The following is a 439,649-nucleotide window of genomic DNA, read 5'->3' as shown; positions in this document are numbered from 1 at the left end:
TCTTGAGAGGATTGCCACCCGGTTTCTGGTGTTCCGGAGGGAGGGAGAGGTGGGAAATCCGCATCCGTCCATGAGCTAGCAGGCTCGGGGAGAGCAGCGCTGCCCGCGGTGGAGACGAAGAGTTGTTGGTGGCGGAGCGTGGTGAGATGTAGCCGGGAGCACAAAAGGCAGAAAAAGGGTTTGGCTTGTGATAACTCCGTGTGCTCCAGTCCCAGACACCAGAACCAAGTGTCGTGGCTGTCCTTCTTAGCTGTGCGCCTCCCACACTGGGAGCGATATACTTCTTGGTGTCCGACATACCTCGCAAGGTAGTAGGCTAGCTAGGTTAGCTGGTGGAGTGGCTAGCGAGCTAGCTAACTGAGACCAACCACAATGCTTTCATCCCTGCTGAAGAAAGCCGGTGTCTTCAAGGATTGAAGATGAAGTCTTTTCATCGCTCAAACAAAGGCTAGGACGTCCGTGCTAGAGCAGTGCAAGAGGTAAGCTATTTTAGCAATGTAACCGTAATGTATTAGAAGGCGGTGAAACAAGATGTCAGCAGCGGGCTGAATAAAGCTCGAAAGACGTTGGCAGGTGCATGGGGTGACTTAAAGCCTCAGCAGTCGTGCAAACTTCTGCAAATTTACATTTGTATTCTATACTGATGTTCATTGATATGACATGTCCCTTTTAAATGAATACATAAATAAGAAAACATCTATCTGTGGTGACTGATGCTGTCATTGTGATCTCTATGAAGTCCAGCAGCATTTCATATGTGTGAGACAGCACAATATAAAGTACTATTAAAAGGAAATTATCATGACAACCAGTAAACAGCTGCGATGGTCTGCCAGGATGGATTATCTCAGAACTGAGGACAGGCCGACATGGTGCGCAAGAACCTTTTTATTTTCTGCACTGAATTGAAAAAAAAGTAAAAAAAAACAAACAAAGCACTCACTTTGTACACTCATTTTCTGCAGATAGGGGACATATTGTTGACACAGCCTAATGTGTCTGAACATTAGAAATCCATCAAAACATTCCAGATGAAAGAAATGTACAAAAAGATTCCCTCATTACCATTAAAACGTTGTAAAAAACAAAAATACAAAAATTAAATAAAAAAAACATTGTCTGGGATGTAATGTCTGGATTTAATACTGTGCAAAATTCATCTATAATATTGAGATGGCATTCAGTCAGTCAGTGGCAGAGCAGGAATGATGTGAAAACAGTTGATCTTCCACAGTCTTAATGTCCACATTCACATCAAACAGTCCAAAAACAAAAAAGGAAGGAAGGAAGGAAGTTCAGGATTGCAATTCCATATCTACAAAATCTTCATCACTATGTACACTGTACAGAGATTTAAACACATACATCTGGTACAAAGAAAAAAGGAGCTGCATGCCCGAGTGCATCAGGCAGATTATACAGTGATGTCAGAGTTTGACTTGTGACTGCAGACTGCAGATACTACAAAGGAACAGAAAACGCAGAGATAGATCTGCTCTGCATGGCTTTTTGGGAATACTGGTGAGAAAATAAACAAATCAAACAAATGGAGGGGGATCAGATCAAAGGTGGACAATTGGTGCTATTCAATTATTTTTTGTTGGCAGACAAAGTAACAAAAGCTAAGAGAGGCTGTGGTTGCTAATATTTTAGTTAACATCATTATTTAACCGTCTTGTTATCTAAAGAACTAAACAAAGAACTATTTCCTCCTGGTCACATCTGTATTATTGCATTTTATCTAGTTCTTGATGAGGTATTCGGATTAGTTACTTAAAGGTCCAGGGTGTGGGATTTATTGGCATCTAGTGGTGAAGTTGCAGACTGCAAACAACTGAAATGTCTCCTGTGTTTGGTTTGTCCTTTCTGGGCTACTGTTAAAAAAGCATGGATAACTCTATGGAGGACGACCTGCTGTGTATGTAGATATAGACCGCTTATTCTAAAATATTAGAATAATAGTATTTCAAGTGAATATACACTGATGAAACACTGATGTGTATAAATTAATCAAACTATGTTCATTTTCACCTTATATATATTGCTAAATCCTATACACTGAACCTTTATGTAAAAATATGACAAGATACTAATTCTGCATTACAATTTAATGCAAAATAAAGCATAGTGTTAATTAGTGGCCAAGCACTGAGGTCACACCTGCATTAATTGGTTGACATCAGCTTCTCAGTCATGCTTCACAATAACTGGCTCATTGATCAGCTGTGTAGTTACCAGATTACTACTAACATCCATTGATATGTTAATACAGGTGAAAGCATTATTACCTCACACCCCCACACACTACCTCACACACTGAAACTCCAATCCCCACCCCCTAAAGATGTGATGTTCCTGTTTATTTGGCTGATGTTGATATTGTGTAACACGATAAGACAACAATAAATGAATCTTAATATCAAACTTCCAGTTAAATCCAATTTCTCTTCAGTTAAGTCTATAGTGTTAGCTAAGCAAAAGTTCTGATCTCTTTAAAAAGAAAATTTCATGTCACGATCACCCTTGCCAAAATAATTGTGATAAACCATATTATTCTGACAGTCATTGAAATATGCCTAAAGGCCCTGACACACCAAGCCGACCATCAGCTGTTAGTCAGTGTTGGGCCGTAGGTGAGTGGCTGTGATTCAGCATAATTGAATTAGCGGAAAAAAAGCAGATGAAGGTGGAGCCCATCATTGAATCAAATCGGTGAAACAAATTCCTCCGATTGGCCTTTCACTTCAGCGCACGAGAAGAGAAATGGAAGTGTGAAAAGTAAACAAAGGGCTAAAGTCAAAAGGAAGGAGAGGTGGAAACAAGCAGAAATGTTTCCTGATAGTTTGTGTCATTGTTCACTTGCGCAGGGTAAATATGTTTTGTTTTTTCAGCATTGGATTGTGTTGCTAATGTGCTAATGGGCTAACTATCAAATCCCTGTTTCCTTTTCTGAATGACAATTAAAGACCACTGCCACCTGCTGCCATGGAGAATTATTTCCCCTCATGCAGGCGCAGATCGTACGTGCTGGTTGACGTTGGCTGTAGTCTTTGCGGTGTGTTCACGTGCAACTTTTCTGCCACAGGTGACAACAACAGTCGGCTTTATCACTGGTAGTTCTTTGATGTTGGTTTGGTGTGTCTGGGTCTTAAAACTCTAAAAATGGCACTAAAATATCCTATACCTAACATTTTGTTGAGAAACAGATATTTTTATTGAATCACAAACAGGACAAACATATTTTTTTTTAACAGACATCCTTTTTTTTTTTTTTTTTACTGAAAAACAATCGAATAATCTTTAAAAACTGGGCTTTACTACTGTATGAAATGGCACCATATCTTTTAATATAAAATTTGCCAATACTTGATTTAGATGTTTGTGACTGTCAACATTGATACGGCCTATTTTTGCTGTCTCTTCTATTGTTGCGTACCCAGCAGTCTCTTTGGATGCGGCTGGACATGATATGGTAACCCTGATCATGGAAATTCACCGTGATCAACTAACTGTGAGAGGTTTTTTTTAAAAAAAAAAACCCCAAAAGGATCCATGATAAAATCGTATATCATCCCATTCTTAATCCTAGGACAGTAATAATACTCAGCCTATTCTGTATTTATGTATATTTAGTCTTCAGAGACAAAAGAAGTACTGTGTCTTATCTATAGAAAGGTAATCAGTGATCTTGAGACATCAGTCCTTCAAATACATTGGCAACTACAGCAGCTCTTGGCTTCCCACCAAAAACAAAGCTGAGGGGTTGATGACGCACTGAACATTTTGGGCTTCTATGGCTTCAGTGTTGTGGCTTGATGATTTTTTATGAAGGGGAGAGCACATTCCAAGTTCAAACAAATAAATGGCTTCTTGAAATGTGGCCAGAACATTGTTTCATACTTATTCACCAGTAAGGTCATCCTATTTTACAAAGTCTGTACAAGTTTGGAGCACTACAAAATTTACAAATCCAAGGAGGAAAAAGGAAAATGGGAATTTGTGTCTTTTTTTGTTTGTTATAGAAAGAAGTGGTCCGATGAGCTCTGTGAGGGAGCAGGGAGGCAAACAACCCTTTCACTTACATGACTGTCCCTTTTCTTTTTTCTAATTTATTCGTCCACATAAATTCCAATCTCTTTTGGCGAAGTCTTTCTGATTCACATTCTCTATGCCTTTCTTTTCACATTACATACGACTCCCTATTGGAGCAGGGAGGAACTTCTTGTCGTGCACAGCGGGGACAGGACTGACAACACAATAAGGTTGTTGTCCATGATAAAACTCAGAATTCCAATTTTTGGAGTTGGATGGGAGGATGTTACTTCAAACAAGAAAAATGTGGTTGTAAATTTGCAGTTTGAAGGTCATTCTTACAGTCGGTGGTTGTGGCATTGCTGAAAAAGGATTCCTTATGCTGTGATAACATCCGCTCGTGCATCTCCTTCCATCTGCTCCAATATTATGCTCCCTCTGGTCCATTCTACATCCCATAATGTCCCTGTACTAGTCAATCAATCACACCTCAGTCTGTTGCTGTGAGTCAGTGATGATGGTCACCCCTCGACGAAGCTCATCCATACTGTCAAAGTCACTGCCGTGTTCAGAGTCATCCAGCCCGCAGGGGGCCGACATGTCAGAGGCTGATGATGCACCAACAGACAGTCGCATGTTTAGTGACACAGAGTCATCAGTGTCCCCATTTCCTGGGGTTACCCCGCTCAATGAAGTGCTGAAGTCCCCATGAGGTGCCTCCCCGAGAGGCAGTTGGTGGGGAGGCAGGTATTGGCTGGGGTGGAAGTGTGGCCTGGAGTGCTGATGCCCGGTGCTACCAGAGCTCAGGGTGCTCTCCTTGGAGGCTGGCGGATTAGCGGGCAACGGCGTGTAGGGCTCAGGGTAGTCCTCGCCTGTGGGCAGCGGAGGAGGCAGCTGGTCTTGGCTCAAGAACTCTTCTTCGTGGGGAGGGGGGTAGTCGCTGTCAATGTCGTAGCCTCCCAGGTAGTAGTCGGACTCTAGTTCACGGGTGCTTCCTCCAAGGCGTGGGGCTGAACCGGCTGCGTCACTGCCAGGACCTGCCTCATACCCCGGCATCTCCTCAATGTCTGACAGCCTGGTGCTCGGCATCCAGTCTGATGTGTCCCAGTGATATGCTGGACAGTAGGAGGACATGGTCAGTGACAATCTGGACTGTGAAACAAAACAACAACAAACTAGTGTCCACGATGTAGAGCTGTGCAGCAGACATGCCTTAGTATGCACCAGGTATGTTACACTCAACTATACACAGAGGTGTTGGAGGTCAAGTGCATGACAAGGCACAACCTGTTCAGAAAACATGTTAGCTTTATCAGGGTTTGAGACATGCACAGCAGGAGCCTTTGAGGGTTGGGGTCACAGGTGTCACAGCATGCTGAGCTTCATGAAGACTTGGAGCACTCATGTTGACGGGCTCAGAAAACACAGCAGTACAGCAGAGGGATATATCACATCAAGTAGATTATCCTATTGGTCAATGTAGCACATTGTGGGTGGGTTGTTGGCTCCGATACACACTGTTACCACTTAAGTACACCATGCAAATACTTACTGAATATACAGAATACAAACACTAAGCCTGCAATTAATCAGCTTAGCAGCTGTGTCACAATTAAACAACCGCAACAGAAGTATCCTCACCAGAATACTGACAATGTTGATTGTTGGAACCAATGTCTATATTTTCCTGAGCAGTGTCTAATTGTGCTCTTATAGACAGACTGTTCACTCTCAGAAGCAGAAGAAGAAGTTGTGTAATGCTATAAAACCTCAGTCCTGGAAGGTTGTGGTGGAGGTGGTAGGTAAAAAAATGGTCATATGAATCCTTTTTGACTCTTAAGTTGATTTTTTTTAAAGGTAATGACAAACAATGAGGACTTGTTGGGAATGTCATTCTTTTGAATCAAACTAGGGGCTTATATTTACTATGTGGCATCCAGTGTTGGTAACTTTACTTTTTAGTTATTAATTACATTATAAAACTATTGCGATTATAAAGTAACTTTTGACATCACAACATGAGTTACTGAGAGGAGTAAGTCAAGCCAAAATAAACTATCACGAAAGGAAATATATTTGCATCTATTTTCCTTTCGTGATAGAAAAAGTAACCCCACACCTTATAGATTCAAGTTTCTCTCTTTCACTGAACCAAGACTAGTTTAACTGCCTTGCTGACATCATAAAAACACTATATTCAACTACAAAGAGAGAAAATAAAACTCATCAAAAGTGTTTTTTGTCTGCCCATTGCTCTGTAACCAAGTAACTATTTACTTGAATTGCAAACTAATGTGTTTCGTTACTCATTACAACAAAACAAGTAATCTGAGTACTCTAATGTGTCACCCCCAACACTGGTTGCACTGACATCACCCATTTTAGTACTATTTCTATATCATAACATGTATAAGAGATTCTAACAGCCTACCTTCAGTTGGTGGGGAACATGTTCGCACTACTACCAACAGCCAATGGTCTATGTTTGGCTTACATTCATAACATCTCATGGATCCTGTACTGAACAAAGCTGTTACTGGTGATAGATGACCAACAAAATGCAAAACAGGGGTTAATATGAAGTGTTGCATAATGACTGACTTTGACTTTGCAAATTGATGAGAATTGACTAAATCCAGCATAAAGAAGCAACGGGTATGGAATTAATTTTGGGATTCTATAGTCTTAAAAATAAATGGCTGCTTTTCTTGAGAGTTTGGAAAGGGCTGGGGCATCTGAAATGGGACTTGGCTAGGCTATGCTAACTTATCATTTAGTACTGGAGCCAACAACTACTTACATCACATAAATGATGATTGTCTTCACAAAAGTTTGTTGACCAAAAGGACAATGTACCAGAAACTCTGTAGATTAACTGAACTGAAGGCGAAGTTCATTTAAAAGGTGAGTGAAGTTAAAAACCAGAAGCCATGAGAAATCAAACAATAAGACGTCCATGCATCAAAGCAGAACACAAACCATGGGAAGACTGAGGCTGTGAAAACTTCATCACGCAACAACTGGTACAGTACCATCACTGGGCTGGAGATAAAAATCCAAACAAAGTGACATGGTGGGATGTAGGAAGGTGACAGTGGCAGGCAGAAAGTTGTGGGAAGGGGGAGAGTGACTGCCCTGGGCTGCTAACTCAGCACAGCACAATGAGAGGCGAACAAGCTGTGGGAGGGGTCGGAAATCACGTCTCACATACGCACACAAACCTTTGACTTGGGAAGGGGATGGGCAGAGGAACTTATCAATGACAAAGTGTGGAAGTATGAAAGTAGAGCTGAGTATACAGAAAGGTAGAGAGACACAGGAAGTGGACAAAATAACTGCAGTGAGGAGAGACCTGCTCAGAGATGAAAAGTGTTCTAGATATAATTTTCTATATGGGGTCAGTACCTGACTATGGGCCTGACAGATGTCTGGTTGTTGATAGTGTTTTCATGCTGTTGTTGGTGGGGGCAAGGAGGTGTAGGACACTGTAGGAGCAGCTTATTTCATACAGTGGAAAAAATGTATAGTGATCATGTCTGTCTGGTTAAAATTGATTACTATAGGCAGATGATTATTAGAACCAATTTCTGCCATTTTCTTTTTTTCTCATACATATCATATATACATTTAAGAAAAATGACAATAAATCTACCTTGTACCTTATACCTTATATCTATTCCTATATCTCTAAGGCGATATATATATATATATATATATATATATATATATATATATATATATATATATATAAGCATTTATATATTTGATCGCCTACCCCTATCCATGATTGATTATAAAATAATGAAACAGACAGTTTCACTTTCAGCCTCAGCAGCCTCCCTATGTAGTTTCTTTAACATAATTTTCTTGAAAATGTCCTCTTCCTCATCAGCTCTTCTGCTGTTTTCCTCACTAAGAGTCACTCAAGGCATTAAGTGATGGGCTTTATCAATCCCCTCAATGTGGGTGGTTCAAGCGCAAGTTCTGTTTCATGATTTCAGTGTGCATGCAGCTGCAGACTCAGAGAGCCAGCTGGAAGCAGGCAAAGTATCATGATGGTAAAAAAATTAAAAAATAAATAGAATTATTGTAGTTTTAAATTGTTTTTCCATATGTTATTATGTGTGAAAAGACCCCAAAATGCGACTGCTCAAGTGAAGTAAAGGAACAGCAGGGCAAACAAAAAAAGTCTGCTGTATTATTGAATTTACCCCAGATATCAAAATTATCTGTTGAACACTAATGCCGACAAAAACTAGGAAATGACAAAGATATACAGTGTGATTGGATTGCTGCCAATCATCCATCTATCTCACCAGTGTTTACAATTTTTGTTAATCAACTTATTTTTATTAGGTGATTGTTATTTTGTCTACTCACTGCTGACAAAGAGAGATATATGTACGGATGGATGGATGGATGGATGGATGGGTGGATGGATGGGTAGGGAGCTGGTAAAGGAAGGGGGTCTGGTAATCACCTCTGTTGTAGGTTTGACCTTGGTCCATAACTGACACTGTCAGATGGAAGAACAACACAGAGGCCTTTAGTACTGGATCATGAGTGTGTCCACAGTTCAGAATGTAATCTTATGGCACAGAAGATGATTGAAGCTGGAGGTGTTGTGGGAACTAATGTGAGTCTCTACAGAGTTTTTTGTAACTATACTGCTGATGATTTGGAACTCAGAAGTTAAGTGTTAACAAGCACCTCATACACCAGCCAGCCAAAACATTAAAACCACTGGCTGTTGAAGTGAATAACACTGATCATCTTGTCAAAGTGCAGTGTTCTGCAGGAAAATCCCTGGGTCCTGTCAGTGGAGTGAATACCCCCTGACATGCTAGACCCACTGAAACACTGCAGAAAACCAAGTACCTGCCATGACTGGTGGTACTTGGTCCGCAATGGTGTTTGGCAGATTGAGCGCATTAGGTGGCATCCACATGAAAGACAAGATGCAAGGTTTTCCAGCATAAAATTCCATTTTAACAAGATAATCAACATTCTTCACTTCTTTAGCCAGCTGTTTTAATGTTTTGAATGATTGTTTTGATACCATTCAATGACTACAACTCTCAAGAGCTTATGGAAGCTGTAGTAGTTGTAGACTAGAGACTCTGTGTGTGTGTGTGTGTGTGTGTGTGTGTGTGTGTTTGTGTGTCACAGCCACCACCAGGAGCTTGAGTTTTTAAAATTCTTTTCTTCTAAATTATCTCCTTTTCTTCTTGTATATTTATTCACATGCACGAAATTTTTTTTCAAGCTCAACATTTTTAACTAAAGTGAATTCGTACTTGCCTCAACTTGCAAAGAACAAATGCACCTGGAACAAATTTGCATATGTTTTCATCTAAAAACCCACTACCCTGTGGGTAGTTGGCTGTTAGTGGAACGTGGTCAGCCATCACTGTTCTATAGTATGACATATAATTCCTAAATATGTTTATTTTATATTATAATGTACTATCTAAATATAGTGATAACTAATGGAAGAAAAAATAACCTTGTGGAGAGTTGGACCGACTGATTCCTGACTGGGAGAACATGTGAGAAAGAGGGAAATAAATAATGTGTAAATATTTTTTTTTGAGCTAATCTGATTCCAGTGCCTTGTGTATCTAGCCTGGTTGTTTAATTGAAGACACCTCTTAGAGCATCCTGCAATGACCAGACTGAGATCAGAGAAGAGGAAGAGGAGAGAGAAACAAAGGGGATGAGACATGGTACCTTCACTTTCGATTGTGTCGACTGCATCATTGACCAGTCGAATGACGGTCACTATGGAGGCTTGTGGAGGGAAAAAGGAGGAGATAAGGTTTGAAATACAGTCATCCAAAGTGAAAAATGCTGTTGGTGGTGTTAGCCAGGGGAGATCCCCTCACACTACTGCCAGTCCTGTCTGCAGAGGGGGCTACCTGGTCTGCCTCTGGCACAGTCAAGACTGTCTTGCTGATTTTGATGTTCCAGGGCAATTTTCATACAATATTGTTCATATATACGGAGATACTTTAGGTAAAAAAAATTAACAAACAAAATTGCAAACAAAGAAATATCAATGCAAAAAAAACAAAACAAAACAAAAAAAACAAAAAAAAAACAAAAACAAAAAACAAACCCAACAACATTACACTGCTGCTTTTTGTCACTTAAGCACAAACACTTTCTCATCTGATTACACCAGTCAGACATGAAGCACACAAATCACAATGGCAACAATTTTAACATGGCCGAGGCAAAAGATTTTAATCAAGTGATGATTAAGGGCAAAAAGAAAGCTGTCGTCTTTGAGTTATGTTATGTTCGTAAAAGTAAAGCATGAATCTCATGGATTTCAAATCAAATTTAGTGAGAAAAAGACGATGCAATGCAAATAAGACAAAAAACCAAAACCAAAGCTCCAGCACTAACGCCACAACCACCAATACCACGCTGTGAAGCAATCAGAACCCCTGAGCCTTACAATGATGGAGCTGTGAAATCATTATCATGTACAGTTGTGAGAAAACATTTGTGAAACCATGAGAATGCATTTCTGTACTATTTTGCAAATAGATAATATATGAAAGCATGTGTGACTAAATGTTTGAAACCTCTAGAGTATCTGAAGGCTGCATAGAATTGATGAGATATTGTCAGTTTTGCTGATTTCTCTAATGTCCTCCAAGAAGTGGCCTTAACAATAACAAATATTTTTATGACTTTTAAAAAAAATATTCACTGAATATTTGACAGTTTTGGAGAGAGACAAGTGTACAAGATATCAAATGGAAAATCACATTCTCAAGAGTGACATGGATGCAAGGAAACAATAACCTTGATCTTTGACCTCCAAATTCTAATCAGGTTGTCCCTGACATAAAGTGGATGTTTGTGCCAAATTTGAGGAAATTCCCTCAGGGTATATCATATTCATGAGACTGACACGGTTGCAATATAAAATATAAAATATCAAATATAATCAGTTAAATGTTGAGTCGAACTGGATGTTTGTGTCAAATTTTAAGGACTTCCGTCAAGGTGTTCTTGAGATAACAAATTCCCTCAATGGGACAGATGGTCGGAAGTTATTTGAGAGTATTTTTAAAACGAAGGCAGCATTTTGTGCATTGCAGCAACAGTCCAAATAATTCACAGTTTTCTCACAAATGTATCACAGCAAAGTGTGAGGGGCAGCACAGGTTTTGCATGAATATTGATGAGTAAAATTTCCAAACAGAAGAGACACCCAGTGTAGCCAAAAAATAAGCGAGCAAACAAAGCCTTAAAATAAGAACCATATTTTAAAGAAGTCAAACGGTAAGGAATTGGGATATTGTGAGAATCCTGAACCATTACTGCTGTGAGTGCAGCGGATGTGTCTTACCATTATCATCGCAGGAGTCAGACTGGAAGGAGCTCAGTGATTGGACCTCTGAGTTACTGCCTTTGTTGCTTCCTGAGAAACATGTCACTTCTTCTGCCATGTCAACCATCTTACCTGCAGGGAGAGGTCAAGGGGTCAGGTGGTTGGGGAGGCAAAAGTACAAAAAAATGCATTTTAGGGGGCTGAAAGTGACTGTGTATGATATGAAAAACTATATTCATGCATGCTCCTCATTTATCACATGAACAGTTTTTTTTTCTAGAACAGAAACTATTTCATTGCCCTCTTCCTGGTATTACTGGGTATACTGACAAGCTGTGTCTCTGCAGTGTTTTTATGTCAACAGTCTTGAAGCAATAATATGCACTTTGTTTGGTTGTAGTGATATTTATTTACTAATTTTTTTTACACTTTATTCTTCCAATTTGAATGCATTTCCCTGTTTTGTGAGCCTATGTGTTTATAGTTTTTGAAGTACAATTAAATGTGTGGTCATTTATTTTAGGACTGGACCTTGAGTCTGGATGCCATGGCTGGACCAGTTTAGAGCCACTGCTTTAGGTGACACTGTGCCTTGACAAAAAAGTCCCACCCTTATTGCTTTTATGTGTCATCATATTTGGGAGGGAGGGAGGTCACTGATTTAAATTGCAAGCAAGGAAAGAAAATGCTGTTTTATATCAATAGCTTACAGTTGTTCTCCTTTTTCATCCCAGATTTTTGGTTAAGGCCCAGAGTAGCGTTATTCTCAAGACTTGCCCCACTCTCACTCTGTTTGTCATAACAGCCCCGTGGTCCCTCCAACCTCGGCTAGGAGACAATTGCTGCGGGAGTGCGAGCTCTGCACTGGAGACAGGTTTTTCCTGCTCACACGATTTTCTGAACTTTTATTCAGGTCAGTTTTCTCGTAACTCTCCACTGATTTCTTGCTATTTTTTGGACAATGTGTTGCTGAGTTGCTCACTGTCTTCCTCCCACATTTTTCAAAGAACTCAAACCAATTTGCTCAGTGTTCAAACAGTTAAAATGTTATCAATAAGACCTTTAAAGTAAAGATTCCATTGTTTTGTAGCCATCCAAACACCAAAACAAAGCTGCTAGACTGCTGCTAACACAACTCAACAAAAAATGTTATCTTGAGTTTTGATTGCTACAGTGATATAATGCTGCTATGACATCAGGAATTATGGATTTAAGGGCATGATGTGCATACGTGTATTGATGTATCTGGTTATGCTTTATATGGACATATGTAGGCATGTCTATACATAGACAGTAATTGTGAACATGCAGTGCATTCATTAGTGATATTTCTTTTATTATCTGAGTCTCTCTTTTTCACATTCATTCATTGTTTCATCATACTCATTTTTGTTTTTTGTTTTTTTTTTCTCAAATTAACAAATTAATCTATTAATTTATTTAAAATTCTGTGACATCACAGGTCATTCTAAGCCAGGCGGGTTGGGAAGGGGAGGGTTAGAAAAAAGGTTTTGGAGTACCATATGGTAACATATGGATGTGATGCGGCTATATACGCAGAATTTGTTATTACACTCTTATTATACAAAACTAAATAAAACTTGATCACACACAAAAAAAAGAATTTATGGATTTAAAAACCATCCTTTGAATTGTAGAGTACGTGTGTTTGTATTTTCATATGGGAACAAAATGACCTCATGTACAGAACCTGTAGGATACTAACATAAACACACTTTCTCTACATAACAATACTTATTAACCCTAACTTATTCTAACTGGGCATTCTGACTGTAGCGAGTAGAAAAACAGCACACACACACACACACACACACACACACACACACACATACACACACACACACACACACACACACACACACACACACATACACACTCACCCTCATCACTGTCCCAGGGGCTCTTGCGTATGGAGTCACAGTCTGAGCGACAGGGGGACACTGGCGGCAGATTGGGGGCCACGCTGCACACCACCACCCCCCTCCTGGTGGTTCCTGACAGGATCCTTGGTGACTCTGGGTGAAAGGTGCTCATCTCTGTGTGCTCCACACCGCGCCCATCCACCATCTTCTCTAGCGTGGAGCGTGGGTCTCCTTGGAAACAGGGCGTGTATGCCATGGGCCTCACAGGGACCTGTGGAGGGCCCATCATCCCACCCCCTCCCACCACAGCCCCCAGCCCTGGCTCTGAGTACAGGTTGAGGGGGTCCCCTGGTGTGCAGTGGAGGGTCTTGAACTGAACTCCGTTGGCCTTGTTGAGCAGCGCGGCGGTGGCGGGGTCCTGCACCAGAGACAGGTTGTTCCGCGAGTAGTTCTTCTGGAAAACCTTCTTGCGGAAAGCAATGAAGAGGATGATAAGGGTGATGATGACAAAAAGCACCACGGCAATCCCGATCAGCTCCTCTTTACCGACCACAGTGTGACCCGCCCGCATGTCGGGGACGACAACGGGCCGCAAGCCGCAGCGCTCACCCACGAAGCCTGCTGTGCAGTTACAGTAGAAGGAGCCGTAAGTGTTGACGCAGACACCGCCATTCTCACACTCGCCCTCTGGATTACTGCGGTCACATTCGTTCACATCCTCCTCGCAGCTGCAGGATGGAGGGATGAAGGACAGAGGAAAAAAGAGGTGTGAGATGATAATGTATGAATAACTCCTGACTGCTCAATTACCTGCTAACTGATGGATTTCTTCCAAAGCCACAGAGGGAGCACCAGATGAAATGCTCTGTGGACAGACTGCAGAAGAAGCTAAACAACACAATCCCTTTGTCTTTAATATGATTACTCTGCTGTGTGTGGTATACCAACTCAGAACAAATAAACAAAGCATAAATAACTAACTAAATAAATAAACAAAACAAACAAAAAAAAGAATTACCACCCAGCGGTTGTATGCCTCCATGAACCAGTCAAGTTGCAACTACAGATAACATTGTAATGTCACAGTGAAGTTGACCTTTGACCTTTTGGATATTAAATGTCATCACTTCATCATTATATCCTTTTTGATATTTGTGAGAAATTTTGTCAGAAATTCCATATGAATTCATGAGTAATGGCCAAAAACATGCGTTGTGAAGTCACAATGACCTTTTACCTTGAGCCAAACTCTATTTGTCCACTCTGTCTAAACACAAACATAATCAATTTACCACACCATAACTGACACACACAAAACTTGAAACCTAGAAACACTGTTCTATCACAGGATGACTGGTCTCTGTGTGCATGAGCATTTGAGGAATATTTTTGTTGCTTTCTTTCTGATATGAGATGCCATGATGGATATCTCTAAGCGTGTACAAAGCTGCAGTCAGCTGCTGGTTATCCGTCCTCAGCATTAAGACTGTCAGCAGAGGGAAACTGGCCTGGCCTGGCCATGTCCACAGTTCCAAAAATACACCTACCAACACCTCTAAGTCTCACGAGTGATCATGCTGTTTCCCAACTGTTTAATCAAAACACAAACAGAAATGTAAAAACATTAGTTTGTTGTTTCAGGGGGATTATAAGCTGAAACAGTTGTCTGCAGTGACTATGTGCAGCCTCTGCGAGGCTTGTTGTCATGTTTGACACCATTGTTCCTGCAGAGATGACAACAAAAATGTCCATTGTGGATCTCTGATCGTGGGGTTGACCAACAACACAAAGCTGCAATAACTGAATCAGCAGTCTCAGTTATGCTGGACAGAGTGAGTGTTTTGCTGAAGGGTCAACACATCATCAGCCTGAGCGTCATGCTGTTGGTGTGGTTGTCTCAGTGCAGACAGCTGTAGTGAAAAGCTACATCACGTGAGAACATCTGAAGGAAGCACAGTCGGTGGAAGACCAGAGACATGACGCATTTTGTGGTATGGGATGTTTTCAGATCTGAGACCCCTGCCCTGAACTTAGGATTATGGTTCACATATAAGATTTGATTTCTACAGAATCCGGCTTTGATTATATACATTTATCATACAAAAGTATGTAAATGCTCAAGTTTACATATGTATATGTGTAAGTAAGTGAGCATATGTGAACATGGAAGTATTGCATATTTGCTTTTTCTTTAAATAAAAAAAAACGAGGAAAAAAATGAAAGTAAAATGAAGAAAATCCAATTAAACTTAATCTGCACTACACAAGCATTATCATAGTAAGTACTGGAAAAATGTATTTTTTAAGCTGTGGTTGTAAAAGTTACAAATAAAAAAAAAGAGATTTATCAGCTTGTGTGTAAGGGTAGTGCGTATGCAATGTGTGTGTGTGAGCATGACTAAACGCATCACAGTGTGTCAGGAGTCACATTGCCTTTACTGTGGCAGCCAGGGAACACTAACAGCATCCAGGAAATATGTTGGACAATATCAAATGTTGTGTTTGAGGACGCTGGGAGCAGAGGGTCAAATGTTGAACTATGATTCAATACTGCCTCTTTGTGGTCATGAACAACAAGTGCAGTCAATAATTGTTTGAATTGTTCTTCTCTTACCCCTTTTCCACCAACAGAACTGGTTCCGTTCCCGTTCTTATGCTAAATTTTGGAATGTTTAAAGCGTTCAGAACCCAAAAAATTGGATTTCAGCTAGAACCAAAAATTAGCCAGTTTTCTCGAAGCCTAAAGTGTAGACTGTGATGACATCAGTGAGCGTGTCATATCCAACAGATTGGAAAGAGAGGATGGAGAAGAGAATTAAAAAGTGCATGCAGGGGGCGCCTGGTGTCTCAGTGGATAGAGTGTGTCTTTGCCGCAGCGGCCGTGGGTTTGAATCCAGCCTTGGCCCTTCGCTGCATATCTTCGCCTCTCTCTCTCCCCTTTTACGCTCACACTGTCCTGTCAATTAAAGGAAATAAATGCCCCAAATAATCTCTTAAAAAGTGCATGCAGTGGTTTAGTTGGTCCATATTTGTTTTCTGGATCAAAACAAATAACTGTAATAAAAGAAAAAGTTGCGGTTAATCAATGCAAAATGCCATTTTGATACAACTTTTATCACATTGTGCACTGTGCATTGTGCAAAGCCCTCTATTGATGACACATTCTTGTAACAAGGGTAAATTGTAAATTTACCTCCTTGATATTTCTATTGTCTGTTACCTGCAAAGGGATTACAGATGTGAATCAGCAGTCTTGCTAAGTGTGGCATATTTACTTATGTATTTTATACTGATGTTCATTAACATGCTGTGTTCCTTTTGAATCAACATGAAATAAAAATAAGAATTAAAACTGGCGGAAGTGTGAGCTGGTTTGCTAGATATCACCAAGGTTGTAAGAGCTCTGAACAGAACCGCTTCAAAAACCAGAGCTGATTTGATGGAAAGAGGGGTTCTGTGGCCATGTTCAATGAGGTTTTACATACTGACTGGAAAAATCTAAGCCAAAAATATCTAAAGGTAATAAGTTCTTGTGTTTTTTAACTTTCATATAAGGCAGTAGTTATAAATACTTCAGGGCCAAAGCTAATGTGTTAGATTGGAACCATACTTTTTGCTGATATTGGATCAACCTGGATTTTACGAAAGATTTTTCATAAAATGTGTAAAAGATCCTTTATGGACTCTCAGATCAGGTCTTTTTGTTTGGACTGGAACTCACGTCAGACCCTTGAATCCTCTCCTGCAGCTGCAGAGGAAGGCGTTGCCGATGGGCTTACACGCGCCGCCGTTCTGACACGGGTTGGGAACACATGCTGTTATCTCCATCTCACAGCGCCCTCCGGTGTACTGGGGGTTACAGCTGCACGAGTACCCTATCAGACAGACAGGGAGCAGGAGGAGGGGGTGCACAAAAAGACACACTGCATTAAGAATTCTGAGCAGTCAGTGCACTGTTTACTGTGCTGCCCGGACAAACACACACAGACCTCTGGGAAATCACATGAGTACACCCACGCAGAATAATGAGGATATACACACACATGCACCCAAACACACACACACACACACACACACACACACACACACACACACACACACACAAAAGGGACTGACTCTGACACACACCAATTAAAATCACAAATTCACAAATACACAAAACACAACGCTGGCAAATTAGCAATTTGATTGTGTGAACACAACACATGTGAGACACACACTAACCTTTCCACGGTGATGTGTAAATGACAACAGTGGGCTGCAACAATTCCCAGGATGCTTTGCTCCTTTCAGTGTAAAGGAGGAACATGTGGCATGTGGGAGGTCTTACAGCAGCATTCAGTGAGGCTTGCTAGTGCTGCGGCCTCGAAGCAAACACACACCTCTGCTCTCGGTGTGCTGACACTGGAGCTGCTATGTTCACTTCACTCACATAATGTGGGAACACTGACTATTAGCTGGGCCCGGCTGTTTTTAAACAGCCGGGCCTTATGGGTCAGAATGGGTCAGAATGATATAGATTTGGAAATCCCATGTTTTGCTATCTAGGAATCAGTTTTGTGCCGCTTTTTGTTTTTCAAAGCAACATTAGATTGATTCACCGTGATTAAGATACAAACTTTTCAAGATAACCAAATCTGGACAACCAGAGCTCTAAATGGGACTACAAATTACAATGCAAGCAGTCTGCCTACAAACACAATGCAGAAACAACTTATCACCCTAAGGCGCATCAAAGATAACGAAAGGGGGATCTTTGAGGAAGCAACTTTAAACCATTTTTGTTTGATACATGGATGTATTAAAGACAGTCCGGATACAGCATGGAGGTGAGGCCCTGTTCATTCCTATGCAAGCTTCTCATTAGCGCATGAAGCAAAAACAGCTCTTTTTCCGTGAATAAAATACCCAGATCTACGGGCCCATGAGGCATGCATACTGGAGACTTACAGCGGCCAAGCACAGCCAAGTGTGCCCAAGGGGGTATATTCCGCCAGCTGAGCGCCTTACTTCCGATTTAGGTCTTTGCTAGCTTGACTGGCGGTATAAAAAAAATGTAATCTTTTTGCTCTTTTAGACTTTCCAAATGTTATCAAACTGGATGGCTTAAATCTAGATCCTGCTGAGTTGTTTTTACAGATGTCTTTTCTTCAATCCAAGTCAATGAGGAAAGTCTTTCTGGGCCCATAAGCATCATGTGACTCACCTGCATGGTGCAATACCACTTTTGACAATTTGGTGTATCATTTTAAGGGGATATTGTGTTTTTAAACTTTACTATACTTAAGTTAGGGCGACTGTGAGTGGTTGTCCTCTGATCGGAAGGTCAGCGGTTCCATCCCCGGCATCTCATGTCCTCACGTCGAAGTCCTTGGGCAAGATACTGAACCCCAAGCTCCTCCGGGATGCCCGAGCTCCTCACCCTATCTCTAGGGCTGAGCCCAGCCACCCTTCGGAGGAAGCTCATCTCGGCCGCTTGTATCCGCGATGTCATTCTTTCGGTCACTACCCAGAGCTTATGACCATTGGTGAGGACTGGAACATAGATGGATTGGTAAGTGGAGAGCTTCGCCTTCCGGCTCAGCTCCTTCTTTACTATGACAGTCTGCATCATTGTGGATGCTGCACCAAACCATCCATCTAATGCTCCGTTCTACCCTCACTCGTGAACAAAACCCCAAGATACTTAAACTCCTTCGCTTGGGGCAGCAACTCACTAGGCCTTCTCAAAGTCCACAAAGCACATGTAGACCGGATGAGCAAACTCCCACGACCCCTCCAGCAGCCTCACTAGGGTGAGGAGCCGATCCACTGTTTCACAACCCAGACAGAACCCACATTGTTCCTCCTGAATCTGAGGTTTGACAATTGGACGAAGCCTCCTTTCCAGCACCCTGGAATGGACTTTCCCTGGGAGGCTGAGAAGTGTGATACCCCGATAATTGGAGCACACCCTCTGGTCCTCCTTTTTGAAAATGGGAACCACCACCCTGGTCTGCCACTCCACAGGACCCGTACCCGACCTCCACGCGACACTGAATAGGCGTGTCAGCCAAGACAGCCCTACAATGTCCAGAGCCTTCAGCATCTCAGGGCGAATCTCAACCACACCAGGTGCCTTGCAACCGAGGAGCTTTTTGACTACCTCAGCGACCTCTGCCAGGGATATGGATGAAGGTTCCCCTAAGTCTTCAGATTCTGCCTCCTCCACGGAGACATGAAGGCAGGGTTCAGGAGTTCCTCAAAGTGTTCCTTCCGCTGTTCGACTATATCCCCAGTCCAGGTCAGCCATTCTCCTCCCTTGCTGAGGACAGCCTGAGACAAGCCCTGCTTCGCCTTTCGGTCTTCTGAGCAGCCGCCTCCACAATGGAGGTTTTGAACAAGGACGATTCAGATTCCATGTTCCCAACCTCCCCCGGGATGCACAAAAAGTTCCTCTGGAGGCGTGAGTTAAAGATTTCGCGGACAGGGGCCTCCGCCAGACGTTCCCAGTTCACCCTCACTACATGCTTGGGTTTATCAGGTCTGTCCAGCAGCCTTCCCCACCACCTGATCCAACTCACCACCAGGTGGTGATCAGTTGACAGCTCTGCTCCTCTCTTCACTCGAGTGCCCAAGACATATGGAGGCAAATCAGATGATATGTCTGCAAAATCGATCATCCATCTTTGGCCTAGGGAACTCTGGTACCAGGTACACTTATGAACATCCTCATGCTCGAACATGATGTTTGTTATGGACAATCCCTGACTGGCACAGAAATAGAATAACAAAACACCACTTGGGTTCAGATCAGGCAGGCCGTTCCTCCCAATCACGCCTCTCCAGGCGACCCTCTCGTTCCCTGGGGTAAACTCCAACACATTAGTGCTCAGCCGGGTGCTTGTGAGTATCCCCTCACCTGTCTGGTGCCTCTCACCCTGGGCAACTCTGGAAAAGGCAATGGTATGGTTCCAGAACCAGTGCTGTGCCTGGAAGTGAGCGCAACTATATCTAGTTTGTGCCGCTCAACCTCCTTCACTAGCTCCAGCTCCTTCCCCGCCAGAGAGGTAACGTTCCACGTCCCTAGAACCAGTTTGTGACGCTGAGGATTGGCTCGCCCGGGGCCCCGCCCCCGCCTGTCAGCCGACCACGATCCCTTTCCCTGAGGGTGGTGGGCCCACAGGCTGGCAGCTCCATGTGATTTCTTCGGGCTCCCTCCCCAGAGGCTCCTTCTTCTAAGCAACGCATTTTCAAGAATTGATCCATTCTGAAATCTGATCAGCCCAGCTGATCACAGCTCTTCCTCAATAACCTCTTGACTCCCTGGGAGCTGAACCTCTATGGTAGAGAACTAAGGTAGCAAGGTTTAATTGCTGCTGATAGATGAATCTGGATTTGCCAGGTCTCCAAACTGGCTAGAAATTCATTTGGAGCTATTGTTAGAGCAGCTGGGCCTTAAAGTCCCCATGCCATAGATTTCCTATTGTCAATAAATTCATCATGTATCTATTAACAATAATTGTGTGTAACAGCCTAATAAATATTTTTCTTCTAGAGCTCTGTTGTCAAAAAATATTAAAAAACACCAATAAGCCACACTGTTGTACTGTGTAACATGTTTCCTTATTACCATGAACACACATACTTATTACCATGTAGTTTATTTTGACTCAGTCCCACATACGCTGTCATGCTGCCAAAAAAAGCCAACAGAGTTTGAGTAATATTTATTAAAACCTACAGTAAGCAGCTGTTTTAGGAAATTACTAAGACTGACATATATCCAATTTGGGGTAATTAATAATAAATACTTTCTCTACTTTTTAGTAAGGCCCGACCAATTTATCGGCCGGCTGATTTAATCAGCCGATTATAGCCATTAGAGAATAATCGTCAATCGACCAACTTTTGGCCAATCAACGCCGATGTTAACACTTACTGTTCACTAATAAAATGCAGGGAATATGGTGTTTTTCTTAGAAATGATATCCTTGTGTTACGTATCCAGTAGAGGACGCTGCGAGTCCTTTCATGTCACGCCTCACAGTCACCCCACAGCAGAGTGACGTAGCAAAGACTGAAGAGCCGACAGTGCATTTACTAAACCGAGCGGTTTATCTCAATTGTAAGTTTATAACTAGTTTGTGACATAAATAATATCTCAATAAGCTTCCCATTCCCATGACGTGCCTCGCTGTGTCTGTCACACTTGACTGATATGTTAGCAAGCTAAAGTTAGGATATCCTAGCTTAAATATTACCTTGCTAAACACTTTAAATGAGGCAGTAACAGCACAATGAACATAACGGTAACATTACAGTACCTCAAAGTGCATGCTACCAGACAATATAAGACCGGAGCAAATTAGTATAGCACGTCGTCACTGTGCAAAAACTGTTGTGGGCTGCATTATTTTCAGCAACTTTATTGACGAGAACTGGGAGAGAGTCCAGGTTGTGTTAAATGTAAAGGCCATGTTTGGGTTCCACACAGTGGAACAACACAATTTGAAATTAAACTGAACTAAACTGAAAGTAAAGAAAACATTTACGAACCGTTTTCAACACATTTAATTTAATAATCAATCCCTTTCTCCGCAGCCTCAGTGTGCAGTGGCTGTGCTGTATGCTGTATTTCCTATTACTCACCACCAGAGGGCAGGCTAGTGCAGGTGGCTCCATTGCGGCAGGGTTGCTGCAGGCAGGCGTCAGGATACAGGATGCAGCCCAACTTCAGCTCTGTCAGTCCCACCACCTCAGCGTAGCGCGAGCGTTTGTTCTGCAGTGGCAGCTCGTTGTTGTTCAGCATGACAGAGTCCAGGCAGCCCTGAAAACCCTCGAGCACCTGTGGGTCCTTCTGGGAGTCCACAAGGCTGCGAGAGTTGGGGTGCTGCACCTGACAAGCGAAGAGTCAAAAATTCATACATGAACACAGAAATATACCCTCAAGATTTAAATCCTGGACAAAATGTATTCAAACTGTCTTTCACAAGAACAGAAGACATGAACCAAGAACACACACGCACGCACACATACACAGACACACACACACTTTCTCTCTCTCTCTCTCTCTCTCTCTCTCTCTCTCTATATATATATATATATATATATATAGTATATATACATACATACATATACAATTTATTTGTTTATTTATTGTTTTTTTTTATTTTATTTGAAATGGGACTTTGAGGGGGTTAACACTGGACATGTCTATTCCAGGTGGAAATTATACCCTTGTGTTTATATGTCTTTGCCAAGGCTCCATTGTCTGCCATTTGGAACAAACAAAGCATGACTAGATGACCAAAAGCTGAGGAACCCTGACATGTCTGCCATTGTGTTTGCACCTGAAACCCTCCAATGACACTACAGCTGCTCATGGACTGACCAGTGCTCCAAAGTAGATGGTTCTGTCTGGAGCCAGCGGTTGTATGAATGGTGGTCCGCGGCGTCGTTCAACGTAGCTATCATCCAGTGCCAGGCTGCTGAAGTTGCGGTTCAGTTCCAGTGCCACTGTGTGCCAACTGCCGTCATTGATACGGCGGCCGGAGATGCCCAACATGTCGGGACTGTCACCACCTCCACCACCACCAGGGATGCAGGCCAGCTGGAACCACAGCTTCCCCTCCTCCAACTGCACACGCGCACACACACACACACACACACACACACACACACACACACACACACACACAACTTCAGATTGTCATACAGTCCCTTTTTAGGATCATTTTTATGGACAGTGTGTATTCACTGTTTTCTCCGGCTTTTATTAGCAACTATTGTTGTGCATATCAAGCACATACTCTGGATGTTTCTGCAGCTTTGCAAAATGTTAACTGCAGAATATAGTTCTATGTGTTTGTGCTCTAATAAATGACAGGAATATCTGATGAATAAAATACCACAAAAATTTTAACAAAATGACACGTACCATATACAAATGATCATAACCTCAAATGTTTTAAAGGGTTCGTAATACTTTTCAAGCAAAAAAACTTTTATAAACTGCAAATTTTGAGGCGATCGTTTTTAAAGTGGGGTTGTATGGGGTACTTATCAATTAACAGTATATTCTGTACAGTAGATTTCAGTAAACTCTCCCAGTGTTGAGACGCAAGGCTGAAGTCCCACATGGAAGCTGAGAAATGTACTGCTGTGCAATAAAATGTATTCTAACCATCTAAAAAAGTCCAACCTAAAAAAAATCTAAATATCAGTTTAAGTCTACGCTATACTGAGAGTATTATCACCTCTTAACGTTTCCGTCAAACAGCCCATTCTGACAGGAAAGCCATTAACAGCTTTAGTTCCTCATCTACGCTCTCAATGCTCTCATTAAAGCCACCAGACTCCATTGAGGAAAACAGTAAATTTAGCTCAGTGGACATGCTGACATATTGCAGGTAAGCGTGATACCTCACTTCCGGGGCATCTTTGTCTGTGCCTCTGGTAGTGTCTGTGCTGCCTTCTACGAGCGATTCCCAGCTAATCTTCTAACTTGCTCCTTACTTCGACTGCTTTTTACTTGTCTGTGACTGAAAACTCATATAAGTTTTACTCAATCACTCACAGCTGTCTTCTCCTCTCAGCAGTTTTTCCTGTTTAATCAAACAGCCGCTCACTCACTGTTAGCTCCTTAGCTACTTTAGCTTTAGCTCTGGTTAGCGATGGCTTCTCCCTGCTGTTCTCCCTCTTCTGCTGCTCTCTCCTGCTCAGTGTGTCTCAGATGTTTAGTTACTCCTCTGCCTCCTTTAGTGATAGTGGTACCTGTAACAAGTGTAGTTTATTTGCTGCGCTGGATCTGGAAGTGCGGCTCTGCACCATGGAAAATCCCTCTTTAGCTGCGGTAGTTAGCATGCCGGTGTGGACCGACATAGCATAGCCTCTGCTAACCGTCCCCCAGGAACCCCCGTGCAGCTGGGAGGCTGGGTGACTGTCCCAGCAAAGCATAGTAAGCCGAAGCCCACGGCCCAACATGACATGTTTAGCAGCATGTCATCACTCAACTGCTGGTTGTAGAGGTGGTGTCCAGCAAATGACGTGGGTTTCGTTAATAGTTGGCACTCTTTTTGGGGTAAACCTGGTCTTATCCGGAGGGATGGCATCCATCCCACTTTGGATGGAGCTGCTCTCCTCTCCAGGAATCTGGCCGAGTTTATTAGAGGCCCAAAGCCATGACATCCCAGAGTTGGGACCAGGATGCAGAGTCGCAGTCTTGCACGCTCTAAGCTTCTAGCACAGTCACACACCCAAAATGTAAATGTTATAAAAACGGTGTCTGTCCCCTGACCACTTCATTTGTTTAAATCCAAAATAAACAAAAGGGGACTTGTACAAGAAAATCTCATAAAAATTAATACATCTCCTGTCAAAGAGCATCAAACAGGAGAATTAAATGCAGACTCTTGAATGTTAGATCCCTATCAACCAAGGCTCTTTTAGTCACTGATTTAATAATGGATAACCATATTGATTTATTATGCCTCACTGAGACCTGGCTATGTCCTGATGAGTACGTTAGACTGAATGAATCCAGTCCTCCTGGTCACATAAATAGTCACGTTGTGCGGGACACTGGCCGAGGAGGGGGAGTCGCTGCTTTTTTTGATTCAAGCTTAGCAATTCACACTAAAGCTAAGCTAAACTATAGTTTATTTGAAAGCCTTTTTTTTTGTCTTTCTCACCCATCCTGGAAAACTCTACAGCCAATTCTATTTGTTATAGTGTACCGTGATCCTGGCCCATACTTTGAATTTCTATCTGAATTCTCTGAGCTTATATCAAGTTTAGTGCTTAAATCAGACAAACTTATTATCCTAGGCGATTTTAATATTCACATCGATATTAATAATGATAGCCTTAGTTCTGCTTTCGCCACGCTTTTGGATTCAATTGGCTTCAGTCAGTGTGTACATAAACCCACCCATCGCTACAACCACACCCTTGATCTTGTCCTTGCATACGGCATCGATATTGAAGATTTATTAGTCTTTCCTGAGATTCCTGCTCTGTCAGACCATTATTTAATAACTTTCAATTTTTTATTACTCGACTACAAGCCTCTCAGTAAGAGTTACTATTCTAGATGTCTATCTGATTCAGCAGTGGCTAAATTTAAGACACTGATTCCTTCTGCATTGACATCATTACCATGTCTCACAGTGACTGAGAATCTTACTGTGACTCTTACTAACTTAAGTCATTCTCAACTTGATTGTCTTGTTGATAGTGCTACTGGCTCACTGCGATCAGCTCTCAACTCTGTTGCACCTTTCAAGAAGAAAATAATGAAACAAAGAAAATTAGCTCCGTGGTTTAACCTCCAGATCCACAAATTGAAACAAACATGCAAAAATTTGAAAGAAATTGGTGTTCAACCAAACTGGAAGAGTCCTGTTTAGTCTGGCTGGCTCTTAAAATGTATAAGAAGGCCCTTCATCATGCCAGGGCAAACTATTACTCATCATTAATTGAGGAAAACAAAAACAATCCCAGGTTTCTTTTCAACACTGTAGCCAGTCTGACTCAGAGTCACAGCTCCATAGAGCCTTGTATTCCTTTGGCCCTAAGCAGTGACGGCTTTATGACTTTCTTTAATGATAAAATTATAACTATTCGAGATAAAATCCATCACCTCTTGCCCTTAACTGACCTGACCCTGGACACAGGTATCCTGGATATGGCAGCAAGGCCTGAAATTTATTTGGACCGTTTCTCCCCCATTGACCTTTGCTGATTCTACACTTTGATTTCTGCATCTAAGCCATCAACATGCCTGCTAGACCCCATCCCAACTAAGCTCCTTAAGGAAGTTTTGCCCTTATTAGACAACTCTTTATTAGATATAATAAATGCGTCTTTATTAACAGGCTATGTACCACAGTCCTTCAAAGTAGCTGTCATTAAACCTCTTCTAAAGAAGCCCACTCTCGATCCTGAGATTTTAGCTAACTATAGACCGATATCTAATCTCCCCTTTATTTCTAAAATCCTTGAGAAAGTGGATGCTCATCAACTCTGTGACTTTCTGCAAGATAATAGTTTATTCGAGCACTTTCAGTCAGGCTTTAAACTTCATCATAGCAGAGACGGCACGAGCAAAAATTAATAAGGACTTATTGATTGCTTCTGATACAGGTCTAGTCTCTGTTTTAATCCTATTAGATCTCAGTGCCGCATTTGACACCATTGACCATCAAATCTTGCTGCACAGACTGGAACAGTTAATTGGCCTCAAAGGAACAGCGCTAACCTGGTTTAATTCATACTTATCAGATCGTTCCCAATTTGTTCACATTAATGGTAAATCCTCTGCGCATACTAAGGTCTGCTTTGGAGTGCCACAAGGTTCTGTGTTTGGACCAATCCCTTTTACTTTATATATGCTTCCTCTAGCCAACATAATAAGAAAACACTCTATAAATTTCCATTGTTACGCTGACGATACGCAATTATATCTATCTATGAAACTAGATGAAACTGATAAGCTATCTAGATTTCAAACATGTCTTAAGCACGTTATAGCCTGGATGAGTCATAATTTCTTGATGTTGAATTCAGACAAAACTGAAGTTATTGTTCTTGGCCCCAAACACCTCAGAAACTCCTTTACTAATGATGTAATTTCTCTAGATGGCATTACCTTGGCCTCTAGCACAACTGTAAGGAACCTCAGAGTTTTATTTGATCAAGATTTATCTTTTGCCGCCCATACAAAACAAACTTCAAGAACTGCTTTCTTTCACTTGCGTAACATCGCAAAAATTAGACATATCCTGTCCCAAACAGATGCTGAAAAATTAGTACATGCATTTGTCACCTCTAGGCTGGATTACTGTAACTCCCTATTATTCAGTTGCCCCAACAAATCTCTTAGGTTTCTGGTGCAGAACGCTGCTGCTCATGTTCGGGAACCAAGAAAAGGGACCATATTTCTCCTGTTTTAGCTTCTTTGCACTGGCTCCCTGTGAAATCCAGGATTAAATTTAAAATCCTCCTCCTGACCCTGCCTTTGGTTGTGCTATGTATCCCCCGCTCGCCCTGATTGTGGTCTGGTCCTGGTTGTGCTGATGCCGTGATCTTGTCTCTGGACACCTCCCTATCAATAAACGCATGAGACTCTTGTCATCACCCTCAACATCATCATAGAGTGCATTTAATAATTTCACACCTTTATTGTACCTTTATCATTATTGTAACATGACATGACGTCTGTTTCCATTATTGCTGTGCCTCTCTCCCCCTCTCTCTTTCTCTTTCCTTTTTGCCATGATTGTATTTCATTTGTCATTTACGACATCTATTGCATGTCTGTCCGTCCTGGAAGAGGATCCCTCATCATCCTCTACCACTCTTCCTGAGGTTTCTTCCTTTTTTTTTCCAGCGTTACACACATGAGAGAGTGATATACCAGCATGATTCTCCTGTTGAAAATCACTGTCCAACATTAAGGTAAAGCAGTAAAAACACTCTAAATTTAACGAAGCTTAAACTGATTTTGATTTTTTTAGGTGGGTCCTTTTTTAGCTGGCTAAATTACAATTTGTCGCTGACCCCTTCATAGCAGTTCATTTCTTAGCTTCTGTGTCAGACTCCAGCCTGCTTCTGATATCTACTGTATGTAATATATTGTTTATGGCCAAGTAGCCCCTACATCACACTTCCAAAAATCTAAACTTTCCCTTTAATGTTTTACTGTTATACTATTTCAGGGTTTCTTTACTTAGCCTGGCTCATGTCTACATTTTAAGAGTTAAATCTGTCACACCCTTAGCAATGGAAGCATTGTCTAGTTTTCTGAAATATCTGTAAAATAAAATAATTTTACAGACATATATTTGTCATATAGAAATGATTGATGTTATATATCATGCATACCAATTTCTTATAAAACAATTTTTCCTTTATGTCCGTCAAAGTCTTTCTTCTCTAAAAGTTTCAGTCCACAAAGCAGAGCATAAGTTTGATCCCTTTTGTAATCTAGCAATGATTGCCCCTTAAAATGCCCCTTGCAAAAGCCAGAGCCCAGACTTGCGTTCATGTGTTTGTGTGTCAGTACCTTGAGCACGGTGCAGGGCTCAGTGTGTGTGTACATGATGATTCCTTTGCTTTGCAGTGTTCTTATCCTGAGGCTGAGTTTCAGTTCCGTCTGCAGCCGGTCAGACAGTCTGTACTTGATGTAGCTGTTGCCTGAGAAACTCAGAGAAGAATGGCCTGCCCGTGCACGCACACACACACACACACACACACACACACACACACAGGCTAATGAATCAAATTCAGGGGCAACACACAAGTACATGATATTGTAAGCACATTTTCCTTATTTTTTTTTAACATTGTTGTTGCATGTATTATTTTGATACACAGAGTTGAGCATTTTGTGGTTCTTATCTATACACACACCTGCACACTCTCCCAGTTTGCCCGGCGGACACTGGCATGCGTAGCGCCCTCTGTTGGCCTCAACTGAAACACACTGCATGTCCGCTGGACATGGCTGGTCCTCACACTGCTCTGACAGGACAGCACAGCTTGCATCTGTACACACACACACACACACAAGGAGAGAAAGAAAATACACTTATCATACTGCTATGAAGAACATAAGCTGAAAGTAGTAGTAGGAAAATAGAAAATTTACAGTTTCTCACTTTAATAAAGTCTCTGCCACCATTTATGTTTATTAGTTTTTTATATTGTCTATTAAAAATTAATGAATTCATTTAATTAATTAACTGTGTGAACAATTACATCCAGTGACACTTCTGACATACAAGTATGCATCTGACATCCCCTGTAAAGACTTTGGTAATCCATTTGGAGATTTCGACATTACTTTTTTAATATCATAAAACCCTCATGGGCCCATGAACTACTGCATGTATTATATACCAGAGGCCCTGTGGTACAATATGTGATTTGATGAGTATTGCGCAGACATATATTGAGATTTATTTCAATTTATTACCTTTTTAAAAAATGTAAATTATGTCCTGACAGCGAAACCTTTTTTCAATGTATTACATCTGGACAAAGACAAAGTTAGATAGAGAGATAGATAGTTTCTCACTTCAGTAATTTTTATTGCAGCAAAATGTATCCAGTGGGCGGAAAAAGTGATTGTTTTTATTATTCAACTATAGGCCACCAAAACTTTTATTTGTATTAGTAATATTAAAGATTTATATAATAAATAAATCGATACTCGCCATCCATGTATCAATACAATATTGCCACAAAAAATATTACGATTCTTTGCTGTATAAAGTTTTCCCCCACCCCTATGACACATACTCAGTTTTATGCCCAAAATGTATTTTGAACTACATGTCTGTTTCTTGGCATGAACTCTATTATGTGCACCAGGCACTTTGATAAAATTGAAACGTTTCTTATCATAAAATGACTTTGTGTTACATAATAAACATGATCATATTACAACAAGTGAGATATGCTAATGTTACATGTGGCGTTTATGCACAAAATGTACTTCCATGACTCTTGATAAGCAACCTGTCCCATGAAAGTACTTCCGTGACATATGGGGTATATTTGTGGCATGGAATATCCGCCAAGTTTCCATTTCATGCACAGAATATCTGCCAAAAGACACTTGTGCATTTTATCTTTGACGTTACAAGTCAGTACAGTAAAGTTATGTGGTGTAAGAATACTGTCAGAATAATCAAATCTGTCAAACTCATTTTCTTCACTCTGTGCTGCCAAACACCTTCCATGACACACAGAGTGAGACTTGGCAGCTCGTAGTGCATTTTGTACATGAAATGAAAAATGACAGAAGGCATGCATGAAGCAACACACACACACATACACACAAACACACACACACACACTCTAATTATTCTGTCAGCGTTGTAGCTCATTGTTGTGGAGTGGAGCCAAGGCAGAAATAAAGCTACACTTCAACAATACATTAAATTAGCTTGTCTTAGTAGAAGACAGCCCATCCCGCCTTGCAGTATTCTCCTGCTGCAGGAGCACAGACAACTCAGATCTCATCTTTTGCCGTCTAAAGGCACAACTGTGAAACTCAGTCCTTCCCTACTTACTCTATCCTTGCTAGCTGTGTCAATGTTACTTATAATGCCTAGAATACACTGCATGCGTGAGCAGCATGTGACGCAACCTCGCCAATTCACAGCATGTTTTAGGCAGCTCAGTAATGGGGCGGAATAATGCTTAAAATTTAAGCTAAATTGTGGCAATGGAAAAAAGGCATGGCCATTTCACAGGGGGCCCTTGACCCCTGACCTCCAGATATCTAAATGAAAATGGGTTCTATGGGTACCCATGAGTGTCCCCTTTATAGACACACCCACTTTATGCTAGTCCCATGATGTGTCTTGCTGTCATTTGATTCCTAATCAGGACAATCTGCTTCACCTTGTCAATATGGACTTAAAACTGTTTGGCAATGCAAAGTAATGGAATTAAAAATGTGATCCAAAATTGCAATTACTCGCGATTAAAAACATTCATCATTTGACAGCCCTAGTTCAACATAAACTTGGGTGGGGTGGCCTCTAGCTCACCGTGTAGTGTGCGAGGCTTTTGCAGCGGCCGGAGTTTGATTACAACCTGCGGCCGTTTGCCGCCCCTCTCTTCCACCTTTTCAATCTAACTGTTCTAATAATAAAGGCAAAAATCCATTTAAAAAAAAACATCAATAAGGGGGCCAAGTTTGCGTGGGGGGCTTTCTGGCAGAAATCTTTTCACTTTAACCCTGACCATTTTTTTCTCCTAACCTTAACCAAGAAATTCCTTTCTGACAGAAAGCCCACATGGCAAACTTCTCGAAACAGCACAAAGCACAGGAAAGAAAGGCCACAGCTGCTCAACTGCTTAACTGAGGCAACAGAGTCCCAGGAATGACGTCTTTAAGTCAGCCAACCCAGAAACTAACATCACCCTGATTCCCTCATCAAAATGCCTATGGAATTTTTCCCTTGGATTTTGGATTATTTTAGAAAATAAACTTGGTGGTCAACAAGATAATCTTCACTAATGAACCCCACTTTGAGGATTTTTCAAGCCTAAATACAAACGCCTAAAGTAAAAACACAATCCATGGGCTAAAACAAACAACACTATGGTCACGTTGCCATCGCTTACAAGGCTGTAAATTCGTGTTCAGGGCAGTTTGGCATGATGACATTCTGTAGTCTCATTCAGCCTTGTTAGCAACCATCTTTTTTAAGATACATAAAAGACACATAAAAGCTTCAAAGCTCACAGTGGGGTATTTACTGATAATTTATGTTATAGAACAAAATGTGAAAGTGTCTTCAGTTTATGTTAACAACAGACTTTATTTCAGGCTTCTAAACAAAAATCCATTCAACAAACCCACTGACTTTGAGACGATGGAACTTCAGGTGCTGAAATGCTAACTGATTTCTGGATTTTATGACTCAGTACTGGGGCTTTCTACACCCTGATTTCATTATTTTGAAGCCAATTCATGCTCTGGCAATGGAATTATGAAATTCTGTCACTCACCATTGCATGTGCAGCGTGATGTTCGGTGGAAGCGTGGCGACACAAAGCTGACCCGTGGCGTGCTATATGTCGCCAGACTGTGTGAGTCCAAGATGATGCTCTGCTCGCATTGCGCCCCGCGACACTCCAGCCCTGAGCAGTTCTTATCCAGGATGGCCGACACTCTGAGGACCTCCTCCAGCTGCCGCCGGGACGCGCTCAGTTTCTGAGTGAGGTAAGCTGCCTTGTAGTACCCGCCTCCTGCCGACTCCACGGCAACCAGCATGTCCAGCTGCTGCGTTCCTCCGACTGGCTGTAGGCTGAGTAGGTGCAACATGTCCTGTTGCTGGGATGCTGCGGCCTGCTGCAGAACCTTCAGCACCCTCTTCAGGTGCATCGCCACAAAGTCCTTTGGTGCCACGCTCTCAAAGCGCACCGTCACCGCTTCACGCAGCATCTCCGGAGTCGCCTGCTCCACATGCACGCTCACGGGCACAGGTACGGCGAAACGGCCATCACTGACACTAGCATTGAGGGAGTACCTGCCTGCGTCCAACCCACCCAGGGCGATGATCTTTCCGTCGCGAGGACTGATCTTAAAAAGACTGCGCTGGGCTGGGGGGGCGTGGCCGAAGGTCAGAGCGTCGTAAGGGTCAGCATCGGTGGCGTGCAGCTGCCCAATCACACCACCAGGAAACTCGTCCTCCATAGTGACAATATGAACCTCCAGAGGCAACGCCACAGGCCGGTGAAGGCTCTCCTCAATCACCCTGACTGTCAGCGTGGAGGAGGAGGACAGACGAGGCTTCCCCGAGTCTGTCACCTGGCAGGATGAAGAGAAGAGGAGGACAGATTATAAAAAAAGACAGGAAAACATGTGATGGGCATAAGGTAATGAAAAGAGAAAGGTGACAGGACTCAGTTATGTCTCTCTTTGGTGAGATTCTTCATATCTCATTCACATCTTTATTTGGTAAGAAAATTAATTAACCCTTAGGGCACGCTTTAATATTACACACACTGGTATCACTCTCATCACTCATTTTCTGCTTTAATTGAGTTAATGTTTTAACCCACATCAGTCCTTATCATAAATATCAAATATTCATTAATTGTTTTTGAAATTTAACCCATTAAATGCCAGGTTTTTGTCACGATGCCACTATGTTTTTAGATTTTTAGATGGAAAAAAAAAAGAATTATTTTCAATATACTACATGCCAAGTGGATTATTGTTTTTGATTATCACAGCCTGGCATATGTCAATGATTATCAGCAACACTGATTTTTATAAATTATTAGCAACATCAGTCCTAATCATAAATATAAAACATTTGTTAATTTTTAGAATTTAAACCCTTTTACTGCCAGATTTTTTTTCATGATGTCATGATGTTTTTAGATGAAAGAAAAAACACAAAAAATGAATTATTTTCCATATACTACATGCAAAATAGTTTTGTTTTTTTTTTTTTTGTTGATGACAGCCTGAGATATGTCAGTGATTTGTAGCAACATTGATTGTGAAAGTGCATCTAGAGGAAATAGCATGTATTTTCTCCATATGCAAAATACGGTAAAAATAATGACATCATCAGGTGGAAAATAGTAAAAATTCCAAATTCCAAAGCAAAAGCCCAGAATGACACCCTACAATAATACAATACATAGTTTTATGCTTGATGCTTTTATGCTCGTCTGGGGTCTAAGATCGCTATTTGAATAGGTTTCAATGGAGCATTTTTTGTACTTAACAGTCTGAATGTGACAATTTAGTTTCCACAGTGTATTACAGACTTATTGTAGAAGCTGAGCTGGAAATTCACAGATTACACAAAATACACAATCTTGCCAAAATGTATGCCATATGCATGAACACAGCCAAAATGATCAAAAAATAAAGAATGAAAAGCACGTAAAATGCACCAAACACTCCCTCAGGGTTAACGCAAATTTCCTGCATTGCACCTTACTGCAGTATGCAGGGATGGGTTAACAAGTTAAATTTACTCTATTAGATGTACTTAAAGAGACATTACACTGCTGTGCAGATGGCCTTTTGTTAAAACTAGACTGTCTCTGAGGTAGACAGACACAATACTTTTGAAATTGGTGTTACGTTACCAGTGAAATCAGAGAAAAATTACACTTTGGAAAGAGGTGGAAAACCTGCAACTACCAGAATGCACCGCCCCGCACCAGACCAATAAACATTCCCGCCGGTGGGTGACATAATGTGAAACAATGGCAGCCAGCTGGCAAGAAACAATCTTGTATTCCAGTTAAAAGGGAGGTTAAAACATGTTTCTGAAAACATTTGAGGTGAGAAACAGGAAAAATAGAAACAGAATCTTCGTTTCTATTTGATCAGCGCTGCTTAGTTTTATAGTTTGATCTCTGTTTTCACTGTGCAGGAAACAGCGTGGCGCCACTTTTTGTTCACTAAGTCTCGCCATTACAGCTAAACAGGGCACTAAAATATGTTTCTGAAAACATTTGAGGAGAAAAATAGGCAACTCAGTAACATCATTTAGGTTTACATTTGATCACGCTCTGCCTAGTATTACTGTTTGATCAGATTTCAGTCTGACTTTAAGAGAGAGAGAGAGAGAGAGAGAGAGAGGCGGGTCTATCCAGCATGGATAGTGGACAATAAGAAAATGCAGGATTACAGCCTGAGAGCCAGTGAAACTCCACCGCATAATGTTTTTTTCATCAATTTGCGTCACCAGGCCAGGGTGGGAGGAGGGGTATCTAGGCACTGGTTAGATGGAGGGAAGTTTACCACAGTTCTTTGACACATGCTACCCACAAAGCTTGTAGAAATATCCCTTTAAAGATTCAGTGTGTAGGAATTAGTGGCATCTAGCTCTGGTCTTAACCTGAGGTTTATGTTCTTCATCTCTTACTGTGCAGATGCTTCAAGAAGATAGTACTTCACTGCCAACTATGCTAAAATCCTAAACATAAAAAAATAAAAAAGTTTCCATTTTTGCCAAGCTGAACTTTCTGATTAGTCAGAGCCTCCATTTTTCCAGAATAGAGAGGCCATGACTGTTTTGCAAATGGCTGTCATTATGAATGGCCTCTTTGTTTTCGAGCCATTCACAGATTGATGCTGGCTGCAGCAGCTGTGCATGTGTGGGACCCTACCTGTATCAGGATGACATATTCAGTGGCCAGGTCCCTCCTGAACACCTGATTGGCTACTACTGTTCCATCTTTCTCCAGCACAAACTCTCCCCCTTCGTTTCCTGAGAGGATGCGGAAGTCAAAGGGTGGGCCGTTGTGGGAGGAGTCCTGATCGATGACAGACAGCTGCAGGATGCTGGTGCCGATTGGCTTGTTTTCCTGGAGGAGAGGAGACACATCGTTAGAGAGTAGTACAGAGACATCCATCCATGGTTCAACAAACTAAACAACCGCTCTCTGTCTGTGTACTCAGACAGAGGACCGGTGGTGGGCGTGGTTTCCACAGGAAGTCACCTTCAATCAGGCTAATGTTTATTTGAATAAATAAACTAATTTTAAAGACTGTCTGAAACCCATTATTAAGAATGCCACTCAAGTCAATACCAAATAAATAAGGAAGTAAAAGAAAGAAAGAAAGAAAGAAAGACAGAAAGAAAGAAAGAAAGAAAGAAAGAAAGACAGAAGGAAATCTGGTTATAAAATAAACTGACGTAAATAAATGACAAAATATGTAAATAAAATTACAGAAATATATAAATTAAAATATATAAACAGATTTCAATATAATTCAGTTAATATAGTTTAATTAAATAAATGGATTTTTATTTGATGAAAAAGAACATTTTTCAAAAGACTATTTTTATTTATTTCCTAATGCCACATTTATTTCCCAGCTCTTTGTACTTTTATCTCTTTAAATAACCATGCAATATGTGGTAGCTTGTTTGTATATGCCAAGTTGATGTTCTATGAAATCTCAGGCTGATACATTCACCCTGTTGGGGTTTGGGGGCAATGAGGGTCAGCTGTCAGCATGCTACCAGTTGTACCCTGACTCAGTGGGGGTGATCAGAATATAGTGATCACTTTTCAACATTGTGTAGTAAATTAAACAACTAGTTAGTGAAATAAAAGTCCTATATTGCAAACAGAATGAGCATTTATATCTTGTGGCCATCCACAAGGATATGAGTGGATATGAAGACAGCAGCTCAGCAGTTCAGTGGAGTAAAATGAATGTTTTTTTCAGTGGAGTCTGGTGTTTCTGAGAGAACGGTTTTAAATCAGCACTGTTTGATTATTTGAACGTGATGTGACGGTTTTCTACCCGGAAGCTGTGACTGTGATTCAGTCTATATCATAGACTGTATAAATAATATAGATGTAAAGCAACTAGCTGAAAGGGGGCATATCTCCACCTGCCGTGGAGGAGTCAGATATATTTCCAAAAAATTTATTCTCCTCCAATGCTTGTATACTGGGACAAGGACAGTAGTCCAATTAAATGGACTAATCGAGCTATAACTGTAGCTCTAACTGTGCATGTAAAATGCACTGAGTTATTCAGAAAGGCATGAATGGATGTATTCAAAAGGGAATGGGGCCTAGTGAGCAGATGTGCGGGGCTCACATGTTTGTGCGCTGTCACTGTATTTGGGATTGTTTTTGCAACACGACAGCCACCAATGGATGAATTTTAGGCAACATCCTTTAAATAATAAATGTCTTATCTTGTTATTGTGCTATGTATTTGTTCAGACCTGCTGAGGGACTGCAGATACGAATCAACTCCAAGTTATAATCTGGTATGTTTGAACTGTACATAGTCCCTTTTAAAATAAAATAAAGCAAAATAATCTTTTTAAGTGAATATCATGTCAGTCATGAGGTTTACCTGTATGACAGTAGTGAGGTTGGCAGGGGAGAAGATGGGTGGGTTGTCATTGATGTCAGAGATGTCTATGTTGGCCATCACAGTGGAGGACATGGGTGGGATTCCACTATCCAGAGCTCTGATGGTCAACGAGTAGTTTGGGACCTAGAGGGACAGACACAATGGAAGAGATATAAACCAGGAGTTAACACAAAACAAAGGAAAATATCATGGACCAGCATCTGAGATATCAACCACATTTTTCAGTTTGGCCGCTTGAATTTCTACCATCATGGCAGTTAGTCAAACCACAGAATACAGATTTGTGGCCTGAGGTTGTATGGGCTGATAGCAACGATCACAGCAGATCCTCTCTCTTTTAGTGGAAAAATAGACAAAGACTGCAGAGTGTGTTAGGTTCATCACAAAGCATATTTTAGGAGATGGTGGACAACAGCAGAATGAGGATTTTACTATTCTTCAAGCCTTTCCTTGTAGTGAAACTATAAACTTTGTCCTGAGGGTGGCAGTAGAGGATACACAAAGTTGTATAAAAATCAAGAGCTATTAAAGATGTATCTTTTAAAGAAATGGGCTGACTGCTTTCCACTGTGAATGTTCAACCATGGGCTAACCTGAGCCACAAGTTCAGGCTTAATGAAAGCAAGGCCAATTTATTTATAGCACATTTCAGAACTAAAAGGCAACACAGAGTGCTTTACAGAGAGCACAGGTCAAAGCACAAGTAACAAATGATGAAAGCAATAAAAGTCAGAAGCAAATTTAACCAGTCCTTTTGAAATTCTGCTCAAAATGGAATCTACAGACTGTCTCTGTGTTTCCTTTGCAGGACAACTCGACTGTACCACAACATGTGATTATTTCATCGTTTTTGGATCATTTGTATCCTTGTGTTTGAGTGTTGACACCAATAATTGTGTTCTGGTTACCCTGTGGAGGTATTCCTTCTTTGCAAAGGAACCAGAAACATGAGAAGCATGGGAAGTCCACATGTCTACAGCATGTTCTCAGCTTGTTCCCACTGCGCTAAGGTGGCAAAAAAAGTGTTTTTTGGGGGGGATCAAGTCCACAATGGGCCAGCTCCCTCCTTGGGTCTGGGGGTGACACAACATGGGACAGATAAGTCAAAAATAAAGACACAAAAATTACCAAAAGGAGAAAGGAAGAATTATAATAATAAAAGTAATTTTAATTCTTTATCAATAACTAAAACATGTATCACAATCCTGAGTGTGCAAGTGATGTGTGATGTGTGCAAAAACTGCTCAGCAAATATAACACCAGTTGGCCAGATGCGGTCGCCGAATTAAGGCTGAAAAAAATGCAATTTTTGTAAGGCCATGCCCCTCACACTGTAATGCCAGGTTTACACTGGACACCGCACGGATGCCAGGCCCCCAGGAAGTGCGCCACCCTCTGAAGCAAAATTTACATAGTGGCCAAAAGTGGAACTACAGCGTCACGTGATGCACACTGGCCCAGAAAGACTTTTCCCCATTTGCTTAACATTGAGAAAGAGACCTCCTTAAATCACTGGATAATTTCGACATTTTTAAAAACATTAAGTCCTAAATTTTCCGAATCAAGATTTGGAATTCAGTATTTTTCCAGACATAAAATGAACGCGCATAGGACCCACAGGACTCTACTGTGTAAATACGCATATAACTCTCGGAGTCCCTGACACAGCACAGGCTTCGTGCCGCCGTAGTAATGGATATTTTTGAATCATAATTCATCATTTTGACCATTTTACAACACATCCATATGCTGTTGGCTGTAAAGCCTGTAATATGGACGTCTTACCATGTCTGTATCAGAGACTGTATATACAGTCGACGGTCTGTATTCAAACTACCGGTTATCAGTGAGCAGCGCGGAGCTCTAGTGACAGTTATTAAAAGGTACTGAACGTAGTATTTTTTAAAGTTGTAATACAACACGGGGCAATATTACAAGGCACCACCTTTTATTACCTTTTTATGGGCACAACACATTCCGATTCTGTTAATTTGATTTCTCCGGTCAAGATTACAATATGATTCCCTGATGAGTTGTATGTATATGTTTGTGTATGTGTGTGTGTGTGTAAAGAGAGATAGATATACTATTATCTGATAATCACGTAAATATTAAAACCGACAGCACCGCTGTCATTATACCATCGATTAGCTGCTGTTGCTAATAAGCTAAGCTACTACGAGAGAAATGCTCGTGCACCGGCACTGTTCACTTCGAGCACTCGGGTCATCTGTGTGAGCGAGCCAGTGAGTCAGAGTCAATGCTCAGGTACACTCAGCTGCATTCGGCTGTCATTAATCACTTCTACGCATGCTCTATGGGCCAGTAGATCCAAGTATTTTACACTTTTCTAAACCCGGAATAAGAGTTTTCTCTGCTTCATGCACCACTGAGCAGCTCTCATAGGAATGAATGAGGCCCGCCCACACGGCTGTATCCAGATTTATAATAGATCGCATGCATGTGCCACTGAGCAGCTGTCTATCGGGAGAGAGGTAAGGGGATACCTCGACAGATGCGCACTTGCATGCGCACACACACACTCACACACACACACACACACACACACACACACACACACACACACACTCAGACACAGACACAGAAGCAAGCAGGAACAAAGGGAAAGGGACAGCTCTCCATGTGATCAGAAAGGAGCAGAGAAGAAGAATCGTTGCTGACCGGTGCAGAGAAATGCGCTCTTAGTGTGAACTGCCAGGCGACTGCTGTGGGCGGCTGCACCACAGTTTACATATATGGGCACTTCCACGTGCCGTGTGAACCCAACATAATTCAGACTGACTTGAAACTGGGTACACAAACCCATCAAGGCTTAAAGAAAGGTTCTTTATACAAATTTCAGAGCATCAAACAACTTTTTGCTTTGTAAAGACATAGTGGAGTGATGGTATCCTGAGCAAAGAATGAAGTCACACTCTGTTTTTGTTGTAATCTGAGCTTCTCTGTGGTTTGTTGTGGTAAGCCAGTCCAACCATGAATGCATGTTGGTGAATGCATGTATCCCACTGGCTAGCTCATCACAGCTGATTTGCACTGCATTCATACCCATGGTCACTGCTGATATCTGGACGCCAACTGATACACTCTGAATTTGACATAGAGTCCCCTCAAAGGAATACTTCATCTACCAAATGACTATTTGTACATTAGATCTTGAATTTGTGAAAAAAACTGTTTTTTTTCTCTTTGGTGAAAGAAGAATCCAAAAACAGGAAAAGTCGTTGATTAATTGATGTCACTGGTGACCACGTTTAACAACAGCAGTCCTCTTAACAAAGTGCTGATGGCAAAGTAATACAACATGTTTGGGAAGAACTGAGCATGAATGATGAATTGTACTGGATGATACTGCACAAGTTGTGTGAGAGTTTGTAAATTAATGTTTTGATATAGTTGTGCTGCTGTTAAACAAGGTATGCAATGACTTAAGTTAATTTAAAAATGTTTGCTGTTTTTTAAATGTGTTTCAAATTGAAGATAACACAGCATGACTAATATATATAAATATATATATATGTATGTATATGAAATGCAAGCACAACTTCCAGTTTAAGTGCAACACCAAAAAAAACTGTTAAATACATATAAATGTACACTTTTCTAGAACGTTCTCCTTTACAATTTGAGTAGCAATCTCATTGACCAAGAGAGCTATTTTCTTCATCCTTTAAAACTCACTTGAATTCCCCTGTAGTTATCTGTTCGGACAATTTCAGGTCCTCCTGTAACTTATTCAGTTATTCACTACCAGATTCTGAAGGCAAACAGCTGATTTAATTTTTTTTTTTCGCTCTGCTATGTCTTTAGCGCCATGTCCCATTTAGATATATATTTTCTAACTCTTCCTGTTCTGCAATTATGATTAACATTTTAAACGTTTAACCTTTAAGCTGCACAGAGGTCAAATCCTCTAATCCTAAAGGGGAATCTTCTAAATCAGAAGATGAGAAGCCATAATGCCAAAATTAGTTGCTCATGTGTTAGTGTAGCTCTCACTCTCATGATACTTTCCCAACCTTGTCCGGGGCTCTTGTCTGGTTTCTGCTGAAGCTGTATAAACGTGGGGTGGGGGCTTGGGGAAGGGGGCACACACAGGGCACAACAGGGGATTTGGAGGGTCTCAAAACAGAAAAGTCTGAGCATCAAACACTCAATTTTCTGAATTCTGGTGAATTGTTTTGGACCAACTTTTGCCTTTGCCTCCGCATTGATTTATGGTGTAAATGTCTTTCACTTCGTCAAAGTGTAAGTCCTCTGCTACTTTCATGTATTCATTGAAGCGGACAAATACACGTGGTTCTTTGACCTCCCTGCCTGGTTGTGACGACTGAACCTCCTTGTTTGTTTGCTGTGTGTTTGTTTGTTTTGGATTTGTTTTTCAATTTATTTCCATTTGTTTGCTTTATTTAAAAAAATCATCCAAATATTATATATATTATTTTTTCAATACCTTACACACAAATATTGAAATATGTATGAAAGGTATTTGGTGTCACTGCAAGCCATGGGTATGGCTCAGCACATAAATACATCTACTGCCATAAACGTTGGGCCAATCATCATGAAACTTGCAGAATATGGGCACATAATTACCTTAAACCTACTCTGAAAATTTAATTCACATCAACCCCACAGAACCCTCCACCAGTGCCAAACATGCTTTTGCCTGCTACAAAATTTGGCTATATATATCAATGACAGTTTGTCCAAAACATCACCAAACTTGACTAAAGCTATTAAATCATGCCCCCAAAATGTTTTTGCAATTGACCAACAATGGTGTCGAAAAAGAGCACAGCTTTAAACAGACTTTTGTAAATGATATTCCTCATGCAGGTTAATGCAGAAACTGTCAAAAGATCTTGATCCCTTGCAGCTTTCTGCTTCTAACAGTCCATGTTAGCTAAAACCTCCAAATAGCTGCTATGGTAACCCTTTGAAACCTAAACAAATTGGCTTTATTTCTTTAAAAACAAGGAAAAAATTAAAGCATATATGACACAAAAATGTAAAAAAATTAAAACAACAACAACAAGGAAATGCTTTGAAAATTATAACTTTGTAAAATAATTTTGGATTACGTATATATGATAATTATAAATCATGTCTTCACCTAGCTTTTTCTGTTTTCCCCTTAAAAGATTTCCTTAGTTTTTAAAAAATATTTTCTCTAAATCTCAATCTGTGGAACATTTCTTACCAAGTTGCTTATTGCCTTTTTCCCATGTTACTGAAAGAAACTGCACCAATTTGCTAAAAGTTCAAAGGTTTAAATACTTGTGAAAGGCGTCTGAAAGCAGTACAAGAAAAGGGATGTCTCCTCAGGTTTCAAAGGGTTAAGGGTTGAGTTTGTGATCATAGTTTATCAGGCAAAACAGGATACAGAAATTCACACTGACTTAATCACATATCAAGCAATAGTAATAGATGAATCAAGTCTGACTCTTCATTGGCTGTCTATGATTAGTTGGAAAAGTGTCAAACAAAACTGCGCTGAATGGCAGATAAAAGGCTTCTTGATTGGTTGGAGGCCTTTGATCCTTCCAAACTGTGCTAAGAGATGACACACTCACTACATCAAAGTTTTTATACAGAAAAAAGTGCTTGTGTATGTGGTTGGCTGTGAGAGAGCTTAGAATGTTTTAGTTCTCTCTCTCTCTCTCACACACACACTCAGATAAAACCACACACACACACACACACACACACACACACACACACACACACACACACACACACACACACACACACACACACACTTCCTCTTCCCCTGGCATGATGCTCAGTCTTTTCTAAAACCGCAGCAGGATATTTTTTCTGTTTCTCCATATTGCTTTATAATAAAGACCTAATGAAGCATGCTGAAGAGAAATGCAAAAGCAGCAACAAAGCAATATTCTGCTGGCTGAGACATCCCAAAAAAATAAACCTCCGTAGTAAACAACTATGACCTGTTTAGCAGAGACAGGAGGAGAAAATAGAAAAACCTGTATGGAAATGAGAGGAGGAAACATATGTAAACACATGCACATACCCACGTACTAATGCACAGACGTATGGACGGACACATCAGCATCATACACGCACACGCTCACGCTCGCTCACACGCTCGCTCACGCACGCGCGCGCACACATTCACGCGCGCACGCGCACACACACACACACACACACACACACACACACAGACACCCACGTATACACTGACACCCAGAGAAAGCTGCTGCTCTCTGTGTGATAACCCCAAACACACTTTCATCAGCCAAATGCTTTGATCCCCCACACACCCCTGCACTCTCTTTCTGAGCACGCTCAGACAGCTCATCGACCGCACTCTTGAATACTTTATGACAGGAATATGAACATTTTTGAAGTTTTCAAGCACTGTGGAGGAGAAGGAGATGAGGAAGAAGCCGAAGATGAGGAGGAAAATGGAAGGGTGAGAAAACAGCTCAGAGGAGTGGCAGGGGTGGGGGGTTGGGTGCATGCCTTCCACCTTTTATTCCTGCTGCAAATTAAAGAGCTCATATTCAGAGCTGCTTTGTGCACGTGTTTCCTGCTAAAGTGTGATTAGTTGCCATCTGGTTAGGGATCCATCTCACAGAAAATCATTTCCCAGCGAGCTCATCAGCTGCCAACAGGCTTCTTCTTTACATCAAACACAGGCAACCAGAGGAGCTCACATTCTGCAGGTATTCAGAGCACACACACCACAGCAGCTCAGCTCACACACTGCTGCCTCATACATGTATGGAGAAAGACAACTAATATATACTGCTTCATATAATAAGGACTGTACCAAGAGATTGCATTGGAATGATGAGGCATGCTGTAATAATCTGTTGAATAAAACACAGTAAGAGGCTACATCTTTAACTGTGAGATGAAATATTTCATGCAGAAAGTGATCATTAATCCTGCTGCAGTTATTCCCATGTAACTTTAGAGTTGGTTTCGGATGCTTCCCCTTCCAGGTTCATAAAAAAATACACATTTTTACAATGAATGGCAATAATAAAAGTTATGATCACACAACCAAGTGTTCTGCAAGTGTTTTTGCAGTTTACCCTTTGAATCCTGGAGCTGCATCACTTTTCTTGTGCTGCATTCAGGCACCTTTCACAAGCATTTTAAACAAATCAAATCCGTGTATCATTCGTTCAATTAATATTCAACTGAGAATCAAAAAACAAGAAATTAAGAAACGGGTCATTTTCTGTCTTTTCCTTTTTGAAATGAAAGCAAATAAATTAAAATTAGCTTGTTTTTTCCCTATCCAGTTTGTTAATCAGGATTGAATAAAGGAAAGCTGAAATACAGGTCACGGGCCGAATTTGATTTTATTATTTAATTCGTCTGATCTGCATGACCCATAAGTTCGTATTTTTGATGCTCCGAAATGAGTGTCAGTGGATTCTGTGTTCAGCACGGACCCAAGTGAAAAGGGCAGGTATCGGACAGAGAGCTGGAGAGGGCGGTGCATGGCTCAATATATGCGGTAAGTTTTCTTGTTTGTTTAGGTCTACAGTTAATAAAGCTGGCCCAATGTACCATGCATAGCCTACTGCCTACGAATTAAAACGTTGATTAAATGGCGATTTCTCTCCTAACGGACGGGCCCATCTTATGGACGCAAGTTTATGAGTGGCTATCTGTCTTCATTGGAAATGCGTGCAGGAGAGGGTCGAGTAGGAAAAATTGTCAAAGACATTCAGAATAACAGACAAACAGAATAACAGACATTAAACGGAGCAAAGTGCTGTTATACTCGGCTCCTGTGATGTTCCTTGTTGTAAATGTTTGTAAATATTGTAGTCTAATGTGACAAAGATGGGACCTTCATTAATCATAAAAATGTAACCTACATTGCTCCATTTATTGTCTGTTATTCTGTTTACCTGCCGTCGGAAATCAATCACGTTTCATTCATAGGCAGTAGGCTATGCACGGAACATCAGGTCAGCTGATTAACTTTAGACCTATACAAACAAGAAAACTTACCACATATATTGAGCCATGCACTGCCCTCTCCAGCTCTCTGTCCGATACGATATATCCCTTTTCGCTTGGGTCCATGCTGAGCACACTATCTGTAAACTAAACTGTCCCCAGTCACATCTCTCCCATGGATCTATTATAAATCTGGATACAGCCGTGTGGGCGGGGCCTCATTCATTCCTATGAGAGCTGCGCAGTGAAGCAGAAGTGACTTACGACAACCGAATGCGGCCGAGTGTACCCGAGCATTGACTCAGACTCACTGGCTCGCTCACACAGATGACCCGAGTGCTCGAAGCGAACAGTGCCGGTGCACGAGCATTTCTCTCGTAGTAGCTTAGCTTATTAGCAACAGCAGCTAATCGGCGGAATAACGACAGCGGTGCTATCGGTTTTAATATTTACGTGATTATCAGATAATAGTATATCTATCTCTCTTTACACACACACTCACACACACATACACACACATATACATACAGCTCATCAGGGAATCATATCGTAATCTTGACCGGAGAAATCAAATTAACAGAATCGGAATGTGTTGTGCCCATAAAAGGGTAATAAAAGGTGATGCCTTGTAATATTGCCCCGTGTTTTATTACACAGCTCAACTTTTAAAAATACTACGTTCTGTACCTTTTAATAACTGTCACTAGAGCTCCGCGCTGCTCACTGATAACCGGTAGTTTGAATACAGACCGCAGACTGTATATACGGTCTCTGATACAGACATGGTAAGACATCCATATTACATGCTTTACAGCCAACAGCATATGGATGTGTTGTAAGATGGTAAAAATGATGAATTATGATTAAAAAATATCCATTAATACTGCCGGCACATAGCCTGTGCTGTGTCAGGGACTCCGAGAGTTACGTGCGCGGTAGAGTGGAGGTATGCACGTTCATTTTATGTCTGGAGAAATACAGAATTCCAAATCTTGATTCGGAAAATAGAGCATTTTACGTCTGTAGGACTTAATGTTTTTAATTATGGCTATTTAAAAATGCGTTCTGAAAAGTCAACATGTCTCAAAAATAATTAGCCAGTGATTTAAGGAGGTCTCTTTCTCAATGTTAACGAATGGGGAAAAGTCTTTCTGGGCCAGTGTGTATCACGTGACCCTGTAGTTCCACTTTCGGCCACTATGTAAATTTTGCTTCAGATGGTGGCGCACTTCCTGGGGGCCTGATCTCTCCTCTTAGTTTCTAACTTCACAGAAAAAAATATGAACTTCCGGGTCACGCAGATCAGACAAATGAAATATTAAAATCTAATTCGGCCGTGGCCCGTATTTGGACTTTAATTTATTTGATCCTGATTAACAAACTGGATATTGAAAAACAAACTAATTTTCATTTATTTGTGTTCATTTCAAAAAGGAAAAAACGGAAACGACCCGTTTTTTTTTTTTTAATTTATCATTTTTTTGATTCTCAATTGAATATTAATTGAACAAATGATACTTGGATTCATATCTTTGAAGCAGATTGATTTCATTTCTTTCAAAAAGGGTAAAAAAGGCAACAAGCAACCTGGCAAGAAAAACCCCAATTACAAATGACCATATATACAGCCTATATATATATATATATATATATATATATATATATATATATATATATATATATATATATATATATATATGTATATACAATTACAAAATATATGAGCTACAAATATTGTCCATTATATATTGTCCATTAAACTATTTATAAATATTTTATATCTAAAATTAGGTTACAGAATTATTACTATTATTATTATTATTCGGTAAATTTCTTTGTATTCTTTTTACATAAACTTTATTTTATTTTTCAACTGTTTAATTGATATTTTTTAATGAAAAAACATACAAATCCCACATCTTAGATGTTCATATACATATAAAGGCCTCCAGAAGGTCAAGTATGTGTACACAAGTTACATCATGGCTGAAAAGACAATATTGGTAGCAACCACATCAGAATTCCTGTATTCCTGAACTTAAAATAATGGGTGACGCTAGAGATTCACATGACAAACAAACAAACAAAACAGAACAAACAACCAAACAAACAACAAAAGGAGAGGTCTCAGTCTGTCACTTTGGTACTAGGAAGGCTATCAAAGTAGTCCAAGAAAGGCTGCCATGTCTTATAGTACTTTGCCATGGAGCTCTGGCTGCAGTATCTTATCTCCTCTAATTTTAGATGCACTGCAATTTCTCTGACCCACCGGGCGTGTGAAGGTGTTTTTACATAAACTTTAACTGTTGCTATCATTTAATATACTTCACAATAGGCACGTTTACATTGAGCTTACTAATCTGATTAGAATCCATTTAAAAGCCCAAACAGATTAAACATGATCCATATAAACACCTCAATCAGCTTAAACAGGCACAAGCCGATTCAATTCATCGGTTGCGGAGGGGAGTTCAAACCTTTTCAGAAAGCGATCAAAAGAAAATTTGTATCATGTAAACGATGTAGCTAATTTATCTCTAGCTGTGTTCTTTCTGAGCATGCTCCGTCCTGACGTAAAGGAATGTGATGACGTACGTTTCTCCACTTCCAGAAAATTGCAACTTCCAAGCAGAAGTGGACTACAGCCATAAATACTCTTTTTAGCTTTAACTTCAGGGTGGAAGGGGCAGACAAGACGCTTAAGCGGCTCGAGTGGCCCTGTAACCATAGTAACCCACTCACTCCTGCCCAGATGTGCGAGAGGAGAGAGAGAGAGAGAGCGCTGTGCTGCTGTCAGAAGTTATTTCCTTATTTATTTTTCACTGTGAGGATAATGCACTTGTGGCCTTAGAGTGTGTAAAAGTGTCAGTTGCGTGTGTTGCATGGTCAATGCCAGAGTTGGCAATCCTGTCAAGTTACCATATTCACAATTTTTGTGCATGTCACAAAGCTGCTCTGTTTACATGTGCCGACACATCATATACGACACACATCATATAAGAGGATATCCCATGTAAACAGTTGACCCGAAATCTTCAGTCGGATTGATTTTAATCAGACTGAGAAAAAGTGCGCATGTTAACACAGCTAATGTTTAACAGTACAGCTCCACTGCAGTTCTGATTGTATCTATTACCTGAGCTCATAGGGTTCAAATGCACATGAAGCCTTTCATACAGAGCTGATCTTCACTGCTGCAATCAGCTATTACTGTGCAGCAGTGATACTGTGAAGCTTCTCTACAGTTATTTCTAGACCAAACTATCCAAGTGTGTGTGTGTGTGTGTGTGTGTGTGTGTCCTTACTGTCTCACGGTCTAGTGGCTTGTTGACCTTGATGACCCCACGGAGCGGGTCAATGAAGAACTGGTTGTCTCGGTCTCCGCTGATAATGGAGTAGAGGATAGCTCCATTCAGCTGACTGTCCACATCCTCTGCTAGCAGCTGGAAACAAACAAACAAACACACACACACACACACACACACACACACACACACACACACACACACACACACACACACACACACACACACACACACACACACACACACATACACAGAGGCAGGGTGATTGAATATTTCATCTTGCAGGGTTCAGTTACACATTTTGACCCTTTGTCCCTGTCCCATACTTTCTTAAACACAAGCTTTATAAATGCAAACTAGATGAAATATTCCTTCAACCATAAATTCCAAACAAGCTGTACAAATACAAGCCTTTTCTGTTCAAAATGTTCTATCAGAATTCACGACTAAATACATTTCACAGATATTACATTACATTTCAGGGCCTATTTATACTGCTGTGTAGCATTAATTATGCATGTTTTAACCCATTTTCTGAAAATACCATTTTCTTTCCATCACTGCTGGCCATTTTCCAGTGCAGGCTGTTACTGACTTCTCCTACAGTACCCGTCAGGCAGCTGCTGGGCGCACTCAGTGTGAGAACATAATGAAAACCAATTTACAGGACACAGAAACATGTTTTAAGATAAGTGATCTATCATACTCAGTCACCTTTGTTTGTTTGACAATGCGAAAATTATTTTTGTGTAGTAGAGTGAATTGATTTCTAAAGTGTACATTAGCACACACATAAGGTGTGACACAAATAGAAGCAGATAAGTCTACTAGAACGCTGGGAAAATAAATAAAATATGTAAAGCACTGTGCTACGCTTTGGGAAAAGGTCAGCAGTGATGTTTTGAAGTCATAAATTGTAAACAGTGGGTAATAACACACAGTCCTTTTATTTTAGGCCTACTGCAAGTGGGCTGCCATATTCATCTATATTTTCTCACTGTTTTGACCTCTCTTTATGTAGTGCTTACTATAACAATTTTATGGTTTATAATTATTCTATTTTTTATGATTAGCCTTTTTTTCAGATCCATTTTTGCTCCTATATTGTTCTTGTTTCTTCAGTAAAACTGCAAAGCACTTTGAAATGCATTTGATTTGTTTGAAGGTACAATATAAATAAAATCTGACTGATTGATTGATATTTCCTGCATTTTAATAAGTACATATGCCCTGCATACAGACAGTTTGGTGGCATGGTGCACCAAATGCTAGGAAAATGAGTTCTTGGTTCACTGGACTGTATCAATTATACCCGTAGTAGGTTTAAAACAATAAAACTTCAGACATGATAATTTGAATCACAAAAACATAATAAAGTTGTAATATCATAAAAGAGCACTATTAAAGAAACAGTCAGTGACCTCTTTTTAATTCAAACATTCACACATTTTATTATATTCTGAGCTCATCCAAAAGCTGTTCCTAAATTATATTCTGATAAAGTGTTTGTTAGTTATTAGCATGTTGGCTTTCCATATTGACCAATACATTTTGGTATACACTGTATCTGGCGAACTTTCATTTAGATATCAGAGACCTTTTCAGACCTGTATTTCTCTCTCTCTCTTTGATGAAAAAAAAGTGTGTCCAGTGCTTTCTCACATTGGCCACAGCTAGCCCCTCTTATTCCTGACAATATTCTGAATTTGATAAAGGTTATGTTAACAGCATATTCAGTTTAAATATTCCGAACCTTTTTCCCAATAAAGTAGATTAAGACGTGTGGGGTATATTATTTGGGTTTTAATAGCAGCATCTGGAAATGTATACAGCACATTTGGAATATGCGTCTCACTGGGGGTTTTCACTGCAGTATGCGGCACACAACCTGTTTTCTATTTACAGTCGGCTCTGTGTTGTCATGGAAACACTGTACACAAACCAACTGACCAACAGTTTGCAGGGCTGGGGGGTAGAGATGCATGCAGAAAAACCTACAAATCTGGCCAGAGGCAGAAACACCCTGTTTTTAGACATTGTAAAAGTTTTGTATATCATCAGGTTTTTGGATATGTGCAGGTATTACAGAACCATTCTTTTCAAAAAGGTGGCTGAAGGAATGAAAGAGGGAGGCTGAGCTCACGTGATCCAACAAGTCCTCCACAAGTACGAAAAAAAATGCTTTTTTGGTGTGGAGAAGCAAAATGGCAAGCAGCTCGAGCTGTTCTATAGATGAGGAAAAGATATGCAGAAGAAAAGCATGTGACTGCATTTTATAGATAGGAGGCAAATACATAAACCCATAATGTCTGTAAAAATGTGATTCTATTAACATTTTAGGAAGAAGTGGCTTAGAGCTGCCTGTGTGTTCACCACCTGGTCTGTCTGTGAAGCTCAACCAAATAAAAGCGTACACTACTAGATCCCATCAAACCCCAGGAGACCAGTTAACGTAAGAAACTCAATAACTGCCAACATCTAGGTTAAGCTGATAATAACCATTATTTAACTCTCAGAGGGGGGCATCTTAAAAGGCATGACATCCACCCTAATACACTGTATAACACTACACACTAAAAAAGCATCAGTGTATTCAGGCAGGCTGTTTCTCTGTCTCTATCTCTTTTACACACACACACACACACACACACACACACACACACACACACACATTCCTTCTAAAGGCTTGCCACACTTTTCAAGGCTACTACTGAACAGAGCCACTTCACTGAACGCAAGCCAGTAGAATAGAATCATTACAATCACAAAGTAACAGTTAAAGAGAGAATCTGCAGCCTACCGACATAAAGGTCTAAAGCTTTTCCAATGAAAGGAACAACATAACCAAGAGGCCTTGTGCGTCGCTAAAAATGCACATGTTCTCATCCCATTTCATCACATATGGCTACTTTGTCAGTGGACTTTCAAGTCTACATATAACACTCTAGGTGTCCTCTTGTGTCTGCTGTTGACATTTTGAATGCTGCAACCAACGCCAGCATGTCAACAAAAGTGTGAGGTTAGGTTTGGAAAAATACATCATGGTTTGGTTCAACATTCAAGAGGGGAAGAAAACAGCCTCCCAGCTGAAAGTCCAGGGTTTGTTGCACCCATCCACTGCTTCTTATATTTGGTTGTTACCTGCAGCATATCGACCTGATACTGTCTAGCAGCGTATCATATAACTGCAACAGGTTCCGTCCGGTCATGTTATATACTGAGGCCTCTTGTCCATGTCTCATACTGCTGCAGCAAAGGCCATCCAGTAGTTTATCTTAACACTGTGAACAAGGCCGCAGACAGGGTTTTATAAATGCAGAGGTCAAAAACAAGCTTACTAAGTGGATTTGGGGGCATGCTCCCATGAAAAATTATTTTATTTCCCTGTTCTAAATAAGTGAATTTTAAGACGTTTGGAGAGCAAAAATTAGATAACAATAACTTTAAACCATGTCAGTGGCAGTTGCAGAAATAGTACATAACTAAATAAATAAGATACATAGGCGGGGTCTGGGGGTGCTCACACACACACACACACACACACACACACACACACACACACACACACACAAAGGGTAATTTAAAATAATTTTTCTGCATTTCTACACCACCTGCAATCTAGATTGATAGATTGAGGGTGCAGAGAACAGCACAATTATTGGGTGGATCCTGAATGAGAAAATGAGAGAATGGGGTACCTAGTAGGTCATTTGGTAGAGTGGGCGCCCCATGTGCAGAGTCCACAGCCTGGCCGCAGCGGCCACGGGTTTGATTCCAGCTCGGCCCTTTGCTGCATGTCATCCCCTATCTTTCCCCCTTTCACGCTTAAGCTGTCCTATCATTTTTATGATTATTATTACATTTACCTAACAGGTTAATGTTAGTGGTTCTGTTGCAGGTTTAAATTTTAACCATAAATATATTATTTATATATATATATATTTTACAAAACAGGCCAAACCAATTAAAATATGATACCTTATTATTCATTAAACGATCCAGAATTATATAAGACTTAAAAGTTCCATCTTGAAAAAACTTCACGTAAATTTAACCTCCCCTGTCCCCAGAAAATGGGAAATCTGGTCACCCAATCTAATACTCAAGAACCACCTTGTCTACCAAAGATTGCATATTGATGAGAGAAACATTCATCTCACCACTCACCCACCCACCCAACCAACTGCACGCACGCACGCATGCACACACGCACGCACGCACGCATACACTCTCTCTCTCACACACACACACACACACACACACACACAATCAATGACTGTTGGTATCATAATATCTTTGCTACACGATAGTAGTTATTTTTAGGTATACACCTTGGAAAAAATACTGAGGTCCTCAATGGTAGGTACGGCCTTGACTGACATTGAAATCACTAACAAAGCAACAATTTTCATCTGCAAAACCATTATTTTCCTTGTGCTTTGGTGCACCTGGCATTTTTAATTTTTTTTATTTAGCCTTTATTTAACCAGGTTGGTCCCAATGAGATACATTGACCTCTTTTTCAAGGGAGGCCTAGCCAAGACAGCAGCCTAAGAAATATAAAGGTTGCAACAATTAATTGCAACACCAACTCACAGAACAAATTAAATAAGATACATACTAGTTAAAAGCAAAAGGATTAAGAGTCAGGATTTACATTAAAACAAGAACAAGTGCGATATGTAGCTACTTCAAAGTCAAAGCATGCCCTTCTCTCTTGCACCATGCAATTTGTTTTTTCCAAGGGTTTGTAGAGGTTCAAAAAAGTTAATATATTCTAAACTTCTAAGCAAAATGCGCATAGCACAATGCTTGTCAATGTCATAATTGACCCATGAGCAAGAGGTGAGACTTACTACTGTTTTTATGCTGGTAGAAGTGATAGGAACATTGGGACAATGATTAATGCAGACCAAAGGTTAATATTAGCTGTATCATTTATGATCAAAGTAGCTCCATTATGCAATTATTATTTTAAGTCTAATAAACAAATGTATGCATGGAGTTGAGCAGCCAGATGAGTCTCTGGTAAATATAATGCTGCTCAATATGCCAATAAATAGGCTAGCTAGTTAGCTTTTAATTGGTGAGAGAGTCACACAGTATGTTTATAAATCATGTTGTGATAATTTCAGCTTTAAGAGAGACAGAGAGAGAGTATACACACAAGAAGGGGGTGCATAGAGCTATTCTGCCCAACATGCTTTGCCAGGGCATTTCTGAATCCTGTAGCAACATGTCTCAGTGTGATTGGATGTACAAATAACATAATAAATAACATAACATAATAATAATAAATAACATAATGTGTAAAGGAAAGCTCAGGACTGCTCAAAATGTAAATGTTCATCCTCTTGGGATCACCAGTTTCCTCAGTAAATGTCATGGAAAACTGCATGTTAAATTTTAATATTTCTCGTGCAGAGGGTAAAAATTTTGGTGGTGCTAAAAAAGGTCAGAGGGTCCTCAAAAAATATTACGATCTATCCTCTGGGGATCATGATACTCAGAGCAAACTTGTCAGAAATAGCTTGTTCTGGATTACCTCCATCATCAGGCCTCACGTGCCTGCAGGAAGAAGCGGACACTGAATGGAACCTACCTGGACCACAGACTCTCCGGTGGTGGCGTCCTCTGACACCACCGCAGTGTAGAGGTCACGGCTAAACATGGGCGCGTTGTCATTGACATCGGTCAGGTTTACGTTCACCGTGGTAATGGCACTCAGTGGTGGTGTGCCTCCATCACGAGCCTCCACTGTCAGAAAGTAGTCCCTGCAGGTCTCATAGTCCAGAGGCTGGGCAACTAAAATTGCACCTGAGCAACGAGAGAGGGGGAGCAGAAATATGTGTTTCAGGAAATGACAAGGGCTGAATTTCAATCCAAAGAAACCTTTTAAGGTCTACTGTCAAATGAAAAATACATCCACTGGCTGTTTGTTCAAGTTAAGGAGTTAAAGTTCTGGTAATCATCCACTGTATATTTTTATTTTTATATTTATATTTTTATCATTGTTAACAAAAAGAGCCAAACCAACCAACAAGTGTATGTGTGTGTATCAAAAGCAAGTATCTTCTTCCTCTGTGCCTTCAAGCTCCATCATTGTCATTATTTGACTCCCAGACACACCACCCTGCTGCCACACATACTGACTAAAGCGTCCAATGCCGATTAATACACCACTAAAAATAGTCCACAACAAATGCATTATTTTCTCCTGTTTGAGTTATGTTTGCTAGACACTACACTGCCCAGCTGTTTTAGGAGGATTACTGAGCCTTTCTGAACCATTCATATACCCTATAACCCTAACACTGATTCTAAAAGAGTGGGCACGCTGTGTAAAATGTAAAAAAAAAAAAAAGATAGAATACAATGATTTGCTAATTATTTTTTATTTATATTCAATTAAATACAGAAACAGAAAATATATAAGAATTGTTAACAAAACTACGTACAGGGGAACAACAAAAAGACTCTTTATCAAAATAAAATCACTTAAATTCAAAGATCTGATTGATTCTAAAACAGTTCAAATAATGTACAGAGCAAAAAAATCATCTACTACCTAATAATATCCTAATTTTGTTTCAAATGAAAAAAAGTTAATATAATTTGTGAGGAATTTGTGTGTACGAGAAGTTAGTGAGAACTAATGCAAAATATCATTGTATTACAGTTAAAGGGGTTCATTTAGGGAACAGCTTAAAACATGTAGAACATTTAACAAATTTAAGCATTTTTTCAAAAACAATATATTGAAGGGATATGAGCTGGTAGAACAGAGAGGGAAATGGGCACAGAAAGATATGATGCAAGACAGGTAGGCTGTTTTTGTGATTTTGTGATTTTCGGACATGAAATAATTTTATTTGTTTACTGAATATGTCCAATCAGCATTCTGATGTTGTTTTTCTTGCTTATATTGTATTTTATTCTCCTTGTTTATTTGGCATGTTCGAAATAAAGATCTAACTCTAAGGGCCTTATTTAGACGATCTATAGTGCATGGTCTAAAGCGCATGGCGCAAATGTGTTTAGGGCGTGCCAAAATCCATTTTGCTAGTTAAACGGCAGATAATCTGGGTGCCAGGGGTGGGGCAGGGCTCAGAGAGGTTGTTGTAGACTCTGAATTAGTCATGGGTGTGTTCTGGCGGAGCATGAATGAACCAATCTGTGTGTAAGCTCCCATTTCCTTTAAAAGCCAGGTGTGCCAGGAATTGGCGGATTGCGATCTAAAAGGCGAATAACAGATATGAGAGGTGTTCTGCTGAAGAAACCGATCTGCTTGTGTGCGAGGTGAAGACGCATGAGCAGATAATTTGCGGAAGCAGCAGATATCCACCCAAACCAGCAGCAGAGGTCAAGCAGACATGAGAGAATGTGGAGGTGTAGGTTCCATCATTTTTAGAACCTACAGAGTGGCCTTACAATTCAGAAAAGTGTACAGTGATGTGAGGAGGAGGGGTAAACAAAGCTCGCCACTCAGTGTAAAAATCAAGCAGAAATGGGAGGAGCTGATCTCTCAGTGTGTGTGTTGCTGCTGGCATATTTGGGTTAACTGGCATTGGCACAGGCAGTTCGGCCTCACGCCTTCCCGCGTCTTGTAAGGCTTCCTCATCTATGTCCAAGAGACATCCATGAGGCGTATCAATGTTGTGCAACACACAACATGCCACAAAGAATGCTGGGACTTTGAGGACTGTATCGTTATGTTCCACCTGACTTATCCAAACATCTGAACTGTATGCAGGTACATCTTGCTATCTGAATAATGCACCCTTTAAAAAGCAGGAAACAGACTGCAACTTTGACTTTAGACCAGCTTTTATTTGGTCAATGGGGCATTTGCTTTCTGTTGCCTCAAAGAAGCAATCTGCCAGCAGTGCGCCTGACCACACCTTAATTTAAGACCAACATGCCCAGGGCGCACAGATGGAAGCTGGGGCATTTGTTAAAGACACTAGAGCATTATTCTTTTCAAATTTAATTTTATCAAATCATTCCAACCCCACAATTATATTTAAAGTAATTGAATCAGTCACTATCCCTTTTCCCCATAATTTTATCGATGCCTATCCAGAAATGTGTGAGACGTTTTTGCAGTTTTTTAATAGCAGGGTTATGTATATAAGGCAACAAATAACACCCCAGACCGTACTTTACATGCCAGTAGGGGCGTTTTTATTAATTTTAGCAATTTTAGACCAGTTTCTTTATATGTTTTATCCAAAATCATCTCTCAAATGAAACCAACCATGTGCAGCCATGATTTTATTCCCACTAAATTTCTGAAAGAGGTTTAAACACTGATGGGCCAAACATTTTATCAATTGTTAACAGATTCTTAGCAGAAGGTATTTTCCCATCTTCTTTTAAACATTCTATGTTCCAACCTCTTTTAAAGAAACCCAACCTTGACCCCTCTGTTTTTAGCAATTTTAGGCCAATTTCTAAACTCCCGTTTTTATCTAAAGTTTTAGAAAAAGTGGTTGCTACCTAACTTTTAGCTTTTATGTGTAATAACAAAATTTTTGAGAAGTTTCAGTCTGGGTTTAGAGCTTTACAAAGCACTGAAACTGCCCTCCTAAAAGTTACTAACGATATTCTTTTAGCTGCTGGCAGAGGGGAAAGTGCAATTTTAATTCTTTTAGATCTAAGTGCAGCCTTCAACATGGTAGACCATGCTATTTTAATCGATGGCCTTGAGACCTGGGTTGGTATTAAAGATACCACACTTGGGTGGTTTTATTCTTACCTTTTAGCAAGAACCTACTCAGTCACCATAGGTAATCACTCCTCCTCTTCTACTCCCATTACCTGTTGTGTGCCTCAAGGTTCAATTTTAGGTCCAATGTTATTTTCAATTTACATGCTCCCACTCGGCAAATTAATCCAGAATCACATTTCCTTTCATTGCTACGCAGACAACACACAGATATACCCCCCGCTGAGACCAGATGACCTGAGAAGCCTAGCTGTTGTCTTAGACTGCCTTAACGATGTCAGCTGTTGGATGACTCTAAATAACCCGCAACTCAATAACTCAAAATCAGAAGTCATTTTGTTCTCACCCCCAAACCCTTCCAACCACATTGTGAATGCCTTGGTCCCCTTTCCACAAATCTCAAGCCCACTGCCAGAAACCTTGGTGTAATATTTGATTCAGATCTGACCTTTCAACCTCATATAAAAAAAGTTGTTCAGTCCTGCTTCCTCCAATAAAGATTCATCTCCAGAATTAAGTCAATGCTATCACAGTCAGACCTAGAAAAAGTTATCCATACATTCATCGTTTCCAGACTGTAACTCCCTCCTCTTCGGTATTAATCATAAAATCATTCTCCTGCCTCCATCTAGTTCAGAATGCAGCAGCTAGGCTTCTCACAGGTTTTAACAGATGACATCACATCACCCCAATCCTTGCTTCCTCCCACTGGCTCCCTGTTAATTTTAGAATTGATTTTAAGATTTTACCTATTGTTTTTAAAGCTCGTCTGGCCCCAAGTTACATATCTGAAATGATGACCCTTTATGAGTAGGTTCACAGCCTTAGATCCTCAGGTGGGGCCCCTCTGGTTGTTCCAAAGTTGAGGCTTAAAACTAAAGGTGACCGTGCTTTTGCCATCAGGGCCCCTCGGCTTTGGAACGACCTGCCTGAGGAGATAAGGCTGGCAGAATCAGTGACTTCTTTTAAATCACTTCTTAAAACCCATTTTTTAACTACAATATTAATTTATTTCTGTTCCTATTTTAATTTGTCTTTCTTACTTCAACTACATTAGTTTGTATTTTATTCAATCTTTTCATGTTTTATTCTTTATTCTGCCCCGATCATGTTTAATTCTTTTACCAGTATTATTATTTCTGTGTTCACCGCTCATATTCTTCGAACAGTGCTTACTCTTGTTGGTATGGCTTGTTGGCATTATTTTTTCCAGTGTTTTTGGATAAAATAAAGCCAATTCACCCAGGTTTTAAAGGGTTATATAAATATTTTGATTGTATTTTCATCTTTGCTGAGCAACAGTTTTGTGTGAAAGGAATTAAAAGCTAGTCACATATAAAGGCCTGTCCCAAATGTTAGATAGATAGTTATATATTTTAAGCGAATTATAGCCTGTGCTCTTAATTGAAGTTTTACTCTATATTAAGCATGTATAAATGAAGTATTACCAGTAGATGGTTAGCACACTCACCAGTCAGTGGGTGGATGTGGAACTTCCCGTGCTCGTTGCCTGATCTGATGCTGTAAGTAATCTCAGCATTGGTCCCGATGTCCTTGCTGGCGGCGTAAACTCTCAGAACCTCTGTGCCCACTCCAACATCCTCCGGCACTGTCGCGAGCTGATCACGGCGCTCAAACACCGGCGGGTTGTCGTTGATGTCCAGCACAGTGATAGTAACATTGACCAACGAGAAGAGGGGTAGCGGGGAACCCTGGTCAGACGCATGGACAGTTATCTGATAAGCTGGCTGGACCTCGCGGTCGAGAACACGTTCCAGGACCACGATGCCTGAGGACTTATCAATAGAGAAAGACCCTCCTGCAGAGTCAGCCAGGGAGTAGACCACCATACGTCCCAGACCTGCTACAAAACCAGGACAGGAGTTTCAGATCAACGTAACATGCAACACTTCATAAGAGATTTTACAAAAAGGATCAGACAGAACAATGGTTAGTACGACAATTTGCGCGAAACAAATTAACACTATTATTAGTAAGTTTATGTTGAGGAAAAGAATCCTGGTGTTAAGTCTTCCCGTTATGTACCTAACAAAAAGTAATGTACTTAACGTAAAGGTTTTTTTTTTTTGGCTTTTTGCCGTAATTGGTGATAGGATAGATATAGTGAGAAAGGGGGAGAGAGAGGGGATGACATGCAGCAACGGGCCGAGGTCAGAATCATACCTGCGACTGCTATGGTCGCAGGTTTATGTGGGTTACATTGAAATTCTGGTGCTTTGCTATTTAGGATATAAATATTAACAGTGTGTGAGAACAACAACAGGTACTCATTAGAGGTTTAAGGAGCTGTTTACACGACCATGGTTATGCATGAAACGTTAAACTTTTTGTTGTGGTTCGGCCTTTTGTTCACACGCCACCCTCCTCTGTTGTCATGTAAACTGGCAATGCACAGATGCCGTGAGAATGGTGACGTCACGGCCACGTTCCTGCATGTGCGTGTTCTTCTTCTATGGTGTGTCATTTCAAAGTTACACTGCCAACATGCATACCTGGCATGCATACTACAGTGTTCTCAGTTGTTATTGTGGATCCCTGTACAAGAGGATAGTTTTCACAACATTATGTGAATGCTTTCTTTTTTTTAAATGCAAAGGAAAGACTTTTCCGTTTTTAATACGGCCATTCTCGTCTAAACATGGCCTAAAGGTCTTAGTGTGCCTCAAGTGCTTGTCAATTATCTACTGATGTTGTCCATTGATTGCTCCATTCAACTCCTCATACGTTTTTGAAAAACCATTAATAAGTCCAGTTATCCAGTGACTGGCCGGGTGTGTTGAGGTAAGAAAGTAGTATGTAAAGTATGCTTTCTCTAACTTCTCGCTTAAGTTGTTTTTTTCATTCTTCACATTGTGTCTGTCCCTTGTCCTTATTGTCCCATTTGTAAATTTTACTGAGTTATAATTGATTGCAGTTCTAATTTTTCATTTGTAATTGCAATTTTCACTCATTTTTCCCCCTTATTTTTGTTCTGTTTACTCTTTACTCTATACCACTTTTGAATTGCAACATTTCTCTGTTGTTGTACTAAATGAATGCACCTGGGATTTTATGTAGCTATTAAAATGAAAGATAGTAAAGAAGCATTCTAAGCACTACATGCAGTAGTAGTAGTAGCTGTAATAGAAGTAGTACTATCACCTTCATCAGGGTCTATGGCCTGGATCCGAGTTAGCAGGGCTTTGGTGGCGGTGTCTTCGTAGACGCTGGCGGTGTACTGTGACAGGGTGAAGATGGGCGGGTTGTCATTCACGTCAGTAACTGTTAGCTGCACCTCAGCACGACACCATCGCCCACCTCCATCAGTTGCCTGGGCAATGAGACGATAGTAGGGTGTCGTCTCATGGTCGAGAACCACAGATGACTTGATCTCACCTGGACAGGTTAGAAAAACAACATTATGAGCTGGAGCCATACCCGGGCCATGAGAGTGTGTCATCAACAGGAACAACTGTGTGTCCAATGTGTTTCATTGCTGCATTCCACTCCAGGTTGGATTGAGTTTAGCTGCAATTTATGCAAGTTTCAAGAGAAAATGTATGTTTTAAAAGCCACACTGTGTTCATACCGGTGTTGGGGTCCATGCTGAAGTCCTGCGATCCAGGACCATGTAAGGAGTACTGGATCCAGGCGCTGATGCCCACATCTGCATCTGTTGCTCCAACCCTCAGCAGCACACTGTTTGCTGGGAGGTCCTCTGGAATGTAGGCAGTGTACACAGCCTGCAGACACATAGTTTACACACGCGTATAGCACAGAAATAAAGAAAGAAATGACTCTATGAAAAGATGATGACATTTTCACAATGTCATTTACAGTTTATTCAAATCATTGTTTATTCAGGGAAAACTGAGTGAGCATTAACCTCTTTTACAGCAATGGTCTGTATTCATTTTAGTACGGTGGCCAACTAGGAGCCGCTGAGCTCAGGTAAAGTTGCAAAGATACTGACAGATTCAATCTTTGGGGATCAATAACTCATGAACTAAATGTTGTCATAACACAAACAATGCCTCATTCTTATTGCAGTTTTTCTGAAAACGAGCTACACCCTCATTTTCATCCAAAGTAGCTGTCCTCCAAGCAGGACAATTTACACTGGTCTTAATGCGTTGCAGGCTGTCAGACTACTGCTTCGGGACCATCTACAAAGTGCAACACCATAGGGCAAAAACATTAAATAACTAAAACTTTTATAAGGTGTATTAGCTCCAAATTTACCTAATACATCAGTGGTCTACCAGTTATTACGCTACAGCTACAGGAAAATCTGCCTTCGAATGTATACAGGGAATTTTTATAGGTAACGTCAGTGCTGTGCAGTGTAGTGTCATGACTTTTACTTAACAACATAACTGTGCTCTGTGGTCATGAGTCAGCACTTAGTTTGGAAAAATATACTTTTGTGTAATTTCGGGAAATCATTATTGGAAATAATACTGACTATCTTCAATGTTATTCAGAGTATGCTCATGGAATTCACGAAAACCACTACAGGTCTCACCTCAGTCATACTACAACTCTTACATTGTAAAAAAATGCTTTTGTGTAATTTAGGGGAATTTTTGGGGGGAACTGTAGTACAATTGTAGATATTAGACAGTTTCAAGGGATAAAAATTCCTGTGAGGCTCTGTGATGAGAGTTTGCTAAGTTAAATGAATATAAAAGGCAGATGGAACATCTAAAACTAACTGCTATGTGCCACTGACAGTGTTACTGTGGTTGCATCTGTCCTTTAAAAAGAGCAACATGCACTTTTGTTCCTCACCTGGTCACAGACAGGGCTGTTGTCATTGGTGTCTATGACTGTCACCTCAACTGTTGCCTGGGTAACAAAGAGTCCATCGCTAGCTGTGACATTGATGATGTAGAGGTTGCGCTCCTCCCTGTCCAGCGGCCACTTCACGTACATCTTCCATTCCCCCTGAACCAGACCCAGTGCAAACACACCACGATAATTCCCACCTGGACAACACACAAACAGACAGACACACAGGATCAGTTACAAACAACATATAAGACATGTAGGCCTGCATATAGTTTGTGCATGTAAGACCAAAACCCACGTCTGTAAAACATCATGAATCAGAATCTGGTTTTATTGCCAAGTACTTTTACATATATGAGGATTTGACTTGGTGTTTTGGTGCAAAATTATTAACATAAAGGAAGAATAAAAATAGTACATTTAAATAGAATAAGACATAAGATAAAAAAGTATAGAAGTAATTTAAAAATATAAAATGAAAAAACAGAATATAAAGAACACAAAATGTATGTATAAAACGTGCAATGGAGAGACTGTACAACTGTGCAGATGTTGGAGTTGCAGTGTAATTATCCTCAGTCTAAATAAATTAACCTACAGTGTGCAGTGTAAACAGAGAAAGTGCAGTCCTGTGTGTTAATGTAACGCATAAAAATTGATTGAGCATGGTGCCACCTGGGAAGAGTGGAAATATGACATATTTCATTTGTTTGCAGAAGAAGGAAAATTGCTTTGTCTCAAGTCTCAAAAATCTTGGCTGAAGTATTGGCGAATAAGTCCCGAGTCCAAACAGAAGACCAACAAGTCCAAAGTCAGGTCCAAGTCTCAAACTTTGTGTGTTTCTAGTCTTTAAGAGGTATACAGTGCAGGAAAGATGGTCTTTTCCTAAAATCTGGCAGGAGGGAGTTGCAAATACTTTTGAAATTTGTGATTCAAGACCAGAATAAAAATAGAGAAAAAGGGCTGTGACTTTTGTGACTTTTCAATAGGTGGAAAATCTACAACTACCACAATGCACTGCACTGTGCCTGACCAATAAAGCTCCCACTGGTGGGTGACGTGAAGTGAGTTTCTCATTCAAGAACAATATGGCGACAAGCTGGTAATAAACAACTGCTGGTAATACAGTTAAACAGGAAGTTAATACACATTTCTGAAAATAATTTCAGCCAAGATAGACAACACAGAAACATAATTCATATTTCATATTTGATCAGCACTACCTTGATCGGAGTTTGAGATAGAGAGGCACCGAGGTATCAACCTTCAAACAAGTCATTGTGTGTCTCTCACCAAATTTATTGGCATTTTAAATGTTAAAAATGAGAGTAACAGCATACTAAATTAAATGTAGTAATGTAGTAATTTTACATAAACTTGAAAACTTTAAAAATCTATCTTATCTGGTGAGTCTTGGTGTGGTATTCCTGAAACAGTTTAGTAGCAGGTTGGATAATATTTGGAAAGTTGTTTATATCGGGGTAGAATAAATAAGTGCGTATTTCCTCCTACTCCTTTTTGAACATGTGGTAATGAAGTGGTTGAGTATCTGTTAATTGGGATTGATATATTGGTTTTGTATAGGCCTTCTTTTTTATCCTTTGTTTCTGTTCATTGCACTTGGCCGTAAAGCATGTTTGCCTTTATTTGTGTGTGTTTTTTTACATGATTGAAATAAAGATTCATTCATTTAACAGTTAGAATCAGTCCTGGGCTTAATGTTCCGCATGTTGCCATCTCAAAGTCTTTATATCTGAATGCGATCATCTGAAGTTTGAACTATTTTTACATTACTGGCTGCTGTCAGATTAATGTTGAGAGGTGATTTACTGCGCACTTTTTAGATTTAATCGTAGGCGTTGGTGAGGATATCAGGTGCTTCCATGTTGGCAGGCTTTGATCCATGTGAAGTTACGTGTCATTGGTCATTGGTAAGTCATTGCTGATTAGTCAAGTCAAGATGGATTCTTTTCAATGTTACATTACATTCAATGTCACATTTGTCTAAAGTCATCAGATTCATTTACATCTGACTCATGTACTGGTCATGTGACTCCAGCCCACCCCTCTGTGTTACTGTATGATGTGTCTTTGACTCTCTCCAGCTACAGGTGAATTAGGGCAAACGGCTGCACACAAAACATATATTGAGCTGCATAAATTTACCATCAAGACAATTTCTTGACCCACTGCACCCGTGGAGGATACTGTTTTGTAATTACTGTAAATGGCTCCTTTATGTGGACACTACAGGGAAATTAATGTTGCAGCAGTGGATAAAGGTTGGGCCATAATACTGAGAATTTATGAGAGCACTGGGTGGCTGCTGACCCATTTAACTGGACTGTCATGTTGCAGAAGCACAATCCTCCACCCACAGATCTTCAGTTCTGTCCTTGTTTACAGACTGATGGGTGGAAGAAAGTCTTGCCTACAGTGTGTACGGGGAGACAATAAATCACTGAAGTGCGGATAAAACACTGTTTTAAAAATAACACTGACAGTGACAGTTACCAAATAAAATTGACTAACAGTCAAGAATGGTTTGAAAATAGAAACTTTACATGTGAATTTTTCAATATTATCAATCCACAAGAAAAAAAAGAATTAGTCACAAAGGCAATCAGCCTAGCCAGTGAGCTGCCATGTTGACAATTTTCTCTTTTGAAACCTTCAGTAAGACATTAGGCTACACACACACACACACACACACACACACACGTAGGTAAGAATTTAATTATTTATGTATTTATGTACATGTGATAAAACTGTGAAAACGATCCTTGTGTACACAGATCTGCAAAAACAACGGAAAACACTGTAGTGTGCACACCAGGCTTGTGGTTGGCAATGTAATTTTGTAATGACAAACCATAGAAGAACACCACACGCATGCCTGAAGTGCGGCTGTGATGTCACCATTCTCCCAGGATCCGCGCTTTGACAGTTCACATGGAGACAGAAGGGGTTGCGTTTTCAAAAGAATTCACTCTGGAACTCAATTTCAAAAAGTTGCATTTTTAGGCCCCAAAAAGCTGTTGTCATGTGAACAAAAGGCCAAACAGCAACAAAAGTTTAACCTTTCACGCAAGAACCACCTCCATGTAAACGGCTTTTTGGTTGTCACAATGATCAAATTTCAGCCAAGCGTAGACTGCATTAACACTTAATCAGGCATTGTGGTGATCAGTTAGAGGTTTGTGTGGTGGTGTGGGAGTTTCACTCAACCAGTCCACTTGTGGGGGAGTGGAGAATAGAGACTTACTATAGAAAGCCAGTCCTCCCATCTAAGGGACCGAGGATTTGTTTGGGTGTTTTTATGTTGTAAGGAACAGTAGTACTGCCACGCCAAGAAAAAACAAAGCAAAAAACAAAACAAAACAAAAAAAGAACTCATAAGCATCAGGTATTAACGTCACAGTTTCTTGATATCAAATGAGAATTTTTATGTTTTAAAAAGATATTTTTGCGTTTTAATGAGATATTTTAATGTTATAACGAGATATTTTCAAGTTACTGCATCGTACAACCTTCAGAACAAGAAACCTTCCTTGCGATGATGTGATAAGTTTGTTTGACAGAATGACAAAAGTTAAAACAGAAACATCTTGGGGTAACAAGAAGCTTTTCACGTTATTACCTGATAATGATTCCTTTTCTCACGTGGCAGGATTGCACTATTGACCTAAAAGATCTGTTTTCTTTTCATTATCATCAGTGTAGTATCTTCACTGCCACAGAAAACAAACATGCTAACACATGAAAAAAGCAAGTGCTCTCCTTACACATGAGCTGTTACTACATACCACATACTTACTCATACTCTTACTCATCATAATATTCAATGATAGCAATAAACTGTATTACATGTTCCTGTGGACTGTGGGCATCTGATCTGACTGGCCACCACAGAGTGATGTCTTGATGTGTTTCTCTGAAAGTTGATTCTGTTTCAATTTTTTGCGGCCAGCCTGTGTGATTTTATGTACTGGCATCCCCTGACCCCCCCCACTGCCACAACATAGATCCACGACCCACATTCAGAAGGATGGGAGGACAAGCATTTTCACCTTAGCGCCCAATTAGGTGTGAATGCAGCTTGATGACTTCTGTATAGTGTGACCATATTCTTCGGGAAAATAAATTCCTAAACAAGTTGAAATTAGTAATGGGCAAATCAATACCAAATCCAAATCTTAGCAATCAATAGGATCAACACTAAAAATGGGATTACTTTCTCTCTTTTACATTGTTTTAGTTATATTTACATAATTTTGTTAAGTTGTTGCAACTCATAAATGCAACACATCATGATACGGTTCACAAGTTAGTACAACGCGGAAATGAGGTCTAAATTTCGGCCTGTCCTCCTCCTTTTATAAATAAAATCTATCTTGGCTCAAAGATATGGAAATAATTTACAAGAAAAACAACAACAAATAAAATCTCGACAAAATAATCAAAATCAGAATAACATTAGCTTCTAAAGAGAAATCTTGATTTCCACAAAGGCGTAGAATCACAAAAAAAATTGCTGAACCTATGAAATATCCAGACAAAACATCACACTGTGAAAACTGAGCAGGTGATTGTAAAAATAAAATCAAATATCTCCCATTCCGCTAGAGACAGTCTTTTCACATCAAAATTGTATGTTTCTCTGTGTTTTCTCTGGATTTGCTTTCGCACTTTTATATTGAGTAACATCAAGTGTTTCTCTCTTTGAAGTGAGAAAGGTCACATCTGTCAGTATTTCAGCAGCTCATTTGCTTACCTTTGCAGACATTTCAGTTAGCTATATCTTTTCTCCTTTTTCTCCCTACACTGTAGCAACAACTCATTCCGCCCTGCCTCCTTCGGCTGAGCTGTCAATTATAAGGTCACGTCACTCACATATCTGTCATTCACTTTAGCTGTCTGGCTGATACTCATTAGACAACCATTAAGGGAATTTCTATCCTATTTAAAGTCCTTCATTAGCTCTCTATCTCTCGTTGGCATACTTGTCCTCAGCCTCAGTCTCCTGGGAAGTCCTAACTTCATTATAACCTTCTGGCGTGTCAATGAGCATGCAGCAAACCACCAGAGCCAGTCCTTTGATCACTGTCCAAATTATTAATGCAATTTCAGCATTCACCTTGCTTTCCCTTCCTCTTTTTTATTCTTTAATGCCCCCCACCCTCGATAAATGTATCTGTGCCTTGAGCGTTTCTTTGTCATGTCATATAAAAAGAGGTTATAACACTAAAGTCCCACTGATTTCCCTGGGTAAACCACACAGTGGCTTTTTAGACTAGTATCAAGACTACTGTATGATCATCTATTCAAGAGGCAAAAGATTAAAATTCATCACGTTCACAGCAGCTTTCATCAAAACAGTTCTTAAATTAATTATAACTATAAGTAACTTCTTTGACCTCTGGAAAACTACTGGGTAAATGTAAAAATAAAACTGGGTAAATGTCCAAGCTGCTGAATTCTGTTATACTGTGAAAATATTATCTTGTCAATGCCTGTTTCTCAGTCAAACAGAATCCTAGCATGCATAGAGGCAACCATAGAAAATGTGGGAATTCTGTATTGAATCATGCCTACTATTGTTGTTTATTGTTCTGATTCTGTATATCTTTGGGTCAATTCAGCATGCTTTGAGCTACAGAAACATTCAAATGCCATAATGTTCAGCTCCCTTAAGTTCATATGTACTTGTTTTCACCTGTTGTCCAGCAGTTATACTTTTTAAAATGTTAAGTTTTTTTCCAACATGTTTAACAGAGCAAATTAGTGACTACCTTGGGAGGCCAATGGTCACATGTTTGATACACGTTGACATACGTTTACCAGTACTGCTGCTACTAATGCCTCTACTATTACACTATAACTACTGTATCTACTACTACTACTACTGCTACTACTGCTACTGCTGCTACTTGTAGTACTACTACTGCTGCTACTGCTGCCTCTACTACTACACTATGACTACTATCTCTACCACTACTACTACTACTACTACTACTGCTGCTACTTCTAGTACTATTACTACTGCTTCTCTACTACTACTGCCGCTACTTCTAGTAATACTCCTGCTACTACTGCTGCCTCAACTATTACACTATTGTCTCTACTACAACTACTGATGCTACTTCTAGTACCACTGCCGCTGCTACTGCTGCCTCTACTAATACACTATGACTTCTGCCTCTCTACTATTACTGCTGCTACTTCTGCAGCTATTACTGCCTCTATTACTACACTATGAGCACTGCCTCTACTACTACTCCTGCTACTACTTCTAGTGCTACTACTGCTCCTGCTGCCTCTACTACTACACTATAGCTACTTCATCTATTACTAATACTGCTGCTACTTCTAGTGCTGCCACTGCTGCTACTACTACTACTACTACACTATGACTACTGCCTCTACTACTACTACTGATGCTACTACTGCCTCTACTAATACATTATGAGTACTGCCTCTACTACTACCGCTGTTGCTACTTCTGCTACTACTACTGCTGCTGCTTCTACTACTACTGCTGCTATTACTACTACACTATGACTACTGCCTCTACTACTGCTACTGCTGCTACTTCTAATACTATTGTTTCTACTGCTGCCTGGCTTTGGCTGTTGCTACTTGTACAATTACTACTACTGCTGCTGCTACCACTGTAACTACTTCTAGTGCTACTGATACTGCTGCTGCTAGAAATACTACTTCCACTACTATGATTACAGTGGTTTTCAGCCATTTATGATTGCAGACAGATAGGCCAGATTATACAGCACAGTATCCATAAGAATTCAGTCCATATTGGCCATTTCTGAACCTTGTGTGCCCTGAATGTTGTGTGCCCTCTCTCCATATATACACATATGAAGATACGACTTTAGACTGTGGAAGTCAGGGTGGAGGATGAGCAAATAGTATCTTATTTTCATGCAGGTCACCAGGGTTTGCATCCCATTATACACCTACAATTAACATTCACCTTTTTATTAACTACAGCTTCAACCTTTTCCTAAGAACAACCAACAGTTTTAGTTGCCCACCCTTAACCATAACTTAAGTTTATATGAAAAAATGTCAATATTTCCCCAATGTAACTCTACCATTAAGTATATTAAACTGTCACACAAAAATATTGTGGTAAGCAAGAAGTAAAGAAACACTGGCATTACATATAAAAGAAAAACCTAATTGGACATTATCCAGGGTTCTGAAGAATCACCCAACATTAACCTTCTTGTCTGCGCTACAGTTGCAATGTAATGACAGAGGTACTCACCAGTGATATGGTAGCTGACTTGACGGTTAACGACAGAGCTGTCATCATCTCTTGTGTTCAGCACAGCCACCACCTCACCCGGTGGGTCACTCTCCTGAACTGAACCGAAGTAGAGTTGCTCCAGGAACCTGGGGGGGTTGTCATTAATGTCCGACACTGCCACGGTCACAGTGGTGGTACTGGAAAGAGACACAGTCTCCCCAAGGTCTGAGGCCACCACTGTGAATGTGTAGGATGGATTGGTCTCATGGTCTAGGTCCTTGCATGTGGATATCCAACCTGTGTTGCTGTCAATGCTAAAGGTCTCAACCAAGGTGTCTGAATCCCCTTCTGACTGGATTAATGTGCCCAGACTGTATGTTACCTGGCCATTGGCCCCTGAGTCTGGGTCAAGTGCTTGGACTTGAATAATTCTGGTTCCAACTGACATTCCCTCCATAACTGTGGCCTCATAAGAGTTGGCCTCAAATGCTGGTTTGTTGTCATTCAGATCTAACACTTTGACTTCTACTTCCACAGAAGTCACAGAATCTAGTTTAGCCTGTTGTACAGTGGTAGTGACTTTGAAGTGGTATCCTTTTATCACATCATGGTCCAAAGGCTTTTCAAGCTTAATCACACCTGTATCCTTTTCTACTATGAAAAACCCATCTTGGTTGTTTTCTCCAGTCTCTCCATTAACCAGAGCAAAGGTAGCAAAGATCGAGGCATAACCAGGAGAAGGGTTGAGGCGCACTGTCCCAATGGCTGAACCTATGGGGGTGTCCTCTGGCACGCTGAATAAGTATTGATGTTGGCTAAAGGAAGGAATGAAGGCATCTGGGGAAAGAACATGGATGTAGACTGATACTAGAGAGTGCCGGACTGGATTTCCCCCATCCACAGCCTTTACAAAAAAAGATAATACAGAGTTCCTCAAGTGGCTGAAGCTGCCTTTCGTCACCATCCAACCATTATCTGGGTCTATCTCCAAAATGTCCACCACAGGGACATGTGCTTCACTGTAAAGTGAATATGTCACTTTTGCATTAGTACCATCATCAGGATCATGAGCTTGAATCTGTGTCACCAAAAAACCTTTAGCAACATCAGATTTGACTGAAGCTCGGTACTCTGTGGCACGGAAGCAAGGTACATTATCATTATCATCCAACAGAGTAACTTGCACTATACAGTAAGAGACACGTCCACCCGAGTCCTGGGCTGCCACTGTCAGAGTAATGTCCTTATTGGCTGGGTCCTCACGATCAAGCTTTTCCACAGTGGTGATCTGACCATTTGCATCAATGCTAAATTGGTCCTTGCCCACATCATTAACAAAAGAATAAGTAATGTGCCCGAACACTCCAGGGTCTGCATCTGTTGCTTTTATCTGAAATGAAACAATGTGTTAGTCAATACAAACATGATTATTGTATGATTGCAGTTCTATTGTATCAAGTTTACTTCTCAGAAATTATAGAAATGAAAAAAACTATTTCAACAGCACTTACTTGTATAACTTTGGTTCCCACAGCAGAATTCTCTCTTAACTCTGCCTCATACAGATTTTGTCCAAACACTGGACTGTAAAGGTTGGCTCCCAACACCTTGACATGAACCTGCGCAGTGCTGGTGAACACCCCATCAGACACTGAAACATTAAGGCTGTAGACAGGCTCCATTCTTTGCTTACGGTGGCCAGACAATGTGATAATTCCTGTCTTTTTGTCCATGACAAAGTTCATTCTTTCATTTCCCGACAAAATGCTGTATTCCAACTTGTCAAAATCCGAGCTGTCAGCATCTGATGCCTGGACACAGGTTACAAAGTGACCCCTAGGTGCCAACTCATTCACGTAGGCCTCGTATAGTAGCTGGTTGAAAACTGGAGGATTGTCGTTCATGTCATTCACCACAACTGTGACTGATACTTCATTACTCGATGGAGGGAAGCCATTGTCAGTGGCCCTGACAATGAAGTCATACTTCTGGACAAGTTCATGATCTAGCATACGTGCTGTCAGGATTAATCCGCTGCTGCTATCAATGTGGAAGTAATCTGTGCTGTTATGCACATCTGAGAAGATCTGGTAGCGGACAAGATTGTTCTTCTCTGAGTCTTTGTCAGTGGCAATAACTTGAAGTGCTGGAGTTCCAATCATGGCTGTTTCAGACAACACAATTCTGTAGGACATTTTCTGGAAGACAGGCGGGTTATCATTAACATCCTGGACAGCTACATCTACATCAACCTCAGCCCGGGCACCAGTCAGATAGTCTGTGGCTCTGATGGTCAGATGGTAGGATGGTGCTGCTTCATAGTCCAAAGAGTGGATGACACTTATGACTCCAGTATCAAAACCAATGTCAAACTGAAGAGATGGGTCTCCATCGACAATAGTGTAGATGATGTTCTGACCTTCAGGACTAGTGGCATTGATGCCAAGAATAGGTGTGTGCACAGCCACATCCTCACTCACAGAAACAGAATAAAATGATTTGTCAAAGACAGGCATGGCTTTGTTGACTACCGTGATAGGGAACTCTATGGTAGATGAGAGAGGAGGATAACCACCATCTCTGGCATATATCACCACCTGGTATTCCATATTGGACAAGTCAGACTCAAAAGCCCTCTTGAGGCTGAGACCACCTGTCTGCTGGTTGATCTCAAAGTGACCATGGTCATCCTTGAGATAGTAAGACACCTCTCCATTAATCCCTTTGTCACCGTCTATTGCCATGACCCTGAAAATGGGTGATCCTGGCTCAGCTTCTACTTGAACAGCTGCATAATAAGGAAGTCCAACAAACACAGGGGCATTATCATTTATGTCTTCAACTTGAACTCTAACCATAACTCTTGCCACATGCAGACGATCGTGCTCCCTTCTTGCCTCAACAACCAGTTCATAGAACTCCTGCTCCTCTCTGTCAAAGGGTATACCTGTGGTCTGGATTACACCAGAAGTTGGACGTATTCTGAAGCGTGTGCCAGCATTCAACAAGATGTACTTCAAGGGTTCATTGAGACGGTTTCCAACAGCATTGACCACAGCTACTTTGGTGATATTTGATACATTCTCCTGAATAGATGAAGAGTAAAGGCTATGAGTGAAGCTGAGACCAGAGTCCAGAGCTTCTCGGACAAGAATGGTCACCAAAGCTGTGCTGGAGAATTTCCCATCTGAAACTTTGACACTGAAGCGGAAACGTTCTTTAGAGAAGTTGTTGTGTTTGACTGTGATGACTCCACTAGTAGGTTTGATGGCAAAGTGCTCCAGCACTCCATCAGTCAGAGAGTAGGTAAGCTCTGTAGTGGCATCTTTGTCAGGGTCTGTAGCTGAAACCTGCAAAACTTCTACTCCCACATAGGTAGGGAGTAGCAAAACTGTTTCATAGGCATTCTGGGTGAAGTGAGGTGGTGAATCATTTGTGTCAATGACTTGTATTGTGACCTCAGTTGGACTGTCTGCTGTCAGCTGTGGTTTGCCATTGTCCCTCACATGAACATGAAAGTGGAAGGTGGAAAATGTCTCATGGTCTAGATTAGCAATGGTTCTGATGGAGCCAGTTCCTGAGTCTACTGTGAAGAACATTTTTGCAGTGTCCTCAACAATCTGGTAGACCAACAGAGCATTTTGGTTGCGGTCAGCATCAGTAGCCTTGATTACAAGAGGTGAATTATCTGAGTTCAAGACCACACTGTTAACTGGTGCTGCTTCACTGATGCTGCCATGATAGTGAAGCTGCTGAAAAATTGGTGGGTTATCATTCTCATCCACAACCTGGATTAACAGAGTAGCATTGGAGGCCATGCCGGCCATGTTGACAGCCTGGACTATCAAGGTGTAAGATGCTGCAGTCTCATAGTCTAAAGACTTTTGAGTAGTAATTACTCCACTGTACTGATTTATCTGAAAAACACGCTCTGAGTTGCCCAGCTTGATATCATAAGTGAGGGTGGACTGGCTGACTGCACTGACTGTGGTGACGGAGGTCCCAACAACAGCGTTCTCTGTGATTTCAGCCAGGTACTCAGGCTGAGGGAACTTTGGGCCAGCATTGTCAGAGAGAGTGACCGCAATACGCACAATAGTAGTGGTGGACAGGGGAGGGGAGCCGCTGTCAGTGACTCTGACGGTTAGAACATAATGGCCTATGCTGGACAAGTCCAGGTCACGTGCAACAGTGATGATACCCAGAACTGGCTCAACATGGAATGCATTTCCATTGTTCCCTGTTGGAGAATCAAAAAACAAATTTATCAACATGGTAGTTATTTGAGCACAATAACTAATTGTACGAAACACTTTTACCATAAAAGAGTAAATAATCAGCTGTCAGAGGTTCCTACCTGCTTCAATGGAGTAGTGCAGCTCTGCATTTTCGCCTTTGTCCTTGTCCAGGGCAGTCACCTGGACCACAGCTGATCCCACTGCTGCTGACTCATAAACTGAGCCTTCATACAGAGCACTGGTAAAGATAGGTACATGGTCATTTATATCCTCCACTTCTATTAGCACACGAGCCAAGTTCTTTCTGTATGGGAACTCTTGGTCCTTCACCTGTTGAGAAAGAAAACGGACAACAAACAAACAAAAAAAGTCATCCTCCAAGGTCAATGTGAACAGAGTGAAATCTGACGATCATGAAACTGGAAAATCTTCAAATGTGCCCATGATGAATCCATCCATTCATCCATTCATTTTCTTCCACTTATCCACAGTTGGGTCGCGGGAGCAGCAGTCTAAGCAGGGAAGCCCAGACTTCCCTCTCCCCGGCCACTGTTCCTGAGGGAAGAGCTGGACTATGTCTCTCCCGCATGTCCTGGGTCTTTCCCGGGGCCTCCTACCGGTGGGATGTGCCCTGAACACCTCACCAGGGAGGCGTCTGGGAGGCCCGAGCCACCTAATCTGGCTATTCTCAATGCGGAGGAGCAGCAGCTCTACTCCAAGCTCCTCCCGGATGACCAAGCTTCTCACCCTATCTCTAAGGGAGAACCCAGCCACCCTACAGAGGAAGCTCATTTCGGCCACTTGTACCCGCGATCTTGTTCTTTCGGTCACTACCCAAAGCTTGTGACCATAGGTGAGGGTAGGAACGAAGATTGGCCGGTAAATCGAGAACTTTGCCTTTCGGCTCAGCTCCCTCTTCACCACGACAGATTGGTGCAGAGTCCACATTACTGCAGATGCTGCACCGATCTGCCTGTCGATCTTCCACTCCATCTTTCCCTCACTTGTGAACAAGACCCCGAGGTACTTAAACTCCTCCACTTAGGGCAGGATCTCATCCCCGACCTGGAGAGCGCACTCCACCCTTTTCGGGCTGAGAACCATGGCCTTGGATTTGGAGGTGCTGATTCTCATCCTGGCGAGAGCTGGAGGCCACTGCCTGATGAAGCCAACAGGACCACATCATCTGCAAAAAGCAGGAACCCAATCCTGAGGTCACCAAACCAGACCCCCTCATCACCCTGGCTATGCCTAGATATTCTGTCCATAAAAATTATGAACAGAATCGGTGACAAAGGGCAGCCCTGGCGGAGTCCAACCCTCACCACAAACGAGTCCGACTTACTGCCGGCAATGCGGACCAAGCTCTGGCACCGGTCGAACAGGGAATAGACGGACCATATCAGGGGGTCCAATACCCCATATTCCCGGAGCAGCCCCCGCAGGACTCCCTGAGGGTCACGGTTGAATGCCTTCTCCAAGTCCACAAAGCACATGTGGACTGGTTGGGCAAACTCCCATGCACCCTCAAGGATCCTGCCAAGGGTCCAGAGCTGGTCCACAGTTCCACGACCAGGACAAAAACCACATTACTCCTCCTTAATCCCGGGTTTGATTGTCCGGCGGACCCTCCTCTCCAGTACCCCTGAATAGACATTACCAGGAAGACTGAGGAGTGTGATCCCCCTATAGTTGGAACACATCCTCCGGTCCCCCTTCTTAAAAAGAGGGACCACCAGCCTGGTCTGCCAGTCCAGAGGCACTGCCCCCAATGTCCACGCAATGTTGCAGAGTCATGTCAACCATGACAGCCCCACAACATCCAAGGCCCTAAGGAACTCCGGGCGGACCTCATCCACCCCCGGGGCCCTGCCACCGTGGAGGTTTTTGACCACCTCGGCAACCTCAGCCCAAGAGATGGAAGAGCCCACCCCTGAGTCCCCAGGCCCTGCTTCCTCACTGGAAGGTGTGTCAATGGGATTGAGGAGGTCTTCGAAGTATTCCTACCACCGATCCACAATGTCCCGAGTCGAGATCAGCAGTGCCCCGTCCCCACCATACACAGTGTTGACAGAGCAATGCTTCCCCCTCCTGAGACGCCGGATGGTGGTCCAGAACCTTTTTGAAGCTGTCTGGAAGTCGTTCTCCATGGCCTCACCGAACTCCTCCCACACCCAGGTTTTCTCCTCGGTTTAGCTGCACTCCGCTTGGATCCCTCACCGCAGGTGTCCACCAAAGGGTTTGGGTGTTGCCGCCCCAACAGGCACCATCCACCTTACAGCCACAGCACCAGTCGGCTGCCTCAGCAACGGAGACACAGAACATGGCCCACTCGAACCTAATGTCCCCCGCCTCCCCCGGGACATGGTTGAAGCTCTCCCGGACGTGGGAGTTGAACCTCCTTCTGACAGGAGACTCTGCCAGACGTTCCCAGCTGACCCTCACAATGCATTTGGGTCTGCCAGGTCTGACCGGCGTCCTCCCCCACTATCGGAGCCAACTCACCCCCACTGGTGATCAGTTGACAGCTCCGCCTCTCTCTTCACCCGAGTGTCCAAGGCATGCGGCCGCAAGTCTGACGACACAACTACAAAGTCAATCATCGAGCTGTGGCCTAGGGTGTCCTGATGCTAAGTGCGCAGATTGCCAACATGAGCGTTGAAGTCCCCCAGCAGAACGAGGGTGTCCCCAGAAGGAGCACTCTCCAGCACCCCCTCTAAGGACTCCATAAAGGGTGGATACTCTGAACTGCTGTTTGGACCATAGGCACAAACAACAGTCAGGCTCCGTCCCCCCACCCGAAGGCGGAGGGAGGCTAACCTCTCGTTCACCGGGGTAAACTCCAACATACAGGCACCGAGCTGGGGCACAATAAGTATTGCAACCCCTGCCTGGCGCCTCTCACCAGTGGCAACTCCAGAGTGGAAGAGAGTCCAACCCCTCTCAAGAAGACTGGTTCTGGAGCCCATGCTATGTGTCTAATCTAGTCGGAACTTCTCAACTTCGTGCACCAGCACCAGAGGTGACATTGCACGTCCCTAGAGCTAGCTTCTGCAGCCGAGGATCAGACCGCCAAGGTCACCACCTTTGGCTGCCGCCCAACTCACACAGCATCCGACCTCTTTGGTCCCTCCTATGGGTGGTGAGCCGACGGGAAGGAGGTCCCACATCGCCTCTTCGGGATGTGCCCAGCCGGGCCCCATGGGTAAAGGCCCGGCCACCAGGCGCTCACCACCAAGCCCCACCCCCAGGCCAAGTGACATGTTCGGATATGACAAACACACAAAAAAGGGCAAAATAAAATCAGATTAGAACTCCACTTTTCCATTTTTCTTTGACATGCGTGTGTTTCCCCAACTTTAACATTTTTGTAGTAGTTTACTACTGGATACGCAAATCAGTATAATATTATCCTCTTTCCTCTCCTTTGATGATGTGTAGGTAACTGTTTGTGCCTGGTAATTAGCTTAATTGCTAAATGAGGAGTTCAGGTTAATTCGAATCAGAACAGAATCGGAGATTGCTTCTGTCTCTCCCGCTGCTCTACATAAGACACAGAAAGACTTGGGAATTATTTCCCCCCTGAGAAATTTCTACTTTAAAAGGGCTTCTCTTGTTCTGACCACTCAAGGTCAATAACCAACAAGAAAATGCATTTCCTGCAGAAAATGCATGTGAATGCTGACAGCTAAAATGATTCACAAAGCATTGCTGAAAATGCAGAAATACATATAATACAAATTCCCTGAAAAATTTGAAGAGCTGAAATGCATTGCTGCAAAAGCTGGAAGTTAAACAGTAATACTATCAAAGGTGCATGTTTGAAGTTATTAACCTATCTACACTTTGATGTTAAAATTTGGGGAATGGGAGCAATTTTTCTTCCTTAACTCTTCCCCACTATCGCTGTGTTGTCTCCATTCTAACTATGAACATTCTAAACCACATTCATTAAATAATCAGAAAATGATTAAAAACAGCACGATATTAAAAAAAAATAATTCAAAAGCTGTAAAGCATATCAAAAAGCTATAAGTATACCTGAAATTTCGAAGTCTCATAGCCCATTTAAAGTTTAAGCCGTTTCTGTAGCTGAAAGTGTGCCAAAATAGTTAAGGTTCAAATTAGAGTATGTTCGAAATGGATTTGAACATTCTGTCCATTCACTCCTACTATAAGTATTTACTGGAAAAAAGCTGAATATTTTAAAAAGTGTAAAAAGAAGAAAGTTGAATGTAAGCATACATGTCCTTAAATAGTAAACATTTTGATATTTGAATGGTTTCTGTAGCTGAAAGTATGCAGAATTAGTTATAGACCATAAACTGAATAATAAAAGTAGAAGTCAGTGAAATAAGAAGTTTAAAGATTTGGATCACATAGTGACAGCTGAATCAGCATTCACACAATAAAGAGGTAGTAGATTGCAAGTTGCGAATGCCCAATAAAGAATTTCAAAGGTTGTGAATGCTTCCAGCACTGACTCCCAATGCATTTCATGATTTGGTCTCTATGTGTCTCATCTTTTGTCATGTCTTTTATGTTTTGTGTGGACTTCAGGAAGAGCAGCTGATGTTATGCATCAGCTAATGGGGATCCTAATAAAATAATAATCACAGTCATTTACATTAAACAAAAAAAAAATCCTTGTTTACTGGGTAATTTAGTTAGTGACTTAATTAACCTCGATGCACTGTTGTTTGTTTGTTGGAAAATCAACATCCTTTTCTCTTCGAAAAAGGCAACACTTGACAGTGAATAAATAGGCGGCAATGTGGCAGCTTGTTAATACCACTGACAACTACATAATAAAATGCCTGCACTTTCCATATGTTTGTCAGATGAAACAAATCACCTTTCTTATATAGGATCAGAGTGTATCAGGTCCACCCGGGGGTGCTTTAGTGCCTGCGACCACTTTTTTCTTGATTAAAAAAAAGAAGCTAGAACTAGGGTGAAATTGTTGCAAAAAAAACTAAAACTAAAGGATAACTATTAACCTATACTAGCCTATACTGTATAACATATGACGTGACTATAATATTTATCAAGTTATAAGGTCACAGGATATTTGGTTTGGTACACTAATTTCTCCTGCTCAGTACTCTGTGTAGCAAATAACTGTTGAATTAACCTGACACATTACAAACAGTTCAGCCTCATATGCAAAACATAAATCTTAAACATTTGGCAATTGAACAGTTGCCAAACAGTTATTGTCCATTCTAAATATGCAGGTTAGAGACTTTTTTAAATACTGATACAACTGACATACAAAATGACATTAAAAATTAAATAACGTAAATGAAATTGAATTTTCTCAGTTTCTTTTGTTTCACTATGCTAGCATTTCTTAAGTAAAAACAAACAATCAAGCCTATGCATTATTAAAGTATTTGCCAGAGCATCACAGAATACAGGAATTACAGGAATCTATTCTATAATGTTCCTTCACATGTGCATGACACAAGCTGCTATGGCCCAGGAATTATTTACTGCCCCAGCAGTCACTCTCATCACCAGTTAGTGGGCCTCTAGGTGAGCAGAGAGCTACAAAACTGAGTGTTACTCTGTAGCCGAGCTCATCGCATGCAATAAATAAATATATAAATAATTTCATTAAGTTTGAACCGTAAATCGTAGCTCCTTACTTTTTTTTCTGCTGGAAGCTAGTGACTGTGCCATTCCAATGCTGCTCTCTGTGTGATCGTAGCCCTTACAGAAGCTTCCCTTGGATGCTTTTTGGGGACTTTGTACAATAAATTCATATTCAAGACCCAATAATGATTGTCTTTTTGTCCATATTTTGTCCATAACTGATCATTTATAATCACTAGCTTTGATGCTAACAGCCATATTTGTTTTGTCCTAATGCTTGGCAAGAGTCTTTTGACCAATCATAGGCTCCTGTGTTTACTGCAGACAGACCAGGCAAGTCATCCAGTCAAGTGCAGATCTTGTGATGTGGCCCTCTGTCTCACTGCTGACAGAAACTGCTATGAAGAATGGCATAACTAATGCCACTCACAAAAAGTGTGAAATAAACATTTGGAGTTTTTTGGAAGAAATGTAAACAGTTTGAAAACTGCATAGTTTATAATGTCTATTTTTAAAAAAAACTTTTTTAGTCCCAACACTCAGGAGAACTTCTTGAGGGAATAAAAAAGCGTAGTTCTTTGTTGCTGTGTGTTATTTCAGTAAAAATCTGTGAGATTCAATTTTTGTTTTTCTTTTGTCTTTATGGTCCCATCACTATTTTAACATACAAGTGACATCACTAAAGCACAAATATTTTTATAATCCAGGCTGGCCTGAAAAAAACAGTTATGTTTATGGCTTTATTGGGCATAACAGGGTTGATGTTATACAAGATTTATTACACAGCTTGGGGCGGCTGTGGCTCGGACGTAGAGTGAGTCATCCTCTAATCGGAAGGCCAGCCGCTGGATCCCCGGCTCCTCCAGGCAACATGTAGAAGTGTCTTTGGGCAAGATACTGAACCCCAAATTGCTCCTGATGCTGCATCATCAGAGTGTGAGTGTGTGTGAATGGTTACTGAGTAGCAGGTGGCACCAGGTGTAGCCCTGGCCACCAGTGTGTGAATGTGTCTGTGAATGGGTGAATGTGACAATGTAGTGTAAAAGCATTTTGAGTGGTCAATAAGACTTAAAAAAGCACTATACAAGTAGAGTCCATTTACCATTACGCAATAATTCTCTTCACTGGAGTCACCTCCCTGGCTTTCACCATTCTCTCTGTGTCTGGCATTTGTCACCGCGGCTGAAGGGGCCGAGCTGTCCTCCCTCTCTGTTTGTGTGCGGTCTTCATCCTCTATTACATTCTCCTCTTTGTCATTATCATAGACCTGAATATTACTATCTGAGCTGTTAAAAGTTGGCCATCTGAGCTATGAAATGATACTATGCTCCCTGGTCCTCTCACTTGATGCAGATGTATGTGTCCTGAAGGTTATGCCACATTTTCTTCACATCAAAATTGGGATGACCATCACACTGTGTGACTGCTGTTGGGACCTACATCTACTAACCAACCAACAGAAATGCAGCATGAAATGATGCACTGATCACTGCAACTCTGCTAAAAAGCTAAATGTTAGGAGATGCTTATAAATACTCGAAGCTCTTTTTACAAAATTGACATGCCAAGTTGGTCTTTTTTCCCCAGCCACAAACGTGTCCACATTCTCCTCCTCCTCTCCTTTAGACATTTTTCCGACACACATAAATGTCACTGTAGTGAGGGCTTGATTTGTTTGTTTGCATTTTCTCTGACCACTACAGCGGCGTAGATGGATGACACACGGCGACAACATTTTGTTCTTGTGTTTCGGCATCGATGGATGTAGACCGTAGCCTGTGATTAAGATGTGATGTCATCATACATTAAACTTGATGTTACACCCAAGTTTATTAAGGTCTGTGTTTCAGAGTCTAGCTGCACTAAACTTATAAGATTGCAAAGATCTCAAAGTCTGCAAAGGCTTCAGGCAGGGAAGAGCAGAGCTTATAGTTTGTTTAGCTGAAGGAACCCCTCTTTGCAGGGCCTTGTGGTCCTCTTCTGTGCTGTTTGCGTACCAGGCTGTGAGGTTCTCCGTCAGGACACTCTTGATTGTGCAGGAGTAGAAATTGTTGTGGGGCTATTTTAGGGGATACCCCTATTCTACTCTATACAACTAATCATAGCTTGCAGCTATAATTGCCTGCTGCCTCTTTCCAGTCTGGAAGCCATCAGGATAAATGACCATGGGGACCAAGTGACCTCAAGATAACAATATAATTTTGGTAACACAACAATGCAGACACGGCTGGACCCCCTCAGTGGAAACTGAGGTGTTTCACATAATCACAGCTGTTAGCACAAGATGCCAAATATAATTCATTGGCAAAGACGTAGACTTACAATGACAGTGAGGATGTGCTGGGCGCAGGCCTCATGGTCCAGCCTCTGGGCAGTGTAGATGGTGCCCAGGGTGGGGTGGATACGAAACAGACGCATGCTGCTGGGATCTATGGAACTCTGCACAGAGTAGGTCAGCTTGTGATGCTCATCACGGTCTGATGCCAGAACCTGGACCACCTCAGTGTCAGGGGGTGTGTCTTCAGAAATGGTGACATCATAGGTTGGTTGGGAGAAGATGGGAGCATTGTCGTTGTTGTCCATAACAGTGATGTGAACCTGAAACATGACAAATAGAGAGAAAAAGAGAGGGAGAATGAAGAGATCAGTGACTAATTATTTCATTCTGCTCGTGGTACATGGAGCTGACATCCTGCAGATGTTTTCAATATCAACATTTATGTTGGGGTGAATATTTTGCAGATATGTTGAAAACAAATGTTTCCTCCTTGTGCTGATAAAAATACCTTCGGGTAGCACTGCATTTCCTTAAAAAACAATTTACTACTGCAGATTAGTTGTATATGAACTTAATTAATATGAGACATGATTGTTTTTTGTACTTTTATTCATTTTTTGTTGTTGCTTTTTTGTGTAAATTTCTTTTAACTTTTTACTAATATCTTGCAAATTTTCTAATCTGTTTTTCTTACGTTTCTTTTATGTTGCTTATTTTCAAGTATTTAAAAAAACAAAAACTTTTGAGTAATATCTTGCTAATTTTCTAATTTGTATTTAATGCTTTTCTTGCTTTTCTTTTTTCTTGCAATTATTTTTTTTTACTTTTTAGTGATAAATAGCTTATTTTTGGGCCATTTCATAAATGGCTCATTGCCTTATTCCCATGTTTTTGAAAGAAATCAAGCTAATTTGCTCAGGTTTACAAGGGTTTATCAGGCCAGTTTGATCAGTTTGCTGTATCAGCCATAAAGAGCAGCTGTGCACAACTAATTTATCCTCTTGAAAAAGTTCACCACAGAAAAATTACAGAGCAAAAATTGTTTTTTCAGAGGGTTTGCTGCAATCAGTGAACTCACTTGCAGAAATGTTGAACTTTGACACAAAAAATTAGAGGCGTTAAGAAATACAAGAAGACTTCACAACACTCATCGTATCACTGCACTTGACTATCTCTAATATCACTGGAATGATGTAACAGAGCGTACGCTGAACAATAATGAACGCAGTTGAGTGTGTGCCACGGTGCAGACCGCTGAGAAGCCATGCAGCGTTTGTTTGTTGTTGGTGTGTGTCATGACTCATGGAAAGTTCCTGAGTCACAGATGACTGGTGATGAAGCCCAGCTTGAGTCAGGAAAACACAGGAGGAGAGGCAGGGACAGACAGGTAGGGAGCAGACAGAAGAGACAGAAAGGCTGGAAATGAAAGTAAGAGTCCATTTAATTTTCTCAAAGCCTGAGTGGAGCCTTGTCGGTGGCTGTGTGATGAAGCAAAGACAACATGGATGAGAAGGAAGTAAACGATGAGTTTATGAAGGCACAAATTCAGCCATTGGTTCAGAACCAAAGTCAGAACCAATTCAGCCATTGGTTCTGACTTTCAACTCTTTGAAACCTGAACTGACATCACTTTTCTTGTGCTACGTTCAGATGCCTTCACAGGTATTTATACCTTTGAAATCTGAGCAAATTGGTTTACTTTCTTTTGAAAACAACAAAACACTCAAACTGTCAAAGAACTGTTACACAAATTGCTTGAAAAATTAAAGCTAAAAAATAGGGAAAAATGTCCAAAAACCTATATCTCTAATTATCATTTTTATATATTTAAAAACATTTTTACAGAATTATTATTTTCTACGCACTCTTTCAGGTCATTTCCTATCTTTTTATCAACTTTTTTTCTTAGTTTCTTTACACTTTAATTGTTTTTATTTTTGTTATTTTTTTAATACTATTTTTTTTTTGCTCATTTTTGGGTCATTTCTTCTTAAGTTACTCATTGCTCTTTTCCCATGTTTTTGAAAGAAATCAACCCAACTGGCTGAGGTTTCAAAGGGTTAAAATCCTACCTCATGGTCCCCGCGCTGCTTAAAAAGAATCAAGATCCAAGAATCAAGTTTTAGGAAGAGATACAAAAAGTCTTCATCAGAAATGTCTAATGCATCACTACATATACCTACTTATTGTGACACTGTGTCTGACCACTCTTGAAGTTTGGGCAAGAATGGCAGGATGCTAACCCTGGTTCAGGTCAGGGGTTGAGGCTGTAAGCTAGGGGCAGTATGATACAAGCTGCTGCTACACTGAGGCGCTTAGCATGTGGAGAGGAGGTCAGGATCTCATGTAGTCTGGCTGGTGGCAGAAACTAGCATGGCAGCAGGGAGAGGAAGTGGGTTTGGGCACAGTGATGGGCAGGCCGATGCAAAGAATAGATGTAGACAAGTGTGATAAATGAAAAGAATACCCAACATTAAATGTCTTAACATTTAACCTCACTTTAATGTTACACACACTCATATCACATAAAAATATTAGAAAACAATATCACTTTCTACTTTCATTGAGTTATTTGTTTAAACCAACATCAGTCCTAATTATACATATCAAATGCTCATTATTTTCAGAATTTTAACCCTTTAAATGCCAGGTTTTTGTCATGATGCCACTATCTTCATAGATGAAAAATAACATATATATATATTCTTTTGCTTATGACAGTCTGAGATATGTCATTGATTAGCAGCAATATTGATTGTGACAGTGCAGCTACTGGAAAATAGCATATTTTTCTCCACATGCCAACTTTGGTAAAAATGACATAATCAGGTAGAAAATAGCAAAAATGACAAATTCCAAGGCAAAAGCCCAGAATGACACCCAGAAATAACACAATTCAAAAATTTAAGTTTGAATGGGTTTCAATGGAGCATTTTTTCAACTTAAATGTATGAATGAAACACTTTTGTTTTCACAGTGTATTTTAGACCTATTGTAGGAGCTGAGCTGGATATTCCAAGATTTACAAAACACCATCTAGCCAAAATGTATGCCATTTGCATGAACACAGCCAAAATTATCAAAAAGATGAAGAATAAAAGGCAAATAAAATGCACCAAACAGTCCCTAAGGGTTGAACTTGCTTTACAGTTGATCAAAGTGGTTAAAGGCGGCCCTGCCACAGAAATCTGTGCTGTAGGTTTAGATTTTTAGGTTTACATCAGATGTCACCCACTGATATTGCCAACATTACATTGATGTAATTGTGCTTACATGCTTTCATTCACTTTGTGATTTAAAGAAGAGAAACTTGTAAGAGAAAACACAAGCAGCCCGAGGTGACCAGTCACAGTGCTTGTGATTTCCTCTTGGTTGCCACATTGCTACGGTGTAACTACAGCTGCTACGTCCAGAGGCTCCATAGTTTTACTGTGACCCCTTTACTATAAACCCAATATTGTGGCTTAAAAAGTTTCCACAGCAGCTTATCAGCATAGAGGATAAAATTTCAATCCAATTTTTAAAGATAAAGTCCTTGCATTACATTCTGGTCTAAGCATGTGTGTCTATGGTATAGGCTGTACATAAAGATGGACAATGTGTCTCCACTTCCTCCCACTGAGCAAAACTGAAGCTAAAATATTCCAGATATTGCCACTGCCATCTTGCGCTGGTGATGTGGTTTGGCGCCAGAATCTGCACAGTAGGGATCTCTGCAGTATTAAGTTCCTGCTCAAACACCTGGCTGACCAGTCAGGAGCAGCACCACTGATTGCAAGAACACTGATTGGCACACACAGCTGTCATGTCACACCCCCTTATTATAGCATCAAGTAACGATTTAAAACCAAATTTAATCTGTGATAGAAACTACTTAAAATGACAGAAACCATCTTTGAGGACAATGTATTTGACCTGTACTATGACCTTTTCGTTTGGCCCATGACCTTTCCACAAACATGGAGAGGAGCTGTCATGTTATCCTAAAATCCTCTGGAAACACACCTTGCTATATCAAAACTGGTTTTGTTGTTTGTTCATCAAGTGTAACCTATTTGTGGTTGGCAAAAACATCTAATGCCAAAATTTTCTTATGGCGACTAGGCTGGGCTCTCAACTCTCTCTCACCTTTCTGATCTTAAAAAATTGTAACGCCCACTTTCCAAGGTGATTGGCCAGATGCCCAGAGGTGTGAAAGTAGGCAGGGTTTTAACTTCTTTGTTCTTTTCATTCCACACAGCTACTTCTCCTGTTACCTTTCTTGTGAACAGTCACACCATCAATGCCCCCAAAGTAAGATCATCTGAAACTGTGCACATTATCTGCATTTGTTTAGTTCTGCATAGAAAGCATAGGAGGATGTGTTCACAAATGTCCATGCAGCAAACATATCTCACAATGTAGTCCTTTTAGTCCTTTTTACAGGCAGATGCCTGTATGCTGCAAGATGTCTGGGCGAAGCACACAGTGATGGGCAAGCTGACCTGATTTAACATGGACTTTTACAGCTATGTGGACAGAAACTGCTATTTGACTTTTATATACTATATAACTTGCAAGTCTTTTGGTGTGGAAGAAAACCAACAGAAATATAGGCGGAAAGTTCCAAACCCTTCGAGAAAATAAAAGATCAAGGGCTAGATTGAAAACTGGGAACTTCTTGCTGTGAGGTGACGGCGTTAACCACTGAGCCACTGCACCGACTATACCACTGCCAAAATATACCAACTGAAGTCTGTACGGATTGCAAAGTACAAAATAGCAGCAGGAGCAGGACTTAGCGGGGGAGGAAAGTGACAACATGAACTATACACACAAGCAGAAAAAGGTGGCTGAGATTTGTACTGATTTGTATCCAGAGAAAACATTAAGAGAAGCAGAGGGAAATGGAGACAGGAGTTGAGCGGAGTGCTGCCAGGCAAGGAGTCTAAATTTAAACCCTGCTGCAGCAGTCGGCCTTCTGTTGCTCAACTGTGGAGACATTCCCTGGCGGCATGATGCCATGCTGCCTCTCCATCTGGGAGCCTTCCTCCCATCTTACAGGTGTGTGTGTCACTGTATCTCTATGTGGATATGTATATGTGTGCAGGCTGTTCTCTTTCACTGATCATTCTCATGCAAAAACTACAATTTGTACATATATTACCCACGTAACTGTGGCTGTGATCATCACATGCCATCACATGTTGCTGCTTTGTACTGGACTTGTCTGCTTTTTACATTCTGGGATGCCGCTACTGTGATGTCAACAAATGGTGGGATTATGCTTTACATGGTTATTCTGAGACAGCACAAGCACATGGCAGCCAAAGCCGGGACGTCAACAAACACACATGCTGGCATGAATGCTTAGGCTTAGGGGAAGAAGGGACATGGTAAACCTCAGAAAAAAAAATACATTCAGACGTGAAGTGCACTGGACTACTGTATGAAACTGCTGGGTTTGTTGGACCCATCCATCACCCCTCCTGCCCGCCCTATGGCGCTCTTTATATTATGTTGTTACCGGCAGCATTTCAACCTGATGCCGTTCTGTGGCGTATCATGCGGATGTGACAGGTCCCATCTGGCCTCTGACCGTCCGCACATCATGCTGGCGTGGCATGTGTCTGGCCATGCAGTGGCACATAAAAACACCGCGGTTGGTTCTGTCCCACCGCCTTCTCACCTGATGCTGTCCAGAGACCTATCATTTCAAAGCGAAAGATGGATTTGGCGTCAAGATCGTACACCAAAAACACAGTCAAAGCAGCAGTATTTGACAACTTTAGAATGAGAATGGGCTGGAGGTACATAACATCATAGAATATCTTCACATGATGTAATGTTTTGGTATGTTTGTAATGTTACATTGTGTTGATTACATTGTTGTTACCAGTCCGGTGGCCATGTCTGTTTAAACAATATCATGAGATTTCGCTGAGTTTTTTTTGCCACATTCCAAAGAAATGCAGGTTTATTGGTGACTCTAAATTGGCCGTAGGTGTGAATGTGAGTCTGAATGGTTGTCTGTCTCTGTGTGTCACTCCTGTGATAGTATGACGACCTGTCCAGGGTGTACCCCGCCTCTCGCCCAATGACAGCTAGGACAGGCTCCAGTCCCTCACCACCCCTAACAGGATAAGGGGTTATAGATAATGAATGAATGAATAAATAATTACGGTAAAAGTAAAAATTGCATTCAAATGAAGACAGTTACATTTGGAGTTTGAGCTTCATTTTTGTTGTAGTAGGCTGGCGTGCTCTGAGGAGATACTTAGAGGGACTGTGAACATTTCTAAATAATCCCTTTGCTCATAAAAAGACATATCAAGAAGTCTATGAAAATCTTTAAATCAAATTGTCAGTTTGAACGATTAGGTCAAAGCTGACTCAATCCAAAAAGGTTACAAAAAAGTTTAGTGCAGTTTCAGTTGGCAGAGTTCACTGGAGGAGCTCTGACTGAAAAGCATGAGGAGGAGGGGGAGAGAGGGAGGGAGAGCTATGGTGAAGGTCAGAGAAAGGATAGGGAGGCATTCTCGCCAACAAGGCGGATGAACTAACCATCTTGGTGAACAGCCAGAGCGCTTACAGAGAGTGCAGTTTTCTCTGCTTCACAGAGACTTGGCAGCACGGGAATATACACCAGACAGCCTGCCTGAACTAGCCAGCTTCATGCGAGCCGGGGCAGACAGGAAAAACGAGAAGCAAGAAGAGAGGAGGAGCTCTTGCCATGTTTGTCTCAGTAAGACAGTAGGGGGCTGTTTTTACAATAAAAATTGGCAGATGAGGTTGCCAGAATTTTATCATAATAGAAATGGTTGAACATTTTCTACTAATATGATAAAAGGATATTAGTACAGCTGATTTTATGGTTAGAAGTGGAGTTTGAAATCCACTTTCCACTAAATCAAAGTTTCTACTACTGAACGAAATACTATTTTGCAATATAATTAACATGACAATACCATTAGTGGTGTCATTCTGAACATGTAACTCAAGGAACAGTTCAGTGATTGAGAGGGGCAGAAACAATTTAAGGGGAACATTTTATTTAAAAACTTACAGTGTTTGTATCACTCGAAAACATTTTTGTATATCAATCTGTGGAGTAGAGCTTTCAGTGAAGCTATTTAAATGTGGAGCTAAAACAATGACAAACAATAAATCTGTTTAAAATAATGTACAAAAACATGATTTTCATGAGGTACAGGCATGAAGAGGGGGTTTGACAATTACCAGCTGTTTACAGGGGTTACTGTTTATTTATTTTGTTACTTAATATTCATTTTTCCTAGTTACTACCTCTTAAAATAAATAATAATGTAAAATTGTAGATATTTGATTTTAGGTATGTGAGTGTATGTAAGCCGGCATGCTTTCTTATTATCATAATCATTATTATTATCACTATCATTATATTCTTATTATTATAATTAACTATAATCGACCAATTGTTATTATTATTATTATTATTATTATTATTATTATTATTAGTGTTATTATTACTATCATTAGGCTACTATTATTATTACGGGCCTCATGATCTTTTTCAATCTTGCAGGTCTGTCTGTGTGAGACATGAGCCTGCTTTGCCTTGCCAAGGTCCTCAATTCTTGGAGCAATGTTTGTAAGCATAGCCTCAGGTCATCCTCGATCTGCGCGCAGTTGCGATAATTAGTTTTGAGCGCAGTCAGTCTCGAGAAGCCTGCCTCACACAAATATGTTGATGCGAAAGGGAGGAGAATCTTTAAGGCTATGTCGCAGAGTTGAGGGTGGTCCCACATCACTGCTACCCAGAATGACGAAAGAGGGGAGGTGGTAAAGAGATGCTTCAGTTTATGTCACTCTTCAGCTCAATTAGCTGCTCTTGCATGTCTATTGACAGCTCGTCTGCTGAACAGAGAAATGGGTCTCGAACCCACGCGAATGAACGGTAGTCCTCTTAGAAGTAGGACCCAAACTGGTTCCTCAGTGCTGAAAGGTGATCAGCGGCTGATTGGAGGAGAGAGGAGAAATCAGTGCCAGGTGCATTCACTCTCTCAGCAAGAAGCAAAATGTTAGATTCGCGGCCTTGCAAAGACAGGCTTAGGCCATTCAGCCGGTCAAATATATCCACTAAATTGGAGGGAGAGGCAAGCAACATGGTATCATACAGGTGCTTAGCCAGATCTGTTTGATTTTCAGTCAAAAACAACTTTACCTCGTCTCGCAGCTCATATAGCTACTGTAACACCCGCCCCCTGGAAAGCCAGCAAACCTCAGTGTGCAGCAACAGCTGTTTGTGCCCGAACCCCATTTCCTGGCAGAGGACCCGAAACAAACGTGAGTTAAGTGGACAAGCTTTGATGTGGTTAATAATTTTTCCGGCCTGGTGAAGCACAGAGTTGACGAGGGGTGGCATTTTCTTGGCAGCAAGTGCCTCGCTATGGACCATGCAGTGTGTCCATTGCACAAGTGGAACACCTTGCTGAACGCGAGCTACGAGGCCACTCTCACGCCCTGTCATTGACCGCACTCCATCCGTGCAAAGGCCAACACACTTTCCCCAACCCAAACCACTGTCTTGTATGAACGAGTCAAGGACATTAAAGATTGCCTCCCCTGTTGTACGTGTCTGAAGAGGCCGACAAAACAGGATGTCTTTCTCAGTCTCCTTGTCCTGCACATACCTGACGTAGGTGAGAAGCTGGGCCTGTCCAGCGATGTCAGTGGATTCATACAGCTGCAGCGCATAGTAAGGATTGATTTTAATGTTTATTAGTTGCTGTTTGATATCACTAGACATGTCTGATGTTCGGCGTGACACAGTGTCATTTGACATAGGTATTGCTCCGAGTTCATGATCCTACACGTCTTGCGCGCCCGGCAAGATCAGTGTTTCGGCAATTGTATGGGGTTTTCCAAGCTTAGCAATTTTTTGAGCAACTGCATATGATGCCTCCAGACAGTGCTTGGAGACAGTGCTATGCTTAGAGATGGTAGTTTGTTGTTGCATGAGTCCATCACGTTTCCGTTTAAAGAAGTCTACAGGCTTCTTTTTTAAGTCAGGGTGTTTGGTGTCAAGGTGCCATTTTAATTTGAATGGCTTCATGCTGTTATTTGCCAGCACCTCGGCACACACAACACACTGAGGACGCAGCTCAGCCTTGTCAGTTACGGTGAAACCATACAAAAAATAGCTCTCATCATATCTGCAAAGCTTTGGCTTCTTCATCGGTTGCCTGACTTTTATGTACCATAAAACTTGCACATAGTTTTGTTTGTCTGTTTGTTTGCTGATACAGTGTGTGTGAAATTACAGAAGTTGCAGTGGGAAGAAGTGGGCTAGCTCTAGGGGCTACGAGCTTTTTTAAAAAGGAAAAAGTACTCCTTAGATTACAAATAGGCCTACTGCAATTGCAGGAAGGTAATCTGTAAAGAAGGAGTGAGTCTTTAAAATGACTGTTGTGTTTATAAAGCAATTATGAATGATCGAAACGAGAGAGATTGCACAAACTCCACAGGGTGTTGTCTCAGTGAGGGTAAGGACTTAAATGCAGTGACTTATTTTAGCACGACTGTGAAAAAACATTTCTATTTACATTTACATTCCGCTCTCTAAGCTTTGCGCATGTGCGATTCATTTTCAGTCTGTACGCAGAGTGGCGTGGGTCTCCTCTCAGCTCTGACTGCAGCTGGGACTGTGGCGCAGGCCTACTGTGGGACTGACCACCTGTGAGTGCTTTGGGACGGAGGAGGGGCTCACGGCAGCAGCGGGCACCCGCTGCTAGTGGAGAAAAGTAACTGCATAATGATATGTGCCTTCATGTCAGAGTCGTAGGTGCAACTCCCATTTAAATGATAATGCTCCGTTTTAATCGATGGATCAGTAAATGAACCTGTGTAAGCTTTGTAAGCGTATTTGGTTTGTTTGTGTCAGTCCAGCCCCTTGCATTTTCACCACGGAAGGAGCTTTCACTAACCAGTGACAGGTCCACGACCCTTTTTCTCCCTCCATCCGTGACATTGCGCCCCACCAGGAGAGTGTCCGCACCCCCCCAGGGGGGCGTGCCCCCCACTTTGAGAACCACGGAATTAGAGTATAGGTTTAATTTTTTTTGTGTGTCTGCTTATTTGTGTAATCATTTCTCTATTTTTTCTCTCTATTTTTTCATGGAAATAAATCAAATTCATGCATTTGCACTCCTGATATTGAAGTGATGGCGGGATGATCGAGACTTAACTATCTGCAGCGGACTTCTCACATGCCATTGTTTTGATAGTTTACATGCCACCATCTGCTGCAGCAGCAAGTGCAAACCACATTAGTGTCACCCACACCATCATCACAAGACTTCAAACAACATCCCAGCACCCTCATAATATTCAATCATGTCTCCTTCTCTCTTATCCAGGCAAACTTTAAATTCTATATAAATTGTGCAATAAGAGAGAATATTATTCAGCCCGCTGCTGACCTCTTTTATGTCAATAGCCCCTTTTACACTGTTGGAGGAGGGAATGTTGATTGAACAGTTAGCAACCAGCTCAAAGCTTGCAACAAGCAACATCTGCAAATTGTGGAGACAGTAATATCTAGGAGCACCTTCCCTTGAATCAGAGGAAGAGACCAACCGCCATATGCCAGGGCGGTACATGAAAGTTTAACCTTATTCCCACTGCACAAATAACCTGATAACACCAACTAACATCTGGCTTTTTAATGCAATGGGAATGTGCGCAATCAGCATTCACACACAGGTCAAATGACTCCGTAGTACTTTAGCTTGAGAAAATAAGATATACTTTAAATGAATCCTCTGACAAATTCCCTAAAATATGATATATTGATCAGTACTTGCTCTTTGATACATCATACCATCCAACAAGTGATTCCTCTCTGTAGACATTGCCACTGTAATTAATATGTATGTATTGGACCCCCCTCCGTTTTCTATTTTTCTTTTTTATATTCTATTTATTCATTTATTTTTTAATGTGCTCTTGATGCCAAGGGAGGTACGGAGGGATAAGGAGTGGTTAAACATCTGTTTGTTTTTGTATAATATGAATATATCTGTATATTACAAACATCTGTCCACTTTGTATGTGTTTACATAAGCAAAAATGTTTGTTAAATAAAGTTATTTAAAATAAAAAAGACTCTGCAGTAGCCACAGGTTTTTACCACCCCCAGCTGCGATCCTCATTGCTGGGGACACAAAACTCAGAAGAACGTGCTAATTTCAGCTCCTTAGCTGGCAAGATGCAATGACATGCCGCCACTAATTAACACGTCTCCACCTAAGCAGTGCCCAAACATCAATCCAAACAAGTCTGCAACGAGTTTGAAAGAGATGAATCAGCAAGAGATATATAAAGAGAAGTGTGTTCTTTTTCTTTTTCAATGGATTTACCCGTGTTTAAAAAAACCTGAGTGCACGTTTTTATTTTGGCAGGAAAGGGCTAATATTGCCATCTTATACCATTGTTCTTCTTTAGAAAGTACCATGCACACTAGAGGCTGATGCTGTTGTGTTTAACATCATCAGTCCTCTTATGGAATGCGGGTAAGATCACACATTGGAGCAGCACGATGTGGCCGTCATTTGGTTCTGTGCAAAAAAAAAGCAAAACTGGTGAAATGAAAGGTCTTTGTTGCAGCAGTACTGTGACGATCGCTGTGTAAAAAAAGCATGCAGCTCTTCTTGCCTCTCCTCTCTCAGAGAATTAGACCACAATCTGATACACCTCGTAGTCAAGATGGCCAGCACAAGGACCATGAAGGTCTGCTGTAAAGACACGAAGGAGACCCTCAAGGAGGGTTTCCTAGTCACAGACTAGGAACTGTTCCAGGAGGACCGCATGGCTGATATGAAGGGTCTCTCTCACTCATAACCGATAACATCCGTTTCTGTGAGGATACTGTACCCTTCAAAAAGGTTTGCTGCTTCCCAAACAAACCATGGATTCATAAAGAGATTAAAGGTCTCCTCAGCAGGAAGAAGAGGGACCAAAGGGATCTCCTGTCTGTCCAGAAGGAGCAAAAGAGGACAATGAGAGAGGCCAAGAGCAGCCACAGGGAGAGGACTGAGGCCAAAATGGGACAGAACAGGATAAAGGAGGTGTGGAATGGGATGGCAGGCTGTAGCAAGACTGCCTCCATAGTACAGGGAGAATTTGTTCTTGAGCTGGATCCATTTTTCAATAAACTGACAAAACCACCCCAGTGTGCTCAGACAGACCTCTTCAATCTTTCCTTCAGGTTAAGAAAGGTGCTTTATAAACCTGAAAAAAATGAAGCCAATGAAAAAAACTGCAGTTCATCAACCTGCCACTTGAGGCTGGCTCCAAATTAGAGTAAAAGTTAGGCATAGTTAAGGTCAGGGCCACTTGAGTGACAGGCTGTCTGTGAGTCAGATCCACCCCTCACTCCTCCACAGCTCATAGGAAGAGGGCAATGACCAAGGAGAGGCAAAATGACTCAAAAATTATAAAGAAATTTAAAAAAAAAAATATTTTAATTTGTAATAAATAAGTGAAAAGGACATTAAAAAAAACAGACTTGGAAAAAGTGCTTAAAATATAACAATTATATAACATAACTTTAAATGTGTAATTTTGAAAATTCTAAATATAGTTTTTCCCTAGCTTTTTTCCCTTAGATATTTTCCCCTATCCATCTATCTATTGTCATCCGCTTATCCGGGGCCGGATTGCGGGGGCTGCAGGCTAGGCAAAGCACTCAAGACGTCCCTCTCCCCACAATGCTTTCCAGCTCCCCTTGGGGGATCCCGAGGTGTTCCCAGGACAGACGAGATGTATAATCCCTCCAGCGTGTTCTGCGTCTGTGCTGGGGCCTCCTACCAGTAGGACGTGCCTGGAATACCTCTAACAGGAAGTGCTCGGGAGGCATCCTGATCAGATGCTCGAACAACCTCAACTGGCCCCTTTCGACGCAAAAGAGCAGCAGCTCTTCCCTGGGCTCCTCCCAGATGTCTGAGCTCCTCACCCTCTCTCCAAGGCTGAGCCCAGCCACCCTGCAGAGTAAACTCATTTCAACTGCTTGTATCCATGATCTCATTCTTTTGCTCACTGCCCAGAGCTCATGACCATAAGGTGAGGGTTGGAAGAGAGACAGACCGGTAAATTGAGAGCTTCGCCTTCCGATTCAGCTCCTTCTTCACCACAATGGTCCGACGCAACTCCCACATCACTGCAGATGCCACACCAAACTGCCTGTCCATCTCACGACCCAGACAATTTTTCAAGACCAGTCTGGAAGTGACTTTAGAGAGCCCTCTGGTCTGACAGCATGAGCCGAGTGGGAGCTGGCATGATGGAGAGACAACTGTGGATGTTACGACACTGACTGAATACATATGGAATGCATGAATATGTCCCTCTTTACGATCTTTGACTGTCTTTGAAATAAATAGATGAATAGTCTGTATGTGTGTGTATGTGTATGGGGGGTTCTACGCATCTCATTCCTCATGTCAGAACTATTGCTCCCGCTTGCTGTATATGATGTTGGAAGGTTCACTTTTGAGTTAACATTTAAACAAAGTTTCTGTTCCAGATACTGGTTATCGGTCTCATTAAATACTAATAATCTATATCAGTATCAGCCCTGAAAAACCAATATAGGTCAACCAATAGTGTTGATATGATGCATTTTCTAAAGCCTTGATGTTAGATATTCCTTAATATTGAATATACACAATCCCTATAGAATATACAGGAAATGGTTCTGCACAGCACATGAAGCCGTATTTGTCACTGTAGCAGTTGTCTGCGTTCCTTATACTCTGCCACCTCTATGCTTACAGTTTACAACTGCGTCTGTGAAAACATGATGCTTCACACACATCTTTCCCCCTGACCTCACAGAGGATCTCTACAATCAGCAGTTTACAGATTAGTGCCTCCAGGTCAGTGTCTGACCAAATGTTTCCCCTTCTCTTTGTAAGTTATGACATTGAGTAATGGCCAGCATATTTGTCTGTTTTTCCAGAGCATTATGATGTCACAGTGAAGCTGACCTTTGACTTTTGGAAATAAAATAAAACCACAAAACTCTCAGTTCATTCTTGAGTCTAAGTGGACATTTGTGCCAAATTTGGAATTTGGAGAAGTTCCCTTAAGGCCTTCCTGAGATATTGCATTTATGAGAATGAGGCAGACAGATGGACAGACAATCAGAAAACATGATACCTCTTTCTGTGGCTATCTCCAGCTCGGACACAGCTGGCACAGCATGTCAATATGACATCAGAAAGACACTGGACTTTTACATTGAGCAGAAATTTCATTTTGGTTGGAATGAAAATCGGTTTATAATGTTTTAAACGTCTAACAACATTATTTTAAAATTTTGAATTTCATGCTGTGTGGACGTTAACATCATGACAGTTTTGGTTTCCTGAAGTCACAACAACCTAAATCCAACCAATTATCAGGGTTAATGACATTGGTGCCCAGATTGGGGGGGGCGGCATTAAAATAAAATCTGAAAATTACACCTTTTTTCATGTTTCACCAAACACTGGTGTTATTTGATAATGTTTTTTCAGCTTCCAATGTTTCTACTCTTTGCAGATAAGTCTTGCGATTTGGTCAGTAAAGCTGAGGGAAACACAGGCTTTACAAGCTGTGTTCCATTACAGATTTGCACAAAACTTGCACAAAACGAGATTTTGATAAAACACAATTGCGAGATGACTGCATTTCCATTGAGTGATGTTATACTTCTCTCTGGATGTTAAGCAACTTCTCCTCTGTTGATAACATTCCAAGAAGCATGGCAATGGATGTCCAAAACAGCAAGTTTATTTCTATTGCAGCCACTCAATTAAGCCGATCTAATATCGCTGTGATTTATTTGTCTCGTATCAGAGTTAATAAAATCATGGTCTCTTCCTCTGTCCACACATACCGAGTCATGTTTCGTAGAACGTCATGGGACTTCATTGTACTTTTTCTTCTTTTTTAGGTTTAATAGCAGTTGGCATCCATAAAGTTACATTACCGCTGCCCAGTGTTAGAAATCATATGAGCTATGAAAGTGAAAAAAGGGTTTCCATTGCAGTTTTCTGAAATATAGCTTTTTCGAATCACCTGAAATACCACCTCATGCCAGCATACAAACTCTTTGTGATAAACTGGAGTTTTACTTCATTTCAAACTTGAGTTCTTACTCATGCTACCAAGCTGTCACCAGCAGCGCTGCTGAATACATTTTATTGATAAAACTCTAACACCACCCAAGTCACGTCTTGGCCTGAATGGCAGGTAATAGGCCCTTGCGTCTTTACGTGCCTTGGCCCGACACCAAGGCTATAAGTCACCCCGTGCAACTGCCAGTGTCATTCAAGCTTTATTCAGCCCGCTGCTGACATCTTGTTTCACCGCCTTCTAATACATTACGGTTACATTGCTAAAATAGCTTACCTCTTTTTGTCTGAACTACTCCAGCACAGACAGCCTAGCCTTTGTTTGAATGACGAAAAGACTTCATCTTCGATCCTTGAAGACACCAGCCTTCTTCAGCAGGGATGAAAGCATTGCAGTTGGTCTGAGTTAGCTAGCTCGCTAGCCACTCCACCAGCTAACCTAGCTAGCCTACTAGCTTATGAGGTATGTCGGACACCAAGAAGCGTTGCTCCCAGTGCTGGAGGTGCACAGCTGAGAAGGACAGCCACGACACTTGCATCTTGTGTCTGGGACAGGAGCACGCAGAGTTATCACTAAACGACCCCTTTTTCTACCTTTTGTGCTCCCGGCTCCCTCTCACCACGCTCCGCCACCGAGTGCAACTCTTTGCCCCCAGCACGGGCAGCGCAGCTCTTCCCAAGCCTGCTAGCCCATAGACAGACGTGGATTTCCCACCTCTCCCTCCCTCCGGAACACCAGAAACCAGGCGGCAATCCTTTCCAGATGACGGTGAGTTTTTCCCACAACAGGAGGAACTTGTGAATTTTCACACTGGCCAGTGGGCAGCCATTACAGGCGAGGAAGAGGATGGGGAGGACTTGGCGGCGGTCATTGCCGGAGTGAAGAGGAAACAGAAAGCTGTGAGGGAGCTGCCGCAGGGCTGGCACCGAAAGACCCCTTCCACAAGGAGTATATGGAGGTGATGGCGAGGGCAGTAGTCAAACTGAACATTTCATGGCCTGATCCCCTGGCTCGCCCCCCCTCCATGCTCAGTGGAGCACATTTGTTTTATTGAGGAAATTAAAACAAATCATTGAGGAAAATGCCATTCTGCTTGTTGACACAACGCCTTCTATTCAAAGCAATAAGACAGGGAGATTATTTCACATCGGTGGATGTGAAAGAACGCGGCTATAGCATTAGCCTACTCCTCTTTGGGGAAGGTTCCCCAGGAGGGTATTTAGGCCCATTTGACCCAGGGCATTTCCAGCTCATGGGTGCTTTTACGCAGGGTGTCGGTGGAAGACGTGTGCAGCTGCCTCACGGTTGACTTCACACACTTTCGTGAAATATTATAGTCTGGATATGTCAAACACGTCCTTTGCGCACGTGGTTGTCCACAGCCAAACAGTGAGACTTTCTGGCCTCATTAGCATACCAGCACATGTGTTTTATTAGGGATAACTGTCTGTAAATTGCCATGGTTTCCCAGGTTAATTCCTCCTCGGGTCAGAAGGGTTGTACATGTCAGTGTCCTCTTATGGCCTGCAAGGATGGTGGTATGCGTGGTGGCACGAGTAAGAACTCGAGTTCAAAATGAAGTAAAACGTTAGGGTTGTGCTACAACCCAGGTTTTACGAGTGAGAGTGAGTGTTCTTACTAATCCAGCCTTCTGTGTTCATAATTTCAATTTGCGCAGTTTGAGGGTTAAAGGAAACCTTCCTCCTTTTGTTGTGTTCAACTTTTCCCAGTTTAGATGAGGTTGGCTGCTTGTGCTGTTTTATGAGAGACATAAAATGACCAAAAGTATGACAAGTATGTGAACTTGTTGTGGACATCTCCTCTGTGTTATATGTAGTATGTGTTGTCTTTATGATGACTAAATAAAAAGTTCAAAAAAAGGAAAAAAAAAAAAAAAAAGGCAATGAACTACTAGACAAAAAAAATCCATCAAACTGCAAGAAATGACTAAAATGTGACAAGAAAAATTACATGAAAAAGTAAAGAGAGAGAGAATGAAAATAATTAGAAAATTAACAAAAAAAAACTTGAGGAAAAAAAAAATCCAGGAAATGGTACATGAAATGGTTATAAGGATGTATGTTACATAAAATCTATTTTAAATTATTTAGGCTCTTTTTTTTATCATTTCCTTGGTTTTTTTTGTTAATTCTCTATTTTTTTGGAAACTGTCTTGAAACTTTGACTAATTTCTTGCCAATATTTTGGGTAATTTCTTATTAAGTTACTCCTTGCCTTCTTCTTATGTTCTGGAAGGGAATCAGACCAATTTGCTTCCGTTTCAAAAGGGTTTAGTTACTCCAAAAAAATTACAAGGTATACCTATAAACCATCAAACAATGAAAGCTCACTGAACCAGAGGTTAGGCTGTTACCTGTGTGTATGCCGTGTTGGTGCCGTCCGTGGCCTGAACTGTCAGGTTGTAGAAGGAGCGCTGCTCAGCATCCAGAGGTTTGGCAATGATGATGGTGCCCACAGCCTTCTCTACGTCAAACACACTGTTGCTGTTCCCACCTGCTCCACAGGAGGAGGGGCAGACAGGAGGAGGAAGATGCACACAGTGTCAATCATACAGACATAGTCTAAACAGGCAGCAGTTATGATGAATATATGAGTCACACACACACACACACACACACAAACCAGACAGTTTTATTCATGGACAAATGGTTTTCATTCATGTGCAGCCATGTGCTGAAATGTCCTTTAACATTTATTTCAATATGACATGTTCAGTCATACATTTGCATCAGACTTGTATCCTCTCAGTTAGACAGCACACTGAACAGCACATGACCGGAGACCATGCTGCACACACACTCCGCATTGACTTTCCTGAGAGTATGTGATGGTATACATGAGGGAGGGACGGCTGCTGACAAGGTTAAGCCCCCCCAGCACAAACACACAGAAAAACACATACCACCTCCACACACTCCTGCAAACAGACAGTCAAAAGCACAAGATCACAGCAACACAATGAAGCATGAGCACTGATCATGCAAGCTGCACAAACAACAAAAACCCTGTGTGTGTGTGTGTGTGTGTGTGTGTGTGTGTGTTCTTATTATTGTCTGCAATTTGTGTGTAGTAAATGGATTTGAGACCTATGGCAAACACAGGTTCAACATATGTTTTTGATCAGGTGGCATTCATTACAGCATTAGCACCCTGAGGGCCAAAAGATCCTCTCAGCCCACTGATGAAATGTTGAAGGGGAAGCCAGTGCAAGACACCACGTTTTTAATTAGAAAAGTTACGTGCAGTAACACATCAGTTGAGAAATGAACCACTCTGTATGGTGACAACGTGAGAAAACTAGAAGTACCACCTCCTCGAACCAGTCAAGTCACAGTTACAGTTTACAATCATGTCTGTAAAAACATGGATGCTTTACACATCTTCTGCCCAGCAGCACAGTATCAAGATTAGTGTCACCAGTTCAGTACCTGAGCAAATGTCTCCCTTTCTGTTCCTGAGTTATGACACTGCATGATGGCCAGAAAAGTTTTTTTGCAGAACACTATGACGTTGTAGTGAAGCTGACTTTTAACCTTTTGGATATATAGTGTCCTTGTCTGAATTATTAAATTATGTTAAAAAACATTGTTTGTGAGGTCACAGTGACCACCAAATTCTAATCTTTTTATCTTCAAATCCATGTTGGCGTTTATGCTAAATGAGACAGACACAAGGTCACAATGACCTTCACCTATGACCACCAAATTCAAATTTGTTCATTGTTGAGTCCAAGTAAATGTTTGTGTCAAATTTGAAAACGTGTCCTCATTCATGAAATGTTTGTGAAGCTAATTTATAATGTGATAAAACATATGTTTTTTTGATGCATGGTTGCTTGCATGCTTATAAGCCTTAGAGAGACACAAAGCCATTGGAGCCATTAGTGATCAACAGCTCAAATCTCAGTAGCATCCATGTGTGGGAGCTGTCTGAAGCATATTGAGTCATCTGATATTTTAAGTAGGGATCCATCTTGTTATAGGAGAGATTCTCCTACCACAAAAATGGAGAAAGAGATAAAGCTGTTCTGTAGGTGGAGCTGTGTTTACCATGCAAACATCTTAATTCTCATCTCACCACCCACCCAAAATTAAAAGCTTCATTTCATCTGAGCAAGAATCCTGTGTCTGTTACATAAAGGAATCTGCCATGATCTGCTGTCGATATTCCTGGATGGATGTCTGTGTTGGTGTTGTCTGCGATGATGACTCTGTGTGTGTATGTGTGTATGTGTATGTGTGTGTGTGTGTGTGTGTGTGTGTGTGTGTGTGTGTGTGCGTGTGCGTGTGCATGTGTGCGTGTGTGTGGGGCAGACTCGAAAGGATTCCTCTGTGGCGTCTCTGTCTAATAAATCCCCGACCTCAGCACAGCATCAGCTAAGACCTCAGCCCGCCACCACTCAGCCAAGGCTTACTGTGTGTGTGTGTGTGTGTGTGTGTCTGTGTGTGTATGTGTGTGTGAGCCCTGCATCCCGTTCCTCTATGTCCTCTGTTTGTCTGTTTGTTGAGCCCATCTGAAGAAGCCCACAGCCCAGCCTCCTCCAAGTTCACTGATATTCTGGCTCATCTGTTCGATCAGAGAAACGCAACAGAACAGCTCTGCTGAAATAGCTGTAAAAACACACTCCTGGGCCGGCCCCTCACACTGCCACTGCTCACAGATGAAGCATCTGATGGGTGAACACTTTGACTGCTGGATCGATGGTGTAATCTGCACTCATCACTTCAATGTCTAGACAAAATGAATAATCCACTGGACTGAAGTTGTAGACTCCTTGAAGACACTCCTTCAGTTACTGTGACCAAAGGGGAGTCCCACACATTTGCACATGCCTGTGTCTACATGTCAGCAAGTCTGTGGTCTCAGTATGAGTGGCATGTTGTAAGTTCAACTGTATCTCAATGAATGACATGAAAATTCACAATAAGAACAAGTCAATTTAATTGGATGTGAATACTATGTTAAATCTTCCTATTGGATCAGCTCTCCTTTGAATCATTTATACTAATATCTTTACTTGAGATTGATAGTAAGTAAGCAGATTCTCCACACATGGGTCTGCAGCTTGGCAAGTATCACTCCATCCATCATCCCCTTCATTTGCCAATGACAGCGTACAAATGTAATGTATGTTGTTTGCATAAACGTATAATGCCAACATTTTCTCCCGGTGCCTGGGCTGGTTCCCAACCAGAGATAGTTTAGCTTCCTGACTGTTAGAACTGGGACTGCTTTGTCTCATTGTGTACAGCGATATGAAGAAGTGCAAGTGAGCACAATAGTGCAGACAGAGAGACTAAATGTAAATGCGTGGACCTCAAAATATTAATGATGGGCAGCCTCAAACAGCCATGTCTACGGTCCAACCAAATCATCCTCTAGGACATAAAGATAATGACCATATTGTTTCTGTGTCCACATATTTGTGAGGGTCCACTTTGATTCATGTGACGTAAACATCATCATCTACCCATGTCCACACGGGTCTGCATGGACCCTATGCGGACATCCATATGCACCCCATGTTTTGTGACCGCGTGGACTGTGGGCATAGCAAGTGCACTGATTGCGTATTCTCTATCTCTAGTTTCAAACTCCAGTTCAGTTCAAAACACTGCTGTAAAGCCAGCTGAATGTGCCTCGTCATGGTGATGTTGGTTTTAAGTTGGATATTTGACAGACATTCACTGCAGACCCAGCAGCATTGTTTAGTTTCACTTTCACCCAGTTGGCAGCAGGAGGACTTCTCAGCCTACCGGAGGCTGACGTGGACAATTAATTAAACTATTAAAAGAACCATGCGCGGGTGTGTGTAACTGCTGGTGAAAGTATGTCTGAGCCTTATGAGGGTTTGGCAAGAATCCTACTGAAGCCAGAAAATAACCTACTGTCTGCTGACATCAAATTACAGAGAGAGAAAATCTAACACTCCGCAAAAAGGGTGAGGCAAGAAACCCTTTGCTCTGTCCTAAAACTAGTTTCCACTGTCTGCCGCTCAAATCCACATTTACACCCACAGGCTCAACTGGACAGTGGTGTCCCCATAATGATGTCTCTGCTCACCCTGCTGCTCAACTTAAGTGAAAGGAAACACAGAGACAGATAAAAAAAAATGTGGTGAGATCAGAGAGTTAAGCTCCACTATGCCGACTCTGGACTGTGGTTGTTAAAGTGAATATTTTCCAATCAGACTTAAGTATCTCACTGATCGGAGAAAATAATGGATGAGACAGATGCTACAAATACCAAGACAGGAAGTGATGCTGTTCTCAGGGTCAAGGCCATCACCTGGGAGTGATTTATCACACAACAAAAAGAGAACGCAACAGAAACATACATATTTAACCCTTTTAACTCAAGCTTTTCTTTTGCTCATTTTGAACTTACTGTTGTTGCAGTACAAGCTCACTGAAGAGTTACTGCGCACTTAGAGATACTGTATATACATTCAGTATTATGCACACATAGTGTGCTGTACCTGTAGTACTCGTAGTATATAGTTACTGCACACTAGCTGTCTTATATTGTTCTTTTCAACATTTCTGAGTTAGGCTACTAAATCCATTTGCATTATAGTCATTGGTGGGATAGCTTATGAAAAATAGTGTTTTACACATTCTGACATGTAAGGTTTTGCTTATAAGGCAAAACATAGCAAATAGTGCAAAATATTAATATTAGTGCTAATATATTTTTATTCGTAAGAAAGTTTAGGACATTTGTGGTTTCTATTTGAGATAAACATGTTCTGAGTTTTGGAAGCTAAATTACTATCATCTAACTAATGACCCTACTACAAGTGGAAAAGTCTTTCCTTTGCCAGAAATCTGTGTTCATACGATAGCACTGTAATAACGTTTTTTCAGGTACATGGATCTGCAAAAATAACCGAAAATGCTGTAGTATGCATGCCAGGCCAGTAGTTGGCAGCATTGCTTTGTAATGACACACCATAGACGAAGATGATGTGCATGCATGAAGTGCGGCTGTGATGTCACCATTCTCACAGGATCTGCACATTGCCAGTTTATACCAAGCCCCCAGGAAATGCGCCATGCGTTGATGCAAAATTTACATAGTGGCTGAAAGTGGAATTACACCGTTTGAGTCGGTCATGTGATGCACACTGGCCCAGAAAGACTTTCCCCTATTTGTTAACATGGGGAAAGAGACGTCTGTAAATCAGTAAATAATTTTTTGTGAGCATCAAAACCCCCATGAAATGTCTTCTATCCCTATCAAGATATAAAACATAAGGTTCAATAACATTTGGAAAGTCTAAAAGAGCCGCAAGATTACATTTTTTGGACCGCCATTCAAGCTACGCACACTCTATGGGCCAGCAGATCTGGGTATTTTGCACATTTCTAAATTCGGAAAAAGAGCTTTCTCTGCTTCATGCACCATAGAGTGGTGAAGGGATGACATATTTTTGTAGACCAGCTAGTAAGTTGGCATCGCACTGGTTCCCTCGTCAAAAACGTATGGGATTTTTGAATGAGATTTGCGATTATTGCCAAAAATAAGCTCTCTGATGAATACAAGTTTATGAGACTTACATGTTTTGTTTAGCATGTTAATCTTCACAGATAAACACATTTTTTGTGAGTTTTGAAGCTTAAATGAAATCACCAGAAGCAAAAAGCTATAGTTAGGCTATACATGAAATACACTGCAGTCGCACGACTTAAACGTCTACTACAAACACTGTAAAAACATGTTCAAACACGATCGAAAAATATTACAGCTAAATCTACAAGTTAGAATGAGACTCTGTAAAGCTGTAAAAGCAGACAAGTGGGTTTAATGAGTTTATGTGTCCAGTGTGATGATGTCTAATATTCCCAACAAACACTGTAGTCCCATTTACCCACTTGTTAGCCACCGACGAATAAAACCTTGAAAGTTCAAAAATCGTGTTTAAGCGGACGTAATTAATGTTGCAGAACAAAACGTCTAAATACATTTAGCTTGTGTTAACCACAGACCTTATTTAAGGCTTTTTACTGAAAACCCATTCAAAAAACCCCATAAACTTTAAGACGAGGGTGTGGTGGTTTTGGGTTTTTGGGTTGGATCAAGACTTTGGGTGGAATTCCTGGGACTGTGTTTGACTGTGTTGCTGTGCTGTGTTTTCCCTTTTTTGGTTATGTTGCAGGGGCTGGGCGTGGCTTCCAGGTGCTGGAGCTTGTGGGGCACTTCCTCACCTGCAAGCCCTCAGCAATCTACTCTGGCATAAAGCACTCAACCTCACTAGACTCCGTTGCCATATTGCTGCCAACTGCCCGTGGTTAGATCGGCCGCCTCACTCATTGTGATTTCTTTGCAATCAGTGTTATTCTGACTCAGAAGATTTTTTCGTGTGCTTATTGACTTTTCCATGTGTTTTCTCCAGTGCCTTCTCCTGCGAGCTTTAGCGTCTGCAACCCAGCCTCTCGCCTCCGTTTGCAACCACCCATGTCACCCCCCTCTGGATTCCACCATTACCAGCCTCACCAGCCTCACCAGCCCTGTCGACTCACCCTTCTCACTCGACATCGAGGATTCCCCTTCCCTTCCTCTCCTCATTCCTCACCCATCCTTTTTCATTCAAATATAATTTTTTCATTCATCGCAAATTTGTCTGTGAGTTTGCTCCTGGGTCCTTCCCCAAGCACCAGTTCCCAGACCACCACAGAGGGAACCAGAAGTGCTAAAAGGCTAATGGACTTCCACGTTTTAGGACTCATTACTTCACCACTCTATTGAGCAGCTTTCATTGGAATGAACGAGGCGTCGCCCCTACGGCTGTATCCAGATTTTACCATAATACATCCATGGTTTATACAAGGACAGAAGGGGTGGTGTTTTCAAAAATTACACTCTGTAACCCGGTTTCAAAATTTTGCATTTTCAGGCCCTCGAAACTAGCCCTCGTGAACGAAAGGCCAAACAGCACCACAAGTTTCATGCTGTTGCATAAATGGCCCCTAAAATGGAAGGAGTCTCTGTTTTTCTGTATGTCTGTCGTCCATTTTTTTTTGCAACCTTTTATCTGCTGACTCCACACTTGATGCTTGTATTGCTGCTTGGGCGATCTCACCGTATTTCAGTATACCAGGTTACTTAATAATCCCAAAGGTATTTTTTTCAATACCGTTATAAATACAGGCGCTTCTCTTTCTATTTAACTTATTGGGTCTCATTCATGAAATGTGAGTAGAACAAATTTGTGTGTAAAGTGTTTGCAGAAGGACATTTACGTGTATGTCAGCATTCATCATGTTGTTAGTAGCTCGTATCTTTTCCTAGGTACAAACTAAATCTACAGCTGCCTCCGACTGCACATAGAACTTGTGTAAATAAGGAGTGCAGATAAATGCTACCTGTTATTATAAGGAATTACAATTCTAATTTGTAGTGTGCTTTGCTATGTTCACAATACACGCAGATGCCTTTGAAACAGGTAAGTTAATCATGACTGAAGAGTAAAAAATATAACACATTTAGGTAAATTAGTTGGCAATTAGCTGATTCAGCGGAAAAAAGATCAATGACTGTGGAGTATTTTGTGTAACACTATATGTACGCTGCCTAACTGTTTAAATCTGAGTTATGAGCAAGGGAGATGCTGTGACTTTCTATGCAAATGAACTATAAACTGGTTCATAGGGTTAAGAGCTAACAGTGACGTACAGTGAAAATGGTCATTAAACTGTAAACAAAAACTTAAATTAAAGTGTCCCAATACAGAGTTTTAATGAAGCCCATTTCCCACGGCTATATGAAGATTAAAGATGTGTTTGCATGTTTGTGTTTCTAAGTGCTGTTGGACGTGTGTGTAGGTGGATGCGCTGTGTGAGCGAATGTATATAGATACTGGGGCCTGTGGGTGATCCAGTCTGATCACTGCAGTATGTCTGTGTGTCTGTCTGCCTCAGGCTGCTGACGGGAGCACTACAGACTGCTACAAATGAATCACTAGTGTATGTTTAAAGAGTACATGCTGCTCAAACTTCTCTACTCAGTGTTTGCCTCTCTGGTAAGGTGCCTAGCCTATTTTGCTTTCTCTTTGTCTTCCTCTGACCTTCAGGACACCATGAAATATGCTTCTATTTTTATGAATGGGACACTCCACACAGAACCAGAGGGACACCACGGAACTTTAAGATGTGACCTTCTGCATTTTTGTACACTCCGCATCCAAGTATTTTCTTATTCTAGCGGCTCAGCAAAGTGCAAGTTTGTGTGAATCAAATGGATGGATGCCTCAGCAACATGCCCTGCTGACAGTGGTGTACAGGCACTGGTTTGTGGGTTCTGGGTGTTTGGTGCTCCCACAGGGTGCTGCAGGCTATGTTGTGCCTCCTCAGTCCCAAACCAGCTGCCCAACAGTTGAGTGCAGCCATTAGTTTAGCTAATGGGTCAGCAGATAGTGGGAGATCTGTGTGCATATGTGAACCTTCCTTTGAAAGTCGCTGCATGAGGGCATGCATTAATTCCATAAGGAGTGTGTGTACAGGTGCTGCTAACAGCAGGTCATTAGACAGAGCTGGTACTGAGGTAACCCTACAGTTGTTGCCATGGGAGCAGATGAAAAGGTTGTGATACCTTTTTACCAAACCTTCATCCCTTCAATGAACCTTGGCAGCAGTGTTGTCCATTAATGTGAAACACACACACACATTCACTGACACAGGACAAACACATACAAAGACACACACATCCACTCAGGCTGAGCTTCTGTGTGGGTAATTCCTCTTGGCTAACTGCCTCCACCCAACCATTCACAGTAATATGTCAGCAGCACCGATGAGAAGCACAGGGGTGGATGATGAGCGTCAACCAAAAGGACAAGTAAAGGAACAGGAAAAGAAAAGGGAAAAAAGGAACGGAAGTAGAGAGAAGAGAGCTAACAGCGGTAGTGGAAGTTGGAAACGAGATACCTTCTGAGGAACAGTTCCTGCCACAAGCGCTCTGCAGAATATAGAACATCTCACGGAAAGACCTGGGACCTTCCAGGCATGAAGCATTGAGGAGAGAGAGGAGAAAGAAGGTGAGACAGGAAGGACAGACAGGGCCGAAAGGAGGAAGACGGGAGGATGACAGAATGAGCAAAGAAGATGAGGAGATGGACTGATGAGAAAGGACAGGGACGGTAATGGCTACTGATGAGCTGAACCTCTATCACAGTACTGGTATAGACTGTTTCATTGCTGTTCTGTTGCTAGGGCAACAGCTTCGGTCCCTGCTTACTTCCTGTCAGCTACAAAGTAAACTATAAAAGATGGAAGAGTCATTACGTTAGTGGCAGCATTTCAATTTGGTGTGCTTCTTCCATTGACTACACATTATGTGATGTTGATTGACAGTTTTAATCTACAACTGTGCACGTCCATTTTCTTTGTTATTGGTCTCTAAACAGCTCATGACTCTGTCCAGCATCTTCATATAACACCAGCTCACCCACACCTGTTTGGCCCAATACATCATGATACATGACCATCCTGTTATCACTGTAGACTTCAAATAACCAGATCACAGATAATCAATGTGTAGCAGTTACATACAGCAGGTATGTATTTGATTATCAATAAACTGTCAACCTTCAAATGTAAATGATAACTGACAAAAGTAATATTTAGGGGGGATTAACTTTTACCAGCTCTCTCTATAGTTCAGGTGCCTGCTGTGCAACAGAAGGCACAACATATATTCATTTTCATACTTATTTGTTATTCTCAATCTTCTGCCCTATTTTTGGGCCTCTGCTCCTCTTGCAGCGTTGCTACTACCAATGCTGCTGCTACTACTACTACTACTACTACTACTACTAGTATAGTATATAGTTACTGTAGTATGTAGTACCTGCAGCATGTACTTAGAACCTGCAGTATGTCATAACTGTAGTATGTAATACCTATAGTAAGTAGTTCCTGCAGTAGGGCCAGTGTAGTACCTGTAATATACATCTCCAATTCAGACATGAGTAATAGCTATATTTTAGTACCTGCAGTATTCAGTACATGTAGTATGTACTACTGGTAGTATGCAGTACCTGTAGTGTGTCGTATCTTTAGTATGTAGTATGTGTAGTATTTAGTAAATGCAGTATTCACAAACACAGTGTGTGGCCAGTGTACAGTACCTCAATATTTCAGCTACTGCTGTTAACACTAACTTCTAGTGTTTCCTCTTACTGTCAGGGGGCATGGCTGACTGACATCATCATAATGGACCTTTATCATTTACAGATACTTGTTACTTTGTTGATCAGTGAATTAAGTAAGCATTTTCATTTTGTTTAACTATCATTAGCCAGTAGTACCTCTTTTGAGTCACTCCACATTCATTTGGAGATGAAACCATGAAACCATGAAAAAGAAACAGATGGAGAGCTGCATTGTTGGTTAGTGACAGCAAATATTACAGCCGCTCTATCTTAATCACTGTCATGATGTGGGTGCCAGTTAATATCTGCTACATGACTAGCAAAAATGTAAATCACTTGGACAAACCGTAAGGTGCTGTAGCAGCGTGGTCAGTATGTAGTAGCATGCATCATGATGTACTCAACTATACAAGCTTGAGTTGAGGTATATGCAGCTGCTGGACGGAGCCAACATCTGTTTACTGACCAATAACAAGGAAAACAAACACGCATATTTAGATCATACTCTACATATTTAGCAATGTATGTTTTTTATTTTGTGGAAGCGTTTTGCAGTCATAGGTGAAACAGCACAGATATGATGGGTTATAGCGGGACTTTAACTTTGTCCAATTAACAGAAGTGGCACCAATGAAAAAGTCGAATACTGACACTGACATCATGAGCCTTTGTCCTTTTATAGTTTCCCTGTCAGCGACTGCCTAACCCCACATTCCAATGGGAAATACACTGAAGTTTTTTCATGATAATTGGGCAATTTATTATCAGAACCTTTTGTACAGGTGGGCTTTAACAACACACAATTAAACAGTATGAAATGTACATCTAGTGTTCATTATTTAACATTAAGTTTTATTAGTATTATATATCATTTATAAAAATGTGCTTTCCTTGATATGACATGCAACCTTTTTTTGTGATTTTGACATTAACAAAAAATTTAAACTTAGCGCTTTGAAACCTAGAGTGACATCACTTTTCTTGTGCTGCTTTCAGATGCCTTTCATAAGCATTTAAACCTTTAAACCCTGAGCACATTGGTGCAATTAATTTCAAAAACATGGGGAAAAGGACAATTAGCGACTTGGTAATAAATGTTCCACACATTGCAGGAAATTAGTAAATTTAGGAAATCTTTTTAAAAAGCTACTGAGAAATGTCTAGGGGAAAAAAGCTAGGAAAAAGACTATGTATAATTATAATTACAAATTTAAAATTATGTTGCAAAATTATTATTTTTTAAAGTATCTTTTTTAATCTTCTTAATTAATTTCATTTAAAATAAAATTCAGGTAATTTTCTTGTACTTTTTACTAATTTCTGCTCATTTTTAAGTCATTTCTTCTTTCGTTGCTCACTGCAGCCTTCCCATGTGTTTAAAAGGAATCAGGCTTGTTTGTTTAGGTTTCAAAGGGTTAACATTTTTTTTTCCTACCCAGACTGTTATCTCATGATAATGAGACAAAGATCTGTCCTTTTCTAAAATCTCAACATAACAAGGATTCAGTGATGTCAATAAAATGACCTGTAACAGCTGTTACACATGATCACAGCTACCATGATGCCTGGCTGCTATGAGATCATCCTGCAGCACCTTCAAAGGTGTGCTGATGATGAAGATCTGACAGTGGCCTGTTCCCAGGACACGACAAAGACCTGTTGGGCAGCAGCTTTTTATCTACAGTCTTCAGGGAGTGAAAGCAATCCAAACAAATTGGATGGAATGACTGTCCTCACCAGAAACACAAAACTAGTCATTTTTTCAAGCAAAAGCACCCCCCCCCCCCCACCAGAGGTTAAAATCCAAAAAGCCCTTGGTTATTTCTGCATCCAGCTACATCAATGTCACATCAAATGACAACACTGAATGCAGGCAGAACAACACATTTTGCAGCTGCAAACTCCGCTGTCTCTGTCAACATCGCACGCACCCACTAAATAATGTATTGCTTCAGTTGAGTGCATTTACCATCAGCACTGACTGGACATCCACAGATGTGTAACAGGTGTAACATTTTCCCTCAAATTTTCCCTCTTGTGGAACAAAGGAATGGTGCATAACACTGTTTTAATTCCACACAACCACTGTGGGAGGAGGAGAGGGTGGCTGCTTGGACATACAAAGTGCCTGATATGACTGTTCACATCTTATGATTTCTTTTTAACAATGGCTGACATGTGTCCCTTACGTTAGCTCTTAAAAATTAGCAAGAAATTAGTAAAAGAAAAGTTACAAGATAAAAAGAAAATAAGACAAGATTACCTGAAAATAAATAAATAAAACAAGAAAAAAATACATGTATATTTTAAAGATAACATAGACTATACGTACATTTAAATACATATTTTAAGACAATTTTGAATATAACTTTATAGACATTTATAGACATTTCCTTTTTTTTCTTTCAGTTTACACCTTTTTTAATTTTTTTTTCAATCAGGTCTTTTTCTTGACCCATTTAACTAATTTCTTGCACTTTGTGAAACATTTTTGGCCAAGTTGGTCAATACCTTTTCCCCCATGATTTCGGAAGAAATGAAACCAATTCGCTGAGGTTTCAAACCATTTAACATCTTGTAAAAGGCATCTGAATGCTGCACAATAAAACTGATATTGATACTCTGTACTAGACTACACTCTGTGTCGTACTCTGACACACAACACATTCAAGCCCAGATCAAATCCTTCCTACATCAAGTTCCAAAATTACACTTTACTCTACTCTATTTTACTTTACTTCCTTGAATACATATATATATTAGGCTTTACATTATTTATAAATGTGCAATATAAACACATTCAATTAAATTACTTATTTATATGATTGTTTTAATTAACTGTATTTTTTATTCATATAGACAAATTCATACTAACAATGTCACTTTGATCTGAAAATTATATGATTAGTTTTGCACTCACATTACATTACTCTTAGTCTGTTTCTGTGCTGCTGTGATGCTAAATCTCCCTGCTGGGGTTTTTAATAAATATTAACAAAGTTGCTGATTCATACTGCCTCATTAATGCAAGTTAATGAACAGATAAATTGCAGATGTGATCCCAGAGAGAGGCTGTACACACAGAAAAATCATGAATGAAGATATGAGAGAGTGTGTCAGGAGAAGGAGAGCTGGATGGCAAGATACATTATGAGAAAGAGAAAGAGAGGGAAGAGATGGACAGAGCTATGGAGAGCCAGAAGCACGAGCCAGAAGGTATCTCCAGCTGGATACACACTGACTGTCACTGCTCAGTGACAACAAAAGGAAAGATGGATGGTGCATTGTGGGAACTACGGTCCTTCCTGGTTGCTGTTGTTCATGTAGTGTTGGCTGATTAGAGCCAGCAGTGCATGCATCACGGCTGGGGAGCCGTTGAGTACATATAGTATCGAATTGCATTAAAAACTAATAGAATTACAATCAAAAGTACCGACTATTAGAATTATTAAATCACTTTCACCACACCAGAGTTGTCACCATACATAATGCGTAAAAATTGAGCTTAGTGCGCTGGGCATGACATAATCTTGTTAAGCCTTTCAAGTGGGTGAAAGTGAACTTTGACGGATCAAAAGGATTTAAGTGCGCCACGTTGGGCATTTCCCATTTATAGGGGAATGTCACAGTGGCTTTAAAATCTGTCAGAATGCTCTTTATTAAGAGCGAACCAGTGCCTCCTCTAAGCACACACATTATGAAAGACATGATTCATGTATAATAGTTATAAATAACACTAAATATCCTGACTCTTGCCCTTTACCTTGTCCAGGGTATACAGACCTGACAGCAGGAGAAGCTGTCACCATGGTGACTGGGATGGGCAGAGCAGAACAGATCATGCAGCAAGGCCACAGTACCTGAGCTGCACCTCAAACATACACCAACACACCGTCAGCCCAACATACACCATGCACTGAGCCTGTGCACACCCTACCTCACTCTACACAAAGCTCTGCACGGGCTGACAGATCGGCCTCACCGAGAGGGAGATTTTACCTGTGATGTCAAACCACAAGGGGGTGGAGCTCTGCTGCAGGGACACCACGCCCACAATCTCGGCCACCTTGTCGTTCTCCATGACGGTGAAGTTGAAGAACGGCTCGTCGAAAAGCAGCGGGAGAGTAAAGGGAGGAGGGTGGCGGATCCACTCGATGTGCAGGCGAGCTGTGGAGGATTTCTGAGGACGTCCGTTGTCTGTTGCTTTGATCTGAGGGGATAAGCGCAAACAGTAAATTGTAAACTGGGGAAAAGATTAACTTGCTTGATGGCAACAGTGAACTGATTTCCTAACCCTAAAGTGTTAAATAATGATTTTTCTTAATCTTCTTAATCTTTTCTTTTCTTTTTTTAAAAATAGGATCATTAATCGGTGGACCAATTCTTATTTTTTCAAATTTAGGGCTGAAACATACATTTAATGTTTGTACATTCTCGGTACAAACATTAAGTACTATTATCCAGACTAAGACCTGTGCCAGTGCAACTTCAAGAGTCATGATGAAGTTGTGTTCCCATTTTGTGCTTCAGTGTATATATTTGGGGAGCACAGGATCAACCCTGGGAGAGCATGCATGCAAAGCTGACATTTGTGGTCTAGACACAGGGCAACACTTTGCATCACGAAAATTCAGCTGACATTCAGTGTATCCTAAAGCTTGTAGCCTTGCTTTACCCTTTGAAAGCTGAGCAAATTGGTGGGATTTCTTTCAGAAACATGAAAAGAAGACAATGAACAACTTATGAAGAAATAACCAAACAATTAGCTGAAAATTAGTTGAAAAAAATATTAAGAAAATGACCTGAAAAAGAACAAAAACAACATTAAAGCTGCAGGTAGTGATGAACGGGCCCTTGCACCCCCACGCATGTCGGGGTACTGGTGGGACTCCAGCTAAAGAGGTCATTCATTTCTGTGAAAGTCTGATAATATACGCAAAGACCCTGGAGTAAGCTATTTCACATGGTGTAGTACTTTCAGCAGCCACTAGGAGGAAAGAAATTCAATTTCATCTTTGTGTACATAATTTGTTGTACAAATCATGTAAATATCATGTAAATCCAATGACAATTGTCCCTCAAGGCTTACTTCACTGTAGGAGAAGATCTAAAAATTGTGACCCCTGAAAATGGCCAAAAATATGTCAAAATTGCACATTCTATTCAAAATTGCCAACTTCCTGTTGGGTTTAGGGTATGGGTCCAAGAGGCTTTATTGTAGGTCTTGGGCTGTTACACATGATTTCCAAGTTTTGTAGCTCTAGGTGAAATGTACCACAGGGGCTGCTTCATTGAAATCTGTAGGGGGCGCTACAGACCCATTTTGGCACATCAGTGCAAAAAAAAAATCATACCAGATATCACGTTTTAGGACTTCTGATGTGTGTGCCACATTTGGTGAGCTCTCGTGCATTGCTTTGCCCCACAAAAAAGTGCTTCCAGTTTTATGGCAACTGCTTTTGATGAAAACTCAAAAGATCTTTACAGTATTTTCATTGAATATGAGGTTAATTAGTTTACCTGCTACAGGGGAAAAATCAAAGAGTAAAAAAAGTAACTTCCAGGTGGCGCTATGACTATGATTTAAAATTGCACTGCAGATGTCTTTGTAACTCTGTGTAACTCTGTATGTGTCCACATACAAATCAAATCTGTAAAATTTTGTAAAGGTCTGACCATCTGGGGCGAAGTTACAACAGCTTTTGATGTCATGTCGAAACATCAAAATTTTTTAAAACCATTTTGAGATCAATCAAGTGGACCTGCTAGGAGCTGGACGTCTTAGTGTAAAACTTTGCCAATAGGTGGCACTCTCATTATCGCTGTGGGGGCTGCTTCGTTGGAAATCACTAGGGGGCGCCACTGATACATTTCCTCCCACCCATGCACGAGACCATTAAAATATCAAATTTTCACCAGAACTGATAAGTCTGCAAAGTTTCATAACTTTTTGAATATGTTAAAGCCCTCAAAAAGGGAATTCATTTGAGAGAAAAATAATAATAAGAAGAAGAATTCCTTCAGTTTCAAGAAGGTCCTCGCACCGTTTGGTGCTCGGGCCCTAATAACAATAATAATAATAATAATAACAATTCCAAGGATTTCAAGAGGGTACTCGCACCATTCGGTGCTCTGGCCCTAAAAATTCCTTGGATTTCAATAGGGTCCTCGCACCCATGCAGTGTTCGGACTCTAATAATTCCTTGGATTATATAGGGTCCTCGCACTCGTGCAGTGCTTGAGCCCTAATAATAATAATAATAATAATAATAATAATAATAATAATTATAATTCCTTCAGTTTCAAGAGGGTCCTCGCACAGTTCAATGCTCAGGCCCTAATAATTCCTTGCATTCCAAGAGGGTCCTTGCACCGTTCGGTGCTCAGGCTCTATAAAAACAAGGAAATTACCTAAAAAAGTGCTTAATAATAATAATAATGAGTAATATAATTTTCAATATACATTTTTAATAATCTTGAATAATTACTGGACATTTTTCTCAAGCTTTTTAAATAAATAAATAATTCTTATTTGTTGGAATTTGTGGGACATTTCTTGTCAGGTTGCTCATTGCTTTTTGGTTTGAAGGTTTAAATAACCTGTAAAAGGCATCTGAATGCAGTACAAAAAAATGATCCAACTTTTAAAGGGTTTTTAACTGATGTATGTTGACTTACAGTCAGGATGTCGTAGCTCCCAGCACTGAAGGCCTTGCGTGAAGATACAACTGCAGTCTTGGGGTCGATGAAGAACTTCCCGTCCTCGTTTCCGTCCACGATGCTATAGGAGAGGTCACTATTGGGCCCTTCATCACGGTCGTAGGCGAACACCCGATAGATGGGCTCGCCCTTCTTTCTCCGCTCTCGTTCTGGAAGTTTGACCTGGTAGACCTTCTCGGGAAATGTGGGCTTGTTGTCGTTTTCATCCAGGACCTGAACCATCACCCACACTGTACTCTGCCTGGGACTGGGACCACCATCTGACACCAACACCTGCAGAGGAGGGTCAGAGATTCAATACAAATACATACACAGAAAACGTGCTCTAATTGCATTTTGCACAGCAGGCACCCTAAATGAAAATGCCTCACAGAGGGACACATTTGTTGGACCAAAAAGCTGTCTGTGTTAATTCTATTTTCAGCTTTTCTCTGACTAATATGATGGAACGGAAATTATAAAGCAAAGAAAATATGAAAGAATAATCAGGCTTCCTATGTTTGGACAGCTAACTCTGTAGCTGCTTCTGTACTTCTGAAATGATAAAGAAGGGGATCAGAGAAAGATGAAGCTTGCCAATGAGAGCCAATGAAAAGCATGCTTTTCTTCTTTGTCCTAAATTCATATTAATTTTGCTCCAAGTGCAATCACTTTTCAGCTTGTCATTGAGTCAAGACACAGCAGAAGTTCATTTCCCCTGTTCTCATGGCTGGCTTCATTTAAGAATACCATCTGTCATTTTACAAAATGCCAGACATGAGGAACTGCAGCGATTGTGAAGAAAGAGATATCCCTAAACAGGTGCGCTAGCTTGCTGGCCAGGGGAGGAAAAGGAGGAGGAAAGAACAGGAGCAGGAGGAAAGAGTAGGATATTCATGGTGCTTTAGGAGGTCTCAGCACTAGAGATGTGTATTTATTTGTGTGTGTGTGTATGTGTGTGCACTTTGGTGGTCCTTATGCTTGTCTACCTTTGACACATTAAATAAATTAAAAAAATAAAAGTTATGTCCTTTACTCTGTAAAATATCTTTTGGTCTGTCAGCTCCTTAAAAAAAACAACTTTAGAGACTGAGAAAAAAAAAAAAACGTTAAAAAAAATGTCATTTGATTAATAAATTAAACTCAACACAGATAATCGATGGCAACACTTTCAACATCCAGACACAGAGTGAAGTCTATTAAGTGTGCTCTAAGTGGAAAAAAAGGCATGAAATCCATTCTTAAATGTAGTCATGTGTCAGCTGACAGAGAAAATCAATGTTCCATTACATAGCTGCTCACCCTGTCCTTGAAGACTCAAACAGTTTTTTAGTGCTTAAAAGACCACAAAGTTAAGTGATGTTTTGATTGACACAAAATTATTCTTTTACAACTTTTGTTCCTTTTTTCAGGTTTAATATAACACATGTAGCTGTTCGACTATAAACGTGTAAGTGTTAAAGAAGGCATAGCAACCAGTGATGATATGACAGACCCAGGCTCTTCTCGTGTGGTGATGAAGAATATTGTGGGCAATCTTACCAGATTTAGAGAACACACTTGGTCTTTTTGTTTTTTACAAGCTTTTAAATGATGGCCACTTGTTCAGTGGTGAGTTTGCGTACCAGTTAGCTCATTATGTGTGGCAAAAAGAGAGTAAGGTGCAGGTTGCATAAAGACTATGTATGCACAAAAACTGCCTTTTCCCACAATAAATTGATATTCATAAATTAATATGTGCGTGAGAATGTGTTACCTTACACATTCTTGATAAGTGAAAAGATAAGGAGGACATCAAATATAAGCTGAGAGACAGATCACATTGTTTTAAGGTTGTTTAACTGATAGAATTATATTTTTGCAGGCTGCACAGTGTTACATTGTTCACAATGTAAAATTTCAATCTAAGGCACATTTATAAAGTTAACTCCAAATGATGTATTAGCCATGAATTCATTAGTATTCTTATATACAATTATCTCCCTATAGATGGTTATATGTCATTTTGTGAAGTGCTTTGTAAAGTTGGTTTCAACATGTGTGCTGATGTTTGATAATAATAATAATGAGATTTTTACCCTGATGATGGTTTTCAGAAATTTGATGAATTAGTGATAAGGACGCTAAAAATATCCACAGCCGTACATAAAGACTGCTTCTCTGGAGCTGTTGGAAAACCTCACCTCAGCAACACAAATGCTGAAACAGCACCTTCTATGTTGTATTTCTTACTGACAGGTCTAATTAGTGGTGGAAGGGCACAGGTATTGATATGCAAACAAATGTTTAAGGGCCTTTCTAAAACCATTGATCGCCAACAGAGGAGGAGGAAATGAGGCTGTACATGAATGTCAAGCACCACGGTAATCAAAATTTATAACACAGAATCTGTGGTGGTTTTGGTTTTTGGATGGTTTTTGTTTTTGGGTGGAATTCTTGGGACTCAGCGCACCTCCTCACCTGCATCTCATCTGCAATCAACCCCAGCATACATTCTCCAGCTCCACTCTACTTCGGTGCCGGATTGTTCAGCCTAACTCGTGGCTACATCGGCCGCTTCACTTTTTGTGACTCTAATTTACAAACTTTGTTGTTTCTTCTGGAAGTAAGGACTTTCGTGTCCAGTGCCTTCTCCAGTGAGCTCCAGCGTCCCTCGGCCCAGCCTCTCACCTCAGCATTCAGCCATTCGCTTTCCCCACCACTCTGGACTCCACCATCCTCCGGCCTTACCAGCCTCACCAGCCTCACCAACCTCCCTCACCGGCTCAGCTTCTGGAATCCCCCTTCCCCTTATTCCCATTCCTCTCCACCTACAACCATAAAACCCATTTTTCATCCATTCATTATGTCTGTGTGTTCGCTCCTGGGTCCTCCCATTGCCTCCGGTTCTTAGACTGTAACAGAATCAAGAATATGCACAGCGTGTGTACACATAGTTTTATTTGTGAATCCACAGTGTTTTATGCATCTGGCCCCAGGTGAGGTTCTTTAGGAGGTCATTAATCGCTGCTTAATATGTCACTACACAGACTGACACAACAATAAACCCACAGAAATGGAGGTTAGCGTTTACCATTACCCTGGCGCAAATTGTCAATCATGTTTTAACCCTTTGAAACATTAGCAAATTGATTTGACTTCTTTCAAAAACATTGTAAGGTAATGAGCAACTTTACAAGAAATTACCCTAAAATTTGCAAGAAATTAGTAAAATGTTATAAAGGAATGACCTGAAATTAGAAAAAAAAAGAAAATTCAAAGACAGGAATAAAATCAAATAAAAATGAATAAATAAATAAATATTTTTTCTGTTACCTCATTTTAAATAAGTAATAAAAGTAATTATAAACACAGTGTACTTGATATTTTATCCTAGTTATCTGATATTTCCAAATTATTATTTAAAGCCAATTTTCATCATCATCTTGTCACCTTCCACTATTTTTATTTTTATTTTTTTAATTTGCGGGACATTTCATGTGAGGTTGCTCATTGCCTTTTTCCCTATGTTTCAACCAATTAGTTTAAAAACCAAGCTGCTCACATTTCAAAGGTTTAAATGATTGTGATAGGCATCTGAATGCAGCACAAGGAAACTGATGTCAACCCAAAGGGTGAATGTGAAATGTCATTAAGAGAAACTTAGGTAGCTTTATTAGTCATTTTTTACATTACATTTTACATTTTACATTACATTATTCCTTGAATCTGCTAGATCTTTGAAATTGAAGGTTGAGTTCATTAAAATCAGCAGCTACTATGGAAATTCCATCCCGTTGCTTGGGCATGTTGCTGCTGATGGCATCATTTAATTCCTGCAGTGCATTATTTTGAAATTGCATCAGAGTCTTGTGTCTTTATGGCTCCCACAAGGTCAGTCCATCCAGTGCAACAGCTTCATTTGGGATGCCAGGGGTCAATCACGTGTCTGTGCGCACAGCAGTTTCTGATTTCCAATTGCTGAGTGAGCCTAATCACATCTCATCCACCTTATTCCTTTGCGACCGGACATTAGCCAGAAGACGGCATTGTAGAGGAGCAGCTCTCGATCCAAGTCGGGTCAGCCTCGTCCTGATGCTGGCTGTCCTTCTTCTCTTCGTCCAGTTTCTCCCTTCTGGTCTGACTGGCTGCTCGGCGTATGCCATTGGTGGGGATCCTCTCGCAGTCTGCTGCATTCAGTTCAAACCCCAGACAACTTTTCCCAAAGTTTAGAAGTGTTTCTCTATTGTAGAAAAGTCATGCTTCAGACAAATAAAGCAAAATATCGCAAAAAAGTGGCAAGGATTTGAGGAGCTACAGGCTGCTGCATCTGCATGTGCTGCCATCACATGTGCCACTATTTTGGCTGTTCCAGTACCCTGTCCTAGTGATTAACTCAGTGACTCTAGAGCTGGGAGCTAGTGATGACTCTATGATTACCTGGACTAGCAGTCGTCCTCTGAGGACCACACTTTAATGGAAGGTGTCCCTCGAAGGAGATAGACACTGGCATAGGACCCAAACTTAAGCCTTAACTTAAGCTTAAACTTCACTAGCCTACTTTTATAGTAGGGTCATAAAACATATCTATAAACTATAAAAATCCTTGACTTCTTGGAGAAAACTCTCTGAGAATTTAATATATTTATTGATGATAAACACAGATTCAAAATACAACATGGTGTTTTCTTAGAGCCAACAAACACACACACACTCTCAGAGCACACAAAGAACAGGCACCTACTCTTTACACACTAAATTCTGTGCATCATGTGAAGCCCAGTTTATCTGCAATCAGGGTGGAGCAGAGTGTAGACATGTTTCCATTATTGTCTAATCGAGACCAATGCACACAGCAGCTTCACACTAGCTCTATTACCAAGCTAATGCAAACATCACTGAGGACAGCAAAGAGTAGAGAGGACTGTGCTGTGTCCACAGTGTGTGTGTGTGTATGTGTGTGTGTGTGTGTGTGTGTGTAGAGGAGTAGAGAAGATGGGAGAGCCGATTTGTTCTCATCTAAATCCTGTCAGCCTCTGGATTGGTGCACAAATTCATGGGCTTAGCACACACTGGGCATTGTCAGCCGTGCTCCATTAATTTCCAAAGAAAGGAGTGTGTGCACTTTGCGCTCTGAATTGCCTTGTTGCTGAAATGTGCCTGATGAATAGCCTTGCCTTCAGTGCGTCATCATTGCACCTCAAGCAATTCAAGTGGGGCTGGTTATCATTTGAATTATGTTTTTGGCAATAATATCAAAACAACACTTTTTCAATGAGTTGCTTTGGGGAGGGGTGGTAAGAGCTTACTCACTGCTCATGATTCCATTTTTTTCAATAATTATCTTTATAATACTACAGAAGCGGAACCCTTCAGAGCTGTGCCCATAAACTCCCTTCTGCTACCCATAACACATGTTTTCATTCTTCATCCTCTGTCACCAACTGTGTGTCAAGCCCAAGCAGCAACCCCAGAAGCTCAAGTGCCCAAAATGGCAGTTCCTGTAAAGGCCACTTGAGGCTGGCTCCAAAAGCAAGTTAATCCCCACAGACCTCCATGTTAAAAATGACCAACTTTACAGCAGAAATAAACATGTTTACAACCTGGTACAAAGAACAGTTTTGGTCCCTAGAGCTAATTTCAACATTCATGACAACTGTGCAGGGGAGAATTTTTATGTAACCCAACCATCTGAAGGTAATTAAGGCTTAAAGTTATGCATAATTTAAAGGTGTGGCTGGACTGAGTGACAGGAGGGTGCCTTCTGTTGACAAGTTGCGAACAATGTTGGTAAGGTAACCATAGCGTACAGAGGTTAGGTGTAGCTGTCGCTATTTCAATGTATTTTCAGTTCATGGAAGTTAATTGTAACATTTTGGTCACCTAAAAAAGTCTTGCTCAGCCTTTAGCTGTACAAAAAATCCCTCTAAGGACTCGAATATTCAGTTTTTCCTGAAAGTACATTTTGCAGCTGGACAAAATGAGAATCTTTCAGGCAAAGGCTTTAAATCAGAAGTCCACATACCTATGGGTGACATCACAGTTCCTGCATCCATTATCTTATAAAGTCTATGGTCATGCCCGTTACTGCACACACAAATGGTTGCACACACACACATACACACACACACACACACACACACACACACACACACACACACACACAGACTGCGGTTCTCACCTCTAACACGTGTTCTGTTTGTTGTTCACGGTCCAGTTTCCTGGAAGTTGTGGTGATCAGACCTGAGAAAGAAAACAGCAGAAAACAATTAGAAAAGAGTCTAAATACACACACACACACACACACACACACACACACACACACACACACACACACACACACACACACACACACACACACACACACACACACACACACACACACTGACTGTGGTGCCAGTAAGCCAAATGAGCAAAATGAGATGGTAATTAGTTGTGGATGTCAGACACGATGGCTTGTTCTAATTACATGGAATGAGAGAAGGAGAGAGGAGGAAGGAGAAGGAGACACAGATACAGCTATTAGTGAGTTATCATACATACTGATTATTAAATATTGAATGTTATAACGTAATGTTGTTACTGCCCTGACTGCTGTCAGGACGGCTTTTACAAAAGAGAAAAAAAGGAAGAGTTACTGAAACATGTGTGAGTGTCATATCTGATAACTACATTTATGTTTGGGATACTTTCTGAGTCTATGTCTGTTACAATAAACAATCCAAGATTTGATATATTTGCATGTTTATCATAAAACCGTCTTTAAGATGAGAGACAGTTGACATGAAAGTTTCATCCCTCACTTGGACAGATTTGTGAGATTATGGTTATACTATGGTTTGACAGCTTCCAGGTACTATACTATAAGGCATGTGCATCTCTGATAAAACTAGTGTTACTCAATTTATGTTGTTCCATCCAGTGTTGTCGTCGAACAGAGAGGTAATTTATTTCAGATGCCATTACTTTTTGTAAGAACTGTGTTTGAGATGCCCACCTCCACCTGCTGGGCAGGTTTGGGGAGTATTGGGTGGTTGAGCATCAGGATCATACTTGTACATGTAAATTTAAAATGGCTATGTTCTTTGTTCACATAACTTGTTCTTATTGTCATTGTCATTGTTATTGCCAAAAGAGCTTTGATATGTGCAGCTCTATATAAGTGGAATCTTCTGCAGAAAGACTTAAAGCTGCATTCTTTGGTTCCTGGAAGCTGTTTAAATGCTCTGTTGCAGGCCTTTTGTATGTCATCTTCTACGTGCCAATGTCAGGGAGTATCTTAGCTGGTCTTTTAAATGTCTTATTTTATGGTTTATTGTATTTTTGATCCATGCTGTCTGTCTATAACTTTGGTTGCTGCCTGTCCTGGCCACGACACACTTGAGAAAAGAGATTTTTTAGTCTCAAGAGGTTTTTCTGGTTAAATAACTAAATAGATAATATAGGCACTGCGGGCGGCACGGTGGTGTCGTGATTAGCACTGTTGCCTCACAGCAAACCCGGGTTGGAGTGGGGTTCAGTCCGTGGGTGGGGGCCCTTCTGTGTGGAGTTTGCATGTTCTCCCCGTGTCTGCGTTTGCATGTTCTCCCCGTGTCTGCGTTTGCATGTTCTCCCCGTGTCTGCGTTTCCATGTTCTCCCTGTGTCTGCGTGGGTTCTCTCCGGGGTCTTTGGCTCCCTCCCACATTCCAAAGACATGCAGGTCAGGTTGATTGGTGACTCTCAATTGCCCTTAGGTGTGACTGTGAGCGTGTATGGTTGTCTGTCTATATGTGTCGGCCCTGTGATAGTCTGGCGACCTGTCCAGGGTGTATCCCGCCTTCCACCCAATGACAGCTGGGATTGGCTCCAGCCCCCCCACAACCCTTGCGAGGACAAGCGGTAACGGAAAATGACTGAATGAATATAGGCACTGCAATAAGGGCTTTGCAAGAAGGAAAACACTGTAAAACTCAGATTCTCTATCAGTACAGCATGCACTGAGGAACTTATTGAAGCAACTGACTACATTTAACATCAACACTGGTTGAATATTCACATAAAATCTGGTGGATTTCTCTTTTAACCACCTCCTTAAAAATCAGGGAAACCACACCTCATTTGCATTATCAGCAGTACTTTCAGCTGATTTACAGATATATTCTTCCTGAAAAAGAAATCTACCAATTTATTTTGCTTTCTTATTTTTGCCTCTCATTTCCAGTGTTGAGTTCAACCGGAACTGTTTTTTGAGGGACACTCACATAGTGAGTCAAATCTGGAAATAACCCTCTGAGCAGGCTGAAAAGAGGACAGGCGCTCTGTTTGCCAGTGACCCAAGTACGGAACACTTAATATCACCTTCTCCCAGTTTATTCATGGCAATGGAGGGATTGCGGAAGCTGTTCTTAATCCAAAAGCTAGGGACAGCCCTTGAGCGGAGTTGGGGACCGCAGTCTGAAAATGACAATCTGACCTTCACACCCACTTCATGCCATGATTGGCCGGCTGTGTGGAGTTGGGACAACCAAGTGAAACACTGCAGATGGCTTCAAAGAGAGACTGTCAGAAATAAGCATCATTATCCTCATATTTAAACAATATTACGCCTCCCCCTCTCTATGACTGCAAGCCGTTAAACATGCCTGTTTTAGTCCAGTTGTGCTTCTTTATGTTTATAATATCAATGTTTCTAAAGTGATGTAGTGTATGAGCTGACTGCTACCTGGAGGTAGAGGGGATGATGGATGGCATGACACCAAAGTGAGACGTCTGCCAAGCTGCAGACTATTCCCCTTGAGAATACTGGAACAAAAAGCCCTTGTTTTTTGACAGAGACCACTGTATTTTCAGCCAGGACAGTTCTCTGTCAAAAATACTGGTTGTGTTTTACAAACAGCTTTTTAGGCACCAAACAAAATTGTCAGGGCCAATTTGGGCCAATCAGGGATCTGCACCATAGTTGACAACATAAGCAGCCAATCAGGGGGTGAGTTGTAGTTGATGACATGATGTGCAGGCCGCTGCTTGTGGCCCCCGAAGCAACAAGTGCTAACTCTAATGAAAAAAAAAACAGCGATAAGTGAATCTGTTGCAGAAATAGAGTCAATAACAATTAAACAAGAACAAGAGGATGAACTTTAAATACTTTTTTGCTGTTTTTTGGACTGGATTCGGCCAAAGCTTGATTTAACTGGCTCTGCTGGTGATGAAGAAGATGTTCCCTGGTACAAATACAATGTATATTGTTGTTTGGCCACTGTTTGGCTAATGGAGGACTGAGAAATGCAGAAATATGCTGGCAACGTCAATGAATAGCAAAAACCTCAAGGAGACTGTCATCAACAAGGAACACATCTCATACAAATGGCTGTAACTTAGATTTACTGTTACTGTCTGACTGGCTGCGTAATTGTTTAGTAGAGTATTGTTAACATCAGGTTCTCTGCTCACTGAAAGTGTTTGAGACAGCAGAGAGTCCAGACTGATCCAGAGAGAGAAACACAATGTTGAGCTTGTGTCAGGTTGTCTTTAAGCCAAAAACATGACCTTTTCTCTACCATAGGCCTGTGGTTTTTGTGTCTAAACATAACCACAGCGTTGTTGCAATGTATCTGCAACATAATAATGTACAAGTATAATGTCTCCGTGGTGCAGAAACATATAATGCCAATACTTTTTCTGGGTCATGGGTTGGGTCATTCAGATCAGGGAAACACTTTCTCTCTACAAGGTTGGATAATATTTCACACCATCTTGTTCTCTTGCAGCATAAGCTAATCCTTGAGGTGGTTAACAGTGCTGTGACACAAAGATCACACTCTGCATGGAGCCAATCACTCTGACTTCTGAGAGGCTGATAATGAGCTGTACGCTGTATGGTTAAAAGAGTTCGGAGATACAAACAGACAGTTGTTGACTTTGCCACTTCATCAAGCAGCGGAAATAAAGACAAACAAACAAAGAAAGATTTTCATATCATATCATGCTGTGCCTTACATTAAAAAAAAAAACATTTTCTATCAGACATGAATGTTCTTCAGCACATAGAGAAATCTTTTCAAAAAATTGAAGCTATCCAGCAGAATTTCAGGAGCAGGATCTCACCTTAACTGTGTCACTTCCTGCATAAAAACCTGCTTAACCCACTCCTCCTGTTCTGCTCTCATTGACTTTGCTCGTCCCTCCCATCCCATTCTTCATTCTCTTTCTTCCTCCTCTCTATACAAGCTTCTGAGGAGGGTTCATCGTGCCCAGGTGCTATGGCGGATCCCCTTTTGAGGCTTCCCCACAACGTATTCAGCAAAGCGGACAAGCTAGAAGCAGTCCAAGCCTTTCATATAAGTCATGTTTTTTCTTCAAATCAATTGTGAAACACATTTTGTTGATGGTGTGGTCCTTGCTAGTGAAATAAAGGCCTAGAATGCTTTAAAAAAACACTGAATATAGAATTAAATTCCACCTATTTAGCCTGTTTCACTAATGGAAAATATCCAACAAGATCAGTCTTAATAATCAGTTGTAAAAATACCCAGCACTTCTCAGAGTGATGCAGTTTGCATTTTTAATCCTATAAAGAGCATCATGAGTGCTCACAGCCAACATGTGCACTTTCCAAAAAGTTCTATATGAAAGGATACATACAGTATTTTTGTCCCAAATGGACTGCAGTTAAAAGCTTGTTTTTTACACATTTTTTTATTGCTATGAGAACTCTTCATCTTTCCAGTGCCTTAGCTTTCCCCCTCTGGGGACAGCAAAGGGTTTCTCTAACCTCTCAGCTGTCAGAACATCTTCAGAAAAGATAAAAACTAAACTTTCAATTTGAAAACCTTGACAGAAGGGATGGAGAAGACACAGAAAGATGGAGAGGATGAGAGGAATGGAGGGATGAGTGCAGAGATGTGTAGCTGACTCGAAAGGACCTGGAGGATAGTTATGGTAGCCTGGCCTAGTTTCATGTACCACATTAAAAACACAAAAATATATTGGCTATTGATCACTGACTCCACTTTCCACACTGAAGATTCTGCAGGTGCAGCTGGAGAAGTTCCAAGTGCTGGAATAAAGAAACTCTTTGACAATGTTACCTAATGTTAGCAGACACAATAAAATCTCTTATCCAACAGGCCATAACTGTATACTCTATACTCTACTCTATGTATACTTTTTGCAATATTGGAATGCTCTCCCAAGAAATGTTTAAAGAAATCTTATATCGTAATCTGCTGAAATCACTGGGCAGGCAAAATAAATCATACAATCAAAAGCATTACTAAGACTGATCAATTCTGCTGTCAGGGGACCAATGACATTAGGCATATGTGAATCTGAAAATGAGGTATGGTACTCTGTCTGGTGCCCTTCCAACACATATACAGATTGTAACACTTGGAGTGTACCAGCGAAAAGAAAAGGATGCACTGATGAAGGATGCACATTGAATAAAGTAAGCAGTGTCTTGGGGCGTGGCCCCAGCACTGGGGCCCAGAACAAATTTCGCTATGGGCCCCAAAAAGGGTTCTACTAGGTTCACACTGGTTGCAAAAGCACTGAAAAGCATGCCCATTTGCCATGGAACACTACCCACCTCCTTTTGGTATCCATGTTAAACAATGGCTGTCCACAATGGACACGCTACCGCAGCAGGCTTGCGGCGATAATTTCAGTGTCTGGTGTATTTTTTTACAAGCAAATCTGGCAGGAAAACATATTAACATACTATTATCAATTATATATTATAAATGATATAAATGATTTGATTATAATAAATCATACAATATGCATCCCATGTTTCAATAGATTCAGAATAATTATTTGTTGTCCTCTATGGAGGAAATAATTTTTCACCGTCTGTACAAATTAACAAACAGAATTAACACACAGGATTAACACAGAACACAGAACACAGAAAAACATTAACACAGAAAAAACGTTTGTCCGTTAAGTCTGGACAGAGACAGAGAGCAAGAGAGGAGAGTGGGCACACACAGACAGAGACAGAGCTCCACGTGATTAGAAAAGAGCAGGGGAGCTAATTCACTTGCTGACCGGCGAGGAGAAATACGCTTCTGATGGGAACGGCCAGCTGATGGCCAGTTACACAATAACCAAAATATTGGAGCACTGCTGTGTCCAGTGTGAACCTGGCGGTAGGCCTTAATGGATTTTTCAACCTTTGCCCTTTCAATTTCCAGATGTTCAGATTATATGCAGATCTATAATGCAGAAAAGCCAATAATATTCACACACAGACACTGAGTGACAAACATCTTTCCTGTAGCACCGCCCTCGGACCAGAATGTCAACTCTGCATATAACATATCTCCCAATGTAAAGGTCATATTGGTTTTGTAAAAGGTTTCTGGAAGATTCTAGACACCACCATCTGTCTGTGTAGATTGTGGATCGGATAGATGGAAGCTTCCACAGTAATTATGCACCACTGTTGTGATGCCTCTGCTGCAAATTCTGGATGACATTTATGTTGCTATGAATATTAAGAAATTATTCCAAAGAGGAAAACACTTTTATAAAGTGATACTTAAGAGTAACTAAGCCCCAGACCATTTTTTTTTCAGTTGAAAAGTTATACATATGGGTATTTAGTATTGTTGTTAGTTGATATAGGTGTAACTCTCTACATTTGAATGCAAAGTGTGAAAATTCTACATGTTATTTATAAATATGCACAGTGACTGTCCTTTAAAGGTTGATCCCGCTATTGCAATTGAATTTTACTATTGGCTGATCCTGGTAACGGGAGCTGTTTTCATGTCCAACAGAACCCCCTGTCGCCACCCCCTCACTAACCAACTTGGGGGGGGGGGTTCTTACTCTTTCAAGAAAATATTTTTTTTCTTCTGTTACATTAAACATTTTAAAGTGGTATAAGGTTTGACCTGAGCATCAGAGCCATGGTCCATTCTGTTGATAATGTTGATCACAACTGACACCCTCCATACTTGTGACATTACCTGTGGATTCTTCCTGTCATAAATGTATCTTAACAATGAGAGAAAAATGCTTTTGATTAATGAGAACACAACTGTTGGGGTTTACGCTACATTAGGCAGGCAGACTGACATGATAACAAGCCAGAAGCAGCTGACTCCCATTCCTGCATCTGTTAGTGCTAATTCATTAGCTTTAACAAGGAAGCTGATGTGACAGCACTCAACAGCTACACTACACACACACTCAGTCTCTTTGTTTCTTTGTATTCAGCTCTGTCACAGCCTCAAAGTCACACATGACAATATACACATACTAAAACCCACAACATGACGTACTCAGAATATTAACACCCACTAACAGACACAGTGATACACATATGAAGACCTGAAGACACAAATGTTAATTCTTACAATAAACCACTGATACATATGGACAAACAGAAATGGTAAATGAGCCTGCACCTTTAAAACACTACTCTAGTCGTTTGACCTTGTTCAAAGAGCTTTTTTTTTTCACAAACTACCGGGTTAGCATGAGAAGGAAAAAATGCGCACCATGCTGGTCAGTGATCTCAAAAATATGAATGACGCGCTGGCTCCATTAACTGACTGTGTTAACAAACTATGCTTAACCACTGAGAACATCGACAGCCAGATTAACGACCTTGAGGAAGCATTGTCAGGCAACAGTGACAGAATTGTGAACCTCGAAGATATGTGCACCTTGCTAAAAGACGACAACAAACGTCTTCTTGACGCTGTGGATGATCTTGAGAACAGATCGAGGTGCTGCAACTCGAGAGTCATCAACCTGCTGGAGATAGTGGAAGGGACTGACCTGGTGAAATGTATGTCAGGCTTTTTTGCCGAGCTCTTAGGAAGCAATGTGTTCCCCTCCCTGCTGACTTTGGACTTCATCCACAAAAATAATTGCAAAAGTGCTAGCTCGCGGAATTGAGGGTATGATGCCCTTAATTGTCTCACAAGACCAAACTGTTTTTTTATAAAAGAACGTCATTCATCTTCTAACATTCGCAGGCTCCTCAATATAATTCATACTTCACATCCTGTGTTGGTCCCTGAGGCAGTCATCTCGCTAGATGCCAAGAAGGCCTTTGACCGCATAGAGTGGGAATACTTATTTGCGGTCCTCCAGAAGTTCGGCCTTGGCGATAAATTTAGCTCCTGGGTTAGACTCCTTTATGCATCGCCGCAATCATGTGTTAGTACCAACTCACTCCACTCTCCATATTTTTCTAGAGGCACATGACAAGGATGCCCACCTTCTTCTTTACTCTTTGCAATAGCAATAGAACCCTTTGCCATTGCACTTAACCCGTTTTGCCCCACTGGCAACAATTGTTGCCGAAGTGTATCACTGTCATTTTCTACTCACAATAAAAAATCTCAAAGGCACTAATGCAACTTTTTCCACTTATATGCTAGTAGAAAACTTAGACAAAGGTTTTGGTTTATAAAAAATAGTTTCCAAGTGCTTCCTGTCACATGACATCATCTGCTTCCTGCTCCTTCCGGCTGAAGACATGGCGAATGCAAATTCTCCTGGAAAGAGGTAATTTTCATAAATTTCTTATGAGCAACACTGCTGTAAAAGATGCCATGCGGAGGAACAGCTTTGATGAGATTATGTCTTCTGTTGGGCATAATTGGGTTAAAACATCTACACTACTACAGAGAATACAACCGAATGGGAAAGAACATCGAGTATCATTATACGCACACAATATCTTGCTATATCTAAGCAACCCAGTGGCATCCCTTCCTGTGATTAAATCAATTCTGATGTAATTTGGTTCATTCTCAGGATATAAATTAAACTTTCAAAAAAACAATTTCCAATAAATGATTAAGCATGTCAAATCCAACAGACTTCAGTACCCTTTAGTTGAGCTAAGTGAGGTTTCAGGTACCTTGGCATCAATATAACCCGTACTCTTGCCTCTCTCCATATAGCCAACCTTACCCGTTTGGTTGAGAATATGAAAAATGACCTTCTAAGATGGAATAGTTTGCCCCTGTCACTATCAGGTAGGATACAGTCGATAAAAATGAATGTGCTCCCTAAATCCCTGTATATGTTCAGATGCTTTCCTGTCTTTTTACCAAAAGCTTTTTTCACTCCATTGACAAGGTTATCTTAAACTTTATCTAGGGCAGCAAAATCTTTCCCCAACATCCACAAACCATTCATTCATTCATTCATTTTCCATAACCGCAAGGGTCGCAGGGGGGCTGGAGCCAATCCCAGCTGTCATCGGGCAGAAGGCGGGGTACACCCTGGACAGGTTGCCAGACTATCACAGGGCCGACAAATATAGACAGACAACCTTTCACGCTCACAGTCACACCTCAGGGCAATTTAGAGTCACCAATCAACCTGACCTGCATGTCTTTGCAATGTGGGAGGAAGCCGGAGCCCCCGGAGAGAACCGATGCAGACACAGGGAGAACATGCAAACTCCACACAAAGGGCCCCCGCCCACCGACTGAACCCCGTTCCATCCTGGTTTGAACCAGGGACCCGCTTGCTGTGAGGCAACATTGCTAACCACGACGCCACCATGCCACCTCCTGGGAAACCACCATTCAAAAAAATATAATTTTGAATCAGTGCTCCTGAAACAGACTGGTGCATTTTGGAGGCGCAGTCATGCCACTCATCTTCTCTTCCAGCCTTGGTATATTCAACTTCCAGTGAACGTCTTTTTATTCCTTGAACCCAATTGTTCTTGCTACACTTCGAATTTGGTCCCAGTTTCACCTTCATTTTAGATTTTCTGCAGCCTCCTCTCTGGGTCTTATCAGTAACAATCACCTTTTCCCACCTTCTATAGTGGATGCAACTTTTTCTCAGTGGGAATATAAAGGACTGAAATGTTTCAAAGACCTATATGATGTTGGTGACCATTTATCCAGCTTTAATACTTTATATAAGAAATATGACATGGCCTGTTCAAATCTTTTCAGATATTTTCAGATTCGTCACTTCGTACAGAAACAGTTTCCTTCATACCCCAACCTTCCTGGTAAGGTATTATGGGAAAAACTACTAGAAATGAACCCTACCCATAGGGGACTGATTTCTAAAATTTACTGTCCGATCATGACTGTTATTGATAGCTTTTCTGTGATTAAAACTAAATGGGAAAGATAAATTGAGATGAATCTAACAGAGGATTGGTGAACAACTGCATTCAGCAAGATGAATACTTCTACATCTTGTGCCAGGTTGAGTCTAATTCAGTTTAAGGTTGTCCATAGGATGCACTTTAGTAAAAGCAAGTTAGCTCAATTACTTCCAGATCAAGACTCAAGATGCAATCACTGTGGACACCTAGAAGCAGAAGTATTACACATGTTTCGGGCCTGCCCCAAACTTGGAGACTTCTGGCGCGATGTCTTTGATACTCTAACTAAAGTTTTGGAGATGAAAGTACAACCATGAGTTCCAGCCAAATCTACCTCATACAGCATGAGAGAAAGGGACATTATTGCTTTCACCACTCTTTTGGCACGTCGTAGAATACTGCTTGTATGGAAGTGTACCATCTCACCATCTCAGTCTGCTTGGTTAAAGATGTGATGTTTTTTTTGAGCCTTGAAAAATTAAATATAAAATCAGAGGATCTAAGGATCCTTTTTTAAAGAAATGGCAACCTTTCATTTCATATTTTAATAATCTATCTATGTTGCCTCCTGAGTGAAACTGACCTGTCTGCTATGTATATTAACTTACCTGATCCTCTGTACACACTGTGGTAATATGTCCAGTATGACCTATGTGCTACAGACACTCAATTTAATGGCGCTTTTCCGTTACATGGTACCAGCTCTACTCTACTCGCCTTTTTGGTTTTCCATTAGGAAAAAGTACCTGGTACCTGGTACCTGGTACTACCTTTTTTAGCAGCTGCTCTCCTGGGGTTCCAAAAAAGGCGGACCGGGTACTATGATGTACTAAATGGTGACGTGAAACACTGCAGACCACTGATTGGTCAGACAAAATCAACATTGCGCCATAAATCCACAGCACGCACACAATATTCTGAACAGCACAAACATCAAAGCTATTGTAGCAGCCGCAGTTCTGTATCATCTTTTTCTTCTTTCCCAAAATGCCAACCAGAAAGATCACGCTGTGGTCACTCCAGGAGGTACAAACATTCCTCACCTTACTGGCCGATGAGCGTATCCAGTGAGTGCGAGTCTGTGTGTATGCATAGTTCGAATTACAGGGAAGCTAATGGGAGCTCAGCTCCCCTGAAGCCTCTCTTGAGACGTTTAGAGGTACCTTTAAAAAACTGACTTCTGTGACACTTTTGTGTTATAGATTATATATTTTCTGCACATAAAGGTTCCAGAAATAAAAAAAAAAATTATACTAGTAATAGGTCAATCTTGTGTGTTTATTCACTCATTACATTACATTTCCGAACATCTGTCTCCACTATTTAACTTCCATGTGTCTCCCTGCAGCGGCCATCTGTGCGTGAAGCGGTGCTGCGTTCAAATTCCTACATTTACGTAGTCACCTGAACTCCTCATCATCCGACAGAAGGGACAGAGGGAGAGAGGAAATGTTACTGGCGGGTATTAGTAGAATCTTTTTTGCAGTAACCCTGTTGTTGATGGTGTGCTACAGCACACTTTATGCATGTGACATGTTTTAATAGTGGTGCAGACCGGAAAATGTTGCACCCACGAAAGCCACTGTGTAATTGGAACCCTGTGTGTACATGTGTGTCCGGTTGAAACTGAGTGGGGTGTTACTGTGTTTGTTTATGTGATTTTCATTTATGATTTGTTTGCAAAAAACGAGGGGGAAAAACAACGGAAGTACTTGGCTAGAGTTTTAATTTTTGTATGCTGTTATACTTTGCACTTCCTGGAATAAAGTGTGTTTAAAAAAAACAAAAAACAAAAAAACAAAAACAAAGAGCTTTCACATACTGAGTCACATTCACCCATCCACACACACATTTACACACTGGTGGCCAAGGCTACCATACATGGTGTTGTTTTAAACACTCTACATATTTACACACTAATTGAACAGCCATCAGAAGCAGTTTGGGATTCAGTATCTTGCCCAAGCGTACCTCGACATGTTGAGGGGGATCTAACCGCTAACCTTCGGACTTGCTCTAACACCTGAGCCACAGCTGTCCTATAATTAGATGCCGAATAAAGACAACAGAGTAGAAGGGCTGTCAGCGTTAATGTGTTGATTGTGAAAATATTAATAGAGCATGCGTAGAAGTGATTAACGGCAGCGGAACGTGGCCGAGTGCGGCCGAGTGTACCCGAGCATTGTCTCCGACTCACTGGCTTGCTAACACAAGTTACCCGAATTGAGTGCTCAAGGTGAACAGTGCTCTGTCACGAGCATTCCTCTCATAGTAGCTTAGCTTATTAGCAACAGCAGCTAATCAGCGGTATAACGACAGCGGTGCTGTTGGTTTTAATATTTACATGATAATCAGATAATGGTATATTTATCTCTCCCTCTTTACACACACACACACACACACACACACACACACAAATATACATACAACTTATCAGGGAATCATATCCTAATCACGAGCGAAGAAATTAATTTAACAGAATCAAAATGTGTTGTGCCCACAAAAATATACTAAAAGGTGGTACCTTGTAATATTGCCCGTGTATTAATACACAGCTCAACTTTAAGTAAATACTACGTTCAGTACCTTTTAGTAACTGTCATTAGTGCTCCGCGCTGCTCACTGATAACCGGTAGTTTGAATACAGACCGTAGACTGTATATACGGTCTCTGATACAGACACAGTAAGACGCCATATTACAGGCTTTACAGCCAACAGCATATGGATGTGCTGTAAAATGGTAAAAATGATGAATTATGATTCAAAAATATCCATTACTACAGCGGCACAAAGCCTGTGCTGTGTCAGGGTCTCCGAGAGTTACACGCGGTAGAGTCCTGCAGGGTTCTGTCGCGTTCATTTTATGTCTGGAGAAATACCGAATTCCAAATCTTGATTCGGGAAATAATGCATTTTACTTCTTTAGGACTTAATATTTTTAATAATGGCTATAAAAAAAATGCGTTCTGAAAAGTCAACATGTCTCAAAAAAAAATATCCAGTGATTTAAGGAGGTCTCTCTTTCTGGGCCAGTGTGCATCATGTGACGCTGTAGTTCCACTTTCGGCCACTATGTAAATTTTGCTTCAGAGTGTTGCGCACTTTCTGGGGGCTTGCTGGAAACTGACCAGGCTCCCTGAAGGTGGACTGTTAAGGTGGACCAGCTTTTATCATTGTGGTGACACTCCCAGCTGCTTCTACACAGATAATGGAGAAATGTCTGTCTGCTGAGTCTCTCCTGAGTTAGTGAAACAATTATTGATCCCAATTCAAAATTGATTTGCTGTTACTGATACAGTAACTGTTATGTATTGTTAAATTATATTAGTTGGGTTAGGTTTTATTATTATGTGAATGTGAACAAACTACAGTAATGTGCAAGTCAGTGCAAGTGTTACAGTCATGGCTGCACCACAAAGCTTTCATTGTTTTTCAGTTCACTTGTGTATTTAAAGTTAAAGGACATCCAGTGTTAAAAATAACAACCAGAGTTTATGTTCAATAACTGCACGATGTCCTGAAGGCCAGTGAATAATCATGTTAAATAATTGTGATTTCAATCAATCAAAATCGAGCAGCCCTATGACCTGTAACCTGCTTTAACCTAACAGTTTGTGTGTGCATGTCCAAACACAGTATTTGTCTCAGATTGGCCTATTTCCCCATTTCCCACGAAATACCACCCACTGTCTCTGTCAGGCCGGTGGTGTTGTATCAGAAACACTCTAGAGACATGTATTACGAAGCCAGTTCAACAAACCCAGGGTATCTTCTGGTTATCTGGCTTACCTAACCCTGACATTGGCAGTCTGGATAACTGATACTATGCAGGTGGTTATCAACTGGTTGCTCAGTCAACTTCAGTTTTTCCTCTCCATCCACAAGCACATTCACATGAATGAGGCAGGGGTGTTAATGACGAGAGACATCATCAGAACTATGAATGAAGACTGTCTTATGATATAATAGCCCATGACATGGTATTTACACCTGGCAATGTCCTATTTATGGGACAGCAAAAGAGTCATCGATGTGAAAAGAAGATATTAAAACACCAAAAATAATTTCCAAATATTAATAGTTGGCTAAGACTTAAAATACATGTAGAAAGTTGTTTTTTTTTTGCTGTATTTGGATGATGAAGAAACTACTCTTAATATTTCACATAAAAACACTTGCCAGAATATTGCCTGAGTGTTTCTGCCACCAAATAACATAAAAATGTTGCATTTATAACAGAAGCAAATTGACAGTGTGGGTTATTTTTCTTATAAAAAAGATAATCTTTGTTTTTTATTTCTAGTTCTCATCACACAGGTGTCTCATGTTATTCTGAGCTACAGTGATGAGTATAAAATCAGCCACACTGTCAGATATCACTGTGGGGATAAAATAAACTTTGCACAATTAAAATGCAGCTAAAAGCATCATCATGTGTTTAGTGTCATGAACAATCTCTCTGTTTGTTAGAATCTCTGTTTTATAACCAGTGGAAATAAAGAGCCTGGAACAATACAAATGATTTTACCGATGATTTTAACTAATAAAAAAGTAAAAAACTCATTACTGCAGACTTTTGTCCATGTCAGGACATTTTTTCCCACTGACATGATTGGTCACAGGTCGTTGACAGGATGTTATCTGAAACCCTAAAGTTAACCTACCGCGGAGCAGGTTAGCTGTTCAGCATGAGTTACCATGGTGATTTATCCTGGTAAAAAAGTGAGCAGTACTGAAAACCAAGAGTTAACCCTTAAGTTAAATTGCTAACTCCATGTCATCCTTCATAGCACAGGCCTCAGGTCAAGAGCCTAATAAAGTTTTTTTATACAGCAACAAACAAAACCAGTGCTTACAAGGTGCTTCATATAGTGCCAACTGTAACTCTACACCAGCTGTCTTAGATTTATTTAAACATTAACTCCAGATACCAACCAGGGTTAAGGACTCAACTGCCCCCAAGCCCCAGGCTCCCTCATTTATTTTTGTTAGTTTGATTATTAGTTCATTTGTCTCAGCCACAGAGATTTCTTCTTTGTATACTTTTTCAACAATGGCTATGTTTACATGCACAGTAATATTCCACTATTAATCAAATTATGACAATATTTTGAATGTCATGTAAACAGCAAATTTTTGTTTGGATACACATAATTAGAACATTTTATAAATTTAGTATTTTGGTTATGTATACAGCTTATTCAGAATATAGAAGAAGGTAGAAGGCAGATTTATTGGTCACTTTCTAAACAAAGTTTAAAAAGACGAAATTAAATTTATCCTTTATCCTGCTACATCTTTGGAAGGATGAGCTGACCAAAATAAGCAGTTACTATGAAGACTCCATCCACTTGCTTGGGCATGTTGCTGCTGGTGGCCTCTCTTGCTATTTTATTAGGTTATACTTCATTTCAAGGTGACTGCTGCATCATCATGTATTAGAAATATTCAAAAGTGCAACCTTTTCCATGGACTGAGTGAGCCAAATCTCTGCCTCACAGCTTTAACAGGAATGTTCCGTTTAACCCGCAGGAAAAGGGAAAATAATAAAAAAACATCAACTGGGACTGAGTCTAAATGAAATGAACACAGACCACAGATATTTTTCTAGAATGCTATACTACCAATTTCATGTTCATTGTGCCAACAACGAATGGGTTTTGCTTCCGTTTATCCTTCGTGTGTTTGCGGCAAAGGCTGCAGCTCATGGTGTGGTTTGTCAGGTCATAAGTCAGCCAGGACCGAGGTTGGTCCGCCTTGTCAATTTTCCAGTTTTCTTTGAAACGTCGTATAGTGACATTACTCCGTTTAGCTGTCTGTTCCTCTTCTTGATTGTCTCCTGCCTCTTTGTTTATCGTTTTTGTTTGTGGTGGCTTCACACCAGGAATATGTCCTCACATCTTCCTTGATACGCTCTTCCCGCCGTGCTTCTTCAAGCAAAGGGAATGAATAGAGCTCCAGTAGCTGACAGAGGCAAAATGTTGCATATGTTAGATATGGGCCCAACAGCAGGAGTCTACATCTGGGCTCCCAGGTAATCCAATCATGTGTGTTGGAGTGTACTCTTGACTGAACTAAACTATTGGATCAGGAAGCATTAAATTTAATTAATTAAATTAAAAAGTATTTCCTTTTTGGTGCCTTCTTTGACTGGCCATTGCCCATTCTGTCTATGGATATTGGAAGTACACGACTATGAAGAAAAAAAACATCTTTATGAAGAAATCAAGGCCCAATGCTGGTCAGTTATTCCAGATAAGTAAACCGTCTCAATATTGAGCGTACAACATGCTTTCTTCACACTAATACACACACACACACACACACACACACACACACACACACACACACACACACACACACACGCATGCTGTCTCTTCTTCTCCATACCCTGACAGCCAAAAGCTTAATTGCTGTTATAAGATTGGAAATGACCCCCAGAATAAGAGACCTGAATACAAATGGGGTACGAGGTAACAGATTTGACAAATATGCCAAAAATGCATCACAAGACACAGAAAGAAGCCTGACAGATGCATGCTGTGTTTGTTTAAATCACTGTGAAAGGAATTTAAGTCACTCATCAGTCAGAGCAACACAGCAAGCCTGTTCCTCTACACCCACTGCTATCACTATGTACAGTACCTTTTAACACTTCTATATGATTAACTGTCTGCAGAGGTACTCTGATCTGCCACAACAGGATAATACCTTTGGACTGGATCCAGTCTGTCATTGTAGTAAACAGCCAGAGTTTGACTGTGTGTTACCTGGCAGCCAGAAGCTTTCAGTAATTGTGAATGATATTCAGTGATTACAATAGGACAACAGCTTCAGAATAACAGGAGGTTCTGCGATCTATGGCAGAACACAAGCTTGAATATCTTGCATGAAAGTTAGACGTTCTACACACCCTCCACTCCCACCTCTACATCCCACCAGCTGAAATACACGGGGCATGATTGCGACGTGACATAGACGGAGTGTAGCAAGGTCTTTTACCTCTACTGACTCTTTTTAGCATATGCTATCAGCTTCATGGTGTACATATTGAGGGTTTTGTCATGTGATAATTCAGCTACCTATGCAGGGATTGGAAGCGTATAGGCCAGTAATGCTTAACTTAAAACCTGTGGGCCAAATCTGGCCCTGGATAGGGTGCCAGGTGCCCCCCCAACCATTTTCCAATTCACAATTAAATAAAGTGATTTACACTGGAAAATGTTTTTGTAATTTCCTCGCAATGTCCAAAAATCCTAGAAACATCCGGAAAGCCTTGAAATGTTCTAAAATCCTTGAAACAACGTAAAATCATAGACACGTCCTAAAATCCTAAAATTAGCTGCTGTGACTGGACCCTGGCCTCCTGTTATTTTGCAAGAGTGACCCCCAGGCAAAGCACAGTGAGTATCCCTGGTATGGGCTATATTAACTCGTGTTTAATTAATTAAATGGATGGTTTTAGCAACAGAATGCATTCATTTAATTGATTTATGTTAATGTGAAATGCAAAGTTGCTCTGGTGCTTTGCCATGCCTCTGCAACTACAAGATATTCATTTTAATTCTTTTTGTAACAGACTGTACTTGTAGTTTTTACATGTCAGATGGCGGCAGAGAGAAAAAAAATGCGTAAAATAGAAAATAGATAAGAGCTGTGCAGGCAAGCGCGGCTTCTGTGATCAGACAAGCTGCGGCAGTTGTTTACAATCAACACGCTCTGCTGTGGGCAAGGTGCGGCCGCGTCTGTAATATGTTAATATGTTACATTCCACCTTGATAAATAAACACTACTTCTTCTTTGGCACTCAACAGTGGTATTAGATGAGGTGTGAAATCATACATTACGGACATAAATTGTGACAACTCTAAGCTTTATGAATTCTTCGGTAAATGGACGGTACTTGTATAGCGCTTTTCTAGTCTTTTCGACCACTCAAAGCGCTTTCACAGGACATGTCACATTCACCCATTCACACACAAATTCACACAGTGGTGGCAGAGGCTACTGTACAAGGTGCCAACGAATAGGTAGCAAACATTCATATGCATGCACACTCCGATGACGGGGCATTTGTAGCAATTTGGGGTTCAGTATCTTGCCCAAGGATATTTCAACATGTTGCCTGGAGGAGCTGGGGATCAAACTGCTGACCTTCTGATTAGAAGATGACCCACTCTACCTCTGAGCCTCTATTTGGATCTTTTAATAATTTAATTGGTGGAGATGCACCTACATAAAGCTCTTTAAAAACCTATGACTTGCTTGTTTGTTTCGCTTTCATTTTATATTCCTCAACCAGCAGGAATATCTGAATGTACAGAACAAATTAACGAAGGTGGACTTAAATAATATCTAATTGTTCCCAACAGCTGTCACCACAGCAGTTTGCAAACTGCATAAAGGCTTTCAGATACAGTTGATAAACTCCTTTTGCAGCCATCAGAAGGCTGCAGGTATGTGTTCCATCTGCCCTCTCTAATCTGACTGACACATATTGACAAAGTGCTATTAACAACGCCAGATGCGCCACGGTAATTTTGATTTAATCTCTCACAATAAGTACCAGGTGGTTGCAAAATAGCCACAGAAACACCTGTTCTCCTGTGCATTATCAAAGTGGTTGGTTGTAAGAGTCCCCAATGTCAGACAATGAAATCACATTCAGGATGCATGGGATAGACACAGTTCACTCAGCGACATGAAAAATTGTTAATTCTTCTCATTACATCAGGATCTGACCTGTACTGTGTCTGTTCAGGTATTTTTTTGGGGGTAAAAACTTTGCTTTAACAAGAGGGATAATACAGTACCATCAGCAAAATTGAGTCACTCTTTAAAAAAATCATATTGCAATGGAGGAACAAGTCAGCAGAGTTGGACAGAGCACAGGCTGGGCTCTGCAGCTAATAGTGCACAGGAATATTCTGAAGCACTCTTGTAATACTCTTGTTATTATTGATATTTAATTTGAAATCAAAAATTGGGAAATTAAAAAACAGATCAAAAATAGGAAATACATTTTTTTTTTTTTTTTAAAAAAAAGGGCCACAGGCTGAACTTAATTCGATATTTAATTTGTCTGATTTATTGTGATCCAAAAGTTGATCCTATGAGCAAGCTGCTACCCCACGGTTCCTCTCTGCCTCACTCCTGGCTTATATGAGAGAACTATTGCTGTGAGGATAAACAACTTGCACCTCGGAGAAGCGGAGACGGACTAGCTGTAGCAAGTCAAATTCAGCCAGAGCTAAAACCACTAACCCAGCTTGGGGTGTTAATACAATAAATGAATACAGAAGAAGACATGTGAGCAAACAAGCAGATACAGCTAGCAAATATTTTATAATCGTTCATCAAATGTTGGCAATAATGTGCTGCCTGGTTGCAATTTACTGAGTGGTTGTGACCGTGATTTCTGCTAAGTGCATAACAGCTGTGTTTCAATGTAGACAAAATCACACTACAACACTACACTGTCAACATTTGTACAATACACAAGTAAGTACATAGTGTACTGTATGTGAGTGCACTAATGGAAGAGTCCAACAGAAGGCTCTGTTTGCTCTGATAGAACCAGGTTTATCAGAACCTTACTTACAGGATTTAAAAAAAAAGAAACTGCAATATTTTCATAATTACAAGCAAGAGTGGCAACTACACATGCACAGTATATTCATACTGTAAATTTGTAGAAGGGGTAAGAAGCGAGGGAAGAAGAGAGGAAGAGATGAGGCACATGAAGAAGACAAGAGGATACAAAGCCAGTAAATGAGGGACAGGGAAATGACGAGCAGTGATAAGGTGGGAATAGTAAAAAAACAATGGAAACACAAATCTCACACAATGGAGCACGTCGTCCACTGTGTGTGTGTGTGTGTGTGTGTGTGTGTATGTGTGTTGATTACCATATAGATAGGATTATTGAATCCTGTGTGATGAATAAAGGGCTTAAGGCTCCACAATACCTACAATTTACTAACAGAGTAAACGTACGGGGAAAGAGGAGGTCTGCTGACATCAAATGATTAGAAAGGTCAATGACACAAAGTGACGGCACATCTGACTCCATTTACATTCTCAACTGGTCAGTGCACAAGCTAATGATGTCTGGAATGTGTGGGATTCACATTTTAGAAATAAATGAATGTTCCAGGAATTCCAGGGATCTTACTTGTTAATGAAGGGACCTTCCCTATCTCCTCTAGTTTTGGAAGCATACCACCATCCTTTGGGAAATCAATAAATTCTGCAGTGATCATCCACAGTGTTGCTGTGCACCCAGAGATGATTTAAAGGCAGTCATAGGCACTGCACAATCATTCATCATACTACTGATCTGTCACATGTAAGTGGAAAAAATAGAATTTTGTTTTTATATATTTAACATTGACCTGCTATGGGACTAAACATAGAAATTAGCCTCTGCTTATAGTCCTGCACATTTACATGTAAATGTTCATAAATATGTCCTGTGCAATATTTTAAATAACTAAATTGAATTTGAAATGATACTTAATTTAGAGATTACAATAAGATTGTGTTCAAACTGTGTTCAAATTAAGCACCAAAGAATGCAGCCCTTCTATCCTGTCAGTGAGACCACTGTGTTGGCACAGAGCCTGGCTCAACTTTTGCTGCAATATATATATATATATATATATATATATATATATATATATATATATATATATATATATATATATAGAGAGAGAGAGAGAGAGAGAGAGAGAGAGAATTATGTGAAATTATAAACACTGCTTATAAATTGGGAATTTTTTTTGCAATTTGTCGGACTTTGCTTGCCAAGTTGCTCATTATCTTTTCTCCCATGTTTTGGAAAGAAATCAAACCACATTTCTCATGTTTCTGAGGTCCAAATGTTGTAAAAGGCATCTGAATGCAGCTCAGGAAAACTGATGTTGATTGAGGTGTTAAATGGTTAATCTAAAGCCTATTGGAAATGCAAACATTTTTAAAGATACCAAATCTATCAGACTGAGTTTGCGAAAAATCTGTATATTATGATGCACAAGACTTGTTCAGTAATTCAATTCGACAGAAGAGTGTGTATCCTGTTTCACTATAAAACCATGTTACCTGGAGAAACGTCTGTAAAATCTGTGATAAACATGTCAGTAAATATATTTCAAGCCCCTGAATCATACTTTGGGGGAAGAAAAACCTAGTGTGTGTGCATTGCTAAAAATTTGCTTTTCTAGGAGAAATCTAGAAAACAGGGTTCTCATATGTTGATGAATTCAGGTTATTGCAGGGAGCAGACTGTAACCCAGTGACCCAAGTGCTTATACACGTCATGAAAAACTGAACAAATTGATCAACAATACATATCCTACTGTGAGACAGTGTTGAATAATAGAATTTTACTACTAAGTGTAATAATATAGGGATACTTCACCTGCAAAATGACTATTATAACAATTATTGACCTCCTGTTTAATTTAAGTAGACAGAAACCCCGCTACTGGGTGGAATCGGAAGTGATGAAAGGTCGGCTCAGTTCAGTTCAGTTCAGTACCCATTTTTTGTGTTTCCATTGTGAAAAGCTGTGGATGGTCCATTGGAACCATTCTTTGCCATCCCAATTTTGATCCCCCCTCTGCTTTGGGTCACAAGCACACAGATCTGACACTAAAAGGTGGAGCTAGAAACACTGCAGTCTGTTGACTGGTCAGTAGGGAATGAACACTGTGTTCAGGGCTGAGCGTGGCTGCTTTAACCACTGTTCATACTTTTTATGAAACAATAAGTAAACAGTAAACAGTATGAACAGTGAACTCTAACTATTAAATGAGAGGATGTTTGCAGCCTCTAGCAGCAGCTAGAGACTAAGAAATAAAAATTTAATTCACTGGACCGACTGCCGAAAACTTTTAAGGTGGAACATTTGCTTTTAATGTTACTCAATGCATGAACTGACGACGTAAATCCATAACACACCTTAAATTTCAATATGACAACTCTGACCATTCCATCTGTTTTTATTGTCTCTCTTGCATGAAACACACTTTAAGTAATGTTTGGATCTTCAAGAGTTTAAAAAAAAACACATGAATTGCAACCAGACTATATGAAGTGCATATATTGTTTCCTAACTTGAAGAAAAATAAATTGGCAGAGCGTCATCCCTGTGTGCTCCAGCAGCAAAAAACCCCTGCTGTTGCCTAAAATGGAGTCAAGGCACAAACTCGCTATTTATAAATAGTGAGAGACTCTTACTACAGCCTGCTCTTTTTTGTTCTAAAAATGTCCCGTTCAGCTCTGTTCTGTGGACGATAAATGAGGTGAAGACATTCCCTTGCTTGACCGGTGAACAAGCACATAGAGCAAGTGCTGCCGGACTTAGAAGGAAATGACAACAACCCCGCCCACCTGTAAGAGTACTGTCTGCTGTGGACACAGATCCAGGGTCTAGGTACATGTTTGTGAGGATTACTTTTAATTCCAAAGGTACTATGAGGTTCAACATGTTATTTCTTTCAGCAATAAGTCAAAACCAAAAAATTCCAAGGCTTCTAACCTCTCCCTCATTTACTTTTACATTTTTATCCTTGAATCCAAAGAGCACCAGTTTTTTTTAAAGCAACCCATTTGAAGTAGCACTCCCCAGCAAAACTTTTTTTTATATGTTTTATATGTTTTACCAAAAGTACTATACTGAGAGCTTTTGAGGGAAACGTATCTTTAGTGTGCATAGGGAGTGGGTGGTTGAGAGAGAGAAAAAGAGATGTTGTGGCTGTGCTTAAGTTAGCAGTAAAACTGTGATTGTAGCAGTCAATGTACACTTTAAGCTTTGTTTGTAAATTTGTCAGTAAATAAATGTTACAGCTTTTCAAGACCAAGCTGCTGTGTCATCCCTGCCAATAGCTGAGTAAAGTAATTGAGGTTAATAGCAACAGCCCTGAAGCCGAAATCAAAACAGGATAGGTTAACAGCATGTCGGGTGTGACTGAGGACCTGATGCCCTGTGATGACACACTGCACCTGACTCACTCACATTTGCGTTTCTAGAACTCATCTTAAACAAACAGCAAAAGTACAACAAGCTGTATGAGCACCTCACAGCCACAGCCTGATCACTACTGCTGCAGTTATATCATGACATTCAAATGAACTGAGCTGTGCTTCATGCAATGAGGGTCACCATGACACCATTGAGAAAAAGACAATCAGGCAGATGGACAGAGGAAGTAAACAACACACGTGGCAGTTTGAGAGGAAGAGGGCTCCAGGCTCAGATATGAAATGCAGTCCCTCATCAAAGTTTCATAACAACAAAATCAAATATTCAACATCCGCCATCGAGGCAGAGAGAGAGACAGACACATGGCTAAAAAAAATTGGAGAAACAGCTATCAAGAGAAGAAAGGAGCTGGTCGGAGTTAAAAGAGAGTGTATGAGAGGATGACAGACAGAGAGAACATGAGGAGATAAAAGATAACTACGCAAAAAAGCAAAGTGCAAGAATTTCTTTAATAAAGGCAGAAAGAGAGAGGGGGTAGTGGTTGCTTGAAACGAATGGGTGGAATAGTATAAAATTCAAAGTAGCGGGATCTTGACTAAAGGAAAGATAAATATAGCAACAGCCAATTATATTTTCCCCTCTCTCCACCACACGCCTTGTCTGCAGAACAAACTGCAAATGGTGTGTGAGGCAGTGTGCAGAGAATGTGTGTGATCATGTTCCCCGATGATGTTGCAGCTGCTGCTGTTGTTTCTCCCTGCATCCACCTTCTCCTCCTTTTCTTCACTGCCTCTGCTTCATCCCACATATACTCTAGACACAGTATCATTGAAGCATTTTCATCAACACTAGTGCTGCACCAAGTCTCTCCATTTAGATGCATGTTATCGTCACCCAACTGAAAACTAGTATGAGGAAATGTCCAAAAACTGCAACTGTCGATGATGTCAGGACTGTTCACATCACATGTGAAAATAAGAACGATGAAAACTACACTAGACATGACAGTGAGTAAATGGCAAACTGTAATATATATTTCATAATCCTACATGCCAGGTTTAAGTGAAGAACAATAACTCTAATGGAGTGCTCCAGCTACAGCAGAACAGAGATTAGCTTTATGGTAAACAAACAGTTATGAAACTTACACATTTTGTTCGGCAAGATAATCTTCACACTTTAAAGTTTTAGGATTTTTGAAGCCTAAATGCAATTGCCAGAAGTTATTAGGCTATAAAGGAAACCTGCATGTCTTAACGTTGACACAAATAAAGCTGTAAAACTGTGTTCAGCATGATGATGTTCTGTAGTCTCACTTAGACACCTGATAGCAACTGCCTTTGACAAATAAAAGTTTAAAGTTCACAAAACAAGTATATACTGACGTATGTTAATAAAACGTGAGTCTCTTCAGCTCCTGTGAACTACAGACCTTAAGGGCGATTTATAGCTGCAGGAGCTGCACAACTTAAAATAAGTGGTATATGTGCTTATAAATGTGGAAATACAGAACTCATAGCAGCAGGCAGCCCTGCACACAGCCTGGTCGCAGCCACAATGCTGCCAGTGTGAACATGATGAGTGTGCAAGATGCTGCAGTTTGGCGAGGCTGTCGTCACATGCTGCTCATGCACACAGTGTTTTCCAGATGTAAGACCTGCAAAACACTAGTGGCTGGTGGGGTTTCTGCAAATTGCTATAGAGTTTGATTCAAAACACACTAAAACAACCACTACTCAGGGCGTAATAGCCACAATAGCAAATGCAAGTACACAAATGGACATCATTATAGCTCACAAGGTTCACTGACAAATAACTGTCTAATGGTAGACATGTTCTCTCAACAAATACAACATGCTAATGTCATTAGCACAGGCCTAAGGCATTGTTCGATTCTGTCTACCTGTTCTAGCATTAATGAAGTCCTTTTGAGGAGATTTAAAAATATCAAGAAAGATATTGTGTAACGAGATATAGTTAATAAATATAGCAATAATTTTCAGCCCATATTGCCCAGACCTACTTGTGGTTTATTGCTGCCTCTTACAGGTTGGGATTATAAAATAAAATAAATCTTTCTTAATCCAGAGAGAAATTGCTGTGCAGCAGTTGCAATAAAAGTGGAAAGAATCCAAACATAAAAGTAAATATTATACTTTATATAGTATATTGTGATTTGAGTATGTGGTTTTGTAACAAGTCCTACCCTACTGTGCTTCAAGCATGTGAGGATGACACCAATATTATCAAATCCAAAAGAAGAAGAGGAAGAACTGACAGTGCATCCAATAACTAATGAAGAATCATTGTCCAATTCAAACCTACCTGCTTGGGTTTGAGTCTCACCAAATGTGTGTTTTCTGTTTTGCTGTGGTGGTTTGCACTTCAGGGCCACTGTAGTTTTTCTCACATTTGTCCATCCATCTTCTCATCCATAGTCAGTTTCCCTTTCTTTTTATTGTGCATTGCATCTAAGCTAGCAAGATAAACCTACTTATAAATGTCCATTTGTGTTTTGGTGAGGAACACACTACAATTTGCCTTCTCACAAGATTTCAGCAATGGACGAGTTCACTCCATCCAACATGAAGTGAATAAAGGGTCAGATTTGTTGTCATACTTGCCTTTTCCACCCACACAGACTCACACACAACATTACTCACCAGTACGGGTGTTAATGGTGAAGAAGTTCTGTGGGTTCCCACTGATGATGCGGTAGTTGAGTCTGTCACCAGCAGCAGGGGGTGCGGCATCAGGGTCCTGGGCCTGGATCTGGATCACAGAAACATCCCGCGGGGAGTTCTCGGGCACTGAGGGCCGGTACAGCGGCTCTGAGGTCAGCGGGGCATTATCGTTAACATCCTCCACCTGGACGAATACCTCGATTGTGGCGAACTGAGGAACCACGCCGTGGTCACTGGCATACACCGTTAGCCAATAAGAGTCCTTGGTCTCGCGGTCCAACACATCAGTGGTATAGATCACTCCTGGTGGTGACAAAGACAGAGACAGTTTATTTAACTCTCTATTTATCTCTTATGGCACTAAAGTCAGATATAGATCCTACGCGTGATAGATGTAGCCAGGCACCAGCAACACTGCTACATATGGTTTACCTCTCTGTCAGTAGTGTTGGACTTTGCAGTCAGCCCCTGGCCGCTCATTGCACTTCTTGGCCTGTCCCCAAAAATCACAAAATGTTCAAATCTTCATGAGGGTGCCCTCGCCTTCTCTACTCTAATAGCTAGACGGCTGATTCTCCTAAATTGGAAATCAAACCTTCCACCTACTCATATCAGCTGGGTACTTGACTTGATGAGCTTTATTCATCTTGACAAAATAAGTTATTTCCACAATGGCAAGCAAGAAATATTTCAGCTGATCTAGGAGCCATTTATCTCTCACTTTCCCTCAGTGGGTACTGCTGGGATCACTCCCACTCTGCTGCCAACCAGCCATGTCACTTTTTAACGTGATAACTGACATTCTACAACCCCCTCTAATTTTAGTATTATTATTAGTATGATCTATAGTATATTTATTTATTTATTCATCATCATCATCATCATCATCATCATCATCATCTTTTATTATAATCTTAATTTACACTTGTAAAGTTGCCAGAAACAATATTATTGGTGTTTGTTTGTTTGCTGTTTGCCTAATAGATTTGTGTTTTATTTATTAATTGTAAAGTCACTTGTATGTTAAATCAGAAAATGACAAAAGAAATGATAATAAATAATTTCTCATTACTCAGACACAGCATGGACTGAATACAACTGGTTGTAATGTACAACCAATGCAAAAAAATCATGCAACACAAAGTAAGGTTACGAATCTTTTTCACTGCAGCAGCACACCATTTCCTTCTATTTTCAACCAGAATAACGAGAGATTTCACTGTCGTTTCCCTCTGTTGTCACAAGTACTCAATAGAAGGAGTGAAATAGTGAAGAAAGAGAGAGAAGTAGCCTGAGGATGTTATTGTACAAAAACCACTGCCACTGCAATGCACCAACACATCATGTGACCTGTAGTGATGTGCGAGTCATGAATCAATTGTTTGAGATTGAACAACTTTTTTTAATAACTCTGGAGTAACAAGTCTTCATCTTTACAAACTCGTTGACTGACTCGTCCCTCCTGTCTGCTGCTAGCTTGTGCAAACTGTAAAGACGAGGTGAGACCAAATGTCACTCACATTATTGTGCAAATTAACTGTATTGGTGGAGATATAGTATCAAGTTAACTACAGAATCAACCAAGCTTAATGAGAAAAGCAACCATTTGGGCATTTGTTTTTTTAACTCAGTATTTGCTCTAGGGAATGAGGCCCACTGTGTTCTTCTGCCACATACTGCTGGGACTGTGAGCTGTAGAGTTTTTCATATTTCTGAACAAGTCACTCTGTGTACACAAAAAAGAAACTAAGGTGTAGCAGCCAGGATAAGCTGTGGCAGACTGTCTCATGCATGTTATTTCCAAAACACCCTGGCACCTGCTGATGCCATCTTACAACACACTACAGTTGGACATGTCAGTCAGTGCTGAGGACGGCCTTTTGTGAAAGAAATGTGATGATATACCAACTAAGTGCTTCAGTTTCTTCTATCTACCTGATCAGTGGGCTGTGAAAGCTTGCACTGTAGCTGTAGCTAAAAGCTTCACTTGGATGTGAGTGTGGTCCTGACATCATCATTTATCAACATTTTCAAAATGTCGCTAAGTTTTCTGCAAATCTGTAATGGAAACGCGCCTACACACTACCAACTGCTTTGCCTCTTGCTGCTGCAGTCCGAGGAGCCTCTTGTTTTTGTCAATTTTACTAAAAATCTGTTCAAAATACAGTATCTCTAATATCTTTGAACACCTAAAAACTTACTGGTAAGCAGTTTGCTGGGATACAATAGCTTCAGAGGAAAAGCTAATGAATGAGCTGACTTGAGAAAAGCTGATCACACATACCCAGCAGTTTAGTTCAATGTGGCATAAAAACCAGGAGTCGCACGAAAAGTGTTGCTGAACTCCTCAGTGAAACTAATGACCTCATCTTTAATTTCAGTTCCACATGCCAACAATTATTCTGCAAAGCAGGAGGTCTCATTTTGGATTCTTCTTATTTTTTCAGACACTCTAAAGTTACAGTTCATTTTTATAGAATGCACAAACCCACCATGTCTGCTATCACTCAGCACCACATCCCCCGCAATAAGCTCCCTCATCAGAGCTCCATACCGCAGAGCACACACTCTAATAAAGCACTTTATTCCCCTAATCTAAACACAGATTGGACCAGTACACAGCTAGCACAACCACAGGCTCTCACACAAGCCTGAAGACTCTGTGGCCAAAGGCTATCTGTTAAACATATGATCTAATCCCATGATGCCTCACTGGAGGAATGTCTAGTCAAAACTATTGCGACCTCTGACCTCAGAATGTGTGTGTGTGTTTGTCTGCTCTCTTTTGGGTTGTCTGAGTCGATGTGTGTGGCAGGAGGTGTTTGCTTTCATCCATGTCAGTCTGAGCTTTTGTGTGTGTGTGTGTGTGTGTGTGTGTGTGTGTGTGTGTGTGTGTGTGTGTGTGTGATCGCCTGTTGGTAGAAGTTTGCCTTTTGGGAAAGAATGCCCTTAAGGTTAAGGAGAGGGAAAATGGTTCAGCCCAGTCACCAAAAGTAACCACAAAAATCTTGGCACTGTACTTTTCTACAAACTGCAGATATGTTATATTTGTACATTGCATATACTGATACTGTATATCACTTCCTAAACTTAAGTAATATATGAGCTGACTTTGTCATCTGGGGGTGGAGGGGATGGTGGATGGCGTGACACCTGATTGAGACTGCTAACGAGCTGCAACCACTGTTCAAAACCAACAAACACCAAAAATTAAAACCTGAGTGTTGTTTAGCGACCACACATTGTTTTTCAAGCAGAGATAATGCAGCAAAAATGTGATTGTCTTGTTTTAACATCACTGCAATTCCAGTAGCTGTTTTAGACACAATAAATGGGCATTTTAAAGAAGCATTTCACCAATAACAAGAAGGCTCTCATAAAACAAGGCGGTCAATGCAGGAACAAGATGCACATACTTTTGAAATTGGTGCTACATGACCAGAGAAAACAGATAAAAAGGACACTTTTGCTCAAAGGTAGAAAACCTACAACTGCCAGAATGCATCATGCCCTAGTGATCAATAAATGCTGCCGGTGGTAGGTGATGTAATGTGGACTGGTCTGTGTGAAATGAAAGAGGCCAGCGATCTGGTATTCAAGTTAAATGGTAAGCTAAAACATGTTTGTGAAAACATCTGAGGTGAAAAATAAACAACTCAGGAACAGAATCTTATATTTGATCAGCGAAGCTTAGTTTTACCGTTTGATTGGATTTTGAGAGTTTGACAGAGAGATTCTTTTGTCATCCGACAGAGTTTCGCTGTATGGGGATGGGGGATATGTAGGCACTGGTTAGATGGAGGGAAGTTTACCACAGTTCATCTACACATACTACTCACATTGCTTTAATACATTGTTCAACAAGGAAGATGGTTAATAAAAATAAATAAGGAAGCTGGTAAATTTGAATATGTAAACCAACTTATCATTGCTTTATGTTTTTTAGTGTCTGTAAATATTTTTTGTTGTTGTTGTCTGTCTGCTTATTGTAAAATCATTTCTCTATTTTCCTTTACGTGTTCAAAATCAAATCGAATAAAAAAATAAAATAAAAAATATAAAAAGCTAGTAGAAAATTGTCAAGGTATTCCTTAAAGCCAAAATATCACAGCGCTGTTGAAACATAAAGTTTCAACATATTCACTACCAAATAGAGTGTAAATTAAACGTATCTGTGGTTTGTAGAAATGTAAAATGTGAACATGTATTCTGGTGATAAGGCTGCATGGTTAAAATGAAAAGAAAGTGTTCTCTGACAGAAAGCTCTGAAGGCGACTTCCCCTCTGTGCGTACGAGGTGTTGAGTGCTCTTGATTAGCCAACTGAGGCAGTAATATTTACTTGGTGTATTGTCTAAGTGGCTGATTATTCTCTTCAAAAAGCACTTCTTTCCATGTGGAACCCTCGTGGGTTTTCACATGAGTGCTGCTGGCTAATGCTAACACACACACACACACACACACACACACACACACACACACACACACACAGGTATCTTTAGCATGTTAGTGTAAAAGCTCTTAGCCACTCCATTTGCTCTCATGCTTTAGTGAAGAAGCTCATAAGATATTTAGACTCCAGGATGACTCTGGAGGAGGAAGACACACCCAAGCATTAACAGTACTATCACTGTCTGCTGCCCTGAATAAACCCACCTGCATGGTTGTGTGTGTGTTAGGAGAAGTAAATTGGTGGTAACCTGTTCTATTAGCTTTTCTGAGTGGAGATGCTCTGAGGGATTTGTGCTGTCTTGATGATGAGGAGTAACATCAACTATTAAAAGAGCACCTGAAGCTTCTACCAGTAGATGCCAATGTAGAGCGAACAGGTTTTGAAACGCTTCAAAACGTTTCAAAGCAATGGTTTAAAAGTATTGAAACATTTAAAAGTTTCGAATTTGCCATCTCTACTCTGTACTGTTTTATTTTTGCAGATGGCTAAAGACAGATCCAGGTTTTACATAGTGTCTCTAAATTGTGTGTATGCAACTGTCATTTAAAAGCGTAATTTGAGAAGGGACTGTTGGCATAACCAGCTGGACTGTTTCTTCCAGACAAAAATGAATGATTGAAAAATGTGGCGGAAACATGTCTGATGCAGACAAAGGGAAAGGTTTAGCAGCAGTGTCAAACATTTTTCAAAACATTTTTGTTTTGTACAATTTACGTGTCTATGGGCCTTTTTCATAAAATGTAAAAAAAATAATGCAGAAGATGTACAGCGAAAAACAGTTTTCTGTCCTTATCCAGGCAAAGATAGACTTTATATTTCCCACAAACATTCTCAGGAAAGCCATCCATCCTCTGAATGCTTGAAGTCTCTAGTTTGTGGCTGCAAAGTTTCATGGGGCTGCAATTATCCCAAAGGTCAATATATAGGTCAATTTATACAGTGAGGTCAAGTTTAAAAAAATATGCTTTCCCTTTCCCTCCCTATAAAATGGCATCTATGGGGGCTAATATCATGATTAAATTTGGCTCAGTGAATCTCAATTCCAGTCAGACCCAATTAATGCAACTCAAAGACGATTCAAGGACCCCAATGTGCAGAAATATTCAAACACGTGTTTTTTTTTAAATATGGGAAAATCTAACTCTACAATGCATGCAAAAAAACAGCATATTTATCACATAAACTGGATAACACTATCATGATGCAGGCAGGTCTGTACAGTGAAGACTTGTGGATACCTAAAGAACAAATTGTCACGCAGATATCTTAAGGTCAGAGCTCATCGAACCCCTGTGAATGAGTCATGGCAGTTTTTCCCCCAAAATTTAGACTAACTTTGAAACCTTTTTTTCACCCCCTTCATGATTGCACTACATTCATGCCAGCTTATTAAATGAGCCTCTCACTCACAGTGATGTCGGCCAAGATCACCAGCGGTCCTGCGTGTCTCTTATTAATACTTGCAGCATCATATTCAATAAGAGAATGTACGTTTTCAACGCGATTTTACTTTATGGTAAGATACAAAATATTGTGTAAAAATGAGCTGCCTTAGTCCAGTAAATATTCATAGTAAAGTATAAGTAACAATACAAAAGTTCTTACCAAAACGTTTTCAAAAAGAGCAAAGATTTCCTTGCTTCACCTCACTTCAGGTCAGTGAAGGGGGGGCAGCCATCTATGTTTTGGTATTAAAAGGACCTTCAATGCCTGCAGTGCACTGATGCTGCCTTCACGTACTCCTCGGAAATATCATATTTACTAGTTACGAGCACATGAACAGCCCACCAAAGTCATAACTACGTGTGGAAAATTCAGAAATTTCAATGATAGGCTACCCCAGTACTCCAGAGTTGTGACATTTGCATGACGTTTCAGGGAAGCATAAATGGCAGAAAGCATGGTAACTGTCAACAATTCACTTCACTCACAAAAATCTACATTTGTTATTTTATTTTAAGTATAACATTAATAACATTTTTATGTAATGTTGCCAACTTTAAATGCATAAACATGGCAAAACTAAATGTTTGGTCTATGGTAAGAAACTTTTTTTCTATTAATTTGTGTATTAAATAAAAACTTTTGGTCACATGTAAAGTGTAATATGGTTTCAAAATTAACTGTTGTCCATGTAAAGTGACCTAAACGGGAGCTTAACCATCTGCAGGGGTCCACTCTTCCAAAAAATAAAAAAGGATCAGGTGACTTAAACTGGCAAGAAAAATTTAAAATAATAACAAATAATTCTCCAACACTGTTTGGCATGACAGAGATGGCCATCTTGGTCACCACATGCTATTGTGTGTGCTCACCTTTTTTCTGATCCAGACATTCAGGGGAAGGGGTTTACTGGGATATGAATTATTTTTAGGGGTCTCTTATCAACAACCAACAGGTTCTATGATTTACACCAGTAAAAACACTGAAAAAAAGCAGTTCACTTTGAAATCTGTGTTTTTCTGATGCTCTCGTCATGGAGGGGCTGCTAACTAGAACCTGAATGTCTCTATCTGGAGACAGGATTTGTCTGTTCTGGGCAACATGGTACTGTCCATAAACAAGGATGGGCTCCTTATGAAGATGTAAACGTCTCATTCTAAAGTAAAAAAAACCACAGCAGTTCTTATTATCAGGTGAATGTAAACTAAAGCCAATATAATAATTATACTATATCAAATTCTACCTCTGCAAATATATCTCCCTAGGTCCTACACACTGGACCATTAAAGGGCTTACACTGCAGAAGTTCGACCCCTGAAGTGAAAGCGAACTTCAGAAGGCCTTTTACATAACACAGACCTCAGATTTTGTTATCAATCATTTCCATTCAGCTTGTTTTAAGAAAGGATCTCTTCACCTCCGGTCTTATGACACAGAGATATCACACCTACTGAGTGACAGGATTCACCACCACCACTACTAAATCCCTCATTGGAAAAAATTCCGTTTTCACACTCTTTTGTTGTTATTCCATCACACACATAGGCCAGAAATAGACACACACGCACACACACACACACACACACACACACACACACACACACACACACACACACACACACACACACACACACACACAGTACCTAGAGACATGCATTAGTTATGGTGCGATGTCACAGTGACTGAGTAGCACCAGCAGTTCAGGGGTTCCTATGTGTTAAGCATCATTATTGTTTGGTGCATGTGTCCACATACTTTACTGATAATGTTGTTTGATGCTGATCACAGAAATCAGAAACTCATGATGTACATGTGGACATAAGAAGGGAACTAAGAGAGACTCCTCTGTTCATCCATGTAGTGAACACCACTCCAAAGCACTTCTGCAGCATAATTCACCTCTCTGCTGTCCATTCACAGCAACATCCACTCACATTTTCAAACTGCACTGCTTTCATTCATCGTTCATAGGACAGCTGCTTCTGTTGGTCAAGTTCTAAAAGCAGCCCTTAAGATACATGAGCTGAGGGTGGTGATCCTGAAAGGAGCCCTGATGGGGAAAAGATCCCTGTCGGAAATATTACTAACAAAATCACTCGATCCTCTTTTGCAGTGTTATCGTAAGTCTGCAGATGTCAGGACAGCACCAACATGATACACGGACGAGCGGCGTCAGTTGAAAATGCGGCCAGATAGAACCTGTCATGTCCACTAAATGGCATCAGGTTGAAACACTGCTGGTAATGCCATAATATAAGGGGCAGGACGGTTCCTACAGGGCAGGCAGGAGGAGCGATAGATGGATTTAACAGACCTCAGACTTTCATGCTGGAGTGTGGTGATTGCTTCCTGTCTGAATGTGACGTTTTGTTGTTTTTTTTACAGCGTGCCTTCTTCTCATAATCCTAACGACCCCTGCCTGTACTGCATGTGTTGAAGGCAGCACCCTGCAACGTCAACAGCAGATGCAGAAGAATACCTTGAGTGTAGTATGTAGAAGTGGAAGTCCACTGACAAAGTGGCAACATGTGAAGAGTTGGGATGAGAGATCAGGCTGTACTTTGACTTTTTAACAAACTGTTGTGTTGTATACTTCAGACATGTTGTAAATGTTGTGTCTGACTGGCTTTGGTGCTTCTCCTGAGTGAGTCCAAACACAGATCCTGGAGATACAGGATACAGGGAGGGAACGGCCAACCGCATCAAGAACGTCTCTCTCTCCTTCTCTTTCTGTCTCTGTTTGCACACTGAGGTACACTGCAGAACATGTTATCACACACACAGAGACACATGAACAATGAGTCATTGTTTTTGTCCTGTGGGACATTTGAATGTTCAAGGTTAGCTGTAATTAATTCAGAGTTGCCCTGTGCTGTGTTCTTTCTGCCTCGCTGTTCATTCATCTCTGCCTCCTTCTGGCCCCTTGGCTGCACTACAATTAATAGCCATGCACCATGTTACAACATTGCCTCTAATAGCCTTAGCTGCTGCTTACAACCCTCCTTTCCAGTTAAGAGTGTGGAATTAACTACAAATGTCACAGGAGTGCTAGACATAAAACACATAAGAGAGCAGGGAGCCACAGTCAGCGTCGCCATCCAATCGGCTTCCTTGCAGCACAGAGCAGAAACAAAGCAGTGCTGCCGCACTGCTGCAGCAAACCACTGAAAGCTGAGTGACAAAGAATGGAAATATAGGGAGTATGTCACAGTCTGTGAGAGACGAGCCACGTGATTCACATCCACACGCAAGGGCGTAGGTTTCCATTTAATGTGGGCAGGGGGATGCATATTAAACAGGGACCTGAGGGTCCTCCTGCATTCTGTAATGTACTAGTTTTTGGTGGATATGTCTTTGTTATGTAAAGGAAATCACAAATTGCAGGTGACAGGTGATAGTTCATAATATATTCCAAATATATTGGAAGATGATGCAGTAAAACTCTCAGGCATTCTGTATTGCTTTCAAATATTTATTCTCCCATATTTATTCTCCCTGCTGAGTCAACACACCTGTGGGCATGAATTACTCCTCCACCCTCCATTGAGTCTGTGTTTGGAAAAGTAATAAGGCACTAATTATAATATATAGTGGGAGGGAAAACATCCAGTATATTCATATATACTCAAAATGCTCCCCTCCCCTTCCTAAATATTGATAAAAAAATACAAAAAATAAATAACATAATAATAATAATAATAAGTTTGAATTAAATGTTTTTAAACATTGAAAAAATAAAAAAAATGACTAATAAATCCACCTTGTTCCTTGTTAATCATGAATAAACAAATTGCCATTATTATTACAAGCGCTCTAGTATCGGGGTCTGAAATAATGTGAATACTCCTAATCGGGTATTTTTTGTTACTATATAATAGTTTTTGAAAATATATAACATTAAAAAAATATATAAAATAATGAAGAACTGGATTACAACTGAATATTTAAATATAACTTAGTTCATTATTTACTAGTGGGGAGGGGATGCTGCAAACAGGGGGAGGCATGTCAAATAATTTGTTAGCACCTGGGAGGGACTCATGTTTGTTACTTTAGCTTTAGGGGACAGGCATACAATTTTAAATGGCTGTATTTCATATTTATTTTACTGCCAATCTACAACTGCCAGGCCTGTGGGTTTGGAAAGCATGGTTTCTTTAAAGGTCACCGAAAATTGAACCATTTATCACAGCAAAATCCAACAATAATTCCTGTAAAAATCATTGTGTGTGGCATCTATTCACCTCAATGATACACTGATAAATTCATAAACCCCCTCGGACTTAAATAGCTTTCACTTGTTTTCAGTAAGATTTCTGCACATTTTCAAAACTTTCTTCACAATCAAAACATATCCCACTTATCTGTGTTCTCTTTGAAAAGTTGAGAATAATGTTATTATTTATTGAGAATGAAGTCTTAAAATTTCGAGAATAAATCGACCTGCCTTAGGACAGCTGTAGATGATGTTACTGTGGTCTCTCCTTCAGTCTGCCCTTCAGTTGGACATAAACCTAGTTTGTGTGGCCCTGGACAGCTGTGATTTTCACATCACTAAACAATGTTAAACAATGTTTAATTTGATACCTGTACCATAACGTCATGGTTACAGAAGGACAGCGGGGGTTGTCTTGTGCTGTAGAGTGCAGCTCTTTCCTCTGCACACTGTGTCTGATTCATCCTAAATGCACTCCAGCAATCACACTGATTCAGAAAGGAGGTGAGAACAAAGCCAGAAACACCACCACGAAAAACTATTTCACATCCAGTGGTAAAATGAGGGAGTTAACCATTAATTAAATTTAATTAAATTAATTTAATTATATTTAATTTCAACACATATGCAGTAAATGTCAAATTTGTGTTGGGAACAATGTAGATATTCATGAACTACACACATGGACTGTCTGACTTGGCTGCACTTTTTTAAAGCAGTTAATAAGATACAATAAAATAAAGTTAATATTCAACATGTTCTCATTCCAAACCATAACATCTTTCCACTTTCCACGACTTCTGTTTCTAGTTATCTAGTTATATCTAGTTGTCCAACTACCTCTGCTTTAGACATTCCAGGTTGCTGTTATTGTGACGTCAACACAAGCACATGGAGGGATAACACCGTAACGTGGTTATGGTTAGACAACAACAGCACATGGCAACCAATGCCAGGACATCAACAAACACACAGATGGTTAGGATTAGGAGAAGTCACATGGTAAGGTGTAGAAAAAAACATCACATTCACAGACTGGAAGTGAACACCGGACTCTTGCATGCAAGTCTAAGGGTTTGTGGGATCCATCCACCCCTCACGCTCCTCACTACTTACGTTGTTACCTGCCGCGTTCTCACCTGATGCCATCCAGCGACGTTTAATGCAAATGCACAAGGTGGCTTCTGGCATCTCGATCAGTATATTTCGAGTTTGTGATGAGAAGCTGCTGTAATATTTTGACTCAGTGTTCTATTTCTGTTGAGGACCCACCACAACACACTAGCACAGTGACCTCCAGTCACTGGATTCAGGGGCGTAAATGTAGACAGTGCAGGCAGCTGCACTGAGACCCGTGGGTTGGGTTATGGTAAAATAGTGAGTCGCAGTTGATAAGAAAATGATATGCTTATAAACTATAAAATCTAAAAAATAAACAATAAAAAATATTCAATTAAAGGATTAATTTCTTATACTCTGATATTTTTTATTAAATATGCAATGATGATTTCTTAGTAATATGTATGTTGATGGTTTCCAATGTCAAGTCTATATAATTATGTGACAAGATAGCATGCACAAGGGACCGCTAGCACGAACTGGGCTTCAATGGGGCGGCTGTGGAGGTAGACTGGAGGGGTCCGATCCTCAGCTTCTAAAGTCAATATGTATCCTTGGGCAAGATACTTAAACCCATTTGCTCCTGAAGCCTGCTTCATCAGTGTGTGTGAATGTATAAAAGCTGAGTAGCGGGTGGAACCTTGTACAGCAGCCTCTGCCACTGGTGCATGAATTTATGTGTGTGAATGGGTGAATGTGAGTGGTCAAGGTGAAAACCGCTATACAAGTGAAGGTCCATTTACTATTTACCAATGTAACTTCCTTACACCACTGACTGGATTTCTGTCACAATTCTAAATATTACTATTTCATAGTTTAAAGCAGAAGTAAAAAAAATCCTAACAGCTTGACAGTTTATCCAAAAAGTAAAATTATCTGGAAATGACATTTGTACTGATGTGATGAATGAATAAGAATATATGAATACAACAAAAACACACTAAGGTTGTATGGTGTGGGTAAGTCTGTATTATGATCACGAAAATAGTTAAATTTTTGAGAATTCCATCTTTATGTAATTAGTATTTACCAATATTTTTGGGGGGGATTTCTTTCTATCTGTGATCTGTAAAGATGATGGTATCAGTCAGGCTCTAATAGTCATCATAACTGATATTATTATATTCTCTTCAGAACACCTGGCCTATTATCAAATCCAATCGCTTCGTGACATTCCTCATCTATTCATCAGAAGAACTATGAGAGGCATCAAAGAGGCAGTGCAGGACTTTGTTAACCTATTTCTGCTCTCCATCCCGAGAGCAGAAACTGCTGCCAGCACACACCAGCAGTCTCAGGCTCATCCATCAGGCTATATAAATAAAACTCAACTGAATTACAATACTAAGGTATTGGAAATCAGCTCAACTCCCAAAAATGAAAGAAGGGTCAATTATATGATAAAAACTCCCTTATATGAATCCATGTTGACCAGGATTACTGACAGACAAGATGCCAAGGGACCAACCTCAAGGGATTTTTGGAATTATATTACACTGTATGAAAACCCTGAAATATGACTATTGTTCCATGTTCCTCTGCCTATGTTTTTATTTCAATTTTATTTTATTAATCTATTTTTATTTGAAATTATGAATTTATTCTTTGGGGAATATACATTTTCTATTGTACACTCTCTTGTAGGGATATCATTTATTCTGTAGCCATTTTAGTTTTACGACTGAATGTCTCGCATGTCGATGCAGCAGCCAGTAGCTCCCCATACCCTTGCTACTTTTTTTGCTATCTATTCTATTTTTTTCGACACCATGACCCCTTCTGCTAAAGCACGACTTTTCTACAATACAGAAGCACTTATCAATATCGGGAGAAGTTGTGTGGGTTTGGACTGAATGCAGCAAACCGTAAAAGGACCCCCACCGGTGGCATGTGCCGAGCGGCCAGTCAGCCTAGAGAGGAGAAACAAAATCAAAGTGGCGGACATAGAGAGGGAGGAGAGCCTGCATCAGGGCAAGGCTGACCCAACTTGGACCAAGAGCTTCTCCTCTACCAAGCCTTCTTCTGGCTAATGTCCGGTCACAGAAGAGTGGAGTGGATGAGATGTGATTAAGGCTCACTCAGCAGCAGGAGATCAGAGACTGCTTTGTGCACACCTTCACAGAGACATGGTTTACCCCTAACATCCTGGATCAATCTGTTGCACTGGATGGACTGACCTTGTGGGAGCCATTTGGACACAAAAAATGCACTGCAGGAATTGAATGACGCCATCAGCAGCAACATGCCCAAGAAACAGGATGAAATTTCCATAGTAGCTGCTGATTTTAATCAACTTATCCTTCAACTCCAAAGATGTAGCAGGATCAAGGACAAAAGTAATTTTGTTTTTTAAACTTGGTTTAAAATATGACCAATAAATCTACCTTCTACCTTCTTCTACCTTCCTTCTACACACACACACACACACACACACACACACACACACACACATATATATACATATGGAACTGAATCTCACTTTCTAACTTTTTTAATTACTCAGTTATACTTAAACATAGAAGTACAGTAGTGCACTCACCCTACTGACTGGGGTACCCACAGACCACCGTGTTCTCTTTGTCAGATCTCACAGGTGCTCAGATCTCACAGGTGCTCAGTTCTATAATTCCAATTAATCAGGACTGTGTCAATCAATATGTTCTTCATGACTATATCATTGATTTCCGTTTCTGTTTTAATCAGTGCTTTAATCAAATACCAGTGTACAATGCTTCTGCGGTTAAAATAGATGGAACTATTTATTGAGTTCGTATTTGGTGTAATTTTGATATCCTAAAGTAAAAGCTGTTCCTCTTTAAAGTAAGATGATGTTTAAAGTCAGAAAAACATAACATCATTTCATAATAAAATGTTTTTTGACTCTCAAATTCAATTGATCATACCAAGGAAACACAGACAGGAAGGAAGCAAATATTTGCTTCTTTTGTTACATGCCAATATATCCTGAGCAGAGCATGAACCATATTATGTGCTATAGCTGCCTATACAGGTTGCTATGATGGTTGTTGCTGTATGTTCAATGCGTTGGTAGGATAAGGGTTAAAGCTGGCACCTGGCTCTGTCTATAAACAAACACAACAGGGTTGATTTAAGAAATTAAGACTTTTTGGAACCCCAAATGAAAATGGGAATATTATAATTTGGTATATGATTTTAAATAATAACATTTAATAATATTCCCAATTTTGGTTGCAATATTGTTCATAACAGTCCTACACATCTGGGCTAAATTCATGAGCTCCTGATACTGACTTATCTGATTCTGCCACTATCTGGTGTCCAGGACCAAACACATTCTATTTCAGATGGGATTGTGTTATCTGATCTAGGCGTGGGTACCACAGTATTATGGTATATCATAGAAATTCCAAAGGTATGTTTTTTAATCCCATCATGAACACAGGCACTACTCTTTCTATTAAACTTATTGTATGTAGTGCACAGCACACACCACCACAGCTCAGTCTGCTGTCTCTACTTTTGGAACAGGAAGCTGAGATGAAAGAAACTGCGACACCTAGTGGTGGAGGGAGAAGCTTCTGGACTGTAAACAGCTGGCACCCAGCAGGCAGCGAGACTGTGGGGAATTATGGCATGTTTTTTACATCTAACTTGTTGAATTGGAGATTTATTTCAACCAAACTGGAGCTGGTGATTGTTGGAACAGTGAACTTACATACTAGATTACTAGCAAGAGTGAGCAGAACCTGTTTGGGTGAGTTTTCTTTTGTTTCTGTCAAGTTTAAATGAAGTGTGCTTAATGATGTGTTAAAGAGGCAATTTACCCTTGTCAGTATTCTGTGACTGAAAGAAAAATGAATTTAATTTAATATAATTTAATATACCATCATATACTGTTACTCCAGTGAAATTTCAGGAAGTCATGGAAGTATGAATTATTACATACTGTCACCACCTGATTTGATCCTATTAACCCAGAGTTAATGCTTAATCTATGCAAATTGGTAATACAGATGTAAATAGTCAATTAGTTACATATATATATTGAATGTTGAGACATATTCATTTAGATAATTTTCAATCTAACTCTACTTAAAGCTACTCTGAGGGAAAGATGTAAAAAAAATCATGTTCCAAATCAGTAATGTTGCAACTGAATTCCTGAGACTTGGGATTTGAGACCAAACTTTGCATTAGAGATGACCAGCTCAAGAAACATCATTTCATCCAGTACTCTGACTTCTGAAAAAAAAAACCAAAATGTCTTAAAGCAACACCACTATCCTCCAGAACAGCAGTTGTGTGCATTGATACCAGTAAATGAGACGGTGAAATGAGATGGTGAAATAGTAAAATAGCTCAGCCCTGATTCCAGCTGCAGTAAGGTGTGAGCCTGACTGGCCTGAGGGCTGCTGGGTATCTTGGGAAGTGCTTTTCAACGAGCCAGACGAAGTGAGTGTCAGGCTTAATTGGGAATTAGGAGAGGATTAATTAAGGCAGTGATTAGCATTTGCACTAATCCAAGAGAGTGGAGGCCCTTTGTATTTCAAGAGGCAGGCACTCACTGTCTTTTACTGCTGCCTGCACCAAAGTGTGCATGACTACTAAAGCTGGAGGCAAAAGCATCCAATTTACAGTATTGCTTCATGTAAACACTGACTATCGTGTGTGTATGTGTGCACGTGCACGCTTTCTAGCATTAGGGATGCATAATCCATTAGAATCATTTAAGTAATCGGCCTTTATGAAGTCCAAATGAGTGTGTGTTTGATGTGTGCTAGCTAACCACATCTACAGTGTCAGTAAAAATAGTGAAGCAAAACTTCACTATTCTTACATCTTGGGGCATCAAAATGTAGCAAACGCATAGTCTACACACTATGCCATACTTTTAAAATGTTGGGTGCTTATGTACAGAATGTGTGGTTTGTAGTTCTACAACATGCAGAATACCAGCTTGGACTCTAAGGCTTTCCAATGGCACGACAACCCACCAGCCTTGAAGGCACTTTTGTTTAAAGGGTCACGTGACCTACTGTTATTTCAGGAAATCTATCTAGTGTTTGAAGTATGCAGGCTAGTTGAAAACTATCACAATATGAGAGTTAAGGAATCACATACTGATAGACTTTGATTTCTTATTTTGCAGTTAATGTTACAAATCATCTGATGTGCACAGTGTAACCACCCTCCCCAACAAGCTATGCCGACAGGATACCAATAGATCTCTTTGGTCGCCCAGCTTAGAAGATACCTATACCTTCATGCTAGCTTAAACAATAAGCATGCCACAGCTTCTTAAAGACATTTATGTCAACCCCCAATTATTTTGGCCAGAGATACATCTGTATCAGGTATCAGATGGATATGCCCCAACAGTACCTCATTATTTTACTTAAGTACAGTACTTTCATTCCACGTAGGTATGGCGATTGTTCATTTTTAGGGCCCGAGCACCAAACGGTGCAAGGACCCTCGTGAAACTGATGGAATTATTAAGGCCCGAGCACCGAACGGCGCGAAGACCTTCTTGAAACTGATGGAATTATTTGGGCCCGAGCATTGAACGGATGCGAGGACCCTATTGAAATCCAAGAAAATCCAAGGAATTATTAGGGCCCGAGCACCGAATGCTGTGATGATCCTCTTGATATCCTTGGAATTATTATTATTATTAGGGCCCGAGCACTGAACGGTACGAGGATCCTCTTGAAATCCTTGGAATTATTATTATTATTATCATCATTATTTTTCTCTCAAATGAATTGCCTTTTTGAGGGCTTTAACATATTTAAAAAGTCATGAAACTTTGCATACTTATCAGGTCTGGTGAAAAATTATATTTAATGGTCTCGTGGGTGGGTGGGACTGATTTTCAACGAAGCAGCCCCCACAGCACATTTTACCTAGAGCTGTGAAACTCTGGAGGCCTGTGCAACACCCCATACCTACAAGAAAGTCTCTTGGGGCCATACCGCAACATGAAATGTCATGGAAATTACATGCTTTCTTCTTTGATGGACTGCTTCTACAGATTCAATCAGATTGACTTCAAAACTAGTGATAACACCTTTTAGACCTTAATGATGCCTCCCTCTAAAGTATAGGTTTCCAGGTTGAACACTGTTGCCATGGAGACCCAGTGGTTGCTGCCAAAAAGGAAGTTGTTGTAACTTCACTTTGCATTGACCGATTGACCTCACATATCATAGTTGTGGTCAGGCTACAGCCCTTAACACATTAACATGTCTTTTCACTACTATCACTGAGCCACCTACTGGCAACAGGAAGTACGCCTCGTACCACAACTACCCTTTAATTTTCATTAAATTTACATGTTTTGGTCTACAAATGATGTAGACCAAGGTGATGTAGATTTTTTGTGTCCAAAGGAAGTAAGGAAGGGTCCAAACTCTCTACGTACTTTTTCCAATTTTCACAGAAATGGATGACTGCGTCACTCAGAGTCCCACCAGGGCCTGTTCATCACTGCTTGCAGCTTTCATTATTAATATTGATACCAATATCAAGATTCCTTACAAACCTAGTCTTTATCAATGCCACTATTGCTACTTTTCTTTAATTTGGTGGAAATTTGATTTTAACATAACTGGTTATTGCTTATTATTATTGCTTAATAAGTTACTGTTTCTGAATTTCTAGCCTTCAGTAAACATGGCTAGTATGTTTTTAGTGATTATGAAATAAATTATTGTATTTTAATTTAAAGATTTACTTTGAAAAATCTTGTCATCAGTAGATTTAAGAATAAGATGATTAAAGCTTATTATGGAGCATCTAACACATTGTAATTCCACCTCTGCTATCCATTCTATATTGCTGGGAAAATACATTTTTCACCCAAACAACTGTATTATTCAAGTTTCTTGTCAAAAACTAATTTTTCTTTTTCTTGATGTTACATTTGATTACATCATGATGACATTTTATTTACCTATGCCTAATAGTCATTTTACTGAGCCGACCATGAACACATCACAATGAAACCTACTGCAACCTCATTTATTTAGCTAACTTGCTCTTATCCTGCTGATTTTCACCCAGCTTTCAACATTGGATTACTGTTTCTAACTGACCAGACTTGCTACAAAGTTTGGGTGCGCTTACCACTGCTGCTGTGAGTGGATGGTGATGAAGATTGTGCCTGCTTTGCAGCAGCAGCAGCTGACAGAGTTGAAGGAGTTTTTTTCAACCCAAAGACAGTCGAATGTTCTGCATTTAGGTTTAATTTGATGTACAATCAATGTATGCAGACCAGTGATTGGATTTAAATGGCATTACTCCAGTTTGTAATGTAATGTTGCGTTATAGGACCCACTGGACTCGACAGCAGCATCGATAAGCTCAAACATGATTTTCCGGTTTTGAAAAAAAGCGGAACCAGGTCCTCAGTAGAATCAGGTTTTAATCCCCATCCCTGATTCCAGGTGTCGTTGATTATCGATTATTAATTGTGCATTTATGTCTTTTTTTTCCCCTTCTGATGGCACCCTAAAGTTTTGCGGCGGACCAGGACAAGATGGAATCTTTTCCATGTACTGACCCTTAACTTCACTAACCTGCTGTGCTCCCCTCCCTCATGCTGATAGAGACTGCTCCTCTTCCCACATTGTGGCCCAGCACTTTATCGCTCTAACGCTGGTCGACTAATGAGGGTTTTACCTGTAGAGTCTCAGGTGCTAATCCCTGCTCATAGCTGAAGGACTAGCTGAGGGTTCATTATAACCCTGAGACAGGCCAGTTGAACAGAAGTCTGATAAAGGCTTCCTACTGCTCATTTCTCACTAATAGCCTCCTCACAATCTGACATGGCTGACCTCCTGACCTCTAACACCTCCAGCCCTCCCTTTCCACGCAGTCACTCCTGATTCCTCCATTACCTTGCCAAACTCCACGAAAGGATGTGGCTATTTTACTGATGCAAGGCCTCCTTTCTTTTTCTCTCCATCTCCTCAGCCTCCCCTCTCCTCTGGCCTTTCCTGAATGATGAATGAGGTAGCAGGTATAAAGAGCTGACTGTGGTGGAGAGAGAGAAACAGGCTGAGCCAATCCCTCCACAAGCTGAATGTTTGTCCTGAATGACTTTTCTGTACTTCAGCACTACTCATCGTCTGAGTATCCACAACACACAATAGCAAAGGAGTATAGCATTACTGTTGAGACCAGCTGAACGATGAGCACAGTGCTGCTGATCAAATGCAGAGAGCCCAATACACAAGATATCAAAAGTCAGCTATGTCTACAATCAAAGGAATCTGTTACAGATATCCAAGGTCTCCAGACAATGAGTTTGATTCTTTATTTAAGTTGTAACAGGTTTTGAATCCACTTCAGGTGATATTTTTAAGGCATAAAGAAGTCTTCAAGAAGTTTTCAGCAATATAAAGACAGTCCTCACATGAAACTAGGCCATCTCTGTGGTAGAAAGATGTCAATACTTTTGAAATTGATGTCACATGACCAGTGAAAACAGGGAAAGGACGGTGACATCGGCTTTTGCTCAAAAGGTAGAAAACCTGCAACTACCAGAATGCATCAGACCAACAAACACTTCCGCTGGTGGCTGACATAATGCAATCTTCTCCGTTCGACACAATGGCAGCCAGCTGATCTCCAGTAACAGTAAAGTAAAACATGTTTCGAAAATATCTGAGCCAAGAAATATGCACCTCAGTAACAGAATCTTGGTTTATATTTGATCAGCGCTGCTCAGTTTTACTGTTTGATCTCTGTGTTTTTTGGCTTCTGTTTGCACTGTGCAGGAAGCAGTATGGTGTCCACTTCCTTTTCACAAACTTTGGCCATTAGGGCAAAAAAAAAGGGGCAGTAAAATATGTTTCTGTTAGGCAAGAAATAGTCAGTGCAGTAACATAATCTTGATTTATATTTGATCAGCACTGCCTAGTTTTGAATGTTTGATTGGAGTTCAGTCTGAGTTTGAGAGGCAGGGAGAGGGGCCGGTGTGTTTTATGATTAGCTCTATACTCTTCATATCTGTGGAGGTTGTTGTGTGGTTGGTGGGCAATACAGAATGTGGAGGTATAGTCTGTAGTCCAAGCACCACCCCTAAGAGCCAGCAAAACTCCACCGGATGACGTAAAATACGTCATCCTAAAAAAAATTGAGTTTGGCCTATGGGGGGAGGAGGGATATCTAGGCACTTACTAGATAGAAGGAAGTTTACCACAGTTCATCTACACATACTACCCACATTGTTTTGATATAAATCTGTTTTAAAATTGTACAGTGTTCCTTTAAATTTCTTTTTTGATGCCTGTACAAGATGAGATTAAGAGTGAGAAAGTGAGACATTAACAGTTTGGCTGACACTGTTGCAGCACTGACTGTAGAAATTAAGATCCAACTATTTTATTGTTTCCAGATTCTCCCAAGTTTCCTTCAGAAAAAGCCCTTACTACCGTCCTCCTGTGACCTTTGTTTTACCTCTTCATGTTTCCACTCTGATGGGTGGGGTGGCATTGACAGCAGGGTTGGAGGGGGGTGCAGATATCAGGGTGAGGATTTGTTCACCTGCAGTTTAATGTCATCCAGCCTGATTGTTCCCTCTAATACTTACTGTGTGTCCTGTTTTTTAGTTCTTGGTGTTGTCCTATGGATTCCACATTTTCAATTTATTCAGTAGAAAAATCTAATGTAATATTTTTCTATACTGGTCATCATATAAACTGATAAACAGCACTTCTTGCTGGTGGGTACACTTAGCTCTGCAGTGGTTTCTTACTGATGATTAGGGGTGCAACAGTTCAAAAACTCACGGTTCGGATTGTATCACGGTTTTGAGTCACGGATCGGATCATTTTTCGGGTCAGCAAAAAAAAAAGAAAAAAGACAAGACAAATAAATCTAAACTACATGAAAACAACTTAAAGTGCAATGTAAGGCATGATACCTTCTTCCTTTAAACGTGGATCGTGAATAAAAAACAACTTAAAGTGCAATTTAAGGAATATCTTCATTTAAACATGTAAAGTGAATTAAAACTAGCCTATGTCCACATCATTGAAAAAAAGAAAAGAAAGAAAGCAAAGCACACCTGAGCTTATATTTTTTTAACTACTACTAATTTCAGTGGTGAGGTCACTATATGTCCTCTGGCAGGGTCTAGGTGAGACAGGGACTTGAACCTGGGATCCAATGCAGTAGATCTGTGAAGGTAGCCCTGTAGAGTAGGGGGTGAAGTGTATCTGGGCTTCAGGTCCTCTCTAATTGCAGTCTTGACATCTCTAGTGATGGTGCTGTCTTCCTCACTTGGGGTCATGCATTGTAGAATCTTTGTTTTCAGAGGCAGGACCTCCTCTGCCACTTTCACATCATCATCAGACAAGGTGATGATGTCTGACATTTTTCTTCAGGGTCTTGTCTGTCAGTGCAGAGTATATAGCAGCCTGCTGCTCAAGATAACGCTCCAACATATCATAGGTGGAGTTCCACCTTGTTGTGACATCATGTATGAGCTTATGAGTAGGCAGCTGTAGCATTTCTTGCTTTGTCTCAAGCACATAAACAGTTGTTGTGCTTCGGTGGAAGTAGGAAACCACCTTCCTGATCCTCCCAAGGAGGCGGTCCATCTTATTCACAGTGATTCTCTTTTGCGATGCTAAATTTACTGCATGTGCAAAGCACCCTATCTGTGGGCCCAGTTCTGCCTCATTCACTGCATTTATTTGGTTTTTAGCATTATGTGTTGTGACTGGTATATTAGTATTAGGTCTCTCTATCTTTCATTTTATCACTGCTTCTGTCAGTACCTGCACCAGATTTGTGCCTGTGTGACTCTCATAGAGGAGGCGTGTCTGCAGCACAGATCTCCTCATCTCCCACTCCGCTGTGATGTAGTGAGCAGTCATAGTTACATAGCGTTCCCTTGCCCTAGAAGTCCATCCGTCTGTAGTGAGCGCAACAGATGATACCCGGAATAATTCATCCACAATTTTTGTCTTTTCCTGCTCATAAAGACTGCACGTCAGGATTTCATAATGTGGCTCAAGCACATTCAGCCTATGTTTAAACCCCTTCTTTTGCACAAAGGAGTATGGCCTCATGTCTACAGCAATAAACACCCCAATAGCTTTTGTAATAGCTTTAGCCCGGTCGGATTCTGCAGAAAAGGGCTGCTTAAATCCTGCAGTGATAAGCGCTTGTTTAGCAGCCTTTGTCTTGGCTCCTGTCACTGACACACCAGGGTGATGTTGCTTCAAATGGGGGGCCATGCTCAATATTTTTCCACCCTCATACGGCTCTCTCATGCCACAATGCCTACATACTGTAATGGTTTTGTCCACCAAACTAATTCCGTCATCACTGTATTTTACAGGGAAACCAAAATGCTCCCATACATGTGACTTAAATGATGCTGCGCTTGTCTACTGAGTGTTTATTGAACATGCAGCCTTCACGTGAACATGCACAACTTTTTTTTTCATCAACCAATCCACGGACCATATGCATGCCAAACCATGGAGAGGCATCTGTACAGACACGGATCAACGTTAATCCATTGCACCACTACTGATGATATTCCTGCCTGAGGTGTTCTACATTCTACTTTATTCCAGCTCGTATTTGCTAGATGTGCTAAAGTGGGAACTGGATGTCCTAAGACAATGATTGAATCTGACTGGAATATGCACCGGGCATTTCTAAGAGGCAGGAAGCAAGCCACTGAATCTGTCGATGTATAAGTGCCTACCAGTCTGCAGGTACCAGGACTAAAGGTCTGTCTACATAAGACAAGCATGCATATCCTGTTTTCGTTGGAGAGCTTGAGATACAAAATAATAATGATGATGACACATCCCAGAGGATCCATTCATCTAAACAGGGCTCTGTGGGGTCTGCAGAGCTTAATGGTGAAAGCATAAAAAGTGTAGTGCACTAGAAAGCTGATTGTGTTGAAGTCATAAAGTCACTGGCTCAGCCACCCACTCGCTCGCTCGCTCACTCACGCACTCACTAGCTGTATTCGAAATCGTCTCCTCATTTGCTCTCTCACTATTCACTATGTAGTGTGTATAAAATAGTGCACTACATAGGGAATAACGAACGAGATTTCGGACACTATGTTGGAATGTGTTTCCCCCAAAAACACACGGCTGCATTGCATTGTGGTATACAAGAGTTAAATGTAGGGTGCATCATATGTACACTCAGATTTGCTGTGCATTGTGGGTATTTTATACTGCACTATATAGTGGATGAAATTAACTGCTGAGAATTCGAACACCACTACAAAATGGCAAACACACTATATAGTGCACTATGTCCATGATACTCACTCATTCACTTCCTTCACTCATGCATTTGGAAGACTACATATTGGACCCTACTTGCCATCTTTATCCACATTGCAATGCATGACCGCTTTGGGATGCACTATCTCAGCTAGAAATGCAGAGATGTTTATAGGTCTCAAACAATGATCTGTAACTCAGCAGCTGTCCAGCAGCGTATCACCATTCATTATCCCCTCCAAATTCATCACAAAGTCAGCTCACACACTACGTCATTTTAGAAACATTGAAATGATAGATATGAAACACACAAAGGTAACGTATTTGTACTGAGCCCAGTATTTTCTTCTAGTGACAGGGCTGACTGTTAAGGCAAAACTTAGATCTTCAAAGTTTACAGCTAGAGCACATATTAGAATAAATCTTTTTAGCTGATGGAAGTTCTAGCCTTTGGGCCTAAAACTGAAGCTTTTCTGAAGGGCACCCAGTGGCCAAAGACCCTGATAATGTCCTTTACATGGATGGATTAATGAACCGGCCTATCAGGCACAGGCCCAGGGGCAAAATAACCCTCAAATAAACATGTGCTGACCAGATATAGACTATATAGAAAAAAAAATCATAAAATGACTACAAAAGGGAAAAAATGAAAAAAGAGGCAAAACAACCACAAAGAGAAGAAAAATGACTACCAAAAAGGGCAAAACCACCACAGACAAAAAATACCCACAAAGAGACAAATAACATAGAGACATACATAAAACAAGAGCAAAAGAAGACTAGGCTAAAACCTAGTCTTTGGCTGGACCGTGTGCAGTGGTTCCCAACCTTTTTCCTTCAGGGACTTCTTCACTATCATTGTGTAAACTGAGGACATATTTTAGGGATATTTCATATTATGTTAAATTCATAAAAATAACAGCAGAGAACAGCTGATAAATTGTAGAAATAACCCAAATGCTTAACTGCAGGAAGTTTGTGTTAGATTAGCAGTTATGATGAATATTGATTATTTCTGTGAACATTGTTAAGTTTTCTTGATATCTATTGAAACTTTGTATAGGATTCAATATACCTACAATAATACGTTCTTTAAAGGCTTCTTTTTTTTTTTCTTTTTTTTTGTTGCTCTTTTCTTAGACAGGTCGAGGCTGTTCAGTAGAGTGAAGACTCTGAATACACCTTATGTTTAGGTCCTCACAATCCCCATTTTATTTTGTAGAGTGCTTTGGTTTTTGACCAAACACCTGTAAAGCTAAAGATGTTCCCATCAGCAATGACAACCCGAAAACATTATGTCTGGCTATTGCCAGCATGGAGGCATAAAAATGAAACAAAATAAGGAGTATGCCTCGACTTTGCCGAAGGTCACAGGCTTTTCTACTGATACGTCTACAAGCAGCGCTGTCGTTCAGCTGCTCCAAGCAGAAGACCAAGTCCCCGTAGCATGGCTGCCTGATGAGGAAAATCGGACTGCTACTGCTGCTGCAGAGGACAGAGGGCTGTGTACTGAGGAGGATGGAAGAAAGCATGCAGCCAGAGGAGACCAAGCCGGAGCTACCAAGAGACCTCTCTGCTGCTGTGGAGGAGGATGGAGGAGGACTGTGTGCTGGGATCAGGGAGAAGAAGGAGCTGCACGTCTGCAAAAGTCCAGAGGAGAACGTAGGAGACATGCCGACCCCTCCAGTACTGATCCAGCTTGTTGGGGCAACAGGACAGGCCAACAGGTGTGTGCTTACTGGCAGATCAAAAACAAGTGTTCTTGGACCCATGTGCTCTTGAGAGTAATTGGTGTCATTAAGTGTTTGACAGACTGTGGACTGAGGGGTTGAGGGACCCTTGCATACATTTGTAAAAGCCCACATCAAAAAGTATTATTAGGCCGGCAGGTGGACCCCATCATATCTGGGGTAAGACACTGCAACCCGGAGCCAATGTTGCACCGGTTTCCATACAAGAAGTAGCTATTGGACCATACTATAAGGCAGATTTAGGTGCCTTATTTTGGTGCCAGATTGTGTGCATAACAAGTGTGCAGCGGAGAGAGAGTGAGTGTGTATGTGCCAGTGTGTGCTGGTGACAGTGACAGTAAGGCTGCAGCAACTGAATCGGATAGTATTAAAAATTAAACGTAGCAGCGCAGTGTTTGTACAGTTTAGGCTATTTGTGAAGGAGGTTAGCTGCAAAGTTATCAAACCAGGTTAGCCTCACATTGGAAACTGAGCAAGCTCTCTTGCAGTGGACTGTTAAACCAGCTATTTTCCCCCCCTGAAAAGGAAATGGAGAACTGTCTGTTAGCCAAACACATTCTCATCCCAACTTGTCACATGGTGCCACTCTGTCAGTGACCTTCCGCATCTAAGATGAGATAAGATAAGAAGTTTTAGGTATCCCGGATGCCATTACCGTGATGTCAACAAAGGCCCATGGCGGGATGAAGCAGCATGGTCCTCATGTTTACACAACAGTGCAGACCGTGATATTGGTTGGGATTAGGCAAAAATCTCACAGACGAGTAGGTTTAGGCTAAAGAGGCACATGGTAAAACTCATATCCACACAGGCAGCGAACTTGGGACTCATGCACCAAAGTCTGTTATTTGGGGGACCCATCCACCTCCCCATCTGCACACTCGTGTTCCTTATATTGCATGGCTTCCAGCAGCGTTATTACAACCAGTTCCGTCCGGCTGCGTTCTCTCGCCATCTGTGCATGTTGCATGTGTAGATGCAGTGTAGATGTAGTTTTGTCCGAGTGTATTGTCTTCTGATGCCGTTCAGCCATGTTTCAGTTGAACCAAGAAGTTGACTTTTGGTGTCACTATTGTACGCAGAATGCACTGACAAATCAGTGCTATTTGGCAAGTTCAGAGTGAGAATGGGCTGGTCTGCAGAGTGTCTCCTGAGTTTGGGAGACAATTATTGATCCTAGCTCTTTTTTTCTTGTTATTATTATTATTTTCTTCACAGTTATTATTACTAGAACTGTTATTTAATGTTACATTTTTTGTTGTTTGGTTAGGGTTTATTGATTATGTAAATATGTGTGAATTTGTTAGTGCTTTGTATTAATTCATATTTAAATATCAAAGTATATGTTAAACTCATAGGTACTCAGAGGTACTTTTTTTCAAGTTCAAGTTTGCCTTTGCAATGAAAAAAAAAATTCTTTAACATCACTGATTGTCGTTTTGTGCTTTATTTTGTTTAGCCACTGGTTTTGGAAAAAAACCCAAATGATACCCAACCCTAATCATATCGGTCCCTGAATGTGTGCAAAGATTTTATTGAGCTAAAGGGGGAGAAGGTGCTTATTGAAATCATCAGTCATGTTTAAGCAAAATACTTCTCAATCAGCTTGGACTGCCTGATGTGACACACCTGGCCTATGAGTCCTTGAAGACTATATTGAGGAGTGTTTCCTTAGACATCAGCCCATCACTAGCAACTAAAGAAGCCCTCTGCAATTCCGTCTGGCACATACAAAGGTCTGTAGTTTCAGATCAAAGACATTAATCCACTGGCAGAATGAATGCCCCACGCCGCCCACATATTGCACTTAGTGGGGGTTAATAGTGTAAGATATAGTGTAACTGTGGGGCTACAGGCTAATGAAAAGAGCCACATTGAGACTCTAAAACCAAGTTCAGATGCAAGATGGTCAGCGCACCCAGACACCAGCAAAGCTTTGAGTTTGAATGATGCATGTATCCAGCATTAAATGTGAAACATTGTTCAGGATGAGCACCAGCCTCTAACTATACAAAGTACTTCACAAGGAAATGGATAAGCAGGAAACAGCATCTCTCTTTTATATGTGGAATGACATTCTTTTGTGGTTTTATAGATTGAGCATAGCACCACAGGCAGCCAAAGCAAGCATGCCTCCAACCCTATCAAAGGTCTATAAAGCAGACACAAGACAGGCCAACGAATCCTCCGAACCAGAGTGTCAGCTGTCAGGCAGAAGCTGTGTGATTTACAGGCTAGTGGCAGAGCTGGACAGATGATACATTCAATGACATTCTGGAAAGCTTTGACTTTTTAAACAAATTTCATTCAATTTCTCCATAGGAGCTCCACTCATCAATGTTAAACAACCAACAAAAATATCACTTGGACTTGGAGGAGGACTTTGTGGTAGACGTGATTCAGGAAGCACAATGAGTTGAATGCATCGGCATTTCAACTGCTGCAGACTGTGCTCCCTTCATAGGCTGGATATAAAGATGGACAGCCCGATGTTTAAGTGAAGCTAAAATATCCCAGATACAGCCGCTGCCATCTGCAACATTGTCTTAAGTTCCCACCAAAACACCCGTCTGACCAATTGCTAGCAGCTCCATTGAACGCGAGTGCACTGATTGGCTTTCAGAGCTGTCAATCATCGTTGAAATTGAACTGAATTCCTTATTTAAACCAAACTTTTCATAGAAACGATCACTGAACAAACATCAGGGTGATGAGAACTACCTTCAGTAACAGAAACTTTGGGAAAAAATTTTTTGGTGTATACTTTGAGTTTTTAGTTTGGCCTATGTCCCATTCACTAACATACAGGGGCGAGCTTTATGACCTAAACTGCAGGCAGACACCAAGGGGCGTTCCAGATTGAAAAGCTACACTTTGGGGGAGCTGTTGTCCATCTTTACACCAATCTATTGTTCCCATAAACTGACATAACTCCATACTTTTCCATACCATCCCAGTAGAACTGGCTATCAGTATTCGGTACCTTAAAGGTACTGACTGAAACAACACAGTACCAAGTGGTATCTAAATAGTGTCAACAATTGACAGAAAAAAATTATATATTTCATTATTTTGTTCCTTGTCGCTATCATTTACTTCTAGTGGTTGCACATTTTAGTATATGTATCTATCAGCTGTGGCAACCAAGCAAACTTTGAACTATAAAGCATGCCAGGCGAGTATACTCACATTAATAACATTTAGAGTTGCCCACTTGACATCATAATTACGACTTTAGAAGGCCGTTCATGTGCTTGCAACTCATAAATACGGTATATACCATATGTCTGAGGAGTATGTGAAGGCAGCAATAAACTAGAAGTGGAAGAGTCCAAAGCCTACTTTAGTGGAGGGGGACCCAGAATGAACCACATGGAAGCATTACAAAGGGGTAGCTAATGGTTGAGCAGAAATGCTCTTGCTAGGGACCCTAAATAAGTATGCACACATGGTATTTTCCCCCAATTAGACATATCTTTGTTATTATTACATAGTTTTGAATGCACAAATTGAAGGAATTGACAGATAACATTTCACTGGGCTTGTATTTATATGATTACATTCGACATTTAGACCACTGATATCTGCCACTGATACTCTCCTGTCATTCCAGAACACACCATTCCCTTCATGTCCAGCTGTTGTCCCCCTCTTTCCTCACCACCTGACCTCCACACCCACCTGCACACCTGCTCCTAGTGTCCTCATCAACTCCAGTGCCCTCTAGCCATTGTTCTCTGCCATATCGGATACTGTGCCATCCCCCCTCGCAGCCTGTCTTGTTATCATCCCTTGCCTTCCTGTTTGGATTGGTGCCTGGCTGCCTGCTTACACCCCTTTGGACATGGTTGCCTAGATTGGCTGTGTGCCTGTTGCCAAGCCCTATTCTGATCAACAACCCGCACAGTTCTGTTCTGTCTGCAAGAGTTAAGTTTGAGTCATCATCTAATTTCATTCAACCATTCCAAAGGAGAACAAATATAGAAAACGAAATTAAAAAGCAAGACTAACATAAATAACAACCCTAATGCAAGACAAGAATGTAAATGATGGAGGATTCTGCAAAACCCTGATTACATTCAGTGAGCTTTATATATATTCTCACTTCCAATAATATCTGTGCATTGCAACAATAGTATAGATAGGGCTGTCGTAAGATTGTTGTTGTTATAATCCTTAAATACAAGTCTGTGACCAAGGTCACAGACTACCTATGATCCAGTGACACTTGACAATAAAGTCTGTATTTTTTTAATTATTTGCTGTTCTACGTTAACCCTTTGAAATCTGGAGTGACATCGATTTTCTTGTGCTGCTTTCAGATGCCTTTCACTATATTTAAACCCTGAAGGGAAAAAAGTAATAAGCAAAAACAGAAAAAAAAACAGATGTGGAAAACTATTTTGAAAAAGGCAAGGGAATAATGGCTGTGGACAAAAAGATAAAAGCTGGTAAAAAATATCTCAAGAAAAAAGAAAAAGCTTGTGAAAATTACTTAAAAAAAAAGTAATAATAAGTAAAAAATTTAGAGTCATAATACAGAATTTAGAATTTTTTTAGTACCTTCTCCAAGTCTTGCTGCATGGTCACTTGTCCTTTTTCTTTCTCATGCGTCTGTTTATGTTACTTATTCTTAGTTTTTTTGGTACTTTTTTTTATTTAAAAAAAAAAATGTATGTTTTACTAATTTTTGGGTCTGTTCTTTTTTTGTTACTCATTGCTTTCTTCCCGTTTTTTTTTTTTTTAGTTTTAAAAGAAATCAATTTTCTCAGATTTCAAAGATTTTTTGTTGTATATATTAGTGACATGGATTCTCATGGCTGCAAATTCAGAATTTAAATGCCTCTACTCAATAGTGTTCGGCGATTGAATGTATAAATGTTTATTCTTTCCTGCAGAGAGAGAAGGAAAACATATGAAGGAGGAAGACCAAGAAGAAGAAGAGGAGGTGTGGTAAGACACATAAATCTTTAATACTCATACACGCACTTTTTAATTCCCCTTCACCTGACCTCCATTTCTACATTCTGAAGGTAACTGGTCTGATTAGTGGCTGTCATGTTAATTACCAGTTTCCATGGTGATTTGTAGCAGGGGTCATTAAAAGACTGAGCAATAAAATTAAAATGTCAGCCTTTTTTTTATTCACGACATGAATGATATATCAGATGATTTACAGAAAGACAGAGTATAAATTACTCATGTGGAGGAGATGATGCAGGAATGCAGGGAGGAGCATGAAAATATGTTTGTGTGATATGAGACAAAGGGCTGAGAGAAAAATGAAAGCAATGTCACTGGGTGAGTTTTTCAGCCAAGGCAGTTTTACATTGATGGTCGCAAAAAAGATGTGTTGTGTTGGGAAAGAATAAAAAATATGCAGCATCGCGCCTGCCAGCAGCTGTGTGTTTGTGAAGAGGCAGAGCCTTACTATGGGTTGTCCCTCTGTTGTAGAATGTGCCTCTTGCTAAATTTAAAGAGGAGATGCAGCCTGAGGGAGGATTACCAGAAGAAGAGAAGGTAAACACTCCATGACTGAATGGCTTCCATCATAATCAGGTTACTGCTGCCTTTAAAAGATGTCAGATTGAGTCATGTGAGTCAAGAACCCAACCTGTTGTTTAATGATCTGCTTCCATTTTAATTTATAATTTGTGGTTGGGACTGTTATTGCATACTCAACACTCCCTTCATGTTTACTTGTTGTCTTGGTGCATTCAACTTTCCCACAGCACTAATTCCACCAGTATGGCAACACAGTCATGCCATAAAACTGAGCTGCTTTCTTTAGAGTGTTGTTGCATTCCAAACTGCCCCTACAGCATTTTTCTAGCTATCGTAAGTAAAAGTTAACATTTCCCAACCCAACTCCTTCACCCGACCCCCTAACCCACACTAATCAAATTTTTCAAAAAAGTTACGGCAAAAGTGGTACCAATCGACTTAAAATGGTCTGAAACATGCACCTAAACACATTATGCAGTAACAATTTTCGATTAAAAACTACAGCTCTCAAACCGAAGCTTCCAGAGACTAGGGAGTGAGTGGCGTCTGCATTAATTCAAGGGAGCTCAACACGCCAGTCCTGGTCCCCTCTCTCTGTGACCTCCTCCAGAAATACAGCTACTTTATGGTAAAGGAAGTGACTATTGCCACAGAACGAAAGTAACCATCTCATCTGCATTATGGGGTCTGTAAGTCATGCACACTAGAGACTTTCAGCCGCCAAGCATGGTTGAGTGTCCTTGAGTATGTAACTCTGGTTGGCCACAACTTCAATAAAATAAAATAAACAAATCAGGATAAAATGATTTAATTTTGCAGCTCTTCTAGACATTCTTATTGTTATCGGACTGAATGGATAAAATCCTGATAGTTAAACAAGTCATCCTGCATGGGTTTTGACGCAAAAAAAAAAAGTATACGCTGACGTCTCCTTTCCCAGTGTAAGTCAATGTGAAAAAGTCTGTTTTGGCCCCACAGGTAACGAGATAGACACAGGTGGTGTAAATTCACTTTTGGCCACTATGTAAAATTTGCTTCAAAGCCTGGCGCTGTTCCTGGGGTCTTGATCTCAAAAGGCATAACCCCCTGGCTTTTAATTTGAAACATTATTATCGATATGGAAGGAAGGAAGGTAGATGTATTGGTCATTTTTTAAACAAAGTTTAAAAAGCATATTTACAATTATCCTTGATCATGCTACATCTGTGGAGTTGAAAGAGGAGTTGATTAGAATCACCAGCTACTATGAAGATTCCATCCAGTTGCTTGGACATGTTGCTGCTGATGTCATCATTCAGTTTCTGGAGTGCATTTTTTGAATTTAATCAGAGCCTTGTTACCTTATGGCTCCCAACAAGGTCCGCCCATCCAATGCAATAGCTTGACGTTTTTACCATGTCTCTGTGAAGATGTGCACAGAGCAGTCCCATATCTCCTGTTCCTAAGCATGCCAAAATCACATCTCATCCACTTCACTCTGCTGCAATCAGAAACTATACAGAAGAATGCTTGGTAGAGGAACAGCTCCGGCTCCAAGTCAGGCCAGCCTCACTGTGATACTGGCTCTCCTCCCTCTTTTTGCCCGGCACTTTCAGTTAAGTTCTCTTGATTCAGCAGAAGGGGCTGTGGTGTTGAAAAACTGTTGCTGAATGAACCTTAATTGCATCTAATCCACTTTTTCTCCTGCAAGCGGACATTAGACAGAAGAAGGCTTGGAAGAGGAACAGCTCTTGGTCCAAGTCGGGTCAGCCTCACCCTGATACCGGCTCCCCTCCCTCTCTTTGTCTGGTGCCTTTGGTTTCTCCCCTCTGGTCTGACTCGCTGTTTGACACAGGCCACCGGTGGAGTACCGGTGCATTCAGTCCAAACCCCACACAACTTCTCCGGATGTTGACGAGTGCCACTTTATCATAGAAAAGTCGTGCTTCAGCAGAAAGGGCCATGGTATCGCAAAAAATTAGCAAGGATTTGCAGAGCTACCGGCTGCCGCATCTACATGCGCATACTAAGTGGTATAGTAAGTGGTAACCTAAAAAAAACAGTGAGAATCCTTGAACATTGGTAGTCTTCTTTTAATTCCAGAAAATCAGATTCATTTCACTTTTTGCTTTCTCTTCTCATCTGCATATAAGGGATCAGATAGCCTTTACCATGATACACTCCATCTGCCCTGTACCTGATTCCGCCTTCTAACTCCACCTCACTACAGGATTGATACCCTCCAGTACCTCTGTGTCAATCTAATTAGCTCCCCTTTGAGGACTGTTTGTAGCGTCTGCTCCCTGATGGGAGGTTGTGATTCCTAACTGGTGTTCTCGCAAAACACTAAATAAACCTTAAGACATACGGGATATGGAAGTGAGGAGGCAGATGGTGATAAAGCAAAAGTTAAGAGAAAACAGGATGTTTGTATGCTCTGTTCGAATGCTTACCTTCGAAACGTAATGTACTAGAATTCGTATCTAACCCATGTAATCATGAGCCAGTAATTCAGATATGAACCACAACTTTTATGAATGCTGTAATCACATAATAAATTCACTATTAAGCACTATTAAGAGCAAAAGTCTACATTAGGGGGACAGTCAGGGTTGTGGACAGTACAAATGAAGACATGATCTTCCCCCAGGAAACAGGTGATCATGTCTCGTACAAAACCAAGTTAACTTTGAGGTATTTTAAGGTATGCCAATTACTGTACGTAACTTTGTTTCAATTACATAACGCGACAACACTTGACCATGATTCTTTTCCTAATCCTAATCTACCTTACTTTACATTAAGTACGTGAAATGATGAAATCTAACAATGTTTCCTTTCCTAAACCTAAACTTTGACCTTTATGTTCAGTACGTAACATGACAATGCCCAACCATGTTTCTTTTCCTAAACCTAACCTCACCGGTAGGGGTGCAAGCTGCATGATGATACATTGGAGACAAGAGTAGCAGTCAGAATGGATGAAATGAAAGAGGAATGTGGCTGCACTATGTGTGTTAACACTGACAGAGATGAAGAGCTACAGAGAGAGCATTTAAGAGGGATGTAGGAGTGAAATGAGCCTTTATCCTTCATTTGATCCCTCTGCTTTGGAGCACAGATACAAGCAGCTGGGTGCACTGATCATTTGGAGTGCAGTAACTACAGGCATTAAGGAATTTATATTTGTGAAATGACATTATTTGAAATATAAGGTTGAACTGGTTTAGTTTTTTGTTGGGTGATTCTGAAGCTTCATCACAGCCAGCTGATAACTTCCCACCTCCCAGGTGACCAGCCCCAATCCCTATGATTCAAACTGATAGTCAGTTTTTAATGATGACGTACACCTGTCCATCTGAAGGGTAACTGGGAAAGACTGGGAGCTGGGGCATATCCCAGAATCTATAACACAAAGTTCAAAATTAAGTTGGCAGTGAGTCTAAGAGAGACACTGAATAAGTAACAGATACGGAAAAGACATAACCACTGGAATGTTTTCACTGGCCTCCATGCTTCTTTCTATTGTTTTCTCTTTCAAAGTCATAATTGTCTGCTCCAGAGCTGTGTACAAAGCTCTGCTCTACGCAACAGGAAAGGAGTCTACTGCCCATTTTTAACAGGTTTGCACTTGCAAAAAACTGTATATACATGCTTATTTTGGTGGGTCTTATAGATCACTTTGTAAGGAAAACAGTATTTCTGCCATTGTTTTTGCAATAAAGTTTTTCTGCTTTGATTACTGAAGTGTAAAATCTTGTCTTTGAGTACTATAAAATCTTGTGCAGTGTTTTGGCATCTGACCAGCCTTGAAACTCATTGAAATGTCAAACTGTCAAACTGGACTTCCTGGACCGGACTCTATGTCTGATTCATACTGGAAACAACATGGACTGCCAGCATTACACAGAGCTTTTGGTATATCCAAAAGCAATGTATTGTCTCAGCTAACCACTTACCAAAGTTAAGAAGTGTAAATGAAAATCAGCTGTTGTGCTGGCATGTTTAAGTTTGGCAGCACTATCAGAGGATGAAATACTGTGTCCTAAACAAGATGGCCTCACCATGCAAGAAGTGGATCACATGAGAGTCACTGTCCTCTCTTTTCGTCTAACTAAGCAATTGTCCATTGTAGATGTAAAATGCGTTCTATGAGTAAGCTAAACACATGTATTCTGTCCTACAGAACTGATGTGTTTCTGTAAAAACATGTATTTAAAAAAGAGAACTGGAAGAATTTTCTCCTGATCTCTATCAGTTGTGCCAAGAATGTGCCCAGTTGTTTTGTGTAGCTCCCAGCTCCTCCAAAAGTACTTGCTTCATTAGATCTTACACTTAATGAGTTTACATGTCCAGAGAGCACAACAGGGGCTCATTGAGTTTATTTTATTATGTAACTGTAAACTAGGACAAACAGACACACACACACACACACACACACACACACACACACACACACACACACACACAGACACAAACAGTGTCTCAAGCTCACTGATTCATAACACCATACCTGAAGGTTTGTGCCTGAAGGCGGGAACACAATGATACAGTGTGTGTTTGTGTGTGAGTGTGTTTCAGAGAAAGAAACAGTCAGGGAAACACACACATCTGTAACTGAGCAGTATTATTTGTCCAGTGGGTGAAGTGAGGACACAGTGTTGTAGGGCAGGAGAGTGTTGATGCTACTCACTGAATGTACCTTCTCTTTCTGTGTGTGTGTGTGTGTGTGTGTGTGTGTGTGTGTGTGTGTGTGTGTGTGTTTGTGCATGCACTGTACTGCCCGTTTGTGTGTGTTTTGTGATGAGCACAAGGTGTGTAGGCTATTCACAGAGGTTTAATCCTAATTGCTTTCCAAGCCGCAGTGCTCTGTCACTGAAATTATACACTACCAGTACCAGTGTATGTGTGTATGGGAATGTATGTGTGTATGCTGGCTACCCCCGCAGTGAGGGCAACCACAGGCTATCATTACCAATGTTATTTTTCTCCTCATCGCAGGAAATCTAGCCTACATTCTGTACTCTGCAAGTGTATGTGTGTGTGTGTGTGTGTGTGTGTGTGTGTGTGTGTGTGTGTGTGCAGCTAGAGGCCCTTTCCCTGTTCTCCACAGGCATGCCACAAGTGGGCCAACCTCAGCCCAAAACAGACACGACATGCAGCAAACATATAAAGCATTCGTAAAGAAAATATGAAGCTACTTTCTGGTTAAATACATATTATTAGTTCTATCTGATGTTTCAATGAAATCAAAGCTCACGTTCCATCTAAAACAACAATGTTGTTTAGGAAATCAAAGCAAGTGCACTCAATTTACTGCCTTCTACTCGATCTGCATCAGTTCTGGTGATCCACCTGATTATAGAACGCACTGCTCAAAAGAATTATGGCCATATTAGTTATTGGATTATGGATGTGAGGTTGGTGGATGTATTGTTGTCACCAGCTACAACAATCTTGTGACAGCTGGTATTGTTTTCATTTTGTGAGTCTATGTGTAAGTCATCATTGTGAAATGTGGTCCTGGTGACACAAACTATAACGGGAACTACCAAAGAAGCAGTTTTAAGTGTTTTGCCAAATTCTTTCTACAAAGAATGTCTGTCTATTCTGAGGACAGATATTGTCAATGAGATAACATTGCAATTGTACAATAGGTTATAATAGGGATAATAGGTTGATAGGAAATAGGGAAGGGGCAATTGCCCCGCCACTATATGCACCTGTCTCACAAAACTGTACAGATGTTTAGTTGTGAAAACGGTGAAGGCCGCATCCAAAGATGGGTGTGCTCTGAGTAAGGGCACTGAAGTAGATTGATAGGAAGTAGGGATGGGGCCAATGGCTGCCTTACTCAACGCCCCTAATTGACACTGCCTTATATCACTGATCACTGCATTGTAACTGGAGTGATCACATTGCAAGGTTGGCTTTAGGTATTTTTTGCATCCCATTTCAGATCTGCAATTCATGTTCACCTTTTTATTACTTAGACTGTCTAACTTAATCATATTGTAGTTACCATACGCAGACATTTTAGAAAGAAGGGGTGAACTGTGGTTAGGGCAACCCAAGTGGCCAATTGCCCTGCTGACAGCTTACAAACACTGACACTGATTTATCACCAGCAGGCTTATGATGCAATCCAGCAGAGCAGAGTTTATGACTTGAATTTTTTTTTTATGCAAATGTCACTGTGAAAGATTTAACTTTAACCCTAATCCTAACCCTGGTGGTGATTAAAAAGTGACAGTGACGAGTGGCTGCTGTGTTCTACCCAAAGTTGAATATTTTTTAACTCTCAGCAACCACAAAAACACAGCAAATACGCAGCTTGGCATAGAATAGACGCTCAGCAGCTCGTCTTACTGCTGGCAATTGTCTCCGAGTATAAATACACACTGCTCTCATGAAAAAAAGAAAAAACAACAAGAACATAGCGATAGTGGCAGTTGCTTACCATCCCCTGCTGCTGGCTTTTCAATAGCACGTTTTTGCAATATTGAGGTTATTGTGACAGCCCCAGGATATGTGTTACAGATTTATAAGGAAAATGCATCAAACTGATGTCATGTCAGGTCACATCAAGGGGATTTCTTAACTATTTAAATATTTTTAACTTTGATTTATTTACACCATTACAGGCCACATACACACTAATATCTTTTTAATATTAAGATATCTGTAATGCAATCTCTGTACACACGAATGTTTAAGATCCGTTTCGGAGTTAATCTCTGCCCATACCAGCTTGCCTTACCCTTACACTTATCACATGACCATTGATGTACACTGGGCATGTGCATGCCAGTGTAAATAGGAAGCTTACCTATTTTGTTCACGTTTTATTTATTTAATTTCCTCTATTTTGTGGTTTTATTGCTTTTGTTGGTTTTGGTCTATTTGTTTGTATTATTTTATATAATGCATCCTGCATCTTGTATTTTTCGTCCTTTTGTTTGAACTCTCCACTAGTCTTGTCTTGCTTGTGCTCAGTGAGACTATTTGGCTTTTTGTTGTCGTATTGTCTTCTATATTTCCCATTTCCGCTTTTGCTTTGTTTATCAAAGCACTTTTGCTTAATGACAGAAAATACTATGATGACCAAAAGTGAGACAAGAGATTCCTTTGCTCAGACCAACCATGAGGTGAAACAGTTACTAAAAGTATGATGAGTACAGCGAATTACTAATGCAATGATAAACCATAAAACTGTAGAGTAATAACTGGCCTAAAGATCGAACAACACCTTTCTTTCTCTCCACAGATACTTATGTACTACACATGTAGCCTGTCTTCCACTACGAAGGGTGAACCACTGTAGGCTAGATTTTAGTTTAAACTTTGACACATTTTTGCATACTTTATATGCTTTTATTTTCAATTAACTGTGAGATATGAATTTAATGAAAAATCAATTTATTTTCATATCGCTGAATTAGTTTTAGGTAGGTTATTTGCCAGTACCTCAGAAAATCTCCCTTTTTTTCACTGCCATATTTTGGCATGTTTGTCATCCTGGCTATAATGTTTTTCCTTGATATGTGACTGATCAGATCCAATAGGGAAGCGGATGAGGGCCGTGGTTTTCAAAAGTCTCAGCTTTCACCCGTACAGCCTAAATCACAACCACGGAGCTTTCAAACTAAAGGGTAGGCTGTGAGAAACACTTTGCGCCCGCAGCCGACCTCTAACAGTTTCAGCGTCAGGTGAGAAAGAGACACCATGTGTCCCACAGCTTCAGTGTCAGGTGTGAGAGAGACACGGTGCACCCCGGAGCCTCTGCTTCAGGTGTGAGAGAGACACTATGCGCCCTGGAGCCTCAGCGTCAGGTGTGAGAGAGACACCACGCGCCCCGGGGCCTCAGCGTCAGGTGTGAGAGAGACACTGTGTGCCCAGGAGCCTCAGTGTCAGGTGAGAGAGAGACGTTGTGTGCCTCAGAGCCTTAGCGTCAGATGTGAGAGAAACAACATGTGCCCCAGAGCCTCAGCATCAGGAGAGGGAGTGCATGATGTGCCTTTCGACAGCTTGACAGCAGTTGTGACACTTTGTAGGCCCAGTTTGAAAAAACTCTGTTACACAGTACAATCATCTGTGTCCAGTGTTCTAAATTAGTCTCTTAATTTTTTTTGTTCTTCTGACATGCAAAGTTTCCTCACTATGGAAGATTAAAATTTGTCTGCTGTGCAGCAGGAAAAAGCTCCACGGCTTGTGACAATTTTCATTATCATGAAAACATTTTTATGGACCTACAAACTACTCAAAATAACCTGACAAAGCCCCATGAAGTAGAAGCAGATTATACTAACTCAAACTAATCTAACATTTACTATGTATCTATAAATTTATCTATTTCCACAAACATTGAAATGACATTTGTCCTCTGCAAAAACAAAATCTTAATCCCTAGATTGAAAACCGCATACCTACCTAATTAAAAAATATTCGAATAGCCGAAAATTTGGGTCCAGCCCTATCACTTTCCATTCCCAAATTTACCATGCCTGTAATGGGATCAAACCAGTAACCTTCTGGTCACAGTCTCATTTTGCTTGGCACCCTTGGGTATGTGTTGTCCATATCACATTTTGACACTGGGTCATTTCCTATTTCTGTGCCAGAATTTTCTGTTTTCTGAAATTTCTAGGGCAACCATGATTCACACAGCACCAGTAAGCCCACAATCTGCTGTGCCTGCGCTATCCTGCTATTTGACAAGTCTGTCACACAAGACCGTTTCATCAGTGACATCTGGTACCTACTGTGTGTCAAGCCAATTATGCCGCATTAGCATCAAGTAGCACCTACCATGGCCAAAAGCTTAAGACAAAGTGTTGGGAAATTGCAACAGCACTAATGGCCACTCAATGCTGGCATCAAAAATCTCCATCTGTATCAAACTCAAAAAGTCTATCTTTAGTGTTTTCAGTCTTCACCCTCCCGAGATCACCTGGCTGTCTAACAGTGGTCACTACTGTGGCATTGTTTTCCTTTCATAATCCACTGAAAATGTTTCATTATTTTTGTCTGTTTTTGGTTGAGAGAAATACAGTTTAAAGACACACACACACACACACACACACACACACACACACACACACACACACACACACACACACGCGCGCAGCCCTTCAGCCCTATACTAGCCAAAACCTCAACACAGCAAAGTACTCAAGCAGACACTTGTGCTCCTTCTCAGCCTGCAATTATGATAAATGCAGTCATTAATTCACTAATTATGGTAATAGAAGGAGTGTAGCTCTGTGTAATGTGCAGAGTGTGTGATTACTGTGTGCTGATGGTCGAACATGATGCTGTGTTCTCCTTAAAGAAACAGTGGAGAGCTGCTCCAGGGAGCGGGGAGCATCTTTCACTCACACACACAGCAGGTCCCATACTGATCACATTAACAGTAAATGGCTAAGGAAAAAAACTGTGTTCTGTAACGTTACCTTCCTTACCAGTCTGTGACTGACCTGTAATTGGTCTGCAAGCCAAAATGGGTCAGCAGTCTGAAGATTAGGCCATTTTCACACTTGACCCAAATACATGACTAGGTTTAGTTCTCTGATTTGTTGGAAAACGTTTCCAAACATTGACATCCTTCAGAACCACACTGTGCTCTTATAGCCCTTTTCCAACAAACTAGTTGTGATTCTTGTACCAGTTCCAATAAGGTTTATTGGAACGTTGCTGCTTTCTTGGGGACCAGCCAGCATTTCCACCAGTTTTGAGAGGACACATCATCATCAAGAATGTGTCATCAAAGGAAGGCGTTGCACAATGCACAACAGGATTAAACAGTAGTAGCAAGATGCAGGGTTTCCCACACATTCATTTTTTTGTGGCTGCCTGCCACGATTGAAACATCTGCCGCGACAAATAGATTTATTTACAGTTATTTACAGCACCACACTGTCGGAGCTCAGAGTGCACTCAGGGCAGAGACAGAGCAGAGGAACGTCAGGTGCATTGGAAGTGAAATTTAACCCCCCCAGCAAAATAAATAAAACAATGTAAAATTCAAGTCACTTTTAGGAAGAGTAACAAAGCAGTTACTCTTTGTTACAGTAACAAACCTCAAATCTAACAGTTACTTTTTTAAAAAAGTTTTCTCTAACAGAAATAATTATAACTAGTACATTCTTTCTGCATCAAAATAATCCAGCCTTTACTGGGCTTTAAGGCATACCGCTGCCTGCTGATATGAGTGCTGCATTTTCATATTTATAAGCACATATTCCACTCATTTATGAAGTTGTGCAAGCTCCTGCACAGCGGACAACCCCGTCCTGTAAATGTTTCTAAATAAAATGCATTGTATCAGCAAGTGATGGCATTCTGTCCACAGAGACACAATCAGATAGCTTTTGTTTTGAAAGGGAAGCAAGGAAGTTGAGGTAAAACAAACATCTTTGTATTTCCTCATCTCTGTGACAGAGATAGACATTAAACTATGATATAAAGTGGTACAGAGTCAACTAATGCGAGCGTTGCACATAAAAAAATGGCGAGCCACCGTTTCTCTAGATGTGTTGCAGCTGACATGCAGCTCAGACATGCCTGACAAGTGCTGCTCGGGCGGGCAGTGTGCACACTCTAACTTGATAACATCACTGAAACAAAAAACAACATGCTCGGTGCTGCTCACGCTCCTGTGCGCTGTGTGAAATGGTGCAACGCATCAAGTAATTTATTATGTCGATTACGTCGATGCGTTGCCCCAGCCCTAGTTGACATGAAGTCAGTGAGTTAGCCTACACCTTAGCTGTATTTGTTGCCCATGTTTCTTAAAATTTTGGTCAATCTTCACAATGACAAACGGTACTTGTTTGTTATGCCTGGCGTAATGATTATGTTATCGACTTATTGTACGATACCTGATTTTGACACTGCCCATTGTGTTTGTTCACACAAGAATTTCACTTGTGTGATGCCAGAATAAACAGCAGGCTTAGCAGACAATAATATTGTTTATCTCAGTTATCTCTGGGACAGTTTATTGTCAAACAAAAGCAGTCATCGTGACAGGCCTACAATTTGTAACTACAGATGAACAGACACTAATCAGATGAATTATTCTGATACTAAACAGTCTCTAAAGGATTTCACAATTTATACAGACTCAGCCATTTCCCATGAATTCTGTGTGGCCGTTTTACCATTTAAAAGAGTAAAATCTCATTTCATGTAGAGTTGGATTGCAGTGTATTGATACTCTAAACTGCCCTCTCCCCCAACACACACACTTGCTCTCCAATGTTTGCCACTGTTTGCCACTGTTTGTGTTAGTGACTGTAACTGTTTTTGCCATTTTCACTTGCCCCTTCAATTTCATTGCAAAAAACACCATGCAGTGCTATTTTTTATTATTATGAAAAGCTGTTTTGAAATCAGGGATTTCAGGTTGTAATATTTTTTAAGTATATTTTATATAATTATATTTTATAATTCAATAACAACATAAATACACTGTATCTTCAAGATGTCAACATCAAAGAGGTTATACTACAAGCTTATGGAAAGAATCTGCATACTGCAAGAAAATCCACTGGTCAGTGCTTTTCATATTTGGATTTCCCAAACAAGCCTACAGTATGTCAACCTGCAATGGCAGTTAACTGTGTGTGTGTTTGCCCACATCTATGTGCCTCTATGTTAATTCCTGGCTGCACATTCAGAGCTCTCCACAATGTAGGTTTTGTTGGAAAAACAAAGCTGTGGGCCTCCTCGCCTGTTAGAAATTAATCACTGTAGAATTGGGAGCCATGAATTCTCCTTCACCTCCTCCTCTTTTCTTTCTTTCTTTCTCTCACAAAACACAACGGTTCCCAGGGAGAAGTGACACTGTGATTAAGAGTCTTGATGTGAAGAGCTTCCTGCTGAACAGAGTGGGTGGGAGACTGACAGGGGAAGGTTAGGCTTTCAAGGTAAGTGTGTGTATGTGTGTGGGAAGTAAAGGCGGGCGTCTAATGTTAAGCCTATCCAGTTACAGCAGCTACTGGCAGACTATAACACATCTATATTAACACACACAACAACAGTAGCATTAAACCACCCATCTCTTCATTATTTTAGGTTGGGAAACATCAGAGAAAAAAAACGCCTACACTGAGACACTACACAGTCGCAGTGTGAACACACATAAGTGCTAAATGCACTAAAACACCAAGTAAAGAGCCTTTTCAGCCCGGGGCAAAAGCAGGTGGATCCACAGCAACTTCCACTGCTTGATGCAGTTATACAGTTTGTGGTTTGCTGTTATGCTACTGCTGCTGCTGTTGTCAGTGTTCAGCATCTGTAAATTAATTTGGAAATCCCTGCTGTCATTGCTATGCTGATGACACCAAGCTGTCCAAAAGAGCTGAAGAAACGCATCACTGTCTGCTTGATAGAGCTGATGGGATGTCAAGACACCACTTTAAGCTCAACCTAGACAAGAGTTTGTGTTCCTTCAAGGGAAAGGACGCTTATATTGAGACTTGACGATCCGCTTGTCCTTTATATCCCTGGTCCACAACCTGGGGGCCCCGAGCCCTATGACAGATCGCCAAGGCTTCACAGGGGTCACATTTTATTTATTTCTACTAAATTAAATTGTTATTTTTGAAGTTTAGATCATTGTTCAAGATGTTAACTACAACAATCTTACAAGACAGAGACATGGTAAGCACAAACTATATTCAGATAGCTTTCAGTCTCTGCTAAAAAGACTTATCCTGCATAGAACTACGCAGTTAATATGACCAAAGAGCTAAAAGAACAATGAGCAAGTGTCAGGGAGGAGAAAACACTGAATTTTTCAAAAAAGAAAGCTGCTAAATGGTAAATGGACCTTCACTTGAATTGCACTTTTCCACTGTTTGACCACTCAAAGCGCTGTCACACTACATGTCACATTCACCCATAAACACACATTCATACACTGGTGGTCGAGGCGACCGTACAAGGTACCACCTGCTACATTAACATTCATACAGGCTCACACACTGATGGAACAGCCATCAGGAGCAATTTGGGTTTAGTATCTTGCCCAAGGAGATTTCATCATGTTGACTGGAGGTGCCAGGCATCAAACTGCCAACATTTCGATTAGTGGATGCTGAGCCACAGCTGCCGAAATATACTGTTAAGTACATATGATGGCTAAATCTCAAAAAGAAAAACATAATACAGACAGAGAATGGTATAAAAAGTTAAAAAATATCAGGAAAAACTTGTCAAGGGTGTAATGTTCACATGAAATAATCTGCTCAAAATCAATCCAAACCACTTATTTTACACAAACTTCTACATTTACTACATTCACTATTTCAGTCAACTGTACAGTTTATCATTTTCTCTGTGCTATTATTTTTATGCATTGCATATGCTATTAAATACCTACAAAATGTGTCAGTCAAGGGACGTCAGCTTACTCAATGACAGAAAATGGGGCCCCTAAAAGAAAAAGGTTGGGAACCACTGCTTTACAAGGTTGCAAGGGGCTGGAGCTGATCCCAGCTGACATTGGGCCAGAAGCCAGGTACACTCTCTGCGGGTCTCCAGACAATCACTGTTGCTACTGTTCTTACATCTAGAGGTAACTATGTTTAAATTAACTCATTCCACAGTATCTAGCAGCTACAGTAAGGCTACAACATGGTTGGTGTTAGGCAACTTAAAGGACAGTGTGTAGGATTTAGGGAGATATATTTGCAGAAGTGAAATATATTATAATACGTATCTTCTCTTTTGTATATATTTACCTGAAAATTGGAATTGTTGTGTTTTCGTTACCTTAGAATGAGCGGGTACCTGTCTATATAGATTGACATGTTACATTGCCATGTTTCTACAGTAGCCCAGAATGGTCAAACCAAACACTGACTCCAGGCAGGGCCATTTGTGTTTTTACATCAGCCACCGTAGTAAGAAGCCCAACTGCAATAAGCAGCCGCAGAGTTTGCTGTTTGTATCATGAAACTGCTTCATTCAGTGTTTCTAGCGGGTTAAATCATCAGATCCGTTTGTTTTGGAAAGAAAGCGACCTTTGTAGATAATTCAGGTGGTTGCAATCTGCAATTCACCACTAGACACCACCAAATCCCCCTAAATCTTACAAACTTTACCTTTAAGATTAGTGAAAGTTCGTGGTTACAGTGTAAAGCTTAATGTTTAATTCAGGTCTGTGACAGGATGTAAACTCCAGGCCCCAGACTGAAGCTCAGAGGTGCTACATGTCCAGTGACCAATCCAGCCTCCATGGACACACTTCTACTCTGTTGCAGATGGCATACAATTTAAAAACCTGGCGATGGTCAGACCCAACATTACAGCACAACAGCTCATCTCCACCTCTGGATCACTAGCTGACCCTTCATTTTCTCCATCAAGACTCTTGTCAAGGGCCCACAGTGATGGAATGAGCTCCCCGCTGAATCTGTGATTTTACATCCAATATGTGCATTAAAAAACATCAATGACAATGTATGCAGTGCAGTTGGCTTACGCAGAAACATGTATATCTTTTTGCATGCCAATAAGTACAAGCAAATTTTGCCAACTAGGACTTTATATAAGCCAGTAAAACAGTAAATCATCTCTGCGTCCATCACTTGTCAGGCCTGTGAGCAGCAGGGTGAGCGACTGCTGCATGCTGAATTAGGTCGAATCGGCTCAGTGTTGTGTCTTCTTTGAAAGCTTGTAACACATCCATGTTGAGCTGATTTAAAAAGCTTTTCATGTAATTTAATTTATTTTCTTTGTAAGGACAACACACCTCAGATGTGCCAGTGTTAGCCAGCTGGCTAATTTTCAACTTCAGTCCTTTGGCAAGATCTTTTAAAAAAAACTATAAAATCTGTGGTTCTATGTTGTATTTGCTGGAATGCAAAGGATAACTGATATGCACAGCCAAATCATTTACAGGGAATTTCTTCAAAACACCTATTCATATAATACTGAAGTGATTAAATCATCCTTTATTTTAACTCTATTAGATAAAATATTCTTTCAGGCTAAAACACTTGTGAATGTGAGGTATGTTTGTTTGATTGACAGCTGTCTCAGCCAGTCAGCGTTTACTTGCTTGTTCGAACCTGTCCACTGAGGCCCCGCCCCTTTGACCAAATTAAGACATTCCAGTTAAAATTTGTGTTCAACATTATGGTTTGCAAAGCTGATACGAGTGTGCATGTGCAGTGCAAGTGTGTGTGTGTGCAAAGCCAGAATATTTCTCTAAGTTGTAATTGTGTTTGTAGTGTTTCTCGGCAGCTCAGGGCTGATTTATGGAGCTTGCCAAGGCTTGGCTAACAAGGGCCATAAATCCTCCCCTCCACTCTGCTCCTGTTCATCAACTTGGGACACCACACCAGGTTAACGACTGCATATGTGTGAGAGTGTGTGTGGGTTTGTGTATCTGTGTGAGTGTGTGTTAGATATAATATTTCAAGAAATTCCCATTGGCCACCTTTGGTCGTTCAATTTTCAACTGGGGACAGCCAGAGCTGGGGGGGGGGGGTATTTTGTTCACAGCCAGTTTCACTTGCCATGCACTGAGCTAACTAGCTCTCAGCTGAACCTAGCAGGCAGTGGGCAGAACTAACAGCTCATGGAGGTGGTTACATACTAAGTTACATACTGATTCGTTCAAGCTCTATTCAGTTAAAAGAGTGATGGGTTCAAATGTTATCTTGTAAAAATTAGTTTTGGGGGAGAAAAAATGTTTGATTTCAAGAATAAATTCATAATATTATGAGAATAAAGACCATTTTACAAGAAAATAAACATATTGCCAGCAAACTATAAAACAGGTGAGAGCACTGGCAGCCTCCTTAAATATATATACACACACCCCCAGTGACCATAAATGAGTTATAGTCATGTGAGAACTATTGCAATGCCAGAGTTAGGTTTTCTATTCAGTAATGTTCACATGCTTATTTTTCTAAACTATATTATGGTATGCTTTAAGAATTTCAGCAGTAAGCTAAATATGTCATCAATTGTAAGCACTTACACTCTATTTATTAATACTATAATTTTTTCCATTGCACAGTTTTTAAATGTTGCTGACATTCTTCATTTCATGTTTAAGGCACTAGCTATGCAATAGGCAGTCTAAAGATCAATTCATTGTTGTAATTATTAAGTATTAAGCTCCAGTGGAGATGCTCAGTGACCAATAACCTATTTATGCTAATCATTTAGTAACCATGGCAACACATATTTTCCCTGATTAAAAAACTGTTAAAACTGCTGTGTTTGTATCCGACTCTGTGTACTTTGTCAGTACATTAAGTCTATTAAAAAGTGTGTGACAGCGATGATGCAGTTGTAAGCCCCCTATCATTACTGTACAAGACGCCTCCTTTTCGACCTTTCCCAAGCTGTCAGCATTCATAATGTGTGGTCAGTTTAATTAATATTTCTTTGTGGGCTCTTTGTGGGACACCAAAGACTACCAGAAGCATGACAATGCTGCATAAACTTCTGACAGACATCAGAATTTGATTTCCCCACCAGGGCTCCTCATAACGCACTGATGATATAGGATGACAATCGCCAAACGGTCCAGTCGACTTACCCGTCAGTCTGTATAACTTCATGTAAACTTCTGTTTTGTAAAAAGTCAGTGTGAACAGGGATTTGACTGGAGCTAAAATGCAACTTTTTTTTTCCTTTGTGAAAGCACCTTTAGAAGCAAAATTCTTCCAACACTTAAATCTCTCCATTTATCTACATGTATCTCAATTTCCTATTTCCAAAAATTCTATTTTCAAGAACTCATCAGAGAGATTGTTAAGAATATCAAAGAATACTTTAAAGTGTCAGAAAATCCAGATCAAAACTCTCCATTAACATGTTAATGTGTAGGACAATATAAACTCTGCAACCCACACAATACTATGTTTCCAGGCAATGCAGTGATATTTGGTGAAATGCAAGTACACAAAAAAATGACTGTGTTACAGTTACATGAGTAAAAATTGTTTTTTGACTTTCATCACTGGGGAAATGCACATTGAAAGCATGACACACACACACACACACACACACACACACACACACACACACACAAAAAAAAAAACATTTTCAAGAAAAAAACTCACCTGTCTCTTCATCGATGGCAAATCGTCCAAGCCCGCTGCCGTCACGAATGGAGTACTGGATTTCTCCATCTCTGCCAGCATCATCATCTATAGCCGTGACTTGGAGTAGTGTAGTTCCAATCCGGGAATTCTCTTTAACTAATCCTGTCAAGGCAAAGTGGGAAAAGTATGGAGCGTAGAGGTTTTCGTTCACATCTACAACCTCCACTTCCACAAAGGTGACGGAGAGAAGAGAAACAGGCCTTCCTTTGTCTTTGGCCTTAACAGTGAGGTTGTAAAACTGCTGCGTCTCGTAGTCCAGCTCCTTTGTTAGCCGAATAGCACCACTGGCCTTGTCTACCTCAAACCATCCATTGTAGTCGTTGGCTAGAGAGTAACGGACCTGGCCTCCGAAACCCAAATCTGGATCCTGGGTCTCTAACCAGGCCACAACAGTTCCCACTGGAAGATCCTCCAGAGCTCTGGCTTTGTACACGCTGGGGATAAATAGTGGGGGACAGTCATTCACATCCTCTAGTATGATTTTCAAAGTGGTGACAGAAAACCTTTGACCCCCTCTCTCTGCTTTGTCTCGGGCCTCAATCTTCAGGTTAAAAGCAGAAACAAACTCCCTGTCTAGCTGGCCAGCAACATACACTATCCCATTAGTCGAGTTGATGCCAAACTGGGTGGTGCTGGTCAAAACAGAGTACACAATTTCCCCATTGGATCCTAGATCTTTGTCGGTGGCCTCAACCTGGATGACATCTGTACCTAAGGCAGTGTTTTCAGGTATGACAATTCTATAGCCTCCTTCCTGCAAAAACTGGGGTGCATTATCATTAGCATCCTCTATGTAGACAGTAAGCAAACGCCAGCCAGTTTTCTGCAGCAGGCCAAGGTCATAGATAGTTAGGTTGAGGAGATAACGATCCCTCTTTTCTCTATCCATCGGCAGGAAGACACTGATAAGGCCAGTCTCCATATCAATTTTAAAACAGCTGTCAGTGTTTCCATCTGCAATAGAGTACAGAATTTGACCATTGAAACCTGTGTCACCATCGTAGGCATTGACCTTGAAAACACTCGAGCCAACCTTTAGGTCTTCCCGCACAGCGATATCTGTTGGAAAAGCTTTGTCGAACTGGGGCGTTTGCCGATTGACAGAGAAAAGGTCAATAAAACCTTCCTCAATTTTGGGCTTGCTGCTAGCTTTGGACTTTTTGAGCAGCTTTTCAGCTAACTTTTGGGCTACCCTTGTCTCTTTACAGTTAAAACTTTGGGTAGGAGACTTCCCATAAGCAAGTGAGATGTTAACAAACATAGGATCGGAAAAGTTCTCACCATCTGTGGCAGTTATTTTGAGACTAAAGACACCGTTCTTTGGATTGGCTGTGGCAAGGGAATGTTTCAGTGAAAGGACGCCTGAATCTGGGTTTAGGTCAAAGTACCCCCATTCGTTCCCTGAAATAATCTTATATTTTACTAGCTCCAACTCATCTATATCAATCGCAGACATTGTCGTAATCACTTCATCCACTGGGAAATCTCTTGAGATCACACCCTGGCATGCTACCTTCTCAAACAATGGCTGGTTGTCATTTACATTTTCCAGGTGGATTGTCACATTGACTTCACTCTCTCGCCTGTAAGGCGACCCCCAGTCAGATGCTCTCACAACAAAAACAAAGCTCTCTGATGATGATTCAAAGTCCAACTCTTTAGTGGTGCTGATGATACCAGAAAACTGATTGATTTTGAAGGGTAATGGCTGAAGGCTGGAAATGCTGTAAGTTATGTATCCATTTTCTCCTTTATCCTCATCCACTGCAGAAACTGTCAATACATTGGTCCCAACTGCTACACTCTCATTGACCATAACCTCATAAGAGGACAGATCAAATGTTGGTGTGTTGTCATTGGCATCTTCAATGGTTACCCGCACTTTAACTTTGAGCTCACTATCTATTTCCATTACCTCTAGATTAAAGACATCCTGGGTCACCTGGGTGAACCAGTGAGTGGTGGAGATTACGCCTGTTAGGGTGTTCATTTGAAAAAAAGCTGAATCTGCAGACGGTGTCAGAATATACTCTGCATCATCAGGCTCTGGCTTGATTTTAACAGCCTCTACAATCGTACCTGGTGGGGAAATTTCATTCAAACTAACATCATACATCTCCAGCTCAAATGTAGCTTTTGCTGTCTGTCGTTTCTTGACCATAATGTGGACAACCTTGACGGCAGAGAACTTTTGTGGGGCTCCCCTGTCTTTAGCCTGCAAAGTGAGGTTACAGCCATAAGGGTATGTCTCCCAATTTACAAACTCTGAGGCCTTTATGGCAAACTCGCCTTCTGCAGATCTTTCTACAAAAAACTGCTCTGAAGGGTCTCCACCCACAATGACCACTGAGTCTATTTCTCCATTTAAGCCATCATCTAGGTCTTCAACAGTGACCATGGCATACACAGGGTTTTTATCAAGCCATGAGGGTGTGTGGGTGACCACAGTCATGACTGGGGCATGCTCATTCACGCGTTCTACGTGGACAAAAAGCTTGGCTGTGCTGCTGACCCCATTATTTCCATAGAGCTTCATGCCACGGTCCACTGCCAGAATTTCTAAGTCGTACCGATTCTGCTCATCAACATTGAGCTTTCCACTAAGAGAGACAACTCCACTGGTTGGATGTACAGCAAACAACTCCATTTTCTCCTTGAAAAAATAGTAAAACTCCCCATTGGAGCCAATATCTGCATCTGTGGCAGTAACTTGTGCTATGCTAGTCCTGAGAGGGGTGCTCTCCGCTATAGTGACGGAGTAAGTGGTGGGTGAGAACAAGGGTCGCAGGTCATTCATATCCAAGACCTGGATGCTGACTTTTGTCCAGGTCTCAAGGAGGGCATCTCCCTTGACAGAGGCTTTTACTGTCAATACATAATTATCCTGAATCTCTCGGTTGAGGATAGCTGCGTTGCCACCTTTAGTTCTTATGCGCAAGAAACAGAAGTCGCCCAGCACGTACTCCTCTGCCTTGAAGAACCCTTCGTCATCACCTGACGTGATTCTGTAGCGGATCTCCCAGGAGCGCTGTGCCAGGTGGATGCCCATTTTAACTTTACTGTTGGCATAGGTGCGTGCTGCTGAGTTTTCATAAACTGTCGCGTGGTAGACAGCCTGGGTGAAGCCAAAGTGAGGTCCATCCTGAAGGCCTCCCTGGGTGTTCTGGCCACAGCAGGGTGGTGGCTTGAGGAGCAGCAACAGCAGCAGCAGCAGGGCCAGACCGAGGAGAGGGGCTCGCATGCCTGCCCACTGGCCCATATTCACATTCATATCATTATCCCTCCATCCTGAAATGGAAAGACAGAAACAGGAAGCAAAAAGGTTAGCTACAGGACATGGGATTTACATACTTATTTTATCATTACCTATCTCTGCTTCGGACAACAGAGATTGATTGAAAGAGGGGAGGGGTGGGGACATCAACAGTAACCAGGCAACCAAAATTAAATCTGACATCATCCCTGTGTGGTCTCTGGACACTGAGATCAGTGTCAACAGTCAATTGCATGTTACAGAAAAACCAGAGGTGGTTTGAGAAGGAACAAAATAATTGTACGGCTAGGAAGAGAAGTGTAACATCACCAAAACAAACACTAAAGAAAATAAGTGCAGAGGGCAAAATGATGGGCTGCCACACCATGACCCTATCATAACCCATTTCCTGAAATACATTAAAACTGCAGCCCTGTGTCTCAAAACCATGTAATATCTCCAGACCAAAGCAGTTGTGGTTTTGAAACTGAGAGTCAAGTAGCTGCTGTGTTCAGATTTTGCTCTTTCTTTTTCAGGAAAAAAAAGTGATCTGAAAGTAAGCAGCCACAAATATGTGCCAATCTGGGCTTTGGGAGAAAAGCCTGATCCGGTAAAAGCCATGTTGTGGCTATAGGAGTGCCACAGTGGTCTGCATTTTGATGACTCTGCACTTTCCATCACAAGGGATGGAGAGATGGGGCGGGAAAAGACAGACGGTGTCTGAGTGCACTGATAATAACACTGCTAAAGTGTACAGCTAAATCTACAATTTCTCAATATACACAGTTACACGTACACGTACACATCTCCTGCAAGAGTACAAACTTTGTTTTTGTTTCAAACAGGAACTGATCCAGTCTTAACTTCTGACTGAAAGAAAAAAGCATTTGGCTTTTTGAGCATGACCAAAAACCACCTCATCTGAAACAATGCAAACCGATGCCTATGCCTGCATTTAAATACAATCCAACAGTCATTCAGGGAAGAAAGGCTCGAATCCAAAGGAGAGAAATGCCAAAAACAACACTTAAATTTTTATCTGACCTTAAACTGTCATCTCAGTGTCAACTTCAGTCAGTGAGGGTGGATGTGTGTGTGGGGTGGGGTGGGGTGGGGGGGACTTTCCTGCTGGAAGTGTCTGAGGACAGTGTTAGTCAGCTTTACTGGGTCAGTACATCTCTCCTCTGAAAAACTAGTGCCAGCCGGGAGGCACAGTAATGATGCCGCTGCATTAACCCCTTTGAATCAATGCCAATTTTGTTCAGTTTTCAGTTCTCACTTAGAGACAACATGCACAGTCACTTCATGTCTGAGATTTGAAATCACTGGGTTATTTGCATGTATATCCTTGCAGGAAATATGTGTAAGTAAATTGTCGAAGGAAAGTATTCCAGGGGTATAAGATCTATGCTGATAGGACTCAGCATAGATCTTTGCACAGCGTTTGCACTTTCTTATTTCCTTTTGGGTCAGTGATTTCTAACCAGGTGCACTGCTGCAGTGACCAGAGAGGAAATGGTAATTAGCACAGCTAATTTGAGACACATACTGTATGTCCATGTATTTGTGAGACATCATATGGGATTACAAAGCTATAGAGATAGGCCGGACAAGAAAATCTGGGAACTACTGTTTTAGGAAAGGTAGTGTTAGGGTTAGTCAGTGTTATGGTTCAGAGGAAGTCATTAACCAAGACCAGAGTGCAACAAACCAAAACAGGACCAAGACCAAGACTTGAGGGGTTGAGACCAAGTCAAGAACAAGACCAAGGCAGGTAGGACTGAGCCAAGACTAGACCAGTGCAAGTCCCATAATGTATGACACACTTAAGATAAAATTAAGATAAAATGTGGAACATGCAAACCAAACTACTCAAATTATTCTTCAATTCCACATTCCCATAAATTCTCCTTTATTGACATACTGTATTTATGTGTGTATGTATGAGTAGTGTCAGTGCAATCCAATACACTGGAGACACTAGAAACACTAGAGAGCTGAAGTCAGCTGAAGGATATTTTTTTATCTTTCTGTAGCTTTCCAGTAGTTTTTCCTAAGTATTCAAATCCCCCCAAAAATCTAATTTTGATCAAAGTTTATATATTTTAGCCTCAGTAAGCTTTTCCCAAGCCCCTATTAAAAGAGACCTGACATACATTTCTGAATGATGTCATTGTTACATATATACCCATTGAAACTAAACTAATATAAACTAAGATAATATATTTTAAGAGAAAGATATATCAGAAAATATCATCTGAATTAATATTTTTTAACTTATTCTCATAGTATTGAGCAGCACATCTCCACAGTTAACGTGCATGTTGAAAACACACCTGACTAAAGTGGCTCTCACATTCCAGGCGGTGGAGACGACAGACGACATACAACCACAGCAAATGGAGGATTCAAACATTAAATTAAATTATTATTGTTTTCATTTTATTTCAATATATTCATTATAGTGTAACCACATATTCATCTTCATTTAATCCAGAACCCAATCCGGAAAAGCCCAAACCACCCACCACCACCACCACCAACCAACCGATAGGGAAGTCTATAATTTCATTCTTGTTCAAAATGTTAGCAGGGCTACAGCAGGCTTTCTACAGTTTCTAAAGGCATGTTTTAAACAAAGACTACAATTGAGCTAATGAGAAACACAGTGATTAAGCTTTCTATTTAAAAGAGCTGAGTAAAAGGTTGAATAGTTAAAACAGTCTCCTGCTCTCTTTCACACATTTTTTTGGAACAGCATAAGTATGCTTTTTATTTACTAACAATGGCACAACATGCTGATATATTTTAATTTGGGTTTATTTCACATTTAAAACAGCAGCTCTATGCACTCAGTTTTTTTTTGTCTCAATTTTTTAGAGAACGGAGGCAAAAGCTGCTCCCTTAATATTTTTATAATTTCCGACTGGAAGAAACAGCATGTGTGGGAAAATGCTCATTAGGCTGTCGCAGCCTGTGGCACCAATGCTGTTACAACTGTACAGCTTGAATTTAGCCTGCTGCTATTTTCAAATTGATGCTATCCAACAATACCCTAGAGGCGGCCTATAAACATACATCTGGGCAAAGTGTTCCAAACCACACACACAACCAACAAACATACACATACACACTCACACTTGTAGCCTTTTAGAGTTCATTGCATCCCCCATATGTAGAGCCTCTGCCCTGAGGGCTGGTTGGAGGGCAGTGTGCAGTGGGTTGACATCCAGCACATGTACCTGATATGCTGCTCTGCTCTCTCTTTAGATACTACTGTTGAGATCAGTGACAGCAGGACTCACAGAGACTATCTACCGGAAAGAGAGAAACCATCAGCAGGCTAGAGCTGCCACGTTACACACCCTTAGGCTTGTTTTTTCTCAAAAGAGTGGCTGTAAACACATTTTTCTATTCCAGGAGTTTTTTTTTAAGTGTATGCGTGTGTGTGTGTGATTGTGTGTGTAAATGCATGTAGAAAGGGGTGAGAAGCAAGATTTCGGAGGTACATGGGGAAATACATGTAGTTTTGATTTTGTTTTTTCTCATATAACTTGAGACTACAACAGCTATTTTAGGCCATGTACTATGAAACATATTTTCTCTATTTTGGTTTACTGCCTATCATTTCCGAAGAACGCCATAGTGTTGTAGAATTTTTTTAACCCTTTAAAACCTGGATTAAGCCTTTGAAACTTGAGCAAAATTGGTACAATTTCTTTAAAAAAAAACATGGCAAATAAGGCAATGAGCAACTGGGCAAGAAATGTCAAATTGTAAGAAATAAGCAGATTTGGAAAATTATTTTTGAAAAAGCTTGGGGAAAATTTTCCAGAAAACTATAGTTCTAATGATCATAATTATTGACCTCAGTGACTGAACTCACAGCCCCTTTTCCTCTGCTGTGCTGCTACGGTGCTGTTTTCAATATGGCACTCTGTTTTTAACTAATTTGCTCTCCCTCTCTCTTATTTATAGGGCATTTTTTAAAGTAATTTTGATATAAATATTGGGTATTAAGTTATTTCTAGTTTTATTTAATTATTTATCAATTAATTAGTGACACTGTCACTTTATGTACACTGCTGGACCTGAGTCACCTTAAAATATATATTTTAAATAATTTTACAGAATTACAGATTATTTCAAATATATATATATATATTAAAAGTTTTCCACAGTTTTTTCTAGAGCATTTCCCTGTTTTTTTCTATTTTATTTTTTATTTAGGTTTTTATTATTTCTTTATGTCATTATATGTCTACTTTTTGTTTGTTTAGAGGGGGTTTTTGGTAAATTTTCAGGTAATTTTCTTGCACCTCTTTTAATTCAGGAGTTCTTGATGGATGGCTGCTATAAGGCTTTACCAGCGGGACACATCATTAGTTGTGTACCTCAGCATCACGGGGTATTTCGGCCAATTATCACAATGCACCCTCTGCTGAGGCAGGCCCACCACAGGTTGATCAAGCCTGGGTGTGAGTCCCGCGGTTAGCTATTCGCCTTAGCAGCCAGGTTTCGCTCCTCTTCAGCCACAGCCAATGGCTTGTCCTCTCGGCGGTGTTTGCCAGTTCTTTGATGGTTAGTCTATGAGCCTGTCCCCTGACTCTGACCTCCCTAAGGAGCTTTGCTGTTGTGCTGGCTACAAAGCCCCTGCACCCCACCTCCACCGGGCGCACCCTTATCTTCCAGTCTCTGTCCTCTGCCTCGGCTGCTAGCTTTGTGTAATGCAGCCTCTTATGCTCATATGCTTCTTCAATGGCCTCAATGTCCTCCCAGGGAACTGTCAGCTCTATGATGTAGGCAAGCTGGCAGGACTTAGACCAGAGGACGAGGTCTGGTTGCAGGGTAGTTGATGCAATCTCCGGGGGGAAAATGAGCCTTTGATCAAAGTCAAAGTCAACTCCATGTGAGTTTTTTCCTCTCAACACCCTCCCATGTCATCCAGCAGCCCTGTTTGGCTTGCGCTATGGCTTTGGAGTGTCTGGCTGCTTCCTCCTGTCGGTGCACCTCCTCTACCACCATGATTCAGCGCTCAGTTGCAGATGCCTTTTGCCAGAGAGGTTTTACAGCTCCAAGGCCAAAGCCTCCTCTGTCTTGTTGGACGTGGCCCACTATGTTGCGATGGAGGAGAGCAGATTTGGCTTGTAGCACAGCTGTGGCTGGGGTCCACTTCTTCCCTGTTGCTAGGGTCGGAGCAGCACCTCTCACCACAGGGTCAGGAAGTCAGTGAGAGACATGTCCAGCCTTTACCTTGGCACTCTTAAACTCTTCAGCCAGACTCAAAATTGGCAGTGATAGGGCACCGTCGCTGTAGAGTCCAATGCTGCCAAGGCATCTGGGAAGTCCGAGCCACTTCCTCACACGAGAGTTCACCGGCCTGTCGATTGGCATGGCTAACCGAGACCTTGTACACGGTTAATGGTCACACTGGTAGCACCAGAGTTTCAGTTTCCCAGGTAGTGCAGTGTTGTTGATTTGCTTAAGGCTGTTAACAACATCCTGCCTTAGTTGCTCAATTTGATGGGTGTCTTTGACGTCTGCATTGTACCATCGTCTGAGGCTCTTGATGGGCTTCTCTAGGACTGTTGGAATTGGTTCTTCCCTGATGTAGTACCACCCAGCTGTTAGCTGGCCTTTGATGACGGAAATGCTGCGTGACTTGCCTGGCTTGAACTCCATTCTTGCCCTCTGGATGTTTTCCTGGAGTTTCTGAAACCACGGTCTAGTGCATGGTTTTGTTGTTGTTATGATGGTCATGTCGTCCATGTAGGCTCTAATTGGTGGAAGACGAAGGCCGCTGTTGCTTCTTTCCCCTCCCACCACCCAACGAGCTGCCCGTATGACCAGTTCCATTGCCATGACAAAAGCCAGGGGGGAAATTGTGCAGCCTGCCATGATGCCAATCTCCAGATGATGCCATGAAGTGGTTTTTGTTCTCGAATGTTACACAGAACTGGAGATCCTGAAAGTATCTCTTTACCAAATCTGTGATGTGGTTTGGTATGCCAAAGTAGTTGAAGGCCATCCAAAAAAACTTGTGAGGGACAGAACCGAAAGCATTGGCAAGGTCTAAGAAAACCACATGCGGGTCTCTCCGTTCCTTTTTTGCAGATTGTATCTGGTGCCAGATGATATTGGCATGCTCCAACCATCCTGAGAACCCCTTTATCCGGGCCTTCTGCACTGATGTATCAATAACATCGTAAAGAGTCCTTCTCTTTGGGGATTAGGATACCTCCTGCTCTTCTCCATGCTCTCAGTATCAGTCCCTTCTGCCAAGTTACCTTCATCAGCTTCCAAAGGTATTTGAGGACACAGAGGGTGTTCTTGTAGAGCCTATATGGGATATCATTGGGCCAAGGTGCTGATGCTGATCTTGCGTGCCTCACGATCTTCTCTACCTCGCTCCATGTGGGCCTTACATCCATTTGGTGTTCAGGTGCATGAATTGGCGGCATGTTGTTTGGGATGGTGACTGGTTCATGCCTCCGATGATCAGAGTAGGTCTTCCTCAGGTGCTCTTGCAGGTCTTTTACAGGCACTTTGAGGCTCCCACTCTTTCCACAGTCAAAGAAGCCTTTAACGAACGAACTGTTGGGATTGCTGTAAAAGAGGGTCCTTGTCCGTTCTTTCCTCTTGCGTTGTTGTCAGAGGTGCTCTGATCTCCACAGATTGTCAGTCGCTGCTTTATTTTAGCCTGCAGTTGGTCAAGTCCCACTCTTTCCATCTCTGTGGCCTTCCTCCACTTCTTTCTCAGTTGTCTTCTTTCTTTAACCAATCTGTCAATTTCCTGCTGCCTCCTGGACTTTGATTGGTTTAGGAGGTCTTTCTGCGACCTCTGCATTTTGGCCTTTATCCCAAACCTCTCAGCACTGTAGCTGTAGATGATGGATCCCATGTTCTCCAGTTTTCTCTCAACAGGCCCCTTCTGTTGTTCAACTAGGAGGACCAGGTCTGAATCAATAGTCTCCCGTTCTCTCTTCTTGAGCCACAGGATCTGAGGTTTCCTTCCTTCCATCTTCCTTTCTGTAGCTGGCAGCGGCTGGTTGGGCGCTGGGCTGGAGACTGGTGTTGGCTGTGGCTGGCAAGGTCTTGGGCTAGAGACTTGCTGGCTGTGGCTGGCTGGACTCTGGGTGGGAGACTGCAGCTTTCAAGCTTGGCTCTGGGCAGGAGACTGCTGCTGGCCGTTCCTGATTGGGCTCCGGGCTGGAGACTGCTGGAGGGTGTATGCGTTGCTGAGCTTCATCTGAGGTACTGATACCCTGAGGACTGTGGGGGTTTTCCTGGCTCCGGGCTTCACTCGACTGATTTGGCTGACTTCTTAAGAAGTATTGGTCAATGGAAGACCCCTTCCTGAGCTTGCTTACGCATTTCTTTAAGCCATGATGGATTTTAAAGCCTCTTGCTGTTGTTATTTTTGACCAGCCAAAGATACAGTTCTACAGTTCAGCTCCTTTCCTGCCAGTGTTGATGGTCCATCTGTTGCGGTGCTGGTTGTTCTATTCATTGTCACTTCCGTTCCATGGTCTGTCAACATTAAGTCCGTCTGTGTTGGGTCGTCTTCCCCGGGGTCATTTTCTTCTTTGAAGTTTTTGTAGCAATGGTGGGTGGATCCAGGAATGCTAACCAGCGCTGGGTCCTGCTGGTGTGGGTCCGCTAACCCACACTAGCCCCAGTGGGGTCTATTCCCTCCTGTCAGCAGTCATTCCAAGTCGTCATCTGGTCTTTCCCTGATTGTCAGCTGCTTTTTCGCAGTGGTCACTGGATCACTCCAGACTTTAAAGTTCGAACAAATATCACAACCTGCATGGCCTTGTATTTATCTTTTCAAACCTGATACTAAATAGTTTCTTAAATTTCTGCTTAAGCACCTTATCACAGCATATGTCAGTATTCTTCAGCCTGACATACAAACTCTGTGGAACAAAATTCCACCTGGAAAGATGTGGAACAAAATTCTGAATAAAGTTCTGTTTGTCTTGGCAATGCTCTGTTGGGCCACGAGTGTGTAATGATGATGGACACACTTGTGGTTCCAGCTGAGTTAAAGTGGTAAATAATTCTTCTCTAAATTTTAGATTCCTTTGAAGAAACTGTAGACATCCTGGAAAGTGATCTTCTTCCTCTTAAATGCATAATTGCCGTGTTGTTTCTATACAAGAAAACCCCACAAGCCGGTGTCTGCTAAATGTTTGCCACACACACACACACACACACACACACACACACACACACACACACACACACACACACACACACCACAAGGGATAGCGACACAGAAAAACACTATCATTCTCCACAGAGAAGCCCCACTTACTCTTGCTCTAAACACCCTCTCATTAGCTTTTCATTGCAGGCTAATTGGCCTTGAATTGTGTGGCAAACAGCAGCCGGCAGCCTCTCCACCCTGGACACGCTGCTGCCGCCACTGGCTTTGACCCCGCTGGCTCTGACCCCGCTAATACACAGCTATATGTTAACAGCTATTCTGCATTAGCTACCAGCTCACATGCTGACGAAGCAGTGCTCTCGCATATTGTGAGGAGCTGACAGAGGCAGCAAAGTAATGTACAGCATTAGGGTGAGAAAAGTCCTTCACCCACACAAATCGTGACTCTATAGGGAGGCTCCAATCAATCAGCTGCTGGTCACAATATGCACTACAAACAATGCATCAATCAGGACAAAAGAAATGCTGTGTAATAAGAAAGGGAATAAATCAAAACTCTGTTTCATTGGCTGATCCATCATGGCTGCCCGGACTTCCACCAGTCAAATGAAACTTTATGTTCATGTCTAGCTCCATACTAATCCCAGATCGTGCTGATCACTTGGGTTAAATAGCTTTACTGGACTGCGTCAGATATCCACAAACCCATGACAATAATTTTAAAAAAAAACACAAAAAACTTGTCAACTGATTTTGGCGTAAAAATGACCCCTATCACCAGAGGTGTGGACTCAAGTAGGGCTGTACCCAGATCCAAATTTATGTCAGTCTAATCAGATTTGGTTGTTAAATACAAATATTTGATGATTCATTAAAATTTTCTATATAAAGGTTCAAAGTTCAATCGGGGCTCAGCTGGATGTTCTGCGTGACAGTGGCATTCATGTGATGTCCTGAATAAGATAACAGCGCTAACAACAGATCGCAAATGTGCAACAGCATTCTTTTCCAACACTACATGTCAAGCAAAAGCCACAGACTGTGTCAGATGAAGTTGCTGTTAGTTGTGAATTCACCACTGTTAACCAGAGGAGAGAAGTTAATGTGATCTTAGAGCCTTACAGTGCAGAGCTTCTCCTCCTCTGTGCTGCTGCATCGCATCCTCTGCAGCCTGTACCAAAGAGCAGCGCGACTGTCAAATCGTCCCCAGAAGCACACTGCACAGCACACTGACAGCAAAAAATAAAAATAAGAACACGTCTGCTTGGCTTAAAGTTATCTCAGTCACTTTAACACTGTCTTATTGAGTCATTAGTGTTGATGTAGGACCTTCCCAAGTCCTGAATCAGCTCACATAAACACCATTCAGCAAGTTGACACTTAATTCTCCAGGTCTACTTTGCCTGAACCAAACCAGAATTGAGTCAAGGTTGAAAGAAACTAAAAGAACTAACATGAGTGCTGCAGGAATAATGTTTATTTGTAGTCAAGTGAGGCAGTTAGCGTCCCCCTGGTTCCCTCGTCAAACAGCCAATGAGAAAAATACTTTGTAATTTCCTGGCAACAAGAAAGATGTTAAACATATGGGGTCTCAGAAAATCAGATGAATATTATTTTTTTTGTATGGAACCTGATACAACAGACCACTTTTTTTGGTATTGTCAGGTTGTGTCTGCATTTTGGGGAGAGGTCCAGGAAATGTGTTTTAAAAAAGATTGGACACAGAGTTGGATCTTTTCTCTGTGATGTCGGGAGATGTTACAGAAACAAAGACCTATATTGTAAAATAAATAATCTTATTGGGGAAAATGTTCATTTACAAGGCAACTTAAACATCTATAGATTTAAGGGTTTCCTTAAACACCAGTTTATTTTGGAGGGATTTTATACAAATAACCAAGATTACCTAGATAGATGGGGGAAGTTTATTGAGTTTGAAAAAACAGCCGATGAGATTTTCCCATTGGTTTTTGGCCAGAAGTAAAAAGCTAAGATGAGGCCATAAACGAACAACACCACCGTCATATGACTGACTTTACCACAACAACGAGACTGGGAGGCTGTGTTCAGCATGATGACATTCTGTCGACTAATTTAGCAACTTGTTAGTAACCGCTCACAGTGGGTAATTCACAAATTTTATGTCGCTGAACAAGAAGTGAAAGTCTCCTCAGCTTGTGATAACCACAAACCTTATTTTAGGCGATTAACCAAAAACCCCTTTCAAATAACCCATCAACTTCTACACGCGAGAACCAGGGGTGATAAAAATGCAAACTCATTGCAGGACTCATTCCTGTATCACTCTATTATGTTACTGAGTTGGAAACAATTATACCAAAGGTTATTTCATTCATGTACAAAAACAGCCGATCATCAACAAAAACGAATTGCAGTATACAAAAAGTGTGGTGAAATTAACGGACAGAGACAAATCAACTTCCAAACAACTTGTAAACTTTTTAAAAAGCATTCATTATATTATAAATTTAGTTTGTTATTACACTGCTGTCTTGTTTAGAACTTGAAATTCAATGTTTAGAATTTGGGACAAGTAAGTCTTGACTTGGGCCTGGACAACGTACCTTAAAATAACTCAAAGTTGACTTTCCGTGTTTTCACACGGAACATGAATACTGGTCCCCTGAAGGAACATCTTACGTTTGTTTAACCAACTGCACACTTTAAAATGATGACAGTTATATATGGATTACTAGCTAATGATTACCTGGGATATACACAAATTCTGTTACATACATTTTTGTAGGTATATATATATATACACTGCATGAAAGGGACGCAAGGCAAGGTGTGTTCATGAATTTCTTTTACGATTTTTTTCCGATCAGCATTCACACCCGGGTCAACTGACCCTGCAGTAGACACAGGTTTTTATCCCCTGATTGGCACTGATGGGAACACTAAACCTCGGTGAACACAGTAATTTCAGCTCCTTAACCGTGCGATGCAATGATGCGGACACAGACACACAAGCTGACAGAAGGGCAGACTCGTGTGCTGCAGCAGTTTGTTCAAAGGCAATGGGAATGCAGTTTATTGCCTTTATTTAGCAGGTATATGAGTGTTTGAAAAAACCCATGTGTGCACGCACTAATTTTGGTGGGAAAGGGGTATTAGATATTAATAGTTAACAACTAAGAAAACTAGATTTAATGTCTTGTTGCTCTTTAAACTGATGAGCACGTTCAGAAACCAAAAAAGGCTTGATTGCTGCGTACCAATATTGTTTTAACCTGTGAGTTTTTATTACACCATAGGATCAAATGGTGTCTTTATTTTCCTCTAAAACGCAGGGATGAGCTGCAACACTGTCTAGAGTACCTCATGTTATCACAGCACTGTTAACTTCATGCAACAAGCAGTCATTTATAGGTGTAAATCTGATGTTAATCTATGCTTACTACTAATGCAGCGCTAGAACACATTTAAATCTGAATTGTTGTTATTGATGTTGATGTAAAATGTGATTTAAGTGTCACCACAATCCCAGAAAGGACAAAAAAACATACACCATCTGAGTTAAAATCGTGTTTTGTCAGTTAAGAGGCTTCACTGCCAAATCCCTCTGCAGCAAAATACAGGGAATGCTTTCTGTCCTACTGTGATAATTACAGCCTCCTCTATCTGGAAGGAGTGTAGGAAGACAAGCAGAAAGACAGCCTGGCAGACGAGAGGGAATAGAGAGCATGAGAGGTGGAGAAGAAAACAAACAGCACAACAAGACAGAAGGAGGAGATTGAGGAAGAGAGAAGGAGAGTGTGTATTATCTCATCCATACAGAGAACTACCACACAATGGTGCCTACAATCACGACTGTCAACTCTTGTTAATACATCAATCACCAGAAAGGCAACCACTGGGCCAGAAAAACTCAATTACCCACGATTCATCCTTTGTCTTTCTGCTTCCATTTCAAAAGACATTGGTAATTCATTCATTCATTCAATCATTGAAAAATGCATCAGACAATTCAGAATACAACCACTTCAAACAAAATTCGGTGTCAGAAAGCAATAACTGCACAAATTTGGTTGTACAAATCAATTTACAGAGGGAGTCAAATGTGTTGAACAGGTATACTGGATAAAACAGTGAAGGAGGGTGCGGGAGAAAAATGACAAGAGGGTGGGAGAGCATAGTCACTGGTCTCAGGTACACTGTATATTCTACTCCTGAATGTACAGTATATTCTTGGATGGATTTGGAGGATCTACATGAAAATTAAGAATTACCAAGGCAAATGTTGTCACCTTCCTGAAATGAAAATAAGGAACCATGTTAAGTGATGTTCCCCCTGTGACGAATGGAGGCGGTGCATTTGGACCACAACTTCTGTCTCACACATCCTAGCCATTGGTAATCATTTTCCCATTCCCTGTGAAATTTCTGTAATCTCATATTATGCAAATGTTTTTACATCTTGTGCCACCATGGCCTCATGACTTCTCATTGGTTGTGACCTCACTGGTTGTGACCATAGACTGTATACTGGATACTGAAAGACAGTAGTATCTGCTGCAGAACCACCAGACTACAGAGCAGCGTCTGTAGTCTGGAGACTCCTCAACTCCTCCTTCAACGCCAAAAACATGTAGCTTTAATTTCATTTCCTCTTAAACCACGTTTAAGATGACAATAAATCTACCTTGTACCTTATATATAATGAAGTATGACTTAACAAAAGTGAAAGACTCCCAAAATAAAGCCGAAACAGCACAATCCACCCCGGTGGCTGGCTGCAGTATAGGTCATAAACCCTGTCATATGGGCCAAACTAAAAAAACTCAAAGTACATTTCAAATTATTTTTTTTCCAAAGGTAGTTTCTAACATTTAAAATAGTTCCTATCACAGCAGGCTGGTTTCCATTACAGATTTGTGCAAAATGAATACAGAAATTTCAAAATCTCAAAAAAACACAATTAATGTTCTACAACTTCTATTCTGGCGATAACATTCCAAGACGCATGGTGATGTATGTTCAAAACATTAGCAGCTTTATTTCTATTGCAGCTACCACACTAGCCGTCATTATTTCCAATGGAAGGCCACATAGGTGTGTCATGCGAGCAATGATGGAAAGGCAAGCCCCTTATACATGGGAGTGACCACATATGACAGATTACTGGGAGGTGATAGTCCATGATTTCACAGAGGAATTGTGGATTCCAAACTTCCAGATGATCCTCTCAACTTTTGAAGAGTTACACCTCAAGTGTTAAGTTTGTTCGAGTGTATTTCTCTTCTGGTACGTTTGGTTCTAATTACTTATTTGATGCTAGAAAAAGAGGGTTTCATGTCATGATTGACAGCTGTGTCTGCCAATCGGTGTGCTTGCAAACGGGTGTCGTGTCAGACTATAATCAGGCTGATGTCACTAATCTGAAGCATTACTGTAATATTAGTAAAAGCTACAGATGATTGCAGTTTCATTGCAGTTCCAGTGTAACATATATGCTGAATGATGTCAGCAGCCCCCGGTCTCTCTGGCTGAGCTCATGTTGTCTTGTGTTGCGTTACAAACAACACTGAGTCTCAGTTTCACCATGCTGCTTGTTACAACTTCATCTGAATTTACAAGCTTTTGTTAAAAGTTACACTCAAAGTCAAATGTTCTGTTACTCCATCCTTAGTTTGTTGCCATTGCTATAACTATACATTCAGCATGATCCTGTAGTAAGCTATACATTTTCCTCTTTTCATACTGCAATTAATACACAACCTGTTAAATACCTACATACTTCTCTTACAGTAAAATGTGTTTGCAGTTGTAAGTTGGCTTATTGTATAATATAACACTGAATCTGTCATGTTTTAGAGATCCTCTTAGGGACATGATGTTTGGTCCTGAAGCTCTTGTTTGAGGTTCCTGGACGGACCAGACTCTCTTCACAGTATACAAAAGAGTTCGAGCACAGACAGTGTGAGCATGATAAAATGTTTTTTTAACATTAAAACATGAACATATTCTCATATGAACCTTAAAATGAGCATAATAGCTCTCCTTAAATATAACAAGAACATTACTGGGGTGGCTGTGGCTCAGAGGTAGAGGGGTCGTTCTCTAAACGGAATGTCAGCATTTCGATCCCCAGCTCCTCATGTCCTCATGTCGAAGTATCCTTGGGCAAGATACTAAACCCCAATTTGGTTCAGTATCTTGCCCCGGGGGACCTTGTACAGTAGCCTCTGCCACTACTGTGTGTGTGTGAATGGGTGAATGTGACATGTCCTGTGATAGCACTTTGAGTAGTCGAAAAGACTAGAAAAGCGCTATTCAAGTACAGTCCATTTACCAACAGTTTGAGGCATTTACAGTGCATTTCACCTCATGTGTTCCAACATTAGATCTGCTGCATAGTCAGCTGGAGCCCATTCTGTGTTACGCTCTGCTCAAGGGACTATACTGTATAGTTCCATACATTATGGAAGACAACACGAAGAGGACACTATTCTTCCAGAGCAAACAGAGTCCTCAGTGATATCAGGTGGTGAAAGGAGTGAAAGGATGATGGAAAATTCACTACATCAATGCTTCAAAGTCCAGAGGGCACTCAGTAAAGCAAAGGCTGAGCAGTTCTTATGAAGACAGAACAAAATGTTCATGTTAGTCCATCCTGCTTCTTTTGGGTTTAATGTGCTATAAAACATAAACAATAAAGTGAATGGATAAAGTAAAACAGTGAGCCAAGACCTGTCAATCCAAATGTTCCCAGCAAATCCGGGCTATCATTTATTGAGGCACTCCCACCTCATGGACATGACTAATATTATTGGACAATTTTAATCTTTTGCAGATAAACCATCCATCCAAAGCTGTGTCACAGGGGCAGCAGGCTGAGCAAAGAAGTCCAGACGTCCCTCGCCCCAGCAATGCTTTCCAGGTCCTCCTGGGGGATTCCGAGGCATTCCCTGGCCAGATGAGATATGTAATTCCTTCAGCTTGTTCTGGATCTGCCACGAGGCCTCCTACCAGTTGGATGTGCCCGGAACAGCTCTTGCAGAAGGAGCCCAGGAGGAATCCTTATCAGATGCTCGAACCACCTCATCTGGCTCCTTTCAATGCGAAGGAGCAGCAGCTACTCTGAGAGCTATGGATGCGTGAGCTCCTCACCCTATGTCTAAGGCTGAGCCCAGACACCCTGCAAAGGAAACTTATTTTGGCTGCATGCATCCAGGATCTCATTCTTTGGGTCATTACTCTAAGCTCATGACCGCAGGTGAGATATACCAATAATGGTACATGTATGTTGGCAGACAAGTGGCAAGGAACTGCAGTATTAAATCGCCAAATGTACGGTTGAGGGCACTTAGAAACACTAATGTATTTACATAGTGGGTTCCACAGAGGGCACTAACAAGTTACAACTGCAACTGTAAAATTTTGTTTTAATAACAACATTTAAGTTTCTTATTTTAAAAAGTATTTTCATGTTCAGTTCATCCATTCTTGCATGTCCTTACATCTTTGGCTGCTGCTTTATAACTGTCCATGTTTCCAGATGGTTCTGGTAATCCATGGTTTCTGGTTTTGGAATGATTTCACTGTCCACACTTCCCAAACAGGCAGCTTTGCAATGCAGCTACCTCTGAATGGTGTAATGTTATAGCAGTGACCCACCGCTGGAACAGGACAGCACCTAACAACCCCAACAACAAACCTGTCCTTATTCATCATAGAGCACACACCTCTCTTTTCCTCTCCTCCCAGAGTTCTCCGCTCTGTCGGAGTGCCATGCAGAAAAAGAGTCACCGGGTTAAACGGCCAGGATTTAGCAAAGTTTTGATAAGTAGAAGGGTATTACAATTCCTGATATCCCGTTGGAAATTGATGTGGCATGATTCTAGTTTGGATGCATTCTTATGCAGCTTTCTTCGATGTTTATATTTGAAAACCTTGACATAGCTGGCCAGATATGAGTAACACGCAGTCACATGCCACCATGTCCAAAGCCAACCAAAAATAGCAGCAGCAAGACTTGCAAAATAGACATAACAGCCTAAATTTGGCGCAAATTTAGCAAAACTGACAGAGGCAGCTGGGAACGTCAGCGACTCCAGTCATTTGTTTTTATGTAGATTAATACATACATACATTTATTAGTCCTAAATTCATTAACGCTTAAAAATCTGTATTGGCAACAGTCCCAAAATCCGGTATCTCATTAATGCTCTTTGCTTTTTGAACTACCAGAGAGACCTGGGCCTCGCTTCCTGCATCTAAGCAAAGGTAACAGTCAGCCATTGATTCATACTTGGTGTGTTTGGCCATGTAATACTAGGTGTTTTAATGGCTTTTCGCCTCTGTGGCTTAAAGTAAATGACATCTTCTTAATTACACTGGCAGTGGACAACACGCATGCACGCACGCACACACACACACACACACACACACACACACACACACACAGCGCTGCCTAATGTGCTATCAGGTGGCTATAGCCCCAGAGTAATGGTGACAAAAACAAGTGGTTGTATATAATAAATGAGAGAGGAGAATGCAGACCTGCACCATGATTATTAATGTCACACTCCTTAATTTGCCCCCATTTCACTCACACACACACACACACACACACACACACACACACACACACACACACACACACACACACACACATACACACACGCATCCATTAAGCTGTTAATGCTATTCAGTGTAAATGTCCTTGGTGTGTATGTAATCTAGCTCAGAGTAATGGATGAGCAATTAAGAGAGAGGCGAGCAGAGCAGCACAATCTTTCACTCCGGCCCCCCTCACATGGTGTTGTCTTCAGCACACAGTGGACACAGGTCCTCTCACATGGTATTGTCTTTAGCACACAGTGGACACATGTCCCCTCACAAAGTGTTGTCTTCATCACACAGTGGATGCAGGCCCCCTCACAAAGAGTTGTCTTCAGCAAACAGTGGACACAGGTCCCCTCACACAGTGTTGTCCTCACACACCGTAGAAACAGGTCTGGATTTTCACACCTTTTATTTCGCTAATAAAGCTATTAAGAAATGTCACAAACTCCACACCTTGGAGGGCCATGGGCTATGCTTCCACAAAAATATTCCAACAAGAAGTATGCTAAGACTATAAATCAATATTCCAATTCAAAACCAGTTAACCGTAATGTTGGCACGTTATTGGTATAAAGGCATCAGCCCAAAATCAACATTTCTGATATGACAGGCCAATAAGTATCACTTGGATTATGCAACTCTGATCAGTTAAAATAGTTACAGCTGTCCCTGGTTTTAGCTCTTGTCAGGATCGTCTCAGGGAAAGCATCATCGAGGCCTGCCCCAGTGTGATCATTTTTACAGTTTTGTTTAAATTTGTTACATAAGAATAAATATAGCATGTTTTACATGTCCATCTTCCACCAGGGCCAGTGTAAGTAGAGTGTAATTAGAGTGGGCAGCATTGATAATTGGCAAAATGAGTTGGAAAATATCCGCATATCATATATATATATATATATATATATATATATATATATATATATATATATATATATATATATATATATATATATACAATGGCTTTAGAAGAAGGTAGAAGGTAGATTTATTAGTCAACAAAGTTTAAAAAACGAAATTACATTTGTCCTTGATCCTGTTACATCTTGTTGAGTTGAAGGATGATTGATTAAAATCACCAGATACTATGAAAATTCCATCCAGTTCCCTGGGCATGTTGCTGCTGGTGGCATCATTCAGTTTATGCAGTGTATTTTTTGAATTTGCATCAGAGTCTTGTGTCTTTATGGCTCCCAACAAGGTCTGCCCATCCAGTGCAATAGCTTGATCTGGGATGTTAGGGGTTAACCATGTCTCTGTGAAGATGTGCACAGAGCTGTCTCTGATTTCCTGTTGCTGAGTGAGCCTCAATCACATCTCATCCACTTTATTCTCCTGCGACTGGACATTAGCAAGAAATGAAAAAAATGAAATAAAAACTCCTCCGATATGACAGGCCAATAAGACGACATTTTCATCATGCGACTCTGCATCTTCCACCAGTGAACCATCACAATAAGAGTGGGTGTAATATGTTTTTTCACTGAAGCAGAGACTTGATGTGCTCTGTTGAAAAATACTAGCATATTGGCAAAACTGTATTTTGTATATATATATATATATATATATATATACACACACGCACGCACGCACACACACACACACACACACACACACACACACACACATACATTTACAACATTTAACAACTGTGTCAAAAAAATCCGGCATTGACGATATTGAGATGAGGGAAGGTGTGGAGTGTCTCTGGGACATGTGGGAGAGGGGAAATGGCTGGACCCTGCCAACCAATTGCATTCAAGGATGTTTTTTTTTCTTGAATGGCCCCTTGGCCAATAGGGAGGTGCCAGCCAACTCCTTAGTGCTGGTACAGTGAGAGACACAAAAGAAGAATTCTGTCAGCGTTCTCACTCTCTCTCTCTCTCTCTCACACACACACACACACACACACACACACACACACACACACACACACACACACACACCACACCACACACACACACACACACACACACACACACACTCCTGTGGTGTCGTTACTCTCCTGTATTGTCAGCTTTGTTCCACTGCTCTCATTCCATGTGTGTCACATCACTCCTCCCCACTTTTCATATGTTCCTTCCTTCTCTCTTTTCTCCCTCTGTCCTTCCTCCTACCTTTTCTCCCTCAAAGCTCCACCTCCTCCTTCAATTATTTCCTCCTCCTTCCTTCCATCCCTTTCACTCTTCATCATTTTCTCCTTTTATTCTTCTTCCCTGCTGCACTCAATGCTTCTTTCTCCTATTTCAAGCTTTTTTATCCTATTCTTTTCCTTTATCCATCCTCTCCTCATAACTCCCTCCATCCTGCCTTTACTATTTTCCCCTCCTCCCCTGGTATAACTTTCTCTCATTTTTTTCATTTTGCCGTTTTCTCTCACTTCTCCCTTTCTGCTCAGTCACTCTACTCCTTCCTCCCCTCAGCGTGTGTGGGTGGTAATGAACTTTCAGTATGTGTGAAAACAGGTGATATCCCCTTCTCCAGCTCTGTAGAGAAATCTGGATTTAAATTAGTCAAAGGTTCATCTTTCTATTTCCCCCTCTCCTTTGTTTTTCCCACCTCTCTCTCTCTCTCTCTCCATTCTGTGGAAGTCCAGTCAATACTGAGTGCTAATGATTTTAATTGGCTCCTCTCTGTGTGGCATCCAGGTTTGTTTTTTTTTCTTATCTCCTTGTCTACACACAAACACTTATTAAAAAACTACCGTGGGGAACAGGAGCGAGTTGTGTGTGTGTGTGCATGTGTGTGCATGTGTTCTTGATTAGCACGGGGTAGCTAACCTCCTCTTCCCACTGGGGGAGGTTAGAGGCTTCACAGAATCAATGGGAGGGTTGTATAGGAGGAGGGTCACATTTCCATCCGGCTGCTCTCAGAACAACTGTGTGAACTACAAGTGCAACTGACAAACTGTTCATGTTCACTACAGCCGCTAACTTCCAGGGCCGTCTCTGGGCTCCAGAGTCTCGATAATGATCAACAGCAATTATTCAAATCTTACTGTGAGAGGCTAAGATTTATATTGATGAGATTCAGTGTTTCTGTTTCTGTGGCAGATTATCTCCTCGAACGGTCAGTTCAAGGTCTGTTATGTTAGCACGAGCAAATATCTGACACCAAGTCGTTAAATGATTGCAAAAAAACTTACACCAACACTGAAACAGTTCAACTCTGTCGTTAAAGCCATTTCTAACTGTTTGGTAACATTAGCTGTGTAATGCTAATAGTTAGCACTGTCACTCAGAATGTTTACATGCACAGTTAAGTGGAGCTACAGTTATAGCTTGATTAGGCCATTTATTTGGACTACTGTCCTTGTCCCAGCATACAAGCACCGGGAGAGAATTCATTTATTGACAAAAGTATTTCCAACTGCGCCATGGTAGGTGGAAATATGCCTCCTGTCAGCTAGTTGCTATTGGACCATCTTTCAGTTGACCTATTACATCACATACCAAACAACTTATCAAGCAGCAAACAGGTTGCATGTCAAAAGGTGAAAACATGGATAACTGGGCTGCACATTTCACACATACTCTACCCTTTACTTTTCCTGTGTCTTGTTTGTTTTCTTCTCGCAGTGGGTCACAAGCATAACGTCACACTCGTGCTGTCCATGAACCTGTCCTGCCGGCTGTTATGTTTATTCAGACACCATATATTTATTCACAATTTCTTTATGGTCATTAAAAGCAAGAAAAAGAAATGATAGCCAAATCCCCAAATTCAATGCAGAATATCTACCCAACAAACAAATATCCAAATAGTCAAATAACTTCATCTGCACAGCCACCAACAGAGGGCAGTATGCTGGTGTTTAAAACGAGAAAAAAATATCCTTCCAATGTATTTCAAAAGTATTGTAAAAGTTTTGCCCATTATTCCAATAAGTAATGAGAACATTGTTCCCTGTGTGGCTGTAGCTGAATCATACATTTCAAGTCCAATGCAAACTCTGATTAGTGAGTTTGGGCCAATGGTGTGAATGTCTGGGATGGCTGTATAGGAAATACACAGCTTTATGTCACACTCGTTATTTCTTATACCCTTCTTCCTATTCCCATTATAGTTAGGTTGACAAACACTATGTGTAATTTTAAAACAAAACTAAAAGTTAGCCCAAGTGAAACCTTGAGTCCTTTGAACTTCACATTGTGTTCATTTGAACTCAAATAGCAGCTTGACTGATGCTTCGAATGATGTACATTTAGGGAGCAGCACTACCAGGGCAAACCCAAATGTAACAGAAATAGAAAAGAATGATGGAAAGGATGGCAGAGACACAAAATGTATGCCCTGTTTCCTCACCCTTATCTCCGCTCATCGCTCTGATGCTCTCAGCTCTGGAACTGAATCTTAACAAAGTTGGCTAAAGCTGGGACCATGTCGCCAACCGCTGTCCACTGAGATAACTGCTGCAGCTGACAGCATTGTAAGCAGTAATGTAGGTGAGACACTGCAGTGTGCTACCATTTAATTACTGTGGATACACACTATTATTTCTTTGACTGTATGCTGTTCTGATGTTTTCATATCACAGATGATAAAAGGCACTAAAACATCCTTTAAGTGGAGTTGAGGTGAGCTGTTAGATTGTCACCATACTAAGCTGTCTTTTTTTACCCTTAGTGCACGCTTTAATGTTACACACATATCACTCTGCGTACAAAATGTGTTTTTCAAAATCAAGCTTTTCAACATACTACACAGAAAGTAGATCATTATTCTTTTATGGTCACAGCCTGGGATATGTCAGTGATAAGCAGCAACACTGATTGTGACAGTGCACCTCATGAAAATAGCATGTATTTTCTCCATATACCAAATAGGGTAAAAATGACGTCAAGTGGAAAACAGTAAAAATGACAAATTCCAAGGCAAAAGCCCAGAATGACACCCAGAAATGATACAATGCATATTTTACAGCCAAGATTATCAAAAATGAAGAACGAAAAGCGTAAAATGTGCCAAACGGTCCCTAAGGGGTAAAAACAAGAAACATTCATTTGAAAACGTGTCCACACTCGTGTTTTCATGTTGCGTTTGAACACACCTCTGAACAAAACATCTGCACAACCTAAAACTAAAATAATGAAATAAATGTCTTCAACTTCTTCAGCCTTTTCAGCTGGCAAACAAAACTTCATCACATCCAACATCTGGTATACGTAGAGCAAGACACATCCAATTGACCAATCATTACTTTTTTTAATAACTGCCAAAATCTGCATAAATATGAGCTAATGACAACAGCTGTGTGATCAGCTGTATCGACATTTAAATGAGCAATCACTGAGAAAGAGACAGCATAAAGTTGTCCTCATGACTTCACTATGATGCAGCCCATGACTGTGACTGCTCAGCCCAGTGTCAACCCAAAAAAAGCTCAAACCACAAGCACACAACAAAATGAAATAAAGAAGCTGTTTCTTCTAGAATGTTATCATGTAACCACGTTGGTGTGAATGCAGCCTCGGTAGCCCAATACCAGGGTATTTAGGAATCCCAAAGGTATGTTGTTAATATCGTCACAATTCAAGGCACTCCTCTTTCTATTAAAGTCATTGTATGTAGTGCACAGCATGCACCAGCATAGCTCAGTCTGCAGTCTCTACTGGTGGAGGGAGAAGTTAGAGAACTGTGAACAGCTGGCAGCCAGCAGGCAGTAAGACGCTGTGGGGAATAAGGGCATGTTTCTTTACATCTAACTCTGTGTATTAAAGAAGTATTTCAGAAATATTAAAAGAGTCCTCACATAAAACTAGTTTACTAGTGCAGTAGAAAGATGCAGATATTGCATGAAATTGGTGCTACATGACACGTTAGCTAAAGAGGTAGTAAACGTACAACTACCAGAATGCATTGCCCCTTACCAGACGCTCCCTCTGGTGGGTGACGTAATGTGGACTCCATCAAGTGAAACAATGGTGGCCAGTGATCTCGAATTACAGTTAAACAGTAAGCTCAAACATGTTTTTGAAAAAATCTGAGGTGAGAAATATGCAAAGTAACAGAATCTTAGTTTATTTTGATCAGCGCTGCTTAGTTTTATGGTTAGATAGAAGGAACTTTATCACAGTTCACAAACTACCCAAATTGGTGGTTTAATTCAAAGCTGGTTGAAAATCGGCAAAGTATCCCTGACCAAAACCAGAGTTGGTGAATGTCAGAACTGTGGACTTACTAACTAGATTACAAGCAAGAGTAACCAAGACAGTTTGGATAAGTTTTATTTTGTTTCAGTCGAGTTAAAGTGAAGTGTGTTTTATGAGTAAACAAGGCAGTTAAGCCTTGTCAGTCTTCTGTAACCAAGAGAAAGTTGAATTCAAAAGGTGAGCAGTTGTATTTCTCTGTTTAATCAGGAAAGTAGTTGTAAATAGGTGAAATCTTCAAACTAAAAAGAGCATGCAGTGGAATCATTAAAAGTTGGTTCATGCTTGTTTTTTTGTTGGGTAAAAACAAATATCTGTCATAACAGAACAAAGTTTGAAGGTTATCAATGTAATCCATGATTTTGCATCTACAGTTTACGACGTCCTCTGTTGATGACATCCTTGGTTAGAATGGTTCCAAACATTAGTGGAAATGTGGGCTGGTTGGCTAGATAGCACCAAGGTTCCAAGCATCCTAAACATAACCCATTCAAGAATCAAAGCTAATTTGATGGTAAAGGGGTCGTAGAGTATGTTGAAGAACCAAGTCATGTAGTGGTGAAAACAACGATTTATCAAATGTCAAAACATATTTCAGCGTCTTCAAACGTTTTTCCATATATCAGTCATTTAATTTCAACGTAAACTAAATATTGCTGGGCCTCAAACAATTTAACGATTACCTTGGCCTCTGGAATTTTATTTTATTTTTTTGTGAATTTATAACAGTAAATAGCCTAAGTACTAAATCAATTAACTGATAAATAATTGTTATATTCATCAGTAATGATAACGATGGTTAGTTGCTGCCCTAATGTTATGTTAAGTTGAGGGGATCATAGGATAATGCCTGATGTTACACAACATGACAACTTGTCCTAAGTAATGAAATAAATGAGAAAACATACGTATAAAGCAGAATACAAAGAAGAACTGATAATCTAAAAATAAGCTTTTTGTTTTCAAAAAGCAGGAATTAAAAGAGATCAATCTTATTCTGCATGTATTCACTAAATAAGTGATGCAGATTTTTAAATGTGACTGTATATTCTAACTTCCTGCTACTTGCTAAAGAAAACCAAAGAGGAAAATGAAGATCATCTTCAATTATTCAAACTACTTCAGGCTAACATGGCGAGTCATGGCCTTAACCATTTTTCAGGTTAACCACAGATCAGGAAAGTAGAGAGAGAGGTGGTTTACAGTGTGTGTGTGTGTGTGTGTGTGTGTGTGTGTGTGTGTGTGTGTGTGTGTGTGTGTGTGTGTGTGTGTGTGTGTGTGTTTGAGCCTCACATTCACAAACCACACACAATATTAATAGTGCTGCCACAAGGACAAAATGGCAGCAGAGAATGAAGCCGTGTTTCACACACTGTCTCTCCTCCCCCATCCAGCAGCTGTGGAACATGAGAACCCCCCTGTTTACCCTGTCCAGCTCTCTGACAGAGAGAGAGAGAAGGAGAATGGAGAGAATGGATTGTGGGAGATTAGAGAACAAATGCTGTGGGAGAGGAGGAGATGTAAAGACGGAGTGCAGCTCTGTTAAATCACTTACCTGGCCTACAGCTCAACACAACAACAGGATGGATTAAGGAGGGAAATGAACAGGTGGGCTCTTCTCTAGTTACCTGCTCATTCCAAACACACTGAGCTCAAATCGCGCTTCATTCTCATAACGGACTGGAAAGGGGGCTTACTGTAGGCTGGACTTCCTGATCCTGCCTCTGTAGGAGGTTTTATGGACAGAGCTGTGTCACTTGGTACTAATTACACTGGATATAGAAAAACAGCTTCTCTTAAATCAAACTAAATATGAAATCTTTACAACTTTTATACTATACAGTACAATACTAACCCTTTCTTAAACGTACTCCACCCATGACAAAGGGCAGCAAACTTAAAGCTGCACAGTTGATTTGCATAATTTTCATACTTAAAGTTTCCCTGTACGAGAAATCACTTTGTGTAGCTTACAACTGGAACACTTTGTGATTTATGTAAATTGAATGCACAGCACAGCTTACAGATAGTTGAATATGCAAGGTTCCTTTAAAATGTATTCATCATCATCCTCAGCACCATGGACAGCCGACATTAATTCTAAGTGGTTTTTTATTGTTATTTAAATGGATAATTTAACATCTGGCCAAGGGACAGCAGTTGATAAGCAGCCTTTCGTTACAGTGATGTTGATCAATGTGTATTGTCCCTGACAATAAATAAATTACAATAATTAAATAATAATAAAAATTAAGAAGCTTTTAATTGCTGATATGGGAAAAGTATGTAAAAGTATGTTCATGAAATACTCTCATCTAAATCTGTCATTACTGGGAGAGAGGTCCCAGCAGGTCTGTGTTGGTGGAATCAATGACTGTATTGAAATAAATATAGTTTATACAGTATATACAGTTGATTGGCGACCTTTTTTAAAATTTCTTTTATTTCTTTTCAAATATTTTACATTTTTTAATGTATGTTTTATTTATTTTATTTCCTTTTATTTGGTTTTTATTACTGTTATTGCCTCTGTTGTTTTTGGCTTATTTCTTTGTATTATTTTATATTAAGTGTATGTGCCCTGCATCGTGCATTATTTCACCTCTGGTTTAAATTTTATCCTAACTCTGCCCTAGTTTCTTCTCGCTTGTGTTCAATAAGACTGTTTGGTTTTTAGTTGTTGTATCGCCATCTATGTATCCCATTTCTGCTTTGCTTTGTTTGTCAAAGTACTTTTTAAGCTGTGTTTTCAGAGGTGCTATATAAATAATGGTATTATTATTATTATTATTATTATTATTATTATTATCATACCCTTTGCCAAATACATTTGTATGGTTGCTATAGAAAAATCTCATTATGATGGCTGACAAAGTGTTGAAAAATTGTCTTGGCAACATAACAAAAGGCAAACTGACTTTTTTCATGTGATCAGTATTTAAAGTTCATTCCTATCCAGCAATCACTGTGACACGTGCTTGCAGGACAAAACAGCACAGGAAATATCACTTGACTGAGGTGTAGCTTTAAGGTACTGCCTCAGGCACAGACCATCACAGATAACAGCTTATTGATCACCTCCTCTCTTTCTTCATCTCTCTCTCACACTCACACACACACACACACACACACACACACACAGATAATAAAACTAAAGAAGCAACCATATCTGTGTCTCCAAGGCTTTGCTCTCTGAGAAAAGATACTTGAGCACCAAGGACGACTGCTACCATATCCTCAATACTTCAATAAGATGAGTGGCTCCCTCTCGCCCGCACACACACACATATCAAATGTGTGATATAAATATGCACACACATATACACACACAAATATGCTCACATAGTCAAAAGGCAGCTTTGACCTTGAAGCCGCCTGAGGAAGTGCTATCTGTGCTGATGGTCATCTGGTAGCTGGATAAGCAGCATCCCACAGTCACTCAGGCAATTTTCTGATCCATACATGTGTTGAATCAGAGAGGATCTGGCTCGCTCTCATACATATTCATACTATGCAGCTCCTGACAACTAATATTGGCTGTGCTACTGTATGTGTGTAGGAATGGCTTGCATTTGTTCCAGTGGTGCACAAAATGTTGTGTTTTCACCAGAGAGGTGTGGGTGCTGCTATGATGCGAAGAGATACCCTTTATCTCACACTGCCACACACACACACACACACACACACACACTTCAGAGTGGGTGCATTGCAGAGAGGCAGAAATAATTGCATAAGACTGACTTTGACACCCCATTTACTTCAGTGGCTCAGAAGAAAGGCAGGGGGACAGCTTGAGGATGTGTGAGTGTGAGGGTGAACCCGCAAGCACTAAAACACTTGTGTGTGATTCTCTGCTCCACCCCACATGATAGGAAACTAAATCCAATCAACCTGGTCTTTGCAGAGTGTGTGTGCTTATGGCTTATGCATGTGTGTGTGTGTGTGTGTGTGTGTGTGTGTGTGTGTGTGTGTGTGTGTGTGTGTGTGTGTGTGTGTGTGTCTGCTTGAGTGTGCCCCAGCAGAGCTGTCTACACTATAACCGTGAGAGCTCTAGCCCGGTCCAGACCACCCCGCACCTCTGCTTCTGTTCCTACCGGGCCCATTTGTTCTGCTCTGAAAGCTATGATCCATTTAAGGCTAAGGCTTACGTGTGTGTGTGTGTGTGTGTGTGTGTGTGTGTGTGTGTGTGTATGTGGTAGTTGCGGCTTATTCTCCAGTTTTGGACTCCCCGTGTAACATTATCCCCACCGTGTCCCTGCAAGTGTCTCCAGAGGTCTCAGGCAGCGGACACAGAAAACAAGAAGGGGAGGATGGGGAGGTGAAACGTGAGGAGGAAGATGAGGAGAAAAAAAGGAAGAGGAGGAGGGATGTCTGAGAAAGTGCTTAGGCGAGGACAAAAGAATGGTTTAAGTTTGAGTGGTGAATTTACTGTATTGGGCACTGGATCCTGACTCCAAAAAATTTAACTATAAAAAATGACACAATCATGAGTTCCTGTTCCTCTCTTGAAATACAGCATGTTCACAGGATATCGAATGACAGAGATCGGACCGATTGCAGTGTTTATTACTTGTGAGCATTATCATAAGTCAACATGGCTGTATGCAGTGAAGAAACAAGTATCAAGATCCTTTATCTATGTGAAAATGCCATTAAAATGCAATACGTCAATCAAAACCAAAGTGCTGCTCGAGGAAAGCTACAGAAGAATTATTAGAAAGATGTACCTAAAGTATCAAAAGTACAAGCAATTACTCTGCAGAAATATGACATTATTAAATTGTTAAAACTGATGCAACAATGTGCAAGTAGAATTTTCCTGTTGTAGGCCGTCATGGTGGATTTGCTGTGAGCTACTTCACACATTACACCCCTTTCACACCAAGGGCTCAACCACGGCTGAACCAGCCAACCAACTAATATATTATTTTGCTATTTATATTTGTTATTTTTCACTTTTTCAGGTCATTTTCTTTTTTGCTCTTTTACCCTTTTGTTGATATTTACATGCCATTTTCTTGTAACTTTTTACTCATTTCTTGATAATTTTTGGGTAATTTCTTCTCATGTTGCTAATTGTCCTCTTTCCATGTTGGAAGAAATCAAGCGAATTTGCTCAGGTTTCAAAGGGTTTAAGGCCCAGACACACCAAGCTGACAAAACAAAACACGTGTCAAAGAAAGCCAACTGTTGCGTCGCTTTATTTTGCCTGTATCTCGGCCAGACACACTAAACACACCAACACAAACCAAACACAGAGGAACAGAGGAAATAACTCCAACACTGAAAAGTAAAGCCACTGTGGAAGTGCCTGACACTGCAATTCATGGAATGTCCACTTGAGGCTGGATCCTAAAAAGAGTCAATCCCCAAAGACCCCCATGTTAAAATGCTCAACTTTACTGCAGAAATATACATGTTTACAGCCTGGTACAAAAAAATGGTTTGTATGTATAGCTAATTTTAACATTCATGACAACTGTACTGGAGGTGAATTTTTATATAATTGACCCATTTACATTTCATTAAGGCTAAAGTTAAGCATAATTAAGGACAGGGCCGCTTGAGTGACACGCTGTCTGAAAATAGTGTTCTTGGCTTCTTTATCAAATCTCTTTTAATATGATTTCAAAGCAGATTTGGGATGCTTGATGATCATTGGAGAAACTGCACTCACTAGTTGGTCTAGTCGATTCCAGCAGTATGTGTATCATATTTTGGTGTCCACATTTGACCGAATTATGACTCCGTGGAGGGCTGTGATTTTAGACACAAAATGCATGACTTGGAATCATGGAGTTAAGAGAGTTTGTTATTCTTCTGAGGCCTGTCATAGCCATCGGAAAAAAATGTAGAAGATTAAAACGTGAAGGAGAGCAATAAACACAACCTTAGATGTGTGTTTTCATTTGTCCATGAAAAGCAGGAGCTGATTAAAAGGTATTTAACATTAACACACAACAACACATTACAGGATATTACATTTAACAGGAATCAGATCAAGGCCAACCTACAGTGTGCAGTAACCTTCAGTGGCACATTCAGTTGATAGGATGCTCAGCAGCAGCCTGCATCACACACACACCTTCAAGGCTCAGCACACACACAGCGTCTGGCTGCAGTTGGAGCTACTGAGTGTGTGCGTCTGTGGGTGGGGGTGCTAAACAGCCATTGGAGTGCTTTATAGGGCAATGTGCTCCCACCTCATGTGTATGGCTGACATTTAGGCAGTGCATACACACACACACGGTGAGGGTAGCAGGTCAAAAGTTCAACTCAAACCTAATTAGCAATAAATTCTTCTTGCTGACATTCCAAAATGGCAGCAAACTTATTAAATCATGACAGACACCCACCAAGGCTGGGCCGCACTCATGCATGTGTGTGTGAGTGTGCGTGTTAGCGTGCGTGTGCTCACGCTCAAACTGTGATTCATTTTGAAAATATTAAGCATTGAGAGGGGTTGTGTTCAATGAGAACTCTCCAAAAGTGTTCCAAACTTTCTAAGCACTGATGGATAATTCCACATGCTCAAACTGTTTCACTTGATGAGACCAAAAGTAAGAAAATGTCAGGAAAGTAAAACAAAGCTCTAACAAACAAGTCAGCCTACGGAGTCAGCCGATGAATGATCAGGACAGCAACTTTCTTTCTGCTGAAAAACTGTTGAACTGAACGGGAAGACAACCAATTCAACATTCCCGCCTGATGATAAATGGAGCATGGAGACAGTGGCACCCCCCAGAAATCTTTCAAAGAAGAGTGGGGGGGGCAGTGAAAATCTTGACCTGGATGACCTTCAGCTGAAATTCAGGAATTCTGTCATGCTGAAGTTAAGCTATTTGAAAACTACATCAACATGTGCGTAAAGAAATCACAGACTGAAACTCTGGTTTCATATTTCACTATTAACTCATTGAGTGCCATTGACATATATATACGTCATTCAAAAACCAACGCTTGAGTGCCATTGACGGCTGGCACAAGAGGGCACTCTCACACTCCCTGTGTGTAATTTTGGGGCTGCTGGGATTTCGTAGTTGTAGTACAAAAGATGGTAGATCAAAGCCTGAAGTGTACGGAGGTGATTCGAAACTACAGGAACGAAGCTACATCAATTCAATATCAGCATAAAACGCCCCCAAAAAAAATGGAGAGGGAGAGGGTCAAGTGGCCAGAACCCCCCCGCCCCCATTAAAAAGCGACAATAGACAATACTGTCATGAACACAAAAAAGGGTAAAAAAGGTATAAAGGTTTGAGCTAATACATAGCCAAACAGAAATAGAGACACAGGGCAGTTTTGCATTCAAACTGATATGTTAGGATGAATCACAGTGGAGCTTAAGATCTTAAATTGAAAAAGACTTTACTATTCCTACTACTTGAAATGCAGCCTGACATTTCCTTATAATGACAGTGTCCATCTGAAGTGGATGCCAGTATCATTGTGTTTTAGATTTTTATGTTTTGTTTACTGAAATCAGCTGTAATTCCAGCTTTTCTGGGCCACATGTAGCTGTTAGAGCTTTTATTAAATCTTCATACGGGAGATCAGCCATGTAGTGCTGACTGGGCCCTCGGGGGACAAACAAATGCTACACTGATGCAAGTGGTTAGTGTACCAGCACAATGACTGGCCAATGTAACATAACTGGCTGTCAATAGCAACAGCATGTCAGTGGAGCCCAAGGCGAATTCACATGCTAATGTGGCATACTAACAACACACACACACACACACACACACACACACACACACACACACACACACACACACACACAATACACTCATGTGATTGGTCAATGGAGATTGCTTTTTCCAAATTCAGTCTGCCAGTATGTGTGAATCACATGGTTCACAGAGGAAGAGGGGACACATAAGAAACAGTATTCAGAGGTCAAATTTTCAAAGCAGTCAGATTGTGAAACCTACAAATCAGCTAAAAGATTTTGTCCTTAGTATTGCTTGTGTGTATCAAAGCTTGATGGATCTTTGTCCTCTGTGCCAAATATTAACAACACAACAATGAGCCACACTGGGTGACATGTTCCTACATTACTTCATTTTGACTCAATTCCACTTAAACTGTCCTGCTGCTGTTAATACATGTGGATTAATCCACCGCTGAAAATAGTCCTTAACATATGCACTATTTCCTCCTGTTTGAGTAACATTTGATACAAACTATGTTGAGCAGCTGTTTCACGAAATTACCTTAAATAAATTATGATTCCAATTAAGTCTGGGCAACTCATTTAATCAAAGCTAATTAACCACAGCTGATAAAACCAGAAAGAACAATTGACATTTCAGCTGACAAAACCAGCACTCACTAGCTACATAAAAGAAGCTTGATTAAAAAAAAAAAAAGATGAAAAAGTAAGTAAGTAAGTATAAGACAAAAGTACTGACCCACCTTAATGATTGCACACAGGAATATATCTGAACATATTAAGACGACTTGTCTGACCATGTGTCGTTACTTCTCAGCTCATTTTCTTCATTTGACAGATTAGAGGTGAAAACTGGGGTGATCAGTTAAAGGGTTTTTACAGAGTTTTTCCTAAGGCCAACAAACAACGTGCTTCTCAATAATTCATGTGTTCTGCTGGAGCATGGATATCAAAGCAGGAGAGGCTGGCTGAGACATGCTGCCCACCACCCTGCATCTCATCCTCCATGGACGACTGAGGCTGGAGACAGCCTGTATCTGCAGTTAGCAAATGAATGTGACTGACTAACCGGCTATTTAATATAATGACATGACATTACCTAACTTAATAAGGTAATGTGATTAGCTTTCATACATTTGTTTGTCTGTTTACATGATTTCTGGTTTAGTCACTATGGAGAGAACTTTCCTCACTTCTTAACAACATCATCAAAGTCCGTCTTTTGTCACTGTGCTGTTTATGAAACGGCACAATTTAAAAACTGTGGATGTAAAATTTGGTACGGAAAACACTGACCACAGATTTTTGTCTTGTCAGTTTATTCTGGTTATATTGTTGCTTAAACAATTACAAAATATCTGCTCAAAGAGTCTGACATGCTGACCAGAATAAAGATTTCTTATATGTAACCAAATTAGACCAATAAATAGATAACTATTTATTGGTCTAATTTGATTACATATATTTTAATCAACCTCAGATTAGTGAAATGTTCTGCTGTTTGGCAAAGCTGTCATGTTCTGACAATAAATAATAGTTTAAACTTGAATTAACATTATGGTTTCTTCAGCTTTCATTCAGAGCCTTTAAACTTCAAACTTCAAATAATGATTTGACTTTTTTTGGTAGATAACTATCGATATCGACCGATATGAAAAATGTCATTGTTATAACAGTTTTAGTCATATCACCCAGCCATAAAACCTTCTGCAAAGTAGAATACTGTAAAGTACAATAACTTTGTGTAAAACTAAATAACAAAAGATGCAGGTTGCCCATGGCAGAGGGACATTATTGACAACAACCATGACCCACATTTGTACATTACAGTACTGTGGTATTAAAACACAAGGAACTGACAGCAAAGAAAAAGACCAATGGGAAGTGGTCAAGATCAAAGACTGTCATAGGCAGAACTGATGGTTGAGAGTGTGTTGAGTCTGAATCCGAAAGAACCACAACCAGGTCCAAGATAATACAAAACAATGTCTCCAAAACCAGACTTAAGGCTAAGACTGGTCTCAAGTACTTCCACAAATATGAAAGAAAACATGCAGACATCTTAGAATGGCATCCAATCACCCAAGAATACGCAACATATTCTCATCCAAAGTCATCATGCTTTGTGGTGGAATTGCGTGTCTACATATTACACTCTAGAGCCTCATTCCCACTGCACAAAAGACCCGCTGACATCTGGCTTTTTAATGCATTCACACCCGCGTCAAATGACTCTGCAGTAGATACAGGTTTTTATCGCCTCCAGCTCCAATCGGCATTGATGTGAAGGCAACACCCGGGTGAACACGGTAATTTCAGCTCCTTATCTGGCGAAATGCAATGATGCACCATCACTAATTACTGTGTTCCAAATTAGTCTGCACCGAGTTTGAAAGAGAGACTGAACAAGCAAGGGATATTTAAAGAGACCCATGTTTAAAAATCCTGCGTGCACACGCTACTTTTGGTGGGAATGCAGTATAGGAATCCTTCTGCGATTGCTGTTTACATTCCAGGATGTTGCTACCATAATGTCAACAAATGCACATGATGGGATAATGCTGCATGTGGTTATGTTTAGACAACAAAAGCACATGGTAACCAACTCCAGGAGATCAACAAACGCACATTCTGGCACAGATGGTTAGGATTAGGCAACAAGGGCACAGAGGGTTAGGAGGCACATGGGAAGGTGTAGAAAAAAACATCACATTCAGACGAGAAGCAAACACAGGACACCCGCATCAAAGTCTGGGATTTGTTCGATCCACCCACCATCCCTCCCACCTGCCCTATAGGGACCTTTGTGCTCCTTATATCATGTCATTACTGGCAGCCAGCAGCATATCATGCAGACTCAACAGGTTGTCTGGCTGCATTCTGTATCTGTATGTATGATGTTGCAGTGACAAGTGTCTGGCTGCACATAATAACACTGTGTAGGGTTCTGTCCAGCCACGTTCTCAGCTGACGCTGTCCAGCGGTGTATCATGCAGACGCAAAAGTTGGCTTTTGGCATTGGGGTCCTATGGTTAAAGCACTGCAAAAGCAGCTGTATTTGATGACTTTGCAGTGAGAACAGGCTAGAATACGTTGTGCTGCACACTCACTGATCCATTAAAGACATGACTTCAGTTCTCAACAACAAACTTGTTTTCTTGTGAGATAAAAGTCTATTAATTAAAGCATTTTATTTGGAAACATTTACAGGATGGGGTTGTCAGCTGTGCAGGAGCTTGTATAACTTCATAAATTAGTGAAATATGTGTTTATAAATATGAAAATACAGCACTCATATCAGCAGGCAGAGACATGCCTTAAGGCCCAGTTAAGGCTGGACTATTTTGATGCAGAAAGAATGTACTAGTTATAATTATTTCTTCTGGAGAAAAGTTACAGTGTTATTCAAATTGCACTAATTTTACTGTAAAATGTTTTGTTGGACTGCTAGATTTGAGTTTTGTTACTGTAACAAAGAGTACCTGTTTTGTTTAGTGACTTGAATTTTACATTGTTTTATCTATTTTGCTGTTGGATTGCTAAATGTAGATTGCAATACTTTCCTTTTACTTGAGTGGAACGAGCTCTTGCATTCATTTTATTTTGGAGAGACTTTATTTCAGACTGTAAAACACAGATTACCAGCTAAGACTGAGCTACCTTTTGTTAGGGAATAATGCCCTGCAGTGTATGACAAGTTTTGTTGTTATATTAATAGAGTAATAAAAAAAATGTTAGATCAATAAAAAAATAATTGATAGATTAATCGATTAATTGAAAAAATAATCGATAGATTCATCTATAAAAAAAAAAAAATGTTAGGTGCAGCCCTAGTGTTCACACATGCAGTCTAGCTGTGACTCTAAGAATGAGTGGGGTCAGTAACAGCTCTGAGCATCACACTCTGATCTCAATGGATTTGGGCATGAAAAGCGGACAGGCTAATATTATTGAGCAGAGAAATGTGTGAGTCTTAGCTGAAGTAGGTAGCGGATTCATTGCTCCATGACTCAATTTGCATCTGTGTGCCATCTAATGCCATGAATAATGCATTCTGGGAGTCTGCAGCTCTGCTGTTAAGATGCCACACAAACACAAACACTATGGATATCAATTTAGGCATTGGAGAATACACGATACATAAATAGACCTGAGTGACACATACAGAGCAACAAACAGGAACAAACCCACTTGTGTATTTCCTATGCTAATCTTAAAATAGATTTCTCTTTCTCTAACTATATTCTCTCACTATATTTCTGTTTCTTCAACACACACACACACACACACACATACACACACACACACACTACATTGTAGCCGTGGGAATAGAAAGGCAGCATAAATAGAAATAGAAGCAAGCAGATTAGCATGCTAACAGTCGCAGGGATTTCTGCCTAGCTAGTGTTCTTAACAGCAGTCAGAAAACACCCTGCAGACCTGATTTATTTATAGGCTTCTGACTCTGACACAACACAGCACGCGCGCGCGCGCGCACACACACACACACACACACACACACACACACACACACACACACACACACACACACACACACACGCTTCACTGATAACTCCATTTGTCCTGACAAGCATCCAACAATAAACCTCACACACCTAGCAGGCTGGGAATTCACCAGTGTACTCATCTCCAAGTGGTTTTGACTGATGGATCACCGACACATCGAGTAGGTCTCCTCACACACAACCACTCAAAAAATAGCCTAATCATAATAACAACAGTTCAAGGTATATTTATAACAAATCAATAGTAGAATGCATGTAATGTGTAATTTGTGAGGCTAGACTGTAAAGTCATCATATGACAAAATTGGTTCCAGAGACAGAGCTACATCTGAGGACAAATTTTGTCACCAGGTCAGCCAGTTAAATTCCAAAACACATCTCTCCACCCTAAAAGCCAAAAAGAGATGTCTAAGTCCAAAAACATCATCACTCCATGAACTAATCTGCATGCATCAATGCATTATTTGCTTAAAAAAGTGTCAAACATGGGCTGGGAGGGGGCTAAGACACACCCTGTCACCCAACCGTGCCACCTCTTGATCCACAGCACCTCCCTGCCTCCCGCACACACACAAAGTAGTTGGTGAGAGGGTGGAAAAAGGGAGGTGACCAGTACCAGGATCAGCCAAAAGCAAAATCAAATTGTAATAGCAAGTTTCAGCCTTTAGAGGGCATGCACTATGCGTATTTCATAAGTAGAATTTTAATACTTTGCACTTTAATGTCAAGAGTTGTACCTGAATCAATCAACAACACTACTAAATACCCATATATATAATTTTTCATCTGGAAAAAATGCCTTAGGGGTTTAGTTACTCTTATTTGCAGTAAATAAAAGAAATTGGACAATTTGCAAGCTGAATGAGAAATGACATTATCAATGATATCAATGACTGATAATGGCATTTCTGATAATGAATAATATATCTGCTTGCCAACAGTGTCAAACTGGAAATATTTTACCTTTACTTCTCTTTAGTCCTAGTGACGATGTTATGTTATGACTAAGCTGTTTTAAAAAAAATTTTAAATCACATCTCAATTCCTAAACATGATCTTGATGACATTTTCACATACTATTTGTATTCTTTGGCTACATACTAAAAGGCACTTCACAGTGCCGGTGTAATGGAGGCAATCATCCCTTTTTCATTGCAGGAACTCAATCTGTAAACTGGTGCCTTCCATAACCTGAACCTTGAATCATGCAAGCGATGCAGTATTTTAGATCTACATTCACAGACTTGTGTGTGAGAGGTATTGAAGACTTTCAGACTTCCCTGAGAAACTGCAGCCATTCTCCAAAGTATGAGGTCTACGGAGTGTGCAAGGCAATAGCATGCCTATTTTAGTCTTGAGTGTGGGTGGATTTCTGACTGGGTTGCTTGGTGCAGAAGAGAAGCCTGCAGCCATAACAGCCACAATGTGTTAAGGTGAGACAAGATGAATGGGGCCAAGCGGGACTGGCTGACAACTGACTGGATGCAAGATGGATGGAGTGAGTGAGAAGCCAGGAGGGGAGGAGAAGAAAAAGATATTAGGAGAACAAGATACTCTGAACCTGGTTCTTGATAAAAACCTATGTGTAAGCCAGTGATATTCGTCCCGTGGGCCAAATCTGGCCCCCGAAAGGACATCGGGTGGCCCCTCAACCACTTTCCAATTCACAATGAAAATGAAATGATTCACACTGGGAATCGTTTTTGTACTTTTAGTATCCTTAAGATGCCAGAGTGCATAAAACAGCTTCTAAATAGAGCTTGTTTATCAAAAAAGTATTGGCGGAGGATCCCCCACACCCTCAGACAGAAACATCCTAACACCCAGTAATGTCCTGATATGCTAGAAATGCGCTAAAATCCCAGAAAGATCCTAAAATCCCAGAAAGTTTCTAAAATTCTAGAAACATATTAAAATCCAAGAAAGGTTCTAAAATTATATGAGCATTCTAGAATCCTATAAACATCCTAAAAACGTCCTAAAATCCTAAAAACTTCCTAAAATTCTTGAAATGAGCTAAAACACTAGAAAAGTCCTAAATTCCAAGAAAGGTCCTAAAATTCTAGAAACATCCTAAAATCCAAGAAAGGTCCTAAAATTCTAGAAACATCCTAAAGTCCAACCAGGATCCTAAAATTCTTTAAACATCCTATAATCCATAACCATCTTAAAATCCTAGTAATGTCCTAAAATTCTAGCGTTGTCCAAAAATCCTAGAAATGTCCTAAATTCCTAGAAACATTTAGGGCTGCTGTGGCAAAGTGGCAAAGTAAGTTGAGTTCTCCTTGTCTACGCCAACCACAAGGCGTTTCAAGCAGATCTGAGGGTTCAGGATCCTCCTGGGTCTAAATTACTGCCATCAACATAAGTGCTGGCTTGGCAGTAACAAGGGGTTGTCCCTGTGGGATAGAGCCAAGGCTGAGAGCTTCAGACTAGGCCTCTGCATAGGAAACACAAGCAGAATCAGGCAGGTATTTATAGCACACAACGCTCCTACTCTGACCTGCAGGGGCTGCCATCGTTGAAAGAAATCTCCTGTTTCCCAGTAATCGCCTGGGGTTGTACAGATAGATTAATTAAACATATACTCACACAGACGCATATGCACTAGAGCACATACATTTACACACTGTAATGTAAAAAACATGTGTTTTCTTTGAGGATAATTGAGCAGGAACATCTGGACAGAAACTTAACTGCAGGTAAAAAAGAAAAAAGTTTAACCTTTGGTTTCAACCTCCATCTCAAAGACCCTGCATGCATGTGTGTTCATGTCATTTGCAAACAGTGTCACTACCTCCTCCGTCTCTCAGGTTTCCCACAACGCAACAAGGTAACATGACACAAACAGATGCCAGATCTGAATGACTGTTCTCAAAGCTGTATACAGTCTGGAAGCACCTAAACCACAGACGTACAATCTTACCACAAAATACAACTGCATCACGCCACCACATTAAACATCATATCAACACAGAGGCTTGAATTGGCTTGCTGGTAATCCTTAATCACTTAACCACAAATACAACAAAACCACCACACGATAAATTCCTGCTGTGTACCGTTCTCACACTCTTCTGAGCAGCCAGCCAGCAGGTTGGAGCGGAGAGAAAATGAGGATAGTGGCAAAGCAAACAGCGGCATCTGATAGGAAAGCCTCATTTCACTGAACACAAATACTGTAGGTTTCAACTGTTTAAAGGAACACTTCACCTCAAAATTGAAAATACACATTTTTCCCTTACTGGTAGTGCTATTTATCAGTTTAGATAGTTTTGGTGTGAGTTGCTGAGTGTTGGAGATTTCAGCAGTAGAAATATCTGTCTTCTCTCCAATATATTGGAACTGCACCAAAAGAATAGGCCCTACATTTGAAAAAACTCAACAGAAATGTCTCTTTCCAGAAATCATGGCCCAGTTTCTCCAGATAATCCATAGGGTTTGTTGTGAGCAGTTTTATGTGGGAACTATTTTCTTTCTACTGCAATACACCCACAAACTGAATCACCACACAGAAGGAAGTGTGCATCTGCTGCTAGCTCTCTTCACAACACTGAGCTAGCTCACGTTACAGCTCAGCCGAGAAGGACGCCATTGTCACAAGAACTGGTTTCTTCCCAGCTGGCAGGGAACGTTCCCACAGAAATAGCTAACATAACCTACAAGTTGCAACAATGTTTTAATGAAAGCATTTTAATCTAACGTTCAAAGAATGTTTTAAGGATGTTTATCTTTTCATATAATGTTCCTATAAGGTTAAATGTTGACTTAGACGTAATGTTTTAACTTCAACATTGTGAGGATGCTTTAGTGATGTTGAGAGGTGACAGATCATAGAATGTTCTTTTATAAAAAAAAAAAATCCCATATTGTTACATGAGAACAAAGGAAGAACATTTTTAAAATAACATTTGTTTATTTTTAACATTATTTCATGTTCATAGAGAATGTTACCCTAACTTTAGGAGGAACATTCTGGGAACTAAAAGAAAACTTGCAGCTAAAATTTTTACTAAACATTGCATTGGACCATTCTCAGAATGTTTTTAAAACCAAAAATTGCTAGCTGGGTTTTCTTACAGTTAGCAGATGTACTTCAGTAGAATGATAATAGCTCTAAGTCATGATTTTTGCAAAAACACATTGCTACTAAATTTTCAAAATCTATTTTTTCCGTGGTTTGACCCTGAGTGCCATCTAGTTCCATTATATATGGAGAGAAGGCAGATATCTCTAAGGACGATACTTCCAACACTCAGCAACTCATATCAAAACTATCTTGACTGATAATAGGTTCTGGTTCAGATCAAGTTTCCAACGAAAGCCAATATGTCAGGTTGAATGTTGGGGAATGTGAACAAACTTTTGCTATTGCAATTTTTAATAGTACAGTCATAACAAAAATGGCATCTTGGATTTGAATATTTTTCTCAGTGTCATCATCACACAGAACACACATGAAACTGTCACACAGCGGAGAGAAATGTGGAAATATGTTATGGGGGTTTGAGGTTATAAAGTCTGTGGCTTTCTTGTGTTAATAAACAATTTGTGGAAGTATAGCAGAAGTCATTTATAACTTCTCTGAGAGTTTGATCAAAACCAGGCTGTTTAAAATGAAAAGATACATTAAAACATTCATTGGGAGATACTTTGACCCAAAGTAATGTCCTTTTTTCCCCTCGCACAGTAGGACTTTGCACATTGAGATTTTGTGTCTTGCTAAAGGACATTCTGACACGAGAATATGAGGGGTCAGGAATCAAACCACCAACATTATATTTAATAGGTCACCAGCTCAACCGCCTAAAAACAAAATACTATGAATTTTCACAACCTATAAAGTCTTTGCCATGCAAAACCCTCCACTTCTCAAGTCATGGATGTTTAAAAGAACAGGGTTGTCATATAGATTTTTCTCATCTAAAAACTCTAATTCTTTTTTAAAATCATATCAAATTTTTTTCTAGGAGAAAGTGATCATCAAGGCCCTCATTTATCAATCCAACAAAATTAGCACAGATATGAGCATAGGAATCATCTTAAGACAGGTTTTGACATGCAATAAATGAAACATTTATATCTCGCTGATCACAGCAAAGGAATGAGCAGCTGTTGATAAATCTAGCCACTGAAAACGTCATTTACATATCCCGACTGTGTATATTCTGGGTTTAGAAGCCTCACCATGAGAGTTTATCACATGGAAAGGTATAATACCATCACACGAGGAGAAACTTTTCAGAGCTAGAAATGGAAACTCAGACATCCCAGGTCTCATTTAAGGTCCAACTGGTTCTGAATGAAAGTCTGAAAAACAGTGTGGAAAAAAATCACTAGGTGGGTTTCTATTACAGAGTTGCACAACACCTTAGTGATATATATAATTTTTATGTCAATAAAATATATTTGCAAAATGACAGTGTTTCCACTGAGTGATGTTCTGTTACTTGTCCTCTGGTGATAACATCCCAGTAACCATGGCGATGGATGTACAAAACATTAGCAGCTTTATTTCTGTTGCAGCCACCACATTAGCGGTCATCATTTCCTAACCAAGGCCATGTAGGCGTGTTATGTGAGCGATAATGGAAAGGTGAGCCCCTTATACGTGGGAGCAGCCACGTGTGAGAGGTGATAGTCCATGAGTTCACAGAGGAATTGTGGATTCAAAACTTCCGGATGATCCACTCAACTTTTAAAGGGTTATCTCCTGCTATAACAGTCATAGCCTCATAGTCATAGCATGTGACTTAGAAAAGCCAAAAAAGTGTTTGCATTGCAGTTTTACGAAATATGGCTTTTTCAAATAGGTTGAAATACCACCTCATGTGAGCATAAAAACCTTTTTGAGATAAATGGGAGTTTTTTTTTCTTTTAAATTGATGTGTTTCGTAGACGTATTTCATATCCCCAATTTCAGTTTGCGCAATTTAAGGGTTAATGGAAACTTCTGTTTCTGACAGCTCTAGACTTGCATGCAAATGTAAAAACATGACTCAGACAAATTCCATTGTTCATGGGACCTTAATCCAAATTAAATGATATTTTGAGCATTAACACCTCCTATCCATGTCTATCATTCTGCACCTCTGGAGCAGATAACAGCTCCTCCACAGGAAGTCACAGAGACACTGTTCTATTACTGCGTTACCTCCCACATGACACTGATAATAGCAGCACTGATATATCTGCAGTTGCTGTGGACTTTATTGTAGACCTATAGCCACCTGCCTATCTCACTCTCATATTCAAGGATAATGTTGGTGTCGATCTTTATTGGAGAGTCCTGGCTTCCTCTGTTTCCCTTGGTCTCTAACACTGTGTTCTGGGGGGGCTGTCCCATCCCAAGTATTTCATGAATCAAATATGCCATCTATGTAGATGAATATTAATGAATCTGTGAGGCCATAGTATGTCTGTTCATCTATCATGGTTTCATGGCCCGCAACCATAGTCTTCCTCCAGGGGAGAGTGGGAACTAGGGGGGTAATTTCCAGTCGAGTTCCTGCTCATGTTGCTGAGAAGCACTTATGAAGAGAGTGAATGGGAAATGAGCTGAGGAGCATCTGCATGGATGAGTGGCAGAGGAGTAGATGTTAGAGCTGGGAGCCAAATAACTCATTAGAGGAAATGTTCCTCTGCAGTTTTGACCTTTGCTTTGTTAAATCGCTTGCAGCTACGATAAACACAAGGCTTATTCATCCTGAGCTCATAACTTATTAATTTGTATTTTCTATACAGCTCAAGCAGGCGAGTTCACCATGTAGATGGTTTAATAACTCTGGATGGCTCCTTAAGCACAGACTGTTAAGCATTAGTTAGAGCTCCATCGGTAACCCTTTTTCCCCAGTATTAACTAAAATCCAGCCAAGCCCAACAATGCTGGGAACAACTAGGGCTGGGTATCATTTAAAAAATAACAATACCAGTACCAATACTAGAGCCCTTAAAGTGATACTAATAACAGAAGAGTACTTCATTTAAAAACGTTTATGTCTACTTCAGTCAGTGCCCATCAAGTATGGAAGCATCCAGTTGTGTAAAATGTCATCAGATGCCAAAGGTGTGTAGTGTAGTGTCATATGTTTAAATGTTTTGGTGGCATCTCACCCCCCTGAACTGCCAACTCTGTCAGACTGTATGGGTGGTTGCTGCTGCAGAAGTGTGCATGTGGCATTAAATCGCACTTGTAGTGATTCATTGCAAAATATACAGGTAGTCAATCAGTGTGTTAGGTCAAACAGAATATATTCGTGGAAGACAACCAGGAGAAAAAAGAGGAAGAAGTGAAGAAAACTGAAAAAGACAAAGGTGCCAAATGTACAGCGCTGAAAAGTTATCAATGTTGTCACTATTCGACATGCATATCTCCACCTACCGTGGCAAAGTCGGACATACTTCCGCCAATAAATGGACCCCCCTTGTATACTGGGACAAGGACAGTAGTCCAGTGAAATGGGCTAATTGAGCTATAATCGTAGCTCCATTTCACTGTGCATGAAAACATACTGACTGTTCTCTAGATTTAGGTACACAAAGGACCATATGTTCCTCATTTTGGTCTTTCTGATGACCTAAAGGTCAACATTTTTCAGGCGGCTTGCAACTGATTGATGGCAAATTGGTTTGGCATCAGCAACTCAGATTGGTACTGACTGAAAGTAGGGCTGGGCATATGGATTATTAGGCCTGAGTCGGATGTATTCTTTCAAACTCTGCCTTTTCACCAGGGTAAACATGTGTGATGGTACTTGTGTCTCTCCTGCTGTTGCTGGCTGGCTTTGTCCTGTAGTGAAAATTATAGTCTGGATATCTAAGTACATGTGTATGCTGTAATACCTTGATATCAACCAAGCCTATAATTAACATTATTTCTTAATATTTGTATGCCATTCTGCGATATATGATATATATCTCGTTATACACATTTTCTTTAAAATACATGTGGTTCTATAAGGACAGCAATGCTACAAAAATCTGATCATATAGCACGTAATGTGTTGCTTGAGATTAAACTTCAACATTATATGGACTAGCCAAAATTATCTCTGACTTAAAAAATCTACAGCAGTAAAATGAAACATTAGGGCTTTGATGCTATAGATTGTTTCTTACTACAGTAAAAAGGCAATAATGACACTGCCATTTTTTTGCCATGGCTGCCCACAACTACAGACAGTAAAACTACAGACGTAGATGAACGCCATGAAAACTCCCCAGAAGTGAATCCAAAACATCTTGATCACCCCCTGGTAGCTGGCTCCAGTATAGGCCGTAGTATTATTTTCTATTCCGCGACCAGTGGTAACACTGAAAACATGAATATGATGATATGGTCATCTGCCATATTGTACATTCATTGAAATTTAAATATAGCAAATAGATTTGGTAAATCACACAGCCCTAAGTGGAAAGAATTAATTGCAAATATAAGCAGCCAAAAAGTATATTTTTTCACACGGGGATGCTGCCAGTTGAAGTGGTTCTGGCATCTGATAAGGATATCTCCTGGATGTATGCAATTAGTGGTTTCTGAGCATGCCCAACCATTAGGACACCTTGGTGAAGAAACAAAAAAACACTGCAGGGATTATATAACCAGATGGCCTGGGAACACCTTTGGATCCCCCATGACAAGCTGGCAGTAATGTGCCAGAGCTATCTTGCTTAACTTGCTACAGAAAATGTATGATCAATGTCAAAAGTTCACCAAAGTTGAACTCAGATGCATTGTATGAATAAACTAACTCACTGACTGCTGTGATTTAACTGAAATAAATAGATTTTGAGATTTGGCTGTTATGAATGGTGTGACTGAGCTTTTGCAGCAACTTTACTGTCACGGTCTGATTGAAAACAATGGCCGTCTGGTATGGACACAGTAAATCGAGTGTAATCCTGTTTAGCCAGGCTTGTGCTGGCTCATACGATGCCCCCGACCAGTGGAATTCCTCCTCCTCATCTCATGTCTGTGGTACTTTCCATCCTGCCTGAATATCTGCAGCCAAACACCACAGTGACCTGCAGCTCCGCCGCTCCTCTGCTCTGTAGTGCTGCAGACACACAGACGACTACACACCCAATACACTTTCTATCTGCCTCAGACTCTCCATCTCATACCATTTTGCTTTTAACTTTGCTTTGCTTTTCAGTCCCCCCCCCGTTACTAGAGTGAGCTGAGGGTTCAGGTCTAAAAGTCATTAGTTCCAGCGCCTTACAATCAGTTACAAACAAACAGGCAAACATCCAAGATTAATGGCAGTTCAGTGGCTGAGAAAAAGACTGCCTGAGATTTAGGGCTACCGCACAGCTTCACACTCGCAAGCATTTTCCCAGAGGACTGACAAATACACACACACACACACACACACACACACACACACACACACACACACACACACACACACACACACACACACACACACACACACATCTCTGCCTCAGTTAAAGTGTGGGAGGGCCTTACAGACTGACCGTTATTTTACCTCTGTCTCTCTCAGTTGTTCAGCTTGTCCATCAGTCCATTGTCTTTTCTTTCCACCTTCTCTATCCTTCTATCTACAGCTACAAATACAGGTCTGGGGCTGGTGTTGCCATGGCAGCGGATGCCTGGGACCCTTCTGGCCAGTGCCCACTGCCGAGCATTCCAACATCCAACACTACTCCTCTTGCCAACTGCAGTAACAATCAGTAATAGACAAAGGCTGACTGGATCCCCCCCCAGTTTACCATGATAACGGTTTAGCAATGACATCATCATTCCACAACTACTTCACATGAGTCAACAGTAGTCTGGGCAGTATGTGTGTGGGCACTTTGGTGCTTTGTCTGTGAGAGCGGTCTGCACTGGAGTCTTTTGGAGTCTGAGTTTCACTTCAGCACATTTACCCTGAGTTTTTTCAAGGCTGTCACTTTAAGTTCATATGGAGGTTTATAACAAAACCTTAAAAAATACTGTGCCCCAAAAGTTCTTATGCAGTAACTGTGATGAGACAAAAGCTCAGTCCCTCCAGAATTTCACAATGTTGCAATCGCAACAGATGCAAATTCTGCCAGTCCCTGTGAATTCTGTGTGACCTTGCAACTTTGTACCACCATGGCAACTTTACTGCAAATTTAACTATTTATAACAAAAAAAATCTAATTTCACTGTAGCGCTGCATTCAGCATATCGATCTGCTCAGTCCCTCTTTCCCTCTGTTTATCAAGAGACTATGGAACTGGAGTCCTCTGCCTGGGAGCTCACTATTAGAATCACATGGCTAACATTACCAAATGGCCGTTTCAGTGTTAATGGCCCAGCGTCACATGCTGGATGTTGCTCTCAAGTTGTACTCTCAAGTTGTAAAATATGAATGCAGAGATGAGATCATGTTGTGTTGTGTTGTGTTGTGTTGTGTTGTGTTGTGTTGTGTTGTGTTGTGTTGTGTTCATCACAACTTTTTTTGCAACTTTGACTTGCCCTCTCAATTTCTAATTGCAAAAATGCCTCTATCAGTCCCTCCATAATGTTGTGATGTTGTGATCACAATAAATAATGAGAATTCAGCCAATCCCCATGAGTTTAGAGCGATCATATGGTTTTGTCCAATCACCACAACTGAACTGCAAATTTCATTTAAAACAGGTAAAAACTCACTGTGGAGACTGGCTATTGGCACTGTGTCTGATGTTCGCTGCTGCTATTGTGTTAGCTTGTACCGTAGAATAGAGATGCTGCTTCAGAACAGCAGCAACAATTGACCATTGGCAATAAGATGTCAGCCCCTCTCCCACTACAAATAAGTCCTAATTCTATGGGAAACACTCAATAATCATCAAAATAAGCTCCGAATCTGAGGTAGCACCAAGACTATTTTTGCAATTTACACTTGGCCCCTTGATTTCATTGCAAAGTAAAATGCCTAGAAATATTATAACTTGCATCACAATTTTTCTTTAAAAAACTGCAAAATCTAGCATTTCAGGCTGTAACAATCACAAAAATAGGCCGCTAAATTCTGGAAGGACTGCTATAAAGATCTCAACTTGAATCGCATTTTTGTAGAGACGTTCATGAAATCAGGTATTTCCGGCTGTAACAATCCCCAAAACAGCCCACAGAAACCTTGAGGGACTGATTGCTAAACATGACAATGTAAAGTTTTACATCAGGCGGCTGGAAGAGGAAGAAGACAACAATTAAAGCAGCAAGCAGCGGTGAAAGGGCCCTGGCACCCCCACTTATGTCCAGGCATTGGTGGGACTCCAGCTAAAGCAGTGATTCATTTCTGTGAAAGTTGAATAATGTACACAGAGAATTTGGACCCTGGAGTGAGCTATTTCACATGGTGTATTACTTTCAGCCACTACTAGTTAGCAGCAGAGGGAACACAAATTCCATGTCATCTTTATGTATATCATTTGTAGTGTAAACCATGCAAATATTGTGTAAATCCAATGATAATTGTCCCTCAAGGCACACTGTTGCCAGTGGGTGGTGCAATTACGGCTAGTGAATATCGTCATAGAGATGTGTTCAGGGCGGGACCCTATAAAATGTATGAGGTTTCAGGCAGATCACAATGTACATCAAAGTTACAATAATGTCCTGTTTTCTTATGAAACATCAAAATTGTAGGCCACGTAACGAGAAAACCGTCAAATTTTGCATGGACCATTGATAACTTTCAATCGGGAAGGTCTTAAGATCATACAGACAGAATTTCTACTGGATCTGATTAATTGTGTAGGCCAAGTTGATAGTATATCAAGTATACTTAAAATAAGTATACTTGATATACTTAAAATAAGTATACTTGATATACTATATCAATATAATAAGTATATACTATACTTATAATAGTATAAAAAAAAGTCATTTCCTGTGGCCACTAGGTGGCACTATCACAACTAGTAAATATTGTTATACAGATGTGTTTAGGGAGGGACCCTCATCAAACCTATGACGTTTCAGGCAGATCAGACAACGTACACCAAAGTTAAAACAATTTCCTGTTGTATGGCGAGACATCAAAACTGTATGCCACATAACAGGAAAACCGTATAAGTTTTCCATGGGCCTGTGATAGCTTTTAATCACCAGTGGGTTGAGAATGGACACACCACATTTAAAAGTCGATCGGATTAATCTTGTAGGACAAGATGACAAAAGTACGAGGCCCGAAATGCTTCTTGGCATGATACAGAAGTGTACTGAATTTTGTAACTGTAGGTGAAACCAGCCATTGGGGCTACACGTTAAGGGGCACTGTAGAGCCATTTTGCCATGCCCATTTCCGAAACCACCAAAATACTAAATTTTTCACCAGGTCGAATGAGAATACCAAGATTCATAAGTTTTTGGGCATGTTTAGACATGATTCATTGGGGAGAAAAATAATAATTCCCATTCCAAGAGGGTCCTCGCACCGGTCAGTGCTTGGGCCCTAAATATGAAACAAGCATTCATCCATTGAAACCAAATCTGAGAACTGTTTCCTGGACTTTGTTGCTGTGAATCACTGACTCTGTGGCTAAATGTGCAGCTACATGTTAAGCTACAAATAAATAAATAAAATTCTTTAGAATTGCAAGAATTTTGTAAATTGGACAATGACCTGAAAATTATTTTTTGGGGTTTTTTTTTTTTTTTAGGTGATTTTCTTGTAACTTCTTACTAATGTCTTGCTATTTTTTGGGCCATGTCTTGTTAAGTTGCTCATTGCCTTCTCCCCACGTTTTTGAAAGAAATCAAATCAGTTTGCTCAGGTTTTAAAGGGTTAAGCATGTAGCTTGAAAAATGCTCAGTAGTAGGTACTGCAAACTTTAATAGCTCACTTTCAGTACTCCCCTGTGTAAAAAGACAGGAAAGGCTACATTTACCAAAGCAATACACATCGTATATCTTAAAATGGTTTCTTATAAATTTTCCAGGTTTCAGGATGATTAAAAGAGGAGCTGAACCAGTGAAGCATGTTGCAGCTGCTGTAGACTATACATTACAGTGTGTCCTTTCTAAGCCCCTTTATGACTAAACCAGATTTCCTGTGGCTGCTCTCAGAGCCCGGCTCAGATCTCTCACCACACTGCCTCATAAAGGTATTCGAAACCTGGGTAGACATTTACCAGGTGTCTCCATTGCAACAGGTTTGATGAAAAACATGAAGCTGTCATGTTTGCGGTATTGACACCTTCTTGCTGTGTTGCCGGGGCTGAGCGGGAACACGAGCCTACGGGGTATAAAAGCACATCGGACTCAGGAATAATGACATTTTCCATAGCTCCGTTTCATCAGCCCTGGACTCGGGGCCACATGGTGATTCCCTCTCTAAATCACCTCATGCTGACAGGATTGGAGTGTTCTCATAATGTAATGGACTAATATACACCACTTATGTAAACCTTGTTAGAGCTGCTATTGCTGGCCTTTGTCTCTGCAGGAACACACATTTGTACTTTGCTGTTTTCAACCAAATTGCGGTGAATGTAAAGTTCCAGTGCTTTTCAGCTTGACCTGCTCATTAACCACAGCATGACTCGATGCCTCGCTGATGTCCCTTCATTACACATACTGAGGCGGCCTCTACCAGAACAGCAATAAAAAAATAGAATGTAAAAAAAGAATGGCACTGCACAATAATCTACTGTAAGTACACTCTCCCAAAGAAGGGTTTCTCCCCAAAGTGTCCTCTGAGAAGTCATTTTCTTCTGCCAAGCTTCTGGGAAGGTTGAGCAAACAGTACTGAATGTAAAAAAAACAAATTTATAAGAATATCTTTTAAAATGGCTATCTACAGTACAAATGACCATTTTGTGTATTTTTTGGCTTAAACATGATAAAGACTCATTTTTTTTACTGTAATTTCACAAGCGCTTTCATTCAATTTATCCCAAATAAAATCACTAATTTCAAGGCAATGTGAAAAACCTTAATATAGTGCACACATTCATTTATTCGTGGTGGTCCGCCATGATATCAATGCCGATGTTGATTTCAACTTTGGGGGTGGACCATTCATTAGGTGCACTGTTGGAATATAAACCATTCAATTATTCATTGCACCACACTGTCGAAGCTCAGGGCATACATTACAGGATACATTTCCAGATGTATCTGTGCACACAGGTCCTGTTGTGAATTTCATTACTGAAGGAATAGAGTGAAAAACACAGATGTGTGAAGAGGATAGGCCAGTGTGCTCCTGCAGACACCGGTAATGATCCTAACTCTAGCCTGCAGGCCGCCCAAGAAAAGGTGACCTGTGGTGTGCAGACAGCAGTGAATGATGAAAGTGTGAGGAAGTGAGTCGGGCTGGAGCTGTTCTCTGCCCATGTTTAGTATGCACAGCCACGCTCCTGACTGTGGCATGGCAGCAGAGTGTTGATTCAGATCAAAGCTTGCTGCTGAGCTCAATTCAGTCACTTATTCACAACTGCAGAGCTTGCATCCTAATAGCCTTGGTGCCCTGATCTCTGCTGAAGGCTGAACACTTCTTTAGCTTTAGCTCAGTGTGGTTGGCCTTGGGTGGAGTGAAGCTCATATTTCACACCCACTTCACCCACTCTGTTTGCTCTTTTTGTTTTGACAGAGCCACTTTCAGTTGCAGCTGTACGACTTGTCTGCGAGCTCAGGCTAAGTTCCCACTATGGGATTATATTTCTTGAAATGCCAGTGTTTCTGCCACGAAAGTGGATGGGGAGCGACTGCGAGAAGAATGGATAATAAAGATGCTGTGCCTCGCATGTCTTTGACTGTAGCTCATAGAAACAACAATATGTCAGCTGTTTCTACAGACTGCCAGCCACAACAAAGAGCAGGTGAGCTGTCACAGGACTGGTGGAGGTTCATAAAGACTGCACCCTCTGAACCATCCCCCAGAGCTGTGCACACATCCGCGTCTGCTGCCATCAATTCAAAATGAATGATGGTGCTGCTTTTATTTGATTCTCAACACAGACACAAATAAAAGCAGAGAGCATAATGCAACGCTATCTGGTTCTACATCTACACAGAACACCATGCAGATTATTTGAGCATGCTTACTGATCTACAACTAAATGAGCACAGCCTTGGCATTGAAAAGGGGCAACACAGGAAGACTTGACTCCCGGTATAGCAAAGGCTCTCACTCCTCACTAATGCTGTCTTCACAAAACAAGCAACAAAGCAGCAGGCTACAAGTCCTTTTTAATGGCCGCCAGCGACATAAAGCTACAAACTGACTCCTGAAACTTGTCACTGTGGATAGGCATGACGTGACACAAATCAAAGTTGAGCTGATGATGCAGTGAGCTATCAACATACATGTTTTTGTTACGAGCTGTGGTACTGTGTCATTTAGCTAAACTAGCTGATGCACACAGGGATCCTAAGGGGCAGCACAATGTGGTGTTAAAATGGCGCTCAAGCAGTAAACCAAAGCACAAATATTTCTTTGTCCAAATACAAACTTCAGGTGACGTTTAGTCAAGGTGCTTTGTGGCAAGTAGCATTAACGAGCGCTTGAGCAACACTTCAACGGTAACTCAGCAATAATGTAGTTTGTTACGTTGTTGTGTTGTTGCTCATAATGTGAACACAGCATTAGCTTATATCCACACCAATACATTTTCCGCTCAAGGTGATCATGGCCACTCTAGACCCGGTTTTCCCACTCATTTGTATCTTACTACACAGAAGACAGGTGGAAGTTTTGTGAAGAAATAAAAGATAGCCAAGAGTATCTGGCATACTGTGAATGCCGACTGGACAATGACTAATGAAAACCAATGCAACAGGAGTAGATGATGACAGTTAAAAATTCCAAGTAGTAGCAGCACACTACTATTGAGATCCGCAGTGAATAATGGGCAACAGCATGTTTGATTCTGTCAGAGATTCAGAGTTTGTGTGGTTTTTGCTGTTTGTCTTTTTAATGAAGCACTTCATAATTCACTTTGATCATACCATGAAATGAACACACAAGGGAACCTAAAATGAAAAAAAACATAGAAAAGTCAAGAACTCTCTCTCTAACGCACACATTATGGATTTTCTTAAACTCTTACTGATGAATTTATATGATAACTGATAATTTCACTTTTCTTAGGATTATTTTTTGGGCCTTTTCCCTTTATTTGATAGGACAGTTTACACATGACAAAGGGGAGAGAAAGGGGATGACATGTAGCAAAAGACCGAGGTCGTGGCCACTGCATCTACCAGCTGAGCTACTGGGCTCCCCCAAAGTTTTGTGTTTTAAAATGAAGTGTGTAGTTTCTGTACACCTGCAGGTAAGAAAGGCAGAGATGTAGTGAAAAGACATGAATTATTTAATATTCCATAGCCCTGACCTGACCAAATCTAACTGACATTACTATTGTTAACACAACAAAAACAAAGCCAAGGTCTGACTCTTCCACACCTGGCTGCATCAGGCTGTGAAAAAGAGAGAGATTTTCTGGGGTATTGACAAATGGCGTGCCCTCTACGTCCTGCCCCCATACTACCCTATATCGCTGATGAATCTAATAATTATAAGGATGTGAAAGAAGAATGACTTTCATGTTATTAGACTTGGTAAGGATTATAAAAGACCGTCTCACATAGAAAACACAACAGCTAATAGCAACTATTTCAGAAATGATTATATAACATTGATGGGGCATGTCCTACATCAAAAGTAATATGGATAAAAGAAATAATGACTATACTTCAGTTTGTAGTTAGGCCCTTTTTCAAAGGATTAGTTAGCTAAAGCTAGCTAAAGTGAGCTCAGGATAACCTCAACATCTGAATGTAGTTTGACCTGCAAATTATAGAGTCAAATCTTCATTAGCTCATAATCATTGGTGGATTTCAAACATTATGGGTGTGCAGACTGTAGGCTACAGGCAAGGATTCAATAGTTAAAGTGATGGAGCGAGCTGCTGTAGGACAAACCAGGTCAAACTATTTGTATTCACCTCAGCAGAACATTAACCACACTCTCTGTATGTCTCTGCGCTTTACGAGCTAACAGCTAACAGCTAACTATGAAACATGATTGACAGGTGTTACTAGCTGTATGCTGACACATGTGGCATAGCTTTACACATACACACACACACACACGCACACACACACATACACACGCACACACAGACACACACACACACACACACACACACACACACACACACACACACACACACACAGGGCTAAATCCGGTATGCCTGTCCAGTCCAGTCAGCCTCTCAGGGTTAAATATTCGCACCGCATACCTCAGAGGACTGAGCCTGACAATCACTGGGTCTCTGCTTGGCTCAGTCAGCGTCACAGCGTCACAGCGGGCTGCAGGCCTGCGCTGCCAGATCAACCCTCTGCAGAGAGCTTATGCAGTTTAACCCATGTTTGATGAGGTCCACTGTTAAACTCTGCTGATTGGTTTCCATTTAGATCCTAATATTCCTTTAGTCCATGTCCCAGCCACTTTCACACCAATCTCAAGCCAATTTGAGATAAAATCTTACACCTTATACCAGATTCCAACGAGGTTTTACAGCATCTTGAGACTGACTATTGCCTCTCCCCTGAAGTTCATTCTAGTGGCCTGCACAAAGCCAGCTTGGATGCTACCAATGCACACAGATAGATGGAGCAAGGTTGAATAATTCACGTTTTTAATTAAAATCCTGATCTGTAACCCATTAGCTCCACCCAGTCTGTCAGCGTCGTGTTGAGGCCATGGCACGGTCCTGTTAGTCTGTGAAGCTGGCATAAGAAAACACTAATATGTTTTACGAGGCAATGAAAAATGACAGAGGTAGTTTGTTCAGAGGACTTGGTCTGGCGTGATTAACCAACAGTTCACCATGTGACTGTAATCAATACATTTCATGACACTATTTTGGAATTTTGACATTTCTTCAAAAAGTTATTTCACCACCATAAAGAGGGTCCTCACATAAAGGGGCTGTCTCTGCAGTAAAAGATACAAATACTTTTGAAATTGGTGATAAATGACCAGAGACAATAGAGTAAAGGAATTGTGCATTCAATTTTGCTTATGAGGTAGAAAACCTATAACTACCAGAATGCATTGCGTGGTAGCAGACCAATAAATGCTCCCCCTAATGGGTGACATAATGCAAACTTGTCTGTTTGATACAATGGCAGAGAGCTATGAGAGAAAATGATTGGGTGTTACAGTTTAACAATAAGTTAAACATGTTTCTCTGAAAACACTTCAGATGAGAGATAAGCAACTCTGACAGAATTTTGGTTGATATTTGATCAGCACTGCTTGGTTTTTCCATTTGATCTCTGAGCGTTTTTCTGGCCTCTGTTTTCATTGTACAAGAAGCAGTATAGCACCCACTTTGAGTTCACAAAGTCTCACTATTACAGCTAAAGAGGGTATTTAAAATACTTCTTCTGAGAAATAGTCAGAGCAGTAACATAATCTTGAATTATATTTGATTGGCACTTCCTAGTTTCACTGATTGAATTGTGATGATTTCAGTTTGAAAGAGCAGGGTTGGGGGATGGGGGGGTCTGTCTCTGTCCACCTCAATAATCTTTGTGTCCACAGTGGCGGCATTGGTGGCAAGCAACAAAAAAATGCAAAGTACAGCCTGGGGTTTGAGCAACAGCCTGAGAGCCAGCGAAACACGACCAAATGTTGCATTTTGCATCACTTGCGTCATCTGGCAGAGTTTTGCTGTGGGGGCAGAGGGATATCTAGGCTCTGGTTAGATGGAGGGGAGCTTACTGTGGTTCTTTACACATTACTACCCACATTGCTTTGATACAAAGCTGGTTGAAAATTGGTGAAGTATTCCTTTAACCTTGAGTTTCCTCTGACTGACTGCTCAGAGAAGAGAATCCTGGATGACCTCAACAACAAGCAGTATCAGTATCAATAACAATAACAGCCAATACCTTGAGTTTGAATTTTTTTTAAATACATGCAAGTTAATTCAGGATGATTCATGCATAAAACACTAATAACTCAGCTACTGGATAAACTTTGAAATCATCTCTCACGCTGCCTTGCATCATGAACCAGGCAACACTATGACTGAAACCACATTCCTCTCACTTAAAAAAACAAAATCACTTTCTCCAATCCACTTTGCCTCTAACTCCGCTCTGCATAATTCATGGCCCTGGTGCTAATACATTCATGTTTGGTGGCAGCCCTGCTCTCCTGCTCTGCTGGGACCCTCTCAGTTGCTAAGTGGCTGTTTTAACATCCATGACAAGCTGGAGAGCCGGGACGCTCTGCAGCACCATGTCAATATTCATGCAGCGCTGAGTGAGCTGACATTTACAATGTGACGAAACATAAAAGCACTGCTGTGTGCTGCTCGCACTCCTGGGTTCCACGCACACACTCATACACACCAGAGTAAACACACTGCGCCCTCATTTCTTATCCCTCACAACATTTCACCCTCAGTTATTTTCTTCAATGTCATTCAGACCAATCACACTAATAGATACCATTTTACACACACACACACACGGACAAAATCTGCTTGTGTACAGGCTAGGGGTGCACCTAAATCTGAATATGGTATTTAGGAATGCACAAATTATGTAATAGAAACAGTTATTTATTCTACCTGAATTGAAATGTTATTGTCTGGGGGGGAAAGTCATAATTTACATGTTTGTGCATCTGCTGTTTCTTCAGATTGATTCATATCATGGTGGATGGTAAAAAGATAAAACTAGTCATTTCATTTACTATACATTTTTCAATTTAGTTCAGTTCATTCCAATTTATTTATCACATGAAATCATTTGAATATAATTTCAGTGAAACGTGACCTGTCAGATCATCCCATTTGTGCATTTTAAACAGTGTAATAATCATAAAGATTAGTCTGTGAGGGTGAGTTCTTGTATTTCAGTCAGTATTCATAAGTTTTCATAGGATGTAACATACTGTATGTATCAGCCATAAGTTTCATGGAATTCTGCTCTTATAAATGCCTGTGTGTTAAAACATAGTGCAGCAGACGGAGGTCTTCATGAGTTCTTTTTTTTCCTCAGCAGCAGTTTGTCACACGCTGGGTGGATAATCCATCTGTTGATCCGCTCACAGGGAGAGTAGCAGCTTTTTGAAAGTGAAAGTAAATATTTAGACCCAGCAGAACGAACGGTTAAGTATATATTAGGGGTGGGTGATATATCAAATATACCGGATGTATCGCAACTTGTTCATGTGATGTATAAAATGACTTTATCTGGACCATTTTTATAACTGTGGTAGGCCTACATTCAACTTAATTTAATGATAATAGCTACTTTAACTTTATTGTACTTTATTTAATTTTAACTCTATTTAACTTCTATTCATTCAATATTTTTGTTATTTTAGTAGTTAACATTAATTTAAAGAACATGTATTGCAATATATATCATGTATCACGATTTAGCCATAACATATCGCAATATTATCTTAAAGCCATATTGCTCAGCCGTAGTATATATATATTCCCATGGCACCCCTAATAAATAGTCCAAATCCAAAATTCTATTAATTTTAATAATTAATAAGTCACGATACAATATTATTGTAATTTTCAAAAATTTGCAATACAATACAGAAAAAGATACAGAAACAGTTAATGACCTCTCTGAGTACATCTAGTACAGGTCCACATCAGAGGCGTGTGGAGGTCAGAGGTCACAGCTCCCTTCTACCTACAGCCTCCTGTGGCACACTGTGAGCCGCCACAACAGGCTGGAAACAGCTTATATGAAGTGAGGCGAGGGCACACCGATGGCTGTTTGCCACAATTTGGGGCCAATTTTTCATGTTTCTTAAATATCTCATTTATATGCTCAGCCCCACTTTCTCCAGCAGCTCTAATCTGTCACCATCAGCCAGGAGGCAGCCACAGTTTCGTGGTTAGTCATCTCCTCTCTCCTGCTGGCCGGCCCTCCTCCTGTTCGACCTGATCCTCCCTGTTTTTCTCTTTCTCTGCCGCTCCTGACAGTCCTGCTGGACAGCACGCCTTCACACCAGGGCAAGAGAGCATCTTATGCTCAGTGCCACAGAGGGAGGAGAGTCAACAGGATAGAGAGAGTGTGGGGGAGACTGCCAGAGGGAGTGAAGGAGGGAGATAAGAGGATAGGCAGACGAAGATAGAGAGGACATAAGCAGGGGTTCTCCCTGCCTATCTAAAACTAAAGTGTTTATTCTGACCGCCTAAAAAGCTGAGGGGGAAAAAAACTCTGAGCAAAAGTAGCAACAGAAAGTAATATGAAAAACAGGAGCAACATTTTTCATACAGACCAGAGGTTTACAGATAAATCGACCCCCAACCGCATTATCTAGGTGTGTTAGCCTAGCTTCAAGAAATTCCATTTAGTCCAATTTCAGTCTGACTAGTATTTTTCAATGTATTTTAAAAGTCCAGTTTAAGGCGGACTAACACAATAATTTGTTTTTGCTAACATCATGTAAAGGAACTGAGTAACATCACATCACATCACTACCTCACCCTCTGAAGAAAAAAGGCCACTGTAAGGAAAACTTGTTTTTAGGTTGAAGTCAACTATTAACAAAGTAGTGGGACTGTTTAGCAGACAATCTGCACTTTAGGCGAATGCTTCATAACAGCATTTCAACGGGCATCTGTGGTGAAGCAGTCTAAATTGAGCCTTAAAGTCATCACAGGTCTATCAGTAGCCCCCTAAGTCTTTCTGTGCCTCAGACTCAGTGCACTTACCCTGTGGTAGCCAGCAGCTTCAGACATCATGTTAGCAGGACGTGACAGCCTAAATCTACAAATCCAATCTCCAAATCAAAGTTTCCTCCTGAGATGGCCGCCTAGACCAGCTGTTACATTGCTGGGACTGCGGAGCCAAGTGCAGCCAATAAAAGATTCCGAATAGACTTCATTTTCTATTATCTACATATGTTCTTCACTTTGCTGCATGAACCAATATTATTCCACAAGAATCTCTGCTAAGAAATTGCCAATTTATCCAATTCACCAAGTCCCACTCTAACTCCAATATCTCCTTCTCTGCCTTCTGAATGTGCAACCCAAGCCACAGACCAGCCGTCACACCTGCCTCCCACCATCCCCAACCTGCACTTTCACTCACTCACTCACACACACACACACACACACACACACACACACACACACACACACACACACACACACACACACACACACACACACACACACACACACACACAAAGGTTCTGACCCGTAGCTGCAGATCAGTCCACTAAATCATATCAGAAAGTGTCATATTCCTCTGTCATTTCAACTTCTGCTATGCCTTCAGTGGATGTGAGCTGTCAGAGCCAATTAGCAGCAGTATGCTGGGGAAACACTGACAAAACACACACTGATGTGATCAGATCACATCTGTGTCTGCTGATATATTGTGTGAAAACTAGCGGAAGGGGGAAAGTCAACAGAAAAACCAACAACAAAGGAATAAATCAACAGAATCAGGGCAGTTTGAGGAGATGCTGCGCTGAACTTAACTGCTGCTGAGCAACAGAGGTGTTGGCTGTTAGTTTTTTGCTGTTAATTGCTTAAAATTGTCCAAAATGTTACTACTAGGTGATAACACACATGAAAAAGTTCAACAGTTGTATAATAATGTGGGAGCAAGGAAGGTGGCAACATGTAAGCACCATCAAAGAATTAGAGTGAGCGCTGTACCAGCTGGCAGACTGGACAACAGAAGGAAGCAACATCCTGAAGGAAACACTATGCAGCCACACGCATCCACTGGTGCAGGAGTAAAAAAAATTAAATTAAATTAAAAAAGCAAAACATTTGCAGGTTCCAGCCAAAATGAAAATGAGCTCTATCTCATGCCATTCCTCAATCATGTACAAATCTTGGACAAAATAAGAAATTAAAGGATAGAATCTCTGCCTTGAAAAAACTTGTGGTGGGCATTTTATCCTGTATTTTAGGGCTCTCATTTATAAAACTCTGCAGAAAATCATCACTAAATGTTTCTGTGTGTACAAATTTGAAAATGTATGTATGCCAAAACATATTCTGATTTATTAAACCATGCCTACCAGTGCGCAATTTCCTTTACTGAATCCCAAATCAACTTGGAATTTTCTGCACGTGGATCAGTCTCATATCACCCCGAGACTTGCCTTCCTTTTAAGCTGCCACAGGTGGTATTAACAGCACTGAAACAGTCTCTATATGACAGGACAGACAGCAGGATGCGACCATGGGCAGGATAGGTGTGACATTTTGATAGCGTTATGTTTGCAACCCACCACGGGAGATTAAAAAGCAGCTAGTAGGGGCGCTTGGTGGCTCAGTGGATAGAGCAGCGCCCCATGTACAGAGGCTGTGTCCTCACCACAGTGGCTGCGGGTCCGAGTCCAGCCTCGGCCCTTTGCTGCATGTCTTCCCCTCTCTCTCTCCCCCTTTCACGCTCACTCTGTCCTGTCAATTAAAAGCAATTAAAGCCCCAAAAATAGTCTTTAAAAAAAATCAGCAAGTAGCAGTTAGCAGCTAACTCTAAGAATAAGAACAGCTGCTGTAAATATCTGCTAACTAGGAAAACAATGAGATTCAGAAGCTCCTTACCCTCCAAGCAGAGGACGAAATCAGCCGCCATATAACAGGGATGGTATATGATTATTGCCATGTTATGCCTTTGTTAGAAAGTGCTGCAGATGCATATGTTATAAGTCACACTAGAGTCCGACCCTGTTGTGTTGTACGCTAGGTTGTCATGTCTCTTTTGGTTCTGCGATGCCGGCATGCTGTCTAAAATCACACACATGCATGATTCCATTGTTTGGTTCTGTGTTAAAATGCAGAAGTGGCACAAAGAAGGAACTTATTAGCAGCTCTTCAGCACCATCCCTGAGCAAAAAGGGCTCAAGGTTTTTAGGTGTTTAGGGATGTAACGATCCATCACTCTGTTGCTACCTCATGTCCCAGTTCAGAGGTGACCACTGTGCACCCCCCTTTCGACTATCGCACGTTACACAGAACACTGAGGCAGCTTAATGCCGTGATGTTTCCGCCTTCAGCAGGCAGTGTAAATGCGGCTAATGACGTTATAAGATTAACAACCACATACCTGCCTGTCTGGCTATCTCATTCTGCTAACTTCTTGCAGCAACATCTGCTGCTCAGTGTTAGGCTGAGAGAACATACATGAAGGCTGAAATTCAACCACGCTGTATTGTGGCAAGGTTCAGTGACTTTGACCAACAGAGAGGAAGAAAACTTAAAAATGAAATATGTAAATTATGAACGCTGGCTAAACTCTGCTAGCTGCTAGTCTAATGTTTTGCAATGTAAAAGTGCTTAAGCTAATATGATGTGACAAAACAGTAGTTTTGTCTGTGAACCTTGAAAGTTACCATTGAGCTAAATTCTTTACTTTTGTTAAATGATGTTGTAGCTAATCTGTTTGATGGCTGTTGGGAAAAGTTGACCATCAGGTCTTTGAGCCACATAGCCCTGAAGTTTAAGGGAAAAGATCATGCATTGGGTTCAAATGAATACATTTCTTCCAGAGAGGGTTTTGTGACAAGTTATCTTATCTTCTGTGCTGTTTGATGTGTAACTCGAATCAATTTAAAGTAAACTTGACTGCACTAAATCGGTTACAATTATGTATAATTATTTATATGACGTTTTTATCTTTATGGCCAAAAGCAACAAAGAAAGCGGTGGCAGCTTCTTCTGTAAGAGGTTGAGTTAAATGATCATATGATATCATCTCATATCAATCGCAGGCTCCTGAATCGAATCAATATCATAATTTGGCAAACGTTTCTGATCTGCAAATATCGTCCAAAGTATCAATATAATATCATGTCATAATGAAACTAGTAATTTACACTCCTAGTAGTGTTACATGATTCCACATATATCCCCCCCTTTCCTAAAGGTGCTTGGTGTCTGGGTTCAAGAACCTAGCTTGAAACATGTGTATCACATTCATGTAACAACTATACCAAGTATGTTGTTTCTTTGTGTTCTCATTACTTTAACATGCTTGTTTTTGTTAGAACCACTAGAATGAATAAAAAGGTAACTGTTGCTTGTAATAGCTTTCCTTGTGTTATATAATTCCTACTGACCTTCATGTTAGCCTTTATTTCTATGTGTCTTTTATGGAAATGACATGTAAGCTACAGGGGCCTCGGGGACCCAAATTTCAACACGCTTTGTCATGTTTCCATGATGCTGTCCATCATCACCATGTCTATATGTTTATTGTTACAGCTGAATGCGAGATGATTGACAAAAGTTGTGGTCAAAATATTTTTAGTCTCACAGATGGTTTTATTATTGTCAGAGATAACTAGCAAGACATTTCCAGCAGCTACAGTGGAGATTAGTGGCAGACAAATGTGTCTGAGAGAGAAAAAGAGAGAGAGAGAGAGAGAGAGAGAGGGGGGGGGGGAAGAAAGAAAGAGAGAGAGTGAGAGTGCTGTTCAACTGCCTGTCAGACACTCAGAGCCCATGGTAACCATCAGGCTGCATATGTGTGTGTGTGTGTGTGTGTGTGTGTGTGTGTGTGTGTGTAATTGCGCTAAAAAGAGCGAGAGGGAGTGAGAGAGGGGCAGTGAAATGTTAATGAGGGCAGTGGGATGTGAACAAACAGCTTCCAGCCTGATGAATCCATTCAGACAAAGACGGAGACAGAGACACAGAGAGAGGGCTGCTTTAGGGGGAACTTCGGGGGTCAAACACTCCAATTTGAATATAAATGGACACGGATGACCCAGCAGCTTAGTGCTGTGTGTCTGTTTTCTGCATGTGTGTGTATGCCAGTAATTTTAGCGAGCCTCACATATGCTCACTCATCTCCTGGTTCCATCACACAGGAAGAAAACACCCAACCTGCAGGCTCTTTCCAACGAGGAGTCCTTTGGCACACTGTTTGTTTGCAGTGAGCAGTGATTGTAACCCAAGAACTTTGCAGCAGCAACACATCTCAAACTCAGTTATTACAGAAAATCAAAGAGAGGGGACACATTACCCAGCCGGCCAACACAACATTTGAAAGTTTTATTATGTCAATTAACTGCAGAGCATATTTTTAACCGGTTACACATTGTTTTTATAGTTTAATTTGCATACATACACATTCTACTAATGCATTTATGCAGTTACAGCCCAACAGGGTGTTAGGAGGTCCCCAACCATTTTCTAATTCACAATAAAAATAAAGTGATTCACACTGGGAAATGTTTTTGTACTCTTACCATACAGAAGGTGCCAAAATGCATAAAAAAGCATCAAAATAGAGCTTGTTGATCAAATAAAGTGCCAGTGGAGGACCCCCCGCATTACCTGACAGAGGACCCTGATGTCCTAAAATCCTAGAAAGGTCCTAAAATCCTAAAAAGGTCCTGAAATCTCAGAGATGTCCTTAAATCCTAAAAATATCCTAAAATATTTTAAACGTCCTGAATGTCTAGAAACGTCCTAAAATTCTAGAAATGTCCCAAAATCTTGGAAATGTTCTTGAGTCCTAGAAGTATGTGAAAATTGTAGAAACATCCTAAAATCCAAGACATTTTCTTAAATCCTAGAAACCTATATGGAGCTGCTGCAACTGGCCCCTGGCTTCCTGTCATTTTTGCAAAAGTGGCCCCCAAGCAGAGCAAGTTCAGTGTCCCTGCACTAATGGCTTGAGAGGGACCTGCCATGATGCAGCTTCTGGCCAAAAAACAGTTTAGTTGGCCTTGGCAAGCTTTAATGTCGAGCCCTGGGTCCTCTTGTATGTCACATCATTGGCTTTTTTTTCTTAAAAATGAATCAGTCAGTTACCAGTAATTTGATAAAGGGCTTTCAAAGTAAAATGAACCAAAACTGACATTCGTAGTGACGAGTCATCCTTCACTCACTCTGATAACAATGACCTGGTGAAGTGGGTGGGCTTCTATCAGACAGCCAGAGTTCCTACCAAGATGACTCATATTCATTTTGTCCCATAGTCTGTTGGAGGATTTCTAGCTTTGGATGGACATACACGCTCTCCTGGTTGACTCGTCAGTACGAACAGCCCTGCACTCTGCCAGCAGAAACCTGCCTCACTAAGGTAGAAGACAGTATCAGTAAAAGTATCAGTATCAGTAGTAGTATCAGTAATGCCTATAGGAGATAGGAGCTGTTTGCATTGTGAGAAACATCCTGTCAATGTCCTTTGGACTCTGTTGCCAATGGACACAACTGTCTTCTACTCAATATTTTGATGTGCGACTAATTAGCTTTGCCATATCTTGGATGAAACATTAATACTGCCTGGATTTTTCAGTGGCACTATTTCGAATTCAAAGGGCGGAAGTCAGGGTGAATGACTGGGTGTCCAAATCACAGGACTTTGACCCCAGAGAATAAGGTTACACTCTTCCATCCCACCTGTTTTTAGATTTACTCACAGTATTTACTGGATGGGGTCACACTGAAGCTGCTGGAGGTAATTTCCTGCCATTTTAGCCACAATGATGCTGTCTGAGCAGACTGTCAGCTGGCTTATGCTAGAAAACAACTAGATTGTTTGACATGTCGTCTGACCATTTTGGAAGGGTTATTCCAAACAGGCACACTCGGTGTTGGGCTGAAAAGCCGGCCATCACAGAGAGGGTCGACACACAGCGCTTGTTTAAATACTGGGATAACAGAGCACATTTTAGACACTCTCTCCTGGAAGACAGTGATGTATGTTTGTTCAAAAGCGACAGAAATAGTAGTAGAGTAGCAAAACACATGAACAACGCTGGAAGGTGTCAGCTGAGAGAAGGCCTGACAGAATCATTCACTGTGAAATTATAGGCTGCTGGTAATGACAAAATATAAGGAGCACGGGGGTCCCTATAGGGCAGGCAGTAGGGGCGGTGGACGGATCCAACAAACCCCGGACTTTCGTGCGAGAGATCAGTGTTCACTCCCCGCCTGAATGTGATGTTTTTGTTCTACACCTTACCATGCGCCTCCTTCCCCTAATCTTAACCATCCGTGCCTGCATGTACGTTGTTGAAATCCCATTGTTGGTTGCCATGTGCTGTTGTTGTTTAACCATAACCACCTGCAGCACCATCCCACCATGTACTTGTGTTGACATCACAGTAGCGCCATCCCACAATGTCAACAGCAGATGCAGAAGGACACCTAGAGCGTAAAATGTAGACCCGATAGTCCACTGCAAAGCAGCAACATGTGATGACTTGGAATGAGAAGGTGTTGGAGTACTTCATTGAACCAAATATGCATAACAGATAAATGTCTGCCTGAGTCCTTTCAGAGTTTTGTCCAAACATTTGAATCAGAGAACTTTTGGGTTTGATTTTGTAAAATCCCTCACCTATGGTGCTCTATTTTTCTCCTGATTACAACAACAAAGCTGTGTGTGTGTGTGTGTGTGTGTGTGTGTGTGTGTGTGTCCCACCCCTGGCTGGGGGAGCTGGATTTGCTGTTTGGGTTTGAAGACATTTTGCTATTTATCCAAGAGGCTTTATCAATTGTATTCATAAAAAAATGAATTTTAATATAGATAAGGATTGTAAGTAACTTTAGAGCTGGCCTCACTATCCTTTACATCCTGTGAGGCTTTAGCTACCGTTTAGAATTCAACCCTTTAAGCTGCAGCTTCTCTTTTACTGCATTTAAAGATAACAAAGACTGTTCTTCTTTACAGGTTTTGATACCTTTGCGCTCACTTGTCAGGCCTTTCATAAATACAGCCACACACACACACACACACACACACACACACACACACACTCCTCTCTCCCGCTAAAAACACAGAGATGATATGTCTGCACCTTTTCAAATACTCTCTGTGTGAAACATTACTATCTGAAGGTGCAGTGAGACTGAAATGTCAACAGCTCAGAGATTGTCCCCACACTTTTTTTTATTCCCTATTTATTCCCTACTATTTCCATTCCCTTGACTGTACAGCAGGCCTTATCTCTGCTCCCCCAAGACATTCAAAATCACCAAACCACTGAAAGAAATGGATGAATATAAACAGAAAATCCTCTTTTCTCCTGGTCAGAGGTCAGGGGCGGATACAGAGCACCAGGCGACTGCTGGGAAGGTTTTATTGTGCTCATAAGGACACTTGAGCGGAGTGGGAACTCGAACCTGGGTTCTTTTCTTGGAGTAGGGTCTCTTTATAGTTTGGGTCAATGTACTAATATCATGAAGAGAAGATTGGCCTTTAATTACAGCTTAATAGAACCGACATTAGAACAATCTTTTAAATTCCTGTAAAAGCACCAACACTGAACTGCACATGCAGGCTAAGCAGATATGTCGCCATTTTTCTGTCTTTATGCTCGGTGGATTGGTTTTTCTCTTTAGGTACCACAGTGACATGCTATATTTAATGTTCATTGTGATTTTTTTAAAACTCTGTTGTCTGGCTGATGATGCAAAGCAGTTTCAGGTGATCGTTAGTGTCAACAGTCGTCTGATTGGATGATTGAAAAATTGGGGCCTTTTTGTATCTGTGTAGAAATGTTGTGATGCTGCCATCATACTTAATGAAGGTCTGCTAGACAGAAACATTGTCTTATTCACTCAATAAATATGTCAGCAGTAAGAGGGACAGTGTGCAGGAGTTTCTTTGGTTAAAAAAAAATAGGTCATCAATCAGACAGCTGCCTTCAGAAACTAGAGTCAAGGTGGGGGGTTTGCATCAACCAGGATTACTCAGTTAGGCCACACTCCATCTAAAAATGGAAAAGTCTTTCCTTTTCATTTAAAAAACATCTGCATTCATATCATAACATTGTGAGAACAATCTTTTTGTACACAGATCCGCAAAAACAGAGAACGCTACAGTTTGCATGCCAGGCCAGTAGTTGGCAGTGGACCTTTGTAATGACACACCACAGAAGAACACCACGCACATGCGTGAAGTGCAGTCGGGACGTCACCGTTCTCCCAGGATTCGCGCATTGCCAGTTTACATTGTGACAGAAGGGCTGGCATTTTCAAAGGATTACACTTTAGAACCAGGTTTCAAAAATTTGCGTTTTGCGTTTTTTGTGCCTCCAAAATGCCGTTGTCATTTGAATGATAGACCAAACCGCAACAAAAGTTTAATGTTTCATGAAACAACCGTTGCTGTGTAAACAGCCCTTTCACCAGGTCACTTCTAAAATAACATTCAACAACAACTTCTCTAAACATTTGTTAATAAATAATTATTCAATCATTATCCAAAACTACTCATCATATCAGGGTAACCTGACTTGCATGTCTTTGGACTGCAGGATGAAGTCAGAGAAAACCCACGCTAACACGGAGAGAACATGCAAACTCCACTCAGAAGGGCCCCAGCCTGGCAGCGGGTTTAAACCCTCTTGCTGTGCAGTACAGGGCTACCCACTGCACCACCATGCCCCCTGGTTAATAAATAACAATAATTAATACTTCTGACTAATAGACAACTGATATATTTATGTTTAGTTGAACCAATCGTGGCTGATGAATGTCCTGCCTGAATATGCCTGAACATGCCTTCACTGCGGTCAGGATGACAGAAAAAGGGCTGGGGCTGGTCAAGGGGGCTTCAATTTTAGCAGAGAGGCAATAATCACTACTGCAATCATTGTGCAAATATCAATGTAGCTCAACTACGAGTTCAACTTATCTATCATAATTGATCGTTGATCAGACAGCTTCTGATTGAAATCAAAGTTTAGCCAATTTTCAGGCATACGTCTTTATAAAAACGTTTAACATCATTAAATTCTAGATTTATATGATGTTAAACATTTGAGCTTCTGATTGAAATTAAAGTTTAGCCAATTTTCAGGCATACGTCTTTATCAAACGTTTAACATCATATAAATTCTAGATTTTTTTGTTGAATAGGGAGGATTGTATGTTATATTTCTCAAAGTGGTTTATTGAAAAAAATAGCCCCATCACTGGAACTGCCATCAAAAAAAAGTGCACCAATACCCAGTGCAGCACCTGAGTCACTATCATAGGCAGGTAATATCAGCACAGTCAGTTCTCTTCAAACAGCAGTTGACATTAAATCATCACTGACCTCAGTCATTTGCTCTGTCCTGCTGTCCTTGGATCAATCCCATGTCCTTGTCTTTCACATGTTCATCTCTCCGTTTCCGATCAATCCGATCTCCAAAACCTGTGAGCAAGCAGACAGCGTGGAAATCAAGTAACTGTGCTGCTTCTGGCTTTTGTGTGTGTGTGTGTGTGTGTGTGTGTGTGTGTGTGTGTGTGTGTGTGTGTGTGTGTGCACGTGTGTGTGTGTGTTGGTGGTGGGGATGGGGTTGGGGGTTTGAAATGAGGGCCATTTCTCAGCAGAGCCTGTAGGCTTTCTGTACAGGATATAATTTAAGCTACTTCACTCTCCTTGTTCCTGTTGCAGTGGTGCTGCTGGTCCTGCTCTGCTCTGTCAGCACACTGCTGCTGGATTCCCATTTAACTGCTTACCTGGCCCCTGGCCCCTGGCACACTGCAAGCAACTGGGATCAAACCTGATTAGTGCCTTCCTGAAACTGAAACCTGAATCTCTTTACCCCAACCAGGTTTGTCCACCTCGTCCCCCACTGTAGAGACTGGAGTTCAATTAAAACTGCTCACAACCCACACATACTGATATCCACAATGGTGCTAACTAGAATATATATGCAGACACCAGTGTAACTTTGTGAGTACAATGTTGTTATTATACGGAGATTAAAATAATGGTCATAACAATGAAAATGCCCAGTCTTTCTGTGACACGTCTCAAAAACCCAATATATTCAACTGAATAAAAATAAAAAAACTTCATTCAATAATTTATCTTGTCAAAACCTACGGGGCATGATCCTCAGAATTTCTGATGCTTATAATTTAGGGCTGTCGGCGTTAACACATTAATTACGGTGCAATTGAGGTCCATAATTATGACTTTAATTTCTTTTGAATGGCATGTAGACAAGTAGTCTGTAGATGTCTAAAATCGCTTTCCACCGCTGAATATTTGTCTGTTTGTTCATTCAGACAATTTGGTGCTTGGACCATCAGCTGTCTGATCTGCAATATAGGAACACCGCTCGGTTAACAAATACTCCCCTTTACAGACAAGCCCACTTTTGCTAGTACCATTCTGTATTTTTTTACTGTCATTTGATGTAAGAATTGCTTCATATTGTCAATATGGAATTCATAACTGTTTTGAAATGCAAAATAAATTAATTGAAAACGTGACCCAAAAAATCGTGATTAACTGGTAATTCTGTGATAAATCGCAATTTAAAAAATCAATTATTTGACAGCTCTATTATAGACAATAGATCAGCTGATTATTTGAGTCGTTGAGTGGTGAGGTGGTTGTCTTTTAATGAAAAGGTCAACAATCCAATTTTGCATTTTGCCATCCACGACGGTGGTCTGAATGTTTGTATTTTCCAGGATAACTTGTGAAACTTTTCACATAGTTGCTCTATTTGTGTATAAAATTATAGAGATCAGATGCATTCCAGATCTTGAACGATATAAAATGTTATATAAATGTAGTCATATGAAACACAGACACCCCACACCCTCTTACAATATCTCCGCCACATGTAGGGTTAGAGATACTGTGTTTACATGTACTCTGTGTTAGTAGAGCTAAAGAATGCAACAGAGATATAGACTGCAAATATCATGAAGTGTTCACATCATCATGAATAATATAATAAATGACTCTGTGAAAGTGTCATGGTACTTTTAAAGGCAAAAAAGTACATGGGGAAATGTCACTTTTCTAAAGTACTTTAAATTACACATTCATTTTTGTGACAGGCCCAGTCACTGTAGACCAATTACAGTGCTTTTACACAAATCTGAAGGATTGGTTGGCTGGCCCCATTTCAGCCAGAGCAATAAATAGAAAAAAGGTCAAGAAAAAAAGCTTAATTCTGTGAGTGTGTGTTGTCCAGGGGCAGTCAATAGCCAAGTCGAGTACATGGTAGAAGATGTACAGAATCCGACAAAGGGTAATTACCATTATCAGAACACTGCCACGCTAAAGTCACTTCTCTGGTCCCCTCAAGCCTGGTTAGGGCTGCAGACACACATACACACACCCACTATAGTAATCCATCACACCTAGTGATGTAGTGCAGCAGGAGCAAACCTCATGCTGCTTGAGTCTGCAGAGGGATGAGGAAGACGAGGGGAGGTGCAGTGATGCAAGGCAGCTAAAAACTGAGACACCACCAGCAGGCCTTTTAACATCAACCGACTCCGTGCACCACATTCACACGGCTCCACGCACACACAGAAAATGGCAGGTCTTGGGAGTGCAACCAACAACCTCCTGGTCACAAGCCTCTCTGATCTCTGGGCAGCTGCTGTCCCACATGATCACATCCAAAGAGAAAAGAAAGGACATCACAGCCTTCAGGCTACACAGCCACAGAGGCAGATTGCAGGGCTGCACAGATTTATGACTCACTCAAAGTACTCCCAAAAGCTCCCAACAACCAAATTCATCAGGAAAATAAAAGCATGTGTGAAGTCTCAAATAAAACTGCATTCCTTGTACACCTCAATCGAAAACGATTGGTCGGATCTGGCCCCATTCTAAGAGATTTCTTATCAGGCTCAGAGGGGGTGTAAACATTTGATAATCAGTTCAATGGGAAAATTTAAAGACCAAATGACCATGTAAAAACTTAATCTGATTGTTTCTCTCTTAATGGAATAAATAATATTGTTTTTGTTTATGTTTGCCCCAGGTGGGGGTAACATTAAGTGACGTAGGGGGTGTATGCATCGCAATCAACATGCAGCAACAGCTGTTTCTACAAGCCACCCTCTGCTGATTTTGGAAGGGAACTGTTCAAAAATTTCAAAAATATTTATCACTCTAGTAGTGCTTCTACTTTCTTAAGTAAGTTGATTTTGAAACAGCAGCCTTGTTTAACATTCTTGTTACAGGCATCAATGTGGAGTTGCTGACATAACAGCAGTTATTGCTGTATCCTGAGACATAAAGGGAACATTGGTGAACTATAACAGCTACTGATAGTTAGGGCTGGGCGATATGGCTTTAAAATAATACTGCAATATTTTAAGGCTGTATCGCGATACACAATATTTTTAGATGTCCTTTAACTAATATTAAATATTAAAATGCAAAGTTATTGAACAAACTGCAGTTAAATACCCTATTATTAAAAGATTTAATAAAATGTGGTTATGAGGAAGTTAAATAAAGTACTTTTATAATGAAATTTTAAAAAAGTATTGTTATAATTAGATAAATCAAAGCAGGACCCATAGTGCTTTTATTTTGCTCTGTAAAGTTCCTGCTTTATGTGTGTGTGTGTGTGTGTGTGTGTGTGTGTGTGTGTGTGTCTGTAAGAGGCATAAAGCTCTAGGAGAGCGAGAGAACCAAAATGCTGGTGGCTGATAAGAACAAAGTAACAATTTATATTGATGTCTGCGATAAAGTCATTTTATACATTGCACATGGAACAAGTAGCGATACCTCAAATATATTTGATACATAGCCTGCGCCTACTAATGGTCTGAAGAGTTTAGGTGACATCTGTAATTTTTAGCAAGACCGAAAACAACCTGAGACTCACGTTACTTACTTAATTGTATTAATTGACAGAACCATTTCTTCTTCTATTTATGAATCAAGTGAATTGAATTTTCTCAATAAGGTTGGAATAAATACCCAATTATGTCTTTGTCCTCTGGCAGATTAGACACTTCACAGCAAGTGGAACAACTCTTCACAAGTTCAAAAAGTGACATTCTAAATTAAATGCTTTGGGGCATGTAAATGAGCATCTAATCAGATCACTTTCTTTAACATCTATGAGAACAGTTCAGCAGGGTTCTCTGATCAGAATGGCTTTTATTGGATCCAAAAAATATTTTCCATGACAATGCAATGCAATACAATGCTTACCCTAAATTAAGGGGGCTCCCTTGCATTTCTCCCCTCCTGATCCTCACTCATTGTCAGGTTGTGGTGGACTACTGGCAAGCTGTAGGGGGTGGATGATGTGGCCTTTAATAATGTTGCAATATTTTTAGGCTCCTCCTCTCCTTTCCACTATTGTAGACGATTAAAATACAAAATAACTAAATATAACACAGTTACAATGAATTAAAATTAAGTACTTTTGTAACAAAGTTAAATTACAAAGTGTTATACTGAAACAATTCAAAACGTAATCACTGGAGCTTTTATTTTGAAGTACTCATCTCTGGCAGAAACTGTTGATGTTTTTGCTGTGATCGTGAAGCTCCCTGTCAACAGCTATATAGTTGCTGTCTGGAGCCCTGCAGATGCAAAACCACAGGCTTTACCTGATCTGAGTGGGCAGAGAATTGCATTTGATTAATCATGTCTGTCTTTTTCTTCTTTTTCTTTTATTCAGGTCAATGGCTTAAAAAAATGATGTGACAATTTATACTCTATATTCTTGATAGAGTCATATACATCCCATCTGGAACAAGCTGCAATATATCATGTATAATCAATATATGGCCCACCCCTAGCCCCCAGCTCCAAAGCACAGTTGGGAGACCTCTGGTTTCTTTAGGCTAAACATTTACTATCAGCTTGACCTATGGCGTACTCTACTGACCTGTCAGTAAACCAAGCTAGCAATATTGTGTTTTTGCTACAAGAATGGAGAACGCTAGTGAGCAAAACCGTCCTGAGCGGACAATCAGGGAGCCAAAGCACCTTAGAAGCAGTATAAGGAAGTATTTTGGATTCTACATGTTGGATGGCAGGTTAAGGCTGTTTGTTGACTTTGTACAAAGCAGCTGTCTTGGTCTACAATGACAATAAATCTGTGGACACATCTGCTAACTCGCCACCCAAATGAGGCAGAGCAGTGAACACCCTCAGCAGTTATTATTATTATCATTATTAATACATTTTAGTACAAGGATTTTTCCAAAAACAATAGCCCCAATATAACACAAAGTCTCAGAGGACTCTTATTTAGAACAATTGCTAGAATGTGCCTCAAAGACGCAGCTACAACTTCAGTGAAGTAGGTAGCAGTATGAAACCTCAAAAGTGCTGCTGCTGCTGCTGCTGCTGCTGCTGCTGCTGCCTGCTTCCTGCTACTGCTGGTGCCTGGATATATATATATATATATAGATAGATAGATATAGATATAGATATAGATAGATATATACATACTGTTTATGTGTACTGTATATATGGATCCCTCAGAGAGAAAAAAAATTCAGTTGTTTACAGCTGTACCATTCATGTGACATGTGATATAGTTACACACACACATGCACGCACGCGCACACACACACACACACACACACACACACACACACACACAAAGCCTTTTCTCTACTATTAACCAGGTCTTACAACAGCTCCCACTGCTCCCACCACACCTCACGTTATTACTGCCCCTGGTTTTACTTTATTCCATTATCTCGAAGCTTAACCTTTACCAAGTTTTTCAACTCTCTGACCCGCATAAGTTGCAAAGCAGGAACAATGAGCAGCTAAAAAAGAGTCAATATCACATAAAAGAAGGAGGGAGGTAGAACAACATACAAAATCGAAATACAATCATAAAGAGAACAAAGTCTAACCACCAAAGAACAATAACCAGAGCAAAGTCAAATAATACAAAAGAAAAAATACAGGCTGACTCCCAGTAAAAAAACAACCCAGACTCAACGCAGAAATAAAGCTTTGGATATAATAGAGCCAAATAAGAATAGTGTCAGATCTGGAGAATTGGAGTGGGAACAAAACACTGGGAGTGGGGGAGGAGGGCATTTGAGAGAAGAGAATGACATAGTACAGAAGGAGAGCAGCGGCAGAAAGACAAAAAGGAGGTTAAGTTGTAGTGACAAACAGAGAGAGAAGAAAGCAAAACACTTGACAAGCCACTGAACAATAATGGCCATCGGACGTCAAGCAAAAGCCTTTTTACTTCCATTACTGCAAGTGCCATGATGGATGTGAGCCTGAGTGTGTGTGTGTGTGTGTGTGTGTGCGTGTGTTTGTGTGTGTGTGTGTTTCTGCGTGCCATCCGTCTCACTTGCACTAATGCCTGTTGGTCGTCATTTGGTATGTGCTCGTCAGCACAAACAGAGATAGTGTAGATGTGAGCATTCTGTGAGGATTTGCACCCATTATGCACATCAACGTACTAGTGACTTGTGTTGAACCCCTGACGAGTGTGGGCAATACAGGACCTGGTTAAACATTGATTTCTGCATCAGATACAGATGAAAAAAAACCCATTGTTTCACTGCAGTATTAAACAGGCCACCATGCAGCATCAGTTGATAATGCTGCGGACACCAACATAATTTAAGCAGCTGTAAAGTCCCTATTGGGCAGGTGGGGGGTGGGGGTGGGGTGTGGGGGTCAAAAAGACATGCTGTTGTTGCACAAGTATGTAAACGTAAATAAGAGGTGTTTTAATGATGTTTTAGATTTATTTTGAAAAAAATCTAATAACATCTAACAAGCATAAACTGTCAGCCCATGCTCATTCCGAAGTTGTAAAATAGCACCACTTTGACAGTGCTTTGGCATTAGATCCCCATGCCAAAATCCACCAATCTTATCTGCATGAAACACCACTGGTCAATATCAGCTGAGAACGCAGCCCGACAGAACCAGCCGCCGAGTTATACGACTGCAGATGGCTGGATGGCATGCTTGCATTATACGCGGACAGGCAGCGTAACTTGAGAGCAAGGCCAACAGAGTCTCTCACATGCGCATGACATGCAACAGAACGGCATCAGGTTAAAACGCTGCCCATAACAACAAGAGCGTGTGGGTGCCAAAAGGGCAGGCAGGAGGGGTGGTGGATGGGTCCAACACACTGCAGACTTTCATGCAGGTGTCTGTTGTTTGCTTCCAGTCTGAAAGTGATGTTTTTTCTCTACACCTTACCATGTGCCTCCTTCCCCTAATCCAAACCATTTTTTTGATGTTCCGGCATTTGTTGCCATGTTCTTGTGGTGTCTAAACATAATCATGTGCAGTGTAATCCCACCATGCAGTGGTGTTGACATCACGGTAACAGCATCCCGGAACACACACAGCAGACACAGAGGGACACCTAAACCTTAATATGTGGACGCAGAATTCTACTGCAAAGTGACAACATGTGACGAGATGCGATGAGAACATGTTGAAGCTGTATGTTTCCTATAAAAACAGAAGGGTATTTTGAAAAGACACAATGAATGTAATAGGAATATATTGACACACTGTCCCAAACTTCAAAAACAGACACACCCAGGATACCTAGCATGTCACATGTAGACATTAAAAGTTGGAGATATTTGACAAGTTGGGAGTGTTTCAAGTGCTGCATGTTGATGGCTGGCCTTAAAGCATTAATTGGACTCAAAACAAGCCTCGGCTCTAGCAAGTTGACTCTTTTGTAGTTCAATAAGATCAGGAGTGGAGAGTCTTCTCTGGTGAAATTGATTTGCTGACTGCTCAAGGTCAAAATATTGTGCTGTTATGCCACCTTGCCGTTCTTTGTTAAAACTAGGAGCGCAGAAAGTTGGGATAGAGTTGTCTCACTTTTAAACCAGCAGTGGAAGTACTCACAGTGCCAAAATGGTGTCTGTGTAAATGCAACAGCAGGAAGGACGGGACCATAGGCAGGACGGTTGTGACATTCTGATGACATGTTATGCATGCGACCCACTGCAAGAGATTTACAAAGCAGCTAGTAGCAGTTAGCTAACAGAGAACAGCAGACAAAAATATCCACAAACATGGGAAATAAAGAGATTCAGAAGCTCCTTACTCTCCGAGCAGAGCACAACATTAGCCACCTTATAACACGGACACTAAATGCCATGTATAGCCGTTGTTACTGTTTAGACATTGCTGCCAATGTGTATGTTATAAGTAGGGGCAGGCGATATATCAAATATATTCGATGTATCACGGCCAGTTCCTTGTGCAATGTATAAAATGTGTTTTTTGAGGCCATCAATATGAAATGTGTAATTTTTATGAGCCACCGGGGTTTTGGTTTTCTTGTTCTCTCCTGCAACTCTCTGCCTAACTCAGACTCACACGCACGCACACATACACATGCACACAGAGCAGGGCTTCCGCAGGACTCACACAGTCACATTTTGGAGCACTACTGTAATTTGTGAATAATATTAATATATTATTTCTAGAGCTAGTAGTTTGTTTCCAGCTTACAGTGAACTTAATGAGTGGTAGTGTGAGCAGGTGATGCGTGTTTTCTGCAGAGCAGGAATCATGACTATTTAGTAACATTTTGCGACCAAGGAACACCAGTGCGACTGCAAATATCAGTAAAACATGAACTGGCTATTGCAATATATATCAGATATCGTGATATTGCTTAAAAATATCGCAATATTATTTTTTAGCCCAGCCCTAGTTATACGTCACACTAGAGGTGGTCGACACCAAAGGCTACCTTTCGGGCGGTATGATACACCACTTGGCAGCATGAGTTTGTAACGTGGGAAGATGGAACCTTTCACAGAGTTATGATAGACCACCGGTCGGCCTGATGGCACCCGTCGCTGCAATATGATAGGCAATGAGGTGACATCAGTTGATACATAACTGCACAGAACCTGACTCAGCCATGTGATACACCACTGGACAGCATCAGTTTGAAATGCTGCTGGTTATGACAACTTAGAGCTTAATACTCTGAAGACAGTGGAGATGATAGTGGACTTCAGAAGGATCACTGCCACCCCCGCTCCCATCTTCCTCTGTGACTCCCCAGTTTCCACTGTGAAATCCTTCCACGTCGTGGGGACCATCATCACCCAGAACCTCAAGTGGGAACTGACCATCAGCTCCCTCATCAAGAAAGCCCAGCAGAGGATGTAAGTCTTTTCAACCTTCCAAAGACAATGATGGTGTACTTCTATACTGCCATCATCGAGTCCATCCTCACCTCGTCCATCACAGTCTGGTTCGCTGCAGCCACGGCGAGGGACAAGAACAGGCTGCAGCGTATCATCTGCGCTGCGGAGAGGGTAATTGGCTGCCACCTGCCATCTCTCCATGACCTGTACACCACCAGGGCCCTGAGGCGTGCAGGTAGAATTGCAGCCAACCCCTCTCACCCCAGACACAGTCTTTCTGAGACCCTCCTCTCTGGCAAGTGAGGACGGTCCCACTGCTGTAATGTTTTCATGTCTGAAAACATTACATTAATGTTAGGCTAAATCAGTTTCTTTACATGCACACTGTAGGCTAACTTATTTATTTATACTTAAGATACTTGCACTGTAACTCCAACTTCTGCACAACTGTACAATCCCTCCATTGCACCTTTTGCACATACATTTTGTGTTCTTTATATTCTATTTTTTCATTTTATGTTTTTAAATTGCTTCTATACTTTTTATCTTATGTCTTATTCTATGTAATTCACTGTTTTATTCTTCCTTTATGTCAACTGTCTTGTACCAAAACACCAAGTCACATTCCCTCTCAAATGAATGTAGAGCAAACTATGATGGTTTTTTTTGACACCTAACCATGTGCTTTTGTTGCCTTAACCTAACCATGTGCTTTTCTTGACATACTGGCGTTGGCTGCGGCATCCTGCAACGTCAACAGCAGATGTAGGAGGATACCTAGAGCAGAATATGTAGACACTCAAGTCCACTGCCCAAGCAGTGATATATGACAATTTAGGATGAAAATGTGTTGGTTAGGCCCACACCTGTTCCGCCTGTCACGCCTCTTTTGCTTGCAGGATGCCGGCATGCTGTCTAAAATCACACACTGGAGCGACATGATGCTGATGTTGATTGGCTCTGTGTAAACATGCAAAGGCAGCACGAAAAAGACACTTAGTAGTCACCCCCTCCAGCACAATCTTTGTGTAAAAAGGGCTACAGTGAGAGGAGCTGACTGGTCAATTTTTACTTCAAAGGCTTGTTCTGAGCATGCCCCACCCCAAATACACATTTAACTCCTTCTCATCTGTGGATAGCTGTGGTTGAGTGGAGAGAAAACATGCTCCAACAACCACTGCAATTGTTTTTTCCTGAGTTTGTCGACAAGTAAAAGAAAAAGGGAGCGACACAATTTATATCTCAGTTCATAGGTGAATTGACCTTCCACACCAAAGCTCATCAAGCGCTCCTCTAATGAACTATCGATTCCCAAAACGCCACCGCGCTCTGCTTTAAACACAGAATTTTCCCATTTCCTGCCAACAAGGTCTCTGGCTCTGAACAATAACATCTATCACAGGCAGGAAGGGATCCGGCAACTGCAAGGGCCGGCCGATTGGTGAACACCTTCAGCAACAAACCAGAAATTGATTGAGAGGTTGGTGCTGACAAGCAGTTCCGCTCAGAAGACAAAGAGGTGAAGTCACAAGTACTTTGGCCCGCGCTGTATCACTACGCCAACCCAGTATGCCACACAGTCTATTTTTTAAAGTCAGCAGCAGCTCTGCCTCCTCTCCACAGCTCACCACTGAAATTCAACCTTTTTTTCAAGGCAGAAATATGAAGACCTGTCTCTGTATTTTCTCTCAACAGGCCTCTCTCAGTGTATTTGTGCATCTCAATGAGTGGGAGATGAGTCTTTGCTAGCCAGTAAATGATGCAACACAGAGACCTACTCCACTGAGATGAAGCTGTTTCTTCTGGAGTTTTCCATTTTACAGCCTATCAGCATAATTTCAGAGTACGGCCCACCACTGAGCAGCTCAGCTTATTACGGGAATACATTTCTCTGGAAATGACTGACTGAACAGGTCAAACTGCTGTTCTAAAGCAGGCTGGGTCAGGCCGAGATCCCCACTCTGACAAACAGGAGGCCCATCTACAGCTAATCCACACACAACATGATAGTGTTGGATACAAGAAAACCCAATGATGATTTTGTTACTTTACAAGCTTTCCATGAGTGCAGCACTACGTAACAGCTTAAGGAATCTCTGAATTTTAATGTTCAGCAGAATCCACGACAGTGTTCCCATTTCATAATGTTATGATGCTATATTGTAAGCATGTGAGATTTTAGTTGAGCATCCATGGCCCTGGTCACAGGCAGTGTGTCCCATACCGTTGGCCCCCAGTGGCAGCCGTGGAGCCTGTCGGCGAATTAAATCATTCTGATGTTTCATTTGTTCAGCTCAGCACGCAAGAAGAGAAACGGAAGTAAGAAATGTAAACAAACAGCAAAAGTCAAGAAAGAGTGAGGGCGAAACAAACTTGTTCTATAAGATCAGATAGTTTTTCTTTATTCATTGAGCGCTTTAGTGGAAACGTTTCCTGATGGTTTGTGTTGTTGGTGATCATATTTGTTTCAACATTGGATTGTGCTGTTAATGTGCTAACTGGCAAACTAGCGTCAAGACGGTCTTCTGGTTTCCCTTTTTGAGTCTCCTCTCACGCAGGAGCAAAACCTGCGAGCTGGTTTGCTGTGAGTTTGGTGTGTTCTTGTGTAACTCTTTTGCCAAGACACGGCCAGCATGAGGCAACACAGCAGGGGACTTTACTCGCTGCTTGTTCTGTGATGCTGGTTTGGTGTGTCCGCAATGCAGCACATGCAAGTTTTCATATGCAGCAATTTGTTATGTTTAAGTTGCAGGGTTGTGAATTGATCAGTTTGTTTGTGGTTGGATTGATCAGAAGTAATCAGATTAGATCAATGGTTTAGATTAAGGGACAGCTTCTGCACAGGCGAGTGAAGGTAAACTTTTAAACCCAGGGCTGGACCATAGAGTGTGCAGTTTCCATGGGAACGCAGCCTGTGCTAAAAAATTGATGGAAAAAACTGAAATGAAAAAAAAAACTTGTCTGAAGTAACAGAGGTCTATGTCTTTGTTAATTAATGAACGCTTAAGTTTCACTTTAAAAGTGCCTGAAATTCTATCGCTCCGTCTGTGCCAAGAATGCACTCCGCTGCACCAAGAGTATGGAACTCTGTGTAACTGAACAGTATATATTCAAACAGTACTCCAAATTCACAGTCCACTTCCAAAAACACAAAATCTCTGTATATGGTGTCCCAACCGGACACCTGCATGAGGCATTCCACTTACCTGAACATGAGAGTTTACTTGCCTACAGCAAGTGATTATGTTGTGCCCAGGCAGGCAATCTCAGCGCTCTGTTAACAGCAGCATGGATTCTGATTAGCACTTCCATCATTCTGGATTTGATGTTGTGGCTGTGTGTCACATTGCACTTATAACAAAACACGTCAACCTTAGTGGCCAGAGCTGTTGAACTGAACCAAATCTGTAGAAATCTAATTGGAGCTGCATGTCAGCCACCTCCAAACCTGGTTTAGACCCAATTTGCATTTCATGTGTTTTTTGCTGGCAGATTTTATAAATTCAATTTGGATATCATGTGGATATGCCAAAAAAAACAAACAAAAAAAAATTGTCTGGCAGTCTGAACAAGGCCTAAGAAACAAACATCTTTATCAAAGATGTTTTTATGTTTACTATATTCATTTATCTAAAAACATTACTCTGACCTCTCAAACCCTTCATCATCCAGGCAGCAGTAAAGTAGCAGCTATGCCCGTTAGGGTTAATAAAACTCTCTGAGACACAACTTTTCAAATGGTAAATGTTGTCTACAAGAAGTGTGCTTCAATAACATGTTGTATAAAATTGGCAAATCCAATTTGGGGATAAAGAATGAGCAAACAATGTGGACCAACCTGCTCAGTCAATACCAACTCACGGTACATGACAGTTTTCCAAAGTCTAACACATTTCTGTAGCTACCAAAACAGTACTGAAGTTCAATACTCGACCCTTCAGCTTAAATTATACTTTCTGCCTCTGTGTAGCTGTGATGTAAATTTTTCCATTTGCCCATGTCTGCAAAGGACTGCATGAACCCCTGTGCAGACGTCTGAGTGTGGAAATGTACCCCTATGTAGACACCAAAAGAAGAAACTGAATTGCAGTCAGTTTTGGAGTATATCAGGCACTTCACACAGAGTCATCCTGAGGCCTTATGCTCACTGGACATGAGGCTGAAAACTCCTCTCCAGTCACTGTAACTGAAGCAGTCATGTTTTGTGTGCTTCCAGACAGAAAACAATATTTTGCTGTCAAAGCTTAAACTGAGAAAATGGTTATGTGTTTGCATATTTCTTCCCCTGTTGGTGTTTCCCATATGGCAGCAGGTTTTCTGATTGACACCTCTGACCTGCCGCTCTATGAGCAGCTGGCCCACACGCCGGCACCAACCCACCACACGCGGGATCAATACCCATTTGGTCTGGCAGCACAAAGTGCCAGGCACACATGGCAGGCATGAAGGAACATGTAAGGGCACTGAAGACAGACACACAGACACACACACACACACACGCTCTGTCTGGGTGTCTAACATTACCAGAAATAAACTTAAATGAGCTGCTGCAATGGTAACGAAACAAAAGACAGAACCATACACATGCAGGGATTTCAACACTGTCTGAAAGTTATAGGATGTAAAATAATAGGGTAATTGATGTGAAAAGTAATGAGGGTTAAGTCGAAAACCACACAAATGTCAAAATATACGGGCACTTGACAGTATGACCCCACTTCTCCTCACACTGTAAGCACGGCGCCTCCTGTTCACATTCCTGCTCGTAGACGGCTTTGAGCTGGATTTTCGGCCCAATTAGACACACCTCCAGGCCAGTTACATGATCCCTTAACTGCCCTCTTGTAGTATGCACATGTATATGGAGCTAGCCGTACCTTCTGCTCACATCGTACACACACAGACAGGTGGAGCTCTACTCTGGGACCTGCCCTCTGCTTTATATGCAAATACGACAGGTGGGTGGAAGAGTGGGCTATCTTACAGTCTCAAAACACACGCCTGCTTAAATAATGATTCTCCAATTATTTTTGCAGAGGTACAATTATTCATCAGTAATGACTTGTGTCAGCAGCCACTGTGGCTGGAGGGAAGGAAATGTTTAATTGATGTTTTCTGCACACACTGGCAAGAACTTCATCTCTCTTTCTTTCCATGTGGATGTAAAAAGGGGACTCCTGGCACTGTGTCAGCTAATCTGACACAGTAAATGAATAGCGGTGGACATGATTTAACATGACAAAGAGCTTACTGTGAATTTATTCTGCTGGCTGATTAGACAGCTGCCATAGAAAGGGGGCTCCTTTTGAAGGCCGATGCAGTAATTAATTTGAACCTGGTGGACTCAGAACTTCATTTCCAGGTTTGGCTTGCTGTCAGGTGAGCTATGGTACAGGAGAGGAGAGAGCGTGCAGACTGCTGGTTACAGGTAAAATGAGTATTTCACCGTAATAAAACTTCTCTGCAATAGAAAGACACAAACACGTTTGAAATTGGTGTTACATGAGCAGAGAAAACAGAGGAAAAGGATGCTTTTGCTCAATAGGGAAAAAAACATATAACTTCCGGAATGAAATGTGCCTGATGTAATGTGGAATGGTCCACGTGAAACACACAATCAGTGTTTGGAAGATGTCAGAAAAGGTTAAATTCTTTTGTTAGTCCAACTAAAACTGGAGTTTCAAAATACATGTAAACATGTTAGTTCGATTGAAATCATACTGAATTGAATTTCTTGAAATCGGACCAACAGACTCAGATAATGCAACTGGAAGTCGAGCTATTCGATCATGTTAACACCTCAGTAAAACTTTAACTTTCTGTGCATGCTCCTAGTTGCCGTGCCGGCCTCCCTCGGTGGTTAGGGATAGAAACTGTTTTATTTATGAGAGGGAGGAGGGGGTGCTGCAAAACAGTTCAGGCAGTTTAAAGAAATGTAAGCACTGAGGAGTGACTTGTCTTTTTAATTTGGCTTTGGTGAAAAACATACAACTTAAAAAGAAAGTATATTATATTTATTTTAAATAAAAGAGTCACACTCCAGCCACACTGCAGTTTTTTCATGACTGTTTCTCTCAGTAGAGTTTGGTGTTTCTGTTATAATGTCTTTAAATCCCTGTCAGTAAGGGCTGTTTAACAGCAGTGAAAATATTTTAAATAAAGCGTCCACTTAAAATGATATTGAGTTTTTAGGTGGCTTGAAACTTATCAATGAAGGCAAAGTTTTCTCAGCACTGTTTGATTATATGTACATGACGCACGCGCTGGTGTTCCACCCCAAAGTTATTATACATAACCTGTTCTGATTGTTATGTGGTATACATCATAGACTGTATAAATAATATAGATTTAAAGCAACTAGCTGAAAGGGGGCATATCTGCACCTGCTGTGGTGGAGTCAGACATATTTCATCAATAAATGGATTCTCCTCCAGTGCTTGTATACTGGGACATGGACAGTCGTCCAATTAAACGGCATAATCGAGCTATAACTGTAGCTCCACTAAACTGCGCATGTAAACGTGCTGAGTGGCAGCCGGCCAGATCTCGTATTCCAGTTGAACAGTACATTAAAACATTTGAGGCAAGAAATATGCAATGCAGTAACAGAATCTTGGTTTATATTTTATCAGCGCTGCTTAGATTTATCATTTGATCGTCAGGTTTTTGGCCTCCATTTTCACTGTGCAGGAAGCAGGATGGTGCCCAGTACCTGTTCACAAACTCTCAGCATTACAGTTAAACAGTGTGTTAAAATATATATTTCTGAAAACATTTGAGGCCAGAATTAGGTGATGCTGCAAGATAATCTTGGTTTATATTCAATCAGGGCTGCCTAGTTTTACCGTTTCATTGGATTTTGGTCTGAGTTTGAGAGACAGAGAGAGGGGTGGGTGTGTCTCTTGATCAGCTGTATACTCTTTGAGTACATAGTGGCAGCAGCAGGGTTGTCAGCAGTTGGCGGGCAATACAAAAATGCCGAACAACCTGCAGTCCAAGCAACTGCCCTGAGAGCCAGAAACACTGCCCAATGATATCAATAACATCACATGTTAGGAATTATTAATAACAATAACAAGTGTGCACATGAACTGTTAATCTAATTTATACATTTTACTCACAGGGCATGTACACGTCTGACAAAGTTTAATTTCTCAAATTACCAGCAATCACAAAGCCAAGAACAAAAAAGGGGGAAAAACGTGAGATAATGACACCTTAAGCTGCACATGATACAAGTTTTACTGTGTAGATAATTGGTTACATCGGCTGATGAGCTAACTGGCTATGAAGCGCAGAAAAAAGGTGAAAGCATGCAGCAGCTGAAGGTGTTTCCTCAGTGAGTGAGTGTCGTCAGTAGATGTACGGATTGTCACTCACGCTGTCATGTACTCAAACTCAGCAGACAACTGAGCTTGTTACCAACATGAAAGTGAAAATGAAGTGAGGGCCACAAATGAGCCAGAGTGAAATTTATGTTTGTGCATTCAGGAGGGCAAAAATGTAAGTGTGAAATTCAGGGCCGATACAAATGTTTAAAATAATCTGTCCGATAGCCAATACAAATGTTTTTTGTTGTTGTTGTGGAGGATGTTTTGTTGTTGTTGTTAATGATTATTATATATTTTTATTTTGTGCCAGAAAACCAAAAAATCATCCTGATAAAAAAATTACTGAACTGTTTTAAAAGATATTAAGGCACTCATTACCGTTCCTTTAAATGACTACAAATTCAGTGACAAAAATGGATGAAACAACTTCTAGTTTAAGCTTCTTTAATGTGAAAAGCACCATTTAAAAAGTACTTTAAACATATATATACATACATATATATATATATATATATATATATATATATATATATATACACACACCATAATTCATTATCATTATCATAATTCCCTCTCTAATATCTATTTAATATCTATGTGAAAGCATCAAAAGCAGCAAAATTTGTCCTTTAAACAGCTACATTAATTGCTATATTTATTCAAGTTTCTCACCAAAATGACATTTTACAAGATTACAACATTATGATTTAACTTTACCTAATATTAATTTTTATGAAGAGACCATAAATGCATCATAATGCAACCTCAATCAGCAATCAGTTCTGGCCACTGGCTGTTACCATAAAAAACATTTAAATTAGATTAATGCTATTAATTATGTCCTATTATTTAAAAATGACAGTTAATAATAGATTATGACAGAGCGTACAAAACTATCATTTTTTTTAACAGTGAGAAAGCCAACTGCAACCTCTGTTTTTTTCACAGCTGGCCTTTCATGTGCATGTTACCAGTGTAACTTTATTTAATAGAATTTGTTCTTCAACAGTTTCTGCTAGAAAAAAATTCAGGTGCAAGCAGCAGATGTTGTACACTTTAGTCTCCTCTTCTTTGCTTTGACATAGCTCCTGCATGGGTCACGTTCAAATCCGTAACTGATCTGCATCTACAAAGACACTGACATGTTGCACTGCTGTTACTTGCAATTATTTTTCTATCACTTCCAAAACTAGTCCAACCGCTTTATGTCAGGCTGACGCACAATAATACACAGGCTACACACGCGCACACTCACACTCTGACTAGTGCTTTGTTACTGACCCGAGTCAGCCAGGCTGACTGGACTAATGCATGCACAGGTCACAAATTAAACGCACAGTATTTGCTTTTTTTTCAACCACAGTAGTAACTGTGTACTAACTGTCATAATAATGACAAAATAATGCTGGTAATATGAAAAAGACAGCAACAACAGACATATAGAGATTTTTTTCTCTCTGTTGTTTGTTTTCCGACATCTAACCTATTTTTTACTTGCAGCTATAATAAATACATACAATTTACCTTGTTACTGACTGTGAGAGAGGTAGCTATAGGATGTCAGATAAATCAAAAATGATTGGTTCTTCCTCACCAGCATTTTGAGGTTTCACCCAAGTAACCTTTGGCTTGACTCCTCAAATCATTTCACATGTATGTTAAGCCATTTGAAAAGCCAAGTGTTTTCACTGTTTAGAATTCATGTGGCACTTTAACGGCTTTCAGCTTTGACCCTTGAAATGACTCTTGAACTGCTTTACTTCCCTTCACTCTCTCTGCTTGTTCACCTGCTGTCAGCTCTTTCTCTCCAACTGTCACTTCATCTGCTTTGTGTTTCCAAACAATCCAGGAGTTCGTATGCACATGAAGCTTTAACCTGACACAAACTTTCCAAATGATTTAGCTAATTACATTTCTACTAATTTCAACAGTTTTCATTTATTACTCTTAAAATGATATCTTAACCAGGCAAGATGCCAGGAATTAAATTTTGGATGTGCCAAAGTAATTCTGGCTGAGCCTTTTGATTATAGAAGTTAATACTGTTTGCCTGGTTTCCAAACTGGTAGTGTTACTAAAACAGAAATGACTAACATCATGCTAATTTGTTTTTTTTTATAACACTTTTGAAATATTTTTCTTGAACATTTTCAATGCCATAATAACTCATTATTTATCTGATTGTTTATTTGTGATAGTGTGTTTATTACAAGCAGCACACACTGATATTTTGCTCAAATCTGGAAAAAACTAAACATAGTATCCATCATGTTATCACCCTAACATCAAAATCTCAAACATGTTATCGTGTTTGTTTTGTGCTGTAGATTGTGTAGGCCAATTTTAATTCTATTTAAGGAGATGCCATCTTGTTTTTATGATCTCACTGGATTATTACTTGTTGAAGTTGAGAGAGAGAGAGAGAGAGAGAGAGAGAGAGAGAGAGAGAGAGAGAGAGAGAGAGAGAGCTGCCAAACCATAAGCTTATCTCAACAGAAACGGTCTATGAGTCTGTGTTTGGGGAATGTGCAGTTTACCAATCGCATAAATTAAAAGTTAATGTGATGTCTAATGTTACGTTATCAGAAAAAAAATGCGTATTGTGACAATAGGCGGATTTCTATTTTCGAAAATAGAATTTTGAAAAAAAACAACTCCCATTTATCACAAAAAAAAAATTTTAAGGCTCGCACAGGCTATTTGAAAAAGACATATTCAGCAAAACTGCAATGGAAACACTTTTTGGCTTTTATAGGTCACATGATGCTATGGATATATGCTTGTCAACAGGAACTAGCTCCCTCATGATGCAGAAGGACCTGCAAAATGTGTTATTGCATCACATAACTCTTCAAAAGTTGAGCGGATCATCCGAAAGTTTTGAATCTACAATTCCTCTGTAAAATTGTAGACTATCACCTCCCAGAAAACCCTCATACGTGGCCGCAAAATGATACAAAACTGCGGCCACTACAATAGCTTTGCTGTTTGTGCTGTTAAAAGTATTCTCTGCCTACCGTGTGTTGATGGCGCAATGACCATTCTGTCTGACCAATGGTCTGCAGTGTTTCACGTCACCTTTTAGTACCTCATAGTTCCCTGTCGGCTTTTTTTGGAACCCCAGGAGAGCAGGTACCAAGAGAGATGGTACCAGGTACCAGATACCAGGTCCTAATGGAAAACCAAAAAAGAAGGGTAGAGTATAGTGGCGGGCCATGCATTTCAAACCTAGGCCTTCAGTGACGTCCTACTTAGTCCTACCTAAATTAATACACCTCATAATTCCATCAATATGACACCATGGCTCAAGAATCCATACAGAATCACACATATACATTACATCACCCTTAATATAAGCTAGCCGAGCAACACTTAATTTCCGGAGCATTTAAAATCAATAATTTTTAGCATTTTTGCCATTTTTCTTTGGTACCCTTGATTTAATACTAACGAAATAAAAATGACAAAAACACATTAAAAATACAAATAAAATGCTTGCACTCACCAACATGGATCTCCTCCACAGAGCCTGCTTATTTGAAAATAAAATCCATCCTTCTTTCTTTTCTTAAGAAGACTTCAATGGCCCTGTTGTACATTTTATCTGTGCGTTTCAGATCCATCAATAAGTCCTTTTCCATGGACATGGAGGCTAATGCTGAAAGCCGTGTCTGTCCTGTCGTGTTTCTGGCATGAGTTTTAAGATGCTTTAATGCTGAGAATGAGCACTCAACAGAGGCAGTGGACACAGGGATAGTCACAGCCAAACAGGCCAGTGCGTAAAGTTATCCCATACTTTCACTCAGATTTTTGCTCAGAAGAAAATCATGGAGATCAGTGGGACTTTTCCCTTCAAAATCAGCCATGGCATACATTACAGTCAGTTCTGTTTTAAGTCGGGGAAGGTCAAACAGTGTTCCGTGGCTCTGTGTTAAGCTGGAGAAGGCTGCTTGCGGGAATTTTTTCCTGTATGTCTGAAAGTGCTGGGGGTCGTGAAGGGAGAGGAACATCAACATTTAGTGGTCCTGAAATCCATTCCATATCTGGGAAAGAATGTTGTCCAGAATACTGTTGTGGAGTTTTTGGTAGTGTGCATGCAGATCGCCTTGCGCCGCACCCTGGCCTCTGTGCACACTTGGACCACCTGAGACGCATACTTCATCATATATCTCACTGAATTTGCCCCTCGCTTGCTCAACTGTGTCACAAAACTCGCTCACCCTTGCCATGCAGAATTGTACATCCAATGTTTTTTGTCTGTAGTATTCCAAAAACATACTCAAAAATCCCATTGAATGTGTTGAGCACAAAACAAAACTCAAAATCCTCTAGACGTGCAGTAAATCCATCTGCAAAAAGCACAGTGTCATCATCATACTCATTGTGGTGTTCTAATATGTGATCAAACAACTCCTTTAGCGCAACTTGCTTCTCAAAGACTGCATTCACCAATCTTGATGCATATTGCCACCGCGTTGGTGCAACGTGAGGAAGACGCTGCTTGCACATATCATCCAGGAGTTGTGTGCGCGTCGGGGATCTGGAGAAGAACGCAGCGAGGCCATTCAGATTGGCAAAAAAGACCTTGCACTCTTTAAGCTTTGAGGAACCTTGAGTCAGTACTAAATTGAGATGATGTGCATAACAGTGAATGAATTAGGCCATAGGTGCCTTCTCCTTAACTTTAGCCTGCACCCCATTTAGTCCAGATGCCATCACTGCTGGCACCATTGTAACACTGTGCAACAACTTTGTCCAGACAACATTTATATTCCTCGAAGAAATGGAAAATAAGAGCGGCAAGATCATCAGCTCGCCTGCCACTGGTTACATCCACAAATTTGACAAAACACTCCTTGACACCTGTGGCCCTCACATCGTGCAGGACAAGTGCGGGCTGTGCCATGTTACCCACGTCTGTGGTTTCGTCTACCATCACAGTGACAAAAGGGGCTCTTTTGATCTCCATTTTGATCTCCTGTCCCATCACTTCAGCAATAGCATAAATGAGGTCGTTTTGTATTATGCCTGATGTCCCAGTAAACACCCTGTTAGTGGACAGGTGGTAATGCAAGTCTGTGTCATATTCAACAAGAAAAGAAAGAAGCTCCACATAGTTACCTCTATTTAAGGACTGGGGGCTTTCATCGTGTCCCCTAAATGAGAGTTCCTGTTTACCCAAAAACACACAATCCATCAGTCTTTTCAGTATCTCCCTATTTTTCTTCACCTTTTCGTTGTGGAGCTCCATTTCCCTGTGTGCCTGTTCGCTGAGCTGCAGATCAACTCGGGTGTCCGCAAACAATTTTAAAAGCACCGTGGCTTGTAAATTCCCAGCTGTGCTTTGGTTTCGCGTTGCTGCCTTGGTCAAACAACTTAAGTTGGGAAACCCAGTGCAGCTCCAAACACCAAATCGATCAGTTGCAAGCAACAGGCATTCCCAACAGTATAATTTGCAGTGTTTCTCAGAAGCTGTTAGTCACCGGTACCGTTCATAGTTGCTTGTCTGAAAATGACGGACAAACCCTTTTCCCTGCTGGGACAGGCTAGCTAGCATAGGGGTTGGCAGACCTCTTCTCACAAGATCCAGTTTTTCTTGAAAGGTCCGTCTTGAAAATGGGGTGGCACGTATATCTGCAACCAAATCTATCCCTTCTCCTATTTCAGCCATTGTGGGTTAAAAAATACACCGATACCTATCGGTAGCTAACGAATCTCCTGGTTTAGTTCAGATATTTTGCAAAGTGTCGCCTTTCAGGCTCTCACGAGTGCTTATCCAATCACAGGACCCGTACATGCCAACTTCAGCGTAAGACCTTCTAGCTGGCCTTGGTTTCGCAGACTCGATAGCCAATGACTGTGTCCGTTCACTTACAGCACACAGAGCCCGCTCTGTTGATTCTGAAGGCCTCAGGCAGATTTCATAGAACCTGACAACACGAGCTAGCTGAAATATTATTGGATAAAAACTCTAGCATAATATATAACAGTGGAAGCAGCGCAACCAAGTGGATATAATATGACATAAAGAGAACAGACTAGGGAGAATAATTTTATTTAAAAATATTTACGAAAGAAAATACATTTACTTTTCTGAGTATGTTTAGGCCAGCAGAGAAGGCCTTGATGGCCCTGATGGCCCATCACTGGTAGAGTAGAGTAGAGTAGAGTAGAGTAGAGCCAGTACCATATAGTGGAAATGCGCCATAAGACTGCACCAAAATTACAACTATTTTGCATTTGAAGCTGACGAAAGAGCTCTTCTTATTGCCTGCATGTGATGATTTCAGCTGAACTTTCATCAGATAAAAGGATTTGAAGGGATCTGAACAATACCCTTTTATTTCACTACAAAAAAAAAACAAAAAACAAAATATACTTGGACGAGATCCCTAGGGTGCTGACAGTTTCTGGTAAATGACCCATGGTTATAGGTAGGTAACATTACAAAGCTACTCACTCCCTTCATGTGGTTCTGTCTCCAGTCTGATCTCGCATGAACAGATATCAGCGATATAGTATGTTTCCATGATGTCACAGAAGTGTGTATTTAATGTCTCTTTTCACCCAAAATTAGCATGTGCACACAGATTTTCAAACATGGGTAAACCTGCTGAAAATAGACTACAGACTGCTTTCAAATTGCCAGTAGAGCAGAGCTGTGTGTGCGGTTCTGCAACAGATGAGCAGGTGTGTATTTGGGTTTCTTTCATTTTTTTTTTTTCAATCGATGTTTGAGCACTGCTTGGTCAGAAATAGATAGTGTTGTGTTATGTTTCCATTACTGTTGATTTGAACCGGGGGCGATAAATACCCGTCACTACTGCAGAGAGTGTGTGAATGCTGATGGTAACCTTTACAATTACATTAAATAGCTAGATGTTAGTGGGTGTAAGTCGGTTTTTTTGTGCAGTGAAAAAAGGAGTTTATTTAATACAGTGTGGTCAGAGAGGTCTGACATTATGTGATGCTATGCAATGCTATGTTATAGTCTGACCCTGGTTTTTTGCTGGGACACGGTGTCATTATGCTCCACTCAGGAAACGCTGCTGAATCAAGTGGGACGCCTGGTAATATTTGGTTTAATGGTCCAGTGTTTGGCTTCATATCTAACTGGTTTGACAATTTTTACACTAGTCAAACCCTTTTAAAAGTAGATTTCTCTCTAAATCTTTAATGCTGGCACACTGTGTACTTCGTAGAGTGGGGGGCAATAGAGTCTACTGGCAACAGTATTCAACACAATGATGTCATGATAATGCATACAATGAATTTTGACACGATTTATTGATGGAAAACTGATAAACCTCCTTAAAATCATCTCACAAACAAGGCCAGATGTAGGTTATTAGGTTTCCAGATGCAAAACATTTGTCTGTCCACATGCAGACAGTGTGATCACAGTAAGATTAGGGTGAGGACAGAGACAGGTTGACGGAGAGACCAGGCTGTCACAATCACCAGCAAAAAAAGAACCACACACGGATGAGAACAACAAAGACAGACAATACTTCTGGGCATCTTGGCCAACGCAACCATCTTTAAACAGCATTCCAGGAGTCGCTGACAACAATAGCAGGTCCGTTCATACACACACAAACACACACCAGCCAACTGCACAAACAGTGGGGACGAAGCTCCAGCACACTAACCCAACCCCCCAGCCTGGATGAAGAGGGGGAACCAAAGAAATTCCCTAACTCTCCCTCTCTCTCTCTTTCTCTCATACAGAGAGACAGAAGAAGAGGGGAGGGGGGAGCTGCAGAGTGCTGGCATTTGGCACGAACAGACGCTCAGAAAGCCCTCGGGAGCCCAGAGATGAAGGAAAAGCGAGGGGGAGGGTGGAGGAGAAGGAGGGGTTGCAGCGATGCCATTTTCAAGCAAGCAGCCTGTGGAGCAAGGCATTAAGGGAGAGGGAGAACAAAACGAACCAAGGGAGGGCCTCCCCCTCCCCCTCCCCCTTCTCCTCTTCCATGTGGAGGTCAGTGTGCTCAGCAGGGAGGTCAGCCACTGCAAGCAGCAGTACAGCAGCTCCTCTGCAAAATCCCATGCACGTTATCTGCAGGGATGCAGTAAGAATCTAGATGGGCTTCCTGCAACCACAAGAGGGTGAAGCCACACTACTCACCTAATCTCTTGCTCCAACATCTATCACTCAAATGGACAATCAACATCCATGGAAGTACTGTTACAGTGATTGGAACAAGCCGCTTCAGCCCTGCAACCATCCAGCACCCTCCTGTTGTACAGCCAACAGCTGCAACTGTGGTTAAGCCCACAGAACCTAATTTTAGATGGAAATCCCAGTGTTTCCAAAGATTTCATATATGTCAGGCTGAATGTTGGAGAATCATACACAAGCATGTGTATGCTCGATATTTTTGGTAAAACAGTGCAGCCAAAAGCCCTTTTCTACTGCACAAAAAACCCACCCACACCCACTAACATCTGGCTTTTTAATGTTATGGGAGAGGTAATCGGCATTCACTCCTGGGCCAAATGACTCTGCAGTAGTCACGGGTATTTAACGGCTCCGACTCAGATCAGCATTGATGGAAACACAACACCCAAGTGAACACACAAATTTTTGCCCGTTAAACAGCGAGATGCAATGATGCACCACCAAAATGTACTGTTGGTCTCTGCCCAAGCAGCGCACATAAATCTATCCAAATTAAAACTGTAAGCAGCGATGAACGGGCCCTCGCATCTCCACTCATGTAGGGCTACTGGCAGGACGTCGACTGATGCGACCACGTCTTTCTGTGAAAGGGGAACACTGCACGAAGCAGTGAATTAGTGTTTCCTCCTTGTAGTACTGGAGCTGGATATGTGTCAGGTTGCCTTATAATAGGGTGTGTGTCATTGACTGACAGTCAGGTGGAAGCAGAGCTCCATCAGTGAGAGGGGTCAGAAAGGGGAGAAGCCAGCCTGTGTGATTCTGGCTGGGCTGCTTGTGAGCTGTTTGAGATGTCACACAGCATCCTCCAACTGAGCAGCTGGATGTATTCTTTTCCTTCCTCCCATATCACATAACAGATTTTTGTGGCTGACATTAATAAATGGATATTGGGCAGTGTATGACAAGTTTCTCCCCTGATCAGAGTATTCTTCTTGGCTGTGTGCATACTAAATCTGATCTTATTTAATTTCAGGCCTGTTGCCTGTTGTCAATTGGTGGGGCTATAAGTATAACTAAATACTGACATGTAGATGTCTTCAGGCCTCGACAATCATGCAGTATGTGAGGTTTGAGACGAATTGGACCATGCAAAGTCAAATGACAGCAGCTTCCTGTGTTATTTTGAAATATTGAAATTTGCTGCCCGCTACAGCTTCACCGTTCAACGAAATCAAAAACGCATAGCAATTTAGTATCATCAATTTCTTGAGATACTACTGTTCAAATCTGAAGTCAATCTGACAAAATCTGTAGGAGAATGTTGTTATGGAACAAAGGCTAAAAATTGCCAAAAATTTGCCTAAAAATTCAAATGAAATTAAAAATGGTGGGCTTCCTGTTGGGTTTAGGGCATGGTTCCAAGAGGTGATTTTTTAGGTCTTGGGGTGTTACACATGCCTTCCAAGTTTAGTAGCTCTAGGTTAAGCAGTCCACGGAGGCTACTTCTTTGACATTTTCTAGGGGGCGCTAAAGAGCCATCTTGGCACATCTAAACAAAGAAATCACCTTAAATATCACATTTTAGGACTTCTGATGTGAAGTTTTGCAAGTTTTGATGCATGCCTTGCCCCTCAAACAGGGCTACCTGTTTTTGTTTGTTTTTTTTTAAGATATTTTTTAGGGCATTTTTGCCTTTAAAGGGGGAGAGAGAGAGAGGGGGGATGACATGCAGCAAAGGGCCGAGGCTGGAATCGAACCCACGGCTGCTGCAACAAGGACACAGCCTTGAAACATGGGGCACCAGTGTTATCCACTGAGCCACCAGGCGCCCCAGGGCTTCCTGTTTTTGGCAAATAATGCATCACCATGGCAACAGCATTTCATAAAACTCAAAAGCTTAATTTTCTGAGTATCATCAAGATCTTGAGACTATTCTGAGTGAATTAAAGGTCAATTGGGTTATCCTGCTACAGGGCAAAATCAAAGTAACTTCCTGTTACCAAAAGGTGGTGCTATGACTTTGATTCAAAACTACAGATGTCTTCAGACCTGGACTTTTATCAAATCTGTGAAATTTTGTGAAGATCTGACCATTTGGTGTCAAGTTACAACAGTTTTTGATGTCATGTTGAAATATCGAAATCCACCGCACCGCCATGGAAACGCAATTCGACAAAAACGCACAATCTTCGTTTTTAACTCATTGAGTGCCAGCCCTATTATATAATGGAAAGTGGCTTATGCCAGCTTTTCTCGCCATTTTGAGTCATCTTTTAAGACCCACAGAATATTTTTTACAAAGACTCTGAAAACACAGAATAGCTCAAATGCGAGAAGAAACTCTCTTTTTTGTATGGAAAAAAACGTTTGTTTGCACCTTGTTCCATTCTTGATTTATCTGAAGTTGAATAGAGGCTAGTTTAATCAAAAAGACCACTTTTTTTAGAGAAAGATGAGAAAAATGCATTTCTGTGAAAGGGAGTCTGTCAAGCAAAAAAAAAGTGATTTGAATGTTATAATTTTGCCTTCAATGACATAAGACATCTGAAAATTGTATTACAAATGTTATTTTATTGTAAAATACTAATAATTTTTTCAAAGTAAACACTTCGGACCTCGCAGGACACTCAGTCAAGAGCATGGGGGGGGGGGGGTAGACGTATATATACGTCAATGGTACTCAATGAGTTCAGCAATCTTTGTTTTTTGAGACAATTTTGAGATCAACCAAGTCAACCTGGTAGGAGCTGGACCTCTTAGCATAAAACTTGTCCTAACCTGTAGCCAGTAGTTGGCACTCTAACCGCTTAAAATTGTCATATCGATTTGTTCAGGGTGGGACTCTTATCAAACCTGTGAAATCTGGGGCAAATTGGATAATGTACATAAGGGATATAAACCACTTCCTGTTTGGTGGCGAAACATGTAAATTCTAGGCCTCATCACACCCACGCCCTTCGACAAAAACAAAAAAGCTTTGCCATCTAGCACCCACATATGAAGATAGGATAGGATAGGACCATATCTGACGTCAATCCATTAAAATCTGTAGGAGATGTTCGTTAAAATCCAACACCATTGAATCACAAAAAATGACATTTCATTTCAAAATGGCCAGCTTACTGTTGGTCATTTTAAAAATATGAGACCTATAAAATACAAAAATTTTCACCAGTCCTGCAAAGTTTTATGAGTTTTTGAGTATGATAAAGCCCTCAAAAAAACGATTAATTTGAAGAAATAATAATAATAATAAACGTACCAAATTCGCCCTTCGGTGCTCGGGCCCTAATTAGTCTGCACTGAGTTTGAAAGGGAGATTGAAGAGGTAAGAGACATATAAAAAGAAAACAACACTTTTTTTTAAATTTTTCAAAAAAAACTCCATTCTTGCTACATTCTACTGTTTACCAACCTTTTTTTCAAGCATTTTCATGTCGCTGAACGTCGGTGTTCAGCCAAAAAAAGAAAAAAAAAACACACACAAAGGCATACTTGTCCATTGTATAGCTGTGTGTACAACTTTGCTCTACTGGCAATGGGAAATCCATAGCCTACTTTTCGCATGTTTACCAACATGCATACACTAATTTTGGTGGAAAAGGGGTAGAATATTTCACAAAGACTGGAGATATGGGGAAACTGTAGGCCTAGCTCCATTAAAAGAGTCAAAAATAAATGAATAAATAAAATAATGAAAAAAATAAGAAGAACAATCATATTAAAAAGTCTATATTAAAGCTTATTAACAAATTCAAAAAAGTTTCACTTACCTGTTGTATATTGTTGGACAGGGATGCTAAAGCTTGAAAGAAATGTCAGCAGAGGGGGAGGCAATGAAAAACCTGGTAGTGTTTAACCAAGATGGTTAACTACCATATAAACAGCCTGAAGAAGCTAATAGCAAAAGCTTCTGTGTAGGTGTAGGAGAGATGTTACAGCCATTTTGGCACTTGGTTGTTGATACTTCTGTATTACTGCTCACTACGTGGGTGGCAGAGTCGCTGTCAGACAGTCCTGATTTCTCAACTCAAAGTACAACAAAGAGCCTCACCTGATTTTTTCCATTCTGCTGCTAGTATTTTTTCAGTTTCTTGCACACAGCATGAAACTGAACCTTTGAGATGCTGCATACGGTCACTGAACAGGTCGGTTGTTGGTCAAGAATCATCTGTACTACGAGCTTGTGCTAAAGGCTGCTAAGCACGGTAATATTACATAAACTAATGATAATTGATTGTTTTTTTAAACATTTACAACCCTTATGGAGACAGCAATATTAAACAGTGTTGAACACTGTTCAACACTGTTTAATATCTCAATGTGATTTTCTTGAAGTTTCTGTTTCACCTCAGCTCTCCTAATCTCACCTAATATGTGCTTGTTCCACACACACACCAATGAAACCACTAGTGCAGGGCCTGTTCACAACGTGCCTGTCTGGAATGGGTCGATTGCTTGGCCTGTGGTATTGCTGCTTGCAGTTTTCTGGAGAACCGCTCATCCAAACAGCATCACACTCAACACCGGCTTCCTGGGGCCCTGAGCAACACACCTGCCATGAAATAGCTGCTTCCCTAGCAACACCAGAGTGTGCACGTTATTTGGGTGCAAAAGCTCACAAGATCATTTTGTGACCCCCATGAAGTCAAAGCCAGGATATTTCCAGGGACAAACGTATTCATTTATAGTTATGTTATATCACTGATTACTTACAATGTTTCAGTTTGTTACAGTGTAAAATCTCTGCTCTCTCTTTTGTCATCTGCTGTTCTATCCTATGAGAGCTGCTCAGTGGTGCATGAGGCAGAAAAAGCTCTTCTTCCCGGTTTAGAAATGTGTTAAATTCCTGGATCTACTAGCCCATAGAGCACACGTACTAGAGATTTACGGTAGCCAAATGCAGCCGAGCGCGACAGAGTTTGGCCAAGTGGGTAACTTCTGCTAGCTTGAATGGCGGTAGTGTTGTGCCATATCTTATCGTTCATGACAATACCGGTATATTTTTTATATGATAACAAAAAAAATGCATATCGCAATAATGGCAACATTTCTACCTCTAGACGTAGTGATGTCAAAGCATGCTCTTTACTCTTTACTTTCCTTAACAACACTCGACTGATGGCCAGAATGTAGACTGTGGATGGTCAGAGCATGCAGCACGCAGCGACAACAAGCATGGCTAAAAGCAAAAGTATCAGCTCTGTGGTGGATGAGTTAGTTCCAAAGAGGGGAGCGACTTCAATAGTGTGGAATTGGTTTGGTTACAAAACATCAGATGTACAACAAACTACAGCAGTATGTAAGAAGTGCAACAAGACTGTAACAACAAAGGGGTGCAACACATCAAACTTATTTCACCACCCCAAACAGTAGCACTCAAAAGAATATGAGGAGAGCCAAAAATCCCGCAAGCAGAGCATGGCAACAACAGCATACACTGGCTCAGCCTAGCATCTTTTGTAAGTTGCACTCCTCACAGAAGCCATCACATTTTGTTTGGCTAAAGATATGATGCCAGTTCAAACTGTCGCAAGGGAAGGCTTCAAGCGGCTCGTTAAAAAGTTGATTTTTATTTTGTTGTACGATTTTTATTTGTACAGAATCCAAAACTCATTTTTGTATAGCTTTGACTATATATTTTAAGGCAAACTCTTACATTGCTGACATATAAAACAATAACACTGTGCTGCAATTTTATGCTCTTAAAATACATTTTTTGTAAATCATATTTTCTTTATATTTTTCAGTATTTTGTCATATCGTCAAGAATATAATTATCGCAAAATTATCGTCAATAGCATGATATTCTTTAAGGGCCATATCGCGCACCCCTGAATGGTGGTCTAAACAATTTAAACTTGCATCTCTTTTAGACTTTCCAAATGATATTGAACTGGATGGTTTACATCTCGATAGAGATAGAGGTCAGCTCGCAGAGGTTTTGACACTCACAAAAAACTATTTACTGATTTACAGACGTCTCTTTCCCCATCTTAGTCAATGGGGAAGCCTTTCTGGGCCAGTGTTGTCATGTGACCGACTCAAACGGTGTAATTCCACTTTCAGCCACTATACAAATTTTACATCAACGTATGGCGCACTTCCTGAGGGCTTGGCACGTGCGTGCTGTGCCCACATGAGATGGGATTCCCCTCCACACGGCAATCTTTATTCATCATTCAAAACAGGAAACCAAAAGGCCGCCAGTTAGCCAGCTAACGTTAGTTAGTCATTTAGAATATTAAAAACACAGGTAGACGAAAAACAATCTTACCTTATATAACAAAATTTGTTTCAACCTCATTCCCTCTTTACTTCAGCTGTTTGTTTACACTCCTTACTTCCAATTCTCATCCTTTGCGCTGAACGACCAATCAGAGTGATTTCATTCACCGACAGGCTCCACAGCTGCCACCGCTGCTGATTCAACAACATGGTGAATCAGCCGAAAACAAGCCAAAGGGGGCTGACGAGGGCCAATGGTGTAGGAGACACCACAGTGACAAGGGCCACGGCCACAGGCACTCGCTGTCTGCCCAACATGAGTCGACACAAACCGTTGGCTTAGTGTGTCACAGCCAACAAGCAAGAATTTTTGCATTCCCTTAAAAAGGTTATATTTTTATAGTTTATTTGATCAGCACTGCTTAGTTTTACTAACTGATGTCTGTTTTTGATTTCTCTGTTCACAGACTCTCGCCATTACAGCAAAACAGGGCACTAAAATATGTTTCCGAAAACATTTTAGGTGAGAATTACGCAGTGCAGTAACATAACCTTGGTTCATATTCAATCAGCACTGCCTAGTTTTACTGTTTGATTGGATTTCGGTTTGTTTGAGAGAGCGAGAGGGGCGGGTCAGTCTCTTTGTCTACTTCCATACTCTTTGTTTCCACAGTGGCAGCATGAGTGGCATGCAATACAAGCAAAAGTACAGCTTTGACTTCGAGCAACAGCCCTGAAGGTCGGCAAAACTCCGATAGATGACGTCTTTTTCATCAATTTGTGTCATCCGGCGGAGTTTCACCATGGGAGCAAGGAGGAATATCAAAGAACTGGATATACAGAGGGAGGTTTACCACAGTTAATTGACACACACTACCCACATTGTTTTGATAAAAGCTGGTTGATATCGGCGATGCATCCCTTTTATAGGGTAGGGATGCAAATAATAATCACGATTATTTGATTAGATATAGAAATCATGATTATTTAACATGATTACTCACTGGCCTCCAGAACATCCAGCAATTATTGAACATTAACTAACATTGGATTTCCTTTAACTTTAAATACAAGTGAACTGAAAAACAATGAAAGCTTTGTTGTGCAGCCACGACTCTAACACATCTTGCACATTACTGTAGTTTGTTCACATTCACATAATAATAAAACCTAACCCAACTACTATAATTTAACAATACATAACAGTTACTGTATCAATAGCAGCAAAATAAATTTTGAATCAGAATCAATGATTGTTTCACTAACTCAGGAAGACTCAGCAGACAGACAGTTCTCCATTATTTGTTTAGAGGCAGTTGGGAGTGTGACTACAATGAGAAAAGCTGGTCCACCTTAACAGTCCACCTTAAAAGTCCACCTTGAGGGAGCCTGGTCTGTTTCTAGTTGAAAGCTAACTTATCTTGCTGACTTCGGGGCTAACTTCTGTCACTTTAATCAGCGGCTGGCGAGCTAGACATGGGAACGTGTCTCAGGTCTTTCAGAGTTGTAGCATTTATTCTCTGACAAACAGCCTCAATTATTTGACACATCACATGGTCACGTAAATTTAAGTGAAATATTTAAACTGGACAACATTTTTATAGCTTTATCATTCCACAAATGGAATATTTTACATGCAAACAAGGAACCAATGGAAATCTGAGGGGGGAACAGGCTTCGGAGGGTTAGTTTCTAAGCCAACCACATGAGCTAAAGCCTCATTCCAACTGCACAAAATGCAATGGGAATGCGTACAATCATCATTTACACCCAGTTCAAATGACTCTGCGGTAGTCACAGGTATTTATTGCCTCCGGCTCCGCTCAGCAGTGACAGAAACACAACACTCGGGTGAATGCCCTAATTTCAGCTCTTCAACCTGCAAAATGCAATGACATGCCCACACAAATTACTCTCCATCTCCACCTAAGCAGCACTCAAGCATTGATCCAAATTAGTCTGCACCAAGACTAAATTCACCAAGAAACAATGAACAAGTAAGAGATATATAAAGAGAAGCAACCACCATAAAGTTTTCACAGACCTCCATCCATGCTGCTGTCTACAGTTACCTGTTCTCTGGTCTGACCGTGAGATTTAATGAACACACCAAAAAAAAAAAAAGGAATACTTGTCTGCTGCAGCGCCATGTACACAGCTCTGTTAAACTGCCAATGGGAAAGCAGTCTATAGTATATTTTTTGCTGGTTTATCCATGTTTGACATACCAGCTTGCACGTGCTAATTTTGGGAGGAAAGGCGTAAAATTGTCTGTATTTCTTAGAATGCATTTTTTTGGGGTATCTGTCAACTGATGGATAAGGAACATCTTCCAGTTTTGTCACAAGCTACAACAAACAATAGCAACGAGGGCCAATGCTACTGGCTTAAGGAATAGACATCAACATGACAGTCTACAGTGGGCCAGGCTGAATTCCAATCCACTTGGGCAAAAAAGGTGAGAGAGAAAGTGGTGATGAAGGAAGTGTAGGAATAAGAGGTGAGGACAATGAGAAAGAGGAGGAGTGTTAGGTAAAGAGGTGAGGAGGAGGAGAAAGGAGGGGGGAGGGGGTGTAACATAGGCAGGCACAGCCAAGTGAATAGCCAGCTGTATGCTTGTTTGGCTGCCTGCCTGACTGAGAAAGGTGAGATTAGGAAGCATCCACGCACTCACACACACTCAGTAACAGATGGATGTGCACACGAATGTATGTGCTTGTGCATGTGTAAGCATGTGGTAAACAGGTACACACATCCAGACCACAGACTGGACGTCCCCTTCAAAATCCCTATTGCCTGCATTCTAAAGGCTTTTACAGAAAGCTTGGTGATAAAACTGATAGTTACTGGAGCTCCACCCTGACAGAGCAGCCCCTTACCGACTGCTGCTAACCTTTATGACGCAGCCTCCCTTTTCACTCACGCACACACCCTTACTATGTAGGCTACATGCACACTTGTTTTCACTGAATGCCCATGGGAAACTTCAGAGCAGCCCCAGTTGTTGCTCCTATCACTCTGTATGCAGCCACACACACATGCACCTCCAAACTCCAACATGCCTGCACAGCCACCCAGCCTGCACTGTGACAAAGAAGATCCAAGGATTTTGTCCTAAGTGCTTCCAGCTGATGAAATGCCTCACTATTGATCATTTTCTTGATTCTACTCCCATCCTGTGCCAGATGCCTGCTGTAGGCTGCAGTGTTATGGAGGTAATTAGTAGGGTGGGCATGCTTTATGTGGCTTTTTCGAGCAGATAATGAAGTTGCTTGATCTGATTGATAACGCAAAGATGCACCTGTCTCCGTGTAATATGGTTGACATGGATGAAACTAAAGAACTACCACATAACCGACCACAATAAAGCAGGTTGTAAGGCGAGGAGAAAGCCATGACAAGTGTGCGGCGCTGAGCTCCGGGTGTCTGCAGCTCGGACCGGACTCTCAGTTGTCCCATGCAGCCTGAGCAGGAGCGCCGCAGCCCGCCGTTCAGCAGCAGAAGCAGCAGCCGCCGTTCATCTGCCTCCACACACTCTGACCGGCAGCTCAGCCCGCCTTGTAGAGCTGCAGCTGCAGCTGCAGCTCCACACAAACGCTAGTTAGGCCTATTGTACCAGATGTTACTCGACTCGGGTCACCCACCTCGTCTCACGCTGTCTTGCAGATATGAAAAGAAAAACCCATCAGCGCTTGCTGAGGAAACCCTGTTCCCCGCATTCACACCGCGCGTTTCCCCGCACGCCTCTAACTTTGCACGCGCCTCTCAGCTGAGACTGACTGCGGGTGGACCCGCGGGACTCACCTGGCCGTGCTGCTGAATATCCCGGTGGAAAACGACCGTCCCACAGAGTACCATCCACACCAGCAGAGCCGCTCGAGACTGACTGACTGCAGACTGACTCCGCGCGCTCTGCCTCCCAACTGCCTGCTGCTACTGCTTCAGCCGCGCGCTCACGACGAGGCCGGGTCGCGCGCAAGGGTGTACGGGAAAAGCGCAGCCTACCGGAGACTCCGCATACTTTCACCTCTCGCTCTGCCTTTTCAAATTGACCACGTTAATTCAATAAAATGATTAATTTAATTTATCTTTAACCCTTTGCAACCTGGATCGACATCACTTATTTTCTTGTGCTGCTGTCAGATGCCTTTAAACCCGTAAACGGCGAGCATATTGGTTTTATTCTTTCGAAAACAGGAATTGTTAAAAAAAAAACAAAGTAAATTTAGATTGGAAAAAAAAACAAAACTTTAATTACCATTACCGTACTTATTTATTATAAATCACATTTCTCTCTCTCTCTCTCTCTCTCTCTCTCTATATATATATATATATATATATATATATATATATATATATATATATATATATATATATATATATATTCCTTTGTTTTTGTTCTTTCGTTCACTTTTTTGTGGTTGGTGGGTATTTTTCATGTAATTTGTGTATACATTTTACTCATTTTAAATCTTGGTGAGTGATAGTTATATTGAATTGGATGTTGGATAAAAGAAAGAAAGAAAGACCAATAATGAACATAAAGGTAGCCTACTTTAAAAAGAAAACAAGAAGGAAAACAAACAAGAGATAATGAAAACAAATACAGCGTTGATTATTCGGTTCTAGTACATGTCATGTCTAGTACATGTTTGTTTGTTTTCTTGTTGTTGATTTTTAAATAATCTCCATCCTAATTTTTGGGTCATTTCTTCTTAAATTGCTCATTGCCTTCTTCCCATGGTTTTGAAAGAAATCAAGCCAAATTGCCAGGGTATTAAAGGATTAACACATGCAGCTTACATTTAATGTGGGAGACCGGGACTGGTTGGCACATAATTAATATTTTGTAGATTTAAACTGAATTGATCTTGACAAAATATACAGCAGGAGACAGGAGTGACCAAGGCTGATTAATCTTAGGCTTGCCTTCATTTTTCCACATTAATTTGAAATGATCAGTTAATCAATAAAGTCTGTATTATCCTCTTCAGTTTGTGTACTCAGCGATCTGGATATACTCAACACGTGTTCAAATCATTATACCCTTCTTTTGGCCCTAACCTTTGCCACTACAAGACTGGAAAAAGAGAGGGAAAAAATTCTATACTTCACAATGGTGGGATCTAAACAACAACAATAGAACAACAATGAGCAAAAAAACATCTTCAACAATTATCAGGTTTTATTTATCATTTACCAAGTGGGAATGTAAATGTCAGCATGTAACTTAGGAGGCATATACTATGTTCATGTATGAATGTGAATGTGGGCTTTTATGAATAGAAAGAATTTATACTACAAAACCAAACCCATATTGCAAAACATGCCTGAAATGCCAAAATACGGCTGTCAGAGGTTTACATGTTAATCGTGATGCAATAAAGGTCCATGCATTATTTATTTCTGTTTGTTTTTTTTTTAAATTGCCTTAATAGCTGGCAAGTCTGGTTAACAGTCCTGTCTTTCAGAGGCTGTACTGGGCTGAGTTGTAAAGCTAGAGTAATCCAAACACATAGAATACCACTGCTTTGACAGTGCTTTCAGAGGACGATCCCAACGCCAAAAGGCACCTTTCACATGTGCATGGTATGCTCCTGGATGGCATCGGCTGAGAACACAGTCAGATAGAACTAAACGCATTGTAAATATATGTCCCTGATGGAACATGGCAGGTCAGCCTGAACTACAGATGGGTGGCATCATTTGAGAAAACAGCCGGTAGAAACCTGTTGTGTCTACATGATACACCACAGGATGGCATCAGGTTAAAGCGCTGCTGATAATGACATAATATAAGGTGTGCAAGGGTGCCTGTAAGGCAGGTGGGAGGGGCGGTGGATGGGTCTAACAAATTGGACAAACTTTAATGTGAGATACGGGTGTTCAGTCCCGTCTGATATTTTTCTTCTACACCTTACCATGTGCCTCTTTTTCCCAAACCCCTTACCATCTATGTCAGGACATGCTTTTTTTGACATTCTAGTGTTGGTTGCCATGTGCTTTTGTTGTCTAAACATAACTGCGTGCTGTCATCCAACCATGTCCTTGTGTTGAAATCACAGTAGCATCATCAGGCGGCTGTGGCTCAAAGGTAAAGCGGGTTGTTCTCTAATCAGAAGGTCAGTGGTATGATCCCCGGCTCTGGGTAACATGTTGAAGTATCCTTGGGCAAGATACCCTGAGTTGCTAGTTGTCACTATATGTGGCCCATGGTATTTTTTATCATTTATTTACCCACTTGTTTTTATGTTATTTTATTTACGCTTTAGCCAGAGTCCCTTAACAGAAAGTCGTGTCATCTCCATTTGCTCCAATCAGGCCCCCAGGAAGTGCACCACCCTCTGAAGCAAAATTTACACTGTGGCTGAAAGTGGAACTACAGCGTCACATGATGCACACTGGCCCAGAAAGAGAGACCTCCTTAAATCACTGGATTTTTTTTTTGTTTTGTTTTTTTTGTTTTATTGTTATTTGCATTTTTTAATAGCCATTATTAAAAACATTAAGTCCTAAAGATGTAAAATGGGTCATTTTCCGAATCAAAATTTGGAATTCGGTATTTCTCTAGACATAAAATGAACGTGCATAGGACCCGCAGGACTCTACCGCGTGGACGCTCATGTAACTCTCGGAGTTCCTGATACAGCACAGGCTTTGTGCCGGCTGTAGTAATGCATATTTTTTAATCATAATTCATCATTTTTAAATTTTACAACACATCCATACGCTGTTGGCTGTAAAGCCTGTAATATGGCGTCTTACCGTGTCTGTATCAGAGACTGTATATACAGTCTATGGTCAGTATTCAAACTACCGGTTATCAGTGAGCAGCGCGGAGCTCTAGTGACAGTTACTAAGCGGTACTGAACGTAGTATTTACTTAAAGCTGAGCTGTGTAAAAATACGCGGGGCAATATTACAAGGCACCACCTTTTATTATATTTTTGTGGGCACAACACATTTTGATTCTGTTAATTCAATTTCTCCGGTCGTGATTACGATATGATTCCCTGATAAGTTGTATGTATATTTGTGTGTGTGTGTGTGTGTGTGTGTGTGTGTGTGTGTATGTGTGTGTGTGTGGAGAGAGAGAAATAAATATACCATTATCTGATTATCACGTAAATATTAAAACCAACAGCACCGCTGTCGTTATACCGCTGATTAGCTGCTGTTGCTAATAAGCTAAGCTACTACGAGTAGAATGCTCGTGAACGAGCATTGTATGCTTTGAGCACTCGACTCGGGTAACTTGTGTTAGTGAGCCAGTGAGTCGGAGTCAATGCTCAGGTACACTCGGCTGCATTTGGCTGTCGTTAATCACTTCTAAGCATGCTCTACAGGCCAGTAGATCCGGGTATTTTACACTTAAACCCGGAAAAAGAGTTTTCTCTGCTTCAAACGCCACTGAACAGCTCTCATAGAAATGAATGAGGCCCCGCCCCCACGGCTGTATCCAGATTTATAATAGATCCATGGCTCCAAGGAACCGTTTTTTTTTTCAAAGATGGCGGATCATGGAGAGCCTCAATAGTTCCCTGGAAGTAGCATTAATTGCTTGTGGCCATGTACGTATTATAAGGAAGTCTGGATACAGCCGTGTGGGCGGGGCCTCATTCATTTCCATGAGAGCTGCTCAGTGGCGCATGAAGCAGAGAAAACTCTTTCTCCAGGTTTAGAAAAGTGTAAAATACCCGGATCTACTGGCCCATCAAGCATGCGTAGAAGTGATTAACGACAGCTGAACGCGGCCGAGTGTACCTGAGCATTGACTCCGACTCACTGGCTCGCTCACACAGATGACCCGAGTGCTCGAAGCGAACAGTGCCGGTGCACGAGCATTTCTCTCGTAGTAGCTTAGCTTATTAGCAACAGCAGCTAATCGGCGGTATAATGACAGCGTTGTCGGTTTTAATAATTACGTGATTATCAGATAATGGTATATTTATCTCTCTCTCTCTTTCTCTACACACACAGATATACATACAACTCATCAGGGAATCATATCGTAATCTTGACCGGAGAAATCAAATTAACAGAATCGGAATGTGTTGTGCCCATAAAAAGGTAATAAAAGGTGGTGCCTTGTAATATTGCCCCGTGTTTTATTACACAGCTCAACTTTTAAAAATAGTACGTTCAGTACCTTTTAGTAACTGTCTCTAGTGGTCCGCGCTGCTCACTGATAACCGGTAGTTTGAATACAGACCGCAGACTGTATATACGGTCTCTGATACAGACATGGTAAGACATCCATATTACAGGCTTTACAGCCAACAGTGTATGAATGTGCTGTAAAATGATAAAAATGATAAATTGTGATTAAAAAATTAATGAATTACAACAAAAATATCAATTACTACGGCTAGTACGAAGCCTGTGCTGTGTCAGAAACTCTTAGAGTTACATGCGTGCTCTCACAGTAGAGTCCCGCGGGTCCGATGCGCATTCATTTTATGTCTGGAGAAACACCAAATTCCAAATCTTGATTCGGAAAATAACGCATTTTACGTTTTTAGGACTTAATGTTTTTAATAATGGCTATAAAAAAATGCATTCTGAAAAGTCAACATGTCTCAAAAAAAAGTTATCCAGTGATTTAAGGAGGTCTCTTTCCCAATGTTAACAAATGGGGAAAAGTCTTTCTGGGCCAGTGTGTATCACGTGACGCTGTAGTTCCACTTTCGGCCACTATGTAAATTTTGCTTCAGAGGGTGGCGCACTTCCTGGGGGCTTGCTAGTGACGCAATGGAGTTACAGCAGGAAGACCATTTGTGATGGGCTTTAACAGGGTAAGAGGTCTAAAGAATCGTTTTTCATATTATCCTCATATCTTAGCTAAATTAACGTACATTAAAGCATAATACTGGATTATCTGCCATTAAATTAGTAGATTTACGAAACAATAACAGGCATGCCAACGGAGTAAGCTAATGTCAGTACACTGTACTGTAAATACTAAACACATTTCGTTAGCCGTTTTCGTTCGTTAAATACTGAAATTGTTACACTACTGTATTATATTATTTTTTATTATGTTGTTATATATGTAATCCCGTTACTGTATATTGGTAACTTACAATAGGAGCACTGGGTGCTGGACGAACTATTTCGAAGCGGGTTATAAAATCACAGAAGGCTCTAGTTTAATGCAGTTTATTAACGTATAAATCCAGTAGAGGGCAAAATTACACAGCCTAATGAAGGCTCTCCTCTGGAGCACAGATCTGACTAATTCATGCATTCACATGCAGCGGTTTACTCTTTGTATTAAATCACTTTGTATTTAATTTTTATTTAATCACTCTCTTATATTGACAGTTATGTGACGACATAGAACAATGAAGTAGCCTAGACCTTTTTAAACAAAGGAAAAAGCTTGGACAAGGGGATGGGCAAGCTGACAAAGGATCAAAGTCTGATAAATGATTAAAAAAGGATTTATATTTTGTAGACCTTTCATATGAAACACTATAGACAAATGCTGAGGTTAGCACAGCAAAAGCTAATTTCCAAGTGAGTAATTTGCGATGAGAACCGCAAATTTCACATAATTAAAAAAGTTTCATAACTGAAGTTGGGGAACAAACACGCCTCATCTACCAAAGCGGATTCCCACTCAGGCCTATAAAGGTATGTCTGACCCTCTCTCCTGTCCTTGTTTCCCTCCCTCTTTCAGCAAAAGAGCTACACAGGATTCAATGGAGCCTGGAGACTCCCTGCACTAAGACAGCACCCTCATCCTGAAAATCAGCTCTCTGTCCTCTGCAAGCCTTTCCCTGTTTCTTATTTTTACTAAACCATATACAAGGCCTCTCAACGGTGTGCTCTTTGTTTGGGTAAAATGTTCTAATGCAGTTTTTGAAAATGATAACCTCACATATTCTTTGTAGTTGTAATCTGTGGTTAGTGTAAGACTACTTCTGCTGGCATTACTCAACAACATTTTCCTCATCTGCGTGTCAGTGTCTTTCTCTTCGCGCCTGGATCGTCCCTGTGCAGCACAGCAAAGCATGGTGGAGACAATCTGAGAGGACAACACAAGAGAAGGACATATACCAGCTGCTTGATGTGCTATTTATGTTTCTGATTTTATTAGATATGAATTAAATTAATTAATTGCAGTAAGTCGGTAGAAAGACAAAGACAAATAAAATACACGTTTATATATATAACAATAATATTAGCAACCTGCTCCTTTACCATGGTAAGTCTAATATATGTCAGCATAACCATATATGTCATATCCACATCACTCATATTTGCTTTTGCAGCAGATAATGAAAAAAATGAAGCAGTCATTTTAAAAATGAAGCCAGAACAGCTTCATCTGTTGCAGGTTTGGAGTCAGTTCAGCAGCTGACTCTGAGCCACTGAAATGTAGTGTTGTGTTTAGCACTGCACCTCACAGCCCCCGCAAGGTACCAGGCACCACAGAAAAGAATTTTAAAAAAAACAACACATATATATATTATATATAAAAAATAGATTTTTTTTCCATAGCATTTTTTCTTGTTTCCCCCAGAAAAGTTATTTTCTAAATCTACACATTTCTTTCAAGTTGTGGAATATGTCTTGCCTACTTACCAATTAGCTCAGGGTTCAAAGGTTTAAGTACTTGTGAAAGGTGAAAGCACTAAAAACGTGATGTCGCTCCAGGTTTTAAAGGGTTAAATCTCGAGCTAATAGCCACTTGTTGCAAAATGATTGAATTATTTTACCCCTAAAAATTCCTCCCTTGATATGACTGAGCCTCTCTGTTCACTTGATCCTGAAAGAAGCAGGTTGGGCAACAAATTGGCAACCACTTGTGTTTTAAACAACAGTAGTATAATGATGTGAATGCCAGTATGAACTTTTTATAAAATGGGAGGGTAGAGTGGAAGTGTGATATCTAGTTGCTAATGTAATCAATAGCACTGTTAACAGGTTTTTTTGCAGCAGGTAATGAAACTGACGCAGTCACTTCCTTCTGTAAAATGATGAAGTCAGAACAGCTTCATCTGGTGCAGGTTTGGAGTCAGTTCAGCAGCTGACTCAGAGCCACTGAAAGTCATGGCTTTATCTGAACAACTTAATTCTTAATTGTAGTGCATGCAAACTATGTTGACATTAAATTAAAGTTAAATTAAAAATATACATTGGAGCATTTATGTCAGCCTGTGAAATCTTCCTGAGAGATGATGGCTCTGTTCTCCCGAAGCTTCAATCACTAAAAAGACAGCAGAGGAGTGCCAAAGAGGTGGTGTAGGCAGCTGCCAAACTCTGACACTAAGAGTCCCATCATGATTCTGCTTGTTATGTTTGCAGGAAACTAGCATACATCTCATTTTAAACAGCTCATCTGCCATTTTTTTCAGCTGTGACAAGAGGAGCTGCCCTCATGTGACTTCTTGTAATCTCTTTTGTACATTGTACATGAACTGACAAGAGAAGTCATGAGCTGATTTTCATGCCTGAAAATGTAAAAGAATAGAGAAGATTCAATGTATTGGAAGGTGATTTAGCATGCAAACCTGATGGAAGTTTAAAGGAGGCTTCGTCCATTACACGCTAATGGTTATTGACTGAAACCAGACACTTAATCTCAGATATGTCTAAATAAATAATAGACTCTCAATTATGCCTCACTACACCAAACTATTGAGCGGTAAATGTACAAACCTTTGATTTCTATCTTAATCATGAACCACATCAGACTGCACCCATGGGAACAACCTGCAGACCTTATACACAAACAGCAACACAACACAGCCTGTGGCTGACTCTGAAACATACATCAGTATACTCACCAAGCTCTGAATCAGGATCATCATACTGGCTTCTAGTGGAAACCTAAACATTTCAGGCACTCAGACATTTATATAATCTGTTTCAGGAAATGACAAGAGAAACTCTCATGCAGGGAGGCCATCTTTGTAAGCTTCAGACTATATGATTTTTGTAATCTTTTAGTGTAGTTTAGTGAATCCCACACTGTGTGACATGGATTAAACTTGGGTACAGCATCAAGCTTGATGTATGTAGAATGTACGATGACATCACTAACTGAAATGCAGGCTACGACCATCGACGTCAATACCCAAGTGTCATCCATCTACGTCTCTGTAGTGGTAAGGGTTGTGGCTGGGGAAAAGAAGACAACTTGATATGCCACTTTTGCAATGAGAGCTTGAAATATTTCTTAGCATCTAATAGCATTTGGCAGTGTCGCGCTGATCAGTGCATCATTTCATGATGCATTTATTTTTGGTTCGTGTTGTAGAAAATCGCAAATAAGGGGGGAAGCGACTCTTACTTCTGCTCCCATTACTGACGTGTAACGAGTAAGAGTGGTCCACAATGTGAATTAAACCTAAAAACTCATAAGAAGCCACAATCTCGTTGAATAAATGTTTTTAGAAGTGTTGTCTTTTGTCATTGATGCTGCCGTTAATCTAAATTTGTTGTAGAAAATCTTGTACTCCTGATGAATCCATGAATGTAATGTAAACTTGTGCAACATGTGCATGGACAGAGACTTACCAAAAACTTAAAGCAACAGAAATATCATTCAGCCTTATATAGCCTATTTCACACGCCTTACAGATTTGTCTTTCATTGTTGTCCAAACATCCACAAGGCCTTGCCCTTGCAGTATCTTAACCTTTAGACATGCTGGAGCCCATGACCATGGGTGAATCATGCATTCATGCAATTACGCATGATTACATTTACATAATTAGGTAGTATAATATAAGAATTTTCTAAGACAGTTGGTTAGTGGATGCAGGTCATAATAACAGCCACACAGTGAGATGCTCATCCCAAATTTTTGACATTGTCAGAATTCCATGCTGTCTTTATGTGTATGCACCATGTGTGCGTGAGGTGGACAGAGAGAGAGAGAGAGAGAGAGAGAGAGAGAGAGGCTACTTTTAGGTGATTTTCTTGTAACTTTTTTTTCCTAATTGCTTGCTCATATTGGGGTCATTTCTTGTTAAGGTGTTTATTCTTCAACTTCTCAGGTTTCAAAGGATTAATGGCGTCCTCATTAGTTATTGAATTTGTCCGTACATACATATAGAAAAAAAATCTGTATCTATGTATTTGTGTTTCCTTTTCAAAAATCTTCTGGCATATTGAAATAAGCAAGATACATCTTCCATGATTTACTGGATGAGCCCTTTGGTGTGAGTCTATTTTGTTATTTATTTAAGGAAATAAAGAATGTCTGTATTTGACTGAAAGTGAGAGGGAGGAGTTTTGGATTTGGATTAAAGCTATTAAATTAATCATGTCATCTTGCAAGCAAGGTAACAAAAGCTACTATGTCTTCCTTAGACAGTGGCAAAGAGAGCACGGGAGATAATGAAAAAGCTGTGAGTCAACCTGTTATTACCCTGTCCTCTGTGATACCTTATTGAGTGTTTAAAAATTCTGTACAGCACTTTGTTAAAGATGGACATAGACAAAATATTTGCATAAGGATTGCTAAGAGTGCTGACATCAGTCCAGTTATTGGGATCACTGGTATAGATCTTAGATGACTGTGCATACAAAGGTGTAATAGGTGAAATACACAATCTTTCCATGAAATAATGGTGCAAAATGCTGGCCCTCCAGTCATTTGGGATATCCTCTGGAAAATCTTCCTTCCACAGGGTCCTTATGGGTGAAAAATGTGCAAGGGCATTACAGGATACTGCCTCAACTCCATCGTGAGTCAAATATGTGGGGGTGTCATGGTGATGTAGTCGGGCCAGTATTTTGTAATTCTAATAGTAATCAAGCAACACTAAAATCTAAAGTTTGATCTGGCCTGCCCTCAAATGACTGAACTTTTGTAGACTGTTTGGTCAATCTTGGGATCATGTTACTCCATAGAAAATCCACGATTAGACCGTCTACGTCACGGCAGAATGACTGAGGGAGGATGACTGGTAGACACTGACAGAAAGTGAAAAGAAGTCACCCTTGAGGCTGGTGAGAGACTTAACAGGTATGCCTCTCTAGTCTCCTGACTCAAAGCGCCTTTACACTACATGTCACATTCATCCATTCACGAACTGGTGGCAGAGGCATACAAGGTGCCAACTGCACTGCACATTCACACTGAAGGCATAGCCTTTGGAGTACCTCCTGAGCCATAGCCATCCTTCATAACAAGGAGAGAAAGTTAGCCTCAGCAAGGCCGTAATTCCAAGTTAAGTGGAGCTATAATAGGCAGTTTTAAAGGGCAAACTATGTAGGAGGGACTGCTTTGCAGCCTTACTGATAGGAAATATCACATTTTTGCTGAAGTGCAGTTTGTAGCCAGATATTTGATGCAATGACTGAAAATGGTAAGGGTAGCAGGGACCAAAACAGAAAACTGGACAGAAACAGGAGCATGTCATCAGCAAAAAAGGAGACCTTCACATTTATACAGTTTGCTCTGTACAGATTCTGGAGATGGAAAGGTTAGATCAAGATTTTTTTTTTAAAGGAATTCACTGACAATAGCCAATAATAAATTTAATATAAATATAAATAATAAATATAATATATTTTTAAATGGATATGCAGGAGACCTACTGGTCAATATGAGGTACATAGAAGTGGTTCCTTGCCCAGAGGGCAACTAGAGAAAGACTGCTGTCCTGTCATAAATATGCATCTCGGGATAGCGCTAAAAGGCCATCAAGATACATTTCTGAACTGATCTCTCAAACCGCCTGCCGAGGTGGACTGAGATGCATTTCACGACATATGTTTTGTAGTATAATCTCTAATGCTTTCCTGATTTGTCTCACAAGGAAGACATCATCAGTGTCATCATTGTTGAAAGTGTGTTAATAATCTGTAACTTACCCATTTTATGTCAAGTTGGACGAAGTGTTGTATGCGCTATGGTCGGAAACGCAATATCTCCAGCTGTACTGACACAACTGCCAACATGACTAATGAGCTTGCTACAGAGCAGCCAGCAAAAGTGTGGACGGAATAACTGTGCACAGGGCAGTAACCAAATCTGAACACAAGCGGTCAGCTGGAAACGAAATGATGGGCACAGGTACGAACGGTGATCTGTCTTGGCTGTCCACTTGGTCTAAACAGGCTCTTAGTAGGAGACAAGGTTAAAAAAAAAAAAATGTTGTGCCGTGTGCCATGTATCTATTTGCTCCAATCTGCCACGGCAGATGGAGCAAATAGATCACACTCTAGTCTATGTTTTAATTTCCACTGGCTCCGCTGAATTGTGGATCGACTCCATCCCAGCTCCAGCAGTCCGGACGCCCGCGGATTAGATACGCAAAGCTCTTACTTTTGTCGAATGCCAGAGCACTTTGCATCAATTCAGCCAAATTAAGCACAGAGCAGACAGGAAATCAGACCGCAACACAACATTAAAACATCCACTTAATTTTCAGAATAAAACACTCCGTGTTTACGTCTGATCGTATTTCACATCAACACAATGTCACAATGAGCGGATCCAGGCCAGGAGTCAACAGGTCAGAGGTTTTCAGAGGTCACTACAGACAATATGGATGAAGAGAAGCAAATTGTGGAGGTGGAAAACCACAAAACTATTTATGACACCACACATCCTTTTCACAGGGACAACCATAGAAAGTAAATGGCGTGGAACAACTTATTGAGAGTTATGGGAGTGAGTGGAGGTATTACTTCTTCTGCTGTACTGATATAATTTGCGTGATCCTGTAATTATCGCAAGAATTCCTCCGTATTGCCACTGCAGCTGATCCTGCAGTGCTGCGCCGTGCTGGACTCAAATCGCAACTGGTGGGAGTTGACGGTTGAAGGAGCATGGAGCAAAACCACAGCAGAGCCGTATGGCAACGCACATGCAAGCAGTGGAAATCCTGGGTTATATGCACATCACACATGCGCAAGGTTATCAAAGAAACTGTGTTTATATTAGTGTTGAAACACTGTCTTGATCAAACTTGGCATGGAGTAAATCAGCATTTGCTTACTTTCTCTTTCCTTTTTGCCATGATTGTATTTCATTTGTTATTGACGACTTCTATTGCACGTCTGTCCATCCTGGAAGAGGGATCCCTCATCATTCTCTACCGCTCTCCCTGAGGTTTCTTCCATTTTTCCCTGTTACAGGGGTTGTTTTTCAGGAGTTTTTCCTTGGGTGATGTCAGGGTCCAAGGGCAGAGGGATGTCGTACACTGTAAAGCCCTCTGAGGCAAACCATGTTTTGTGATAATGGGCTCTATAAATAAAATTGACTTGACTTGACTTATTTCTGTAAGTAAGGGTTAAGAGGAGCAAAACGCATGATTTACTCTGATAAAAGGCAGGTGATTTCTAATAAAGTCAGTAAACCTGTGGTCAATCAAATATGACAAAGAAGTCATCCTTTCAGAATATAAATACTCACAGCAGTTTTTATGGATATCTGGCTTGTAGCTGTTGAGATATTTACTATGGTCCAAAGTGTTGCATGGACGGACAAGTGACAGACACTGCCAGCCCCAGGCCTCCATGCCTCTTTAGACAGAGCCTTTTGAATGTGAACTCACAGCGCTGTAGAGCAGTTCATCCACTTCAGTCAAAAGACTGAGCCCCTCATTTTCCTTTTGTCTTCCTCTTCATGTGGTTTAATAACAAAGGCGCAGCACATACTGGGCAAGACTTGTTTAATATGACTATTATCCCTACCATCATTTTCCAAAAAGGATTTATGTACAGCTCAGTCAGCAATCGTGATCCTTAAATAGAGCTGCTGGATAACAACAGGGTCAAACGAAGTGAACTTTGAATGATATTTTTGTCTCCACTATCATTATTTTAAGTAAATGGTGCAGAAAGCCCTGCATTTCCTTGTCATGTTTGAAATAGCTGGTTGTCTGCTCTCTGAAGCCACAGCAACCAGATACAGCACTCCTAAAGCTACAAGAATCTCTCTCTCTCTCTTAGTTCCAATGTTAACTTGTTTTTTGCTTTTTAAACATGACAAGTACATCCCCCCTCTTCAAATTCAAATTCAGATTCAAAGAGGCGTTATTGGCATGACCATATTGAAATTGGCAAAGCACATTGTACAAGGTGGTTTCAACAGGGGAATGTGCAGTTTTTTAAGATGCTAACAATAAAACAATTTAATATTAAAGTGCAAATCAATAACAATCAACAACATTTCTGGTGTAAGCTGAACATTCTGAAGGATATAAGCAACAACACAAATATAGTAGCAATAACAGTTATAGCAGTAAACCTTGTGTTAGTGTCTGTGTGCGAAGCTTTTTTCTCAGAGTGAGGAAACAGAATATATGCATTATATATACATGTATACATATATACATTTTTTTTAAATGCTTGAAGATCCACTCATTACAAAAAGTGTCTGTCATCAAAGAGAGTTAATAAAAACAGATGGAATGGTCAGCGTTGTCATATTAAAATTTAAGGTGTGTTGATGGATTCATGTCATCAGCTAATGCACTGAGAAACAATACAAGGAACCGTTCCACCTTAAAACTTGTCCTGGTATGAACAGTGGTTAAAGCAGCCATAGCTCAGCCCTGAAAACAGTGTTGATTCTCTACTGACCAATCAACAGACTGCAGTGTTTATTGCTCCACCTTTTAGTATCAGATCTGTGTGCTTGGTACCCCAAGCAAAGGATGGACCAAAATGGGGACGATTCCAAAGGTACAAAGGTGCCATCCACAATTTTTCACAATCAAAATGTAAAAAAATGCACATCAAACTGAACTTAACTGACCTGCTTCTTAAACACAGCTTTTGCGTCTTGTGTTTAGCCACAAGCATGAAGGACAATGGACAGAGGAGTCGTCCTTCTTGGATTTAGCGCACAGGTCACCATCACTGAGACATTTATAGATTTCTGACAGTCAATGTGACAAGGCTTGAGTAGGCTGATTTCTTCCAATGTAATGTGCATGTTGACCTTAAATGACTGATATTTGTTTATTTAGTGTGTGTGTGTGTGTGTGTGTGTGTGTGTGTGTGTGTGTGTCCTTGTGTTGGTTGTCTCTTAAGCTGTGGCATGCACTGACATGTTTTGCTGGTTTTATGGCGCTGACAATATTTTCTACAAGTACATATTACTGTCTATTTACAGGCTGTCTTTGGCTGCATGATTGTGATAACAGCCATCCTTTAACCTCTTTCACTGTGCAACGCAAGACCACCGTTATAGAGCCATGACCAAAGATATAGCGACGTTTCTGTCACGATGGTCATCTTTCGTCAGAGACAGCCCAAAATCACACAGTGTATACCAAGCTTTAGAGGTGAGCCTTAGGGCCAGCTGGGTGAGGGGACTCCTCTCTATGTCCTCCTCTTGGCAATGGAGAGCTTTTGTAATGGTAAATGTAACCAAACTCTGTTCCAAAGTTATCTTGCTTTTTAGGCATGACAAGTACACATACTTCTCTCTCTCTCTCTCTCTCTCTCTCTCTCTCTCTCTCTCTCTCTGTCTCTCTCTCTCTCTCTCTCTCCAGTTGTGTAATAGTACTTTTATTAAAGTACTGTACTTAAGTTCGAATTTGAGGTGCTTGTACTTTACTTGAGTCTGTTCTTTTCATGACAATTTATACTTCTGCTCCACTCTATCAGTAGAAAATGTTGTATTTTTTACTTCCCTGCATTTATCCAACAGCTTTAGTTGCAAATTTCTTTACAAATGAAGATTATTGCATAAAACATTTAAGAAAGGTTTATAAAGTATGATGTTGTGTTATTAATTTAAAAATACAACAATTAATACAAGTACAGCTCAAACAATTAGTCCATTAATTAACTGGACAATTGAAAGAAAATTAAATAGCTATGAACTATTTTTGATAAATATTTGTCATTTTCTAATATATTTTGAATGATATTTGGTCCATTTTTAAAAATCATTATTATTATTATTATTATTATTATTATTATTATTATTATTATTATTATTATTATTATTATTATTTGTTACATATTCCTGGATTGGGTACTGTTACTTTTAATACTTTAGGTGCAAGTTCCTGATATACTTACTTTTACTTAAGTAATATTTTAAATTTAGGACCATTACTTGTAACAGAGTATTTTTTACAGTCTAGTATTAGTACTTCTACTTAAGTAAAGGATCGGAATACTTTGTCTACCACTGTCCCCTCTATCTGACAATCCAAATTAAGAGTATGTGTTACTGTATTTGACAAGACTGTTACTGTACGGCCATGGCAAAGTGGCTCAGAGAGGCTGCACTCGGGACCAAGGTGTTTGCTTGGTATGCATGTTTCAAACTGTTGCTGGAAGTTCACCTTAACAAGCTGAGGCCAAACTCCTGAGAAGTGAGGTAAGCAGAGGATTATGCAAATAACTGGAGATTTACTGATGTCAAGTAATTTGTGAATGATGTGATAATTAATACTACAATATCATTACTGTAAGACAAACAAATTGTGGACAGGAAGATGCTTTTTGTTCATCAAACTTGAATTTGAACTCAAGAACCAAAGTAAGCAGTAAAAGGACTCCAGGCTGCAGCTTAACTGTTCTTTGTATTGTCAGGACATTTAAATCTCTCTGTGTGTCTCTCTGGGTAAAGAGCACACTGTGGGTATGCTGCTGTTTTCTTTCTTCCCTTTATTGTTTCTTCTTATAGCTTACTTTTTTCTTTGGTGGTAGGGCCAGAGTGGTCAGTGTTTTTCTTTTCTAGTGATGTTATTGTCCAGAAGTGTGTCATTGTTGGTGCAAGTTATTTTTCGTCTGTTTTTTTGTGCAGTGGTGGCTGACAAGCAATGCTACCAATTTTGCAGCTTTCTTGCTCGATTTGGGGACTTTTCAGACTCTTTTAACAACTTGTGGTAAATTTAGTTACTTATTAAAAACATCAAGGAAAAAGAAGGAAACACATTTCTGTAGTCATTAGCAGGAGGAGAAGAGATGCTGCTCACCACCAAAGTGAGCATGTGAGTAGAGGTTTTCTATGGCTAAGTTGATGCTCTGACTGTCTGGATTGGCGGCACGAGACAGTGGTACTCGGAAGTATAAGTCCCATAGCTCTCATGTCGTTTAAACTTTTTGTTAGAGATAGTTGTATTGAATCTAATTCAGTGAAGTTTGATTTCTTCCATGATCCTATATGCAAATAACTGTATGACTTCATCAAGAGCCTTTTGAAGCAAGTTCCATTGAAAGAGAGCACTAGAGGTGAGACATTAACATGATAAAATAGCCTGTGTGTTGGATACAGATGCCTTGAGAGAACATGTTGCCTGTGGTCAGTGAACAGGGAGGGTTGGATTAAGATGTGTTCTTGAAGCAAGAAAGTTTGATAAACAGGCTTTTGGCCCACAGTGCTTTGGTGAGGGTAGTTGCCTGTTCCCTAACAGTGCCTGCTATGCTGGAAATGGTGTTGAATGTTTATTAAGGATCAGATTAATAGAGCTATCTCAATTTGGGAAGTTTGCAAGCGAATTTCTTTCAGGTGTCATATGAGATGAGGACTTGAGTTTGCGACAGTCAGAGCCTGGTAGTTAAAGACAGGAACAGCCTGAACTGTATTGTAAAAACTGTTCTGTTTCCAACAAATCTGACAGAAAGCACTATGTGTGAATTTCCTCTGTTGCCATCAGGGGGTCATTATGCATTACCTGCTTGAAAAACAAACTGCCATTTCAAATCTTTTATCCCTTTAGTCAGACTTTTAAATTCCCCGTGGGTGTTCTACACCTGTATATAGTATGATTTATGTTGTACACTTATATTGTATATCATCTACTGGCACTTTATTCTTATCCTGGTTCCTTGGCTCCTGGTGCACCTGCCTGGTTATATAATGTGAATGCTGCTATGTGTGTTTTTGTGTGTGTGTATGTGTTTTGTAGTCTTAACATGCTGCTCTTAACTAATGACCCCTAGTGGGATTAACAAAGTTGTTTGAATTGAATTGAATTGAATTGAATTGAATTGAGCTACCACCTTACCGTGGTAGAGGGGTTTGCGTGTCCCAGTGATCCTAGGAGCTCAGTTGTCGGGGGCTTTATGCCCCTGGTAGGGTCACCCATGGCAAACAGGTCCTATGGGAGGGACCAGACAAAGTGTAGCTCACAAGACCCCTATGATGATGTCGATCAATGGCTCAGAGTTCCCCTCGCCCGGACGCGGGTCACCGGGGCCCCCCCCTGGAGCCAGGCCTGGGGGTGGGGCTCGATGGCGAGCGCCTGGTGGCCGGGCCTTTACCCATGGGGCCCGGCCGGGCACAGCCCGAAGAGGCGACATGGGACCTCCTTCCCGTGGGCTCACCACCCGTAGGAGGGGCCGTAGGGGTCGGGTGCAGTGTGAGCTGGGCGGCAGCCGAAGGCGGGGACCTTGGCGGTCCGATCCTCGGCTGCAGAAGCTAGCTCTGGGGACGTGGAATGTCACCTCTCTGGTGGGGAAGGAGCCTGAGCTGGTGCGCGAGGTTGAGAAGTTCCGACTAGATATAGTCGGCCTCACCTCGACGCATGGCTTGGGCTCTGGAACCAGTCTTCTTGAGAGGGGATGGACTCTCTTCCACTCTGGAGTTGCCACTGGTGAGAGGCGCCGGGCAGGGGTGGCAATACTTATTGCCCCCCGGCTCGGTGCCTGTACGTTGGAGTTTACGCCGGTGAATGAGAGGGTAGCCTCCCTCCGCCTTCGGGTTGGGGGACGGATCCTGACTGTTGTTTATGCCTATGGTCCAAACAGCAGTTCAGAGTATCCACCCTTTTTGGAGTCCTTAGAGGGGGTGCTGGAGAGTGTTCTTTCTGGGGACTCCCTCGTTCTGCTGGGGGACTTCAACGCTCACGTTGGCAATGACAGTGAGACCTGGAGGGGCGTGATCGGGAGGAATGGCCCCCCCGATCTGAACCCGAGTGGTGTTTTGTTATTGGACTTCTGTGCTCGCCACAGATTGTCCATAACAAACACCATGTTCAAGCATAAGGGTGTCCATATGCGCACTTGGCATCAGGACACCCTAGGCTGCAGTTCAATGATCGACTTTGTTGTCGTATCGTTGGACTTGCGGCCGTATGTCTTGGACACTCGGGTGAAGAGAGGGGCGGAGCTGTCAACCGATCACCACCTGGTGGTGAGTTGGCTCCGATGGTGGGGGAGGACGCCGGTCAGACCTGGCAGACCCAAACGCATTGTGAGGGTCTGCTGGGAACGTCTGGCAGAGTCTCCCGTCAGAAGGAGCTTCAACTCCCACCTCCGGAAGAGCTTCGACCATGTCCCGGGGGAGGCTGGGGACATTGAGTCCGAGTGGGCCGTGTTCCGTGCCTCCATTGCTGAGGCGGCCATTGCTGTGGCCGCAAGGTGGTTGGTGCCTGTCGGGGCGGCAACACCCGAACCCGCTGGTGGACACCGGCGGTAAGGGGTGCCGTCAAGCTGAAGAAGGAGTCCTATCGGGCCTTCTTGGCCTGTGGGACTCCGGAGGCAGCAGACAGGTATCGACAGGCCAAGCGGAGTGCGGCGGCGGCGGTCGCCGAGGCGAAAACCCGGGCATGGGAGGAGTTCGGCGAGGCCATGGAAATCGACTTCCGGACGGCTTCGAAGAGGTTCTGGACCACCATCCGGCGTCTCAGGAGGGGGAAACAGTACTCCGTCAACACTGTGTATGGTGGCGACGGGGCGCTGCTGACCTCGACTCGGGACGTTGTGGATCGGTGGAAGGAATACTTCGAAGACCTCCTCAATCCCACCGACACGCCTTCTGTTGGAGAAGCAGGGCCTGGGGACCCCGGGGGTGGGCTCCTCTATCTCTGGGGCTGAGGTTACCGAGGTGGTCAAAAAGCTCCTCGGTGGCAGGGCCCCGGGGGTAGACGAGGTCCGCCCGGAGTTCCTCAAGGCCCTGGATGTTGTGGGGCTGTCGTGGCTGACACGACTCTGCAACATTGCGTGGACATCGGGGGCAGTGCCCTTGGACTGGCAGACTGGGGTGGTGGTCCCTCTTTTCAAGAAGGGGGACCGGAGGGTGTGTTCCAACTACAGGGGGATCACACTCCTCAGCCTCCCTGGTAAGGTCTATTCGGGGGTACTAGAGAGGAGGGTCCGCCGGATAGTCGAACACCGGATTCAGGAGGAGCAATGCGGTTTTCGCCCCGGTCGTGGAACTGTGGACCAGCTCTGGACCCTTGGCAGGATCCTTGAGGGTGCTTGGGAGTTTGCCCAACCAGTCCACATGTGCTTTGTGGACTTGGAGAAGGCATTTGACCGTGTCCCTCGGGGAGTCCTGTGGGGGGTTCTCCGGGAATATGGGGTTTCGGACTCCCTGATACGGGCTGTCCGTTCCCTGTATGACCGGTGCCGGAGCTTGGTCCGCATTGCCGGCAGTAAGTCGAACTCGTTTCCGGTGAGGGTTGGACTCTGCCAGGGCTGCCCTTTGTTGCCGATTCTGTTCATAACTTTTATGGACAGAATTTCTAGGCGCAGCCAGGGTGTTGAGGGGGTCCGGTTTGGTGACCTCAGGATTAGGTCTCTGCTCTTTGCAGACGATGTGGTCCTGTTGGCTTCATCGGGCCGCGACCTTCAGCTCTCACTGGATCGGTTCGCAGCCGAGTGTGAAGCGGCTGAAATGAGAATCAGCACCTCCAAATCCGAGACCATGGTTATCAGCTGGAAAAGGGTGGAGTGCCCCCTCCGGATCGGGGATGAAGTCCTGCCCCAAGTGGAGGAGTTTAAGTACCTCGGGGTCTTGTTCACGAGTGAGGGAAGGATGGAGCGGGAGATCGACAGGCGGATCGGTGCAGCGTCTGCAGTAATGCGGACTCTGCACCGGTCTGTCTTGGTGAAGAGGGAGCTGAGCCGAAAGGCAAAGCTCTCGATTTACCAGTCGATCTTCGTTCCTACCCTCACCTATGGTCATGAGCTTTGGGTAGTGACCGAAAGAACAAGATCGCAGGTACAAGCGGCCGAAATGAGTTTCCTCCGTAGGGTGGCTGGGCTCTCCCTTAGAGATAGGGTGAGAAGCTCGGTCATCCGGGAGGAGCTCGGAGTAGAGCCGCTGCTCCTCCGCATTGAGAAGAGCCAGTTGAGGTGGCTCGGGCATCTAATTAGGATGCCTCCAGGACGCCTCCCTGGTGAGGTGTTCAGGGCACGTCCCACCGGTAGGAGGCCCCGGGGAAGACCCAGGACACGCTGGAGAGACTACGTCTCACAGCTGGCCTGGGAACGCCTCGGGGTCCCCCGGGAAGAGCTGGACGAAGTGGCCGGGGAGAGGGAAGTCTGGGTTTCCCTGCTTAGGCTGCTGCCCCCGCGACCCGACCCCGGATAAGCGGAAGAAAATGGATGGATGGATGGATGGATGAATTGAATTGAATTGAATTGAATTGAATTGAATTGAAATGAATTGAATTGAACTGAATTGAACTGAATTGAATTGAATTGATGTGGAATCAAGTTGCACTTAAGTCACACTCACAGTGACTTGAGACTTGCCTTGAGAGTCGAGATGTGGGACTGAACAATTATTATTTTATTTTTTGGCACAGTAAAATCAGAAATAAACATGACCACAGCTGGTCACTTTACTGCATGGAAGTATTAGGAAACCTGGATACAGCATTTGAGGCAGGCCTCCTTCATTCCTAAGAAAGTTTGAAGCCAAAAACATTTTATTTCCATCTAAAATTACCTGGATTATGGGGCCCATAGTGCATGTACACAACAGAATTATGATGGCAGAGTGTGGCTGAGAGGCTAATTTCCACTGGTCAAACAGCTTGCTTTAGGTTTAGCACTCTGCTAATTTAGGGATAAAATTATTTAATCTTGCAGTGCTTTTAGATTTTTGAAATGCTATTAGACCAAATAAATTAAATACTGATAGTGAAATGGGTAATTCTGCGGCATTTGGCTCTCAAAAAAAAAATGAATCCACAGATTTACAGACATCTCTCTCCCAATGCAATTCTGTCAGAAAAAGTCTTGTGGGTGTAATTCCACTTTTGGCCACTATATAAAACTGGCCCCATGGGGCTTAGTTTGCTGTCTCTTCCTCTGCCTCTCTGTGTTGCATGCTGTTTGCAGGAGGGCAGAGCTGAGCTCCACACACACAGAGGACAGCAGCTTAACTTTAGAGCAGGATTTATTTTACTGGTGTCAACAACAACACACATTATCCATAAGTGCAACAAAAAGGAGACAGTAATGATCAATTTATCAATTCTTGAACACCTGTTGACCACGTTGAACACAAACTAGCAGAAATGTGACTTCTTTAGTCACTCTGCCTGCTGTTACTTGCTTCCTCTTCTTAATCCACATCCAGTTTGTTTTACACAGCCATGGAGCTCTTATGTTAGAGTGAACATGAATGATCCTCCAAAATCTGAGGAAATAGATGACATAAAAAAGTAACACAACCTCAATTAAATGGTATTGTTTTGAATATCTAAAAAGCAACAAAGCAAAGATAAAGATAGTCTGCAACATATGGTTTGGCCCCAAGATGGGAAATAAAAAGTTCTTTTGCATCACCTGAAAGGTGCCAACCCAACAACCATACCATTGTTTTAAAAAGTTTCAAGGAAAGCACACTGGTATTATTTTATTCAGCAGATCCGGCATGTTTGCAAAGTTAACTGTTAAAGTTATAGTTAAATTATAATGTTATTGTCATACTAAAGACCCAAAATCAGACAAAACGGATGTTAGAAAAAAAGAGATCCTAATTGCAACAAGTGAAGTGTGCAGGTGAAAGATTAACACGATGAGGTAAGGGGGGATCCGTGTTCCTGTGTTTTTTTTTGGCTAGAGGTGTGGACAGGGTGGCTGGCAGGGAATCCTGGCAGAGATTACAAACACAGATCTTAGCAACAAACTGACACATGCGTGTCCTTGCTGGCATGACACAGTGACACGTTATTAATGTTATACAATAAATCTATTATTCATGTCAAAAAAATAATATATTTCAAAGTTTACCCAATGAGCACTCCGCTTTCCTGAAGCATTACTGTATAGTATGTTGTAATAAATATCTATATTGATAGATATATATAGCAAGTGTTATCATACAATCAGTAATTGAAAATAGGTTTTCTTGTTACATTACATTACACACCTTTAACATTAATCTAAATCCATTTTCTATGCGCTAAATGCAGATATTAACTTTACAGGAAAGCTTTCATTGTGAGTTTTTTTCATAATGCATTGCAGTAGCTTTTGTAAATTGATCACATACCCAATTACTAGTTGATGCTGTTTTAGAACAAACATGTAAAATCAATACTTTTCTTTTGTTTTAACATTTTCACAGGTGTAAGTTACAGATCTATGACCTTTTCACACGATATTTATATTTCTCTCAATTTTCATCACAAATTTTGTAAAAATATGTAATATAGGGCAGGTGTGGCATTATCATGCTGCACCATGAGGTCATGGTGGCAGATGGGTCTCAGGATCTCCTCACAGTACCTCTGTGTCAATAAAATGCACCTGTGTTTGTTGTCTGTAGCTAATGCCAGCCCATACCATAACCCACTGCCACCATGGGACACTCTGTTCACATCGTTGGCATAACCAAACCGCTCGCCCACACATCATACTGCCATCTGCCATCTGCCCAGTACAGTGTAAACTGGGATTCATCTGTGAAGAGAACACAAAGTGCCAGAAACCATCAACAGTGAGCAGTTGCCAACTCAAGTCGGTTACAATGACGAACTGCTGTCGGGTCCAGACCCTGGTAAGGACGAGAAGGATGCAGATGAGCTTCACTGAGACGGTTTTGTGCAGAAATTCTTTGGTTGTTCAAACAAACTGTTGCGTCAGCTGTTCGAGTGGCTTCTCTCAGACCGGCTTGCAGGTGAAGACGCTGGATTTGGAGGTGCGATGGTGTGGTTACATGTGGTCTGCAGTTTTGAGGCTGGTTGGATGTACTGTCAAATTCATGTAGACAGCAATGGGGATGGCTTGTGGTTGTGAAATGAACATTCAGTCAGTGGCACGCTCCCTCAAAACTAGCAACATCTGTATCATTGTGTTGTGTGATCAAACTGAGTGGCCTTTTATTGTGACCAACTGTAGGAGCCAATTTCTATATTTTTTATTTTAAGACATACATTACTTGTTTCCTATGTGCTGTTGTTTGTGAGATATGTGGGATGATTGCTTTATAATGTTGAGAATCTAATACATGCATTTTGACCTTCGTCATTTTTGTAAAATATGGAACAATAAATCAAGATAATGTTCTATTTCAAATCAACAACTTCTTGACATTCTGTGTTTTGCAAGTGTCTACTACACCCTACACAGTCCAGAGTGATACGACAATAGGAAATTCACTACAAAAGTCACTACATTAGTCTAAAGACTTGCTTGTGGATCCGTGGATTACTGGGTTTTCCATGAAAATGTGGAGTTTGGAACAGCAGCGTGGCACCAAACAAAGGACAATGGAAGGCTGAACATAAACGCAGCACCAATGCAGAGCGCTGGAGTGGTATTTAAAATTGCGAGTTCCATAAGTCTCCAAATGAAAAAGTATACGCTGGAATTGCAAGATTGGATGTGATTTCGTTCAAGATGGAATTAATTTGGATTTACGACCACTAAAGGAATGAATTTGTGACCAAGAAATGTCGATATAAATTGTTTGGTGTGTCATCGCTTGTTTGAATTTGGACCGTATTAACATATTACGGAACGCCTGGTGCGCATGAAGTGGCCTGTTCAGAAAAATTAATTCAGCGCAAACTTGGCATGATATAAGGACCCCGTTTGGATCAAGTGAAGTCAACTTGTGTCAATATGAATGGTGGTGAGGCAAAATTCTTCTCGGAGGACAGGAAACGACAGCAGGACAGGAGGAAAGAGGAGTCCGCTGCAAATGTTTTGGAGGAGAATAAATTGCATTTATCCAGAGGACAAAACATAGTCCTTGAATTAATGAAGGATGTGGCAAATATTGGTGAAGTAAAGGAAAACATGCTCAAATATTACAACTTGTAAAGAGAATTTAAAGCTGTGCATTCTGCCTATCAAAGGCAGTGGAATTGAGTGCACTCATGGAAAAACATGCATTGGAGGATGAGGAGGAAGCCCTAGGCAAAAGGAACAAATCAGAAAAAGAAAAGAAGCATTGGAACTGAGAGCTGAGTTACAACCTGCATCAGCTAAAATCTCCATTTTCAGCAAAATCATGGAGACTCACATGAAAATTTCAGATGATGGGATGACTGAATACCTTGAGGAGGCAGGAACTCTAGGCCTTCCAATATCACCTACCTCACCCACTTTCCTGTATCCCGCTGTAATGCCTAGAGCACTGCCTAATGAACATTCAGCTCATGGACTACAAAGTACACATTCAGATGCGCAGCCCACAGGTGCACACTCACAGCCAGGAAGTGGAAATGCCACACAAAGTGGAACATCTATGCACACCCAACCATCATCTAACCTTCCAAACCTTTCATTCTCTGTGCAAGTCCAACAACAAGCATCACAGCCAAATCCCAGAGGTGCAGCTCTGTATAACATCTTACAGATCCAAAATCACTGCAGCTCTCATTAAGCAGCAACTACTGTCATCTCTGCCACCAAAGGACATTAAGGTTATTGAAGGCGATCTGGTTGAATACAGGTCATTTATCAGATCCTTTGAGCACATCATAGAGACCAAGACTGAAAGTGCAAAAGACAGGTTGTGCTACTGTTGCACCCTCAGAATGACAGGACTCGGTCTTCTGTTTGGCAACTTTATTCTTCCCGGTAATGCTTATTTTTATGAGTTCGTCGGAGCAGCCGGGTCTCACATGGCAAACACACATACTTGTTACATTTTTCTGAGATGCGCACACACATTGCGCAGACTGATGATGTACTGTTGCTTCACTAGCATCATACTCTGTGTCTGTCTCTCTGTCTCTGCGTAAATAAAAAATGAATGAAGGCAAAATAATACATAAAAATAATAACTACAAGCAGAGAGTGAAATGAAAATGTGTCCTACTGTGGATGCCTTATTTAGCCTGCTTCCATTACATATATGTGCTGAATATTTCCAGGCCGCAACACTACCTTGAACAGTACACCAGGGGGCAGGTTAGTGAACTAGTTTGGATCTGCATGTATATGGATCCAAACAATGGCTATGTGAAAGCTAAAGAACTGCTTCAACAGAATTATGGTAACGAATTTAAAATTGCCAATTCATATATTGAAAATGCCCTGTCCTTGTCCCCCCATCAAGCTTGAAAACCCCAATGCATTAAAGGCATTAGCTTTGTATCTAAGGGGCTGCTGTAACGCAATAGCTGAAATTGCATACATGGAAGAGCTTGATTTATCATCTAACCTGCGATCACTTCTCAAGGAAAGATGGAGAACTGAAGCCTACAAGCTACAGGAAAGGCAGCACAGTAAGGCAAAGTTCAGTGACTTGGTCAAATTCATCGAAATACAAGTGAAGATTCTATCAGACCCTGTGTTCAACAACATTAAGGATGCAACACTTAATCCATGCAGCACTACAGCAAAGAAGCCAACAGCCCTCAATTCACAGGCGACTGGCAGCAACTTTGCCACCAGCATGGCATGCGTACCCCAACCTCAAGAGGGCACCCAACATGCCATATCATCTCAGTCAAAGAAGCAAGTCTGTGTGTTCTGCTCAAATTAACACATGATGGAGACATGTCCACAACTCAAAAGGAAAATGCACAAAGAGAAGATTGGTTTACTAAAAGAAAAGGGACTCTGTTTTGGGTGTCTCAAACCAGGGCACATGAGCAAAGACTGTAACAGGCACCTCTCATGCAAAGTGTGCAATCAAACCCACCCAACTGTGCTTCACATAGGAAAAGTGGGCAAGGAAAAAGGAATGACGAACAAGGAAAGAGGAATGGTGCAAGGAACAGGAGAGGACTCAACGAGTGGTGTGAAGGTCTCTGCATGCAGGCAGATTGTGGCCGGTGGTCATATTGGTGGCCATATTGGGCTGGTGAAGAGGACTATGCACTGGCCATTGTGCCTGTAAGATGAAATCCAGCAAAGGGAACAAGATAATCCATACATATGCATTCCTTGACCCTGGCAGCACAGCCACATTTTGCAGACAGACTCACTAATAAGTTGAACATCAGAGGAAAAGAAACCAACATCCTGCTCTGCACCATGGGTCAAGAAAAGACAGTAAGCAGTTATATTGTCCCAGGTCTGGAGGTGAGTGAGCTACATGGCAACACATTCATACCCCTCCCAGTGGCATACACCCACAAGACCATGCCTGTCACAAAACAGAACATCCCTAACCCAAGTGATATAGTCAATTGGCCATACCTCAAGGATGTCAGACTCCACAACATCGATGCTGACGTTGACCTGTTGATTGGCACTGATGCACCAATGGTAATGGAACCATGGCAGGTCATCAACAGCCAAGGAGAGGGCCTATATGCAGTAAGGACCCTGCTGGGCTGGGTGGTCAATGGACCACTGAGAGGAAGAGGAAAAGGTCCCTCACTCTCAGCCAACAGGATTTCACTGGTCAACATTCAGGAGTTTCTGGTCTCACAGTACAACAATGACTTTTGTGAAAAGTCATATGAAGAGACAAAGTAAATGTCCATGGAGGACAAAAAATTGCTGAGGACTCAGCCAAGATTGTGGATGGACACTACAGTCTCAGATTACCCTTCAGGAGAGATGATGGGTCCCTATCTGATAATCGGCACGTAGCTGAGCATTGTCTGTCTAGCCTAAAGAGAAAGTTATTCCACAAGGAATACAAAACATTTCTCTCTGATGTCATTGACAAAGGCTACGCTGAGGTAGTTCCACAGAAGCAACTGAGGCGCAAGGATGGAAGGGTCTGGTACATACCCACCATGGGGTGTACCACCCCAGAAAAGGAAAGCTCAGAGTTGTTTTTGACTGTGGAGCACATCATTCAATGCTGAATTGTTTCAAGGTCCAGACCTGACCAATCGGCTCATAAGGTTTCTGAAGAGGACAAGGATTTTCTGAGATTCCTGTGGTGGCAGGTAGGAAATGTAGGAAATGACACAAACCTTAGACACACCTGTGTAGTAATGATGCTGTTTAATCAGCTTCTTAATATGCCACACCAGTCAGGTGGATGGATTATCTTGGAAGAGGAGAAGTGCTTACTAGCACGGATTTTAACAAATTTGAGACCAAATTTGACAGGAATAAGTCTTTTGTGTGCATAAAAAGGATAAAATATGTTTACTCAAACCTGTGAAAATGGGGAGAAAATCAAAGGTGTTGCACTTAAATTTTTGTTCAGTGTATACCCTTGTGCTTCCCATTGTGCCTCTCCAGTTTATGGTCATTGTATTCTGGTGTTTGCAGATGATGTTTTGCTCCTGGTGTTTTTGAGCGAGCCAATTGTTTTTACCTTGGTCTGCTGTAAACTGAGTTTTGGTGAATTAAATACTTTATACTCCTGGGTCTTGATTGTTTTTTGTGCTCTTAGGTTTAGCTGCCTAAAATACCTACACAACCACATTTAGAATGGTTCTTCATCCCCATGTCCAATCATATTTATCAGCATGAATCCTGACTGTATGAAAATAATTGTTAATGAAAAATGCTTGCAGCATGTCAGGCCTACAAACAACTACTGTATGTATCTGAATGGTTACTGAGTAGCAGGTGTCACCATATACAGTAGCCCTGGCCACCAGTTTGTGAATGTGTGTGTGAATGGGTGAATGTGACATGTAGTGTGAAAGTGCTTTGAGTGGTCAAAAGACTAGAAAAGCGTGATAAAGTACAGTCCATTTACCATTTACTTGTACTTTACTTAAGTGTATTCTTTTCATGCCACTTCGTACTTCTACTCCTCTATATGTCAGAGAGAAATATTGCACTTTTTACTTCACTGCATGCATCTAAAAGCTTTAGTTACTTTACAAATTAAGATTTTTGCATAAAAAAAGGAGCTTATAAAATACAATGTTTTGTTATTAAAAAAAAAACTCAGCGGTTTACACAAGTCTAGCTGCAATTATTAGTTGATTAATCAATAAGCCAATTGACAGAAAATTTATTGGAAACTATTTTTAATAAACATCAAAGTCATTTTCTAATTTATTTGGCAAAATTTTAAGGGTTTTTTTTGTTTGTTTGGTTGGTTTTGTCTTCTGCATTGGGTAGTTGTACTGTTAATACTTTGAGTAAATGTTCCTGATTATACCTACTTACTTAATTAATTAACATTTTTAATACAGGACTTGTACAATGTGGTATTAGTACTCGTACTTAATTAAAGGATCTGAATACTTCCTCCTCCACTGGTTGTAGGAGGGTATTTTGAAAAAAAAAATTCTATTCACCATTCATGTTGAAAATTATTAGTTCTTAATCAAATTACTACACAGCAAACCTGGAGTCTGGTGCGCTGCCAAAATAATATAGAGAAGGGGTGTAACGAGGGTAGATAGGGGCCAATTTTATCATAATATTGGGGTTAAAATGTGTATTTAATGAGGTCTTTGTATTTTTATTTCACATTTTAATAAATATAAGATGTTAATTTGTAAATTCTTGATTATTTCCATTTTCAGCTTCAGTTGGAGCTATTCCATAATATCTGCTTTATTTTATTTTCTCTAATAAATTAATATTAGTGTGGATTAACGCCTTGTGGAAAAATTTACTGTGAGTAATATTCAGCGATGTGCTGTAAGGTCAGAGTCTGGGCAGTCACTGACTCTTATGAAAGCCACATTTATTCATAATAAACTTGGATGATAACAGAACCATTTCTGAATACAATTTTACTACCAATATTGTTCACATGCACAGGCAATACCAGGCTCTGATGAGCACAGAAGCCACTGATGATAAGCACATAGCTGAGTTTACACACACACACACACACACACACACACACACACACACTAAACAGACTATATCGGTCATATAAGGTCAACATACACATTACATTGGAATCAATAATCATACAGTCATATTCACTGCCAAAAATCCATGAATGTCACAATGATGGTGACCTGTGGGCTAAATTCAACAAGGACGACTCCTCTGTCCATGGTCCTTAATGCTTATGGCTAAACACACGACTCAGAAGCTGTGTTTATCAAGCAGGTGGGTTCAGTTCAGTGCACATGCTTTATGTTTTGATTGTTAAAAGTTGTGGATGGTACCAATTAAACCTTTCCTTACCGTCCGGATTTTTGTTCACCCTTATGCTTTGGGTACCTAGCACACTGATCCAGTACTAAACGGTGGAGCTAGAAACCCTGCAGTCAGATGATTGGTCAGTAGAGAATCAACACTGTGTTCAGGGCTGAGCTGTGGCTGCTTTAACCACTGTTCATACCAGGACAAGTTTTTCATACATTAGTAAACTCTTACTATAAAATAAAAGGATGTGTGAAAGGATGACCATTTTTCAAACTGCAGATGAGCCTTCCGCAATGCACATGCAAGCAGTGGAAATCCAGGGTCGCTTTTAGTAGTTGTAGTTCCAGCATTGTCTATAGTCATCTCTGCAGCACTGCTCTCTCTTTGTGTCACTGCCTCCCTCTCTCACACACACACTCCTGCCTGCTCTCCTGTCCCCTCTGGTGTTTTTTTCCCTTGTCTACCTCTGTCTTCTTCTTCTGTCTGTCAGCTCATCACATCGTTCAGATTCCCCTCAGAGTTGCTGCTCTGTCTGAGTCACCACGAAACTCTGTGTCATGACAAAGCTCAGCACCTTCAGGGGGACTGCCAAGGCTGCACTGCAACAACCCTGACACTCCCTCTGCACCCCTGCACTCTCACACACACCACACACACCAGCAGCTGCAGTAAAAGCCTGCCACCTGTGGGTCAGGGAACACAGAGGCCCCCAAAGTGAGAAGCCCCAGGCTCTGGGGCCCTGGGCATAGTTGAGACTCTGCCTCTGGCTAGGTGCTGCTGGCACTGAGTCACTGGTCAGTTTGTGAACTATAATTAATGTCTTATGTTGCATAAAGTCAGCACCCTGTGTGTACTTCAGAGCCATCCATCATTGTTCTATGCTGAGTGCATTTGTAATTTTTAATACATTAGCAGACTATGAGGTTATTACTTTACTCTTTTTTTTCTCTTCCCTCAACCAAAGTTAGCATTGGGGCATCAGGGGTCATGGCTCTGTGTTGGACTAGGACAACAGCAGTTTGCATGCTAATCAGAGATGGGTAGTAACCATAGATTGTAGATGGACAACAAGATGGTTTCCCCAAAGTGAAGCTTTTAAATCTGGTGTTTGACTGCAGTATGGGTCATAAAGCACACCCCTCCATGTTATACCGCTTTTCCACCAAAATTAGTGAGTGCACGCAGGTTTTTTTTTTTTTTTAAACAGGTAAACCCGCTAAATATGAGCAATCTATAAGCACTAATCTTCAGAGAGCGAGATGGCTTTTCTGTCAACTGGCCTGTGTGTGTGTGTATGTGTGTTTAGGGTGGGGGTGTTGTATTCAGACTACAGCTTACTGGTATCCCTTTTTTTTTTTTTAACATCAAACGAAGAACCAAATTTCAATGGCTTGAAATAGTCTGGGGTGATGGAGAGTCCAACAGATATTTTGGGTTCAACTTTGTTGATGAACAAGATGCTCTAAATGAAAGCTGAAATATTTGCCCGGAAAAGCTAATTATAACAGAACCTTTGGCATTTATTTTCATTGAAATGATAAATGCCAAATTTCATCAAATTTCATCAAATTTCTGCACTGGCACTTTAATCTGCTTTTGTGACAACGTCATAAATACAAGAAGATATTAAAAGTTCACCTAAATGTCAATGTTTGTTGGACTTATTATCTATCCAACAATTTGTTCCAAGGCAAGATATCCCTTCCTAGTGTTTTACCACTTGTGGTTCATTTCAAGCTTTTATTGCTTTGTTGAAGCAGTTTCACATGCTTCACATATTATTATATCATACTTTTCCAGGCTATTCCCCTTGAAGCCAGACTACGTGTAACTTTTCAATCAGTCTCAATCTTCTCAGTCCTCCTCTTACAAATGAAAAGCCATATCCAACAAACTATTTTTTTTGTTCTATGAATTCCTTAAATCCAAATATATCAAAAAATAAAGAAAAAGATGTGAGATAAAGGACACATCGTATGCGGACACTGTTGCCCTGTGTGTCATACTGTCAGTATAATTCCCCAAAAGGTAAAGCTTGCTTAACCCTCTATGGTACGTATTATGATGCCAGTTGAGGAGAAAATGTTGTAGTGTTTTTTTTGGTCATAAAATAGAACAAATAAAAAATTTTTAAAGAAAACATTTTTGGGTGATACTTTTTGGGGTGAGTTGCCTTGAGGCAACATAATAGTAAGTTATGAAAAAGAGAGTTATTGTTTTAAATTTGAACAAAATTTATTTAAAAACACCTGGAAAATACTCAGTGTTAACTCATGTAAGGCATTACCAAACCACTGCACTATAGTTATAAAAGTAAAGTAAACACTGGCTTGACAAACTGCTCGGCATGCCCATTGAATTTCACTGACTCTGCTGCTGCTGTGACTCTCAAAATAAAGGTAACTAGCTAAATCCCTCTAGCCACCTTTTACACCACAGTGAAAATGTCAATAGAAGTTTGGTCACAGTCACATACTGTATGGATGTGTTTTGTCAGAGGGCAAAAGTTGGAAGATTTTGCCTGAATGTGCAATGTTGGCCAAATAATGCCTGCTAAGAGCTGCACTTTAATTAAGAGTGGATTCACTCAGTAAATAAGCTCATAAAACACATGACTCAGCTCTATTCTGACTACTTCTGTCTGTTTGGCGCTCCCGTGTGTGGCCATCAACTGATGAGTAAAAGACAACATGTGTTGTCCTGAACAGGAAAAATTTGGTTTCTTTAAATTCCTGAATGTGATGGCCCCTGACCCTGTCAGTGCTCCTCCTGCTGTCTCTTGCGTTTCTTGTTACAGATTGGCTGCAGGTAGAGATGGGCGGAGCCATGGACTTGATCATTTCCTCCTGGACTGTTTTTAGACTGGCTCCTCATTCTGTCTTTCTCTCTGTCACCATCTACCCTTTTGGTTTGGTTTCCTTATTTGTTTTGCATGAACAACACCACCACATCATATTTGATTAAGTTTCAAGTAAAATGTTGTTTAAACTGCATTAATCATGTGTAATCTCCCTCTTTCTCAAGTTCACTGAGCTTGGGCTGTCACATAAGTTATTATGTAAGTCATTGATTAAATATTAAAACATTGAAAAAATAAATTGAATTGTGATGCATGTAATGTCTTTAAATTTATTATTTTTTCTCTCTTTAAATTTAAAGAGAGAGGAAATAAAAAAGGGGGTCGGATCAAATCTTTAGTCTTCAAATGTAGAGTTGTATGAGCTGCAGCTCACCAGCCGCATCCAAAAAGGAGGCTGTTTGGTCACATCCCATGCTGAAGGCACCTTCTTCTTCTCCATTTTCTCCTCATTCTTTTTAAGGAAGTAATAGAAACAAAAATAACATGTCACTACAGCAGTACAAATAAATATCTACAGTTTGACAAAAACATAACCAGAAGATGTTTTCATGTCAAAAACAACTGGACTTGTTTGGCCTTGAAAAACTTCATCACCTGACAACTCACAAAGCTTTTGGACAAAGAAGCACTAAGTTTGAAATTCAGGTTAGTTAGCAGAAGAGAAGTTCAAAGGTGATGAAGCCTCTTGGATGAGAGATAAAACATCCACAAGAACAAACAAGTCCAGCTGAGACAGATCATCGGGAGTCTTCCATAGTGTCTCTGTCTGTCTGTAACATCTGGCATCTTATCTGGTCAGATGTAGTCTCATCTATTCTTGTGTACTTTTAAAATAGTCTCACTGATTAGAGTTTTCCTGTTAATGCTTCCATACCTTTGAGAAGATATTTCTGAAGAAGCGGGAGAAGCGGTTGCTCCTCTTGGCCTTGGTCTTATCAGCATCAACGTTGGTATTACTGAGACGCTCAGAGTCAGGCTGAAGTGTGACCTCAGCAACCTGATGATCTGGTGGACTCAAGCCAGTAGAAGATGGAGATGAAACATCTCTGATATCTTCTGGTGTCTGATCCTCGTCAGTGCTGGCTGACTTGACAGCATCCAAATGTACAAGTGGAGCTGGGTGAATCCTGTTCCTGCACTGTCCACTGAAACACCTTTTCCATTGCAGCAGTGGGTTCAAGACACTGGGCTCTGGTGTCTGGAGAGCCTTGGTGGGCTCTGGTGTCTGGAGAGCCTTAATGGGCTCTGGTGTCCTGACATCCTCAGTGGGCTCTGGTGTCCTGGCAGCCTTGATAGGCTCTGGTGTCTGGACAGCCTCGGTGGGCTCTGGTGTCTGGACAGTCTTGGTGGGCTCTGGTGTCCCGACAGCCTTAATGGGCTCTGGTGTCCTAGCAGCCTTGATAGGCTCTGGTGTCTGGACAGCCTTGGTGGGCTCTGGTGTCACGGCAGCCTCGGTAGACTCTAGTGTCCCGGCAGCCTCAGTGGGCTCTAGTGTTTGGACAGCCTCAGTGGGCTCTGGTGTCTGGACATTCTCGGTGGGTTCTGGTGTCCTGGCAGCCTCGGGGGGCTCTGGTGTCTGGACATTCTCGGTGGGCTCTGGTGTCCAGGCAGCCTCGGTGGACTCCGACGTCTCGACATCCTCATAATCCACCTGGAGGTTGGTGAAGGAAGAAGAGGCGCAGGAGGCAGGTCTTGCGACGGTCTGGACTTCCTCTTCTTCTCCAAAATCATCTGCCTCTGTCTCCAGGTTCTCTGGATACAAGTAGCTTTGGCAGACGTTTGTGATCACCTCATCAATATTCAGTTCAAATGGTGTGATCACCTCTGAGATCTCAGAGTCAGGAGAGGGACACCCGCTGTCCTCGCTGATGGCCGATTGGGGCCCAGGGAAGGTGTCCTCTTCGTCCTCCAGAAGATCATACAATTGCAACAGCTCATCAATATAATCAAGATTCTCATCAATGTCCTCTGAGATAGGGATGTTGTCAGTCTCAGAGAACTCCGAGATCATGGAGAATGCAGGAGAGCTGGGGATTTCATCCATGTTCTCTGCTTCTTTGTCCATGTTACTTGAATCAGAAATCTAGTGAAGAAACATAAACATTGGAGAAATGTAAGCATTACGAAAGAGTGTTTTAAAACACAACAAGCAGAGCTATACATGCTTTTTAAGTCTTGTATTGAGAATTTCAACGCGAATTTTGTAAAAAGTGTGGATATCACTGTAACTGACATCAAGTGGAATAAGATATTATCTTGTGCACACACAAAAACTAAGTTGTTCCCACAACAAAAAAAATAAATCACCTTTCAGGAATTTAGGAATCAAACATTAGTTCTTAATATTGCTTTACAGAATAATACATGTTCTTATTTATCCCTTTTGTGACTGACAATTATAAGATTAGTTTTTATAACGTGTTGACGCTACAAACAAAGCTATGATGATTTGTCACAGTTCTGTCCATGACTCTCACAATTTTGCTGATAGATACTTTTGAATTCTTGATGTTTGCATCCCTGTGCTTCTTTCCAGTCTTTCACTTTCTACTTTTTTAAATTTTTGTTGTGCTAGTAGATGTGCTATCCCTAATTCTCAAATATACCATATGTCATATGTGATACATTCACATAACGGATACATGAGACTTAGTAGTTTGACACAATTCTTGCATGTAAGCAATTTACTTATAAGCAGATATGATATTTGGATACATGAAAACATACATGCTACAAATGCATGCATTCTCAATAAGTGCATTGAATTTTATAAAAATTGAAGCATTATCTGAAAAACCTCAATTACAAGCCTCTCTCTTTACCACAAAAAAACAGCCATAAGTTTAAACAATAAAAACAGGAGGGAGATGCTTTTCTCTTAATGTGTGAATTAACTGAATTGATTTAGATTTAGTGATTTAGATCACTATGCCATACAATATGTAGCTCAACTCTTGTTCTTTCATATAAAATATGCCTTACACCAACAAAATGTATCTGTTTTTTGCTATTTTTTTGGTTGTTGAGTTTTCATCTTGTTTCTGTGTAAATCTGAACAGATACTACTGATCCTCTGTCTCAGACTAACTCACTCACTGGTGCTGTTTCACTAAAAAACTTCTTTATCACCCTTTAAATATGTTTATTAAATTGTGCAAATTAATTTCCAAACTCTGAACCAATTTAGTGCTTAATCTTTGGTGAAGTGCATTCACTTACCAGTCTGTTTTCAGGCGTTTTCAGATGAGCTGGGTTGCTCTGAGCTTTCTGTAAATCAGGTTTACTCAGTAAAAGTGGTTTGCTTTCCTCTCGTGGAAAAATGTTCATATGTTAGTGCAGATAATCTCCGTGCTGTGTTCAGTGTGGATGCCAAGTCTGTACTGAGCTGGTAGAATCATGGATGGAAGAAAGTGAGGTCTCGGAATTCTCAGTGTTCTGGAACTTCTGTCACCATTCTCATCCTTATTTGTCTAAGTGTGTGTGTGTGTGTGTGTGTGTGTGTGTGTGTGTGTGTGTGTGTGTCTGTGTGTCTGTGTGTTTGTGTCTGTGTGTGTTGTTTTGTTGGTGTGTCCATACCATTTCACGGACAGGCAGGAGAACAGGTAAACAGTAGACAGCACCAGGAACAAGTCTGGTTCCTTCCCTTTATGTATCTCTTACTTATTAAGTCAATCAATCAATCAATCAGATTTATTTATAAAGCACTTTTAAAACAACCAGAGTCGACCAAGGTGCTGTACAAAAACAATAAAAATAAAAATAATAAAGGACAATAAAATAATAGAACTAAAAACAGCATAAACAATAAAACATAATTAATAAATAGGCTAAAAGTGTATTGCCCGTCGTATCTATGCACATGTGAAGCAACAACCCTACGTGATGTTAAAAGCTAAAGAAAACAGATGGGTTTTAAGAGGGGTTTTAAAATCAGACAGTGAGGAGGCCTGTCTAATGTGCAGCGGCAGCTCATTCCAAAGTTTTGGAGCCGCAACAGAAAACGCTCGATCCCCTCTGAAACGGGTGGTGGTAGGACCCAGATGCAGTACACCAACAAGCTCGTTTAGTTGGTAATAACTTTTATATATAAGAGGTGTGGAACTCACATTTTTCGGCCTTAACAAACAGAGAGTTCTCCAGAAGGCGCTGCAGGACTCTCTGTACATGATGAACGTGTTCTGGCATGGATCGGGAGAAAATCAAAATATCGTCAAGATAGACGAAAACAAACTTGTTTAGCATGTCTCTGAGTACATCATTGATGAGGGCTTGAAATACGGCTGGAGCGTTCGTGAGTCCAAAAGGCATCACCAGATATTCGTAATGTCCTGTGGGAGTGTTAAACGCCGTTTTCCACTCGTCACCCTCTCGAATGCGAACCAGGTGATAGGCGTTGCGGAGATCAAGCTTGGTGAACACAGTGGAACCTTGCAACAGCTCGAAAGCAGAGGCGATGAGGGGAAGAGGGTAATGATTCTTTACCGTAATGTCGTTCAGACCTCTGTAGTCAATGCATGGTCTGAGCGATCCGTCCTTCTTCCCCACAAAGAAAAATCCGGCTCCAGCAGGAGACGAGGAAGGTCGGATGATTCCAGAAGCCAGGGACTCAGAGATGTAGATCTCCATGGCCTCTCTCTCCGGTGCAGACAGCGAGTAGAGACGGCCCTTGGGAGGAGCAGACCCAGGCAGGAGATCAATGACACAATCATATGGTCGATGGGGTGGTAGAGAGGTGGCTCTGGACTTGTTGAAGACCTCCCGAAAGTCGTGGTAGTCCGATGGCACCCCGGAGAGGTCTGGAGGGGAACTGGAACTGGCAGACGGTGCGGACGTGACCCTTTGTTGGAGGCAGATCTGCTGACAGGAAGGACTCCATGACAGAATCGATCCTGTGGCCCAGTCTATGTGCGGATTATGGCGCCTCAGCCATGGATATCCAAGAATCAGTGGAACATTGGGGGAATCCAGAACGTGAAACTGGATGGTTTCACGATGTTCACCTGCCAGGAGCATGGAGACAGGAACGGTCTGGTGAATGACGGTCCCCAGAAGATGTCCATCTAGTGCATGGGCCGGGACGGGACGAGGAAGGGGAACCTGCTCAATCCCCAGCTGACGGGCGAGTTCTTTATCAATGAGGTTGACGTCGGCCCCAGAATCAACGAAGGTAGCGAGGGTGTGGGACCCCTCTTTCACCAGGAGCTGGACGTGGAACAGCGGACGAGGGTTAGGGACAGAGTTCTGGGATCGGCTCAGCAGGATGCCCCTCTCGACTGCTGAGCCCTCCCTTTTACCGGACATTTGGAGACAAAATGGCTGGCCTGACCACAGTAAAGGCAGAGATTTCCCCGTCGGCGTCTCTCCCGCTCCTCCGAAGACAGCCGGGTCTGACCCACCTGCATGGGCTCTGAACCCCCTGGAGCAGACACTGGAGGCAAACCGGGAATCAATGGAGGCCCTGGCTGACGAACCGGAACACGATGAGCCCCCTCCTCCTGACGTCGCTCCTTTTTCCTCGCCTGAATGCGTTTATCTAGCCTCGTGGTTATCTCAATGAGTCCGTCCAGGGAACGAGGCAGATCAAACGACACCAGTTCGTCTTTTATATATGGGGCTAGACCGTTGAGGAAGGCGTCACACTGGGCGACCGAATTCCAATCGCTCTGTCGAGCTTGAGTTCTGAATTCGATGGCGAAATCTGCCACTGTCCGATCCCCCTGTCGTTGGTTCAGCAGGCCCCCAGTGGCATCGGGACCCATGGAGACGGGACCAAATACCTTGCGAAGCTCCTCGGAAAATGCTTGAAACGACGCACAGGCTGGCGTGCCTCTCTCCCACTCCGCCGTACCCCACAGACGTGCTCTGCCCGTGAGGTGGTTTATGGCGAAGGCGACCCGAGCCCCCTCCGTGGCGAATGTGCGAGGCTGCAGGGCAAACAGGATCAAGCAGTTGGTGAGAAATGGATTGCACCCCTCCGGATCCCCGGCATAGCGTTCTGGCGCTCCCACACGCGGTTCTGATGCCATGCTGGGGGAAGGCGTTGGAGATGGAGCAGGAGCGGCGTGCTGTGTTAACGATGTAGCCATCTGTTGAACCTGGTTGGCTAACAAGGTTAGCGCCCGTTCGAGAGCTGATGCAGACTGACGAGCTTCTGCCGCGTTGGAGGTTAGCTGAGCCTCGTGTTGCTGGAGCATTCCCTCCATGCGGGCTAGGCGGGACTGCAGAGCATTGGAGTCTGTTGGGTCCATGTCTGGCCAGATTGTACTGAAACGAGTGGTGGTAGGACCCAGATGCAGTACACCAACAAGCTCGTTTAGTTGGTAATAACTTTTATTATAACCAACACAGATATGGCTCGACTTACAGACAAAGAGTTCGTTCTTCGAGCAGGGAGCCCTAGCAAAGTCTCTGGGTTTCACACGAGGCGAAGAAACGAAGCTTGTCCCTTCAGTGGCTGGCGGGGAGGAAGCCCCGTAGCTCCACGAGCCGTCTCCACGTGCTGGAACGCCGACTGGGATCGAGCAGAGGGATGGTCTTGGACAAGCAGGGGTTCGGTAACCAGGAAGTCCGTCCGCGGAGGTAACAGTACCGACAGGGACCAGGCAGGAGGATCGTCTTAGCCGAGTGAAGGAGTCTTTACCAGTAGAGCCGTCAGATTTCCAGAATGCCGAAACTGAATACGTGGTCGAGGACAAAGAGCAGGTAGGTCCGGGGGGAGTCAGGCGAGGAGAGCAGGTCAGGAACAGGCAGAGTCGGCAACGGGAGATCTGATAGAGAAACGCTGGAAAGACATGCATTATGCAGAGGAACAATCTGGCAAAGAGTGAGTGAACTGGAGTGTCTTAAATACTGCACTGATTGGAGATGAGCTGCAGCTGAGGGGAGAGCAGGCTGCAGCAGTGGGCGTGGTTAGTAGGTAGAGCAGAGCAGAGGGAAGGTGTGTGGAAAAGTACTGGCAGCAGGTAGGGGGGAGAAACAGCAGGTCCATGACACCCTCTGAGCTTCAGCCTTGTCTTGGGCACCCTCAGGAGCAGCTGGTCAGCTGACCTGAGAGACCGGCTGGGTGTATAGGGGTGCAGAAGCTCAGAGAGGTATGGTGGGGCAAGACCATTTAAAGATTTAAAAACAAATAAAAGAATCTTAAAATGAATTCTAAAATGGATGGGCAGCCAGTGAAGTGAAGCTAAAATCGGTGAAATGTGATCAAACTTTCTTGTCCCTGTTAAAAGACGTGCAGCGGCATTCTGCACCAACTGGAGACGAGCAATGGAGGACCCACTAACCCCCAAATACAGAGCATTGCAGTAATCCAGTCTATTAGTTACAAAGGCGTGGATCACTGTTTCAAAGTGCTGTCAAGTGCTATTAAGTCCCCTTTTCAAACTTGGTGCAGACTAATTTGGATCAGTCTTTTAGCGCTGCTTCGGGGAACATGGACAATATTTAGTGACAGCACGTCATTGCATCTCACTGGTTAAGGAGCTTAAATTACTGAGTCATTTGACCAGGGTGTGAATGTCGATCGTACACATTATCATTGCATTAAAAAGCTAGATGTCAGCAGGTGTTAGCAGTTTTTTTGTGCAGTGGGAATGAGGCTTTAGTGAATGGGACATAAGCCAAACTAAAAACTCAAAGTACATATCGAATAAATGTTTTCAAAGATGGTTTCTGTCACTGAAGGTAGTTCTCATCACTCTAATTCGTTTTCAAGTTTTATGATAAGTTTGCTTTTAATGAGTTATTCAATTCTAGGGGGATTTTCTGCCATTTTTAACAGCTGTGACAGCCAATCCATGCGCTCGCATTCAATGTAGCTGCTTTTGACTGGTTTGACAGGAGTTTCAGCGGGAACACCCCCCACCACTACAGCACAGACTTTCTATCTGAATGATGACACCAGCGCAAGATGGCAGTATCCGGGATACTTTAGCTAAGCGTAGCGGGGGTCAGTGGGAGTGCTTTACATTCAGTCTATGGTAATAACGTGGTACAAGTAAGGCACTAGCGTGAAAAAAGTATTTTAAAACAACTGGTCTGCTTTAAATGCAGGGAGTGAGTGTGGATGGAGAGCACGCCCTCCTAACTTAACAATGGGCCTCATGCAAGAAACGATATATAAACAAGTGTTTTCTTATTTTTGTTTGCATCTACAATGTGTTGTTATTTTGTTAGTTCCTATTGGCTTCTGGGATTCACCAATGTTGTCTTGATTTTGCTTTTCTCTTAGGTCAGAGAAAATTGTGCGAGTGGTCGAGTGGTCAAGTTTTTTGTTCAATGTAACCAAACACAAGTTTTTAAAAATGCACAAATATAAAATCAAACAGGGATTTTAATAGTTGGAGAAGTTTTAATGGTTGGATTATTACATTTGTGGACTAAGGATATACTATCAGTCCATTTAATTTGAATTATTTTGATTATTTAGATTGATTAAATTTATTGATTGATTTTTTTTGGCATAGTCATTTAAAAAACACAAAACCCAAACACATTTTTCTGATTGCACTTACATACTTGTACTTAAGTAACATTTTCAAAGGACTCTCACTTAGTAATGGGTCTGAATACTTCCTCCACCCCTGCTGTTGACACAGCATTTACAACATTGCAGATGTTGCTGTGTGATTTTTCTGTGACACCAGTACTGACACTCTGGACCTTTTTAAGTTTATTGGCATCTCTCAAATTGTTAAGCATGTGTCACACTCTTTGCACACAGTACAACGCCTGCACTTGTATAATTTTTAGGGTGTGTTACCTATGCTAATAGGTGACTTATAATCAAGTAGAATTCATCTTATTAAAAATGTTCTAATATCTGAGGTGTTTTGTCGCACATTCCTGAATATCTTAACGTCACTCATAACCACACCTGCTTCACGTAACTAGGTTAACTAGGTATGGTGGAGTGCAAGTTAGGCCGGCAGGTATGAGTACTGTGTCATGTCAAGGAAGTTATGTTAAATTGTTTTTTGTCTTGTGTCTATGCTGTCTTGTGATTTCCTGTTTTATTTTGAAATCCTAACTCTCTTCTCGTTTCAGGTCACCTTACTTCCTCCCTTTGTGTGTTTTCCTGCCATTGTGATTGTCGGCCCCGCCCTGATTGTCTCCACCTGTTTCCCCTTACCTTGTATAGTCTGCGTATAGTCCTTATATAGTCTGCGTCTCCCTTTGTCCTGTGCCAGTTTGTCTTGTCTCGTCAGCCAGTGAACCAGCGCCGTATTCATGCCAAGTCTTGTTGTTGCTCCAGTTTTTGTATTGTTCAGGTTTGAAACCTATTTTATTTTGATACTTTGTTGGACTCAAGTTTTCTGTTAGCTCGTAAGAGTGAATTTTTGTTGATACTTTGTTGATCTCTAGTTTTCCTGCGACCTCATTTGAGTGAATTTATGTTGATACTTTGTTTCTTATCTCTGAGTATTTTTGTTGTTACTTTTCCTCTTCGGAGTGATTTTGTGTTTTGCATTTGTTTTTGTAAGAGACTTTTTGCTGCCTTATTTAATAAAGTGTTTTTGACTTTTGATTCTGGTGTCGTGCATTTGGGTTCATTCCAGTTCGGTCTTGTCATACTGATACTGTTCTGAGGTGTGAGTACATAGAAAAATGCACATACACATATGCACACATGCACACATGCACACACATGCACACATGCACACACACTCACACACACCCCTCCTGTATTGTTGTTTAGCTGTGAGTATAGGGGTGTACTTATCTCTCCAGGCTATCATCCTATTGACAGCAACTCCGCTCTCACAATATTATCTTCCCCTCCACTCCTGTGACCTTTCAAAGAATCTCCATACGCTGCATTAAAATGAGGCAGCTGGTGTAAAGTGAAATGGATGCAATCTTTTATTTCCTTGCTTTGCTTCCGAACAAAGATTCACAGATCCAAATCAAGGCACAGATGGGGTGGCTTTACTTAATCTTCACCACAGCACCTGTTTATGAAAGAACATGGCTGTTGCATTTGTAAAGGGAAACGTCTACCCCAGGAGGAGGAGTCAGTCAGAGCCTATAAGTGGGGTGGAGGGGGGCGTGTGAATGCTGTGTGAACAGCTGCAGCAGTGAGTAGCAGCATCGCTTTCAGGTGATTAGTGTGGCAGCAAGAGTATGCCACCTTGATGGAATGAATAGTTGGACATCTCATCTCCAGAGCATTCCTGCTCCCTTGTTTCCTAGCTTTCCCGGATCCTGGCCACAACCCTGGCTGTGCCTGATCGTTGTGATATCTGTGCTGGCGCTGTGACCCTGGCTTTGGTTGTGCTTGTGCTGTGGCTGCATTGATACTTTACCCCCCGCTCGCCCTGATCGTGCTCTTGGTTCTGGTTGTGTCGATGCTGTGATCATGCCTTTGGACACCTCCGTATCAATATATGTATGAGACTCTTATCAACACCCACAATATCATCATAAAGTGCATTTAATGATTTCACACCTATCGTTATTGTAATATGACATGCATCTGTTTCCACTACTGCTGTGCCTTTCTCCCCCTCTCTCCCTCTTCTCCCTCTCTCTTTCTCTTTCCTTTTTTCCACAATTGTATTCAAATCAAATCAAAATCAAATCTTTATTTGTATGGCACTTTTCATACAAAGAGTAACACAAAGTGCCTAACAGAGATTAAAAACAATAACAGAAATGAAAAACATCAATGAAAATCAAGAAAAATACAGACAGCCTGACCCTCCCACCCCCACATATACGTACGCAACAAAACACACACATTCATGTAGATATTCCCACACATATTCGCAAAGGCACCTGAACACCCCCCCTTACCACCCACACACACGCACACATACACCAACACACACCAATTGTTACTAAAGAGACATGGCTAGGCACTGAGACCTGAGGCGAGGGAGAAGCTACCTTTGGGGGCCAACCTCACTGAGAGAGGTCACGGTCCAGCACCGCCGGGGCGCCGCCACAGAGACCATCCCAACCCGGGCGGACAGGAGTGTCTGCACCAAGATGCCGAGCCCTCTAGCCACCCGGGCCGAAACAGTCCACGGTACAGCACCCCCAGTGGTGGACCAGAGACCACTCCCAGTCCGGTAGGCCCCGATGAGGAAACACTGGAGCTAAAAACTAACACAATAAAATAAGGTAAAGAACATAAAAGCTAAGAACGTAAGGGACTAAAACAGTAAAATAAGACAAAGAATACAAGTGCACAGTAAAATAGTTTAAAGGTTATAACCGCTAATAATTAAATAAATAAATAAATAAATGGGAGACTAAAACAGTGGGATAAGATAAAATAAAAAAGTAGAATAAATAAATAAATAGTTAGTTAGTTAGTTAAAAGCCTGATTGAAAAGATGGGTCTTGAGCCTCTTTTAAAAACCTCAACACTGTCTGTGATCCTGAGGTTCTCCGGGAGGCTGTTCCACAGGCAGGGGCCATAGTAACTGAAAGCCGCCTCCCATTTCTTTTAGAGCTAACTTGTGGTGTGGTTAAAAGGCCAGTGCCGGAGGACCTCAGGGTCCATGAGGTTGATAAGGTAAAAGCAGCTCAGTTAGGTAAGAAGGCCCAAGACCTTTGAGACACTTAAAAACAAGTCAAAGAACCTTAAAATCAATCCTGAAACGCACCGGGAGCCAATGAAGCAATTTTAAAACCAGTGTAATGTGCTCCCGCCCTCTGGTCCTCGTCAGCACTCGTGCGGCCGAGTTCTGCAATAGTTGTAAATTGGAAATGCTCTTTTTGGGAAGACCAGAGAGCAGGGCATTACAATAATCTAGACGACAAGAGATAAAAGCATGCATCAGTACCTCCGTGCTGGCCTGAGAGAGAAACGGGCGGACTCTGGCTATGTTCTTTAGATGATAAAAACCAATTTTTGTTGTGTTTTTGATGTGTGGGATAAAAGTAAGCTCAGAGTCAAAAATCACACCCAGATTTGTTACAGATTGTGATGTTCTAAAAGCCTGTAACTTTGGTAAAAGTCTCTCTTTCTGGCCTTCAGGACCGATGACTAAAACCTCTGTTTTGTCCTGGTTGAGCTGTAGGAAATTTGCTGCCATCCATGAATTTATGTCTGAAATGCAGTTAAAAAGGGCATCAATAGGCCCTGTGTCATCAGGAGACACAGCGATGTACAGTTGAGTATCGTCAGCATAACTATGAAAGCTGATGCCGTGACTCCTGATGACGTCCCCAAGGGGAAGCATGTACAGATTAAAAAGAGTTGGGCCTAAAATTGACCCTTGGGGAACCCCACACTTTATCTCATGGATTCCTGAGGAACATGTATCCATACTTACAAAGAAGTGTCGATCTGTGAGGTAGGAGTCAAACCAGTTCAGAACAGTACCAGAGAGGCCGACCAGGTTCCTCAGTCTATTTAATAAAATGTGATGGTCTACTGTATCGAAGGCGGCGGTTAGATCCAGTAGTACCAAGACAGTGAGTTTATGGTTATCTAAGTTGAGCCTGATGTCATTTAAAATCTTTACAAGGGCCGTCTCGGTACTGTGATTCATCCTAAAACCTATTTTATTTCATTTGGTATTTACGACATCTATTGCTCGTCTGTCCGTCCTGGAAGAGGGATCCCTCATCATCCTCTGCCACTCTTCCTGAGGTTTCTTCCTTTTTTTTTTTCTTCTTTCTTCTTTTTTTTCTTTTTCTGGAGTTTTTCCTTGGCTGATGTGAGGGTCTAAGGGCAGAGGGATGTCGTACACTGTAAAGCCCTCTGAGGCAAACAATGTTCTGTGATAATGGGCTCTATAAATAAAACTGACTTGACTTGACATCTGCTGTAGGTTTTATCTTAAAGAAACAGTTTCCCCTAAAATAAAAAAAATACATATATTTCCTATAGTGCCATTTATAATGTTTTCATGTGAGCTGTTGAATGCTGGAGATAACAGCAACTCACATTAAATTGTTGCCTTTGATTTTGGGGTGAACTATCCCTTTAACCCCTTAAAAACTTGATATCAGTTTTTATTGTGTTGTGTTGAGATGCCTTTCACAAGGTATTTAATTCTCAAAATCTGAGTAAATTGGTTTGATCTCTTTTGAAAGCAAGAAACGTCCCGTAACTTGCAAGAAATTGGTATCACGAACTAAAGATCAAATGAATTCACTTGATAAAGATTATGAAAATATCATGAACATTCTTTGCAAGAAATGCTGTGGAACCAATGGAAATATTATATTTTCCACTTACATTAAAAAAATGAGGTCTTTTTTTTTTGGACCAAAAGATGATTTACAGTTGTGTGACATTAATGCAAGTCAATCAAAAAGAATAGGCCAACACATAGGACCCTCTCGAAAACGATGTGGTTCATCTTAAGGGGTTTAACCTAATGAATAAACTTGTACAACAACAAAAACACAAAGGGCTTTTCTAATTTTAGAACCATTATTGCGCAATTGTTATGTTTTGCACTGTGTCAGTATTACACATGTGGATGCAAGACTGTGTAAATGTGATTTTTGTGCATGTAGAACTCATGGTGAATCGCACATGAAAAGACATTTTTGTATTGCTGCTGCTACAGCTGGCTGCTTAGGAAGCAGCAGAGCAGGGCCTCCCTCCTGCAGAGAGTGAGTGACAGGGGGTTGCCAGGTTACTGCTGCTACCTGGCAAGCTTTCTAGGACACATTGACACCCCTGTGTACTTGTCAAAACAGTCCAGTTATATGACGAAAAAAAAAACAGTCATTTTACCCTCACAATTATTTGATGTGTTGTGCATGGACAGTCCCAAGAGAATGATGCCTAAAGACTTTGGCAACCCCCTGACCTTTTATCTGGCTCCACCTAGCACACAAAAATGCAGTGGTCTACATTAGGTTGTTGTCAGTTGTCTTCCAGCAATACAGACAGTGACAAATAGCAATGTTCCACACAGGATACTTAAGCAATTTCACATGAGAGGGAGTGATGTTGTGCTTGTATATCATCACGGCTGTCATTTGGTCATAGGCACGAGGCCGCAGGCCATATCCCACTTTTAAAACATATCCTACTTTAGCTCTTACACTAAATAATGGATTTTGAACAGCTGTGAAGTGGAGTATTACATGCAGAGTTAAAAGTTAATAGTCCCAGTGATGTTGTACTCCTATATCAGCACTCATGGAATGCCTCTCAACCAATCAAATTGCTTGGTCTGAACTAAGTGTTGTATAATGTATGTCATAATCCAGCCCATTCTCATTCAGAACTTGTTAAATAGTGACACTGGTGCTTTCGGTGTATAATCCCAGCTCTAAAAGCCACCTTTTGCATGTGCCTGATATGCGGCAGGACAGGTGTACAGATAGTTATATTTATTTTCAACCTGGTAGGGTCATAAATGCTGCCATTTGGAAGGTCATAGAAACTCTCAGACGAATTTCTGTTAAAGCACACACTGTAAGAAATGACCGTGAAATTTACATAAAAACTATGTAAAATCCCTACAGAAAAGTATTGTAAACCCAAAAACATATATTTTTTGTTTAAATTGCAGTGAACCTTTGTAAATTATTAAACAGAATGTTTTTGTTATATTTACAACAACAGCATGTGATTATAATCAAATTTATCTGTGAAAACTACAGATTTTGGTAACAAAAACTGAGAAATACTGTAATACTCATAACAAAACAATTTTGTTAATTTGACATACAAGTATTGTAAAAACTATAGTTTTAGTCAGTTGTTTTGAAAAATAAAAAAAAATATGTAAGCCACTTTACAAGTTTATGCTGTACCTTTAACATGATTGATGAAACAATGCAAATTGAGGTAATGAAAATGTTTTCACAAAAATAAAAATCATTGTGAACCTGAGAGGTTGCCTATAGGCCTATTCATATAGGCTACAATTACAGTAACATTTGTTTGGAAGACTTTTTGTTTCCCTCCTCACCTTACAGCCCAGAGCCATGAAATGCTGTGTTGCTGTTGGCGATGATATATTGTTCTGGGAATTCTTAGTTTGAATGCTTGCAGCATGGTTGTAATGATCCTTGAACCTTGGCATGTGAACAGTTAGAAGGCTTTCATGTTAACTGAATTGTGGTCCTGTGCATATGCACTTCTGGTTTTTGAACACTGGAACTTGTACTGGACACCCTGCTCTCACTGACACACCCAGTCTCAAGCCAGCCCTATAGCCCTCCTAAAAACCCTCCTCTTGTTTTTATAATTTAGGCTTTTTGTAGTCCATTGTAGAGTGTAAGCTAAAATAAATTAAAATTATTAATATGTAAAGTAGGCCTAATACTTCTGTTCAGTCCTGTATGCCTTGTGTTTCTTTTCGTTTTTAAAATTTTATGTAATATTTATCCTACTTAAATTGATAAAAAAAAATATTAATAATTTGAGCACTGTGTTATTACCACAGGCTAAACAACCTAACAGCGCTTCTTCTAACCGCAGACTTCTACAGTACTTCTCTCTCATAGTACACTGAGGCTGTGTTCGAAATCATCCACTCATTCACTCACTCCCTATCCACTACATCGTGTATATGATGTAGTGAACTACATCATATACACGATGTAGGGAACGACGACGGGAGGAGAATTCGGACACTACACGGTAATTTCCTGAACGTGGTTGCGTCAGCAGATGCGCCATGGTTATTCAACTATAAATACCATCATACTAAAAAATACAAATGTAATGTTCAATCAGGAATGACAAATATGAATTCTGAAATTTCTTTTATTGATGAATATGCACCGGCCGGAGAACAGCTGGTTGTGCTTAACACGAAGCTTAATAAGCTTCTCAACATCTTCATCAGTCCCTTGGAACAAGAAACAGAAAAGCATTTATTTTTCTAACACACCGCCAATTGGGAAAAGAGAACAAAACGCTATGATCAGATGTGAGCGGGTGTGCAGGTGTCTGCTCCTAGCTAGAGCTGCAACTACCGGCAAGCCCTAGCATTAGCCTTAGCGTTAGCGTTAGCTTCATGAATACAAATAACAAACCGGATGCTTCTCCACCAACAAATCCGCTCGTTATGACAATTTGCAACCCTTAAAAGGCATAAAACCACGCCACTAAAGTATTACACGCATCAAATGTGTATATTGTAATGTTACTTAAATTTATATACAAAAGCGGCGGTTGGTGCGGTGGCCATCGTCTCCTTCTTCTCCTCTTCCAAAACACGACCGCATTGCATTGTGGGATACGGAGCACAAAGTAGTGTACATTGCTTGTTCACTCAATTTTGCGGTGCATTGTGGGTGTTTTCTCATCCACTACATAGTGGATGAAATTAATCGCGGAGAATTCGAACAACACTACAAAATGGCGAACACACTATATAGTGCACTACATCCGTGATAGGGGGTGAATTCGAACACAGCCTGAGTCTGCCTAATTTTGAACTTCAAAGTGCGCGGCTGAAGCTCGTCTCAGATTGGATAATGATGTGAGGGCGGGAGTAACGACGTCATTAACAATCGCGACAGAGCAGGCTCACTGGAGAGACAACACAGAACAGAGCAAAAAACGAAAAAAAATACAGGAGCAGAGTTTGTGGAGGGTCTGCTGCTGTTAAAGGAGAGAAGCGGGAGCTCCTGGTTCACTGAGGCCAACGTCATTAACGAGCGAGCTGGAGGCGCCTGCTGGAGAGAACACAGGAGGAGCAGAAATTTCGGACAATTTTTTTTTAAGACAAGTTGAAGAGTTGAAGACAAGTTTTGTGGAGGGTTTGCTGCTGTTCAATCGGAAAATTGAAAGTTTACACGGTAAGCTTCATATTTAGCCTGCTTTTTTCAAGACCAAAGAAAATGTGTGCTGAAAGCACATGGTGTTAAGCTAGCACCGGTTGATATTTAAGACCAGTAGCTGCTAGCTAGCGATGCATGATAACTTTGTTTAGCTGGAAAGCACAGGCAAACGCTTGAAATCCTAAAAATGGTCACCTGTATCTGTAACAAGAAATTGGATACATTAAGAGGCTATGTACTGCATTGCAGAGTGCATAGGAATGAGCCCCATTGTCTTTTCAAATGTGTTGGCGCCAACTGCAGTCAAACATTTAACACTTACTCAGCTTTCAAGGGCCATTTTTATCGTGTGCACAATGCTCCTGAACAGCAAGCTGCTGTAGCTGTTGCTGCAGATTTAAAATGTGCAGTTTCATTATGTGCCCGCCATTTTCTCACGGTGAAAGAACTAGTGTCTCACTTAAATGATCATATTGGAGAGGGCAGGTCTGTGTTATGTCCAGTAAGTGGTTGCAAGCACGTGTTTACAAAAAAGTCATCATTTACTTCTCACATGTGTAGGAAGCATAAAGGATGCTCCCCTGATATTGTTGATGACATGTACAGGGAAACTCGCCCTCAGCCCCCAGATATCGTTACCAGTACAGATGATTCAGAAAACACACATGAAGCCATGCCAACAACTAGTGCAGCCAGTGATATGCCAGAGAGTGATAGTCAGTCTTATCTTAGAAACATGTGCCTCTTTTACCTTAAACTGCAAGGACAGCTGCTTATTCCTGCCTCTACTATACAGACTATTGTTGAGGAAATGCAAAATGTGCACGAGTTAGGTCAAGCCTACACAATAACTAAACTAAATTCTTTATTAAAAAATGATATGAACCTGTCAGATGAAGCAGTCACTAAAATCTGTGACTGCATTAAAGAGTCAGATTTGTTCTCTGCCTGTCATCAGGGACAGTTGAGAACAACATACTCCAGAAATCAGACATTCACAAAAATGTTTAAATACACAGAACCCCAAAAAGTGGCATTGGGAATGGATGAAAACATGACACAAAAATATGCCTACTACATACCAGTGGCAGAAACTCTTAAGAGCGTTTTACAGTCACATTTAGGGAGGAATGCACAGTCACAACAGTTTGGAGATCCAGATGTAGAGGTTTTCACGGATTTATATGATGGACAAAATTTCAAATGTCACCAGTTCTTCAATGAAAACCCTGAAAGCCTCAAACTGATTTTGTACCAAGATTCATTCGAAATTGTGAATCCCCTGGGTTCTGCTAAAAGGACGCACAAAGTTCTTGCAGTCTATCTTTCATTGGCAAATTTGCCCGCTCATCTGCGTTCAAATACTGATAATATGTTTTTAGTCTTGTTGTGTGTTGAGAATGACCTTAAGCGTTTTGGAACAGCCAAAGTTTTCTCAGAGTTGTTGGCAGATCTGAAATCCTTGGAGACCGATGGAATAAATGTAGATGGAGAAACAGTAAAAGGGGGTCTTTACTGCATTGCTGGGGATAACCTGGGTTCTCATTGCATAGGTGGGTTTACCGAGAACTTCAGCCGCTCTCAATATTTTTGCAGGTACTGTGAAATCACAAGAAGTGAGTTTGAGGCTGATCCGAATGCCTGTGGTCCCCCACGCACCCCAGAGACGTATGACGCGGCTGTTGCTGATCTCCAGACTGAAAACCTTGAAGGCGTCAGAGGGATAAAGGTAAACTCTATCTTTAATACCCTTGAGTCTTTTCACGTTTCCCAGCCTGGTCTCCCGCCATGTTTAGGTCATGACCTCTTTGAAGGAGTCTTGTCATATGATCTAGCACTGTACCTGAAGAACATCATAAAAAAGAAAAAATGGTTCACATACTCACTCTTAAACAGGCGCATCAAACAGTTTAAGTATAAAGGATCTGAAGCACTCACAAAGCCATGTGTTGTCAACCCTGACAGAGCCAAGTTACCAGGGCAAGCCATTCAAAACTGGAACCTTTTGAGATTACTACCAGTTTTGATTGGTGACAAAGTTCAAAACCATGAGGATGAAGTATGGCAGTTAGCTCTCCAGCTAAAAGACATTGTGGATCTTATTTGTGCTCAGATCATTTCCTTGTCCCAGATAGCATATCTGGACATTTTGATCCAAGAATATTTGGAGTTGAGAAAGATGTTGTTTCCTGAAATTCAACTAAAACCAAAACACCACTACTTGCGCCATTATTCAGCACTGTTCTTGAAATTTGGTCCATTGATTAGGTTATGGACGCTCAGGTTTGAGAGTAAGCACAGTTATTTTAAAAGATGTGCCAGACACTTGAAAAACTTCAAAAACATTTGTCAAACTTTGTCAGAGCGTCATCAGATGTATCAGGCATATCTTTTAGCTGGACAAGAATGCAGTAAACTACTGCAAGTGAAGAACAGCTGTGCGTTTTATCCTAACCTCTACAGTGACACTATTAAAGATGCAGTCAGGGAGTTGGGCTTTTCAGAAAGCAATACCACAGTTACCACAGACATTGAGTACAAGGGCACTGCGTATAAGAAAGGACAGTTTCTTGTGTACAGAAATGATGAGTGTATGGAGTTTGGTGAACTTCTGCTCATCTTGATTCAAAATGACACATCTGTGTATGTCTTGATGGATATCCACAAAGGCATCTTCCTCTCAGAATACCACCTGTATTCTGTGACAAAGGGCAGTCTTGGGTTACAGTGTATCAACATTAATGACCTGCCTGATTTCTATCCTTTGGTATCATACATTCTTGATGGATACCAAGTTATTCCACTGTGGCAAAATAAAGTCCAATTAAAGCTCACTTACTTCTCACTGCAGATTAACATTAATATGAATGTTAACTGATGCATGTTCCTGCTCTGTTAAGTGTATGTACTGTATATTTCTTGTGTTCTGTTTGAAGGTGGCATTTCTTCTTCAGTGCAAATATGAGTGACTCAGAGCGAACCTTCCTAGATGTTGCCATCATGGAAGTCCTACCAGAACTTCAAGCAGTAAACAAAAACATCCTGGAAGAGCACTTGCAGTCCATTGGAGTCGAGACGTATGATGATCTACGCTTCGTAATGGAGGATGATTTGATGACAGCATTGAGACCTGTACAAGCCAGAAAGCTTCTTTCTGTTTGGAAACGAAAATGTAAGTAAAAACACCACACAACACACAACTATTCAAAATCAAAAGCAGATGTGGACATTGTGTAATACTGTACTGTGTGAATCATAGTCCTTTTTCTGTGTCATTTAAAGACCAAACTCCCGAGAACAGCTCACTATCATCTGTGGAAGCCTCACCTACCCAATCGCTGTCATTGCTCTCTGTTTCACCCCGAAGTTCATCGTCAGCCTCCTCCAGCAGCCCAAGCCCACTTGACACACAGTGGGAAGACAAGTTTGAAATTCCATGTGTGGCAGGATAGCGCTGCACTCCCTGCCGTGAGGGGCAGTGTGGCAGACAATTGCGCATCACCTATAAATAGACTAGGTCGGACCCGTCTCGTCCTTTCCGCTTCCTCTTCCTCCTTCACGGAGCCGACAGCATGTGTGGTGGCGTCTCGCTGGTTTGCAGGTTAGATCTCAAAACAAAGGTATGCATGCTCTGTGTCTCCTCAATCCGCTCAAGTTATTCTGTGTTGTGGGCCTGGCGCTTACCTCAGTTTCGCTCCGTCCGGCAGTGCGGTGTTACTTGGAGCCGGGCTGTCTCCCTCGGGTCAGTGTGTGTGTGTGGTGCAATCTCTGCGGGTAAGACGCTCAGTTCTCTGCTATTTTTATATTATGCTGCCGATGGTCGGGTGAGGTGTACTGATTTGTTTTCTCCCGGCTGTCGCTGCTAGAATCTGGGCTGTGCGCTTCCTCCTCCTGCCGCGGTGACATCTCTGATCCTGCTCTCCGTACGCGGCCGTCACGCGCCGCTGTGAGCCTTGCTGCTGTCCTGGCTCTTTCTGTGTCCGGGCTCTTCCTTTTGGCCTTGGTTTTTTCTCTTTTAGTTTCGTCTTGGCTTCTGCGTTATCTTGGCTCGTGGCTGTCCCTCTCTCGTCCATTCTGCCGGTGTAACTGTTCTCCGTGTGGCTCTTCGTGGGACTCCAGCTGCTTTGACTCGGCGCTCCGGTTCGGCCTGCACTTGACTCTCTGATCCGGCCCTGTTGACTGCAGCCAAAGGCTGTGGCAACACAGCCTAGACAAAAGTTGCCGGCGTGCGCCCAGAGAGGCGTCCTAACTTTTATTGCCACAGAGCCATACCCGCCAAGACTGTTTTAAATTAGAGTGGCAGACATTTATTGATTGTTTGGGTTTATTTCTTTTCTATTTCTTTCCATTGGATTATTATTGCGTCTCAGTGTTATATTGGATTTATTGTTTGGATTTATTTATGTTATTTCTTTTCATTGAATTATTATTGCTTGAGTTTCTGTTATATCGGATTAATTGTTTAGAAATATTTCTTTTTCCTGATTTTGATAATTTGTGATTTAGTATAGTTCCTTTTGGCTTTGGGGTGTTATTTTTGATTATGTTGTGTGTGAGGACTGCCTTGATTTTATGGTTTTAATATTGTTTTCTTTCTGTTGACAGGTGCTGAGGCCCAGAGCGGCAGCGGTTTCCCTGGTGGTGGTTCCAGTGTCACGGGTGAAGTGTAGTTTTGGATCCCTCCTTTTTTTGTTACCGCTGTCGTGGTAAGCCCCAGCCCTGTCCCTTATTTCCTTTAAGTGGCTCCTCACATAATTTCTCACCATTATTATTGTCTTTATTTTGATTTATTTAGTCTGTTACTCAGTTAAAAATAATTGTTTAATAAAATATATTTTTATAATTGGAAATCACGCTCTTGTCCTGTGGAGTTTTTCGAACTGCGTGCCTTGTTTCAAATCGAAAACTGGTAACTTATGAAGTCCTGTTATATCCTGGGGTGAAAGCCCCCAGGTGGCGTTGTCAGCAATCTTCTTATTCCGCTCGCCTTGCCACACATGGAGTAAATTTCCTGAGGAAGTGATGCACTCTTTGGAGAGGGGGAAAAGGCCAGGCCCAAAACTGAGGAGGCAAATGGTCCGGATTGTTGTGACTGAGATGATGAAAAAATGCCCTCGTGTAGGTAAAAAGCATTCAACTGACGTTGCAAAAAAAATGGTAGCAAAATATCCCAAATCTCTGCAAGATGTAATAGAGGGCGATATTGTTGGAACCAGCTACTATTCCCTAGTCAAACTGTTGCAAAACAGAATTGAAAATGTGAGGCGCACTTCAACACCGAAAATAAGAAAAAGAAAACATCAGAGTGACTCAGACCACACAGATGAGATCTCATTAGAAGAGAGAGCAGCAATGCAGGACACTTATGGATGCATTCAATGGAATGTGAAATTTCTGCCGCTTGAAGAAACTCAAGAGAGCCAGCAGCAAAAGATGGAAAAACTCAAGGTGATGTTCCAACACTCTGATGCCAATCCAGAGGAGGTAATTTGTCTAATGAAGTCCACTTTTTACACACAGCGTCAACATGTCAACCAGGGAAAAAGCATCAAATGGCTTAGAGAGGAGTGGCCGTTTTGGTTCGATGAACTTGGCATGTCAGTCCACTTCAAGGAACTCACTGGGATTGACCTCAAAGAGACATTCACACAAAATTTGGATTTGAAGGGAAAAAGGCTTCACGACTACATGACCACAGTTTGTGTCAACAAGAGCAAGAAGTTCCTTCAGAATTATACAAGGCTTCAGAGGATGCGGGGAACGCAGAGTGGCTGCTCACACGACGTGATAGAGATGGTTCTGCTTCTGCTCAGCTACTTCGATGAGAAGGAGGAGTCCATGTCCTTCCATGTTGAAGATACCTGTCTGGCAGAAGAGGTCCAACTGGAGCAAGTGCCCCTGACACCCGCTGTTATTGTCTGTGGTAAGTCTTTTTTCTTTTTTTTTTTTTTTTCAATTGCACTGTTTATAAATTTGTCATGTGAGTGCAGCGCTTATTAATATAACCTGTAATTTGTTAATAGGACAGTCCTGCTACTCCTCAACAAGGTACATGCTGAGTCTGGATCGGAACCTCACCAACACAAACATCTCCTCCTTCATTTCTGCATTGTGCCTCATGTTTGGGAGCTACTACTGTTTCAACATGCATTATCCATCTGAGCTGGCTTCAACTCTGGAGTTTCTGCAAAGGTGAGTAAACATGGTTTACTCATTTCTCAGACCTGGACTCGGACCTGGGACTATGGGACCTGGAGTCTGGCTCCGAGGTTCTGGTCGTCACCCTTTGGTGCAGGTCTGTTCAGACATTGTAGTTATGAAACGTAAACAAATGAAATATGCCTGTTACATTCATTTTCAAAACCTATCCAATCAAAATCCAAAGTCTGGAAAGTTTTTGTACGTGGTTGTTTTTATCTGTCACTATTATTGAGAACTGCCCACCTCAACTTTTCACGTTGACCTTCATGACGTGCAGCTCACACAAACATACATGTAGAGCAAGCATATTTTAGCTCTCAAACTATCAAAAGTAATGACGGAAGGAGTACTAACAGTGAGACAAGCAGTTTTCCAGTGCAAAAGACTTATGGGAAGCCGTTTTAACATTTAATAGCTGAATGTGACGTCCCAGAATTAACATTACGGATATCAACAGCACAGTTTTGTCTCGTCGTAATTATGTTTTGACTCGTCACAATGACAGTTACAGATATATGTAACTCTGTTTTGACTAGTCACAATGACCATTTCAGATATCTACAATAATATTTTTGATATCCACAACCAGCATTTTTGATATCGACTTCATTCTGTTTAGTCGAAATGACGTCACGTTTCCCATTCATGTGTATTGAGTACGTCATTACAGATATCTTTAACTCAGTTGTGACTGGTCAAAACGTGAGTTGCAGATATCTGCAACTACATTATGACATGTTCAAATTCCAGTTACAGATATCAACAATTTAATTCTGACTAGTCATAATTACAGTTGTTATAGTTAAAACATAATTTCAGATATCTTAAAGGGACAATATAGATATCTTTAATTAATTGGAGTTGAAGATATCTACAAAGACTAGTCAGAATTAAATTGCTGATATCTGGAATTTGAACATGTCATAATGTAGTTGCAGATATCTGCAACTCACGTTTTGATCAGTCACAACTGAGTTAAAGATGTCTGTAATGACGTACGCCATAAACATGAATGGGAAACGTGACGTCAATTCCACTAGGCAGAATGACGTTGATATAAAAAATGGCTGTTGTGGATATCTGAAAAGTCATTGTAGATATCTGAAATGATCATTGTGACTAGGAAGAATTGAATTACGGATATCTATAATATATATCCTCACAAGCGATTAAATGTTAAAAGGGCTTCCCATAAAGACTTTGATTTTGTGCAAGGAATTACAAGAAGAAAATGCTTAATATGCTTTAATGTGCTTTTATTCACAGGTGTTTCTTCTCAATAAACCCAGAAAAAGGAACCAAAGTGGAGAATAAAAACTCCAAGCGTCGTCTCAACATGAACCCACGAGTCCTCACCCTGATACAGGAACTCTCCGATCACGAGTGGTGTTAAGCCTAAGTATGGACTCTTTCTGTGGACTGGCTGTTTGTTTTAGGTCGTGTGTTAGCTTTGTTAAAGCCACAATGTGTATTATGGTAATTAAGGCACAATATGTAAAGTGAGCAAAGTCTTAATGGTGCACTATGTAACTTTTTCTGGTAGATGGCCAGCCACCTGCTTGTTTCATGAAGAACTGTTTTCATTGGGAAAAAAAAAACCCTTAACAGACGTGCATTCTTACTGTGAGGGGGCTCACCTCTCCACAGATCTGACCTGTAACTTGGCCTGTTGGCATCACCTGTTTTGTCTCCATGGAGATAGATAAGTTTTATGCCTTACTGTGTGTAACATTCCAGATAGAGAGTGTGGATGGTTGTTGTGCGCCTTGCACTTAAACTAATGTCCAGATTTAAAGAGGCTAATCTTTTGGATTCATTCATAGTTAGTTAGAGGAATACACAGTCACAACAGTTTGGAGATCCAGATGTAGAAGTTTTCAGGGATTTATATGATGGACAAAATTTCAGATTTGACCAGTTCTTTAATGAAAACCCTGAAAGCCTCAAACTGATTTTGTACCAAGATTCATTTGAAATTGTGAATACCCTGGGTTCTGCTCAAAGGACGCACAAAGTTCTTGCAGTCTCTTTCATTAGCATAATGATAGTATGTTTTTAGTCTTGTTGTGTGTTGAGAATGACCTTAAGCGTTTTGGAACAGCCAAAGTTTTCTCAGAGTTGTTCGCAGATCTGAAATCCTTGGAGACAGATGGAATAAATGTAGATGGAGAGCTTCTTTGCATGTTGTACGCATTGGAATTGTTTTGTCATTAACTGTAGAACATTCCAGACAGGGAGTGTGGGCTGTTGTTATGCATCTGGCACTTAAACAAATGTCCAGATTTAAAGTGGCTAATCCTCTGGACTATTTCAACCTGGATTCAGTCATAGTTAAAAAAACCATTCAATGTAGCTTTTTTGCATGTTGTATACATTAAAAAAAAAAATGAATCCAATTGTTTACAACTATTGATGATGGTTGTTCAATAAATGTCCTAAAAGTGATATTTTCCTCTCGTCTTTTCTGAAGATGTATTTTTTGCATGTTTTGGTGTAGGCATAGTAGAAATAATTTTGTAGGCTTATAAGTAATTTTTACATAATAACTTGATAATTAAAACATAAAAATATAGCATATTGTGAATAGATTTTATGTATAATATACAGAACAGCTCCATTTAAAATGCTAAGTTTTACTGTTGTTATACCAGTTTTAATTAGTTTTATGTTTGATATTTCCCTGTTAATTTTATCATTATTGATGCACAATAAACAGTTAATACATGTAAAGAATACAGGAAATGGTCCATTTATATATAAGACCGTTATGCAAAATTAACAAAACATTTTTGTAGACTTAACAGTTTTTTAATGTTATTCAGATGTAAATTCATTTACTGTAAATCAATTTACATATTTTGTCTGTAAATTTATCTACAGTGCTGCTGTATTTTTTACAGGAATACTCTGGTAACCACAGCTGCCAGCGTTTTCCTGTAAAAACGACAGGTTTTTTTTTACAGTGCAACCCTGGCTTGTCTCTTCACCAGTTTTATTTAATTTAAAAAATGTATTCTATTTTTATTCATTTATTTGTGCACCCGATTAGCATCTACTATCTGACATTTTAACAAATCTAACCACCTACCTGGCAAACAGCTCTGGTGGGCAGCGGCAGAAGACATTGTTTTGCCCTCCAGGTGGGTGTTCCTATAAGGACGTGATGTCACGTGAAAACTATAAATAGGGTAGGTGGATGGGTCCAACGAATCCCAGACTTTCATGCGTGAGTCTGCTGTTTACTTCCTGTCTGAATGTGACATTTTTTCTTCACCTTACCATGTGACTCCTTCCTTTAACCCTAACCATCTGTGCCAGCATGTGCTTTTGTTGACGTCCTGGCGTTGGTTGCCATATGCCTGTATTGTTTAAATATAACCATGTGCTGTGTCTTTCCACCATGTGCATTTGTTGACATCACAGTAATGCCATCCCAGAATATAAAGAGCAGACACAGATGGATAAGTGAAACGTAATATGTGGACGCCAAAGTCCACTGCAAAACAGCAACAATTGAGGACCTGGAATGAGAATATGTTGCATAATCTGATGAGCAGATTGAATTGTCTGAGGAAATCCTTTTGGATTTTGATGTGGTTATTTCTCTGGCAACACAAATTATTCAGTTTTTTTTTTTTTTACAGAGTTGCAGAAAAAGACGCCTAGAGTGCCAAAGTCTTTGTTATCCTAAGGAGAAAGACATTGACATTGGCAGAGGAATGGGGGAGAAATCGCAGACAGAGCACAGACTAAGAGGCAGAAGATGATGTGAAGGAGTCAGCATCATGGTGCTATAGAATTATAATGGGAGCAGCAGGAAGAGAGGGAGGGGAGACGGATTGTACAGCACTTAATTATCTGAACTCTACTCTCCTCGCTTACTGCCAAAAATGTGCCCTTTCCTGTGTAAGCTCAACACATTCCATCGATCAGAGCACCGAATTGAGATGAATGAGGATTACATATACAGTATATGAAAAACAATGGCAGCGTTGACTGCTTCTATCCAGCTGCAGGGCCCTTTTTTGTGCAAATACAATTCATCTGTAGGCTTAGCTGCGCTGCATGCACTGACTACATTTATGTGACGCATTAGGTGTGGATTCACACCACTTGCATGCTGCTTCTTTTCACAACTACAGCGTGAAGCTACAATTCTATAGAGCAGTAATCCATTTACAAAGACACTGTAAGTCTGTCAAGGAGCTCTAATCTTTTTCAGGAAATTTCACTGCAATGATTATGAATCAGATTGTGGTCTTACTCAACAATAGGAGAATTAAAGCAGTGAAATCTCCTCAGTGATCACAATCTGAAAACTATAACAGTCTTGAAAAGAACCTGGCACTCTTACAGTGGGCTCTGTCCAAACAGGTTTAATCTTCACGGAGAGGTGGGTGATAAAAATTTAAGTCAAGTCAGTTATATTTTTTTTAGCCCTGAGACATAACCAATTTAAAAAAATTAAAGCTGCAAGCAGCGATGAACAGGCCCTCACAGCCCCATGCAAATCGGGGCTACTGGAATTGTTCGTTTCAGTGAAAGTTTGAGAAAATATGCAGAGAGTTTGGACTCTTAAGTGTGATCTTTCACATGGTGTAAGACTTTCTGTGGCCACTAGTTGGCGCTGGAGGCCACACAAAATCTATGTCCTCTTGGTCTACATCATTTGTACACCAAACCATGTAAATTTAATCATACATCGTACATCAAAGGATAGTTGTGTTACGAGGCTTACTTCCTGTTGCCTGCAGGTGGTACAGTGAGGATCATAGTTAAATGACATGTTGATGTGTGCAGGGCTGCAGCCTGACCACCATTGTGAAATCTGGGGCCAATTGGTCGATGCAGTTACAACAACTTCCTGTTTGGCGGCAACCACTGGGTCTCCATGGCAACAGCGTTCATGGTAAACCTAGTCTTCAGAGGGAGGCATCATTAAGGTCTTAAAGGTTTTGTCACCAGATTTGAAGTCAGTTGGATAAAATCTGTAGGAGCAGTCCATCAAAGAAGAAAGCATGTAATTTCCAAGACATTTCATGTTGCTAGTAGGGGGTGCTAAAAGTAATGGTAATGGTTGTCATGTAGATGTGTTCAGGGCAAGACAGTCATCAAACATGTGAAGTTTGGTGAAGATTGGACCATGTCCCTCAGAGTTATAAACTACTTCCTGGTTAATGGTGAGACATGGAAATAATTGGCCCAGTAACAACCACACGATGTGACGAAAACTCACAAATGTAATAACTTTTGATGTCCCAGGCCTTCTGAGAGGATTTTTAAATTTTGAAGTCAATCGGATGAAATTTGTAGAAGATCGAAAAATTGTCCTGAAAATGATCAAAAATACGCCAAAATTGCACATTCAATTCAAAATGGCTGACTTCCTGTTGGGTTTAGGGTATGGGTCCAAAGGCTTTTTTGTAGGTCTTGGGCTGTTACACATACCTCCTAAGTTTTGTAGCTCTAGGTGAAATGTACTGGAGGGGCTGCTTTGTTGAAATCTGTAGGGGGTGCTACAGAGCCATTTTGGCACATCAGTGCAAAAAAAATCATATCAAATATCACATTTAAGACTTCTGATGTGTGTGTTAAGTTTGTTGAGTTTTGGTGCATCAAAAAGGGCTTGAAGTTTTATGGCGAATAATGCGTATCTTTGGCAACAGTGTTTGATGAAAACCTAAAACTTGTAACTTCTGTGCATCACAAAGATCTTTACAGTAATCTAATTGGATATGAGGTCAATTAAGCTAACCTGCTACAGGGGAAAAATCAAAGAGTAAAAAAAGTAACTTCCTGCTACCAATAGGTGGCGCTATAAGTCAAAACTGTAAAATTTTGTAAAGATCTGACCATCTGGGGCGAAGGTTTTTGATGTCATGTCGAAACATCGAAATTGTCCACCTGACTTCAATAACGTCTCTCAACGAAAACTCTCAATATTCATTCCCAAGCATCATCAACGTCTCCTATCAAACATGTGAAGTTTGGGGCAGATTGGACTATTTACAGCAGAGTTACATACCACTCCCTGTTTACCTCCTGGTTCATGGCAGAACATGCAAATTAGATGCCTCATACAGATCACATGGTGTGATGAAAACTCATGATTTGAATAACTTTTGCTGTCAAAGGTCTTATGAAGGTAGCCATAACTTTTGAAGTCAATCTGATGAACGCTCTAGGACAAGTTCTCAAGATTCCGATCCCTGAAAATGGCCAAAAATACACCATAATTACAACTTCAAATCAAAATGGCCGACTTCCTGTTGGTTTTACGGTATGGCCCCAAGAGACCTTTTTGAGCACCATTCGGTGCTCGGGCCCTAATAATATTTAATACTTCCTTCAGTTTCAAGAGGGTCCTCACACTGTTCGGTGCTCAGGCCCTAATTAAAGCTGCAGGCAGCAATGAACGGGCCTTCGGACCCCCACGCAAGTCAAGGCTACTGTAGGGACTCTGACTGATGCAATCATCCTTTTCAGTGAAACCTTAAAGTGAATCTTAAATACCACATTGTATTTAGGATCAAATCCATCCTTCTCTAGTCTTCTCTAGAAAACTGTACCGTCTTTATTTTATTGTTAAGTGTTACAGGAACTGTTGCCCAAACCCAGTGGCTTATAAACATGAGAGTGAAAGATGAGCTATTTTAAAAAGAGAAAGAAAAGAAATGTTTTATGAAAATGAAAAGTTTTATTTTTTATTTCTTAATTGGTTTATTTATTTACTTATTTATTTATTGGTTCATGTTAATGGCAAAGGGATAATATAGCCAATCCAAATTGTGATAAACAGCAGCACAGCCTACAGATCTACAGAAATAAAATAAAAAAAGAAAGAAATGGCAGTAAGCTTTATTTTTCCGCATGGTTAAAAAATATTACAACAACTCCTTTTTCTACTGCAGAGAGCGAAGTTTGTCCCAAAGCTTGCCAATATATTTATATGGTACACTCTGTTGGAGGCAGCTTCATTCAGCTGTGAAGGTGACTGCAAACAGAGTGACACTCTAAGACTCTGAGTGGGAGCAGGTAGGTAACGGTTTGAGAAAGGCCCTGTGTGTGGCAGCCACTGCAATGTTATCAGTGCGCTCTATGTGCACCCAGTCATGTTCACTGCAGCAATTTTACACACAAACACAAAAGTCATACTACATGATATATGAACCACAATAGAAAATATTATTTAACACTTTTGATGCTGTTTTGAAATTATTTGAAGCTGTTTGATGTGCACATTTCAACAGTCCAGGGTTGACGAGTTGAGTGTCAGCAGATACCGTCTGGCCGTCTCCCCTGAACTCCAGGTGATGTAAGATGGAGTTGCTGAAATTTTGAGCAGAATTCAAAAGACTTAAGTTGGTTAATAATTTTTACAATTGAAATATATAAAGTTATTGCGTACTAGTCGAGTCAAGTCAAGTCAATTTTATTTTTAAAGCCCATTTTCACAAAACACAGTTTACCTCAGAGGGCTTTACAGCATGCAACATCCCTCTGCCCTTAGACCCTCACATCGCCTCAGGAAAAACTCCCCAAAAAAAACCCCCTGTAACGGGGGAAAAAAAGGTCAAAAGGCACAACTCGTCGTAAATAACAATTGAATTACAATTATGATAAATAGGAAAGAGAAAGAGAGAGGGGAAGAGAGGGGTAGAGATGCACAGCAATAATGGAAACAAACGCATGTCATATTTCAATAGCGATAGGTGTAAAATTACTAAATGCACTCTATGATAATATTGTGGGTGTTGATAAGAGTCCCATGTGTATACTGATAGTGGAGGCTTGGCTCATAATAAAGGCAGTAGAGGGTTGCGTCAAGCACGATCACGGCATAGGCACAACCAGGACCCACAACACAGCCGTAGCTTCAGACAGGACCACGGCAATGGCAAAACCAAGACCACAACCAAGATCAGGGTGAGCCTGGGGTATGGTATCAGTGCAGTCACAGCACAAGCACGGACAATGGCAGAGTCACAACACCAGCACAGCTATCACCATGTTAATGTGCAGCCAAGATTGCAGCCAGGATCCGTGAAAAGTAGGAAACAAGGGAGCAGGAATGCTCTGGAGAGGCAACGGAGTTAGCGTAATGCAATAAACAGACATCAAATCAATCAAATCAAATCAAACTTTATTTATAAAGCGCTTTTCATACAAAAAGTAACACAAAGTGCTTTACAGGTTAAAATCATTCCCATCCTTCCCTGCTCCCCGCACAAAATCACATTCATACCCCACCCCGCTCCGTACGCACGCGCCCAAGTACACACACCCACATACACACACGTACACGCACGCACACACACACACACACACATGCACACGCACACACCCCAACAACAGCAATGAGATATTGTACACAGGGCTGAATACAGATGAACCCGGCAAGGAAACGCCATCAGAGGAGCCGTCTGCACCGAGAGCAGCTAATCCGCCACGGCCACCAGGAGCATCGACACAGGGTGACCAGAGGAGGCGGGGTAGAAACGCCCAACCTCCACCCAGACACCACAGGACAGCACCCAGGTGGCCACGGCCGACCACCGCTCCCGGCACAGAGGGCTCCCCGGAGGAAACAGTTGGAGAACATAAGAAATATTAAGAATAAATAAACTGTAACATGAAACCAAACAATAGGATAAATAAAATAAGGCTATAGGCAATAAAAATAATGGTAACATATAAATAATCATAAGGTGCTAAGCTAAATAAGAAGAGATAAAATAAATAAATATAAAATAAAGGAGGCATGAGACATGAGGGTTTTCAGATTGAGGGAGAAAGAGAAAGAAAAAGGAGCTTTGTGTATCATGGGAAGTTCCCTTGGCAGATTAAACCTATGTCAGCCTAATTAGGCGCTGGTCCAGGCAACCTGACCCAGCCCTAAATATAAGCTTTATTAAAGAGGAAGGTCTTAAGTCTACTCTTAAAAGTGTCTGCCTCCCTGACCGAAACTGGAAGATGGTTCCATAAAAGAGGAATGTGGTAGCTGAAGGCTCTGACTCCCATCCTACTTTTAGAGACTTTGGGAACCACAAGTAACCTGTCATTTTCAGAGCACAGTGTCTTGAGGGTTTATAGGGAACTATGAGCTGTAACAGATAGGATGGAGCCTGACCATTTAGAGCTTTGTAAGTAAGGAGGAGGATTTTAAATTCAACCCTTGATTTTACAGGAGCCAGTGCAAAGACAGTAAAACAGGAGAAATATGGTCCCTTTTCTTGATTCCCGTTAGAACGTGCAGCAGCGTTCTGCACGAGTTGGACAGACCTAAGAGATTTACTGGGGCAACGGAATAATAGGGAGCAGCCTAAAAGTAACAAATGCGTGTACTAATTTTTTGGCATCTGTTTGGGACAGGATATGTCTAATTGTTGCGATGTTACGCGAGTGAAAGAAAGCAGTCCTAGAAGTTTGTTTTATATGGGAGGCAAAAGATAAATCTTGATCGAATATAACTCAGAGGTTCCTTACAGTTGTGCTAGAGACCAAGGTAATGCCATCAAGAGAAATTACATCCTTAGAAAAGGAATTTCTGAGGTGTTTGGGGCCAAGAACAATAACTTCAGTTTTGTCTGAATTCAACATCAAGAAATTACGGCTCATCCAGGCTGTTATGTCCTTAAGACATGTTTGAAGTCTAGATAGCTGATCAGTTTCACCTGGTTTCATAGACAGATACAGTTGCTTTTCATCAGCATAACAATGTAAATTTACAGTGTTTTCTAATAATGTTTCCTAGGGGAAGCATATATAAATTAAAAAGGATTGGTCCAAACACAGAACCTTGTGGCACTCCAAAGCAGACTTAAGTATGCATGGAGGATTGATCCTTGATGTGAAAAAATTGGGAACGATCTGATAAGTATGATTTAAACCAGGCTAGTGCCATTCCTTTAAAGCCAATTAAGTGTTCCAGTCTGTGCAGTAAGATTTGATGGTCAATGGTGTCAAATGCGACACTGAGATCTAATAGGATTAAGACAGAGACCAGACCTTTATCAGAGGCAATCAAGAAGTCGTTAGTAATTTTTACTAGTGCCGTCTCTGTACTATGATGAACTCTGAAACCTGACTGAAAGTCCTCGAATAAACTATTATCTTGGAGAAAGTCACAGACTTAATGAGCAACCACTTTCTCAAGGATTTTATTAAAATAAAGGGAAGATTAGATATCGGTCTATAGTTAGCCAAAACCTCTGGAGAGTAGGCTTCTTTAGAAGGGGTTTAATGACAGCTACTTTAAAGAACTGTGGTACATAGCCTGTTAATAAAGACAGATTGATTATATCTAATATCTATTGTCTATTAAGGGTAAAGCTTCCTTAAGTAGCCTAGTTGGGATGGGGTCTAGCAGGCATGTTGATGGCTTGGATGCAGAAATCTAATTAGAGAGTCGGTGAAGGTCAATGGGGGAAAAACGGTCCAAATAAATTCCTGGCCATATTGCCTACCTGTGTCCAGGGTCAGGTCAGTTAAGGGCAAAAAGTGATGGATTTTATCTTGAACTGTTATAATTTTATCATTAAAGAAACTCATAAAGTCGTCACTGCTTAGGTACAAAGGAATACAAGGCTCTATGGAGCTGTGACTCTGAGTCAGCCTATCTACAGTGTTGAAAAGAAACCTGGGATTGTTTTTATTTTCCTTAATTAATGATGAGTAATAGTTTGCTCTGGCATGGCGGAGAGCCTTTCTATACATTTTAAGACTGTCCTGCCAGACTAAACAGGACTCTTCCAAGTTGGTTGAATGCCAATTTCTTTCAAATTTTCACTTTGTTTGTTTCAATTTGTGGATCTGGGAGTTAAACCATGGAGCTAATTTTCTTTGTTTTATTATTTTCTTCTTGAAAGGTGCAACAGAGTTGAGAGCTAGTCGCAGTGAGCCAGTAGAATTATCAACGAGACAATCAATTTGAGAATGACTTAAATCGTAAAAGCATTTTCAGTCACTGTGAGACATGGTAATGAGGTCAATGCATAGGGAATCAATTGCTCAGATTTAGCTACTGCACCATTAGACAAACATCTAGCATAGTAACACTTGCTGAGAGGCATGTAACTGAGTAATAAAAAATTGAAAGTTATTAAGTAATGGTCTGGCAGGGTGGAATTCTCTAGGAAGACTAATAAATCTTCAATGTTGATGTTGTATGCAGGGACAAGATCTAGGGTGTGGTTGTAGCGGTGGGTTTATGTACACACTGACTGAACCTAATTGAATCCCAAAGCGTGGAGAAAGCAGCACTGAGGCTATCATTATTAATATCCACATGAATGTTAAAATCCCCTACGATAATTACTTCGTCTGCACTAAACTTGATATAAACTCTGAGAATTCAGATCGAAATTCAGAATATGGGCCGGGGGCACGGTACACTATAACAATTAGAATGGCCTGTAGAGTTTTCCAGGATGGGTGAGAAAGAAAAAAGCTTTCAAATGGACTATAATTTAGCTTAGCTTTAGGACTCCCTCCTCGGCCAGTGTCTCGAGCAACATGACTATTTATATGACCAGGAGGAGTGGATTCATTCAGGCTAATGTACTCATCAGGACATAGCCATGCCACCATGAGGATAAATCAATATCGTTATCCAATCTTAAATCAGTGTCTAAAAGAGCTTTTATTGATACAGATCTAATATTCAAAAGTCTGCAATTAATTCTCCTGTTATGATGCTCTTTGACAGCAGATGTATTTTTTTTTTTAGATTTTCTTGTACAATTCCCTTTTGGTTTATTTTAGATTTAAACAAATGAAGTGGTTGGGGTACAGACACCGTTTTTCTAACATTATAGGTGTGTGACTGTGCTAGAGGAAGCTCAGAGAAGCATGTAAGACTGCGACTCTGCACCCTGCTCCCAACTCTGGGATGTCATGGCTTTGGGCCTCTAATAAACTCGGCCAGATTCCTAGAGAGGAGAGCGGCTCCATCCAAAGTGGGATGGATGCCATCCCTCCGGATAAGACCAGGTTTTCCCCAAAAAGAATGCCAATGATCTACAAAGCCCATGTTGTTTGCTGGACACCACCTTAACAACCAGCAGTTGAATGATGATATGCGACTAAACATGTCATCACTGGTCACATTGGGGAGGGGTTCAGAAAAGATTATGGTGTCCGACATCGTCTTTGCATATCCACACACCAACTCTGTTAATTTTAGTGACTCTGCAATTGGCATAACCGGGGGTGTCATTGCTGCCAACGTAAATAACGATCTTACCAAATTTACGCTTAGCCTTAGTCAGCAGTTTTAAATGTGACTCGACGTCACCCACTCTGGCTCCAGGGATACATTTGACTATGGCCGCTGCTGTGACTAGCAAGCTACCAATTACCAGGGTTGTGTCCTCAGCAGGTGTGTCGCTGAGTGGGGAGTACCTATTTAAAACGCGAAGGGGGATCGGGTGGTGAACCGTAGGCTTCGGCTTACTATGCTTCCCTCGGACAGTCACCCAGCCTCCCAGCTGCATGGGACTTGCTGGAGGACAGCTAGCAGAAGCTACACTATGTTGGTCCACACCGGCTACAGGGAGCTTGCTAATTACCGCAACTACAGAGGGATTTTCAATGGTGCTAAGCCTCGCCTCCAACGCAGCAAATAAACTACACTTATTACAAGTACCACTACTGCTAAAGGAGGCAGAGGCGTTACTAGACATCTGTCACACAAGCACAAAAACAAATAAAAGTAGCTGGACTGAATGTTTATGATAACATGAATGTATAAGTAACTGTCACCATTTGGAAATAGAGGGTTTGGACCCAAATGCAGGATGAACAGACGATGCAGGAAGTTTGTGATTCAATATTCTAAATACACTAACAGCAGCATAAAATGCCCCCCAAAAAATGGAGAGGGTCAAGTGGCCAGTTTCGCTAGCGGACGCTGGAAGAAACTGTTATGGATCTCGAGCGCTTGACTGAGTGTCCCACGGGGTCCGAAGCATTTACTTTGAAAAAATTATAGTGTTCAAAGCAGGCCCGGTCGCTCAGATGTCTTTTATGTCATTGAATGCAAAATTATAACAATCAAATCACAGTTTTGCATGACAGACTCCCTTTCACAAAAATTATTTTTTCTCAGCTTTCTAGAAAAAAAGTGGCTTTTTTGATGAAACTAGCCTCAATTTAACTTCAGATAAATCAAGAATGGAACAAGGTGCAAACAAACGTTTTTTTTCCATGATGAAAAAGAGAGTTTCTTCTTTCATTTGAGCTATTCTGTGTTTTCAGAGTCTTTGTACAAAATATTCTGTGGGTCTTGAAAGATGAAAGAAAAGCTGGCACAAGCCACTTTCCATTATATAATAGGGCTGGCACTCAGTGAGTTAAAAAGTTCACCATAAACTCTGAGTATTAATATTATGATCATGACTATAGCCTAATTATTATTATTATTAACATTATTATTATTGTCATTATTATCTTAATCAGGCCTACTTCGATCCGTGCGTACTTGCCACGTTGTTTAATGCACATTATAAAGGCTAAATGAGGACAACCCGGTGTAAAATATTACATCATTACCAAGGTGAAACTTAAAATAAAGAGGAATACAGGCTGCCAGTCACAGAATTAACATGTAACATTGTCACACGTGATGGTCACTCACACTTACCCTCCTTTCCCTCATATTTCATTGTCGTAAATCTTAAAAAAAATATGAAAATATGCAGGTACAGGCAGGCCAAGCGGAGTGCAGCTACGGCGGTCGAGGAGGAGTTCGGTGAGGCCGTGGAAAATGACTTCCGGACGGTTTCGAAGAGGTTCCGGACCACCATCTGGCGTCTCAGGGAGGGGAAGCAGTGCTGTGTCAACACTATGTATAGTGGGGACAGGGCGTTGCTGACCTCGACTCGGGACGTTTTGGACCGGTGGAAGGAATACTTCGAAGACCTCCTCAATCCCACCGACACGCCTTCCGGTGAGGAAGCAAGGCCTGGGGACTCAGGGGTGGGCTCTTCCATCTCTGGGGCTGAGGTTGCCAAGGTGGTCAAAAAGCTCCTCGGTGGCAGGGCCCCAGGGGTGGGTGAGGTCTGCCCAGAGTTCCTTAGGGCCCTGGATGTTGTGGGGCAATGTTGCATGGACATTGGGGGCAGTGCCTCTGGACTGGCAGATCGTGGTGGTGGTCCCTCTTTTTAAGAAGGGGGACCAGAGGGTGTGTTCCAACTATAGGGGGATGGGTAGTGACTGAAAGAACAAGATTGCGGGTACAAGCAGCTGAATGGGCTTCCTCCATAGGGTGGCTGGGCTCTCCCTTAGAGATAGGGTGAGAAGCTCAGTCATCTGAGAGGAGCTCGGAGTAGAGCTGCTGCTCCTCCGCATTGAGAAGAGCCAGATGGGGTGGCTCGGGCATCTAATTAGGAAGCCTCCCAGGCGCCTCCCTGGTGAGGTGTTCAGGGCACATCCCACCGGTAGGAGGCCTCGGGGAAGAACCAGGACACGCTGGAGAGACTATGTCTCTCAACTGGCCTGGGAACGCTTCGGGATCCCCCGGGAAGAGCTGGACGAACTGGCCAGGGAGAGGGAAGTCTGGTTTTCCCTGCTTAGGCTGCTGTCGACCCGACTCCGGATAAGTGGAAAGAAATGAAAGAAAATGGATGGATGGATGGATGGATGGATATAATAACAAATATGTTTTTTGATAAATCTAGGGCTATAACCTAAATTCAGGGCAACAACCTGATTATAAGCCTGTGTATATAACAGTTTAAGAGGCAGCACAGACTGTGGATCTGTGATGTCATGAAACAGCTGATTCCCCAAATAGCTGTTGATTTAGCACATCACTTTAAAAGTTGTTGCCGCAAAGAATTGTGGGGCAGATTGTCTGGTGTATCCTGTGCTAAAGGAGATAATAAAGGAAGCACTGACGCACCTTTCCTTAATATTAAGAGAATTCAAACAGCTCTTATCATGGCAGCCGCTCAGGTACTTCGAGTTCATCTCACTCACTTGGGAATCCTTCCTAAGCAAAAAGAGGAAATTAATCTCAGTGCTCTATTTTTACTAATACCCAAGCAACAACGAAGGAGGCTTGCCAGAGAAGGTATAACTGAGGATATACTGGTGTATCCTAAGCAGAACTGTTTTCGGCAAAAAGTGTTTCGGTGTGCAATCCCAATACCAAAAGGCACCTTTTGAGTGTGCATAAGCCCCTGGATGGCATCAGCTCAGAATGTGGCCGGACAGAACTGGTAGGGAAGGTGCCTCCTTCCCCAAATCCTAACCATCTGTGACTTTATTGCCTCATCCTACATATCAATACCAACATGTGCATTTGTTGACATTGTGCCTGCGTTGTGCTTGTTGACATCACGGTAGCACCATCCTGGAATGTCAACAGTAGATGCAGAAGGATACATAAAATGTAATATGTAGATGCAGGAGTCAGACAACATGTGACGACTTGGGATAACAACATGTTGGCACTGCGCCCCTGCACAGAGATGACTGGTCTTTTCGTGATTGTGTGTGTATAGTGGTGATTAAAGCAGCCGTGAAGGAGGAAACACATAGTAGTTTTCCAGTTGCCCCCAAAGGCTTCTGGGTAACAGCCCACAGCACAGACATCTGTTCACTACATCCCAACATCTCTTTTTCTTTACAAGGCCACAAGCCCTCAGACTGTTCAGCTCTTCACCTTACTGAATAAACATTCACATGTTTCTTTGACCCAATTAAAATGATTAAAAATGAAGCGATCATTTTTGTTTAATTAGAACTGATTTATGTATATGCATGTTTAATTTTTTTAAATTATAGCACTTTGATGCACTTATTCACTGTTTGCTTTTTCACTTATGCAATATAATTCATGGTCTAGAAACCTTATATGAACGCTTAGCCTGTGTGTTGAATATACTTTTAAGTCAAGAACTGCCTTTTAACATTTCAAATGTTTAGTTCACAAACTAAATCTGGGCCAAATAAATGTAAAGTATGTACATGTACAGAGGAGATTAGTTGCAAATTTAATAGCAGAACTGAATCATCAAATATAATTTCACTTCAATTTTTTAATGAGACACTACAACAATGTCAATCTTAAAGCTTCTTAAACAAATTAGCAGACTGTTATTTTAATGAATTAGCCCTATTTTACTCCAATAAACTGAAGCGTAGTTAGGAGGCGACATGTTGCATTTCATCGTTGTCTTTCATGTATCAGCCAGCTTATAGAAACTAAGTGTCAGAAATTTAAGAACCTCATCTTAGCTGATTGAGGTTGTTATAAAACACCAGCACCAATTTGATCTTACATAAAAATATATTGGATGCAGCTGTGGAAATAAGAGCGTGTTACTTAAGATATATATTTACATTTCATTCACATTATACAGACCCTAATGTATGCAGCTGTGGTGAAAAAAAAGTCAAAATTCAAACTTATTTGTGTTTGCACTATTTAGAATAGTGCAGCTATACAGTATACTACATAATATATTGAGTCGCTCAGTAGGGGCAAACATATGCATTGGTGTGGTTCAAAATCAGGCCATAAATCAATGACGTTTGTCTATACAACACCAAACTCAGTGAATATTTTTATTAAGCTGTTGAAACATGTCCTACAAAGGTTTTTTTTTACAATGGACCAATGGGGGTTACAGCATTGCCACTGAGGTGCGTGGCCCAGCATAGGTTTGGTTGTGAATGAATGAGCGTCTGCTGAAACATAAAAAACCCAAAACAAAAAAAAGGTCAGTAATTGTTTGTGCACGTGGTGTAAACTGTGAATGGCCTATGACTTCATCGTTCTAAACTGAAAGCACATCATATTGAACCAGTAATAAAATCACATCATTGTATGAAAGAAGCTACAGTTAGACCATTTATTCATATTGATGATATATCGCGATAAGCCACTGCTCACAGTGAAGTGGTTTACATTTAGTGTTGTTATAAAATGTAACACATTACTCGTTACTCTTTTCAAAAGTAATGTTGTTACTGTACTACCTGCCAACAGTAAGTATTTACACTACTTGTTATATTGTGATATTTTGTTTGCATCTTTTTTATTTTAGTTTGTTATCAGTGTGTTATGACCTGGCTCCAATGGCCACAACAGAACAGATAATCCGTTTAAACCAGATAAGGCCAAACTATCCAAATTAAAGGTTGACTAAAAATTTTAGTGTGGAGTGTAGAAGTCAGTGTTGTAAGTAGTGTATGCATAAATGAAAAATGTGTGCAGATGTTGCAAAGGTGCATAAAGGAAAAACAAAGCACTGAGGAAACATACCTAAAGCAAAGACAGGCAGGGAACTGCAGCAGCAGAGTGGAGCTTCAGGGGTCCTAATGTTTACACAACAGCACATGACCAACACAAACCATCACAGTGGTTAGTATTAGACAACAAAGTAGTGATGGGGTTTAGACAAAGGAGGCACATGGTAAGGTGTAAAAAACAAAACTTACATCCACACGGGGAGCGAAAGCTGGATTACCGCACAAAAGTCCGTTGTTTGTGACTTTTTAAGCACTCGAGTGTTACCCAGCATCTGCAAAAAATGTTTTGACATGCGTGTGCCACTTGATGTTTGTCTCCTTTTAGTCATATAGATTTTATGAGTAATTAAATTGTACAAAAAGGTATTTTTCACCATTATTAACTGCTGTGACAGCCAATCCATGCACTCACATTCAGTATAGCTGCTTGAGATTGGTCATATTTGTGTTTTTGAGGGAACTCCCCCACCATAGATATCACTACTGCACAGACTCTGGCTCCGAATGACGTCACCAGTGCAAGATGGCAGTGGCTGTGTTTGGGATATTGTAGCTTTACTTAAGCATAGCGGGGTTAAGTGGCAGCAGGTTTTGTGTTGTATTTTCCCTGTTGTTCACTTCCCTACCTTTTTCTCCCCCTTCCTTTTTCCCTTCACGTCACTGCAGCCCTGTGTGTGTGTGTGTGTGTGTGTGTGTCAGTAGGCGTGCCCTTTCCGCTGCAGCAGGGAGACACACCTGTGCTTCATCAACTCATCAACCTACAGATACTTAAGCCTGCTCTCTCCACCACTCCATCGCCACATTATTCCGACATCTTCGTGATCTCCACAGTCTCTCTGCTTGGCTACCACTCAGTCTCCTGATTCCAGTCACCTGTTTGCTACAACACTTCACGGTGGAACTCAGTGGGACCAGAACACTCAGCCAGCTCCACTACCTCATCTCACCTGCCTGCCCTCGTCTATGTCTTATTCTCCAAGTGTTAAATAAATCCTTTTGTCTCTGCTTTTGGGTCCGCCAGCACAGCAAACCCAACAATTATTTATTGTATTTTTCTATTCTATACACCAAAACGCCAAAGCAAGTTCCCTGTGAATGGGATTCTATGTTCAGAAAACAGCCGCCCCATTGAGTATCATATTGATGTAATGGTGTTTTCTTACTGTAATGGGTCATAAGTGCACCATCCTTCACAGTATGAAACACAGCTACTATAGTCCTATTGATGGCTGAATACAAAGTAGATTGATAGAAGAGTCTCACCCAGGAGGTTGATAGCGTAATGCAGAGATAGAACATGAGGCCGCCATTGGGCCAGCTCTCTAGAGCCAGATGGATCCTCTAGACAATCCACTGCCCTGCAGGATACATCGGCAGCTGATGGCCCCATGAGATTTCTGCCTGGGACGGCAAAATGTTTTTCGTCAGCCTCTCTCCTGGATCCAAAGTCAATTTAGCTTCTACAGCCTGTTATTCAAGCACAACGCTAATCAGTAGCTGAAGTTCAGTACTGAGCTGCTTTTGACACACAGGTTTGAGGTGGAAACAGATTTTGTGTTTTTGCTTTTAAAAAGTGTCAGAGAAAAATTGTACTTTATTCCTGTGTGAATTTCAATGTGAGTGTAAGCAGCAATTGTGCATTAATATAGGGTCATCTACACAGTAGGGCTAAGGCCCAGTCCACACGCACATGGTATTTTTTAAAATGTAGCTCTTTCTATGAATTTTTGCCTTTTGTAAACACGCAAACAGATTTTTAGGTCACTGAAAATGGATCTTCTGGAAAACTCCCTCCAGGGTGGAGAAATTCAGAAAATCCGTCTATTGTTCAATGTAGAGTAGAACTACTCTGCCATAACAACTTTTCTGACCAGAGCCTACTTTATTTCTGCCGTATGGCCTTGAGGTCGGTGGTGATGATGGTCCTGGTTGTTTCCTTCTTGTGGTGAGGAAACTCCGGGGACGTCTCAGAACAGCACTGCTCTGGGAAAAGAGCTAGGATATCACAGTAATTTGCAGCACTCCTAGTCCACATTTTCTTGGATTTTGTTCACATTTGTTCATTCATGTGTGACACTGAGGAGTAACTTCACTTCAGCGTCAGTCCTCATGTATGATTTTCCCCTGCTGTTGTTGTTGTTGCCTTTTTCTGTGAAGACTTCAGGACTCTGATTGCCCAACATGGCCTTACGATTTATGTTTTGATGTGGACAGAGATTTTTTTTTTCTTTTTTATTTATTACCATTGATGTGGATGTTCATTATTTTTAAACCAAAGGAGGAAAATGTTTAAAAAAAAACCCATTTGTGAGCTTGGCCTACCTGTAAAGTAAAGGGTGGTGGGTATGTGGAGAATTATTATTGCCCACACCTCCATACAGCTAGCACACCACACTGCTGCAAACCTAGGAGAGAGGGAGGTAGAGGGGCACACAAACATGGAAAGCAAAGGAGATGAGAGATGAGATTCAGGAGGAAGGGATGACACACAGGGAGGAGGAGTATGCGTGGGGGAAGAAATACATTTATGTGCATATGCTGAATGGGAAATAGCCTGCAGCTGCATGCAATCCTCCTGAGCCCAGACGACTGAGGAAAACCTCAAAATGACATTCTAGTCTTACCTCATTATTAGGCAAAGTGTGTGTGTTTGTATGCTCCTGGCATAGTCAATATGTTATAGAGCTGTTTGTGGCTGCAGGCAAACATACACAAGTGCAGTATGTGAGGAGAATGCAGGAGTGTTTGGATGTAGACAGAGGAGATATTGTGGTGTATATGTGTGTGTGTGTGTGTGTGTGTGTGTGTGTGTGTGTGTGTGTGGGTGTGTGTGTGTGTGTGAGTGTGCGCGGGTGTGTCTCTCTTTTTGAGGACAAATTCACTTACAACAACCACACCAATAAAGGGATGAATGGATGATTGAAGAAATGTGTGTAACAGATTAGTGGATAGAGGAGTGTGATGATGGACATATCAGTTGAAGGTGGGAATATGGGAGGGAACCAGGGGAGAGACTGAGTAGGGGAGCCATCTCTTTGTAAATTCAGATTCGGATAGAGAGTGCATTGGTCCCTGTATTCAGACCAATGAAAGAAGAAAGACGTACAAGACAAAAAGAAAAGAGAGAATGGTATTAAAGCATGCCTTCGCCCAGGTCTGCTTAAATACTTTTAGGAAGGAATGGGATGTGTCTGAGGTCTTTGTTCCCGTACTTTCCACTGAGACCAGGTGACCCTAGAAGCCTAGCTCCTGTTTCAGATTATTTTAACTGTTGGATGGCACAAAATTATGTTTAACTCAATAACTCAAAATAAAAATAATACTGTTCTGCTGCATTTTCACTAACAAAGACTATGCCAATAAAGAAAAGATTTAGGATAGTTCATATCATATATTATGGATCAGAGGTCAAGTGACCCCAAGTGTATTAAGTATGAGTTTTATTGTAGCTGAACGTTATATGACTTTTCAAAATACTGCATACATTGTTCAAATTTTACAACAATATTAGAGCATGCCACAGTTATCACAGTGCTTCGAGACCCCTGAGGTTATAAATGTTTTGTGCTAACATTTGATTCAACAACAGTTCAACATTATTAGAACATACACAGCTGGCTTCACCACTGCCCCTTTTATCCTCTACAATTGGACATCTTTAATTTTTTAATGAAAAACATTTGAGAGCAAGTGTGAGTGTGAGGGCGATCTTTAGTTTCCATTGCATGTGTCTTTTCAAGAGTGCAAAATGGGGAGTATTATTTTCTTGTTTTTTCAAACACAAATACATTTGTTAACATCTTCATTAGCAGCAGAATGTTAAGTAGAATCTTACTTACTGACTTATTTATGACTGTATAGACCACCAATTTTACTATAGGCTGTGTGAAAAACAACTTTAGCTTCATCTGATGAGCCATTTGATATCCTGAACAGAACCACATTGAAACTATATAAAAATATCCTAAACATCAATATAGATAACAGGAGCTATGATAGAGCTATGTCCTATGTCACAGCTATGAGGTAGACAGCTGACAGATATGTCTTAATTATTTAACATTAATTTAAAGTAAACAATCACAAAGTGCCAAAAAATAATCTTATAGAGTATATGAACAAAATGAGGAACATTTGTGTTAATTTGGTCAGAGTCCACAGGATGACAGCAGTGAGGGGCTTGTCCCCTCATGGGCTTCTGCACCTTAACAACGCTGCATCTATGGACTGCCTCAGTCACAATGTTCCCGTGTTATTCATTTGCACTTAAAAATATTCATAAAAATCAGTGCAAACATGTGGAAGTATGCAAATTGCAAGAAATTATTAGATTGAAATTTAGTTCCAGAATTATTGTTATTTTTAAGCTTTTTTTCAAAAGTAATTTCCTTGTTTGTTTGTTCTCTTTTACCTTTCTTTTTCTTTTCTTTTGTTTTTTACTTTTTTTTAATTGCAAAGTGTTAGGTCATTATTTTGCACCTTTTACATTATGTTTAACTGATTTTTCGCTAATATTTGGATAATTTCTGCTCAAGTTGCTCATTGCCTTCTTTTCATGTTTTTGAAAAACATTTAGCCAATTTGCTTAGGTTTCAAAGGGTTAAATGTACTCTGAGGACTTGGGAATCGAGGAGAGAGAAGGCTTTTAGAGGAGAGGGAAGCAAGGATACATGAGAGCAGCCTTCACAGAAGTCTTTTACCAACCAACACGCCCCCATGATTAGATATCAGTTATTAATTGGATGCAGCACAGCCCTGCAGCTGCAGCTGATCAGGCTGATTTGATCCATCAGTGGAGTTTCATTCCAGAGAGAGGACGGATCAGAGGTTAAACTCAAGTGCTGTCTCAACTGTCTCTACAGCTGTTAATAGGAAAAGGCTTCAGAGGAAAAGATGTCTCATTTGTCTAAAGGTACGATGAAGGGTAAGACTTAAAACTGGTAACTCCATTCCAGTCGCAGGCAAGAGAGCTTTGATGTCAGTTTATCTGAGAAAGCAGACGTTTCTTTTCTTTTGAGAAACTGAAAACTTCATTTAAAAAAATGATGTCTATATACCATCGACTGTATATACAGTCAGCTTTAGAGCCTGAGTGATACTGGATTTCTGGGGCCGATGCTGATTCCAGGGAGTAGGGGCTAATCAAAAAACATCATCAAAGGACATTGGCCTTATCAGAGAAGCATCATGCGGTCACATGTCACCAACCCGACCCAGCTCCAATACAAGGCTCCCCTCTCCGAGATCTAGCTCTGTCCTAAAGTAAAACCCTGTGCTTAGACATATAAAGTCAGCTGGGGTATACATGACAAACGGTTTAGCATCCTCCACCCTAAATTAGCTCTGAGCACTTTTTGCAGTTTAAGTTTCCATCTGTTTGCCACTTAAATCTATTTCCATAAATAGTGTTCATGCCTTCATTTGTTACTGCATGGATGTTTGCCATTCCAAACCTCAGTACATTCATGGGTTGGGTGCTGGGATTCAGTTCATCATTATATGTTATGTTCCTTCTTTTCCTACTTTATTTTCTAACATGGTTGTTAAATTACTTCAGAAAAATAATTCAAAAGTTTCTCCTTCTGTCCCAGACCGCAGATGGCCTATCACAACATTTTGCATAGAATGCAGACTCTGAACATAGATAAGGTTTATTTTACCTTCACTGAAGCTCTGCTTGACTCTCTGTGCTCATAAGTTTTTTATTCACTCCTTAGATGGCAAATTCACATCTTCTACTTCATTAAATCAAGATAGAGATATTTAATTTCCAAGGGGCTCCATGTGTTGACACTGTCCTCACTAATCATCGAAGACTCATATTGGCTGACAGAAGCAAAGGCAGCAGTAGTGTGATATTTGCACAGCAATACCTGCTAGTTAGGATGGTGTTATATAATTGCCAAAAGAGCTCCAAAAATGAGAGCCAGTTTGCAATACACAGGGGTTAGTGAACATTATAATCAATGCACATGAGTAAAAAAGTACTTTATTTAAAACTGTAATTGTACTTTTTACTCAAGTATTTTTTTGACCTGTGAAGAATGGTGTCATTTGGCGATTTTTATTTCTGTGGTTTAGAAGGCATGTTTTCTTTAAACATTTCCCAAACATTTTAGGGAAAAAAAGAGTTGCAATTTTAAAAAAAAAAGAAGAAAAAAATCATCAGAAATGTTTTAAAAAATAAAATTGACCAAACGTTTTTAAAAATTACTCAAAATTTTCATGGAAAATTTTGTTTTAAAGAAAAAGAAATAGCCTTTTTTTTTCTAAAGAACACCTTCCAGACCTGGGCCTGCAGGTTTGGAATGCATGTTTTCTTAATAAAAAAGATGTTTTTTTTTACAATGGTCCAATCTAAGCCCCAAATGTCCATAAATGCTAAAAAAAAAAAAACCCATTTGAACAAATGGTGCTTTGTTCTTGTAACATGTTTTATTTCATTGTATTTTATGCCCATTCGTTATTTACATTGTGTAAAATAAAATGAAATATGTGGTAATTTCTCTTATGTGCAGACCTTGAACTAATGACTAAGGAGAAATCTGGGCCCAGTGGCTGGACCAGTGCCCTAGAGAATGATTGGCAAACTGATCCTAAGCAGATTGATATGTGATATGTCCAATGATACAACAAAATGTCAACAATAAAAAAACTAATGGAAGACAAAAAGCATCACATAGCTACCATATATTTTTTACTTAAATGAACCGCTCACAACCTTTCTGAAAGAAAGTGGGGTAGTGGGGGAGACAGAGTGTGTGTGTGTGTGTGTGTGTGTGTGTGTGTGTGCGTGTGTGTGTGTGTGTGTGTGTGTGTGTGTGTGTGTGTGTGTGTGTGTGTGTGTCGTTAATCTCTGTTTTGTCCTTGAGAAGCTGAAGGCGAGCCCAGTCCTTCTGGTCTTCATTACCACCTGCCAAGACGTGCCGCCCACATCTCATTTACCAGGGATCACAACACTCACACACACCAGTGCACACACACGCACACACACACACAAATATATACAGACAAACATGTCCAATGCCCTTCAACTCTCGTCTCCTCAGTTTTCTGGCTTTGATATCTCTACTGCCCCACCAGCAGCTTCCTAAAGTTCAACCTCCACCTCATCAATCTGAGGCCAACACTGCACTGCTGCGCTAGCATTACACTAACACATACACACATACTTATACATACACTAATATAACACATAAATCCACTTTGTCCCATTTTCCCTATAGATGAAGTGTAGACCTGTAAAGAATAATTTAGAAAACGCCCACTTTTACCTGCTGGAACACAGAGTGCTTCTTAGCTCTCATGCCTTCTTTCCACACCTTTCAAACTTTAGACAGACTAGATAGTACATGCAGGGCTTCTTTCTAAACAAAAATATAAACACAGTAAATTATGAAGTAGGAGTAATCTGTTCCAGACACAGTCCAGTTCCAGTGCAGTGTGAAGATTAACTTTAAAACCAGCTCCTGTTTTTCACACAGACAGCCCCCTCACAGCAAGAATAGGTTCATTCTCATTCTGTTAGCTCTGACTCAGCCTTCGGTCCATTTTCAATTTCAATCGTATTCAATTTGCTTTCCTCTTAGGTCTACAGTTATGGAGCGACTGAGTGAAGGCAAACGTGAGGTTCATTGGTCCAGTTTTGTAAAGCCACACCCACCTAAACCTAAAAAGCTCAGTATGGAAAAAGACCATCTCTAAGCCAGTCATTTCCACTCTCCATCCATCCATCCATCCATCCATCCATCCATCCATCCATCCATTTTCTATAACTGCTTATCCTCTTGAGGGTTCTGTGCAGGCTGTAGCCAATCCCAGCTGACATTGGGCAAGAGGGTAGCCCTGGACAGGTCGCTAGATTTTCACAGAGCTTGTTCCCTTAGTAAGAAAAATCTACCCTACTGACATAAGCAGTACAAACAAATGAATATAGTTAATAGAGTACAATGACATTCGGCAGTATAGACACCAGGATATTATACAACACAATAGGATGTTTAAATAAAGTTTGTGGCAATGGCAAATAATGTTATCTGCATTTTGTACTGATAAGCATCAATCCTCTTGAAATTTTTCATTGGCGCTGAAACACACAGTCCGCTGGTTGTAGGCCTGTTAACAAACACAACTTTGTACAGATCTAATTTTAAAATCCCATATCCTGTGGTTGATGTGGTGGAGTTAGGCATCATGACTTCTTTAAAACAGACATAGACTGTACAAATAATGGATGTGGGTACTGTGACGTCACCCATTAGTTTGTGGGGACCATACAGTTGCAAGAAAAAGTATGTGAACCCTTTGGGATTACTTGTATTTCTGCATACATTGGTCATAAAATATGTTCTGATCTTCATCTAAGCCACAGCAATAGACAAACACAGTCTGCTTAAACTAATCAAGCAAAAAAAGTACATGTTTTCATGTTTTTATTGAACACAGTCTCCGTCTGCTGTGTTCCCTCTAACTTCCTTCTTCTACCTTCTCAAGTGACGTGGCATTGTCCAGGCTTCAAGCAGCGTATAATAACTCTGCAGCTGGTTCTGTCCAGCTGCGTTCCCTCCTGATACCGTCCAGCAGCATTTTCTGTGGATATGAAAGGTAACTTTTGGTGTAAGGATCTTATGCAGAAAGCACTGTCAAAGCGGTGGTATTGTACAATCTCAGAGTGAGAGCGGGCTGATTTTTCCACAGTAAAACTTCTTAATCCTTCACTTTCAGTTTGCATCATCTTCATCTTCTCTGGACACAGTAATTACTCTCGTCTAATATCGACACCCTTCTGCTCATCTGCACTTTTCAGCTTTTCTACACACACACATGCACACACGTGCGCGTACACACACACGTCTCTGGCCATGACCTGACTCTTTGACATTCATGGCAGCAGCTGGATGAGGATGGAGATGGGATAATGACTATTATTTCATACAGGCAGGTATTCTCACAGCTGCTTATTTATATGAACTGCTAACATGCTCCCATCATACAATGTGACAGAGAAAAACGCATGCATTAAAACACAAACAGGTATATTCATATACATCCCTGAATGTGTGTCTGAGCACACATTCAGGGCTGTATATGAATAATAGTAGGAAATGGCATTGAAAAGACGCAGGAAGCAGCCATCAGTCACAGTGCCCTTCATCTTCAGTGTGTCCGTGCGTGTGTCTGTCTTTGTGTGTGGCTGGCACACCATCAACCCGGCTTATTATACACACTGACTAATGAACTACCACACACATGTGATGGCACACAAGGCAATGTCAAAAAGATGCAGGGGGACAACTTTCATCACTTCTTGTCATGCATTTTTCAAATCAAAGGCTCACACAAATGCATGTAGCTCGACCTGACACAGGCTCCGCCCTCTGCTGGTCTCTATGGGTAATACTCCTCCAATCACAAGCATGCATTTGTCAGCTAAGATTTGCACAAATATAGCCAGCCAATCAGGGGGCTCCTCCTATTTATATATGATATTTATATAATTATTCTGGACACGTTTATTTTATTTTTTTAAAAAACTTTTATAAACCCATATTCCTGATACATCTAATCTAATCTAAAACAGGCCATACACATGTGTGATACAGTTTGGAATATGTAGAAAAGCCTCGATTTTGTGACATTTTTGTTTTACCTATAATACTTTCCAGTGATCTACATGTAGAATCTGCTAGAACTGATGCATGATGCGAAAAAGATATACTTTTATTTTGAAAAACACAAGATATGTATGTGTAATAATGTACACCAAAATTTAAATCATGCTCTCAACTGCTGCCTTTTTAAGATGAATTCAAAGATGTTGGCTTGTCTGCACTGTACTCTGTGTGGGTGCTGCACTGCCCTCATAGCTGAATTCAGCCTCTTTCCTTACAACAAGGAAAGGAAAATCAACATTTTGTTGTCTTTTTACATTTTGAGAATCGAATACTGACATTTATGCATCAATGCAGAATTGTCCACATCTAAGTATCTAACAATCATTATTTCCCCTCACCCCTTCTTACTATCACTAAGCTGGCTGTGGGACACCTTATTTTATTTAGTTGTTACAGTTGAACCTACTCAAAGTGATGATAGTTACTGCTTATAAGGGTCAAAAGCTTTGGACAGAATCTGTCCTAAACAAATACTGTTTACTGTTATTGTTTACAGTGTTCATTTTGTAACAAGACAACATATGGAAAAAAACTAAACTACTTGTAATTTTTTTAGCTTTATTCACTTGCCTTGTGGCATCCCATCTGCATCTGGTTGGCTAAAGGCCCAGACACACCAAACTGAGAGCTAGACGTGGCAAAAGCCCCCTGCTGCACGTTGCTATGTCTTGGCCAAAAAGTTGCACATGGACGCACTAAACTGATAACCAACCAGCGCGTACATTCTACGCTTGTGTGAAAGGAAATGACCCTCCTTACCAGCAGACAGCAGTCGTCTGTATTTATTATTCAAAAATTGGAAACATAGTCAGTACATTAACAACACAATTCAATGTTGAAAAAAACACAAACTACCAGGAAATATTTTTTTCTTAAGAACTTAATGGCTAAAGAAAACAACCTTACTTTCTAGAAAAAGTGTAATTCCACCTCACTTCCTTTTAACTTTAGCCCTGTGTTTATATTTTTCACTTCCGTGTCTCTTCTCATGCGCTGAGCTGAAAAGCTAATTAGAGCGACTTCATTCACCAGCGGGCTCCATGGTTGCCTCTGCCATTTCAACATGCTGAATCAGCAGAAAAAAAAGCAGTTGAGGGTTGTTGAGGGCCAACGGTGTGGGACACACCGTGGAAACAAGGTCCGCAGACACTCGCAATCAGCCCAACGTGGTTGGACGGCCAACCATCGGCTTGGTGTGTCTGGGCCTCAGTGTTACACGAGTCAGACGCTACACATCATGACATAGAGAAGAAAGTCATTCTGCCTCAATGTTAAATGTTGTCTCTTTGAAGCTTATGAGAAACTACCAAAACAAGCTAACGGGATACAGCAGCAAGAGCATGTTGGTTCCTTAGGGCTACCTTGTGTTGTCTTCTCAGACAACAACAGCGGCACAGGGAAATCACCTGTGTTTGAGGCTGCCTTCATCTGGTGGATTGATGATGCCTAGTCAGGTAATGCTCCCTGAAGCATGGCCATGATGAGGGAAAGAGTGAGGCTAAGAGAGGAAAATTTTAAAGTTTCTACAGGATGGTTTGACTCCTTTATAAAGAGAACATTGGCTTTAAGAAACTGCTTAGGAGGCTGCTAAGGCCGTCCATCTGTCACAGGATAAATGTCTTGAGGAACAGTGGGGACCTCTGTGTACAAATGTACACAGAGGAAAACATTTGGAATGCCAATGAGAGCGGACTTTATTTTCAAACACTAGCTGACGGCACTCTGACCTTTAGATCTAACATTAAACGGAGGGGGTAAATCTAAGGAAAGCATCAGCACTCTCTCTTTTTATCATTGATAAAAATTAGAACTCCTGCTGTTACAAAAATGTGGACACAGCCTGTCTGTGACTGTCATGGGCTGCGGTTAAAAGGTCCTAAAACATCTTCTTTCCTAACTACTTTTCCTTAACCTTGATAGTAAACATCACGAGGTTGAGGAAAGGTGTAAAAGAGATTTCATAAGGACTATAATAACACTGTGACTGGTTCTGCCCAGCCGCGTTCTCACCTGACGCGTCCAACAGCGTTTCATGCAGATGCGAAAGATATCCTTTCAAGATCTTACACCAAAAGCACTTTCATTGTGGCAGTATTTTATAAGTTTGGAATGAGAACAGACTGTTTGGTCACAAGTCATGAGAATCAACTGAAGTGATTCAAAGCTGCAATAGACAGTCCTTGGCTCTGATTTGTTGTTTTTTTTTTTCATGTGCAGAAAAACCATTAAAAAGAATAGGAGCAGACAGAAGTTTATGCTTTTTTCACAGATCATCTGTCTAATGTGCCACTGTCTGGATGTCATGACAGTTTCAGTAAATATTAATAGCCATTTAAACCTGTGTGTATCAATTTGTGAATATTTATACTGCCAAATGCATATATTCAAGGGTATGTAAACTTTTGATTAGGGCCATCTGGGTTATCAATATGATTAAAGTGGGCACACAATGATGTAATACTTACTGGCTTCATCTGACCATTATTCCCATATAACAGAAAAGTTTTCTCCACAAATAGTCATATTTTCCCCCAAAATGGCCAGTTTTCACAAATTCTGCCAGTTGTACATTTATGAGCACTATTGTTTGGCAATAAATCACTAGAATAACTGCCTGCCTGTTTTGTCTGTGTTTGGGTACAATCGTGCATTTACTGTATCTGTACTGGGAACCCGCCTAGTGTCTCCTAAGCCTTGGCTGGCAAAGATGTTCCCATTTTTTCCAAGAAACTTTGCTTCTGCTTCTCTGAAGCCCCAAATACCAGCACTGAGGCTACACCCCAGTTGGCTAGCTACTGGCCTTCAGCCCTGTCTTAAGGGGACATGGGAACAAATAAAACTCAGTGTACATATGGGAAACCTACTCTATGAGAATAATAACTTTAAAGTTATATTTTATTAGAAAGGTAAGGCCATGTTCTTGTTCTTACTGCTTGTTAAACACACACACACAAAAAAAACCAAATCATAATTGCTCATGTGTCACTCGACTCAAGGCTGCCACTGCACTCACATGGCACACTCTCAGCAGCATACATCCAATGCACACTGTAAATCAGGGCAATGTACTTGAGCTGTCAGTGCACTGTTCACTCCTGTGCTGCAACTCCCACTGCTCACCTGACAGCTATGCTTTCATTTCATGCTCCTGCTGCTGCTTTGCTGCTTTTGCTGCCCCCCTTCCTGGGAAAACAAGAGCTGGCCCCCTCAATCACTGTGTGTGTTACATTTCAAGTAATATGATAATATAAATTGAGAGCCTTCTTGCTATTTTTTTTTACTATAATGTTTTTAATATGGCATGACCACACAGACACACATTGAAAACTGAAAATAAATAATAGACAGAACTGCCTTGCTGTATTTTATTGTAGGTTTAGAAAAACTTCAAATGCAGACTGACAGTGATGGGGGAAAAAATAGAACCAGCTGTGTGTGCATCAGTTTTTGTCATCCACAAACACTGTGTCAATTAGCAAGTGATGTGGCTGCCCATTCTCATTTCAAACTTGTCAAATACCTCCGTGTTGTCAATGCTTTTGGCTTAAGAGGGCGACTGGTGTGGATGTGGATTCATGTGTGGATGCAAATTCCACAAAAATCACTTTCTGTAAGATCTCTACGATCCTCCTGCTCTGTCAAACATCCAGCTGATAAATCAAATGAGCGTTTTTTGGGGGCCTGGATGCCCTTGCAGGGTCTCACTTATATCCCCTGTATTTCTATACATAATTTCTATCTAGAGATTCTTTTTTAAATCCAGTCTGTGATGGGGCAATAGCCTGGCCATAGTGTGACATATAAGGAGTCCCTCAGCCCTTTTACACGTAAGTGGAATGATTTAGTGCAAAACTGGAATTCAGTTGCTGAAAAAGGCACTTAACTTCAGATCCAAGTTTCAGATCTAAATCTTTACTCAGGGCCCAGCTGGTCAAAAGTAATCTGATCAGATTTCAGCTATCAGATTGGATCAAATCTTGAAACGAAGGATTCTGAAATCAGATTACATCACGCAAACCAATTTTAGTTCAGATCCACATCAAACCTTCTGTTTGTTTCGTCCACAACATTTTGGTAAAATGGGATGATAATAAATAAAAAAAATCAGGATTATCCTGATCCTAGCTGAGGGCTGGAATCAGGGTGCATTTCAGGAACAAAATGTAATAAAACCTTTAAATGGTCAAATAGATTTAAATTTCTTCTGATTTTGCATGTGATATGTTAAACTGTTACAGTTACAGTACAGACAGTTAAGTAAATTTTAAAAATGAATAAATTGCGTATCTTGTCCCTATAAAATAACCACCCAAAATGGATGTAAATATAAACAAAACAACAACAAAGATCTGTGTTTCAATGTCTTTGGCGGTAACTGTGGCATTAAGCAGTAACTGCAGTGTGTATGTTGGCAGACTAATGCTGTGTTTCATCAGTAGTTCCACTTGCCCTTCTTCACTTCCCCTCAGCCCTTTAGGGTGAGGGAAAGATGGCGGGGGATTGAAATGAAACACACCTGCCCTTGTTCACTTTCAGCCCGGCGATCACAGATCGACCACCAGTTGCAGGATTAGCACTGTATTGCTTTTTAGAATAAATTACAAACACATATAAAAAAAAATAAATCAAATACCTGCAGACTCCTTTCTGTGAGCTGAAGGTGTTTTCTGCAGATAAGTGCAATCCACTGACAGTCACTTAGCAATCAGCTGCATCAGTTTCTGATTTAATAATTTCTGAGTGTGATCTGTATCATAATTTCACAGCTACCCTCTATCCATGGAAGAATTCTCTTGCATCACACTGCATAAATGCAATGCATTGTGATACTGATAATCCGAATATCTGGATCAGGGTGATCCAATCAAGTGTTGCTTTGAAAAAACAGTACATAAAAAAGATAGATTAGCTAATCCTAGATATCAAAACCTGGGATTTCCAAATCCAGATCATTCTGTTTCAGATGAAATTGTTTTGAACAACTGGATGTAGGTGATTATGGGTCAAGCAATAAAGTTAGTCAGCAATGGTAGATAAACCTGTTGAGGGAAATCACACAAGAAACAAAGTGCATAAATCCAAGCAGAGATTTAAAAAAAAAAACAACAGAGAATCAAACACAAGGATAAGGCTGGAGAGCACCAACACACTGTGGCAACAATGACAATCTGGCAACTGTATGAGGGAAACACTGAGCTTTAAATACACAAGGTCTGATAACTAATGACACACAGGGAAGAAAAACAAGACACACACGAGTAATCAACAAAGGTGGGAAAACCTAGAAGTAAAAGTAATACTAAACACAATGAGAACCATCCATCCATCTATCCATCCATCCATTTTCTTTCGCTTACCAGAGTCGGGTCGCAGGGGCAGCAGCCTAAGCAGGGAAGCCCAGACTTCCCTCTCCCCGGCCACTTCATCAAGCTCTTCCCAGGGGATCCCGATGCATTCCCAGGCCAGCTGAGAGACACAGTCTCTCCAGCGTGTCCTGGGTTGTCCCCGGGGCCTCCTATCGGTGGGACGTGCCCTGAACACCTCACCAGGGAGGCATCTGGGAGGCATCCTACACTGTAATAAGTAACCTATAGAATTTACCCAATAAATCTGAGGTAACAATTTGCAGCTACTTTTTTTGGGTAGATTTAATTCCATATATTGAGTACAAAATAACTGAAATAAATAGCTATGGAATACTTAAATAAATTGGGTTAAATTTACCTCACATTTATGTATATATTCAACAGCTACTTACTCAATAAAATTGGGTTAAATTTACCTCATATTTATGTATATATTCAACAGCTACTTACTCAATAAAATTGGGTTAAATTATCTCCTTATTGCTAGTAATTAATACCTGATAATTACTAATAAAAGTTAATTAATATCAGTTAGTAACCATTACTTATTTAGATAAGATAAGATTTACCCCCCATAAAAGACTTTCAGAACGTTATCATCTCAATGTTTTTAATTGATAAAATCATCAAAAAAAACACAGAGTAAATGGGAATACAACAGATTCACACTCCAAAGGAGCTCCAAGGGATGTCCAATCACATGAAGATTTTCTTGTATCCAAACTCTTACTTGTGTCTCTTCAGCTTTACACAATGACTGACAAAATCTGCAGCAGGTGCATTTATACAAATAACTTAACCGCCTTGTTTACATGCAGCAATGATCCACCAAATGATCAAAAAACACAGAATAAAGTGCAATAAAATACCTTTACACAATATTTCAAGGAATGAACTAAGCTAACAGCTTCAAATGTTGTTCCTGGATAACTGACTAATGCACACACACAAACTTTACAAGGTTGGTCCTGTGCATTTACAGTACTGAACATCTGGACAACGATAGAACAGATGAACACCAACGTTCTTTAGTTTCTGTGCTTGCTCTCACTCTCAGAGATAGGATGAGAAAAAAAAGAAACAAACAAATTTCTTTAGGCTACAATCAGTGGTATTGACCAGACTGGCCACTTTCTATCGGTGTTCCGTTTCTGTCAATCTGGGGAAATCAGAGAGCAATGGAGTGGGCTGAGAGAGGCTGTGACATACTTAGGTATGTATGTATCCATCTGTACATATATATTTATATATTTGTGTATGTCTGTGTGTGTCTGTCTGTGTGTGTGTGTGTGTGTGTGTGTGTGTGTGTGTGTGTGTGTGTGTGTGTGTGTGTGTGGAGCAGAGGAGGGAAGAGTAGAGGAATAAAAAACTACACTCCACCTAGCTACTGTATGTCCAGACAAAACATCCTCTTGGAACAAGAGAGGAAATGTGTGTCTATTGCAAGAGCTTATTTTTGAGGCTGTGGACCTTCTTCAATAGTTTTGCTCCATCAAGTTCCAAAAAAAGTTTTTGAAAAGCTTCAAATGTGTTCTTCAGCTGCTTTGGATATTCGAGGTTGAGGGCATATATCAGTCCCATCAGCAGTACACATGCCTTTGTTCGGCTTCCGCATCCTTCCATCACTTGGTTCCCCTCAATCACAATAGACACATCTGATGGATCTTCCTCAGCCATGATATTGTGCATCACGATCACCTTCATCGTGTTGTCTGTGTAGTCCTCACATTCCTACATGTTAAAAACAAAGAAACAAAAAGCACACACATTTTTATTTAAGTAAATTATTTACCAGATCACATTTAAGGATGGAACAACATCTAAGGAGAACAACACAGAGGATCATCACAAGAGGCAACAGTCAACTGACACTGAGGCCTGAGCGATGATTCACAACAAGGTGAAGCAGAACAAGATTCAACAAATACATGGAAAAGTGATCACTCACTAATGCAAACACAAAAAAGCGAGGCGTCGATGAACAACGCAGCTTAATGGTGCAAGACAAGTGCTGCCATGCAACGAAGAATTACATATTACACATACATGAATCCAGAGAGAACACACTACATGAGGCAATGTGGAGTGTCCAACAAGGGACGAGGGACAATGGATCGCAGAGCAATGTGGCAAGTGTTTGATTGTCTGAAGATTTACAGTGCAAAAAAGAATTGCAGTTAAATCACCATTTACTATTGTATGTAACAGAAAGTACTGTCCTGGCGAAGTTGTGATGAAAGTGATGTATGATCAAGTGTAACCTATTCTTAATTATGTGTTGAATGAAGCAAAATTACCTCACTGGTAATTGAATAGTTGATCAAAAATGATCAAAAGGGGGGAGTTGTGGTGAAAATTTTAAAGGAGTCCTATTCTGTGAAAGTCTTGGAGAATGTTTAGTGTTAACCAATTGTACCCTGGTATGGTTAACATTCTGTTTGAGGTGAAGGTAACAGGGTGAACTCTGCATAACCTTCTTCCTTCTTCTTGTAACCAGAGGCATAGGACTATAAGAATGGGCTGCAACCATTGCTCAGTGGGCACAACCATGGGGCTGCTTGACTGCCGTGTGGTTCTGTGTTGTGTCCCTTCTCTAAACCTCTCTATAGAGAATAAAATCATTGCACATGATGTTTCTTTGGTCTTGTTTTTTGAATCTCCCAGGCAGGCTAAAATTTCCACACAATACACAATACATTTCAGTTTATCTTGCAGAGTAAAGGAGAGCAGAGGGGAGTGGACAGAAGACAAAAGGAGAAGGGGAGAAGAGGGGATACAAGAGGAGAGAAGAGGAGAAGAGAGGAGAGGAGAAGACAAGAGAAGAAAAGAGAGGAGTGGAGAGAGCAGAGGAGAGGAGAGGAGAGGAGAGGGCAGGGCAGAGGGGATGGGAGGAGAGGACAAGAGAAGAAGAGAGAGGAGAGGAGAGAGCAGGGCAGAGGAGAGGAGAGGAGAGGAGAGGAGAGGAGGGGAGAGGAGAGGAGAGGAGAGGAAGACATGAGGATCGCTTGAGTTAATCAATCATCTGTTATCAATAGAACATACCAGGCAGTCATGGAAAAGATCTTCTCGTCTTTCACCGAGGTAGTCAATTAGGCAGCAGACAACTGCATCCCTTTTTTTCTCAGTGCTCTGTGTCTGTAGGGAGATACAATTTAGTGAAAAGACAGTTAGTGTAACTCAGTGATTTACATACACTAAGACTGAATTCCTTAAAATCTAAAACATTTTTTAACATTTCACAGATGTTACATGTTAAACTGTAGTTTGTTAAGTTGGTAAGGAGCTCAACTTTGTGCACAGCAAAGCAATTGTTTACAAATTATTTCACTTTTAATTCACTCAAATCAATTATTACATATTTGTGAAAAAAGTAAAATAACATACGTCTTTTACAGTGTCCAGCAGAGGGCGCATCTTGGAACCGGCAGCTCCTCCTTTAACACGCATAAGCTGCAAAAGACCTGGCGTGTACTCATCAAGTTTCAGCATGAATTTCTCCTCCAGGGAAACTGTCGTAATACGTCTGAACTCTTCCTTGATCTAGTGAGAAGGAAAAAGGACAAAAAAAGACATTTTAACTGATAGACCAGATCTCAAAGTAATCACATGAATGTTTCTTGGTGAATGATCAGACATTCTCACCTGAGCCTCACTGAATAATGCTGGCCACCTTTCTTTAAACACACTCACAGGGGAGCTGAGGGTCACCACTTCGACTCTTCGGCTTGAGAAGGTTTTACTCATTTTATCTGCGATAATCTTTGCATTGTTTTTCTTTTTCACTTCATTGAGTAATTCAAGCCTCTCTTTATCCAGTGTGTCTTGGCTTTCACCAATAGGGTATGGAGGAGGTAATTAACCTCAGCTTTTTTGGCCTTTTTCACGTTTTTTGATGGGATTGCATCAGCTGGATGCTTCCTCTTTAATGTGTTGACTTCGATTTCCGGGTAAGCATATTTTCGAGATCTTAGCTTGGCACGGTAATTGTGCATCTTATATTTTATGCGCTGTTGCCAGCCATATAACCCTGCAAACGATCCCGGCTCCCTAAGACATGGAAACTTGGCAACCAAGGCTTCAGCAACTGATAAGATCTGCTGACTTGATGGGTAAGCAGTGTAGGAAAAAATCACTTTCGAAAGGTCTTGCATTATTGCTGATTTAACACTGGCATCCATGAAGTGTCTTCTAGTGGCATGATATGATTTGTTTGCCTCTGCGAGGATTAGTTCTATGTCTCGAGAAAACTCTGGTACTTGAAATGGCACTGGCCATGCAGCAAGGCGACATGAATCAGGGAGAATAATGGTGTCCTTGGAACTTGACGATGTGCAGTCGGACACCTGTGAAGATGCTTCATCATCTGCAGGACAGATGTCCATTTCAGTATTACTTGCAGGATTGGTGTTCACTGAACTCGGAGAGCTCAATGTAGATGATGGTCCTGATTCATAGAGTGGGTGTAGGTCAAGGGTGATGATCGGCTCTTTTGGGATCACTTTAACAGTGGCCTTGTCGTACAAGTCAGCGGTTGAGGTGACACTGAAAAACTGATTGTCAAAGTCTTTGTCTAGGTATAGCAGTCCAAATTCCCCAGGCAATTGGAAAGTTTCAGTAACTATGGAAACAAGATCTTCCACTGTATTAGGAATTCCTGTTGGAAGTGTCAACTTTTGAATGTTGTGTTGCTCTAAAATGACTCTCAACTGGACTGCCATTGTTGTTTTGGGTGCTTCCTCAGCTGTAGAGACAGAAAAAGTAAAGAAATTAAGACAGGTTATTAATAGTTGATGAGCTTACTTTCATAGGTTTGTTTCAATATTCTTCTGCCAAAGAAATAAATGGAGATTTAGTTCAGTGGAAATTTGAATAAATAACCTTTGATGGTCATTATTATTTTAAGAAGAGGGAGATGAGGAAAGAAAGAGAGGAGAGGAGGAGGAGATGAGAGGAGGAGGAGAGGAGAGAGCAGAGCAGGGCAGAGCAGAGGATAGGATAGGATAGGAGAGGAGAGGAGAGAAGAGGAGAGGAGAGTAAGTATGCATCATATTTTCCCATTTTCTGTATCAATGTTGTATGTATCATCCCTGTTAAATAAACATTACAATAGATAAATAAGACATGATGCCTGTTGTTGTGGGCAGCCCTTAAAACTCTTTTTGTGAAGTAACTGTTTTTGTCAATAAATGTACTTGAAAAGAGCACACACATTTGATATGATAAAAGACATAATCAACCCATTACACTTACTCTGATGTGCAAATGAAGTGTTTAAGGGACACCATACGGCCATCAGCTGTATTGTATGCAGCCAAGGGGTATGTTTCTTTCAATTCAGAATGTTTAAGGATTTCTGTCTTTCCTGTTGGCTCTACATTGAAGCTCCTCAGGTGTTCACAGTACCAGCCACTAAGCAACTTCAGAACAAAGACAGGATTTCCATGCACAATGATTATTTGCTGGATTTCTCCAAAGTCAGGCAGGCCTCCTGTTGAACCAAACGGCAACAACATTCCAACATTATAGTCTGTGCCTAAAATGGTTGCTTTATTTGTCATGTTCACAAACTCTTCCCCAGGGAACTTCCTTGCAAAGGACTCCTTAATGCTGTCTTTTAGAACATCGACTGCCACTTGAGTCTTCTGGGACACTGACAGTGCTGGCCTTTGGTTGTTGCAATCGTGGGTATGATATGCAATCATCGATTGGTGTTTTCTTGCCATTGTCATGAGAATGTTTCTAAAACATCCAGTCTGCCTCACAATCCTTTTAAAGAATCGATGTTTGGCTTCAAACCTCATGGTCCAGAAATGTACAAGTGGCCCGTAAACAGTTGTAAGCAAAGGATAATGCTCGAGAAAGTGATGTTTTGGTCTCACTCTCTCCTCTGGGAACACTTCCAAATATCTGTAACGGTGTTCTGAGATCTTACTTTGCATGTACCCTATTGTCTCATCTGTGTGGAAAGGAGCCATGACAAGCTCAACAACATCTTTCAGGGTCATCAAAACCTCCCACGCGGGCTCATCTTCTGGGACTTTGTCACCAATCATGAGTGGTATCATTCTCAACAGGCACCAGTTTTCGTGTGCGTTACCTCCTACACTTTTTCGTAATGCGAAATTTGGGGCAATGGGTTGTGGACAGTTTGTTTTGTCACTCCATTTGTAAGGAAAGCAACAGATGGAATGGTTGAGCTCCTGAAGAGAGATGTATTTCTTCCTGATTAACACATCAAGACAGAGTGACATTTCCACAGGTACAATCCCTTCAAGCAAGTCATGCAAAGCATCTGGGGGATAACCTGATGTAGCATGAAAGTGACTGAGTCTGTCTGAGATGGGACACTGTCTTTTAACTCCACAGTGATGAGCTTCTGCAAGATCAGACAGTGCTGCTTTGACATGCATGGCATAGTTGGACTTAGTCCGTAGAGGAAACAGTCCTTCTCCTACTTCATGCTCCTGGATCTGTGACCGTTCTCCAACACAAAAGCGACAGAAATGTGAAGCTGAAAAGCTTTCAACAAACCCACCTATTGAGTGAGCACCAAGATTGTCAGCGACTACCGCAAGTACAGTGCCCTTGACCACTTTACCCAGACTTGGAATGAAAATGCCATTATCTTCAAACGACTTCAAATCTTTGAGCAGTGGGTCCAAAACGTTTGCGTAGCCATACTGGTTGACATCATTTGCCTTGCACAAAATGGTTAAGTAAATGGAAGTCAGTGTAGATCTCAATGTGGCAGGTATGTCTGCAAACACCCAGTACACAGCTGTGACTTTATGCTTCTTGCGGGATGTTCCCAGAGGGTTGCATACCTCAAAGTCATCTATGTAAAGGATGAGTGGGAGTTTAAGTTCATCTTCACATAAAAAGGTGTTCTCTCTTAGTAAAGATCCATCATTAAATGACTTGTATCCTGAAGAGACTTCAGATGACCTTTTGTGTTGTAATATGGTGTTTTGAATGTGTCTCTTGTCCACAAGATGAGATAATAAAGGGAGGATCGGCACATACTGGAATGTTTTTTTCTCTGTACTGTCAAGTATGTATTCAACTGGTTCAGTTGATGAGAGATGATCCTTCCTAAATTGCTCTCTCCTGAACTGACTGCTAAAGGGCCCATCCACTCGTAAAGCAGCACAGACAGGGCTTAGCTGGCAAAGGTCTTTGACGAGTTCTGATATTACTGAGTCTTCAAACGTACAGCCATGTTTTCTCAAAGTGCTCAGAATTATCTCTTTAATGACAGGGCCAGATGCAGATGCTGTAAGGAAATGAAGTTCCTCTACAAGTTCGCCAATGCATGAATTGGAGACATTGAAAATGCTCTCCATTTTCAGGAGGAGCAACCCCACTCTCTTAGTAATAATTCTGTTCAAGTCCTCATCCGCCTCAAGGACAGAGCCACAGTCGTTTTCAACATCCTCAACAAAATCACTTTCTTCATCCTGGTTGTATGGGTGTTGATGAAGAACAGTGGTCTTGAAATCTTCCAATGAATGTGGGTTGTGTTTTCTACTTTTGTGGCTGTGGAATGTTGTATATATGTTGGTCTTGTAATCACAACCCTCAAAAACACAAGGCACAGTTTCAAACTTTTTTAGATGGCCACCAAGATGTTCAAAAAATTGCTTCTCATTGTCAAAAGAGCATGAATTACAGACAATGCATGTAAATGAAAGGATGTTGCCTGGCTGGGTTGACTGAGAATGATGCCTTGACAAATGTGTCCTTAATGCACCCCATGACTTGAAGGTGCAAGGACAATCTGCATAGAGGCAGGGTATGGAGTGGACTCGACCAAAATGCCCATGTATTAGCCTGCTGTGTTTCAGCAGGTCTAATCTTCTTGATGTTGTGAAGTTGCACAACTTGCATTTCCAGTTCATTTTCCCATAACTGGGGAGTATGGTTAAGGTAAGAACACCTTTAAGGTCAAAGTTAAATTATTTTATATAGAAAACTTATACATATTATACATACCTCATGTCAATGTACAGGATACTGGGGGGGTGGGGGGTGGAAGGGTCAGCCCCAGAGCAGACATACGAGAGAACCTGAAGAGAGGGCAGAAGAGAGGGCAAATAGTGAGGTTCCACATATACAGACTCTGCCAGCAACAGAAATAAGAAGACAGAAATATATTACACAAGAGAAATGATCAGACATGTACCTGGGAAGACAAATATATAGGGGATTATGTATAGTTCAGAGGTTGTTATGGAGAAATAAACCCAGACAGGTCTGGGTTTATTTCTCCATAACATCCTCATAAACAAGAGATTATGCTTTACAGCTCTTAAATGAAGGTACAAATTAAACAAAAGGTAAATATCCTGCATAGTTTCTCTGTGCTCCTCTGATCAGAGCGGTCTGTCTGTCTGTTATACTTCACAAGGGTCTGTTATACAGAAATAACAGACTGTTTACTTTCTTCACTAAAATAAAGGCATTGGAATTGCATAAATTAATATTCATGCTTCATAGAATAAAATACAAAATACAAAACACTGACATTCCAACAATACCAAATATAAAATAAAATAAATTCTAAAATGTTTTACTTGACAACATAATTCCTTCAAAAACTTAAGTGCAGCCACAGTGGGTGTTTTCACACATACTGGCAGGATACAGTGATACTTTGTTCATTTTATAGCATGTTTGTTTTCACTCTGGTCCAAACCCAGCATCGCTGGATGAGCGTCATGTTTCCATGATGACTGACCAGAAATGACTTGCGGTACGTCCATGAGTCCATAGAGTCGATTGTAAAAATTAAACTCTGAGAAGTAATGCTAAACTTTAACAACAGAGACACGTCCACGCACAAGTCTGCATGTAATTCGTAGCGCGGATCATTTTGTTTATAAACAGACCACTGCAGAGACTGACTCTAGCAGCCATGCTAACGGAGCTAACAAGTAAACAAATACACGTGGCATTTCAGATGTTGGCGACATGCTGGTGTTTTTTCCGACCAGCTGATGCATTGTAATTTTTTACTTTGTATCGTAGCCTATTCTTGAACTGGTGTATCATTTTGAGACGGGACTTCTCGTGGGCGGCGAAAATACACTGATTAATTGTCCCTCATTGACAACAGTGTGTATTGGTGCAGCGATGCGTCCTGGTGTCTCTCAGTGGGAGAGAGCAGAGACCTCTCTACTGCACATATTATACTTAATTGCCATTTATACCTTACCATACAACCACACTTTAAAAACAGCTTAACTATCCCCTTTACTGTCTGTGTGTTGCCTATTCAAACCCCCGCCCATTCAATAACATTAGAAAAAGCCAGCGTTGACTAGTTCCTAAACCAGCAGTCAGACACAGTCATGCATGCTGACTAATCTTGTAAAAACCACACCGCGAACACATTTCATTGCAAACCCTACTTACAGGCAGTTCGACGGGTTATATTGGGATCAGTTATGTTTGTTTCTCCATGCAGCAATTTATCCTGACGGTAAAACAGCCATGGCGCTGCCAGGGACAGATTCAAAATTTCGTGTCAAGTAATGGCACGTAACACAGACTTACGCCGAATACAAGTGAAGTGGAATATCTCATCATTTCCTAATTTACCATTTGCATTTGCACTATACACAGAAATAGCCCCATGTAAATAGTTTACCTTCACTTCTGCAGCTGGACGGCGGCCGGAGCGAGGAAGAAGGCAGTCCAACGGTTTCCTGTCCCGCTCGCTGAAATACGCGGTCTGAGCATGCGCAATTTGGAGCACAGGACTCACGGATTTGGGGTATATTTTACCCTATTTTTCCATGTAATAGTTGTTACTGCCAACAAATAGGTTGTATGTGTAAAATTTACCCATTACTTTATAATTCTTTGGCTGACTACAATAATTGAGTAAATTTTATACAATTTGCATAGATTATATTTACCACTCTCCAAAATCACTTCTTTCAGTGTAAGTAGATACTCGAGCCACCTTATCTGACTCTTCTCAACGCGGAGGAGCAGCAGCTCTACTCCTAGCTCCTCCCTGATGACCAAGCTTCTCACCCTATCTCTAAGGGAGAGCCCAGCCACCCTACGGAGGAAGCTCATTTCTGCCGCTTGTACCTGCGATCTTGTTCTTTCGGTCACTAACCAAAGCTTGTGAACATAGGTGAGGGTAGAAACGAAGATCGACCAATAAATTAAGAGCTTTGCCTTTCGTCTCAGCTCCCTCTTCACCATGACAGATCGGTGCAGAGTCCGCATTATTGCAGATGCTGCACCGATCTGCCTGTCGATCTCCCACTCCATCCTTCCCTCACTTGTGAACAAGACCCCGAGGTACTTAAACTCCTCCACTTGAGGCAGGATCTCATCCCCAATCTGGAGAGGGCACTCCACCCTTTTTCGGCTGAGAACCATGGCCTCAGATTTGGAGGTGCTGATTCTCATCCCAGCCGCTTCACATTCAGCTGCGAACCGATCCAGTGAGAGCTGGAGGTCACAGCCTTATGAAGCCAACAGGACCACAACATCTGCAAAAAGCAGGAACCCAATCCTGAGGTCACCAAAGCGGCTGCACCTAGAAATTCTGTCCATAAAAATCATGAACAGAATCGGTGACCATGGGCAGCCCTGGTAGAGTCCAACCCTCACCAGAAATGAGTGGGACTTACTGCCGGCAATGCGGACAAAGCTCTGGCACTGGTCGTACAGGGAACGGACGGCCCGTATCAGGGGGTCCGATACCCCATATTCCCAGAGTACCCCCCACAGGACTCCCCGAGGGAAATGGTCAAATGCCTTTGCCAAGTCCACAAAGCACATGTGGACTGGTTGGGCAAACTCCCATGCACCCTCAAGGATTCTGCCAAGGGTCCAGAGCTCCAGGACCAGGACGAAAACCGTATTGTATCCTGAATCCGGGGTTCGACTATCCGGCGGACCCTCCTCTCCAGTACCCCTGAATAGACCTTACCAGGGAGGCTGAGGAGTGTGATCCCTCTATAGTTGCAACACACTCTCCGGTTCTCCTTCTTAAAAAGAGCGACCACCACCCCGGTCTGCCAGTCCAGAGGCACCGCCTCCGATGTCCACGCAATGTTGCAGAGTCATGTCAACCATGACAGCTCCACAACATCCAAGGCGCTAAGGAACTCCAGGCGGACCTCATCCATCCCCGGGGCCCTGCCACCGAAGAGCTTTTTGACCACCTCGGCCATGGTCCCACAGGCCAAGAAGGCCCAATAGGACTCCTTCTTCAGCTTGATGGCATCCCTCACCGCTGATGTCCACCAACGGGTTTGGGTGTTGCTGCCCTGACAGGCACCGACCACCTTATGGCCACAGCACTGGTCGGCCGCCTCAGCAACGGAGGCACAGAACATGGCCCACTCAGACTCAATGTCCCCCGCCTCGCCCCGGGACATGGTTGAAGCTCTCCCAGAGGTGGGAGTTGAAGCTTCTTCTGACAGGAGACTCTGCCAGACGGCAGACCCTCACAATGCATTTGGGTCTGCTAGGTCTGACCGGCGTCCTCCCCCACCATCGGAGCCCACTGACCACCAGGTGGTGATCGGTTGACAGCCCCCCCCCTCTTCACTTGAGTGTCCAAGACATGCAGCCGCAAGTCCAACGACATGACTGGACAGTTTATCATCGAACTGTGGCCTAGGGTGTCCTGATGCCAAGTGTGCATGTGGACACCTTTATGCTTGAACATGGTGTTTGTTATGCACAATCTGTGGAGAGCACAGAGGTCCAATAACAAAACACCACTCAGGTTCAGATCGGGGGCGCCATTCCTCCCGATCACGCAGCAGCTCAGGCTCCTTCCCCACCAGAGAGGTGACATTCCACGTCCCTAGAGCTAGCTTCTGCAGCTGAGGATCAGACCGCAAAGGTCTCCACCTTCGGCTGCCGCCCAACTCACACAGCACCCGACCCCTTTGGCCCCTTCTATGGGTGGTGAGCCCACGGGAAGAAGGTCCAATGTTGCCTCTTCAGACTGTGCCCGGCCGGGGCCCATGGGTAAAGGCCCGGCCACCAGGCACTCGCCATCGAGCCCCACCCCCAGGCCTGGCTCCGGGGGGGGCAGTGACCCGCGTCCGGGCGAGGGAAACTTCGAACCATTTGTCATATTCATCAGAAGGGGTCCGGTGAGCTACACTTTGTCTGGTCCCTCCCCTAGGACCCGTTTGCCATGGGTGACCCTACCAGGCGCATAAAGCCCCCAACAACTGAGCTCCTAGGATCACTGGGACACACAAACCCCTCTACCACGATAAGGTGGTAGCTCAGGGAGGGGATGAGAACACATTTCAAAATAAACTAATGCTGCGTTCCATTGCAAGTGGGAAATCAATAATTTCGTGTCGGTTTTTCCAACTCCTGATTCCCATTTGGTTATATGCAGATTCATTGATGTAGGTAGCTAACAGAGACAGGAGGAGTAGGCCACTGGGCTACTGCATGCTCACAAAGACTTCTGTCAAACACAAATCAACTGGATGGAAATGGAAATGCCATTATAGAGTTTTTATGGCACATTTCACAACACAAACACTACATAAAAGTCAAAATTGATGAACAGGTAATTCTGCTTACCATTCACCATGTGCGTCGCCATATTGCTATGATGTCAATTCGACTGACTTGGTTTACATCCTGAATTTAATGGCCGTTACATTGTACTTTGAGCTCAGGAAAAAACAAGCTCTGACGTAAGCCCAGAGTCAACAGGCTGCTGATAGGGATCTTGCTGATGACACAGCTTATGGCATGAATATAATACTGGCAACACTGGTCGCACAAGCTAAGACTGAGAAGAAGTTACCCATCATTGTTCAATCCTGCATATGCACACATACAAACACACACACACACACACACACACACACACACAGAGAGAGAGAGAGAATCACATTTAGCACCTGTCTCTCATTTAAGTGGATCAAATTTAACCCACAGGAAGCCAAGTTGTACATTTAAACCTAAGAGCTGTGTTCTCGTATACCACAGCTGATATATGAGATAGGCACAGACAGCACATTACTGTAACAGTCTGAAAAGAAAGCCTCCTAAATGCTTAATGTGCTTTGGAAGCAAGCCTTCACACACTTCCTTCGCTGCCAGGAGCATCACTATCTTCTTTATCGATTGACTAAATTCTTCACGGACTAATCTCTTTGCAGGCAGCTAACAGGGTTATACAACTAAAATCAGCTGAATCCTCCAGCACCACCATCAGGCTGAAAAAAGGATGTTTTTGGTAAATTTCTTGACTACTATTTTATGGTTGCCATGAAGTTTGCTACAGAAATTCATATACCCCTCAGGATGAATTATAATAAGGCTTATTGAGAGTTCAGTCAGGAAGATTCTCTTTACGCTTTCATTTCATTCAGAAATCTCTCTGCCTCAATTCTTCTCTATCAGCTGACAAAGGCCTCCACTTTAAGTGAATCCAACCAAATTTTGCCACAATCTCCCGAAGACATCCATATTGTTGCTGTCAAATTTAAAAGTGTTCTCTCTGCTTCTGTAAATTGTCATTTTAGGATAAATAGATGTGAGCCTGCTCCACCTCTTTCACCTCCGCTCTTCAGCTCATTCACTGCCCAGTCCTACTCCGTATCCCATCATGCTCGTCCTTCAGCATGCCTTCAGCACTTTGAAATGCCCTGCTGTATGAAATGTGCAATACAAATAAAGCTGCCTTGCCTATCCCTCTCTTTACCTCCACCACCAGTGTTCAGCCTCCATCAGAATGAATATTCCTAAACTAGCTATAGCATATTTAACCCCTTGAAGCCTGGATTGATATCACTTTTCTTGTGCTACTTTCGGATGCTATCACAAGTATTTTAACCTTTGAAATCTCTGCAAATTGGTTTGCTTTCTTTTGAAAACAAAACACTGAAACAACTTTTCAAGAACTGTTCCACAAATTACAATATATTAGTAGCTTTGAAAAAATTGTCAAAAATGGGTGAAATGTCCAAAAATGCTAAAAATTTTAAAAATGTTTCAAATATTTTTACAGAATTATTATTAAGCACTTTTTCATGTCATTTGCTTCTTTCTTTTTTATACTTTTTTTCTTAGTTTCTTTTCCTCTAAGATTTTTAATACAATTTTTTTCTAATTTTTTGGGGGTAATTTCTTCTTAAGTTTCTCATTGTCCTTTGTAGTCCTGCTCTTGAACTTCATCTAAAATGACCTCAAAATACAAGGCAAGAGCCATGCTATTAACTAAGATAAGAATGAGATGAGAATTTCTTGAATATAAATCATAGTAAGGGGCTGGAGTATAGAAATGTTGGAGCAGAACACAACTGTGATGAGAGGAAGGCTTCAGGAAAGATCATGTATTCTAACTGCCAGTTAAAAAAAATAATTTTAACAAAACAAAGCTAAAACGTCATAACCTCAGTATTAATAAAACAATAAAATTAGCACTTGGCAAGGAAGGGGATGAAGGCAGGGCTTGAGCTTACTGGGAGGCAGGAAACCAAAAAGGTGGAAGGGGTCCTTAAACTAAACCCTGTCACACCGCAAATCTTCACACACACAAAAAAATCGTTAAGAAACCACTCCTGGGAAATGGTCTGCCGCCTCAGGCCCGCTGCACCTACAACAGGAGGGGGAACGTTAAAAACATGCCATTAAGTGCTAACCACAATTAGTGCAAATTACAAAAAAATATGGGAAATGAAACAAAAAAAGAAACCAAGTCCAAACAAATGGAAATAAACAAAATACTAACAAAATACAAATAAAATGAATGTTACAATTGATACAAACTAAGGCAGAAAACAAAATTAAACTGTGACTACAGTGACACTTTAAAAATGGTAGATGCCCTTTAAATGCGGGCAGACCCAGTACATAGGGCTCACATTTGGCAGTCCAGCAGTATGGGGGCCTTTGAGAGCCCCAAACAGAGCCAAACGATATAGCTTAAGAGCCTAAACAATATAGTTAAAATGCTCAAAAAGGTATAACCCAAAGGGCAAAAACAGGTTGTTAAAGGTTAAAAGGTCAAGCTTAAAAAGGTTGAAAACAGTAACTATAAACATGTGTTTAAACAAGAGTTAATTATAACAGATTAAGTATTTCTTGAAGAGTTCATACACTATATGAACAAAAGTACTGGGCCACCTACACATTACACCTAAAGGAGCTTTTATGACCCATTCTAAATCCATAGGCATTAATATGGAATTGGTCCCCCCCCTTTTCAGCTATAACAGCTTCCACTCTCCTGTGAAGGCTTTCTACAAGATTTTGAAGTGTGTCCGTTGGAATTTTTGCCCATTCATCCAAGAGAGCATTTGTGAGGTCAGACACTGATGTTGGACGAGAGATCCTGGCTCGCAATTTCCGTTCTAGTTCATCCCAAAGGTGTTTGATAGGGTTGATCATACTTTGCTTGCCATGGACTTTGCTTTGTGCACTGGGGCACAGTCATGCTGGAACAGAAAAGGGCATTGCCCAAACTGTTCCCACAAAGTTGGAAGCATAGAATTGTCCAAAATGTCTTGGTAAGCTGAAGCATTAAGATTTCGCTTCAGTGGAACTAAGGGGCCTTGGCCAACTTCCGAAAAACAACCCCATAGCATTATCCCTCCTCCACCAAACTTTAGAGTTGGCACAATGTAGTAAGGCAGGTAACATTCTCCTGGCATTCGCCAAACCCTGCTCCAGAGTCCAGTGGCTCCAGTGGCTCTGGAGTCCAGTGGCTCCACTCCATCCATCGCTTGGCATTGTGCTTGGTGATGTAAGGCGAGGGAGCGCCGGCGTGCGACAGAGAGGATGGAGGAGAAACGTGATGTCTTTGCTAGCAAAACAAAGTTAGAAGTTTTAACGGACGTTCATACTGACTCGTAGACTAATTCCTTGACTGTCAACTTGACAGTCAGCGACACGATTGTTCTGTGACTTTTGTAAGGCTGTTTTGCCAGGCGTGTAATTCTAGCTAATTAAGTAGTATAGTATACTAAACAGGGCATTCATTAGCAAAGTGAATGGACAGTAAAGGCCTTTGCACACTGAATCAGTTTTTTTCATCAGAAAAAAATACGATTCCAGGATGTGTCATGTTTGCACACTGACTCCGAAAGTTTCATCTGTCATTATTTTTCGGAACAGGTTCGATTTTATTGCATTTTTTTACATCCATCCAAAAGGCATTTGAGGGTTGTTTGACTATTCACAGCTGCCATAGATGTATACAAAGAAAAAAAACATAGATACTACTTGGTGTAAAATAGAAAGACATAATAGCAAAATAGTCCAAGATCACATGAAAATAAAACAACACAAAAATCCAAAATGTATAAGGCTAGATTGGCTCATGTGGCATCTGTGATACATCTTTGAAAGTGATGGTTGTCCCCAGGGTCGGACACTGTCTCTTATTTAAAAAAATATATATATATATTTTGATTGTATGATTGATGGTATTTTGATTTCGGGCTGATTATGGTTATTATGATTGGCGGAATGGTGTGATTGATCATAGGATATCTAGTCAACTGACTGAACATCCACAGATCCAAGTGATACTACACACACTTTTTCTACCTTTTTCAATACACACGTGTGTGTGTGTGTGTGTGTGTGTGTGTGTGTGTGTGTGTGTGTGTGTGTGTGTGTGTGTGTGTTTCTCTACCTCAAACATTCTGCCAGCCTCTGTTCAGGATCAATTGCTCCCTTCAGTGGACTGGTGTTCTTCTTTTAAATGTGGGGTTCCAGTATAGCTAGCAGCACATCAAACTGGACCACTGACATCCTGATAATTCCTCAGCTCCTTAATCAGCAGGTGAAACTCTGCTCTTGTCTTGTTCCAAGGAGTGGATGAACCCAGTGTTTTCTTTTACTTTTTTCAAGAAGCGAAAGAGCCACAAACTCATCTTCACTGTTTGAAGACTCCATTTTGATCGCATAATGCAAATTTTCGCGATTACCAGAATAATAAACGCATAAACTGGGTGTGCAAGGTTTGTGTCCACTTTTCAGCTGACAAAGCTAATTGAGGACATTTATGCAAAGTTTTCGATGAGAGAATGCTGAGCGCTTTGAGCTACCAGGCAGCTCAGAGTTCAGGTCTTTGTAAGGAGGCTCACTCTGGGGTATGTTTTAGAGTGGAGTTTTCACCATGCCAGTAAGTTTGTCTCACTGTCGGCATCAGTAGCTAACAGGTAGCTGTCCAGTTCAGCCTCACTAGCCTGCTGGTCTGTAAGACTAGAAGCAGCCACAGTGTAGGAAGAGGACTGCCCAATGTTTTCTTGTGCCCTCTGGGTGGTGGTGCAGCTGTAGCATCTCCTCTGCTGCCCTCCAGTGCCGCAGATGTTGTGAGGGCAGCTTGCGATGTGCATTGACCTTCATCCAGCTTCTCAGCCATAGATCTGGATTTCACAGCCTCAGCCTTGTCTAGTTGGATGTAGCGGGTTTTGAACCAAGGATCAATGAGGGATGCCATATTCAGGAGGTCATCAGTGTCAGTATCATCATATTTATCATTCAATTAGCTGGTGACTGAAGCCTTGATGGTCTTGGTGAGCTCAGAGCCATCAGCTTCAGGTTTCAAGATCTCCTCATTGAAGAGCATTAGCAAAGGTTTCAGGTAAGACACACTCTTGTATGCCTCACCAGAAATTTGGGCATCACTGAAGTCCACCAGAGGCTTTACACCCATGGCTCTTTCAATCCTCTTGTCCTTCATACTTCCTTCTGAGGATAAATAAGAAAACAAAATGCAAAGATAGATAATTCTAATAAAATAGATCAAAAGCTTTTGTGATAAATAAATAACAATATTGTTGTCATGTCAGTGTGATATTTTCAAATACAAAGAGAAATTACATTTAGACCACACACTTAATTAAACTGTAATTAAGTTTTCTGGGGGATACTTGTACCTTTAAGAGTAGATTTTCAAGTCTGTACTTTTACTCATATTTAAGAATGCATTACACTATGTAATCTACTTAGTTACTTTTAAAATCATAATCGTTGCAAATATGTTTAGAAAGAGGAATTAATTAATCATTAATCAGTTAGTCATTTTTGATGAAAAAATGTCTCTGATTTCAAAGGTCAAGAAGTAACTAATACTCCTAGTAGTTTTTGTGAAGAATGCTATTAGAAGACTGTTACTTGAGTACTTTTCTAATACCGGTACTTCGACTCTTAATTGAGTAATATTTTTAGTATTTTACAGTACTTTTACTTGAGTACAAATTTTCTCTCTTCACCACCAGAAATCTGGCACATTAGGTGGTGGTTTGCACCTAAAAGATGGTATTGCAATTCACCAGAAATGCATTTCCCAAGAGCAAGTTAGTGCAACATACTGTACTGAGAGAGGCTGAGGAAGGAAGCAAAGGACCACTACTTTGACAAGTTAAAGGAATTTAATGGCCTCAATCTGCATGAATACTAGTGGTCAGGAGATTTTAACGAGCTGCCAAATGTAAATTTTTCAAACCTTGTTTGTGGAGTAAGGACCTACACTTTAAAGAAGTTCAGAAATTATAAAGTTAAGAAACTTTATTTTTCTAGTGATTAACGTTGGCTGTAAGGGTATTTTGATTTTTTTTTTTTAAATCATTTTTATGATACTCGTGATGAACAAAGACAGATAATTGCAATGGCAGTGGCGGGGCTAACCGGAACTATGTAAAGGTTACATTTGTTTTTATTTAACTTACCTGTTTGAAAATGTTGTGAACACATGAACATTTACCAGGAAATGTTGCTGAGGGTAATGTTTGTTCACCTTGCACATTGCTGCTACCCATAATGTCATTTGACACCTCTTTGTTAAGTCGGCGAACTGAGATCAGTTGTTTTGCTTCCAAGCTGGAAAGTTATAAATAAAAACTCCCACTCCATTCGGGATCTGTTTCCTAATCTGGTCGTGAAAACGGCCATTACAGTTGATAACACAATTATAAAGAAGTCTGGCATAATTAAGACTGTTGCTGCTTTGAGTGACAGTCTGTGGATAGTGTCCTCTGGTTCTCAGTCAGCTCCACCCCTAACTCTGTGACTTACACTGTGGTCCAAATATGGTCACTTCTGGCTCCAAAAAACAAAGGCTATTTGACAATTGTTGAAATCACGCACTAGAGCCTTTAAAATGGGAGTTCACAAACCAGGTGGTTGACGTCATGATTGCTACTTCCATTATTTTATGCAGTCAATTTGTATAGTGAATAGTGTGTCTATTAATGTCCATATATTGATTTGGTTGAATGCTATGAATGAATTCATGGTTGTGGTCATTTTGTTGTCAGCTACTAGAGGTTGGCCTCGCCACACACACAGCTAAGCTGATGTTAGTGTGTGTTTGCTTTTATTCAAACTAAGCATCCTCTTTTCAACCTTCACAGATCACACACATATACTAGCTGAGCTGAACTGAGCCGAGCGCTGTAGTGGCACGCGGGGAGCAGCAGGCAAAGAGAGGCAACAGGCCAGAAACACAGTTCAGTTGGTGTGTGGCACAACCAAAGCACAAAAAGAAACGAACAGAGGCCAAGCAAAGCACAGCAGCAGTGGCTCCCGTCTCCACGCTGCCCAACACTCCAGTCACAGGATTCTGTCACATAAGAGTTGTATTTAGCAGACTAGAAGTGCGAGGTAGGGCAAACTGCATAAATCGCCATATGGCAAACATACCGATCAGGCCAGACAGCGACATGGATAATCTTTGTTTCAGTCCAACAATGCAGCTACTACTACAATACCTGCGTGAAGTATGAAACAAGGTGACTAGGAATTACGGAAGAAGGCCTCTGAGCTGAAAAGCAAGACAGAATCGGGACTACACCGCACCCTTCTATAGACTGCCCTCAAGTGGTGATATGCTAACAAGCCAAGAGACACAAGGCAGCACACTCAAATAAGAGCAGAGGATGAGGCATCTCATTCTGCTACAAGAGAATGTGCATACTCTGCTGGAGCCTCTAGGACTGTACAATTGTTCAAACTCCCTGAATTCTGGTAATAAAACAGCTTACTCACCTTTGTATTGAGTCCAGCAGTGTAACAGTATTCTAACATTAAATATACAAAGAGAGAAATATGAACTGTATACATTTCCACACTTATCCCATTGTCTTGTATCCCTGTGGTACCTTTGATATATTTTTTGACATTTTTTTTATGTGAACGAGTGGTATTCATTTTAGCAGTAAATGCAAATACTGTTCTCTGAGAAAGTCGGCACTCCAGGGAAAGCCTCAGACTACTTCTACAGATGGCATGTAACAATATCAATTGTGTAGACTCCTTGACAACAATATTTTATGAGCAGTATGAGCTGGACTGAGAAGAAGAGAAGGGAGAACTGGGGTGGCAAGGCAAGCAAATAACAGAGAAAGAAGATAAAGAGTCACTGAATGGAGATTAGAAAAGTAAAGCAAATATTGAAAAAAGCTGCTGGACCCTGGAGGGGAGGTGAATTGATTCCGTAGGAGGAGCCCTGATTTATTGCACTCGAGGTACTTAATCAGCATTAAAGCCAAACTTAGCTCATGAATTAATAATTTCATGCTGGTAATGTGTCAATTTTACCATTAGACACTCCTTTTCCTGTGCTATTTTCACTTGAGTGGGAGAATTGACAGCTCTGTATATCATGCTTTTCAACCAGCACAGGTTCTTAGCTGCACGAAATTACATAAGATAAAGCTATTTCACAGTCGTGCTGAATTATATTTCACACACAAAGTGGTGAAGAGAAGGCAAAAGAGTGTGGGAGGGTGAAATGAAACCCTCGTCTGGGTTTTTTCCTCTGAAGTTTGAGGCTATTTTTGCCTGGGGACATATAAAGCTGTGGACCTCACTTACGCTGAGGCCTTCAAAGGCAGAGGAGAGAAGATGAACGTGAAGAGACAGAATGAGGGAGGGAGGAAGGCCAAAGGAACACAACATGAGAAATAAAAAGCCCAAGTAAATAGCTCAAAAGAAAATGAAGAGAAAACTGCAGATGGTAGTGCGAGGGGAAATAATAAAAAAAGTTCTGTGGTTACGTTCTGCCACATTTCTGGAATACTTTTTCAGTCATCTCATTACAACTGTTGCACTTCTATAATTCTATAATCTATAATGAGTAGGAGGTAGGGGTAGTGTGGTCATAGTGCCGTTAAGTGATCATGAAAATATCATGGAGATCCAGATGGCTACAACATAACAAAAAATCACTAGATATAGAACCTGACAGCTCAAACCTTATCATGTTTTTGAAGACATGTTCATAGTACTTAAAGACTCTTACTATATGTTCTGCCATTTAAACAAACAGGATGGAAATGAGATCAGTTTGTCCACCACTTTGATACAGACTGCAATGTCTTGACAACTAATGAATGAAGTTTTGCACAGACATTAATGGTTCCCAGAAGATGAATTCTACTAGTTTGTCAGTCGTTTCCAGTACTAGCACCAGAAGTTTGAAATGTTTGGATACAAATATTACAAACTATTGAGTGGCTTACCATGGAATTTGCTTCCGACCGTCTAAGGATAAATTGTAATAACTATGGTTATCCAATGTGTTCTCATCACAAACTAGTGCTGCATTACTTTTGGTGTAAGTGCATGATGTCAAAATGCACCTTTCACATCCATATGAAACGTCACTAGACTATACTGATAATGCAGCTGGACAGGACCAGTCACAGAGTAGATGCCAGCAGACAGCACCTGCAGCATCTACATGATGCAGCCAGATGGAACCTGTAGCATGTGCATGAAAGGACGCCAAATCCTAACCACCTGTGTGCTTGCTGACGTCCTGGCGTGCTTGCTGACGTCCTGGCGTGCTTGCTGACGTCCTGGCGATTGCCATGTGCTTTTGTTGCCTAAACATAACCACGTGCAACGTCATCCCACCATGTGCATATATTAACATCACGGTAGGAGCCTCAACAGCAGACGCAGTAAGATATCTAGAACATACACAATACACAATATGTAGATGCAGAAGTCCACTGCAAAGCAGTTATATGTGATGAGTTTGGATGAGATTGCGTATATCATTAGGTCTAAATCTCTATTTTTCTTTGGTTAAAGACCAAGTATCTGTCTCAGTTGTACTTATTGGGCGTTTTTCCACCAACAGGTCAGTTGGATGATACCTTTGTCATGTAGTTATGGGGCAACGGAAGGTCAAGACTTGTTTTGTTTGGGTTTTTTTTAAGTGGTTGTATAGCAACGTTTTTTAAATGAGCTAGGACATGACCAGATGTCAAAGAGAAGAGTTATAAATTATGGGGAGCACACAAGGATTAGTTGAACCAGTAACATTTTCGAAGACAGCGACCTTGGGAAATATTGTACCTGTGGGAAATGTTAAGTCTGTGTGAATTACATTATTTTTCTTCTTGTCAACTACTCCCATGTACGGACAAATTAATTCATCTATTAAAAAGTATTGAGTGTGCATTCAAAGCCTGATATATCTCATACCTCTATACAACAGAAGTCCATTGTTTATCAATGATTAGAAACACAGAAATGCATTGGGTGACATGTTACTTCATTACCATGAACAAACACACACACACACACACATACACACACAAACACACACACACGGACATCTCAAAAGTCTGTTTTCATACTAATCCCTTCCCCCTTAAATCATCCACTCAAACCACTCCCATTCAGAAACTTTAGTAGCTAAAGAAGCAATTTAGGAGAATGAGGACACAGAAGCAGCTCACAAAAGAAATGAAAATGTTACAATACAGACCTTTAAGGACACAGTGCACGTGACAGAGCATCAGCCACGACATTCTCAAAGCTTTTTATGTGACAAATATCAAGGTTGAATGGCTGAAGAAAAAGGCACCACTTCATGATGCTGATTTGCATCAAAGGGTTATGATCACTCAGCACGTTCTCATCCCAGCTCGTCACATGGTGCCGCTCGGTCAGTGACCTTCTATGCTGATTGATGATGTTTTAGGTATCTTACTGCGTCAGATGTTTCCGCTCCGGGATGCCTTACAGTGATGTCAACAAATGCACATGGTGGGATGAAGCTGCATGGTCCTTGTGTTTACACAACAATGTAGACCGTCACAATGGTTGGGATTAGGCAACAAAGTCACAGATGGTTTAGGCAAAACAGGCACATGATAAGGTGCAGAAATTACACATTAAGCAAACTCCAGACTCCTGAACTTAAGTCTGCTGTTTGTTGGATCCATCCACCTCCCCACCTGCCTGCCCTATAAGCACACTCACACTCCTTATATTACATGATTATCGGCAGTAATATTACCTGATGCTGTTCTCCAGCATTTTGCACACAACTAGTTCTGTCCAGCCGGATTCTCAACGCCCAAAGACTTTAAGAATTCCCTGTTGTCAGCTGTCAGTGGTGCTGAAGATGAAGTTACTTTGCATATTAAATGATTTGTAAGCTGTGCTGTATATAACAATATGTAACCCAGAAAAAGACTTAAAAATGGAACTATATACTTGGTTGTTTTCAAAGATTAACATCTTCAACTAATGGGCCAGTGAGCTTGGTGCTGAGAGCCACAGGCAGAGTAAAGAAGTATTCAGAGATGTATTTAGATTTTAAGATGTTGCTGGTTTTGTTAATGGGAAAAAAGAAAAATGTAGTCATTTCTCATTCCTGTTTCTCATTCAATCAGTCTGTCTGCATTATCATTTTCTGTATCTGGAGCATTAGCTTCCTGACCACAGGGGAACAGGCAATCCCCCCCTTAGGCTGATGGTAGCCGGAGTCATAGAGGAATAATAATCAGTCTCTGAGCTGGCTGCCACGATGAGTACTGGTCCAGAATCCAGATAAGACATTCTCACGTTGCACCTCTGCACATGCTGTACATCTTGTGGCTTTTTTAAGGAGACTGCTTGTGATTGCTGCAGATGTTTCTTGCTGGCTTTTTGCTGAATTTTTCAGAAATAATGAAGTTTTAGATTTCTAGATATATTCATGGAACTGAATGATATGGATTCAAACGCAGTACAAAGTTTTTCCCAAAGGTAATATGTGGTGCAGCCATGTATATCAGAATTCCTTAGATTAGATTATCCACTGCAATATATTGGAATCCAGTCCATCACCATCCTCAAAGAGTCGTTGTTTCTGGCAGACTGTGTTATGAAGGCGGGGTGACAGCCTCACAATGCCTGCAAATACATCTGACTTCCAGCCATCTTACTCTCATCCCTTATAAGAATTCATTCATTCATTAATTCATTTTCCGTAACCGCTTGTGCTCGCAAGGGTCGCGGGGCGGCTGGAGCCAATCCCAGCTGTCATCAGGCGGAAGGTGGGGTACACCCTGGACAGGTCGCCAGACTATCGCAGGGCCGACACATATAGACAGACAACCTTTCACGCTCTCCATGCAGAAACGGAGAGAACATGCAAACTCCGCACAGAAGGCCCCCCTTATAAGAATTCAATTTTGTTAATTTGTCTTTTGTTTCCACTGGGCAGCCTGGCTCCACTGTTGTCCTGCAATGAAAAGTAATCATGAACCACATTTCCCACAATACCCACTGCTGAGCACTGACCTCTCAGACTCTGGCAGGCTGGACAAAGGAATAGGCTGTCATCGCAAGAGTGCTGATACATCCACAGTTTAGCGACAGTCTAGCCCTACCAGAGGGTGACAGCTTCCATCTCCATAAAAACCATTATTAATCAAACACTCCCAGTATGCTTAATCCAATAATTAATCCAACGTGCCTTATCATGCAATATGCATCTCCTCTGTGGATTTCCCAGGTTTTATGTGAGCCTGAAGTCTCACACATACATAACTAGGTCAATGCTTGGAGGAATACAAATCCATTCCACATTGTTTAGATTAACATGTTCATTTAATCTATTTTTGTAGTTTCTGTATGTGGCGAGGGGCTTATAGAGTTTACCTAAACAAATTGGAAAAAAGAGTAATAAAGGTTACCGACAACGCCACCTGGGGGAATTTCACCCCCAGGACATTAAGAGTTCACTCTGTTACTCATAGCAAGGACACAGGTTCGCAACACACCTGAATAGAGACGTGGTTTACAGAGTTAAAAATGATATTTATTTTGATAACAATTAACAGACAATAGGTTTAAAATATAATCACAAAAATCCCCCCAAGCAGAGCCAAAACATGCAAACTAATCAGCAAATAAATAAAGTCATGCGAAACAAATGAAACAAATAAACAATTCAAAAAGCAAACAAACTTCTGCCAAACACATGCAAAATAAAGAAAACAAACTCAATGAAAAGCATATCAAAGCAAGGCAAACATCAATGCAAACCAAAAACCAAATAAGGCAGGGCTAAATCAAACAAAAACACAGAAAATGTAAAACAAACTAAGCAATGCAAAGCAGGCAAAATTAAATGCATGCAGCACAGCAAGATCAAATGCATACAGAATAACAAAATTAAACACATGCAGAGTCGATGCACAGCAACTAGAAATGCATGCAATGAAATAATCCCAGAAAGCTGCTGTTAGTCAATGCAAGGCAGAGCGGGGCGAAGTGAAGCAGCGCAAAGCCAGTCCGAGCAGCAAAGCCAGCCAGAGCAGCAAAGTCAGTCAGAGCAAGGCAGCAGAGCGAAGCCAGCAAAGCAGTCAGAGCAAGGCAGCAAAGCGAAGCCAGCAAAGCAGCAGAGGTCCCACCACAGAGCCACACTCCAGTACAGCCTCTTTCATTCAGTTGTCACGGGAGGGAGAGGTGAAGAACACATGCTAACATAGCGGCGGCAGCAAAGAAGGCTATGTCACGCCAGCCGCGGGCCGAGCACACTGACACGGGGTCCACAGACACACGCTGTACCGCACGGAGAACACGGAAGCCAGATGACAGGAAGTGGGCAGTCTCAGACCAAAGAGCATGAGACGCCAAGATGAACACCGCACCTTTATAAAAAAGCGCGCTCAGGCGGCCATAGGCTTACTAGCACAGCTGATGGCAATACAGCATGCTCATTAAGCGCAGGGATGAGACGTCATCCTGCCACAATCTACCCCCCCAAAATGCATCGGCGCCCCGACGATGGGCCAATCAAGACCGAAATCACCAAAGCTAACTCCAGGGTCTAAAGATTGCAGTAACTGCATTGGAGACCGGCTCGGGTGGGTTTGCAGCCCCCCGGGCCCTTTCTCCTACCGACCTTGGGAGATGATTGACATTCGAATGGTTACCTGCGGTTGACCGTTGGGTCCGTCGTAGGGTCACCTCCTCCATACCAGACCGAGTGACTGCGGGGACCTCCACTCGGACAGATGGTTCACTGGCTGCCATAGCAGCAGGAGACACAAAAGGAACGGACCCAATCGGGGCCGGGTCAGTTTGGGGAAGTGGCCCAGGGAAGGTTATTTGAGGAATGACAGAAGGAGCTTCATACCTCAAAACGAACCAACTATCACCATCATCGTCCTCTGACTGAAGATGGACAGAAGTGGGTACAAGAGGATCAGAGGTGTAACCTGGACCAGTTCTAACCACAGCCTTTAACAATGAACGATGGACATGTTTGGCTTTAGTCTGGTCGTCCGCTGGTGCAACAGTATACACCGAGCCTCCTTCTTTTGGTGCCTTAAGCACCATGTGCACCACAGAGCCCCACAGATCCTGGATCTTATGGCCTACTTCGCACTTAAAATCCCGCAACAGGACCAACTGGCCCTCAGGCAAGGGGTCATCCCGGACATGTTGGTCATAGTTTTTCTTTCGCCGTTGTGCTGCAACTCTTAGCCGGTCTCTGGCCCCTTCGAAGGCAATCTGCAACCGAGTCCGATGCTCCTGAATCCAATCATGGACCGCACCGGCAACAGGGTCCTGAACTCGTCCCAACAGAAAATCAATTGGGAGTCTTGGCTCCTGGCCAAACATCAGGAGAAAAGGTGATTCTCCAGTTGCCTGGTGGGGAGTAGTGTTATAGGAATACAACAGTTGTGGCAAACAGGAGTTCCAGTCTCGTTTCCGAGACACTGGGAGAGTACGCAGCAAGTTGTGAAGGGTACGGTTGAACCGTTCACACTGTCCATTACCGGCTGGATGGTATGGTGTGGTGCGTGACTTCTCAATCCCATAAAGGGCACACAACTGTTGAATAAGAACACTCTCGAAATTTCGGCCTTGGTCCGAATGTATACGTGCAGGGACCCCGAACTTCGAGAACCATTCAGTTACCAACACCTGAGCAACAGTAGCGGCTCGTTGGTCACAGGTGGCAACGGCCAACGTATATTTACTGAAAACATCAGTCATGACAAAGACATTTTCAATACCATTGTGGGTAGGTTCCATCAATGTGAAATCACTAGCCAGGATCTCATTGGGTCGAGAAGCTAGCAGGTGCCCCATGGAGCTGCGAGCAGTTGGCTGAACTTCTTTCGCAACTTGGCACCTGTCACAAGCATGGCACCACTGGGCTACATCAGAGGACATACGCGGCCAATAACACCGTTGACGTAAAAGCCCCAAGGTCCTCTCCACTCCCTGGTGGCCATGCCTCTGATGGACGTCCCTCAATACCTCTTCCCTTAGGACAATAGGCAACAACAACTGCAGTACTACCTCTGCACCATCAGGACGAAAGATCTGGCGATACAGGACTCCCTCCTTCTCAGCCAAGCGGTCCCATTGCCGGAGCAGCGCCAACGCAGGTGGGGACAACCGTTCACGCTCCTCCTGGGTGGGGCGCTGCTTCTGCTTCCAGAAAGGTAGCAGTTCCCGGATAGTGGGGTCCGCTTCCTGGAGTGCACGGATGTCAGCTGGTGTATGACTGGGCAGGGCTATGACGACAGCTTGGGATGCCTCAGTCCTCTGGGCCTGCAGAGCTTGCTGCAAAGGCTCAGGAAGCCCTGTGCCAGGAAGCATAGCTTCCATGTCCGGCACTGCAGGGGGATGCTGGCGAGATAAAGCATCAGCATTACTGTTACTCTTTCCGGAGCGATACTTGATTTCAAAGTCGAAGGAAGCAAGCTGGGCTGCCCAACGTTGTTCGGTGGCGCCTAGTTTAGCAGTCGACAGGTGGCTGAGTGGATTATTGTCGGTATAAACAATACACTTATGGCCAAGCAGATATTCTCTAAACTTTTCAGTCATGGCCCACTTGAGAGCCAAAAACTCCAACTTCATGGAGCTATAGTTGGCCCGTATTCGCTCGGGGCCTCAGACCCCGGCTGGCATAGGCAATAGGCCTCACCTTACCATCCTGCTCCTGTGATAACACAGCTCCAAGGCCACTATGGCTTGCGTCGACCTCCAGAATAAAAGGGAGGGAGAGGTGAAGAACACATGCTAACATAGCGGCGGCAGCAAAGAAGGCTATGTCACGCCAGCCGCGGGCCGAGCACACTGACACGGGGTCCACAAACACACGCGGCTGTACCGGCACGGAGAACACGGAAGCCAGATGACAGGAAGTGGGCAGTCTCAGAGCCAAAGAGCATGAGACGCCAAGATGAACACCGCACCTTTATAAAAAAGCGCGCTCAGGCGGCCATAGGCTTACTAGCACAGCTGATGGCAATACAGCATGCTCATTAAGCGCAGGGATGAGACGTCATCCTGCCACATGTATATAACTATTTTTTGCCAAACTGAAGATGTAAGACTGTGTATGCAAATTGATATCAAATTGTTTTGCCAAACAATAATCTAAGTTGAGCTTATGATTTAAGTCCTCTGCATTACACTTGTGATTGATATCCTAACTGATAAGCAAGCAGAGCTAGCCCTAGACTTTTAGGGGCCCTAAAAAGGATTTGGATTGGGGGCCCATTTAATTGTCAAAGGCTGCCACTTCACATGGCACTGACCCAACTTGTATATTTGATATATTGGTTTAAGCATACAGCTGGTGTTGGGCAAGTTAATTTCAAAACGTAATACATCATATATTACTTGTTGTTATGTAAGTTATTTTACAATATTACTCTAAAGGAGTAATGAGTTACACTATTTTTGCTTTACTTTCACCAAAATGACCTCAGAAGCACAATTAGGCATTATAAAATGTTTGAGGGTCATGTTGTTTCCAACACGTTCTCATCTCAAGGCGTCACATGTTGCTGCTTTGCAGTGGACTTCTGCATCGACTTATTACACTCTAGGCATCCTTCTACTTCTGCTAATTATGTCCCATGACGCTATTACCCTGATGTCAACACATGGACATGGTGGGATGCTGCACTTGGTTATGTTTAGGCAACAACAGCACATGGCAACCAATGCACATGCTGGCATTGATGGTTGTTTATGCATGGTAAGGTGCAGGAAAAAACATCACTTTTTGGCAGCATTTTAACCTGACGCTGCCCAGCAGAGTGGACAGGAGAGGTTCCGTCTGGTCAGGTTCTTAACTGACACTTAACGTCAGCATATCATGATGCTGTGGCAGGTGCTGTCCTTTAGGCAGTGTATAACAACACTGCACATGGTTCTGTCTGGTTGTGTTTTATGTGAATGTGAAAGGTAGCTTTTGGGATCTTATTTCGAAAGCACTGCAAAAGCAGCTGTATTTGAATTCTTTAAAATGAGAAGAAGCAATTGTTTCAAAGCGGTAAATCACAGCGCAAAGATAAACTTTATTGCAGTTTATTGATGTACAAATCTAGTAGTGGACAATATTGTTCAGCCTAATGAAAGCTCTCCTCTTCTGGAGCGTAGGTTTGACCCATTCATGTATTCACATGCAGTGATTACCACTTTAGTATCAAAATCACTCTATTGTATTAACAATAGAATGACTTAATGCAACAGTTCAACAGCCTCAACCTTTTTTAAATAAATGAAAAGTCTTGGACACAGGGATGAGCAGAGGGACAAAGGACCATAGTCTGATTGATAATGAGACAGGGTACAATATTTGTAAGTGTATCATATGAAACAATATAGGGAAATGCCAAGGTTAGCAAAAGACAAGCATAAATTAGTACTCCTGAGATGTTTACATGCAACATGGTTATCTTTTCCAAGCTGCAGTTTAAAAACACTTTTGCCCGTTTGGTGTTTACCAAATGCAATAAATGGTTGTATTTCACACTCACTTTAATCAAAATCACACAACACACCTGGAAGTGGCTTGCAAGCAAGACACAGACAAAATGAGAGATGCACTGCACAGCTATTACTAAGACAGACAGACAAGGATAGTTCTGAATCCTCCTCTCACTTAGGTTGCAAACATGGACACACTTTAATTTAAGGGGGAGGTGGGGCCCTTGCATAATTTGGGTATCCTAAATGACTTGTGCAGTGATTGACGGCTGCGGCTCTGTTTACAAGCATTCATGGGAGCCCTGTACGGGCCACAGGAGCTCCAAGCACCTGCTTAGTTTGCCCTTTGAAAGCCAGCCTGATAAAGCATGCATATTGTGGCTCTGTCATAATAATGCTTACAGTTTGTCTTGATTGCCAAGAAACTCTTAATGAAACTGGGATCTACATGATCTTCATCATTACTTTTTTAGCACAGCAGAAGTCTTTTCTTGCAAGTATGTCCAGACTTTTTCATTTGTTTCACATATTTTTCACACCCTTTAACAAAAGTTAACTCTGATCTCATAGAAAGACCCAAAACTCTATTGGATTAACTGTGTTAAACAAAAGGAAAACACCCATTTATAGCTGATAGAGATTACTTGCAAATTTATGTTTCTTGTATATTTCTTATATTATTTATATTTCTAAAGCATCTGTGTGATACTTTTTTGCACTCTTCAATCAGCAATCAGGCTTCATCCATCTATTAAAGATACCACCTCTGTGTTGCTGCATAATGAATGTAAATAAATGAATGAAATAAACATTTTGGGATTTTTTTTTCATGCTGTATTTCAACAGTCAGTGGGGCTTCTCCAAAAAGTGCACAAAGTGCCAGTGCAGTGTGCAGCAGGGTTTGCTGTCTCTAGTAAACTCCTCTTTGGAGAACGGAATACAGTTCTTTAATTCTTAATCAAATCTTCTTTTGCAGTGTTGTCACTTTGTTATTGGGTTCAAACATTTTTCACAACCTTTTTCAAAACAGTTTTTCTCATTTGTGCAGACTTTTTAGAGACAGTTCACACACAGAACTAATCTGACAGTCTCTGTCCATAATGACACATTTTGTTTGCAAAATACTCTCAAACTCACAAAACATTACAAACATGCAACAAAATCACATATTTTCATCAAACAAAACAATCTGTGTTCAGTTGATTGTATTCTTTTAATCAGTCAGAAGATAATGGTCAACAAAATGTAGAATACAGCTTTCAATATGAACTAGCACTTGCAGTAATTTGTGCTGTGATCTTGCGCCATGTCTTGTGTCTTGTGTCTCTCTGGTTTTTGGTTTGATTTAGTCATTTGTTTTGTTTCTTATTGTTTGCAGTTGGGCCACATGCTTTTGTGTTTTAGTTGTTTTAGTTTTGTGGGGTTAATTTGGTAAATTTAGGGACTTATTTGTGTAAATAGTGTTTATTTGATTGCGTTGTCACTTAACTTTTTACACAGTTCATCCAGCAGAGTTCCGTGTCTTTCTATGAGATCAGTGTTAACTGTTTTGAGAAAGAGTGTGAAAATGTATGAAAAAGTGTCAACAGAATAGTAAGAAAAGGCTTCTGCTGTGCTGAGAGAGTAATGATAATCAAGAGGATCCCGGTTTCATTTACAGTGTCTTAGTAATCGAGAAAAACTGTAGGACACTACAGTCCACTTCCTGTCCATAGTAGTACAGCTTTTGTACCTCATTCTTAGTCAACAAAAGGAATGTCAAATAAGGAATGTCAACCAAACACAGAAATATTCAGAAACAACCATTTTTTCTTTTCTTTAAAAAAACAAACAATCAAAAAACTGCATAACATTTTTCCAGGTCATTCTTTTCAGTTGGACCACAACAGCTACATTGGTTTTGACCTAGTCTTACTTTCATACTTTCCAAACTCAGAAATGCAAAATATAGTCTCTTCCTCTATTAACAAGCCTCTCCCCCCTCTGGCTAAAATGACACATTTTGTTTGTAAAATGCTCACATACTCACAAAACATTAAAAACATGCAACAAATGTAAATATTTCCATTAAATGACACAATCTGTGTCGATGAGCATATTCGCTATATCAGTCATTACACAATGGACAACTAAATACAACATGTGTGGGACCCACAGTTATGTTATGCATAAAAATGGACATTACACACTATTTTGTTTAATTGTATTTTAGGTGTTCATGTGTAGCTTTAATGTTACACTGTGATGGTTATTGTGATGGGCAATGAGTGACGCTTAGGCAGGCACTGAGGACAGTTAAAGGGGTCCCTGTGGTCGTGGGGTATGACCCAGTTGCCCGCAGGCGAAAGGAAGTGATCCGAGTAGGCAGTGTGTCGCTGGAAAAATGTTTTCTGTAAGTGTGCACCTGTACCTGAAGAAAGGAGAAACAATAGAGCACCTTGTGAAAACTCATGCACACCTGGAGCCTCTTTCTGTCCAAGTGTGCAACACATACATCAGTATGAACCAGTTCAACCTTACAATCATGTGGGCTGTTTTTTGACACTGTACACACTGTGTGTAGCCTAGGTGCAAACAGAGATGCAAGCACATCACAGTATGAACTATTCTTTTCTCCAAAGATGATAAAACTTAAGAACAAACCCTGCTTCATTTGGCACCTGCACTTTTTACACTTTTTGAGATGCTTAAATATTGTCAATTAATAAATAATAGAAGAAAATGCTAAGAAAGTGTTCTTTGTCCATTTTATTGTTGTGTGCAGGTTTGTCTGTGCTCATCATCTGTCATATTATTACTATTAAGTGTTTAGACGAGATAAATTCAGACATTCATTATGGTCCAGCTTTTGTACTGCATTTTTGATTCACAAAAGAATTAGTAAAGAATGTCGTCCATACTCAGAATACTTTCAAACTATCTTTCTACTCTAAAACATTTTTCCATGTTGTTCTTTTTGGCTGGACAGCAGCAGCCATTTAGGTTTCCACATAGATTTGTTTTCATAGTTTTCAGACTCAAATGCTGAATAATTGTCTCCTCATCTGTTTACTTGTCTTTATCTTCTTTGATCCATGCTTGCAAACAGTGGTATTCATTTTTGATGCTTGTAGATACATATAGTTTCTCAGTAGTTGTGTGGTAAGGTGATGATCTTTTAATGCAAAGTTTAAAAATTCAGATCCCACTTTTGCTAACCTGCACGTGGTCTGAATCATTGTATTTTCCAGGATAACTTTTAACACTTTTGAAATGAGATGAATTCCAGATCTAATTATATTAAATTACATTACACAAGTACCATTATGTAATCATATCATCAGTCTGGCGCACACTGTTACTTTAGGCTAGCTGACTCTGCTGCAATTAATCACAATACTGTCACTTTACCACACACACGTTAGCTCCATATGCTCTTGTATAGTTCTCTATTTTTAATTCTATCGTTATTTTCAGAATCAGAATCAGAATCAGAATCACGTTTATTGGCCAAGTTCAACAAATAAGGAACAAGGAATTTTTTTCCGGGTTGGCAATGCTCACAGTACAGGGGAGGGAAATAAGTTAGGGATAAGAAAAATAGAAAAAAAGACAGACATAGACATGTAATTGTATTTACAAAAGGAAGAGATAGATAATATATACAAAATGTACAGTATGTAATTCAAAATTCAAATTTTTAGTTCAGTTTTTATATACCTCTTTTTATTTATTTGTTTTACTTTCTGTTTTTTATGTGCCCTGTTGCTGCTTGTGTTGCAACAACAAACGAATTTCCCCTTTGGGGATCAAAAAAGGTTTATTTTGTCTCATCTAATTTTTCCTGCTTGATGAGATGTTTCAAGAGCCACGACTCAGAGCAAGAGTTTGCAGAGCATATCAGGGAATAAATGAACGTGATGAGGCAGGTTGTGTGGCAGCTATAGGAGCCAGACGGCACCTGCCGCAATGTTAGGTCAAATATGCAGCATCCCCTCTGATTGATAAACACAAACAGACAGAGAGAGAGGGCTGAACGGCACACAATGGATGCCCCTCTGCTGCATCCTTGGAAAGGTTGTCACCCCCAGCCAAAAGCTGACCGCTGCATCACTGCTGGGACAGAGGGCCTGGGAGAGCGAGGACACGCTTACTTTAGAGCAATAAATGTAAATTAGAGCTGACACGGAACAAGAGGACCTGACACATAGGCACAAAGATATAGGATAGCTTATTAAGTAAAACTCCTCTGACAGATGGCCCCATTTCATTGTGGTATGTCCCCAAAGGGCAACACTGGACATTTTGGGAGGGGAAAGTGCAGAGGACTGTGTATGTGTGTGTTGTGACTTAACATGCGCTCGATGCCTAAAAATAAGTAACCAAAATCAATATGTGTCAGCAGCTTGGAGGAATGACTTCATTGTCCTCTGTTATTTAATCAGGCCATGTCTTATCAGGTAATTTCATATGGTGGCTATTATAGCTGTAACATGACTAACATATTACTTTCAAATGGCTGCAAATTTCCATAATGGCCTCTCATTTATCATTGATGAAGGTGACTGTAAAGCCTGCACACACACAGCACGCATTAAACAAGCTTCCCTAAGTAACACAGGCTGCATGAAGATAAATGACTTGGAAAGTGGAAGTGTGTGGGAAAGTGTGTGTGCATGTATGTCTCTGCACCAAGGGTGGAGGATGGACAACTTAGACAGAAAAGAAAACTATATCCCATTTGAGTAAAGATTGAACCCAGAATGCAGCACACAGGCTTCATGCCACATCAACCAAATTAAATCTGAGAAAAGCAATAAATCCACATTAAACTCAGTCATTGTATCTCTTTGTTCTTCTGGGACAACAACTCATCATCTTAATCTCATCTCAACTCATCACGTTTCCACTTTGAAGTGAACTTCAGTGTCTATGTATTATGTTTTACATATCCTTCTGTGTCTGCTCTTTACATTCTGGGATATCGCCTTCCGTGACGTCAACAATTGCCCGCCCTTGTGCTCCTTATATAACATTGTTACCAGCAGCGTTTCAACCTGATCCTGTCCTGTTGCTTTTTATGTGGAAGTGGCAGGTGCCGTCTGCTGGCATATAAAAACATCAGGAACAGCTCTGTCCAGCCATGTTCTCACTGTTTGGCAGCATTTCATGCACATGCAAAAGGTGCCCTTTAGCGTTATGTACTTGGACCAAAAGCACTGTCAAAGCAGTGCTATTTTATGAGTTTGGAGGTGGTTCACAGGCCTCGAGAGCAGAGTGTGTCCGGATATAACATTATTGTGGGTGGTGTGGAATTCCTATGGATAAATGTATAGCCTACAGCAAAGAATAAAACTGCAAACATGGTAGTAATAACTTCAAAAAGAGGTGGTTAATAACACATCACATGTGATTGTTCTAATTATCTTATGTATTTTTTCTCCCTCTTTTGTAGATGGACAGTTCATGGGCAGCCATTTATGGGCAAATTAATGCCACCGTACCCATCTTCAAAATCAATTTTCATGTCTAATTTGTGCATCATTGGAGGCCTTGATGGGGTTGCTGCCACACAAAGACACCCATGGCTGGGGGTACCATGTCACAATTCTGATCATTGAGTACTGGCTGGTACATGGGCTGTTGTACAGTGTGGTGTGCAGGGCTTTCCAGGTCCCCAGGTCCACTGCTGCCCTGAGTGAAGCTATGACCCGACTGGCTTCTGCCCAGGAGCTTAAGGAGGTTTGCCATGGCTTTGAGCAGCCAGCAAACAGTCTTGTTTTCAGATGGAGGCCACATCAGAATTGAGATCCCCCTGGACCTGGAGGCAAGCACTACCTGGACAGGGAGTTGTTCTCATTCAGCTTCAAGCTGTGTGAATTGCCAAGAGAAAATCCCGTCATGTCTTTGTGGGGTATCCTGGCTCTATGCACAATTCAAGAGTCCTGAGAAACAGCAAGATCTTAAAGGAGGCTCTGTCCCCTCCTCCAGGTACTTCCTTGTAGAGGATCGTGGCCTCCCCTGTATAAACCAACTTGTGACCATCATCATGCCATATCAGGAGCCAGTGCAGGGGAGGGTACAGAGCCGCTTTTACTACCACCACACTTTTACTCCCACCATCATCACCAATTGTGCTGCCCTTCATAACATCGGCTTGACAGCAGAGGAATTCCTGAAACCGGTTGAAGATGTTGATATCTGTGTGCTTCCACCACGCCCAGTGCAAAGTCAATCTTGAGTTTCAGACATCATAATATTCAGTGGGTGCATGAGAGTGATTATGGACTTGTCCTCCCCCAGGAAATTTTGACTCCAGGTTTCACTCTAGCTTCAGAGGGGTGCCACAGCCTTTAAAGACATGGGTCTCTTATTACTTATGCATTAATGTGCATGTTGCATTTTTCTGCTTTAGATGTTTAATTTTAATTTCTATATATACTGTTGGGTAGCTTAATCTATAAGCAGTGCATCATATGTTTATAGCACTGCATTCTGTGAGAACCATATATCTCTAAAAAGCCAGAGTTTACTGTCACAAATGAAATGATCATTTGTTTTATCACAAATGATGTATTGTAGATCGCACAATAAAATATCATGACAATACTTATAATCCATTTTGCCCAGCCCTAGTCCAGCACAGGTTGTGAGACTTTTTGTCTGCTATTATTTCATCTCTGGGCTGTTTGTTTTACTAACCCAGCGTTTCCCAAACCTGTCTGCTGTGTGACCAACTTTTTGAAATAGGTGGCAAAATAAAGAGCAAGAGGCTCCCCAACGCAAGGATGCTGCTGACAAGGGGGCCAAGGTGGAAGTGATTTAGATGAAGAGAAGAGAAACTGTTTGACAAAGTGGTGCCAATTGGAGTTGGTTGATTGTGGACAAACAGGATAAACACGACAACTGGACAACGGGACAACTGCGTGTCATGTGCCTATGTTGAAGCTGAAGCTTATTTTCTGTGTTATTCTTAAAGTATCCCTGCGTTCCAATATCCATACTACCATACTATTTAGTATGGCAGAAAAAGATTTAGTATGTCCCAATACCAAGTATGTGAAATGCAGTATGCCAAAAATACCAGGATGTCCTACTACATCTGGCCGCATTTTGCAGTGTGCAAGCCAGCATGCTTTTCTAGCTATTCTTACCCACAATCCTCTGCACAGCTGCAGCTTCATTACATCTTGACAGCTGGGTGAAAGCTGACAAAAGCCGCAATGATGAATGCCAGTGCATTCAAGGGACTGATGACCAGTCACATGGTAATAATAGCAATGTATATTGTTTAAGTGAACAAAACAAATCATACAGATAACCACCAACAAAAATGAATGAAAAAAACAATGATAGAGAATATGTAGGCTAATAAAATGTATATATAATGTTAGAATCCACAATGTATGCAGTTATAATTTTAAAGTTAAACGTTAACCTCCGTCTCTGTTGAGTTTGGTGAATGGTGATTTCATTCATCTGCATGTTAACAGTTATATCAGAAACAGCGCATACTTTGCAAGGACAGCCATAGTACCTACTACAAGTAAAAAGAAACAGTATGCAATCTGGAACGCACCCTATGTGTCATGTCTGGTGTTACCCCGCCTGCGTCCTGATACACCTGCCTTTAGTCAGTCTCGTTAGTCCTTCCCTGCTCACCTCTTCTGCATTAGTTTTGTTTGCTCCACCCTAGTGTTCATCCCTGTGTTTATGAATGAATGAATGAATCTTCATTTTGAGTATATAACAACAAAACAAAACACAAATGAAAGCAAATGAGGCTTACAGCCAAGTGCAGTGAACACAGTGTCCTTCCCTTCTACATTTCCTGCCTGGTCTCTTCTGTCCTGTCTTGGATTTCTTCCCTGTGTTCATGTTTTCTTTCAGTTTAGTTTTGATTCTTTTGTCTTTTGTACTTTGAGGTTTACCTGACTGTTTTGGAGGTTTTTACTGGCATTTAAGCTTGCTTTTTGTTGACCACCTTTCTGCTGCTCTGCATTTGGATCCTAGCTTAAACTTTTAGAGTAGCAGTTTGTGCTTGTGGTAAATTAGAATAAGATAAAAGGGAAGTCTGTTAAAAACCTACTTTGAAAGACACAACTAATGTTATAATCTCTATTGTAATCCCCTTATTTTGCTTCTGGGCAGAATCAAGTGCCAGAATACAGATTAGAGTGTGCAAAGTTCCAGATAAGAGCTGAAAGCAGCCCAAGGTCCACATTTCTAAAAAGAGAGGCAAAGAAAGTGAATTCAAATAATATATTTAAATTAATGTTTCCCAATACACACTGCAGCACATGATGATGTTACTGCATTATGAAAATTATATGAATTATTCTGATAGATACATATGAAGAAGCAATACACCTGGTGAGACTGCCTCATCAGAGACCATATTGAATAGGGAGAAAGGAAAGGGCAAAAGAAAAAAACATAAAAATCAATGACTGAGGTATTTTGAACACCAATGGCCGACAGATAACTAGACAAGGAGAAGGAAAAATACTTTTTCACATTGATTTATTAAAGAAGTTTCCTTATATGTAAGGGTTAATACCCTTCATGCTATCCAGCCATGTCTTTCTCCCCAAATAAATATCAAGATTTTACATGGATTTTTTTTAATAAGTTCAGCTGACTCATGAACTTGTCCACTGCAGGTTGAATCTTCACAAGCAGATCTGCGTGACACTACATGTGCTTTATAAAATTTTGGTATCGTTGCTGCGCTGCTGCATTTTATAAACAGATCTGTCGCCCGCATCTAGGCGCCATTTTTCCATCACATAAGATAAATAAGATAAATAAGACTACAACTTCCAAACAGAGCTAGGTACATTTCAGCTTTTCTGTTTTCTGTTTTGCAGTGTTTGTTCATTGGCGGTCTCCACAGTGCAGAGGAGGGAGGCAGAGGGGGCTTTGCTTTGCCCTCTAGTGGTTAAAAATGTTTATTACAGCTTTAAAGGCATAAACTTATGTAATAGTGGGACCTTTGTAATGAAATAATCAATAAACAGGATCTGACTGTGGGGATTATGGCGATTAGCCTATGTCACAATGAAGCAAAATTGTCGATTTAACATCAGATTCTGTGTATAGAATTTGTTCTCATTACAATGTGTTTTTTGTCACAGCACAAACCAGCCAAGGGTGGTGCCTGGAACTTTGTTGGGGCTGGTGGTCTGGTTTTTTGTGTGCTGGGTGTTTTTTTTCTGTTCTCTTCCTGTGTTGCAGGGGCTGGGCGTGGCTTCCTGGTACTGGAGCTCTCAGCACACTTCCTCACCTGTGCCTCATCACCAATCACCTCTCCCTGCAGTATAAAGACACCTGCTTCACTCTTCTCCGGTGCCAAATTGTTTCCCACGTTTCCAGTGGTAGATCAGCCGTCTCTCTGAGAATTTTAGCTAGCAGCTCATGCCTCTTGTGACTTTTGGGTTTTGTGCTTACTCGTGTTGTCTCTATGCTTCCTCCAATGCTTCTCCTCACTGAGCTTCAGTGCCTCGCCGCCTAGCCCCTCGCCTTCAGACTCAGCCACCCTCAGCCCTCTTCCCCACGGACAATCCTCGCTCTCAGCCACCACCAGCCTCACGTTCTCCCTCGCCACAGACAGTGCTCGCTCTCTGCCACTACCAGCCACATGCTCTCCCTCGCCACCCTACAGCCACCATTCCCTACAGCCTCACGTGCTTCCCCCACCTTCACGCTCCCCGGCTTCCCATTTCCCCAGTCCCTTTACCCTCCACATCATTATTATCATTAAAAGATTTTGTTCACTCCACGTCTGTGTCTTTGCTCTTGGGTCCTTCACTCTCACTCTGGTTACACAGAGCGTCACACAATGGCCCTTAATACACCAGCGAAAGCAAAATATCCTCCTAGACCTGATGCATCAAGTATGCAGACCACTGAATGCAAACAGGGATGAACCAAAATGAAAGGAAAAGGAAATCACAGCGCACTTTCTCACCTGCATCTCATCAGCAACCAACCCCAGCATAAAGTCTCCTGCTTCACTCAACTCTGGTGCCAGATTGTTTCCGCCAAACACGTGGTTAGATCGGCCGCTTTAATTTTGTGATTATTATTGCAACTAGTGTAGTATTTTGATTACAAAAAATTTCTTGTGCTTACTGCTTTTTTTGTGTGTTTTTCCAGCACCCACTCCTGTGAGCTCCAACGCCTCATGGCCAAGCCTCTCGCCTCAGTGTTCCGCCACTCGCTCCCCCCCCCCCACGCTGGACTCCACCACTCGCCAGCCTCACCAACCACGCCAGCCTTCACCGCCCACTCGGCTTCTGGGATTCCCCTTTTCCACATTCCCCATTCCTCCCCCACCAACTACCATTAAGCCCTTTGTTCACTCATTCCCACTGTCTGTGTGTTTGTTCCTGGGTCCCTCCACCTCCACCGGTTCTCAGAGCGTAACAGAACAATCTGGCCAAACATGGACCGAGCAAACCCAGACGCCATCAAGGATGCCCTCTCCAGCCAAGGAGCCCTCGACATGATGATATGCTTTGCGGAGTAATAGACTCTCTTCAAAATCTCAACACCCATATCTCCCATATCACCCAGCTCACGTAGTTAACCCACCAAGTCTCCATTACCTGTGCTCCCAATACAGTGAGTAACCCTCCTGCTTCAGTTTCACTGTCTCCCCTCCCCCACCCTCCTAGAAAACCCTTTGCTCCACTACCTGAACACTACGCTGGGGATTTAGGTTCGTGTGGCCAGTTTTTGCTCCAATATTCACTTGTTTTCGACCAACAGCCATCTAGTTATCCCTCAGATAAATCCAAAATTGCATATGTAATGAAATTACTACAGGGTAAAGCATTGTGAAAGAGGGGTTCCCCGATATTGTTATCTTTTGCGGATTTCTCTATCGAGTTCCGCAGGGTTTTTGATCATCCCGTTCAAGGTCAGGTGGCGGCCAATTGTTTATTTTTCCTTTGTCAGGGCTCTAACTCCGTAGCTCAGTTTCTTCATTGATTTCCGCATTTTGGCTGCTGAAGCTCCGCCGGTTCAGTGATCTGTTGTGACCTGTTAAAGAGTTTAAATTAAGTCAGTAGTAGGGCTGTAACTGTATGAGAAAACATGGTTTTCATGGTATCACAGTCTAGGATATTACATAATTATACTATTATACATTACAATGACCCTTAAAGTAAAGTTTAAAAAATGCAAATGTTGCAAATGACTGTGTGACAGTTAGTTGACCTGGATTGGTAAGTGTCTTTACAGAGCTAACTTGACCCTAAAAAATTACCAGACGTATTATAATAAACATTGTACACCTGATTGAAAAATAGCATGTAACTGACTTTTTATAAGTCTGTTCACATGTAATCATCATATCAAGTTAAAATTAACTTCTAATGGAAAAGAAAGTCATTAGCACTGAGTTTTTAAAATAATATCAGTCATATAAGCTACTGTAGGTACTGTGAGGGCTCATTTACGCTCACAGTCCCATTATGAAGATGGACAGAGCATTCTGTCCACCCTCTGCATTCATTTTGTCTGTATTTGTGCATGTTTTCTGAGACCTTGCAGATATGGACAAAACAGAGCAGTACCATAGAGATCATGGAGGCACTATACCATAGCTCAAGTGAGATATGACCATAGGAGATGACAGAGCAATTTAAATAATGGCGGAATGGAAAGAATCTGTAATAATTAATATTATATAATAATATATGGTGAAATTAGTGAAAAGAATTCTCGGTTCACATGTATATAAAAGCCGCATAGACCTCTGCAGTCAACAACGCTGCCTCAGTTTAAAAGTATAGTACAACAACCTTGTCCAGTCTTCTTTTTTGTGTTGTGTGAAACGTTTGACCCTGCCCTCTGGTCATTTTGGGAATATCAAAGTGATCCCACACATCTGATTTTTATTGTTTTTTGATGGGGAATGAAGGGTGTTAACCTTGCTCCTCTCTGCTTTTTTCCTCTGCCGCTGTGTGGCATAAGCTTAAGAGCCTGTCAGGTAGTCAGGGAGGAAAGGAAAGGTGTATGTACAGGTGAGATTCTCTGAACTTTTTTTCAATACTGTTGAAAAGCAAATGTACATGGTGTGATAATGATCAATTTACATACCACAGTATACTGTGAAACCAGTAAACTGCTGCAATCCTAGTCTGTGGCTGAAAGTTTGCGGCAGGAGTAGCATTTCAAAGAGAAGTAGGTTTAAGAGGATTTGGTTCTATCCTTTGACTTTCATTTTAAAACCAAGTTAAACATTCTTAATATCTTAAAAAGTACAAGTGGTAGAAAAAAAAGTAGAAAGAGAACACACGTCCTTAAAGAGCAAAACATTTTTGATATTTTATTGGCTCCTCTAGTCAAGACAAGTCAAGTCAATTTTATTTACAAAGCCCATTATCACAAAACAACATCCTCTGTCTGTCTGACCCTCACATCAACTTAGGAAAACCTCCCCCAAAAAAAACCTGTAATGAGGGAAAGAAATGGAGAAAGGAGGTGTAAAATTACTAAATGCGCTCTGCGTCCCATGCGTATATTGATAGTGGAGGCATGACGTATAATAATGGCAGTAGAGGGTTGCGTCAGGCAGGATCATAGCATCGGCGCAACCAGGACCGACAGCACAGCCACAGCCTCAGACAGGACCACAGCAACAGCAAAATCAAGACCATGATCAAGGCGAGCCGGAGGTACAGTATCAGTGCAGTCACAGCACAAGCACGACCAAAGGCAGGATCACAGCATCAGCACAGCTATCACCATGATCAGGTGCAGCCAAGACTGCAACCAGGATCTGGGAAGACTAGGAAACAAGGGAGCACAAATGCTCCGGAAAGGCAACAGAGTGAATGCAGTAAACAGATATGAGTGTTTGCAGATGGAGAGAGTAAGAGAAGGAAAAAGGAGCTCAGTGTATCTTAGAAAGTCCCCTGGTAGATAAGATCTGTGTCAGCCTAACTAGGGGCTGGTCCAGGCAACCTGAGCCAGCCCTAATAATACACTTTATCAAAGAGAGAGGTCTTAAGTCCAACTGGTGCAGAACGCTGCTGCTCATGTTCTAACGAGAAGCAAGAAAAGGGATCATATTTCTCCTGTTTTAGCTTCTTTGCACTGGCTCCCTGTGAAATCCAGGATTGAATTCAAAATCCTCCTCCTTACTTACAAAGCTCTAAATGGTCAGGCTCCATCCTATCTGTTGCAGCTCATAGTTTCTTACCAACCCTCAAGATCACTGCACTCTGAAAATGCAGGGTTACTTGTGGTTCCCAAAGTTTCCAAAAGTAGGATAGGAACCAGAGCCTTCAGCTACCACGCTCCTCTCCTATGGAACCATCTTCCAGTTTCAGTCAGGGAGGCAGACACCGTTTCAACTTTTAAGGGTAGACTTAAGACCTTCCTCTTTGATAAAGCTTATAATTAGGGCTGGCTCAGGTTGCCTGGACCAGCCCCTAGTTAGGCTGACATAGGTTTAACCTGCCGGGGACTTCCTTTGATACGCTGAGCTCCTTTTCCTTCTCTCAATGCCGCCATCGGAAAATCATGCATGTCTGTTAACTGCATTGCCATTTGCAAGCTTAGCTTAGCCTCAGTAGTTTAGCTTAGCCTTACATCTGTGATAGCCATGTGGTACTCTCACTACCTGGGGCTCGCGATTACAGAGCCTGGGTCTGTTGAACTACACCACGCTAATCCTGTTGCCTCTCGGGAGCATTCCTGCTCCCTTGTTTCCTAGTTTTCCTGGATCCTGGCCGTAACCTTGACTGTGCCTGACCATGGTGATAGCTGTGCTGATGCTGTGACCCTGTCTTTGGTTGTGCTCGTGCTGTGGCTGTACTGATACTGTGCCCCCCCTGGTAGCGCCGATGCTTTGATCTTGCCTTTGGACACCTCCCTGTCAGCATATGCATGAGACTCTTATCATTACCCTCAACATCATCATAGAGTGCAATTAAGACATGCATCTGTTTCTACTATTGCTGTGCCTCTCTCCCTCTCTCTCAACCTCTCTCCCCCTCTCCTCCCCTTTCTCTTTCTCTTTCCTTTTTGCCATGATTGTATTTCATTTGTTATTTACAACATCTATTGCACATCTGTCCGTCCTGGAAGAGGGATCCCTCATCATCCTCTGCTGCTCTTCCTGAGGTTTCTTCCCTTTTTTTTTCCCGTTACAGGAGTTCTTTTTCGGGAGTTTTTCCTTGGGTGATGTCAGGGTCCAAGGGCAGAGGGATGTCGTAAACTGTAAAGCCCTCTGAGGCAAACCATGTTTTGTGATAATGGGCTTTATAAATAAAATTGACTTGACTTGAATTGACTTGACTTAAGTCTACCCTTAAATGTGAAAATGGTGCTTGCCTCGAAACTGGAAGATGGTTATATGAAAGAGTAGCATGGCTGACAACCCTGATTTAAAATGTGGACTTCCGGTCTGGCGGGTGAAGTGATGACAGCGTAGAGCAGCAGGCTCCCGACAAAAAAATTAAACGAGGCCCGGTTACGACTCGAATTACTTCAGAGACACGCAAATATAGATGCAAATGAAAAGGGCTAAAGATTATGCCAAGGAAATGTAAGAAAAACGCCTCACAAAGAGAGGAAAACGACGACACGGAAGAAGATCGGTTATCGCGAGCTAGCAACAATATGCTAACAGACATGCCACTGACCGACCCGGAACAGAGCCAAGATGCTAATCTGGGGACTATCCTGAAAGAGCTACGTGAATTCAGAGAGGACTCTAGCCAGAAATTGAGCGACATCTGAGAGGACATTAATAGGATCAACAAAAGAATGGAAGAGGCTGAGGAGCGTATAGACACAGCGGAGACCCGCATTCAGTCTTCAGAGGAAGTCCTGGCTGAGGTGGTGAAACTCCAGGTGCAAACAGAGGCTAAACTGATGGACTTGGAGGGACGTTTGCGACGGGAGAGTGTCAGGTTATACGGGGTAAAAGAGGGAGCTGAAGATGGCAAAGCGACAATGATTGAGTTTGTGGAAGATTTATTAATTAAAGGCTTGGAGCTCCCGACCACCACAGCTTTGAATATCGAGAGGGCGCACCGGGCTCTCAACACGAAACCCCCAGCTGAAGCCCCACCAAGATCCGTAGTGGTCAAATTTGCGAGCTTTAAAATGAAAGAAGAAATCCTCAAAAAAGTCTGGCAAAGAAAGGGAATCGATTTCCAGGGGAAGAAGATACACATGGATCACGATTACGCACCGGAGGTACTGAGGAAGCGGAGGGATTACACAGAAGCGAAGGCTGCACTGAAGGAGAGAAATATAAGATTTCAGACTCCATTCCCGGCCAAACTGCGGGTGCACTACAAGGAAGGCATGGTGACGTACAACTCAGCAGAAGCAGCAACGGCAGATATGGCGAGGAGGGGAATACCGGTGACGGTTCTGAAAAATCCAGCTTCTCTTTTGGATCAGATCAGCCAGATGTCGTGGCGACCCAGCGGAAAACGAGGAAACCGGGAGGCCAGGCAAGACGTGAGAGAGCGACTTCGAAGATTCCGACGCCAGGACACTTGATAAGTAAAGATAATATAATGACTATGACTATATGGCAGAGTCCTTACATCCCTGCTGTGTGGTCCAATGTTACTTATCTTTTTGTGTTCTGACATTAAGGGATACGAGAATTCACATTAACACTTACTTTTGTGAGGTTATTGTTGTGATACTACACCTATCAGGAAGATATCAATAATGGCATAAGAAGATACATTTGATGTCGGGACATTTTTCTAGACGTAACAGGCCTGTGTTTCAGCTTTGAGGCTGAGGAGGGCCCTCTCTCATCATCAGATGGAAGAGACTTTCCCTCTAAACTCACATCCCATCTGAGATATGAGGCCAGGAAAGAGGTCTCACCTTTGGAAGTCAGAGAGTGTTTTTATTATGAGGTTCTTTATTCCTGTTATGAGGTTTTTTGTTTTGTTGTAGTTAATGTTAGTTTGGGTGCTACTGTTACTTATGGCACCAGGGGTGCAGGATGCTGTTTATATCCAGGCGTGCAAGGGTCAAAATATACTCAAATGATAAAAAATGCAAGAGTCCAAGTCAATTAAGATTATCACTTTTAATGTAAATGGCTTGGGCAGCCCAATCAAAAGAAGCAAAATTATGGCCAAATTAAAGAGGGAAGAAGTGGAGGTAGCTCTCCTCCAAGAGACACATTTATCAGATTCAGAACACGAAAAATTTAAAAGATGGAAATTTAATCAATACTCCTCTTCATATAGACAGGGCTCAAAGAGAGGAGTAGTAATCTTAATTTCTAAGAAATTAAACTTTGAGTGCACATACGAAAAGAAAGACCCAGATGGGAGATTTGTCCTGGTCCGTGGTTACCTACAGGGTGCTTTAGTTACTTTTATAAATATCTACGCTCCTCCACTGTCTGAGTGGAAATTCTTCAAACAAGTCTTTGAATTGATAGTCTCAGATGCTCAGGGCACTCTAATCTGTGGAGGAGACTTCAATGTTAGACTACACCCAACTCTAGACACATCAAAACCCCGTTACACAGGAGAGAAGAAGATTACAAAAAATATAAAACTAACGATGAGTGAACTAGGCCTCTCAGACATATGGAGAGAACTGAATCCAATAAAAAAAATTTCACTTTCTTCTCTCACCCACACTTGGTTTATTCCAGGCTTGATTACTACGTGATGTTTCAAAGGGATATGTACAGGGTAATAAACTGTAATATTGGAACCATGGATCTATCTGACCATGCACCAGTCTACTTAAAGGTGACTTTAGACACTGAAAAAAAGAGAACCAATTGGAGGCTAAACACAGGGATCCTAGCTCCAATGCGGGAACAAATAAGAACTGATATCAAACAATATTTTGATGAAAATGACAATGGAGAAGTGCCCCCACAAACTCTTTGGGATGCCTGTAAATAAGGGGAAAAATTATAGGTTACAGCTCAAATTTGAAAAAACAGAGAAAAGCAAAAATTGAACAGTTAGAAATGGAACTGAAAAAGTTAGAGGACGTACATAAAAAGACACTGAATTCACAAATAAAAATAGAACTGAGGAAGAAAAAAAATGAACTGAATGACCTGTACTCAAATGACATTAAGAAAAAGTTGTTATTTCTAAAACAAAAATATTATGAAACGGGGGGGAAATCTGCTAAATTATTAGCCTATAAATTAAAAAAGCAGCAGGCTGAAAATACAATTCACAAAATAAGAGACCCTGTTACTAAGTCAACATACTATAAATTAAATGATATCCAACAAACCTTTGAAACGTTTTATACGAACCTATATACCCAACCTAAAACAGATGGAGGAGTGATAGAAACTTTTTTAAAGTCCATAAAACTTCCTAAAATTAGCGATGAACAAAATAAGACACTAATAGGTGAAATTACAGAAGAAGAAATTAAAAAGGCAATATCACATTTAAAGGTGAATAAAGCCCCAGGACCAGACGGATTCCCATCGGAGTGGTACAAGGAGATGAAGGATTTACTCACCCCTATAATGAAAACTACATTTAACCAGGTGCTTAAAACTGGCATTACTCCTCTCTCTTGGAAAGAAGCACTAATCTCCGTAAAAGAGGGAAAAGACAAGTCAGACTGTGCAAGTTATCGGCCTATAAGTGTTTTGAATCAAGACTATAAGATCTTTACTCACATTCTGGCAAAAAGAATCGACATTATTCTTCCTCAAATAATAAGCCTAGACCAAACAGGTTTTATTCAGCAAAGACAGACACATGATAATATTCGCCGAACACTACACGTGGTTGAACAAATAAATAAGAACAAACTTGAAGCAGTAATGCTAAGCCTAGATGCAGAGAAGGCTTTTGACCTCGTTAACTGGGAGTTTTTATTTCGAACATTAGGCAAATTTGGATTTCATCAAACGTTTATTAATACTATTAAAGCACTATACAATGAACCAAAAGCTAGAGTAAAAATAAATGGAGCAATATCAAATTCTTTTGGACTGGAAAGAGGAACCAGGCAAGGCTGCCCATTGAGCCCACTGTTGTTCGCTCTGTTTATAGAGCCGTTAAGCCGGGGGATCACCCAGAACAATAATATCACGGGTATAAAAATACTAGATCAAGAATATAAGATTTCTTTATTCGCCGATGACGTTTTAATCAGTTTGTCAAACCCCGAAAGTTCAATTCTGCAACTGATATCTTGTCTAAATACCTTTGGCTCAGTTTCAGGTTACAAATTAAATATCCAAAAGACTCAATTACTAAGTTTTAATTATAAACCCAGCCAAAACATCACCTCCAGGATTCAACTAAATTGGACTCTAGAATATATAAAGTATCTGGGGGTCAACATCCCAAAGGATTTATCAAACTTGTACAGTTTAAATTTTGGAAAGCTAAATCAAAGATTAAAGGAAGATATAAAGAGATGGAACCTTATCCCAATATTAAATTTTGAATCAAGGATTGAATCGGTTAAAATAAACATCTTTCCAAGGATACTATACTTATTCCAGACCCTCCCAATTGAAATTAACGATAAACTATTCCATGAATGGGACAAATTAATATCCCAATACATATGGCAGGGGAAAAAACCGAGGATAAGGTTTAAAACTCTTCAATTGCCAAAGATCAAAGGGGGACTGTCTCTTCCTTGCCTAAAAGACTACTATCTATCAGCCCAGCTGAGGGTCCTGTTTTGTTGGTGTGTCTCAGATTACAAAGCAAGATGGAAGGAAATTGAGGAAAACATATCAGGAACGATACCAATTCAAGCAAGATTAGGAGATAAAAGACTACTTAAAAGCTTGATGGAAAAAGGAAATAAATGGATTAACATATCTTTAAAAACATGGATGAGCATAACGACTAGAAATAATATGCTGGAAGAAGTAAAGATCCTAAAATGGTGTTGTTATGATTCGGATTTTGCCCCAAATAAGATGGATGCCAACTATAGAGGATGGGTTAGCCGGGGTCTCTTCTCATACTGTACCTTTTTCAGCCAGTCAGCATTGAAGAGCTTTCAGATGTTGAAAAGACTTCATGGACTTAATAATAGTGATTTTTTCAGATTCCTTCAGGTTCGCCACCACCTAAATAGCTCTATGTTGAATAGTCAAAAGGCTTTTGATAACGGTTTATTAAAAGTGTTCATTAGTGCATATAGGTCAGATTCCATACGTAAGGTCATCTCTAAACTTTATAGAGGACTACAGGAGATAAAAATAACGAACACCATATATATAAAACAAAAATGGGACAGAGAAACTAACAATTGCCTCCTAGAAGATATTTGGTTAAAATATTGTGAATTTCAATGGAAGATATCAAGCTCAAACACATGGAGATCATTCGGCTGGAAATGTCTCATTAGGTATTTCACTACACCAGCTCAACACAGCTACCAGGCAGGATCTGCCAGCTGCTGGAGGTTGTGTCATTCCCAGGAGGCTAACCACTATCATTTGTTTTGGGCTTGTCCAAAAATAAATACTTTTTGGCGTAAGATTTATTCAGAACTAGTAATAATATTTGGAACTGACATTTCATTTAACTGGGATGAACTTCTTTTTGGACTTGTACTGTCAGCTAATGTAAGTGTGAAGAGTAAATATTTAATCGGAATACTGAGTCTAGCTGCTAGAAAAGCAATAACAAAAAAATGGCTTAAGCCAGACACCCCAACTATAGATGAATGGTATGATATCATTTATGAGATTTTCGTTATGGAAAGAATCACTTTCTCAATGAGGCTTCAGCAATCTAAGTTCGATGACATCTGGAAGCAATGGAAAATGTATATCTCCCTGAAATGCCCCTCTTTTTTTTCTATATTTATTTTATTTTCATTTTTTGACCATATAAAGACGCACTGGATTAATTATTTATTTAACTGTAATATTTCAACAGAAAACACCCCATGTTCATGTTAGTGTTAATGTTTAAGGAAAAGAAAGATATACATATGTGCTGGTATGTATGTATATGTATGTATGTATGGGTGTGTATGTGCGTATGTAAATATATATATATATATACAATTTTTTTTTTTTCTTCCTTTTTTCCTTTTTTCCGGACATTTGAGGCAGACAACGGAAACTAGATATACGCCCAAATGATGTCCCAGATGTAAATGTCTGTTTCTGAACGTCTGACTCTGTATATCTGATTCTGAATGTCAATAAAAAATAAATAAAAAAAAAAAAGAAAGAGTAGCATGATAACTGAAGGCTCTGGCTCCCCTCCTACTTTTGGAGACTTTGGAAACCACAAGTAACCCTGCATTTTCAGGGCGCAGTGATCTTGAGGGTCGATAGGGAACTATGAGCTGGGTGTTCGGACTTTTAAGTTCTTAGCCCTCCGAAAAGGCTTGACAGTCATAAACCAAGGCCCCAGCTCTACACAAAATATAGACTGGAAAACCTTGAAGCCCTAACCAAGCTCAAAGACTGCCTGACCACTCTGTAAGCTAACAGCCCATCATCCATAACACTGTCTGCTCATGTGCTAACGTGTGAGCCAAGGAATAAGAAGCTAAATCCAGAGGAAGGGGAGCGTCTATAAGTCCAGCAGAGGCAAAGACTATTAAAACCCAGGTGGTATTAAAAGCTTCAACTTTGGTCAACACAAGAAAGCAACATGGCAACATCAAAGGAAGAGCTTGAGAGGCTTAAGCAGAGGCGTTCAGCAGCTCAGACCGCTTTCCACCAACCATCTCACCTCCAGAGCTAATGCGTTGGAAGAAAGTGAAATGATTGGCGAGTGGAGGAGCTTTAAATCAGAGCACTCAAGAGTCAGTGATGCTGGGTTTGAATACGCAACAGCTCTGAGAGAAGCAGATGATGAACATGCTGAAGAGATAGCAGTGCAAGTTGAAGCGAAAACAGCTGAGTGTGACCGTAAGTTTGATGAAACTGAACAGATCGTCCAAAAGAGCTTCTGGACCAGGTTCGCTGAGGTTCTTCCCCGACGTCACAACCAACGACTTAAACTGCCCCAAGAAGATTGACCTCCTAATAAGCCACAGGGAAGGTCGCTTGGTCCCTCAGCCAACCAAAGTAGTAGGAGACCTCGTCCTCTGGGACGGACCTCTTGGTAAGACTGTCGGTGGAACTCACTCTGAGCTTTTTGAAGAAGTAGACCTCGCAGTCCATAGGTCTGACACGCACTTTGCAAGATCAATGAGAACAGTGTCAAAGGCATACAGAGAGATCCTTGTGGACCTGGCTAGACCTTGCAAAGCCCAAGTGGAAAATGGAGAGACAATCTCACGGAGTACTGCAGCAACCAACAAAGAGGTCTTAGAGTGGTTCAAATGGGATAGCGTTGGCGCGGCCTGTGATCCTCAATGTGGTGGCTGCAAATGTGGTAGGTGTCCCCCTGGAGGCAAAGAAATGACCCTAGGAGAGTAGAGGGACCTGGAGAAAATCAAAGAGTGCCTCACCTACGTGCAAGCGGACAAGCATTGCGAAACCCCTCACTGGGACGCAGCTTACCCATGGAAAGGAGACCCTGCAACGCTCCCTGATAACCGACGTGCAGTTGAGGCAACCTTCTTAAATGCAGAAAAATGTCTCGAGAAGGAGCCAGAATGGAAGGCGGCGTACAGAGAACAAATCCACGAAATGGTCTCAAGAGGAGCTGCCGCTAAACTCAGTAAAGACGAAATCGACAGTTGGAAGGGGCCTAAGTGGTACATCAGTCATCTGGTCGCGCCTAATCCCCATTCAACTACTACCCCTGTAAGGATTGTTTGGAATAGTAGCCAAGAGTTCTTGGGAGTAAGTTTGAACAATCTCCTGCACAAGGGACCGGACGTCCTCAATCAGATCAGAGGAGTCCTTCTGAGGTTCAGGAGTGGATTGTATGCGGCCTTAGGCGACGTGAAAAAGATGTATAACTCCGTTTGGCTAAAGGACAAAGAAGTACAACTCCACCGCTTCCTCTGGAGGGACAACCCGGAGGACGATATTGAGGTTTTCGTCGTCATCAGGGTCAACATCAGTGACAAGCCTGCGGGCTGCATAGCTCAAGTTGCTATGAGGGAAACAGCAAGCCTGCCCCAGTTCGCTGCTATGGTTGAAGAGCGCCGGGTTCTGGTCGCTATGTAGACGACATTTTGACATCACACAATAGCATCAAGACATTGGAAAAGATCACCGAAGGAGTGGAAAAGATCTTAAGAGCTGGTGGCTTCTCCCTCAAGCCGTGGCTCTTCTCGGGCCAAAGTGGGAGGTCAGGAGCTACAGCCAACATCAGTAACGGTGAAAGTGTCATGTCTCCACCCAAAACTTTGGTGTTACCTAACCAAATGCAGGACGAAGAAAGCAAAGCTTTGGGAGTCGGCTACGAACCAGAGACTGACAAACTTCGTATTATGACGTCTATCAACTTCTCGAAGAAAAGAGGTAAAATGAGGACGGGACTCGACTTAACTGAAGATGAAATCAGAGGTAACACACCAAATCCCCTAACTCGTCGAGTGCTGTTAAGTCAGATTGCCGCATTCTATGACCCCATTGGACTAGCAACACCCGCCAAGCAGAAAGGGGTGATGCTTGTAAGGGAATCCTACCAAGAAGCAGGGAGGGATAATCCAATCAAGGATACTTGGGACGATCCTCTCTCGCCAAAACTCCGGGAGGCGTCCATAAGACTCTTTGAGGAGTACGTGAGGCTGAGTCACATCAGGTTCGAGAGAAGCCTCACGCCACCAGGAGCCATAGGCCGCCCAGTGGGAGTCACGTTTTCAGATGGAAGTGAGGCCTCCTACGGAGCTGTGCTCTACCTTCGGTGGGAAATGCAGAACGGAGTCATCGTAAGATTGGTTGCGTCAAAAGCCAAACTTACTCTCCTCAACCAAAAGGGGGACTTGATTAAGGCAGAGTTATGTGGCGCTGTCTTTGCGACCCATCTTAAAAGATACTTTGACAAGCACTGCCGCATTGAAGTTGCACATTGGATCCACTTTGTCGACAGCCAGACAATCCTGGGAGTGATCCAGAAGGACAGTTATGGCTATCAGACTTTCTTTGCAAATCGCATCGGGGAAATCCAGAAAGCTGGGCCGGTTGAAGATTGGAGATGAGTTGAAGGAAACCTCAACATTGCAGACATTATTACAAGGGGAGCATCTCCTGAGGAGCTCGATGAAGAGTCGGAGTGGCAAAGAAGTTCCTAAAGTGGCCAGAAGCTTAGTGGCCAGTGAAGACAGCCAGTGAGATAGTGGCTACTGTTGCTGACGACGTTAATAGACTCAAGATAAAAGCTTTCTCAGCTGTGGTCACCAGGGCTCAGTCTCAGAAAATATCTGACCCCAGCAAAGGAGACTTGCAGAGTGAAGATGAACACCTCATGCTGCAGGCATCAAAGGGCCAAGGTCCACCTTTAACAGCTGAGAGGCCGAAGAGGAAATTCAGCGGCGTAGATCTTGTGCGCCTTGTTGAGCCCAAGCGGTTTAGTACCTTGTCAAAGTTGTGCGGAACCGTTGCCTGGACTCGACGAGCTGTGGAACCCTGGTGGGATAAAGAATGGCAAGCCTCGGGTACAGCAAAGTGGGAGGCAAAGGATTACAGGCTGTCTGCAGCAGAAAGAACTGCGTTCTAAGACCTGGTCCTTGCAGCTCAGGATGGCGTGGAGTTCCACGACACGACTCTAAACCGCCTGGTTGTGTTCAAGGATGAAAATCCAGGACTATTACTGTGCGGCGGTAGAGTCAAGTCTTGGAACGAAGATGGAACAGCTGTACCATTAATCCCCTTCCAGTCGTGGCTGGGAACCTTGCAGGCAAGAGAAGCTCATGAGGCAAATCATGAAGGCGTTGCTGCCACACTGCTGCGTACAAGAAGAAAGGTCTGGGTGGTGCAAGGTCGGAGGTCAGTCAAGAAGGTGATCAATGAGTGTCTCATTTGTAAGAAGCAGAGAGCCAGTTTGTGCCGGCAAGTGATGAGTGACCTCCCCCAGGAACGTACTAACAGAGCAATCCCATTTGAGTACACCACATTGGACCTCTTCGGCCCCTTCGAGGTGAGGGACGCCGTAAAGAAGAGAGTCAAGAAGAAGGTCTGGGGGGTGGTTTACTGCTGCATGGCTTCCAGAGCCGTCCATGCTGACATCGTTGACGATCAATCTTCTGAAAGCTTTCTTCAGGCCTACTCTCGGTTCACTGCTCTAAGGGGGCATCCGAAGAAGCTATGGTCGAACAGAGGATCGAATTTCGTAGGCGCTAAACCTGCACTGAGAGACCTA

General features: G+C 41.2%; 4 protein-coding genes and 1 long non-coding RNA gene across 12 annotated transcripts; 1 reads left to right on the top strand and 4 right to left on the bottom strand.

Moving 5' to 3' along the window:
• Positions 1 to 870: 870 nt before the first annotated feature.
• Positions 871 to 298,350, bottom strand: LOC121942862 (protocadherin Fat 3-like). Of its 8 annotated transcripts, none has more exons than XM_088079386.1 (32): positions 298,064 to 298,350; positions 263,781 to 263,879; positions 194,371 to 197,700; positions 146,539 to 146,862; positions 120,989 to 121,050; positions 114,808 to 115,122; positions 112,129 to 112,339; positions 106,904 to 106,972; positions 98,332 to 98,471; positions 80,864 to 81,139; positions 73,063 to 73,273; positions 70,217 to 72,945; positions 68,724 to 70,095; positions 61,433 to 61,629; positions 60,231 to 60,384; positions 59,804 to 60,037; positions 58,113 to 58,505; positions 53,516 to 53,730; positions 47,914 to 48,051; positions 36,620 to 36,763; positions 34,906 to 35,103; positions 31,774 to 32,575; positions 28,657 to 28,791; positions 28,310 to 28,464; positions 22,637 to 22,882; positions 21,895 to 22,141; positions 16,985 to 17,138; positions 13,282 to 13,991; positions 11,399 to 11,512; positions 9,763 to 9,822; positions 8,513 to 8,548; positions 871 to 5,147 (listed from the first exon to the last, which is right to left on the bottom strand). In XM_088079386.1, exons 3-32 carry the CDS (start codon positions 197,681 to 197,683, stop codon positions 4,516 to 4,518), a joined length of 13,986 nt encoding a protein of 4,661 aa, XP_087935512.1. In that variant the 5' UTR covers positions 197,684 to 197,700; positions 263,781 to 263,879; positions 298,064 to 298,350; the 3' UTR covers positions 871 to 4,515. The 8 variants fall into 8 exon arrangements, with proteins under 8 accessions (XP_087935512.1, XP_087935514.1, XP_087935515.1 ...); XM_088079388.1 differs by having other exon boundaries at positions 58,113 to 58,502; positions 298,064 to 298,349; XM_088079389.1 differs by lacking the exon at positions 8,513 to 8,548.
• Positions 298,351 to 350,510: 52,160 nt separating this feature from the next.
• Positions 350,511 to 355,577, top strand: LOC148189459 (uncharacterized). Its single transcript, XM_088078305.1, has 4 exons — positions 350,511 to 350,557; positions 350,645 to 352,860; positions 352,961 to 353,129; positions 354,405 to 355,577. Exons 2-4 carry the CDS (start codon positions 351,960 to 351,962, stop codon positions 354,529 to 354,531), a joined length of 1,197 nt encoding a protein of 398 aa, XP_087934431.1. The 5' UTR covers positions 350,511 to 350,557; positions 350,645 to 351,959; the 3' UTR covers positions 354,532 to 355,577.
• A 30,533-nt stretch (positions 355,578 to 386,110) lies between these two features.
• On the bottom strand, positions 386,111 to 389,259 carry LOC148189458 (uncharacterized). Its single transcript, XM_088078304.1, has 4 exons — positions 389,080 to 389,259; positions 388,822 to 388,977; positions 388,480 to 388,572; positions 386,111 to 387,168 (listed from the first exon to the last, which is right to left on the bottom strand). The coding sequence occupies exons 1-4, from the start codon at positions 389,179 to 389,181 to the stop codon at positions 386,875 to 386,877; spliced, it is 645 nt and encodes a 214-aa protein (XP_087934430.1). The 5' UTR covers positions 389,182 to 389,259; the 3' UTR covers positions 386,111 to 386,874.
• A 56-nt stretch (positions 389,260 to 389,315) lies between these two features.
• LOC148189457 (uncharacterized) lies at positions 389,316 to 395,233 on the bottom strand. Its single transcript, XR_015776735.1, has 3 exons — positions 395,087 to 395,233; positions 393,430 to 393,503; positions 389,316 to 390,178 (listed from the first exon to the last, which is right to left on the bottom strand). It is a non-coding gene; the product is annotated as an uncharacterized LOC148189457 (long non-coding RNA).
• A 7,710-nt stretch (positions 395,234 to 402,943) lies between these two features.
• On the bottom strand, positions 402,944 to 421,161 carry LOC121939556 (retrovirus-related Pol polyprotein from transposon 412). Its single transcript, XM_088078256.1, is given in 4 exon segments — positions 402,944 to 403,149; positions 411,627 to 413,596; positions 413,598 to 413,815; positions 421,009 to 421,161. Coding segments are annotated over 4 exon segments (2,547 nt in total).
• Positions 421,162 to 439,649: the final 18,488 nt, after the last annotated feature.

This window comes from Plectropomus leopardus, chromosome 6, assembly GCF_026936395.1.
Source record: "Plectropomus leopardus strain MGB_pleo_1.0 chromosome 6, ASM2693639v1, whole genome shotgun sequence".
NCBI lineage: Eukaryota > Metazoa > Chordata > Actinopteri > Perciformes > Serranidae > Plectropomus > Plectropomus leopardus.
Note: the sequence above shows the minus strand (reverse complement) of the source record. Positions and strands in the feature narration are given on the sequence as shown.

What these genes read in the sequence shown, in the direction of transcription:
- LOC148189458 (XM_088078304.1), bottom strand. Translation starts at nt 389,181, where the DNA reads ATGAGTAAAACCTTCTCAAGCCGAAGAGTCGAAGTGGTGACCCTCAGC. An exon ending in TGCTGGACACTGTAAAAGAC is followed by an intron (nt 388,573 to 388,821) that starts GTATGTTATTTT and finishes ATCTCCCTACAG; the next exon opens with ACACAGAGCACTGAGAAAAA. An exon ending in ATCTTTTCCATGACTGCCTG is followed by an intron (nt 387,169 to 388,479) that starts GTATGTTCTATT and finishes TTTAACATGTAG; the next exon opens with GAATGTGAGGACTACACAGA.
- LOC148189459 (XM_088078305.1), top strand. Translation starts at nt 351,960, where the DNA reads ATGCACTCTTTGGAGAGGGGGAAAAGGCCAGGCCCAAAACTGAGGAGG. An exon ending in ACCCGCTGTTATTGTCTGTG is followed by an intron (nt 352,861 to 352,960) that starts GTAAGTCTTTTT and finishes ATTTGTTAATAG; the next exon opens with GACAGTCCTGCTACTCCTCA. An exon ending in ACTCTGGAGTTTCTGCAAAG is followed by an intron (nt 353,130 to 354,404) that starts GTGAGTAAACAT and finishes TTTTATTCACAG; the next exon opens with GTGTTTCTTCTCAATAAACC.
- LOC121942862 (XM_088079386.1), bottom strand. Translation starts at nt 197,683, where the DNA reads ATGAATGTGAATATGGGCCAGTGGGCAGGCATGCGAGCCCCTCTCCTC. An exon ending in TGGGAACCAAAGTTATACAA is followed by an intron (nt 70,096 to 70,216) that starts GTAAGTGCTGTT and finishes GTTTCATTTCAG; the next exon opens with ATAAAAGCAACAGATGCAGA. An exon ending in CGACACAATCGAAAGTGAAG is followed by an intron (nt 8,549 to 9,762) that starts GTACCATGTCTC and finishes TCCATCTGACAG; the next exon opens with TGTCAGTTATGGACCAAGGT.